The sequence below is a fragment of the Acomys russatus genome, chromosome 7 (genome assembly GCF_903995435.1).
Source record: "Acomys russatus chromosome 7, mAcoRus1.1, whole genome shotgun sequence".
In the NCBI taxonomy this organism is placed as follows: Eukaryota; Metazoa; Chordata; class Mammalia; order Rodentia; family Muridae; genus Acomys; species Acomys russatus.
Genome location: NC_067143.1, coordinates 63,083,749 through 63,626,591, shown reverse-complemented (window position 1 = coordinate 63,626,591; position 542,843 = coordinate 63,083,749). Strand labels below are relative to the sequence as shown.

General features: G+C 46.3%; 3 protein-coding genes across 3 annotated transcripts; 2 read left to right on the top strand and 1 right to left on the bottom strand.

The window, feature by feature from the left end:
- Positions 1-91,636: 91,636 nt before the first annotated feature.
- Positions 91,637-163,705, top strand: Rras2 (RAS related 2). Its single transcript, XM_051149254.1, has 6 exons — positions 91,637-91,983; positions 149,284-149,371; positions 150,792-150,894; positions 151,171-151,279; positions 160,248-160,366; positions 162,596-163,705. The coding sequence occupies exons 1-6, from the start codon at positions 91,876-91,878 to the stop codon at positions 162,681-162,683; spliced, it is 615 nt and encodes a 204-aa protein (XP_051005211.1). The 5' UTR covers positions 91,637-91,875; the 3' UTR covers positions 162,684-163,705.
- Positions 163,706-171,325: 7,620 nt separating this feature from the next.
- Spon1 (spondin 1) lies at positions 171,326-461,460 on the bottom strand. Its single transcript, XM_051149253.1, has 16 exons — positions 460,872-461,460; positions 435,394-435,500; positions 383,575-383,708; positions 337,791-337,864; positions 330,003-330,125; positions 288,660-288,808; positions 196,208-196,272; positions 182,955-183,156; positions 181,147-181,287; positions 180,634-180,709; positions 179,582-179,764; positions 177,475-177,645; positions 177,209-177,376; positions 176,310-176,474; positions 174,221-174,484; positions 171,326-171,833 (listed from the first exon to the last, which is right to left on the bottom strand). The coding sequence occupies exons 1-16, from the start codon at positions 461,107-461,109 to the stop codon at positions 171,670-171,672; spliced, it is 2,424 nt and encodes an 807-aa protein (XP_051005210.1). The 5' UTR covers positions 461,110-461,460; the 3' UTR covers positions 171,326-171,669.
- On the top strand, positions 441,056-441,618 carry LOC127191894 (39S ribosomal protein L42, mitochondrial-like). Its single transcript, XM_051149252.1, has one exon. It carries the CDS (start codon positions 441,069-441,071, stop codon positions 441,492-441,494), a length of 426 nt encoding a protein of 141 aa, XP_051005209.1. The 5' UTR covers positions 441,056-441,068; the 3' UTR covers positions 441,495-441,618.
- Positions 461,461-542,843: the final 81,383 nt, after the last annotated feature.

Sequence of the window (542,843 nt, the reverse complement as noted above, 5' to 3'; positions counted from 1 at the left end):
ACAGCACAGAGCAACCCTGGTGACCTAAGTTCTAGCCACTTAGAATCCACATAAGACGGAAGGAGAGAACCAATTACATTAAGTTGTTCCCTGACCGTCACATGCATGCTGTGGCTTGTGCACATCCCCGCCCCAACACACACATACAAAAACTTATCTCTGAATTACACCAGGGAGGAAATAATAGCAAGTAAGGAAAGTAAAAATGTATTTACTTCACAACAAGATAGATGTGCCAGTTATACTGCCAATTTCTCCAAGAGAGTAGAAATTAAAATATATTGATTGTATACCTAGTACAGTTTGAAGATGAGTGTTAGCTACCTCACCAGCCCCCCACCCCAATTCTAGCTCGAGATATTTTTTTTTAGATCTGTGAACTTGATCTCTTGGGCCCACCCAGAGAGCTGGCATCCCTCCTGAGAAAGCCCTGCATTCTCCTAGGAGGGTGGGGACTGACTGACTGCCAGCCAGGCAGGCTGAGAGGGACTTGACGTCTTACTCCACGAGCCTGGGAAAGTTACTCAAGCACTGAGCTGTGCAAACTTATTTCTTTCTTTGTTTTTAATTTTTAATTACTTTTTGTTGGGGGGCACAGTTTTGAGACAGGGTTTCTCTGTGTAGCCTTGGTTGTCCTGGAACTCACTCTGTAGACCAGGCTGGCCCTGAACTCACAGAGATTCCCCCTGCCTATGCCTCCCAAATGCTGGGATTAAAGGTGTGCGCCACCATGACTTGCTGCAAACTTATTTCTTAAAACCCAAATATAGCCGGGCATGGTGACTCAGGCCTTTAATCCCAGCACTCAGGAGGCAGAAGCAGGTGGAGTGCTGTGAGTTCAAGGCCAGCTTGGTCTACAAAGTGAGTCCAAGACAGCCAAGCTACACAGAGAAACTGTCTTGAAAAACCAAAAAACAAAACAAACCAAAACAAACAAACAAACAAAACCCAAATATACGAGGTTCCAGTGTGTTTCCCCCCAGTGGCTCCTCACCATGAATATAACTATGCCTGTTTTCTACGTCGAATACTAGAGTTCCACAGACCAGACCTGAATGTTCCCACAGCTGGAAGCAGACAGAGATGGGCCTTCTCCCAAGGCAACACAAACTGATGGGATTTTGTTGATTTTATGTTTCTTCTCACAAATAATTCTTAGCGCTTTAATACCTACTACTGGGGTTTTTTTGTTTTGGTTTGATTTGTCTTTTGGTTTGGGGGTGTTGTGTTGTTGTTGTTGGTTTTTTTGTTTGTTTGTTTGTTTTTTCGAGACAGGGTTTCTTGTGTGGCCTTAGCTGTCCAGTCCAGGACAGCTTTGTAGACCAGGCTGGCCTCGAACTCACAGTGAATCACCTGCCTCTGCCTTCCAAGTGCTGAGATTATAGGCGTGCGCCACCATGCCAGGCTTACTACTAATTTTTAATGAACTAAAGAGGTGTCATGGAAACAGTCAGCTGGCAAACTGTTCCTGGTCCTGTGCTTGGTCTTGTTGCTTTTGTATGATCTATGATGTTTCTGCTAATAAGTCGTTCCCTGTTCATCAAATTAAATTAAATGCATCAACATTTTCATAGTGGCAACAAATGACAGCTTGGCTTCTGGGAGCCCCAGCCCTGGCCTAGGTGTCTAGGAAACACAACTTTGTTTGTTTTTGCATGAGTGCTCTGTCTGCATACCAGAAGAGAGCTTCAGATCATGGCTGTGAGCCACCATGTGGTTGCTGAGAATTGAACTCAGGACCTCTGGAAAAACAGCCAGTGCTCTTAACTGCGGAGTCATCTCACCAGCCTCAAAATACAACTTGTAAGATCCAAGCCCTCAAAAGCACTTTGTACAGAGCACACGCCCGAAAGCACTATTACAAAATAAACTTTATTTAGGCGGTGGTGCACACCTCTAATTCCAGCACTCAGGAGGCAGAGGCTCCTGAGGATCACTGTAAATTCGAGGCCAGCCTGGTCTACAAAGCGAGTCCAGGACAGTCAAGGCTACACAGAGAAACCCTGTCTTGAAAAAGAAAAAAGCAAAAAACAAACAACAAATAAACAAACAAAAAGCTTTGGTAATGACATATAAATACAAGACTCGGTTTATACCTTTAATGTTAACAACTCTGGAAAAGCCCTGCAAGAGCTCTGTTTTGTGGTGCTCAGCCTATATGATTTTTCTCCTCACTTGTCAGTAGAAAAGGGCTGTCTGGAGAGACATTGAGCCCCCAGGTTCTGCCTGACAGATGTACACATCTACAGCTGTACTGTGTCCTGAAGTCAGGTAGCGTACACAGAGTCTGGTGAGTACTTACTTCGGTTTAACTACTTGGGTCTTAGAAAAGTGTGCACACTGCTGTGAAAGCACCGATGGCTGTCACAGGGAGTCAGGCACAGCTTCATAAGGAGATGCTTTTAGAACTAAATCAACAAAGCGTCGTTATGCTTGCTGAGTGTCTTAGAGTGACTATTGCTGTGAGGAAACACCGTGACCAAAAGCAACTTGGGGAGGAAAGGGTTTATTTGGCTCACACTTCCGCATCCTAGTCCATCATCGCTGAAGTGAGTCAGGACAGGAACTCAAACAGGGCAGGAAGCTGGAGGCAGGAGCTGAAGCCATGAAGGGGTGCTGCTTACTGGCTTGCTCTTCATGGCTTACTCAGCCTGCCCTGCTTTTTAAGTAGAACCGAGGACCACCGGTCCAGGGGTAGCCCCAGCCACAATGGACTGGGCCCTCCCCCATCAACCGCTAACTAAGAAAATGCCTGACAGGCTTGCCTGCAGCCTCATCTTGTAGAGACATTTCTCAAGGCTCCTCTCAGGTGACTCTAGCTTGTGTCAAGCTGACATAAAACTGGCTAGTCCACTGAGCATCAGATAAGGAATAGGAAAGGGGGAAGCAGAGCCGTTGTAGCCAAGAACACATTGTATAAATTCATAGAAATATGCAGCACTGAGAGGTGAGTTCTGTTCAATTTAAGGTTTTGTGAGAGGCACTGGCAGAGTTGAGACAAGAGATGTGAGGCAGCGGGGTGTGGTTGCGTATTAATCCCAGCACTTGGGAAGCAGAGGCAGGAGGATTGCTGTGAGTTCGAGGCCAGCCTGATCTAGAAAACGAGTCCAGGACAGCCAAGGCTACACAAAAAAGCCCTGACTTGAAACTGCCTCCCCCCCGCCCCCAAGAGAGAGGCGGTGGGGGGGGCGGGGTGAGAGGCAAGGCTGGGTAAAAAATGACACACACCTGAAATCATAGTACACCGGAAGCTGAGGCAAGGGATTTTGAGTTGGAGGTAAGCCTGGGCTACACTGCAAGATCCTGTAGGAAAGAGATAAGAAAGAAAAAGGGACCCAAAGGGGTAGAGACGAAGAGACGGAGTGACAGAGGGACAGACAAGACAGGCCGAAACGTCTTCCTCTCACGGGGAACGCAGAGCTAAGGATTCTAGGGAGATAGGGAACAACTTTACATTGAGCGGCTTTGGCAGAACCTGGTGTGGAGTAGGCTGTAAAGGGACAGGGAGTGCGCACACAGTGCAGGGGCTTCGCGTGGCGATGCTGCTTTGATGAGGGAAGTAGGGGTCTCAGGCCCAGCCTCCCTTCTGTAAGACCCTTCCTGCCTTGAAGGGCTCCCGGTCATGGGTTAAAGAATCAGAAGCAAATTCGTATAGATTGCTTGTTTTTATTACTTCCTGCTTCCTTTCCTTTAGATCGTATCATTACCTTTAATTTTTTTTTTTTTTTTTTTTTTAAGATGACCAGTGCATTTCATCAGTGAGGATTTCCAGGAATGCTGGGGAGGCAAATGTGGCAGAGAGAAAGTATGCAGGCTTTGGAGCCAAGTGAACCTGGAGTTAAGTGTCCCCGTGTAACTTATTAACTATGATCTTGTTTCAGCCTTTCTCTGTCCCCACCCCCACCCAACGCACACCCTAAAAAGTGGATTTAAAGCCAGCCTGAGCTATACAGCAAGACCCTGTCTCATAAACTGGGCATGGTGGTGCATGCCTTTAATCCCAGGGGAGGCAGAGGCAGGCGGATCTCTGTGAGTTCAAGGCCAGCCTGGTCTACAAAGTGATTCCAGGACAGCCAGGGCTGCTACACAGAGAAACCCTGTCTTGAAAAATAAAACAAAGCAAAACAAAAACGGCCAAAAAGACCCTGTGTCAAAAAACAACAACAACAACAAAACATCACTAGTGAGAATATGCACAGCTTGTCAGTATGTTGTGTATGAAAGCTATCTAACCACTCCCGGTTTCAGTGTCAAGCATGGCAGCTCGTGCCTGTGACCCGAGCCCTTGGGAGGCTGAGGCAGGGAGACTGCTGCTGCTGAAAGTCAGTTGAAGTACACAGTGAGTCCTAGGGCTTCCTGGGTCACACAGTGAAACGCTGGCTGAAAAGCAAAAAAACACGAAGATAAAGCAACTTTGTCTCAGCTGTTCCAAGTCTCCCCTCACCTTCATCTTTCTACTCGGCAAAGAGCTCAGGACTGTGTGCTTGTGGCCAAGAAAAGCCCGGTTATGACAGGTGCTCAGTGTGCACGGGACGCGTCCAGCTGTCTTGACTTGAAGCCACAGTCTTTTAGACTGAGTGGCCATTAGCAGTATCAAAATATTCCATGGAGCGGATTTGGTGCCCAGTCTGTGTCAGGTTTTCCCAGAATGCCACCGCCTTATGCCTTTTCACGTTGTTTAGGAAGCCACTCAGCCTCGAGTTCCAACCAGTGGCGAGCATTCTGCTCCCTGGGATGGTCAGCAGGGTGGTGTTTTTGTTTTTGTTTTTGTTTTATGTGATAATTTCTCACCATCTTCTGCTTCTCCATCAGTGCTGACGATTAGTGCCCGGTAACTGCTTTTTGGAAAGGGGCGGAAAAAGGTGAATGGTATTTATCACCTACTTCTGGCTCAGTCCAAAGATGATGAAATCACAGTTACTGACCCTTTCTGCTCACAGGGTCCAGCTGTGAGTTCCTGCCTCAGTTTCCTTGCTTCCTTTCAAGTGATACAGATCAGACCTAGGACTTTGTGCGTGCTAGGCCTGTGCTCTACCCTGCCCGCCCTGGCCCCTTCCTTGCTTAACATTTTTGCCAGGTAGTAAGGCATTCTCACACATCGACATGGATTTTTGTTTTTATTGCACTGCCTGTGTTGTGCAGGCGCCTTCCCCGTCCGCAGCATGTAGATGATGAACAAGACGCAGAATTCTATTTCTCATTGGCTTGCGTTCTGAGCCAGCCAGCAAGTAAGGGATTTTCAGAGTGACTGAGTGAGTGAGTGCTGGGAAGAAATAAACAGGCTCCTGGGGTTGAGAGTGGCTGGCAGGTGGGGGAGGGAGGCAGAGAGAACGAAGATGAGTTGGGCACCTGAGCTTCCGGCAGAAACTTTCCTTGGAGGTCCTGATAATTAGGCTTGATTACCCATCCTCGACAAGTGAATTGAAAGAGCCTCTGATGAAGACCAAAGAAGGCGATTTACTCAATGTGGCCACACTGGGAAGGGGACAGAGAGACCCAGTGGCACCCTGAAGTCATCGTCCAGGGTCCTGACTGGAGGATAAAGTTTAAGAAGTCCCTGTTATGCTTAATAATTAGATATAAAGTAAGGTATAAGGTGTAAGAAGGCACCAGGCAGCAGGTATTGTGTTGTAGAGGAATTTATTAAATGAGCATGGGGGGAGAAAGAAAGGGGAAAGGGAAAGGGTACCCCCAGAGAGAGAGAGAGAGACAGAGATAGGAAGAGTGAGAAGAAGAGAGAGGAAGAGGAAGAGTGGTACGAGAGAGGGAGTGGGGTACAGAGAGACTGCAAGGAGGGTTTATTCTTTTATATAGCCATGGGCAGGGACACACACACACACACACACACACACACACACACACACACACACACACTGTGGCAGGTAAGCAATGACATCACAAGCAGGCAACCGAAGAACTCCAACAGTCCCAGTCAAAGGTCAAAGGTCAAGGCGTGTCCCATCCCTCTTTAACCACCACCATCCTGCAAGGCGGTTAGTTATAAGGTAGTCTGAGAAATTGCTAGGACTGTGTGGAGTCTTTTAAGGGGAGACCAGTTCCTCCCCCCCGCTAGCACCAGGTGTCAGTGTTTTCCTCTCTCAGCCTGAGATCCCTGGGGGAAATTTCAATTCCTTGAATTCCCTCACTTCAATCATCTGGTAGCGAAAGGGAGGGATCCAAATCTCTCTTTGGAATATTTTCAGTTACCTTTTAGGCATGCTGAAGAGAAAAATAATTCTAAAAATATCTCTTTAGAATATTTGTATTCCTTTCAGTTTACAGAATGGCTAAGATTTGTTTGTCTTTTTCACATGTATGTGAGTGTAGTGAGCATACATGTATGCATGTTCGCATATGTGTGGGCATGTGTGTGCAGGGTTCACATGAATATGTGTGTCACATGCATATGGACACATGAACTCGCCATCAGGAGTCTTGCTTGCTTGCTCTCTGCTTTATTCACTGATACAGGGTCTCTTAGTTAACCCCAGAGCTGGCTGACACGGCTCTTCTAGCTAGCCAGCTACTCCAGAAGGAGCTGCAGTCTCCACTTGTGGAGCAAAGGAATTGCAGCTCATGGAACAATCACTGTGTGCATGCGGCAAATGACCCTTAAAAAATAAAAAATATACCACTGCTTTCCCAGGAGAGAGCTGCTCACACGTTGATCCACTAGTCTTTCCTTTCCTGCGAGAAGTGTGACAGTCAGCCAACAGCAGGCCTCATCAGTTGGCAAGTGTGACACCTCCTAGCTGCACTTTCACACTGTGACAACGTGTTGTTGACAGTAAACTGCAGAGAGAACAAGCAAGAATATGGTTGCTATGTTCCCATGGCAGCCAGGCCTTTAGCAAACTCATGGAGTATTGCTCCCTCCTGGAATCAAGAGGTATCTTCTTCTTTTTTTTTTTTTTTTTGTCAAAGAATGATGCAGAAGCAAACTTTAACTGTGGGTCCATAACCTGGATTCTGGTTGGGAGTCCACCCTTAACTGCGGAGAGCAGACTAGCTCTACTCCTCTCTGGCGCGATGAAGGGTCGGCTCACCTGGTGGTTCTCCTGTAAAAGCAGCTCCCTCAGACTTCCTTCCCCAGGCTCCCGTCATGCAGGGCTGCCCGCCGCACTGCTGTACCATATAGCACACAACTGTGTCTGTCTCTCAGCCTGGGAACTCCAGAATTATGGATCCTGGCTGTTTCATGTCACTGTCACCCTGCCTATCTCGGTTACTGACAAAGAGCAGCACTCAGTAAATGTTTTAGCATTTGCCCGGCCTTCTTCCCACGCCTAGTCTAAATTTAGAGCAAGGAATCCAGAACCTGGTGGCAGATGCTGCCATAAGGCCGTGATGCAGTGATAGCAATAGCAACCTGTACGTGCGGATCGGTACAGCCCACAGCTCCCACTCGCCTATTTGGTCCAGGTGATGCTGCTGAGCGCATTCTTTATTTCACTGCAGGAACACTGAGCTCAGAGACAGGGAGGCGCTGGCTAGATTGCTTAGCAAATAAGTGACAGGCCCTGACCTTTGACCAGGGCCTCTCCTCTCTTGGTTATATGTGGCTTACTGCTGACTCAATCCTTGAAACTACCGAAAAACAAACAAATTAAGGCAGGTGGTAGTGCAGGCCCTGAGTTCCAGCCCGCCGGAGGCAGAGGTAGGTGGACGTCTGAGTTCGAGGTTACCCTGCGCCATAGAGCGAATTCCAGGACAGCCAGGACATAGAGAAATCCTGTCTTGAAAAAACAAACAACAAATAAAAAATTAAAAATAAAATAAAAAGGTAAGAAAAAGAAACAAATTGTCAAAAATGTCTATAAGTACAAACTTTAGTTCTGTGGAGGATGACTGTCTCCGGCTTGGCTGCCTGTCAGGGTGGCAGCTCCTCGTACACTGTTCCAGTCTCTGATTGGAAGCTGCCTCCGTTGGAAGTGTTGTCCTTCATCCCCCATTAGCGCTAACCTCCTGCCTCACTTCTACCGCTTGCTTATCTTTGCTGATTCTTAGAGGTTCCCACCGTCAAGTCAAGTTCGGCTATTCAGACCCCGCGTCCTGGGACTTTGATTTATATGCCTGGTCCGAGAATAGAAGGAACAATAGAATGTCTTGTGTCTGAGGCTCATACTTTTACATTTGTGTGTGTATGTATGTATGTATATGTGCATATATGTATATATGTCTGTATACCGCAGGCAGGCAATGCCCAAAGAACCCAATCCCATCTCTCCTTTTTTTTTTTTCTTTTCTTTTCTTTCTTTCTTTCTTTCTTTTTTTTTTTTTTTTTTAGTTTTTCAAGACAGCGTTTCTCTGTGTGTAATCTTGGCTGTCTGGGACTCGCTTTGTAGACCAGGCTGACCTCAAACTCACAGTGATCCTCCTGCCTCTGCCTCCTGAGTGCTGGGATTAAAGGTGTGCGCCACCATGCCAGGCTTCCATCTCTTATTCTTAGTTGTTGCCGCAGTAACCACCCTTGGGAGCCCCAGAGCCACAAAAGCCATTTATTCCAAGGGTTTTACCCTGGAGCTTCAGATCTAGTACAGCAAATCCCTCACCTCGCCCCCCCCCCCCCACCCCCCCCCCCACCTCCCCACGGCTACTACCACTCTCAGCAATCAACCGCTTCCTACTTCATCTTAGGAAATTTAAAGTTTCAGGTGTGAACTTCCTCGATTTCCTGCCTCCATGCCCACAGATTCAGCTGACTGCACTTCCTTCACTTCCTTCCTGCCGAATCAAAGAGGGTCGAGTCTCTTTTCTAAGGCCTGTCATTGTCCCTTCCGCCTTCTCCAAGACCAAACACCCTGCTGCTCTATTGAGCCACGCCTGGAAATACAGCTCTCTTCTGGTTACTGCAACTAAACCCAAGTTTCCTTTCATCCCTCATCCTAGCTACTCACTTATCTCGCCCTTTTCCTTTCTAAGAGATTTTTATAGTCTAGGCTCCCACTAATAGAAATAGTGGTGTTCCCCAGCTATCCCGTCTGCTCCCTGCATTTCCCAGCAGCTTTTTGACTATGTGACAGGTGGCTTGAATGGCACTCTAGACCAAAGCACAGAATAGCTGGCCTGAGACCCCCTCCACCCACCCACTCCCCACCCCCACCCCACCCCCACGACCTCTGTGCTCTATGCCTTTATGAACCACTTGTAGACAACGTTGGAATTCCAACTTCAAGATGTCGGAAGAGGCTTGGGGCGTGGCTCTGTGGTAGCGCGCTCTCCTGCTAGGCATGAGACCCTTTGGGCTCCATCCCCAGCACAATAAAAGAAAAATGGGCGGGGGAGGAATTTCCATCACTGTGAGCTCATCAGTGACACTACAGAGCAGTCTTATCCCATCGTACCCACTGACTTGTAGGTATAAAAAAGCTTTATAAAGTGGTCATGGTGACGCATGCCTGTCATCCCAGCCCTCAGGGGGTTGAAACAGGAGGACTAGACATCCAAGGTCTTCCCTAGTTATAGAGGCGGTTAGAGACTAGCCTGGGATACATGAAACCCTGTCCCAAAATTAAGAAAAGAGGCAAATAAAAGAAGTTTTGTGCTACCACCACTGAAATTTCAGGCCTCTTTTCGTTCCTACGTAGCCTAGCACTTAAAATGTAAAAGAATAATATCGCTCCAGACATGATTTTTGCTTTTTTGTTTTTGTCCTGAACTCACCTTGTAGACTAGGCTGGCCTCGAACTCATAGTGATCCGCCTGCCTCTGCCTCCTGAGTGCAGGGATTAAAGGCGTGTGCTACCATGCCCGGCCTGTTCCTTTATTTATAAGTCAATGAGTTGACCCAGATAACCATCTTCCTCTTCACGTGGCTTTGCCTTGTCTTGTTGGTTTTGTTGTTGTTGGGTCCTTCATGGGATTTGTAGGTAAACAAGATTGGTTTCTCCATCAGAGCAGCATCACAGCTCATACCAGTTTGAACCTTGTTATTTAAAAATGTCTTCTTACTTTTTAAGTGTGTGTGTGTGTGTGTGTGTGTGTGTGTGTGTGTGTATGTGTGTGTGTGTGGTCTCTATATGAGGATATGTACTCTCGGAGGCCAGAGGTGTCAGATACCCTGGGAGTTACAAGCAGCTGTGAGCTTCCTGACAGGGATGCAGGGAATTGAACTCAGGTCCTTTGCAAGAACACTGCATGTCCTTGATTGTTGAGCCATCTTTCCAACCCTTCCAGCCTATTTTTTAAAACTTCTTTGGCTTTCTGTATCTAACCATATAAACTGACATCCTTGGCTCTCATCAGTTATGCAGAGCCCAGCTCTCCACACTTGCTCTTTTACGACTTTTCTTTATGTGGCTTACATTGTGCCTAGCACAGGCTTGATGAGAAATTTCTCTTTTTGTTCGTTCCCCACACCACTCTTCAACAAGTGGTGGTAGGAAACCTAAACACTCACATTCAGGACAATGAAGTTAGATCCGTATATCTCACCGTGCACAAAAACTAGCTCAAAATGAATTAAAAATCTGAATTTAAAATCTTAAACGTGGAAACAGCTAGGTGAAAACATAGACACTTCAAGATATAGGTGTAAGAAAGAAACTTCTGAAAAGGACACCAATAGCACAGAAATGGCCTTGAGAACTGGCATGTGGCATTGCATGAAATTAAAAAAAAAAAAACAAAAAAAAAAAAGAAAACCCTTCTTTACCACAAAGGAAACTATCAACAGAGCCAGGGTCAGAATGGGAGAAAATCCTTGGCAGGTGCACTTCAGACTGCAAGCGAATATCTAGAATATCTAAGAAACCACAAACATAAAACACCACAACAAATATTCTGATCAATAAATGGGCTAGAGGAGTGAACAGCCAATTCTATTTTTCTTTCTTTCTCCTCATCTATCTATTTATATTTTATATAATATATTTGGTTGTATTCTTTCCCCTCCCCCAATTCCTCCCAGATCCTTCCTAACTCTCTACCCACCCAACTTCACGTTCTTTCTCTGAAGAAAGCACACACGCACACGCACACACTCACATGCATACACAGACACACACACACAGACACACACACACACACACAGACACACATGCACACACCCATGCACACACACGCCCATACACACACACACACACACACACACACACACACACTGGAGCCTGTTTTGTGTCAATCAATTCCTCCTGAGCTTGGGGCTCAACCTAGAGTGTGGTTGGTAAACCTAGTGTCACACCACTGCAGAGAACTGGGTTTTCCTCTCCCAGCTGGTATCAGTTGCAAACAGCTTTTTTGGTTAGGGGTGGGGCTTTGTGCCCACTTCCCTTCTTTTGTTGCATAGACAATTCTTTTTTTTTTTTTTTTTTTTTTTTTTGGTTTTTGAGACAGGGTTTCTCTGTGTAGCCTTGGCTGTCCTGGACTCACTTTGTAGATCAGGCTGGCCTTGAACTCACAGCGATCTGCCTGCCTCTGCCTCCCTGAGTGCTGGGATTCCAGGGCCTGCACCACCATGCCCGGGCTCTGGCCAATGTTTTCTTAAGTGATCAAAATCCATGCTCATTAGAATGCAAATTAAAACTACTTTGAGATTTAATCTCATCTCAGTCAGAATGGTTATCATGAAAGCAAATGACAACAAATGCGGGCTAAATTGTGGGGGAAAAGGGTAGGAGTATAAACCAGTGCAGCCGGTACAGAAATCAGTATGGAGGTTTCTCAAAATACAAAAAAAAAAAAAAAAAAAAAAAATGGACACAGCTGTACCACACGTAGGCACATTCTCTCTCTCTCTCTCTCTCTCTCCATCTCTCTCAGATTTTCTTTTATGTGCACCACTTGTGTGCTTCCTTCCCATGAAGGTTGAAAGAGGGCATTGGCATTGGGTCCCCAAGAAACTGGAGTTATAGGTAGTTGAAAACTGTCATGTGGATGCAGGGAACCAAACCAGGGTCCTCTGTAAGATCAACAAATGCTCTTAACCACTGAACCATCTCTCCAGCACCAACCGTAAGTCCCATCCTAGAGACACTTGTACAGCCATGTTAGTTGCTTTACTTGTCAGAAGAGCTAGGAAGGGAAGTAGATGTCCACCCAACGTGTGAATGCATAAAACATAATACACATGGAAACACTAAAGTTTTTCAGTGATAAGGAAAAATGAAATCATGGCACTTGCTTGGAAATGGATAGAATGGGAAATTATTATAATATACGTTAAGTGACCTAAAAAGATGCAGAAAGACAAATGCCACATTTTTTCTCATATGTAGGCCTACATTTGAGTCTTTATATGTGCAAGGGGGACATGTGGGTCATGAAACTAGAAAGGGAACTTTGAAAGGGGAACAAGAGGGCATAAGGGAAGGAGGAAAAAGTCACAGCTTGTGTGTGTATGTGTGTGTGTGCATGTGTGTGTGCATGTATATCTGTGTGCCTGTGTGTGTGCCTGTGTGTATGCATGTGTGTGTGTGTGCCTATGTGTGTGCATGTGTGTGTGTATGTGTGTGTGTGTGCCTGTGTGTGTGCATGTATATGTGTGTGCCTGTGTGTGTGCCTGTGTGTATGCATGTGTGTGTGCCTGTGTGTGTGCATGTGTGCGTGTATGTGTGTGTGTGTGCCTGTGTGTGTGCATGTATATGTGTGTGCCTGTGTGTGTGTGTGTGCATGTGCGCGCATGTGACTTGGCTGAGGAGGGGTAGGAAAATCAACAAAAGCAAAGCACGTATGACAATGTGATAATGAACTCATTACTTGTACGCTAATTTAAAAAGTTTGTTCAAGAAGGGAAGGCCTTCCTCACCCTGCCCTTGCATCTGCCATTAGGTTTCTTCTGTTGTTGCTATTTGAGACAGGGTCTCTCTATTATCTAGATGGGCTGCACCAGGCTGGCCTGGAACTCACTGGGTAGACCAGGCTGGCCTTGAACTCAGGGAGATCAACCTGCCTCTGCCTGTGCTAGGATTACAGGTGTGCCCCACCACTTGGTTTAGACATAGGCAAGATGCTATTGTCAGAATGGCTTGTGGTCAGATGTGCCTTCTTCCCAGCAGTCAAGCAGGACTTCCAGGTCTTAGGGCTCAGCAGTGAGCTGCAGCCGCTCTAGGGTGGGAAAGGGCAAAAGGAGGCTGGTGAAACCACAGTGTCTGGGTTATACAGTGAGTCCCTGGGAGAGGGAGGCCCCGCCCTCCTGCATGCTCTGACACTTACAATAGCAGCATGTCGTGAATGACTTAGCTACCTCCAGGTGGCCACTTAAGTGAACAGTGGTAAATTCATGCACTATAATCTATGAGGTCTGATAGTCATGTGCAGTGTTTAGGATTATTCTGTCTATTAAGGCAGGGAAACATTAAAGTATACACATCAACTTCTTTTGAAATTGTTTAAAATTTTTACTTTTTTATGTGCATGAATGTTTTGGGTGTTTTGCCTCTAGTTATGTAAATGTACCACATGTGTACCTGGTGACCACAGAGGATCAAAGAAAGTGTTTGATTCTCTGGAACTGGATTTATAGACAGTTGTCAGCTTCCATGTGCGTGCTGAGAGCCAAACCTGAGTTCCTTGGAAGAGCAGTCAGTGTTCTTAACTTCTGAGCCGTCTCTCTAGCCCCCCACATCATCTTTTTTAAAAAATGAAACACCCACATGGAGGAGTATACATCTAAATATTAGTGTCAACGAACATATTAAGTGGACTTCCTCAAAACATACAAGACAGGCTGGAGAGACGATTCAGTGGTTAAGAGCATATCCTGCTCTCACAGAGGACCAGGGTTGCCAGCATTACATCAGGCAGTTCACAGCCACCTGTAACCCCAGCTCCAGGGGATCTACTGCCCTCTTCTGGCCCCCACAAGCACCTGCATGCATGGGCACATACCCCTAAACAAATACTCCCCTACATACACATAAATACTTTTTAAAAATTAAGAGAAATGATATACAAATATAGCTGAAGCAAAAAGAAAATGTGTATGTGTAAGAAATTCACAGAAAGGACATTGGAAAAGTTGATAGAATCTACTAAATTACAAAGTAACATGGGGCACGGTGGCACACGCCTTTAGTCCCAGCACTTGGAAGGCAGAGACAAGAGGGTCTCTGTGAATTCGAAGCCAGCCTGGTCTACAGAGTGAGTCCAGGACAGCCAAGCCTGCACAGAGAAACCCTGTCTTGATAAACCTAACAAAACAAAAGGGTGAAGTAAGCTAGAGCTCAGTAGGGAGGGCAGGCATCGGCAGCTCTGGGACTTGGATGGTGGGACCTAATGGGATCAGAGCCATGCCCATGACTGCATATACAGGAAGTCAGAAACTTCCCCAATAAATATGTCAAACTGAATGCATATATCTGGTTTTACTCCCTCTGAACCGCTCCCCCAAAAAGATGTGAGTGTTAGAACTGCACTGCTATGGGGGGGAGGGGCGGAGAGGGGGCACCATATCATTTGGGATGGACTTGTCCCTGCACCGGTTCAAGAAGCAGAGGGCCACAGGATAAGTGTGTATATAGGGGAGGGGGATTTTTTTTTAAGTGACAAAAAAAATCTCAGAATCTGAAAAGCAGCTGGGCACGTAACTGTAACCAGGAGAAGCGAAGAAACTAAATCCTACTCATGAGGGTGAGAAGGCGTGGTGGTGTGACTAGGAGTGGCCCCTCATAGGCGCATACGGTGGATCAGTCACCAGGGAGTAGCACTATTGGAAAGGATTACAAGGAACAAGAGGCTGCTGGCTGAGGGAAGTATGTCAGTGGGGATCAGCTTTGAGGTTTCAAAAGCCCATGCTAATTGTATGAGGATCTAGAACTCTCAGCTACGTCTCCAGCACCATGTCTGCCTGCGTGCTACCATGAGCCCCACCCACCACCACAATAGACTAACCTCTGAAACTGTAAGCAAGGCTTAAATGACAGAGACAGAGAACTAATCTGATTTTACTGCAGAATTCTTGTGAAGCTCAGGACTAAGGAGAGGGGACACAGGAACGAAATCTAAGAAAACCATATGGATATTGCTTTAAAATGATTCCTGGGTCTGGAGAGATGGCTCAGCAATTAAGAACACTCGCTGTTCTTAACAAGGACCAAGTTTCTTTGTTTTAAGATTTATTTACAGCGGGTGTGGTGGCCCATGCCTTTAATCCCAGCACTCGGGAGGCAGAGGCAGGCGAATGGCTGTGAGTTCGAGGCCAGCCTGGTCTACAAAGTGAGTCCAGGGCAGCCAAGACTATACAGAGAGTCCCTGTCTCAAAAAACCAAAACCAAAACCAAAACCAAACAAAAAAACAAAATCTGTGTGCTGGCCTTGAGAGAAGATTCAACCATCAAAGGCCAAGGCTCACAAGGGGAACCTTGTGGAAGAGGAGGGGGAAGCATAGAAGGATCCAGAGAGGACAAGAATTCCACAAGGAGGCCAATAGTCAAATAACCCTGGCCCAGGAGGTTACGTAGACTGAAGCTCCAACCAAGGGCCATGCATGGACTAGACCTAGGCTCCCGCCCCCACATGTAGCTGATGGGAAGTTTAGTCCTCATGTGGGTCCCCCAGTAAGGGGAGCAGAGGTTGTCTCTGACATGGACTCTCTTGCTTGCTTTCTGATCACCAACCCCTGGTGGGGCTGCCTCACCCTCCTTCCTCAGTAGAAGAGAATGCACTTAGTCCTGATGTGACTTGACATGTTGGGTCTCCCCTTTTCAGCGGAATAGGGGAGGGGTGATAGAGGGGGGATGGAAAGAGGGTGGGGCCGGGAGGAGAGGAGGGAGGTGGATAAGATCAAATCAAAAGTGAAAAAATAAAATTAAAACAAAAATGACATAAAGAACTCCAACCAAACAAATAAACAAAATCTCAAAGGCTAAGGCTCACAACGAAAAGAACCAGCAGCCTGTGCACTGAGCTGGAGTTACAGCACAGGGTACAGCAATTGCCCTGCACCTACAATATCCTGGCTCCACTCCTCAGCACAGAAAATAAAGGAACAAACAAAAAAGTAAAATTCTGGCCCTGGCAGTGGTGGCTCATGCCTTTAATCCCAGTGAATCTCTCTCTGAGTTCCAGGCCAGCCTAGACTATAGAGTGGCCAGGGCTACACAGAGAAACCCTGTTTAAAAAAAAAAAAAAAGAGAGAGAGACTAAATAAATAAAAAGTAAAATTCTGCAGGCAAATTTGTTTCTAAGAATTTCCAAACTACTGTTCAGGTCCCAGGTCCTAGGGGACAACTTACTTCTCTCCTGTACGTTAGCGCATCCCTCACCCTCATCAGAGAAGCTTCCTGTGCAGAGAGTGGTGATTAATACAGAGGCCCTCAGTGGCCACTGTGCAGAGTGTGAAAGTCTGTGGAGCGATCGGCTCCACACAGAGGACAGAAGGCTTGTAGAGTCCCACGCCTGCTGAGGAGCTGTTGGTAGCAATCAGTGGACGTGGTAGTTTTCTAAGAAAAAACACATAAAGTTGAGAAGGAAAGTGATGGGGGGGCAGAGATAAAGGAGAAATTGGAGGGGCCTGGAGAGATGGCTCAGAGGTTAAGAGCACTGGCACTGCTTCCAAAGGTCCTGAGTTCAATTCCCAGCAACCACATGGTGGCTCACAACCATGTATAATGAGATCTGGTACCCTCTTCTGGCATTCAGGCACTCGTGCTAGCAGAATACTGTATACATAATAAATCTTTAAAAAAAAAAAAAAGTGGCGCATTCCTTTAATCCCAGCACTCGGGAGGCAGAGGCATGCGGATCGCTGTGAGTTCAAGGCCAGCCTGGTCTACAAAGCGAGTCCAAGACAGTCAAGGCTACAGAGAAACGCTGTCTCAAAAAACAAAACAAAACAAAATTGGAGGGGAGGATATAGGAATGGACTGATGTGTGTGTGTATGAAATTGTCAAGCAATTAAAACGAAAAAAGAATTGCCAGTGCATAAATGAAGTGTAAGGGGCAGAATGAAGACATTCCAGATGCACAGCGTCCTGTGTGCCCCTGTCTCATGAGAACATACCAGACAGCAGAACACTTAGCAAAGAGAAGGGTGAAGAATATCTGACGGGCGAGGCTGACAAAATATTCTTAGATCTCAGCTTTGCATGGAGTTGAGAGGGAGCATCAACCACAACCCATATCCTACGAGGGAGGTGATTAAGACAGGCCCGCTGATGACTGCTCAGGCTAAAACTGATGTGATCTCCCAATAAGCCAACACACAGACACACACACACACAGACACACACACACACACACACAGACACACACACACACAGACACACACACACATACACACACACACACACACAGAGAGAGAGAGAGAGAGAGAGAGAGAGAGAGAGAGAGAGAATATCCAAATTCTAGGCCACAGGGATTCCAACCCAGAAGACACAGGATTCCCTGAATAACAGGGAAGGAAGGAGCCCAGCTGAGCAGGCAGGACAAAAGGCAAACGATAAGAAGATGGCGAGAGATAAGAGCACTGGCAGATTACCTGCCACAACTGTTCATAAGAAAAGCAGTTGAGAAAGATTGCTGGAAAGGGCCAGAATAATTAGCTATTGGCAATAGTTACAAAAATATTAAACAAGTGATAAAAATTAACGTATTTGTTGCTACCATGTGTATTTGTGTGAGAGACAGAGTGTGTGCGTGTGCTGTGGTATTGTATCTCAAGGTCAGAGGACAGCTTCTGCTTGTCAGCTCTTTCTTCCTCAGGTCATCAGGCTTGCGTGATAAGCAGTTTTACCCAGTGAACCCATCTTACCATCTCCAAAGGCGTTTGTTTACTTTACAACACATAAAAGTATGAAAAGGAATGCAACCTTGGTGTACTTATAATAGGCATGATAGATAAATACTGTAAATAGTGCACGCGCAGGCATAATAATGCCTGCAAACACTAAACACTGACTTATCAAAAAGTTATCATCCCTTTGGGAGCATAGGGGGACCAACAGTGATGGGGTGTGAGGGGGCAGTATGCCCTGGGGTATCACAGAACGAGATCAGGGTACCATCCATATGTAAAATCTGTGCAGCGGATTTGATCCCCTTGTGAGCCCCTAGATTGTGAACTGTAAAAACCTGTTTCTAATTGTGGTATGGCTCAGTTTTTGATCCTAGAGCTTTTTTTTTTTTTTAAGACTTATTTATTTATTTTATGTATATGACTGATCTTATCTGCATGTACACCTGCGTGTCAGAAGGAGACATCAGATTCCAGTACAGATGGTTGTGAGCCACCGTGTAGTTGCTGGGAATTGAATTATTGAATTCAGGACCTCTAGAAGAGCAGACAGTGCTCTAAACCACTGAGCCGCCTCTCCAGCCCCAAGCTTTCTGTTTACTGTAAACAAATACTTGTGGTGTGTGCTTGGGCTGAGCCAAGAGCTTTCTGTAACTAGTATTAAAAAAAGTTAACACTAGGTCAAGAGTTGGAGCAAGAAGCCAGCTGACAGGGGTAAGTAGAAAGGAGGGACATTGAGTTGAAGGGTGTTTAAGACAGTGTGGAGAAGGAGAAAAAGCCTTTTCCTTCTAGGACGTGAACTGAGAAGAAATGGCTTTTTCCTTCTGGGCCATCAGCTGAGTAGGAAGGTCAGCTGGGTGTTTTCTCTGCCTCTCTGAGCTAACAGATTCCCCCCCCCCCCCCATTATCTGGTTCCTGAGTCTTTATTGGCAGAATCGAATAGTTGGTATTTTCTTTTATTATAACAACAAAGATCAATTAATTAAAATGAATCAAATGTAACCATATTATTTGGACAAACAGAGAAGCTACACAGATGCCAAAGGGACACAACGGGGACTGGAGGAAGTAGGGAAGAGCAAAAGAACAGAATTTGAGAGGGTTTTTGTAAGCTTCATAGTTTATATGGTTGTAAGAGTTCAGATCATAAATATTTCTCAAAGGCCCATATGCTAAAGACATAGCCTCCAGCCTGTGACAGGCAGGAGATAGAAGAACTTTCCAGAGCTTCTCAACCTGTGGGTCAAGACCTCTTTGGCAAATCTCTATCTTTTAAAATATTTACACTACAGTCTGTAATAGTAGCAAAATTACAATTATGAAGTAGAAATGAAAATAATTTATGGTTGGGGGTCACTACAACAAGAAGAACTGTATTAAAGGGTCTCAGCATTAGGAAGGCTGAGAACCACTGCTTTAAGAGGCAGACCCTAGCTGAAGGAAGGTAGTTATGAAAGGTGTGGCCTAAAAAGGGGGCGTGGCAATGTTGAGATTCGCTTATTCTGTCATCCATCCATCTATCCATCCATCTGTCATCTATCTATCACCTGTCTATTATCTATCATCTATCTGTCTATCTATTATCTATCTATCCATCCATCCATCCATCTATCATCTATTTATCACTCCCCCAAAGAACTTATAGGCAAATAAAGAATGTTGAGAGTGGGAGAAATAGTCTTTCTCAGGGAAGAGCTCCACACTTGGTTGACCAATACCAAGTAGTCAGCCCTGATATCATATAAATAGAACTAATATTATAGAGAACAGGTTGTGTGTATATTTAGGAATATTTATATATATATATAACAAAGATGGGAGACAAATTGACCAGAAGCCATAAATTTTAAAGAATACAAGAAGGATCCAACAAGAGGGTTGTAAGGAGGAAAGGAAAGGGGGAAATTATGTAACTATATTTTAACTTAAAAAAGAATTTAAAGATCTTGGGTACGTATTAACTCTTAAAATGTCAGATAAAAGTGACAGTGTAAACTGGGGGTGCCAGTTACTGAGAGAGCTACTTTTGTACAAGGACCTGGATTCAGTATCCAGGCCCCAAAATAACTAAAGTAGAAGTGCTTAGATGCAAACACAAGTTGTTTGTGCTAGGTATTTCTTAGGAATTAATTGGCGTTATTAGGAATATAACTAGGAATTATTTGCCTCTTTGTAGCCTTTAAAGTTTCTTTCTCTTTCTTTTTCTCTTCCTTTTTTTTTTTTTTGAATTTTGTTGTTATTGTTGTTGTTGTGTGGTTTTGGTTTTAGTTTTTTCTTTGAGACAGGGTTAGGGGATTTCTCTGTGTAGCCCTGGCTATCCTGGAACTCACTCTGTAGATCAGGCTGGTCTTGAACTCAAAGATTTGCTTGCCTCTGCCTCTGCCTCTGAGTGCTGGGATTAAAGGTGTGTACCACCATTGCCTGGCAAGTATTTTTGTTTCAATAATCAGGTGCTGCTACATTTGTAATAATAAAAACAAGAACATAAAACAAAGGCTCTGACCTTTCCTAGTGTCTTCTTGGGAAGTCCTAGTCAAGGTGGTTGAATGACAGCAAAGTGACGGCTCTGTAGATTCCACACCGTGGTTTTTCATCTCCATGTGTAGCCATCTGCTAGGGGCAGGAAGCACTGGTTCGGCTGCTGGTCAGCCACTCTGCTACACGCCCGAGTGTCCATCAGTGGGCGGTGCTTCTCTCTTGTGACGTTCTCTTCTCCAGCTGCCCCCACCCTCCCAGGTCTCGGGATTTTTTCTGGAACATCAACATATCATAGCTATAACTGGTCAAGGTTGTACTTAGACCACTCAAGAGAAAATACCTGGAAATTAATTTTGACGTTCCTAATGTGTGACTAAAAGCTGGAAGCTGTAGGCAGATCTGCCCAACCTGCCCCCTCCTCTGTTATAGACGGAGATGTATCTCACATCATCCAATACTATGTGCCACACAAACATTGTTGAAAGGGTGATCAGGGGGTAAGGAGGTGTGCCGGACAGTCTTGTGTCGATTTGATGCCAGCTAGGGTCATTGGAGAAGAGGGAACCTTATTCTGCGGGGCATTTTCTTGATTAATGATTGGTGTGGGAGGGCCCGGCTCACTGTGGGTGATGCCACCTCCAGGTCCATGGTCCTGGGTTGCATAAGAAAGCAAGCTGGTAGTTAGCATCACTCCACAGTCTGCTTCAGTTCCTGCCCTCAGGTTCCTGCCCTGACAGCAATAGGAAGGCAGAAGCTGGTTTTGGTTTAATGTGCCTTTAAAAAAACAATGTAGCCAGCCGGGCTTCGGGCTTCGTGGCACACTCCTTTAATCCCAGCACTCGGGAGGCAGAGACAGGTGGATCGCTGTGAGTTCGAGGCCAGCCTGGTCTACAAAGCGAGTCCAGGGCAACCAAGACTACATAGAGAAACCCTGTCTCAAAAAAACAAAAACAAAAACAAACAAACAACAACAGCAACAACAAAACAATGTAGCCAACCTAACTGTGTCTTGAATTTCCTATGCAATCAGCTTTTAACATCTGAGCAAAATGCAGAGCTTTAATCTTAAATGATGTAGTCTTCCATGCCACGGCGGCAGAATAATGCATGTATACGGTAGTAATCACTTCCTGAAAGCAGCCAACAAGTCGAAAGCAACCTTCAAACAAATATCCACCATAAGACTGGAAGCAATATGTGGGGGTAGAGTGATAACGTCTGTGTAAGGTTTTAAGTGCTAATCTGAGTCACTTGGGGTCAGTAAATAATCTCTTCCCTTGTGAAACTGTTAAAAATTTCAGTAAAGAATTCTATACCATCTTTTCTGTGCTGTTCAATAAATACATAAGCAAAGCTCTTCAGTAGGTACAGAGTCAGACACACATAGGCACAGTATGTGGGCAACAGGGATGGAGCGGACACACCCAGCAGACAGATGACAGACAGCCCGGTACCCACAAACTGCAGCCAGGTGAAAGATGTGGGATAAAAAGCAAAGAATTTAAACTTGGGCTTACTCTGGTCAAATTGATCTGAGAGAGACTTTCTATTTTCATCTCTCTCTCTCTCTCTCTCTCCCTCGTCCTCCCCTCTCTCTCTCCTCCTCCCCCCCTCCTCTCTCTCTCTCTCTCTCTCCTCTCCTCTCGTCTCTCTCGTCTGTTTTTGAGACAGTGTTTCTCTGTGTAGCATTGGCTGTCCTAGACTCTCTTTGTAGACCAGGCTGGGCTCGAACTCAAACTCACAGAGAACCGCCTGCCTTTGCCTACGAGTGCTTGAATTAAAGGCGTGCGCCACCACACCCCACTATCTTCATCTCTTAACGCAGCATCGGTGCATTTTAGTAACCCCTCTGGGGTGTCATTAATGTGATAACTGGCATGGTGCCAACATGCCCAGAGTGTTTAACCTCTTAAGAAACGGGAAACTGTGTCCAGAGCAGTCATACTTAGCCTTTTATGTTGACATTTATAGCCTCATGAACAGCTAACACTCTGTATGGTTTTATTTCTGAATTTCTGGTGGATGTATACTGATATTTGTCATAGTTTTTATCTTACCAGGTATGACGGTGAATACCTTTAGAACTTGGGAGACATAAGCAAACAGATCTCTGTGAGGAAGAATAAAAATGGGGTTAATGCTTTGTTCTGTGCTTCTTTGTCCATATTCTGGTATTTCCAGTTAGACATTCACTGGGAACTCACAGGTTGCTGATACTTTTTTTTTTTCTTTTTGTTGGTCGATTTGTTTTTCTTTGCCTGAGTCTCACTCTGTAGACTAGGTTGTGCTCAAACACACTGTGCAGTCTAAGAAGGCCTCACACTGACAATGATCCTTCTGCCTGAACCTCCTAAGTGCTAGGATTACCTGCATGAGCCAGGGCCAGCCAATTCTTTTAAGATTTAAAATAATTTCATTTTGGAAAGCTTCTGCTGCCATGGCTTCCAGTTCACTAATATTTTCTTCTGCAGTGTCTAATCTCTAGCTATCATCTATTATGTTTTCATCTGACTATTGCATTTTCTACTTCTTTTTTTTTTTTTTTTTTCCTCTTCATTTTCTAGTTCTTTAAGTTTGATTTGGGCCCTTATTTTTTGTTTTTCAAGGCAGGGTTTCTCTGTGTAGCCTTGGCTGTTCTGGACTCACAGTGATCCACTTGCCTCTGCCTCCCAAGTGCTGGGATTAAAGGTGTGCGCCACCATGCCTGGCTTCTTCTTCTTCTTCTTCTTCTTCTTCTTCTTCTTCTTCTTCTTCTTCTTCTTCTTTTCTTCTCTTCTTCTTCTTCTTCTTCTTAATGTCATCTATCCCACTCCTTAACACGTTCATGTTTTGTTCTGTTGTCTTAACTAATACGAGGTATATTTATAATACCTGATGTGTGTTCCTCCAGCTCCCTCATTCTGTCAGTGTAGGCCTGTCTCTATTAACTGATATTTCTCTTTATTGTGAGTCATACTTTCCCACCTCTTCTCATGCCTGTGAACTTTATGCTGTCTGTGTCTGTGCCAGACTCTTTCGTTTCCTTATTTGGAGCTTTGTTCCAGGATGCAGCCAATTTACTTGGACACAGTTTGGTACCTTTGAGGTTATTCTGTAGTTTTGGGAGTGACGCCTATTCCAGGACTAAAGTTGGCTTCAGTGTCAGGCAACCTCCTTCTGGGCATTCTCCCCGGAACCAACATAAGGTTTCTCCACTCTGGTTGTTGGGGGTGTGAACTATTTCAAGCTTGTGTGAGCTCCAAAGAGTGTTCCGCCTGTTGGCTCCAGCATTCTTTCCTTAGCCTTTAGCCTTTAACTGCCTCCTCACCTGTATTTAGTCGTTATATCCAGATAGAGCAGGGATCCTCAAACTTCCTAATGCTGGGACCCCTCAATACAGTCCCTGATGGTGTGGTGACCTCGAACCACAAAATTATTTTTTAAATTTATTTATTATTATGTATAGTGCTCTGCCTGTATGTACATCTGCAGGCCAGAAGAGGACATCAGATTACACTATAGATGGTTGTGCGTCCCCATGTGGTGCTGGGAATTGAACTCAGGACCTCTGGAAGAGCAGTCAGTGTTCTTAACCTCTGAGCCATCTCTCCAGCCCCATAAAATTATTTTTATTGCTACTTCATAACTGTACATTTGCTACTGTTATGAATTATAAATATATGATTCCCAAAGCAGGTCAAGTTGAGAGCCGCTAAGGTAGAGACTTACCTGACCCTCCCCTCTGGAACTCTGGGGAATCTCTCTGTGCCCTGTGAGCACTATACATCTGAGCTTCCCCAAATGACCAGTTCTGACTCCACCACTCAGACACTGTGCCAGCTCCACCTCGGCTGCCCCTCTGTGCTCTGCAGCCTGCAAACTCTCCACAGAGCAAACAGATGCAGGGAGGGCACTCACCTTACTTTTGTCTCCTGCTTCATCGGTGAGCACCCTGAGCTACTGGTCTCTGCTCCGAAACAGTTGTTTTGTGGATTTTTGCCTTGTTTGTCATTGTTTTAGGCAGAAAGTTAAATTCAGTGCTTCTGGCCCCATCGTGTCTGAAAGTTGAAGTCCTTTAGCGTAGCAGCCTCCTACAGTCACGTGTGCTGGGCTCATTGGTCAGATTTGGTGCCTACTTCCTGGAGTGGTTCTGGGACGGTGTGACGACAATGCCAATAAACAGCATAAGAATTTCTGTAACAACCCCCCCCACCCCCCCCACACACACATTCTGCTCTGCATCATTCCTTGGTCTGCTTGACCTTAATTTAACCGTTGACACTAATGGTCACTTCCTCATTCTTAAAATTCTGGACACTTTTAGCATCAGGGAGTCAGTTCTCTTCCGAATCGATTCCAGTTCTTCCAAATCCTAAGACTCCTCTCTCACTGTCCCCTTCACCCTAAAAGCCTGACTTCTTTCCAGACCCTTCTGCGATATCTCCACCTCTCCCTTCCTGATCTCAGCCACCACCCATGACTTCACTTATCGTCCATCTCTCATGACTCACAGATTTACACGTCCAAATCTCTCTCCCCAGGGCTCCACATCTACACAGCAGACTGCTCAGTGTGTGTCTCCTCTTGGATGGCTCACACTGTGTCCCCGGTCCCTGTCCTTCCCAGCACCGTGGGTCCAGCTCAGCAACCGGGAAGCCTTTCTGGCAAGCTAGAAGATGAAAGCCGGTGCTCTTTCTTTCTGTTTCTCGACCTGATTTTTTGACTGCCTCACCCGCTAACTATCTTTAGTTCGAACCCTTCCTCTAGTTTTCCCACACTCCTGTTGCTCGCATCTTCACTCTCTCTCAAAGGGACTACTGCAGCAGATCCCTGTTTGCTCTCTGGACAAATGCTTGATGCTTTTGATTAGGTCAGACTATTCTCTTGCTCACAGGACTCCAGAATGTTCAGTCTAGTACACACCAGGCCCTCCACAGGCTGCCCCAAGGCTCTTTCAGACCACGCGCGGCATCCTTTCTGCTTTTTATGTCCTTCCCCATCTTTTCGATTTCACAACTGCCTCCCATATTCCTATGCCCTACGTCTGCCTCGTTGGTGGATCAGGGGATCGGTCCTAGAGCCCCTCTGCCAGGTCCCCCCACCCATCTGTCCCTGAACTCACAGAAGTGCCCTTTTTATTATAGTATGTCTGCATCAGGCTCTCCCATAGACCCTCTAACCAGGTCTCGCTAGGTGGCACTCCCTACGTGTTGTACAAAGGTTTGTTTACTTTCCTAAATGAAGGCCCATCGATAGGTTTTGGAGTGCACATTGTGAGCCCCACGAAAATGTCTGCAAAACAACACATTCTGAGGTTATTATTCTGGTCACCAGAGTTTTAGAGGAACCCTAAATTCATAAACAGTTCATATCTCTTCCTTATGGGAAAACTCAATCAAGAAGCTGTGTTTAGAAATCTGAAATTCAGCCACAGCCTACATTTCACAATGGGAGTGGGATGACTTGCTGGTGCTGCTGCTGGTCCTGCTGCTGCTGGTGCTGCTGCTGCTGCTGCTGCTGCTGCTGCTGCTGTCTGTCAGTCCCGTGTTGAGAGCAGAGCTGAGGGAAGAGGCATGCAGCAGCTTCCCACTGCACGTGGGGATAGTCTAAAGCAACCCCTCCTTCTCTTTCCCCCCATCTCTCTGTCTTCCTCTTTCATGGTGTCAACACACACAACTAGAATGAATGCAGATTTGAAATTTTAACATATCCACAACTCCGAATGTACACACAACCAGGCCTGTGCATATACATATACAAACATATACAAACATCCAAGTGAGCATGTGAATCACATATCCCCTCACTCCTGTGTACCTACACACGCCCACATCTTCATGCCTGTGATACTCACAGGACTGGGCTCCTACCATTCCCTCCTGCAGAGAATGAACGCTGCACCTGGCACCAGGCCCATGAAGACAGCCGAGTGGAGCCATCTGTCAGGCCCGAGGTTCCTGAACACCACCCATCCTGCCTGAGCTCAGATGGTCGGCATGCCGGGCATGCGGCCTTGCTGTTCTCTCTGGCTGAGTCATGCTGAGTGAGCTGGCCTGGCTACAGTTTATCAAATCGGAACAGAATTTTGGCAAAACAGATGACTCGTGAGCTTGGCATTTGTGGGCTCAGGAGGCAGAGACCTGAGAAGGGGCTATATGATAGGGAAGAAATTGCTTCTAGATGCTGGTGCACTGATTTCAAGAAGCTTTGTGGCAGAGGATGGGCCAAGGTGCCAGAGCTCAGGTTTAAAAAGAGCTTGGTTCAAATTCCAGCTCTGCCACTTGAGGAGCACAGGGCTTTGAGCATGACAGTTTATCTCTTTGAACCTTAATTTCTTCTACAGAACTGATCTAATACTATGACCTGACTCATAAATTTGATTTTTTAAAAAAAGATTTATTTATTTATTATTATGTATACAGAGCTTTTGCCTGCCTGTACAGCTGCTCGCCAGAAGAGGGCATCAGATCTCATTATAGATGGTTGTGAGCCACCATGTGGTTGCTGGGAATTGAACTCAGGACCTTTGGAATAGCAGCCAGTGAGTGCACTTAACCTCTGAGCCATCTCTCCAGCCCCCATAAGTTTGATTTTTAAAAATTATTGTAATATAATAATTATCAATTAGCACAGGGGCATAAAACAATGACTACATGGGTAGCTATTATAATTAGGGGATACCCACCAGTGAGGACATACACTTGATCACCCAATCTGATCATCCCTTTTAAACCACCAGCCCATCCCCAAGGGGCAGCAGCCTTGGCACCCTGTCATGGCTGGCCTGCATGTAAGAACCTGTTTCCTGTATCTTTTTGTATCCCACCAGCTACTTGTCAGCTTCCAAACTGCTGTTCCTTCCTTCTGCTCTTCCTTGTCATTGTTTTTTGATTCTTTTTCTAATTTTAGGATTTATTTTTATTTATCTTTAAATTATACACAAGTGTCTGTGTCTGTGGGTGGGTATGTGCACACAGAGTGTGAGTGCCAGTGGAGGCCAGAGACTTGTGGTCTCCTGGAGCTGGAGGTACAGACTTGGTTGTATGGGTGTGAGCCACATCACATGGGTGTTGGGGCCTAAACCCAGGTCCTCTGGAAGAACAAGTGCTCTTAATGGCTGAGTGTCCCTCCACCCCCACCCCCACCCCCAGCCCCCTGCCCCAATTCCCATTGTTTTGTTTTTTCGATTGAAGTCTTTCTATGTAGTCCAGCCTAGCTTTGAACTTGAGATCTTTCCACCTCAACTCCTGGGTGCTAGCATGTGCAGCATCATACACAGTTCACACGCCCCTTTGGATTATGGGAACCACCACTGCCCTACTGACCCCATCATCGCCCGTGCACAGCTCCTCAGCAACTGCGGCCAGTGGATGGTTGCTCATACCTCAGCGCCCCCACCATTCCCTTCCTGGTCTGACGCATCAACAAAAACAAAAATGGAATTTGCTAGGCCTTTATGATAATGTCAGAAACTTGCAAGACAAATCTTTTTTTTTTTTTTTCCACAACAACTTTATAAGTCAGATGCTGCTAATGTCCCCATTTTACAACTGAAGACGTTAAGTTACCGGAGTATGAAGCCTTGAGCCTGATGCATTGTTTGTAAAGACCTCCTGTCACCTCGTGGGTTGCCAGGGGACACCAGAAGCTAAACTACATTACAGTGCTGAGTGAGTGCTAATTTCAGGGAGGCAGGCAGTGAGGAAAGTGTTATTTCAGAACTAATGGGATAGTAAGTGTCCTGAAGCCAGGATTTGGGCTCTGGAGGACTCTGCCTGTGAAGTCATGCTTAATGACCAATTCTGCGAAGCAGACACATGTGTTCCATCTTATTCTGACCTCATTACTTATCTGGTAGGTAGAAATAGATATTTTTTTTTATTATTGTGAAGAAACTAAGGCTCAGGGTAGTTACAAAATGTCCAAGGTAATGCTGTCAGTCATCAACGTGAGACTCAAAGCCAGGCCCATCTAACACTCTGTGCCCATAGTAGCGGGGGGAAGAGGTTCAGATAGGGTCTTGTTATGTCCTTTATTTATGTTATGTAGCTGGCCTCAAGCTCACAGCAGTCCTGCCTCAGCCTCATGAATCCTGGGCTTGCAGACATGCGCAGTCACGCTTGCTCCGAGTCTCCAGGATCAACCATTATGGCAGCCTCTGCTTCTTTCCCGGTCAGATGGCTCTCTGCACAGAGTGGTCCTGTGCTGAGTCACAGGTGCCATCATGGGGATCTCTAAGCCCAGACTTCCTGTTTGTTGTGGGTGAATGGAGGCAGGCCCAGTCCTGGGCATCAAGGCAGAACACTGGGCTCACGTGGTTCTCTCCTGTTGGGAGTGACGTTCGGGGACGGCATCCATGCTTAGTTCGAAACTGCTTTACCCAATCACCAACATGGAAAACAATCCTATTTGTGGTACGCATCAAATCAGTCGCTTCCCCTAACCCAGGACGTTATTGGTCTTTATGTCAACCGAGTCCTGGTTTTGATTTCCAAAAGTTCCCAGAAAACAGTTCTAAAGGCTCCCTGCCTCCTGCCTTGACATTCCTGGATGGCTGGCTGTGAAGTGGTCCATTTTCCTACCTGGCTTTGACTGTTGGCTTCTAAGCCATTCGTCACTCCAGCCCTGTGTAGGACTCGTATATAAAACATCTCTTCTACAGATGACGTCCTTTTGCTAAGAACATCTTAATCTCCCTCTGGTGATGTTCCTTCCTTTTTAGCCTGTAAGGTTTGGATGAGGTTAACTCTAACTCAGAATTCTAAGGGTAGGCATGTCAGGCCTTTTCAATGAAATCATTGTGATGAGCTCAGTGGATCAAGTCATCGAGAGGAGAGTCTCTTAAAAAGGCACCACCCACTCTTGGGTGTGTACTACTATAATTTAGTTTTTTAAAAAAATTGTGTGTGTGTGTGTGTGATTTTCACATCATGTACCCCAATCCCATTCATTTCCCATCCTGCTGTATCTGCCCTCCACTCTTGCAACTCTCCCAAAAGAAAACAAAAAGTAAAAGTAAAAAAAAAAAAAAAAAATCTCTTCTGTGGAAGCTTTGGTGTTGATGTGTTTCACAGTGACCCTTTTGTCACTGGTCTGGTTGGAGGCCTCTGGCTTCTGCGCCACCATCAGGACTGGATCCTCACAGGAACTTCTCTTGGAAAGCCTGTTCTTGCCCTCTATCAGAAATCAGCATTTAAACTATACATAACCTTATGCCTTTTTTTTTTTTTTTTTTTTGGTTTTTCGAGACAGGGTTTCTCTGTGTAGCCTTGGCTGTCCTAGACTCGCTTTGTAGACCAGGTTGGCCTCGAACTCACAGCGATCCGCCTGCCTCTGCCTCCCGAGTGCTGGGATTAAAGGCGTGTGCCACCACCGCCCGGCTATAACCTTATGCCTTACACAGACCTCTACGAGTTTGAGGCCAGCCTGGTCTACAGAGCAAGTTTCAGGACAGCCAAAGCCACACACACAAAACAAAACAAAACAAAACAAACAACAACAAAGCAATGAGGGGCTCTAGCAACGGCTCAGTGGTTGAGAGCACTAGCTGTTCTTCCACAGGAGTCGCGGCTGGTTCTCTGCATACACACGGCCCACAACTGGCTGTAACTCCATTCGCAGGGATCCATTGCTTTGTTGTGTCCTCAAAAGGTGCTGCATACAGATGGTGCACATACCTACATGCACAGCAAAATACTCCTACTCAGAAAACATAATATATAAATAAATAAATTTTATTAAATACATTTTAAAATTGAGGGGCTGGTGAAATGGCTCAGTGGGTAAAGGCACCTGATGCCATGCATGAAAACTTGCATTCAGTCTCTGGACCACACAGTAGAAGGACAAAAACAACTCCTGTAAGTTGCCTTCTGACCTTCATGTGCAAAACACACACACACACACACACACACACACACACACACACACACACACAAATAGATATAGATATGGGTTTTTGAGACAGGTTTTCTCTGTGTATCCTTGGCTGTCCTGGACTCACTTTGTACACCAGGCTGGCCTCGAACTCACAGAGGTCTGTTTAAAGCATAAGGTTATGCGTACTTTAAATGCTGATTTCTGTTTCAGTGTAAACACTGCTCCCCAACTGTCCCCTTGTATGCCAATAAAGCAGCTTACAGCCAATCGCTGAGCAGGGGAGAAAATAGGGCTGGACTTCCTGTCAGCTAGGGGAGGCGGAGTTAGAGGAGGAAGTAGGGGATTGAATCAGGACTCAGCCGCAGGCAGAGGTGCCGGAGAGATGAGGAAGATTCAGCTGGAGCAAAGAAAGAACTAAAAAGCAAGTAACTTGGGGTTTTTGGCAAAGATGGAGTCAGGGTAACATAGAGGGCTAAGAGCAGACTTGAACTGTTCAAGATTGTGTTGTGAAGCTTATTTTTAAACAAATATAAAAGGATCAATTATTTGTATGATAGCCCGGTTAAGATTGAAAGTAAGAGAAAAAAACAACAACAACACTGTTTTATAAAAATAGCTTCAACGGAGATCTGCCTGCCTCTGCCTTCCAGAGTTGTGGGGCAAAGACATGCACCGCTATGCCTGGCTTTTTGGATTTGTTTGTTTTTTATACAGTATTCTGCCTGCATGTGTGACTGCCCGCCAGAAGAGGGCACCATATCTCATTATAGATGGTTGCAAGCCATTATGTGGTGCTGGGAACTGAACTCAGGACCTCTGGAAGAGCAACCAGTGCTCTTAACCCCCGAGCAACTGTCCAGCTCATAAAAATATTTTTAATGCGAATATTTCTGAGATTTAAAATTAATAGGGTCTTACTACGTAGTTTAGGCTGGTCTCTAACTTCCTATGTGGCCCAGGCCAGCCTTGAATTTACAACATCCCTGCCTGAGTCTCTCAAGTGCTGGGATCACAGATGTGCACACCCACCCCCGGCTGGCAATACTGGAATTAGAAGCACTATTTGGTTGTGATGGGATGTAAACACAGCACTGTTGACAGGAGTTGTTACATGGACAAAGGGTTCCTAGGTAGCACCAAGCTACCAAGCGTAAGCTTATAGCGATGGACCTAATCTTGTGAGCAGTGTTGCTGGAAGCCCGTAGACTTCAAGTGCAGCTGCTTCTGGGACACATTTAGGACATGTTAGGAGATGTGAGGGCACCCTTGATTTGTTCATGAATGTCAAGAGGCAAGGGCCTCGTCTCTTCCACTTTATATCTCTGTAGGGCCGCAGCCTAGAACCTAGTAAGACAGAGGACCCTCAAGGAGATGTGATGACCGACAGAGGCGTGTGCGCTTCCTTCAGTCTCACTTGTCCCAGTGGAGCGTGGGGGATAGCCAGGTGTGGCCTTTGTCCCCCAGGGACTTTGGGGCTTTGTAAGAAAGAGGGAAGAAAGCAAGCTCGTTGTGATAATATTTGATTTAATGTAGAAATCTGAACAAAATTGTGTCGTGCCCAGAGTTGAAGGTTTGGGGAGATGAGATGTGGGAAGGATTCACAGAGGAGGTGACATGTGATTCTTGAGTGTGGGGACTAGGTGTCCCAGAGAGGGGCATTTCAGTCAGAGGGACAGGAAGATGGGCACGAAGACAGGTGTGGTGCACACCCCTGCATTACTTCACTACTGTCCTTATCTCAACAAAGCTCCACTGTGTTTCACCTAGTCGGAATACCCGCGGGCAGCTTTTGGAGGGGGTTGTGGGTTCATAGGAGTCAGGAGATAGTCTCATGTAGCCCAGGCTGGCTTCAAACTTTCTTTTTGGTTGGTCATCATTTTTATTCTTTTTTGGTTGGTTGGTTGGTTGGTTGGTTTTGTTTTTGGGCTTTTTCTGTGTAGCCTTGGCTGTCCTGGACTCGCTTTGTAGACCAGGCTGACCTCAACTCACAGCGATCCACCTGCCTCTGCCTCCCCAGTGCTGGGATTAAAGGTGTGCGCCACCACAGCCGGCTTTGTCATTTTTATCCTTTAAGGAGAGACAAATTAAAACAAAAGCAGAGCTTGACATTAAAAAAAATTTTTTTTAAAGATTTATTTATTTATTTATACAGTATTCGGCCTGCATGTGAACAGAGGGCACCAGAGCTCATTATAAATGGTTGTGAGGCACCATGTGGTTGTTGGGAATTGAACTCAGGACCTTTGGAAGAACAGCTAGTGTTCTTAACCTCTGAGCCATCTCTCCAGCCCCCCATTTTTTAAAAAATTTTTAAATTTAATTAAAAAAATTTAAATGTAACTTGTTTTGTAGTCCCAGCATTTAGGAGGCCAAGCGGGGGGACCCTGAGTTGAAGTCCAGCCTAGACTGTATGTAATGATTTTCTGGCCTCAAACTTCTTTTATGTGACCAAGCCTAACCTTGAAATCTAGATCCTCCTACCTCTGACTCCTGAGTGTTGCCATTATGTGGGTGTGCCATCAGGCCTGGCTAACTGGAACTTCCTGGGAAACGTGGTCTAACTGCATAGTGAAGGCTGATCTTGAGCTTGCTGTATTGGGAGGTGGAGCAGGAGGAGCAGAGGCTAGCCTTGTCTATGTAGCAAGTTCAAGACCAGTGTCACGAGACCCTGCTTTAAAATCAGCCAGACCTGGTGGTGTAGGTCTGTAATTGCAGTTACTCAGGAGGCTGAGGCAGGAAGGTAACAAGTTCAAGGCCTGCCTGGGCAACTTAGTGAGACCCTATCTCAAAATTTAAAAATGCAAAGAGCAGGAATCTGTGGGTGGCGTTCAATAGGAGGGCACTTGCCTAGCATATCCAAGGCCCTGGATGCCTGAAAATAGTAAGCCAACACAAGCAAACAAAATCAAAAACAATTAGTAAGAATTAGTAAGAATACCATTAGCCAGGTGTAGTGGTGCATGCCTGTAATCCCAGCAACTCTGGGAGGCAGAGGCAGGCAGATCTCTGTGAGTTCGAGGCCAGCCTGGTCTACAACTTGAGTCCGGGACAGCCAAGGCTACACAGGAAAACCCTGTCTTGAAAAAACGAAAGAAAGAAAGAGGAAGGAAGGAAGGAAGACAGAAAGAAAGAAAGAAAGAAAGAAAGAAAAAAAGAAAAAAAGAATGCTACCACCAGAGCTGGTGAGATGGCTTAGCAGTTAAGGGCACTGTCTATTCTTCCAGAGGACCCAGGTTCAAATCCCAGTACCCACATATCAGCTCACAACTGTCTGTAACTCTAAGATCTGACATTCTCACATAGACATACATGCAGGCAAAAGACCAGTGCACATAAAATTAAGGTAAATAATAATAATAATAATAATAATAATAATAATAATAATAATAATAATAATAACAACAACAACAATGATAATGATAATAATAATTGATAATGATGATGCTGATGCTACCAGGTCCCCCTTTTCCCCTCATGCTTTCCCTCTGCTCCACACGGAAGTGAATGCAGCATTCTGGCAAGGAGCACAGGCTCTGAGCGCCGGCAGATTTGAGTTTGCCATTTAGTACCCATAAGACCTTGAGTAAAACCCACTTACAGTCTACAAGCAAGGACAATAGTCGCGTTTGTCTCCCAAGATCGTCAAAAGCAGTAAATGAAACTGCAGATATAAACAGTGTGTCTGGCATGAGCTCATTCTTGAGAACTGCTAGCTGCTAAGACTTTATTGTCTTGTGGGGGCCTTGAAGCACCCTGAAACAGAAGACCTAACAAGTGGCACAGACAGGAAAGAGCTTGTTCGTGCCACATAATGGGGCGTCTTGAAGTGTAGCAGCTCTGGGCCTGGAATAATCAGGGCGCTGGCTCCATGTCTCTGCCGTTCTCCATCCTGTCCTGTTCTTTGTGTTGGCTCTGTCTGCAGCCTGGCCTCCTACATTGTTCAGAGATGGCTGTGCCACCGTGTCCTGAGCCACTGCTGTGACAGCATGCTTCCTTGTTCACTTCAGAGAGAAACTCCTCCTTCTCCCAAACAGAAGTATAAATCCCTCCTTTAAATAATTTATTTACTTTTACTTTATGTGCATTAGTGTGAAGGTGTCAGATCCTTTGGAGCTGGAGTTACAGAAAGGTGGGTGCTGGGAATTGAACCTGGCTCCTTTGGAAGAGCAGACAGTGATCTTAACCACCAAGCCATCTCTTCAGCCCCCAAACCCCTCCTTCAAATCTCCTTAGGCTCCTGGACCAGAGACAGTGGCCAGAGGGTTCCTGTGTTGACTGGCATTGGCCCGGCCTCCTGAACTTGTCTCTGGCAAGTGAGGTTGGGTTTCCAGATTGGGATTCAACTGGGAAGCACTGTAGGGTGAGGGATGAGAGATGGGGTCAGTTTACACCTAATCATTGATTGTGTCCTAGCCAGGGGGAGGATTCTCTTACTCAGAAGAAAGGATTAACTGGACCTTGGTGAGACAACCAGGAGATATGATACTGGGGTGTGTGTGTGTGTGTGTGTGTGTGTGTGTGTGTGTGTGTGTGTGAGAAAGAGAGAGAGAGAGAGAGAGAGAGAGAGAGAGAGAGAGGAGAGTGTCTCTCTTTTGTACTTTTCTGCCCTCTTACTCTGTATTCAGTTCAACTAAAGTACCTGACATGACATCTACTTTTATCTTTATTTTAATATATATATATTTTTTTCTGAGACAGGGCTTTTCTGTGTAGCCTTGGCTGTTCTGACACTCTCTCTGTAGACCAGGCTGGCCTCGAACTCAGAGATCCATTTGCCTTGTTGATCATGACAGATAACATAAAGTCCATGGTGGCAGAGGTTTGGGATTGTTCCATGCTGCATGACCAGAGCCTGAGTCCCGGGGTCTCCTCATGGGCTCTGCTCTGCTCGACCACCCGTCTTCATCGTCCTCCCTCTTTAACCTTGCCCTGAGCACTCGCCGTCTCTTTGCTCCCCCCATCTGTCCCCCTATGTCTCTTATATCACTACACAGTCTCAAAACAAACAAACAACAAATGACAACAGTGTGCTTCTCCTGTTCTTTACAATGAACCATCTCCCATTGTCTTTCTCCAAGTTACAAAGCAAATTGGAACCCACAAAAGTATTAATTGTTTTAAGTGAAAAGTGCACGTTCCCCGCCCACACTCAGCACACCACAGACAGACCTGCGCATTGCACACCTCACGTGACGGCCAGTGTCCACTCCTCCTGTGATACAGGCTGCTTCCAGGAGGCACAGATCACTCAGGCGTGGTTTGTGTCATCCACTTCCTTTACATCCAGGTATGGCCCTGTGTATGGTTTTGCCTGTGGGGTGGACGCAGAAACTTGTATCGTTTGTGGGCCAAAGCTTTCGGGGACTGAGCATGCCTTCTCTTCTGCACGCTCTCCTTCTGCCTGTTGAAGCCCTGGGGGACAGTAGAAGCATAGGATGAAAGACTCAGCATCTGTGGTCACCGAGGAAAAACAAATCAGCTGCCAAAGAACTGGAACTGAGTGTGACCGAAAATCCAGTTGAGTCTTTATGTATCTGGAAATTTGTTACTGTAACTGGCAATGCTGTAATCAGTACAGCATATAAAATACATACTATGCCGGACATGGTGGTACCCATCTTTAATCTCATACTTCTGAGGCAGAGGCAAGGGGATCTCTGTGAGCTCAAGGCCAGTCTGCTCTACAAACTGAGTTCCGGGACAGGTAGGGCTACCGAGAGAGACCCCGTCTCAAAAACAACCAAGCAAAACAGAACAAAGCAAGATGGCAACAGCAACAACAAAATACTATTACGAAGCTGGCAAAATGACTCAGCAGGCAAAGAGACCCTTGCTGCCTGACACAGAGCCCTGATGACCTGAGTCTGACCCCCCCCAGAACCCACATAATCAACTCTACAAAGTTGTTTTCTGTCCTTCAAACATGAGCTGTTGGCGTGTGTGCCCATTTACACACACACACACACACACACACACACACACATGATGCACAGATACATAACGCACATACACATAATAAAATATTTTAAATATATTGGATTGTATATTATGTTTATCATGGACACACTCAAAAAAAAGGGGGGGGCATTATGTGACGAATAGTGTTGCTAAGTTTTACAGTCTGAGAGGCTATCTCAGAAATACGGCAGAGGCAGAAACACCCCTATTCTGGGTATTAAGCTACCCTCCAGTTTTCTTTGATGGGTCAACAGTTAAGAATGTGTTCTTTGTGAGGCATCCCTGATGACTCAGACCTGCTGCGTTCCCCTCTGAGGTGGGGTAACCCCCAGGTAGGGTCTGCCCACCCAGGAGCTTGTGGCTTCCTGCCTGCTTCAGTTCTGGGGTTTCTCAGAGAAGGAGGAGCCTGGAAAGTGTTCTTCCTTCCCAGAAGACATACCTCGGTTTGACAGGCAAGGGCTGGCTACACAGGCTGCCTGCAGGGACCGGGCCAAACGAGAGGAAGACTGGAAGAGTCCGGAGTTCAAAGCCTCCTTCTCGGGCACACCACCAACTTCCTGTGAGGCCTGAGAGTTTGTAGCTACTGTTCATACGCTCCCTAGAGGGGCCTCTGTCCTCCAGGCCCCAAATGCCACCAAAGTGAGCTTTAGAAGCCAGATGTCTCAGCCCTCATGGGCTTCCAGGAACGCTCAGCAGTTCTCAGAAGCCCCCATTTCCTGCTTCACACCCACAGCCTGGTCCTCTGTGGAAGAAAGCAGGAGGCCTTTATCCTCTGCTCGGCCCCGATCGCCCCCTCAGCGTGCTCTCTTCCCCACCCCAGCTTTGCCCTGGGTTTACCCTGGGGACTCCTACAGGTGCACAGCTGCTCATAGGAGCAGTGAGGGCAGCTCGTGTGCACGTGTGCGTGCGTGCGTGCGTGTGTGCGTGTGTGTGTGTGTGTGTGTGTGTGTGTGTGTGTTGGGGGAGGCTCAGCAAACCCCAGATTCTGGGACCCTCCACCTCTTCCATATTCATTCCTAGTTTGTCATCTTCCCTTCAGCTCCCAAACTGAAGCCAGGCCCAACGTGAGCCAAAACAACTGACCCTTCCAAAGGCATGTCAATGCGATTGTGAGATGGAAGCGACCAGTGTTCCCTAGAGTGGAAGCCACGTGGTATGGGTGGATGTAAAGTGGGTTTAAGGTTTCCACAGAAACACCAGCACTAAAGAATGCTTTATCTCTCTCTTCTGATTCCTCTTCAATTCTTTTTATTATATCAAAAATAAAATCGCCGTTCAGCGTTGTCAGATCTTTACCACTCCCTTGATGCCCGTAAGACTCATGGGGCCGGGGGTGAGTGATATGAGAGATAAAAATGGGTTCACAAGCATTTTCTGCTGTAATGTAACTTTAGGGAGAGACCTTTCACAAAAGCAACACAACTTTATACAATCTAGAAAGAAATCCAATAAAAGACACATGCTTGATCTTTATTGGGAAAATTGTAAGGCTTTAATGAAAAGCATAAAGTTGAAACCTAAACAAACGAAGAGATGCAGCATGACCCGAAAGGAGACTTAACGTTACAGAAGATCCAGCCACATAGGGTGGCTTACATCCCAGCCTGGGGACTGTCAGTCAAGGCAACGAGCCACAGGAGGCTATCCCTGGCTAAATAGCAAGATAGACCAGGGGAGGGAAGGATGCTATCCCAGGCTGCATAGTAATATAGACAGACCGCGGAGAGGAAGGAAAGGAGGGAGGTGAAAAAAAAAATCTGATTTTATTTTGTTGAGTAGCCCAAGCTGAAAAGTTCTGTGTAGTCCACCCAGCTTGGCTTTGAATTCTCATCAATCCTCCTAACTTGTCTTCTCAAATGTTGGGGTTACAGGCATGTGTCACCATGCTTGAATAAAAAATATAAGATATGCTATAATTTTATATTACGTTATATATTATTTGCTTCTCCCGCATTTTTCTAGAAACATAATGCGATCTCAAACAACACGCTGGCAGCGGGTGTGAGCATGTCCTGGATGCTGTGGCACTTGTTTGGAAGAGCACAGAGGTGACTCCTCTGCACGGGGTGCTGAGGAAGGACCTTTTTGAGGACTGGCCTGGGAGGAGGGATGCATTCTAGCGGGTCAAGCCAAGGCTCTGAGGCAGCAGCGTGCCAGGAATGTTCCAAGAATATGCAGAGGTCAGTGTGGCTGGAGCAGACTAAATGGATGGCACAAATGACATCAGAGAACTAGCCAGGGGGCAGGGCACTGAGATCTACCCAGAGATGAGCAATCATCGGAGTTTAAGCAAGGAGGGACTCAAACTGCTCCAAATACTTAAAAGTCTTGGGGAGCATTCGCTGATTGCACCTCAGTGCCTGAGACTGAATCCACAGTCTGTGTATGCTAGGCAGACTTGAGCTCCAAGCCTCACCCTAGTCCCCCATGTAAAGAATTGGAAACGGCTAAAACGAACCATAAACATTTGCAGGTGGTTCAGAAATGCAGTAAACGTATAAAGGGGCACACACGTGACGGCAATTTGGGGCATTTAGAATGAAAGAATTCCGTGGGTCATAGACTTGGTCTTTTTAATTCAGCTAAACCTGAACCCCACAGGAAATGGATCATCGCTCTCAGAGGCCAAGCTGACAATCTTGCGGGGGGGGGTCTTAGGTAGATCTTCCCCTCACTGGGGCACAAGGGCCTCCAGTCACAGCCTCCTGGCGGGCAGGTTCAGAGAGCAGCTACACTGAATCAACTCCTGCACAGCACCTCTGGCACCTGTAATCCCAGCGTCTGGGAAGCTGAGGCAGGATTTTAATGGGTCACCCTGAGCCATATAGCAGGAGGAGGAGGAGGAGGAAGAGGAGAAGAAAGACAGGAGGATGAACCCGTGTGTGGCATTTCCCGGACCAGTAAATGGCTTTGCCATGTGTTCGTTCTGTCGGGTGCGTTAAGTATACCTACCTGTCAGTGTGGGATTCTCTGCGACCAGCCATCAACCCAGGCTCTGCTCTCCCCCAGCTTAGCCTCTGCAGTGGGAAGGAAGGTAAGACACAGTAAGGATGTGAGGGGAAATAAATAGGGATGCGCTAGAGCAAAGGCCATTGTACAAAGCAGGAGGGAGAGTGAATTCTGGCCCACTGACTTTTGTTGTTGTTGTAAAGTTTTATTGAAACATGGGGTGTGCTTGTTTGTCGATGTGTCATCTGTGCCTACCTTCACACTGTAAGAGAAGAAAACCTGAGGCGTGTGAAAGAGAACCAAAGTGTTCTGGTTTTTGGCTTTTGGGTTTTCGAGACAGGGTTTCTCTGTGTAGCCTTGCCTGTCCTGGACTTGCTTTGTAGACCAGGCTGGACTCAACTTACAGCGATCTGCCTGTCTCTGCCTCCTGAGTGCTCGGATTAAAGGCATGCGCTACCACGCTTAGCTTCTTATTTTTAATATATAGTTTATTTTAATTTTATGTTCACTGGAGTTTTGCCTGCATGTATGATTGTGTGAGGGTGTCCGAAACCCTGAAACTGGAGGTATAGACAGGTGTGAGTTGCTGTTTGGGTTCTGGGAATTGAACCCAGGTCCTCTGGAAGAGCAGCCAATGCTCTAAACTGCTGAGCCATCTCTCCAACCCTGAGGCCCAAAGTATTTACAAAGTAAGTTTGGAACCTTTTCCCCAGCAACAACGAGTGGAGCATTTGAAATGATGACACTATTTTGTATCTATGCTGTCATGGTGGTCACTGGTCACATGCTGCTACAGGGAACTGAAAGCTTACTTTATTTAATTGAAATTATGTTAAATGCAAACTTAAATGACCACATGTGGCCAGTGACTGTGATGCTGGGTAACGTAGTCCTGTGACATTACCCAGGACAGACACATGGCGGTTTTCTCTGAAAACTTTTCTTCTTTTGAATTTTTCTGTGCATATGCATGATGTTTGATGCTGGGGTCTAAATCTAGCCCCCCTCACCACCACCACAGCACAAAAAGGCTCTATATTACTCAGCTACAAACTCCTCTAAATATTTCTGGATGCCTTAATAAGCCAATAGAAACCCACACTAAAATGAATGCTCCTGATAATTGCAAAATTTATCCTATAAAATGCATGTAAGGATATATAAAAATATGAGCTCCTTAATATTCATGGGGAATTGGCTATAGGACACCCCTAAATGTAGGGATATTTAAGGCTTCTTTACAGAATGACCAAGTGTTTGCATTGGACTTATCTATACCCTCCTGTCTCCTGGGTCACTTCTAGAGAACTTACTGCACCCAGAACATGGGAAATGCTGTGTGTGTGTGTGTGTGTGTGTGTGCCAGTTGTCTGTATTCATTGGGGGAAAATGACAAAAAAGAAAAAGAAAAAGATGGTATGTGTTCACTGCACAGGCTTTACAGTGTACTACCTGGGGACCCAGAGGGATTATTGGGGCTTGAAAACCATTATTATTAGCCAGGTGGTGGTGGTGCATACCTTTAATCCCAGCACTCAGGAGGCAGAGGCAGGCAGATCTCTGTGAGTTTGAAGCCAACTTGGTCTACCAAGTGAGTTTCAGGGCTACACAGAGAAACCCTGTCTTGAAAAACAAAACAAAACAAAAGAAAGCCATCATCATCATCGTTGTCATTGTCGTCATCTTTGTCGTCGTCGTCGTCATCACCATCATCATTCTGAAAACGGAAGTACAATGGGTGATTTTTCCCTTCTCTTTCAACTCTTTCATTACTACTTAGTCATATTTCTTAAGCACCTGAGATAAGGCTGTGCTTGAATCTATTGGTGGCTAAGAAGAGAAAATCACGGCTGGAGAGATGGCTCAGCAGTTAAGAGCAGTTTCTGCTCCTGCAGAGGACCAGAGTTTGGCTTCTAGCACCCACACCAGCCAGTTCACAACCACCTGTAACCCCAACTCCAGAGAGATCTGAGGCCTCTGGTCTCCACTCACACTCACACTCACAGGCATATGCTGACACACAGACACAAAATTTTAAATAAAACAGAGACAGAGAGGCTTTTCTCCTACTCTCGTAGAGGCCGGGCTATATGTTCTGGACGGCTCTGCTGTAGTGTGGATGTAAATGTGTTTTTGTTTTGATCCCGAGTGTGGGATGTGAAACAGACTTGTGTGAGGGTGTGTGGTGTTTGTCTGCTAGAAAAGGAACTGCTTTTTGATGGAGGCATGGTCTTTACCAGTTGATAAACATCCTGGTATGGATTCTGAGAGGAGATAAATAGAAGGAAAAAAAAAAAAAAAGAGGCTTTGCATTGCTTCACACTGTGTGGCTCTTCATTGCTCTGTTTCAAGACACTCTGAGGGGTAGAGAGACAGACAGACAGACAGACAGACACAGAGAGACAGAGAGAGACATGGAGAGACAGATACAGAGAGAGAGAGAGACAGGGACAGAGACAGACAGAGAGACAGAGAGAGAGACAGAAAGACAGAGAAAGAGAGACGGAGAGAGACACAAAGCGACAGAGACATAGAGACACAGAGAGACAGATAGACAGAGAGAGACAGAGACACACAGAGAGAGACAGAGAGAGAGAGAGATGCTCAGGAGAAGACTTCAAAGAGGCTGCTGTGTCTGCTGTTGTTTCTGCTTCTGCCTCTTCTCCTTGCTGCATTTGCTATTGAAATCCTGATGTCAAAAAGTGGAATTGCCACAAGGAACTGAGTCTTAAAAGGCCTATTTCCACTGTCCCTATTAACCTCCTCTTTCTCCTATCTAGGGTAGGTGGGATGGAAAGGGACGTAGAGGCAATAAAGAGCCCCCAATAAAGTAGGTTTTTAAAAAGATCATAGCCTACAGTGTGCCAGCCCCACAGCAGGGCTTCTGTGGGCCTTGCTGCATAGCTGCCGGTGAGACACCGCGCTTCTGCTCTGTGCTCTCAACACTCTGTTCAGTTTGTTTCCTCTAATCTGTAGTTCCTCATGGCTTCTCTGCTTCCTTCCATATACCTTGCTATGAAATACTTCATCTCTATTCTAGCTCTTTTTGAACCTTTCCAATGTCTGTGACAGTTGGGTTTAGGTTTCCATTTCTACCTTACTAGTCTGTTGTGCCCCAAAAGAGCTAGGGCCACATGTTAAAACAATACTGCTGTTGCCTACTCTAGCAGGGCCAATGAGCAGATTTTCCTTAGAAGGGACTGTGAATCTAGTGGTGGAGTTACTTGTGTTAAGTTTATCTACGATGTTTGCATTACCTAGGACTGTTGCGTGGGGCCCAGATCTATGATGCTAGAGTTATCCAGCCCACGGGACTTTGGACACACACACCCGCTTCCCGGGTGTGGGATGGGGCTAGGTCTGTGATTGTGGTGGTGATGATTTTGTTGGCTTGATGTTTTTTTGAGACAGGCTTTTGTCATGTATTCCTGATTGCCAGGAACTCACTTCTATAGATGAGACTGGCCTCAAACTTGCAGTGAACCCCCTGCCTCTGCCTCCAGAGTACTGGTATTATAGGTGTGTGCAACCACGATCTGGGATCTTGAGTTGACTCTCTTTATGGCCAGAAGTTCCCAGGTAGCTATGGTTGCTTGGTTGGGACAAACATGTTATTGCCCATACCAAACCTCTCAGGTTCACTCCTGTCCCTTCCTCAATTTAGAGACACTTGAGCAATGGAGGAAGGGTACTGCCTCCCACACATCGGTCACAGAGCTACAGAAACAGGGCAGTCCCTTGAGAGGAAGCCTGCAGAAGCTGCTGGAGAATTTCCGACTTTCTGCTTCAGGGCTCGGTTATTAATCTGAGGATGATGTGTTTGGAGCCTGCGGGGACAGTTTTGCAATTCTACCCTTGACTGCGAGAGTGTGGGTTCTGACACGTGGGCCACCTCTGACTCAGAGCCCAGCTCAAAAAATGAAACCTTCTGCTTTCCCAGCTTGGCAGGAGTGGTAGTGGGTGTTGGCTGGGAAGGCCCAGGGAACCTGCAGACAGAGTGAGCTCCTCACCACTGTATGGCAGGGTAGGGAAACCCGAAAGTTTTCCATTCTCAGCATGAATGTCTGACATAAGCCTGCAGACTCTTTCCTTACCTGGAGGCCTTGGCCTCAGCTAAATGAATGCAGCTCCCCAAACTGTCTCAGACTATGCTGGAAGGTAGCAAGAGTCCCACAGACTTTAGGGAAGACTGAATGTTACAGAGGGAGAGATCCCAAGGGGTGGGGTAGGGAGACAAAGAGAGGTTTTCCTTTGTCTCCAACATTGTGTTATTCCCTGTACAATGTTATTGATGAAAAATCTAGCATCTTCCTCAGGTGATCTCAAGGGGCCTGACGAACGATGAAACTGAGCTGGACTCCCTGGGGGTGGAAAAGCCTGCACAGACCTCTAGAAAACGGGATTTCTTCCATAATCTCCGGCTCTAACGGTGGTGCGGAGACTCCACTGGAACGCTTGGCAGCAGCTCATCCAGAGAGGGGAGTCTTGAGGCAGGCCAGGCGGCTCAGAAGCAAGCATGTAAACCTGCAGTTTCCGGTGTGGCCCTGCTCCCTCACCTCCTCCCTTCCCACCTCAGCAGAAGGTCCCAAACCATGTATGCTCCATCTAAATTCTGACCCGACCGCCTCTGTGACCGTTAATTTTCTTGATGGCTTTCAGTTTCCAGACCATTTTTTTCCTTCCTAGACATCACCTGACTAAATACCCCAAAGTGTGAGCTTCAAGTGGATGGTGTATGCACAAGGATGGGCCTCAGGGCAGGAGGTGAGTCAGCTTGTAAGAAATGCCTCGAGTAAAGCTGGGTGTGGTGGCACACACACTCCTCTTTTTTTTTTTTCTTTCTTTTTTTGGTATTTCAAGACAGGGTTTCTCTGTGTAGCCCTAGCTGTCCTCGAACTCACAGAGATCCACCTGGCACATGCTCTTAATCCCAGCACTTGGGAGGCAGAGGCAGGCAGATCTCTGTGAGTTCGAGGCCAGCCTGATCTCCTAAGTTAGTCCAGGATACCAACTCTACTCAGAGAGACCCTGTCTCAAAAAAAAAAAAAAAAAAAAAAAAAAAAAAAAAAAAAAAAAAAAAAAAAAAAAAAAAGAAAAGAAAAGAAAGAAAAGAAAAAAGCAAGAAATGCACTTAAACAAATGCAGCAAAGTTGAGAGTTCCTTTGACTTCTCACAATGTATTATAAATTTAATCACAAGGACACTAGCCATTTGCCTATAGCCCATCCCAACATCTGTCAGTCATAATGATCTCAGGATAATAAATAACCATTACTTAGGAGATTTAAGATCAAACCCAATTAATGAGCCCAAACCACTAAATCCCATTAGCTTATCATAAGAAACAAAAGAAAAGCATCTTCCTTTGCATTATTTGTTTTGTTTTGGGGACACGTCTTTGCTCTCTAGCTCAGGGTGACCTAGATCTTGCTTTGTGGCCCAGGCCGCATCGCTGCCCAGCTGGGATTAAAGATGGGACCGCCGTGCCAGACTCAGAAAGAAATTTTATTCCTAGATTCTCCTGGTTATTTCCAAGAATAACTCAGGCCGCTGTTCCACGTGTGTTCAAAATGAGGTAGGTCTTGTCAGATGTGGAGACTGGTCCAGGGACGGTCATTAGTTTGAGGTCAGCTCGGGCTACTTTGCAAGGCCTCGTCTCAGAATAAAACAAAAACAACAGACAAGTCCCTCCTTAGTGTCTGTCAAAATTACAAGTGACCTTTGACCTAGTAAGTCTGCTCTCTCTAGACACACTGAAAACAATGAGGAAGCTTGGGGCTGGAGAGATGGGTCTGTGATTAAGAGGACTGCCTGCCCAGCCATGAGGGGCTGGACCTGGATCCCTGCACCCGTGTCACAAACCTCACGCAACCTCATGTGCACTTGTAATTTCAGCTTTATGTGTCAGGGCAGAGACAGGAAGAAGAGAGAGAAGGAAAGAAAGGAAGGGAGGGAGGGAAGGAAGGAGGGAGGGAGGAGGAGGCCTCCTCACCAGGCAGCCCCACTGCTGCTTCTGCTTCAGTAGGCTCTGAGATTGTGCCTGCCCTGTCCTGCCTGGTCTCTTCTGGAGACTCACTGCTGACACAGTTCGGCCCTCATGTTAGGGAGTACTGCCGTCCTCTCAGTTTCTGTGACCCAAGAGTGAGGTAGAACCTCATCATTAGTCCCTTGTCTCAGCAGAGACCATTCAAAGGTGTATAGGGAAGTGTTCAACCAATGATTAAAAATATAAAAAATAAAAAGATGAGGAATAACTATAATTGACAACTTCTAATGATTGCTCAAACCCAGCTCCTTCCTCAGACTAGCAGCACAGTTCTGAGGAGCCCGTAGTCACCATGGGCAGAAATTTCCAGAAGGGCCCTTGTTACACGAGACCCTGATACATAAAAAAAATCAAATTAAGATGTGTGATCAGAGATACCGATCGCTGATCTGGGGGAACGTGCTAGACCAAGCTATGTTTTTTTGTTTTGTTTTGTTTTGTTTTTTTCCTTATTAAGGTCTCCACACTTGTGGGGACTAGTCATTCCAAGTCTCAGCTTATAAGGGAAACAAGTACAGCGGCACATTGAGTGAACTTCTGGAGAAAGGAGAAACACAGTGGTACCAAGAGCCTGGGATGAGGTCACTACAGCCATTGAGCATTATATGTGGCTCTGAGTCCCATGGTGTCGAGAAGGAGAGACGATGGATGATGCAATTGTCCTTGTTTGTGTAATGAGAGGATTCTTGTCCCTAGATACAGACGTGCGATTCAAGAGAAAACTTGCCAGAGAATGTTCTGTGAGGGGCACTGACCGTGAACACAAACAGTGCCTTCAGTGAGGGGTGAAAGCCATGGCTGAACAGTCGGGGAGGTGGGCAAGAGGAAAGGAAGAGGACAGATGATTTGGGGAGGATGGCACCTTGATATCTTACATTGCTGCCTGTGTCTGGCCCACAGCTCCCAACAGAAGTATGCCCCGAGGAGCTACAGTGTGTGTAAATCCACAGTCAGTACTCTGTTGCCTCCAGCTCCCATTTGAACTGGTTTTTGAAAACTTCTTTCCCCACCTCTTTCTTCCTCACATAGGCAAGAGTATTGGGAGAATAAGGCCACTCTTCTTACCCTCCTCCCACCCCAAACAGGGCCTAAAGGTCAGCTCTAAACACAGTGCTGGACTGCTCTCAGTCCAGGAAGATGCAGATGACTAAATTCTGCCCAGTGCATGTAGACCTCCTGAAAAACGTCCTGGGACATTTCTTGTCTCAAAGAAAGCTCCAGGAGAAGCTGAGCAAGATGGCACATGCTTGTAATCCCAACACCTGGAAGGTGAAGCCAGGAGGATCAGGAGTTCAAAACCAACCTCAGCCACATAGCAAGCTTGAGGCCATCCTAAGAATGAGACGGGGGCATGCCAGAAAAGAAGCCTTCTGTTTTCCCTCTGAATTTTATATGATGCCTGAAACTGGTCCAGACATCTTGTCACTAGAAGGAGACACCAATATCAAACGTGGCATACTCATCAGGAAAGAGCCTGGATCTTAATGACATTGTTCAGCCTCTGAGTCAAGAAATCTGGGCAGCAACCCTACCTGTAACCTTCCTCTTATGCACAATAGCACATCCTCCTTAAAGCACACATCACCTGGAGGGGCAACCCTAGCAACTGAAAGCACACAGTGCAACACAGATTAGAATCTAACTTGCCAACTAGGTGCAGAGGGAAGTGGTTTGAAAATGGGTAACACATCACTATTTCCACAAAGCTTAGCTGTGGCAATAACAGAGGGCTGCCCATTAAACAAGGAATCTCACAATTAAATATTGATCCACAGTGGGATAAAATGCTGCAGAGGAGAAAGTCCGTGAGAGGATGAGAGTTTGTCTGAGAGTGGCATATCCTTTTGCTGAGCTCTTAATTATCACCTATAAGAAGGTGTTAATTTTTTACATTTATTTATTTGTTTCTTCGTTGTGTGTTTACTCATTTGGAGAGAGCTTTTCATGCCACTGCACGCATGCAAAGGTCAGAGAACAACCTGCAGGAGCCAGCTTTTCCTTCCACCATGCAGACGTGAGACTAGAACTCAGGGTGTCATCAAGCTTGGTAGCAAGCGACTTATTCTTGGGCCATCTTACCTGCCCCCCAAAAATGTGGAGTTTTTTGTTTGTTTTGTTTTGTTTTTTAAACTCAGTTCCAAGTCCTGTTCTTTGGTCAGGGCTGGGGTCATCCACTTACTGACTAGAGACAGCCTTTTAGTGTGAGGCTACGGCCAGTGGAGCTGTCAGGCTCCTCTGAGAATTGTGACCCTGAATTACAACCCTTCCTGCGCAGAGGTCCAACTTGTGGTTGGCCTCAGATGAGCAGATCCCATTTTGCTAACCAGCAATGCCAAAGAAATTCTGAGAAATGGGGCAGGTAGAAGGGCTGGGGACAGAGTTTGGGCACAGTTCCCAAAGGCATGCTCACTACTTAACACTCCACAAGCAAGTGTTCGTGAACGAAGGGTGGTACAGCAAAATCTCATGACTTCACAGCAAACTCAAACTCCTTTTCCTCTTCTTACGCAGAATCAGTCCTTTCCATGTAGAAGGCTGATAAAAACACAAACTTTATCCTCAGCGACACAGAGAGGCATCTGAAATAGAGGAGGCAGATGAAGAAATTGTCTCTGGGCAAAGACAAAGCAAGCGGCAACTGTGTCTGGCACCTCTGACTTTGGCCACAGCTCACACTCACCTGAACCGACCACAGTGCCCCATGAGGATGGACTGCAGTGCCCCATGAGGTGGGGCTCCCTTGTTTTCTTTTTGCTCTGGAGCTTCATGAATGCTATGGAAGCTAATTGGCTAACATGCAAGAGGAAAGGCACTGTAGGTGGGCTGCGAGTCAGTGTCACCGGGCACGGTTCTCTGCCAACCGGGATCATGAGAGAGGTAGATTCAAATCCCTCCGTGTGCAGAACTTCAGAGGCACTATTTAGTTTACATATTCGGTGCTGGGATTGAAGCTGGCACTTTGCACAGGCAGAGCATATACTGTCCCACTGAGGCACAACTCTAATCCTCCCGCTAAGTGTCCCGCTATGTAGCCCAGGCTGGCCTCGAACTTTTGGGCTTAAGCTATCTCACTCAGCCTCCTGAGTAGACTGGACTCAAGGGCGTGTAACAGTATAGCAGACTCTGGAAAACAATTCTGTGGTATCTTCTGCAGCCCGTCTGCCCCTGCCACCACCACAGAGATGTTTGTCTTTTCCCCTTTGACCTGGTTGACTCTACTTCTTCATTCCTGATTCCTGAGACCATCTCTCAAAAATCACCTACACCCAGGTTTCTGTATCATTTTTTACTCTTTTTTGTTTGTTTGTTTGTTTTGTTTTGAGACAGGGTTTCTCTGTGTGGCCTTGGCTGTCCTGGACTCGCTTTGTAGACCAGGCTGGCCTCGAACTCACATCGATCCGCCTGCCTCTGCCTCCCGAGTGCTGGGATTAAAGGCGTGTGCCACCACCGCCCAGCTTCATTTTTTACTTTTAAGTGAAACCAAAATAAAGCAGGAGACACAGGCAGAGGGATCCAGTGATAGATAGCTCATCCATGTCACACCCACTGCACTGCTCCACAGCAAGGCTCAGGGACCATGGTCAGAGAGGGGGACGCAGAGCTAGAGGTCAGGGGGATGGCAGTGAAAGAGCCTTTTGAGCATGGCAGGACTGCCACACTCAAGAACTCACAGGAACTGTGGCCACCTGCGCAGATCAAGGCAGCCACCATTCCAGTGTAGAGTGCCTACCCAGAGCTGAGAGCTGCCGGCCCCTGAGAGGCTGGCCAGGGCTCTCTGAGAAGCACAATTGGCCTTCGTGGGTTATTTGGAGGGGGGGAAAAAAAGACACAAAGTTGGGAGGGGATAAGAGCAAACTTGGGAAGTTAGGGGAAGATTGGAAGAGAATATCACCAAAATACATTGTATGATGTATGAAATTCTCAAAGAATTAATAAAATATTATATTATTAAAAACAGAAGCAAGCCACTCACTTCTACTGGCTGAACACCAGGAAGGCTTGAGAATTGAAGGCACCTGAATCCTTGGAACGTCTCAGTGAAAAAATCAGCCCAGAGCTGAGAGTGTAGCTCAGTGGTAGAGCACTGGTCTGGCATCTCCTGTGTACCTGGGGTGAGTGGCAGGGACAATGCTCCCTCAGCAAGCCACGGTGAAGCCCTATAGTTACCACGTTTGGCCTCTTTACGCATCACAACTGCTGTGCTATATTTTTCTGCTTCTCGGAGAAGGTTAAGTGTTAGAAACAATTTTAAACCTTAAGAGAAAAAAAAGAGTCATAAAAATGGAAGGAAGCTGAGCACGGGGACACATGCCTGTAATCCCAGTACTTGGAAGGCGGAGGCAGAGGTAAAGGCGGAGGCGGGGGCGGGGGCGGAGGCGGAGGCAAGAGGTTCAGGAGTTCAAGGTCATGGTTGGTTCAGAACTTGCCTGAGCTAAATGAGAGCCTGTCTACCAGAGCAACGATGACAAACATAGTAGGAAGACACACCCATTCCCACATTCAAGACGAATATATCTACACAATCTCCCACCGCCACTGAGTACTTCGGGGTGCACCTCCTAATCACGAGGCGTTCTCTGGTGTATCCGCACTGCCGCCATCAAAATCAGCCATTTGACTACAACGCAAGCCAGCCATCTAAGCTTCAGACCCCACACAGTGTTCACCAATTATCCTGGTAAAGTCTTCTTCATCAAAGGAGCCAGCGCCAGCACCACACATTGAGTTGAGCCATCAGCTCTCTTTCGTCTCTTCTAATCTGATGCAGTTCAGTCCCCCCTTGATGTTCATGACCTTGTTTGAAAATTGAAGTTTCAGTTATTTGGTAGCACATCCTTCATTTTAGTTTTGTCTGATATTTTCTCATAATTAGATTCAGGTTCTGCATCACAGGAACGATGTTACATTCACTTATCCTAGCAGGTGGCGCATGGGTTCAATTTGCCCTGTTGCTAATTACGTTCACTTTAATCGTCTGATTAGAGTGGTGTCTGCCAGGGTTCCCCACTGAAAACCGTACTCTCTTTCACTTTGTAATTAATAAGTATTTTGTAGCAGGTGTTTGAAAACCGTGCAACCAGGCTACTTCCCTCACCCTATTCCCACACAACTATTCTTCATCAAACTCTCAATGTAAGCACACACACACACACATACACACAAGCCGAGCACACAGGCACACAGGCACACACATGCACGCATGCACACACACATACACCACTGTTTATGTATGTATGTATGATATTTATGATTCCCTTTTGCTGGGTTTAGGTTTTTTTTTGTTTGTTTTGTTTTTTGTTTTTTTTTTTTAGATAGGGCCTCCTATGTAGTCTGTTAGGCTAGCCTGGAACACTGTGTAGTTCAGGTTGGCTTCGAACTCACTATTCTCCTGCCTCAACCTCCTGTGTGCTGAAATTACCCCCATGCCTATACATCCGGCTTATATGTAAACTAATGACTAAATGTATCTACATATTGAATACACATTTCCTCCACTGTTTTATTTTTAAATCAACGCCAGAAGGTTCCTTTTAGTTTCCTGCCTTACTGTATTTTCAGCCTTATTTTCTGACAGCAAGAAAACTTGTTGATGTCAGGATATTTTCTTGGTTACAGTGAAGGCAGTCACAAGCTTATGTGCACATTATGCCCTCCCCTTTTTAAAGTTGATATATGCATTTTAAGAAGAGCCGTGGGAACTGGGCATAGTGGCGCACACCTTTAATCCCAGCACTCGAGAGGCAGAGGCAGTGGAATCACTGTGAGTTCAAGGCCAGCCTGGTCTACAAAGCGAGTCTAGGACAGCCAAGGCTACATACAGAGAAACCCTGTCTCGAAAAACCGAAAAATAAAAGCTTAAAAAAAAAAAAAAAAAAAAAAGGAAGAGCCGTGGGAATATATCTAGCTGTTTGCATTGCTTCCTCTCACCAAGGCAGTGAGGTGCAGAGGTATTTGCAGCGCCTCCATTAGACTCGTGCTTACTAACGGAATATTTATGGCTTTTCCCGTTACCCTTCAATTGACATCGAAGCCCATGACTGAAAAAGCGAGCAATAACTAGCTCACCTCCTGAAGAGAAAGGCTTGCACTGAGGGCTGGAACCTCTTGCGTTGCTCCTGCCGGAGTGACCTCACAGATACAGTAGCAGATACGCTTTATGAATTTCCTAGGCGTTGCTCAATTCAGTCTGACAGCCAAGATTAAGCAGCAGAAGAAGATGGCTTACCGTTCTTTTTTGTCTCTACCACTGAGCTAAATCCTCAACCCCTGGCTTACCGTTCTTTTCTACTCTAGTATGCTGGAAGAACGGGCCTTGCAGCAGGACTGAGGCTGCTCACGGCTGTGATGTGGCCCAGAGAACTCACCTAACCTGCCTGCGTTCTGGACAGATGAAGGTAGTAAGAACAGCAGCAGCAGCAACAAAAATCATCTCTTTGGTAATAAAGGCTAAATGGAGGGTTGTGGGTTACAGTAATAGCTAAGTGAGTCATCTAATAAACTCTAGGTAGCACACCCTGTAATCCCAGCAGTTAGGAGGCAGAGGGGAGAGGACCCAGACTTTGAGGTCAGCCTGGGTTGCATAGCAAGTCTCAGGCCAGACCGGAACACATAATGGGGCGCTGACTCAAACAACACCAAATTAACCAACCTCCAGAAGCAGGCGGAGGGACCATGCACCTCAAGAGGTGGGGATCACCCTGGACCTCAGGCCTCTAGACTGAGGAACTGACCAGATGAGATATCAAAGGGAGAGAGACACACTGTCCCACTGTGAGGTGAGTCATTCTGAAAGGACTCATCAGCGGTCAGGGAGAAGTGTCCCGCGATGAAGGAGAGCAGACGTGTGACATCGATTTCCTTTCTCTGCCCCAGCTGTCAGACACCAGGCCCCAACTTAAATCTGAGAGGGTGGGTTAGTGATCAAATTTCTACTTCTTTTAAGACTAAACTTTTGCCTGGCAGTGGTTATGCATGCCTTAAATCCCAGGGCTGGGGAGGCAGAGGCAGGAGGATTTCTGTGAGTTTTGAGGCTAACCTAGTCTCTGAGTGAGGTCCAGTGCAGCCAGGGCTACGTTGGGAGGCTTGGTTAGTAAAGTTCTACTACACATTTATTGTAAGGACCAGTGTTTAGCACCCACATACAAGCCAGTCACAGCAGCACACGATAAGCTTATACACAGACAGGGGATTGATGGAGCAGAGACAGGCAAATGCCTGGCGTATACTGCCCAACCGGCCCAGCCAAACGTGTCTCTTCCCTCTCCTTTAATTTGTTTTCGTTGGCCACTTGACAAGTTCAATTGACTGGCCATTTGTTGAGTGTTCTTCTGCACCTCCTGTCCTTTTCTCTTTTTCTTTCTCTTTTAGTTCTCTGTGCATTCTAGATATAGTCTCGGTACAGTCTGGATGGTCTAGGTGTTCAGATGTGCATCAGCAATGATTTTCTTCTGTTCCGCGGGCGATCTCTGCTCTGTTGTCTTAGTGCACAGTGGTGCTGAATGTGCACAGTCAGGTCCGTCAGTGTTGGCTAGTATTTCCTGGGCTATTCCAGTTCTGTTTTCAAAAAGCAATTGGGTCTGTTTTGACCTCAAAGTATTTCCTTGCATTTTCCTCTCAGGATTTCGCATTTTCAGGTCTTACGTTAAGGATGTTGGTACATTTGGATTTGATGTCTTTACAAGGTGAGAGATAGGAATCTCATTTAAGTGCTCAACATGTCATGACATCCAGTTTTCTCAGCACTAATTGCTGTTTAACAATTGGCCGTCTGTTTTTCAATGCCTGTTTTTGACAGATGACTGCAGTTATTTCTTGGTCTTTTTATTTCTGGGTTGTCGGTTCTGTTCCGTTGGTCTACCTACTAGCTTTTGTGTCAGCAGCATCTGTTGTTTGTTACCATGGCTCTGTAGTACAGTTTGAGGTCAGGCATGTTGGTATCTTTAGCGCTGTTCTTTTTGCTTGGGATTGTTTTGGCTATTTATAGTTCTTTTTTTTGTGTTTCTATATAAACTTTATGGTTTTTTTTCCTTATTTCTGTTGAAGAATGTCATTGGAATTTTGGTGAAAATTGCATTGAATCTACAAACTGCTTTTGGTAATATGGCCATTTAAGCATCATCATTATCGTTGTTTTCATTGTAGAGTCTTGAGGATCCTTAGTTAAATTTTTACCTAGCTTATTGCTGTTTTTGCTTTGTGGCTATCTTTTTTTTTGTTTGTTTGTTTTGTTTTGTTTTTGTTTTTTCGAGACAGAGTTTCTCTGTGTAGCCTTGGCCATCCTGGACTCACTTTGTAGACCAGGCTGGCCTCTAACTCACAGCGCTCCGCCTGCCTCTGCCTCCCGAGTGCTGGGATTAAAGGCGTGCACCACCACGCCCGGCATCTTTGTGGCTATCTTGAGTGGAACTGCTTGGCTAACTTTCTTTCTTTCTCTTTGTTCCTTCCTTCCTTCCTTTCTTCCTTCCTTTCCTTTTTCCTGCTCCTCCTCCTCCTCTTCTTCTTTCTTCTCCTTCTTTAGTTTTTTGAGACAGGGTTTCTCTGTGTAGCCTTAGCTGGCCTTGAATTCACAGAGATCCACCTGACTCTGCCTCCTGGAGCACTGGGATTACAGGAATGTGCCACCAAGCCCTGTTAGGTAACTTTTTTGTTTGTTTTGTTTTCTTTTTCTTTTTCTTTTTTTTTTTTAAGATTTATTTATTATGTATACAGTATGCATCAGATCACATTATAGATGGTTGTGAGCCACCATGTGGTTGCTGGGAATTGAACTCAGGACCTCTGGAAGAGCAGTCAGTGCTCTTAACCGCTGAGCCATCTCTCCAGACCCCTTGTTTTGTTTTTCAAGACAGGGTTTCTCTGTGTAGCCTTGGCTGTCCTGGATTCATTTTGTAGACCATGCTGGCCTCAAATTCACAGTGGTCTGTCAGCCCCTTCCTCCTGCGTGGTGGGATTAAAGGCGTGCGCCACCACGACCAGCTTAGCTAGCTTTTTCAGTGATGTTGTTTGGTTATGTTTTGGTTTGATGTTTGGAGTTACTTTGTTATAGATAGACCTAGGCTGGCCTGTAACTCACTGCGTAGCCAAAAGATGTTTTTTAATGTCTTTTTCTTACCTTACTACTCTGGCTAAGGTTTCAAGCACTTTATTGGATAAAAGTACAAAGAATCAGCATCTCTGACTTGTTCCCCGTTTAAAAACACTCTCTCGTTTCTCTCAACTTTGTTGGATGAGGCCTACTGGTTCGTCATAGGCAACTTCTGTTATGTCTGAGAATGGCCCTTCTTGGCACTGGAGAGGTGGCTCAGCAGTTAAAAGCTCCCGATGCTCTGGCAGGGTGCCTGAGCTCAGTTTTGCTGTTATTTGCTTATTTATTCAGTTATTTGGTTTGGGTCTGGCTGGTCTATCTGTTTGGTGAAGGTGTGGTATTGAGGTTCCGCACTACTGTGGTCTGTCTGTGTCTCTCCTGATATCAGCCTGGAGCTCTGACAGATAAGAGCATGACTATTCGTGATTGTTTTCAGATTCCCTTTGCTTGGAATATCTTTCTCCATCCATTTTCTTGATGGTGGAGAGATCATATCTGTACAAAAAATGTCTATTTAAGATTTAAGAATCTTGGTCGTCCGTCTCCCCCCCCCCCCCCCCCCCCCCCCCCCCCCCCCCCCCCCCCCCCCCCCCCCCCCCCCCCCCCCCCCCCCCCCCCGTTGTTTTGTTTTTTGAGACAGGGCTTCTCTGTGTGTCCCTGGCTGTCCTAGAACTTTCTCTGTAAACCAGGCTGGCCTATAACTCATAGGAATCCACCTGCCTCTGCCTCCCTGAGTGCTGGAATTAAAAGCGTGCACCGCCACCACCCAGCTAGGAGTCTGTGTCTCAGTGTTGCTGTGAGAGTGAGGACTGCCTGCCTGTGGTGTTGAGGAGCCCATTGCAGTGTTAACAGATCTCCCTGGGTCTCCTTCATGTGGTGTTCACAAGGTGAGACCTTACTCTGCTCCTAGTTGTGCCAGAAGCAATGTGAAGAAGGGTCGTCAAGGAAAAAGCATACACAAGGCAGTCAGGATGACAAGCAGCCCCCTGGGAGCCTGCGCTGGGACAATTTGGATCTTAGTGGAGGCTGGGAAGATAAGGAAGATAGATGTCTGAAGTGTAAATGGCTCCCTGCTAGCCAGATCAAATGCGCCTAGGAGTCATTTCCATGAAATTACCACACAGCGACACTAATGAGGTGATCTTGACGACAGCCAGTGTTTTGCATAATTCCCAGTAAGCCAGTAATGAGACCAACATGAATTCCCGTTTATCTTCTGAAAACAATAAGAACATGTGGGTGAATGTGTCACCCAACCTTGGGGGAGCAGGGGTGAGAGGGGGGATGGCACACATCTGTTATCCCAACTCTTGGGGTGGGGGGTGGAGGTAGGAAGAGGGTCAGGAGTGCACAGTGAGTTTGAGGCCAGCCTGGACTCCATGAGACTGTCTCAGAGGGAGGAGCTGCCGGGTAGTCTTAGCTAAGCCCTGGGGACCCTCTGGAGTAGCCCTAGAAAGAGGAAGTTTAAATTTCAGAGTATTGCTCCACCACCGGCCCAGGTCCTGGTCACTGTGTAGCTACAGAACCTTCCTAGCCCCTGGCTCCTGCCTTCAGTCCATAAGCATGCTCAAGCATTAGCCCTGTTTATTCTGGTCTCCCTTGCTCACTTCAATTATTTCATTGTCTCTCTTTCTCTTTACACTGGGACTTGGGCGATGCCTTCATTTTCTGAGTTCACTGTTCTCACCTTGGTTAAGAGCATGTACTAACTACCCTTCGCAGAGGACAGAGGTTTGGTTTCCAGGACCTACACCTGGCACCTCACAGCAGCCTGTAACTCCAGTTCTAGGGGATCTGGCACTTGCTTCTGACCTCCCTGGGCACCTGCACTCATACGCACACACGTACATACATAGACACACAATCAGTCCTTGTCTTTCTTTCTTTCTTTTTTTTCCCCCTTCTTGTCTTTCTTACCCTCTTTGGTACCCAATACCCTCTCCTGCTCGCCTTGGATAGCCATTTCCTTTGGCGTCTGTAACAACACCCTTTCCGGAGTCTCTCTTTGGCTTTCTTCAAAGGAAACTCCACTGTTTGTTCCTCAAATGCATTCACACGAGTTCTCTCCTTGGCACCCATCCCTTCTTGCCCTGGGTGAGCTCACCCATTCCTTTGGCATCAACCAATTTCTCAGATGCTGCCAACTCCCAGCTCTGTATCCCTGAGCTTTCTAGGCCTTAAACTGTCCATTTGCCAAATACGTCATGGTTCCCAAACTCCGCGTCTACCCGGATGAACTAACTATCCCCTTCAGTTTGTTTTCTGTGTTGTTCTTCTTCAGTTCAATTGGTAAACAAACTCTTGCTCTATTCATACACAAACCCAGGGAATCTAGGTAGAAGCCTAGTCCACTGGCCTCTGTGTCTAACACATACAACTTAACATGCCCAGTTCGCTTTCTCTCCACCTCCCACCCTCAACTCAACGTCCATAGTCACCATGTTAGTTCAGATCTCATTTCTCATGAGGATTTTATAGTAGTTGCCAGCAGATTTCTCTGCGTCTCATCTCTCCTCTATCTATTCCATCTTTCTTATTACTCTCCAGATGTTCTATGAAAAGCCAGAAATCTGGGCTGGGCCTGTAGTTCAGGTGGAAGAGTTCTTCCCTAGCATGCACGAAGCCCACATTAAAAACTTGGCATGGTGATGTGTGCCTATACTCCTGTCACTTGGAAGTTTGAGGCCAGAGGGTCAGATATCCAAGGCTGTCCTTGGCTACATAGTAATTCTGAGGCCAAACTGAGAACTTGAGACTCTGTGCAAAGATAAAGTAACCCCTCAAATGATCCAAATTATGGTTACATTTTTAACTCATTCAACTCACTGAAAATTTTCTTCATGGTTCCTTGTTTCCTTCCAGATAAAATCCAGATATTTGAGGTTTGGCATGGCGGCACACCATGGGGGGAGCTGGAACTCCTTAGCAAACCACGTTGGCTTCACATTCTGCTTGTATATGCCTTCCCTAGGACTGAAGGTGTGTCACTGTACTCAACTCTTCATCTTAATCTTTGAGGCAGGGTCCCTTACTAGACATGAAGGGTACTGGGCTAAGATGCTCAGCGAGCTCTGGAGAATTGCTTGTTTCTGCATCCTCAGCGCTGGGGTCACAGATGCAGGATACTGACCTCAGCTTTTAGGTAGGTTCTGGAACCTGAACTCAGGTCCTTATTCTTACAGAACACTATACTAACTCAGCCACCGCCCAAGCCTGTGATTTTTGTCTCTTCTTCTTCCTCCTTCTCTTCCTCCCCCTCCTCTTCTTGGTTTTGGATTTTTTTGAGACAGAGTTTCTCTGTGTAACAATACTGGCTGTCCTGGAACTCGCTCTGTAGACCAGGCTGTCCTTGAACTCAGAGATCCGCCAGCCTCTGCTTCCAGGGTGTTGGGATTAAAGGTGTGAGCCACCACTACCTTTGGCTAGATTTGGTCTTCTTTTAAGCATGAGGAAAGCCTTACATGTACAGCGAGTGCTTGGGACTTACTGATATCCTTGAGCCACCGAGTGACCTAGTCCTGGAGGGGCCTCTGTAGACCATGAGATAACTATCTAACTAAACTCACTCTTTGACTGAGGTTGGCTCCAACAATTCGATCACAAATGGAAACATCACAAGGTGAAAATGGGATAGTGGCTCAGCAGGTAAAGGCATTTGCCTCAAAACCAAATGCCCTAAGTTTGATCCTTATAGCCCAAATGGTGGAAGGAGAGAATTGATTCCTGCAAGCTGACCTTTGCCCTCCACATGCTTGTGCATGCATATGATGCACACACCCCCACACACACTCACACACACACATACACATAAAAATTAAGAGAGAAAATAAAAGTTTTGTATAGAGTTATATTGATCTTCTTAGGAACAATTAGATAAAAATCTCCATATTGTTTATATGACAACAGGCAGCTTCTTATGTTGTGGTATTTTCAATTAAATTATTATTTTGCTTTTAAATTACAAAATAGTTTCTGCTGTCATGAGAAGCCAAGTGTGCTCTCAAACTTGGTCCCCTACTTATGCAAACATACATTTCTCTACTTCTTCAAGGCATAGCCAATATGCTCTAGTCGTTAGGGTAGAGTGAGAGAGACAATAACTAGTTTGCCACATTCTGGGGAGAGCCCAGTGTCGCAGCCCCTCTCTGCTGAAACATCTAGTTATGCTGAGCTGGTTGTCATGGAAACACAGCTGATGCTGTGAGCATATGGCCTCTCTGCCTTTGCATTCCTAGTGCAGGAAAGGAGCTGGTACCAGGGAGCAACAGGGCAATGTTCTGTGCTGTAGGATGAAGGAGGAGACAGGATCACTGTGGAGAATGAGGTACTGTGAGAGGGAAAGCCGTGGGGAGGTCTCCTCTGTTTTGCTGGGACAAGTTTCTGGGTAAGGCTCACATACTTTAAATGTGTGCAGGTGGACATGGAGAGGCTGGAGGAGTGGTAGGGAGGAGGTAGGGCACAGACACCTAACCACCACTCACTGTGTGCCAGGCTTGTATCACCGTTTGTGAAAATCTAGTGAAAACTAAGAACAAGGTACTAGCATGACTTAGATCTAGTGAAAGCCAATGTCCTTCATCCAAGGCCATCTTCTCCCTGGAGCATGATGGTGAGACAACCTTTGTCTGCCTGCCTAGCCCCCTTCTCTCTCCAGGGTCTCATGTAGCCCAGGATTGTCCCAAGCTCCCTATGTAGCTGAGACTGGCCTTGACTTCTTGAGCCTACCATCACCATCTCCCAAGTGCTGGGATTACAGACATGCACCGTCACATCTGGCTGGGTCTTTTCTAAAGGCACCGGTCCCATCGTTAAGGACTCTGCCCTCATAGCCTAATCATGTCCCAAAAGCACTGTCTCCCAGTTCCACAGGGAGTTAGAACATTAGTTACTTTTCGGTTGCTGTGCTAGAACACCATGACAGAGGCAACTTACAGACGAGTTCATTTGGGCTTGTGCTATCAGAGGGCTAGAGTCCATGGTGGCAGAAGCAGAGGCAACAGGTATGGAGGCTAGAATAGCAAGTTAACAGCAGCTCACTTCTTGAGCCATGAGCAGGAAGCCAAGAGAGCAAACTAACAACGTGTAGAGTATTAAACTCTGAAAGCCTGCCTCCACTGGAATACTTCTTGAAGAAGACCACACTCAAGCCTTCCCATAGCAGCACCTGCTGGGGGCCCAAATATTCAAATGTCCGAGCCCATGGGGCACATTCTCATTTAAACCTCTGGAGTTAGTAATCTTAGGAGTGAAGGGTTTCAATACAGGATCTGAGGGAACACAAGGCCTTAGTTCACTGGGACTTCACTCTGGCCTTATATGATATTCTGCAAAGTGACTCTTTGAGATCGTCTCACATATGTAGTAGATGGACGTCGTTCGAAGAGATGTTAAGTGTACTACAATTCTCACGGTATTTTGGGGACCTGGGAGTCAGGGTTTCCATTTCACAAATGTGGAATTTTAAGTAACTTGCTGGATGTCACACAGGTGGTAGTGACAGAGAGGCACCCTGAGCCGACACAGGCCATCCCGAAGCCTGCACTCTAGTCACCCCTGTCATGATTTAGGACTGCTGCTGCCTCTCCCTTGTCTACAGTGGCTTCAGTTGCTCCCAAAGCCCAATCTTCTCAATGACCCCCCCCCCAACGACTCCCCAGCTGCCTTTTCAGTTTTGGAGACAAACTCAGCCTGCCCAGACATGAGCAAAACGTGGCCACTATAGTTAGAAAACCTATGACCAAAATTGAGCTAAAGGTCTTCTCATGTGTCTAGCTAGCATCGGCTCTCAGAAGCCGGCACACCTTTCCTCTCTTGCTTGCATTCTCCAGGGTGGCCCTCTTCCCTTCTTTTGAACTCTTTTTCTGTCTCTTTTCATATTGTCCGAGTACATAGCCCAGGCTGGCCCAGAGCTCACTCACAATTCTCCTGCCTCAGCCTCCCAAGCACTGGAATTATAAGTAAGAACCGTCAAATCTCTCCAGCTGTTGCGTTTCCATCCCTCACCCACATTATCTCAACGAGCCACTTGAGGCTTCCACCTGGCGTCCTGCCAATCTGGTCCTCACTGTGGCAGACTCTTCAATCACTCATCTGCTTCGACGACGACGACGACGACGACGACGACGACGACTTCTGATTACCCTTCAGAAAAGAGTCAAAAATCTCTGCTGTGGTTCGCAGGCTGTGTTCGGGTCTCCTTTGCATCCATACAGCAGCCTGGGTGGCTTTACTTCTCTGCACCTGTCACATCCTTGACTGAGCCTTTCCTGAAGTATTTTTAGTCTCTGTTTGAGGCTGAGTCTGGACCTTGCATTCTAGTGTACATTCTGTCTGTGCTGACTGGAACATGAGGCAACAGGACTGTTTCTGTGAGAGGGTTGATTGTAAATCTTTGTTTATGTGTCTGTGTCATCTCTTGAACTCTGTGTTCCTTTGAGAGGATCTGGGCTAGGAACCAAGTGAGTCTGACCTCAGAAGCTGAGTTTCTTAATTTCTTCAGCAGGACATGAAACAGGAAAATAATTGAGTTGATGAGGGAGCTGAAGCCTGGAGAGGTGAGGTGGCCTGAACACGTCACAGAGCGGGAGTAAAACCTCCAGCTTTCTTCTTTGACAGCCTGACTGCTAGACTTTGTCAAGTCTCTGAACTGTTGTAACACGATTCTGAGTGAGGCCACCTCAGAAGCTTCCAGAGACAGTCCTAAGATGTGCAGCCCCTTCCTGTCTTCCAGGAACATGAGGCAACAGGATGCACCTTTCCCTTTTCTTTTGTTTCCTTCCTTTTTCCTTCCTTCCTTTTTCCTTCCTTCCTTTCTTTTCTTTTCTTTTTTTTTTCTTTTCTTTTTCTTTTTTTCTTTTTCTGAGACAAGGGTTCTTTCTGTAACTATAGCTGCTCTGTAGATGAGGGTGGCCTCCACTTTACAGAGATCCCCCTGCCTCTGCCTCCAGAATGCTAGGATTAAAGGCATGCACCACCACTGACCTGGCCCTGTGAGAATTTTCAATGCCTATTCACATCCTGTTTGTTAAGATGAGACCGCCAGGGCCAGGGAGCAGATGCAGAGGTGAAGACTGGTTCTGCTCTTTCAGATGACCAGAGGTCAGTTCCCAGAACCCACATCAGGTGGCTCACGACTACCTGTGACTTCAGCATTGGGGATCTGATGCCCTCTTCACATTCATGTGTGAGCATGCATGAGTGTGCATGAGTGTACACACGTGTGCATGTGCACACACACGCACGCACGCACGCACGTATGCACGCATGCACACACGCACATGCGCGCACACATGCACACACTCTAAACATTTTTTAATGAGATCTACAAAAGCCCATTCCCGCACTAATGTTTTGTCCTCACCTCCTACATCACGGCATTACCCTTCCTGGAATTTTTCATTAGGAAGAAAAAAAAAAAATCCCACAGTGGCGCCTAACTGCCCTCATAGCCCCGTAATTTATAAAGCAGCATTCGCATACATTTTAGAACATATTTGTCTTTGTTAATAAGATGCATAGCTATTATTTCAATACTCGGCCGTCATCCTCCTGTCACAGATGAGGAAACAGAAGCGGGTGACTCGCTTATGTCACGGGGGTTGAGAGTCAAGTCCAAGTCCTCTAGTTTTGATTCCCATTTTCCTTTAGTGTCATTGTAGTTTCTTTCTGTGTTTTTATCTTTTAGAATGAAACCCAGCAAGCCAGTTACAGTAACTCCACAGTTTCTAGTCCCCAGTACCCCAATGGCTCAGGAAGGCTGTGAGTCTGGAGGCCCAAGCCTGCCTGGCTTACTTAGGAAGAGCTCCACCTCAAAATAAATTAAAATGAAATACTTAAAAAAAAAAAAAAAGATACATTAGGAGTTAGAGAGATCGCTCTGTGATTAAGAGCACCGTCTTCTCTCCCGTAGGATCCGGTTTCAGATATGACCACCTCATGGTTGCACTCACCCTTCTATCACTCCAACCTCAGAGCCCTCTCTGGCTCCCACATGGGGGACATAGATGCAGACAATGCACCCATGGACATAAAATTAAAAAAAAAAATTGTAAGATGCCAACAATACCGTGGATGGATATGGGACAATGACCCAGAGCCTGTGGGGGATGCCAAGGGCTCCTGAGCCTGCAGCATACATATGGCACCTGGCTGCCCCATCTGACACTTCGCCCTGGCCAGGGCCGGGTAGCCTGGCTGCTGAGCCTCACCTGCTATCCCTGTTTATTTTCTGCGAGCTGCAGGTTGAACAGAGGTTTGTAGGCAGAAGTGCCATCCATGGGGTTTCCCTAAAAAGTAAAACAAAAGCAGAGGGTAGGGGAGACCACTTTCTCTCCTCAATTATTTAATCACACAAAATATTCACAATAGAAAAACTAAAAAGGCAGAGTATTCTTTTTTTTTCCTTCGTCTCCTCATTCTTGTCTCTCAAGCAAAGAACAATCACTTCTCATGTTAATGTCTATTCCCACAGTGTTTGTTATATCTCTACATGAGTAATACACACACACTTACATGTATAAAAATTAAGAAGCACTGCATTGTAAGTATTATTTTGTACTGTTATTTCCTTTTTTATTATTTGCTAGGTTTATTTGTGTGTGTGGGGGGGTTTCCCCCCAAGGCAAACAATTAGATGTCTCATTATACAAACCTACCATAATTTATTTAACCAATACTTTGACATTTTAAGTGCCCCTCTCTTAATTGTTTTTAAATTTTTCATTCACTTTTTAAATGTGTACAGCTGTTTTACCTGTGTGTATGTCTGTCACCGTGTGCAAGGTTGGATCTCTAAGGACTGGCGTTACAGATAGCTGTGAGCCTCCATGTAGGTGCTGGGAATTGAACCTCAGTCCTCTGGAAGAGCAGTCAGCGCCCTTGACTACAGGACTCTCTCTCCAGTTCCTACTGCAGTATTTTGGTGTTAGCTCAGAAACTTGAACCTTTATTTATAACCTGATTATAATCTTTACATAATTTTGGGGGGAGGGCTGTGGCTTGTGTTAAGTTGACAAAAACACTTACCAGCACGCATAGCCTCCCTGCCACTTTCTAGGCAAACACTGCTGCTAAGATGAACCCCCAACCCACCTTTTATTTTGACACAGGGCCACACCAAGTTTCCCAGGCTAGCCTTGGCACCTGTGATCTTCTTGCCTCAGCCCTCCAAGGAATAAAGGCCTGGCTTAACTCCCATTCTGTTTCTATGTGCTGTTCCAAACAGAAGTTCCATTCAGATAAGGCTCCTGTGACTTCTCCAGAGGCTAAACACGCGCTCCAGCCCGCTGCTCTTTACTCCCAGCCCAGGAAGACGAGTTGATAGTGCTGTCGGCTCCCCTCTTCCTTGCTTATATCCAGAGGAAGCAATTGCAAAGGCGTTTGCTTTTCAGGCCTCCAGAAAGGGTCAGCTATAGAACAAATTTCTAGTTGTAAGAGGCTGGGGAGATGGCTCAGTCATCCAGTAAACCCCAGCACTGTTGAGGGTGGGGACAGAGTTTGTCTAAAATGTCAGGTGGGAAGTGATAAATACGAAGGCACTCAACGCTGATCTTTGGCCTCTACACACACAGCTGCACATATAGGCCTGTGTGCCAGATAAACACGCACTCACACACAGAAACATGCCTATTCGTTCTAGTTAAGTGAGATGTAAGTCTATGGTTACGGATGTTCAAGGGTAGTAAGATCAGAGGGCAGGCCTCCCAGACATTCCCTCGGTCACCTTTCCACCTTGCATACTGCTGTCCGGACAGCAGCCAATTTGAGAATGTGAGTAAAAGGCCACAAGACTCAAATCCAGCAGCTACCCACTTCTGCATGTCTCGCTCCATGAGCAATGTGTTCTTTTTTCTTTCTTTCTTTCTTCTGTTGTTTGTTTTCCGAGACAGGGTTTCTCTGTGTAGCCTTGGCTGTCCTGGACTCACTTTGTAGACCAGGCTGGCCTCGAACGTACAGAGATCCACCTGCCTCTGCCAACCGAGTGAAAAATGTATTCGTATTGAAAAGCTAATAACATGACATGACAGTGTATACCTGTAATGCCAGCACTTGGGAGACTGAGGCAGGAGCTTCCTGACTCTGAGGCCCCCTTGGTGTGATGTGAAATGTCCCTGGTAGGCTCGTGGGTGTGAACATTTGGTGTTCAGCTCTTTGGGGAGGTTGCAGAACCCTTAGGAGGTGGACTTTCTCTGGAGGAAGTGGGCCACTGGGGGGTGGGCCCAGAGGCTTTATTGTCCGGCTGCACTTCCTGTCCGGCTGCACTTCCTGTTCAGCCCATGCTTCCTGACTTTCCCTGCATTGTGACCAGCCAGCTTCCTGCTTTGCTGCGTCTTCCCCACCTCCTGTCATACCTTCCCCACCACGAACAGTTCTACCTTACAGGAACTACAGCTCGGATAAACACTGTTCCCTTTACGTTGCAGGTATTTTATTACAGCAACAGAAAAGTAACTAACATATTGAGATACAAAGCAAGACCCTGTTTTGGGGGAAAAAATATGTATATGTGCACAGTGGTGCACATCTTTAATACTAGCGCTCAGGAGGCCAAGGCAGGCAGTTCAATGTTCCTTTCAGGTCAGCCTGGTCTATAGTGAGTTCTAGGCCAGCCAGGGATATATAGTGAAACCCTGTTTCAGAAACATTAAAATTAAAAAAATTCAAAGTCATTTAGATGAACTCCTTGTTGCTAAAATCTCTAAAAGAAAAATCAAAAGAAGAAAGTATGTATTAATACACATGAGATAATTTGCTCATTAGAGAATGTTCTAAACTGTTTCTCTTCAGCCTAGGATTATTAAAATTAATTTCTTGTTTGTTTGTGTTGTTGTTTTTCAAGGGTTTCTCTGTGTAGCCCTGGCTGTCCTAGAACACTCTGTAGTCTGTCCAGTCTAGCCTCTAAGTCAGAGATCTGCCTGCCTCTGTCTCCTGAGTGCTGGGATTAAAGGCCTGCGCCACCCTGACCCGAACTAAAATAAATTATAATGTAGGCACAAGATCAACGAGGCTTGATTAAGATGGGTAATTGTGAGGCCTTTCCCCCACAGAGATGGAGCCTGAAACTCATGACCATCGCCTTGAGTCTTGGGAGTAGCCAACACTATGGCACATACCAACCATGCCAACCTGAAACCTTTATGCCCTCATGGCCCACCAACAATTCAAATACTAGAATACACACTGCGTCGACGTAACTGTACTATCAACAAGCCCAGCTCCCTGTAATGGCAGTCACCTTTTAAGAAACTGAACCAAGCAGCTCCCGCCCCCCCAAAAAAACCACCCCGCAGTCTGAGCCACTTTTGGGCGGGGGGTGTCACATGCCTCTAGTCTTCGCACTGCAAAGCTGGGGTAGAGGAATCATTGCGAGTTCTAGCCTGGACTGTGTAGCAGGTTCGTGTCTCAAAGCAAAGCGAGTCAATAAAACAATAAAACAGATGTTCTGCGCCATCTGGCTTGAGTGACCTTGGCCTCCACTAAGCAGTGGATGGTGTGTGCGGCAGGCAATGGATCCACACTGCTCCTTTAAGGTGAGTGGCTGCAAAACCTTGTGGTCAAGGGGGCGGGGCGGGGCTAGAGGACCAGGCAAATCACAACAGGGGCTGGAGAAATGGCTGGGCACTGGTTGCTACTGTAAAGGACCCAGATTCAACTCCTAGCAGCCACATGGCAGCTCACAACTGTCTGTAACTTCAGTTCCAGGGGATCCACAGCACCAGGCACACACACAGGCAAGTACAAAATACACATAGGCAAGCACAGGCAAAATACACATAAAATAAATGAATTGTTAAAAAGATATGTAACTAGAAATGGGCATGATGACATGCACGTGCAATCCAGCACTTAGAAGGCTGAGGCAGGAGGATTACAGATTGTGGGGCCAATCTAGGCTATGTAGGGAGAGTCTGTCTTGAAAATATTTTTGTGGGCCAGTGGTGGGGCACACCTTTCTCTTTTTTAAAATTTTTTTTTACTATTTTATTATTTATTTATATTTTGTGTGGATTGGTAGTTTGCCTGCCTGTATGTCTGTGTGAGGGTGTCTGATTCTGGAGTTATAGACAGTTGCGACTACCATGTGAATGCTTGGATTTGAACTCTGGTGCTCTGGAAGAAGAGTCAGTGCTCTTAACTGCTGAGCCATCTCTCCAGCCTGGTGGGGCACACCCCAGCACTTGGGAGGCAGGAGAATCTCTGTGAGTTTGAGGCCAGCCTGGTCTACAGAGGTGTGGGACAGCCAGGGCTACATACAGAGAAACCCTATCTCAAAAAACCCCAAAACAACAACAAACAGTTTGGGCAGGCAGTGGTGGAGCATGCCTTGCATCCCAGCATGGAGGAGAGGCAGAGGAAAACAGGACTCAGTGAGTCTCAAGCCAGCCTGCCCGACAGAGAGTTGCAAGGCCGGCCCAGGTCCCACACGACTTCTAATTATTTCCTTTTTTTAATGTTTCTGCACCTGAGAGTGCACCTGAGGGCTTGTGCATGCTGAGCCCACAGTTCACTATTTCCTACATTACAGCTGTCCGTCACTCATATCTCCTCTCCATTAATGCTTGGGGCTCCCGGCTTGGAAGTCCCCCAACAAACGTGTGTACATACGGCAAGTAGTTCCCATTTCCCGCTATAAAGCAAAGCTTCTTCGGCCCCACCTCCTGCTTCTTGTCAAAGCCCGACTCTGTTAATCAGGCTTTTTGTTCTCTGGTTTTAGATTAGAAGCCTGTGACAGTTGTGGATGTGACTGAAAAGGTCACTTTTTCTCACAGCAGGGCCCCATGCCTGTTTCTGTCCTGTGTGACCTGCGGTGTAGTTCCAGCTAGGTGGCCTCCTGGAATTTTCTGTTTCGTAAATATTTCCAGCCCCATGTTCTCCAGCGTCCTTGAGCCCCATGCTTTTTGCTTCAGATAGTCCAGGCTGTTTATTCCCCTGGGAGTCACCTCCGTCCTAGTTATTACGCCGCATGCCTAGCAGATCCACAGCACTTCTGTCAGATTTCTGGAATTGCAAAGAGCATGTTTTTAAAATTTGCTACCCTAGGATAAAAACCTCTTGGAATGGAATTAAAGGGCAACGGTACGAATAGTTTAAATTAAAAAAAAAAAAATGTATTGCCAAATAGCACCCCGGAAATACAAATAGCATCCCGGAAATACAAATAGCACCCCAGAAATACAAATAGCATCCCGGAAATACAAATAGCATCCCAGAAATACAAATAATAGCATCCTGGAAATACAAATAGCACCCCGGAAATACTGGGTAAAGTTACCTAAGCGCAAGCGTCGGGTCATACTGTTCACTTTGATGACACAGAGTGGTCACGGTTGGCATTTTAGTTTAGCACAAGTTTGAAGCAAACAAAAAGAACAACACTTTGCCTTACGTTGGCTGCTTCAGCTTTAATTTCTATTCTTGTGATAGAAATTCTGCATAGTGTAGGTGTTCGCTCTCTGAACGACCGCTGCAAACATTTTATTTTTCCTAGTCTGTTTTTCTTCTTCTCACCTTTCTGTGCAGTTCCTCTTTCCCTCTGTGGCTGCTGTTTTGCTTCCACGGTCTCAAACCTACCATTCCTCCCAAGATCTGATAGCGAAGTTAATTTCCTGCCCGTTTTTCTGTGACTTGGCCCTTTATACAGTTAACTCCTTGCCCTGGCTGATCTCTGCCTGTGAGAGAGCAGCATAAATATCAGAGTCTAAATTATTATGCTGGTGAAGAAAGTCACGTGTGGGTGTGAGTAAGCCAGGCTTCTGGGCATTTTTTGTTGTTCTGTTTTGCTTTGTTTTGGGTTTTAGTAAGAGGGGAAATTTCCAGGGAGCCCAGGCCTTGTTGTTGAGATATATATGAGTAAAACCAAGAGAGACCTTTACACAACTGAGATAGAGACAGGGGTGCTGGGGGTGGGGGAGGGGAGGAGACCTTTACACAACTGAGATAGAGACAGGGGTGCTGGGGGTGGGGGAGGGGAGGAGACCTTTACACAACTGAGATAGAGACAGGGGTGCTGGGGGTGGGGGAGGGGAGGAGACTTTATACAACTGAGATAGAGACAGGGGTGCTGGGGGTGGGGGAGGGGAGGAGACCTTTATACAACTGAGATAGAGACAGGGGTGCTGGGGGTGGGGGAGGGGAGGAGACCTTTACACAACTGAGATAGAAACAGGGGTGCTGGGGGTGGGGGAGGGAAGGAGACTGAAACAGAGACAAAGAGAAGAGAGAGATCAAGGAAGGAGCAGGGGTGGCCGGGAAGGACGCACCTTTGCCCTTCTGGTCCCATCTGTTGGCTTTCAGCCCATCTCTGGATACTGTACCAAATTCCCCTTCACACCCGTTGTCTGTCTCCAGGTCTTCTTTGCTGAGCAAAGAAGAAAATCTCTTTCTTGTCCCTGGTAGCTCCCCACCCCCGGGCCTAGTTGTGGCCACATAGCTTTTGAGTGCGATTCCCTCTGAGGCAGGAGAGAGGCTGTACAGCCTGCATCGCTGCCGGACGCGGAAGCCCCATTCTTCCACTCTCACCCACATCAACTCCAACCTCCGTCTCCTGCTTAAGCTTCCTAACAGGTCTCTCCAGTGTTCTAGCCAGCACCCTTCTACTCCAGTGCCTTGGCTGTCGTTGGGAGTTGGGGCTTTAGTATTTGAGAAGCGGAGAATCATTCACTGAGCACCTATAACAGGCAAACCTCTGGATAAGGCCCTCAGTCTAGTTAACCTTTGCTTACTCCCGACAATGGCCTTTTGAGACATCGTCCTTATCAAAGGGTTAAGTAACTGCCCCACAGTAGAGGCCAGATCTGGAGCTAGGCTCTTTGTCCTATCTAATTCCAACTCTTACTGTTCTTTCCTTTCTATCAAAATCCTAGACTTAGGGCTGAGGGTTAGCGCAGTGGGAGAGTGTCTACCCAGAATTCTTTTTTTAATTAATTATTTATTTTTTTATTTTTATTAATTTATTCTTGTTACATCTCAATGTTTATCCCATCCCTTGTATCCTCCCATTCTTCCCTCCCTCCCGTTTTCCCATTGTTCCCCTCCCCTATGACTGTTCCTGAGGGGGACCTCCTCCCCCTGTATATGCTCATAGGGTATCAAGTCTCTTCTTGGTAACCTGCTGTCCTTCCTCTGAGTGCCACCAGGTCTCCCCCTCCAGGGGACATGGTCAAATGTGAGGCACCATAGTACGTGAGAAAGTCATACCCAACTCTCCACTCAACTGTGGAGAATAATCTGACCGTTGGCTAGATCTGGGTAGGGGTTTAAAGTTTACCGCCTGTATTGTCCTTGGTTGGTGCCTTAGTTTGAGCGGGACCCCTGGAACCCCTACCCAGAATTCTTAGGGCTTTGCATCACTAAGGAGGAGCAGGAGGAAGAGAAGGCTTTCATACACTTTTTCTTCTATACTAAACTGCTTTTGTCTTGGTCTTGGTGTTCGGTGGTGGTGGTGGGCGGGGCGGTAAGGATGTCACAGTAAGGATGTCACTAAGTTACCCAGACACACCTTGAACTTGCAGTCCTCTTGTCTCAGCCATCTAAGCAGCTGCACAATCAGACTCAGCCCACACTACCTTTTGAAAAACCTCTTATTAGGGTTGGTAAGATAACTCAGAGCATAAAGGAGACGGCTTTGCCTTGAGCTCAGTGCCTAGGAGCACAGTAGACGGAAGAAAGGAACTAAGCCCTGGAAGCTGTCCTCTGACCACTGTATACACGGTATAGCACGTGTACACCCCCCCACACACACCACCACCACCACCATTGTCGTCGTCGTCGTCATCATCATCATCATCATCATCAAAATCATCAAATACCAAGAATAAGAGTACAAACCACCTCTGTGCAGCGGTATATGCCTGTAGTCCTAGCTACTCAGCTGAAGCAGAGGATTATCTAACCTTGGGAGTTTGAGGCCAGCGTAAGCTACAGAGCAAGACTTTATCTTAAAGCGGACGAGGAAAGGGCAGTGGTTAAGAGCTCACACTGCTGCTCGTCCCTGCAGAGGGCCTGGATTTGCTTGCTAGCACACTTGACAGGTGGCTCACAACTGCCTAGAACTGCAGCTTCACAGGGGTCTGATGTCTCTGGCCTCCCTACATGGGTGCAATTACTCACGTATGTAGACACAGTTAAAAAGAAAATAACCATGCAGGTGGTGGTGGCGATGCATGCCTTTAATCCCAGTATTTGGGAGGCAGAGGTAGGTGGATCTTCGTGAGTCTGAGGCTAGCCCAGTCTACAGAGTTGCAGGACAGCCAGGACTACACAGAGAAAGCTTTTCCCAAAAGCAAAACAAAACAAAACAAAAAACTAAACTAAACTGAACTAAATCTTCAAAAATAAGGGACAGAACTGTCCAGATGCCTCCTGTAGGACTGCCCACACCTGCATCTCCAGGTGCTGCTAGAGAACTTTCCAGAAAGCCCTACCAAAAAGCAAGCCTTAGTGATTCTTGGTTCTGGCATGACGGGGCTCAGTGTGGCCAGTGAGCATCAAGAAGATTCACATCTGGTCTTGAGGGTTTGTGTGTGTCCTTATTTTGCTGTCTTTATTATTTGTGAGTAATATGGGAGGGAACTGTTGAGGGTGTGTGTGTCTCCTTTTGTGCTAGAAACTGCCTAGAATAAATGTCAAAAGGAAAGAGGAAAAGTAGCCTCAGTGATGTGAGTTTGGATAGAAATGTCAGTTTTTAAGTATTACTCTTAAATCTGGAACTCCAGGGGTAAAGCAGGTGATCTGATTCATACTGAAGGTGAGAAACACTGGCCGAGGGGAAAGGCTGGGGGGACTCATGTTGTCTCAGACCACAGGCCTATGGAACCCAGTGACCCGAGAGCTAGAAAAAAAAGACATTCTCAAGACTTCCTAGTTTACTGCAGGACCTGTGGTGTGTGTATGTGTGTGTGTGTATTCAAGCGTGTGCATGTATGTGTGCATGTATCTGTGTGTTCAGGTGTGCCCATGTGTGTTCAAGTGCGTGCATATATGTGTGTGTTTGAGTGTGTGTGTGTGTATATGTGTTCCAGTGTGTGTGTCTGCACACGTGCGTGCCTGACTTTTTGGGTCCCAATTCTCACCTGCTTCAGAACTTGGTGAGAAAAGAGCTCTTACTTGGGGAGTCTTACCACTCAAACCTGAAGAGTCCTGGAAGATGGAATAGAAGATCTTTCTGGGCCCTTCCCTTCCAACATTTGTAGGGAAGGGAAAATGGCTTCTCTCCACTCAGCTAGCTTCTTTGGCTGGGACACAAACTGACTGACATGAGACAGATTAATGGAGGGGTGCATGTTTAGCGGGTCGTGGTAATACAGGCTTGTAACTCAGCATTTAGGAGATGGAGGCGGGAAGATCAATTCTAGGCCAAGCTTGGCTACGTAGGGAGTTGGAGGACAGCCAGGGAGGGCAACCTGATATCTTGTCTCAAAACAGCACTGCCACTACCAAAAACAGCAACAACAAAAAAGAAAGAAAGTGGGACTGGAGTGATGGCTCCACAGTGAAGAGCTGCTTTTCTAGAGGACTTGGGTTCAATTTCAAGCACCCACATCAGCTCACAACTGTCTATAACTCCAGTTCCAGTTCCAAAATTATCACCTGTAGTGATAATTTTGTAACTTTTGCTTAAAAAAAAAACAGAAATATTATGAGAATATATTTTCATTTTAATTCCAGGTGTGAGGATATGAGGCTGCTTCACAGAAGGTGACTGTGATTTGCCTCGTGCTCTAGTAGGGGTGTAGTTTTGTCTGCTGCAGATAGTTTCCCCTTCCCCCTCCTCCTCCCCCTCCTCCTCCTTCTCCTCTTCCTGCTGCTGCTCCTGCTGCTGCTGCTTCCTCCTCCTCCTTTTCCTCTTCCCCCTCCTCTTCCCCCTACCCCTCCTCCTCTTGCTGTTGCTGCTGCTGCTGCTGCTGTGGTGGTGGTGGTTGTTGATGGCTCTTGTTGTGGTTTGTTAAGTGGTCCTGTGCAAAGAAACTAGAAGAAGAAATCGAATATCTGGACAGCAAAGATCAAACTTACCCCAAGGACCTGGATGACCCTAATCAGCAGGAAGTAGTGTGATGATGATGATGATGCCCCTTCCCCCTCTACCCTTCCTTATTCCTACTTAGTGTGGGGGGAAGAAAGAAAAAGGAACCCACAAAGTAGCAAGTGGTTACAAGTGGCACCCAGACGTGCGGAGCAGGAACCTTGGCTTCACATGGCGCAGAGGAAACGGCAGGGAAGAGTGGGTGCGTATTTGTTTCAAGACTTCAGCAAAGGGTTTACTGTGGTTGCCACTGGTGGGCTGTCCCCTGCTTTCCTCCAAGAGGGGATTTTCCGCTTTTTCTTTTTTCCTCTTCCTATATTCTGTCTCAAAAAGGTTGGGAGAATAGCCGGGCATGGTGGTGCATGCCTGTAATCCCAGCATTCAGGGAGGCAGAGGCAGGTGGCTCTCTGCGAGTTTGAGGCCAGCCTGGTCTACAAAGCAAGTCCAGGACAGCCAGGTCTACACAGAGAAACTCTGTCTCAGAATACCAAATCAAAACAGCAATAACAAGAAGCAAGGTTGGGAGAATGGCTGAGCAATTGGAAAATTTTCAGGTGGAAATGGAGAGACCTGAGAATTAAAAAGTATGAAATGGGAAAACCAAAAGAGTCCCTCTATGCTTGAAAGTGCTGCAGAGTTGGCTGTGCAACCGGAGAGGTTACAGGTGGACTTGGAAGCCAGCAGTGTTGGAAGAGGGAGAAATAAAAGGCTCAGACGCAGTGACTGAGGGGGGGGGCGTTTCCCCAAGGAGGGAAGAGGGAAACAGACTGTGCTAGAAGACAGAGTGTGCCCAGTCTGGTGCTGTGCACTTTTGTTTTCCAGTACCCGCAGCCTCTGGGACAAGCTGGGTGTGTAGCAGAGAAGAGGAGGAAGCTGCGCAGAGCAACAGGGTCAAAGAAAAGCCGAAGCAGTCCGTTTTGAAAGAGAGGGTTAATCTCAAGCCAACTGTGATGCCAGACATAGAGGAGGGAAGGCCTGGAATTGCAAAATCACCCATCAGTTGTTCTAGTAACCATACAGTACATGCCTTCTTTTTCTTTTTTTTAAAGATGCATTTATTTATTATGTATAAAGTGCTCTGTCTGCATGTACACCCGCTGGGCAGAAGAGGGCACCAGATCTCATTATAGATGGCTGCGAGCCACCATGTGGTCACTGGGAATTGAACTCACTACCTTCGGAAGAGCAGCCAGTACTCTTAACCTCTGAGCCATCTCTCTAGCCCCAGTACATGCCTGCTAATGGTGCAGGTCATGATTATGATGACACAGGGTGGCGTCCTATAGAAATGATAGATCTGAAGCATTTTAAAAAGCCCATGATTTCTTATGACATGCATTCACCTTATGTAAAGCAAATTTTAAGTAACCGGGCTACTCAATATAGAATTATTTCCTAAGACTGGAAGGGTCTGGTAAGAGCTGTGTTGGAGGTTGGCCAGCAGTGACAATGGCTAACATGGTGGAGGGAAGAAGCCACGAATATTGAACAGCAAAATAGGGTGAGAATAATGACTATTGTTAAAGGCCAGGTGCTGGGTGAAGAGCCGAACTCGGACCTACAGGAACACATTGATTTGATGACACCACTATAGAACAATGTCACTTGGTGGCTTTCAGAGCTTGGGACAAAGTTGAGGAGCCTGGTAAAAAGGTCCACCTCATTTATTGGAGAAGCCATCACTGAATTTTTTTCCTTTTTCTTTTTTTTTTTAATTAAGCTTCTTAATTTTTTACATATACATTTATATTATTACATACATATACAATAAACTACCTATAGCAAGAAGAACCATGACACAATCAGGAATTATATAAGTGTTACATTCTTAGTGTTTTGGCTATTTGTATGTTTCGCAGACTTGAAGAAAACATCTTTCCTATCTTGGTGCGTCTAAAATTCTGACTGTAAATCAATCTCCATCACCTCTTGTCATTATCAACTTAAAACATCTATCTAGACCTAAAAACATCTTAACCCCTAAACAACTTGAAATGTGGCAAACAAGCCACTGGGCAAAATGTCCTCATTTCTCTCACAGACAGAATTCTGCCTAAGAAAGGGCAAGCTTGGAAGCAGGCAGAGTCGACGGCCAAACTCTGCCAAGACAGGCTAAGCAAGTCCTCAATAGTTCCTGCCTCCCAAATATGTCTGTCAGATATGTTGGGCCAGAAGACTGAAGAAGATGCTCCAACATTATAGAGAGTTTTGGGTGACTATTCAGGTAGCAAACTGTCTCTGTCATCTTCTCATTTGGAAAGCTACTAACCTGCATTCCTGGAATACTCAGGTAATCAAATTTATTCCTTCTCAAGTCTCTGATGGAGTTGAAGACCAGGTAGCTTAGTTTTGCTTTTTTTTATTTTTTATTATTTTGAGACAGGGTTTTGCTGTTTAGCCTTGGCTGTCCTAGACTTACTTTGTAGACCAGGCTGGCCTCTAACTCACATTAATCCACCTGCCTCTGCTTCCCTAGTGCTGGGATTAAAGGTGTGCACTACCACGCCCGGTTACAATTTTTTTTTTTTTAAACAAAGATTGGTCTCAATTATGAACAAAGCCATATCAGACCTTGGCGCAACATAGGTGTTGATAGAAGCCTTGACATAAGAAAATGTGATACTAAATGTAAAAAAAAAAAAAAAAAAAAAAAAAAAAATTAGACGTGCCTTGGACAGATGGATAAGGGAAACAACTAATACTGGTCCTCACGTGTACCATGCTAATAGCATAGGTCAAGCCACAGCTAAAGGTCTCAGACATCAAAATGCCTGGGCTTATGTTGTGGGAGTCCGGTCGTTTGCAAAGAAACTGTGACGAAGCTGCTAAGGGTCTCAGATTCTCAAAATGCCTGATGTGTTAAGACATATGGTACTTTGCACTGGAAACTTGAACAAGCCATTTGTAGTGGCAATGGGTATTCTGAATATAAGCCAGAAAGAAGGCCGAAGCTTCCAGGGGTGGGTAGGCAATGTGGTAAGGGCTGTCACTGGGCCAGTGGGGGTATGTGTGGCTGGTGGGTGAAGTGACAATCACTTGAGATGGAAGCTGATGAAGAATAGTAGGGTTCAGCGTCATTTGGCACTCCTGAAGACTTGGGTATTTCTGGCAAAACTTTTTAAATGAATCTTCCTTCTCATTTCACCCCAGGTGGACAGTTCATGATACAATTAGGGGTGAAATGTTATGTGCTCCTGGAGAAGGTATCGATATATGTCATCAAAAACAGTCTCAGGCTGTGTCAGTTGTCTAAACACAGGACATAACAGAAATTGAGTCCCCAAATTTATAAGCTGAAATACCAATGGCCTAATCTTGAAATTGGTTGACTGGCAAGCCTGTATGAGACCGAATATGGGTGCTATATAACGGATAGTGTATATTTCTGATTGCCTGTTTAAGTTGCATAAATAACAAGGTCAATTCTGAATTATCAGGGATAAATTCAGCGTTCCTATATACAGAACGACTCCTTTTGCATAGCGAGAGTCAGTAATTATATTAACAGATTCAGGAAAATCTAGTATTACCATAAGGATTGCAGAAAGCTCTGACTTTGAAGTACATGGGCTTTGAATTACTTTGCTTATTTTGCCTGACTTAAAGTCTGCCATTCCCAGCTTATTTGCATCAGTACAGAACGTAGGTGCTTCAGGAATTGGTGTTCCCTTTACAATAAGTGGGAGAATCCAATTAGTTCTTTTTTATAAACTGAAAACTCTTGCTTTTAGGATATTTGTTAATTTCTCACAAATAGTTACTATAGGCTCTTTGCCAATCTTTATTGATTACCCATAATGACACAATCTCAGCATTAGTAAAAGGCACAGCAATTTCAGCCTGGTCTGTTCCTGACAATTGGTGTAGTCCTATCCTACTTTTTATGATTAAATCAGACATTTTTCTATGTAAGTCTTTAATTTTTTTCACTTTGCTTCTATGTTAAGAAAATCCGTTCATAATATTATCTTTTCTCTGCATAGGGAGCCCAGTAGGAGAATGAATTGAAGGCAAAATAACAAAAATAAAATCAAGTTTAGGATCTATTAGGTCCACACATGCGTCTTGTGTGCTCAGCCAGAGTTAACTCTCTCTCTCCTTCAGCTGTTAGACAGGTTGGACTATTTAAGTCCAAATTTCCCTGTAACGTTTGAAACAAATGGGTGGTCAATCCAATGGTAGACTGTACAAGCAGGCAGAACACCAATGCGCATAAAAATAAATAAGTAAATAAAAGAAATTGGGGCTTGTGCTACATTCACATGTGAATGTCAAAGGACAAACCCAAGTGTTGGTCCTCACCTTAATTCCTTTTATTGGTTTTGGTTTTTTGAGACAGGGATTCTCTGTGTAGCCCTGGCTGTCCTTGAATTCATGGAGATCTGCCTTCCTCTACCTCCAGAGTGCTGGGGCTGAAGTGTGTACCACTACCTGACTTCTGCCTTACTTGAGCCAGGGTCTCTTTGGTTTTTGTTTGTTTGTTTGTTTGTTTGTTTGTTTGTTTTTCCCCATGGCACATGGGAGGCTAGCTGGCCCACAAGCTTCTAGAATTTCTCCTCTTTCTGCCTGTCACCCCGCCCCCGCCCCCCCACGGAGGACTGCTGGGTTCCAGTTGTCTGTGCTATATGTCTTTTGCTTGGGTTGTGGGGATTTGAACTCAGGTACTCACACTTGTTTGAATGTTTTCATTCACCAAGTCATCTCCTTAGCCCAAGTTTTAAATAACAATGAGCTATGAGATATGTGCCACACAACAGATATTATATGGAGAGGGGAGAGCAGAGGAGAGAGACAGAGACAGAGAGAGAGAGAGAGACAGAGAGAGAGAGAGACAGAGAGAGAGACAGAGAGACAGAGAGACAGAGAGAGAGACAGAGAAAGAGAGAGAGACAGAGAGAGAGAGAGAGAGAGAGAGAGAGAGAGAGAGAGAGAGAGAGAGAGAGAGAGAGAGAGAGAGAGAGAGAGAGAGAGAGGTTTATCTTTTTATAATCCTGGGTGGGGCCACACCTAGTGGCAGGTAGGCAGTGACATCACAGGTTGCTAGGCAGAATCCTAACACCAAGAAATCATATTTAGTTACGTATCTATGCATGGAATTAGGTCCCACAAAACACGAGTCTCCTCATATGAAGCACAGAAAGGAGAGGGACCTGGGAGGAGGAAGTGTATCATGTTCTGGAAGGGTCATGTGTGGGGCATAAAAGCTGTCTTGGTATGCAGGTGTACCCCGACTTATGTGTATGGGTGTTTTGCCTGTATGTATGTATTGTGTCATACATATGTATGCCTGGTGCTTGTGGAACCAGAAGGCAGCTTCAGATCTGGAACTGGAGTTGCAGATGATTGTGAGCCACCATGTGGGTGTGGGGAACTGAACCCTGGTACTCTGCAAGAGAAACAAGTGCTCTTAATGGCTGAGCCATCTCTCCAGCCCCAGGCACTATCTTCTTAATTCAGATCCTTCCCCCACGTAGACTTTCTTTCTGGATTGCAAATTTACAAAAACAGATTTGAAAGCTTCTCCCATGCCTGCAGCATCTCAGAATAACCGGCTTAAAATATGCCAATGGTGTACTATATTTGGGGATAGCTTATTCTGGTCGCCTGCAGTCATCTTTTAGGGTGGTGTGTCCTGAGTGAGTCCCAGCACATTCCAGCCCTCCAGGGAACCCAGGAGCTATTGGGAGCAAACCTTGTTTGTTCTCCACTGCTGTGGCACCTGCAGGAGGCTGGCAGCCTGTGCCAGAGCCCCTGGGGCACAGGCAGGTTGATAGCCATCACAGAGCATTTCCTTTCAGTTCTGTCCTAAAACAATGCCATTCTGTGGGGACAGGAATAGGGCCCAGTAACCAGTGCGTTAGGAGAGGCTCCCAGGATCTGCCTACCTTACTGTGTTACCAGTTCCTGCCAGCTAACCTCAATCCAAACAGCGGCTCCTGTGGGGCTGCCCTAGTCCTGGGAGCTAGAGGTGTGAGCCTGTCAACTGAAGAAAGAAAGGCCTTTCCTTTGCTTCCTAGCATTGTTTGCTCTTTTTTGAGTTCGCACATGTTTAAAGCAGCGACCCTTCACAGACACGTGAAAAGGTGCGAATACAACAAGAATCTGTTCAAAGCTATAAAACCTAAGCCTGGGTGTTATAGCCAGCTCAATTTTCAAGCTCAGTCCCCTAGAGCTGCAGACACGCCTCTCCATAGCAATCTGTGACAAAAAGACAAAGGCATCAACACATTTCAGCCTCAGGGATGGAGGATCTAAGTTACATTCTGGGCCAGCAGGATAGCTCAGCCAGCTAAACACTTGCAGTGCAAATCTGATGACCTGAGTTCTATCCCTCGGCCCATGCCATCTGACCTCCGCCTGAGTGCTATGGCAGGGGTGCACCCACAACCATACACACATATATACAACAATAATAAATAAAATAAAGTCATTTTAATATCCCCCCCAATTCCCCAAAAAGCTGGATGTGGTGGTGCACGCCTTTAATCCCAGCATTCAGGAGGCAAAGGCAGGAGGATCTCTGAGTTTGAGGCCAGCCTAGTCTACACAGTGATTTCCAGGATAGCCAGGGCTACACAGAGAAACCTCGGTTCCTCTAAAAAAAATCCATAGTTTTCCCAGAATAGCTAGAAACTTTCAGAAGTAGGCCTAGGTTAGCAGACAGAGGCAGTAAGCCTCCCAGACAACAGTTGAACCAGGAGAATAAAACTTCCTTTTACAGTGGTTCCCCAGCATGGATAAGTTGTGTATCAGACTGTGCCTCCTGGTTCATGCTAGGCAGGTGGTAGTGCGTGCAGAGGCATCCTGTCTCTGCATCTGTACCCAAGATGGAGCTGAAGGCACAGCCTGAAACTGCTAATCCATACACTGGGGAGTAATTTAGCACAGGGCACACTGTGAACTCTATAATACATAACACACACACACACACACACACACACACACACACACACACACACACGTCTATCTGAATCTTCCTGCTTCAGCATCCCAAATGCTGAGCTTACGGGCTGTGCCACCACACCTGGCAAACTTTGCATAATCTTATGGCCGGTCATAGTGACATAATATCTATAATCCGAACATTCTCAGGAGACTGAGTCATATGGGGCATAGAGCAAGACCCTGTCTCAAGAAAGGGAGAAAGATCATTAACATTAAAGGTGTGTGGATCAAAGAGCACTACTGAAAAGATACAAAGACAAACCCCAGGGTGTAACGTGTTTATACATGACATACATGGTAAGGGCAGCAAACTTTACATGTAGGGGCTGGACAGATGGCTCAGAGGTTAGGAGCAGAAGACCAGGCTTTGGTTCCCAGAACCTACATGGTGGCTTACAACCATCTCTTAAATCTAGTTCGAGGCAGTCTGATGCCCTCTTCTGACCTCTGTGTGAACGTCTGTGTAGTACACATGTATAGATTTAGGCACATACACATGTACATAAAATAAAATACATTTAAAAAAAAGATAAACAGAGGTGTTAGAGATGGCTTAGTTCTTAGCGTCCACACTAGGTGCCTCAAAACCACTCGAAATTCCAGTTCCAAGACACCTTCTTCTGACCTCTGTGGGCACCTGTGTATATATGCATGTATACACACACACACACAAAACACACACACAAACACACTACTCCGATTAGATAAAACTATGCCTTGAAAAATGAAACAAGGGCTGGAGAGATGGCTCAGAGGTTAAAGGCACTGACTGTTTCTCCAGAGGTCCCGGGTTCAATTCCCAGCAACCACATGGTGGCTCACAACCATCTATAATGAGATCTGTCTGCAAGTGTACATGCAGAGAGAGCATTGTATACATAATAATAAATAATCTCAAAAAAGAAAAACAAAGCAAAACATATTTTTAAAAATAGAAGCCAGATGTGGTGGTACATGCTTAGAATCTCAGCACTTGGAAGGCTAAGACAGGAGTCATGAGTTCAAGACTAGCTTGAACCACGTAGTAGGGTCTCCTTTAAAAAAAAAAAAAAAAAAACAACAGAATATCAATATACCAAATATACTACAACTGGGGCTAATCTTGAGAAGATATTATATTAAACAAAATAAAGCTGTCATCAAAAGATGAGTATTATAGGATTCTACTTATGAATATAAGAAACGTCTAGACTAAGAATATTTGAAGACCTATAAAATGAATTAAAACTGAGTTTAACGGCACACACTCATAACTCCAGTAACTGAGAGCTGGAGGCAGGAGGATGGTGTGCTTAGGCCTATCCTGAGCTACATAGCAAGGTCCAGTTTAAAAACAAACAAACAAAACCAGGGATTATCAGAGACTGAAGGTAAAGGAGAATGGGAGATTAATTGATAAAGGCATTTTTGTTTGTTTTTATACAGGGGATGAGGTTTGCAACAGAGTCTTAAGTAGCCCACACTGACTTAGAATTCTTTATGTAGCTGAGGATGACCTTGAACTCCTGATCCTCCTCCCTCACCGACTCCTAGGTGCTGTGATGCTAAAAGAGACGCCGTTTTAAGTGGCTAGCACAGGGTTAGCCCCTAGCTCTCTAGCCCAGGCTAAGTCAGACCTCTCCGTGTAGTGAGGACTGGAGGTCATGGATCACCCTGCCTCAGTCTACCAAACACTGAGACCACAGGTGTTAGCTGTCATGCCCCGCTCCGCATCCTACCTCACAGCTGCAAATTATTGCATTTTCTGTTGGTATCTTTCTCTGTCTGTCCACTCAGGCTACTATAGCAAGAGATCTTACATTTGGTAATGGAAATTGATTTCTAGAGATTGGGGAGTCCAAGCTTCGGACCCTCAGGGAGAGCTGTGCTTCAGGAGCTGTGGCTCTTGTGTGCGTCCAGATGGAAAGGGCAGACAGGCTCTCAAGTCTCTTCTTAGGGACACTAACCCCATTCCTGAACCCAGAACCTCCCTGCCCTGTAATTCTGCTACTTACCTTGTTCCTGATTAGGCCCCTAGTTACCTCATAAGACCTTTGACAAGGGCTCTAAGGGGTTAACATTTCCCCCAGGAAATCTCACTTGCCAGAGGATGAACAGTCTCCTAGGAAAAGATGAATCTCACAGCTAAATCTCCTCCTGGCCTTTCTTTCATCATTTCTATAAATTTTAACACTGCTGCAGGCAAGGTGAGAGAAGCGAGAAATTTTTTCTCTCCCCAGGTCTGGACAAAAATAGAAATTATCTCATTCCCTTTTGCAAATTCTTGTCCCCTGTTTTGTTTTTTGTTTTTTGGTAAGGTGTCAAGTAGCACGCCTCAGTTTCCAGTAACAGGTCGGGCTCACTGGGGATCAGATTTCAACCTAAAAATCTGGGGCAGATAGGTGTGCTCAGATCAAGATGCCAATTCTCCATTTTTGTTTTGTTTTTCAATATAAGTAGATCTGTGCCTTTGTGTCTCTGTCTCTGTCTGTCTGTCTGTCTGTCTGTCTCTCTTTCATAGGGTCTTGCTATGTTGCTCAGACTAGACTTGGACTTCAGGGATCAAGCTGTTCCTTACCAGCTTCCCAGGTAATGGTGACTACAGGCATAGGCACCAGCGAGTAAAATCTCCTTCCTTCCTTCCTCCCTTCTTTCCTTCCTTCCTTCCTTCTTTCCTTCCTTTTTTCCCTTCCTTCCATTTGGGTGTTTTGCCTGCATGTATGTCTGTGTCCCATGAGGTCAGAAGAGGGTGTTGGATCCTCTGGAACTGGAGTTACAGATGGTTGGTAGGTCTCAAACCCAGGACGAATGGCTGAGGTGTCTATTTAACATATCAAAGTGGACCCTGGCTGCCAGGTTCTTCCTACCCTGCTGGCACATTCTGACCACTCCAGCCCCAGCGAGGGTGGTGGGGTGGAGGGTGGGGGGGTTAGGGGGGTGGGGGGTGGCTGCTTGCCCTGCCCCAGCTGCTCTTCCCTATATGACTCAGCTGGTTTGGTTACTCTGCTCCTTTTACCCTTTTTACCCTTTGGCCTCCTGGCTGTCCCTCTCCCCTCCCTTACGTGGTCCAGCTCAGTCTAGCCATGCTCACCCTGGCTCCTTCTGATGACTGCCTGTGCTCTCCCTCATATCTCCTGTGTCTCCCCTTTATCTACAACAAACCTTCACCTCAACCTTTAGGAGCAGTCATGTCTTTCTCTCTCTCTCTCTCTTTCTTTCTTTCTCTCTCTTTTTCGTTCAGTTGTGAGCCACTATGTGTGTGCTGAGAACTGAACGCTGGTCCACTAGAAGAACAGCCAATGCTCTTCGCAGCTGAGCCATCTTTCCAGTCCATAAAGTCTGTTTTTAGTGGACATGGAACATTCTGTATGATGGTTCTCTTCCTCTCTTCCTCTTCTTCCTCCCTCCTTTCTTTTCAAATAAGAGGCTTTCTCTGCCCAAGACTGGCCTGAAATTCATAGCCTCCCCCCTCACTCCCCTCATCTTTCAGGTTTTTTGAGCACTGGGATCACAGGTATGTGCCACTGAACTTAGCTTTGACTAAACTTGTTATTGGACATCTAGTTTTCAACTTTTAAAAATAAGTTTGCAACCAGCACGGTGGCACATGCCTATAATTCCAGCACTTAGGGAGGCAGGGGCAGATGGATCTCTTTGAGTTTGAGGCCAGCCTGGTCTACAAAGTGAGTCCAAGATAGCCAAGGCTACACAGAGAACCCTGTCTGGAAATCCCTCCCCCCCAATTTTTTTTCTTTTCAGAGCTGGAGAGATGACTCAGAGGTTATAAACACTTGGCTGCTCTTCCAGAGGTCCTGGGACTTCCAGCATCCACATGGCAGCTCACTACTGTCTGTAACTCCAGTTCTGGGGGATTTGATACCCTAATATACACTTACATGCTGGCAAAACACCAATGCACATAAAATAAAAATGATTCAATTAAAAAAGTTGCAAATGTGCTAATGATGGTTGGGGGATGTAGCACAGTGTTGATTTGGTCTGTTCTAGGCACGAGGGCAATCGTGGATGCTCTTTGATACTTCTTCTGGCAGTAAGTCCTGGAAGTGTGATGCCATATTGGCCCTGGTCAGCGTTCTGAGCTGGCTTCTGAGGTGGTGTGCTGGGGAGATGTGCTTGAAGCTGAGAGACAGAAACCTCGAGTCCGGTGTGGGGTGCTCCCCAGGCTGTGCTGAGCCCTGCCTTTCGGCATCTTTGTTTCTCCTGCAACAGACAAGCTCTAGAGAGAATGGTCGCTGGCTGCCTTTCCAGCTTGGAGGTTCTGTGACTTCAACTAAGCCCTGGGTTTCTCTGTTTGATTGTGCCCTCCCTCAGAGCTGTATGTGTGCACGAGCCTAAGCGTGTGTTTCAGTTTCTATTCTTAGCAGGGTGATCTTTAAACAAGGAATAGATTTGTGCTTCTGCCTCATCTCCGGCGCATGCAGCTCCTGCTGGGCCGTCTCACGCCCAGCCATTCATTCACATAAAAAGCCGTCCTCTCCTTCCACCCGCCAGGTAAGGCCCGCCAGCTCCCTGACTTGGGGAAGCAGTACCTGGCTTTCTTTGGTCACCAGCCTGGGCTCTGTTTGTAGAGATCAGGGAAATCCTGGTTTCAGGTTTTCTTTGCCAGTTCCACACTTAGACCGCTCCTCCGGGATGGGCCGGGGCTGCCCTTTGGTCAGTTGTGGCTTTTGACGGTAGTGAGTAATCAACATTCCAGAAGATGGGGGTCATTGTTTGTCCTAAAATAAAACTGGTTGCTGATGAGCTGCCACTGCTCCAAGGGTTCTCACCTGTGACGGTTTCTCAGAATAACTGCATATTTAAGAAAACGAATTCACTCCTGGGCTCTCAACCTCAGACGTAGTCACTTAGCAGGTCTAGAGGTGATGCCTAGTTTCTTCTCTTAGAAACCCTAAAGGGGTAGAGTGGCACCTTCAATCCCAGCACTCTGGAGTCAGAGTTTGAAGCCAGCCTGGTTTCTATAGCCAAGGCAACATCGTGAGACCCAGTCACAAAACAGCTACAGCAGCCACACACCCATGGAAACAGAGGCTGGAGAGATGGCTCAGCTGATAAGAGTGCACACTGCTCTTGGAGAGGACTGGACTTCAGTTCCCAGCACCCAAGTCAGGTAGCTCACAACTGCCTGTAACTCCAGCATGGGGGAAACTGGTGTGCTCTCTTCTGATCGCCTTGGATAGCTGCACTCACACACACACCCACACTGCCTATGTGTTCCAACAGGCCCCTCCTCCAAAACTTTCTGTCACCACCTAGTAATGCGATCACATCATGATCCTATCAATAAGCTCTTCCATTTCTTCCATTTATTTGGTTGTACGTGTCATGATTCTACCAGCTGGAGATCCAGCCTTCAACAACACATGAGCCCTGCCCCACTCTCTTTGCAGCTGAGGGGCAGGACACTTTTTAACCAAACACAATAATTCTGTCTGTCTGTCTGTCTGTCTGTCTGTCTGTGTGCATGCACATGTTTACGCCACATGCGTACAAGTCCCCACAGAGGCTAGAAGAGGACATTGACTCCCCTGGAGCTGGAGTTACAGGCAGTTGTGAACACTCAATATAGTTGCTGGGAGCCAAACTTGGGTCCTCTAGAAGAACAGCCAGACCTTCTAACCTCTGGGCCATCTCTTCAGCTCCCATAATACTTTTTAAAAAACAAAACAAAACAAACAAACAAAAACACTGCAGGGCCCAGAGCCTAGCTCAGCAGTGGAGTCTACGCTTTGACTGTGCTATCCTTGGGTTTAATCCACAGTATCAAGAAATAAAAATTAAAACATTCTAAGTGAGTAAACTTTTTTGAGTGAAACCATATCTCAATAAAGCCATTGTGACAAAAGCCTCAATTGGCAAGGCTTGATGTCACCCTGTAAAGGAAGTGTGTTGCCAGGTGTTGCGTAAGTTCAAGGCTAGCCTCCACTGTACCTGGGCTATGTGAGATAATAGAGGAATGCGTGAGTCTTCATGAGAATGATCTAGAACTTTGAAAAGAAGATCAATATGGTGCAGGCTCTCCTTAACCCTATCCCGTGCAAAGAGAAGTCATGCGCTTAGGCAGGGACTTTCTGCCCCAGCGTCACCTAGCCAGTTGTTGGCAGAGCTTAGGGCATCTGACTCACCTCTGAGCCCTTTGTCCCAAGCCTGGTGTTGCCCAGAGCCCCAGAGAACCCCACAGATCACAGACAGTGTGACATCCTCAGTCTTGAGCAGGCTGTCCACCGTGGCACTTAGACTTGACGTGGATCGGTGGGTGACGAGCTGTCCGAGAGACGTCACCAGGTAGATGCAGACCCTCATCTACCAGTAGCATTCCTTGGCCCACAATTCACTGGAATATTTTTGATACTGTTTTTGTTTGGTTTCTTCCTCTGTCTTTCTCCACTTCCTTGCTACCAGCAGCTCACCTCAGGCCCAGAGCAGTGTATCCTGTGGACTATGGACCGAGACCTTTGAGACCATGAACCCAAATCAACATTGCCTCCTTTATTTTTGCTAGGTATTTTTGTCACAGTGGCGTCAAATTGACTAACGTGCACGGTAAGTGGTTTTCAGTATATATTGCAAAGCTGTGCAATCAATATTGTCCTCTATTGTCAAAACATTTTCATCACCAAAACAGCAAAACAAAGCAAACAAACAAACAAAAAAACCAAACTACCTCACTCCCAGCTTTATCACTTGCTGCCGCCTGGCAGCCATAGCCAACTTTTTGTCTCTAAATTTGCCTATCCTGGATTTTACATAAAAACAAGATCTGACAGTGTGTGATCTTTTGGCATGATTTTTAAGGTTCAATCATTATAAAATATACTGGGACTTCATTCCCTTTTATCTTCAAATAACATTCTTCCGTACGAAAACACCACATTTGTCCATCTACTTACTAACTGAAGCATAGTTGGGCTGTTTCCATTGGTTTGGTTCTTATAAATGATGTTGTTGGAGGAAGTGTGTCACTGAGGGTGTGCTTTGAGGTCTCAGAAGTCCAAGCCAGGCCCAGAGGCTTGCTTTTCCTGCTGGCTGCCAGTTCAGATATACAGCTCAGCTCCTTCTCCAGCACCATGTCTGCCTGCGCGCCGCCATCCTTCCCGCCATGATGATAATGGACTAAACCTTTGAATGGGTAAACCAGCCCCAGTTAAATGTTTTCCTGTGTAAGAGCTGCTGTGAGGGCCTGGAGAGGTGGCTCAGTGGTTAAGAGCTCTGACTGCTCTTCCCGAGGACCTGGGTTCAGTTCTCAGCACCCACATCGCAGCTTACAACTGCCTGTAACTCCAAGATCTTCACACAGACACACATGCAGGAAAAACACTAATGCACATAAAATAAAAAATAAATACATTGTTAAAAAAAAAAAAAGAGTTGCGTGGTCACAGTGTCTCTCCACAGCAATAGAAATCTTAACTAAGAGAGTGTGGATGAGTGCTTGCCTGTATGTATGTATACACACTGCAGGCATGCTGTACCTATGGAAACTAAAACAGCGTCAGATCCCTTGAAAATGGAATTACAGATGGTTGTGAGCCACCTGGTGGGTGCTAGGAACTGAACCTGGGTCCTCTGCAAGAGCAGCAAGTGTTCTTAACTGCTGAGCCATCTCTCTAGGCTCCTTGTTTTTAATTTTTGTTTTGAGATAGGGTCTCACCATGGAGCCAAAGTTGGTCTGGAACTTGCTGTGTAGACCAAGCTGGCCTTGGATTTACAGAGATCTGTCTGTCTCTGCTGGAGAACCATGCCAACACATCTAGCTTGGTTTTTTGTTTTGTTTTGTTTTGTTTTGTTTTTTAAGTTGGTGTCTCACATAACCCAGGCTGGGCTCAAATTCACTATGCAGTGAAAAATGGCCTTAAACACTTGATCTTCCTGCCTTTGCCTCCAGAGTGCTGGGATTACAGGTGTGTGTCACCATACCTTGTCATCCAGTAGTTTTGATTTTGCAGATGACTTTGTTCTTAATTGGTTTGACTTTTGTCACCTAACCTTCCTTGAACTAATTACTGTGGCCAAGTTGAGTAAGGCAGTACTTTCAGCATTTAAGAAGCTGAGACAGAAGCTGGGTGTGGTGGTGCACACCTTTAATCTCAGCACTCAGATCTCTGTGAGTTCGAGGCCAGCCTGGTCTACAAAGAGAGTTCCAGGACAGCCAGGGCTATTACCCTGAGAAACCTTGTCTCGAAATATTAAAAAAAAAAAAAAAAAAAGAAAGAAAGAAAGAAAGAAAGAAAAAGAAAAAAAGAAAAGAAAAAAGAAAGAAACCAAAAAGTTGAGTGGGACAGGAAGATTGCTGTGAGTTTGAAGCCATCTTGGACAACAGAGTGGGACCATGTCTTAAATAACCATGGCCAATGGAGGTTGACTTTTTTGTTTTTTGTTTTTTTGAGACAGGGTTTCTCTGCTTAGTCCTGGCTGTTCTGTACTCCCTTTGTAGACCAGGCTGGCCTCGAAGATCTGCCTGCCTCTGCCTCCCGAGTGCAGCGGTTAAAGGCGTGGAGTTTTAGCCCATGGAGCTGGAAGTAGAGTTAGGCGGTTCTTAGACTCTAGGGGAAAACGTGGAGATAGTGTATTTTCCATGGTTTTCTTTACCTCTTGCCAACTGCAGTGGGAAAATACTAAATGGAAAATTCCATTAGAAGTGGGGGTGGCACATGCCTTTATTCCCAGCACTTGGGCGGCAGAGGTAGGTGGGTCTCTGAGTTTGAGGCCAGCCTGGTTTACAGAGTGAGTTCCAGGACTGCCAGGACACAGAGAAACATTGTTTCAAAACACCGAGGGAAGAAAGACAAAAAAAGAAACAGTTCATAAGTTTTACATTTTTTATTACTTTAATTGAGCATGTGTGATACATGTGAGTGGGGGCCCATGAGCACCACAACTTCAGGAGTTACTTCTCTGTTTTCATGGTGATTTCTGGGGTGTAAACTCAGGTTTTCATGGCAAGCACTTTTAACCACTCAACCATCTCACTGGCCTGGTTCATACTTTTGTAGTTTTTTTAAAAAATTAAATACTACTCTGAGAAGCAAGATGACATCTCCTATTACACTATTCCGCCCTTTCCAGGAAGTAAATCACCCTGTGTCCATTGTATACGTTGCTATAGGAACTATCCACTCCCTATCCTATTAATGGATACCTATTTTAGTTATATCAACTGGCCTGAGATTGAACCGCTCACGTTCAGGCAGCATCTTTACTCAGTGGCTGCAAGCACAACGCTAGTCATTCTGCCTGTCTTACCACAGTGTAGTGCTTGGTCACTGCTTATTACTGATTTCTTTCTATACCGAACTTACAAATTAAACTTAGCCAAAGTGTATATGCACAGGGTCGGGTTCTAGCTGCTGTTCCCAGCATCCAGTAAAGTGCTTGGATCCTGTTGCCCAGAATAATGGAGCGCTGTATTATTAGAAAGGGGAAGAAGTAATGGATGCCTGGGAAACAGTGTATAGGATGGGTTTGCTGGCATGGCTTCCATATTGCATTTTACCACACACAGGGACCGTTGTGGTGCACATGGGAAGCTGTAGGGCCGGGCACATGTGAGAGGCGTCCATGGCCATTGCAACACACTTTTTCTTAGCACTCCTTTGATACAGGTTCCTCTTCTCTCTCTCTCTCTCTCTCTCTCTCTCTCTCTCTCTCTTTGTCTCTCTCTCTCTCTGTCTGCATCCTGTTTTTGTATTTGTAGTTAATATCTTCTATAGAGGCATTTCTAGCCATTACAAACATGAAACAAATCTTTAAAAAATTTTGCTTGAGCTTGAATGGTGCTCTGCCCTTGTGCTTTCAGCTTGGGCTACATAATAAGATCCCATAAGGGGGGAAAAGCAGCTAGGAGTTAAGACCTCTTCTTGTTTTTACAGAGGACTCAGGTTTGATTCCCAGCACCCACATACATGGCAGGTCACAAATGTTCATAGCTCCAGTTGCAGGAGTAGCCAACACCTTTTCCTGGCTTCTGTGGGCACCAGGCACACACGTGGTGCACAGAGATACATGCAAGCAAACCATCCGTACACATAAAATGCAATAATCTGAAAATTAACAATAAAAGGCTATGTGGGCTGGGATGTATGTCAGAATATTTGCAATGTATGGAAGAGGCCTGCAAGTTTATAAGTTTATCCCCAGCGCTCTCTCTCTCTCTCTCTCTCTCTCTCTCTCTCTCTCTCTCTCTCTCAGAACACACAGGTCAGGTCATAATTTTGTGTTTCTTGTGACTTTGTGGGTCAGGAGTGAAGCTGGGACAATTGTTCCAAATGTCTCACTCAGATACTGCAGACAATGCTGGTCATCTAGTGGGAACTCATGTGTTTGGGTGCCCCCTGTATACTTGATTTCATTTCATTTTTTCTGTTTAAAATATTTTTATCTGTGTGTATGTCATGAGTGCAGGTGCCTGTGAAGGCTGGAGGAGGGCGTGGGGCACAGGATCCCTTGGAGCTGGAGTTAGAGACAGTTTGTGAACTCCCTGATGTGGGTGCTGGCAATCAAGCTGGGTCCTCTGCAAGAGCAGCAAGAACTCCCTCCCTTACCTTATTTTATTTTATTTTTTTAGACAGGGTCTCACTATGTAGCCCTGGCTTTCCTGGAATGTAGAGCAGGCAGGCTGGCCTTAGGTTCACATAGACTCACTCACCTCTGCTGGGGTTCTAAATGCACAGAGACTCTAAATGCTGGGATTAAAAGCATGTACCACCATTCTCCACCCCCCCCCCCTTTTTTTTAGACAGGATTTCTGTGGGTAGCCCTAGCGGTCCTGTATTCGCTTTGTAGACCACGCTGGCTGACCTCAAACTCACAGAGATCCGCTTGCCTCTGCCTCCTTAGTGCTGAGAATAAAGGCATGAGCCACCGCTGCCCAGCCTGTGTTTTTAAATTAAGTTTACAAGGTGGCTACAAAGTAATAGGTACATTTCAGTATGGTGTCTCCATACACATGTGCTATGACACTTCAAATTTCCCCTGTCCTACACTGCCCTCCCAGAATTCGCGCCCTCCCCTCTGGCTGGTTCCTTCCTGGATTCTGGAGCCCTTTCGGCTGGTATGTACACATGGCCGGCCGTCTCATGGTAATCAATTTTCACTTGGTTTCTCTCAGAGTAAGAATCCCAAGAGAGAGATAAAAACTGTATGGTCTTTCATGCTGTAACCTTGGGAGCCGTGTCCCCCCACCCCCACCCCCCCTCCCAGCTCCATCTTCGTATTCTACTGACTTCATGCAGGGCACCAAGTGTGTTCAAGAATTGGAAGGCATATTGTAAAACCACCATGCTTAGCCCACACTAGCAATGTTTTGGGAGTTGGTTCTCTCCTTTTTTTGTGAGCCCCAGAGAGCAGGACTTTAGGGGTGTGTGTGCTGTTATTCTCCGAGCCATCCACACGGGCCCAGTGCCCTTATGTGAGAGAAGAGGAAGCTGAGGCAGAAGAGGAGGGATTTGATCCAATCTACTCGCTGCAACCGCAGCCTTGACCTTACACTGCCTCTATAGGGAGATATCCCTACATAGTCAACTGAGCTGACACACATACAGTGGGTTTCTATTTATAGCTGTAAGCTTGTAAACTCCCTTCAGCACATTCAAAACCACACAGCAGAACCTGTGTGTCTGGCTTCTGCATCACCACATAATCTGGTTTTCTTTTCTCTTTTATTCTTTTTCCTTTCTTTTCAGACCAGGTTTCACTGTGTAGTCCTGGCAGGAACTCACTATGTAGAACAGGTGGCCTTGAACTCTTGGACCTCACAGAGCTCCTGCTCCAGAGTATGGGGACTAAAGGCATGGGCCACGGCGTGCAGTCCAGCATGGTTTTCTTTTCCTGGAACTTTCCTCCCAGTCACTCATGTGTTTACAAGAGTATTCATCAGGTCTCTCGGGAAACCTCTGACTGGCCTGCTCTGGGTAAGTGCACCTTGGACCTCAGTGCTTAGCCGTTGTTGGTCTTATCGTTAATTCTCACAAGATGCCTATTGTCCCGGCTGCCTCCTCCACTGGACTCTGCGAGCAAGGACGTGGTCATGTGCTTAGAAGCTGTGCTCAAAACGAACATTCTCCTGGTAGGAAGAAAGTCTCTACCTGCAAATCTCATGCAACTACCATACATTTTTCACACATAAGCATAGGAACCGAGATGTAGCCCTCTAAATCTGTCGACATGGCCTCATGAAAGCTCAAACACTACCCACCTACTCTCACTGCCTTCAGTTGCTGCTATAGCTCTCATCTTCCTCAATCACGGCCTTGTACTTTTCTTCTCTCTCTCTCTTTCCCTTCTTTTTTTAAACAAATACAGTCACCATCTGCATTCCGAAAACAGGGTACAGAGTTGAGTGAATATGACAACAGTTCTATTTTTCATCCACGCCGTCACAGGTTGTTTCTTTCAAGAACACGATCCTTGACTTAGGCAATTACTGTCTTCCCGGTTTCTTCCCTCTCCGCCGCCTCCCGCTGCTCCGGGGGGCAGGTCCGCGGGGTCTGCAGCCTACTGTGCTCCAGATTCTCAGCCCGGGCGGGCGCGGCCTGGCCCCGCCCCCTCATGCATATGTAGTACCCCAGCCCGGCGGCCCGGCCCCCAGACGGCCATTTGTAGCGGCGCTGGAGGCTGCGTTGGGCTGCGTTGCAGAGACGCGGAGAGGAGCGCGTTCTCTGGCCGCTGCGTCCCCTGCCCCGGCGCCTTCCCGGCTCCCTCTCGTCTCGGGCAACTCCCAGCCGGTCCGGGGTGGATAGCGCTCCGCGGCCCTCCAGGCCACTCACGGGCCCCGCGCGCCCTAACTGCCTGTAGCCCAGCCGGCCGCACTCGTCCCCGGAGCCGGGCCTAGGGCGCGCGGCGGCCGGGCTGGGCTCGGGGCGTCCCGATGGCCGCGGCCGGCTGGCGCGACGGCTCCGGCCAGGAGAAGTACCGGCTCGTGGTGGTTGGCGGCGGCGGCGTGGGCAAGTCGGCGCTCACCATCCAGTTCATCCAGGTGCCTGGAGCAGGCCTGCGGGGTGGCGGTGGCGGCCGGGTGGCGCTACCTGTGGCCGCGGCGACCCCGCCCGGGGCGCGCGGCTGCGGGGCTTCGGCGCGTGCGGCGCGTGCGGGTGCGGTTTGCGCGGGGCCAGGGCGCGCGGCTGCGAGGGCACGGGCAGTGTGGAGTCGGCGCTGCGCTCCTGCCCTACGGCCACGGCGCCGCGCTGCTGCCCGCCAGGCGCCCGGCGAGGCGTCCGGGGACTTGGGCTTCTCAGGAATGTGGCCCGGAGGGCGGAGCTGGCCGAGTGGGAAGCTCAGTTCCACCTTATCGCTCCGGTCCCGGGCAGGAGCCCGCGGGGAGCAGCCGCGCCGCCGTGCCGGGCTTCCTGCCCCAAGGGCCGGAGCGGGCACCCGGAGCATGCCTCAGTGGCCGCGGTCGCCCGGGCTACTTGGCGGCGCCTCCGTGCCGCGGGCTCCCAACAGTGTTTTCTCTTTGTGTGTGTGTGTGTGTGAGCTTCTCTCACAAGTGGTCTGTTAGGTGGTACGTCCGGGTGGGAGTGTTTGATCGTGCCCCAGAGAAATAATGGCTTCGAGGAAGTTAAAAATGTGCTTTGATAGGGGCGAGACCATTTCCTTGGAATTCCCGGTGCCCGCCTGCTTCTTCGCTTAGGTGAAGTTTGAGATGAGCCCGGCTAGGAGAGGACGAGTGTGAGTTTGTGTTGCAGACCCCCACCCCCCCCCCCCGCGCGCCCCTCTGGTTACTGGAGGAAGAAAGTCTGGTTATGTCCCCCCCCCCAAAAAAGGGTGTGTGTGGGGAGGTGAAATTCGTCCTTAGATTTTTTTCTTGGTTAAGAGGTCCGAGTGATTTTTCAGTGATTTTTCTTTTTCCTTTTTTCTTTTTTTTTTGGTTTTTAAAAAGCAAATGCTGCAGATCTCTTTGCTTTTGTCACCCTGAAAGGCGTGGCATATGTTGAGAGAGCTCAGGTACCCTGCTAAAGGACAAAGGTATTTTTTACTGTATCGAAGAGTACAGGTGGAGAAATATTTTTTTTTTCCTGTTTTCCCTTTCACCCATTTGTTGAACTGGTAGAGTTGACTAGCTTATTTTGTTTCGTTATAAACTGTGATGTTTATAGTGTCTTAAGACGCACAGTTCCATAACCTAAGTATGTTCACATCGAGTGAATGAACAATACTTGGCCCCTGTAATAGTCCATAGAATTAAAAAATAGCACTCAACCTTTGTATTCAGGGAGGATGTTTATGTCCCGAGTGTTGACGAGTTGCCGTATGCTCAGCAGTGGTGGAGGTGGGGGTCAGGCCGACTGAGAAGTGAGATTGGCTTAAGTTTACCAGACTTCAGTCAGACTTTTTGGCGAATTGCTATTTGCCTGGGGCCAAGAGAGGCTTTTAAGTGACTGACAAAGCAAAACAAGTCACAGCTGACTCTCCCTGTGCTGGGATTGGAGCGAATCCTGGATCCCAGAACTGATCGATAACATTACTTAGAGGTTTAAATGAGAACCGTTAAGTTTTCGAGGGAGGGACTGTGAATGTGATTGCTTCCGTGAGCTAAGGTATTTGAGGAATAGTGTTCGAATCCCTGACACTCCAGGTGATCACTGTCTTGCTCCCGACCTTCCTGAGTCCCTTTGCAAAGGGCTGTGAGTGGTCTGGTGTCTAGAGGCTCTGAAATGAGACCAAGTAAAGACATTCATGCCAACAATGTACACACTTAAGGACTGTCAGCGAGCTTTGCATCCTATAGACATGAATGTGTGTCTTTTGTTTATTGGCTATGAAAACACCCAAATAGCCTTTCTGAGCCCCGATTAGTCAAATAGGTCTCAGACATGACGTCCTTTTCTTTCTTTCTTTCTTTTCTTTCTTTCTTTTTTTTTTTGAGACAAGGTTTCTCTGTGTAGCTATGGCTGCCCGGGACTCGCTCTGTAGACCATGCTGGCCTCAAACTCAGAGAGATCCTCCCGCCTCTGCCTCCCCGAGTGCTGGTGTGCAGGTGTGCACAACCACACCCAGCTGCACCTGTGTGCTCTTGATAGCAGCTGTTTCTATAAGTGCGTGAGTTGTTCAGATTTGAAAAAGTCAATGTGGGAAGGCTTCAGAAATGCACCGCGGGGCCTCGGATGTAGCTCAGTGTGTGGGAAGCTCTGTGTTAGACCCTACTACCTAAAAAAAGAGCACTGAGTCTTACTGGGAGTTGTATGAGTGGACTTGTGCTGAGTGTGGGGAGTCATGGGCCAGCTTGGGAAGAGGAGTCAGATGTGTAGGACTCGGGGACTGGGAGAGGCAGATGTGATCTGGGGCTTTTGGTGGCTGGTGAAAGAGGAACATAGGCTCTGAGGTTGACTTGGTGAGGAGGAAGGAGGCATAGCACCTGTGTGGAGACTCTGTGCTGTGTGTCTCCCCCCCCTCCCCTCTCCCCCCTCCAGCGTGATAAATTACTTAACCTGTCTGTGCTTTGACTTTTAGTCATCTGTAAGCTGCGCCAATATAGTCAGGTGGATTAACACCAAGGGCTTCAGACAATGTGTAGATCAGAGAAAGGCTGCATCGATCACTCTGTTCATCGTAGGTTATGGAACTAAAGTCACAGTTTGTCATCTAGGTCTACACACACATATAAACACACCCATACTGACAGTAGACACACGTACCACACTCACAATCACCCTTCCCCTTAAAAGGGATGAGCACATGTAGAGGACGTCCCAGTGTCAGTGGCTCTCCTCCAACCATGCCCTGCCACCTCACCAGGTGCTAGGGATCAGGCCCAGGATCTTGGCAGGGTTGTAACCTTGGTACATCCCTTTAAAACTTACTATTTTTATTAATTGATCTTGCTAAGGCTCTTAGGGTGTAGTCTTAGCTCTGTAGCCTAGGCCAGCCTTGAACTACTACAGATGTTACTGCTTGACACTATAAGGTAGCTACAGGTATGTACCATGCTTGGCTGTTAATAGTTTTTTGAAAACATTGCACATTCTACTGGTGAACAGAATACATAAATACATGAATAACCTCTGATTAGGACATAACTTTGACGTAGAGTGGGAGGCTGAGAGTTGTGTGTCTTTGCTTCTTCCAGCTGGCATAACTGGGGCGCGGGGTCTCTCCATCTCCCACCTTTTCTTTAGGGCTTTGAGTTCTCTGTAAAGGACCGAGCTTGCCTCTTTTTCTTCTGTGTTCTGACTGGCTGGTATCCTTGGTCTAGTTTCTTAGGTTTTCTGGGTCTCAATTTCTCATCTGAAAAGGCAGATTAACAGAGCGCGTAGGGTTTCTGGAGTAAATAAAATGCCAGCAGATCAAACTGCTCGGCCCAGCAGTGACTAAGCCAGCGATCACCTTATTTGTGGCTGTTCAGTGTCTTGATGTTCTTCCCAAGTAAAATTTGTAGTTTTCCTCAGTCCATAATGTGTTCCATTATTTTAAGCCCTTCTCCCTCCACCCTGTTTCTCCCTTCTCACCTCTGCCATGAAGTACTTAGACCGTGAGTATTGATTTCATTGGAGTTGGGAAAACCTTATTAATTTGCAATTGCTTTTTAAGAAATGATGGGACTGAGGTATTGCTTAGTGGTAGCGCTGTAACTGAAGCCTTTCGGGTCGAAGCCTGGCCTCTGACATCCCAAACACACTACGCTGGCCAGTTGTCCCTCATACCCCAATTAAAGAGACATGGAATGGTAAAAAGCCGAGAAAGCAAATTTATTGAATCTGGCATTGGGAAGAGGACCAAGTCCATCTTTGGGGTACTGCCATGAGGCTTGGGTTTAAATGAAAGGAAATGGGCTTACGGAACGAAGCAGGCTGGGTCAAAATGTGATTCCCGTCTGCCCTAGCTGCTGTTCCCATCTCTGCTAAGCTGTCAGGGCTATGGGAGCTCTCATCCTGGGGTGTGCACTCTTCTTTGGCTGGCATCAGGGCCTCGGACTTTCTCTTCCTCCAGCAGTCGATCCCTGGAGGAAGTTTTAATTCTCTGCAGTCCATTGTTTCAACAGTTGGATGGCACAGAAGTTGCTCTCTCTGCTCTCCTGTCCGGATAGTAACAGCACATGTGTTTAGCATTTGTCAGGCCCCGGGTTTAGTCCCCAGTTACAGGAAACAAAGACGTGAATCAAACAATAATGTAATAGTTAAGTTTTGGGGTTAATGGTTTCTCCGGCAACTCTGAGAAGAGGCTGTGCATGTTTTCACAGACTTAAAGACATAAATTACCCTGTTGGCTGTTCTTGTGGCATCCTAACTTTTTACTTTTCTGTTTGTCAGACTGTTGAGCTGTATAGGGGTTAGCTGGCCTCAGGCTGTAGCTCGGGCTGTCTTGGAACTTGAGGTTCTCCTGCCTCAGCCTCACGAGTGTTTGGCTTGCAGGCTTGTGCTCAGCTTCTGTTTCTTATTCTTGAGCATTCATCTTAAGACCTTGTTAGCGTGGACAACGGACTCAGACACTGTTTCCTCCTGGACGTTGCTCACTGGGGAATGATGTCCTTTCCTAGAGCGCATATCCTGGATATATTTGGAGTCCTGTATTTGTGTCAGTAGTTGCTGGACCCACGTGCCAAGGCTGTGCCTTTAGCCTCAGTGCCGTTTCCTTTGCTGCATCTTGGAGACAGGTGCTGTAGTTAGAAGTTAGACACCTACGGGCAGGTGAAAACGCTCAGTGGACAGAGGCCTGCCTGCTTGAGTGTGGTCTCTGGAACCCACATATGGAAGGAGAGAACCAGCCCTTGAAGGTTGACCTCTTGCCTGTGTGAGCTAACTTGAATTTTTTAGAGTGTTTTTTTTGGTTTGTTTGTTTTTTGTTTTGTTTTTATTAAAAGACAGGGTCTCTATGTAACCCTGGCTGGTTTTGAACTCAGAGATTGGCCGGCTTCTGCCTTCCAAGTGCTGGGATTAAAGGCGTGCACCACTACACACTGCCAACTATTGTTTTGTTTGTTTTTGTTTTGTTGAGACAGGGTTTCTCTGTGTAGTCCTGGCTGTCCTGGACTCACTTTGTAGACCAGGCTGGCCTCGAATTTACAGCGATCCACCTGCCTCTGCTTCCTGAGTGCTGGGATTAAAGGAGTGTGCCACCACTGCCTGGCCCCCCTGCCAACTTTTAAGCTTTTAAATTTTATTTACTTTTCTGTTTTGAGATAGGGATCTTAGACCCCGGGCTGGCCTCAACCTTGCTGTGTATCTGAGGATGACTTTGAGCTCTTGTTTTTCCTGCCTGCCTGCACCACCATTACAGGGTGTTCTTACTGCGTTGTAATAGGTGGTTAGGGGACAATTGGTCGGTATTTATTTGACTATTTATATGCTTACCTTTAGACTCAACAGTCCTAAATCTGGAAGTTTAAAGATCACTTTGCGCACTACAGGAATGCGCATGGACAATGGCGTGTGTTGTTAGTTACACAAATTAGAAGCCACCTACGAAGTAGGATATCGGGGTAACAACCATGTGCTCCCCAGGAGACACAACTGCAAGAATAACTGAGAAAGATTCCAGTGAACTGTGCAGTGGTTCCTCAAGAAACATTGGGTAATGGAAAAAAATGAAGAGACGGCGTGGTAGAGCACGCCCTAAGCCTCGCATTTGACAGGCAGAGGCAGTTAGATCGCTGTGAGTTTGAGGCTAGTCTGGTCTGTATATTGAATTTTAGGGCAGCTACGGCTACATAAGGAGACTATGTCTCCCTGCAACCCCCCTCCCCGAAATGATGTGGGCCTGGAGATGGCTCAGGAGTTAAGAGCACTGGCTGCTCTTTCATGGCCTTGTATTCGAATCCTGGCACCCACATGCTGGCTTATAGCCAGCTGGCGGTAACTCCAGTTCAGGGGCCTCCGACTGCCTTTTCCTGGCCTTCGAAGCACCAGGCACACAAATGGTGCAGACATACATCCAGGAAAACACCCATACACATAAAAATGTTTTTAAAAAGTTTAAAAGTAATCCCTGGGGGCTGAGGAGGTGGCTCAGAAGGGCTTGCCATGCAGGTGTGTGGGCTGGAGTTTAGATTCCCCGGAACCCACACAAATGTTGGGTGGGTGTGGTGGCCTGTCCCTCCAGCACTCAGGAGCAAGCTGCCTAGCTAGACTACCTGAATTCCTGGGATCAAGGGAGAGACCCTGCCTTAGAGTGTAAGGTGGGGAGTGATTAAGGCACATCCAGTGCACCCCATGTGTATACGTATATTACATAAGAAAAATCTCCTGTTATAGTGTATGAAGGAGGAGAGAACTCAGAGAACAAATCTGTGTTTGCTTTTGGGGACAAAACAAAAACAGAACACAAGGGTGCTTGAGAGACGTGAGATTAGTCATCCAGAGAGGGAGTAGGGGTGACCTGGAAGTGATGGTGGGATGGGGACAGGGACCCTCACAGTTCCCCTTTTCTGACTTTTGCAATCATGTTAATGTTTTACCCGGTCAGCATATAAGTAGCAAACAGTAAAACAATGGAGCAGTGAAAGAAAAGGGACTTTTCTTAAGGTGGGGTACGGCCAAGTGTGGGTGGGGTCCACTCGTGACCCCAGCCCTTGGGAGGTAGAGCTGGCCAGCGCTTTAAGGCCAGTGTGGGCTACGGGAGATCTTGTCCCAGTCAACAGATACCGGAAGGTGGGATACAGGTAAAGGAGCGAACTAACCTGTCAGTTGAAGAGCAAAAATGTTGAAAGGACCAGAGGGAAATATTTCAGGTAATGTTTGAACCCAGTGTTTGGACTGTGTCCTCAGGATAAAGGTTGAAAGAACCTGAAGCAAACATTGAGCTCCGGTTGATAGGCTCTGCTCCTCCCCGTCCCTCCCTCCTTCCTTCCCTCCCTCTCTCCCTCATTCTCTCCTCAGTCCTTCCTCCTCCTCATCACCTCTTCCTCCCTCCCTTCTTTCTCGCGTAGGTATTGGTTTACAGTTTGTGGCACTTTTGTATCCTAATATTATCAAATAAGCAAATGTATTTGGAAACTATGGCCCATGGTCTCCCTGCTGGAGAGGAGGAGGAGACTGCAGAATTGGTAAGGGCAAAGGTCAGAAGGGACTGACATTGAGGACACTGGCCTGAACTCACAACTTAAAACCTTCACCGGCACAGAAATGCAAATGCGTTTGAGTCCCTTGCTCTGCACCTTTCCAGCTCAGCGAGAGCTGCAGAGACCCCACTAAGAGCCACAGCGCCAGAAAGAACTTGAGAGAAACATCTGATTTCAGGGCTGGGCTTGGAAAACACAAGATGAGCTTGGAATGTCTTTCATTCTAAGGAAATACTCAGAAAAAATGAAAATGGTGGGAACTTGTTAGAGAAAGACAAGCCAGCCTGGGAGAATTAATTCCTCTGGGCAGAGTTGGGGCTTTATCACTAGAAGAGACAGTGGCTTATTGCCTAGGAAGAATCTGTGCGCCGAGTCCCAGCACTGGGGATTGGGAGGCTGCAGGAGGATCATGACTCTGAAATATCAAGACCTTGTCTCAAAACAAAGCACAAACTTGATCCATGGGTACATGATAAATAAATGATTGGGCAGAATTCTGACTAAGGAATGAACACACAGGAAATAGCAGAATCAGAGACAATAACTGTTTGGCAATCATAATGATTAAGCAGGAATCATAAATGAATATTAAAGCTAGTACATGAGATGGTGGGTGTGATGATCCCAGCTCTGGAGGCATGGTGCGGGGGCTTGCAGCAGGAGGATGCTGAGGTCCTGCCTAGCATGGGCCATATAGGGAAAGTAGCAGGGGTTTAACATAGTGTCAACATGTATTTCAGAGGAAGTACCCTCTTGACCTCACTTTGATGTCGGAGTTTGCTCGAACCCCAGGGCATCCTGGGGAGGTGCCCTGCCACACAGTTACACTCCCATGGTCAGCCCCAAGGCATCCTAGGGAGGTGCCCTGCCTCAGAGTTACACTCCTACAGTCAGCCCCAAGGCATCCTGGGTAGGTGCCCTGCCTCAGAGTTACACTCCTACAGTCAGCCCCAAGGCATCCTGGGTAGGTGCCCTGCCTCAGAGTTACTCCTACAGTCGGCCCCAAGGCATCCTGGGGAGGTGCCCTGCCTCAGAGTTACACTCCCACTGTCAGCCCCTAGGGCATCCTGGGGAGGTGCCCTGCTACACAGTTACACTCCCACTGTCAGCGTCTTCAATGTTGCGTGAGGTAACAGTATTCAGCAGTTTGTTTTAGAGGCCTGAAGTTTTAACCATGCATATGGTACTTCTGAGAAGTGTGTCACTGGGTAGTTGTCTTGTGACCATCATGGAGTAAGCTGGCACTAAGATGGCTAACACTGGGCACTGCGCCCTCAACTGGGATTTACAATGCTCAATACTGTTTGATTATGCCAGTGAAGCCTGTGAGTGTGAGTGTGTGTGTTTGTGTGTGTGTGTGTGTGTGTGTGTATGTATGTGTATGTGCGTGCGTGTGCGTGTGCACGCGGGCTCCATGAGGACAGTCTGTGGGAGTTAGTTCTTACCTCCCACCATGTGAGCTCTGGGCATTGAATTCTTGTCCTCAGGCTTGGTGACAGGCGCCCTTGCTCACTGAGCCACCTCATGGCTCTTAGCAGGGTCATCTTTTCTTTCTTCCTAACTTCCCTCCAGGTCTTTAAATGTACTCACCCCACTTAAAACAGCCGAATGCGTGAAGTTGCAGTTATTTTAAAAATGCTTCTTTGTCTTTTGTGCACTGTTGTGAGAATTATTAATACTCAAAGAACTACTTTGTCACTCAGGATTATTGCTTTTTTTCCTCTTCTTTTTCTTTAATTTGGTTTTTTGAGACAGGGTTTCTCTGTGTAGCCTTGGCTATCCTGGACTCACTCTGTAGACCAGGCTGGCCTTGAACTCACAGCGATCCACCTGCCTCTGCCTCCCGAGCACTGGGATTAAAGACGTGCACCACCACACCCGGCCTGCTTCCCCCCCACCCCATTTCTGACGTGATTTCAGTGCTTATAAGCAGCCATCAAGAACAACAAACCTTCCTTCCCTTCTTTAATTTGGTTTTTAAAAGCCAGGCTGTGGTGGTGCACATCTTTAATCCTAGCACTTGGGTGGCAGAGGGAGGCAGATTTCTGTGAGCTTGAGGCCAGCCTGGTCTACAGAGTGAGCTCCAGGACAGCCAAGGCTACACAGAGACACCCTGTCTTGAAAATAACAAAACAAGTTAGCAGACAAACAACATTTTGCTCTTTTCAGATAAGATCTCACTTTGTACCTTAGGCTGTCCATGACCTCAAGGCTCTCAGCCTTCTGAGTGTTAGGATTGTAGGTGTGAGCCAGTGCCAGGCCCGTTTTATGTCAGCTTGACACACGCTAGACTGCTGAAGAGGAAGGAGCATCAATTGAGAAAATACCTCCCTAAGATCAGGCTGTAGGCGAGCCTGTGGGACATTTTCTTAATTAGTGATTGATGGGGGAGGGCTCCGCCTATTGTGGGTGGGAACACCCGTGGTAGGTGGTCCTGGGTATATAAGAAAGCAGACTGACCGAGCTGCTGCGGGGAGTGAGCCAGTGAGCAGCACCCCTCCATGGCCTCTGCATCAGCTCCTGCCTCCAGGTTCCTGCCCTGCTTGAGTTCCTGTCTGTCCTTTGGCAGCTTAGTCGACTTCCTGTCCTTCCTTTGGCAACTTTAGGCCTAATAAACTCTTTCCTGCTTGAGTTATTTTGGTCATGGTGTTTTCTCACAGCAATAAAAACCCTAACTGGGCCAGAAACCGATAACCTGGATAGTGGAGTGCCGCTGTGACAGACATGACCTTGCTGCTTTTGGGAAGATCCTGGAAGGACGTTGGACGAGAAAAGCCATTGAGTGTCCAAAGCTTGGTGAGCTGTTCTGTGGGAGAAGTGAGTTCGGAGAGTAAAATTCAGACAACGGAAGCCTGGCTTGTGAAAGGTCAGAGGGGAGTCTGAGAGTCACTGGAAGACTGTCAGGACTGTTGCGTGTTTGCTGTTTGGAACTAAGAGTCTGGCCAGCTGTGGCTGAAGAGTCAGCTGGGGTTAACAGGGGACCAGCACCATTGAAGTGAAACCTTTGAGTTACTGGGACAATTGATGCTGGTCAGCTGGAGCTGAGAAATTAGTGGTGATTAAGAGGAGAGCAGCATGGTTGAAGTGAAATCTTCTGGGAAATGTTTGCCCAGAGTCATCGCACGAAAGCTGTGTTCCAGAGGTGGCCACGGTTGTACCTTGCTTTGGCAGCTGAACTTGGTAGTGTAAGAATCAACCAGGCGTTACAGGTTTTGAAGCCCCAACAGATCATGGGTACTGTTAAAGCTGGGTACTGTTTTAAGGGTCCGAAAACCACTGAGGGAAGACCCCAGATTCAAGTAGTATGTAAAAACAAAGAGTGTTTATTTTGCAGAAACAGCCTGCATGCAGGAGTCAGCCATCCATACAAAATGGCAGTGACCCCTAGGAGCATCTCGCTGGCTTTTTTTTTAAAGGCTTCTAGGGGAATTTTGTCCTTGGCTATGTGGCTATGTGACTCCAGCTGGGATCGGCCAGTGCCTATGGAGGCTGTTGGCTGTCTGTGGAGGCTACATGACTCTAGCCATGGGCCTTTTAACAATGTCCAGTCATCTCACTGGAGAGGCCTGGAGAGGCCATTGGTTAAGGTTCAATCTCAGTAGCAGTTGAAGGCCCAGGAGTAAAGTGATTATGCTAAGAAGTTGAGGCTTGGCACCATGGAGAGAGCCTAAGAAAGGCTGTTGGTGAAAGTGCTGCCCATTGTCTCAGAAGACCCCAGCATTTTGGAGATGCCAGTGCAGTGGGATGACCACCAGCAGTGGTGGAGCGGAGCCAGCCAGAGCCTCGAAAACAAGCGGTGTGCGGCAGAGGGCGGAGCCAGAGAAGTGACCCAAGTCCTTTGGGAGGAGTCCAGAAGACTGTGAGTGGATCCCAGACATTGGACATTAAGTTATTTACAGAGTCAAAGCTTGTTTTTGCTTTGATTGTGGCTGCACTGTGGTTCTTTGCTCTTCAAGTAAGAAGCATTTAACCTATTTTTTATTTTATAGGAGCCCATAGTTGAGAGACATTAGATTTTAAAATACTTTTGGTTTTTTTTTTTTTTTTTTTTTTTCCGAGACAGAGTTTCTCTGTGTAGCCTTGGCCATCCTGGACTCACTTTGTAGACCAGGCTGGCCTCGAACTCACAGCGATCCGCCTGCCTCTGCCTCCCGAGTGCTGGGATTAAAGGCGTGCGCCACCACGCCCGGCTTACTTTTGGCTTTTAAAAGAGACTGGATTTTAAAAAAAGAGACTGATTATTTATGTATCTTTTTGAGACAGGGGTTTTCTTTCTTTCTTTCTTTCTTTCTTTCTTTCTTTCTTTCTTTCTTTCTTTCTTTCTGAGACAGGGTTTTTTTGTGTAGGCTTGGCTGTCCTGTAACTTGCTCTGTAGACCGGGGTGGCCTTGAATTCACTGAGATCCACCTGCCTCTGCCCTTTCCTCCCCCCACCCCCACCCCCCATTCTGGGATTAAAAGCATGCACCACCACACTGGTCAACATTTTCTAATTAGTGACTGATGGGGGAAGGGCCCAGCCCATTGTGGATGGGGCCACCCCTGGGCTGGTGGTTCAAGGTTCTATAAGACCCTACCCCCCAGTGCTAGGATTAAAATCATGCACCACCACACTGGTCAACATTTTCTTAATTAGTGACTGATGGGGGAAGGGCCCAGCCTATTGTGGATGGGGCCACCCCTGGGCTGGTGGTTCAGGGTTCTATAAGAAAGCAGGCTGAGCAAGCCAGAGGGAGTAAGCACCCCTCCGTGGCCTCTGCATCAGCTCCTGCATCTAAGTTCCTGCTCCATTTGAGTTCCTGTCCTGACTTCCTGTGATGATGAACATTGATGTGGAAGTGTGAGCCGAATAGACCCTCTCCTCCCCACGTTGCTTTGGTTACTAGTAACCCTAACTAGGACAGCCACCCAAAATTTTCATTTTAAAACTGACACAAAGCCAGGTGGTGGCGCAAGTCTTTAATCCCAGCACTCAGGGAGGCAGAGGCTGGCAGACCTTTGAGTTCAAGACCAGCCTGGTCTACCGAGTGAGTTTCAGGACAGCCAAGGATTATACACAGAGAAACCCTGTCTCAAAAAACAAAAAGCATCATCATCAACAACAAAAACCCAACAAAACTGACACAAAATTGTACATGTGTACAACAGCATTCAGAATGTCTCAGTAACCTCCTGTGTTAGTCAGGGCTCTGTTGCTGTGAAGAGACACTATGACCAAGGCAACTCTTATAAAGAAAGCACTTAACACAGTTCAGAGGTCAGTCCTTTATCATGGTGGGGAATCATGGCAGCACACAGGCAGACATGGTGCTGGAGACGTAGCGGGAGGGAAAGAGACAGACAGACTGCGCCCGCCCTCTGTGATACACTTCCTCCATAATCCTGACCAGACATTCCTCTAGGGACTAGATAGGCAAACATGTGAGCCTGTGTGAGCCCTTCTTAGGTCAGCCACCACACGTGCACTCGGCAGTTCTCAAGAACATAGTATATTGTGGCCTGGAGAGATGACTCAGTGGTCAAGAGCACTTGGCTGCTCTTGCAGAGGATCCTGGTTGGTTCCTAGAATTCAGGTGGGAAGGCTCACAACTACCTGTAACTCCAGTTCCAGGGGGTCTAGCACCCTCCCGTGGCGTCTGTGGGCATTGCACTCATGTGGTTCATACACCTACACATGTATGTTACTAGTGACGGTTTTCTTATTGCTAGGGTTTTTTGTTGTTGTTGTTTGTTTTTTTGTTTTTTGCTTTTTCTTCCTATCCCTGCTGCTGAGAGTGGAAACTCAGGACTTTTAGTGTGATGAATAAGTGACCTGTATCTGTAGCCTGTATCTTGCACACCCAGCCAATCTTCTTGTTTTTATTTTTGGGACCTGTGCCTTAAATAACTTTCAGGCGCTTTTTAATGAGACTATGTAAGGCTGTATTTACTTTAGCAAGACGATGGTGATTGGCTGAGGGCAGAGGTACGAAACTGGTGGGAATCCTGTTTTCTTTGCTTTATCTGGCTCCCACAGAAGTCTCTCCCTCAGAAGTGGCTTTTCCCTGTGTGCCTGACCCACTTATCATTGCAGTGGAAACTGCCACTACAAGTTTTCCTTTGTTCCTAGCTTGCCTGGGAAGTGACGAGACACTCTTAGGGCTGGGAAGGTTTTCTTCTCCATTTTTTGGATTTATCTTTTTCTGTTATCTTCTGAAATGCCAAGCAGTTCCTGCACTGACTGTGAAATGCTTCTTCCATATTGTTTTGCGTTACTGTGTTCTAGGAAGTTCTGTCATGGACGGCAGTTTCTAGATGTCGAGCCTGACTGTCTGAGTAGCTTTGGTAGTTCAGTCTAATTTAAGCAGTGGCAGTGTTTTCTTAAGACCACAAAATTGGTATTTTTCTAAATCTTGATACTATTTAATGAAACCATTTCTTCGAGGGCAATTATTATTCTTGCCTGTATGTAGAAGAATACATGTTTCTTTATGAAGAAGCATTCTTGATGTTGGAAGTCACAAACTGCCCCGTGCTGAGAGACACCGCAGAAGTGTCTGAACCTTCCATTGTTTTGATACAAAAGGGCAAGCTGACCTTCAGGGTTTAAATTATTTTTATTATATGATAAAGTCAGTATAGTTACTTAGCTTGGCTTTTTGGCGGACAGGTATAATTTTTAGAGGAAAGTTACAGGGTTTTCTTTTCCTTGCTTCCTTCTCCCTGCCCCCCCCCCCTTTTTTTTTTACTTTTGGAATTGAACCCAGGGACTTGCCAATGCTGTACCACTGTGCTACAATGCCAGCCTAGCTTTCACGGTTTAAATCCTTGACTACTCATTTTTCAGTACTGGAACAAGTAGAGGTTGGAGATGTGTTTGTGTGTTCGTGCGCATGTGTGCAAGCATGAGATGGCATTGAATATGGAATGTTGTTATTTTTTTCCTGATTTCATATATAGACTTGTTGGGTTTCATTATTCTAGCATCAGGTGACTATCTGCGTCTCAATGACATTTGTAGTTTTACTTTGGGTAGCCTCTTAATTCTTTTGGATTTATTTTTACTGTTGATTTTTTAAATTATGTGTGAATGTGTGTGTCTGTGTAAGGGTCTGTGCACAAGTGAGTGCAGGTGCACGTGGAGGCTGAGGGTGTTGGAGCCTCCAGAGCTGGAGTTACAGACGGTTGTGTGCTGCTGGACATGGGTACTGGGAACTGAGCTAGGGACCGCTGAAGAAACAGCATGTGCTCTTAATTGCGGAGCCATCTCTCTAGCCCCCTTCATCCATCCATCTTTCTTTCTTTCTTTTTTTCAAGACAAGGTTTCTCTGTGTGGCCTTGGCTGTCCTAGACTCACTTTGTAGAGCAGGCTGGCCTTGTAGTCACAGAGATCCCCCTGCCTCTGCCTCTGGAGTGCTGGGATCAAAGGTGTGCGCCACCACACCCAGCATCTTAAGTTTTATGTAATTGATATTTGGAGAAAAGTTGAGCAGATCCTTCAATTGTGGGTCAAAGGTCAAAGAAAAGAGCTTGTAAATTTTCTGTGTCTTACAACATTAAGGGCTTTTTTTTTTTTACGTTTTGTTGGTGTGTTGAGGACTAAAGGAAGAGCTCTGTCTCTGTTGTTATAACTTGCTCTGCCACTGAGCTACGTCCTCTGTCCTCTCAGCCAACATTAATGGTGGAATTTTGTTATGTGAGCCCAGGTCTCCCTGTTGTCACCCAGCCTGACCTCAAGCATGTGACACCCCTGACTTAACCCTTCAGTAGCAACATTTAAGGGCTTTACTATTCAGCCGGGCCTGGTGGTGCACACCTGGACTCCCAGCACTCGGGAGGCAGAGGCGGGTGGATCACTGTGAGTTCGAGGCCAGCCTGCTCTTCAAAGGGAGTCCAGGACAGCCAAGGCTATACAGAGAAACCCCATCTCAAAGAACAAAAAACAGAAAACAAACAAACAAACAAGAATGCTTTCTATTTTCCTCTGTGTTTTGAGAGAGAGTCGTAGTCTGTGGCCCAGCCTGAAACAACTGCTTTATTTCTCTGGCCCTGAGGATAGCAGCAGTGTATGGACGGTTTCAGCGGACAGGCTGCTTCGGACTGTCCCCTCATGGCTTTTGCTGTTCTCCTAGGTCGTCTCGTAGGGTCGAGCGGTCCAGCCTCAGTGTTGTTTTCATCTGGAATGAGCTGCCTGTGAGACAGACTTAGATGCTGGCTCGGCAGGGTAGGATTGGATGGCTACGGACAAGCCACCCATCTCCATGGGGACTTCAGACATCAGTTTCAGCCCCATTCACCTTGACTCTATTTTACACCCTGTGTGCTGGCTGAATACTTTGTGTCTTTAACTGTTTGGCACCACACTTGTATTTGCTCGCGCATTTTATTCTCCACAATTCCGTCTTGAGAGCCACAGGCCAGGAACATCATTGTTTTGTGCAGCTAAGCACGTTGCCAAATGTAGGTCGATGTTTATTAATTGCTGGCGTTTGGTCTTGAATCAGATATAATTGGAAATCAAAGAGATCTTAGGAGCAGGCGTGAGAGCCCACACTTGTGCTCTGGTGCTGGGGAGATGGAGGCTGGGGCTCGAAGAGTTCAAGGTCGCCTTTGGCTGTGCGCTGAGTCCAGCCTGCACTGTATGAAGCCTACTTCAAAACAAGGCCTTAGGAAGAAACGCGTTCTATCTATGTCCCTATCGCAGCTGGTGCTGACCAGGGCAGAGAGCCAGCTTTCATTTCGAATTTCAGAGTTTCTCTGTAATGAAAAGATCATATATGGTGCACGCAGACTCGAGGCTTTGTTTTTGCAGGGCTGGGAAGATGGCGTAGTAGGTAAACTGTTTGCATGAAGTTCGGATCCCCAGAACCCACATAAACGTTGGACACAAAAGTGTGTGCCTTTAACTTCCTCACTGGAGAGCAGAGACGGGTAGATCCCAGGGGCTTGCTTGCCAGCTGTGTAGCCAAAAGGACACGCTTTAGGCTCAGAGATGGGGGGGGGGGAGGTGGGCAGGGAGAGATTGTCTTTTAAAATGTGTCAGCAGCATGGTCTGGGGTAAATGCGCCTGCTGCCCAGCACGATGAGACCTAGTTCAATTGGAGACCGTGTAGTAGACGGAGAGGACCACATGTTGTCCTCTGACCTCCAGACAAACCCCCTGTGTACACACGCACACGTGTGCGCACATGCCGGTTATTGTAGTGGACCCACACGTATTCTTCTTTAGCCAAAATGGTGTTTGGACAAGTCTTACTTATTTTAATTTCTCTGGAAACTCTGACTTGAGCAATGTGAAAGGACTTGAAAAGTTGCTGCTGTTGTCTCATTTCCTCGTGGCTTTTCCTCCTTACGCCTTGTGTGCAGTTCCACCGTGACATACGGCTGAGATTAGAGCAGTCGGCGGGTTGTTAGCGGGAAGCAAGGGAGAGGGAAGCAGGGAAGATCTGCGGTGGGTAAGAACGCTGACGGTGCAGAACACGGTGTGGGAACAATACGGCTAGCAGAGTTGCGATGTCAGGCCTCTGGCTTCTGACGTTAAGATGTGACACCTACTTAAGGTGGGGGCTCGCCGCAAGCTTTGTGTGTACGTTTCTGTACATCTCTGTACATGAACGCACAGGCGTCTTTGGCTCAGTTCAGGTGGGTTTGAACTTACAGAATGCCTGTTGTTGTGGCACTCGCCTATGACCCCAGCTCAGGCAGAAGGATCACCAGGAGTTTGAGGCTGGCCTGGGCTACAGATGAAACTCAGGGTTAAGAGAGACGTCTGTGGGGTTTTGGAATAAAGAAAACAGAAATAGAATGTAAAGCAAAGGTTGTTTTTGTTTGTTTATTTTGAGACAGGGTTTCTCTGTGTAACTCTGGCTGTCCTGAAATTTGCTCTGTAGAACAGGCTGGCCTTGAACTCAGAGATCTGACTGTCTCTGCCTGGAATTAAAGATTTGCACCACCGCTGCCTGGCTAAAGCTAAGGTTTAACTCTGTAATTGCTTAGTGAGTTTCCATGTTTAGATGGATTTATAATAATGTATTGCAACCCTGCACTAAGTATTTCAGGAAAGATGCTGGCATGAATGAACTATTTTTAAATTATCAAGTCGTTTAATGTAAAAATATTTTACTTGTAACTTGGACAAGCCCTTTTCCTTCACTCATGTTAAGAACAGGGTGGGAATGGTGTGTGTGGGGTGTTTCAGCACTTCAGAGCTCATCACTTCTGGGGTCTTGGGGCTCCCTACCATTCTGATGTCTGGGGGGTTCGATGATCACCAATCCATTAATCAAAACCTTTTTATTTATTTATGAGACTGGCTCTCCTTATGTTTGTTTCCCTGAGCTGCCTTCAGACCCCAGACTCAGGCTGTCCTGCCTCAGCCTGCTGAGCATCTGGGCCTCCAGGCTAATAGTGCAGAAACCCCTGCCATCTGTGACTGCGCTGGGAGCCTCTGCTTTCAGTTTTTAACCCATGGAGGCTTGGCTGTTGTTTTTCCCTTTGCTCTTACTGTATATGATGTAGCTACTTGAGGCTTCTCCGGCAGACAGGGCTTTCAGGAAATAGCGTCAGTGAGATGAGGTTGCCTGACACGGGTTACTCGGGTTTAGTGGTTTTGGATGAGCAGTGCATGGTGCACAGCTGCTGCCCGAGCAGCTCGGTTCCAGCTGTCCTCCTTGCCTGTCACAAAATACCCCACATTCCTTCCCTTAACCTCTTGGCATATTCTAGACTATTACTTAAGTGGATCCCGGGGATCATTGCTTTGGATGACTTTTCCACCACTAATCACTATTTGCTTAGAACGATGCCAGTAAGGGTTGTGTAACAGATTTAAGCCCTGAGGTCTTTGTAATTTTGGGTTGTAAATTAATGTTACAGTTGTGAAATATTGATATAAAACAATTAAGTGATCGACATAAAAAAAAGGCACCAAACTTGATGATATCCCAAGCAAGTAGCTGGTATCTGGGTAATGAACTCAGTTCTAATTTTAATCTTATTTATATTAGTAGTTCTCAATAGAATTGTAAAACAGAAAGCCACAGTGATACTAGGTTACCTTATGAATGTGTCTCTCACCGTGTAGCGCTGATTGGCTTGCAGCTTGCTATGTAGACCAGGCTGGCCTGGAACTCTTGTGGATATGCCCGCCTGCCTCTGCCTTCTGAGTGCTGGGATTGAAGGTGTGTGTCAGCAAGCCTGGCTGCACATATGACTTCATACTAAAACTTACAGGAGTTACTTAATCTCTGGTTACTTTAGTGTTTCTGTTGCACAGGTGTGGAAACCCAGACTCAGTTGTTCAGTATGTCGCTAAAGACCAGTGGTGACAGACTTGATTTGAGTCCACATTTCTGATTATAAAGCCAGTACAGACTGATGCTGACATTTCCATGGCATTGTGCATGCACTTCCGTCTTTTTACCCAGTGGGTAGGCTCACTTAACCACAGAGCTGGGCGTGAGTAGAAGCACAGCGCTGTTCTCAGCGTCCCTCCTCCCGTCCGTGCTGTGATCAGCGATCCGTTTTTCTGTTTCTACAGGTGGTTCTCAGGCCACTACCCTTTCCCAGCTGCGCATCCTCAGTGTGCAGTCATCAAGGCTGGCCTGTTTTAAGCCCCTGCCTCACACCTAAGTGAATGACTGCTCCCACGGTATATTTGCCACCTTCCTGTGTGTCCCCTCTGCTTTCCCCCATCCTCTGTAGTGTGTTTAAATTCTCATTTTGTTATTTTATTATTTTGATGATGATGATGATGATGATGATGATGATTGAGACCAGATTTCTATTATGAAGTTTTAGCTGTCTGGAACTCTGTAGACCAGGCTGTCCTTGAACTCACACAGATCCACCTGTCCCTGCTTCCCAAGTGCTGGGATTAAAGATGTGCGCCGCCACCACCTGGCTCAAAGATGGATTCTTTACCAAACACCTTCATTTGTCCTGTTATTATTATTATTATTATTTTTAGTTAATTCTTAGTCATTTTTTGGCTCAGGTTTTATTCTCAGCAAGCTTTTCTTGAGGGAGTATTCAGATCAGGCCTGGCCCCTTCCAGCTATTTCTGTAGTATCTTGAGGACATTTTGTTTTGTTTTTAGACTTTTTCTGTTTTTGTTTTTCTTTTTTTTTTTCTGTGCTGAGAAACGACCCAGAACTTTGCCTGCATAACAAGCACCTGTGTGGTCACTGGACTGTACTCCAACCTTTCTGAGTATTTGGGGAGTTAAGTTGCAGAAGCCCCCACTTCAGTGTGTGCCATCTAAAGGAGTTGCTCACACACCATACTGTTGTCATAAAGACCAGGAAATCATAGTCATAATTTAGTTTACCTTGCTCTGATGTCCTTTGTAGGACAGGAGGTTGCTTTTATGTTGTCATGTATTTTCAGTCTTCCAATTGTTTGCAAGAGATCTTACATTTTGGGTTTGTGTGATACATACTGACCAGAATTAATGGTGTGATTTGCGCAGCAATGTCATGCGATGCTGTCGCGTGAAGAGCCGAGTGTTGTCTTTCCCGTTATCGATGGCAGGAGCCCCTCCCACGCCTCCCCCCCCCCCCCCCGCCCTGGGAATGCCAGTGCTGTGTAAATGTGCGAGAACCACACCAGGTCCTGGTGCTGATTACCTCCCGGCTGGGTGGGCGAGGTGAGTACAGAGGGGACCCCAGAGTCTTCAGTCGCTCACTGCGAGGTGAGTACAGAGGGGACCCCAGAGTCTTCAGTCGCTCACTGCGAGGTGAGTACAGAGGGGACCCCAGAGTCTTCAGTCGCTCACTGCGAGGTGAGTACAGAGGGGACCCCAGAGTCTTCATCGCTTGCTAGTAGTTTGTGCACACTCTTTTTCTTTCCAGCAGTTTCTGAGTTATTCTTACACCTAAGTAAGAACAGGGAGTGCTCTCTGACTTACCTGTGCTGGCAGATGGAAGCTTGACTTGTTGACAGGACGGAGATGTGTTCTTCAGGGCGGGGAAACAATCCTCCCTCCATCCATACTCAAACAATGAATAAAGCTTGGTGAGGATTCTTTTTATGGTAAAAAGTTGCCATCCGTTTGTGGGTAAAACTGGTGTGTGTGTGTGTGTGTGTGTGTGTGTGTGTGTGTGTGTGTGTGTATGTATGCTCGAGAGCCGAAGGATGTGTGTTGTGATTTGCTTTTAAAATGGCTTTACATGGTTTCTAAAGATTACTCTAAAGCTCTGTGTCTCATTTAATCTTGGTAGTTGCTGGAACGGATGATTAATTTGCTCCAAGTTTTCTGTATGAAGAAATGATGCCTTTAACTTTTTACAGCACTATTTTACATATGCAGAATGCATGCTCACAGAATGTGCTTTAGGCAGGTGTGATTGAAGATGAAAAGAAAATAGGTACTATTGTGTACTAAGCCTGTGTTCTGAGCTGTGCTATTCACTCACTGCCTTGGCTGTGCTATTCACTCATTTATAAAATGGATAACGGGCCAGGTATGGTAGCACACACCTGTAGTCCCAGCATGCTAGAGGCCAAGATGTGCGAGTTGGAGGCCAGTTACAGCTGAACAGTGAGACTGTGTCTCAAAAAGGCTGGGGGTGTGGTGGTGTGGTGGGAAGGGCTTCAGCACACACAGATCCCTGACTTGATGTCCAGGGACATACAGACTGGCACTGTGGCACTCAAATCTCCACTGTAAAACAAATTGGCAGCTAGCGGGGGTGTGGGGTGTGGTGGGAGAGTGCGGGGGAGGGGTAGAAGACCCTGTCTCAAAAAAGTGAGTGGTGGTAGGAGTGGAGAAAGGGAAGCGGGGTGGGGGTGGGGGAGGGGAGGGGTGAGGGTCGGGGAGGGAAGTGTAACTCGAATGGAGAACATTTTCATCAGGAGTTGAATAATTTCTGAGCGTGCAGGATTCTTCCTTTATTCAGTAAATATACTGCTGCCCTGTGGCTTTGTGAATTACTGGAATCCTTTTCCAAGTCATGAACTCACAGAGATGCCCCTGTCTCTGCCTCCTGAGTGCTATGATCAAAGGCGTGTGCTGTTACACCAGGCGCAGTAATCATGAAGTTAGGGAAAAAATGCACTTGGCAGTTGTTTATTCACAGAATTTTTCCTTATTTGGAAAGTTCTGCTTTTTGGAGAGATGGAGTAAGAGGGAGAAAAGGAATTCTGTATTTTCCAGCAGGATTATGAGGGTGTATGTGGGACCTTACCCAGAATGCTTAGAGCAGAAGTGTCCAGATTTCACTGCCTCAGATATGGAGGCATTGGCATAGATGAGCATTCCTAATCCAAACTTTCAAAATGCTTCTAAATCCAGACATTTCTGAATGTTACATGACAAAAATCTTGGATTTCAGAGAATTTTGGACTTTAGCTCTCTGTACATTAAGAGCATTCTAGTTATTATTTATGTACACGTGTGTTGCTGGGGACCAAATTCCAGGTCTGGACTATCACTGGGCCCAGAATAGTGGATTTTTTTGTTTTTGTTTTTTTATTTTTATTTTTTAGAATAGTGGAATGTGACTTACTGATTTCTGTATTAAAGGGGCTGGGGATGTAAACTGGTATTACAGGTATTTGCTTGGCATATGTGAAACCTCTGGGTTGTTTGATTGACAACATGCAAAACAATTTCATTAAAAAAAATCCTGGTAAGAGGTGGGTTTGGTAGCTTACTTCGGCAATCCCAGTACTTGGAAGATCAGTTCAGGCCAACCTGAGTTACAAAGTAAATTTAAGGCCAGCCTGGGCAAAACAGCAAGACCCTGTCTTAAAATACACATGCACTCATGCGTCTACCCAGGCATGCATGTTTGAGCACTCACAGACAACCCCCTCCCCCACCATACCAATGAGAGCTGGGGGTGTAATTCTGAATGGCAGACTGCTGGCTTAGTCCTCAGCACCTAAACAACAAGTAAACATTACAGCAGCATGCATTTAAAGGAAGCCGTTAGGACAGGGTAGGAGGTAGGGGAGACAGGTAGGGTAAAGGCCAGGGAAGGAGGGCTAAATGTTCTGAGTTTAGGGTTTACATTGTAATGGTCTCCTGGCATATGACTGAGCAGTTAAATGTCCGGAAATCAGTGTGATCGAAGGTCTGGGCTGTCACACCACTGTGTCCTTCAGGTCTGGGCTGTCACACTGCTGTGTCGTTCAGGTCTGGGCTGTCACACTGCTGTGTCGTTCAGGTCTGGGCTCTCACACTGCTGTGTCCTTCATGTCTGGGCTCTCACACTGCTGTGTCCTTCATGTCTGGGCTCTCACACTGCTGTGTCCTTCATGTCTGGGCTCTCACACTGCTGTGTCCTTCATGTCTGGGGTCTCACACTGCTGTGTCCTTCATGTCTGGGCTCTCACACTGCTGTGTCCTTCATGTCTGGGCTCTCACACTGCTGTGTCCTTCATGTCTGGGCTCTCACACTGCTGTGTCCTTCATGTCTGGGGTCTCACACTGCTGTGTCGTTCAGGTTGAGCTCATGATCCTCCTGCCTCCTCCTCCCAAATGCCGGGATTCCAGGCATGTGTCACCAGACGTGCTGCCTTGAAGTCATTTTTGAGATCTTGAAACAGTTCTTCACTTCCGGTATGGTTGGACTGCATGGATACGCATTCTTTCACTGGTGTGATCCCAAGAGCAGAGCCATTCGTTTTGTCCTGTTTGTAAGCAGAGCCACCGAGCTGTTGGCTCGGCAGGAAAGTGCTTGTTTGCTGAAGAACTGAGTTCGATCACTGGCTCTCACATAAAGGAGGAGACAGAGAACAAATTCCACAAGTTGTCTTCTCATAGCCACGTGTTCGAGGATGTGTGTGTGCACACGCACACATGTGCAGTAGTGATGGCGATGACACATTGGCCCCTCCCACATACATGCTGCTGCTGCTGGAGGATGTATGTGTGCACATGCACACACATGACGACGCCGACGATGATGCTCAGGGATGGCACTTTTTTGACACGCGCACGATGATTATGTTTGCGGGTGTGTATGTGCATATGCACACATGATGATGGTGACATGTTTGACACGCGCACGATGGTTATGTTTGCGGGTGTGTATGTGCATATGCACACATGATGATAATGACATGTTTGACACGCACACGATGATTATGTTTGCGGGTGTGTATGTGCATAGGCACACATGATGATGGTGACATGTTTGACACACACAGTGATGATGATGATGGTAAATAGACATTTAAAAACAATCTTGAAATGGAACAAGTTTGAAAAATGGGCTGTTGGCAGTGGCTGACAGAACCACCCTTCTAGTGTGTGTGTGTGTGTGTGTGTGTGTGTGTGTGTGTGTGTTGTGTGTAAAGGATTCTTTTGTTAGTCTGTTAAAACCTAGTGATGTTCCTCAACATTAAAAAATTATGTTGAAGCCGGGAGTGGTGGAGCGCACACCTTTAATCCCAGCACTAGGGAGGCAGAGACAGGCGGATCGCTGTGAGTTCGAGGCCAGCCTGGTCTACAAAGCAAGTCCAGGACAGCCAAGGCTACACAGAGAGACCTTGTCTGAAAAGACAAACAAACAAACAAACAAACAAACAAATTATGTTGGAGATGGACTGTGGGTCTTGTTTCATTCTACCACTGAACTATATACTCCTACCCCAGAATACTACTTTTAATTGTTGATTATATGTATCTAATGATAATGGGGAACAAATACATCTAAATACAGATATCAACATACTAAAAATATGTTTTCTTTTTTGAGACAGAGTCTTGCTGTATAGACCAGGCTGGCATCAAACATGGAATTCCCCTGTCTCAGAGAGCTGGGATTACAGGTGTCTCCTGTCTCACCCCAGATCTGGTTTCTGTTGGTGATGGTCATAGGTATTTCTGCCACACTTATTGAGAGAGATGCTGAACACAATCACATCAGATTTAAAGGGCGAATTATCTTTGATTTAAAAAGAAAAGAAAAGTCTCTCCTCTGGCAGCACTTCTTCAGACAGGGCTGGCTCTGAGGTCTACTGCAGGTTCCTGTACAGACGCTGAAGCAGGAACAGACGATGCTGATTGGTCATTTCAGCTAACTTAGGTTGTGAGGGTTAAACTGGAGGGACCGTCTCCTTCATTCTAGTCACAGTTGGCCTGATCTGGGTATAGGGGGCTCTCTCTCTCTCTCTCTCTCTCTCTCTCTCTCTCTCTCTCTCTCTCTGTCTCTCTCACCTTTGGGAGGTGAGACAAACAATTTCAGCTTGGTGGTGTAAATTTCAGGGTGAGTAGCAACATTTTGGTTTGTCTGTAGAAACTTAGTCTAAACCATGCCGCCTGTGAGTTCTAATGAACAGAGACTACACTGGGAATTCTTTCTACAAGTTTCAGATCCCACATACTCAAAATCCTGCTTTTAGTGAGCTTGGGAGTTGGGTAGGGCGAGGCAAGTCAACACTGATAGCTATTTGACCTCACCTTTGAGTCTTATTTCATGTTTACAGAATCTCTACAGCTTTACAGCTCGGAGCCTTAGTTTCCACAGCTGTCTGCTGTATGATGGTCATGGTGTCCGAGGGTGTGGGCTCGTGGTGGGCACCCACTTAGCTCCTTACTTTACTGCATTTTATACACAAAGCACTGCAGTGTGCTAGTATTCCCATTTTATCAGTTGGAGAGAAATTTAGGAACCTCCCTTCTCATTTCTCTTAAATTGTTTGTTTTATTATGTATACGGACATTTTGTCTACATGTGTAAGTTTGTGCAGCACATGCATGTAATGGCCTCAGAGGCCAGAAGGGGGCATCGGATCCCCAGGGACTGGAGTTGCAGGTGGTTGTGAGCTGACCAACCAAACCCAGGTCCTCTGTAAGAGCAGCAAACACGCTTAACCACTGAGCCATCCCTCCCACTCCTGTGATTGACTTATTGATGGAGAAAACTGAGTGAAGACTTTTGAGAATGACTAAAGTAACAAAGTGCTTACGGTAGTATAGTGTGGCAGAAGCGATTCGGAAGATTGACATGAGAGGCAGGAGCCCACCCCCCCCGCCCCCCCACCCCCCGCTCCCTCTGCGGCTCACATGCCTATCTTGTGCCAGTAGCCACACATGTGACGGCACAGCCATTATACGTGTGTTACATGGTTTATGTGCATTGTGTGACCCTCATCACAAGATATGACGTTCCTAGCACTCCAAGGTCCTTCCCTACCCCAGGGAGCCGCCTCCACAGGGAACCAACATTCTGACTTTGATCACCCTTTAGTTTGGCATACTTTTATTTTTTATTTAATTATTTGATTTATTAAGTGTGTGTGTGTGTGTGTGTGTGTGTGTAGGCCAAAGGTCACCCTTACCTTGTTTGTGATTAGTTGTTATCTGTGTAAGTGTGCATGGTGTGCTTTCGTGGAGGTCAGAGGACAACTCTGGGGTTAGTGTTCTCCCTCCCCTCTTGTATGAGTTCTGAGGGGCAGTCTCAGGAATGGCAAGTGCCTTTACGCACCGAGCTGTCTGGCTCGGACTGAGCCGTCTGGCTGGCCTTCTTCGTTTTGACGAACCATACCTTTCACTGGTTCTGGAGCTCTGCAGTTTAGCTGGAGTAGCTGGCCAGCAAGGCCCAGGGGTCCCTAGTACTGGGATCGTAGATGTGCCACTGTGCGCTGGGAATCCACACTTAGGACGTTGGCTTGGGCAGTGGGCACTTTACTCGGCGACCATCTCCCAGCCATTGGCTTGTTTTCAGCCTTGACATGATACGACTGCAGTGTGTTCCACGTTCCCTTTGTGCGTGGCATGTTCGCTCCATGATTCATCCACGATGCTGGCTCTTTTGGTAGTTTGTTCCTTATTTGGTAGTAATCTGCTCCTTGTCTGCTTGTTGACAGAACATTTAGGTTGTTTCTAGTGTTTAGGAACAGTGAATAAAGTCGCTTGGGAAGTTGACAACACAGTTTGGTCAGATACTAAGTGCATCATCAATTTGGAAAGCAGCCTGGCAGCTTCCTGTAAAAGGCCGGTGCCATTTTACAGCTCGACAGCAGCGTGTGTGACTCCAGTGGCTCCGAATCCACATGCTGTTTAGCCAGTCTAGGACCCTACTGTGGTTTTGGCTTGCTTTTCCTTAATGACCAGTGGTGAGCGTATCTTCAGCTGCACAGTGGCTAATTGTAGCTTCTTCGGTGTCTCTTCAGATCTTTGTGGTTTGCAAATTGGATTCTTTGTGTAAATGAATTTGGTAGATTTTTCTCTGTAAAGACAGGGTCTCGTGTGTAGTGTAAGCTGGCAGTGGGTGCAGCCCGTAGCTAAGGGTAGCCTTGAACTCTTCCTTCTCTTGCCTTCACCTTCCGAGTACCAGTGTCACAGGCGGTGTAGGCTCATAGTGCAGCCCGAGGGTGTGGTATCGTTTTGGCTGAAAGTCCTCCACACCCTTCAATTGTTGGGGATCCAGCCTGGGCCAGGGGCTCCCTTTGAGCTATTCCTAGTTGAGTCAAAGTGGATGGTCCCAGTTTGTTACTATTTTTCCCCTGCCATTATACATAATACTTCAAAAATGCTTTTTGGTTGAGTTCTGTGAATATCTTGTTAATGTTTTTAACTTAATGTCCATGGCAGTATAGTTTTGCCCCATGTTCTTTCGGGGCATTTTTATTTAATATTCATTCGTTAACTTATTAACTATTTAACATTCATTCACTCACTCATTCATTTGGCAGAGTCTTTTGTAACCCATGCTTGGCCTCCAGCCTGACCGTGTGCTGAAGGTACGTGCCTCCTGATCCTCCTGCCTTTGACTCCTCATCACCGGGTGCCACCCACTGTGCGCCACCTACTGTGCGCCATCCACTGGGCGTGCCCATTTCCCTGAGTCACAGGCCTTCCTCTGGTTCATCTTTTATCGTTAGATGCCGTCTTAGGTTTCTGTCCAGGAAAGCTGCCGAGCGTCATCGCGGTCACCTTTGGCCGCAGGTGGCCATTGGTTTTTTATTTTCTTTTTCTCTTCATGTGTCCCCATGTCTGACTGTGGTTTTGGGGCCATAGTTTTCCAGTGACTGGGCAGAAGGTTCATCTCTCGCAGTACCCAGGGCATAGGAGTGGGAAATAAACCATGTTCATGCATGGCGGGTGTGTCTAGAAGTAGCCATAAGCAGTGAGAGGCCCCCTGAAGACGTAGTGGGAACTGACCAGCACTCTGCGTTACTGCACATTTCCCCTTTCTTGTGGAGGAGCATTCAGAGCTCGGCTCATAGGGGGAACTTAGGTTGTCATGTTGTATTGCTGGGGGCCTTGATAGGACTCCAGGTGCAGCCTTGTACATGGCTTGACTTTCAGACAGTCAAGTGAGTTAATATGTAGCTGCTTATTCTTGAGTAAACCTTTTTTTTTTCAGTTAAAGTTTCAAAGATGCATTCTCCTGTGTTTGTGTGTGTGCGTGTGTTATGTGGTTGTCGAGTGTCTTGGTGTGTGTGTGTGTGTGATGTGGTTGTCGAGTGTCCTGGTGTGTGTGTGTGTGTGTGTGTGTGTGTGTGTGTGTTGTAGTTGTCAAGTGACCCGGTTGTGTGTGTGTGTGTTGTGGTTGTCGAGTGGCCTGGTGTGTGTGTTTGTGTGTGTGTGTGATGTGATTGTCGAGTGTCCTGGTGTGTGTGTGAGATGTGGTTGTCGAGTGTCCTGGTGTGTGTGTGTGTGTGTGTGTGTGTGTGTGTGTGTGTGTGTGTGTGTGAGATGGTTGTTGAGTGTCCTGGCAAGAGCATCTGGATGACAAGGACAGTTAGTGGAGATGGCTCTTCCTTCCGCTGTGTGGGGTTACAGGATTGAGCTCAGACAGTCAGGTTGGCAGAAGCCATCTCACCAGTGCTACCTCCTATGGGGTTCGTTCAGGCAACCTGAGAGGGAAGGGTTGCAGGGACGGGAGGGAGGGAGGGAGGGAGGGAGGGAAGGAGAGAGGGAGGGAGGGAGGGAGGGAGGGAGGGAGAGAGGGAGAAAAGGAGAAAGGGAGGGGAACACACCTAGTTTATTAGTAAATTGAATGTATTAAGCACTCAGGAAGAAACATAGATTTTTTTTCTTTTCTTTCTCCCCCAGTGCAGTAGAGTGAGCGGTAAGACTGTTTTTTCCCTTTGACTCGTGGACACCTATTTTATTTTGCATTTTTGGGTGGTACTTATAGCCCTTGTTTTGAGATCCAACCACAACCGCTGGGCTATTTTTGTTTTTACACGCTGCTTTGAGTACATCAGTGACTGTTTTTTCTGTAATGAAATTTTTGTTCGTGCCTGCACATCTTAAAGCCTCAATGTTCTGGCTTAATTTGATTTATACAGTTTATGCTTCATCTCTTTCTCTGTGTCATATGTCTGTGAGCGCGTGGTATGTGTGTGAACCTGTGTCTGCCTATGATCTGTGTCTGCGTGTGAGCATGTGGTTGTGATCTGTGTCTGCGTGTGAGCGTGTGGTATGTGTGTGAACCTGTGTCTGCCTGTGATCTGTGTCTGCGTGTGAGCGTGTGGTATATGTGTGAACCAGTGCATCGGGTGCATGCTCCTGTGAGGTGCTCTTGAGGCTGGGCCTTTCAGAGAGGGCCTCTCCCGGCTTCTGGCGCTTCTCTCCCATTAGGATGACCAGTGAGCAGCGCCTTGCCCCTTGTCTCTGTCCCCCCAGCCCTGGCTTTTACAGGGTGTTGGGCATCCATACACAGGTGTACAGCAAGCATCTTACCACTGAGGGACTTCCCAGTCTCTGAATCTATTTATTTATTTATTTTTAAATAAGCGAGTACCTAGTTTTATATACCTGAATTGAATAGCAAAGATCACAATGGGTTTTCAGCAGTGAGCTTGGGCAGTGCCGTGAATGACAGGCAGGCAGAGATGTGTTCCAGCCGTCGATGGCCCTGACTCTGCTGTATCTTCTTGTTCTCAGTGAAACCGTGTCCTCAGTGGGATGGGGTGCTCCGGTGCTGGAGCAGAGGTATAGAATTTTTAACCACTTAAAATTATTCTTTGACTGACGCTAAGGGCTTTACCGAGCCTGTTTTTAGAACTGGTGAAAGTTGAACATTATTACAGGATAGTCTGTGCTCAAGCATTAGCATCAAAAGGAAAACGTTCCTTGGTGTTTTACTGTGGTAACTTACGTAGTGGAGCTTAGTCTGAGGTGCGGTAACTTTTTTAAAAACAGATGTCAGGACAGTGACATACTTCCTGGAAGAGAAATTGAAAGTTAGAGGTGAAGTAGCTTTACCTAAGGTGTGGAAGTTGTGGGTCCTGTCCCTGACCGGCAGCCCCCTCCCCCAACTCCCCACTTTCCCCAAACCCAGCCCCAACTTACAGTATACAGAGGGCTAAAATCATAGTAACAGTATCATTGAAAACATGTCAAAGTTACACTTACTTGTTTGTGTGGGTGCATGTGTGCCAGAGTGCTTCCTGGGATGGAGCTCACTCCTTTTTTTTTTTTTTTTTTTTGCCATGTCAGTCCTGGGATGGGCTTCAGGTTGCAGGCTCAGCTTCAAGTGTGGCCACCTGCCCAGCCATGGAAACCCGCTTTCTGTAACAGCTACAGCTGAGAAGCTGGATACTAGCCCAGTTCCTTCACATGTTATGCTGCCACTTTCCAGTTTTATACAAACACAGCATTTTGATGTATTTTGTGTCGTTTTCTGATTTGTTGGATTCGATTCATTGCTGTTATGAGGAAGCCGTTCCTACCGCTGTTATTCCCTTACCATGGTATAATAAGCTCACTTTTATTACTCAAGAAAAGCCCACTTAAAGGGTTTGGATATTTTGAGTGGTTTCAGGAATTTAAAAATTTCAATTTGAGGAATTAATGAGAAAGCCTAGCTCAGAATAGAATTGAATGCCCTCCTATCACAAGTCCTCCCTCGGTCGCAGCTGGGCACTATGTTAGGGGAAATAGGCTAACATTTTATACAAAACTGTGTTTTTACAAACTAGAAATTAAAACGAAGAGGATGTATCTGTACAACAGCAAACAGAATCGATCCTGGGGCTGGGGATGGAGCTCAGTTGGCCATGTCTGTCATTCCAGGGAGGTCTAGTTAGGTCAGCCTTGGTTACCGTGGGAATCTGAGGCCAGCCGGTGACAAGTGAGACACTGTCCCAAACCAAACCAGGTTACAGAATCTCACACTCACACACACTCACACACTCATGCATATGCACACACATGCACACACACTCATGCCCCCTCACACTCTCACACTCTCTCATACTCACACATATGCACACACACATGCACACATACACCCTCTCACACCCACACTCACACCCACACACATGCACACTCGCACACACTCACACTCACATGCACACACACTCACACTCATACATTCTCACACTCACATACTCACACAAACACTTCCCACAAGTGTAAACACTGTGCTGTATCTCCTAGTGCTGCTATAACTGCCTTCCATCAAGGCTGAACACTTTTAAGGAAAATTAAGAGGTGTTTTCTACTGGATCTGATGGCACAAGTTCAAAACTATGTCAGTTTAAAAAGTTAGTCAACATACCTAATGCCATATTGAAATAAAAATGTGTTAATACTAAAAGGATCAAGAAAAGAGCACCCGTCTCTCCCTGAGGCTCAGAGGTTAAGAGAACTGGCTGCTCTGCCCTGGCAGAGGACCTGGTGGCCACAGCCATGTGTAATGCAGCTTCCATGGAATTAGTTGTTGCTCTCTTATGGCTTCCTTGGGCGCTAGGTCCTGTGGTGGTGCACACACATGTGGCAAACGCTCTTGTTAAATCCCACATGTGCGCATTTGTTTCTGCGACTTCTGCTTTACTTCATTGGTCTCTTTCCCTATGTCCATCCCGCTCTGAAGTTCAGTCTGCCATAATCTTTAATAAAGATCAAATTCAGCTCATGTATGCCTGACAGCTGTCGTGTGCCAAAAACATCTTAGGTGCTGGGAAAATAGCACTAAGCCAAATGGAGACACAATTTCAGAGCTTTACAGAACGTTTTGAGTCCGTGTTAGCAAGTTCTGTGGGAAAGCGTAATAGTGCTTTAAACATGCCAGGTGGGAAGACGAAGCAAAATCAGCATTTCCACAATCCATGAACATACAATACTTCATAGTATTATATGTTATATTTTTCCTTTTCTTTGGCCACTTGAGAAAAAGATATATAGTAGATATGCATATTACAGCTAGTAATGCAAGTAATAAAGTGCAGGCCAGCTGTATTTAACATTGTGAGCGTGTGTTTTCATTCACAGATCTGAAACTAGGACCCGATCATAGCTGCCCTGGGACCAGGTATACTTTTTCACACATTGTTGGGTTCAGGCGGAGGACTCCTAAGACGTTTCCAATGTGGTCTTTATCCCTCTTCCCCCTAAACAAGGATGAGCTCACAGGGAGGTAAGGCTGACTGTAAGAAAACACGGGGAAGTCAGCCACTCAGGAAAGTTTCAGTGCTCCAGTGAGAGACTAAAACCAAGAGCCGAGTAGCAGACAGGGAGACAAGGCCAAGCCTTGCAACCTGAAGAGCTAGGCAAAGGTGGCCAAGAATAGCTTGCCATGGTCCTCACAGGTCCTCCTATTAACTGCTCCTGGGTGGTTAAACAGGCACTCCAAACAGATGTGTGGCAGAGATAACAAGCGGATTAGGCGGTGCCCTAATGTAGTGGAGGGACTGTGGTCCTTCTGACCCTTTGATTTCGTGGAAACAGAGTCTGATGTAGTCCAGGCTGGCACCCACAGATTGCTGTGTAGCTGTGAGTGACCTTGAACTTCTGATCCTCCCCTGCCTTGTTCCTCCCACCACTGTGTCTCCTGAGATGCTGACAGCGAGTCTCCAGTTCAATGTGTGTGTGTGTGTGTGTGGGCTGATGCTCACTAGGCAAACGCCCTAACAACCTGCCTGTGTCCCCAGCCCTTTGATCTTTCTTTAAGGTGTCTTTTAAGGAAGGAAGGGCTTGGCGGGCCCTTGTGGACTTTCCAGCCCTGGGTCCTGTTGGTGGCAGGGTCACTGGGGCGACGGGCACTCGTTAGGGTTCAGAAGTAGTAAGGCAGCTTGTTTGCAGCCCCCCCCCCCCCCCCCCCCGTTCTCGCTGTGTTTGTTGCTTGTGGTCCTGTGGAAGGCAGCTCATGCTTTTACGGGTTTCCCACCTTTTCGATTATACGTCTTTCATTTTTTTTTTCCTTTACATTTACTTAGTTTTGTTTATTTGTATCTTATGTGTATGAATGTTTTGTCTGCGTGTATGTACATGTACAAGTGTCCTCAAAGGCCAGAAGAAGGCACCAAATTCTTTAGAAATGGATTTACCAGGGGTTGTGAGCTAGGTTGAGCCTATGTGGGGGCTGGAACCAAGCCTGGGCCCTCTTCAAGAGCAGCCAGTGCTCTTAACCACTGAGCCATCTCTCCAGCCCACATTGTACTACTATTCACCACTCTGTGGTTGTAAAGGTTGTGGAGAAAGAATTCTGAAATGAATTTATTTTGTATTTTCTTTTTCCTGATCATGCTTTTATAGTAAACTGATGGCATTTCAGAAAAGTTTCTTTACTGGGCTTTTATTATTTTACTGTTAGCTAACTTTGTATGACCTTTCCTAAAAGAAACAAAAAGGTGATATTGATAAAGGAATCTTTTCACTGGTCTAGTTTGGCACTGAAGACTGCCAGTGTTTCTGCAGGAAATGAAATTCTGCAGGAAAACATGTCTGCTGCTTTTATTTTGTTTATGGATTGAAATTCACTAAAGAAAAGTGTAGATAAATGACACACACACACACACACACACCTTTAAAATCTTTGTTTTGATTAGTTTATAGCCTCCAGTGTCAATCGACCTTCGGCTTTTGGTACCAAGCATGTGACTCTAGAGAAGCGTATCGCCCTTGAAGAAAAACAGCTTTGAAGAGATCTGTTAGAACATGGGAAAACAAAAAAATCTGCTCTCTTGTGGTTTCACGGGTGCCAGAGGCTTGCGTGCCTGTGCTTCCCTCAATTACTTTCTGCTCAATGAACAGACTTCAGCGTGCTCCTCCTCCTCCTCCTCCTGCTGCCTCTTTGCAGAGGAAGTACCAGGAAGTAAAGCCTTCTAGTGAACCAGGCTCTGTATGTGAGGTGTGCTGGGTGGGCAGCCCTCATCTAAGTAAACAGTTCTGCAGGCGGAGAGCCTTTAATCTTGGCACTCTTCACACTGACCTTTCTTCTGGTGTCGTCTCTATTTAAACGGTTTCACAGGGATGCAGCAGGTCACGGTAGACCTGCGACTGTGCTCACGGCTTAGTAGCTTTCCAGTCTGATTTGTGATGGTTTCATGCGAGCTCCTTTGTGCTTTGGGTTGGCAGCTCCTTGTTGGTGGAGATCTGAATTTTTAGATCCTCACATTGTGGTCAACAAAACTAATCTTTTTCATAATTATCACGTGGGATTCTTTTCACTAGTTTATTTTAGAATTTTTTGGCTGTTTTGGTCACGTGGCTATTTTTTTTCCCCAGCCCTGAAAAATAAAACCTATTTTGTGTGCCTCCACTACAAAGCTTGCCAGGAGGCTCCCTGCCTTTGATCACTAGAGTGTTAGGAATGGGATAGATTGTTGAAAATCTCCTCCAAGGGCAAAGAGGGAAATCCTTTGTTACGTGTGGTTAAGGCACAGTTATCTGCAGTCGTAGGAGATGGGTTGCGCTCACATACCTAGGAAGACCTCTGCCTGCTTGCCAGCTTGGTGTCATTGCCAAATGCCGGGATTGACTGAGTGTGTGGGAGAAAGGCTTGAAAAAAAAAATCTGAACATTTTACTCCATAAGGCTGGAGAAAATAAAAGTGTATATTTTGTTCCTTCCCTCCCCTCGTGCCCTCCCCTCTCTTCTGTTGAGGCTAGGGCTCATTATGAGCTCTGGCTAGCCCCGGACTTCCTGTATAGACCAAGATGGCCTTGAACTAGGGGCACAGTCTTCCTGCCCTGTGCTGGCACCCTGCCTGCTGCATTGTGTTTCTAAAGGGAGCTGCCAGAGGATTTGGAACCAGCCAGTTGTTAGTTCTTGTCGTCGCCCTCAGCCTCCTAGCTTTGGATGGCGCCCTAACTTCTTATTTTCATCTCTTTCTGTGTGTGCTACATGTGTGGGTCTGCCCTGATTAGAAGAGATTGTCAGATCCCCGGGAGCTAGAGTGACGGGTGGTGGTGAGCTGCCCTAAGTGCATGCTGGGAACCAACTTTCCACCCTCTGCAAGAACAATGTTCTTAACCTCAGCCATCTCTCCTGCCCCTTGAACGCCATCCTCCTGCCTCTGAGCATCTCGACGGCAGCTGTGGCCCACCAAGCCTGGCTTAGGTGTAAACATTTTGGGGGTTTTGTTGTTGGAGTTCATTTAGATGACGAAGACTGTGGGACGCCTCTCCCCGTGTCACACACACGGGTGGCTCTGCAGAACTTAGTGCCGAACCCATGGTGACAACACTCAAACTCTCTTCCACTGGAAGGCACCTCTATGGATGGCATGGTAGCCTTTTCTTTCTTGTCCCCTCCCGCTAGACTCCTTGAGAAGAAGGGAGCTGCCGGCGTTTATCTTCCTGTCTCTGGTGACGGATAAGCATCTAGATCTCTGCTTTTGATGAACCACAGTGTGGCAGTTTCTAGGCTGGAGTGACAGTTCGTCAGTCAGAGAAGGAGAGGCTGGCTGCTTTTCTGTTTTCCTCTGAAGCGTTCTCGTCGTCCCCTATGTTTTCCTAACTGTAGCATGCTGTGAATTTTTGATCATCTTTTGTTTATCACATGGAGCTGGTATCACTTTTCTAGTATGTAAATGGGGAAACCATGTTTGGGGTATAAAGTTTAGTCCTTGATGGTGGAAAAATGGCCAAACTTTCTCACCGAACTTCTAATAGGTTGTCTGATTAGCTGTCTGCTTGAGAAGCATCTTCAGATCATGATGTTTATGAAATTTAAACTTAACCTCTTGTTTATAAATAACTATGCGATTGACAGGCTTTTGGTTTTCACACCCGGATCATAGTAAACCAAGTGTTTACTTGAATAGGTGGAGTTGGTCTAGTCTCCTTTTAACTTGACCCCATGTACCCCAAAACTTAGATTTAATCTTAGCACTGAAAGAAGCTTCTTGGTGTTTTTCTTGAATTAACTTTGATAATGTGGGTGATTAGAAAAACGTTATCTAGAGCCTGAATCAGGATTTGTGTTGCAATGACTACCATGCAATTAAAAACAAACAAATACTGCGTGCTGCAGGCCGGTGCTTTGTCTTGGGGCTGTGTCCCTAGACCTTGGGGTTTGAAACAGGGTCATGCTGTGGAGTTCTGGCTGAAACTAAACTCACCGTCATCCTGCCTCAGTCTCCCCGGTGCTGGGGAGCAGAGTTGCTGCTGCTGCTGTTGTTATTGATAGAAGGAGGAGGAGGAGGAGGAGGAGGACAACAACAACAACTTTCTGTGGTTTTATCCAGTGTCTTCCGTTCTGGGGTCCCGCCGGGGTAACACATTGCGCGACTCTATGCTCTTGGACTCCTGGTGTCTCTCCGTGGTTTGCTGGCCTGACTGGTCTGGGTATTTTGTAGAGTACTCTTCTAGCAGAGTGTGTCTGACTTTTCTCACAGCCAGTCTAGGGTTATAGGTTTTGGAAGTGAGACCAGAGCTAAAGCACCATTTTCATTATGCCATATCCAGGTGCAAACTGGCGTGTGCTTTATGGCTGCTGAGGTTGACTCTGACCCCTGTCTGCAGCCATGTTTGTCTGTGAACCGTCTCTGAGGACCCTAGATGCCCCGCTGTTTTTACTTCAGGAGGAAGTCAGCGTTCATAGCGTGTGTGTGTGTGTGTGTGTGTGTGTGTGTGTGTGTGTATGTGTACAGTGTTTATATTTTTATGTTTTTATCAAAAAAACATGGCTATTTAAATAGTTTTAAAACATATTCGGAGAAGCTGGAGAGACGACTCAGTGCTTGAGAGCATTTGTTCTAGTGAGTTCAAGTTCAGTTCCCAGCACCCACCTGATGCCTCACCAGGCTCCGGCGAGGGGATCCGGCGCCTTCTGATGTGAGTGCTCAGCTCTGTCATTACAGATGAAGTAAACTGGGTATCTTTAAAGATTTGAAATACGGTCCGAGATTTGATTTGGCATAAAATCAAATGTGCTGTGCTTTTGGCTTTTGACATTGATGACGCACTCTTCATCTACGTTGCTTTGTTCTGTCAAGAGGGAGTATCTCTGTGTAGACCTAGCTGGCCTGGAAATCTGTGTGCAGAACGTGGTCTCGTACAGTGTCAGCCTGCGTCTACCGCTAAAGCAGCTTTATGCCACAATGCATGGCGTTTTTTTTAGATTTATATATTTTACTTTATGAATATGAATGTTTTGTCTGTATGTATATATACCATGTGAGAGCCAGGTGTTCAAAGAAGAAGTAATATATATATATATATATATATATATATATTTTTTTTTTTTTTTTTTTTTTTTTTTTTTTTTTTTTTTTTGAGGCAGGGTTTCTCTGTGTAGCCCTGGCTGTCCCGGAACTCACTCTGTAGACTAGGCTGGTCTCCAACTCACAAAGGTCCTTCTGCCTTTGCCTCCCAAGTTGCTGAGATTAAAGGCATGCCCCACCCTTCCTCCCATCCTTCCTCCTGGAGAGGACTTCTGATCCCCTGGAACTGTAGTTACAGATGGTTGTGAGCTGCCATCTGGGAGTCAAAACCAGGTCTTCTGCAAGAGCAACAAGTGCTCTTAACCACTGAGCCCTCTCTCCAGCCCCTTGCATCTACTTATTATGCCATCTAAGTGCTATACACATGTATGCATATATAAGTATATTTTAAAAGTACACTTCAAGGGAAATGTAAAATATCATTACCCAGAGATTCTTTAATAAAATCTGCTAATATTTTGGTCTTTATTGCTCTCCTGCACTTCACTTGTTATTGCTAAATTGAGGACTTAGTTGATATGTAAATTATGCTTATAGACCAGAACAGCCCAGGACCCAAGATGCTCGAGGGAAAGCACCTTGTTGGAAACCCCCGTCACAGTGGACCTCTCCTCGGAGTTCCCACTTGTTTCTTTCAATTACAAGGCTTATGTTATAATTAGATCAGAATTTCCATCTTAAATTCCCAGCTTCCTAGTTCTATGTAACCTCCATGTGAACCTGATTGTAAACAAAACCATCAAGGATGAACTTCATTTGAACAATTTCAGAAAGCTAATGGACTTGCAAGGTAGAAAATAATTAATTTTACATGTTAAGTTGAACATAAGTAATTGTGTATGTGTATATATATATATATATATATATTTTAATTTTTATTTATTTATTTGTTTATTTTTTGAGGCAGAGTCTTACAGTGTAGCCTTGGCTGGACTAAAACTCACTATGTACACCAGGCTGACCCCACAGAGATCTACCTGCTTCTGTCTTCCCAATACCGGGACTAAAGGTGTAGTCTGCCATGCTCCCCTGCCCCTGTTGGGGTCTTGATTTGTTCCTCAGGTTGTTCTACGTCCTCAGCTGATGGGACCTTTGTCTTAGATGCACCAGCAGCAGTAACTGGGACTACAGGTGTGGACCAGCGAACCCACCTTTACTCTATAGTGGCTGTACTTTGTGTGAGTCTGTGTGATTGGGGGGGGGGAGAAATGGATACTGGAAGGGGGGGACACAGGGCTTTGTTCAGGTGACGTGGGTGCCCTCCCACCAAGCTGCGCACTAGTCCTTGTGGTGGTTTGTTTTGTTTTATTTTATTTTATTTTTTTGAGATGTATTGAAATACAGTATGAAACAAATAGTTTTTCTGATGACTTTCCTAAAATGACCGGAGTTAAGATTCACCACAGTTTCATTTATTGTGCTTTTGGAAACCGATTCTCCAGTTTAGTGAAAGGAAACAAGTCTTATACTGCTGTCCCCGCGTGAGTCAGACTGGACCCTCTGCCTTCTGTCCCAGGGGCCTGAAGAGGAGAAAGTACTTTTGTTATGTAGTCCTCTTGGTTTTTAAATGCACAAAAAAGTTGGGATGGTCAAATTTGGCAGGCGAGTGTTAGCTTCCTGGGGCTGCTGTGACAAATGATCACAAACTTGGTGTCTGAAGCAAGGCAGATCGATAGTCTCATTTTTGGAGGTGTGAAGCCCAAGTTGTTGGTCAGTTCTGACCTCTCAAGGCGGGGAGACTCTTGCCTGCCTGAGTGTTCCCGGCCTGTCACAGCTCACGCCAGCCTTCTTTCCCTTTCTCTGTGGGGCTTGTCTGTGTGCCTCAGGTCGCTCTCTCCTGCTTCTCAGAAGCACAGCAGTTGCTGGCTTTACTTCCAGAATGAGCTCACCTTGAGCTTCTTAATTATCTCTACCAAAGTCCTTATTTCCAAATATGGCCATCGTCGCAGGCAGCCAGGGTTAGGGATTGGGTTCGCATCTGTTCTCGGTGCTCTGTTCAGCCCACTACAGTGACTTAGCCTCACCGCAAATTTGCTAATAAGCAGGTGAAAATCCTTTCTACCCAATGTAATAATAGTTATGAATTGGCTACGTCACACTCTAAATACAATTCGGAATTCAGCTGCGCGGTTTCTCTTCATGTGGCTTGCAGTTGATGTGGCAGTCTTGTGCTGTGAAATTAGGCAGAACGCACGCACAAGCTATAATTTAAGACTTTAAACGGTGTGAGCAAAGGTCTTAAATCCTGTGACTGTGCCATTTTGTTTGACTTTTAAAAACCTACATTCCTGGTTATTTCTGTCAGACGAATGTTTTTGTGGTTCTTTTTAATGTGAGTCGCATTCGTCTCCACTTAAAAGATCACAGTTTGTCCAGCCATCTAGTCTGAACTAAGTCTGTGCGCCGTCAGAGGGGGTTTTCACAAACAACTGCAGCTTGCCAGTGGCTGTATGAGACTAAGAATCAGAGTGAGAGGCTGGCCCAGCCTCTTTCTGAGAAATACCTCCAGGCATGTGGTTTTGGGGAGACCTGGCGAGGACGTTCTCTCTCCCTTCTCATTCTGTGAGGACAGCCCTGAGAATCCAGTCCTTATTGTGGAAACGAAATAGCAGTGCAGGCTTCATAGAGCTGTTTGCAGGGTGCGATGCTATTAGCTTACAGCCATGCTGCTTGACACTACAGTTTGTAAAAACAACAGCCTGTTCCCCTTTTCCGTCCTCTACCCACATCAGTCTTTGTGGTATTTTGTTGCACACATTCCAAGAAATGGTCATCTCTGCTCTTGTCGCGTGTGTTATCTATGCAGAAATGTCAAGCCCAGAAAGTATACCGGCAGCTCCTGGGCAGGAAACGTCCCACGGGTGTCTGCGGAGTGAATGAACTTGGTATGCTGTGGATGCTCTTTGAGTCCACTTGTGGAGGCTTCCTCTCTGTATGTACGTGCAGTGTGTGTGTGTGTGTGTATGTGTGTGTGTGTGTGTGTGTGCGTGTGTGCGTGTGTGGCGTGTGTGTGTGTGTGTGTGTGTGCACGTGTGTGCGCACCTGTGGCAGCCGGAGGCCAATGTCAGGTGTCTTGGTCTATTGCACTCTTTATACCTTGTGTTTTGGGACAGAACCTTTCACTGAGCCTGAAGCTCGCCCTTCTGGCTGGACTAAGTGGCCAGCAAAGCTCTGAGATCCGCTTGTCCCGGCACTCCTACCTGTGCAGCACACATTACCCACTGAGCTGTCTTTTGGCTGATTACTGTCCTGTGCTGGACATGCTGTGGCTCATTTATCCGGTCATTTAGGGGCATGCAGGCTATTGCCGGTTTCACAGTAGCAGCTGCTACTTTCAGATAAGATTGATTGTGTTTTCCTAAATACTTGTTTTTGGAGACAGGCCTCACTGTGGCTGCTGTGGAGCTCACTGTGTAGACACAGGCTGGCCTCTACTCAGAGCTCCTCTTGTATGTGCTACCATGATACCATGCTTGGCCCGTGTAAAATGTTTTTAAACCAATGAAACTCCCCTAGTCTGGAAGGTTCTTGACACATGCCCATTGACAGGAAGTATTACAACCCTTCTGGCCGTTGCCTAACAGGACCAAAAGGCAAGCTGCAGCCAGGGTAAGAGAAGAGATGGACACAGGCTAAGGGATAAAGAACTTCCTTGTCTAAAGCAGGTGCTTAACCCAAGGGCAGCAAGAGTTCTGGGCGCCTGGGATGCCTTTCAGCCCCGCTACAGAAGCAGCAGCTTACACAATCATCTTGGCAATCTCTCTCTTCCTGTCGCCTTGTCTGTATGTTGTAGAAGAAGCAGAGCCTAGCCCACACTGCAGACCATGGGAGTGTTTTCTGCGCTGTTCACAGTGACTCGGCCACCACTGACACCTAGTTATCTTTGCCAACTTTCTCAAATATTTTCCTTTTTGATTGCCTGACTACTTTTTTTCCCTTAAAAACTTCTTTTACATGCATGCTGCGTGAGCAGGTGCACACACGTGTGGAGGTTAGTGACAACTTCCTGGTGTTGAAGCCGGTTCTCTACTCCCACCATGTGGGAATCGAGCGTGGCTCATCAGGCTCGGTGGTGGGCACCTTTCCTACCTGAGCCATCTCTGCCCCCGGCCACCATTTTCTTTGTTCTTTGCCAACAATTTTCAACTTCCACCCCTTCTTGGTTCTCTCGCCTGAGTGGGCATCTGTCTTCCTGACCTTCCCATGCTGGCCGTCGGCCCTGCTTCTCCCTGTCTGACCTCAGAAGCAGGCTTCCAGGGCTGTCCTTGCTTCCACCGTGTCAGGGAACCGGGTGTGTAGTGTGACAACAGAACTCATGGCCCCGTCGCACTTCTCAGTTTTCTTCTCTCTTCCTCCTGCTGGCAGTTGAAGCTCAGTAGAAGATGACACCACTGTTCTTCCAGTTAGAAGTCCCCCTGACAGTTTGTCAGCTACGGGGCCTTCACACAGACCTGGCAGCTGCTTTTCTTTGGTGCAGCCACCCTCCTAGTGGAAGCCATTGCTCCTCGTGATTTATCAGAACAGTTTTCTCATGTAGGCGCTGGTCGCCTCTTGCCACCCTCCACAGTCCAGTCTTCCCACAGTGGCCAGTGCTGCCTTTGCTACGAAAGACAACCACTTGACGTCTTCCCACACCTACCAGTGGGTTTCCTTCACTTTGAATACAGTCCAGATGCCCACTGTGACCTACACGCATGAGCCTGCCTCCTAGTTGACTTGGGCTCGGTTTGCTTTCTGTGTGGCCACACTCCCTGTTGCTCTTCAAGCAACAGGGTTTCATGGTTTGTTCCTCTGGACCCTCCTTCAGGAGCGGCATGGTTCAGGCCTTCGCACCGCCTCAGCTTCTCAGCTGTGTCATGATCAGCGAAGCCTTGCCTGCCACCGTCACATGGTCAGTCTTCCTTTTTTCCTTCCGAGTCCACCTCCCTCTGGATTTATCAGTGTTTATTTGTTGATGGAGAGCCTGCGAGCAGCGTGAGGAAGAAGCCACGCTCTGGGCCTCAGCTCACGCACGGTGGCTGGCGTGGTTAGCTTCCTGCTATGTGTGCATTGGTGAGGGCTGCTGAGTGAGTCTGAGGGAGATTTGTGTAGAATTTGGACAGTTTACTAGAATGTGGGCTTCTGGTTTTATGTCTAAAGACTTTTCTCTGTTGTAGACGAGCTAGGAAATGAAGCTGGGGTTCAGAGCATTGGATAGGTAGCAGTGGATGAGGAAAGGAAGTGAAAAAGGAAGCAACGCCTGGAGCCTCTGGTAGCAAGGGTTAAGCTTGAGTGAGTTGGCCACCCAACGGCAGACAGAGCGGCCTCCCTCCATTCTGTGTCTGCAAGGGAAGCGAGCCAGGTTTTCTGGGTACATTTTGAGTCAAGCTGTATAGCAAACACATCGCAGTGACGCTTGATCTTCACAGTGGGCCTTTCAATTGTGAATGGTTACATCCATTTTATTGGTGAGGAAATCTGGTTTCAAGAGAGTAAGAAACATTGTGGAGGTCCTGCTGTCCTGGTCTGACGACTCGGTAGAGGTCGCGTTCTTCTCAGCATCCACGGTGTAAAAATTGGAGAGGGCACCTGGTTGGCAAGTTACGTTTCACATGGTGCTGCAAGTTTAGAGAGATTTCCCCATGAACACTTCAGTTTTCATTACAGACGTTGGCAAGTAGCTCCCCTTCTACCCTTGCAAGCAGCTAACCTTGTCGTGTGCACCTATGGGCGTCCCGGATTGAGGTAAACCCTGCAGCAGAGACTCACTTCACTTAAAATCTAACATTCCTGTGTATCACAGACTCACATCGTCTTCAGAACCTACTAATTACTCTCGACACATTACATAAGCTACGTACATTACCAAGCTGGGAAAAAAACTTGGTCAGAAAGAGATCAGAAAGAAATTCTTCCCCTATGGCTAAAAGCACAAAGAGGGACTGGGTTGAGCTTTCATTGCCAAGGAGCGTGTAAACTCAAAACCCTCTCTTCCCTTTTCACTCACAGGCTTCAGATGTCAAAGCCTTGTAAGAAACGTTCACTCCCACCCAGTTCCTCGCAACCCAGTTCTTCCTCCCATGTGTAATGGAAGCTGATCAGCTTCTTGTATATTTTTCCAGAGGCATTTTATGTACTTGGAGCAAATATGTCCAGTGAGCGTATTTACTCACCCACACCTTGCAGATTACTCTGTTTTAGTGCACGGGGCTGCTCTGACTGTTCTGCCTCGTGGTATGGTCACCACATGCAGGACCTTCTGTGTGCCCGGCAAGGTCTCCACCCTTCAGCTGCCTGTCCAGCCCTGAGTCCCCTGCCTCCACGCCATGCTGTATTGATATTGAAATAATTGGAAGATGATTCAATAATGAATGGCCTTGAGCATGTTGGCTTTTCACAGGTAAACATGTATTTCTATGATAGTTTCTTGGACTGAACTTGTTGGGTCAGAGTTATCTATTTATATACGTGTATGCATATATATATTTTATATATATATATGCATATACATATATATAATTTATATATATATATATATAAATTTTTTTTTTTACTCTGTGCTAGAGATGGAACTCATTTTGCATGGTAGGTGAGTGTTCAATTGCTGACCTGCACCCTCAGTCCTTGTGGTATTTTATAGACACAGACACATTGGGCCTTTATTATGAATATAGAAACAGCATTTTTGACTTTGAAACTGCTCTGGTTGTCTTTTATTTGTCAGAGGTTTAGTTACTGTTCTTGTGGAGAAAAACATGTGCTAGAAGCAGCTTAAGAGAATGATCCTTTTCTGCTCATGGTGTAAGAGACGATGCAGAGCCCATCATGGTGGGAAGGCAAGGCAGCAGGAACACGGGGCAGCTGCTCACACACTGCATCGTTTGTTGTGAAGCAGAGAGGGATGGAGGCTGGTGCTTGGCTCAGTTTCGCTTTTGTTCCTTATATTCAGTCAAGACCTGAGCTTATGGGATGGTGCCACTACATTCTGGGTGGATCTTCCTTTCGCTAAACTTGTCTGGAAGTACCCTGTCTCCGAGGTGATTCCAAATCTAGTTAGAGTGACGTTGGAGAACCATCACACCTGCTGTGATTAAATTCATGGCTGACTATGTCACAGGGGCCAACAGGATCAGAAAAGGAAAATAGTACAGGTTGTAAACTTGGTTAGCATTGCGGATTAATGAATCCGCAGACAGATGTGGTCTGGCCAATTTATCCATCATCCAGCCACCACCCATCCATCCACCTATCCACCCACCCACCCACCCACCCATTTGGTCAGACCTGATTTGCATCCTATTTTACTAATCTACAGACTTTGCCACCTCTGAAAAGTCATTGAGCCTCAGTCATTTTTATCTGTGAAATAGGGAGACAACTGCTGCTTCTCATCCATTTAAAGATGTATCACCTGCAACATTTGAGTATTTCTAAAATAGAATCATCTTAGACTCAGAGACACTTGTGTGTTGGCAGTGTTGTCGTCCCCCCACGCCCCAAGACATGCTGCTATTGATGGGACCTCAGATTTGATGAAAGAGTGAGCTCACTCACAAGATGAAGTGAACCTGGTGAGAGCTTGGTGCAGGCATCGGAGTCCAGTGTGCTGAGGAAGCCCAGGCTGAAGGAGGATGGACCTTAGAGTGTGATTAGAGCGTTGGGAGTTTCATTTTGGACCAGCAGACAGCACACTGGCTGAATACACGCGGGACGACAGTACACAGGGCTTGGTTTGTGAGGTCTGGGGACAACTGTTGCCCAGGGGCTAGGAGTATGTTGGACTGACTGAGACTTACTGGGGGTAACAGGGCTTTGGGCCCCAGGTTGAGATTTCGAAATGGTATCCTGATTTGTGACAAGGAGATTTTTACAAGAATGAGGCTTTGGGGAAGAGTAAGCAAGCACCACCTGTTAGTTGGCCAGGGAGTTGTACCCAGAATTTAGAAAGAACCTTTTTGAGACAGGGTCTCTCTATGTACTCATGGCTGGTCTGGAGCTCACTATGTAGACTAAACTGGCCTTGAGCTCACAGAGGCCTTTCTTCTTCTGCTTCCTCAGTGCTGGGGTTAAAGGCATCTGTTACCAAAGCTGTCCGTTAAGTAGCTTCTTGTTCCATTTAAAAGTGGACAGTGATTTGAATGGACATTTTTACCAAGAAGAAACACGTATGACTAATAATTATACAAAAAGACACTCAGTATCTCATTAGGGAAATACAGACCAGAACTTTGGTGAGGTAACATGTCAGCTACAGTGGTGTGACAATCATAAAGAGACGTTAGGTATAGGTGAGGTCCATAGGACACAGGGCCTCAGATGCATACAATTCACAGGGGTGCTGCTGTGTTTTACAACTAGTAATTCCTCAGAAAGATAAAAAACAGTGTACCCATTACTCCAGGGCGTGTCTTGAGTTCAAGGCCAGCCTGGCCTCCATGGTTCAAAGTCAGCCAGAGCTACGCAATGAGAACTTATCTCAAAACAAAAACCAGGCCCAGTGTGGTGGCGCACACTTTTCATCCCAGCACTTGGGAGGCAGAGGCAGGTAGAGCTCTGAGTTTGAGGCCACCCTGGTCTACAGAGTGAGTTTGAGGACAGCCAGGGCTACACAGAGAAACACTGTCTCGAAAAACCAACCAACCAACCAACCCACCCACCCCAAAACCAACCAACCCTCCATAAAAAACCAAAACTAAAACAGAAAACTGACCCAAATAGTAAAGTTACCATATGTTCCAGTCACCCACCATTAAAAATATGCTTAAGAAAGGTGGACTTGCATGTGTACTTTTACATGTATATAAAAACTTGTGTTTATATAGCAGCTCAAGTTTGGAAACAACCCAGCTGTCCTGCCTCCGGTGATGGAGGTAGTGTGTTTGTACGTACACTGACATAAACCAAGGGGGATGAAGTGCTGATACAGGCTGTGACCATGAATGACCTTGAAAATGTTACAAGGAAGAAGCCAGGCACAGACCATGTACACAGCCGTGTAGGAGGTGCCCAGAGAGTCAGAGAGTACATTGCTGGGTTGTTGGCTTCAGGCTGGGAGTTGGATGACACGGGGTGGTGAGACTGACTAAAGGGGTCTTTCTGGGGTAGTAGAGATGATCTGGGGTTAGAGGGACAGTGGTGGTGTTGTTGCCCCACCTGCAAAGACTGAAAAAGCCTAGAATGGTGGGCTTTGCACCAGTCGGTTTTCTGGTGTGTGAATTACTCTCCAACAATGTTTTTAAAAAAACATCCAAAGGGCCTGAGAGATTGCCCAGTGACTACAGTGCTGGGTGCCCACCAAGCCTGACAGCCTGAGCTACATCCTCAGAACTTAGATGACAACTTACAAGTCGCCCTCTGGTCTTCCCATACACGTTGTGGTATGTACACGCATACGCACGTATGTATATACAGACACACAAAATAAATACTGTTTAAAAAAATGAGAAAAAGTATGAGTGGATTCTGTAAGGAAAGATTTCAGAGAAGAGGCCTGGTGGTTGTTAAGGTTGTCAAGCAGAAGCAATGGCCACCTTTGCTTACGTCAGCGTCAGATGAGAACCAAAGCTAATGATTTTGAAACTGTCTGTCTTGGCTCTGAGGCCCGTATCGACTGATCCTAGGGAACTGGGGGAAGATCCTGCTGTGGAGAGGTAGAGTCCAGATGAAGCCTGGACAGCGGTGTGCCCCAGAGGCCCAGCTAAGGCGCTTCAGGCGCTGTGATCCCTGTGAGATGGAGGCAAGAAAAACTAGGCAGCTGCAAAGGACGAGACAGGTGTGTGAATACCCTAAGAGCGAGCTTCTGCCAAGCAAAAGCTGGAGGGACATGCATGGCTGGGAAGAAACACTTCATAAGTTCGTGTGTGTGTGTGTGTGTGTGTGTGTGTGTGTGTGTGTGTGTGTGTGTGTGTGTGTAGGTATGTAGATATGTACCTATGTGCTTATCTACTTTACTGTCTTACTTTAGCCTGCATTGATGTTTTGCCTGAACGTATGTCTGTGTGAGGGAGTTACAGTTATGAGCTGCTGTGTGGGCACTGGGATTTGAACCTGGGTCCTCTGGAAAAGCAGTCAGTGCTTTTCTAACCACTGAGCCATCTCTCCAAGTCCCCCTTCTTTCTTTTTTAAGAATAATTTTATTTATTTAGAGACACTGTTAAGGGATTTTATTCAGATCCTTCATAGGACGGGGCGATGCTCAGCCAGGCTGTCCCTGCTGTGTGACTTCTGTCTGTGCTGTAATTCTTTTCATTTTTTATATTTTTGATACAGTGTCTCACTATGTGGCACACACTGGCCAGAATCTAATGATTCTCCTGCCTCAGCACTAATTGCTGGCATTATAGGCATGTACTGTTAAACATAACTAATTTTTTTATACCTAAACATTTATTCTGGGTTTTGTCTGTTGAAAGAAAAAAGAAAACATGCTATGAAAGAAAAAATAGAAAAATTTCTATGAATGTAAAACTGAAAAATTTTTTGGTTATATTTTCTGTGTGTGTGTTTGGGGGTGGGGAGTGGGGGTCAACCAGGGGTTGAACTCAGGTCTTAAGTTTCAGTGTCAAGAGCCTTTTCCTACAGAGCTGACTCTCTGGCTCTGTTACATGAGGTAGGCCTACATGAGGTAACTGTTGCCCATTGCCTGCTAACCATCACGTCAGCTCCAAAGGTGCCAGTATGGGACAGATGGCTTGCAGATGTGACTGGTGGGTTGGTGTGTAGCTGGTAGGCGGCAGCAGGGTTAGGCTTGCTTCAGCCCTGGGTGCTTTATCTGGGTGGACGATGCCTGTGGCCACTGCAGCCGCCTCCCTCCTGTGCAAATGTCAAACAGCATGCAGAATGTTTGTGTCATCTTGTCCACTCAGGTGTGAATAACCCGTCCAACAGGTTGTTAGCCTTACAGGGGCTGTGGTAACTGTGGAGAGAACGGGGAGGGTGGGTGTGGGGGGGGACAGGAAGAAACCTTTTTATTTTCTTCTCCTTTGAGCCCGGAGTTTGGAAGAATAAGAGGTGCATAATAAATAAGCCACTCGGGGCACTGGTGCTGTGAACTGGTTATTTACCTCTGAGTAATACCTCCTCCACAGAGAATGCAGTGCTTCCTTTCGCTTTGACCAGAATGTTACCAACAACTCATTTTAATTCAGAATACTTGGGGAAGAATTGGCTGCAAGGTTTTGCTTGTGTCCCTGGGCTCAGCGTGTGACCACCAAGCTGCATCTCCAGCCCAGAGTTTGCTTTCTCTAAGTGGAAACGTTGGTTCGCATGTTGAGGTGAACTCTTTACTGCAGTGTGCTCAGATTTACCCTGCAGCATTCCCCCCACCACCTGGGCGGAGGCTGAGGCCTCCAGAGGGAATCGTTGCTTAATTTGGAAATGGAGGCAACAGTGGGAAGAGGCAGGCTTTATGTGGTGGTGTGTTAAGAGTGTTTTTTTTTTTTTTTTTTTTTTTTTAAAGAAGGAAGCAGAAACCTGGGAAGAGAGCGTGAGAGAGGGAAGTGCAGGCAGCTGGGGTGTGCAGAGACAGTTTTCCTTCGTATTTGTCTTCATCTGCTGGCTCTGCACTCCGAGAGAGCCAAAGAAACCATTCTGTTTTCTCTTGGGCCAGGTGATGACGCCTTAGAGCTTCAAACTCCGGGGCTGTGTTCCTTGTGTCTGGCCTCTGGGTACAGCCACAGCTTAGGAAAACAATTCCCTAGGGAAACGAGAACTACCTAGTTGTCTTAGGAATGAACTCCGGAGTAGAACAGGCTCATGATGGACTGTGCTGCGCTTCTGTGGTGGTATAACTGGCCCATTCACTCACAGCCCCAGGTTGTGCTGAGGGGTGTGCACGAGAGCTGGAAGTGTGCAGGAGTCCCTAGGTGCGGGGGTGTGCACGAGAGCTGGAAGTGTGCAGGAGCCCCTAGGTGCCCTGGCTGGCTTTAGGCGGTCTGGGATAATTAGTGTTTACTGAAGGCCTCAGTTTTGTTAATAAACTAAAGGGGTTCTGGACTTAGTGTCCCAGGGCATACATTATGACCATGTCTGCACTTCCTTCCTTCCTTCCTTCCTTCCTTCCTTCCTTCCTTCCTTCCTTCCTTCCTTCCTTCCTTCCAGAAAAACCATAGTCGCTTGAGGAATATCAATCACATGGGAGCATTTGACGTAGAGGTTAGGAGGTGAGAACAGAGGTGCTCGCTCTGTGCCTTGGCAGCAGCTGTTACAGATCGACACAAGGAAGAGCGTGCTCTGGCCACAGCTGTCTGGAGCTGCAGTGTTGGTGTTACAAGAGGAATTCCCAGCGTGCTCCTGGTCCCCCAACACTGACTGGTGTTCCCCACAGCCCATGTTTTGAGATTGTGGCCATGTTCAAGATGGCAAGGCCTTGACTATGGGGAAGTGAGACATGCCTGCTGTGCTGTGGGGTGTAAAGTCTGGGGCTGTTTGACCTCAGGAGTGCATGGTGGGATTTTAACTGGGACTGAACTATATTTAGTTTTATTGAAGTCCCAAAGATGGAGACTAAAATATGTGGTGCCCAGTTTTTTTCATATTTCAAGGATCGGCACAGAGGATTTTGCACACTGAGGCCACACCCACCTCTGGGAAAGTATTGGACGGTCAGGGTTCCAACAAGGAACCCTGTTTATGGAGAGCTGTAATGTGTTCTGCACACCTTCTTCCCGTGCCTAGGAGAGTAAATGAGAGACTTGCTTCTTTGTTTTTAGATGTATTTTTGTGTGCATGTGTGCGCCTGAGTGTGTCCCAGGTTTCTCTTGAGACCAAGAAGAGGGTGCCGCGTCCCTAGGGCAGCGGCTGGTTCTCAAGCTCCCTAACGCCACAGCCCTTTAATAGAGTTACTTCCTCACGTGCTTACCCCAGCCATAAAATTATTTTTATTGCTACTTAACTAACTTTGCTACTGTTATGAATCATACTGTAAATATCCTTGTTTTCCGATGGTCTCACACGTTTCCTGTGAAAGGTCATTTGACCCCCAGGTTGAGAACTGCTGCCCTTGGGCCTGGAGTTACAAGTCTTTGTGAGCTGCCAGCTATGAGTGCTGCGGACTCAAATTCAGACCCACTGGAAACTAGCGATCTCAACCACTGAGTCATCTCTCTCCCCTGTGGGGGTTGCTTTTGAAGTCCTCTTAATGTTGGCCAAATGGTAGGGATGGGAACTTCTGACAAACTTCTTCTGAGAGCTTGGCAGTTGGGGTGCACAGTTGATCAGTTTGGGAATCTGTAGATCTGTGGCCTCGACTGGGCAGAGTGGAGGGAAAGGGAGAGACTGAGTGTGAGTTGCCTGCGTTTCCTGATTGCTGGGTGGGCACAGCACAAAGCAATTGATGGCTACTTGAAAGGTGAGAGACCCACGAACGCCTCTTCGATTCAGGGTTGGGAATTGTAAATCGGTTTCACTCAGGCCTGAGACCTTTACGTTACACACCCCATCTTGGGGACTCTGCCAGGGAGCCCACAGGCACTCGTGAGAAAGAACATCAGAGTTCACTGGTGTGGTCTCGACTCTTTGCCCATGTACCCACTCCTTCAGAATGGCATGTGAGCAGCAGAGATGCAGAGTGAAGGACAAGGCGGCAGGGGGAGGGGTGTTGCCGCGCCCACTCCTTATTCCACGGAGGAGGAGGGGGAGCGCTGCTCAGTGGGTCTGATGAATACGGTTGAGACACTGGACCAGGTGCGCTGACTGTTGAAATCCTGGAAACCACTTGAAGGAGAGTCTAGTTACAGAGGGAAAAGGTTTGTGAGACTTTCTTGGTTTATTCAGGAGCAAGGAACAACTTGTAGAGGGGCCTGGAGGAAACTCCAGGGAGGCAACGTGAAAGAAACTGAGGGCGATACAGCTCGCCTCATAACTTTGAGAATAAGTAGACGTTAATGACTTATTAGCATATGCTAATTATACATGGTAACAGTACATCTAGATGTAAGATGTATTTTTTTCAGACATGCCCCACCACTCTCCCTTCCTTCTGATTATATTTCTCGCCCCACCTAGTCCCTTTTTATTTGCCTGTGGGTTTTATTTTTATGACTCAGTGAGTTTCATTAGGTTGTTTACAGGATCCTAGGTGAGAAAACAGGATTTTTTTTTTTTTTTTTAAAGGGTAAGAGCCTGTTGTGTTGCTGTGGCTAGAACCTTGGGCCTCGTGCATTCCAGGCTAGCATTTTACCACAGAGTTGCCCCTTCAGGCCCCAGGGGAAGAGGCTGGGATGGGAAAACATGTGGAGACCATTTTCTGGTGAGAGGCTTATGGGTGTATGCACTGCTATGTGTCATCCTATGTAGGCCCACTGTGCGTCATGTGTTGTACTTTGTATCTCTCCAAGTCAGTGTCTTTTTAAAAATCTTGTAGGCAAGAAAGCTGTGGTTTAGACGTACATGAGCTGTGTGGTTTTCTCTCTAGGAGAGAAGCCCAGCTGCTCCCTAGCCATCAAATTTACCCTCAGCCTCTTTCTGCTTCTCTGCTGCCGCCATGGTGGCTTCACAGCAGGACAGAGGTGAGAAAACTCAGCCAGTGAGTCACACGCTGGGAGGGGAGAAGGCGCTGGGAGGGGAGAAGGCGGACACAGTGGTCACTGGAGACTGGCGGTCTGAGTTCCCAGGGACAGACATGTGGACTGCTGGCCCCGCAGTGGGGATGGGCCTTTGTACCTCTTCCCGGGAGGCTGTCTTCCTTCTTGCCACATTTAAAGTAGACTTTGGGTTATGCCCACCTTAAGGTCTAAGGAAAGATTATTTATTTATTTATTTATTTATTTAATATGCCCGAGCACTTTGCCTGTTTGTGTGTATTTGCACCACCTGTGTCCCTGGTACTTGGGAGGCCAGAAGAGGACTTCTGGTCCCTTGGAATTGGAGTTACAGGTGGTTGTGAGTCACCATTGGGTGGGTGCTGAGGACTGAACCTGGGTCCACTGCAAGACCATCCCGTGCTCGTAACTGCTCAGCCGCCTCTACTGCCCACGGCGAGGACTCACACCTCTGGCCAGCATGGCTTCTGGATTTGAATTTAAGTCCCTGACTACATAGTCCCACATTTTCTCATCGTGTAGCTTGCAGTCCGACTTTATAAATGCCTCTCTAATCAAGGACCAAGCAATTATCAAGTCTTGGCTCTGCTCTATCTATTATGTCACAGAGGCATGTAAAACTTGTTCTGTGGATGAAAGTGCGGGTAGGGCAGTGCTGGCTTACTGTGCAGTGGGGAAGACTCCTGGGGCTCGGCATCTAGGCTGCTTCAAGATCCCCCAGAGAGCTGGGCAGGACCGCAAGAGGACAAAAGGGGGTGGGTTTGTTAATCCTGGCTTTTCTCATTCCGTGCAAGTATTTTCCTTATTTCATAGGCCAATGGGAAACTTGATATTCAATAGATTTTAATAAATAACAGTTCTTAGGATATGGTGAACTTAGCATTGGGTCTGAATTTAAGTTGTAGCCCTCCTGCATTGAAGAAGTGTAGTCCCCTGCTACAAAGGGAGGGGTCTGTGAGAGGCCACTGTGAGGACTGAATGAGGAAACCTGTTAAGGAATGAGCAGATGCCCAGCCTCACTCCCTGCAGTCCTCTGGGGAAGATGCTGTGTTTAAGGGAATATGAAGTGTGTTGCCCACCTCCAGAGGCACAGTGGCCCCGACGGAAGGTGCTGAGGCAGGAGACCCGAGTGAGTGCTGGATTTGTGTGTGTGATTTGTCCGTGAAGCCCTTTGCCTTACCTCTCTGGCAGGGTTCCTGCTTTTACCCAATTACATTCTGGCAGGGTTGGGGGAAGGAATGGACAACGTAAGTTAAAAAACCAAAGTAACAATAAGATGCAGATATTGTTGAGAGAGGAAAGAGCGGGAACGGGGAGAGAGAGGAGGGAGAGCTGGCCTAGAAAGTTTTCTGGGGTCATTGTCAAGCTCGGGATCAGGGCCATGAACCTTTAGCTGCTTTATTAGACTCTGCAGTTCTCTTTAAAGTGATTTTATTAGCATTTGCTAATTATGCAATAATGATTATGTGATTTCCACTTATTTTGATCATATTCACTCCCATTAGCCAATCTTGTCCTCCCTCCTGCCTCTTCTTAGCTCTGACTCTGTAGCTCTTACAGTCTATATATATATATATTTTTAAATTAGGGTGAAATCTGTGAGATGCATGCAGAAGGTCTGTTGACAGTGTAATACACCTGCGTATTGCCTTTTCAATATCTGATACTTTGAAAGATTGTTCGACTCTGTGTTTTTATACCCTTTAGAAAGCCCTAAGATTCCTGACAGTGGCATGGGCTCACAGGTGCCCAGGCATGTGTTTGCCCTGTCAGCAGTACCTCTGATTTAAACCTCCTTTCCTTTTTTATGCAAGAGGGCAAGACGTAACCTAGTGCTGAATCCTGTTTCCCCGGTATGGGCCAGACTCCTCCCTGTGGCAGTTTTTGGGAACTGCACTTTCGCACTAGGCTTGCCTCAAGAGAAAGTGGTTGTTGCTACTGCCCCTTGGAATGCGGAAGGGCAGCTCCGCTGAGCCTACCACCACCGGTGAGTTTGTAGCCTTTTTAGTAGGCCACGCCAGAGCCCGCAGACTGGAGGATGCGGAAGCTTGCCTGCTCATCGCAGTTTGACATTTGGAGCTGTTGGGGACAGTCTCACCCAGACCAGATCTTACCAGGCACAGTAGATCTCTTTGCCCAACATAACTTCTCTAGAGTGGGAGGGCTCCTGTCCGGCATTCTGGTCTACCCTGGTTACCTGAAGCTCCACTGTCCAGGACAGCCCCGCCCCCATGTTATCTGTGGCTGGGTTCCCCTGCCCCTGGTGCCCCCCTCCAGTTACTAGTGCTTTCTGAACATAGTTCCCATGCATAGTTGAAGTCATAGCCCTTTAAATTGTGTTGCCTTCTGGGCAAGCATGGTATTGGCACTTCATGATGTTTCTGTTTTTTGGCCTGGCCTCTCTATATCCTTATTTTTCCTTGCTTTAGGACTTGACCCGAGCATGCCCAGCAGGCACCCTACCACGAAGCCACACCCCACCTGTATCTCTGATAATCCCCTTGTTCCCAACAATAGTCCAGAGATTGGGTATCCTGTCGAAGGGACCGGTGGGGATCTCTTAAGGGGTACAGAGCTGTCCCATAGTACAGGTATAGCTTTGAACCAAGAGTATAGGAAAACTGCATTAGGGTTTTAAGGCATGAGAAATGAGGCACAAATCAAACTTGAAAAGCTTTGTGTCCTGGTCACCTAGAGGCACAAGCTTTTCTTGACTTCTTAGGAGACTGAAGTGGGAGCATCGTAAGTTCAAGACCTGCCTGGACAACTTAGTAAGACTGTGGCTCAAAATCAAGAAAGAGGAGGACTGGGGATTGTTGGGGTTCTTGCCTGATATGCCCCGGCACCCGGGGGAATAAAACAACACTCCAAACAAACAAGCATTCAACAAACAAATATAAAGCGTCAATTCTAAGAAGTAATAGGGGAGTTATTGGCATTTGTACATTTTATGACTGTAATCTTTCCACACACAAAGTACACAAATGCTAACGAACAAGATAGATTTATGCCTGTGTTTTTATCTGTGTAATCGCTGCTCAGATCCTGAGAATATTTTCAGAAGCCCAGATGGGAGCTTAACATTCAGACTGATATGAACTCGAACACTGGGTTCATAACACCCAGACGTCACATCCCAGATGGCTCATGCTAGGTCTGGATTGTCACAGCTGCCCTCCCTCCCCCAGCAGCGAGAGATTCGCACCTTGACTTGAGGGAAGCCACTGGTTCAGCATGTAGCTGCCTGTGACAGCAGCCCAGGTATAGTTATGGCTGAAGAGCGTTGATGGGCTACCTGCTTGCACTTCCTGAGCACTGCTCCTGCTTTGGTGCTGAAGGTGTGAGCTGCAGGTCTGCCTCAGATCCCACAGCTTGGAAGTAGCAGCTACAATTAAACTCAACATTGCCAGGGACTGTTTCTTCTTTATTTTATGTGTATAGGTATTTTGCCTGCAGGTATGTCTGTGCATGCTGCCCCCGTGGAGGCCAGAAAAAGGCATGGGATCTCCTGGAACCGGAGTTATAGATAGTTGTAAGCTACTGTGTGGGTGTGGTAACTGAGCCAAGGTCCTCTGGAGAAGCAGCCCGTGCTCTTAACCCCTGGGCCATCTCTCTAGCATACAGAGACTGCTTTTTATTGGTAACCCCATCCACCTCATCTGTCCTCATTTCTAAGTTCAAGAGTTGCTGTTGTTTTTTTTTTTTAAAGACAAGGTCTTCTATATACCAGGCTGGCTGTGGAGCTGAGGTTGACCTTGAAGTTCTGACTCTCCTACCTTTTCCTCCCAAGTGTACCACCACAACAGGCTTATGCTAGAGGCTAGTGTGAGGGGTGGGGCCCGAGAAGGAGCTCAGCAGTTAAGAGTGTTTACCACTCAAGGTTGAGGCCTGGAAGACAGCATCCATGTGACAAGCTGTGTGCCCCAGCACTGAGGGTGTGGGGACATGAGATTGTCGGGCTTGCTGACTGCTGTTCTGGCCACAGACCCGGGAATTCCAGGTTCAGGGAGAGTCTGCCTCGGGAGAAGTGGGCAGAGAGTGATAGAGGAGGACATGTGATGCCCTCATATGTGCAAACACACTCCATGCTTGTGCATGTGTGTGTACTCACACTAAAACACTAAAAAAAAAAAAAAAAAAAAAAAAAAAAAAAAGAATTTAAGTGGGCAAATGTGTTAAGTGGGCAAATTTCCAGTGTTAGCAAAGTGGCAATCTTAAAATATTAAGCTTGTGTTAGAAAAATTATCCTTCAAAGCCAACTTCTGAGGGCACTAAAAGGAAAATCAAACAATTGCTGTGGACTTCAAGGCCCTGTAAACCAGCAGCACATGCCGCTGTCCCCAGTCTCACAGCACAGCGCACTGTCGTGTTTGAAGAGTTCCAGCCGTTACACAGAACTTGGACATTCATGAAAATGTGTTGAATGCTTGTTCCTTCACTCCTTTGCCGTGTGTTTAGCTGGAAGAGTGGGGCTGGTGCAGTGCTTCCTGGAGTAAAGTAGGGGTGGCCAGGCCGGGGTGGAGGAGCCCTTGCCATATGTGTACAAGGCCCTCAGCTCTATAGTGCTGCAAAGGGAAGGTGTGGTGGCATTTGCCGGAAGCATCAGATTGCTGTAAAGGACCATGTAAGAAAGTCATCCTGTGGCAGGCGCAGGCTTACACCTGCAATCTAGCGCTTGATGTGCAGGCGCTGGCAGCATTAGGCTGACGCTGCACTACGTTTTGAGTTCATTAGCCTGCGCTATTTGAGACCCTACCTTGGGGACGCCCTCCCTCCATTAAATAAAAGCATAAGCAGCGTGCTTTATCTGCCCGCTCTCCTGACAGACTCATTTATGGCATGTAGAACACAGCAGTAAGGGCTGCCTGCTGCCGCCTGGGTTACTTTCTGAGAGGAGTGTGTGCCAGCGAGACTGGCCAGGAGTGTTCTCATACCTGTTTGCTCTAAGTGTGGGCAGGGTGGTGATGGAGCCAGCTTCCTGCTAAAAGCTACCGCTCGGCTTTGTTTAATAACTCATGTGTTTAAATGAAAGTGTCGGGAAGGAAATGGAATTCTGGGTAATGACTACAGACTTAAGGCTACTCCTAAAATATAAATGAAATGTGAAACATTTCCTTCCAAAATAAAATAAGTATACAAAGTCACAGTAGCAGGCAGGCTAGTGTCTTCTTTTGTGGGCCCCCCCACCCCCTTTTTAACAGTTTTGCTTGTGTTGCTTTCGGAACATAAGTGGCCAAGCTGAGGGGCGTCACTTAAGAATTCTGTGTTCCTAGAGCCATACTGCCTGCTTCCAGGAACCCTTGCCTGAAGTACGGCCAGTTCCTTTGCCACTGGTTCCTGGCATGGGCAAGTAACTCCTTCAAGCCAGTGGGAAAGTGGCCTGAGGAAGCCAGCCTTGGCAGAACTGAAGGACTCCTGAGAACGGGGTGTTGTCACTGTCCCATCCATGCCCTTCCTCAGAAGAGAGGAATGCCAGATGATTGTTTTCTTGTCTGTCTATCTATCTATCTATCTATCTATCTATCTATCTATCTATCTAGTCCTGCATTATGTAGACCAGGCTGGCCTTGAACTCAGAGTGATTTGGCTTCCTCTGCCTCTGGAGTGCTGAGACTAAAGGTCTAAGCTACCATGCCTGACTTCTTTTTTAATCTTAAGGGAAGATTGTGATTGCTTTCTTGATCACTCTTAGAAGATGCCAGTTGGAAGGTTTTGATAAAAAGAGGAATATCATTTAAGGAGGAAAAAACCCAAAGATGTCAGTGACAGTGCGTGATCCCTGTGGATGACGTAGTCTTCAGGCCAGCTTCTTCAGGGTGGCATGTGACACAGCATCCTCTTCCTGCTGTCTCTGCCTTTATCTGTTTTGGTTCTTAGAACTGCTATTTACTGAATGTGAATAGTCCTGAATTATAGTCTCTAAGTTTCCTGGATACTTAGCCCTAGACATCAGGGAAGAAGTGTCATGGAGCTTGTGCAATCTTTCTGAACACTCTAGCAAGGGAAATTCAGAATATTTATTACCTTTTCTTTACTTGAGTAGTGCACTTGATGACTGTTGTAAAACTGACAGAACTAAGAACTAGTACAGGGGCAGGAGAAATGGCTCAGTGGTTAGGAGTGTGTGCAGAAACAGAGTTCTGTTCCTGGTACCCAACAGTGGGCAGCTGAGAACAGAAGCACCTGTAACTAACTCCAGAAGATCTGACGCCCTCTTTTGGTCTCTGTGCACACCTACACGCAATGTGCACAGGTATGCACACAGATACTTGTATTCATAATTAAAAAAACAAAATATTTAAGATAACCTAATGCAATTAAAATACATTGTTTCCTGAAAAGCAGAATTCAATAAAACTGATAGTGTTAGGTAGAAAGACAGTGATGTGCACGTTTAAATAAAGTTTTTTTTCCTGTTTGTTTCACCAGTCCTATTTTGTGACGGACTATGATCCAACCATTGAAGACTCATACACAAAGCAGTGTGTGATCGATGACCGAGCAGCCCGGCTGGACAGTAAGTAAACCTCGATTAACCTACATTTCTAAAGGGCGTTGGCTTTTACGTGTTATATCTGATGTTTCTCAGGTTAAATTGTATAATTGAAATTTTAGGTAATCTTGAATATTAGCCTTTTATTATCCCTACCCTCTTTATTGGGGATCCACCAGCAGGCCTTGTAAATGCTTGGCTAGTCCCGGCCATTTTTTCACTGTCATTGGTTTTAATAGATAAATCTGCATATTGCTCAAAATCTGCATATTGCTCAATTTAAATACTCCTCAGCAGATGGGAAATTAAAGGCATATCCCCCCCTCCCCCCAATAAACTGATCTTGTTTTGTAACTTGCTGAAGTGTGCTTATTGGGGCAGTTAGAAGAAAATCAGGTCTCAGCTCTTCATGTCTTTTGGCAAATGTTAACTAGGAGAAGTGGCCATAGAGGTGCGAGGTGGTTGTTAACTGGGGATTTATAGAGGCTTAGAGGCTCTAACAGCAACAAATCCTCCCCACTGAGGAAAAGCCGCTTGTTTTAGCTAGTAGGAAGATCAAGAAATACATTCAATTTGGGGAGGGAAAGAATGAGGGGGAGAGACAGAGAAACAGAGAAAAACAGAGACACAAAGATAGATGCATACTTACACACACACACACACACACACACACACAGAGAGAGAGAGAGAGAGAGAGAGAGAGAGAGAGAGAGAGAGAGAGAGAGAGAGAGAGAGAGAGAGAGAGAAACAGATACAGAGAGAAACAGACACACACACAAAGAGATTCAAGACACACAGAGAGAAACAGATACAGAGATACAGAGACTTAGAGCAAGAGTCAGACGCAGAAGGAGTGAATCAACCGTAGTTGTTTTTAAGATCTATTTTTATGTGCATCAATGTTTTGCCTGCATGTATGTGTATATACCACATGCCAAAAAGGACAAAAGAGGGTGTCAGAGGGTGTGTCTGGAGTTACAAGCAGTTGTGACCTACCGTGTAGGCTTTGGGAACAGCGCCTGGGTCTTCTGGAAGAGCAGCCAGTGCTCTTGATCACTAAGCCATTTCTCCAGCCCCAGCCTTGCTTTCTTGATTGAACTTGCAGACATCTTTTCCAAGATCTGTATATGAAGGAGATAGATAACCAAGTGATTTTAGAGTTGATTTGGTTCCATCTGCTCGGATGCGTTTGATATTTTTAACCTTGTAATTGGTATGCTAATATATTCTAGCCACAAAATCAATCTGTGCGACGAAGATAAACTCTGAAACTGCCTGCCATTAGAAGATTATGTCTGCCTCTGGTGCTAGGAATGGAATATTATGACGGGAATGCCATCGCCTAGGCTCTGTGGAGCACCTGGCGAGGGTGCTGCCCTATGTGGAGGCGATTTATAATGTGAAGACACAGTTTGTTTGTTTGTTTGTTTGTTTTTTTCTTTAGTTTTGGATACAGCTGGACAAGAGGAGTTTGGAGCCATGAGAGAACAGTACATGAGGACGGGCGAGGGCTTCCTGTTGGTCTTTTCAGTCACGGATAGAGGCAGGTCAGTTCCAGCTAAGCACAGGGCTGGCATGGTCAAAGAGCATTGTCTACACGTGTGGAAGCATCATGTGGGAACCCACTATTATATAGAGTTAATATAATATTGTTAATAAAAACTTAACCAGCAGTGCTAGGTTCTATCCAGCTTGCTATTTTATGAAATTAAAATTTTCATTCTTTTTTACAGTAGAAAAATAATGATACAGTAATAAATGGAACACAGAATTCACTGAATTTTGATTCTTAGCATAATGTATTTATTTATTTTGGTTTTCAGTTTTGAAGAAATCTATAAGTTTCAGAGACAGATCCTCAGAGTAAAGGACCGTGATGAGTTCCCCATGATTTTAATAGGCAATAAAGCTGACCTGGACCATCAGAGACAGGTGAGAGGGAGCTGTTTTGTGCCGGGGAAGCTGTATGAATGGAGCCACTTACACTTACTGAAACAATAGTGTGCCTGCCCTCAAAAAGCCTGTCAGCACCTGACAGCAAAACGCCAACTCGGCACTCAGCCTGGCGCACCGCGACTCATAGAATTGCATGTGCAAAGTGTGAAGAGAGTTTGGGGGGGAGTTAAATTTTCATTATTTTTATACAGAATCCCAGAAAAAGCTCTCTATATAAGCCTGCATGTGTCTGTGTTAGTGCCAGCCTCATGTGATTTCTTGGATAACGTCTAAAAACTATGTTAAGATAATTTTTGTCCCCTTCCCCTCCTCTCCCGGCTTCCTCTTCCTCTTCTCTGTCTCTTTCTTAAAGAATATTTAATCAGCTTTCTTTTTTAAGCCAAAAACCAAAACACCAAACCAAATTCGTTTTATAGCCGTGATTCAACTTGTCAAACTCCTATGAAGAGTTTTCACTTATTATGTCTTCCTGCCCAGTTCCCATTTTATTATTTTGAGGCAGTGCCTTACTGTGTGGCCCAGGCTGGCTTTGAACACCTCATTCTTTGTTTCAGCCTCCCTAGTGATGACGTCACAGGCCTGTGCTGCCTTGCTTAGCTCACATTATACAATAATGGCGCTACCTACACATGCCTAGCTTACTCACTGCTAGCTCACAGGTCCTTTGTTTACAGAACGGCTGTAATCTATACTATTACAGTGTGCAGCGTCACCCATCCCCCCGAAACTAGTCTTGCTGCGCGTCCTAGGCTGGCCTGGATCTCAAAAAGGAAATCCTCCTGTCTTAGCCTTCTGGGATTATAGGAGTGCACCATGACACCTGGTTTTGGATTTTTCTTTAGTTTAATTAATAAATACCTGAATTTTCCTAGTGCTTCACATTGGCCACCTCTAATGCAGGGACCTTCAGTATTAGTTTCTTTCTTTCTTTTTTTTAAAAACATTTTATTTAATTTTAAATTATGTGTGTGGGTGTCAAATTTTGGAGTTACAGCCAGTTGTGAGCTGCCATGTGGGTGCTGGGAATTGAACCCGGGTCCTTTGGAAGAGCAGGCAGTGCTCTTAACCACTGAGCCATCTCTCCAGCCCCCAGTATTAGTTTCTTTGAAACCATTTGTTTTCATCTCTTTTTGGAAGGAAGCCAGCTATAAGTTAGTGCTACCCTTGCTAGTGGGGAGCTCTCTTGAATACTTCTTTTAGTCTCTGTCCCACATCTAGAAACTAGCATTGAAATGGTCTCTTTTGCTAATATTTTCTCTTGTTTTCACACAATTTGGTGTTAACAGATTCTTTTTCCTTTGTTATTGTTGTTGTTTTTGTTAATATTATTATGTATGCACACGTATGGGCATGCATGGTGTGCTAAGCTACAGTGTGTGGATGTCAGAGGACAGCTTTGGAGTCAGTTCTCTCCTTCCGCCTTTACCTGGCATCAGTTCCGGTTGCCAGACTTGTGTAGCAAGTACCTTTACCTGCTGAGCCATCTCACCAGCCTCTGTTAATAGATTTCTAAAGATTTTGTTGGTCAAGTACGGACATCAGGAAAATGGATTGACATACACCACCAAGGCAGATTTCCTTTTGTATCTAACTGCTTAAAACATAACCTCTGATTTGTTGCTGTATTTTTCAAATTTAAGATTTTTATTATTTTTAATTATGTGCGAATGCGACTACATGTGGGTATATGCACATGAGTGTAGGTGCCTAAGGAAGCCAGAGGCATTGGATGTCCTGGAGCTGGAGAGAGGTGTGAGTGTTGGTCTTCTAGAATCTTTTAGAAAAGCAGCAAGTATTCTTAACCACTGCTCTATGTCCTCAACCCCTGTAAAGTACTTTGGAAGCATACTGAATTTCAGATATTAATGTAGGGGATGATTAACCTGCACAAGGCCGTCAGTGCTCCTCAGTCTGTTGGCGTTGCTTTTGTAGTTGTTATCTACAGATGTACTGGGCCCTGTTGGTGGCTGTTCTGGCGGGCGTATAGGATGAAAACTGCAGGTAGTACACCCCTGGCCTTACACTAAGACTCCGAAAAGTGTCTTGATGCTATCTATTAGTGGAGAATACTATTGTCTTTCAATGCGTGAGTGTACACACACGTGTACACACACACAAACACACACACACACACACACACACACACACACACACACCCTTGAGAGGGAAAAAGGAGAATATCGCCTCTTTGAAATCTGAATTATTACAGTTACAGTGACAAAATGTCATCTCTACAGCAGTCAGTGCAAAGTGTACAATTGGGTGTTTGTTTTTGCTCCACGCCCTCGCATATGAACTTAATTACATTTATTAACTACTGCCCAGGGGGCCTCTCTGTTGTTGTTTGTATGATCCAGGACTCAGCTCCACTGGGTAGGGGAGGAGAGACAAAGCAGACATGCAAAAACGGACTCTGCCCCCCACCTCGTACTCCTGCCCGCCCCTCACTGCTTCCTGCCTCCATTGTAGAAATAAGTTCTTTTTCAAACATTTTTGTGGCAATAACTCCAGTGAAAGAACCGAAGAAAAGCATGGAATGTGCAGATGTCTCTAGAGCAGAGAGCAGTTGAGGGACAGTAGAAAGTAACAGAAATTGTTTCTGTAAGTTCTGAGTTTCATGACTGGTCTCTTTGTACTGGTCTCCATGTAATTTAAAATTATTGTTGTTGTTTGTGTGTGTGTGTGTGTGTGATGTGTGTCATGCTGGGGCGTCCTTGTGGTGGTCAGAAGACAACTTTTGGAAGTTGGTTCTTTCCTTCTACCCTACATGGGTTCTGGGGATTGAACTCAGATCCCAAGGCTTGAACAGCAAGTGCCTTTGCCTGTTTTGCTGGCCCTGTGTGCATTGTTTTGAAGTTTTCTGTGTACTAAGGATTACCAGTGCGAAGCATGTAGCTTCCATCTGTCTGAAGATATTCAGCATATTGTGTTTTATATGTCATTCATGTCAGTAAAAATGTGCGGGAGTTTCAGTGAAATAAAAATGAGGAGTGTGGGAAACAACAGAGGACGTAAGTCACATTTCTTTCACCATAAAGATGTGAGTTGTTAGCTTGAAGTAAGCTTTCTGCGTTGATCCTTCTGCCTGAAGTGTACGAACAGACCTAAATTATGTACATGCTGAAAAGCTCAGGTGTGTATCTGAGGGAGCAAAGCCAGTGCCTGGGTCTGGTTTAGTGAAAGGCCGTGTGCCATAAATAAGGCGAAGAGCGATAGAGGGGGCACTCAGCTTAGACCTTTGATCTCTCTGTGCACATGGACAAATGTGTACACACACACACGGGAGAGAGAGAGAGACCCTTCCCTTGAGAGGGAAAAAGGAGATATTTCAGGAAGTGAGAGACCTTGTGACTGCATGAAGCCATTTTTCGTTTGGTAGGAAGGGGTTTGTCAGGACTGTTTTTCTTCCTGAGTTAGTCCTCTGAGGCTCCCCTCTCATCCTGTTTTCTAACTTAGTGTTACTTGCTTGCTGACTCTGGTATCTATTTCAACCTCATAGCCTGAGGGCAGGCGTGCTATTCTCGTATAAATGTTGGTGTGCCACTACTGTGTGGGACCTGTGTGCTCTTCTCTTGGGCTGCAGATGTGTGTGGACCACAGGAAGTCCTGGGCCTTACAGTGATGAGTGAGTGTCGTACTCAGGTTGCTGAGTTTAGGGGATGTAATCTTAAATCTTAAATAAATACATATATGTATTCAGAAATGCCAGCCACATAAAGAAAGACAAAGCACACCCTGCGTTACGAAGAGAACTTACAAAGCAATGGACTCAGGAGGCAGAGCGGCTAAGTAGACGGCCGCCCTCTTCAAACAATCTGAGGCGGTGGAAACGCTGACTGTTTGAGGTAGAAGAGTGGTGTGCGTGTCTATGGAGCGCAGGTCAAGCCGAGGGAAGGGGTCACCAGATGCTACTGACAGTAGACGTGTACTGGCCAAAGATTTCTGAATTGGATGGAAACTGCACTGCACACGTCTAAGATGCTCAGCAAACCTGAGCACAAACAATAGTAAGACAGTTGCAAGACAGGTTATAATAGAAACTCCCAGTGACCTGCAGTAAAGACAAAATCTGAGAAGTAGCTAAAGAAACACAAAACTGCATTTTGAACAGCAGAATTAAAGCTGATGAGTTAGCATCGACTGCAGTTAGACAAGCCTCTGTCTGGGGACAGTCGTCATCTGCTACTTTGTGGGCTCTCTTTTCATCATCCTTCTTCATCCTTTTCCCACCCTTTCAACCCCTTAACACTAGACGTGAGAGGAAAAAGGCTAGAGAGGAAAGGAAAGCGATCCCTTAATAAAGCCGGGGCTGGAAAGGGGGGCGACATTACCGTTGTCGAGCCCCTCGGGGCAAGGTTGATCTTCACCATCAGGACATCTAATTTCTTCTTGTTGTTTCTTCTCTGCGCACAACTGCTTTACAAACTGCCACCAACAACTCACCACATCTCTCAGGGCCCTAGCATTTATATACCCTCTTAGAAGTCTCCAGAATTCCAAACATCACACAATTGCAGAAAATGATCTGCAGCTGGCAAAACCATACCCCTGCTAGAGCACGAGGCAAATCATAGTCAGCTGCTATGAAGCAGCCCCATATGCCACACCTGGCTTTAAAGTGAAAACATAGTCTTAATCCCCTCTCCCCCTTTCTGTGTGTGTGTTTTTAAAGAAACCAGAATTCCAAAATTGTCGCTGCATCTGGGAATGTTCACGAGGTAGTACCTGGTTGGCCATGGGCCTGGCTGTGAGAGATTATCTACATTAATTAGTTAACTGAAAGGTGATTGTGAGTGACACCATTCCGTGAGCTGGGGTACTGGATTGCATGGAAATGAGAAAATGACCTGGACACAGGCATTTATCAATCTCTGCTTCCTGATTATGGAGGTCATGTGACCAGCACCTTTCCCTGTGACTTTCCAGCCATAATGGACCTAACCCTGAACCTGTGAGCCAATTACGTGTCTTTGGTCAGGTGCTTTGCCACAACCATGTGTGCAGTAACTAGTACAGATGACACATTTATGCTGTTTCTCACTGGAAGCAATGCAAGCCAGAAGATGACATATCTTACACACTGAGAGCAAACACCTGTTGTCTGGAAGCCAATGTCCAGTAAATACTTTCTTTAGAAATGAAGTTGAGTCCCTTAACCCTGAAATGAGCTCAGCATCACCAGACCCAAATTACCAGAAATATGAAGAGCAGTCCTCAGGCTGAGAGATAATGACCCCAGCGGGGGTCTGAGTCAACACAGCGAAGAGGATCACTGGGCCTGGCAATTATGTGGATAAATATAAATGACAAAGTTACTGTTATTTAAACCTCTCCCAAGCATAAGTGAATGTTTGAGCAAAAATAATGTGAGGTGAAAGCTGGTTAACACCAGAGAGGAGCGAGAAGGCAGAGCAGGCTCTGTGGGTCTCATACAGCGTGTGAAACCAGTTTGATCTCACTGAGTATGTCGATAAATTAAAACAGAGACCGTGAAGCCACTGAGGTACCTAACAGACACAAAGTGGATTAGCGAATGGTGGGATGAAAGGGCAACGTAGAAATACTTCTTAACTCAAGAGGCAGAAGTACGGTGTGCGTGGAGGAGAGCAGGCCTCACGCTCTCAATGCAGAGGCTAATGGTGTCATCTCGGGTGAAAGAGCAAGGTCCTGCAAGACATCTGCTCTCAGCTTCAAGACACACACACCCTACTGAAAGTAGAAGGATGGAGTAAGACACTGTGTTGGCAGCAGTGAGAGTAAAGTGTGGCCGTAAGATAGGTTTAGAAGCAGTGCACTATCAGGGTAAAGAGTTGCTTCACAGTGACAGAGACTGATTCACCGGGAGGACTTAATGGCCTTGGCCATTGATGGGCCGCACAAACAGCTTCAAAAGTCCTGACGTAAGAGATAAAAGAGTCACAGAGAAAAGCAGACGAATCCACTCACAGGGGAGAAGTCGAAGAGGGATGAGTGAGCTGTGGCTTGCGGAGGACCGTCAGCCTGCGCGTCGCAATGGACCCCAGGGGCTGCTCCACCAACAGCACAGAGTTTTCACTGTTCTGAAGAATGGGCCATAAAACAAGCCTCAGTAGCTTTGTCAGATAACACACACACATCCTTGTGACAGTGGCGTTGATTTGGACGTTAGGAAATCTTCAAATTCCCAAGCATATTTCTAACACTTAAAGGGAAAAAATTTAAAAGATTACAAAGAATTCTGAGTGGGACACAGATTTGTGGACTGCTGTAAGAGATGCTGGCTCACTAGCTATGTTAGGAAAGAAAAACAGCAAATTAAAACCATACTAAGGAAGGAAGTGAAGTAGAGAAACTGCAGGGCAGTGGTAAAAGTGTGCTGGGCAAGGCCCATTACCCACAAAGAAAAGGAAACAGGAATATAAAGACTACAAAAATAAGTAAAAAGCCAAAATGGCTTTTGTAAGGTAGACCAAACTGGCAAGCCTCCAGCCAGAACGATCAGATTGGGTCAATCTGACTGACTGACTGACTGTCTGTCTGTCTAGCAACCAGATAATGAACTTAACTAATGTGTATGAAGCTCTAGGTTTGAGTCCCATTGAAAGAGAAGAAAGAGACCACAAGTCAGTATATGGAATGAAAGAGATCCATCACTTTACATCTTACAAACGTGCGAAGCCTAAAGAGATGCTGTAAAGAACTTGACAATAAATTCAGTGAGATGGGTACAGTGTCAGTGAGATGGGTACAGTGTCAGTGAGATGGGTACAGTGTCAGTGAGATGGGTACAGTGGAAAGGCATAAACCAGCAAAGCTGCTCAAGATGCAGGTGTATTGATGCATTTGTCACACCTGCCCTTGATGAATGTGTCAAGCTGAGATGGCGTCACTGGTGGGTTATATTAAACTCCTAAGGAAGGAACACTCCTTGTATCAAACTACTCCTGAGCATTGAAGAAGTGAGAACTCTTTCCAACTTGTTCGATGAAGCCAGGAATAATCTGAAACAAAATCAGACAGACAGGAAGAATCACAATCCATCCTCTCTGCCAAGCATACATGTAAAAATTCTTAATGAAATGTTAGTAAATCGAATTTGGCAGTAGGCAGTGTGCCCAGATGAGTTTATTTCAGGAGTGGAAACGAGCCATCATAACTTATCATGTCAGCACACTGAAAACGAAAAATCACACCATCATCTGAATAGAGGAAAAAACCCATTTTGATATATCTGACATTTGTTCTTGATAATTCTCCTTATAAGCAGGATGGTTGGAGAGTTTGCTAAATTTTGGTAAGGGACATTTTAAATAAAATCCTATAGCTGCCAACATATGTATGGTAAGCGGCAGTGTGCCTTGACCCCCAAGATCAGTGTGAAGTCAGGAGGACCACTCTCACTGCTTATGTGGAGGATGGGCGGTGCTGAGCGGTGCAGGGAGGCCAGAGAAAGCAGCCGTAGCATCAGCACCAGAAAGGAATCTACAAAGCAGTGGAGGAAAAGGCTCCTGAGTGTACAGAGCTCAGATAGCGTCAGAGTGTTTCCAAAGTGTGATACGCATTTGTGGCTGCGTACTCGCAGTGAGCAGGAGTTAGCGATTGAGAGAGCAGAGGTTGTGCCTTTTGCGGAGGGAGTGCGTGGGTCCCAAGTGTTCTTGTTCACACCTGACTTTCTAAGCCTTTCTCCAGCCATTTACTCTGAGGATAGTAGTCAGTCGCATATTCCAGGAAACCACAACTTTCAGCTCTGTGATTTATGCAAATATAAATAAATATTGCATAATGACTTAAAGTATTGCTTTTGGGACCCATTGTATTTAAAATGCAGAGGGTTAGTGATAATTAATGGCTTCTGCCTTACCCTTCTCTCTCTCCCTCCTTCCTTCCCTCCCTCCCTCCCTCCCTCCCTCCCTCCCTCCCTCCCTCCCTTCCTTCCATCTTCCACCACTGTGTTCCTGTTCATCACCCCCCCCCCCACACACACACACATACTACTGTGTTTCCTATGTAGGCAGTACAGGCCAGGGCAACAGGAGATCCTGTGGCCTGGGAAGCCTGTGTCCGTCTTTGCTGGTTCCCTTATAACTTTTCAATCTTCCAGTTCTACTCTGGGCAAGCCAAGCCCGTGTGCTCTTAAGGGCTCCCACAAGCCACCCCCCCCCCCACCACTCTACTTTTTTGGCCATGGCTATTGTCTTACCCTGCTGCCACTTAGCTACAGACTCTATTTGGTTCTTAGATCCCTGCCTCAGGCGGGCTCTCCCTGACCCCCGTGATAGGCACTGTTACAGCACTTTATATTTTCTCTTTAACGTTGCATCTAATGTTTCTGGAGTCGTCTGCAGACTAAACCTTGAAGGTTAGTGCAGATGTCCTTTGATAGGAGTGGGGGTTGGTTCCAGGATTCCTCCCATAGACACCAGAATCTTTAGATACATAAAAGTCCCTTTTAAGCAGAAGCAAAGATTTTGCATACAACCTATGTATACTCTGCTGTATATTTGAAAGCATGAATGCTATGTAAACACTTGTTCTGTATCGTTTAGGAGTAACGGCCTGATTAAAGATGCATGTACTCACTACAGCTACCATTCAGCCTGGGGTGGGTTTTATTTTATTTTGGAGATGGAGTCTCAGGTGTCCTCAAACTTCTCTATAGCCAAGGATGACCCTGAATTCCTGATGCTCCTTCCTCTACCTCCAGAGTGCTGGGATTCTAAGAGTGGGCCAAGTGTTTGGCTTGCAGGTGGTTGAGCCATGACCACTGCGGGTGCGTCCTTCTGAACTGTAGAGAGGTGGGCTTCTAATTGTGTGGCACTGTGGCACCTGTCTGTCCCTTACGATGAGTCGTCCTGGACTCCCGGGGGCTGCAGTAGCCACACTATATGTGTGTAGCCAGGCTTAGACGGGCCAGAAGGGGTAGTTAATGCTGTGCCTTAAACACAACCGTTGCCATGCATTTCAGGTAACACAGGAGGAGGGCCAGCAGCTAGCGCGGCAGCTCAAGGTCACGTACATGGAGGCATCGGCAAAGATCAGGATGAACGTAGATCAAGCTTTCCATGAACTCGTTCGGGTTATAAGGTAAGCAGGACACGAGCCAGGTGTGTGCTTTAATAGATGGCCGTGCAGCGTTTGTAGTGAGGAAGGGAATTGTAACAGGAGCCATTGAACTAGGGGCTGGTGCACACTGTGGGTTAAATTTCCGTTAAATACACGGCATGTTCTAGACACTTCCAACCCTTGAAAGTCTCATTTAATTATCTTAAGTTGAAGTAGAAAGTGCATGTGAGGATTTTGAAAATGGTAAATGCTTTGACGGTGGTGATGACAGCTGCTAATCAAGTCTCTGTCAGACACCGAGCAACATCCTTTCAATGTTAGTACATTTGGCCCTGATTATAACCCAGAGAGCTGACTGCTTCCTGTGCCCTCACTTTCAGGAGAGAAAACAGTACAGAGAGTTGTTCAGCCTTTATGTCTATTTGTTTGTTTTGTTTTTTCGAGACAGGGTTTCTCTGTTTAGCCTTGGCTGTCCTGGACTTGCTTTGTAGACCAGGCTGGACTTGAACTCACAGCGATCCACCTGCCTCTGTCTCCCGAGTGTTGGGATCACAGACGTGTACCACTGGGCCCAGCTGCCTTTATGTCTATTAAATGTTGGGACCTGCATCCAAATCTCAGATTCCTATGCTGCCAAACCCCTGCCATGCTAAGAGTAGCCCAGGAAGCAGAGACTCCATTGTCTCTCAGGTGTTTGGCCCCCAGTAAGACACATAAGCAATGCCACTACAGTCTACAGAGACAGCGTAGGAGTCCTCTGGCTTAGGAAGTGTTGGTGGATTGTAAGATGGCGGAGGTCTGCTGTACATGTTGCACCGAATAAGCTGCTTGTGTTTTGGTTCTGGGTCCTGTGACTGCTTCTTCCTCTTCCTGGCTTGTTAGAGAGTTTTGACAGGCATGTGGAGTGGGCTCCTTTTCTTTGTATGTCTTGGTGAACTGACCCCTGAGATGCAGGCTTGAAGGGAAGAAAGAAAGGCTGTGAGTTTTAGTTCCTCATGAGTTTTAGCTTTACAGGATGGGAGCATTCTGGAAGCAGATGGTAGTGACTGTTATTCAGCAGTGAGAATGGACCGGTCACCACTGCGCTGTAACTTAAAGTTCTGCTGCCCACGCTGCGCTACCCATTTCAGTGCTTGACTGATGAAGCGCTTCCTTCCTAAAAATAATTACTACCTTAGCCAAATACCCATCTTTCCTCTTGACTCTCAAGAATCCTAGATTCTCACCTGTCGACCAGCCAGGTCAGTGAGCCAGGAAGGGAGGTGGAGGATTTTTTTTTTCTTTTTAAACATCACAAAATCTTGAATCCTCATAAGAGCTGTGAAGGGGTAGGTTTTTATTATCCCCATCTAAAAACCGGAGTCCCGGAAGCCAGCTCACTTGCCTGGCACTGACTTTCTTTACTAGGTGGCAGAGAGAGAGTGAGTATCCGTGCATCTCTGAGAGGTAGTTTTCCACTGTCCTCGATGATGCACAGTTACTGCTAAGCGTATCTTTTAGGTCTAGGGATTTCAACATAGAGAGGATACAGGCATCTGATGCAGGACTCAGCGACGAAGGCAGTTTGTATCTCTGTTTATTCTCACATGGGGGCCTCACACACGCTTGGCGAACCTCTGCGCCCCTGAGCCTTACCCTGCTCCTCTGAGCCCTTGAGTCTTTTCCTCCCGTGGCTTTACTCTAACCCCCTAGAGCAGCGGTATTCAACTTGTAGGCTGTGACCCCTTTGGGGGATTGAGCAACTTTTCACAGAGGTCGCCTACGGCCATGAGAAAGCACAGGTGTCTATATTACAATTCATAACAGTAGCAAACGTTATAGTTATGAAGTAGCAATGAAAATAATTTTATGGTTGAGAGGTCACCACAGCATGAGGAACTGTATTAAAGCAACGACTCTCCACCTTCCTAAGGCCGCGGCTCTTTAATATAATTCCTCATGTTATGGTGACCCTCAACCATAATGTTAACTTTTGTTGCTACTTCATAACTGTAATTTTGCTACTGTTATAAAGTGTAACGCAAATACCTGACATACAAGATATCTGCTATGTGAACCCCAAAGGGGTCATGGCCCACAGGTTGAGAACCGTTGGTGTTAAAGGGTTGCGCCATTCAGAAGGCCGGGACCCATTGCCCTAGTGGACCACCGGGAAGAGTGTACGTTTCAATGCAGTGTGTCCAGAAGTAACCTGCATCCGCATTGGGCCGTTACTAATGATGATGCTATTCAGAGTTCTCTGTCTTACAGGAAGTTTCAAGAGCAAGAGTGCCCTCCTTCACCAGAGCCAACCCGGAAGGAAAAGGACAAGAAAGGCTGCCACTGTGTCATTTTCTAAGAGTCCCCTGAGTTCTAGCTAACAACTGCCAGGGAAGCCCTCATCTCTGTTACGGTTTACATCACGCTGGTACCTTTGTAGCCTTAGACCGATGCTCACCGTGTCAGCCTTACACCAGGAAGCTGCCTAGTCCTTTCTGCGAAGCTAATGTCACGGTCTCTTCGAGACCCGTGTAAAGGAAACACTAAGGCCGCTTCAGACGTTATCTGACTAAAACACACGTCTCCACACGCAGATGCATTCTGTAAGGGCTCACATTTGAATAGGGATGAACCACGTTTGGAACCTGAGCTGTTTGCTAAGCTGAACTGACAGGTCGTGAGGTAACGTTAACTTCTGGAATCATGTTGCCCACTGTTACTCTAAATAGAAACATAGGGAAGGTTGGTTCTTTTGTTTTGGTTTTTTTTTTTTTAATGTGAATTTTTGCCTATCTTTAAAACTTTTGATGTCAACTTTCATTAACCTTAAATACACTGAATGGAATCTACAAAAGTGAGACATCTCAGACCTTTCCTGATGCTACGGCTTTTGTTTCTCCAGTGGCCAGAATACCAAAACGCCTGCTGTATTTATGGATTAAAAACTGCTGATCAAGCCTTTGTTATTATGCCTCCTTCAAGATGACAGTGTTCTCTGTGGCCAAATGTTGGGGCTGATGCTGTACTTAGGTGTTTCAGTGAACTTGACTTCTTTTCACAGCCGTGGTAAGGGTAAGAGTGAGTGGTTCCTGTCTGTCTTCCTTTTCAAGTATTCCTGGTTAAACGATTTAAAAAAAGAAAGAAAGAAAGAAAGAAAAAACCCAACCCACACAAACTAAAACTCTTTCTGTTTGATGTGATATAAAATATGGTATTGATCTTTCCAGAGTAAGATGATTAATGTTTTTTGCTATATACTTTTATACGTTATTTTCTTATCAAACTAGTTAACAAGTATTTTTATATGTTTGTAAGCGAATATGCTTTCACAGCGTACCTTGTGTATATGTAAAGATGGGTATTTAATTCTCACTGTTAACTGACAAAGAGAAAGTGGATGCCACGGCGACTGTGCCAGGGCTTTTGCTTGCTGGCTTGGTCCTGTTACATCCACCAGTGGCCAATAATCAGAAAACCTTCCCGACAGAACACAACAGGACGAGACTGTGACGTCGCGTTCAATGTCCCTGCTTCATATTGACTGTTATATCCAGTATTACGTGTGAAACCTCTACTTGACAATTAGTGTAACTGTGGATGGCTTCTGGTTTTGTTTTTAACTCTGTGGATTGTGTTTAAGCAATTCAAAGTGTGTTCCTGATCTTGAGACTCTCAGTGGTATTGCACAGTGGTCACTTTATTGAATGTGTACAACAGTCCCATGAAGTTTATAAAGTGGACCCTTGTATAGCTGCAGGTGCTAGAATTAAAGTTGATCTGTTATCACCAGATGGCGCTGACGGCTCCTTTTTCATGCCAGGGGCTTCTGTGAGGGATCCAGACCTGGCTTGAGTAGCTGTGCCTTTTCGGCACCATGTCTTAGGGAGTTCTGCAGGGGAACTTAACGTTCTATTGGTTTGTTGAGGTTGACGGTTTTTAAACTTTTTCTCTGAAGTGTTAACCCCAGCTGTAGAGGAGGGAGGAAGGTGACTATATCCACATAGGTGATGATGAATCCTAAAATGGTTTTGGCGAAGAGGACCAGGTGTTTATATAAATACAAACAAAATCACTTAATTCTATTGTGTTTCATAATGATTACATTAATATAGAATTATTCAAGTTTCTGGTAAAGTTGCTGCCCGGGAAGCCAGCAGATTTATCTTTGCCTCTGATGCCTCACTAGAACCCTTGTGTACCTGTGGTGGGGTGTTCCTGTTTGTCATCGATGACTTTGGATGCTAAGAGCTAGACCGTGATCCCGGATTCCCGGGAGTCCCTCGGATTTTTTTGCACCTTTTTCTGTACTTCATGTTGTATATTTCATGGCTGCACCTTCAACTTCTCCGAGCTTGACTGCTGTACTTTTTTGGTTCCCTGTTAATCCTGTCCAATGAGTTATTTCAGACTGTTTTGTTTTCTAGGTTTCTTTTCTTTTCTTTATTTTTTTCTTTTTCTTTCTTTCTTTCTTTCCTTCTTTCATTTGTTTGTTTGTTCTACATTTTGGGTTTCTAAGGTCTCACTAAGGACCCCAGGTTGATCTGAGACTCACCGTGTGGTTCAAGCTTTCCTGCTTTAGTCTGAGTGTTGGGGTTGTTAGAGTGTGTACCCCACTCCTGGCTGTTTTTATCCCCCTCCCCCCACTCCCCCATCCCCTCTCTTCCCCTCCTTTCCCCTCCCTCCCCTCCATCTCTTGAGTTATGGTCAGCTCTAGCTGGCTAGAATTCACTATGTAGACCAGCCTGGCCTTGAATTTGTAGCAGTCCTCTTGTTTCTGCCTCCCACGTGCCGGAAGAACCGGCGGATGCCACCCTGCCGTGCCCAGCAATCTGGGGATAGATACTCAGGTTTCACTCACTATGTTCATGTGTTCCTCTTAAGCGGCCCTTCTTTCTCACTCTTTCTCAGAGAGTTGAGCCCCGCTGCTTGCGTTACAGCTTCTCACTTGTGCATCTAGAACAGCCAGATGCGATGGGAAGTCACCCCCCAGAGAGCCCCAGGGCTGACTTCTGCTGCAGAGCCCGGCCTGAGGAAGCCGGCCTTGAGCAGTTGTGTACGGTCGTGGTAGCACTTTGATCCCACAGTGCTATGGTTTGTGTTTGTCTCTGTAGTGTGATTTTTATTTAGTTGTGACGCTGACTTTTTATACATTTAAATTTCGCTTGGGTGATGGGCAGTGCCTATTTTATGTTGCTGGGTGTCTGGTCACAGCCTTTTCACCTGAATGTTTTTGGCTTTGCTCTGTTAACCAGTTTGTGTGTGTGCTCTTCAATTTGAGCCTTCTGGATCTCCGTTAGAACTTCACGCAATCTGAAGTAGCTTCTTTCTAGGGATGGACTGGTCCACTACTGTAGGCTCTCTCCAGCTTGGTTGTGGAAACGCTGACGGTCCCCAGCCTTTCATGAAATAAGCTTTCCACAGCTCATGGTTCAATCTTTGACCAAAGTCCAGTTGGCCTACACATATACTTAATATTTGACGAAAACCTCTTTTACCCCGTACATAGTTTGGGATCCCCTCTTACTGGCCCCCTGCCCCCATCAGTCCTTTTGAAACACTCCAGAACATTCTGTAGCAACTTCAAGTCACTTTAAAGGTTCCTTGAGCTTCAGGGTCTGTCATTTCAGTTCAAGGAAACGTTTGTGTTCTGCCTGGGGCCAGTCAGGCCATCTTCCACAACCGGGAATGTTCCTTTAGGCTGAAAGCCAGGGCAGCTGTAAGACTCACTCTATGTGCAGTGTCCACAGACCGTTGTTTTATATTTAGTCTCTTGCACACCTCTCTCCTTTGAGGCGGGGCTGGCTATCTTGACCAGGACGGCCTTGTTCTCCTCAGTCAAGCTTCGGACTCCTGAGAGCTGGGGCATTAGGATACGCTATGCGCCCCCCCCCCCCCCCCCCGGTGTCCGTCCCGTCTCCCAATAGATCACTTTCTAATTGGTTCAGGCAGAAAGTAAGCCCTGGTTCATTACGAAGAGCTGCCTGTCTTATGATATGAACAGTCGGTGTCTCTTAGCCAATTTAGTCTCTCTACCTGGGACTTGGAAAACTTTTTTTATTCAGGGCCATATACTAAATACATCGCAGGCTCTGCAGGCCGTGTGGTCCCTGCCCCAGCTACCTGGACCACACAGATCTTCCACAGAGACAGCCATGAGTAGCATGTAAGTAGGGGGGAAACATGACTATTTGGTGTACGGAGCAATGGCGGCGCCCTTGGCACCCTAGTGATGGCGGTGTGCGGCACTCAGCCAAGGTCGTCAGGGAGTTGGGTGTAAAGACTGACTGGAGCTGAAAAAGGGGCTGAGACTAAGCAGCCGAGTTTGTAATTTTAGGTATTTTGAATTAATGATAGCAGAGATAGGCAAACTGGCTAATATTTACTGTTGAGTGAAGGGTAGAATTTGAGGGGAAGGTGAACATTTGGGAATAGAAAGCCAAGAGCCAGCAAACAGCAGCCAGAAAAGAGAACTAGGAGCCAAAGTCGTGGGTGGGAGTGGATGCTGGGCCACCAGCCCACGTGCACAGGTCAGAGGACAGCGCATCAGGAGTGGGCTCTCGCCTTCACACCTTGTTGAGGCAGGGTTTCCTTCCTGTCTTCCCCCCCTCCCCCCCCCCCCAGTCCCCAAGCTTCTGGGCCATTCTCCTGTCTCCACCTCCCATCCCGTTGCAGGAGTGCTGGGACTCCAGATGTGCAGGAATGCTGGGATTCCAGATGTGCACCTCTGCATCTGGCCCTTTATAGGGGTTCCAGAGGTTGAACTCTGGGGCATCAGACTCAGTTTTTCAGGCTTGCAAAGCTGTCCTACCTGTGAAGCCAGCGCCCTGCCCCCAAGAGCCCAGGCCTTACAGTGGTAAGAAGCTGTGGGCAGTGAGTGAGAGGCAGCAGTAGTCTGAGCTGTTGGGTTGTGGAAACCAGGTAGGCGCTGCAGTGTGACTGGCAGGTAAGGAAATGGAGGCCGTGAGTGTGGGCTGCCTGGGGAAGGTCTTTGGCACCACTGGGTCACGGGAGGTAAGAGTGGTGAGAGCCAGTCAGTTCGGATGCTTTGTATCTGAGGGTTAGAAGTCTATAGTTTGGTCACATGGGATGGAGCAATCCTTTAATTCAAACACTCAGGAGGCTGGGGCAGGAGAACCATGAGGTCACAAGTTCAAGACCACCATGGTTTACAAAGCCCTGGAGAGAGGGTGGGAAGGGGGTGGGCTCTGTGACTGAGACAGTTCAGGGCTTCGCAGGATGCTCAAGCCCATTTAAAACCATCTTAGCCCCCAGTGTCGCGGACTGATGAACTTTCGCCTCGGGCAATGAAAAGCAAATTAACCAGGGAAATAACTATCCTCTTGGACGTCACGGCAGCGTTACATTACTATAAAGGTGTCTCAGCACACGCTTCCTAGTTCCGCATCTCTTTAGTCAGTGTTACTAAGGTGCAGGTCCTGCTTTGAGCATCACCGGTGCACTGGAGATGAAGCAGGAGAATCAGTCGTTCCAAGTGATCCCTCTGACGTCCGCGCTAGGCTGGTTATTCTGGGATGGGATCAGTCAGTGGGGTGTGTAGGTCGGGGACAGCCCAGCCTGCTTGTGTGAGTGTGTTCTCTTCTGCCATATGTGTCCCGGGGATTCTAGTCAGGTCAGCAGGCTTGGTAGTGGGTGTCCTTCCTCACGGAGCCATCTCATCAGCCCCCACTCTTCTCTGAACACTGAAAAACTACTCGTGGCAACGGGAAATTGTCTAAGCATGTAATGGCTTAAAATATGAGCCTGTTCCTAATCAGCGTGCTAGAGAGAGGGGTATTTTGAGCACTGTGAGATGTTAATGAAGGCCATCTTATGTGAAGACGACACCCGCGATGGCGTTGCACTCTGACGGCAACTGTTAAAAATTATGCATGTAAATTTATCTGTCATGACATTTTGAGCTATAGATGACCAAAATGCAGCATTCACAATGGCGGCGGACACTTAGTGGTTTCCGAAGCAGCAAGAGCTGGCTCCTGAGAGACCTGTTCTCTGGGTGAGAAATGGCTAAACTGTGGTGGTGAGGATGGAGACCCAGTTAGTGAGAAGGTGGTTGGTCCTGAGACTAGGACAGAGAAATGGCGAGGTGTGGCTGTGGTGCCAACGCAGATTCCCTGGGCTCCACCCTTACAGTCTGTGTCCTTCCATTGAAAGCAGGCAGCATCATTTAAATGTGACATTTTAATACAGATATTTTGCTTTCAGTTTCACAGGATTTAAATTGGAGAATTAGCCCCGTGCTAATTAACATGTAGCTGCTATTTATAATTTCTTACTGCATTTCAATCATTTTTCAAAGGGGATTTATTTCCATTCGGTCTACTTTGGGCTCTGTGAAGAACAAGAAGAATCTGGATGTTGGAGTCAGCAGTACCGAAGAGCAATGTGGTAGAAATGGCTGTCTTCCCTGATTTTGAGTTTTAAGTAGGAATTAAACATTTATGGTTTAGTCTTATTTGGATAATAGTATGCATTTCTTTAAGGTATAAATACTGCTTTGTAGTTTAACTCCACGTAACATAATTTCTAAAGCCGGGCTTTTGAAAACTCCAGGTCAGACTGTCGTAAAATGGTCTACAGAAGCCTATGTGGTTCTCTGGGTTTTCTGACTTTAACAAGTTATCTATGAATTTATTTTTGGCTGGGAATACAGCTCCCAGCACGGGTGATGCAAGATTTTGTTTTCACTTTTTATTGTCTGAAGCTTGGAGGCTTAATGAAAACAGGGCACAAAGATAATTTGACAGAGAGAATGTTTATATATTGACACATCATCCATGCAGTTACCGTGGACAGGTTTTGATGGATTTCCGGACGCCGAAGGCCTGCAAGAGCGTGTGCTCTTGTCTGTTGCTTGCAGTCCTTGAGTATGCTGAAAGCGCGTGCAGAAGATAGCTCAAGTGAAAGCACAGCACAGAGGGTTTTCCGGTCTAAAGGAGCCTAGGTTTTATTCTCATTTGCTGAAGCAGACTGCCCTCAGCTAAAACATATTAGCATGGCGACGGGAAATTGACCCAATGTCTGATTGGGAAACAGCTCTGAACTTACAATGTGGGTCTGACCAGATTACAGCTGGTTTGGCATTGCTACCAAATACATACAACTTTAATTTCCTTTGGTTGAGTGCTGGGATTAAAGGTGCGTACCACCATGCTCTTTATGTGGTGAGTTTGCTGTCTCTTTTACTAGCCCAAGGGGAAGTCCAGACAGATTGCATTTAGTAAGAAATTTTTATTTCCAAAATCATTGATTCATTAGAAAAACATGACAACCACCTTAAAAGAAAAAAAGAAAAAGGGGCTTTGGTAAGAAAGATTTGACATTTACAAACTCCCCATTGCAAACACAGCGATAAAATTTAGGACAAAGGCATGTTTCTCATTCTCTTCTTGGCCACCAGCCAGTTTTCTGGTTTTTAAAAAGTCTCTCAAATCAGGATTAAAATTATACCCACGTGGGACCAGATAAGAACAGAAGAGGCTATCGGGAGACCGCCACCGTCTGGAGGGACTTTGGCTTTCATGGGTTGAGAATAAGTTTACGTCAGGATCACTTGCAAGGTGTTACAAAAGGAGGCTGGGCGCATTCTTTTTGTTTGTTTTTGTTTTTTCCATACAGGGGTTTTCTGTGTAGCCTTGGAGCTTTGTAGACCAGGCTGGCCTCAAACTCACTGAGATCCGCCTGCCTCTGCCTCCCGAGTGCTGGGATTACACGTGTGAGCAAGGCATTTCTTAGGGAAGGTTTGGGGATCCCAAGTGGAAATTTATTAAGCCTCTTATTTCTTTGTATTATATGCCTTTGAAGGAGAAAGTAATTCATTAAAAATATCTAAAAATAACGTTGGAAATAATCCAGGCTTTTGACGGCTGAGGGGTGTGACGCCAGCGGCCCGCCTCGAGAGAACAGAAGCTCCATCTTGTTCTATAACCCAGGTAACTGCTGGAAAAAGACCCGAGCCTCCCGCCATATAATTGGCCTAAAAGCAGAGACAGACCCAGTGAGGTTTGTTTTGTTGTTTTTATTGAAGAGGCTCTCGTGTGTTAAGGAAAATACATATTCGGGGGTTGTACATAAGTGTGGCTGGAAATTTCCTAATGTCTTTAATGCAGATTCTTAAAGTAGTGTGTACAAAGCACTGTGTGCACCTTGCCTCAGTGTGTGTTTGTGCGAAGCAGTAATAGGCCTAGATTTGCACAAGAATGTGCTGATAGTTTTAACAGATGCATGAGCAAAACCTGCCGATGAGGTCGCAACTGTAACGGTCCCCGTGCTCTGGTTGGTGGCTGGAGCGCACTGCCTACGGCTTGGGGGTCGGTGGGACCTCCTGGCCTTCCTCCTGGACTGTCCCTGAGAACCAGGGCCTGGCCCAGAAATCAGACTCAGGCATGACTGAATAACCCTTCTAGGTTTGTGTCTTAGTCATGGAAATAGGTTGTCTCTCCCTGCTCCCTACAGTATCATGACTTTAAAAATGTTTAACTAGGGAAGATAGTATTCCTGTTGAGGGTTGACTTGGGGGCTTTCTGGCAGCCTTAGCAGGTAGTTCTCAGAGCTGAAATGCATTATTCTAAGGAAGTCTGGGAAACTTAAAAGGTCTGGGATATGTGTAGGAAGATTTTAAGTCGGGTTTGGAACCAGTACCTAGTTTACTATCTGCATCAGTTCAAAGAAGGATCTGTTGACAAAAGGTTGTCAAACGTCCAGCATCCTAGGACAGGTGTGGCACCAGCAATCAAAACCCAAGGGAAATGTATTTTATGCTTAATTTCCTTTCTCACTGCTCACAATGAGATAAAGTAGCCATCATTACTCGCTGCCTTTCTGATATCATAAACCATAAACCTAAGTTCTTGTCCTCAAGGGCATGAGGAACTCATGACCCAGGAGACTTACCAAGATCCCTGGAGTTACGCTAAATGAAAAGAGATTTCCGCGACAATGAGCAAGCCAAAGGTGAGCCAGGGGAATCTGCCCTCTTGCCCTGTCTCCCGCATGCTGCATCCTGGCAGTGAGAAAATGCTTGCTTTTCTCTGTGGACGTGGCCAGGGTCTCTGCCCTGCTTAAGCAGTTTAGTACAAGGTGATCCAGTACTACTCATGTCAGTGTTGGAAGAGGGCCGCCTGAGGACAAGGGTGCCCCACTTGGCCTGCACCCACCCACAAGGATTCAGACAGGATGCCCCTTGGCATCCATAAGACTATTGGGCAAACCACACCTTAAAAATGAAAACTAGTGGACACAATTTAAATCATCTTAAACAAGCAAACAGACCACGCAGCCGTTGGTGACTGGACTCTGGAATGCAGCCCTGGGGAGTCACACTCCTGCTAACAAGGGTGCACGTTGCACGCTCTGATCTCCTTCTTGTCTTTGCAGCTGGTAAACTGGGAGCTTTTGAATCTCTTCTTCACAGTCATGTAGCGCTCCTGAATCCCACCTCCGCACAGCTTGCTGCATTCTGACCAGGCTGTCCATGGGCGCATCCGACAGCCTGAAAGTAGGAGACTGGTTAGGCCAGCAGAATACGAGTGGTGACTTCCAAGAGGGCTGTCCAGTGAGTTGCCTTGCCCTTTCCTGCTTCTCTGTGTAATGAGTGATTGATTTAATTAGTGCCTACTGTTTTTCTTAGGGCCTATTAGTTCATATGTGATGGGTTGAAAAGCTATGGCCATTAGTGAGTGCACTGAGTCTCTTCTTGTCAAAGGGCAGTCTGTTTCCTCACCTTGTGAGCCTAGGCTCGGCTTGTTTGGGCTGATGGATGTGAGCAGGCACCATGCCTGAGAAGAGCCGCTAGGTAAGTCTGGTGACCTCACTAACGAGATCCTCTAGAAAGAGGCCCCCAGAAAGCAGGTGAGGCTGGGGGTGCCGTTCCAGCCCTACTTGATTGATAAGAATGGGCCCAACACAGCTAAACTTCAGAAGGGTGAATCTAAGCCAGCTTGCCTCTGAGCTGCAGGATCGTGTTAATAAAGCTTTCTTTAAAGCCCTGAATTGTAAGTTGTGACGGTTAGGGAGCACTGAGGTCTTCATGAGCCTCCCTGCCTGAGCTTTTAGCCTACCGAGTACTAAGGAAAAGGAACAATTTTTTTCCTCTTCTTATGAAACATGAACCTCCTCTGACCTCCAGAGATGAGGTCTCGTTTGCACTTGCCGCATGACAACACTCCATATAGCTCTCCTTTGAACACAGCGTGCTCGTGACTATGTATGAGGTACTTGCTCACCATACTACGGCAGAGTTAACTTTTAGCACAAAGCTGTCTTCATCTGGTATGGACTAATGGCTGACCGCCTGCCTTAGACATTTTTGGCATATGGCCACTTCCTAAGGAAAGGACGTGCTTAGTAGTCCATCTCTGCTGAAGGATGAAATGCCTTTTCGTTTGTTTTGCTTCTTGAGACAGGGTGTGTGTCTAGCCTTGGCTGTCCTGGGTCTGACTCTGTAGATCAGGCTGGCCTCAGCCCACTCCTGCGTTCATATGATCGCCTTTTTTGCCCCTAGGGAATTCAAAGAACACGTGCCCGTGATTTAAGCATTGAATCATCTTAACTCGTCACTGTGTGGGCCTGTCAGTCATTTGGCTTGCTCGATTCGGACTTGCTCATTCAATAGTGTTATTCCATGTAGGGCTTATTAAAATTTTCTTATGTGTGTGTGATGTTTTGCCTGTTCTCCGTATGCATGCAGTGCTTGCGGAGGCCAGAAGAGGGCACCAGATCCCCAGGAACTAGAGTGATAGAAGGGTGCAAGCCACCTAGTGGGTGCTGGGAATCAAACCAGGGTCCTCTGAAAGAGCAGTCAGTGCTCCTAACCACTGAACCATCCCACCCTTGGGATGATGATTTTTAAAGAATGGGTTTATGTTTCTTACTTATGCATAGCTGCATGAGTGCCTAGCCTAGTGTGTGTGTGGATGAGAGAATCATTCTGTGGAGTTGGTTCTCTCCTGCCACCATGTGGCTTCTAGAACTCGAACTCAGGCTGTTGGGGCTTGGCAGGGAGTGCCTTTACCTGCTGAGGTATCTTTTTCCAGTTATGGTAGAGAAGAGGTGCACAACCTTCCCCCACCTAATGCGGGTCTGTTAAAGCCATCAGACCCCAACTCCCCTACGATCAGTCACTCACTTTACCCCAAGTCTCTAGTCTGGTTTCTTGCCTCTCCTCTCCTCGCACTCTTCCACGCCTGCATATCCCACCTGTTGCTTAGTGCGCCCTCTGGTGCTCTGCCTTGGAGTGCTGAGCTCTGCTGGCTCAGTGTGCTCTTTAACCGGCAAGCCCCTTAAGATTCACACAAGACTGCTCTGCTCTGGCATTGGCTTGAACTTTGCTGTGTGCACACTCTCTGGCTCCCTTTGCACTTGGTTCATTGTTCTGTTGGGAGTGCTCACCGCTTATGTGGCAGCCTGGGCCCAACTTAATTTGAAATCCAAATGCTAATCTTTGCGGTTAGCATTAAGCCAAGAAGCCATAGGCCAGGGCAGTCTCGTCTCAGCCCTACCCTTAAAGGGATGATTTGGTCTGAAGAGTCATAAAAATTTCTCTGGACAGCCAGGCTCCTCTCACACGTCTGTGCCATCGGTTTCCCCTTTTTGCAAGGGCAAATGGGGGTGGTTGTCATAGCTGATTGTGAGCAAGTGCTTTACAAATGTGAAGAAAGAACAGAGTACAATTTCTAGAAGCTCTTTGCTTGAAAACCTATTTTGACAGTCAATTATCATATCTAATATTTTTTTTTTGCTACAAATATCAACCCAATCTCTTCTGTATAAATTATGCTTTTTTTTTTTTAGTACTTGGGAATCAAAATTTGGTTTGAATAATCAGGAAGTGCCTCTTTCTTCTCTTTGAGCCCAGAGCAGGCCCCTGGGGAACGGTACCTGGGAACTGCTCGCCATCTGATTCTTCCCTTAGCTGCTCACTACGCCGGCTCTCTCGGGCCTCCCTCCAGCGCAGCTTCTGGACTGAAGGGCTGCGAAGGCATTTCCGAGCACGGCACTTCTTGCGTTGCACAGTCTCTGGGCAGGGTGTACCTCCAAACTGAGGTTCCATTTGGATTGTCCGGGTTCGAATCATGTGGCCTTTGCCACATGACTTGTTACATTCGGACCACTGGGACCACTCGCTGAGTTCACAGTCGATAGCTGGCAAGATACAGACAGGTGTGAGTGTATCTATGTCTGGAACAAAACAGTTGAGTATACCCCTTTGACCCTCTCAACTAGGCTGCCAAGAACAATAGGCCATTTTCCAGGAGAAACTGGTTTCAAGCCACAGTGGGGTTATCTAGAACACAGTCCGTCAGCAGTAAGGGCAAGGTTGGTGGCAGCTCATGACCCCACACTCTTCTCATTCCAATCCCTGTATGATTTAGCCAGGTGATGGGGGACTTTGACGGTATTTTTCTAGCTTCATGCCTCGTCAGTTATCTTCCTAGAATAGTCATATCCGGTGGCACTGACACCTCCCCCCACCCAAAGGCCTCAAGGAACCTACATTTCCTCAGGGACGCCATAATATGGTCTTCAGAGAATGGCCACCTATTTCATAGCCTTTGGAGAGAACAAGATGGCAGGGGGCTTGCCTCCATAGGCCCTTACCTAGGGGTCTCTCAAACCCGTGCAGCCTTTCTTACTCTACATCCTGCATAGATGGTCTGGGTAAAGCACACAGAAGCCCAGGTAGGGAATTCCACAAAGGATCCAGAGCAGGAGGTGTTCTATGGCTTTCTCATTGTAAAAGATACAGCGAATTCTTGTGAGGGGAAACAGCATTTTGGTCTGATTTCCAGTGTATGTCCAAGGCAGCAAATGATTCCACATGCTCTTTTTGTAAAGCCTGGACCAGTCCACACTGCCTAATAGGGATAATTGTAATTTCTGAATTAGGCTATGAGGATTAAAGTTGTTTGCTCCTAACAGTACCCTGCAGCTGTTCACTTCCTGGGACCCTGTGGATGTAAAGACGTATTTGAATTGGTGGCTTGTCAGCCATTTAGTGAAGGCTCTGGAGTCCAGTCATCGAGGTAGCTAACTAGGGTTAGTAAAAGCCTCAGGCTACTGAGCTCATTGGCTGAGGCCTGCACCTGCTTACACTTGGTGCCCGGAGTGGGGTTTAATCCTCAGAGCATCCTAAAACTGTTGTGCTGCTGTACAGACTGGGAAACGGAGGAGCAAGGAGCAAGGACAAATGGTACCAGCAGCTGGCTACACAGGTTTCAGAGGGAGATGTGGGCAGCATGGCTTTGAGAACCTGGCCTTTTCTTTCCTCCTTACCAGGATGATGGAGTCATTGACTTAATGGCCAACCTCCACTGAAGGGTAAATACAGTGATCACATGGTGCAGGGATAGAATTGAAAGGGTTCAGAAAGTTCACGGGTCAGACAAGCCCATAAATGGGGAGGGAAAAGACTGGAGCTGTTGACTTGTGCTACGCATTTAATACCTGTCTCCCATTTAGGCTGCACAGTCACGTTGTGTGTTTTGCAGACAATAATAAGATTGAAGTCTGATTCTGCCAACACAGAATCCTTTGTCTCAGACAAATTAGTCTCATTATAGGATCTAACAGTATACACATTCTTTTCGTGTATATGTGCATGCAAAGGCATGTCTAAGCCCAAAGATGATTTTTGGTGTTTTCCTCCATTGTTCTCCACTCTATGTACTGAGAAAGGGACTCTTGCTGAACCTAGGGATCACTGATTCCAGCTGGTCTGGCTAGCTTGCCCCGTGTTCACTGTGCTTGCTGGGCTTTTAATGTGGAGGTCCCTACGCTTGTACACAAAGAGATTTGTTCACCTAGCTACCTCCCTATCTGGCAGTATTAGCACGTAGCTGGCTGGGGCTGGCAGTATTAGCACATAGCTGGCTGGGGCTGGCAGTATTAGCACATAGCTGGCTGGGGCTCACTGGATCAAGGAACTTTGGAGGCGGGAAGGGATGGGCTTCCAGGACCCGGGACTCACGGCATTCTGGCAGCATGCACTTCTCCGCCTGCTCCAGTTCCTCGTTACAGTCGCCCAGCTCTGCCAGAGACTTGAGCATCCGCTGGCGGGTCCTCATCCCTTTCCCACAGGTCACGCTGCAGTCGCTCCACTCGGACCAGGGAGACAGCAAGCACGGGATGGTGTCTAGGTCAAGAGCCAAGTTTGGCACTGAGATCACAGGCACCGTCTGCTGGGTTGGAGCTCAGCCCTATATTACCCGCAGCGGCGCTGGCCACTGGAATCGAATGGGGTTGGATCCTGGGGTCAGAGTGACAGCCTGGAGCAGGAAGTGGCTCTTGGCCTATTGTGCTTGTTACTTTTCCGCATCTCCTGTGGCCCAGCTGGTGGTCATGACCTGATGCTAGGCGAGGTCAGTGAGGTAGAGCACAGAACACCCCTCAGCCAGTGGTGCCCCAGACTGGGATTGGCTCAGTGATGCAGTTTTGCTTGTCTGAATTGAAATACCTGGAGAGAGTGCGTGTGTGTGTGTGTGTGTGTGTGTGTGCGCGCGCGCGCACAAGCGCGCTCGTGTGCACGTTGATAAGCGTTTGTGCACGGAGTGGGCAGAGTTGTGCCTTATGACACCTGACAAGGCCATGTGCTAGGCACAGTGGTGCATGCTTTTCCTCTCAGTGCCTGGGTGGCAGAGGCAGGCGGACCTCTGTGAGTTCAAGTTTCAGGCCAGGCAGGGCTTTACAATGAGACCCTGTCTCAACCCCACAATAAAACCAAGGATGGCTTGGATTTGGCCAATGATGTCTTATCTGAGTTTACTGTCCCAGGGAAATTGCTCCTGTGGACTACAGCTGCAGGTGGACTCTATCCAGAAGCCAACAGTGTGAGGCTCCCTGCCCAGAGCCCTCCCCATACCCACTCACGGCACTCGGGCATCATGCACTTCTCCGCCTGTGATGTTTCTGCCTTGCACATGGAGCCGTCCGCCGGGCTCATCTTGACCATGCGGTGCCGCTTCTTCATGCCCATCCCACAGGTGGCGCTGCAGTCATCCCACTCGCCCCACTCGGTCACCAGGCAGCTGCTAGGAGCTGGGAAGTTCATACAGTTGGAGTTCTGCGGTGTGTGCGGGGATCCACCTGCTTGCCCCGCCCACCTACAGGGCACACCCCGCGTCCCCGCGACTCACAGCACTCCTCGTTGACTGTGCACTTCTCTGTCTCCTCGGTGGGCAGCGTGCACACCGAACCATCCTCTGGGAACTGCTTGACGTACCTCTCCCGGGACCGCATGCCCATGCCACACGAAATGCTGCAGGGCGACCAGGTGATCCACTCTGACATGGTACAGGTGGAGCCATCTGCAACACAGCGAGCATACTCAGGAGGGCCAGGAAAGAACCTGGCATCGGTACAGGAGAAAACTCTGAGAGCAGAGGCATTGACTGAGTACGTGTCCAAGGTTCAAGGAACAGGTCCAGCAGTTTAGAACTGTCATTTTGCCTGGAGGCACCTGCTTGATATAATAGTGGCCTCTTTCCTGAGGAGGGTGGGAAAAAGACTTCAGTTCCACTGCTGTCATTAGCTCCTTAGCTCTATTCCTCCCAAAAGGAGCCTCAGTGTTGACAGTGAATTTCTCCCCGTGTCATTGCAGCCTTCTGTGTAGCAGGGCTTGGTCCCTCCACGGTGCTCTATCTGAGGCTCAGATGGCTAGCGATGACCCCCATGTGAGGGAAGCCCTGAGAGGCAGGCCAGCCTGCTGCTAGGAAAAGCTGGCAAGTAGCGGACAGGAGGGAGTACTGGTTTAGCTAGCCTCTGCTTGGAATGGCTTTTCTTCAGACTGGGCCCCATTCCAGCCTGTGTAGCTCCGTCACAGCCTCCTTTTACCTCAGAATAAGGACTGAAAACATTCTAGACCTATACAGGGAAAGAGAGGAGCCGTGCTGGAGCAGGCAGCTGCCCTTTGCCCAGCAATCGGCTTCCTGCACTCTTGAAGGCTGTGTGTGGTGACGTAGGCTTTGCAAACCTGCAGAAACCAAGCCTGACCTTTGAGCAGTTCCAGATAGAGAGAGAAAGTAAGCAATAAGCATGAAGATCCTGGTGTGAAGCAAGCGCCCTGCGAGATCCTGGTGTGAAGCGCCCTGCGTTAGGCCCCGGTGGAATTCGGGAGAGGGAGCAGGAATGACAATTATTTAAAAAGCAGTGGGAAGCCCAGCAAGATGTCACACATCTGTAATCTCAGAGGCTGAGGCAGGAGGATCTTGAGTTCCTGACCAGCTTGAGCTATAGAGAGCTCTAGGCTGGCCTGGGCTATCTGCTGAGGTATTTTCCCCAGGCTCCCAAACGAAGGAAGAAAGAAAAGGGGTCAGAAACAAGCTGCTCATAAAACATTTGCTGCCTCTGTAGTCCTGTGTATGTCCATGGCTGGAGTATTTGTGTGTGTGTGTGTGTGTGTGTGTGTGTGTGTGTGTGTGTGTGTGTGTGTGTGTGTGTGTGTGTGTAAAGCATGTGCTGTGGTTGAATATATGTCCCCAGCAGCTCATGTATGAACTATTGGATCCCAGATGGTGGTGGTATTGTAAGAAATATAAAATATGAGTCTTTTCTATCAAATATTGTAAAACTTATGTTTGCAATAAGGGATTAAAAATCTTTATCTCTTCCACCTTTAAGACTTTTATACAAATATTTTAACCCTACAGATCCAGTTAACCCTTTACTTACCCAAAGGCCTACTGCTCTATTAGTCTATTCTATTTATTCTATTACTCTAGGAGTCTGATGGCAGAGAAGGGAGCCTTGTCTCAGTTCTTATACCAGTTCTTTTCAGACGAGCTGACTGAATTAGACTGTGAGGTCTGACCCCAACCAGCATGTAAAAGACACGGACAGCACCTGAGAAGTAAAAGCCAAATGCACTTCCTGTCTGTGTTCACTCTTCCTGGGCACACCCTCTGGGTCAAGAGTAAACTTCAGCCAGAATGGGGAGTGTGTGTGGAGACTTTTGGAAGTGGGGCCTAGCTTGAGAAAGTAGCACCGGCTAGATCCTCTGACGCCAAATAACCCCTTCCACGCCTAATGGTCTAGTAGCCCTTTTGGTCTAGGTGACATAAAAGTAACACAAAGGAAGAAGCCAGCCAGTCTCAGGGACTCTGTTACAGCATGATGGGGTTGTGTTCCGAGGACACTCAAGACACTATAGGAGTGACAGTGATGTCACTTCAGGAATACTGCCCACTGTGGTGTGAGGGACCTCCCTTCCCAGTCTCCTCCAGCTGGCCCAGACTGTCCCCTTACCCTCATCGCTGCAGCCGGGGCCCATGCAGGGCTGGAAGTCCTGCGTGTCGGGACAGGGGACGCTGAGGTCCAGCTGTGCCTTCAGCATGCGTTGCCGCATCCTTTTGCCCTTCTCACACGTGGAGGAGCTGCAGGCTGACCACGGGGACCAGTTGGAGTAGATGCAGGTTTCGGGGGTGTCATCTGTAAAGAGCGTTTGACCTGTTCTCCCTGGGAGCCTGTGGAAGCTGCCATTGGCTTCGCTGAAGGCTCAGCTGTGGGTTCGGGGATGGAAGCAGACACTCTCTCCATTTAAAAATGATGTTCTAATATCCTGCTGGTAACTATCTAATGAATAGGGGCTGCTCTCCTCCTGCAGAATCTTTTTGCATATGTGCATCTTCTTATCACCTCCCTGCCCTGGGCAGATTTGGTTCTGAGCACATAGGCGTCTCCTAGGCAGTGTTAGAAAGCCTGCAGCTCCTCTGCAACTCACTTCCCATTGGCTCCACCCACAGGTGCCGGTTCACTGAGCACTTGCCCTGTGCTGGCACCCATAAGAACCTTAGTAATTCAGCCCCATTCTCTCACAGGCAGCATCTGTTTTTATGCCCATTTCCTAGTTGAGGGAAGAGAGGTAGGAAGGTTAGCATCTTGTCAGTGTCACAGGCTCTTGAAGGTTTAGGTTTTGTGAGGAACCTTAAATTCAAACCAAGGCTCTGCCTCTCTCTCCTGACTGTAGGGCCTGGACCCCTGTCCCTGATGAAGGGTAAATGAATTTGTCTCTGATTAGCTTGGCACACAAGCCATGATAGAGAACTGATGTTAAGTACTTATTCTAATGTCACCCCTCACCAGGTGCCGGATGTCACCTTAGATTCTAGGGTTTTGTTGTTGTTGTTTGTTTTGGCTAGGTGCTGGGGATAGAAGCCAGGCTTGGTACATGCCAAGCCCATACTAAGACACTAAGCCCCTTTTGACCCCCTTAGCATCTGCTTATTTCAGAGGTTATTTCGGAGGCTGCTGGTCATGTCAGTTTATGTTGCCTCCTGCCATAAAGGAGAACAACAAACCTTCATCTTTCTCTTCTGGCGCCAGGTCAGCCACAATGTCATCCACGTTGTCGGGTACAATGTTGCATTGCTCTCCCTGCAAAAGAAACGGAGAGTGCACATTTGAGAAAAGAGACTGTACAAGGGAGAGATGGGACACCCAAATCTAATGTTTCCTTGGCACAAAACCCATGCGATGGCAGAGCTCTGGGCCAACGTTTATAGCATAGATGAAAAGAAATGCAAGAGAGCAAAAACAAAAACAAAAAAATAGCATCGACTAAACAGATGCCCTCACCATGGCAGACATTAACAATGGACTGTAGAACTCATGATAAACTGATCTGTGTCGATCAACTCATTCATTTGAGCCTGGCTTCACTCTGGGTGGCTTTTACTACTATACATCTAAAAGGACAATTTTCATACTTGAAACCTCAGGAGGCCCAGAAACCCCACAGCCAGAGTTGCTTCCCACCAGAGCCCCCAGTGATTCTAGAAAGATGTGTGGCACATTTGCCCTCCTCGTGGTACCTTCCGGGCGATTCTCTCGATGACCACTCTGGCCACTTGTGTGATGGACCCACCTTCTGGGTCATAGAAAGGACTCTGAGGATGGTCCAGACTAGTCAGGGGCCGGATTTTTTCCTGAGGAATTGTGGGCTTGTTTGGTGACTGTAGGGACAAAACAGAGTAGGAAGTACAACGTGAAAATCTTGACAATTGTGAAAGCACAATTTGTTATTGTGCATCAGACAAAAACTCTGACAGGACCTTTGTGTGTGTGTGTGTGTGTGTGTGTGTGTGTGTGTGTGTGTGTGTGTGTGTGTGTGTATGTTTATGATTCTGGGACTCAAACATAGGACCTTGCTCTGGTTGGAATTTAAGAAATGTCACTGTATTTCTGGAATCCCTCTTGTGCAGGGCCTGTGCTTGGAAATCCATAAACCTGTTAGAATCTTCCACACGCACCACCCAGCTGGAGGAGCCGAGTTCCAAAGAGGTCATCCAAGCTTAGAAATGGCTGAGACAGCTTGACCTGGAGCCAAGGCTTTTCCTGCTGGACCAGGCAGCAAGCTGTTCTCGTGTCGGGTCAGATGTGAGTCACGCTGTCTGATGCCTGCTCAGGCCAGCCATTGCTGTGGGAAGGGAGCCCCAGACTACAGACGGAATGGGATGTGTGTGGCAGGCTCGGAAAGCTGCGTACAAGCCAGCCGTAGTAGTGCACACCTGTGGGGGATGGGGAGTCTGATGCTAGCCTGGGCTATATAGGGAGAACATGTCTAAAACAAAAAAATAAAAACTAAACAAGGGCTGGACAAGGGCTGGGTATGTAGAGCCTTTGCCTAGCGTGGGTAAGGCTCTGGGGCGGAGGTTCTATGCAAAACCTCCCAACCGAACAACTTGGCAGCAAACATTTACAAATCAGGCCATCACATAGCGGTGTCCTGAAAACTCACAGCGTACTGAGTCATTGCTCTCTCACGCATTTCCTCCTTTTTGTCTGTGTAAATGCACATGTGAGTACAGGGTCCTGCGTACATGTGTGGGAGGCCAGAGGTCCACTTTGGGTGTCATTCCTCAAACACTCTCTACCTTGCTTTTTGAGACAGGGTCTCTCAGTGGTCTGCGACTTGCAGAGTCGGCTAGTCTGGCCAGACAGCAAGCCCCAGGGGTCCTCCTGTATCCCTCCCTAGCACCAGGACTCCAAGCATGTGCCACCACCTCTGACTGTTTACCTAAGTTCTGGGGAACTGACTCAGGCCCTCCTGCTTACCCAGCAAGAACTTCACCGACTTAGCTCTGTCTCCCTATCACTCTCCTTCTATTTTCCTGATGGCTCCACAATTTAAAACTATCTTTAAAAGAGGATTTATTTAGACAGCTAAGGCTACACAGAGGAACTCTGTCTCGAAAAATTTTAAAAAGGGGGGATTTATTTATGTAAAACTATCTTTTGAAAACATTTATTTAAAAATATATTTTAAAAAGATTTATTTATTTTATATGTTTAAAGTGTGTTTTTTGCCTGCCTGCATGTATGTGCATTGCCTCCGTGCCTGGTACCCACGGATGTCAGCATAGCATCCTTGCAGGGGCTGGGACTGAACTCATCTTCTGCAGCAACAAGTGCTCTTAACCACTTAGCCACCTGTTAGTCCTTGTGATGGCTCCAGACTTTAATGCAGTTGGTACGTAGAACAATGTGGCCACCCCACTAGACAAGGGACTTCTAGGATCTGGCTGAGTCACACCCACTTCTGTTTCCAGGACACCTAGCATAGGGCAGACCAGCCGGGCTTGCTAAGGGAGTCTGCCTTCCACTGTGGGCACACACCTACCTCGTAGGTCACCCCGCTGTCGGTGCCAGCATCCCAGGGAATCAAGTCCTGCACCACTTTCTGGACCCAGCCACACTCCTTGGTGCACAGATCCTCCGCAGATAGGCCCACATTCCAGTCGGGACTGGGGCCCATCATGGTCAAGAAGGACATTAGGTGACGTGTCCTGTCCACTGAGAATTCAGCTGAGGGTGCAGCTCTCCTAGAAACCAAATAAAGAGGCCATCACATTTGGGATGAGCTACACACATGTGGGGGTCATGCGGCTTGGCCGTGGCTAGAATCCAAGAGGGTCAGAGAGGAGGCAGATGCCTCAGGCGTTCTTGGTTTGTGCTTGTGTCTCTTCTGAGCCTAACTGGTGGATGGAGAGAACACTATCATTTTCATACTATTTTTAAAAACCTCTATAACATTTCCTAGTATGATTTTCTTTCTTTTTCCTTTTTTCTTTCTTTTGCACAGCCGTGGACTGACTCATCTCTCACTGTAAAGCTCTGGGAAATTCAGGGTTTTTGGTGTGTGTGTGTGCTGCATGCACAGCGTTATTTCCCATGTTTAGAACACCCCTGGCACAGGACACTCGGTGCATACATTTGAAGAAAAGAACAAATAACTCTGGTGTGTGTGGAGACAGTGACACACACACACATGAGCTCAGTGTCAGTGTTAATCAACTCCTCAATTCTCCTGCCCACTCAGTGGAGATCTCCAGAGTGCTATTAGAGGGGGGTCTTCCTACGTCTTTTGACTGTTTCTCCTAAGAGACCACCTAAGGCGAGGTCCTACCTGGCACAAAGGCACACCTTTCTGGTTTCTCTGGTTACGAGTTGAGTTGGAGAGCCTGGCACGTTTGAATGGCAGCTGAGTGTTCCAGATGCTGGAAGTAATGTGTCCAGACTATAGCTACCAGGGGCAGCGCTTTGGCTTCCATCTCCTCAGGCTGCAAGATCTCAGGAGAGACTGCATTCCAGAGATGATGGAGCCGGCTCACTGAGAGGGCTGGGGAGGAGAATCTCACTCTCTTAGCACATTCTAGGTGACAGACCCTTTTCCGTTTTTCCTTCATGGTGATCCAGTGGGAGTAGAGGCACGGCCCTGTTTTGTTGAGAGGAAAGGAGAGTGATGAGCTTGGGGACATGGTCTCGGGTGCCAAGGCTTAACGGCAGCTTGGCACGACTCGAGAGCCTCAGGCTGCCAGCTGTGAGGATCCTTGGCTGGTCACCAAGTGCTCTCTTCATCCCAGCCGGTAGCCTGTCAGCCTTAGCTGCCTTGAGAGGCCCTGTGCCTTCTGCTGAGAGCTGCTGCTTCCGCCTACCTCCACCTGGCCCAGAAAGTGATGACTCCAGACCCGGTGGGATCCACAGAATTAGATCATTGGCTCTTGGCAGACATAGGGAACCAACCAACGTGCTCAGGGGAGGAAAGTTTAGGTGTGGGTCCTGACAGAGCTGTGTGTCCTTGAGCAAACTCAGACTTCTCTGAGTACTGGAATCATTTTTCATCTGTTTCTCTGTCTGTCTGCCACCTGTCTATCTTTCTTTGTGTGTGCTGTGTATGTGCACATATGTGTGGATGCATGTACCTCTGCCATGTCTATTATCCTCCACCTTATTGTTTGAGACAGCACCTCCCATTCGACCCAAAGCTCACCATTTTGGCTCAACTTACTGGCCAGTAAGCTTCTGGGATCCACCTATTTCTGCCCTGCCCCCCCCACCCCCTCCCCCAGTGCAGTGCTAGCCAGAGAGGGTGGGGAGGGAGGGGGGAAGGTGAGAGTAGGGAAGGTAGGGAGGGGGGTTGGGGAAGGGGGTTAGGCAGAAGCAAGGGCTCTCAGCAGAAGGCACAGGGCCTCTCAAGGCAGCTAAGGCTGACCAGCTACCGGCTGGGATGAACAGTGCACTTGGTGACCAGCCAAGGATTCCCACAGCTGGCAGCCTGAGGCTCTCGAGTCACACAGGCACACATAGCTATGTCCAGCTTTTACACAGGCTCTGGAGAATGTGAACCCAGGACCTCTTGCTTGTACAGCCTCTCCCCAGCCCCAGCATTCAAGTCTTTAAGATGGGATCACATGTCTGTATCAGTGGGATCTATCCTGCATACCTTGCTTAGTTCAGCACCTGATGCCTTTGCTGTGATTACAACCATGTAGGTCCATGGCACTTGTGGGAAAATGCATAGAACCAGAAAGCATTATATTAAACAAAATAAGCAAAGCGCACAGATACTGCAGTTTTTCTTTCATCTGTGGAATCTTTAAAAAATTATATACAGATGTGTGTTGTGCATGTGTGTGTGCTTGTGTGTGTGCACGTGTGTGATTATGTAGGTCATGAAACTAGAAAGGAGATCATGAGAAAAGAGGAAGTGATTCTCTGTGTGCCATGGAAATGGAAGGTCAGAATTATCTGAGAAGCCAGGGAGAGGGGGGACTGGGGGAGTTCACGGCAGAGTGGGATGAATTTGAATAAACGGTGACACATATGCATGAAAATATAATGAAACTCCACTTTTGTATGCTAATTAAAAATCAATGAAACTGTGCAAAGTTATCTTCAGGCTGTGCTATAATGTGTGTATGGAACAGATGAGTTTTGACCTGGGTTCCATCCCCCAAGATAGAACATTGTGTATATATCAGTGCTATTCACTTTTCAAAATCTGGAATTGCTCTGGTCTGGAGGCATTTTGACTAAGATATATTAGCTTGCTCTGTTCCTGAAAGAAAAGCACCGTGGGTCCAATGTGTGAGATGAGAAGAGGGTGGGGGAGGCTTTTCTGAGCAGACTTCCCACTGTAGCTATTACCAGTCTAGGGTCTGGAACAAAGGTCTGAGCCCCCAAATTCAACACCCGCAGGCCAGCCAGGGACAGGTGTTGTCCCCCAAGCCTCACTCTCCTAGAAGTTTCCTGTGCCTGGCCAGGCCAGCCTGGAAGCAGGGATGTGGCCTTTATCTCTGTGCTTTGGAAAGTGTGGGTCCTTGGCAGCCCTAAGAACTTATCAGAAATGACAGAAATGGCTCCACGCAGATGCAGTGAATTAGGAACATTGGGGTTGTAACGAGCTCTATAGGTGGAAACTACGTATCTTTTAAGCCTTTCATGTGTCACCTTGTCGAGAAGCCTTTCTTTTTTTTTTTTTTTTTTGGGTTGATTTTTTTTTTTTTTATTAATTTATTCTTGTTACATCTCAATGTTTATCCCATCCCTTGTATCCTCCCATTCCTCCCCCCCCCCTTTCCCATTATTCCCCTCCCCTATGCCAAGGGGCATGTCCCACAAAAGCCTTCACTTACCAGGAAACTGGGACAGAGGGGAAGGCATCCTATTGGGACTCTAAATGAGAGACGCATGGGAGAACAGCAAAATAAAAGGATCCAGAGGGTCCTAGAAATCTACAAGTAGAACAATATGATAGGCAGATTTGGGCCCAGGGGTCCCGCTCAAACTAAGGCACCAGCCAAGGACAATACAGGAGGTAAACTTTAAACCCCTTCCCAGATCTAGCCAATGGTCAGAATATTCTCCACAGTTGAGTGGAGAGTGTGATACGACTTTCTTACGTACTCGAGGAGCCTTTCTAACCCACTGGCTGAGGCAGGGGCCCACAGTCTGTCTATTCCTACGTGCCCTGCAGGTCTCTGTAGCCAGACCTATAATTGTAATGGCTTCTTTATAATTCTTTCTTTCTCTCAAGGCTGGGACCTTCTTAGGGGTGATCTTTGCCAGGGCTCCCCAGGTTTGGAGGACCCCAGTGTATACACAGCTGAACACGTGTGTATCTGGTGGTGACTGAAGTGACCTTACTGTCTCTAGGTCTTGAAAATCCGGCTCCCTGTCTTTGGGTCTGAGCATTCTTATGTAAGAATACCCAACTGTGTATGTTTAATAAGAATAGCCCCCACAGGCTCATCTATTTGAACGTTTGGTCCCCAGACAATGGAACTCTTTGGGAGGGATTAGAGGGTGTGGCCTTGTTGGAGGATGTGTGTGTTATGGGGGAGGGGAGCAGGGGCGGCGGACTTGTTCTCTTTCTGCCTCCTTTTGGATCAGGGCTCTCAGCTACTGCTCCAGCGCCATGCTTGCCTGCCACCATGCTCCCCGCTCTGTGATCATCATGGACTAAGCCTCTGAAACTGTAAATGCTTCTTCTATAAGTTGACTTGGTCCTGGTGTTTTGTCATGGCAACAGAACAGTGACTAAGACACGCCCTGCAGACATGCTTGTCTTTCTGTGTGGCTAGGCACAGATGGAGACCTCTCTGCTTCCTTATGAACTCCTTTGCATTGTGGGTCAGTGGTTTCAACTTCTTTGTGTATGCGGTGAGTGCATGTATACATGTATGTGCGTGTGTGCTGGGGAGCAGGTATATGTGTGTGCTTGGACGCTGGAGGACAACCTCAGATGTGGTTCCTCATGCGCTGTCTGTTGGCTTTTGGGCAGGTGGATGGGAAGGGATAAAAATCTCTGCATCCTGAAACTTGCCAAGTAGGCTAGGAAGTCCCAAGCATCCACCTATTTCTCCGTCCATAGTGTTAGGATTATAAGCATGTGGCACCACATCTGACATTTTTAAAATGTCGGTTCTGGTCCTTGTACTTTCCTGGCAAACACTTGACTAACTGAGTCACCTCCCAGCCTCAGCAGCCTGCCTGCTTCCTTCCTTTCTTTCTTTCTTTCTTACTTTCTTTCTTTTCTTTCTTTCTTCTTTCTTTCTCCTTCCTCCCTCCCCCCTCCTATCCCTTTCTTTTTAAAATCAAGACAGGGTTTAGCCTTGGGTGCCTTGGAACTCACTCTAGACCAGGCTGGCCTCAAACTCAGAGATGTGCCTGCCTCTGCCTCCCCAGTGCTAGGATTGAAGTTCACACCACCTCAGCAGCTGTCTTTAAAAAGGTTCCAAGGGAACTTATGTTCCCAGCTTCTATAGGACCTGCAGTCTGGGAGCTAAGGTACTACCCATCCGGCCTCATATCAAATGGCTGGCCTGTCTAGCAGTCCCTTGGGATGTAGCCCTCTTCTTCCATAGACACAGAGACAGCCTACTCTGCCCACTGCCTACCCATCTCCCTAAATATGTAATTTCGTGAAATGGCTCATCTTCCTGTCATCTTAACTGGATTACTAATCATCTAGGAGACCAGGATCTGAGTGTTCTCAAAGGTGTTTCCCGAGATTAATCAAGGACCTCCCTGAATGTGGGAAGTTCCATCAATGGGCTGGCACTCCCGACTGAATGAAAAATGGAAGAAAGGGAAAAGCAAACTAGGCACCAGTGCGCATCTCTGGGTTTTCTGGCTGCAGAAGCAATGTGACAGCCACCTCATGTTCCTGGTGTTGTGCCTTCCCTGTTACAGCGAACTGTATCCCTGTCTCTGAAAACCTGGGCCAAAATCTTTCCTTTCTTAAATTGCTTTTTGCCAGGTATCCAGCTACAGCAAGAAAAGTAACTAAGATCCCACTTAGGGACAGTATGTCGCAGAAGCATTTTCAACCACCATTGTGGCCAGCTTGAGGGTGGTGCCTTCCAGAGCTCAGTTAGAGGCTTCAGGGATGGAAGACTGGACCCCAAAAGGATTGGCTGGCTGTCCAGTAACATGGCAATTTTGAGTGCACATGATGCAAGAACAATGTTTTTGTTTGTTTGTTTTTAACACCTTGCCCCTTTCTCTTACTCAGGACAAGAAAGTCCCCCAGGCTATATAGTCCCCCCCAGGCTATATAGTCCCCCCCCCCCCCAGCGCTTTTCCCCACTCTCTGGAAACTGCTTAGCAGCCCTGTCCTACCTCCGCTCACTGACCTGATATGTCACTCAGAATTTCTTGTTTAATGTCATTTTTCCCTAGTAGGTCCCAATAGAGTCGAGGCCATCTCTGTGGTTATTTCAGCCACCTTTCCTTGCTAGGTACAGATCTCAGCATGCAGTGGGATCCTTCCAAATGTTTGTCGAAATAAATGAATTAATCTAGGGAATGAATGTGGAGCTTTTCTATTTCCTTTGACCTTCAAATTTAATTAAAGGTTGCTTCAAAGTATTTATTATTTCTCTTATAAAAAACCTTACTTAAAATAATAAAATGGGCAAGTGTATGTGTGACTTTTTCTTAGGAAATGCTAGCCAGGGCTGGGGTTCTTTAATTTAGTCAAACTTTAATAAAAGTTCTTATTTATGTTCTCTTAGAGGTCTTCCAAGATATGACATTTTGCCAATTTGGTGTCCTTTTCTTTCATCTAGGACTCAAATTTGAACCCTTTCTTTTTTAAGCAGAGAGACTTGATACAGACTTATTACATGCCAGAGTATGTGACAAATGTAATTAAAATAATATTATATTCAAAATAGAACAGAAATAGAAATTAGTGACCTGGAATGGAGCGAGTGAACAGAAAGACTGGTCACCAAGTTCTCTCAGACCTAAGTAACTGCAATAAAAATATCATATTCACACTGAATACCATACAGCAAACAATAGCTCTAGAGCCCAATAGGAAACATTTAGACTGTAGAAAAACATTTAACATTTGAGAAAATTCTGTTAAAGAAATGTTACTGTTCAGGGTAGTGATAAAGAAAAAAGAAAGAAATGTTACCTTTCTTAGCTTTGAAACAGGAAAAGCAACCACAAAAGAAAGCAATTGAACTAAGGTTGGTTAAAATCTTGGTATAATAAGAACTACAATAAGTAATAGTATTACTACTCTCTCTCTCTCTATTTTTTTTTTTTTTTTTTTTTACATAGAGTTTCTCTGTATAGCCTTGGCTGTCCTGAACTCACTCTATAGACTAGGCTGGCCTCAAACATCTCATGGAGATCTGCCTGCCTCTGCCTCTGCCTCCTGAGTGCTGGGATTAAAGGCGTGTACCATCACACCTAGCTAAAATTACAGATCTTAAAAACTCCAAATCTGAAAATTTCTGAGCAGCAACATGAAACCCAAATAAAGAACTCCACCCTTGATCCCACTCGATGGGTTACAGTCAAACTCAGTTGTCTTAAAATATTTTGCAAAGTTACTCATGTAAAAGATATCCTTGAAACATGTCACATGTTGAGACTTGGGTCTTATCCTCCAAGATATATTTATACACAAATACAGTCCAAAATTTAAAAATCTCTAGGGATCCTCTTGTTCTTGGGGCTTTTGTGTTGTTTTGTTTTCTGTTTTTTATTTTTTGAGACAGGGTTTCTCTGTGTAGCCTTGGTTGTCCTGGACTCACTTTGTAGACCAGGCTGGCCTTGAACTCGCAAGGATCCACCTGCCTCTGCCTCCTGAGTGCTGGGATTAAAGGCATGCGCCACCACTCCTGGCTTGTTCTTGTTTTCTTTCACTGTGACAAAGCACCCAAGAAAACTATCTTAGAAGAGGAAAAGCTTATTTTGGCTCATGGTGTCAGTGCTTTTAGTCCGTGGCCTCTAGGACACATTCCTGTAGGACTATGGCAGCATAGTGGTGGAGCCACAAGAAAGAGGTAAGGGGAGGGTCCTCATAATCTTCCAAACACACACCTCCACAGGCCTAGCTTCTTTCCAACTCTCCCACCCTGCCACCCCCTTCCCAAGACAGGGTTTCTCTGCATAGCCCTGGCTGTCCTGGAACTTGCTCTGTAGACCAGGCTGGCCTCGAACTCATGGAGATCTGCCTACCTCTGCCTCCCAAGTGCTGGGATTAAAGGTATGCGCCATCACTGCCTGACCTGTTTTCTAACTCCTAAAGTTTCCATCACTGTCCAAGGGTGTCACAAGGTGAAAACCAAGCCTTTAGCTTTCTGGGGGACATTTACAATGTGAACCATGACACCTCTGGAGCTAAGAAAAATAGAGTAGCATCAAAAATGTCCCCATCCAGCATAATTGAAAAGTGTCAGCCTCTACACAGACATGAGCCAAATCTCTGAGAGAAAGACCCAATCCCAGTAAAGTTACAAGCAGACAGGCAGTTCACACATACACAAGTTAAAAATAAGTGAGTTCCTAGAGGACATCTTCTCTAACCTTTGAGAGAGGGTGGTGTGTAGGATGAAGGGCACAGGAGTGGTGCTTTAACGCCACTTTTCTTTGCAGTTTCTAAACCTACAAGATGGGACTATTGTACCTATTGTGAAGAAATTGCTTTTTAAAGTTTCTGACAATACTATGCCTCATTTGCAACAAAGCTTCCCAAAACATCACATAGGAAAAGAGGCAGGGAATGATTATTATGATCCATCTAGACCTTGATCCTTGTCTTATAAGTTACTAAATAGACCTGGTAACAGTTCCTAAAAGGTTTAGTTTGTCTCAAGAGTTCCTGTTTTCTCGAGTACACAAACTCCGTTCGGCCACCAGGGGGAGCCCGAGTCATTCATTAGGCTGAAGCCCAGCATTGGCAAACCACGGTTTGTCAGGTTCCTGCAGCGCTGTCTCTAACCAGAAGGCACCTGGGACTCCACGTCCATCTGGACATGCAGATCTGCCACCTGCTCTAGTGCGTGTTCCTTTACTCCCTCAAGAGCGTGGATGGACCCAGGTGACTCCCGCTAGGAGGCAGAAGGGACCCTCGAGTCCCGGGGCTGACCTCACAAACAAGGGCCATTGTCAAGCAGACTGGATGGGAATAATTTGGGGGGAATGCCAGTCCTTTCCAGGAGATGAATATCTGAACGTTCCGGTAACTCTTAGCACTCAGACCACCCTGGAGGATCAGAGGAGTGCAAATTCAGAGTGATTTGTAGGAACTGTTTTCCACTTATGTTTGCGAGGAAGCAGTGAAGGATGTGGCTTTGCTCAGAATTTTCCCGTCTCCACCTGAACGCTGGGCTGTCAGTGCTCTGGCTTGATTCACTGAATTAAACAAGTCACCAGCTAATTTGTTCTCTCACGACTGTCCTTTGAGGAGAAAGGGTGTTAGGAATGGGAATGAAGAATGCTGAAAAACAAGGCAGTTTCAAGAGGCAGGACTCTGCAAAAGTAGGTCACCCTGGCTCTCCACTGGGCAAAAAGGCTGGAATCCTATTAACCTCCATCGGGCAGGCTTGGGTGGGGTGGGGGTGGGTTGTTAGGGCAAAACAAAACTTGGCTGCCTGCAGGCTTCCTAATTTGACTTCCTAATGAGATTTAGAAAGGAAAGGGGGTCCAGGGTTTGGGAAAATCGAAGGACAATTCCTTTCCCTTAACAAGCCCCTAGTGTGGAGTGGAAAGGTTTTGGGTGTTCGGGAGCTGACTGTTGAGTGTTTGCCATCAATTAATTTCTTTTCCTCCTCCTCCTCTTCCTCCTCCCCTACCTCTTCCTCCTCCTCCTCCTCCTCCTCCCCTCCCTCCTCTTCCTCCTCCTCCCCCTCCTCCTCCCTACCTCCTCTTCCTCCCCCTCTTCCTTCTCCCCTACCTCCTCCTCCCCCTCCCCTTCTTCCTCCTCCCCTACCTCCTCTTCCTCTTCCTTCTCCTCCTCCCCCCTCCCCCTCCTCCCTTCCCCCTCCTTTGGTTTGTTTCCACTGAGTCTCAGGAAGCCTGAGGGACAGGTGACATGTGGGAAGGCATACCCCAAATAATACTTCTTTCAGTTTTTCAAAAAGTCTTTCACATCCTGGAAGAAGAAAAACACAAACAAGAAACACCTCCAACCCCCAAACAAAACAAAACAAAACAAAACAACAAAAACCCCCTCCGAGCCACCAAGACACACACACACAAAATCAACTCTGCTTCATATTTACCCCTTTGAGGTCTCAGTTCAGCCAGTCTTAGTCTTCTATGCCAAGCTTAACTAGATCATTCGTATTTATGACCCTGCTACTCTGGCCCGATTCCCTTTGCTGCGTGCACGTTTCCCCATCCCACAGCAGAAGGGCTGTGTGTGTGGACGCTAAGGCCTTGGCTGACTTACTGCCTCCGCTGAGTGGGGCCTACCTGGACATATTTCTCGCAGTCTTCTCTGGGTTTGCGGGGTGGGGGGAGGGGGAGGACTATATTTTCTTGGGGACCTTTTTGCTGTTCTCTTTTGATTTCTTTTGAAGGCAAGTCTCTACCATGAAGAGTGGGAACTCCTGGGGACTGTCTTATTCCTAAATTCTCCCCATCCCCTGTCATCTGTACCCTGCTTTGGGACAGTCTCTCATTCATCCTTGGCTCAGTTTTGCATCCGCAAAAAATTTTAGCCCTGAAATTCAGAGCTACCTAACTAACTGGGCACTTGGCCTTCATATAAAGGTTTTGAGGGCATTTTAAACAATGTATCATGGGCAGACTCGATCTCATTGGCTTTCTTATCAAACTTGGTCTAATGTCCCCAGCCATGGTCAAGACTTCCTAATTGAGTCAGCCCCATACCTAAAAAGCATGTTGACCATTCCACCTCCCTCATCTTTTTTTCCCTCTCTCAGTCTGTCACCACAGCTGTCATTTTTATCGACTACTGCTTACCTCTGCATCTCTCTCTGGTTCCTTCTACCATCCCATTGGAAGTTTCGGTTACCTGCCTCCTGGCTCTCTGCAGCCGCCCGCCTGCCTTTCTCACCTCATTCAACCTTCCATGCTGGAGCCTCAGCACTGCTATCACCTTTTGGGCTTTCAAATGCTGTCTGATCATGTTCTTCTGCTGGAAACTCTTCGATAAGTGTTTTAATTTAAAAATTAAAAAAGCGTTCACGTTTGTTGGTCTATTTATTATGCTAGATTCCACAGGGACATTGCCATACCAGTATACAATGTACTTTGACCATGTCTCTCCTATCCCAACCTCCTGATGACCCTACTGTTCTTAAATTTTTAATATTGCATAGCTTGGCCCCACATGAAGCTCGCCTTTGATTTTAGCATCTAGTTATGCAGAAATTAGAAACCTTTTAGTGCTATGACTGTGCTCTTTTCATCTTCACTTTGACCTCGCCATGACTCCATTTTACATATAGGTCACATTGTGCTAAATGTCTTTCCCCACTGAACTGCAGGTCCCCAGGAAGAGTTCACTCACCACAGGATCCCCAGCCCCCCTTCTATGGAACCTGCCTTTGGATCTTAATAAGTATATACTGAATCAATGAAGTGTTTAGGTTGTCATTGCTTGAAGGATTTGGGGTAAAGTGGAGGTCGGATTTTGTTTCCTGTCATTGTGAGACAAGAGTTAATTTATTACTGATACTCTGCTATTAATTTCAGCTTGACTAGCAGAGAGAAATATATTTAAAAAGTGAGAAAATGAACGTGTCATTACTGAATCTGAGGGATCTTGTTATAAAGAGGGAAGATGGCTTAGGGCCAGTCATCTGGATTTGACTGACACTCCATCCCGCCCTCAATTAGACCACAAGGTAACACTGGGCCTGTCACGGAAGGGGCACATCTGAGTTTCAGCATCTGTAAAAGGGTCACCATGAGGGTGGATAGAGAGAATTCCTCTAAGTGCCAACTGAGGTGACTGGGCTCTTGTGGATATTTACAGGGAAAGGTACTCCCTGCCCCATCTCTCCTGAACACACATTTTTTGGGGAACAGAAAGATGCTAAAAAGCGGGGGACACAACAGATTTGGATTAGTAAAAGATCACTTAGTGCAGCCGATGAAGTTGGATTATCGGGACTTATAGAGTGAGCTGAGGCAGGTCAGGAGTCAAGGGCTGATGGGAGAAGATAACCAGCTAAGGACAGCCTGAGAGACATCAAGAAGGACAGTAAGTGAAGGTTTGTGGGCCACTGCACTTAGATGTTTCCCCACAGGAAGAAGAATAGGGTTTAAAAAAAAATTTGTTTGTTTGTGTTTTTTAAGATAGAGTCTCACTGTGTAGCTCTGCCTAACCCAGAACTTACTATGTACACCAGGCAGGCTTCAAACTCAGAGATCTGTTGCACCGTGGGGACATTAGACGAAGTTTGATGGGAAAGCCAATGAGGTCGACTCTGCCCATGATATGTTGTTAAAAATGTCCTCAAAACATTTATATGAAGGCCAAGTGCCCAGTTAGTTAGGTAGCTCTGAATTTCAGGGCTAAAATTTCTGCGGATGCGAAACTGAGCCAAGGACAAATGAGAGACTGTCCCAAAGCAGCGTACAGATGACAGGGGATGGGGAGAAGTTAGGAATAAGCCAGATAATTGATCCCATTGTGAACTCCATGATTGTGAACTGTAAAAGCCTGTTTATGGTTTGCTGTGGCTCAGTCCTAACACACACCTTTAATCCAAGAGTTTTCTGTACACAGGATTTAATAAAGTTAACCCTAGGTCAAGAGGTGGAGCAAGAAACCAGCTGACAGGGATTAAGTAGACAGGAGGGTGTTTAAGACGGCGTGGAGAAGAAGGAGCTCTTTCGCTCTTTGGCTTTTGGCTTTTGGCTTTTGGCCTTTTCCTCCTGGGCTATCAGCTGAGCTAGCAAGCTTTTGGGTTTTGGCCTTTTCCTTCGGGACATGAGCTGAGTAGGAAGGTCAGCTGGGTGCTGTCTCTGCCTCTCTGAGCTAGTAGGTTTTCACCTCAGTATCAGGCTCCTGAGTCTTCAGTGGTAAAAACTAAAGTGGGATTTAGTTTTTTTTTTTTGATAACAACAGAGAGCCACCTGTTTCTTCCTCCCAAGTACTGGGATTAAAGGCACACGCCACCACACCGAGTTATGAAACATAGCTTTGTGTGAAGAGGAAAAGCCCCATTTTGGACACAATGAGTTCAAGTTCAATGTGAGCCATCTGTGGAGAGGTATTCCCCAAACTGTTCTCTCTCTGACTTTGTCTCTCTCTTTCCATCCTATCCATTAAAACAACCAACCAACCAAGCAATCTCCTATCCATCTATCATCTAGTATTTATCACTGGTAATCTACCCACCCACCTGGGATCGTGGTAATTTGAAACTGGCAGCATCCCCCTAGATCACTTCAGGCTTCAGAACAGATAAACTCTCCAAGGGACAGAGCTGACAGAGACAAGAGAGGGTCTGAGAACTGGGACCAGTGCAGGTGTGGTGTCCCATGAATCAGGATTGCTGTGTCGCCATGGCGTGGGACATATGTGTATCCAGTCTACTGGACTGAGGGCACAAGGGAACGTGCCATGGTTAATCGTGTGTCTGAGTTGGTTCCCTATGGTGGATGGAAGACAACTGGGGGAAACAGCGACCAACTCTATAGTCCCAAGGCAACAAGACTTCTGACATGGCCAACACCTTCCTGGCTTGCTCATTTGAGAGATATTACTAACCTTAATGGCACAACCAGTATTAAGTGACCATGAGCTAGGTGGCTTCTAGCACAAGGGTTGGATGGGACAGGGAGAGCAAGTGTCTCTTTGGTACTTACACATTGACAGGCTGCCAGGCTGGCCACTGGGCTTTGGCTTTGATGACAGTGAGCACCTCATCACTCTGCAAGAGAACCACACACGTTTAATGTAGAGAGCTGGGCTTCCAGCAAGCAGAGGACCTGAGTGTAGTGATGTTGGGTATCCCCACTTTATTCCTCCATGTGCCATGGATCCATCCCCCCCTCCCCCGCAACACCAGGAGGTGGCACCGAGTGTCCAGGGTGTTGGTAGAGTCTGGCTATGGATAACCCCACTCAGTCACACCTTAGTTCTTCAGTCTGGCCCATCCCCCACTGGATCCAGCTGTGACCCAGACTTCACCTCTATTGGCTAGACTTCCCTACTTGCTCAGCATGAAGGGCTGAGTCACAAGTTTAGGGTCCAGACACAGAGGGGCCTGGTCAGCAGGCTCTGGAAGGTAGCCAACACTTCAATCTGAGTGCTGTCACCCTGAGCCACCCTCCTGCCGTGGAGACCTATTCCCTCAGACAAGGAGGCCAGAACAAAGCCCTCAGACCAATTCCCCTTGTGACATGTACTCTATTTTGATGGGACAATGCAAAGAGCATCATTAAATTGTAGGAAACCTCAAATAACTTCTGAGGAAGAATTTGAGAATTAATATTTTGAAGGCAAATGCTATGTGGGCATCACAAGGCAAAGGTCAGAATCCCACGGATCTTGCTTGACTCGATGTTGAGATCCACTTGGGTTTTAACTTTCAGTTACACACACTGTCGTGAGCAGTCTGCATAGCTTAGGCTCATCCTTAATGGAGATCTCTGACCAGAGTTGGCTGGCCCCAGCTGCTGCCTTCCCTTTTCCTGGGCCCGACAACTCAGACACTATCAACCATAACACATAGGAAAACCCAGAGAATGCCAACATTTGGGGGCAGGAAGAGCTGTGCTCACAACTGGGCAGAGCTCTGAGTTCCAGGGGGTGAGGGTGGGAGTGGGGGCAGAGCCTTGTTTGGTTGTCCCAAGGCTACTTCCCAGGCCTCAGAGCCATACCGGCACTAGGTGCCTAGAACTTATCTGGGGTGAACTGGTGAGCTGGAACTCCTTGGAACTCCCCTGAGAAAGCTGGAAGTAAAGGACCACAGCGGCCCCCTCCCCCCCCCCCCCCCCCCCCCCCCCCGCCAAACATTATAAAAGCCCTTCTCTGCCTGAAGGCCTTGACTACAATCAGAAAAGGGGTCATGGATAGGCCTCTGACAGGGAGGGCGCTTTATCCAGATCAAACTAGGTTTGGACTGCTGGTGGCTTGGGTGAGGAGAAGGCCAGGAGTTGGGACAAGCTGACAGAATTTCCAGCCTCTTTCTGAGTGTGATCTCCCTAGGCAGCTACGGTGGGTGGAAGAAAGAACCACTGGCCATGTAGACAACCCCACGTTCCCAGGTCTGTGGGGGAAAAGCCTGTCCTGGCCTCCTGAGTGCTTCCATTTCTCATAAAAGATTTAGGCACTTGTTTATAACGTGCTTTTTGGTGAGGGGCTAATGGAAGCTGTCCACTACAAAGTCACACACAGAAAGGACAAAAGCTATTTCTGCAATGCCAGATCTGCATTCCCCACAGCATCTATGTCCACATGGGGTCTTCCCTCTGCCTTTGGACCCACTTCTCCTCCTGAGGCTCCTTCTATATCCAAGTCAAAAGCACTAGATGCCTGAGCGGATGAGGACGATCTCCATCTCCCTCCAGCTCCTGCCCAGTCAGGACCTCAGTCAGGACCCCTGTACCCTCTCCTCTGTATGCCCACAAATCTGGCCGAGCGATTCCCCATCCTGAGCCATCAACAGCTCTCCATGACTTGCGTGGTCATATCTTCTTTCCTGCACACGAACCATGAGGCCTTCCTCATCTAGCACTGGAACTACATTCCTCTTTTTGCTTTTGGATTTCAGAATAGTACACGCTTATTGTGGAAATTTTTTGGCATCACAGGAGCACACCATGTAAATGGTGGGTACATCCTGCTTCAGCATCCTCCCTGCCCCTGTCTCCTTTCCTCCTCCAGAATCTCACAGTTTCATATGGATCCTTCCAGGCCTCTTATTATGCATGAGCAGCCATGTGTGTGTTTGCGTGTGGACTATATATACTTCCTTCAAAAACCCTCACCATACTGGGAGTCTTGCCTGTACTCCGACTTTTTACCACATCACAGGAATGTTTCCTTTGCAACATTCTATAGACTCCATAGGATATATACCAAACGGCACAGCTCACAGTTAAAATTCTCAAGTGCTGGAAACCTTCACATCAGGGCAAGCCAGTTCACAACATTGAAATGAAGCCCAAGATGCAAGCTCTGAGTAATGAGAGGCTGTCGGCTAAGAAATACCTCACTAAAGCAATACAATCAATGTGGGCGGAGTCGAGGCAGCCATGGAGCCAGCTGGCCCTACAGATTCACCTTGCTTTACAATTAAATCATGGTTTTTGGGTCCTAGCTAATGACATATTGATTTTGCTTCTGCAGTTACCCAGCAACAATAGTCCAGACCCATTACTGCTTTGCTTATCTGCATTATTTTCCATGTACAGATGTTCCAAGGATGCTGGGTCTCTAAGCGTGGGCAAGACAGCTCCTTACTGTAAATGGTTCCATCTGGAGCTTACACTGCGTGGCCCATCTACAGCATACTATTGTTCCCTTTTTGTGATAATTCATGCTATTTACTGAAATAAGAGGTATTCTGGGACATTCATTTCAAATATAAAATATTTTTCTTAGACCTGAGTAAATACACACCTGAGAGTACAGCCCTTACAAGGTTGAGGTAAGATGGCCTTGAGTTAGAGGCCAGCCTGGGCTATGTAAGGAGATTATACCACCACCTGCCCAACAACCAACCAACTAAACAAATGACCAGCCCCCTAAGAAACCCCTAAATATTTTTGTTGAGCACCAAATTATTTATGATGTAAACTAAATCATATAGCACTGGAGACAGCCTGAATTATTCATGACCATATCCACATAGTTGGGTACCCATGGGCACTCAGTAACATGGCATATTTCTTTGTATCTTTTTTTTATATTATTATATCCCTTTTTCTTTCTTTCTTTTTCTGGTTTTTTAAGGGTTTCTTTGTGTAGCCTTGGCTGTCCTGGACTTGCTTTGTAGACCAGGCTGGCCTCAAAATCACAGAGATCCACCTGCCTCTGCCTTCTGAGTGCTGGAATTAAAGGTGTGTACCACCATGCTTAGCTGATTCTTTTAACTCTTAAAAACACACTTAAAAGTAAATATCCACATATTTATATTATATAGATGATGCATTCCTTATCTTTTAATTTTATTTTTTATGAGTCTATGTGTGTGAGTATGTGTGTATGTTTGTATGTGTGTATGTGTGTTTGTGCGTATAAAATAACAGTCCATTAGTAGTGGATATTTAACTGTTTCTGTAAGTGACAGAGTAATGAAGATTTGTATGCCAATTTCACACACCCGTGTTCTCGAGTCATTGCATGATCAAAAGACAAAGACATGTAAAACTGTGCTTGGGCCCTCCATATGCTTGTGTTAATAAATATTCCATAAACAATATATGTGCACCAGCTTCTGGGGTATTTGCACACGCAAGGTATGGCTGCTATTTAATATTTACCAGTCAAGCAGGCTAGAAAGTAGTGTGGTTGAAGAAACAAACTCTGGGCCCAAACCTGAATTCAAATCCTGACTATACCATTGGCTGATTCTGAGTCTTTTGGCAAGTCTCCTGACCCCCTGCTCAGTTTTGTCATTTGTGAAATGGGACTGTTTAGGGAACTACATGGCCACGTGACCTTTTGATACAGAGAGTGCTCCAGAAAAATCAGCCTTGCTCTGCAGGTGCGTTCGCCGTGAGTGGCGCTGGACTGGAGAGGCTCTCAGTGCAGAGTGGAGATCGCTCGTTGTAGCTACACACAGAGCCTCAGGAGAGCTTCCTTGTGTACCGCTGAGCTCTGAGGTTTCTGTGGTCATGGAAGCATGGATGCAGCCGCTGGAGCTCTGGGCATTTCATACTCTGAAGAACGCCAGGCTTAAATTCAGAGTAAGCAATCTATGCGTCAGACTTAAATGAAAAGCTTGTTTTAACAAGCCTCTAAGGTGCAGCAAGGCTCTTCCAAGGATCCTTCGAGCCCCTTTACACCTCCCATAGGACACTTTTCAAATGAGGTACTTCAAGGCAGCCATAGTGTAGGCCTTGTTTGGATGCTGTTAGCACTTTCCCAAAGATGTGCCAATTAAAATAAACTCCCCCAAAGAAACTGCAGGTCACCCTTGTCTGTCTTACATTTTGCTTTCAGTAAACACGTTGGGAGATGTGGCCGCCGCACTAGCACCAAGCTACTAGTGCCACGTGGGAAAAGCATAGCCCTAACAGGCTGTGGGACCAAGTCAGACTGGAGGGATGAAGACAGACCTGGAGCAGGCGTGGGCAGAAATGGCAGTGGTGGGAGGTGGGAATGTGGGGTCAGGGTGGGACCTTCACCCAATACTGGCTGTGCCCACAGCCAGAGACTGGCTAAGTCTGTCCTCTCCTTCCTCCTGGACTTCTAGTTTCCTTCTTGGCACTTATCTGACTCCTCACCTTTGACCTCACCTCCCAGTTAGACACCAAAGTGATTTCTTTACTCTGAGGCTTCCTGTCAGTCATCTCACCATCAGCTCAGGCTCCCTGCCTGAGATACCAATGTGCTTTCTCTTCCCAGAAAAAGAAGTGAGATAGAGTTGGTGATCAGAGGGAGAAAGGAACAGAAACAACCATGGTGACTTACTATTTTTGTGTGTCAGGCTATAGTGATGATGTCATGACCTACAGGGATCATGTGACTGAATGTGATGGCTGTGTGATTCAGCGAAAGGTTTCATAACATACAATGACCAAATGAATGCACAATGTATTTTAAAAACAAAGCCCTGATAAACCCAAAGTGTTTCTGGATGCACTCACCTGCATTGTATCATGTGACTTCACTGCAGCCTGGTTTAGAACACACAATATGTTCTTTGCACTGAGTGGGACGTCACACCACACCAAGCTAGTGTGTTTGGCTTAGATGCAAAACTCTTGTGTGTTATGGACCCCAGTGCTGTTACCTAGGAAGTTCTCAGCTCTTATAGAGACACTGTTTCACTCATGGAAACAAAGACAATATATTGGCCTTCCCATCCCTCAGCGTACAAGCATCAAGTTAGTGTATCTTTAGTGTATTGTGTTACAGTATCTGACTTTTAAAGTTGTTTGAGTTGTGATTTGACTTTAACAAAAAATATTAAATTAACTTTGGTTTGGCATAAGAACAGGATTTCTGGCAATTTCTGAAATGTCCCTAAATATACCTCAGTAATTTACAGTGTACATTCATGTGAAGTGGGCTTCTCAGGACTGATGATTAAAATGTCAAAATAGCAGCCAACTCCGGGAAGCATTGAAGATGCTCTGCATCTTCCAGAACCAAGCATTCAGCCAAAGTTTCATTCCTTGTTTTGTTTTTTGTTTTTTCTTGAGACAGGGTCTCTCTGTGTAGCCTTGGCTGTCCTGGACCTGCTTTGTAGACCAGGCTGGCCTCGAACTCACAGCGATCCACCTGCCTCTGCCTCCCGAGTGCTGGGATTATAGGCATGTGCCACCATGCCCAGCCAAAGTTTCATTCTTTATGTTAAAAAAAAAAAAAAAAAAGCACAGCCACCTTGTCCGTATGTGACTCTGTGCTAGTCTTTAATAATAGTAGGATTATATGTGCTCAACAAATTGTCTTAAAAAAGACTTGTTAGAGGTTATCATCAGAAAACAGTTTGCGTACCTATCTTACATACCTGTGTACCCACAGTTGTGTAAAAATTTCACCTGCAGAAGGGCTTGTGAGTGGAAAAATTTTAAAAAGCCATGTACTGGGCAGCTTGCCAACTATCTGTATATAGTATTCCATTTCATCCATATTGTAAAGCAGTATATAGATAAGGGCTGAACCAGAGCTTAATCTTCAGACTGGCCCCAAATACCCCAGTTGCATGGGAGCTGGGGGCGTGGGCTGGGAGAGCATGCGGCCCCTCAGGTGAGTCCTGGAGGCTCAGAATTTGCAGCAGCATAGGTGTAACAGGAGGCTCAGCAGACAGTGTTCACAACAACTCAAAGGTAGTGCTGTCTGGAGTACTAGTTCCCATGGGACCAGTGGTTGTTGGTGATCTTGTGGGTGGGGACGAGGGTGGGACAGGCTCCTTAAGTTGGAGAAAAAAGTTTTACCAACAAGCGGAAGCCCCTACAACACCAAAGGCGCCTGTAGTGACTCCACCTGTACCACGCAGAGCACATCAGAGTGTTCCTTTGGAACAGCTGTCTTCTGTCCATTACGTAAGTGACTTTACATCCACATGGGAACACGGGTCCCAGCACAGGATGTCCACCCCACAACTCACATCTTTCATCTGCCTGACGCTCTCTCTCCGACACACTTCATTGTGCCCGTTTCACCCGGAGCTCCTCTGAGCTCAGTTGGCAGGTTTCTCAAGCAGCACCTTTCATGAGGCACAGGCCCTTGGTTCTCTCCACGGAAGAGCCTAGAATCCCGTGGACAACCCCTTGAGCACTGTTTGCCTCTGTTATCCGCTTCTGCCCTTTCCCAGACTTCTCTCATAAAACCATGGCTTCCGGCTCTGCGGGTAACTTTGTGCTCCTTGGTGGCATCCGGTGACGAACAGCTGGAAATGAGCCATTTTATGAGGTGATAACAGGGCTGTCACAGCCTTAAAATCAATTGTGCCCAACGGTAGACTCCATCATTTTGACAGGCTTTGAGTTTACTAGGTTATAAATAAGGAGCTTTGTGGTGGTACTTTACAGTTTGCCCAGGATCTCCTGGGTTCCTCACTGTGGTCCTTTGAGGCAGGCAGCTATGTGCTCCTCAGATCTCAGACAAGGTAACTTGGACTCTTATGGAGGTCACCAGTGACCTCGCCATGCCAAATGCTAGGGCTGCACCCAGGAGTACTCAGCAGTGTCTGGCAAAGGGACCTCCTCCCTCTTCTTCAGCACACACACCTGGGGCCCGCAGCCTCAGTGACCATGTTGGCCACTCCTTCTTGGTCTTTTCTGTGGACTTCCTTCACCAGCCTCCAGACACAGACATGCCCAACACTGGTCTCTGATCTTCACATTCTGTACTCTTCCTTGGTGATTTCATGTAGTCCAAGCCTTATACAATCGACTGTACAGGAGGATATTTTTAAAGATTCATTGTGTGTGTGTGTGCACGCGCACGTGCGCTTGTGTATGAATGCCCTGCTCATGGAAGCCAGAAGAAGGTACCAGATTTCCTGGAGCTGGATTTATAGATACTTTAGTTTTGTTCGAGACAGGGTTACCATGTGTTAGCCTTGGCTGTCCTAGAACTCACTCTGTAGATTAGGCTGGCCTCGAACTCACAGAGATCTGCCTGCCTCTGCCTCCCGAGTGCTGGGATTAAAGGCGTGTGCCACCACTGCCCGGCTGAGTTACAGACTCTTAAGCTAACTGACATGGATGCTGGGACCCGAGCCCCACCCTCTGCAGGTGGTCATCCATGAGGCCTCTGTCACACTCATGCCCAGGCCATCAGCATGCGTGATTAGATCCACTTACAAAATGTCCTGACGACCCAGCCTCCCCTCCTGCCCCGGCCCCTGCCCCCCCACTCCTGGCCTAAGCAATCACTGTGTCTCCTAAATAGCGGTAAGCGCTTCTAGCAGGTCTCTCTTCACTCCCCTCCTGCTGTTGTGCTTGGCCCACAGCCTGACTGTCCCCTGAAGGCACATGAGTGGTGGCTTGTTCCCAGGGGGGCAGGGTTGGGAGGTGGTGTGGACCTCTGGGAGGTGAGGACTGGGGGGAGTCCCTGCAATCAGCGGGAAGTGTGCCTGTGGGACCCTGGTTCTGTTCTCATGGGGAAGATGGTCATGGGGCTGGTGCAGGGCGTCTTTCTTTGGAAAGCAATGCCTTTCTCTTGTCTCTGCTCCTTGTCTTACCTTCCTCTGTAATGCAACACTCACACAAATGCTCTCCTCAGAGCCAAGTTGTCGCAGGCACCACTATGGATATGATAAAAAAACAAAAACAGAGCCTTTCTATAGGCCCTTTTCATGTGGCAGCCATATCGTGCTGTTGTGGCCAAAATCCTCTGGCCTTGAAGCTCACAGCGGGTGGGGACCCTGCCAGGCCCCTTGTGCTGTGCCTCTCTCCCCTTTACCTCTCAGACCACATCTGTTTCTTCTCTTCATTCTATTCCAGCAGCACAGACTCCTTGCTTTTTTCCCAACATGCCAGGTGCACTTTGAACTTGGTGTCCACTGTCCCCTCAATGCCAGGTGCACTTTGAACTTGCTATCTGCTGTCCACTCAATGCCAGGTGCACTTTGAACTTGGTGTCCACTGTCCCCTCAATGCCAGGTGCACTTTGAACTTGCTGTCCCCTGTCCCCTCAATGCCAGGTGCACTTTGAACTTGCTATCCGCTGTCCCCTCAATGCCAGGTGCACTTTGAACTTGCTGTCCGCTGTCCCCCCAATGCCAGGTGCACTTTGAACTTCCTGTCCGCTGTCCCCTCAATGCCAGGTGCACTTTGAACTTGCTGTCCACTGTCCCCTCAATGCCAGGTGCACTTTGAACTTGCTGTCCTCTCAATACTGTTCTCCCAGATCTCAGAGCACTCTTTGCTTCTCCTCTTCTGGCTCTTCATTCACATAACGTCCCCTTCTCAATGAAGCCTCTGATGACCACAGCAGTCCTCCACTCCTCCTCCACCCAGCATCTCCATCCTTTTACCTGAGCAGGTTTTCTCTGTAACAATGGTCATGGCCAGCCTCCTGGGTATCCGCTTATTTCGTTTTCACCTGCTGCTGGAAGGTGCAGCAGGAGGGCAAGAGCTTTTGCTTTGCTTACCCCAGTACTGTGCTAGCGTACATACGCTGGGCTGGCCGAGTGAGTGCTGCATGAGTGAGAGGCCAATGGAGAGGCTGGTGTCCTTCGCATCCCAGATCGCCTGCACTGCCTTGGCCTACCATGGGGCCAGGGCCTTGACAGGATATCAAGCTGGGTATCAGCAGGAGCAGTTGAGAGCAGCAGCAGCAGCAGCAGCAGCAGCAGCAGCAGCAGCAGCAGCAGCAGCAGGGTGTGAAAGTCGCCAGGCTGTCAGAGGGAGGGGAAGAGGAGGCGCACGGGGCTGGTTGCTGGACCCAGTGTCATGGTTTCTATTGCTTGTCAACTTGATCTAGAAGCCTTTGTAGCACGGCCTCTGAAAGACTTCCTACATTTGGGTTAATTGAAGAGGGCTGAGCCACCCGGGTGTGAGCAGCACCACTCCAGAGCTGGACTGAATAAAGGGAAGAAACTGAGGAGAGAGCACCAGCATGCATGGTTCTCTGCTTTCTGCCTATGGATGTTCTGTGACCAGATGCCTCAAGATCTTGCCGCCATGCATTCCCAGTCGTGACGGAGGGCGTCCTCACACTGTGAGCCAGAAGAAGCCCCGCCTCACTTAAGTTGTACTCGTTGGGTGTTTCGCAACAGCAATAAGGAGTAATTAACACCTGTGACTGAGCTCACAGGTTCCATGGCAGCCTCTGGAGCAGTGGTTCTCAACCTGTGGGTCACGACCCATTTGGAAGTCACGTGTCCTGCATATCAGACATTACATTGCAACTCACCATAGTATCAAAATTACAGTTACGAAGCGGCACATGGAATGATTTTACGGTTGTGGGTCTCACCACAACACGAGGGTCGCAGCATTAGGAAGTCTGAGAACCGCTGCTCCTCAGCATCCCAATGATCACTGGCTGGCCACGAGTAAGAGCTCATTCGATGCCTTGTCCCCGTGGGAAGCAGCTGCCATCCCCAGCTCCCATCTGATCAGCTATTTCAGAGCTAGGGAGACTATCTGAAGCCCATTCTCAGATCTGCACAGAAGCATTTCGTATTCAATTTCTTTTTATTTCCTTTCATACACAGCCCGTAATTCCGATGGGAAAATTGCATAATGCTTGCAGATCACAATTTTCCCGAGGTGTTTTTGAGGACGTGGCTTGGCAATCGTGAAACTGGAGAGGAAGGGCCTTTGGAGCAGCCCTGGGCCAGCCCACTGCTCACTGCGCCCCAGCCAGAGCAGCCTGAACTGGGCTGGCAGCTCTGAGGTCTTCTACTGTCATCTCAGCCATCCGCTTGGCTTGCCCTTTGGTTGGGTTTAACTTCTGGGTTATTATCATGTCCTTACTGTGTTCGTGACAGTCCCCTTGTCCTCTGAGTCTGAAGACAAGGGTAGGGCATGCACATCACTCCTGTGTCACTAGGTCCTTGTTTTTCTGAAGCTACGTCTCCCACCTCCCTCCTCGCCATCTCCAGGGAAGAGGGAGACCTTTGCGTGGGTACCATAGCTTGAGAGGTAGATGGGGCCAGGCCAGGTGACACTAATTTCTTGGAGTTGACAGCAAATTCATGTGGGACAGACCGTGCTCAGCAGGAGGCTGTCTTCTTTCAAACAGGAGCAGCTGTAAGAAAGCCATGTGAGCCCAGAGAGGGCAAGCCACACCTCACTCCACACCAGGGCTGGCGGCAGGTGCCTCCAACTGGAAAAGCAGCCCGGCTTGCTGGGCATGGGAGCAGCTGTGTGATCTCAGTGGTACAGCCCTACGCTGGCCTTTTCCCAGTCCTACCCTGCATCCCAGGGACAGGTCCCCTCTCTGAAGCCAGAGGTAGAACCAATGAAGTGCTTAACCTACAACCTCAGCACCATTCCCCACACACAGAAGGCATGCAGAGAATACTTAAGGCCTGAATAATGGATTAGTTAATTAAATCATTAATGGCAAGCTAGAGGAAGTCTTGCCCTTTGCTGCCCTTTCCGGGAGGGAGTGAAGGATGGGGGTGTGTACAGGGAGGGGTGAGTGTGTGTGTGTGTGTGTGTGTGTGTGTGTGTGTGTGTGTGTGTATGGGTGACTCAAAGGCTCCTGTTCCAGGTGAGGGGTTTGTGAATGAAGGACAGCCGTGATCAGATGTGTATTCTTAGAGCGGTCTGCTGGCAGCTGTGGGAAATAAAACAGAAGAGGATGGTGTGGGGTGACACTAGTCAAGCTGCAGTGTCAGATGGGTGACAGGGGGAGGAGGAGTGGAAGCTGCAACACATACGTCACTCGTGGTAGACTTGACAAGAGCTGATGGGCACAGTGCAGGAAACCAAGAAGCTCAGTCACACCCATGAGGCATGAGTTCAGGAGAGGTCCTGGAAGCAGGGATGTATCATAGCCAGGAGTGTGGGAGTGGCGGAGTCAGAAGGCAGCTCGCCTGGGCGTGAGAGGAGGCCGAGAAGAGGATGAGCAGGGGCCAGCGGCCTCAATGAAAAGGTCGGGGCCGGGCATGGTGGCACACACCTTTAATCCCAGCACTTGGGAGGCAGAGGCAGGCAGATCACTGTGAATTCGAGGCCAGCCTGGTCTACAAAGTGAGTCCAGGACAGCCAAGGCCACACAGAGAGACCCTGTCTCAAAAAAACAAAAACAAAAACAAAAACAAAAAACCAAAACAAACAAACAAACAAAACAAAACAAAAAAAAAAAAAAGAAAGAAAAGGTCGAGAGAAGGGGAACACCATTTGATGTCCCCATGTCGTCCTGTTGACCGTGGCTACCACTGACCATTCATCATTTATTGCTGCCCAGGATGCAAGTCCAGGAAAGAGCAAAAGGGCAGCCATGCAGCCAGCTAACCCAGGCATCTACCTTTGCAGGGCTCTCGGGAGAGGGAGCCTGGGTGACTGGAGGACATACGATGATTACTTTTTAGTACAAGAATGAGGCTGTAGGATTCTAGGCAATTCTATTTGCTCTTTCCCTGTCACTCTCTTTTCCTCCCCCCTCCACCCCCCCCGCAACTGGACAGTGATGAAGATGTTTGAAAGTGGCATTGAGAGACTGACGCCGGAGAGGGTGGAGGAGGGAGGAAAAGAGAGTGAGAGGGAAAGAGCAAATAGAATTGCCTAGAATCCTACAGCACATCAGCAGTCAGGAAGGTGGCGAGGGGCAGGGGAGCCAACCTAGGGTAGCATTCCTAAGGCAGCCCAGCCACTGATGGATTCTTTTCTTGATGGTTTCAAAGCCTGCTAGTCTTTGTTAGAAAAAGAATGTCTTTCAAAGAAAAGTAGTTTCAAAAGGAGTGAGAAGCCACAGTCTGAGTGCCAACACCTTGCCTTCCCCAGCAAAAGCATCTGACCCAGGGATCGTCTTGGCAGCCTGTTTTGCCCGGGTTCTTAAGTATAATAACATTTTACTTCATCATCTCCCTTTATCCACTGATTTCCATAAAAAGCTTTCAAATTATTAAGTAATGAAGCTCCATATGACCTGGCTGGGAAGTAAGTACCTTCAGGCGCTTGGCAAGTTAGAGGTAAATCAGATTCCCTGGAATGTTGGTTCTTAAATGGCGCTATTTAAATGCAAAGTAACAGCTCTGCTGAGTGGTGGGAGCGTCACCCTTTCCATCCCACCCTAAACCCCCCCCCCCACACACACAGCTGAGGGGTTGAGCAGACTTGGGAGAGAATGGGAGAAACTTTGGGTGGTTGCTTGGCCCTATGGGAAGTTCCCCATGAGTAATTTTGGATGTTCTCACATACATGGGCTCTCTTCCATCTATGCACAATCCTACAGGTTCCACTAGCAAAAATTCCTCTTTTGCTTATTATCTTAACATCACAGAGCAGAAGTTACAGAGCAATGTAGGGGAACAGAGCAGAGGAGGTCCACTATTTCAGTCCTGTGCTTGTTAAGGAAACTGCTCTCCTCTGTGATCTTGGTTCTTTATCTGGAAAACACATTTACTGCTCCTTCCTTGGGTGAGCTGGGCTGGGCTGGGGCCAGTAGACACCATGCCCCTGCCTCCTGGAGCCCGTCTCTTCTAGTGGGTTAGCAGCATGCATCAGGATTGAGTGAGATGACGGGTGAGAAGGCAAGGTGAACAGAAGAGCAAAGGTGAACAAATTCCTTCCCAAGAGCAATTCTCTCCATTGCTGCTGTTAAATATGAAATAGGTGCCACCCAACACATGCTGTACAAGATTTATTGTAGAAGCATGGGGAGAGAAGGAAGGGAGGGTACCCTGGGGGACAGAGGGAGGGAGAGAGAGAGAGAGAGAGAGAGAGAGAGAGAGAGAGAGAGAGAGAGAGAGAGAGAGAGAGAGAGAGAGAGAGAGAGAGAAAGGAGAGCAAGAGAGAAGCAAGATAGGGAGAAAGAGATAAGAGAAAAGAGGAAGTTGAGTTTATCCTTTTTATATCCTGGGTAGCTGGCTTACCTAGTGGCAGGCAGGTAATGATGTCATAGGTTGCTAGGCAGACTAGGGGGCAGTATGCTAACAGCTGCCTTCCATGAAATACTGGATACTACCTGTTACCGGATGTACCCAGCCTCTAGGCTTATGCTTTTGTGTGGGATATTTTTGCAATTAGTTATCCATTGTCCCCTCATGAACAACCCTTTTGAGAACCCTTTCAGATGCCCTTGACACTCAGTCCATCTTCTTCTAGGCCCCCAGTCACAATTCATTCTTTGTTCACTCAGTGTCTTCACACTGGATGTCTAGCAAAGGACCCACCTCCGAGCATGGGTTTGGGCACTGAGTGGAGTTCAATAGTTTTTATCACCAAAGTTTTCATGGACATCTAGAGATGATCTGCACAGCATAAGTGCAGCTTTTATTTGACTAGATATAATTGTCATCTTGGAGGCTGACTGCTGAATAAGCTCACCCTTTCTAGTCCTTTCTAAACTCTGGCTCGCTGGTTCAACTCAGGCATTCTGGCTCACACTTCTCTCCAAGCTGACTGATCCAGTATGGCTTCTCTCAGCTTCTCACTGAATTGCTGTGTCTCTGCACTCCTAGAACAGCATTGAACTGCACCAACTGACCGACTCGCTCTCCCTGTGCTGGTCTTAAATAGTCTCCCTTCCCAGTCTGTCTTATGAGAGTTGGGGTACCCTATCTCTGACCCATTCTGTCACATCATTCCCTGACATAGGATGAAAGGTGTGTACTAAGGCCGTGTCTACATTCCAGCCAGATCACGTAGACCTAGGAGGTCTTTGGATGTGATCTCTTGCCACAGTAGCTAAGTTGCCGGATTAAAATTCTTCCACAAGGCGGTGACTATGACCTTAAAGAGTGTCACCATGCTGGAACTTCAGAGTGGAGGCAATAGGATCAAACATTCTTTCGTCGCCTGGTAAGATCTGGGAGATCCTGGAGAGGCTGTGACTCCTGTTCACATTTTCTTCACTTTTTATGGGACTGTAAATATTCTGTGTTTTGCATGTACACTTATAGCGGATCATCTCATAGTGTTCTAGCAGGGCACCGTCAGGTAGTTTTAGGGGCCAAAGCACATCTGCTCACTGTCACCAGCCCCAGCCACAATACTGCTGTGGGCCAGCACAGATGACTTCCTGGTGGCAGGAATGATGCTAAAACGGGGCTCTTAGTTATGAGGCATTTGTCTGCTGGATAAAGCTATCTTCCGAGTGAGGTCACATCCTCACTGATTCTGGAGGTAGTCTTCGCCAGTGAGCATCTAGGAGAACCAAGGTCACCTTCCGAGACAAGGCCCTCTTGAGGAGTTGTTCGCAGCAGAGGCCTTCCTAGGAACTGCTGCACAGTGTCTCCCTCTGCCCCTTACTCCCCACCGCTGTCCCACAGCTGTGGTTCCCAAGGATGTGCCCTTCTAACACCCACAAGAATTGGACTCCTAGCAGCCACTGCAGTAGTGCAGTCGACAAATCAATGACGTCATCCCCAAGGTAGCTCCAAGAGCCTGTGTGGCAGCACAGTGGTGGGAGACTAGCGGAGAAATCAATCTACCCATAGGGCCTGGTGTCCCAAAGGACACTGCTGTCTGGGTGCTGAACTCCAAAAGGTCTGGGTCAGGGTGACGAGCTTTGCACATGGACTGCAGCGGCAGCCATTGAATCCTCACAGAATAGCGTTGCCCTTCATATGAGAGCCATGGTCTGAATTAGCATTTTAAGAGGGCTTGGAGTTTATCTGCATGATTATTGCTATCATTATTTTGCTTTTATAGTCTTCCAAGAGCTATAAGCAAAAGGAATTAATATCTACTTACTTTTATGCATATTTAAATAATAATACTACGATGAAAGCAATTACAATTTAAGCTTGGGTATTTGGGTCCTTTAAAATAGGTCTTCATATCATTCAAGCTTAGGAATTACCCTTGTGTGTGTGTGTGTGTGTGTGTGTGTGTGTGTGTGTGTGTGTGTGTGAAAGCATGGGTTTCGAGGCTCTGTGGCTTCAGTGTGTAACATTGGGTATGCCACTGGGCTCCTTGAGCATTGAGCACCCTAGCTATGAGTGAGGATAGTGACCTCAACCTCACAGGCTTGCTACACGATGGAATGGAGCTCAGATTGTTCTAACATGGAGCGAGGGCTCAATGGGCAGCGACAGGCTGAGGGGCTCAGCAGCAAACCACATCCCTCTGCAAACTCAGTCTGAATCAGGCCTGAAAAAAGTCCAGGCGTCTGTTGCTCCCCATGGACAGCTGGAGGATAGGGTTGCGGGTAAATTACTTCCAGCAAAGAGCCAGGTAATTTGCTTAACAGCAAGCCAGCCAAAAACCCAAGCCCCGAGGCACACAAAAAGCAAAGGTTAAAAGTGGAAAAATATGAAGAGTTGATACCAAAATTTGTCCTCAGGGAATTTTACATTTAGATACACTCAACAACAACGAAATAAATATTCCTGTGGTGGCCTAATTAACACCCCTCAAAAACAGCTACATCCTGAGCCCTGGATGCTGTGGGTTTTGCTTTATGTGCCCAAAAGGACATTGAAGACAGGGTGGAATGTGTGACTGTGACTCGGGAGGATGTCCTAGATTATCAGGGGCCCTATATGTAAGAGCGTCAGTTACTTTCACATTGTCGTGAACAAATAGCCGAGGAGCAGCAGGCTAAAGGAGGAAATAGTTTTGGCTTACAGTTTGAGGGGATACAGTCCCCCATGGAGGGGATGGCATGGTGGCAGGAGTGTGCAGCTGGGGGGTTCTCTACCTCACATCCTGGTGGAACAGGAAGAAGGACTGGGCGATAGGATCTCAAGGGCTGCCCTCAGTGGCCTACTTTCTTCCTCCTGAAGGTTCCACAGCCTTCCAGAACACCTCCTAAAGGTCCTTCAACTCTTCAAACACAATGCCAAATGCCAAGGACCAAGTATTCAGACATGGGAAATTTTGCCCAAAATTTATAAATACACACACACACACACACACACACACACACACACACACACACACACACACACACACACATACACACACGCACGCACGCACACACACACATACACAGCAAAACTCATATATTTAAAAGGATGGCTAAATGACGTGTAAAAATGGTCATTACATCCTCATCTGCAGTCCTTTCAAAACTTCACACATTATTCAATTAGAACCCACCTTCAACTGCTTAAATTCATCCATCCATCCATCCATCCATCCATTTACTCTTTCATTTGGTTTTTGATTGCTCTCCCACAGCCCAGGCTGCCTATGATGATATTTTTATCAACTAGATATCTCTCTGATACAATGTTTTCTTTTCTTTGAAAGGAAGATATTGATAATTCCATCATCTCTAACTATTGGGCAATTTTCCTGTACTCAACGCTTCCTGAAATATAAATCATGGGAACAATCCATGCTCCAAGCGATAACAATAAAAGTAACCATTACTTTTCAAGATTATTCACCTACCTCTGTCATCCTTGGCAAAAGGGACAAAAGAAAGAGCATAGAGCCTTAAAGTTAGATCCCATGAATAATTTTTTTCCCATTTGTGATTCAGTTGAATATTTATTTCTTAAGCAGTCAGCTAAGGGTTTCTGTTTCGATGGAAGCCGTGTATGACCCCTTTTGTAATAGATTTTTTTCCTTATTGTAAAGTGGAATATTGTATTGTATTGTAGAATATTCACAAAATAGGACTGGGCAAAAGAAGTACTATCAAAACAATTTATAACCCCACCACCTACAGATAGCCACAGTTGTTTTATATTCTAAGCCAAAAGGAGAGAAAAAAAAAGGCACATTGGTGTATCTGAGCGCGACATTTACAACCACCCAGGAGCTCAATTCTGATGATCTCTATCATGCACTTGGTCCCTGCTGAGAGTGGGGAAGCTGTCACACCCTGCAGTTGGGAGATCACGGGAATGGCTTCCGCAGATCCTCTGGAGAGGTCCTCATACCACGTGGCCTTCATCCTGCCTTAGAGCAGTGCCAAGGCCTCCCACCTGTTTGTACTTCCTCACCCTCAAGCCCAGAGCATTTGATGAGGTTACTCTGCCTCCGGAGCTGTTCCTCATGCTTTCACCCGCACCCTCAGACCCTCTCTATATCCCAGGCCCTACTCCACCTCATCCCAGTCACCAGGCCAGCTACTAAGACTTGGGTGTGGTCCACGTGCTAGTTATGAGTGCGCTATACATAATCTACTTATTACACATTGCAGGTCCCATGAGGTGGCTTTATGGTTGGCCTGAGTGGCGGCATCTGCCTCACTAAAGTGTGGTTTCTTCTATCCTCCTTCACCATGAATGCTTCAAGAAGAGGAGCAGGTGCGAATTCACCCAGCCCTACCCGCCAGCTCAGCATAGGACAGAGCACAGAGGATGGAGTATGCACACATTTAAGAGGTGAACAAATCGGCAGTGGCTCACAGCATCTCCAGACAACCTTCCAGCCTGTTTTGCTTATGACGCTCTTGCTGGGAGAGAGTTAGAGAAACAAGGAAAGTGGTACTCAGAGAGAACACTCCCCAGCGCTTTTGCCAGACTACAGCCAGATGACAGAGCCGGCTGTTTGTAAAGGACTTCCGGCTCTCAGTGGTGCAGAAGGGAGTTGGACTCCCCAGTTTTTTGCTGTTGCTATGTTCAACTTTGTTACTTAGTCCTTGTGTTGCCTAGGTTAGGTTTAGAGGTGCCTGGATTTGGAAGTATTTTTTAAAAAAGAAATTGATTGATTGATCAGTTGATTATTGATTGTATCATGTCAGGGGAGGGTTGGCGCATATACTCCTGTGTGAAGAGGTCAAAGGGAAACATTTGGTGTCTATCCTTCTCCATCTCCACGTTAGTTTTGGACATAGGTTCTCTTGTTGAACCTGAAGTGTTGGGATTCAAACACAGGCCCTCACCCAGTTTTTTGAAATCATGCTTGAAACTGATGGAAAAATAATAAAGTTTTATTGCATTGCGTTGTTGTGTTAAAGTACTGCCCAACTTGGTCAGCTCTTACTTCAGAGGCCTCTGTTTTCTGATATGTTTTTTAAGAAAAACAGAGGCAGCCAGGTGGCGGCGGCGCATGCCTTCAACTCTAGCACTCAGAAGGGAGAGGCAGGTAGAACTCTGAGTCTGAGGCCAGCCTAGTCTACTGAGTGAGGCTTAGGACAGCCAGGGCTACACAGAGAAACTCTATCTCAAAAAGTCAGAGCCAAAAAGTAAAAAAAGAAAGAAAGAGAGAGAAAGAAAAGAAAAGAAAACAGAAACAACCTTAACACAGCCTCTGGCTGTGCTCCAAAGTCTCAATGACACTTTGCTTTTGGAAGCGGAATCTGCTGGGTATCAGGGGTCAGTAAAGGTGGGTGGCACTGAGATAGACCGAGATGGACTTATCTGCCTTATGACAGGCAATGATTATATGTCCCTTCCTCCTACTCTGTCTTCAGTGACATCACAATGGCAGCTTGAAAACAGACAAGGTAGATTTTGTATCACAGAAATGGGTAAACATTGTGCATTTATTTTTTTCCCTAAACCTCAAGGTCTACTTGCGTTCAGGCTCATCACCAGGACAGGATCTATACTCCCCCAGGAGCTAAGTCTAGGCACACAGTGGAGAGAGAGAGAGAGAGAGAGAGAGAGAGAGAGAGAGAGAGAGAGAGAGAGAGAGAGAGAGAGAGAGAGAGAGAGAGAGAGAGCGCACACGCTTCTGTATCCGGGTTATTTAGGTGGGAAGACCCACATTAAACTGGGTGGTACCATTCCCTACACTGGGGTTCTGGGCTGAGTAAAAAAAAGAGACAGTGAGCCAAGAACTCTTTTTTCATCTCGCTTTGCCTCTTAAATCCAAGTGCTGGGGAGGTGGTTCAGTGCGTGAGAGTGTTAACTATGAAAGCAAGGGGACCTGAGTTCACTTAGGTCCTGTCAGATACTCTGTCTAAAAAAGTAAAAGTGGAGCCAGGTGTGGTAGCGCATGCTTTTAATCTCAGCACTCAGAGGCCCAGGCAGGTGGATCTCTGTGGGTTCAAGGACAGCCTGGCCTACAGAGTGAGTCCAGGACATCCAAGAGAAATCCTGTCTCAAAAAACCAAGGGAAAAAAAAAAGTGGAAAATGATAGAGGCTGTCCGTAAAGTGGAGCCAGCACACCTGGTTTCACTTTACGTTTTAGACAGAGTCTCTGACAGGATGTAAGTAAACTCAGGTGCTCTTGCTTTCACAGGTCACCCACTATTTTCACTGTTACACAGAGAAACTCTTGTCTCAAAAAAAAAAAAAAAAAAAAAAAAAAAAAAAAAACCACCGGAAGTGGAGGATGATAGAAGACACCACACAGACTGGCCCCCACTTCCTGCTCTTGGTGCCACGGCCTCCACTGTGATCTTTAGTCCGAGCCAGAATGAACTTTTCTTCCTGCAAGTTGTTTCTGTCAGTCATTTTGTACCAGGCACACATAAAATAATAATAAAAGCCCTACCTCAGAAAGACTGCGCTGAAATTTCTAGGTGCAGAAATCTACAGTTCAAACCAGCATCCTCAAAGTCATCTGCTCAGTGGGACGGCGGATGGGACCTCAAGATGTTAAGACACTTTAGGAAGTGTGACCTATGAGGAGGCTGATTTCCTAAACGGGTCCCCTGTCATGTCATGTTGGGTCTCTAGTCATGATGAGGCCTGGCTTGTGACGGTGGCAGAGGAAGTATAGCGGGTATAAAACACCACAGATGACAAAGTAGGGTTAGAGAAAGGGAGAGTCCGAGCCTGCCCTCTGCACTCACGAAGCCTCTTCTGGTCCCTCCCCTTTGAGATGGGCTTTGGCCATTGGCACTGAGCTCTTGATCGGTTTTACAGGACAACAAAACACTAGGGTGTCAGCACAGCTTCGGGAGCCATAATACTGTCACTCACAGGGTCATGCAGGTGAACAGAGGGAGCTGACTGACTGAACCAGTAGATCATTAAATAAATGGAACAAGCGAATTAATGGATATTAATTTTCAAACAACATATTACTGAGATAACCCAGTGCGTCCTGCATAGACAAAAGGCTTTCTCCTAGAATTCTTTTAATTTAATAGTCTGTCCAGGCTAGGCCTTCTGCCCCATTTCAAGGTCAGGACCATTTCTTTGTCCTGAAAGGCTCGAAGCTTCTTTTTTCCCTGCTTTAATGCCGCGTCCATTTAATGAGCTATACCTTCCCTGGAAACAGTAGGATGAACACCACCAAGACGGGTAATGATGATGTCAGCATCACCCAGAGAGAGCCAGGTATTTATGCAATATCTGTAATAATATGTAATAACTGTTAATGTAGGAGAAACTGTTTTCCTCTTAAGAATCCAATTTGTCCATCGGCTCGCCAGCATATTTAAATGACAGAAATTACCTGTAAGTCATTGATCTGTAGTGCAGTGTTGAAATGGGTTTCGGGTTATACCTTATGGTATTATTATAGATGCTTTTAAGGCCAGAGCTTACATCTTATCGTGCTGAATTTCCTAGCGTAAGTCAATGCGAACACCTCTTCAAGCATATATTGCACAAAAAAAAAAAAAAAAAAAAAGAGAAAGCTGAGGAAGATAATCATCTCAAGGCATCACTTAGAATAGTTCAACTGTGTCACCTTAGTGAGGACTCAAATGGGGACCGCAGTTGTTATTTACCATTAACATTGAAAATAAAAATAAAATTCTCTTTTCCAAGGTCTAATTTAAGAGGTTTTCCAGCAAAGATGTTGGCTCCAGGCCTAAGGATGGCGCTCTCCCTTCCTAGGTCAAATGTGCGGACTTTGAGGTAAGAGTGGCTTTTATCAGAGGAAGTGGCTCAGAGTTCACAAACATTCTAACATGGAAAACAAGCCCCACAGTGAGACACAGGAAGCCATGTGGTGCAGGTTGGCCTTGAACTCGCTATGCAGCTCAGGCCAAACTCAATCTTCCTCCTACCTCAGGCTCCTAAGTGTTAGGATTATAGTCATATACGTCCACGACTGGTGAGAAGCCCTAGGGTAGCCAGTGTATTTCCCGCAAGAGCACAGAGGAAGAAAAAGGTTCTCCTCATGGCTACTGCTATGGGGCTAAGCCAAATATATTTACCTTCATTCTGGGGGCTAGTCTTGCCTTGCAGATAAAAACCTCACACCATGCTATTTTCTTTCCCCTCTGGGATGGCATAAGAAACGTTTTCTCTGGCTGTTCTTTTCCAAGAGGCCACGAAGACCACTTGTTTCTGTCTACATCTTCCTTCAGCCAAACTGTAAAAGGACACGCAGTGTGTCATGTGACTTGAAAGAACACATCCTAGTCATGGTGATTGGAGTCTGGCCACCATCCACACAAAGGCCAGATCCCAGGGCCACATGGTTGAGTCTGCACCTCCAGCACTGGTCCCCACGCCCAGCCCCCACGCCCATTCTTGGCCATTAACCTGCTGCCCCTCATTCCAGGGGCTTCCAATCTTACCCCAAGCCCTACTGTGCACTTTGAATTAGAGAACAGTTGTAACCAGGACAACTTTTCCCCCTAATAGTCTGAATTTAACTTGGAGTTTTCTCGTGAAGGATGAATTTCCCGCTGCTTTTCTATAAAGCAGAATGTGACTGTGGCAGGAGGGGACACGGCAGCAAGAACAGGAAACTTCCGTGAATTAATATGTTGAAGAGAAAGTCTGTATCCATCCTGGCTCATCTAAGTGGGTTAGATGAATGGATCCAATGTAGGTAGCCCTCGGTGGTGGGGAAAGGTTGTGAGCAGGACAACTGTGTACCTAGCGGGCATAGAAAGATCTGGAAGGCAGGGATAACTTCAGAGATGGCCTCAGAGCAGGGCCAAAATCACCCTCAGCTGAGCTCCATCTCCACCTATCCCTCTCCAAGGGCTTTGCTCACTATCCACCACCCAGAGTAGAGTCCCGTCCTCAGCTGCTCAGAATTCATGAGACAGGAAAGTTATTCTATCCAAATTGTCAACCGGCAGAGCTCATTTCAACCTCTCTGGCGCCTGGGAAAACAAATTATGACAGAGGCGGGAAAAATGGGCCCTCCACGCTTGCTTTCCTAGACTGCTTCTTAAGCAGCTCTGATCTATTGAGAGTCTGTCACACAGCTTTCCTTGTGGCACTGAACGGAGCCGGTAGGTGGAGGGGGCTCTAGGCACTCCTGTTGCTGACTTGCCATCAGGGACAGAAATATATTGGGTACTAGAGCATGCCTGATACCTGAGTGCTTCAGGAACAAATGCCGTTCAGATTTGGGGCTGACGCTGCATTCATTTGCCACCCTCCATTAAGTGTCTACTGTATGTATCTATGCATCAGGTGCAGGGGACATAGAGATGATTAAGACACAGATCCTACCCTCAAGGAGCTGCGTTTTATCAGCAGGACAGATGGGAACACACAGTGACAAGTGAGAGAGATGCTGGCTTGAAGGTGACGGGCTGAGTTTTCACCTGTTCTTTCCTAAGCTGGTTGACACAGGTGAGATGCAGACCCCCCTGGAGAGCAAAAATGGGCCCCCTCCCGAAAGGGGAGCAGATAAGATATTTGGCTTCCTGAGGAAGGGATGGCCGAGAGCCACTGATTGCACGTCAGTGGAGAGACCCTAGAGCTGTCATGGAAGGAAATGGAAGGGGGGGTGTGCGCATGCACTTCAGCATACATTACCACCTGGAATGCCGTGTGTATATGGATAATCACATTTTCTATTTCTGAGCTCAGGGTGTGTGGACTCTCCAGGAGGGCTCGTTAAAGCAGACTGCTGGGCCCAGGACTGGAGTTGCTGCTTCCTAGTGATGCCTGGTAGAGAATTTGCACTCAAGCCTGAAGGGATTTCCAAATAGCAGCCCCATAATAAATAGTCCTCAGTAATATTAGGCCCTGTTCTCACAGTGGTACTATAGTGCGAAAAGTATCATTATCTTTATTTTATTTTAAAAGATGTATCTACTGTTACATGTTTATCTTATGTGGCGTGTGTGTGTGTCTGTGCTCATGTGCACATGTATGTGCATGCATGCGTACCATGCGCATGTGGGTGTGCATGGAAGCAGAAAGAGGATGTTGGATTGGGAACTTGATTTTGGTCCTCTGAATTGCTGAGCTTTTTATTTTATGCACAAGAAAAGGGAGACCCAGAGATGAAAATGTGATTCCCAATATCACAGAACTTGTAAGTGACAGAGATAATATTTAAGCCCAAGTCAGTTTGAGTGGAAAAAAAAAATCCATGTATTTCCTGCCACTCTATCCCATAAAAGAGAAGTGTTTCTTTTTTGATTTAATACTGAGGCTGAAGAGATTCAACAATAAATACATGAAGTCCAGAGACAGAATGCTCTTATTCTCATTCAGATATTCCCCCAAATATATTATTAAAATCATCCCCCAAGAGCCAGTGGAGAGACTATTTATTTCTTGAAAATGTTGTAAAAATATACAAGAGAGCAAAAGCTGGCTGTGTGCTGAGCCCAAGGAGCCTCCTAAGCCAATAGCAATCAATCCTTTTTTTTTTTTAAGCAACAGAACATATTTTGTTAAATAAAAGTTTGCTCAGAACTCTAATACAGAAGGGCAGACAGGACTGGGGCTGCTTACAGACCTGCGGGACCACATGTTGGCGCTCTGAGCCTTGGGGGGTGGTGGTGGGGGTGGGGATTAGGACACCCAGGGTCTTTCCTAAGGAAGCCTCAGCACCCACAGAAGCAAGGAGACCATCTAGCCTGGCGTGAGCTGGCTGCTAATGGGACCAGTGAGTTTCTCGGAACCAGAAGGGGTCCTGGCAAACAGCCGTGACTCACACCACCTTCTCCCAGGGCAGGGCCTTCACTAGCACCCTTGGGAGGCAGAGCTGGTGGGTTAGGCGGGGCCAATGCTGTTGTGAGATTTGTCTCACTGTAATGGTTCCTTGCGATGCCTCTAACTGCGCTTAGGCCTTCTATGTTGTTCTAGCAGAGAGGCCAGTGCTATGGTTTCAAGGTGACACGTATGATGAACACTTGGTCCCCAGCTGGCGGTGCTGATTTGGGAGCTTCATGGACCTTTCGGATCTGGCTGGTGATGTAAGACCGTGGGGTTGGGCCTTGAATGTTACAGACTGACTCTGCTTTACAGCTGGAGCACTGGTCCTGGGTCTGCTGAGATATGAAGGATCCTGGCCACAGGTTCCCATCGCTAGGAATTCTGTAATGCTTCCTCTGCCAAGCTTTGCCCATGAGGATGGGAGCCCCCTCCCTCAAGTTGCCTCTGTGAGGCATTTTTACCAATAGAGAAAAAGTAACTGTAGCTGCCCAGCGAACTGCTCGGCTTACTGCTTGAAGCAAGCAGTTCTTTTGTTTTGTCTTAGTTTGCCTTGTGCTGCTGTGAAAAGACAGTGGTCAAAACCAACTTGCAGGGAAAAAGAGTTTATTTCGCTTTACAGCTCACAGTCAGGTATTGAGGGGAGCTAAGGCAGGGACTGTGGACAGAAACCTAGAGGCAGGAACTGAAGCTATGGAGGAGCCACCCTCCTACACCAACCAGTAACCAAGAAAATGACCCCCAGACTGGCTGTGTCTATGAAATTCAGGGTAGGGAGCCTCATCAGATACATCTTTTTGGTTTTGTTTTTCTCTGTGTAGCCTTGGCTGTCTTGGACTCACTTGTAGACCAGGCTGTCCTCGAACTCACAAAGATCCACCTGCCTCTGCCTCCCAAGTACTGGGATTAAAGGTGTACACCACCATCACCATGCCCAGCTATCTATTTTTTTTTTAACAACATTTTTTATTGACTCTTTGTGATTTTAATATCATGTGCCCTGACCCCACTCATCTCCCAGTCTTTCCACATCTGCTCTCCACCCTTGCAACCTTCCATGCAAAGAAAAATAAAAAGTTAAAAAGTAAATTAAATACATCTCGCCATGGAAGCCGTGGTGTGTCAGGTGTGTTTTGCAGCATACCCTTTTGTCCAAACAGTTTGACTTGGAAATGTTCATCACAATGAGTCATTTGGTCTGGTTTGAGGCCTCTGGCTTCTGTTAGCTCATCACTATCCTCACCAGGCGCCCTCTTGGATATCTTCATCAAATACTTCTAAAGAGAAGGGTTCTACCAAATGAGCTGAAAGATTTCTATCACTATCCAAATACAGGTTCAGTTTGAAATTAACAGCCACCTCCGTGTCGGGGTCTGTTCACTACTCAGTTCTGTTTGGGACAATGATGGCACTTACAGGAACATTCGGAATGTCCAAAGCGCACTCTCAGGCCAGATGTGAAGGGCCGCATGTGCTCAGGATTGATCATAAACTATCCCAGATGCCAACTTCCTTATTTAGAATTTAGTTAATCCACTACAACCTATTTATTTTTGTGTGATCAGCAGTGACCAAGGAAGTAACTGTCCCCAATACCCATGCTTATCATTTTACTTGGCAATAATTGTCATACAACTAATGCTAAGCCAGTGTCACCAAGAATGCACATCATCCTTTTTATTTTTTTAATTGATACATACATTTCTCTTCAGAGAGGAGCAGACCTTCTGTGGGTATTAACCTGTCATGGCATATCAAGTGGCAGTAAGGCTAGGTACCTCCTCTCCTATTAAGGCTAGACTAGGCAACCCAGTAGGAGGAAAGGGCCCGAAAGGCAGGCAATAGAGCAATATGGTTTATTTTTTTGAGACAGGGTTTCTCTATGTAGCCTTGGATGGCTTGCAACTCATATATAGACCAGGCTGGCCTTGAACTCACAGATATCTGTTACACTTGTCTACCAAGTACTAGGATTAAAGGCATATGCCACCATTGCTTGCCTTTTAGGTGACTTTTAGTCATGTGCTACAGTATAGAGACTGGAAGGGGATGTCAGATCCACTAGATGTGGAGTTACAGGTACCTGTGACTTTCCTGGTGTGGGTGCTGGGAATCAAACTCTAGGCCTCTGGGGAGGCAGCAAGTGTTAACTACTGAGCCATCTCTCTAGTTTATATGTCACCCACTTAGAAATTATTAGTCCTCCATTTTTACTTTTCCTTTTATCACTGCTGGGAAAATGTAAGAGAGAGCCTTTCCTGGGACACAGGTGTGGGAGCCAGGTCTGGGCACTGTGGCTCTGAACTCAGGTTCTCGTACTTGCAGAGTGAGCACTTTGACAACTGAGCTAGCCTGGGCCTCTAAGTCACTACATGTCTGATCTCGTTATTGTAACAGCTTAACTGTCACGTATTTATACAACCCATGTGTGGTTCAAAGATGGCTAAGTTCTTCTGTACTTCTCTCAGTAGGAAGTGGGAATCAACATTCTTTCTCCGTAATTGTGGGCTTGGGGATTGTTCTGGTTGGTTTCTGGGCTCATGCCGTGTGACACTGGCTGACTCCATTTTTTGTCTCTTGTCACAAGGAATCTCAAGCTATAGTTCTAAGTGTAACTTCCTGAAACCACCATGCGAAGGACGCCATGTGAGGACACTTCAGTTGACAGCTCCAAGGTTACAGAGCCAAGCGATGCCATTTTAGACCCCTTTGATCAGCCTGTTTGTCAGCTGAACATGATAAGTAGCCTGGCCAATAGCTCCTGAAGAGAGGGAGGAGTTCACCCTGTCCACATGGGGAGACAATGCGTTACATCACTATTCTGACCTGTGTCCTCAATAAAAACTATTGGTGACATATTTAAAATGGCAGAATGGAAAGATGATTGTGTCTCAGCATTGGACAGTCCCCCCTCCCGCAAGCACAACTATACAAACCTTAGACTCACTTCTCATTTGACTTTCTATTCAGTGTGATAGTAATAGTCCATATTGTATAAGCCACTTTCGGTTTTCTCTTATTTGTGACCTTTAAATAATCCAACAAACACTACAGTTTATCTCTCAAGAGGTCTTTGCCACAGGGACAAGAAGTTGTGGGTGGGGTTAAGGCAGCAGAGAGTGGCATAAAGCTTCATGCACCCTGGCTGGCTGTCATCAGGGAGCCCTCTGAGGACACAGCCTGCAGTCGCTCTAGCTTGGTGGCTAACGGCATGAGTACTCTAAGGCACATGTCATCTGACTTCCCTTTACTTCCTAAAATGTCCTCAGGATGGCTAAGATGATTGCCAGTTCTAGGTGTAGGGAAATCTCTGGAAACCCACAAGTTGTTGTTGTTGTTGTTTTCTTTCCCCTTTAATGGTTTTGAGAACAGACGCACCCACAGGGAGCCTCTGAGCACCACAACAGACTCCCTTCTAGCAAGGAGCTGGTTGTGAAGTAAAGCACTGGTCCAGGTTGCATTTCTGTTCTGAAGCATTTCCTTTTCCAGGATCAAAGGGCAGGGGAGAATCTGCATTACCTCTGTGACTCCAACACGGGTGACAAGCAGGATTCTTCCAACAGCTTTCCCACTGTGAGGTGTGGTCTGCCCAGGGATGGAGAACTAACACTGAGCACATTCTACCAAGACAAGATGGAAGAAAGGCCAAAACCAACCAACCGCCCAAACATCATCATCATCATCATCATCATCAACAACAACAAAAATCAAGGTTAGCATTAAAGCACCACCACCACCAGCAGCAGCAAGAGCCCTAGGAAAAAGATGAACACACATCAAACCAAAGAGACTCAGAGGCACCTTCGTAAAGGAGAATGTGGGGACAGACACAGTGAGGGAGAGAAACCACACACGCGCTGTCAGTAGCGTGCCGTGTGCTTGTGTGGGTACACATGGGTCTGATGGTTAGCCTACAGCAGCTGACATAGGGCAGACAACATGGGCATAGCTGGTTCACCTAAAAACTTGAGGAGAGGCGAGTTTAGTTCTATCTGAGACACAGCCTGATGCACCAAGTTCAGGAAACAATGTTCACCCAGTGCATACTGTGTGTGACCTGTTAACTAATTATAGTATTTATTTCAATATTTCTTGTATGACAGCTAGTCAATCATTTGGCTATTTCCCCATCTGGATCGAAAGCCCTTTGAGGATAGACTGCTTCTTATTCTTTCATAGCGTGTGTCAGAATGCCTTGTACACATAAAGTACTCAATAATCATATTTTGATTAATAGCCATTGTCAATCTTTTGGCTTGTTTTTTTTTCCTGTTAACATTAATAAATGGATTAACGATGTTTTCGGTGGTGCTTTTTTTTCTCTAAATGGGATAATCTAAACACAGCTACATCTCCAAGGAGCAAAAATTAAACTTAGGTAGAAGAGTTTAACATATTTACAGAGAAATGGGGAGAGCGACAAGAGAAGAGGTGAGAGGCTGAAAGTCCCTCTGACTTAGCTCCGCTTTCAGATTTTCTTCTGAAAACCTCTCAAGCTTTTTTCTACACATGGTATTTCCTGGATATATATATATATATATTTTTTTTCTACAGTGTTTTCCCTATTTGGCCACAGAGTTTCATTTATTAATGAAACATAATTAGGCCTCATTCAAAAGGAGGAACAAAGCCCGGTTTGTTCTGCTCTGAAGGTTGGTTCAGCCAGGGTCGCAGTGACTGCAGCATCCCTGTTTTTCAGGCTACACAGACTTGGATGCTGCAACAGGACAACTGTGGGTCAGCTGGTCAACTCCCCACTCCCTGGGGCCCCTGAATGCAGCTCCCCCGAGCTCTGGAGTCTGTGTTCACCCATCATAAATACAGGCCCATGGCCTCACATCCCACTTGGCAAGGAGAGTGCAGTGGGTCCCCTGACAGTTCCGTCATTTCCCAAGGCCCAGAGCTATCTTGTGATGACTCACAAATCAAGCTCACATGCTGGCCTTCCAGAATGGGAGCCCTTTCTTCAAAAGCTATTACCATCTCTTTACTGCTTATCCACTGCTTCTGAAAATATCCAGGAGACCATGAAAACATGGACCTCTCATGCAAATACAAATAGAGAATAACAGAGAAAGGCAACTGAACAGGCCTGGAAAACACTGTGGTGTCTTCTGTTCATTGAAGGTAGATACTGCTAATACTTTAAACTCCCTATTCAAATCCTTGTGACAGCCCTGCTATATAATCTGAGTGCTGTGCATGGTGTATGGTGCCAGGTGTCAAAGTCACATAGATAAATTAGTGATGATTAGTGGTTCTATATATGAGATATGGAAAGGTATTATGCTACCTTCATGGACAACTATTTAATTCTTCTCTGTATATTAGTTGATTAAACTCTTGGTAACATGGCTGTTACTCCACAGTGAAATGTTAAATAATGCTGACTGAGACAATGGAAGAAGGGCATCCTATTTAGCCAGCGACTGATGAAAGACATTATTTTAAAAAGAATATCCTAAATGGAAAGGCTCAGAACTAACGGAGTCTTCTTAACTCCCATAGAACAGACCTGGCAAGCCCACTTGAGTCATTCTGTGTGACAAATTTGACCTTAATGGAGATTCCAATAATGCAAAAATAACCAATAAAAGATTAGCACCCTAACACTAACATCAGGTTAAGTAATCCATTAATACATAGCAAAAGAGAAATTCTTCAAGTAAAATAACTTACTAGCTTAGCTTGGATATACCTATATTAAACCATTTACTAACAACAGAATTAAAATTTTTACTATCAAAGAGTAGGCAGAGCCAAGAATATCAATATCATTACAACTTTGTATTGCAAAACCCATAAAGAATAATAACTATAAGAAAAGACTAAAAATCAGCATCATTGCTATATGCAATATATTATCATACATTATAGTTGTAATGCATGCCATAGCTTCCACTGTCAAGTTGACATAAGCCTGGGAGGAGAGAACTTCAGCTGAAGAATCAGATTAGATTGACCCATGGCTGTGTGAATGAGGCATTTTCTTAATTGCTAATTGATGCACTGCAGCCTAGTGCATGTGGTACCATCCCTGGGCAGGTGGGTCTGGGGAGGGGGTATAAGAAAATTATCTGAGTAAGCAAGCCAGTAAGCAGCACTCCTCCATGGCCTCTGCTCCAGTTCCTGCCTCCAGGTTCCTGCTTTGGGATCCTGCCTTGGGTTCCCTTCAGGTTGGACTGTGGGCTTTAAGCCAAATAAATCCTTTCCTCTACATTGCTTTTGGCTAGTGTTTATACAGCAGCCAAAGAGCTCAGGAGGACAACCAAGTAAACACAAACGGTAATACAGGAATATGAAGTTCTAAGAATGCACACATTGACTTAAGAATTATAGAGACAATAGATTTTAAATAAAAACCACCACCTTTAAAAAGAACTCAACAACAGCATTCTAATGTTGGTTATGCAAGCGAAATGTCAAGAGTGTAAAAAATATTTGGGGAAAACGGAGGAATTTCTATGATTATAAATATTGGAAAATAGTAGAGCACAGACACATGAAGGAGAAATGGGAAAGCGGGGGAGGGGCTTGATCTGGAAATGGGAGAGGGAGGGCAATACGGAAAGAGAAGTAGAGATGAGGGATAAAGAACTCCAAGGGAGACTAAAAAAGCCACAGGGAAGCATTATCTTAGGCTTATATAACATACACAAGCTCAGGGGTATACACATATAAATAACTTAAATGGATGATAATGCAACCTTTTGCCCAAGAGGCACAGACCATCTGACAAAAACTCCACTGCCAGGCATGGAAAACCTCCCTGTGAACTGTTAATTAGGGGAGTCCAGAAGATTCCACTAACAATAAAAACTATTGCCATTGTCCTGAGATACTTTCCAGAACTTGAAGGTAAGACCCTATTGCCGAAGACACCTAACAGTTTGGACACAGGACTTGGAGGAATCAAGGTGGAATGGACCAGAAGCCTCCCTGAGGACTAGCTCTCATTGCGCCAGAAAGGGCTATGCAAGCTGCCAAGGAAGAAAAGTAATCAGTAGCTATACGCATAAACTACCATGGCAAGATACCCTCAAGGGTGCGTAGCAGCACTTGTATCTTGGGGGTAACCAACAGCATTTTAATTGGACTTAAGGCCCACTCAGCAGGAGGGAATTCACGCGGGGTTAGCCAACTACCCGTGGTTGGTCAGGACGTTAGAAGAGGAGCTATTACTGCTACTTTCCCAAACCATTGGGAAATCTCAACCGTATCCTAAATACTTATAACATATCCACCGAAAAGTGTAGCTCTCATCTGCCACCAAAGAAGCTTCTGTTTTGGCAACAGACAGAGGGAATTACAGCAACACACAACTGGTCAAAATTCAGACACAAATTAACTGTACACACCCGGTTGATAGACCTCTACAACACAAACCCCCTACACCGAAGGCTCAGGTAACTACGAACCAGAGGCCTAGGATGTCTTCTGTGAGATAGCATCTTCTATATATGACAGGAAGCCAGACACATGACATTTTAACACCGTGGCCGACTGAATAAGACCAGAACAGTGACAACACCAGTTGGTGTGCCACTGCAGATGGGAGAAACCTCACAAGGCCCCACCACGGGAAGAAGACTATAGGCAATTATGGCTGCTAAAAGGGGGAGAATCAGTCTCTAGGGGACAAGCGCCCTGATGGGTTATTTAATTGCAAGTGGTCAGCCTTAAAGACAAATACAGTGAACTCAGCAGGTTGTATACACACACACACACACACACACACACACACACACACACATATATATGCAGAGTGTATGCGCACACGTACTTAGTGATAATAATAAAAGAACAAGAGGCCATAAATTTGAGAGGGAGTAGGCAGGGTGGGCACTGAAGGAGCTGGAGGTGGGAGAGGAGGTGGTGGAACTGACACCCACATGGTACTCACAGATTAAATTCTAATAAAGAGGACACCGTTATTTGAAAGAATTCTCTGGGAAGGGAAAGCTAGGACTGTAAATGTCATGTATTACAAAGCACAGATAATTAAAATAGCAAGGCATTGGTGCAGAACCGGAAATTTAGAGCAATACAGGTCAATCAGAACACTTAGATAACCCTATTTTTATCTGACAATTTGATAGGTGATAAAGTGTGGAAAATGATGGGCAAAATGAGTATGTCATCAACTTAAAAAATAATTTATTGCCTAAAATTGTACCAACCCTGCCTAGATGCATTAGAGCTAGACACATTTAAAAATCCATAGAACAACTAAAGGAAAAGAGAATCTAGATTGTGTAAGATCTTGAATACTATGTATGCATAATGAACCAAGAAGAAATATCAATTACAAAAAATTAATGGACTTCATTATGGCGTTTAAAATTGTGTGTGTGTGTGTGTGTGTGTGTGTGTGTGTGTGTGTGTGTGTGTGTGTATTTACTGAGTGTGTGAGTGTGGGCATGTCCATGCTATAGCATGTGCACAGAAGCCAGAGGACAGCTTTCTCAACTTTGGCCAGGTTGAGGCAGAGTCTTTTTGGGTTTGCGGCAGCAATGTGTACCCCATACTAGCTGGCTCATATGTAGTGGTTAGGTTTTTGTCAACTTGGCACACGCTGGAGTCTTCTGGGTAGAGGGAACCTCAGTTGAATAATTACTTCTATCATCTTGGCCTATAGACAAGTCTGGGGCTTTTCTTCATTAATGACTGATGTGGGAGGGCCCAGCCTACTGTGGGTGGTGCCATCCCTGGGCAGGTGCTCCTAGGTTATATAAGAAAAGCAGGCCAAGCAAGCCGTGGAAAGCAAGCCAGTCAGCAGCACTCCTTCATGTCACCTTCCTGCCTTAGCGTCCCTCAGTGATACACTACAGACTATAGCTGAAATAACTTCCCCTCCCCGGTTGCTTTTCGCCGGTGTTTTAATCACAGCAATAGGAAGCAATCGGCAGGCTGGAGAGATGGCTCAATGGTTAAGGGCAGTTGCTGCACTTCCAGAGGACCAGGGTTACCTTCTCAGAACTCACAAAACTCCAGTTCTAGGGAATCTAACACTAAATTATGGATTTTGCATGTACATACTTGGTACATAGAGATACATGCAAACATACATGTATATAAAATAAGATAATTTAATATTTAAAAAATACATAAGAAAAGAAAGCAAACCAGGGCAAGAGTGTAGCATTACTTTCTTTTTTTTTCATTTTTTTAAATTAATTTATTCTTGTTACATCTCAATGTTTATCCCATCCCTTGTATCCTCCCATTCCTCCCCCCCCCCTTTTCCCATTATTCCCCTCCCCTATGACTGTTCCTGAGGGGGATCACCTCCCCCTATATATTCTCATAGGGTATCAAGTCTCTTCTTGTCTACCTGCTGTCCTTCCTCTGAGTGCCACCAGGTCTCCCCCTCCAGGGGACATGGTGAAATGTGAGGCACCATAGTACGTGAGAAAGTCATATCACACTCTCCACTCAACTGTGGAGAATATTCTGACCATTGGCTAGATCTGGGTAGGGGTTTAAAGTTTACCTCCTGTATTGTCCTTGGCTGGTGCCTTAGTTTGAGCGGGACCCCTGGGCCCAAATCTGCCTATCATATTGTTCTACTTGTAGGTAGCATTACTTTCTTAATAATTTCATTCTTTACTTTTTATTTTTGAGACAGTGTCTTTTTCCCCATTTATTTATTTATTTGCTGCCTGATCCCAGTCCCCTCCCCTCCTCTCCTCCCAGTTCCACCCTCACACTTCCCCCCATTCTTCCCTCTCCTTCTCAGAGAAGAGGAGGCCCCCAAGGGTACCAACCCACATTGGGGGCACCTCAGGTTGCAGCAGGACTAAGCACATTCCTTCTCACTGAGGCCAGACAAGGCAGCCCAGCCAGGGGAAAGGGATGCAAAGGCAGGTAACAGAGTCAGAGACAGAATTGTTAGGGGACCCACATGATGACCATGCTGCACATCTGCTACCCATGTGTAGGGAGGTCTAGGGCCAGCCCATCCATGCTCTTTGCTTGGCGGTTCAGTCTCTGTGAGCCCCCATGGGCCAGGATAGTTTACTCTAGGTTTTCTTGTGGTGTCCTTACCCCTACAGCTCCCTCAATCTTTCCTCTCACTCTTCCACACAACTCCTTGGGCTCAGCCTATTGTTTGGCTGCGGGTCTCTGCATCTGTTTCTATCAGCAGCTGGGTGAAGTCTCTCAGAAGGCAGTATAGCAGAGTATCACTAATAGTGCCAGGGATTGGCTGTCTTCCTTGGGGGTGGGTCTCAAGTTGGGGCAGCCATTGGTTTGCCATTCCCTCTATCTCTGCTCCATCTTTATCTCTACACCAATTTTAGGTGGAAGGTTTTATGGGTGGGTTAGTGTCTCCCTCCCTCTACTGGAAGTCCCACCTGGCTACAGGATGTAGCAACTTCAGTCTCCATATCCTCCACTACCAGGAGTCTTAGCTAGGGTCACCTCCATAGACTCCTGGGAGCCTCCCCTATGAGACAATGTCTTATGCAGCTTAGGCTTATCTTATATTAATTGTGTAGAACTCCTGATCCTCTGCCTTCACTTCCCAAGTGCTGTAATTACAGGTGTGCACCTGTGCTTTCCTTACATAGCATTAGTGTTTTAAAAGCATAGGGTCAAACTTACCTGTTTTTGAAGACCCAGACAGACTGGAGCCCACCAACTTAAAATTTTAACACTTAAAAAAAAAAGTCTTCATGAAAGACTGTGTCTCACATACTGGCAAAATGTCTGTGGCATAGTCTTTTTTTTTTTTTTTTTTTTTTAAATCTATTTATTTATTATTATATATACAGTGTTCTGTCTGCGTGTACACCTGCAGGCCTGGAGGGGGCACCAGATCACATTACAGATGGTTGTGAGCCACCATGTGGTTGCTGGGAATTGAACTCAGGACCTCTGGAACAGCAGTCAGTGCTCTTAACCACTGAGCCATCTCTCCAGCCCTATCTGTGGCATAGTCTTAAGTGAAGAAAGTAGAATATAAAATGTTATGGGCATCCTTGGAACAATGTAAAAACACACAGGCACGCCCTCATACCTGCAAAAGGACATGGGAAAAAGGCTTAGAGTAGTGTCTCTCAACTGAGGGGTCACAGCCCCTTTGGGGGTCAAATGACCCGTACACAGGGTCACCTAAGACCATCCTACATATCAGACATTTGCATAATGATTCATAACAGTAACAGAATTACAACTATGAAGTAGCAACAAGAATAATTTTATGGCTGGGGGGGGGTCACTATGACGTGAAGAACTATATTAAAGTGCCACAGCATTAGGAAGGTTGAAAACCACTGTCTTAGAGGGTTGGGGTTGGGGTGAACTATGAGTTACAATTCAAATCACATCAAGTCAGTCAGCTCGGGATGGGTCGGGGAAGATGAACAAGTGATGGGGGGTCTGGAAAACTTCTGGGCTCAGTCATAGGTAGTCAAATAGCAAAACGAAAGCTCTTATTGTAGTGATAGGCTTGGGAGTCTTTTTCAGTCATATTTACATGCTGGCTTCAGTCTTAGGGTTGCCCCGGGAATCCCTAAAATGCCCCATGGAGTGGTTGGTAAGCCAAGAGAAGCAGAGGGCCTCACAAGTTGCTGAATTGGGGAAGCTTTCCTGCATGCCATGCTACAATTAATTCCTATAGTATGAATTCATTCCCCAAGGTTTGTGTATTGAAGACTTAGTCCAAAATGCAAAGTGGGGCCATTAGGAGGCGAGGAAGACATGAAGACTCCATCATGAAAGGGCTGATGTCATGACCACAATATTGGGCTTGTCTGACACCTGCTGGCTCTGTCTTGACCTCTCTTCTTCCTTTGCTCTTACTTTTACTGAGATGATGTTACATAGCAGCCCTCTCTATGGTGTGACAAGGTCTGGTCAAACAGGCACTATTTAAAGACAAGTTGTTTTGTAGAAATTTACCCCACGTTCAAATATTCTATTCTAGAGAGAAGCTTAAGACACTGAAAATCCTAAAGGAATCTCATTAAGACTCAGAAGTAAACAACTTGGGAGTCTCAGGAAATCCGTGAAATTTACCAGATTCACAAGGCCTATATCTCTAAAAAAGTAAAGACTGTTGAAGAAAGGAAGTTCTCCAACCTATTGAGATGCCTGCCAATCATGCAGAGAGCTCTTGTGAATCATCACCCATGCTGGGGTGGGCCTTTGAGTCCTCCAAGCTCCTGTAAGTACCTCCTTATCCATATTCAAGTAAGCATCATCATCAATGAGCTCATTGGTTCACCATGTTGGGCTTTAGTAGGCCACTCCTTTTGTCTGTTGTTGGCTCTTTAACTGAGGTGAGCAGATGTTTGCGGACGCCTCCCCAGGAACAGCACTGCACAACACAAGTGACTCTCAGCCATCACACACCATCTCTCTCCTTCCATTACAGTTTCATTCCGTATACGCAGTGAACACAGTCACCGTCATTTATTGTCATTGGGCAGGGGGTGTTGGTGCAAGAGGGTTCTTGTGAAGTCAGAGTCCCTATAATGCCAGCCCTGCATGATGTTGGATTTCCTGGCCTCTAGAGCTATGAGAAATGAATTTCTTTGATTAGCTCTCCAGTCTACAGTGTTCTGCAATAGCAACATAAGACAAATTAAGACAAGTCCCTCCCAAACTGTTTCTCAGTCAAAAAAACTTGAAAAATCTTTCTTGGAATTCCAACTGGAGAACACAGGAAAGGAGAGCTGACTGGCAGGAGGGAGTCTGCCCCGGAGCTATGCCCATGCTTTGCCACTGCTCCCCACGGGAGCCTCAGCCAGGCCTCCATGGAGCAACTGACACACACAGATTTAGGAACAGCAGCCACACAAGAAGTTTAGACGGGAAATAGCTCAAGCAGAGATACAGGAGTCAAACTGTAGGAATTTAGAGGGCTGATATTATCCAAAGATAGACGCGCATCCATGGTAGTGGAGCGGCCTGGATTTCCAATACCATTTCTTTGTACCCGGGTTGCTAAACATTACGGCTTTTGTACTTCCCTGTTCCCACTGCTGGGATGGTTGTTACAACTCTTGGAAAGTAGAGAGGAAAAAGTCCCCTGCATTAATGTCTCCCCTGGTACCAGGGAACTGATATTAATGTATCAAGTGACATTGTGTGCTCAATTTGTTCCTTTAAGTTGGAGCACGTAAGTCCCTGGGCAGAGGCAGTGCATCTTATGTGGATTTACAGACCCTGCGCAGCGAGGGGTTTGTAGGTCGACTCCTTCCCGAGCCCTCGCCGAAGCCTGAATCTCCTTTTTAAGCAGGTAGGCATGACTCAAACTGCCTGCGTATGTGTTGGCTGGGAGCAGGCAGACACTTGGTTCACAAATTTATTTTCCAGAGCTCCATCTGCTGCCTTCCTTCTGGGTGACTTGTGTGTGACACGGCATCTGGTGTGATGGCTTTTGGGATGGACATCTTGATGTATGACAATCATCTCTTAAGGACATTTGCACTCGCATTTCTCTTTCAGGAGATGAAATATGAAGATGTCTTTCAATAAAGCAGGTGCCGCTTCCTCTTGCCAAATCCCGCCTTGGGCATTGAAAGCACCCCACCTAACAATGGGCCCCAGTAAGTGCCAGCAGCCAGGGCCGTGTGTGGGGCTGTTGGAGCCAAAGCAAACATCTTGCCGTCGAGGTGATTAGATGATATGAAATGTCAGGATCTCAATGAATTACCCTCCGAGCTTTCATAAAACAGGAACACGGTCTCATTTCTATTATTGCTGTGTCAACAACAGCAGAACCCCATTTCTTTTTTTGTCTGCTTCTTTGCAGAGAAATGTAACAAACAGCATTTGGCTTCGGAATGTATTTAAGGAGGAATTCAAAGAGAAGGCAGATCAGCTTGCTCAACCTGAGCATCATGGACCCTGGTGGGGCCGATGAAGAGTTTGGGGTCCTGAGTGCTTCCTTCAGTTTGTTCCTATAGGCTGGCATTTATCTTCTCCTGCCCCCCCCCATGGTGAAGGGTGGACTGAGGGGGCTTACTGATAGTGGCTTTCAGCATCCACACAGCAGAGACTAACAGCACACATCATCCAGATGGAGCTGCGGAATGGAGCATCAATACCTCTGCTTGTCTTTGCCCAGCAACAACAGTGACATAAGATCATGGTGAGATGGCCTGGGAAGTGGCGGTAAAGAAGACATTGCCCTGTGAGACACGCATGGGTACTGTAACAGATGCAGAAGCTATGGCAAACAGAGAGATGCTTCCCTGAGGATCAAGCGCCAAGAAGAGGGGGAAGAGCAGCTCTCAGAGTGAGAAGGGCTAAGTAGGCTTCTAAACCAGAATCATGGGCACAGACTTTAATGTAGTGTGAAAAGGTCTAGGCTACAGCCTGGCAGGAAGTGAGCTCCGGCCCAGCAAGAAGTGAGGTTCAGCCTGGCAGGAAGTGAGCCCCAGCAGGTACCAGCTCTCCCTCCTTCCATAGTTTAATGCACATATTTACTGAGTGCTGCTGCCGTTATGTGCTGGGCTAGGCATGCACTGGTGTGCAGTGAACCTACAGAAGGCTATTTGTGTTCTCAGAAGCTACTTGGTGCTAAAAAGTCCAGGAAGGTACAGGACAGTTTCATAAAGCGATGAGGACTATGAAGACCACACAGAGGGTGACATGGGGCTAGGGTGGCAGGGGAGGGGAGGGCTTGGTGAGGGGGAGGATGCAAAGCAGCAGCTCTCCAATAGGTATTCTGGTCTGGAATGGAAAGGTGTGGAGAGCTCCTCCTGCCCCAGTGAGGATACATGCTGATGAGAGACCCAGGGAAGGATGCTCTGGAGAGTAGACCGGAATGTGCAGCTCATTAGCCAGTAATTAGCTCTTATAAAGGATGAGAGCAACACGTATGTGCTACTTTCTGTGAGGGTAGAGAGATTGGCTTGACTACCCAGAATCCTGTTCCAATTCTCCTCTTTTTCCTCCTCTCCTCCCTTTCCCCATCTTCCTTTCTTCCTTTCTCCACCATAATTTGCTGCTTCTTTTTGACACAGGGTCCCATGTTTCCCAGGATAGCCTCCAAATTGCTACATAGCCAAGGATAACCTTGAGTTGGCTCTCCTGATCGCTTCCTGGATGCTGGGATAACAGCTGTGCGCACTGTGCTTGGGATTATGTGGTTCTGGGGCCAAACCCAGGGCTTCACGTGTGTTAGACAACGCAAGCATTCTACCAGCAGGCTCCAGCTCCAGCCCCTGCTCCTCTTACTGTTGTTGTTGACGCCATGGGATGCCCTTCCGACACACTGACGGGCGTATCTCAGCGAAATTTGTAAAGGGGCAACAACTTGGACGCATATTTTGTTCAATCATGAGTGCTCAAGTCAGGACACTCCATTTAGAATTAATTAAATCCACACTAGAATCTAATCTTGCTGAGCATAATATTAAGGGGAAATCCATTCTATCTTGAATGATGTGCTTTTCAGCAAGTCAACATAATCAGGAATTTATCCATTTTGTAGATAAAGGGATACCTATCATAGCTTAATTGTAAGAGAGGAACAAAACAGATTAGACAAAAATATGGCTTCACCACCATCTTTTATATCTCAAAGTGAAATTTGTTTTTTTTCGTACCGGACAGGCACCTGTTACTAAAGCAGTAGCTTAAGATCTTCTTGCCCTTATGATAATCCTGGTGCTTATTGGACATTGTGTGTATTTATCCAATTGTACACATTTTCTCGTTTAAATTTCAAACTAGTAGTATAGAATTGGTTAGCTTGCTTTTTTTTTTTTTTTTTTTTTTTTTTGTCTTTTTAAACAGGGTCTCATTCTGTAGCTCTGGCTGGCCTGGAACTTACTACACAGACAAGGCTTCAAACTCACCGACCTCCACCTGCCTCTGCCTTACAAGTGCTTTGATTAGAGGCACGTGCCACCTGCTCAGTAGAGAGTTGTCACCGTTTATTATCACCCTTTATAGATGAGAAAACAGAGGCTCAGGTAACTTTCCAAAGCCGTGTGTATGACCAGTGCCTGAGAAGGAAGCACATAAGACTATTTGGGACCCTGTCTCAAAAAGGAGACAGACAATGAGAAGAGAAGGATAAAGAAGAAAAGGAAAGGGGGAAGAGAAGGAGCAATAGGAAGAGGGGGAGGAAGAAACGCCATCTTTTTTCTGTGCTTTGGAGGAAATGGAATGATGAGAGCAGACTTTTCAACTTCCCTCGTTTGTTCCTTCCACAAAAACTAGTAAGTCCCCATGCTGAGCTGTGCAAGATGCCGAGGTCTGGACCATGAATAAGTCAACATTCCTGGGGCCAAGCCGCCGTCCCTTCAGAGCAGGGCTTAGGCTGCACTCACGGTCTCATCTCAAGTTCATGAAACGTTAGGCATATAGGTATCTACAACAGGGGGCCAGGAAGATGACGCCATCTGTAAAGTGGTTGCTTTACAAGCACAGGAACCTGACTTTTGATGCCCAAAACCCTTGTGGAAAGGCAGACATGGTTGTCCACTGTCCTCCGTATGTACCATACATGGCTACACCTGCACCCACTTTGGGACCTCAACCCAAACACACACACACACACACACAGTTAAAAGTATTAAGTGTGAAAATTCAATATTTCCTAATAATAACTCAAGAAACTTACTTAAAAACAATTCTTTGATATAAATAATTTTACTATTTATCAAAGATAAAAAGTAAATTTATATAATAATAAAATGTGCTTTTTATTTTTATGTAACAATTAAGTCTTGGTGGACTATAAAATACTGCAGGTCATTGAATATCTTCAATTTTTCTTCAGAGTTGATTGATATTTTGATTTTATACTGCTTTGCATAAACATATAGTACAAAACAGCGAAAGTATGTTTAGGGCCATTTCAGCAATTGTTGGAAGTCCTGTCCTTGTCCCATGCTCAAATTCATTTAATTTTTTAAAAAAAATAAAACTCAAGTCAGCATCCCCAACAGTAATTTAAAATACCAAATGTTCTAAGAACCCCAAACATTCTTACACAGTATAATTAGTAATTTAATGTTTACGTGCTGAGGAACAATGGTAGGAAAATATTTGAAGTCTTTGTTTCCTATAATGAAACTATTATGTTTATACAGTTGCAGAAAACTGTGCACATCCTGTAAAAGCACTGCAGACCATGTCGAGCAGTCTCTAATCCAAGCCTGGGTATTTCAGGATGTGTTCATTGGTGCTGGGTGGCTTGAGGGCATGCACAGTGCAAAGTGTGTTCAGAACCAAGGCTACCATGACACTGTGGCATGCAGTTCAGGTGCACACTGCCAGAGACAGGTAGGATTCATGGAACATCTGATTTTGCAGGTGGGCTGCATGTTCAGAAACCTTTCATTGTTGCTAATCAAAAATATTTTAAAAATTATTTTTATTTTTAAAAACTATGTCTGTGACTATATGCAGGTGTCTTCAGAGGCCATTGGTGCCTGAGCTTCCTGGAGCTGGAGGGTGACAACCACGTGTGAGTGGTTGTGAGCTACCATGTCGGCTCTTAGAATTGAACTCAGGCCCTCAGCAAGAGCAATATATACTCTGAGGCACTGAGGCATCTCTTCATCCCCCTTTGTCAATTAAAGAAGACTTATTTATTTTATGTGTTTGAGTATTTGTCTGAATGTATGCATGGGCACCACATGAGTGCCTGGTACCTGCAGAGGTCAAAAGAGGTCACTGGATCCTTGGAACTATAATTACAGACAGTTGTGAGCCGTTATGTGGGTTTTGGGAATTGAACCCAGGTCCTCTGGAAGAGCAGCCAGTGCTCTTAATACTGGCGCCATTTCTTTAGACCCATCTTGCCATTCTTAAACTTCTCTATTCAGTTATATAATTCCATATATGAGGTTGTGACCATAATTTAAGTACCTGTGCTTCAGTGTGTGAGAAATGAATATGAAATACAGTACTGGGAGTTGGCTGGGTATCGTATATACAAGTTAAGCACTCTACCACTGACCTATAGCTTAAAAGGAAGTGCAGATGTGGACAGGCTAGACCAGAAAGAAGCCAGTAGGCAGGGCCAAGAAGCTTGCATTTTGTCCTATAAGCCAGAGGTTCCCCGCTGAAGGCTCACTGGCACTCTTATAACTGGGCTCTGAATCACACACAACCCAGCCTAGTGAACCTTCAAATCCAGCATCTTTGTGAACACACACAGGAACAGCTGAGGGCTGCTACAGGATATGATGGAGGTGGGGGGGGGGTACAGAGCAATTTAATCAGGAAGGGGACAGGCTCAGACTGGTGTTTGGAAAGCTCCCTCAAGCAGGAGTAGAGAGCGTGGACTGTGGGTAGGGGAAGAAAGTCAAGAAGGGGCAGGAAGTGGGGAGAGGGCAGAGGGTAAAGTTTACGAGGTAGGGAGAGGTGATGATGTCTGAGTCAGGGAAGAGGGGGAGATGAATTCAAGGGGTGTTTTAGGACTACCATCCCTCTCTCAGAATGGATGAAGTAGAGTGGTCTGGGGTCTGGACTGAACAGTGAAGAAAGGAATTTTTGTGTAAAGCAATGTAGCTGTGAAGACACTGGGCAGATGACGTTATTTGCTCCCTTGAAAGGCACACTGAAAACTGACACAGTATCTCCCTATCAAAGTATGGAAGGAGCAAACATACCTTCAGACACCTCCAACATTCCACTCAAGATTGTATGCTGGCAACTCCTTTCTGTATCTTTGTGTCTAGCATGTGGCTGAGACCCAGGGTTGAAGCAAACCTGACCACAAGGACCATTTTTTTCTCAACCCAAAGTTATAATGAGAATTTTGGTTTCTTTAAAGACCCAGTTATGTTATGTGAATATGTTTTTGTTTTAATCCCAGGTGTCAGGTATGGGGCTGCTTCAGTTTGTCCACAGCCGTCAACCATGATTACCTCATACTCTAGGAGGGTACCTGTGATTTTTGTCATCTGCAGGTAGCTTAATTCTTGGGACTCTGGAGAGGGTATACATGGGGGAGTCCTGAGAGGGCCTGTGGAGGTGACTGCTTCCCCTGATGCTTCCCTCACCCCGGCTGCTGCTGGTCCCTGCTGCTGTGTTTGCTATTGCTGGCTTGCTGGATATTATGAATGGAGACTGGACTTGTCTCTAGGAACCCAACGCCTCTGATCATCAGGAAGTAGTGTGACGAGGTCTACCCCCCTTTTCTCCTCTAACCTTATTTCTTACCTACCTAGTATTGGGGGATTGGAAGGGGTTGGGGCAAAGAAGGATAGTAGATATAAGAACTCAATAAGGTAGGAAAAAAAAAAAGAATGCTTATACAAAGTAAGAGATTGTGTCTGGAGATCTTTGTGCTGGAGAACCTCTAAGTGATAACACTAGATTTCAATTCTAGCTGTGTGAAAAGCAGAAACAAAATTAGCTCCAGCCCTAAGATCAACCTTACCTGAATTTCTGATGGCATCAATGTCTTACTTAAGTCAATTTAAAAGCCATAAATAAAATAGAAGTGCCTTTCCTAAGCTTGAATTTTAAAAAGTAAGTTAAGAATAAATGCAGTAAGTTAATAAGTAAATACTTTCATTTCAGAATAATCTTTGTTTATACAAATTTACTACGAAGCAGCTGTAAGGAGAGTTTTAAAGATTTATTTTTGCTTTTAATTCTGCATATGTGTGTGTATGGAGAGGGGAATGTGTGTGAACGCGTGGGTGTTCAGGCCAGAGGCACCCAAGCACTGGAGCGAGAGTGGCAGGAGTTGTCAGCCTTTCTATGTGCCTGTCGGAAACTGAGCTCTGGTCCTCTGCAAGAGCATAATGTGCTCTTACCTGCCGAGCCGTCTCTCCAGCCCAAGAGATTGTTTCAAGTGGAAGCTTGCCAGGCAAAGAAAGTAAGAGTTCTTTACCACAGTGGCTTTGCCCTTGAAAGGATACGGAGCCCAGGGTCCATGACTTGGTGTGCATGTCCTTGTAGGGCAGCCATGACTAAGAATCAGCAGCTTGGATCCTACTGTGCCTCTTACCTTTCCATGACCTACTGTTTGCTCAAAAGCGTATTGTGTAGTCTCCAAGTCTTTGTGTAGGTTTTTCATGATGTTCAACTAATTGTATTTCACTATTGTCTGATACTGTATTTTTCAGACCATAAGACGCATTTTTCTCCCCAAAAGTGTGTGTGGGGGGAATTAGGGTGTACCTTATGGTCTGATTGCTGTTTTTAACTGTTTTTCTTGTTTTACTGCTCTAAAACTAGGTGTATCTTATAGTCCAAAAAATATGGTATATTTTAAGAAATTATTTTGATTTTTTTTATTAGTTGGGGTTTGTCTTTTGGCCTACAACATGGCCAGTTTAGCTGAGGGTTTTGTGGGCCACAGAAAGCAATGTATATTTTCCTACTTATTGGATGGAAAACTGTTTAAAATATCTGTTAAATCCCCCATAAAAACCCAAAACCCAGAACCACCCTGCCAACCAGACTAGAAGGTACTATCTCTATGTAGGAATATAATCAAGTAAAATCTTGATTAAAATGCAATAGAGATAGTCACTATGGTATGCGTTTGTCATCTCAGCTAGAGAAGGCTCAGGGAGGAAGGTTGCTTGAACTCTGCAACCTGGGACTAGCCTGGGCTCAGGAAGTGGGGGTGGGGGTGGGGCTGGGGCTAGGGGGTCGGGAAGAAAGGAGAGGAGAGAGGGGTTTCAGCTGATAACGTGCTTGGTATATATAAACACAATGACCTGAGTTCAGGTGTTCTTTTTGCAGACACTTAAAAAGTCATGGCAGCAAGTGCCTGTAACTGCAGAAGTGGAGACAGGAGGATTCCTGGAACTTGCTGGCCAGCGAGCTTAGCTGAATTGGAGAGCTCCAGGTTCAGTGAGAGGCACTGTTTTAAGAAGTCAGGCAGAGAGCGATTGAAGACGACATCCAAGGACATACCCTGGCTTTCACACGCATATGTGCACTTGCACCCCCATACAACATGCCTACATATAAACACATGCACATACCGTAACACACACACACACACACACACACACACACACACACACACACACACACGAGTACAAAAGAAAAAAGAGAGAAAGAAAACCATAAAACTGAACAGAATTTCTCAGTGAACCTATTGTGTGGGGTCCTGGCCAATCAGCTTACAGGCAGATAATCTTCTAAAACTCCATAACAACAGGCCAGCATTTAATAAGCTTAAGAAGGCTCAGTATTAAAACAACATGGCGGCACATCAGGGGAGCACAACCTCCTGTTGAAGTTGAAGATTCAAGAGCTGTCATGGCCACAGACATCTGCGCGTGGATGGTCCTTTTTATTCTTTGGCTCAGTGGTACATAACCTTCCGACAGTGTCACAGGCATAAAGCCACGTACTCCACACCTAACAGGCAACTGGAGATTTTTTAAAGGACAATTCGAACTGTGTACAATTCTTACATTAGGCCCCAATTTTGAAGCAAGGCTCCATGTAAGATGGGAGGCTGGGCTGTGTTTTTAGTTATTGGCAGGAGGAGGTCTGAGGAGTTAACAATTACTCACACACTGTATTGTTAAGAGAACTGAGAGGCGAGGAGGCTTACAGTGTTTCTAGTACTGCCTTTTTAAATATAAAAATGAAATAAAACTCAGTCAAAAGGAGCAGAGAAAAGTGTTCTGCCAGACCTCTCGGACCTCACAGAACATTTTCCGAGGACTCTCATCTTCACATTCGTATCCGGCGTCTACTAAGTTGAGGCCTGTGCATTCGGGATTCGTCCCTTCCCCCAGCACTCTTAATGTTCTAATGTTCCCGAGTCCTAAGTAAGTCCCGTATTTCCAGGCATCAAAGGCAAAGCGAGACTGAGGACAGCTCACTGCATGCAGTGAAATGTCAGGAGTTGAAGCCAAAAGCCCAAGCACCCAATAGTTGACAGCTGGGGATAATTAAGCATCAATATTAGAAAAAGAAGGCCATGTCACTGTCTTCTTAGTTAATATTTAATTTATCTCCATTTCACAAGCCAGTCAGTAAACGTGCATCTACAAAATGCCTACCCTGTGGCCAGTCTTAAACTAGATTCTCAGGAGATCATAGCAGGCAGAGGACAGATTCTTTTCAATTCTTTACTCAAAAGTCCTGGAAGAGGCAGATTGGTGTGTACTGAGCACAGGCTGCTGAGATAGCATGCTAAGTCCTACAGGATGCAATGCAAGGCTGGTTCCCAGCCATCCTCAGACCTGCTGTGCTTTGCTAGGTGTGAGAAGGTGGGAGACAGGCACGGGAAAACAAGGCACTGGGAAACATGGCCTCCTCCCCGCTCCCTTCTCCTTCACTGTTTCCTGAGCGCGCCTTCCTTACTCTGTAGCAGCTGCTTCCCGGAGACATAGCTCACACGATATGATTTACTTACTTAAGCTCTACACTGGAATAGGCTTTATTAGTCATAGTTTTATGAACCCATCAAAACAACCCACTTACAGTGTTTCTCTCATGCCCAAGCCCCACGCCTACTTGCAGTCACCCCTATCTTCCCTTCTTTTCCCAAGATCAGACCAGTTTTTTATAGACTTGCCAGTGATGGCCTTTCTAAGTTTCCATTTGTGTCATGCGTAAGGCAGGGCTTTAGCCATCGCTCTCCCCTACCACCCGGACCACCCTGTCCCAGGAAGTTCTATTACTAGCTTGGAGGACAGATCATCTATCCTTCCAAGGATTCCCTTTTGGTTTTCCTCCTTAAAAAAAAAAAAAAAAGAAACCAAAAACAAAAACAAGAGGGATGGAGTTCAGGTACCTTTCTATGTGAACGAATCGACTTTGACGTCTAGCCCTAGACAGAAGCAGGAAGCAAATGGCAAGCCGCTGGGGAAGCAAGACCTTTTGAGAGATCCTGTTAGCAACAGAGGATGCCATTTTGCTGGAGCCCATTTGGTGATGCGCATTCCCTCAGGCCCAGAAGCCCAGCCTTTAGGATCATCCCTGCACGGTCCTCAAGGACACTTCAGAGATCTATGCACGCAGATAATCACAGCAATGTCACCAACACCAAAACCCTAAGTGTGTGTCTGCAGAGGGTCCCCTGCACAGAGCTCTCAACAAGAATCCTGTTCCAGATGGCATCAGACACCATCCGTATGCACAGTGGCCTTTCTGCAGATGTTGAGCACAGCCAGAGTTCACTGTTCGCTAAAGCCTGCTCGGTAATTTTGTTTTAGGACAGGACCTCAGGAAGGCCAGGCAGGCCCCAGACTCCCTCTACCTTGTTGGGAACGATCTTCAATTTCTGGAACTCCTGCTTCTATCTCCCCAGTGCTGGGATTACAGGCATAAACTACCCTGTCCTGTTTATGCAGTGCTGGGGATCGAACCCAGGGCTGTGTGCATGCTAAGCGAGCACTCTACCAGGGAAGCTACAGCCTCAGTCCTTGCATGCTATTATTATTCTCACGTCTGCGCTCCACTCTTGTCATTGCCCCTGGTGCTTCCCTGTATTAGCCTGTATTATGACCACAGGGGCTTGACTGAACCCAGGCACGCTACAAATCAGTCTGCGACTTCAGTGCTTTTGACTATGAGAGCATATAGAGTCATATGTGTGTGTGTGTGTGTGTGTGTGTGTGTGTGTGTTTCTTTTAGTGTGTGTGCATGCACATGCACACACATGCATGTGCATTGAGTGCAGGTGCCCGTGGAGCCAGAAAAGGGTGTCTGATCCCCTGAATCTGGGGTTACAGGCAGTTGCAAGCTGCCTCACATGGATGCTGGGAACCAAACTCAGGTCCTCTGGAAGAGCAACATGATTTCTTAACTGCTAAACCATCTCTCTAGCTCCCACCCCAATTCATATTAAATAATTCTAGCTTTTGTCTCTTGACCTCAGGTCCTTTTCACTTACTTTTGTCTATCATTAAATATATATTGAATAAATAAATCTTTAAAAAATTCTTTTAAATATATCACTTTCAATTCATCTTGCCAGAGAGTTGAAAGCCTGACGCGTTCACTACATAGACTCTTCAGACCTTCTTAAGTTCAAATATCAGTGGCTTCGTTAAGGGCTCGGCAAACCAGGTTGATAGACAACATGTGTTGAACATTGTATGCCAGCTAAGAGAGATGTAAACGAGAGCTTGCACAGGCTTAGAGTTGTGTAATTTTAAAGGGCACAGAGTATGTGCTTCTGAAGAAAGCCATAACTGCTGGCTGCTCAGTAACTGCACAGGGTACAGTTAGGAAACCAGCTCGTCTGTGCAGAGCAGGTACCACTAACCTCACCCTACTTCTTCGCACTAAAGACATTTTTACACGCAGTGGAACAAAGGCGACCACAGATGCATTTCACAGGCATTGTTCACTCCGGTATTTCAATGCACTCAAACATGCGCCCCATCCTGCTTAGCTTTAACTGTCAGCTAGATGCAGCCTAGGGTCTCATGAGAAGAGAGTCTGAGGAGGTGTCCCAGATCAGATGGGCCTGTGGACATATCTTGGGGGTGGGGCGGGGATTGGCTTGATTAATAACTTATGTAGGAAGGCTCAGCATACTGCGGGCAGCACCATTCCCTAGGCAGCTGGTCCTGAGCTGTATGAGAAAGCTAGAACGCATGAACAGGAACATGAGCCAGCAACAGCACTCCTTCATGATTTCTGTTTTAAGTTCCTGCCTTGACTTCCCTATAAACTGAATTAAACCCATTTTCCCCCTAAGTTACTTTTGGTCAGAGTACTTTATCACAGAAAGGAAACCAGTATATGTCCCTTTCCTCCTCATTCATTAAAGTAGAATATATATTGACCTTTACATTTAGACTTTTCTCCTTAAAAGAGTTCATGTATTAGAAAAATAATTTTTAAAAATGCATTCAGTGATTTATTCTAAATAATTTTGAGAGGACTGCTTTAACTTTCAGTTTGATACCTAATTTATTTTGTAGCTAATTGAATTACTTTGTAATTAGCTTACTGGAGCAGGAGAGAAGGCAAAATAAATATCTTTGTGATTGGTTCCTTGTAATGACAGAGATGAGTGAGTAAACATATTTATTATGCCAGTCAATTCAGATCCTTTTGTCTGTGTGAAATAGCCTGGCATCTTTTATTGTTTCTCCCAATTTATTTTCTGCATTGTGTATGTGGGGGCTAGGGTTGGCATTTCATTGTTGAAATTAACCTTGAGCTTTGAACTGACCCAGCGGCTGGCATGTGACATACAAGTCTGAGTCACTAACGAGGTTTGCTTTGCAGTTATTGCTCAGAGAATTGAAGGGTGTGACACAATGTCCTATTATCCGAGTGCATGCCCAGAGTTCTACGTTTCGATCAAGACTCATGTGAGGAAGAATGTAGCATCTACCAAAAGTTTTAGAAACTGCATCTCACACGGCATTGGGAAGGTTTTATAGGCAGCTTCTTCACTGGTGAGGTATGAGTTTCAAGACAGAAACTTGGGAGAAGATGTTTCATCTTTAACCCAAAGGGCTTAGACCATCGACCTGAGCAGCACCACGGGAAAGGGAGCCTCAGAGGAAGTTATAAACGCTGCCTTGTTTTCCTTAGTCTCAACGGAAACCTCTGAAAATTGTAAAGAACTATGTTCCTTGGGCAGGCTACACAATCAGTTCTACTTCACAGGGGCTCAGAGGGGGTCCTTCCGGGGAAAGTTGCTTCTTAGCAGCTTTGTTGCTAACAACTACCGAAGACTCACTCAGGTAAGCAGCAAGCCTCAGTGGACATTTAAAAAAGGATTTATTTTATGTTTAATTGTGTGGTGTGCCCCCCCCCTCTTTCTCTCTCCCTTTTTTGTGTCCTATACGTGAATACAGGTATTCACTGAGGCTAAAGGTACCAGATCCTCTGGAACACGAGTTACAGGTGGTTGGGAGCTGGGAATCGAACTTGGGTCCTCTGGGTCCTCTGGATAAGCAGTACATGTTCTTAACCAAGAAGTCATTTCCCCAGCCCTGTCAATAGCTGCTTGATGTTAACGGACACTGCTCTGTGTTCAACAGCAGAGTATATACACTAATGGCATATTTGTGTATATATAAAAAGTTTACATATTTAGTGCCTCCTCATTAGGAAGAGAGAATAACAGTTTTCTGTCAGGACACAGATGTGTTGGGAGACTCGACTGGGGCCTAAGCTAGGACAGATAAAATGAGTAATAACTCAGTTTGCAGTTTCCCACTTGAAGGAAGGGGTGACTATGAACCTATGCCCCTTTTAATTAGCCCCTTTCCCAGATGCACAGAGCAGTCCCCTTCTCTTAGGGCTCTCCTGTCTCTAAGGCTCAAGGCAACATGTTATTAATCTTATGAAAAAAGTGCACTTTGAGACAGAATCATCACATTAGCTAAGTAGATTTCCTAGAAGGCCTCCCACTGGAGCTTGTGGGCCGTTCCCACGCTTTAGGAAGGTCACTTCCCCCTGGCAGGCCACAGAGGAAGAGGATGCAGGCAGTCCTGATGAGACTTGACAGGCTGGGGTCAGTTGGTAGGGGAGGAGGGCTCTGCCTCCCTGGGGACTAGGGGAGGGGCATGCGGGGAAGAGGGAAGGACTGGGAGGAAATGAGGGAAGGGGGATGTAAAGTGAATTAAAAGGAATAAAAAAAAAAGAATAGTGTCTCAGTCAGGCGGTGGTGGTGGCAGCAGTGCACGGTTTTAATCCTAGCACTCGGGAGGCAGAGGCAGGTGGATTTCTGAGTTCGAGGCCACCCTGGTCTACAAGGTTGAGTCCAGGACAGCCAAGGCTACACAGAGAAACCCTGTCTTGAAAAACCAGAACCAAAACAAAGCCCAAACAAGCAAACAAAACAAATAAACTAACAAACAAAAATCCCCAAACCAAAAAAACAGTGTCCCTGCTCTACTTATTTGAAGAAAACAGTCAGGGAAAGGCAGAGCCTTGGGAAGCTGGACAATGAAGTAGACCTCCCTCTGTTTCTGGGTGATTATGTATGTGTTAGCATGTGCATCTGTGTGTGTTTGTGTGTGTGTGTGTGCACGCATGAGTGTGTGTATGCGTGTGTGTGCCTGTGTATGTGCATGTGCGTGCATGTGTGTGTGTGTGTGCGCACGCACATGAGTGTGTATGCATGTGTGTATGCCTGTGTGTGCACTTCTGGTTTCATTCTTCAGATACTGTCTACCTTGCTTTTTGAGCCAGGGTCTCTCACCAGGCTGGAGCTTGACAGGCAAGCTAGCCTGGATGGCTGGCAAGACCCAGGGCTCTGCCTCTGTCTGGCCAGTGTTGGGATTACAAGTATGCATCACCACACCTGGCTTTTTATCTTTTATCTTTTTTTATGTGGGTTTTGGGGTCAAATTCAGGTTTTCACGCTCACAAGATTCTCTTTCCCAAAGCACCAGATACTGCAGCTCTTTGATGGTAAGATGATGTTGAATGGAAGATCATCTAAAACAAGCTTCATTAAGATGTGCAAAGATGGGCTGGGGGGATGTCTCAGCAGTGATGAGCACTGGGGGCTGGGGGGATGTCTCAGCAGTGATGAGCACTGGGGGCTGGGGGGATGTCTCAGCAGTGATGAGCACTGGGGGCTGGGGGGATATCTCAGCAGTGATGAGCACTGGGGCTGAGGAGATGTCTCAGCAGTGATGAGCACTGGGGCTGAGGAGATGTCTCAGCAGTGATGAGCGCTGGCTCCTGCAGAGGGTGGGAGTCCCTTCCTCAGCAGCCACATGGTGGCTCCCAGCACCTGTAACTCTAGTTCCAGGGCATCTGATGCCCTCTTCTGACCTCTGGAAGCACCAGGCATGCATGAGTGCACACATACACATACATGTATACATACAGGCAAATACCCACATACATTAAATAAAACAAGAATAGGTCTACAAAAAGGAAGTCAAATGAAAATCGTAGAAGAAAACCTTGACACTGGACTAGAAAAACCAGAATGGAGAATATCTAAGCCTGAGGACAGGCTTTCCGATATCCCATTCCAAACAAACAGCAACAAAAACAGCATTCAAGATCTTTGGGGAATCATCCAACAAACAAACATCCAAATTTTTATGAGGCCTGAAGGCAAAAAGAGAAAGTTAAGAAAAAAGTTAGGAGTATTGCGAATGCATTCAGTGAACTCATAGCAGTATGCATCCCTCATTCTGGGAAAGATAAAGACATCCTGTGCAAGAGGCTCATGGAAAACTAAATGGAAACGGACGGAGAAGACTTCAAACTAAGTAAGGTGGCATGAGCCTATAACACCACCAAACCGAGGCTGAGAGGGGAGCATTGTGGTTCAAAGCCAGCCTGGGCTATGTAGTCAGACTGTCTAATGAAACAAGAAAAAGTTCTTTATTTGCAGCATATTGTAGCCAAACTAGAAAAGCACAAGAGAAAGAAAGACACGTAAACTCTGTAAATGAAAAACAACAAATCTCATTCTAGTGCATTCTCACTTGATTGATTGGCAGAGACCGCACTCAAGGGAGGATAGACTGCTAAGACCCAAATCAAAATAACTTCCAACTAAGAATTCTACACCCAGCAAGGCTCTCCTTCAGAAATGATGAGAGAAATAAAGACCTTGGGGGGAATTCATGACCACTAGGTTAGTTTCACAGAAAGGCCCATGGGAGTCCTGTATCCAGAGCAAGGGAAAAGTAGCTGCCATCATAAAAACACGTGGGGATGCAAATCCACTAGAAGAGTCGACTCACAATGGGAAACAGAAGAGACCGAGACATTATCATCAGAGTAAGAAAGCGCAAAGGCGATCAGAGAGGACAGAAAGAACAAAGATTATTCAGAAGAGAGGAAGACTCGCCAAAGTGACAGGGGCAAGTCCTTAACCATCAATGGCAGCCTTGAGCAGATTAAACTCCCCAAATAAGAAAACCCAGAGCGTCTGACAGATAAAGCTATGACCTAACAATATACCGCCTATAACAAAACCCACGTTACAAGTAAATGCGCACATGCACACTGAAGAGAGAGAATGGAAAACAAGACTCTCAGCAAACCGAAGCCTAAATCAAACAGGAGTTGCCCAGGGGGGCAGAGAAAAAAAATTAAAAGTTGTTATTTTTATTTTCTTTTGTGGGGAAGGTTACAATGGTGGAGGGTGGATCTGGAGGTCTGGGAAATGAGTGGGTTGGGGTACATGATGTGAAATTCACAAAGAATCAGTAAAAAATTACGTTAAAACATAGAAAAGTACAGGCAACTTTCTAGACTCATCCATTAATACAAGCTGAAGCATGAGGAGTCCAGGTCTGTATAGTCCTGTAAGAGTGAAACTGCATCAGTGAGGCTGCATCAGTGAGCCTGCATCATCAGTGAGACTGCACATCAGTGAGCCTGCATCAGCGAAAACCTGGTTTCTCAAAGAGAGCCTTCCCAGAGGTTTCATTCTTGAAATTTACTAAACTTTTAAGGAGGCAATGCCACTTATCAAAGCATTGCATAGAACTGAAAGGGAAGGAACCTTTCCAAACCCAACTTATGAGAGCAATGTTGCTTTAATAGCAAAAGAAGATACCACCACCACCACCACCACCACCAAAAACAACAACAGCAACAACAACAATAACAACAACAATAAAAAACTATAAATAATTTCTTCAATGAACATAGATATTAAACTTCTCAAAAAGTTTCATTGCACATCAAAAATGAAATTTGGCTACATATCAAAAAGACCATTTGTCAAAATCAAGTTGGTTTTATCTCAGGAATGTAAGGATGGGTCCATATGCATACGCCAGCATGCATAACCCAGAACATCACTAGAGTAAATGGTAAAAGCAGAGGATTATCACAATAAACGCAGAGGTACAGTTGATATAATGCAGCCTTCCTGTGTAATAAAACCCAGCACCGTAGGCCTAGAAATATCATGCCTCAATGTAACAAAGACTTGATACATCCGCCCCATAGCCAGCAGCATGGTAAATGAAAAGAAACTGATACCCCCAAACTTCTGACCCTACAACCTTCACCTCCAAAGTACTGCTATCAGAAGAGTGTGCCACCATGCCCACTGCACACTGAGGGCAAGCTTTGTGCACTGTAGGCTAGCACTCTGTCAACCGAGCTATACAGCTCAAGCTCATTGTCAAAATAACTTCCAGGTCATCTATCATGGGCAAACACAAGAAGAGAGAGCTGCCCTGGTAAGATCCCAACTAGGGAGCACTCTACTTTGAGGACTCTTAAAAAATATATAACTTCCTATCTGTTTTTGACCACTTGCTACCGACATGTTCAGAATTTTTACATAACGTTAAAAAAAAAAATTGCTGTTGTCCCGGTGGCAGAACTGAACACATGGCTCCTATGCTCATATCCAGTGGCTCCCTGAGTCTGAGAGTACTCCACTTCCAGCATGCCTCGGATTGTCTTTGTCCCGTGAGTTTATGAAAACTATGCTTCTGATTGTTTTTATTCTTTTGTTCACCACCTTAAAAAAAAAAAAACCTAAACCAATGAAATCAAAACACAATAAAAATCCCCCAATAATTACATAAAGATGCTGCACAAACTGCATAACTGGCTGGCATTTGCTGCTTGTGAGGCAGTTCAGAGAGGCCAGGGTTTAATGCATGAAAACAAAGACTATTTGAAAGTTGAATACATAAAAAGGCAAGATGGCTTGGATCGTAGATGCCTCTTGTCCGACCCTTATGGCTTTTGTAATCGGCATGATTTTGGCAAAGACAAGGGTAGACTTCCAGCTGTTTCCAGTCACAGATGTGTTCTTTTCTGGGGCTGCTCTAAAAATATGTACAGACTGTTTCATTACGTCTTAAATCAGGATCCTCTTGATGGATTTTTGCTTTGATTTGGAATCCTTTGGTTCAGGACTGTGTGAGAGTGAACTGGATACTAACTTTGGCTTTAAGAAAATTTCTAGAGCCGTAAAGCCAGGCAGCCTTTGCTGTCTCTCCACTTCCACTTGTTAATTCACACTGTGTGCCCAGTCCCAAAAGTTAACGAAGAACAAAATGTGCCTGGCTTTCTGGAGGGGGGGGGCAAGGAGGAGGGAAATTCCTCTACATTTAAGGAGCTCTTCTTGAGGGAGAAAGGGCAGAGGGTGTGAGGAGACCTGTGGGGGATGCTGAGAGCTCAGACCCAAGGTCATAAACTAGGAAGAATATTAAAACTGTCAATACACAGTTCTTTATAACTGTCATATGTGAGTTCTCCCCTGGCAGATGCTAGCTCTTGTTCATCCACGTCCCGTCCTTGCAGGGGACACTTGGAGCAAGAGCTGGATACCCAGCCCAAGCCTACTGTGGGACACCTGAGAGACAACAGAGGACCCTGTGATAGAAGGACATCCGTCAGTCCTGACACTGATCACAGACTCCCTGGAGACCAAATTAAAAAAATTAGTGCTAATGGACAGATATGAGAAATATTTTACTTCATCACATACTGGGGGCATATGAACCAGGACAGCCGTTGCTTTGTCTACAAAATTAGGAAAAATAAAAGGAGAGGATTCCCAGAGAGAGCTGGTTAGGGGCAGTGAAACGGCACTCTCACATGCTGTCGTATGAGAATTGGCCTGTTTGGAAAGCATTTGGTAATATCTACGCCAGTTGAAAAGGACACATGCTCATGAACTCAATTATACAACTTCTGGAAAGCCATTACCAATAAATGAGAGACAGGTAAACACCTATGTATAGATATCTCGAATGTTTATATTATAACTGTTTATAGCAGCAACAACGCAAAAATGAAAAACAACCTAAATGTCCATCAGAAGGAGACAGCAGAACGAAACACAGACTTCCCTTTAATGGAGTATTAATACCAAATAAGAGTGAGGCGCAGCTGTGTTTGGAAGGGTATCCACAAGAGTAAATAAAATAAAATAGCATGTTGTTCCACAAGTGTTGCACCATTCTATCATCATAAATATGTCTTATCTACAGATAAATGGCAGCATTTGTGCAAATTTATTGGAAGATTAGAAATGACACACACCAGTCTGAGAAGGGTACCTCCCTTCAGGGTTAGAAGGTAGGATGAGAAGTGGCTAATACTCTTTATTATAATACAAAAATATTTCTGGGTGTGGTGGCATAAGTGAGCATGAGCACACACACACACACACACACACACACACGCACACGCACACAAAGAATCTAAAAACTGCTTGAGAGGCAGAGGCAGGTAGATTGCTCTGAATTTTAGCCAGGACCACACAGTGGGACTCCGTCTAAACACACACACACACACACACACACACACACACACACACACACACACACACACATATGGGCTGTACACACTTTTGTTTTGTTTTTCAGCATTATCTATGCAACACCTAAGAAAGGGAAGAAGATGAGAAGAAAGGGGAAAGGCAGTATGAGGGGAGGGGAAGGGAGGAAGGGCGCATGATAGATCAGGACGTAGCAACAGGAGCCTCCCATGTATCCCAGCACACAGTGAGAACAAGCCAAAATGATGATTGATTGTTTGTCAGTCAATGAAGGAACACTGAGACATGATTGCTTTATCTGCTTTTTATGTGGCTTTAGCTTACACAGCTGCTGGAGGAGGCCTGGGCACAGGCCCCTGGTCTCTGCACAGCTTGTTCTGTGCTCTTGGGAGGAGGTTCACATAGGGTTTCAGCACATGCTGACCTGGGCCACTGTGGTCCAGATGTAGGATCCGACAGGAAAAAAAAAACCAGTTGTGAAACTGCCCTCAGAGTTCAAAGTGTTGAAGCCGAGTGCTACCCTGTGCGTGCCAAGGCCCAGACACTGCAAAATGCGCGCAAGTATACAAACTCAAGAAAACCAAATGTTCTTCCTCCCAGTGTTATCAGAATTCTAGCTCACAGATTAAGATAGCACGCGCGACATTCCTGGAGTATTCTCCCCCCATCAAAGTGTCCATGTTTCCAGCTTCAAGGCTGCTAGTTTTTGAAAGGATGTAGCTTTATATATTTCAGTTCTCTCTTGCACGAGTTCACAGAACATCCAAGGCCTCAAGACTCCGAGACTAGGTGAGCTTCAAAAAAAAAAAAAAAAGAAAATCAGCTTAAACATCGAGACATTTGAGAAGATGCTGTCTCTGACTTAGAAGGATGTAATGGATTGTGGTGGCAACAGCAAGGGGAGAAGCTGGAGGCAGGATGACAGCAGGGAAGGGAGGTGGGGCCAGAGCTGAGGAAGATGTGTCTGCCAGCAAGCCTCTGAAGGCAGAGGGCTGAGCCAAGGCCGCCCAGGCTTGGAGAGACACTCAGCTTCTGCAGAGGGCTTAGACGACAGGGTAGAAAGCTGGGTCTGTGGTAGTGGGCTTAGGCACAAAGCCAACAGGAATTGCCCAGATGGCAAAACCCTGAGTGGGAGGAGAAGAGATTATGATCACTGGTGAGGATGTGGGGAACACCCCAGGAGAGAGGGGCTGGAGAACTGATGGAGAAGAACTTGTTTGCTCCTCGATTCGCCATCTAGTTTAGTTTTGTTTAAACTGGGGTTTCAAGCAGTGTTTAGATCCTTAGCAGATTTCAGAGGGACTCCGTAGTCACCGGCTCCCAGACGGGCAGGCTGCCTCTAATTTCCACACAGCAAACCTCTTTTGTGCATTGGACTCTTTCTGTATTGAGGACAATTTCCTAAGAATAGGTTCTGAGAAGTGGAACAAGTGGGTCAAAGGAGAGGAACATATTTTATGTGTCTTAATATACAGTAGAGAGCATTTGGAAAGCCAAACTGCTTTCCAAAAGGTTGGTTGAACCCAATCACTTTCATTTCAAACAAGATTTTATGGGTGATTATGCAGGCCTTTAATGAGATGTTTGGCTCAGAAATGATAGTACAAAATCTGACATTTATTCTGTGCTAATCATAGCTCCTCTACCCATGGTCTTATTTAATCCTCACAACGATGTGGTGTGACAGACATTGTCCTGCTGCTTTCACAGATGAGGAGACAAGCTCAGTGAGATTAAGGGCATTACCAAGGTCACATGCTCAGGGGGTTGGCAGGCTTGAACCCAGAGTTAGCCCCGAGGCCCTACCTTTCTCTCCATTTCATGCTACCTCCATTTGCTCCAAAACCACAAACCAAGGAGCAGTGACATGCCTGGGAAGCTCTCTGAGCACTACGAGGCTACAAGTTGCTTCCTTAGAGGTGACATCGTCACTGACAAAGTTTGTTTTCAGAAGAAAGACATGTTAGCAGACAACAGTGCTCACACCTGTAATCCCAACACTCAGGAGACTGAGGTGGGCGGATTGCCATAGTTTGGGTTATAGAGTGAGACCCTGTCTTAAAGATAAGACAGATAAAAATACGGAGGAAGAAATACATCTTATTTTAGAGTACTATCGATTGACTTTTGGGGTCATATTCTGGCTATTTCCACCACCACAAACTTTAGTTCAGACCCTTATCACATTCATTACTTTGAACCACAAAACAGGCTGCAAATTATCATTCTGTAACCTCCGCCCCTCCCCCACCCCAGACCCCCCAGCTGTAAATGGAGCAGAGCAGACTAGGTAGTCCTGAGCCACGTCTGTGAGTTAGCCTCTCTCTTCTTAAGCTCACAGGTCTCTGGATGCTTTCCCTGGCATGTGTTGTCTATAAAATCACATGTAAATATCCGTGCTGAACATTTTGCAGGGCTCAGACCTAAGTGCCCTTCTGAGAACCCCCATTCACAGCATGGACCTGCTACTTAGGCTGGTCTAGGTTCCAAAGCACATATGCCACCCAAGGGTCACTAAAGAGGAGCGAACCAATGGGCTGGATTCAGAGACTAAGAGGCAGTGTTTGAGAACTAGGCTGTGGGGTCAGAGAACCATGCTTCAATCCCAACTCTAACACTGAGTCGCAGTATGACCTTGGACAGCTCAAGGCTCTGCAAAGCAGGGGCAAGTAATGGTACTTCCCCCAACCCTGCCTTCCTCCCCTTCCCCCCCACCCCCATAGCCAAGGGTCAAGTAGTGGTACTCCCTCCCCCCCTTCCCAACCCCTCCCCCCTCCCCCCATAGCCAAGAGACACCCTCACTTGTTCATACTCTTCTGGCAGCTTTTCTTTTCACAATTCCCTTGGCAATAATGACGAACTGTCTCAGGGTGCATTTATTGTTGTTGAATTGAACAGACAGAAATATCTTCTATGCCTATTTGACTTGTCACATGTGGTGTCTGGCTTGCTTGTCTGATGCAAGAGTCCAAAGAATAAGTTAGAATCATTGATGGGGAAGAGATTTCAGAGAGAGAGAGAGAGAGACAGACAGACAGACAGACAGGCAGACAGACAGACAGACACAGAGAGACAGAGAGAGGAACAATCAGGCCTCTGTGGCTTCCAAATTATATACAGATTATTCATATACATGCCATAGCGTATCCTTACATCGTCTGATGTGCAATGCCATTAGGATTTACTCAAACAGTTTTAGTGACCGTTGAACTTCAGCCTGTCCTGCTCCTCTGACCTCAGATCTGCCTGATGTAAATAAGCGTCAAGCCTCCTTTATGAGGGACCATCAGCACTGCTCTAAGGAAGTGGCCATTACGCCGAAAGAAGAACTGCTTATCCTGGATGCAGGGGAAGATTGGCAGAATCCACAGAAGGGCGGCAAACACAGAGGGAACCAGACTGTGCAGGTCCAAGAAGCACCTACTCACTGAGCTCAGGCCAAGAGCTTGCCCGAAGTCCTGTGTGGTCCTCAGTCTACCTGGACTTCACTCTAGCGGTGCATTACGTGTGGGGTAGCTGTGTATACACAAGGCCTGCTTGGTGAACTGTATGCAACTCACTCTGCCAATGAACTTTCACTGTGTCAGGCCCTTCATGCCTTCGGAGAAGCAACTGCATGGTCCCACAGACGAGTCAGGAGATCAGCTGAGTCTGTGTAAGAACAGTTTCTCAAGAGACAGAAGTTGGGGTACAGACAAGTCAAGGTTGGTAGCAAAGATTCTTAGACAGCAAGGCCTGGGGTACATGCTGTGTGCAAAACTGCAAACTGACAAGAACAGTGACAGCAATTACCCTGGTCAAGGGAAAGTGGTTCATTTTGTTGTACATTGGTGCGGAGTGTTATAGATGGGTCCTACGTGAGGAACAATTTGTGATGCTGTTTGTTTGATGGGACTAAGAGTTGGACTTTGCATGGCCTACCTCCTACACCTGAGCAAAATATAGCTCACGGCTAAGAGACCTTCGTGAGACATTTTGTGGGGTCCTACTAGGGTTACGTCCTCATTCAGGAAAGTTGGTGAAGGTAAGTGGGGCTTTTGACTGGCCCAGGAAGTCCCTGGCCTGACCTTCAGTCGGCTTTGAGCACCCGAAGCTACTATCTTCCATGGACTGGGTGGGCTTTGAGTGCTCAGGGATGTGTGTGTTCACAGGACGGGCCGCAAGGTCACGGGCAAGCAGCAGGCTGTGCCGAGCCTGAACCGACTGTAGAGGCTGGGAGCAGCACCGCCCATTTCCACGTCTTGCCTTGTCGGCTCTCAGGAATCCAGGGATGGAGAATGGTGTTGAGATGCAGGAGGTGCCAGCCACTCAGCGAGGGTTGGGAGAATAGTATGAACCACTGTGGTTATGGGGAAGGTCAAGCTGGAGCCAGACAAGACAAGAGAATGGGTTGATAATGCTGTGGTCTGTGCTGTGACAGTCTTGCCATACCAACAAGGTGGCTTTCCTTTCACCCATCTGGCTGCTGGTGGCGGCAGTTGTCATCATTACCTGGCTGGCCTGAGGGGGAGGAACGCTCCCTTATGCCTCACTCTCATGTCCCCCTCCTCAACCATTTGTGCTTTGAAAGCAATAGCAATTAATGGTGATCACAATAGTTATGAGCCATTAATCTGTCAATTAGTAAACTAATCCCTTATCCCATTCCACCAAGGATCGGAGGAGGCAGGAGTTATTAGCATCCTTTGTCATGGTAACCTGAAAAAAAAAATGGTGACAACTTCGGAGGGAGCCAGATGGTAATGACAATCATGATTGGAATCGCTAGGGCAGGGATCGATGCAAAGTGCAAAGACTGTCTGAAAGACGACCTGGACCTTATGCTAATACGTCGTCAGTGAGGAAAGGGGATGGGGAAGACAGACATTAAGTGAGTAGCGATTACACAGGCAGAAACAGGCCAGGGACTAAGACTGGTTGAAGTCATTGAGAACACAGTTATCACTTTGCTGCATGCTTGCATTGTGGCCAGTGACTGGATGCTTTAGATAATATTGTGCCATCTAATCCATCATGGCCTGTATAGCCCATTTACAGATGGGGAAACTGAGGTGCCTCAGCCACTGCAAATCCACCAAATCACCTATAGAATTAAAAAAAAAAATCATTTCTCACTTTTATAGTTGGAATGAGAACAGCCCCTGCAGGCTCGTATGTTTCAGTACTTGGTCTCCAATTAGTGGAACTATTTGGGAAGGATTAGGAGGTGTGGCCCTCTTGGAAGAGGTGTGTCATTGGGGGCAGGCTTTGAGGTTTCAAAAGCCCATGCCATTCCTGTTAGCTTTCTCTGTCCTGTGCTTGTGAACCGAGATGTGAGTTTTTAGCTGCTACTCCAGCGCCATGCCTACTTGGTGGCTGCCATGCTGCCTGCCACGCTGGTCATGGACTCACTCCCTGAAGCCACAAGCTCCAAACCAATTCTTCTATGGGTTGCTTTGGTCGTGATGGCTTCTCACAGCAATAGAAGATTAACCAAGACATCACCATACCGTCCTTTCCCCCACCCACGCTCCTCTTTTGAATGTAGTTTATCTGAATCCAAAGCATAAAGGTTTAATGAGTGCTCTGGGCTCCAGGTTTTATTTACTTATATATTTTTCTCTTGGGCACATGTGTGTGGAGGTCTAAAGAGGGTGCCAGGCATCATCTTCACCTGCTCTTCCACCTATTCCCTGAGACAGGATCCAATGGCAGCTTGCTGGCATGGCTGCGCTCGCTCGCTAGTTCTGGGATATCTTCTCTCCACATTCTAAAGCTGGAATTATGGACTAGCCACCATGCTTGTCTGCCATTTCTGTGGTTCTGGTCCTCTTGCTCACTTGGCAAGTACTTTAATCACGGTGCCATCTCCCTAGCCCATCTTCCAAGCTCTTTTGAGCAGCACTGGATGTGTGGTTAACCTTCGCGGACCAAGGCTCGAGAGGTTGTGTTACACTCACATGCAATAGAGACACATTTATCGCTGGGTTTGAGCCACACAGAGCTTCTTATTCTCCCTTCCTCCTCCCCTCTCTCTGAGGGGGCTATTTTGGCTTACACTGCAGACCATAACCCATCACTGAGGGAAGGCAGGGCAGGAACTCAGCAGGAACTGACGCTGAGCATTAACTTACGGGGGCAGATCCTGTGGATCAGTGTTGATTTCCTGAGTTCCCTGAACCAGAACCGACAGCGGAAAGAGCAGATGCTTTTTGAGTCTGACTTAGATTTTAATCTAGACTCCACAACTTGCCAGCTGGGTGGCCTTGGGCACTTTACTTACCTTCTCTGAGCTAAAGTTCTCCATCTGTAAATGGAAACAACAGGCTACAATGCACAGAGCTGTTCTGCACTAAATGTCTCACCCAGAACCTGGCAGTGGTTGGATGCCACTCACTCCTTTTCTCTCTCTCTACCAGCTCTCATGCTAAAGGGCTATGAAACTCAGAATAATAGGGAAAGCAACTCACCGGCTCTAATTAGATCTTAAGAACATGTCAACAGAGGTGGCACATTAGCCAGGCACTGTGTCTGCCAGCAATACTTAATGGTTCATGTGAAATTTCATGCCATAGAGGGTCTATACTTTTAATTGCATGGAAAGTTGTGTTCACTAAGCAGGAGAAGGGGAAGAAATAGTTCTTCTCCAGCAAGGATGGCCGAGACGATCTAATTAGCATGCCTGGTGTCTCAAAAATTGAATTCAACCTAGGAGTGTGCTGTTAAAGCTCCCACATTAGACGGGGAAGTAATTAGAAATGACTGAGCTCTCTGCACAAACACCTAATGGTACTCTAATGGGCCCAGGGGGAAAAAAAAAAGGATGACATCAAATATAGTTAAAAAGGAATTTAAGTTTAATTGCTGCCTAATAAAATTATGAGTGTGTTTTCCTAACTATAAAGCTATTTCCCAGTCATGGTTAAAGAATTTGCAATTTAATAAATGATCAAGCCCAGTTTGCTTCTGAGGGTCCTTCCTCGGTTTGTCATGCTCATCTTTTGCAGAGACGTTAGGATGGATGCTAGCCACTGGTCCCTCAACACCTGTGCTCGCTCGAGGTCAGGGCCTTTGCTAATAAGAGCAAAAAGACAGCAGGTCTCACCACCCTCTTCTGTTTTGCAGTGAGCTGTGGCGTGCGTTGACCCGACAGGGTCACCTCTAGTCTATATTTATACCACTGTAAAAGTTTTAAAAAGCCTCTTATGGTCACTTAAATTAGGAAAAGGCATCTCTTTGGGGCAGCCAGCTTGAAAGGGAAAATTGGGACTTGATTTCAGCTCCCATTTGCCCCTTCAGCTCGGTGACTATGTGAGGATACAGACAGCACAGATGTACCTGTCCATCCCAAGAGCTGAGGTCCTACCACTGCATTCTTGCAGAGATGGGGTAACAGCCTTCAATATAAGAGATGAAAAGGGTTTCTTATTGAATGGTAAAGTAGTCTCAGAGATGGGCATTTGGATATTTCACATAATGGCTTACAGACCGGAGCATCCGTATTGTACAAAAATGAAGTGGCCAGTCTAGAACTTAGGCCCTGATTCTGGACTGTTCAGCCCTTCTGAGAGTCTCTCACAGCTCCTCATGACACAGTTTAGCTTGAAACTGTCATTCTGCATGAGTATTGCCCCCTGTCTCTCTTTGAGACAGAGTCTTCCTGTATTCACATCATAATTTGAGCTGGCCTTGAACTATTGACAGCCCTCCTCCCTCAGTCTCCCAAGTACTGAGACTACAGGTGTGCATCACCATACCCAGCTCAGATGTCATTTTACAAAAGGAAGTGGCCTTTTGAAGGTGACTTGGTAGCATCACTAATAAAAGCCGAATCACCCTTGTATCAAGGAGCCTAGAGACAGAAACGACGGGGTATATAAAGGTTTTAAGAATGCCAGTGGTCATTCTCCATATGGGAGAACAACAGTGGGTTAAAGTGGAACAGAGTGTTTCTAGAACCTTCTGGAGTCTCATAGATATTTATAAGCCACACGTTGTTTATGCATTCTGTTGCAATCAATTTATAGACAGATCCACTACATTTCCCAGACATCCCTTGAAAGTTCTGATTTCATCCTGTTTCACATAGTTTTGTATGGGGACTTTCAAGAGAGGAGAGATAGAATGCAGCAGAATAAAGGGTTAAAGGGATACATAGCATAGTATGGGTTAAATTAGGGTGGGAGATGGAAAGGCAGGGTAGAGAGAGAATATGAGAAAGCATAAATAATAATCAGGACATTTCAAAAAAGTCATATGGAAATGTGCTATTGTTGAAGCTATACATATTAATTTATGCATATATATGCATATATATATACACATATAAATGAAGAGTTTATATGAAGTTACTCTACAACGGGTGACAAAGCCTCTGTTAGACACCACAGGCTAACAAATAAGAAGCCCTGTGTCAGGAATGGGTTTACTTCTTTTGGAGTTGTTGGCCAGTGAGTTCACAGAGACTCCTACAGACTATGGCCATTGCTCATGGTTACCCTGCAGGACTTGATGGTCAGACCCTATTGTTGAAGAGACCACATACTTGAGTCATAGAACACAGAGAAAACAAGCTGGTACTCACACGGAAGTTTCACTCTTCATAGTACTGAAGAGTGTCATACATACTACCAGAGGGCAAAAGTAGCCATCAGTTTTATCCAGCTATGAGTACTGTGAGCTACAATAGCAACTGTCTTGTCAAGACGTGCCCACTGGTGCAGAAGTGGCATGAACATTATGGGATTAATCAATCATTTTCTGATTGGGTTTAAATCCTGCTCCACAAGATGAAAACCATACCTGGCAACATTACTGGGCCAAGAACCTGTGGCTAGACAGTTCATAGGTCTTAGGGATAAGTCTACAATGATTAGAAAGAGAGCCAGGCATGGTGGCACATTCCTTTAATCCCAGCACTCAGGGAGGCAAAGGCAGGTGCATCGCTATGAGTTTGAGGCCAGCCTGGTCTACAAAGGGAGTCTAGGACAGCCAAGGCTGTCAACAAAACCAAAACACCAGTTCCCATACCCCCCATCTCCAATAAAAAGAGCCAAACAGCAGTAGAGCATGTCTTTAATCCTAGGAGGCAGAGGCAGGCAAATCACTACATTTGAGGCCAGCACGGTCTATAGAGTGAGTTCTAGGATAGCCAAGGCTTCACAGAGAAACTCTGTTTCAAAAAAACAAAAGCAAAACAACAACAACAACAAAAACAACAAAAAACAAAACGAAACACACAAACAAAAAAAACCCAAACCCCCAAAACAAAAAAAACCAAAACCAGCAACAACAACAGCAAAAACAAAAATGGAGAGAGAAAACTGATTTAAAAAGTGAATGTTTAAATATGATTTTCTTAAAAGTAATCTATACAAGAATTATCACTATAAAGAACACCACAAATGAGAAGGAAGTCCTAGGCAAAACAATCCTTTCAGTAAATATAACAGAAGCCGAGAAGGAGAAGGAGCTTCATTCATCTGAGCGTAGTGTGGCACTTGAGTTTTGCTCTCCTTCTGTCAAGGTGAGCAGAATAAAGTCGTTGGCCAATGAACTGGGCACACCAGCCTGGCCATGGAAAGATGAGCTTTGGACCCCGAGTCTCTGTGACTACCATGCCTTGAACCTGTCTCTACTCTCGACTTATTCTCAGGAATAATCTCTGTTGTTCCAAACTTTTCTCATTTTCTCCATCCTGCCAGTTTCCCTGAGGTCCCAGTCACCTTGCCATAAAAGTTTTATAGGGAATAAAGTTGCAGATTATTGACCTGGAAAGGTGGTTGGAGACGATGGATGGGCCCGGGCCTGCTGCCCGACTTCCTACCACCAGCCAGTGAGAGCTGTGCTGTCAGAAAGGACTCCTGACTATTGAACAGCAAGTTCCAGGAAGACTAAACCACTGTAGAAGTGGAAACCACTCGTATTTCACCACTCTGCAGTGGGAAAGCCATCTGGTGCAGCTTGCTCCCCCGTGTGCTAGTGGCCTTTATAGTCTGTTGTATAATGAAGAGAATTGAAACTTTTCTTAGATCTAAAAATCAGTCTTTGGACAAAAATATGTTTTCTTCTGAAGTTTATATCCATAGGAGAGGTTAGAACTCAGTGGCCACCAGCCACCAGCCACCTGGGGCTATGTTTAGTTCTGTCAGCTGGTGCCTTACTCAGGGTACATACAGGGAGTATATTTGTCCATGGAGTATACAAATGAAGAGATGTTTATTTCACCATGATGCAAACACTACTGCCAGGCTCATGTACAAGCAATAGTACATTCATTCATTCATTCATTCATTCATTCGCTCAATTATGATGTGTCCTTTTGACTTTGAAGGGACCATTTGGCAGTGGAAGTGGGAAGGTAAATGTATATAATTCAATTGTTCATTCCATTCAATGACTAGTCCTTACTGTCTGCTCCAAGACTTAAAAGAATAAAGGTGTCATTTGTAGGGACTCTGTCTACTAGAACAGACAGGCCATAATTCCAATTAACTGGGAAAGAAGTCAGCTCAGCAATTAGAGCCGGTCACTAGGTAGGGCAGTGGAAGAGCGTCTGTATCAGATAGATGTTCAGAAAGGCATCTCTGTGGAGTATTTGAAGGAGCTAGGCCATGGGAAGTGAGTAGGGAGTGGGCTTGGCACATTAGAAAGAACTTCAAGGGCAGATGTAAATTAGGCAGAGAAAGAGAATGAAATATCCATGGAGGAAGTCTAAAGATACTGCCAAAGTCAAGTGTCCGCATATGTGCAATGAATAGGGTGGGCATGGGGAAGATGAAGGCAGAGAGGAAGGCAAGAGCAGACTCCTAAGGGCTTATATGTTACATGCTTTAATTTGCATTTATGTTACAATCCTTGAGGAACCAGTGAGAGGTCTCACATACAGGAGGCGACAGGACCAATTACCAAAGAAGCATCAGGGAAGATGAATTGGAGGAGATGGGTGGAGAGGCTTGCTTACTTAGGAAAAGACTATTGCTTTAATTCAAGATGGGTGAAGAAACCATGTGTAGATGAGGACATTTGAAATGAGGACCAAAAAAGAGGGAATGGATGTGAAACAAGCCAAGACAGCTACGTTTAATAACTCTCACCGGAGGAAAGCTGCAATGGACAGTCTAATTTAAGTTCTGTTTCCTGGCTTGCCTCTCAATTAGCATGATAAACAAGAGTGAAAAAAAATGGTACTCTGGAAGATGAGGAAAAGTACACTTACATCTTTCATTCCCCTTCTCTGACCAGGCATCCACCAGGTGCCCTACATAAGGTTTTACATTCTATTCTAGCACTGACTATGCTATAGGAGAATATCAATTCTCCATGTGCAGACAAGAAGATGGGGACTGGACCATTAGCTAACAGTGTGTGCAGCACCTCAAGGAGCTTGGGGACCACTGTAGCAAATGAAAGGTGTGAAGAAAGAGGAAGAACACAGAAGAAAAGAGTTGCTTTCTGGATTTTGGATAGCATAGTTATCTTGCTTCTTACAGAGCTGGTATTCCCAGGCACACATATACACACAGTCACGGATGACATGGTAGTATACATATGGGGGCCCCAAAACTCCTACAGCTGATAAACACCTTCAGCAATGTGGCTGAATACAAAATTAACTTTAAAAAAATCAGTAGCCCTCCTTTATACTAATGATAAATGGGGTGAGAAAGAAATTAGGGAAACAATACCCTTCATTGGAGCCAAACAACAGCAACAACAACAAACAAAACAAAACAGTCCCCCAAACAAACAAACAAACAAAATGATATAAAATATCTTGGTGCAACTCTAACCAAGCAAGTTAAAGACCTTTATGAAAAAACATTCAACTCTCTGAGGGAAGAAATTGAAGAAAATATCAGAAGGTTGAAAGATCTCCCATGCTCATGGATCAGTAGGATTAACAGTAAAAATGGCCATCTTACCAAAAGCAACCTGCAGATTCAATGCAATTCCCATCAAAATTCTAACACAATTCTTTACAGACCTTTAAAAAGCAATCCTCAACTTCATATGGAAAAAAAAACCCCAAGATAGCTAATACAATTCTGTACAATAAAAGAACCACTGGAGGTATCACCATCCTGACTTCAAGCTGTACTATAAAGCAATAGCAATGAAAATGGCATGGTACTGGCATAGAAACAGAATGGTGGATAAATGAAATAGAATAAAAGACCTAGAAACAAACCTACATACCTATGGACATTTGATTTTTGACAAAGAACTGAAAACCATACAATGGAAGAAAAAAAGCATCTTCAACAAATGGTGTTGGTCTAACTGGATGTTTGCACATAGAACTATGCAAATAGACCCATATTTATCACCCTGTACAAAACTTAAGTCCAAATGGACAAAAAAACCTCAACATAAAAGCAGATACATTAAATCTATTGGAAGAGAAAACAGGGAATAGTCTTGAACTCATTTGTATAGGAGACAACTTCCTGAAGAGAATACCAATAGCTCAGGCTCTAAGATCAACAATTAATAAATGGGACTTCACAAAACTGAAAAACTTCTGTAAGGCAAGGAACATAGTCAGTAGAACAAAACGACAGCCATAGAGTACAGAATAGCCATTCTACAACCTTCAACCCAAAATTTGTCTTGCCTACAAGAAATGTAGAGATAAAGATGGAACGGAGATTGAGGGAATGTCCAAGCAATGACTGGTCCAACTTTAGACTCACCCCATGGGAGAGAGTCAACCCCTGACACTATTAAAGATACTGTGCTATGTTTTCAGACAGGAGCCTAGAATAACTACCCTCTTAGAGGCTCTACCCAGTAGCAACAGAAACAGATGTAGAGACCCACAGCCAAACATTAGGCAGAGCTAAGGAGACTCTTGTGGAAGTGTTGGGGGAAAAGATAGAAGGACTGGGATGGTACAAGAAGACCAACAGAGTCAACCAAGGACCATGGGGGCTCACAGAGACTGAACCACCAACCAAAGAGCATACATTGACTGGACCTAGGGTCCCTACACATATATAGTTGATGGGCAGATTGGTCTTCATGAGGGTTTCCTAGGAAGTAGAGTGGGGTTGCCTCTGACATGGACTCTGTTGCCTGCTTTGGGATCAGTTTCCCCTAGCTGGGCTGCCTTGTCTGTCCTCAGTGGAAGATGTACTTAGTCTGGGTGCGACTTGGTGTGCCTGGGCAGGTTGGTAGAGGGTGATAGAGTGGAACAGGAGGAAGGGGACTGCAATAAGGATGTAAAGTGAATGAATAAATAAAATAAAAAGAAAGATGAAAGAGAAAGAAAGCAGCTTGCTTCATACAGAGCTCGCATCCCCAGGCATACGTAAATTTTGGACAGAATCTCATGTGTCCCTGGCTTACTTCAAACTTGATATAAAGCCAAGAATGACCTTGAACTTCTGATCTTCATCTCTCTTCCTCTTGCATATTAGAATTGCAGGCATGTACCTTCTCACTCAGTTTATGCAGTGGTACGGGTCAAACCTGGGACCTTATGTGTGCTAAGCAAGCACTCTGCCAACTGAGCCATAGATCCAGGCGCCAAGGCCTGTATATTGCTCTGTCACCCCATGTCTCCTCAGGGCGAGTAGAAGTTGCAGCAGAGTAGGGCATTGTGGAGAACTGCTGTTTATTCAAATGGAAAGGGAGAGAGAATGGAAAAGTGCATGCCAGCATCCAAGGACATGAATGAGTATAGAGTGTTCTGGAAAACCCCAAGAATGTCTTTGGCTCTGTCTTCTGGGACAGTAAGTAAACACATATGCATGCCAGGGTTAATTACTCTTGTCCCATTTATGCAGAACATGTGCAGCAAGGGTGATATACTGGTTCGTATCTCAGATCCGTTCGATGGATATTAATTGCTCAAGTAAGAGAAACAGAAATGAACCAAGTGATGCTTGCTACATGTTTCCCCCTGATTGCAAATCCCCAGGCTTGCCAGTATTTCCCAGCAGACCCACTGAGTCATGGTACAAGGAACCGAAGAAAGGAGCGATCACCACACCCAGCATTTCCTTCCTTCTAGGGCGCTCTGCTTCAGAAAGCTCTGTACTCTTGCAGACGTAATTAAAATGGAAGTGGTTTTCTTCGTCCTCTGTGATTCAAGTCAATGAAATTAATCACCATTGGCCAGTCTAGCAGGCTGCCATGATCTCTCTAGGAAATGTATTTCAAGGTGTCTGCTGCAGCAACAGCAATTAAAATCTATTGAGCGGTGGGATAAGACGAAGCAAACACTTGCCTCAGTAGCAGAGGTGCAGGCTAAACGAAGGGAGTGTAATTAACAGACCGCTGGAAATGGGGCTGGGGGCGCCATGAAGACTGATGTCTCCGTGATTTTGATAGGAACCACCTGACAGTGAAAAATTACTTTATTAACTCTAGCTGTGATCTATTCAGGCATTTGTTGTATTTGCTGGTGACTTCTGGTGTGAGATGTTCAATCTCAGAAGTATCTACTCTTGTTTCCTTGCAGGGCATGTAACACCTTAAAAGACCCAAGGAAACAAAAGGCAGGCTGGTCTGTTTTCCCATCTGTCGTGTGGGGTGAGGACTGGCTACAAACCCAAATCAAATTCACGTAGGAGTCTGTGTAGTATCTGATGTCCAAACTCACCTTTAAATGAAGAACTGTACGTAAAATACAATAATCTATGAGATCAAATTATTTCCTCAGTCAAAGGAGACCAAATAATGCATATGTGTCTTAAGGTCAGGTAGGAAGGAGACAGATTCATTGGCTCTGAGGTTTAACTATCCAGTTGCTGAATTCTCTCCACATGGATTCTGTACTCCCAGGGTCAATAGACTATGCGTGGAAAATATTGAGAAATGAGTGCGCCACGCGCACGCGCGCGCGCGCACACACACACACACACACACACACACACACACACACACACACAGAGAGAGAGAGAGAGAGAGAGAGAGAGAGAGAGAGAGAGAGAGAGAGAGAGAGAGAGAGAGAGAGAGAGAACAGCAAAGCACAGCTCTTCCATAGGACCCACTTTGTGCTTGGCATTTAAAGTCAGTAGGGAGAATGACTTGAGTCTACAGGAGGGTGTGCACATGTTATGTGTGAGTATGGTGCTATTTTGCATAAATTCCTTGAGCCCCTGCAGGCTTCAGGGGACCCCTGAGACAACTTTTATCAGATCAACCATACTTCAGGGTCAACCATCCTTCATGTGACAGGTATTTTGAAAGAGACTATATGCCAAGTCTCTCACTCTCTCAAATACCTTTGAAGCTCTAAACTATGTCACTTAGTTAGGTTTAGGGCTGACTGCATATGACTTAGAATCAAGCTTAAATCAAGAATATGTTTTTCTCTTGCATTAAAAAAGTCTTTAGGTGGTGGCTGGAGAGATGGCTCAGTGTTTAAGAGTGCTGGCTGCTCTCCCAGAGGACTCAGGATCAATTCTTAATACCACCATGAAGGCTCATATGTGCCTCCAGCTCCAGGACACCGGACTCAATTCTAGTCTCCATGGGTACCAGGCATGTAAGTGGAGCACAGACAAATGTGAAACATGCAGGCAAAACTCAACACAATGCAACACCACACAACACAATACAACTTAAAAAGTGTCTGCAGATGGAAGGATCAGGGACAGAGGCGGGTCTCTCTCTCTCTCTCTCTCTCTCTCTCTCTCTCTCTCTCTCTCTCTCTCTCTCTCTCTCTCTCTCTCTCTCGCCCTCTGTGTCTTTTTAGGAAAATTCACTCTTTCTCACTGGCCACAACTTACTTTCCTGGTATGGACAGCTCAGGGAAAGCTGGCTAAGGTCATGTTTGCTCTGAGTGGTAATGTTCCACTGACATGCAGCATCCTGATATGAGTCGGGGAACAGACACTGGGCACACACCAAGCACTGTACTTTATGGTGGAAACTGAAACCTATTCATGCCTGTGTTCTGAGTTCCTGCTCAGCACAGCCCCACAGGGCCTTTCTGGTAACTGTTATTTAGATGAACAAAGCTCTTGGCTGAGTTGATGGTTAACAACTGCAGACGCTGCACTCTCCAGCCCTGTCCACTCAATCTTAATTGTTCCAGGTAAAACCCTGGGTATATTGGGAGTTCATCCAGAAGTCCAGACACTTAGCCCTAAGTGGGACAAAGGTCAAGAAATGTCAGTGCTGCTATAGTGTGTGCTGGGGGAGGCTGGGAATTCCAGGGAAACAGCTGTCCCCAGTTAGAAGGGGTTCAGAGCACACTGTCAGCAAGGGGACGGGGACATCTGTGCTGAGAAAGTGAAGCTTTATGGATATGGGGGGGGGGCGGGTGGGAGAGGAGGGGACCAGGTAGGAGAGAGAGGTAGGAAACTCTTTCTCAGGATACCATCGAGGACTGGAGGCTAAGAGAGCATCTGGTTTCCAGCATAGCCTAGGCCTACAAGAACAATAGTGCAGGAACCAAGATTCAAGAACAATGCTTTTAGAGTCTCTCTCTCTCTCTCTCTCTCTCTCTCTCTCTCTCTCTCTCTCTCTCTCTCTCTCTGTCTGTCTCTTGGTCTCTCTCGCTCTCATGCCCTCCCTCTTCTTCTCTCCCCTCCTCTTCTCCCATCGCTCTCTCTCTCTGCATGTGTGTTTTTCCTTCTTGCTCTGTGTCCAGAGTGATGATAGTAACTTAGGTCACTTGGAGTCCACAATGATATGCCCAGATTCACTGGAGCAGCGAACGTAGGGTGCCCGAGCAAGACTTGGAAGGGGGATTTGGGGACTAGAAAGAATCCAGTCCTGAAAGAAAGGCAAATGGGCTGAGTTTAGGGAGGGCAAGTGGAGCAACCAGATAGTGGGTTATAACGACAAGACCTGCCACCTGTTCCCAAGTCCACGCCAAAGATTCAGCCAGCGTGCTGAGACAAACTATGGGTTGTGGATCCTTACGGCCTGGACTTGACCTCTTCGTCTACTGTTGCCATCTGTGAGTACGCAGGCAAGCACCTGCTTTCTTCAGAGCCCCAGTTTCCCTCAGCACAATGAATACAATGATAGCCCATTTCGCAGGGTTACCAGGCTCTGAGCACATAGAGTGTTTCCCCATCTGGTTTTTAATAGCACACTGCCAGGAGTTCACTGTTAGTATTATTAAAGTTAGGCCATATCTTAAGCCAGCACAGGAACTGTTTCCTGCCAGTGTGGCGTCACTCCTACAAACGCGTGTATGAGTGTTACAGCAAGCAAGGTTCTTTAAAACAGACATAGATACAGGCCAAGCCCGGGTGACAGAGCCAGGTACACAAGTGCATTCTGGGAACCTCCTCGATGAAGCCATATTTAGCCTCTATTCAAGACCAAGCAATGTTTGAGGTGGACGCTGGGAGAGCACATGACATGCTGATGCTTTGATCTGGGGCTTTGCCCGGCGGCACACACGTGTTCCCACTAGAAAGTTTGTGAAGAATGAGTCATTTTTTTAATCTCAAACCTCCTCGTGCCAGTCAGTATCGCACTCGGTTTGCATAACCTGTTGAAGCTTGGTGAGGCCGATGGAGATGAGACGGGAACGGCGCCACTTACGACTTCCTTGGAAGGGCTCATCGGAGGCGAGGTGTTGGACACGTGTTGTATAATTTGGAGAGAGCAAGGCACCTGTAAACGGTGCGGGGAAGTGACACAAACTGGGATTTTGTTTTCAGGTGGCGCTGCTCATGTCTTTAGGTACCAGCACTAGTTATATTTTCAGAAACTTTAAACTGGGGACTAAGGGAGATGAATTATTAGTGTGATATATTTGAGATTAAAAGTACATTTGTGTGGGGGGAAAAGTTCGTCAGTGGGGGTCAGTGAAATGGTTTAGTGGGTAAAGGTGCTTGCCATGCAAGCCCAGAGACCTGAATTTGTGGCCCGGAACCTCTGTAAAGATGTGAGGAGAGAGCCGATTCCATAAGGTTGTTCTCTGACCCCCAAATACGTGCTGTGGCACACGCATCACACCACAACACAAATCACACACACACACACACACACATATATATTAAAGTATACTTATGTAAGTTCCAATGAAATATTTGACATATTCACATATTAATTTCAATAATTCCTTTTTAAAACACACTCTTGTTAGGCTACAGTACTTGATTACTATCCTCAACTGAGTTAGAGTAGAGGACATTTGCCAAAGTAGATAACACACACACACACACACACACACACACACACACACACACACACACACCACACACACACCACACACCACACACACACCACACACCCACACCACACCACACACCACACACACACACACACACCACACACACACCACACCACACACCACACACACACACCACACCACACACACACACACATACCACACACACACACACCATACACCACACACCACACACACACACCATACCACACACACACACACACACACACCACACACCACACACACACACACACACACACACACCACATACACACCACACACACACACACACACACACACACCACACACACACACATACACACACACACACACACACACACACACACACACTGTTCAGTCTACAGCCACTATACTTCATTGTGGACTTTCAGTAAGATCTTCATTGCTTCATTAGCACTCCTTTTCAAAGGCTTCAAGAAAGTTTTTGATAGTGCCTGATTCACAACTACATCTTAAACAACTGAAAAAAAGTGGAGTCAATCTTGTGGCATCTCGGAATTAAGAATCGACTATGGACCCCACAGCTGGTAACTATAAGTCAGTATTTTGAATCTGTAGAGGTTTTTTTAAAGCCTTAACATTTTGAATTGTCTTCATGTTTATCATTCTGCACTGAGAAAGTCTGTCCTTCACACACAAGAGCATTAAAAAGTCAAATAACAAAACCGCCAAGCAGTCAGGCTGAGCTCGGACTCAGCACAGACGGCTCCGTGGAGAGGGGCTATGCCGAGTGTGAAATCAGACATAGGAAGGGAGTGCACCGAATGGTGAGGAGACTTTGCAGCAGCATTCAATTCAGGAAGACCTGTCAGCCAAAGGCTCAAGGCGTCACTGGCCTCATCCTCACCTTGGACTCTTCCAAGGCATTTACATGCAAGAAAGCAATACCTGGTGTAAGGTTGTGTTTTCCAGCATAGATGGAGAGTGTGAGCAAATGGCAGGAACTGTGCCTGAAGGGTGGATTTTTGAAGACATGCAGCCAGAAACACAGTCTTCCACATTCAGAACATAGAACAGGTGTCAGTGAGTGGAGGTGGGCCCTGGACACAGGTCACAGTGATGCCAGAGACACCGCTGGTCATGCACACCAAAATGCATTCCCCTCCAGGAGTTGGCATTTTATGTTTTTTTTCTTTTTCTTTTTCTTTTTTGTGTTTATATATGTTTCTATGTGTGTGGGTGCAAGAGCATGTGGGTAAGAATGCATGTTTCTGTGTGTGTGAGTGCAAGAGCACGTGGGTAAGAATGTATGTTTCTGTGTGTGTGGGTGCAAGAGCACGTGGGTAAGAATGTATGTTTCTGTGTGTGTGGGTGCAAGAGCACGTAGGTAAGAATGCGTGTTTCTGTGTGTGTGAGTGCAAGCACACATGGGTAAGAATGCATGTTTTTGTGTGTGTGTGTGCAAGAGCACGTGGGTAAGAATGCGTGTTTCTGTGTGTGTGGGTGCAAGAGCACGTGGGTAAGAATGCGTGTTTCTGTGTGTGTGGGTGCAAGCACACATGGGTAAGAATGCGTGTTTCTGTGTGTGTGTGTGCAAGCACACGTGGGTAAGAATGCATGTTTTTCTGTGTGTGGGTGCAAGAGCACGTGGGTAAGAATGCATGTTTCTGTGTGTGTGTGTGCAAGAGCACGTGGGTAAGAATGCATGTTTCTGTGTGTGTGGGTGCAAGAGCACGTGGGTAAGAATGCGTGTTTCTGTGTGTGTTGGTGCAAGCACACGTGGGTAAGAATGCGTGTTTCTGTGTGTGTGGGTGCAAGCACATGTGGGTAAGAATGCATGTTTCTGTGTGTGTTGGTGCAAGCACACATGGGTAAGAATGCGTGTTTCTGTGTGTGTGGGTGCAAGCACACATGGGTAAGAATGCGTGTTTCTGTGTGTGTGGGTGCAAGCACACATGGGTAAGAATGCGTGTTTCTGTGTGTGTGGGTGCAAGCACACGTGGGTAAGAATGCATGTTTTTGTGTGTGTGGGTGCAAGAGCACGTGGGTAAGAATGCATGTTTCTGTGTGTGTTGGTGCAAGCACACATGGGTAAGAATGCGTGTTTCTGTGTGTGTGGGTGCAAGCACACATGGGTAAGAATGCGTGTTTCTGTGTGTGTGGGTGCAAGAGCACGTGGGTAAGAATGCATGTTTCTGTGTGTGTGTGGGTGCAAGCACACGTGGGTAAGAATGTACATGGGAGCTGGAGGTTGATGCCATCCTCGATCGCTCTCTGTCTTATTCTTGAGGCCTCTCAATCGAGCCCAGAGCTTGCTGATTTGGTTAGTCTTGTTATCCAGATTGTTCTGGAGATCCTTTGCCTCTACCTTCTGAGGCAAGAATTAAAGGTGGGGTGCCATGCCCACCTGGCACTTATGTGGGTTCTGGGGATCCAAACTCCAGTCTTCACACTTACACATGCATTTTAATCATTGACCCCTGCCCCCTCCCAGATGGACACACACACACACACACACACACACACACACACACACACACACCAGCTCTAGCATGGTGTTTTTATCAGCTGATGACATGTAAGAGCTGAGAGGAAGGGGACAGATAATTGAGCCTGGCGTTTGATGCTGCTTTTTCTTCTGGGGTAGTTTCTGGTCTTTGAGCTCCATGAGGAACACAATTGGCAACTGTGAGGAAAAGCGAGAAGCTGAGCATTTAACCAGGGCGCCCAGCAGCCTCGGAACCAGAGCTGGAAGTGGTTAAGGCATAAGGGGGAGAGCCACGTTTAGTGGGGACCCCTCAGTCCAGACAGCCCCGTCGAAAGGCTGGCTCAGGGTGATCGGCCGCCTGAAGAAGGTGAGAGGAAATATTTTCTGAGGGTCTGTATCTGGAGCCTTTACAGTAGGTCTTATTCACTTATGGCACTCAGTAAAGAGAAGATCTGTAGCAGCAGGGAATAGAATCATATAACAAAATAGACAAGAGACACAGACCCATGGGTGGTCCAGATAACACAATCGTTATCCCTCAGGCTCACTTCTTTGTGTATTATGGTGTCCTTGCACAAGATGGGATCACCAATGTGCACAGTGAGCTTTGAAGAAGGAAACCTCACTGAATATTGGTACAGAGGCAAGTTTCATCTCAAAAGACCCAGCTGTGCTTGTAGTCATGATCACATATCATAAGCCAGGTGTATGCATTTATATTTATACTGATTTTCAAAAGAACTTTTAAGTGAACTCTTTGAGAATTTCACACAATGTATTCCGATCACATTCACCCCAATTCCTCTCTACAGCTCCTCTCAGAGCCACTTCTATCTCCCTTCCCCCCAAGCTCATGCCCTCTCTCCTCTTAAAATAAATCATCTTCTCCAATTTTGGTGCCCATACGCTCATGGGTGTGGGGCCACTGGAGTGTGGTTGTCCTGCCAAGAGCCACATCCTTAAAGGAAACTGACTCCTCCTTCCCCTAGAAGTCATATATTGTCTATAGCTCCTCAGTCAGGGATGGGGGTTCATGGACCCCTTCTCAGACTGGCATGATACTGTGCTAGCCATGGCTGCTGTGAGCCCATGAATGCAGCCATCCTGTCATGTCTAGAAGATACTGTTTCACTCTGGTCTTCCCCAACCTCTGGGTCTTAGGACTTTTCTGTCCCCTCTCCTGGTATGGTTCCTGGGCCTTGGGGAAGGGATGTGGCTACAGCCATTTATTCTCTGTACTTTGAACATGCACTAATTTAAATATAAGCATTCTGGAAGAACAAAGCATAAATCCAGTCTACTCAATGTAAGGTGTATATTTCTCTCAATGATTACCATCAGTGTGTGTGTGTGTGTGTGTGTGTGTGTGTGTGTGTGTGTGTGTGTTACCCCCCCACACACACACTTGTGGCATAAAATAATCTCTAAATGATGTTACCTGTAAGCAAATGGTCTTATATTTTCTATTCTTCACAAAACAAACTTCCAATAAGTGTCAGGTGCATTTCAAGGTATTCATAGGGTGATTTCAGTTCCCCTAGTGGCACCCCAGAGAGCTGCAGTTTCCAATCAACAGGCTTCCCATAACAGATGCGGGTCAATGCCTTTGGAATAAATAGCATTGCTTGCCAGTTAATAGAGTTTTGATTTTCTTTACCCATTGATTAATGAAGCAGTAATTCTGTTTTTGAATCAGAAGACAAATTAAAACATACTGTAACTGGAGCCTATTGGGAAACAGTTGTAGTTTGGAGAACTGATGGTAGCTATGGAGACAAGGTAGGTAAAATGGCTGACTTCACCAAAGCAGCCACGGAACTGTTGGGAAACAGAGGGAAAAGGCACACAACTCAACCGAACAGATGCTCCCCAGTGGACTGCAAGGCTACACCATGTAACTCCCCAGTGGACTGCAAGGCTACACCATGTAACTCCCCAGTGGACTGCAAGGCTACACCATGTAACTCCACGAGCTGTGCTCTTCCTTATTGTGAGTGGGAAACTTCTTCCTCTTTGAAATTTCTGTAGTGGCATTTTGAAACTATTCATTTTGAGACAGAGTTAGATAGAACTGTGCATACTCCTCTGAAGTGAATCTCAGTCTGTAACTACTTGTTTCCCCCCACCCCCATTTTTTTTTAATCCTAAAGGCCCATGTGTTAACAGCTTGGTTGTCAGCCTGTGTGCAACTGAGAGGTGCTAGAACCATTAGGAGGTGAGATCTAGTGGGAGGAAGTTAAGCTACCGGGATGTACTTTGAAAGGGGGAAATAAAACCCTATCTCACCCCTGTAGTTTTCCCCCACCCACCTGGAGGTGAATAACTTGTTCTGACTACTGCATACAGCCATGTTTTTCTTACCACAGGCCAAAAGTCAATAGCTGATTGATCATGGACTGGAGACTGAATCTGTGAGCCAAACTGAATCCATCTTAGAGGCTGATAGTCTATTTGGTAGCAAAAAGCCTATTAATAACACACACTCTGTGTGCGGTGATGCCCCTGTATTACAATTCATCTTTCTATTTCTATTTTAAAAGCTATTATGTTTTCATAGTTAAGAAACAATGGAGGGGGGCTGGAGAAACACACTCCCTTTTCTTAAACCACTAGATGGCAAATATTCATTTGAAAGTGTAGTTTTAGGCCCATAGAAATATAGAACCTCATGAAAATAAAATGTTTTTTTTCCAGTATAATGGGTGAGTGCATATACCTGGATGACATTTTCAGGAATGCCTTCTGCATTGCTCTTTGGGAGAGAGGAAAATACCAGAACAAAAGTCAAGGGCTTCATGTTGTTCCTATGTGCTGCTATTAGTATTGAACAGTCAAGTATATACTTTGTCAGACCCAGGTTTTCATCCAAATATTAGTTTGGTGGACTGTAGCTGTTGGCCACCGAGGTGAGGACAAACCAGGAAGCTCGCACCACATGCTTTCTTCTCCTTTTAGTTAAGCACGATTTATTTGTGTGGCTGTGGGAAGATTGTCTATATATGTCAGAAAGAAGGAAGGCAATTGAGAAGGTTGTGAGCCACCAGCTGGGTGCTGGGAATTGAACCAGGTCCTCTGGCAGAGCAGTCAGTTTTCTTAACTGCTGAGGAGCATGCTTTCTTAAGTGTTCATCCTAAAGGTTCCCCAGTTTCAGGGTTGACCTGGTGGCTGGTTGAATTATTCCTTAATGATTTTGGCTATAAAATAACCACCATTTGAATCAGTAACATAAAAACAAGATACACTTTTTAAGAGTCGGAAAGGGAGTTTGGCAAAGGTCTCCTCCCTCTCCTCTCCCATGGGAGCTTAGGTCCCCACCTGGGAGGGAGCATCTGACACCCTCCTCATCGACCCTTCAGGAGATGCCACCACACAGCTTTAAAAAGATGACACAGTGGAGCACACAGTGGATTCTCTGCAGTACACTTTTTTCTAACTGAGCCACGTGTCTTGGCAATGTTTCATAGCAGATGCAGATTAACTGGTTCCCTATGAAGGGCTACTTAAGATGGTCCTCCTGTGGCAGCTGGAATGGGAAATGTCCCCCACAGGTTCGGGTATTTGAGAACTTATTTTCCAGTTGGCGCTGCTGTTTCGGGAGGACCTAGGACCTTTTGGAGATGAAGCTTTCCTGGAGGGAGCACAACACTGCAGGGATTATAGCCTTATCTCCTGCCCATTGCTCTTTCTGTCCCCATGGGTGGATGGAGATGTGCTGTCTTGGCTGCCCTCTCTGGCTGTCACCTGCCATGCCTGTTTCACTGTTATGGACTCTCTGAAAATAGATGCTTAAGTAAACTTTTCCATAAGTCACTTCTGGTCATGGTGTCGTGTCATGGCAGCAAAAAGTGCCACACCCATTGTGTGTGTGTGTGTGTGTGTGTGTGTGTGTGTTTCAGTGTGATTATCAAAATCTAATAGGTCAAGTGGTTTATGGAATCAATGTGCATTTCCGTAACTGTAGATGAATTGAGCATCTTTTAAAAACATCTAAAACCCATTTAGTTTCTTCCTGAGACATGTCCATGTGTTTATGTTATCTTGCCATTTGTTTGTTGGTCTTAAAAATGGACCTGCTTGGTGAGATGGCACATGCCTGTAAATCCCAACATGTGGGAGGCAAAGACAGGAAGATCAGGAGTTCAAGGCCAGCCAGGGCTATAAGATTTATGAAACTATATCAATAAACTATACACAAACAAGAAAACATACATGGCGTTGATCTAGAAGAGGTTCTTTATATATCCAAGAAATCAGCCCTTTGTTTATCATATGAATTATCAACATTTTCTACTAGTTGCCTTTTATCTTAAGATTTCCTTGGGGCTGGGAAGATGACTCAGTGGGTGGGTAAGCACATGCACTGTTTTTGTAGAGAACCCAAGTTCATTTCCCAGCAGCCACATCAGTAGACTCACAACCACCTGTGACTTTAGCTCCAGGGGATCCAACGCCCTCTTCTGACCTCCTCAGGTACCTGCACTCAGGTGCACATATCCACACATAGACACAGACATAAAAAATAAAATTTAAGAGCTTTAACATTATTTTTATATTAAAAATATATTAAAAGTACTTCTTGTTTGCCTTATGTCTTCTTTTTTCTACACTAAAATTGATTTTTTCCATGATTTCTCCTGTGTTGATGTTTTATTTTAAAATCTTCAATATAATCAAAGTTTATATTTTGATTCAGAGATTGAGACTTGGAGAAATTTTCTTTTTTTTTTTTCTCAGGGTTTCCAGTTATTCCACTGCCATTTATCAAATGACCCATTGTTTTCCCAGTTGGTAGGAAAGTGTACCTTTTCATGTACTTTGTTTGCAAATGAACTTGAGTCTATTTTTGGAGTTTGCACTGGGTTCTGTTGATCTGCCTGCTCATGCTCTGCTTCTGTAGCTCCACTCCGTGCTGTTTCATATCTGTTTGCTGATTCTCACCACTCTCATGATTTTTTTCCTCCAGACATTTTTGGCTGCTTAGCTCTTCATTTCTATAGCATCAGGACAGTTGAAAAACAATTCCACAGCTCTTGCTGGAACATACGACTCTTATAAATTGAATATTTGTGTATGTGTGAGGGTATTAAGTTCTTAAAAATAAATGTTTCATTTGTTTGTGTAAGTGCTGCTCTTGGAGAAGGTACTGTGTGTCCATTGGTAAAATGGAAGCAGGACAAAGGGCAAATGGGAAAATGTGAGTGAAACTTTCTGATCTGAGCCTTACCCTCCCTGTTGGCTCTAAAGGTGTGAGTCTCTGCTGTGCGCTCATCAAGACATTCTGAGCACAACTCAGTGTGGGTACTCACACCTGTAATTCTAGTATTTGAGAGGATGAGACAGGTGGACTACCAGGTGTTCAAGGTCACCTTAGCTATATATTGAATTTCAGGCCAACCTGGGCTACAAAGTGAGATTCTGCCGTCCCCCCTTCCCCCTTGCCAAAAAAAATTCTGTGCATACAAAATTCAGTTTACTCTTACCCAGACACCTCTCTGCCCAGATGGTTGCAGGCTACACACACAGTTTTATTTTTCTCCATCTTGAAATTTGTACTGGGGCACGTTCCACACCAGTACAAACAGATCTGCCTTATCCCTGTTAAGAGCTTCAAGACATTTGACTATACGATGTAGTTAGACTGTAAAATGTCGTGTACTGAGGGGAAAAAAATCTTATTTACACCTCTGAAGTTTTAAGCAATGTTGTAATGAAAGTTTTCCTTCACTCACCTTTGTGTGAGAGCATTCCTGAAAGCAGTCTCTAGGTGCAGAGTTACCGTCTAGGGCAGAGCTTCTCACTCTTCCTAATGCTGTGCCCTTTAATACTGTTCCTCACACTGTGGTGACTCCCCGCCCCCCCAACCATAAAATTATTTACGTTGCTGTGTCATAACTGCAATTTTGCTACTGTTACTAACGATAATGTGTGTATCAAACAGGTCACGACCCACAGGTTGAGAGCCTTTGACCTAGCTGTATAACTATGTGTTCACAACAGACAGGCGTGGAGGTGTGAGCCTGTATTCTCAGTAATTAGGAGACCGAGGCAGGAGGCTCCCAAGTTGAAGGCCAGCCTGTGATAAACAACTCAAACAAATAGGCACACTCACAGTATGAATCTCCTTATTGCTTCTAACTGTGCTCTTACAAATGGCTATGCTTGAAACGGATGACTTGTTCTTATTGCTACAATAAAAAGAGACAATGTACAATTTTAACAAATATCCCTATATTGTCTTCCACATCTTAAGGCAACTTACCCATTATACTCCGCTGAATTTGCCTCTCATTTGGACTATTTTGTTACTGTAAAGATAGATTTTTTTTCCCCCTGTGAGTTAAATACTGTGTAAGTTTTGATCAAATAAGTGCCCACCTTTTCTTACAGAGTCTCAGAATGCCCAGGCATTGGTGATGCTTCTGGGTAAAAGTTTGGGCTGTGAGAGCTGCAGCTCAGCGGAGGCTCCGCACCTTCCAGTGTGGGGCAGCCTGGGCTCCTGGGATTTCTATTTGTCTTAAGCTCAGCAGAGGCAGAGGAGAGCTTGAACGGTCCTACCTCCAGCACTGAGTGGAATAAGTGTCAATTGTGTCTGACTTTCCTAGTCTGTGCTGCTGTGTTTTATAGCAACAGAGAGCAAACGAAACAAAAGGGTCACAGGTCATGACTAAATGTTTCCTGAGGAGGCAGCAAAGGAGAAATCCCATCATGCAGTTCTGCAAAGTACACTGGTAAAGATGCCCTTTGGGTGCCTCCTCCTTTTAGAAAACAAGTTCACTTAAAGTCTTTGTTGGTTCCCCTTTCTCTCCCCGACTTCCTGTCCAAATGGGAGCTCTTCACCTATGCTGCTTGTCACTCCTGGGAGCCCCAATGCCATCTTGTCTCCTGGGCCTGCTTTGCCTTCTTGTTTTCTCTTTTCTAGTTTTTATTCTCAACCTTTTTTTTTTTTTTTTTTTTTTTTTTTTTGGCACACCATTTACTTCTTTCAATTGTGTTTCTACCCAATAAACCAAATCATCTCCTCTGAAGGGGAAGAGAGATTGCAAATCCTCCTGATTAATTTTTATGGCTTAGTCATAAGAAAAACAGTGCTCAGGCTAAGCCAAGCATCATTCACATGTTATTTCATAACCAACAACTGTGCCCTACATTGTCAATATCACCATTTGAGAATGGAGACGTTGAGACCCACTGGAATTTGATGATCTACTCAAGGAAACAGACTTAAGTTACATTAAAGTCACTCACTGGCCCCACTTGTTTTGCGGGTCCTTAAACATGTGTGACAGCGAGTATCAAGGGCTCAGGAGTAGTCTAAATGCTGTTGCTGCCTGGTGCTCTATTTCGATCTCTGCTTGTCTGAATCCATGTGCTTCAGTCTACTAACGCCGCTTGGTCCCACCTCAAGCACTGACCTGACCTCTAAGCAGGGCATCACGTCGCCGGGCTGGCAAAGCTCAGCATCTTCTGTTTCTGCTGATGGTGCACTTCTCCTTGGGCATCTCTCCCAGCTACAGCCTTGACAGCCTGTCTGAGTTCCTGCCCTTTAGCTAGGGCTTTGTGATTCACTGTAACCCTTGCGTGTACATTGCTGCCCCCAAAGGCATTATCTTCCGATTCCATTTTCGCCCTGAACTGCCTGCCTGGAGGGCTTGCATAAAGCCATGGGCTAGGCTGCTGATCGGACTAATGGCAGATACTGCTACAGGGCACCCCTGCCAAAGATCTACCTGTCTCTGCTATACAGGACTGGTGCTGCTCAGCTGGCTGTGGGCGGATCACATGACCACCAATTGGGGCCACAGATACCTGAAGTGGAGGCAGAAGCTCTATCAGTGGGGAGAGAAAAATAACACAAATGAGCAACTCTGGGTGGCATGGAGGAGGGGAGAGTGACCCCATTCTTCTAACTGGGGCCATTCAGCATTTTGGGAACAGGGCTGCTCTTGGTTGTCTATAGGCTTGTATCCTTATGGGTTCCACTTTCTCCTAAAGCAAAGTTCCCTCTGTACTTGGGCCAGTTTGAGTAGGTGCTAGCCATAAGAGACCACTTCTTTCTTGTGGGGTGGTGGTGCTTGTTTAGAGTTTGAGCCCCAGGATGCTATTGGCTGCCTCCAAGTCCTGTTCTGCAAGTGGCATTGCCTATCTCCTCTGAACATCTGGATCAGGCCTCTCTAAAGAAAGAACTGCATGATCCCAGCGGTGAGGTGGGATGGAGCCTGGATTCCTGCCCCAGCCCCTTTACTTAGCACAGTTACATTGACTCTTTCAACTTTAAAGGCACACTAGGAGATGACATCATTGAACTGAGGTAGAGACTGGGGACCATGAACACCAGGTCCTCATCTTTTGGGGCCCTCAAGCTAAAGAATCATTTTGAACTGGAATAACCAGAATCATTACACTTTTACGCGTCTAGGGGAACTCATGGGTTTTAGGACTAAGGCCTCATTTCCCTGATGAGGAAGCAGAGGTGCAAGAATGCAAACAGAAATGATAAATGTGGCATTAACTACTGAGCACTTTCTCCGGGGAAGGCTCTGCTTCAGGCACTTGAGTCAGCTCAAAGTTCTCATGACTCTACAAGGTTGATTACCATCTTTGCCTCATGGAAGAAGAAACCGATGCACAGAGGGTTTAAGTAACTTGCCAAGAGTCACAAAGTAAGTAATGTACAGACCTGGCCTTTGAACCTGGAAAACCTTGAATTAGAGTCAATGCTTTTAGTCATTGTACATTACTGCTTCTGACAAGCGTGGAAGACCATTGGTTCTTTATTATAAATAACAAATAAAATTTGGTTCCCCTCCCCCACTGTGTGTCTGTCTGTGTGTGTGTGTGTGTGTGAGAGAGAGAGAGAGAGAGAGAGAGAGAGAGAGAGAGAGAGAGAGAGAGAGAGAGAGAGAGAGAGAGAGAATATGTATATTTTGAGACAAAATTTTGCTAGGTAGGTGAGACTGACTTAAAACATACTAGTGAGCCAGGCTGGCCTTGAACTCATGACCCTTTGATTTCCATCTCCTGGGTGCTGGAAAAGCACGTGTGCACTACCATCACATGATGGTTTTAATGAGAGAACAGTGACTAGAAGTCTCAAAGTTTAAAATAGTATGAATTCAATGGTTTGGCAGATATGTGCCACTGCTAGTGATTTAAAGGAGGTGAGAAGTCTTCTAGGTCCCATAACCGAATAAATGGCTTAACCTAGAAACAAAAGTGACACTGCTTGTGTATTGATTGGCCTGACGTGGGTGGCGTGGGTCCCACTAACATTTTGAAGGAATCCTCTGGACCAGTCAGTGGAGCCTGCATCAGAGCTCACCCTGACCTGACCTCTCCTGGCCAGGGAAGCCCTGAGAGCAATGTAGGGACTCTCTAGGCCAGCAGTTCTCAACCTGCCTAATGTTGTGACCCTTTAATACAGGTCCTCATGATGTGGTGACCCCCAAGCATAAAGTTATATCGTTCTTATTTCATAGCTGTAATTTCGCTACCACAAATGAATCACATTGTAAATATTTTTTAGAGACAGAGGTTTTCCAAAGGGGTCTTGACCTGCAGGTTGAGAGCCGCTGACTAGGGCATCTAGCAGGAGTAGGGACAGTCAAAGGTCACAGGTGTCTGTGAGAGCAGCTGAGGGCTAGCTTCTCAGTAAATCACTCCAGGTACTTGTCGGGTGTTGGAAATATCTGGAGTTATGGAGAAGTAAATGGATGCACAAGGCTCTTCCTGCTGCCATGGACACACAGAACTGCCGGACAAGGCGCAGCCCACCGACACGCAGAACTGCTGGACAAGGCGCAGCACATGGATACGCAGAACTGCTGGACAAGGCGCAGCACACGGACACGCAGAACTGCTGGACAAGACGCAGCACACGGACACGCAGAACTGCGGGACAAGGCGCAGCCCATGGACACGCAGAACTGCTGGACAAGGCGCAGCCCATGGACACGCAGAACTGCTGGACAAGGCGCAGCACACGGACACGCAGAACTGCTGGACAAGGCGCAGCCCATGGACACGCAGAACTGCTGGACAAGGCGCAGCACATGTGTAGAGGACAAAGGCCATCTCATGCTGGTGGGAAGCGGGCACGGGAGCACACTCCTGCGGAGACCTAGATGCTTTGAAGGACTCCCCCATTTGTGAACAGGGACCAGAAAACCCTCCATTGGGCATCTGGGGATGTGCAAGGAGTCTGCTCTGGGTGCCTCTATAACCGACCCTTGGGCTCTCCCATGCCCAGGGGCTGAAGAGTCCTGGTCAATGCCAGCTGTGCAGTAGTAAGTCCAGGATGGCGTAAGAGTCAGGTGGGGCTGGGAGAAGAAGAAGAAGAAGAAGAAGAAGAAGAAGAAGAAGAAGAAGAGAAGAAGAAGAAGAAGAAGAAGAAGAAGAAGAAGAAGAAGAAGAAGAAGAAGAAGAAGAAGAAGAAGAAGAGTGGCTCTAAAAGATATCAGCCTATTAAGTTTTGTTTTTGTTTTTAACTCTCCAGACAAAAAGAAAATCCTGCAGAAGACAGATGAAACGGACTAAAGCAGAAAGAAAACTAGCGAGGAAGACAACGCAGTTCAGTGGAGAGGGACAGATGACCCCATGGCCCTGTGGCCACAGAATGACAACCTAAGCAAGAGCACTGCCTGTGGTTAGTGCTACTGAAGAGCTGAGGCGGCTCGGACAGGAACAGATGGTATGAAGGGAAACAGAGAACCCCAGGGTTGAGGAGGCTCCACCCAGATGGGCAAGTCTGTGGGAGACAGAAAACACCAGGCAGTGGTTGCCAGCCCAGGTCGGGGCCAGTGCCAGAAGCTATACGGCTCCAGAGGAGGAGTGGCAGGCCCACGCTTCCTCGAGAAGATGCTGTTGACGTAGGACATGAGCTGAAAGGAGCAGGAGTGGGAAGGGGACAGAGTGACTCAGAACAGTACCGCAGAACCACTGCAGTCCCCTGTGGAGGAAGCAGAAGCTGAGGCATGGTGAGTATCAAGGGTGCCACCAGCTCTCCAGCACAGGTGACTGGGTGACTGGGCACCATGCTTACCCTAGTATCCGGCAGAAAACCAGACACCCCCTCAAAATTTGAGGCTGCTGAGTTACGAGTGGTTGCAGTGGGGGGTAAAGTGTTCCTGAGCAATGAGCTTGCATCAGCTTTGTGAAGTCCACTCCCACCTGGAGTGATCTTCCATATCCTCCTGTCTCCTCTACCTGAGGTCTTCCATCTGTGGTCCGCCAGGCTAGCCACAGCCTTATATTTATTTTTGTAAACATTGTTAATATTTTTATTGCAATGCATATATTGCATTTCATCCATAGCACTGAATGTTGTTATATCTGTATACATGCATACAGTGTGCTAATCAAAGCCAGCCCGCATTTGTCTCCCGCCCCTCTCCAACCACAGCTCATTACTAGCCTACATTTGGTTCTGCTTCCTCAAGTGCCTGCATATGGGAGAACATGTTGTAATCTGGCTTATTTTACCTAACATTAACACCCAAATTCTTCTCGCCTTACCCCAAAATCAACTCAAAACAGATCAAAGACCTAAAGACAAGACCCCAAACTAGGAAACTACTACATGAAAACAGGGAGAAACACTTTAAGATATCAGCGTAGTCAACAGGATAGCCAAAGGGGATTCCACTAAAGTCACACTGCAAAGGAAACAGGCAAAGGGACAGATAGGCATCAACAGAACCGGAGGAATATTTACCAGCTGTTCATCCGACAAAGATTAATAATACTAACTATGTAAGGAACACAAAAGCCTGAATAACAAATCCCTCAAGTCATCCAAGACAAGATCAGCCAACAGGGGCTGGAGCGATGGCTCTGGTGGTGAAGTGCTTGCTTCAGGGCCAAGAGGACGTGACTTTGATCCCCAGCACCCACATAAGAAAGTGGGTCCTGGTGGCACACTTGTGATCCTGGGACTTGGGAGACAGGAGACAGGAGGAAACTCGGAGCTCACTGGCCAATTAGCCGAGGCTAACTGGTGAGTCCTAGGTCTCAGTGAGAGACCCTGCCTCAAAAACCAAGGTGATGACTCCTGAGGGATGGCTGCCAGGACTGACTCTGGTCTCCACCTGTATGTACATACATGTATGTACTCCTGTGCACATTCATGAAAGCATGCACACACACACTGGAGAACTTCTAAAGAAATGCACATGACCACAAAGGCAAGTCAGTTATTTCCAATTTCCAGGCCCCACTGGCCACCAGGAAGCATTGGCCTCTTCCCATAAAGAAGAGGCACATATTCTGCCCCTCTCCTGCCCCAGTGTCTCTAGCCAGTAGCATCAATGCTGCCAATGCCTCTGCAGTCATTTGTCATCAATTTTCTTGGGAGTTTATAGTTGTAGTAACAATAAGGTTTATACCCAACAGAACCGTTGTAATTCTTCACCACTAATGTGATTAGTATTTCTGTTCATTTGTGTTTGGAACCCATTAGCATACAATTTATATCCAATAATAACCATTGTGGTTTTTAATGCTTGTGAAAATGGCTGTGAGGTATATAAGTCCATAATAAGGGAAGCACAAAAATGCCTTTTGTGGGAGAATAGATTTTGCTTGCGCCCTGGCTGGAATGGGGCTCTTTGATAGAGGGTGTAAAGTGAGAAGGGCTGGGAACAGAGACTGTGTTGAGGGTTTCAAACAAGCCCTCTGGTTACACAGAGGCCGCATTTCTATTCTAGGAGGACACTTCGGCTATGCTCCTTTTTATGTTGTTTCCTCCCCGACTTACAGAAAAAGTTTTAAGTTTTGAGCTTGAAGGGTGTTTTTAAAGCCATGGATCTTCTAGAACTGAAGGGACCTTGAAATTGCTCAAGGGAGCTGGATTTCCGAGGAGCTGGGGGGCGGGGAGGGGGAGGGAGCGGTGCTGCTGGCTGAGGCTCCCTTCAGAGTTGGCAAGCGATGGGAGGGAGGTGTGGGGCTGGGCGGGTGCAGAGGTGGGAAATGGCTTGCTCAGTGTCATGGGGTCCATGCTGTGAAATTCACAGCATTGCCATCTTGAACTTCTCAGATTTGGAACAGGAGAGAGCATGTCTACTTGGAGACTAGATTTTGTGTATAGGCTTTGAGCTAGACACGCTTGGGCTTAGCGTCCTGGGGCTTTCTGTGATTGGCTGTCCCTTCTCCTTGCCTGTGGAACATGGTTTAGTCATCATAGGCCTCTCGGACTTGGAGGCAAGGAAGGCTAATGAGAGATCTCCAGTACCCAGGAGGCCGAGAGGTGGTGTTATACACACATTCTTTTTGGTGTTCAGGGCCCATAATTAAGCTTATAAGCAGTAATATGTGCCAGCTGGGTCAGACAGACTGGCTGGTTAAGGTCACAGCACAATGCACACACACACACACACACACACACACACACACACACACACATTTTCTAAGGTGGGGTTCTCTAAAGCTGAACTCCTGCCCATGAATTTCAACCTTTTTACTGTCATGACACATGATAATTTATGTTCCCCAGTAAAAGATAACCCCAGTTTAAATTTAAAAAAATTATTACATGTGAGCACGTGAGCATGTGCTCATGTGTGTGCATGAGTGTACGTGTGTGTGTGTATGTGTGTATGTAAGTGTACATTTCACAGGACACATACAGAGATCAGAGGACAACTTTATGGAGTTGTGTCTTAGTTAGGGTTTCTATTGCTATGAAGAGACGCCATGATCACAGACGGCAACTCTCTTATAAAGGGACTCATTTAATTGGGGGTTGGCTTACAGTTTAGAGGTTTAACTCTTATAAAGGGACTTATTTATTTGGGCTGGCTTACAGTTTGGAGGTTTAGTCCATTATTGTCATATGGGAAAGTATGGTGGCACCCAGGCAGAAGACATGGCGCTGGAGGAGGAGCTGAGAGCCTATAGGACTATTTTCTTTCACACCACCACAGCTGCTTCTCTCCAGGGATGGAACTCAGGGCTCAAGGTGTGTGTGTGGCAGCTGCTCTGTCTGGCTCATAAGCTTAATTTTGTATGATTCCTGTTGATGTCTCTCCTGTCCATAAACTTCTAAAGGAAGTCAACGTGTGAGGCTGGCATTGCTAGGAAGACAGGATTCATCTTGAATTCCTTTGCCAAGTTTATCCGTTATCTGTAACAAATGGTTTCCAGCATCCCATTCCTCAGAGCTGGACAATCACAATTTCCTGCTTGGGAGCTAGGAAGTGGATCTTCGGGATTCCAGACAAAGGGCCCCTAGTGGCAAGCCAGAGACACTAGTGCCAATATGGACGGGGGACACTCATGACTTGGCTATAGTGTGAAGAGTTACGTCACTTGTGAGGCATGGCAGAGTGGGAGACACTGGACAGTTAGAAGGCTGGCACTGTGGGCTGAGGATGTAGTGCCATTAACAGCATCCTGCCCTGACTTACATGGAGCCCTAGGTCTGATCTTGAGTGATGCATAAAGCTCGGCATAGTGCTGCATGCCTGAAACCCTGGGACTCAGTCGGTGGAAACAGGAGGACCGAGACTTCTAGGTCATCCAGGTTACGATGTCGTGTGATTTGGTCATTAACGCCATGCAATGTTAACATATTTGTATCTCAAATCAAGCTGAGAGAGGCACAAGCTCATTCTGAAGCCCCCTGCCCCCCACACCCCCATAGTCCAAAAGGATCCCCCAGGGCATCAGGAAGGAGCAGGGTGACTTCAGTTGCATCCAGGCCAGGACTGTGGGCATCTTGGAGTCCGGATGGTAGGCTTCAGGGAAGCACTGAGTCTGGGCTGTGCTCAGCCCCTCAGTCTGTTCAGGCCTCTGAGCACCACACCCATCACGGCACAACAGGGGCACTATGTATCTGCAGCCTCCTCCATCATCTTGGGAGATGCAGGGCAGGAAGGAGGAGGATGGTGGCCTTTCAGTGACCTGCACTGTTAAACAACCACACTGCAAACACGGCTTGCCCTTTCCTTGCCCCAGAACAGCTGGGGTCAGTGAGACATGGCTGCTAGTAGCCCTCTCATGCCTCAGAGGCTTCTGTGGGAATGACAGCTAAGGTCAGGCTATCATCCTTCCTTATAAAACCACAAAAACTGCTGTTCTTCCAAGTCCCCTTATCAGCCTCTATTTGCTATTAACTATCTCAGGCTTTTGATGAGAGATAGCCCATTGCTAGGTAAACATATTGACGAGAATAATGGGGTCACCCCTCCTGCCTTCCTCAGTAGATGCTGGGGCCCAGATAATGGGGCAGCTCCTGGGCTCCTGGTATCACACGATGCGGCTCACAGAAGTTTATATCAGTACATGAGGAGTATTACTAATGGCCAGAGAATTTATCAGACACACTGACACGCCGCTGCAAAACACCCCATGCCAACTCATAAAACATCGATTTTCAGAAGCAACAATTTGCTTCGACAGGTTGACCATCATCCTCCAAGCCCAAGAACCACAGTATGAAACCATAAATCACCCCTTTCAGGGGACCAGAGGCCTGTCTTTCCAACACCAAGCCTACAGCAGCGTCAGGCATGCAGAAGGGAAAGGATCTGTGGATTTGGAGAGAGAAACCGAGACTCTCCAGTGCAGCTCAGAGAACCCTCCCAGCCCCGCAACCACACTCTGCTGCACACGCCAAGCTCCCGAAAGCAAAAGTCAGGAATGCTCTGACCTTGTTTCTAAGCTGCTGGCTCATCTAGGAGTCTGTTCTTACCTGTTGTCGAATTTCTTCCTCCATTTTCACTGGTGAGCCCAGTTCAGCAACTTGCTTGACACCTTCGCTGGCGTACCCGCCATATTCCCACAGCACGTAGTTCTTGGAGTGGGACCCGCCAATGATGGCAGACCAGTGATTGGCCCGACCTGGAAGTCAATCAGGATGTAAATGTCAGTGTGGCTGAGGTGGAAAACTATGGACCTCTTCAGTGATGGGGAGGGGTGGGGTGGGGCGTAGACCAGCTCAGAACTTCATCCAGGACTGTGTAGGAGGGCATTGCCCTGTCTTAATTCCAACAATGTTCAATGAGTAGAGATGTGAATCTGGGGATCATGCAGAAATGGACGGGGGTGCCTCAGAAAGATAGCCCAGGACACCTGTCCAAGGGGTTCTCCGAGAGGGGGCAGTTGGGAGAATTTGCAATGCTGGTTAGATTTGTAAGGCAAAATAGAAAGAAAGGGTCATTTTCAGCAGACTCAGAAACATGAATCTATACTGTGCTTGGAAATACATCAGTGATACAGCATTGCAGCAGCACTAGATATCGATGGAGAATTAGGAGGTGACAACATGGAGGTAGGAGGGGCCTGTTCACAGATGGCCTTGCTCTAAAGGCTTCAGGAGTCTGGACGTCATCGGAAAAGATCTGGAAGCCACTGAGGGGTTCTGATCAAGGTGTGCATGTGCGTGTGTGTGCGTGCGTATGTGTGTGTGTGTGTGTGTGTGTGTGTGTGTGTGTGTGTGTGTGTGTGTGTGTGTGTGTGCAGGGTGAAGAATACAACGAAGGGAGCAGAACGGAGCGGAGACCTTGGGAGGTGAGCAAAGGTCAGAAGCTGAATTGTGTCAGGGAAGCGGCTTTCATGCATAGCACTAGGCGTGGCTTTCCTCAGCTGAGTTTTATGTGCATTCCCATAGGAGGGGTGAGCAGGCTAGTCACACTCACGGGACAAGGTTTGGGGATGCCCAGAAAAGCTTGTGGGAAGTAGCAGGGCTCAGGAGGGCTCTCATGTTCAATGTGAGGAAAGAGCAGTATTTGAACAGGACCAAGACAGAACATGGCTCGAGGGTTTTTGTTTTAATCAAAGTTCCTAAGGAAATGGGGAGCAGGGAGCTGATCCACATTGGGCTTCATCTTAGGGTGTAGGGTATACTACAGTTATACCTGTATTTACTGTTGACTGAGTCACATTTACTTCATAGACTAAATCACATACGGTCCACAGGACTGGCTCAATTCTCAGCCATTCTTTGGCTGGATTTACAAAGTCTCAAATTAAAGGACATTTACAGGCCCAGTGAAGGGGAACACTTGAATTAGATAAATCCAAATGACAGTTTTAGTTTAACCGCTGTGTGTCCTAGAGTGGACAGAGCCCTTCACTCCATCCCACCGTGTTCAGAAAGGGTTCTGAGCAGGCCTGTCCTGTTTATACAGCCACCATGGCTCCGCAGAGGCTTTCTCCTCCAGGAGCACACCAAGAGCACACACACAAAGCCAGGTGGCACCCCACCCCCGCCCCCGTCCCCCAAGCCTGCTAAGGGCAGCCACAACCCCAGCCAGGCAGATGACATCACCATGCGGGCCAGCCCAAATGCTTGTGATTTCCTGCACATCAAGGAAATGCAGCCTTCATGTTTATCCCAAGAAAAGACAGGTGAGGATGTGGGCAGATAATTCTCTGAATCATTTCCTGAGCAGTAGGAAAGGCTTAACTGCCATCTAAGCTAACAGCATACTTATTAATGCATGGCCTGGTGGCCTTAGTAAGGTAAACTCAGGGAGACCAGCATCAGCCTCTCTTGCTCTCTCCTACGCTGCTCCATTGAAACATCTCCTATGACCAGGTCTGTCCTCACTGAAATTCTGTATCTAAGGAGTATTGTTCCCTCTGCACTGTCTTGTTTGGCTTGGATCCCTCTTATTCCTCCTTCTTCATAATTTTCCTAATTAAATCTCAGTTGTCAGCTTGGTAGTCTAGAGTCATCTGAGAGGGGAAGCCTCAACTGAGGGGCTGCTCAGGTCAGATTATAAGCATGTTTTTTGTTTTTTGTTGTGTGTGTGTATGTGTGTGTGCCTCAGTGTGTGTGTGTGTGTGTGTGTGTGTGTGTGTCTCTCTCTGTGTTGATTATTAATTGATGTAGGAGGATCCAGTCCACTGTGGGTGGTACCATTCCCTAGGCAGAAGGTCTTGGGCCGCCACAAAATCTGGCTAAGTGAATAAGAGAGGCAGCAAGCAGCATTCCTTCACAGCTTCTGCTACAGTTTCTGCTTGCTTTACTGCTCTCACTCTCCTCAATGATGGACTGTGACATGGAAGTGTTTGTCACTGTGACAGGAAGGAAACCATGGCAGTGATCACTCATAAGCTTTGGCATCCTGTGTCCCAGCAGTACAGACCGTATTTACTATTACTGGAGTCCTACTAGGCTGAAGGCTCTATGAGGGAATCTGTCTTCACCCCTGTTCCTGATCTGAGCTCTTGCCTCACGTTTCCAGAGCATTTTGCACAATCAATTAAAGGAGAAGGTGGAAGCACATATGCCTGAAACACTGGGGGACACATGGGCATGATTTAATTCTTCAAGTTCAGTTCAGCGCTGCTCCCAAATCCTACTGAGCTAAGCTCTCAGCAGTGCTCTGTGCTGCTGGAAAGTGAAGAGCAGGAAGAAGGAAGAAGGGCATTGGGCTTGTGAGCCAAGGGCCCAGCTGTGTAAACTCTCAAACTTAGTTTCTTCATTGATCTGCATTTCCGCTTTCTCTTTCATACATTGAGAGTGCTTAATATATACATACATACATATATACTGACCTATATTAAGTGAAATGATTAAAAAGTGAGATGCTATGTGTGACATCACCTCAGGACAGACGCTCGGGAAGTATGGCTTCCTTGTTTCATGGCTGTTAGAATGGCTTCAAAGAATGAGTTACACATGAAGCCCTTACTTCACCGTGACAAAGAAATGTATACGTTACAGGATGCAATGGAAAGAGAACGGGGATGAGCATGGGACCAGAAGATGGACCCAGATGGGTCTTTCTGCTTTATCCACTCGACTTCTATTAGCTAAGTGCCAATCACAGTGGCAGGCCATAAGAACTGATGGGAACAGGACATGGCACTGCCCTGAGGGACTCCCAGGCTGGGTGTGGGGAAAACAGACAGAAGAGCAGATTAGCTTTGATCCAGCTCACCAGGGTTATTGTATACTAACACAGGGGATGAAAGAACCAGCTCCAAACTCCATAAATGCAGCGAATCAACGTTATGAGGCTGGTGTGCAGAGAAGCAGGCATTCCCAGAGGGGGTCCGTCTTGGTGACTCCTACACTCCTGAATAAAGTTTCACCCTGTGCACGCACCCTGCTAAGTGCTGCAGGGGTTAGTTTCCTGGACGGACTCTGCAGCAGAGCACAGCCTTCAAGTTTCAACATGGGGTCATTAGCCCAATAAGATCTGTGCAAGGCACTCTGCTAGGGGGAGGGGCAGGACTACACCCTCCCTGGGAGAGGGGGCAAGGCAAGCACCAATGGGAAGATGGTTGGCAACATTAAAACGGGCATCCATGGCAGGAGAGCAGCAGCCACTCAGGTGCAGATTGGGACAAGGAAAGAGACATGGTGACCAGAAGCCAGAGGCTTGTGAATATGAACCTGTCATTCAACCTCTGAGAGCACCAGTTTCCCTTGCATTTATTTGTTTGCTTGCTTAACAAGGTTCTTGGAACAAAACCCAGCAGCTCCCACATTCCAGGCAAGTGCCCTTATTCACCGAGCTACATTTCCAGTTCTCTTCCCTTTTTAAGATAGGAGCAACAGTTACAAGTCTGACCTTCTCTCACAGTTGTGCTAACTAATTGGGCTAGTTTTGGAAGGAACCATGAAAGTGTAAACTGTTCTCAGCATCACTTTAGATAGAGAGGCCCCATGGGAGTGCTCTCAGCATCACCAGAGAGGGGCTGCAAGAAGAAGAAGAAGAAGAAGAAGAAGAAGAAGAAGAAGAGAAGAGAGAAAGAAGAGAAGAAGAGAAGAGGGAGGAGGAGGAGGAGGAAGAGGAGGAGGAAGAGGAGGAGAAGAAGAGGAGGAAGAGGAAAGAAGAGGAGGAGGAGGAGGAGAAGGAAGAGGAGAAAGAGGAGGAGGAGAAGAACAAGAGGAGGAGGAGGAAGAGGAGAAGGAAGAGGAGGAGGAGGAAGAGGAGGAGAAGAAGAAGAGGAGGAGAGGAGAAGAAGAGGAGGAGGAGGAGGAGAAGGAGAAGAAGAAGAACAAGAAGAAGAACAAGAACAAGAAGAAGAACCACCCCCCCCCCCGGGAATGCACAAGCACCTAGTGGCTAGAGAGATGGTTTAGTGGTTAAAAGTTGGCTACTGTTTCAGGGGATCTAGGTTCAGTTCCCAGCACCCAAATGACATCTTTCAACTTCCTCTAATTCCAGTTCTGGGGGTTCTTCTGGTCTCCATGGGCACTGCACACACATGGTGCACATGCATATATTCAGACAAAACACATAGATTTTTTAAAAAGAAGAAGCCAAAAGGAAGTGGGAGAAGAAGAATTTTTCCCCTTGCTGGAAAGAGGCCTATCAGAGGTGAAGATAAACGGAAGACAGAAGGCCAGGTAGGATGATGGTGGGGCTGTGGGGGCAGGGGTTCCATGAGCAGCACACAGAAGAGGATGTTAGGATACTGTATTCCTGGTGGGGTCCTCGCTATGACCTTATCTCCATGCTCTACATGAGGAAACTAAGCCCCACAGAGCCTAGGGAGCCCCCCGAGTTAACAGACCCAGGGATGGGCAAGCTGGGTTTCAACCCCAAATCTGCTTGACTCAAAAACACTTGCTTCCCCCTCTATCCCACTGAGGGGCAGGGAATGAGCGAGAACCTGGAGCAGATTGGAGAGTTAGAATGCCAAGAGATTAGACAGAGTAAAACGTCAGGACTGTGGCTGGCTGTGTGGCCAGTGGCACTAGGAAAAGGGGGCAATATGGTGGGAGAGCTGTTGGTTCGGTGTTTGGACACCTGGCCCTCAGCCGGTGGCGCTGTGTGGGAGGTTATGGATGCTTAGGAGGCAGTATCTGAAGAACAGAAGCAATCACTGAGGTTGAACATTTAAGGGAGTATCCTGGACTCACGTTCGGCCCCACATCTGGAAGGCCAGACAGCAGCTAGGGACGGATAGGCACCAGCTGTCATGTTAGAGTATTCCCTCTGAAACCATGAGCCACAATGCATCCTCTTCCCCTTAGGTTGCTTCTGCCTAATGTGTTGTTATGATGACAAGAAAAATAAACTAATTCAAGGTGCTGTCAGAACTCTTTTACCTGAGGAAACCTGGATTTGGAGAATTTTGGACAAGGTTACCCAAGTAGGTGAGGGAAGGCTCTGGGATTCTGAGCCAGGTCAGCCTGCTGCAGGGGCCCACTCCTCTTATAGCTGGTGGGACACACCCAGTGTCAGGAAGGGACAAGGTCTAACAGTGAGGAGACAAAACAGGAGGCATTCAATATCCCTTGCTTGAATTTATAGGGTTTTATTTGGGGCAGCAGTAGAAAAAGTGGAGACAAGTGTTTAGAAGATGAGGCAATGTGACAGAAGACTATAGGCTAGGGATGAATCTGAATGACAAAGCACTCACCTGGCTGGTATACAAAAGGCCCTAAATTCAATCCCTGATAACACACACACACACACACACACACACACACACACACACACACACACACACACAACTCTGGGAGGCAATTTTGCTAAAGTTGTTGAAACTCTTGTTCTTGGGATACAATCAATATAGATGCTAGTCTTGGTTCTGGAACATTCTAAAGGGAACAAGTCAATCATTTTTAGCCTAGTTTCTTCCTCTGCAGAGGGGGATGATATGACCAGTCTCTCAGTGCTGTTCTGAGACTGAAGGTTATTAAATAAAACAGCCAGCTTGGCATGGTGGCGCACGCCTTTAATCCCAGCACTCCGGAGGCAGAGGCAGGTGGATCACTGTGAGTTTGAGGCCAGCCTGGTCTACAAAGCAAGTCTAGGACAGCCAGGGCTACACAGAGAAACTCTGTGTTGAAAAACAAAACAAAACAGAAAATAAAAAATAATAAAATAAAAATAAATAAATAAATAAATAAAATAGCCAATCAAATCAAATCTAAATGGAGCAGGACAAAGCTAGATGTTTTTTGGAAGGCATGATGGCCAAGAGCAATGCACTTGGGTGATTGAACAGTGGTCAGGACTATAGGCTGAGAAGACAGGAATGCTGGGTATAAAACAAGTCTTCATCTGGAATCATCTAGGTGGGACCCAGTGGCATGGGACGAGCAGAATAGGGTGGTCAAACAGATTCCAGTTAGCTGGAAGGAAATAAACTCTAAGAAATAAGGGAGAAGTGAGAAAGAAGAACCAGGCGTTAGAAAGTATGGTGATGAGGGATCAGATAATGCTTGTAGCTCCCTTAAAGTAATAATCAAGATGGCAGTGCTGTTGTCCCTGGTGACACAGTGAGAACTCAGTCTTAGAAGGCAGAAGGAAGCCAAAGGCTATAACCAACCTTTTCTCCTCATAGGAAAAAGCATGCTTGGTCCAGCATGTCCCTGACTAGTTCCAACAAAATTCAAATGGCCTACACCCGTCTGGGTGTTGTATGGCTGTTTCCTTGGGATTAAAGGAAGCTCATAGGACTTAGGAAGTAAATGAAATTACAAGTCTCAGGAAGCTTCTGAAACTGTTAAGAATTACAGAGCCCAACCCCCCAATGTTATATAAGCAGTACTAATTGCTGGGGAAAGAAGAGAACCAGATCTGCATGTAAGTCACACAGAGGGTGCCAGGAACACAGCTTTCCTGGGTTGTCACCCAGGCCGAGGTGGGGGTTTTGGTGATGCTGCTGCCTTTGAGTTATCAACTGTGAGTTACACATTTGAATGAGAAATATCCCTCATAGGACTGGGCATTTCAACATGTGGTTCAGGGAGGTTCTAGGTGGTACAGCCTTGCTGGAGGAAGTAAGTCACTAGAAGTAGGCTTTGACACTTAAAGCCTTGCTCCACTCCACTTCAGTGTGTCCACTCCGTGCTTACAGTTGAAGATGCGACCTCTCCACTGTCTCACCTCTGTTACCATGTCTTCCACTTGCTGCCATGATGGACCCTCAACCCTCTGGAACTATAAGCCCAGACAAACTCTTCTATTGTCTCGGTCACGGTGTTTTCTTTTTTGTTTTTGTTTTTTTGTTTTTTATCACAGCAACAGAAAGGTAGACTCTTACCCACACTTCTGTAAGTAACAAGAAAAGTTCTGTAAATCAGGTCTAAGCATGCACTCCCAAGGGCTTAGATGGAACTTGTGTGGGTCAGGCATGTGGGAAACTGGGAGAAAGACATGAGTACACATGTGAATTGTGATGCTGATCGCTAACCAAGCCCACTTGTCTAAAAGGGCGCTTCAGGGCGGTGCCGCGAAGATATGTGTTTGATATTTTATGTACACTGACAGCCTCCTTGGCCTCTTTTGTGCTGTTATCTCTGGTACTAAATTACCAGTGTTTACAAAGATGCCTAAAAGGCATCCATCACCGGAGAAGCGCATCCGCACTTTGTCTGGTGTTGGGGGAGGCATGTTCCGAGACAGGTGGCTTCTCTGAGGTGCTCTGCACACAGCCTGTATGATGGTCAACTTAATGTGTCAACTCGAATGGAGTGTGGAGAGAGAGGCCAGGCATTTGGTCACACATCCTGGATGTGACTCTGAGCATGTGTAAAGGAGAGTATCATTTGAATTGGCAGATACACTAAACAGATTGCTTTCTCTCTCTCTCTCTCTCTCTCTCTCTCTCTCTCTCTCTCTCTCTCTCTCTCTCTCTCTCTCTCTCTCTCTCTCAAGAAGTAGGCCTACTCAGCTGAGGACCCAATTAGAACACAGAGGTTGAGCCTGCAGTAGTTCAGCTTTCCTGTTGCCTCCTGCCTCCTTGCTCTGCCTTTGGATTTGGGCTGTAGTGCTGAATCTTCCTGGGTCTTGGGTTTACTGGTGCCTTGCCGGCTACAACTATGTAGGCAGAAGGGTTTTTGGCCTTCAGAGTAGGATAGGAGCTGGATCACTGTCTGGCCTTAGTCTCCAGACTGTGAGCTGCATATTTGTGATGTCACAGTCTTCACATCTGAGCGAGCCAATTCCTTATAATAAATCCCTTCACATATATGCCCCCACGACCTCCCGCTTCTGTTTCTTTGGAGAACGCAGATTAACTCAGCAGGTGTTCGGTGACAGCGCAGATTTCCTGGCCAGCCGTTGAGGTCCCCTGCCAAACCTAGTCCTGTGCAAGCCACCCACCCATTCATTTTCTTGATATCCATAGTGATTCATAGAATGCACTAGTCCTTAGTGACAGGACTGATTTAAGCCCTGTTGCCTAACCTCAGCTTCGTCCCAAGTCCTAAGGACTCAGTGCATCTTTCTTCTGGGTCTTTCCTGGGCCCTTGTGAATTTTGCTGTAGCAGCTGCACCAAGCAGTGCCCTCTGCTCTCTCTTCTCTCAGTAGGACTGAACTTTGTCTCTTACTAGGCAACCTTGTCTTTCACATCTCTTCAACACCAAGGTCAAGCCATCTATAGACTTGCGCGTGCACTATGTGGCCCGCAGCTAAATGACACTGTTGAGGACCTGTCAGTTTTATACTTGTATGTTATGTTGGGCCTTACTCTCTGCTTGGCCTTGTTACTGTACCCCTAGGCCTGAGCTCGGGCTCTGTCTAATTTCCAATGCTTTAGACTTGCCTACAGAACTTGGCTTCTGTCAATCTATCTGCCTCTGGGTGCTGCCCAGGACACAGCTTGTATTTGCCCTCTGGCTTCTCCTGGTCTTAGCTACTCCAGGGACCCACTCTAATCAGGCCACTGTGCTCTCCGGGGCCCTGTGTGACAGAGGAGCTGCATGAGAAGGCTGTCTATCAACTGAGCTGGGACTTCCTCCAGTCCCTGACTTCCTAGTTTCTCAGCTATCATTTTTCTCCCTTCCCTAAGGGCTCAAGAAAAGTCCGTTTGACTCTAGGAAAACTCTGCTCTTAGGAAGTGGATTCTACCTGTTTCTTCTTTTACATGTCCTCTGAGGCCTTCCACAAGATTCCATGCACCCTATTCTGTCATCAGTGAACACTTAGTTGGCGCATACTATGCATTAAACCAAAGATCATCAAGCTAGAGCTGCCTGTTTTTGTTCCAATGCTGTCTTATATTTTATTCATTACCTATGTGTTGCATTCATGCTACAGTAGCAAGCTGCGTAGTCTGGCCTGTCAAGCCTAAAATTCTCACCATCTGGCTCTTTATATAAACTATTTGCCCAAGGCCTGTGCCAGGCCATGGCAACTCTGAGATGAGTTAGATTTGGTCCCTGTCTGTGAGAGGTTCAGCTGGAGGTGGGCTGAAGGGCGGGAAAGACAGGTCCTAAGCAGACAGTGACAGAGAACCTGAGTGATTCAACTTTGACAGAGACAGACAGACTATGAAAGTCTAAAGAAGATGACACTTGCCTCAGATGGTGTTAGCGGCTTCCTGGAAGAGGAAAATGAGATAAAGTCTGGTGGGCAGGAGTTAGCAAGGCAGATCTGGAGTTGGGCAAAGATTGTACTTTGTTTTTCCAGAAGAAAAGTCAGGTGTAAAAGCAAAGGCATAAGAAATAGCAACAGGTACATGGTAAACTGTGAATTCTTCAGGGTAGGACCTCTGCTCCACCCCCTCTGCCCACTCTGTCTCCGTGTGTGTATGTGTGTGTGTGTGTGTGTGTGTAAATATTCTGTGATGAGACTAAGAAGTCAAGGAGATCATGAAAGGATATGAGTTGTGTCTTAATAAGAATTTTTAATATTTCCTTGAAGGCAATGTAAAGAAATGAATAAATCCACTCACTCCCCCCCCCCTTCTCTCTCTAATAGCACTGAGGATCAAACTTTAGGCCTCACATATGTAAGAGCTCAACCACTGACCTGCATCCCCAGTCTTCTGACCTTGAACCTACAATCCCCCTGCCTCAGCCTCCTGAGTAATGAAGATGACAGGCCTTATCCATGAGCTGTCTAGAGTAAACTAATTGTCTCTACAGTCAATCCATAAGCCTATTCATGTTCACTTGACTTCTTCTTCTGAGGGAACTATAAATCTGACCAAATGATAGAGTTCCTGGTGTTGGATGCTCAAAACAGACAGCAAAGGCTCCAGTCCCCGAGAGAAGGGAAGGCATGAGAGCTGAGCCATGCTCTCCTGGGCTGCTGCAAGACGCACTTCCTGGTTTGTAGTGGACGAAGATGGAATGGAGTGAACAGGGAGGCACATAAGCTGAGCTGAAGAGATACAGACGGGGGTCCGGACTGTCGAGGCAGACAAGACTGATGGGCAAGAACACCAGAGAGAAGAAAGCAACAAAGGGAGGAGCTGTAGAGATACGCAGGGATCTCCCCTTAACTCTTTTTAAACATTTTTTAATTTGTTCACTTTACATCTTGATTGTAGTCACCCTCCCTTGTGACCTCCTGATCCCATCTTTCCTCCCTCCTTCCCTCCCTCCCTCCCTCCCTCCCTCCCTCCCTCCCTCCTATCCTTCCCTCCCTCCCTCCCTCCCTCCCTCCCTCCTTCCCTCCCTCCCTCCCTCCCTCCCTCCTTCCCTCCCTCCCTCCCTCCCTCCTCCTATCCTTCCCCTCCCCTCCCCTAGTCCCCAGAAAGGGGAGCCCTCCTCCCCTAACATCTGACCTCAGTCTATCAAGTCTCATCTGTACTGCATGTAACCTTTTCCTCTGTAGCCTGGCAAGACCACGCTGCCAGGAGGAAATGATCAATGTGTGGGGGCCAGAGTCCATGACAGAAGAAGTCCCTACTCCCCATATTGTGGGACCCACAAGGAGACTGTGCTGCCTATCTACACATCTGAGCATGGGGGTCTAGGTCCTCACCGTGCATGGTCCTTGATTGGTGCATCAGTCTCTGCAGCACCCCATTTCTCTGTTTGGATTAAGTGACATGTATGTAGCAAAGCAGAGCAGAGATAAAAACTCGATGGAAATTCCAAGGTTACAGAATCTGGAGATACAGGACTTCTAAGCCACCCAGACCACAAAGGCTTTGCTGACACTCCACGCACTCAACTGAGAGCCAAAGAAGAACCACAATTAGTGCTAAAACTACTTTGTCTTAATAGGGGAGACTACCTAGACTTATTTTTATCAAAGATCAGGAAACAGGCCTTGGAAGGGAATCAGATTCACCAGCAAATTAACCATTAGTCAAAATAAGTCCCATGCCCTCTAAATGAAGTCTAGACACTAAACAGTGGCGCAGTACCCATCATGCAGGAAAGAAGTGATTACACAAAAGCCAGATGCAACATGGTGGAACACACCCCTAAGTCCAGTGCCAGGGCAGGAATGATTACGGTGGTGGTGGTTAGAGGCAAGTGGAGACATAGCTTAGCCAGCCCAGCTGAGGCAAGGCACCCAGGTTCATTAAGAGACTCTGCTTCAGAAAATAAGGAGAAAGAGCGAAATAGACACCCAATGTTGACTTCTGGCATCTACATGTACATAATTTATATACACGTGGGCTCACACGCACGCACACACACACACACACACACACACACACACAGGATTTGACAAATGTAGAAACAATGAGATATGACCCAAAGCATGAGGGAAATTAGCCAATAGAAGGAGTTCTTAAAATTATAGTCCTAAAGGAGCATGTAGGGGCTGTGAAACAGCCATTACCAAGACTCAATGATTTAAAGAAAAGATGGATGCGATGAATGAGCAGATGGAGAATCTTGGCAGAGAAATATTTTGAAAGACCAAATGGACATGCTAGAGCTGAAAACAATAACACTGTATTTGGATACGGCAAAGAAAAATATCAATAAACTGAAAAGGAGCAGTAGAAATACAATTCAAAGTGACACAGAGAAGAATGAAAGGTGAAAAAAAAAATCATACTGGAGTCCCAGTGACACATGGAATGAAAACAAGCAGTTTAAATGGAGTCCCACAAGATAGGATAGGCAGGCGACCGAGTCAGACACATATTTGAATAAACAGTGCTTGAAATTTCCCAAAATCTGATGGAAAATACCAATCCCCAAATCCCAGAAGCTCTCCACCTCCCACAGCAAGGATAAAAAAGCAAAGCAAATCATACCTAAGTATAAAGCAAAGACTGAATATAATGAAATAAAGGGAAGAAAACGACACATAAGCTATCATCATCTGGGAGAGACAATGGGGTTTTAAAAAGCAATGAAAGACACAGGGCAATTAGAGCAGAAAAGAACAGCCCCCCCCCACCCCCACCCTGCCCCCCTATCCCCCACCCCCTGCCCCACCCCCCCACCCTGCTTCCCATCCCCCACCTCCCACCCCCCGCCCTGGTTCAAAACCAAGGCAGACCCAGAGACGACCAAATGACACCTTTACATTTTTAAAAGAAATAAAACCCATCAGCTTAGAATTCTATTACCTTGTAAAAATATTCTTCAGCAATGAGTGTAAAACAAAGCATATTTTTTTTTGATAAATGAAAGCTGAGCAAATTTATGACTAGCACATCTGTAGCATATGAAATATTAAAGGAAGTTCTTCAGGCCGAAGGGAAATGAAAACAGATGGCAGTGCATATCTGCATGAAGGGATGGAAAGTTCTGGAAATGGCGAACGCGTGGGAGAGAGGCATCTCTCAGCTCAGTGTCACTGAAGAGTCTCTCCCTCTGAGTAGAATTTCAAGTCTCCTCTCTGGGCAAGCACTCCCACCAGCGCTCTCCTTCTACAAAGGCAGCTCAGCTTTTATCTTTTCCTGCACAGACCCTATCTTTTGTCTTCTTGCAGCCTTCCTGCCTGGCAAGCCCTTTACCTCTCCCCCTCCTCCGAGTACTTTCCTGAGCCCCAGCTCCCCGCTCCAGTCCCCTATCCAGTCTGTAAGGCTTTGGCTTTTGCTACTCTCTATTCTGCAGATGGACAGGTGCTGGGGACAATGTGAGGATGATTACTGTGTGTCTTTGTTACTTCCCTTTAAAATAAAAGCATGCTTTGAACTCAGCGACAGCCCTCCCCCTTAATATACTGGCTAGCAAATTTTGACCACAGCATGCTTACAGGCAGCTACCACATAGTTAGTCCTACGATCCCTTAATTCTTATGTGATGATAATCCCATTTTCAACACACCATCCCTGATAGGCTCTGGTCTAATTTTGCCCCTACAGTTTTATCCCTTTCAGATTATAAGTGGATGCATACAGTGTTAAGGTGAATTTATAATCCGGAGTAGCCTTGAGTTCTGCTCTGTAGGCAGCGCTCAGTCTCTGGGTTCCTACATGGTCTTCATGGCTGCTCACAGACCCACAGAGCTCCACGCAGAGATGTCGCTTTGTTCCTTCTGTCCGGTTCAGCTGTCAGCGCCCCCACCTAACTCCAGAAGCAGGAGCCTCAATGGTGCACCCCAGTTACATCCCCAGGGACCCTGCTGTCTGCCTGCAGGCCCGCCTCATCCTGCTCCTGCCACCCCACCACTCCCTCTACCCGTCCAATAGGCTTTTGTACCCCTGGGGCTGGCCTGCCTGAACCCCAAGCTACACTAACCCCACCTCTTAGCAGTGTTCTACGACTTTGCCCTTCCCGAGTGGACAGGTCCTGTGTGTCTCAGTGTGTTCCCAGCCCTACTTTCCCTGGAGAAATAAAATATTAAGATTAAATATAGCTGGTTATGGACATTTTTGTCCTGGCAGGACCTGTGCCACGGGATCTTGTGGTGATTTGTTTCTGTTACCCGGTGACAACCCCAGGGGCTGGGCTCTGCTACTGTTCCCACTTCACAGGTGCTAAAACTGATTCTGACAACTTACTATGAGGTCATCTAGCAAGTGTATTGTTTCTGAAGTGTGGACAACAAGTACCTCGTTGAACATGGCAGTTAAGTCCCCTGAGGTCTTCTTTTGACTTAGGATGACAGGATGCTAGAAGACCATTTTGGAAAGGGGGATAGCTCTTGACCACAGACTGTCCACTTCTCCGCCATACAGTGACCTCCAGTGACCTCAATGGTCCATGCCTAGGCTGGTGCTCCTCCTCCTCCCCACATGTTACTTTATGCATTGTCCTCTGCCCTCTGTAAACGTCACCTGCCTCACACAACACCCTCAGTTCCTGTAAGTAGTTCCTGCCTCAGGTTTTGCTTTTGGGGGAAACCTAAAACTGTGACACGGCTGGTTCAGTTCAGCTCATGTGCCTGGGCCCGGGTTCCGAACAATGAGTGTGCTGATGAGTGAGACAAGAGCTGGCTCGAGATGCTCCTTCAGCTTTTGTAAAAAGAGTACAGATGACCTCTCACCATTTTCCTTCCAAAGCTAGGGATGCTGTCACCCCTCAGCATCAGCACCACAGCCACCACCACCTACTGAGCATGTCCCTCGTGTGAGCCAGTGTCCTCCTATTCTCACAGTGGTCCTGTGAGGCAGGCATTGACCATACTTTACACTACAGGCTTGGGACCTTAATTGCTAGCAAGTGGCAGGCCTGACAGAAACTTCAGCTATGCTGTTTCTACGTTACAAAGGACTCACAGTTTGGGCAGAGTCTAAGTTTTGTGCAGAGGCCATTTAGGTGCCACATACAGCTGTCACCAGCATTATCTCCGGGAGTTAAGAGTGACGAGAGAAATATGATGGTGCTGTTTGGGGCACTGGCTTTTGGTGTTCAAAAAGTCCAGTTTCTCTGGACTCAGCCCTTTCAGCCCAGTCCTGAACTTCTGTTTCTTGCTTCATTTGAATATAGCTAAAGCTGATGCCAAGCACCTGGTTCTCATTTCAGAGGCTAAGGACATGAACTCTCACCCCATTGTTGCTCTAGGGATTGCTTGCTGGCCTACTGTGCACTGGAAGATAACTCTGGAATGGCATTTCTAGGAAGAGAAGCTTTAGACAGCATCTCTCTCTCGGCCCTGACTTCTCCATATACGCACTGCTCCATATGGGAGAGGGTCTGCGTCCCTACCTTTTCCAAATGTTCAATACACCTTTAGAACAGCACATTTAAAGGCCCACGGCAGGAGCTTGCAGCATTGGGGATGCTGATTCTGGCTGTGTTTATCTAAATTTCAATATGAAGGTATTGGTGCTCAACAGTGTTGCAAAGCACTGCAGAACCTTGGAGACTTCTGCCGCCTTAACCGTACATTTTGCATCTTAGCTCTCAGCCAACCCCTGTGAGCACGGAAAGTGGTGTTTTCCTGTGTTTGGGAAATCTTTTCAGCAACAGAAGGAAGTGGTAAGAACTAGGGCACCCTGGGCATCTGCCTGTGGCAGGTGCTTTCTTACGAATTGTCTAATTTACTTCACAATCTCATGTCATCGATGAGGAAACAGGCAGAGAGGATCTGGGACCTGCCAGGGGACACATGGCCACTGAGTGGCTGAAACAGGACTTGGCTCAAGATTGTTCTATCTTTGGGAAAGCTTTCTGTTTTAATAAAAGAAAGTCTAGAAGCTTAGTGTGGTTTGCTAAGGAGTAATAGAACCTATGTATCTATGTATCTATGTATCTATCTATCTATCTATCTATCTATCTATCTATCTATCATCTCTCTATCTCTTTATCTAGCTATCATCTATCTATCTACCTATGAATAATAAGAGAGGAGTCAAGCTGTACTTTTAAAAGTCTGCCACAAGATTAAAGATGAATGTGAAGACACTGGCGGGACTGGAGAGATGGCCCAGTGGTTAGGTACACACGGTTCTTCCAGAAAGCCTGGGTTTGGTTCCTAGGCCCCCAATTCAGCATCTCACAGTCACCTGTAACTTCAGCTCCGGAGGATCCTACCCTTTCTTCTGGACTCTGCAGGCTCCCCACATGCCCATAACTCGCCCCACATATAAAAATAAAAGAAGCTTTTAAAAAGTAAAGCCGGAAGTCCCCCCACCCTACCCCATTTTTGGATAACAGCAGGAACGGAAAGTCTAAACAAGATGTTCACAAGCTATATCTCCAGGTATTTACAAGGCTAATCAACATCACAGCTGTGTGAGGTTTATTCTGATAAAATGAGGGTGGTTCAACTCCAAATTCAAATACTTGCCCCACGTTAACAAAAAACACACTCGAGCCAGCAGTGTTTCATGACATTTATGATCCGGATAAGAAAAACTCAGCAAACTTAGAAAAGAAATATTTGTTCTCTGCTCTAAAAAACAAACAAACAAACAAACCAAAAAACCCCCAAACCAACCCATACAGTGTAAAGCATACTAGGTGTGAATAGTTAAAGAGCTCTTCTGTAGTTTGTAGAACAAGCTAAGATGCTCAGCGTTATGCGTCCTACTGACACCACACTGGAGGTTCTACTAAGTGCAATGAGGCAAGAAAGGGACAGAGAAGGTGTAGGGACTAGACAGGAGCTAGCAGTGTACAAAACTGTACATGTACAAATCCCAAAATAATCGATCAGAAGACCTAGGGTATAAAGTTGTCAAACTTCTGCACATCCTCAATAAAACAGAGATGTATACACGAGTTGACCAAAGCTCAGGGACCTGGGTGCATTGTTCATAGTAGACCTGAACTGGAAACTAGCCAGACATTCACGTGTAACAAGGAACAAATGAAGCGTGGTCTGTGTTCATGCAAGGGACTCTTCCATAGCCATGAAAATGAACTAACCCAAAACACTGCAGCCACAAGAGCGAATCTCACAGCTACGAAGCTGGAAAAGAGGAGACAGGAAAGGACACTTGCTGTAAAATCCCACTTAGAAAGAGTCATGAAAGGAGCATAACGAAGTTAGGAGGGAAGTCAAGGCAGCTGTTTTTCAGGGTGAAGCGGAGACTAGCCCAAGGAGCATGTCCTATGAATGTCTTCACTTATCAGGAAAGTGGATCAGAGGGGAGGACATCCTATTGGGACTTTAGGTGAGAGAAGCATGGGAGAATGGGGAAATAGAAGGATCCAGAGGGTCCTAGAAACCTACAAACCAGGACCAAGGACAATACGTGTAGTAAACTTCGAACCCCTACACAGATCTAGCCAATGGACAGGACATTCTCCACAGCTGAGTAGAGAGTGGGGCCTGACTTTCACATGTACTCCGGTGCCTCATATTTGACCATGTCCCCTGGATGGGGAGGCCTGGTGGCACTCAGAGGAAGGACAGCAAGCTACCAAGAAGAGATTTGATACCCTATGAGCATATACAGGGGGAGGAGGTCCCCCTCAGTCACAGACATAGGGGAGGGGAATAAGGGGAAAATGGGAGGGAGGGAGGAATGGGTGTATACAGGGATGGGCTAACAACTGAGATATAATATGAATAAATTAATAAAATATTTTTTAAAAAAGAAAAAAGACAAGAAGGCTTCAGAACCCCTGGTGGGTTCTGACTTTCAAGCTGGTCACGTGACCGAGAAGCAGCTCTTGTGCTCACAATTGCACTTGCCCTTCTGTGTGCTTGTTATGCTCCAATGCAAAGTTCACTTGGGGTCCGGAAATGCGGCTCAGTTGGTAGCCTGCTTGCCTGGCAGCTAGGAAGTCACACACCTGCAGTCCCAGCACTTGGGAGGCAGAGGCAGGAACATTAGAAGTTAAAGGTCATTCTCAGCTGCACACTGAGTTCTAGCCTAGCCTTTGGGGTACCTGAGACCTTGCTCAAAAACAAAACAAAATCAAGAACACGTTTGTTTTAAGTTTTAAAGTTTATACTTCTTTATATATTGTGTGTGTCTGAGTGTATGTGTGTTTGTGTGTATGTGTGTATATTTGTGTGTGTGTATGTACTTGTGTGTACTTGTGTGTTCGAGTGTATGTCAGTGTGTGTTTATGTGTGTGGGTATATATGCAACTTACAGGAATTGGCACTCTCCTTCTGCCCTGTGGTTCTCAGGGATCGGACTCACACCAGGAGCCTTTGCCTGCTGAGCTGTCTTGGCAGTCCCAAGTTCATTTTTTTTATAAAGGTGAGGTAGCAGTTTTTCTTGTCTCTCAAGCCTTGCTCTGGCCCCCCAGTGCTTGAGAAACTGAATAGAATTGAATAGAAAGGAAAGCTTGATCTTCTTGTAGGGAATATGGGGGCAGGGAGAAATGAAGTCAGAGGTCAAAGGTTGTACCAGGCATTAAAAATTCTTTTAAATTAATTTTCTACAAGTGTGTTTTGATCATATTCTGCTGCATCTCTCAACTCTTTGCCACATCCACTTCCCAAAACTTGGCCTTTTAAAACAACAAAACAACAAAACAAAACAAAACACACCAGAGATCAGTCATACCAACTCAGGAATGTCTGCCTGCAGTGACCAGTAAGGAAGTGCTAAGTCCAGAATTTTTATTGGCGTTTGGCCCATCAGGAAGGTGGTTTCTGGGAGTTTTGTCAGTCTTAACCTAATGCATACTCACTGGTCATATATTCTAAGAACCACACATGGTCTGAGAACTCAGAGATAAACCAGATACAGACTCTCCTCTCGAAGGCTCCCAGGGTATTAGAGGATCAAACACAGGGGTGGATAAGACTAGCCACAGAGCAGGAAGGAGGGCAGCGGCTGATCCAGATGGGGGTTGGGAAGGTTTCCAGGCAATGGGGCTTATGCTGGGATCAAAAAGACTGGCCTCAATCAGCCAGGAGGAAGAGGATTGCTAGCGTGAGAAACAGCCTGTGTGTGCACAGGCCCGGGGAGCAGGGTGGAAGGAGCAGGGCACATCCGGGGACACAACAGATGTGGAAGTGGAGTACAAGTTCCAGAAGGCAGGGGATGAGGCTGCCTCAGGCTGAATACCACTGAACCCAGCCAGAGAACTTGTGTTTCACCTCAGGGTGATGCCGCTTAAACCCTACATCTGTCCCTTCTCAGCCTGTGGCTCTGGGCCGGTCACTTCTGCTTTGCCTACCTCAGAACTTTACCAGTTCTACCTTGAATATGGAGCTTTCATCCAATACGTTCATGTGTGTGAGTGGGCTGGGGGTGGGGGTGGGGTGAGGTGGGAGGGCAGGGGGTGTGTCTGTATAGGTGCTGGACTGAAAGCCAGAGGTCCACCTCAGGCTCCTTCCTGAGCTGTGTGCTTTGATTTTTAAGTCAGTCTCTCACCTGCCTGAGGCTATGCTGGGTGATGGCCAGGGAAGCCTGAGATTCTGCCTGCCTCCATGTGAACTTCTTTTATTTTATTTTGCATGAACGCTGAGGTTCAAACTCAGGTCCTCTTGTTTGTATAGCAAGCACTTTATAGACTGAGTTGTTCTCACTGGACCACCACCTCCCCATTCAAAGACAAGGTCCTGTTATACAGCTATGAGCTGATGACGCTTCTGCCTCAGCCTCCTGAAGGCTGGGACTGCAGGTATACCTCACTGTGCCTGGCTCTCTACCACCTTAAAAGCACAGGATGTGCCTCCAAAGGCTAAATGCACACACAGTAAGATCACAGAGAAAGGCTGACTAGCTGCTAATCTAATCTATTTAATCTGTCTACTTTTATCCATACAGATAGTCCTGGGTAGATAGCTCAGACTCATCTCTCTTACCAGGGCTCCAGAGACTCATAGGCCACCAGCTGCCTTTTTGGGCTGCAGGTCTCAGGAACTTGGAAAAGGGAATTTTCTACATGGGGTTAACTGCTATGCTATCATCTCACGAGTGAGCACCAAGGGGAGCGAGGATTCGGTGTGAGACCAGAGCTCCCAGGCTTCATCAATTGCTGACGTTATGTCCTTGTCAGACCAGGGACAGGACTAGGTTGCCTCTCTCTTGTGAGATTCTTCTATGTATCGTCACTTGCTGCTTCTAGAGCTGAGGGTTGGACTAACTTGGCAAGGTTTTCAGCCAGCTCATTAAAATACAAACAAGCAAACAAACAACCCCAGACTCAATTAAATCACTATTTTTCTTGTATAAAAATACTACCTGACAGTTGCCGTGGGAGCCTAGCCTTTGCAGACTCCAGTGCATGCTTTTACCATTTGGTCAGTGAATTCATGACAGGGAGACTTAATGACCTTAGTCTCTTTCCAGAGATCAGAGGCTAGGCGCTACAGGCTTTTGAGATGTCATGAAAGGTGGCCTTGAAGAAGTTGCCCAGAGTAGCACAGCAGCCTCTGCCGGAAATGAGTAACTCACCAGATGTGGCCTTTGAGGCTTCAAGCCCTGGTCCTACTTCACTATCTGCTTCCAGAGTTGGGTTCAACGTGACCAGGCACCGCACATGTCTGCCTCCATGCCTTCGCCACCGTGACTGACTGTGTACCTTTGAACTGCAAGCCAAAAGAAACTCATTCTTCTTTAAAGTTGTTTCCTATCAGGTGTTTGGTTACAACAATATGAAAAGTAAGCAGTGTCACCCGTCCACCTAGTCCTCGGCTCCTAGCTTGGAAACTCACGTCATTTTGTCAAATAAAGCAAGTGCTTGAAACAGTTAAGATGTTGCACTCATCAGTGTAGTGCAAGTATTAACGGAGAAAAAAAAAGCTGTGTGAGTTGTACTGAGAGGAAGTTTAATACTCTATTTGTAACAGGAAACCTGAGGATCCCTGTAAACTGGAAAGATTTTTGGCAGAACGAAAATGGCTGGCACAAAACACCAGCTAGCTAGGATTGTGAACAGTCAGCTTTACTTGGCAGACACAGTCCTTCAGGGTGTATTTTCTACTCATTGTTTGGAAAATTTAAGCCCTTAAATGCTGGAAGCTCCAGCGGAGCCTCGTGTGTATGATTCTGAGTCATCTTATTCATGTTTTGAGAACATATACATGATCTTTTCCTATGATTATTTTAAATACTTAAAATATTTAAGAAGACCTTTTTTTTCCAGTGCTGGGGCTATGGATATGGTAAGGGTCCGAACCACCTCTATGTGTCTTTCCCTGAAGTCAGTCAAAAAATTATCATAGACGGGTCTGAGTTTAGTCCCAGCATTGACTAAGCCGGATATGATGGCACACACCTATAATCCCAGCTGGAGGCAGAGGATCAGAAAATCAAAGTTGGTTTAGGTACCTAAGACTTCATCTTAAACAAAAAATCACCATGGAAGACCAGAATCAAACAAGGAGGACACAGGAACTAGACAGTGGAGGAAAGAGTGTGCGTTCCACAGAGGACGGTTTGCCCAATGCTGCTTCTACCATCTGCATCATCTCTAACGTGCAAAGATTAACTGCAGGCCCCGGGTTGAAGACAATGCAGGGATCTTCCTCAGAGCTTTATAGGTTAGAAGTAGCAGAGTGCATTTAACTAAGGGAGGTTTTCCAGAGGCTCTAGAATTTGTCCTTGACAAGATTTTTCTCAGTGTCATTATGAGAGATGGAGTGGACCCAGGAGCCTGGTCCACCTACTCATCTCATTTTCCCAAATCTATCTTCTATCGTAGGCATCTATTCTTCCTAATAGCAATGACCCTAGCCTTGAAAACGATAAGGCCTCTGTCCTGAGGGATTAATAAACTAATTCTAATCCAGGAAACACACCAAGCAACTGGCATCAGTTAGGCTCAGTCAGGATCTGGGCTGCGGTGCTGGAGTTGACAGGACATACTCTCCTCTGGGAGATTTTCAGATATTCAGGTCAGGCATCAGCCGCTACGCCTTTGGTCCTTCCTTTGTTGTTGTTTTTCTTTATTTTGAATTATAATAATCCTTTCAAAACCGAGTTAAAATGTTACTGTAATCGACATAGCTTAAGTTTAATAAAGAAAAAAAAAAAGCCATATAAATTGTGTTGAAGGAGAAGTTTAATAGTTGATTTCCAACAAGAAAAACCTAAGAATGTCTGGAAACTGGGGAGATGTATCCTAGGCTGGCCTGAGGTCCTCCCGCATCCCAGGCTGGCCTGAGGTCCTCCCGCATCCTAGGCTGGCCTGAGGTCCTCCCGCATCTTAGACTGGCCTGAGGTCCTCCCGCATCCCAGGCTGGCCTGAGGTCCTCCTGCATCCTAGGTTGGCCTGAGGTCCTCCTCCATCCCAGGCTGGCCTGAGGTCCTCCCGCATCCCAGGCTGGCCTGAGGTCCTCCTGCATCCTAGGTTGGCCTGAGGTCCTCCCTCATCCCAGGCTGGCCTGAGGTCCTCCTGCATCCCAGGCTGGCCTGAGGTCCTCCCTCATCCCAGGCTGGCCTGAGGTCCTCCCGCATCCCAGGCTGGCCTGAGGTCCTCCTGCATCCCAGGCTGGCCTGAGGTCCTCCTGCATCCTAGGCTGGCCTGAGGTCCTCCCGCATCCTAGGCTGGCCTTTAGCCTGAGGTCCTCCTGCATCCCAGGCTGGCCTGAGGTCCTCCCGCATCCTAGGCTGGCCTGAGGTCCTCCCGCATCCTAGGCTGGCCTTTAGCCTGAGGTCCTCCCGCTTCTGCCTCCTGAGTGTGGGGATACAGGGACATGCCAGAGCACCGAGACCTTCACAGGTTTCCTGAATATTTGTCATGTATTAACAAAACCCTTCCATGTACAAAACATAAAATAATGCGAAATTCTCTTTTTCCATGGAATCGTTCCCCAAAGCTGGCTGCTGAGTCAATTTCAAAGTCACTTTCACTATGCAGGTTTGAGAAAGCAGCCTTAATCTTTCTTCAGGATTAGCCTTGGATTTTGTAAGCTTTAAATTATATGGCTGTCCTCAGGAAACCAGCAGTGGCTGTGCTAAACAATAAGTAGTGGGAAGGGTACAAAAGGCTGTAAAGAGGCTTCCAGAACTGCGGTAGTCCAGTGAGGGACGTCAGGAAAGGCGCCTCAAAGAAGGGATGGTTTGGGCTGAAGTAAGAAAGGCCAAGCGAAACCTTGTTAGACACACAGTTGGGAAGTTGTCCTAGTGCTGAGATGAAAAGTTTTGTTCTTTTGTGTGTGTGTGTGTGTGTGTGTGTGTGTGTGTGTATGGTATGCGTGTGTATATGTGGTGTGTGATGCATGTGTACATGTGGTTTGTGTGTGTGTGTGTGATGCATGTGTACATGTGGTTTGTGTGTGTGTGTGTGTGTACATGTGGTTTGTGTGTGTGTGTGTGATGCATGTGTACATGTGGTTTGTGTGTGTGTGTGTGATGCGTGTGTACATGTGGTTTGTGTGTGTGTGTGTGATGCGTGTGTACATGTGGTTTGTGTGTGTGTGTGTGTGTACATGTGGTTTGTGTGTGTGTGTGTGTGTGATGCATGTGGTTTGTGTGTGTGTGTGTGATGCATGTGTACATGTGGTTTGTGTGTGTGTGTGTGTGTACATGTGGTTTGTGTGTGTGTGATGCATGTGTACATGTGGTTTGTGTGTGTGTGTGTGTGTACATGTGGTTTGTGTGTGTGTGATGCATGTGTACATGTGGTTTGTGTGTGTGTGTGTGATGCGTGTGTACATGTGGTTTGTGTGTGTGTGTGTGATGCGTGTGTACATGTGGTTTGTGTGTGTGTGTGTGTACATGTGGTTTGTGTGTGTGTGTGTGTGTGATGCATGTGGTTTGTGTGTGTGTGTGTGATGCATGTGTACATGTGGTTTGTGTGTGTGTGTGTGTGTACATGTGGTTTGTGTGTGTGTGTGTGTGATGCATGTGGTTTGTGTGTGTGTGTGTGATGCATGTGTACATGTGGTTTGTGTGTGTGTGTGTGTGTACATGTGGTTTGTGTGTGTGTGATGCATGTGTACATGTGGTTTGTGTGTGTGTGTGTGTGTGTACATGTGGTTTGTGTGTGTGTGATGCATGTGTACATGTGGTTTGTGTGTGTGTGTGTGATGCGTGTGTACATGTGGTTTGTGTGTGTGTGTGTGATGCGTGTGTACATGTGGTTTGTGTGTGTGTGTGTGTGTGTACATGTGGTTTGTGTGTGTGTGTGTGTACATGTGGTTTGTGTGTGTGTGTGTACATGTGGTTTGTGTGTGTGTGTGTGTGTACATGTGGTTTGTGTGTGTGTGTGTGTGTGTGTGTGTGTGTGTGTGTGTAGTCTCACAAGATGGAGCTCTCAGACACTGCCCCAGCACCATGCATGCTGCCATGTTCCCACTATGCTGACAATGGACTAAGCCTTTGAAGCTGTAAACAGAACCTCAGCTAAGCGCTCTCTTTCATGAGGACTGCTACCATGATCATGGTGTCTCTTTACAGTACAGAATAGTGACTAAGACCCACTAAACCATCTGCCCAGGCACTAGGTTGGTTTTCTTTTATCACCCCAGCTTTGCTTTTCCTGTAACTGGTCTCCACCAAGGAACTGGCCTCCACCCAGCAGGCAGGGGAGCTGGGCGAGACAGACCTTGACCAGCAGAAATCACAGAAGGTATAAATCCCAAACTCTGTTTATGTCCCATGGTTCCAAACAAACAAGTCAGTGACTACCAGCTTGCGGTTCAGTTAGCTGACGGGTTCCATGTGGTTGCTGGGTTATTGTGCAATGTCTATTTGTTATTAAATTCCTTTGTGATTGGGGACAAGGTCACTCTTTTCCTCTTCACTGGTTAGGTTTTATTATAAGATCTTTTATACAATATTTTTCTATTTCACTTTATTTAATTTTGAAACAGGATCTCATACACCCCAGGTTGGTCTTGAACTCACAATGTAGCCGAGGATGACCTTAAATATCTGCTCCTCTTGCCTCTACCCCCACATGCTGGCACTGTAGGTATGTGCTGCCTCTGGAGAAAACCTAGGGCTGTGTGTGTGTGCCAGGCAAGCGCTCTACTAGCTGAGCTGTATACTCAGGCCTTGCCTTTCCATTTTAAGCCTGTAAAGTTCGGGATGATAAAAAGTATATCTGAAACCCAGCCCTTTCTCCATACCAGACACGAGGAAGGAGGGACTTCAGAAAAAGCTTTCCCTCAGTGATGGAAGGACTTCTCCAAGTGAGCAACATGAGAGCAGAGACAACTCACTGGAAGCTGAGAATTTGGGCCGAATGACAACAAGGCTGGAGAAACACAACTGTCACCAGCCGTGAGTATCACCTGCCGCGGGTCTGGCATTAAGTTAAAAGAAACGTGTGTGCACTATACACGGTGTACCCTACAGAACAGCACATGCTAAGGCTGTTAAAGGGCGGGGGCAATAGCAGTCCAAACCACCTCTAACCCAGTGATGTGTACTTGACTCTGCATACAGGAAACTGGAGACAGAGGTCGACGGTGTCCTTCTCTGGGTGCCAGTTTACCTTAAACTCAGGCGATCTTGAGACATCTCCATATGGTGTTTGGGATGTGCTTTTCTTTGCAAATGAGGAAACAGAGGCACGAAGTGGATAAGGTCTCCTTCATAAAGCTGCCTAGTAAGTCTCCGGTTTAAAACTGCAAGATGATTCTGCCTTCCAGGTTAGTCTAGACTGTATGACGTATTTTGTCTTTCAGCAGAGAACTGACAGACCCCTGGCCTCTCCTGGGCTATTGCTGCTAAAAGAAACACGGATTACAGCCACTCATTTCTGAAATGTTCTCTTTCTTTCAGTTCTCACGGCAATCTGACACTTGGTGGTGGTGGTGTTGCATGCCTTTGATCTCAGCACACAGGGAGGCAGAGGCAGGTGGATCACTGTGAGTTCGAGGCTAGCCTGGTCTACAAAGTGAGTCCAGGACAGCCAAAGCTACACAGAGAAACCCTGTCTTGAAAAACCAGATGAGAGGCAGGGCGGGGGGCGGGGGCGAGGGGTATGGGGGGGCAGGGGGGGGGAAGGGCGGGGGAGGGAGAAAATAAAAGGAGAGAAAAGAAAGAAAAGAATTCTAGCAGAATACAGGAGGTAAACTTTAAACTCCTTTCCAGATCTAGCCAATGGTCAGAATATTCTCCACAGTTGAGTGGAGAGTGTGATATGACTTTCTCACACGTACTCTGGTGCCTCACATTTGACCATGTCCCCTGGAGGGGGAGACCTGGTGGCACTCAGAGGAAGGACAGCAGGTAGCCAAGAAGAGACTTGATATCCTATGAGAATATACAGGGGGAGGTAATCCCCCTCAGGAACAGTCATAGGGGAGGGGAATAATGGGAAAATGGGGGGGGGGAGGAATGGGAGGATACAAGGGATGGGATAAACACTGAGATGTAACAAGAATAAATTAATAAAAAAAAGAAAAAAAAAAAAAAGAATTCTAGCAGAAACTTTCTTGCCTTCACCTCCTCACTCTAATTTCTTTTTCTGGCTTTTAGCCTCTGCATTAAAAGCTTATCCTTTTCACTCCTTCGGACGAGCTTGCCTTCAGATTGTAGACCAACACTGACAAGGCAGGCACCCTTAGCTTAGGATCCCTGAATGCAAGACATGTTTACTAAAAATAAAAATAAAAATAAAAATTAGTCAATGGGCCAAAGATGGAACGAGAGACCAGAGAAGCGAAGTCGAAAAACCCCATGTGTGCTGGAGACGGGGCAGGCAGACAGATGGACAGCCCTCTTCAAAGGTTGCTTAGGGACCCAATAAACCCCAGAAGCCTGTGAGCTGAATCCCAATGTGGGTGGGCGGATAAAGGCACACTATTCCCTCCTTTCGGTTTTCCCAGGGTGTGTATAACAAAGCAGATGCAATTTGCATTCAATGACTGAAAGCCACTCACATCTGTAAACAGTAACTGTTCGAGCCAGCAAACCGCGGACCCTCCTCCCCCAGAAACCTCTTGTCCCCCTTTCAAGGAGCCAGATGTGAAGAGAAAGGCTCCGTCGTCCCAATGTTCTTTCCACTTGAGCTACAAGAACCCGGAGTAGCTCCATGTGGGGGCGAAACGGGGTGCATTTTGCTGAGTTTAGAGGCAAGCTTATAATGTTGGAGTTTAATTAAACTCTTGCTGGCTGCTCTGAAAGTGTTGTTTCCTCCCAAGCCTTTCCTCACGCATCCCCTGCAGGAAGTACTCGCCTCCCCGCTTCCAGCGAGGGTCGTTAGGACCGCATGAATATGTACAGGCGCGGGAAGGCTCCAGGATGCTCTCAGGGCATTTGGCTCACAACTTTCAATTTAATCAATCAACTCAGTAGTGTAGTAAAGGGAGTACAGCAGGCTCGTTCCCTGACCTCAGACGATGGCTCTAGTGCAGGGCGCTCTGTGTTGAGATTCCCGGCTACGTGTTTGATCCCCTATGTTCCTTCATTCTGCATTTAACTGAGGCTAGGGAGAACCTGCAAGTGTTTCTTTGTGTTTCTGCTTTGCTGTCAGTCCCAAAGCAAACCAAGACGGATGCTTGCCAGGGCTGGAGTGCCTGGCACCAGCCTTTGCAGAAACCCCATTTGAGCTTATAAATATCTGGCCTTTCTTGGGATAAACAATTCTTCAGGGTGTATTTCTCAACTCGTTGTTTGGAAAACTTGAGTCCATGAATGCCATTAGCTTCAGCAGAGTTTTGTGTGCAAATTCCTGGGTAACCATACAGAAGGCTATTGCTAATGGACTTTGTGTCCTCCACCCCCAATTTCATAAGGCGCTCTGTGTGTGTGTGTGTGTGTGTGTGTGTGTGTGTGCGTGTGTGTGTGTGCTTAGAATAGTTTCATGCAGAAGGAATATTAAATCTGTCTTTCTTTTTTTTCTCTTCTTTTCTTTTCCAACGTAAGGTCTTACTCTGTAGCCCCAGCTAGCCTGGAAGTCACTATATAGACCAGACTGGTGTAGAACCCTCATAGATCCACCTGCCTCTGCCTCCTGAGTTCTGAGACTAAGGGCACGTGCCACTATACCCACCTAAGTCTTTCTTATTAAAACCTGCATTTATTGAAATCACATCTTAAGGACTGGCAAACAGGCTTGAAGGAAATAGTTAAAGAAAACTGCTGGGTTGGGGGTCAAACTTCAGAGTCAATCCCATACTTTCCCCCCTTTGGGAAACTGGCAGTGTTAGACTTACAGGATAATGGGTCCATGACTGGCCAATGGACTCCATCTCTCCCCTACCCACATTCAAATCACTGCAGGGCAGGCAGCCATTCAAGCTCCATGAGGGAGATGTAGAGATCATGTGCGCTGCAAACTGCCAGGCAGCAGGCATAAATGACAAGAGAGTATCAGCAAGTTAACTTCCTCCTCTCCGTGCTAACGGAATTCATGCTTGGTAGACTAAATCATTTTACAGAAGACAGAATTTTAGGTGGTCAGACCCAAACAGGTATATCTTATTTAAGAAAGGGTATGCTTTAAAAAAAAAAAAAAATCCATGTTTGAGCTTCTAGGAGGAGGATGGAGGAAGAAAGAGGCTCCAGCCTTTCTGATTCCAAGATCCACTCAAATGCCAGTAAAATGGCTGGAAGCAAAGGTTTCAGAGGAAATCACCAGATGTGGTTTGAATGAGAATGGCCTCCACAGGCTGAGATGCTTAGACACTTGGTCCCCAGATGGTGGCACTGTTTGAGTATGTTTATATGTGGCCTGGATGGAGGAAGTGTGTCACTGAGGGTGGGCATTGACGGTTTCAAAGCCACATGTCATTTTCTAGTTTGTTTTCTGCTTCCTCCTTACAGTTCAAGATGTGAGCCCCTAGACACTGCTCTGGCTGCCATGTTTCACAGCCATGATGAACTCTCATTCTCCGGAACTGTAAGCTCAAATAAACCCTTCCTTTTTATAAGTTGTCTTGATTGTGGTGTTTTATTACAGCAGTAGAAAGGACGTTAATACACCATATCGTCAAGAGAAAGTCGAGCAAGACTGAAAGTGTAGCTGTGTGAGAAAAGAAAGATGCGTTGAGAACCAAGTAGGTTAGGTGTGGGAGATAGAAATCAACAAACCATGAAATGAAGTAAGAATTAAAACAGGCTAAGAAAACTTACATGATGTGTAGTGAATGTATAAGAAAGAAATTATTCCCATCTCAGAAAAGATTCAAATGGGAGGAAGGGGCAGTAAGCCGTAAGCAAGGGTGCAGGTCTGATATATGACTGGGTGCCACCAGAAACTGGGAGAGAAAAATAAATAGGCAAAATATGCAGAGTATAAAGAAAAATGAAAAGACAGAAATGGAGGAAGGGGAGCTCTGGAAGAAGCCCAGCATTCCTAAAGCAGGAGAAAGCACAAACTAAGTTCACTATTCACACAGAACAAATGTCTTGTGTCTTCTTGTGGGATTAATGAGCAGACAGCAAAGGACAAAAGGAGAAGGAAATAAAAATAAAAGACCAACTAGAAGACAAATATCACTGTTAATAAAATAGATGGAGGTATGACTAGAATCTTTAGATTCATTTAACATAGCTAAGATAAGAACAAATTACGAAACATTTTAGCTGCACAAGAAAAGCACACACCCTGCAAGGAGCGAAGGTGCAGATTCCTTGTAGGGAATCTGCTCGTAAGTGAATGAAGACTATGTTTTCTCACTTAAGTGGAAAACCATGTACAAAGCATACAGTAAAAAGCTATGATGAGCACATAAGGCTAATTATGTTTCTAGTTTCAACTCTGTCACAGATTTCTGTTGGTGGTGGAGGGCAAGTACATAACCGTATAATTCATAGTGAAAACGTGAAATCCAATGTGAAACTTCACAATGGCTCCAAGAACTATAAAGAGGTTCACGGAGGTCTGGTTAATTTTTCTGTGTGGTATTTTTATTTGCAGTTCTTTATAATAAAGTTTTAACTTAAAAGGACTTAGCTTTTAACCCAGTTATTTTCCAAGTGAAAATATTTTTACAAAAGTTCAGTTGTAAGAAATAAAATCATTCACTAATGAATAAGCACTGTGTACTAGTTTCCTCTGAAAATAACAGGTCTTAAAAGAGTAAAGACAATGCTGTGAAAGACTGCAAGAAATCCTGAATTAATAAGTATTTATTGACAAGATAAATAATTAAAACTAATAACAGAACTATTGTTTGGAAATGGAATTTCTAGTTAAGGACTGTCAGAATAAAAGCAGATTAAAAGAAACAAACCAAGCAACAAATTAAATCAATGTAAATTGGAAGTGGGAAGAGCTGAGAAAATCAACCTCAAAGTTTTCCATAGAGTGAAATCAAAGATACTATTCTAACAAGCAGAGGGTATATAGAAAAAATAGAAATAAAACTTTTGCTTATTTTTAATATTTATTTATTCTATTATATATTTATTTAATTTCCTGCATACATGCATGCTATGTGTACCATGTACATGTGGTGTTTGTGGAAGCCAGAAGAGGGCATCAGATTCCGTTGCACTAAGTTTTGCATGTTTGTGAACTTCCATGTTAGGGGCTGGGAACTAAGCGCATATCCTCTGCAAGACCAACAAGCGCTCTCAATGTCTGACCCATGTCTCCAGCCCTCTACTTTTAAAAGTTAATCAATTAGGTAGTTAATTAATATTTGCAGAGCTGAGGATTGAACCCAGTGTCATGCATACAAGGCAAGTACCCTACCACTGGGCTACATTCCCCAGCCCATTTCTTTTGTTCCTTTTCTTCATCAGTTTATTTATTTAATCACTTTGCAGCCTGGTTAAAGACCCCTCCCTTCTCTCCTCCCAGTCCTACCCTTACATCCCCCACCTCTCTCCCCTTCTCCTCAGAGAAGGCTATGAACCCACAAGGATACTACAAAAAGACCTACCGAGTAAAGTAACCTAGGTCATAGGAGCTCGCAGAGACCGAAGCACCAAGCAAAGGGTACACACGGGCCGGACCTAGGTACCCGACACACGTGTAGCAGAGAAGCAGCTTGGTCTTCGTGTGGGTCCCCTAACGACTGGGGAGGAAGCTGTCTCTGACACTGTTGCCTGCCTCTTGGATCCCTTTCCTATAGCTGGCCTGCCTTGTCTGGTCCCAGCTCATTTCTTACAAATTGACAGCTACTTAGATGAGGGGGGAAAAGATGGCTGACAATGAGAATTAAACACACGCAAAATCTAAGCCAAGTGAATGTGCTGTCCTTGTAATACCGAAGAAAGTGTGAAACAGTCATCCGGGGGATGGAAAACCAAGCTAACTAGACTCTAGGTGGGACACACTTTAAGCCACAAGTCATTAAAGAAAGATAATTTGTTAGTCATGCAAAGGCTGGAGTTGATGAGAACATGAGGCTTACAGGACACAGCAATAAAGAGAAAGTGACCATGGTAAAACACAGAGACCAACACGTGTGCAATATTAGAACAAGATGCTAATACCCCACTACCAGGCAGCAGAGCGCAGTGGAGAGGACAGCTCTCTGGAACCTAAGTAAACATACTGCGCTACAGCAGAAAGGGCAGATGCTGTCCAAAATCAGAGTGTTTACGCTGGCATTTTATCTCGGGCTACTTATAAACAGGAGGAATTAACATAGTCTCCCTGTCCTCTGGGTTCTGCCCTGGGAAATACAAATGGAGGAAAAAGCAAGATCCAAGGAAGCAATAGAGGCCCTGGGGCGCTGGGAGGTGGTCCTGCACTGGGTGCTGCCGGATAGAGGCAAAGGAGGGTGGTGACAGCAGTGACACGGCGCCTGGGCCTCCCTTTCCTGACCTCACCTCGTCTTCTTTCCTGAGGCACCCTGGAACAGATACCACTCAACATGATCCCCTTTCCCCATAACAGTTCCATCAGCAGAGAAAGACAAGGCTCCTGTAACTAGGTCCCAGGCAAGTGTAGCTAGTGACCAGCAAGGAGGCAGGTAGGAAGCAGCTTTGTAGCAGCAGATGCGGCAGGAGTTCGGCCTAAGCGCAGCGCTCGTCCTCGAAGACAGAGGGAGGATATTAGTGACACAAAGCAGAAGCAAGCAGGAGGAGGCTGGAGAGACATTTCAGCGGCCAGGAGCACCTACAACTCTGTTAGAGGACCAAGGTCTGGTCCTCAGCACTCACAACAGGCAGCCAACTCCAGTTTCCAGGGATCAGACGCCCTCTGGTCTCTGAGGACACCTGCATGCTTGTGGTACACATAAACTCATGAGGGACACAGGGGACACAGGCATACATATAATAAATAGATAAGTAAATAAATAAATCTTTTACGAAAGAACTAAACACACACACACACACACACACACACACACACACACACACACACACACACACAAGCACGCGCGCGCGCAGAACAAAAGAACCAAACACAAATTAGCTATTAACACCACATTCATAAAGGCTTCTTCCTCAATCTAGTCAAGTGGAAACATCAATGACCCTGAACGGAAAGACAGTCTACATAATAATTTCTGAGGGTTCTTCAAAAATGTCCAGAGCAGAAGAGTCAAGAACGCCCGAGGAAGTACTCCATATTAAGGCCAATGAAAGATGCATGGCAGGTAACTGCAGTGTAAAATACTGCAGTAGATTCTGGGTGAAAAGTTTTCTCTTTGCTACAGAGCTGTTCTGTGCAATATGGTAGCCAATATTTACACATGGCTACTGTGTGATTAAAGTATGGCAAATCTGAATGCAAAATAGGTACTTGACACACCAGAAAAGAATGCAAAATATGTCTGTAATGAAACTTCAGGCTAATTACATGCTAACATGACATGATTTGGAGTACTGGCTTCAATAAAAGAAAACATTAAATTTAATTTTATTACGGCTGGAGAGATGGCTCAGCAGTTCAGAGCACTTGCTGTTCTCGCTGAGGACTCAAGCTCAATTTCCAGCATCTGCAAAGTGGCTCACAATCATCTGAAACTCCATTTCCAGGGGATCTAAGACCTCTTCTGCCCTCGGAGTGCCCCAGGCATTCATGTGTTGCACATATATAAACACAGGAAAAATGTTCATACACATAAAATAAAATAAATCTAAAAAATAATTTTGTTGCTTCTCTTTGCTTTTTAAACACAACGTTTGGAACATTTAAAATCGCCCATGTTACTGATATTGACAGCTTGTGTCATATGGTATTATGTGGTATCCATGAAGAAGACAGCAGAGGCATGATTAACGCAATTTAAACAAAGCGTCTAGGTTACACAGCAGCACTTTATCAGGGTTAGGACTGAGTGTGCAGTCATTTTATACAAGAATGTTTTTCTTAGGGAGCACACCCCACAGCGCTTGGGAGGAGAGGAGCCGATGCACGTCCGCCTGCCTCTAATATGCAAAGCTTGAGAGATGACTCTAGGCTGTGCCAAGCTGACAGTAAAGCTAACTAGGGCAGAGGCTCAGAGAGGGAAATGAGAGGAGCCACAATGTGTGTCAAAAAACCCATTTCTTTAGGATTAAAGGAAGAGGTGACAGCAAGATTTCATGCGGAAAGGACTTGTTAAGTAGGGAACTGTGTTCTGAAAGTCAAAACCCAGTGTATTCAAGGGAAGATAAAGAACATCAAAGAGACAGACAGACAAACAGACAGACAGACAGACAGAATAATAACTTGGAAAGCAGAGGGAAGGTGCAAATCATTTAGCAAAAAACAAGCATCGGCACGGACTCTCTAGACAGTGAGTGAGATGGAGCATGCGATGCTTGGCAGTAGAAAGGTTCTTTCAAACCTCAGACTCATCTATTCAGCCTTATGTCACTTAAAATGTGAGAACGTACCAAAATACTCCCAGGCATGGAAAGCCTTGAGGCGTGCCTTGCAAAGGCAGTTAGGAAAATGTCCTTATAGAAAGTACCCAAGTAAGAGAAGTGCAAAGGGCAAGGGACAACGAAAACGTTGGAAACACAAAGAATATATATATATATTAGGAAATAATATTCTAGAAATCAATCAATATAAAGTGTACATTTGGGTAGAAAGAAAGTAGAGAAGTGTGCAAAGACAAGAGTCAGCCAACTTTTGATGGTTATTGTTTTGAGACAGGGTCCCCAGTAGCGCAGCCTGCAGTGAGTTTGCTTTGTACCTGAGGCTGACTTTGGAGCCCTCTTGTTCCTCACTCACTTCCCAAGTGCTAACTAAGGTCACATGCCGGTGACACTATGCCTGCCTTGGTTAGCTAGGGTCACATGCCTGTGACACTATCCCTGCCTTGGTTAGCTTTTCAACTGGAAGAAGGCATAACTGGGTAATAGAAAAAAAAAAGATGTATAAAATTAAAAAAGGAACAGAAAGATAGGATAATCAGAATATATAAAAATGAAAAAGAAAACAAAAATTAGCATGGCTAATCACAGTAATGGTGGCATAAGTAGAACAAGATCAAAAGCAAATAGTATCAGAGGGGCCTGACCTGGACCAGAGATGCTGTGCACTGCGTGGCCAAAGCGTGTCCCTTGGTGCTCAGTGCCCAGGAGGAGCAAGGAACAAAGCTTACCAAGGCAAACATGCACTGAGTTATTAAATAAGCCAACAATAAACACAGCAAGCAGGGGCTATGTAGCACACGCTCAATGATCAAAGCAAAATAAAGAGACAAAACCAAGAACAATAATACAAATATAAAGTCCCAAGCCTCTCAGAAATTTAGAAATATTCCACTAATTAAAATCTATGTCCAGCAGATAAAAATGCATAAAAGCATTTTACCAAGAGCACAGTGGACGTAAGAGGTCTGTAGTAGGACCTCAGGGAAGGGCTCAGAGACCAACTAAGGAAAATCCACAGCCTCAAGGGCATTAATAATTAATAAAAACAAAAACACAGAAAGGAGGGAAGTCAGCACATAAGTAAACAATATGGAAATTTACCAACAGAACAAAAGGACCATCCAAACGACACAGAAGTTAATAGGATGCATAAAAGCAGATGTATGCAAATTAGGAGAGAGATAACAATGCCATTATTTAAGTAGCTAACAACGCTTACTAGATAAAAGCAATCCAGATTAGTCAGGAAATGAAGGAGAAAGCTCTTCCCTTCATCATGGTTGTCTGATAAGGAGTGTGAAACCTGGGCCCGGGTGACTGTGAAGGAAAGAAGTAAAATTCTAAAACTAGACACAGAAGAATTCATTTATACTAACAACCAATGAAGAAATTGGAGAGAAATTTATGTGAAAATCACTAAGTGTATGTGGGTGACTCTTTCCAATTATCAATTTCTTTTTGTTGTTGTTTTGGTTTTCCGAGACTGGATTTCTCTGTGTAGCCTTGACTGTTCTGGACTTGCTTGCATACCAGGCTGGCCTCGAACTCACACCTGCCTCTGCCTCCCCAAGTGCTGGGATTACAGGCTTGGGCCACCAAGCCCAAGCTATCAATTTCTTTCTTTCTTTTTTTTTTTTTCTCTCATACACTACATGCTGACCACAGCCTCTCCTCCCTCCATCCTCCCAGTACCTCCCCTGACCTCCTTTCCCCCCCAGACTAACTGCTCCTCCATTTCCCTTCAGAAAAGAGCAAGCCTACCTGAGATATGAACTGAACAACAAGAGTAGGCCAAACCCTCATGTCAAGGTTGAACAAGGCAACCCAGCAGGAGGAAAAGGGTCCCAAGAGCAGGCCAAAGAGTCAGAAAGACCCCCCTCCCCCAACTTGTACTGTTAGGCGTCTCACAAGAACACCAAGCTAAGCAATCAAACCTCTCTGTAAAGGACCTAGCACAGACCCATGCAGACTCCATGATGGCCCCTTTAGTCTTTGTGAGCCCATATGAGCCCTCCTTAGTAGATTCTGTGGGCCATGTTCTCCTGGTGTCTTCAACCTCTCTGGCTCCTACGAGCCTTCCTTCCCCTCTTCCTTGGGATTCCCGGAGTCTGCCTACTGCTTGGCTATGAATTCTCACAGGTAGCATCTGCTATCTCTCAGTTTCTAATAGACATGGGTAGGTAGCATCTAGTTGATTTGAGGCTAACATCAGATAAGGAGATCCAAACCCTAGAAATTACTTGCTCTTGCATGGGGATGCAATGAAGTTGAAGGCAGTGCTTATAGACTATTGAAAACCACATGTAAATATTTGAATAATTCCAGTTCCTTCTCTGTTTGCAGGAGTCCTGACATATTAGTAGCCAATAAAAGAACAGTGAGATGACTTGTCTGAAATAAGACAAGGTTAGGACGTGTAACTATGAGAGGAAATTAATCATAAAATTATGATTCAATGAGTTGGACATGATGTCTACTTTGTACATAACTAGATGAACAAAAAGATAAAAATTAGTTTGGTAGTTTTTCCTGGAGTTGGACATAATTATCTTAAGCAAGTGACCAAATGAAGAAGGTGGCTGAATGTCACTGTAAAATTAACTTCAAATATTTAGATATTGTTTGTCAGTGGCCATATTAATATTTTAACCAGTGTGTCATCAAATTAAAAACTTGCTTATGGGAAAATATTCTTCAATATTTATTTGTCAAACAGTATTAACTGATATTATGTCCAAAGTGGAGGGAGTTATGCATCATGGCTGCTCTAGGGGAGACGACAAGCCATCGACAGGAGCATTTGTCAAGAACTCAGGATCTCCACAGAGCTAGCAATTAAAGAGCCTTAGCATCTGGTAGGAAGCTCTCAACTCTGAGCACTGGGCATGTGTCCAGCTCTCAAGACATCCTTATGGGCCTGGTCACCTTGTTCCTGGGAAACAGTGGCTCCTACAGTTCCCACAGTTGGGAGTGGCAGTCTGGCAATGCCTAGGACAGACTCCATGGAGCTTGAAGTGGATCTCAGGAATGGTGTTCAAGTTCAGCAAACCTGCCATGCTCTCTCTCGGCTTCTAAGCCTGGCTGTCTGCAGAACAGCAGGTGGGATGGCACAGCATTTAGGATCAACTGACTTTACACTGGAAGACGCTTTGTACGTTGATGTTTAATTTGACTTCAGAGGAAAGAAAAGCAATCATCTCTTGACAGTCCCCAAGGAAGGGCACTCTCTGACTACTGACTGCTTCATGATACACCCCCAAGGAAAGAAAAAAGAGAAGTATCTGCTCTGAGCTTTGATTTTGGTTCACATCTTTCCTGGCCATTGGAGCTTGTAATGGCCCCTTTTTTGTGTATGTGCCAAGACTTTCACTTACAGAATTAAGAGGTAAAAATTTACATGTTTTACCTTAAAATGTATCTAAAGAGCTTCTTCACTGGGAGTGCTTTGAACAAATTCCACTTTAGTAAAAGTTTCAGTTTCTTTAAAACCCCAGTTATGTTATCCCGTGTGGATATGGGGCAGTTTTTAGTTTGCCCACAGCCAATAAGTGTCTTTTGGCTCTGGGAAGGGTGTGGTCCTTGTCAGCTGAGATGGTTGAGCTTTGAAGACTCTAAGAGGGTACAAAGGCCAGAGCACAGAGAGGAAAAGGAGCCTCAGGAGGAAGAAGGCTGCTGCAGGTTTGTCCTGCTGCTGCGTTGGCTGTTGGCTGTTTGCTGGCTGGCTGGGTATCCTGACAGCTGAGCTTAGCTCCAAAGAACCCGGTGACCCTAATCAGAAGGAACTAAGTCTAAAGAGATCCCCTTCTTTCTCTCCTACCTAGGGTTGGGAGGGGGCGGGGTTGTAAGGGACTAGAAGAGATTGGGGTGGAGAAGACATAAGAGGGCTAAGAAACCAAAGTAAAATAGATTATAAAAGGCACCTACATTCCACAATTTCCAGATGTCCAGCAGAGATTTTGACACTACCAGAGAGGAGGAATGTCAGAAGCTATTTGGTGCATTCTCCAGCCTTTGTCTCTGTTACCCCATTATCTATCCCTCCCAGGGAGGAGAATGCAGACCTCTCCCATGGGGAGGACCCCAGAAGCAGCATTTGGAAGAAACCATTCTGTACAGTGGTTGAGAAGAGACATCTGCAGACACGGCTCACTACCGCTGAAGGTGCACGGTGCTGTACAGTCTTCCCTGTGGCATTCATTGTGATCCTCAAAGGTGACGTACTCAAAGACACCTGATGGTTGAACACCAAGTTGGTGTTCTTAGCCCATTGCAGAGGCTATCAAAGGGTGACCCACAGACTCCTGAGAACCCCAAGATTCTTTCAGGGAATCTGAGAGATTAAAACGATTTCATAGCAAAACGAAAATGTTATTTGCTTGCCGTGGTATGCTGACGCTGGCCCTGAAGACGGACCAGTTTTAGTAGCTGGTATCTTCCTCAGGGCCACACATTCACAGTAGACAACAGAAGACTCAGTCTCACATGAGGATCCTTCATGTAGCAGAAAAATGAGTCATTTGAAGTTTCTGCTGATAAACACACAGCTTATCATTCAGAGCGACTAATTGGGGAATGTAAAAAGCAATATACAATGCAAAGCAGCTCTGCTCTATAGGCTCTGATTTTCCTCAGGAAATGGACTTAGTGATTCTTTGAGGTGCAAGTCAGACTAGCCACTTTGTACGTTCATAAAACAGTTTTACTTGAAAGAACAAATGACAGGCAAATTATGGTTATTCAGACTTGGGAATTTGGCAGACATTTTTTTTTTTTTCTCAAAAAATGAAGCAAGTTTGTCACTTCAAGGAAAACAACTGACAGTATCTGTTGCCAATAATACAATTTGAGTTTTCAAGCAAAAATTGATGTCTTGGAAAATGTATAGCTGTTACCATAAGCTTGATAGCTTCCCAGTTTCCCACCGCTTTCCTGATGGGCACTGTCTTCCTAGGATTGGATATGATCTTCGTATTGTGAAGTCTCGGCATTTGGAAGATCTGTGATTCTCAATAAGCCGGTGCTCCCTAATGGTCTGCATTGGGGATGCACAATCATGCATTTGTAAAGTTCCATCCAAAGCGGAAGGGAAGCAGTGACTTTTAGTCACAGAATACAAACCCATTGGCACACTTTGGTATTCCATGTTGTAACTGGACTTAACAAAACTCTACTATTTGTAGACTTTGAGGCAGTTTGTGGTATAGCAGCAAAGAAGTATCGGGAAAGATTATGAAAACACTCTTCTAAAAATCATTTTCACGTGTATGTATGTGTGTAGACTTGCTCATCTGTAAGTGCCCCACACGTGTGCAGGCATCAGCAGAGACCAGGAGAAAGTGTCCGATTTCCTGGAACTGGAGTTGCAAATTGCTGTGAGCCATGTCTTGTGGGTACATGGAATCAAACCCAGGTCCTTGGTGAGGTTAGCAAGTGCTAACCACTGAGCAATCTCTCTAGTATACTCCTAAAATAGTTTTTTTTTTCTAGCTACACATGTGTGGGATAGAATTTTCTTCATGTACTTTTATCAAAAATGTAAATCAATAGATTGAATGAAGAAACAAAAGTGAGTGACAGCCCATGCATTTTCTACTAATCTAGACACTACAGACTGGTAAAAATCTGTGACAGTGACATCTTTTTCACAATTATTGCTTTTTGGTAACACAGTCATTTCATAAAATATATGTTTTTTATGTTAGCATGTGATAAATTTATTAAACATGCAATGTGTTTATTATTACTATATGTTACTTAAAAATTAATAAGTAGTTAAACAGTTTCTTAGCTTTTATTGTTCTAAGGTAAACACTGAGAGATTTAACAAAAGCGCATTGATGTTCTTTGTGATTCTTATACGTGGTAAAAGGATGCAGAGACTGAAGAGGCCGAGGGCCACTGTCCCAAGATCCCTGCTTGGGAAGTGGCATTTTGGATGACTAATTAAAAAGGGACAAGGGACTTGGCACTTGGCAGTTTGTTGTCAGGAAGCTTCTCTGGGCTGACAACAGGGCTGGTTATCAAGGCAGAATTATCCCTGCAGCTTAGATTAGTAGAAGCCGTCACTGACATTGCTTGTGTCCTTCCCAGTGGCCTCAGTCCTTCAAGTATCCAAGTTTACCCTTTGCCCTCCAAGGGCAAGGGAGTGTGTTCCCTGCCCAGTGACGGCCATCACAATTCAGTGTCAGCTACCTGCCTCCCAGATGGTGGTAAGTGTGGTCCACTGTCACCACCTCAGGAGGGTACCAGGCATGCATGGGGACAAGGACTCAAAAAGAGCAAGTCAAGGCTTTTATCCCAGAGGAGCTGTCATTCTTGTGGGGGAAGAAACTTCCCAAAGAAATAATTCCAACCCGTGGTAAATGCTGTTCTGTATTTGATGATGAACGTTTTCCAACAGAAAATTTAGGGCACATCCTGGCTCTGTGATGTGACGCCTGACAATGGGGCAGTCCCAGGAATCGGGGACACATGTCTGCTGTATTTATAAAGCTCTCAGCAGCACTATAGAAAGTCTCTGTAGGTTTGTATGTGGTTTGCCCCGGAGGTCCAGAAACAATGATTTGGTGGCCTCCCCCCACCAGGTAAATTCTTGGAGACAACAGTGATGAGAAAAACTTCTTAGGAACAGAAAAGATGAGTAACGGCCCCTACATTTTATCTCTTCTGTTAGCGAGGACACCGTAGGACATTTCCCTGCAGCATTCTGGCTCTCAGTGCCCCTCCCAGGCAGATAGGCTGGATGTATCCACACAGATCTCCCACCCAGCCAAATTCTAGAGTCCAAGGGATGGCTTAGCCAGAGGCTCTTCTTAAGCTAGGAAACTTTGACTTTATGTGGGTTAAATTAAGCAATAAGCCTTTTGATCTGGCCAGCAATGTTGGGGTGCCCTTTGGCTGTGCTGGTTGGGCACCAGGGAGGTTCAGATACACCCAGGGTTTACTTAAGTCTTTACCAGGTGCCTGTTTCTCCTTTTCCTTCAAGAACTTGGCCCCAGTCCCTCTTTTTAATCTCTTCTCTCTCCTATTTCTGTGGTTCTCCCCAGCTGTGGTAACTTCAGAGTGAAATAAATGCCTAAGAACAAAAAGACCATGGCCAGACACAATATGCCCAGCGCCACCCACAGTCATCCTGCCTCTCAAGGCTACATAGGACCAGCTCTCCCAGGTCTTAAAGGAAACACAAAGCAAAGCCAGGAATATTGCACATTTTTCACTCTGGACAAATGGTGACTTCTCTCTGACCTTCAGGAAGTTTATCCACAGAACAAGCTATTTTCCAAGTCCAGGACACACCATCAGAAACCATGCTTAATAATTATGGGGAAACCCTCTACTCCCAGCAACAAATTTTATGTGATAATTTGATTAGTGTCTCTTTCTCCACAGTCCCTAAATGTTATGGCGCCCTGCGCTGTATCTTTTCTCTTGCTCGCTGTCATTTTTAAAGGCTTAGCACAGTGCCTGGCTCATTATGAATTTTCTGAGACAACTGTCTGCCTAACAGGAGTTGCGGGAGTGTCCTATTTTAGGGTGTGCTCCCCACACGGCAAGTTTGGGGCCCCCTGATAACGCTGCTTTGAGTCTGGTGTCCTGCGGCATTAGAGGGGGAAATCTAGGACCAGTCGGGAGATTGTGTATCAATTCATGGCTAACACCTTACTGTGGTTAAGGGTGCTGAGTGATTGTTACACTGTCTGTGGAGCCAAGAGAATCCCTTGACCAGTTATCTCTAACAAATAGTCTGTTCTAGAACATGGGTACATTTGTCATAGGAAGACTGGGGCTACAAAAGGTTTGGCTGGAAGATAAAAAGACCCACAAATAAAACTGGTAGAACGATGTTACACAGAGGATCTAGAAGCAGACCAGGACTGTGTCTGCGTGTGTCCATGAATTTACTTTCTTGGAGTGCAAGTTTCAAAGCTTAGTGGAGAATAATGAGGAGACCTGCTAGAGCTCAGCCTAAGGACCCCATGATGAAGTCGCTGCTGTACTCACGAGGGTAATCCTTCGGATGAGTCTTCTCGGACCAGTTCCCGTAAAACGTGAGTCTGTACTTGGCAGTTCCACAGGCGCAGCAGTCTAAGATTGGTCTGTCCGTCACCCCATCCAGTGTGGGATCTGGAACAGGAAGTTGAGTTAGAAAGCAGATGGGAGCCTCGTAAAAGATGACAGCCTTGCAGCAGCTTGTCTTAGCCTTCATCCCCACATAGAAAGACGTTGCAGTGCAGTTGCATTGATTTGTAAGACTCAAGACCAGCACTTGGATTGCTATGGGTTTTATATTTCTCAACTATGAATATGTAGTTTGCAAATAAAAAATTCAAATTTCTTGCTCTCGTAATCTGGGGTGTTCTTTGGAAACAAGAGCACAGAGTCTTTAGGATGGGGAAACTTTGGGGGAAATCAATGCTAACTTTTCCTCAGTTATCCTTTTCATTTTAAAGATTTATTTTTGCTTGTGTGTGTGTGTGTGTGTGTGTGTGTGTGTGTGTGTGTGTGTGTGCGTGCGTGCACAAGTGTGTGTCTGTCAATGTAGTGTGTGAACAGGTGTCTGAGAAGACCAGAAGAGGATGTCAGACCCCCTGGAGCTAGAGTTACAGATGGTTGTAAGATACCTGATTGCAAGTGTTGGGAATCAAACCTGGGCCAACTGCAAGAGCAGCAATCACTTTCAGCCACTGAGCTGCCTCTCCGGCTCTTACCTGGTTATTATTTCCATATCCTGGCTTCCTCCCCATCCCTCCCACAGTAGCCTCTGTCTACTATAGTTTAAGAGGATCATGTATTTATTTTCCCCAAAATGCTGGACCAGAGTGTAGGTGGGTGTGGCGTTGAAGGAGAACAGTGAGAGCAAGTAGAGTGGTTCCCAACCATCCTAATGCTGTGACCCTTTTTAATACAGCTGCTCATGTCATGGTGACCACAAACCATGAACTTATTTCTGTTTCTACTTCCTGACTATAATTTTGCTACTGCAGTAAGTCATAATGGAAATATCTGTTATTCAGGATATCTGATAGGCCCCAGGCTATCTCGACCCAAAGGGGTTGAGACCCACAGGTTGAGAACCACTGAAGTCGAGGCTTAAACAATTGCTGGAAATTAAGAGAAGGGGATTCTTATCAGCCACGTCATCTCTTATCACACCTTCAAAGACAGTAGTGGGATGGGGGCTGGCATAGGGTTGCAAATGTGTTCACAAATTCAAGGTTCCTTCTGCATGGAGAAGCAGCTGGGGGGAAAAGGTAAGATTCCCTCTCCACCTCCATTTTTAGCTGCGAGGAGCTGATAAGTAGGGAAAGCGAGGCTACATGAATGCGTTCAGCATTTGATTGTTAGGCACACAGCTCTAACTGCCTTAGTGCTCTCAGCCTGCTCTTCTGCCTGGGAGAGGGGACAATGCCTACAGATGCCGTTCACCCGCAACTGCTTTTTCTGTAGCTCTCCCAGCTGTGTTAACATCAATCTTCCTTTTTTGCAAGTCGGACATTTTTTTTTCTTAAATATTGTACAGAAGAGCAGCAACTAAGGGGCTGAAAACCATTTTGCATGTCAGAAAAAGCATTTTTTTTTTCAGTCTCTTTAGGAATTTGCTGAGCTTGCCCGGGTTTGAACATGCAAAAATCGATGATGGGTAGAAGCGAGTTTGGGGATGGAGACAAAATAGGAGACATTGTTGTGATATGAACAATGTGCTGAGGCCCTTGCATGTGCTGATCTCACCCCATATACTGTCCTAGGAAGCACTTTGGTTATAACCTGAAGTTTAAATGTAAAAGGCCGTCTGTAGGCTCATGTTTGGTGACACTGTTTGGGAAGACTGTGGAACCTTTAAGAGAAAAAAAACCTTGCTGGAAGAAGCAGGTCACCTGGGGTGAGTCCTGAGGCATCATAGCCCAGCCTCAGTTCCTGTGAGCTCTTTGTGGATGCGCTGTGACAAGCCAGCCTCTTGCTCCTGACACTGTTTTCCCTGCCGTGGTGGACTGTGTCACCCTGAACTGCAGACCAAACCAAACCCTTTGTTCTTTCTGTTGTTTAAGCCCGTGTATTTTATTACAGCAACAGTAAAGTAACCAAGGCCTGCCTGTTCGGCAGATTACTAAAAGGAAGAAAGCAGCCCAGGGTGGCTTGATCAAGCTCACAGGGTTAGTGGAGCCACGCAGGCCGAAGTGGGACCTGGTGAACCTATGACCTCACTCAGATTTCAATCTCTCCAGGAAAGACTTATTCTGGATAGGTCTGCATAAATAATACCTAGTAAAAAAGAAGACTGTCTCTGTTTTGCCTTTTCCAGGTAAAGAAAAGTATATTTAAATAAAAAACCCTCTCTACATATTTCAGAGATGTCTAAAGGGGCCCAAAGGGAAAGGCTGCAGCCACCCAAAGCAGGAGTCATCAGCAGGGGCTAGAGTGCTCTCTATGCCTGAAGCAAGCTGCCCGCTTCAGCAGGTGCACAAAACCTGGACTTGATTCCTGTGCGAGCTGCTTGGGTAGTAAGGATGCACCTCACCTACTCCATATTAGGAGAGGTAGCCTGAACCAGAAGGTCTGCTTGTTCAGAAGTCTCATGACGGTGAGCTGCACTGTAACAAACATCGATGTTAGTTCTGAAAAGGGGATTTGGAACTGAGATACATGCTGGGATTTCGATCCTAATGACCAGGTGCTGTCAAACGAGGCAGCATCAAATTCCAGAAGACTCAAAGTAAGGCCACTGGGAGCTTTACCTTATCACAAGGACTTTTAGATTTAGGTGGCAAAGTTAAAGAGACAGTGAAGGCTTTACAGAAATGAATTTAATAACAGACCCTTGGAAAATAAGCTCCCATCGAAAAATTAAATTTCTGGGTTTGAAAGGAAACTGTTTCCTACCAAAGACAGGCTCTTGCTAACAAAGAAGGTTTTTAAAGGGTGGTGATGGCAAACACCACCATAGTCCCCATAACACTGCAGCTCAGATGCCAGGATAGGCAACCTCAGCCCTGGGGTGTGGACACACACACACAAACACACACACACACACCATTTTGAGACAGGGTCTCACTATGTATCCTTGGCTGGCTTGGAATTTACTGTATAGATGAAGCTGGTCTTAAATTCACAGAGATCTGCCTGCCTCTTTCTCCTGATGTTTGAGTTAAAAGTGTGGGCCACCAAACCCAGCTTTATTTCATTTATTTCGTGCACTACTAGGGACCAAATCCATATTCTTGTATGTGCTAGGCCACTGCTGTATCACTGAATACACTCAGCGCCTGTTTTCCTCTTTAAAGCTGAGTTTCACTGTGTAGCCCAGGCTGGTCTTGAACTCACAATCCTTCTACCTCACCTTCCCAGATTTTTGAGTCTACCACCCTGGCCACTCCTATCACACCTGACCTTTCTCCTCATTTCTATCTTGAATTTCTTGGCTTTTGAAATTGTCTCCTGAGATTCTTTGGTCTTCTCTCCCTCCTCATCCTCCTTTTCCTTTTCTTTTCATTTGTGTATGCATAGATGTGTGCTCACACATATGTGAGAAGTATGCATGTGCTTGAGTGCATGCTAGCATGCACATATGTCTGTGTATGTGTGTGTATGTGTGCTCGTGAACAGATGCTAATGTAGAAATGTGGTCTTGTGTGTGGAAGCCAGAAGACAACCTTAGCTGTTATCCATGGGTGGCCATCCATCTTTTATTTAAGTTTTTAAAAAAGCTTTAAAATTATGCATATGTGTGTGTACATATGGGTGTTTGCATTGAGTGTCCTTGTCCATGGCACTGAGAAGAGGGTGATAGGTCCCCTGGAGCTGGAGTTCCAGGGGATTCAGGATGCCCGACATGGGTGCTGGGAACTGAACTGGGGTCCTCTGCAAGAACAGTCTACGTTCTTAAAACCCAAGCCACATCGCCAGCCTCAGTGCACGTTGTGTTTGACACAGGGTCTCTAACTAGCCTGTAGCTCACCAAATAGGCTGGGCAGAGCAGCTAGGAAGCAAGCTGCATGGAGTCATCCGCCTTCACCTCTCTAGTGCAGGGCTCACAGCAGAGTCCATCACACCCAGCCTTTCGTGTGGCTTTTGGGGCTTGGGGGTTGTACTTAGGTCCTCATCCTTGCACAGCAAGTGCTTTCCTGACCAAACCAGCTCATCGGCTCCCTACTCCTCTTCTTTCTCCCTCTCTCACCGTCTCCTCAGTCTCTGTCCTCGGCTTCCCTGGTTTTCCCTTTTCCCATCCTCACCCGTCATTCCCCTTCTGTTTGTGACACGGTGTCTAAGCGTGTAACCATCTGTCTATAACAGATCACCTTTTGGATTAGGTGATATTTCTCTATCTTCTTAATTGCGAGCAATGTCACATTTATGTTGCTCTTAAACACCACAGGATGGAGAGATAGATCAGTGGGTAAAGGTGCTTACCATGTAAGCCTGAGGATCAGAGTTCGAATTGCTAGGACCCATGTAAAATAGTCATGTATGTAGCACAAACATCTGTCACTACGCTCCTAATCAGAGATTCAAAGTAAAGACAAGAGCGTTTCCTGGGAGTGCACGGGCCACCTAGCCTGACACACACAGTGAAATAACAACAACAAACCAAAGAAGGCATTTTAAACAAGGTTGAAGGTAAAGACTGACACTCAAGGCTGTCTTTTGATCTTATGTATGCATGGAATAGTGCCCATATTTGCACATACGAATGTGTGTGCACGCACGCGCACACACACACACACACACACACGTGTTCACTGCTTTTTATCCTTGAGGCTATATTTCACCACCTGTGGATGAATGGTTGTAATTGGGGCAATAAATGATGGTGCCAAGTTTCACTGCTGCCTTTCTTAACAGATTTGATTTGATTCAACAGGAAAGCAAGAACACGAGAGACTTTGATGAAAAGCTAGGGTTTGCTAAATGGTTAAATACATTTAAAAATCTCTCTGCTCTGCTCATGTTTAAATGGGTTTCTTAGTGCGACCACTTTGATGTTAATTTTCCTCCTGGGTTTGTTATTTCCAGGGATCATCTATAAGCACACAAAAGCCAACAGCATGAGCACTTGCTGGACCTTTTCAGTCCATCAAGTTGAAAGGAGTCTTTGTATAGATGAATGATTAGCCATCTTCCTATGGCTCAGCCTGAGGGAAACAATAGCAAACATCGTGCTAAGTCATCCTCACGGCACTGCCCACTGGACTCCTCAGCACATGCACAGCTTAGACAAGGCTTCCTAAGATCAGCGCTGTCCAGGGAGGATTTTTGTCAGTGCACAGGGGTGCCTTGAAGCGTCTTCTAAGAACTTACAGATTCTGGAAATAAGGCTGTTCTCTGACAGTCCAACTAACTGATCCACACCCCAATGAGTGAGCCTAGCTACCTATGAACTGGGCAGTGGTGGCGCACGCCTGTAATCCCAGTACTTGGAGAGACAGAGGCAGACGGATCTCTGTGAGTCTGAGGCCAGCCTGGTCTACAAATAGAGTCCAGGACAGCCAAGGCCACATAAAAAAATCCTGTCTCCAAAAAAACCAACAAAACAAGACAAAACGAAAGACCAGAAAACAACAAACAAACAAACAAACAAACAAACAAAGATGTAGCCTATGTGTGAGTCATAACACCCTCGTGTCCAACTTATGGAACTAGGTATAATTTCATGAGGTGGGGGGGGGGCGGGTAGGGAGTGAGGATGTCATTTCAGGACCAAGAGCCTAAAGAATGGAGATGCTCCTTGTCTGGAAAAATGGTTGACTGACCTTTATCAGGTAAATGGCTTAGAGGGAAGACCTTACCCCATGAGAAGTGGTGTTCACCAAGAAGCTAGCAAGGGTCTTAGGCAGAGAGTCCAGAACTCCCACCCTGCTGCCAAACACCCGACTGTCTCCACAAACTTCTACTTAACATTTGGACTCTAGGTTTTGTTTTTTTTTTTTTTTTTTTTTTTTTTTTTTACAAGAAGATGGTGCATTGCACTGTTATAGACAGGCCTGCAAAATATTGACCACAGGAGGATGCAACATTGGCAGGAGCCAGTGGTTCAAGGCTTTGGCTCCTGCCCTCTGCTGCTGGCTGTAAAGAGCTCCTAGGCGCCTCATCTACAACAGAGCTGATCCCACAGCCTTTACCACACAGGGCTATTGTACAGATTACACACGCGGTGAGGAGAAGGTGTGTAGAACAGTGCTGCCGGTCATGTAACAAACACTCAGGATTATCAGCAATTATTATTTCCTTGGCAGAGCTCTCTCCAATCTTTTTTTTTTTTTTTAGTAGTTTATGATTTGCTATAGTTGGCGAGGATTATTCCTTCTGAAAAGACTAATTGCTGGAAAGGCAAATAAAAGCTCTACAAAAAATGAATAGAGATGAGGATCGCTAAACTGTATAATTATAGAGCGTTTCCTGTTTTCGAGTTACCTAATAACTTCTATGCCAGTTCAGATATTTAAAGTCTTAGTTTTAACAGTAGATTAATGAGCAAGATTTTGAATAAAGACAGCAATAGCTACCACGCAGGTACACACACAAGCACACACACACACACGCACACGCACACACGCACACGCACGCGCACACACACACGCACGCACACACACACGCACGCACGCACACACGCACACGCACGCACACGCACGCACACACACACACGTACAGAGTCATACATGCACATTCACTCTTGTACGTATGATGTGCGTGCTTGCACGGGTTGGTGTCTGTGAAGGCAGGTGTGCCTCAGCGCTTACACGGGGGTCAGGGGACCACCTCAGGTGTCAGTCCTTGTGTTCTAACTTGTCGGAAAGAGGCTCTCTTGTTTTCACCTGTAGACTTCAGGGTGTCCTGGGAGCACCCAGGAACTGCTCCTTCTGCTTGCATCACTTATGATACTGGTGAGGGATAGGACGGCAGACTTGCTGCACCACGCCCAGTCTCATGTGGACTCTGGGGCTCTGGCCTCGAGCCCTCACCATCACACGGGAAGAGCTTTCCGCACGGAGCTGTCTCCCATTGCTATTAGGTCATGTGGTGGTGGTAGGGCAACATCAGCAGCGGATCTAAGGCCTGATCTGAACCCAGGCCCCTTCTCTAGGCCCCAGCCTCCCTCCTTCGTTAGACTCCTCCTGTCCTGGCAGGGGTGCAACCTCAGTGTTAAAGTGCTTACCCAGCATGCACAGGGCACTGGATTTAATCCCTGGCCCCAGAAAAGAGACATTTATTAAATGGCTCCGCGCAAGGGAAGGGAGTTTATAAACGTGCCGTCTGAGGGCCAGAGACTTGAAGGTGGTAAAATCACCAGGTTAGTGTCCCCTCCCCTCTAACCCTTGGCACTCTTATCTTCTACTGGTCCTTTCTGGAGAAAATACCCCATAATTACTCAGGTACCACACAAGTTCTGGGGAGCGATTATCCCCCGAGAGCCACTGTGGGCTTTTTAAAGGTATACAACTGTGCATTCCTTAATTAAGTCCTGTGAATTATTCCAAGGAACCTCTTCAGAATAATCACTGTTTCACAAAAATAAGAAGACGCCACCAATATAAGGTACATTATCTCTTACCCAGGGAATCAACTGAGTAATTAGAGCTTAAGGTGGATCCAATTATCCATAGCACACAGCCAGATTAAAAATCAGAGCTACGTGAGGAGGCAGAGCCCAGGGGGCTCAGAAAGCCCCATGCCTGAATTCCTGCAGCCATGCTTAAACCCAAAGAGTCCCCCCTCCCCCACCTGCCCCTCCGCCTTTTCCCCCCTACCCCTCCCCATCTGCCCCCCCTCTCACCACCCCCATCTGCATGTTCTTACCTTGTTCACACAGCCTCTTGGTCAGAGAGCCCTCGTCTTGAAAATAAATAATGCGCTTCTGTACGATGCTGGCCCTGTGGGGGAAAGACAGATGTGTACATAATGGTGAGAGGGACAGGTCTGGAGGGACAGTCAAACACAGTCCTTGCTTGGGCACCCATGCTTTGGCAGCTCTACTCCCCCAGCTCTCTGTGTTTCTGTTTCTTCATCCATAAACAGACAAGCAACACCTGCCCTATGGTGTCACCACGAGAATTTTCAGAAAAATGTATGTTAAGAATCTAACGTATGCCTAGAAGCCACCCTCTCAACATTAGATACTGGATTATTATTGATGGCACTGCTACTGAAGTAAGAAAGTGAACCAATGGCATTTTCAGCATCTTTTCTCATCGGCCTATTTTACCTTCCTCTCCCTATTAAATGATGAAGGCCATTTATAGATCCGCTGCATTCAGATTTTAGAAGCATGTCAAATCCTTTTCCTGAAGGGAAAAGAGGAATTCAAAAATACTTTTTGATTTGTTCTAAAAATGTCATTCTATATTATTCCTGAAAGTCTAGACAAAACCATCTCCTACACTCTGAACAAAGGCAACATCAGCTGTGGTCTCTCTCCCTTAAACACGTCAAATGTGGCCTCTTAGAATTTAGAATGCATATTTTGAGGTTGCAAATGACTTAGCTTTGGTCAGCACATATTTTCTCTTCCCTCTGGGATAGAGCAGACACGCTGTTTCTCCTTTAACTCACTGTATTGTTTATTTTCCATCGGCCTAGAAAAAGTTTGCTCCCGAAACTCAGTGTTCTAGCACTTTAAGAGTCTGTGACACTTAAAATTGAGCCGGTGCTGATAAATCTCGAGCTACTTCTATTGATTTTCTTCAGCAATGCTACTCAATCAAAAGGTAATTTTCACTTCGATTCACCCTATTTAACAGATAAAGGCATCCCTTGACTCCATTGCAGCTGGCCACACAGAATTACTATTTGACTCCCATGATTCCAGACCTAGGAACTGGTCCACATTCTCCTCGGGCATCTGTACTGAGTAGAGACAACTTCCCCAATGGTCTGGGCAAAGGCCAAGATGACTCTCCAAAGAGACGTCAATGCTGCATCCAGTCTTGCACAAAAAGTACAAGTTAGACCAGCTCTACAGATGCCTTTTACAGTCTTTCCCCACCCGAGAGAGAGAGAGAGAGAGAGAGAGAGAGAGAGAGAGAGAGAGAGAGAGATGTTGAAACGAGTAAATAAAATACGCTTCCTGTCTACACAAAACGACCTTGATCATTTTATCCACTCTCTTGACCATTAAGTGGGAAAGTTCCTTCAGGCCAAGAGACTTAAGAGTCACCCCTACCTCAATGCCAAATAATAAAACCTCTTGCCCATCGTAGTACTCTGTCACCTACAGCAGTACTTTTCAGGGTGCCTCTCTCCTGTGCCAGGGCACCCTTGCAGGAATGTAAAGAGTAGGCCTCCTGGGGAGTTTCTGAGCGCCACAGTTTTGGTTCAGTGGAAGGCTCTCTCCCTGTGTCAACCGCAGAAGCTTCCTTCTTTTGTCTTCTTGTAGTATTTATGGGAAGCTTTTCAACAAATTATTGCCAGAGGTCATACTTAGTGGCGGACACTGAGGAAAGCACCAGGGCCGTTGTGAAGAGCAGAGGTGGGGCTACTCGGTTCATTCATATCACAGGACAGGGATGCATAAAGCAACCAAGCTCACAGCTATAGACCGAGGCTGATGGTGATGGAGGGCTACCACGGAAATATCTACAGAGTACAGAAGGGTGGCCTGACCGAGCTGGGGACTGCTTCCCTGAGAAAGACTACCTCAGATGAGATTGGAAGAGAAGGCGCTGACCAGGCATTTAGAAGGGGTAAGAAAAGGAGAGGGCAGTGTTTATAAAATCCCTGAGGTAGGAGGGACAAGGCCCATGAATGGGAAGTCAGTGAGATGATGGGAAGTGAGTGGGAAAGTGAGTCCATCACTGCCCACCTCAGGGCCTGCTTAGAAACGGCCTGTTACTCAAAATGTAATCGATGTCTATGAGGGGCATGCCCCAGGACTGAGCTAACCAGATCTGCTTTTTCAAACAAAACAAAACAAAACAAAAACAAAAACAAAAAACAAAAAAACAAAAAACAAACAAAAAAATACTCAAAACAAACAAAAAAACTGATGAGTGATAATAGGTTAGCGTAAGTCACATGGTATAGAAATCCTATGCAGGGCTGGAGAGATGGCTCAGAGGTTAAGAGCACCGTCTGCTCTTCCAGAGGTACAGAGTTCAATTCCCAGCAACCACATGGTGGCTCACAACCATCTGTAATGAGATCTAGTGCCTTCTTGTGACGGGAAGGTGCACATACGGACAGAATATTGTATAAATAATAAATAAATCTTTAAAAAAAAAAAAAAGAAATCCTATGCAAATCAAGTTTTATTTCAATAAAGTTTCTTCCAACAAGTGTTTGAAGATGACTAGACTGTAGGGGTATTAGTTTCCCTCTGGCTTAGTTTTATGTCAACTGGACACAACCAGAGTCCTTGGGGGGGGGCAGCTCAATTGATAAATGCATCCACCAGACTGGCCTGTAGGACAAGCTTTGTAGGGCATTTTCTTGATTGATGACTGATGTGGTGGTGGGAGGGGCTGTGATAAAAGGCTGAGCAAGTCACGCGGAAGAAGCCAGTAAGCAGCTCTTCTCTAGGCCTGTCCTCAGTTCCTGCCACCGAGTTCCTGCTCTGACTCCCCTTCGAGGGGGATCATGAGCTCTAAGATGAAATAAACCCTTTCCTCCCCAAGTTGCGTTAGGCCATGGTGTTTCATCACAGCAGTAGAAAGCCTAGCTGAGACAGTTTCTTCTGTCATTGCTTAGGCAAAATACCTGACAATGAACAACTTAACGGAAGAACAGTCTGTGCAGCTCATAGCTGGAGGGAGCTCTGTTCACCATGGCAGGCAAAGCATGGAGATGCAGGGTTGTGTCAGGAAGGAGCGTAGCAGCCACATGCTTGCATCTCAAGGGGCTGGTTGCAGATGGGTCAGGAAGCAAAGCAGGGCCACGGACCTCAAGCCTGCCCTCAAAGACCCATACCATGGAGCAAGGCTCCATCCCAAAATGTTCCATGACCTCCAGACACAGCACCACTAGTTGGGAGTCAAATATATGAAGGGGAAGGGGACATTTTACACCCAAACTATACCAGGATGATATACTAACATGGCCCTGAAAGGTTTTCTAGCTCCTCCAAACACCCAGCTTCATTTGTCACCATTGCATGCCAAACTCTTCAGGGTCCAGAATTCTGATGCTATTTCATCTCAGCTAAATCCCTATAGTCAACCTTTGCAAGCACCTGCAAAGCGCCCTGAATGCTTTTCAACTTCCTGGGAAGAAGATTCACTGAGGTCTATGATTTCAAAGCACGACCATGAACAGTGCTTACCCCTAACTGTAGACCAATATGACTGTTAAAATGTATAGAGACCACAAGTAGACGCTGTGTATTTTCCATAAGCCGTCCAGGTTCTTCATGCTTTGAGGATATATAAAATGTAAGCTATTTCACTCCCCTTAAAAAACAAAACATAGGACTGGAGAGTTGTCTCGGCAGCGAAGAACACTTGCTGCACTTTCAGAGAACCTAGGTTCAGGTCTCAGACCCATGTTAGGCAGCTCACAAGCACCTGTAACTCCTGCTCCAGGGAGCCTGATACACTTTCTGGCTTCCACAGACATCTGCACAGTGCTCCCTCCCCCCATATCACATAACACACACACACACACACACACACACACACACACACACACCATATATGCCCACATACCCCCTACATCCCCCCAATACACACACACACACACACACACCACCACATTCACGCCCACACACACCCTACACCCCTCACACACCACACACACACAGCATTTGTTTGGCATGCATGAGGACCTGTGTTTCCTCCCTAGCATCACCTAGTTAAGTAAGTAAATAAATAAAACATAAACACTGACTTAAAAACCAAATTATAGAATCTGGGTGGATGGCTCGGCATGTAGGAATGGATAAGAACAGCACTTGCTGTTCTTGCAGAAGATGTCGGTTCAGTTTTCAGCACCCACATGGTGGCTCACAAATGTCTGTAACTCCAGTTCCGCGGCATCTGACGCCCTCTTCTGGCTGCTGAGGGCATCAGGCATTGAAGTGGTACCCGGACATACATGCAGGCTAAATACTCACATGTATAAATGAAAAAAAAAAAAAAAAACTATTTTAAAATAATTTTGCCATACATGGTGGTGCACGCCGGCAATCCCAGCATTCGGGGAGGCAAAAGCTGGAGAATCCATATGAGTTCAAGGCTAGCCTGGTCTACAAGGCCAGCTTGGTCTACAAGGCCAGCCCGGTCTACAAGGAGTGTCTAGGGTAGCCAACCAAGGCTACACAGAGAAACCCTGTCTCAAAAAAGGAAACAAGAACAAAACCCATATATATGCATTTCTGAACTTTGGTCATGTGCCCCTTTCTATTTAGGAGGATATTTATATAGTTTTACATGCCATATGCTATGTTCTACATACTTGTATGCATATATATTCATGTATTTTATATGATTTGCATTTAACATTTAACTTTTCCAATTTGACATGCTTGGGATTGGTGCATCTTTTAATACAGGAGTTTTCAGATATTAGGAATACGGTGTGTGTGCCACTAATACCCTTGTAGTTAAACATGTCGGTGTTCTGGAGGAAAATGTCAGATCGTTGCTACAAAGGAGTAAGTTAAAACTACAAAAATCTAGGCATCAATTTAGTCTGAAAGGTGGTTGACTTCTGTGGGATTTCAGATAAAAGTCTGTGTTTGTTCTACCCGTATCTTAGAGGCGAGACTCAGGAAGATACAGGAGGTTTGCGTCAAAGCTGCCCCTGTCTGTTTCTGAGCTCCCTGATCTAACTCATGCTGCCTTTCACTTAAGGTGAGGGTATGAGCTGCCATAAAATGCTATCCACAGTAATGGAGTTTCCTTGTATCCATCTCAGCATCTTACAGTGTACACTGTGGAGGGCTGAGACCATGGTGGGTCTCCGGAACTGAGCCGTGATTGCCTTAAGTGGTCCATGAAAGGGCTGGGTATGGCGAGGCCTCTGCACCATGCCCTTTGGGTTTCAAAGTGGGGATCCAGTAGGGGCCCAAGTTGTTGTTGTTGTTTTATCTCATCTCCACACAGCTTTAAGCTACTGGGTTCATACCCAACCAAGATGGTCCTTCTTCCAGCTTGATTCCTTGACTGGCTGTCTTTCCCGTAAGAGCCGGAAGTCTTGGCCTACTCCAAGCACAGCCCTTCTTAACCCATGGAGTAACGTCTTGCTCTCCTCCTGATTGCCTCCCACACGGGATCATACACTTCCTGAGGGATGGGACTACCCATCATTATAGATTTTTGCCAATGTTTCTATCTTAGGACTCAGTAAGAAGAAACAGGGTTTTTGGAGATGAGTGTCTGAGACTAGCGGGCTGTAGGGCGTGATGGCGATCAGTTGGCTGAGACTAGCGGGCTGTAGGGTGTGATGGCGATCAGTTGGCTGAGACTAGCGGGCTGTAGGGCGTGATCGCGATCAGTTGGCTGAGGTCTGGGGGGATCCGAGCGCGCATGGGGGCCCTGGGCCTAGGACAGTGTTGCAGTATTTGGGTGGTTGGTGCCACCCTGGAAAGTGTTCAGAATAAGAAAAAGTCCAGATGAGCCATAAATGCCAAGGAAGATATTCACCCACAGGGGTGCTCACAGAGACCAAGACTTTGTCCACTTAGTTGTAGAATTTGTTCCACTTTATCCCTCATTTGGTCAGCTCCTAAGAGAATTTTATATTCTGAGAAAATGCATTTTTTTACACTTTGAGACAATTCCCATCAAAAGTATAAAATTCAGCTGAGGCTTACAAATCATATTATGGTTCAGAAAAATAATAGTTTTACAAGATGTGAGTGCTGTTAGTAAGAATTCCCTTAGCATTTCAAAATGACAAATTTTCTCCATTCTGTGTTGCAATTTGGCAGTCAAGTTGCATCCCATTTATATACTGAATGCTCGCTTATCGGGAGAGAGCATGTTAAGGAAATCTAAATTAAATTTCTCGGTGTGCTAGCATTTCAGACTTTTGGGTATCGAAGTCCTAAGTAATTCACTGATCTTTTCCAAACTTCTCTTTTAAAAACTGTAGTGAACATTTCCAGAAAGATCATTCCCCAAACTCTAAGCGTTTGCTCCTCTCCTGTCTAAAGGCTTTATTCATTTGATACTCTTTTCCCCTGGAGTAGCTGCCTACTGGGTAAAGTTAGAATTTGCTATGATGTGGGTTTGCTGTGGGGTTCTAGTGTTAAAAAACAAAAAAAAAAAAAAGCCAACAGGGAAAGATCTCAGAGACTAATGGACTTGGAAGATAACAGATTATTGGAAGGACTTTAAAAATATATAGCTGGCTCCTCTGTGGTTTCTTCATTGCCATGAACAGGCAAATCCTGGAAGGTCCTACGTCAATAGCGGTGGCTGACGTCCCTGCTATAGCAACCTAGGCAGCCCTGACAGAGTTCCTGGCCCACACTTAACCAGGAACCCCTATTATTATGATTCCTGCCTGGCCTGCTTCTGCTGTGGAGGGAGGGGCCTGAGGGAGCTACCTCAGTGAGCTGCTTCAGAGAGATAACAGATGGCCCAGGCAAGCATGGATTGGCTGTCTCCAGATGGCGTTTGCCAACCTTTTCCCCAATTCCAGTAAATTTTCTTTTGCTGGACATTTCTTGGAATACTTTATAAAATGTCTCTGTGATCTCAGGGCGATTTTCCATGGAGGTGGTCCAGTGTATACTCAGCGAAATTTATTTCCTCTTACCAGTGAAGGGGTGACTGGGAAAGACCAAGGAGTGAATGTGGAGCCACCGTGGAGGTAGAGTGACCGGGCAGAGGCTACTGCCTTGTCTCACGTCACAAAGATGCCCAGTGTTGACTTGATCGTGGCCTCACTCTCCAGAGGCTGCGAGCCTGCCATTGTGTACACTCTTCGCAGCCTTTTACTTGACTTCAGAGCTACGTCATGGAGGTAGCAGATATTGTGGAAGCCCATGATAATGTACTTAGGGGAGAAGTAAAGTTAAAAAAATAAAACAAAAACAAAAAACCCAAAGCACTCTCAAGGCCCTGTCTATTAGAAGACAAGAATTGCATGGCTGCCAAGCAGTAAGGTCACAATCTCTGCTTAAGGGTCACAAAGATATAAATTCAGAGACCAGGGTAACATGCTGATTTGGCTTTTGTTGACTCAACATACATTAGTGTCACTCAGGAAAAAGGAAGCACAATTGGGGGGGAAGCCTTCATCAGATTGATCTGTAAGCAAGTGAGGTGGTGGTGTTGGAGGCATTTTCTTGATGAATGATTAATGTAGTAAGACCAAACCCACTGTGGGTGCTGTCACCCCTGGCAGGTGCTCCTGGGTCCTAGATAAGGGATCTAAGCGAGTAAGTGAGAGGGAGCAAGTCAGTAAGCATTCCTCCAGGTCCCGCCTTGAGCTCCTGCCCTGATTTCCCTCCTTACAGGGTGAACTGTGACCTGGAAGTGTAGGATGAATTTAGCCCCTTCTTCCCCAAGATGCTCTTAGTCACGGTGTTTGGTCACAGCAATAGAAGAGCAAGCCAGAATCAGGAATAAGCGTTTAAAGGCCGTGGTCTATCATGCTGGGAAAGACACAGCAGCAAGAGGCCTGTCACAGTGTGTCACAGCCAGAAACCAAAGAAGAGATAAAGAGTAGGGTCAGGGTACCAGAACTTAAGGCCCCCTCAGATTCCTTTCATCCAGCGAGGCTCCACTTTAAAAAGGCTTCACCACATTCCAGAACAGTTCACTGCTGGGGACCAAGTAGTTAGGAGGCTCTGGTTGTTCATGATAACTATGTGATGACTACAGATTAGTTACTATTCACTCACAAAACATTTACTGGGAGAGGACACTGGACAGAGAGACTCTGAGCCTTGCTTGAGGAGAATTTATCAGGACCCAGTAACTTACTGAGTCTGGGGCAAAAAGAGAAGAGTGAGAAAAATATATCTCATTTATTTTTTATTTAACAAGCTTTTTCTATGTGTTTTATAAATACTAATGTGATAGCTGTTCTTGGTTGTCAACTGACTATATCTAGAATTAACTAAAACTCAAGAGGCTGGGTATATCTTCGAGGGATTTTTTTTTCTTAATTAAATCATTTAAAGTGTGAAGTCCCACTTTTAATCTAGATCTTTTGAGGTGGAAAGATCCACCTTTAATCTGGGCCACACCTTCTTCTGGGAGCCTACATAGAGGACGTGGACCAAGGAATGAGCTCCACGATATAACTGACCAAGTCCTAGCCTCTCAGAATGTGGTGAGGGGCAGCAGTGAACTCAGTGATAAAACTGGCTGGCTCCAACTTCACATACACAGTCCACAGGTTTCTAAGTGTGCCCCGGGAGAAGATCTCTCCAGCAGCCACAGAGCTCAAGTCGCAGAAAACCAACCCAAAACTCTCATTATACGATTGGCTGAATCACAGTGAAAATTCAAGTCCCCGCCTTGGAGGATGTCAGCAGTTAAAGGGCATTCATTGGAAAAGGATGGGATCCTGTAGTGTGGGATGGAGCTGTGTGGGAGGGTGCTACTGAAGCTAAGAACCTTGAACCCTCAGATTCTCACAGGTTAAGCTCATCTGAGGAAGTATCTGCTCTACCCTCAGTGGAAGATGTACTCACCCCTTAACCCCATGAAATATTGCCGTTTCCACCTCTGACAGAAGAAATTAATTCTTCATTGTTTGCTAAACAAGCAATTATTTTCTCTGAAGGAGATGCCAAGCAAAACAGTACTGATGTCTCTCTGGATCCACCAATAACCAGACTTAAGGCTAAGCAGGTTCCTAGAAGGTGGCAGAAAGTGTATTTCATGAGGAAGGGCGCTACACTACCAAAAAGCTTACTGAATTTGATAATTATTCAAGCAGAAGTCTGGGGAATATGTGTGGGGTTGGATTTTAAGGGTACGAGACAATGGCGGAAGGAACATGAAATGGAATCAGGTTGAGTCTATTGATATGGGCCCTATGAGTGGAGATTCTAGACTTAATTTGGAAGCTTAGAAAGTTAAGTTGTCAAATATTTAAATGGCTGTCAGAAGGATTTGTCAAAGATGGCTGGCAAACTGAGCGGGAGTTGGAGATGGCTGATATCCCTTAGCTTAGTGCTGATGAAGGATTTGTAAGGCTCATGAGAATTGTAATTCTAGAGTGGGCACTCTGCCTAAGACCCAGCCCTCCACAATGGGAAGGCCCAAAGCCATGCCCTTCACCCATCCTAAAAGATGTGCAGTGGTGTGAGGGGCACAAGCACATATCTGTTGCCCTTTTCCTTGTCCCAGACCTTAGGGTTGGAGACACTGCTGCTCAGATAGATGAATTAAAATTCAATGAGTTTAATTGGGCCTCAAAGTAGCATGGGCCAGGTGGCAGTACTGAACAGCCAAAGGCAAAATGATTGTAGTTATCATATGGGGCAGCATAGACAAAGTTAAGTCTATAATGGCCTAAGCTATAATGGGCAGTACAGGCAAAGTGATTTTTGCAGTGGTGTGACTCCTATGGACCTTTGGTACTGGCTGATCAGTCATGGTGTTTCCAGAGATGAAACAGATAAGAGGCCTACTGCAGTTTTGTTTGATCTGTATAAGTGGAAAACTTCTCAAAAAAAAAAAAAAAAAAAAAAAAAAAAAAAAAAAAAAGCTACAATGGATAGTGGCAAAGGGGAATATCAGCCTGTAAACTAATTTCCAGACTGGAGCCAGTTTGCAGACCCAGGACCCTTGAATGAAGGGACAATCACGATCCCCTGATGAAAGACCTTGATAAAATACTTGAGTTTTACTGTTAGCCTTTTTCTATTCCTTGAGAAACTGATGGCCTCTTAGGACGATAACTATACATTGAGGTGAAGAAAACAATCAGACTTCCCGGGGTCTATTAGATGCTGGTTCTAAATTGATGATGATTCCGGAAGACCCCCTAGAAACATTGTGACCATCCACTTAAAGTAGGGGCTTCCGGAGGCCAGGTGATTAATGGAGTTTTGGCTGAAGTCCAACTCACGGTAGGTGCAGTGGTTCCCAGAACTCATCCTGCGGCCATTTCCTCATTCCCAGAATGTATAATTGGAATAAGATATTCATACAAGTTGGTCCCCAGATCTGTAGAGTGAGAGCTGCTTTGGTTGAAGAGGCTAAAAGGAAGCCTTTAAGGTTGCCTCTACCAGGGAAAACAGTGAATGAAAGACAGCATCACATCCCTGGAGGAACTGCAGAAATCAGTGCCACCATCAAGCACCTGACCTCTTCTATCTGGCCGGTGCAGGTGATAGGTGGATGGTGGAGAATGACAGTTGGCTATTGATAACTCAATCAAGTGGTGACAGATGCAGTGTCCTTACTGAGCAGATGAACACATCTCCTGGTGCATGGCATGCAGCTATTGGTCTAGAAAATGCCTTTTCTCTTAGTACCTGTCCACAAGGACCACCAGAAACCATTTGCTCTCAGTTGGCAAGGCCAGCAGTACATCTTTACAGTGTCACCTCAAGGACACATTAACTCTCCAGCCCTGTGTCGTAATTTAGAAGTGATCTCCAACACCTGACTCTTCCATGAAATGTCACAGTGGTGCCCTACATTGACAGCATCATGCTGAGTGGACCAAGTGAGAAGGAGGTAGCAACCACTTTGGACTTACCGGGTGCACATAGGCTCATCAGAGGATGGGAAATAAATCTAACCGTAACTCAAGGGCCTTCTAGCTCAATGAAATTCTTAGGAGTCCGGCAGTGTGGGACATACAGAGATATTTCTTCTAAGGTGAAGGACAAGTTATTGCACCTGTCCCCTCCCACCACCAAAAAAGCAACAAAATATTTAGTGGGCCTATTTGGATTCTGTAGACCGTACATTACTCACTCGGGTGTGTTACTCCAGCCTATGTACCAAGTGACTTTGAAAGCTTCTAGCTTTGTGTGGGGCCTGGAACAGAAGGCGGCTCTTCAGCAGGTCCAGGCTGCTGTGTAGTATGCTCTACACTTGGACCCAGCAGACCCAATGTTACTTGGTGTGAGCAGCGAAGGGATGCTGTTTGGAGCCTTTGGCAAGCAGCTATAGTGAGTCACAGAGGAGACCTTTTAGATTCTGGAATTTTCCAACAACTATTCTCCCTTTGAGAGACAGCTCTTAGTCTGCTTGGGCCTTAGTGGAAACTGAACATATGACAATGGGCCATCAAGTTACCATGTGACCCGAGCTGCCCATCATGAGCTGGGTATTATCTGACCCATAAAGTCATAAAACAGAACATGGACAGCAGCAATCCCTTACCAAATGGTAAAAACATGATTGAGTCCAAGCAGATCCAAAGAAGTTGCCTGAATGCCTATGGTTTCTACTTCGTTTAATAATGCCATCTGATGCCAGGTGGTAGTGGCACATCTTTAATCCCAGCACTCAGGAGGCAGAGGCAGATGGATGTCTGTGAGTTTGAGGCCAGCCTTGTCTACAAACTGAGTTCCTGGACAGCAAGGGCTACAGAGAAACCCTATCTCAAGAAAACAACAACAACACAAAACAAGGAAATAAAAGGCTGCTAAGCATGCACAGATAGCCCCAGGTGTGTCTTATGATCGGTTTGACTGAGGAAGAGAAAACAGTGGCCTGTTTCCAGACAGTTCTGTACATTGCTCAGGCACCAACTCAGCAGTAGCATTACAACACTACTGTGGGACAAGCAGTGAAGGAAAATCTTCACAGTGGGCAGAACTTTGGACGGTACACATGGTCATACATTTTGCTTAAAAGGAGAAATGGCCAGATATGCGACTGTAGCCAGTGGGTTGGCTGGATGATCAGGGATGGTCGGGGATGTGGAAAGAGAATGATTGGAAAATTGGTGAGAAGGGCATTTGGGGAAGAAGTGTGTGGATAGGTCTCTCCAGATGGGCAAAGGATGTGAAGGTATTTGTGTCTCATGTAAATGCTCATCCAAAGGTGACTTCAGCTGAGGAGGAGTTGAATCATCAAGTAGACAGGCTGACCCATCCTGTGGACAGTCAGCCTCTCTCCCCAGCCACCCTGCCATTGCCCAGTGGCGCCCATGAACAAAGTGGCCACGTGGTAGACATGGTGGTTATGGATGACCTTGACAACACGGTCTTCCACTCACCAGGGCTGGCCTGACAACAGCTGCTGCTGAGTGGCCCTTACCCCATCCACGAGAAAACTAATGAAGAATTGATTGTTGCATCTTAAGAGAGGTGTAAAAAGAAAAGGAGAAAACTGGGATGTCTCTTAAAAGAATTCATTTAGATGTGAGAGGCATTCAGAGCAGACTTTCATCATTCATGAATGTGTTTAATAAGGTATAGGAGAATGTGTTGAGACTTGGAGGCACAATGATGAATAAGATCGTGTGTGTGTGTGTGTGTGTGTGTGTGTGTGTGTATAGGAGGGAGAGAGAGAGAGAGAGAGAGAGAGAGAGAGAGAGAGAGAGAGAGAGAGAGAGAGAGAGAGAGAGAGAGAGAGAGAGAGAGAGAAGCCTGAAATTGAAGAGTCAATAGCAGCAAGTACCAAATTCTATAGATATCTATTTCTGCTTCATCCATGAGCCGAGACTGTCACTTAGCTTGGGCTGGTACCTGGCAAGTGTGTCATAATAGCCAGCTCCTGCTTTCCCAGCCCTCCCCGCAGACGGAAGGCACGGCCTTGTGACCTATAATGGGCTTCAGTGTTTCGGAGTGGAGGGGAGACTTCCTGAGCAGGGTTTGTTTTCCAGTTAGAAGAAATTTATGACAAACTTAATCTGTTCCTCTTTGTCTGGCCTTGATGCCAAGTAAGCAAATCAAACAAGACAACCATTTGCCACTGTGAAGAAAAGTTGAGGCGAAATCATGCAGACTCTAGTCCTGACATCAAGCCATGATGGGGCAAGACAGTGAGTGCAGAGGCTCCTCCATCTTGGATTCCTGATGAGGCCATTACCAGGTTTAACTAGAATCTGGTCTCTAATCCTATGGAAAACTACCCAACTCTATTCTAGGACTCAAAGGTCAGGATGTCTAGCTAACTCAGCACTTGTTAAAATTGCTCCTTTGTGTGGAACCTCCTGCAGCTAACCTCCCCCCACGCTTTTTAGCTGCCTGTTTATGAGGAACCCCTCTCTGGTTGGTTAACTGCTTATCTTAGCTTCAGTTAAAACCACTTGCTTCAAACCGCTCACTCTGCAAAGCAAACCCTTCAGTTGTTGAACAAGGTGCCTGGATGAGGTCTCTGCCCTTAAAACTCAAGCCAGGCGCACTGGCTCAAGCCTGTAAATCCCAGCACTCAGGAAGGCAGAGGCAGGGGGATCGCTGTGAGCTCCAGGCCAGCCTGGTCTACAAAGTGAGTCCAGGACAGCCAAGGATACACAGAGAGACCCTGTCTTGAAAAACCAAAAACCAAACAAATAAAAGTCTCTATGTTCTAGACACTCAGGGTCACACCTTGGTCCCAGCTGGTTGGAATATAGACTTTCAGCTGGCTGTCCACTGGGTCTGAGTGGTCACCACTGGTAAGCTCCCCGCAACAACACAGCTTCTCAGACAGTACCAGTGTTCACATTCCCTGGCTTTCCCATTAAGCGAAGAAAATAAAATCAATTTGTTGAAACCATCATTAGTTACAATTTCTAGTGAACCCTGATCTTAAAAGCATGTTTAACTGACAGAATATGGGTAAAGCAATATAAGGGTACAGATGGTGATAGTTCAAAAAGGTAGGAGGGTCTGGGAGATGGCACGCTAGGGCGTCCGCTGTGAGCGGCTACACCAAGGAGCATGGACAGGAATTCTGCATTGATTGCCAGCCTCGCTGATGAGATAATCTGGCAGAAAGCAAACGAAGGATTTCTTTTGCTCCACAGTCTCAGATGAGACTGACCACTGCGGTGGGGAAGGCATGGCAGTAGGGGTATGGCTCTGCCTGCACATCTGGGTTGATCAAGACGCAGAGAGAATGAATGGTGATGCTCGGTTGGCTTGCTTTCTTGTCACTCTTCCTTCAGTTGGGTCCCCATCCTGAAGAGTGGTTTTACCCATGCTTGGGCTGAGTCTTCCCTCTTCAGCTAAGCTCTCTAGACCTACCCAGAGAAGTGTCTCTTAGGGGTCTCTAAGTGAAGTCAAGATGATAGTGAAGATGACCCCTCACGGGTGCTTTGGTCAGAAAAGGATAGCTGTGGATATGACCTAGAAGAGGGCCTTGGGTTCTAGGAGCAAATGCGGAGTTTCCTGCCATTTTCTGCTGGGGTTGGTTTTCAAGTATACACTCCAGTCCAAAGAGAGATCTGTCCAGAAAGAGGGGCCCAGGTACAAGCATGAAGGGAAGATACGTGTGGGGATCCCTCCCTGACCCAGTAGCTCTCTTGTGTTCGCAAGCCACGACTAAGGAAAAGGCAGAAATCCTTAGAGATTCCTGCTAGGTCAGGGCCTTTGAGTTTGGCAGCTCCTAGAAAGACCCTAAAGAACGTGGATGAGCCGACTTCAGGTGACGTCCCAGCTGTATCATAACGAACAGCACGTAGGCCATTCTGGGACCATGTCTTCTTTTCAAGAGTTGTCCTAACCAGAATATCATATTTTAAAAGTATCATTTGACCATTAATTGTTTCTCCCTTGTGGCTGTAACCAATCATGACATTTCTTAGCTTTGCAAAGAGTTATTTGTTTAATTGTGGGACATGCGATAGGAGAGGCACTGTCTCACACACATCATTAGGCACTAGATATTTTTCTTTTTCTTTATTCTTCTCTCATACAGTATGTCTTGACCACAGCTTCCTGTCCCTCCACTCCTCCCGGTAACCCCGCCTTCCCTCTCTCTCAGATCCACTTAGTCCTCTGCTTCCCTTCAGAAAAGAACAGCCTTCTCAGAGATAGTTACTGGACATGGCGCATCAAGATACAATAACAGTAGGCACAAACCGTCATATCAAGGCTGGACAAGGCAGTAGAGTCAGAGGAAAAGTGTCCCATGAGCAGGCAAAAAAATAAAAGACACCCCCACTCCCACTTTTAGGAGTCCCACAAAAGCCCTAAGCTAACCAACCACAGTATGTATGTGGAAGACCTCGTGTAGAGCATGCAGGCTCTGTGATTGCCTCTTCAGACTGTGAGCCCTATACGCCTTGCTTGGTTGACTTTGTGGGCTGCGTTCTCCTAGCGTCCTCAACCCATCTGGCTCCTACAATCCTTCCTCTTTCTCTTCTGTGGAGTTCCAAGGCTCTACCTAATGTTTAGGTGTGGGTCTCTGCACCAGCTGCTGGAGGAAGCTTCTCTGATGTCAGTTGGGCTAGGCACCAATCTATGAGCATAGAAGGGCCCTAGATATTTTTCTCTTAAGAAAACATGGGCCATTGAGGGTGAAGAGACGCCTCAGTGGCTAAAAGCACATACCGCTCATGTAAGACTACATGTACCCTCAGTTCCAGGGGACCTGATGCTCTCATCTGGCTTCCGCTGGCCCTTGCGTTCATGTGTAAATATACACAGATACACACATATGCATAAACAAATAAAAAAATCTTTTAAAAAGGTAAATGACTTAGAACAATATCTGTACTTGGTCATTTTTTTTCAAAGAATACATAAATGAGTCCAGCAGATGTTTTGGGGGAAAAAAGTTTTCCTTTTCCAGCAGCTTTAGTGTGAGTCAGACTTCTGCAATATGACTATTTGTATCCTGGGCACTGATGGCTTTAAGGGACAGACAGACGGTCTGACTGCTTCTTTGAGAATGAGCAGCCTGTGGTTAGTACTGAACCCTACAGTTAGCCTACCTCTTAGTGGTCTCTCTGAAACCCACCTTCCTTCTTTTTGAAACTATAAACTCTCACCAGGCACTGAGCCCTTCAGGCCCGGGATCCACCTTGTTCATCATTGTCACCTTGAAATCTAGCAGAGACCATAGCCAAGGCCCACTGAACTCAGGCCTCTAACATGGAGTCTGCAGACAGATTTTTCACCTACTTCTCAGAGGGGGTCCCCTAACTCTTAAGAACCACCACTATGTCTGAAACACATGGTAGCAGATATAAAAGATGGCGTGACTTTCATTCTAGCTAATGGTCTCCTTCCAAGGCATATGCCATTTTATCCCCCCTAAAGATTAAGGTTAAATTTTTATTCTAAGCACCGGAGGCTTCAACTGATTTTTCTCTCCAGACCAAGCTTTGATCTTAAATATAACTTATCTGAGCTGAGAAACAAGAAGTAAAGAGCGAGGCTTCACTCACGGGGTTCTCGGGGGTTCTGGGCAGAGTCACTGCTCCTGCCGCATAGAGTGTGGGCATCATCACATAACTGCCCCTGCCTGGAAGGAAGAGAAAATGTCACCCGCTCCCTCTGGTTGACTTGACTTTACCCATTACTCTGTTGTTCACGTGGCTTTCTCCTGGCTTTGTCTACATCCTCCTCTATGGGTTCCTGTAAGTCAGGGCACTGTCCCCTTGTGAGGGCACTTTCCCCTTATGAGAGCACTGTCCCTTGTGAGAGCACTGTCCCCTTGTGAGAGCAATCCAGATGGCAGTACAAGGCTACCTATCATCCTTTCTGTTTCCAGACAGCCTTCCTATGGGCCTCCAATTTCTTCCTGCAGAACTGGAAATGTCCTGTGGGGCAGCAGGACTGAGTGCTGCAAGAGACTTTCTCTTATGGCCAGTGGGTGTGGTGACTATTCTCAATTGGGAGCCTGTGGTTCATACTGGGGGGGAAGGGGGATTCAGAGACCCACCCCTAAAGAATGTGTGAGAACAGAATGAGAAACCATAAACATTCACATTGCATTGGGAAGACACTCTGTAAGAACCAGCGCTCTGGACGAGAAACCATTGTTTGCCAACTTTAGTACCCTCTGAGCTCTTTCTGGTCGGGTCTAAAGTAAAGGTCACACAGATTAGATGGAGACATTCCTGTGCAATGATTGCAATCCCCTCCTAACTGTCTCCACTCCATCCCAACGAGTCCAGTTTGCCCACTCTCTGCCCTGGGGGGTTATTTGTTGCCTCTGGTCACGATTGCTTCCTCACATAGGCAGCAATACACAGAGTCCCAGCACAGGGTCCAGTTAAGAGAAGGGCGCCTCTCCACAAATCTCTTCTCTCACCTGTAGACCGCAGTCCTGCGGCTCAGCCACATGCCCACAGTCCCGAACACTGAGGCACAAGCCATTTTTGAGAGCGACAATCTCCCACTATGGTTTTCAACTGGCTTGTCCCTAAGGGCCTCTGTGTTAGAAGACTGGTCCCCAGTGTGGTGGCATTAAGAAGTGGTGGGCTCTTTAAGAAGCAGTGCCTCATGGGAGATGGTGGGGGCAGTGTCCTACAGAGGGACTAAGAATGTTTCTGACTTCTTGATATGCACCATGACCTTTCCTTCTCCCGTGCACTCCTGCCATGTCGTCTTCTGCTATTCCACATACCCAAGAAGACTCTCACCAGTGTTATGCTCCTAAACCTCCAAAAACTACAACCAAAGCAAATCTGTTACCAAGTTTCAGACTAACATACTCCCTTCCCACAAACCCCATCTTCCTCTCCCTGTGTGCAGAGAATAGGCCATATTGCCCCTCCACTACAGTTTGCTTTTTTATTACTGTGATAAAACTTACCAAAAGCAACTTAGGGGTGGGAGAATCTCATCTTATAGATGGACACTCTTCGTCAATCAAGAAAAATGCTCAGACTTGCTTACAGGCTAGTTGGATGAAAGTGACCCATCAGTTAAGGTTACCTTCCCACAGATGATCCTAGATTGCATAAGTTGACAAAGCAAACAATCTAACCAGAACACCCACCCAGTCGTGTGATAAAATCCAAGACTTCACATCTTTCTTTCTCCATCCTACTCATCTCCCTCCTGCCTCCTCATCACGGACCTGGACTACCAGAATTAATGTAGTCCATGCCTGGACTTCTAGAACACAGGTTCTGCTGTTAGTGTCCAGGTAGCATTTGGCACTCTGATGTTTGTGTCTAATCTTATTTACTAAGTTGTTTTACTCTTTGACTTGTTACGCGCTTATCATTTGTACTCCTGGGTGAAAGCTGAGATTTTTGAGGGTGGATGTCTGGCATACCTGTATAGCTCTTCTAGCACTTGGCACCGTACCTACTCAGGAGCCTCTGGAGCTGTGCCCATCTGATGCACTTCCAATACTGCACCTTAACTAGCATTCAGAGTTCATAACCCGCACACAATTCCGAGTGTCTGCCAACATAGCCAAGGTCTGGCAAGGCTCATAAGGCCCTCAGCAGTTCTCATAGCTGTACCCAAAGTGCCAGGCCATCAGCTTCCTGTGCTGATGACCTGGTCAGAGCCACAAAACATTTTCCACTGTGGAAAGGCTGCCTACATCTGCTTTGCTTTGTCCAAGGCAACCAGCTTGGCTGATGCAACCATTGCATTGTTCTCCAAAGGAGCCCTTGGGCTTGAATTCAAAAGTCTTTCACCATGTTGTCGACCCGCGGGGTGGTGGCCTGTCCACCAGCAGGAGGACATGCCAAGGATGGCGCTGTCCTTACGGGAAAGACACTTGCTGATTGCCTATGGCGTTCTTCCTCACTCACTCCTTGACTTCTTCCAAGCCTCCCTTTTCAATGTCTGCACTCCAACCCCAGCCTTATGTCCCATGAGCTCATCAGAGGAGAGCTACTATCATGTGGGAACCAATGACGTGAGATTACATGAAAGCCTTAAAACCTGGGTGCGGTTGATACTTTTTTTTTGTAGTCTTCGCAGAAAATCCTTTCAGAGACAAGAAAGGCAGGAGGAGAAGGAGGAAGAAAGGGATGGAGAGAATGGGAGAGGGGAGAGGGAGAGGGAGGAAGACAGATAGAAAGGAGGAAGGCGAGAAGATGCACAGAGCTCTAGTTTTCTTAATGGAAAATGTGAAGAAATTAATGAGAATTTGTTTTAATACATAGTAGAATGCAAGAGACTAGAATTAAAAAAAACTAAAGCACCAATGCTTGTGATGGGGACAGGGAAGGACACCTGTCTTGTTAGACAAGCTATGGCAGTGCAAACTCCTCCAAGGGATAAGGACTAAATTTAAACCCAGCAGATCTTAAAACGATCAATCCTAATGTTGCAGAGTAATGGGACATATAACCACCTGCTGCGTGTCTCAGAGTGGGAGAGGGGCTCAGAGCTTTTGTCCCTGGGAACAGCTTAAAACTTCCATGAAGAGGGAATCTGAGAAATTATGGTAGAAAACAGAGTGGGAGAAGAGAAGGCAGGCTCAGTGTTCTCATTTCTGTAGGAGAACAAGAATGCCATTATGGAAGGTCAGCACCCCTGGACTTGCTTTCTGACAGACTTCCTGGACATGCTTCCGGATGGACTTCCTGGACTTGCTTCCCAATGGACTTCCTGGACATGCTTCCCGATGGACTTCCTGGACTTGCTTCCTGATGGACTGACTTCCTGGACCTGCTTCCTGAAGGCCTTCCTGGACATGCTTCCCATGCTGTAGCCAAAGCTCAAACTCTGCAGGGTCTGTGCCCTGGTTAATGTCTTGTTTTGTGTTTGCAAATAAATGCATTTTGTTTTACATCAGATAGAGGTATGACTTCTGGAGGAATTCTGTGCCAAGGATATCTCTATTATAAGGTATCATACACCACAAGGAAACAAGATGGCGGGATTATTATCCTAGGAGGCTATTTGCTAATAAACTTGTTCTAATGAGACCACATAGAGTTACGGTGCCGACACCCAAAGCATCAACATGCATCATGCTTCTTTGGGCTGATGGAGCTACTTTTTGTTTTAAGTCTGTAATTCAGGCGCCAGCTATCTTAGACTCTTTTCTGTTCAAGCTGAGCTGGAGAAGCCCAGGAGGCCCTTGCAGCCAGAGGTCTCATGTCACCATCTGGCCTAGTTTGCAACGCTATTGTGCTGGACAGTCAGCAGAAAAAGTTAATAAATTCTCATTATCCATACCCTGCCCCCTCCCCCTTAAGAAGTACAAGCCAGTTTGTAGAGGGGTAAATTGCTCTGACTTGCAACACGTTTTGGTAAAAGCAGTTAGTTACTAATACTTGAGCCAAAGACATCAATGCCAGATGTGAGGGATGCTAGCCACTCTGCATTGGGACAACCAGGCCCCGGAGGGACTGTACACACTGGACGGTGTAAACTGGCCAGCTTGAGTTCTTTACTTTTCAGAAAATAGGGGCTAGGAAATTAAGAGAATATGGACCAGGTGTAGGCCTGGCACAAGGGACAACTGTCTAGAACACTCTTCTCTTGGAGCCTATGGAATATCCCACTGTGACCGACTGCCACGGTGGCTGCCTGGCGCGATGTCACAGCTTGCCGTGCTAAGCAATAGATTTCCAGCCCTGGAGGTCCGTGTGCATGAGAGACTCCACGTGGATGCCTACAGCGAGCTCCATTTCTACTTGGATCCGTTTGGGCTCTTTTTGTTGTTATTGCTGTTGTTGCTAGGGCCTCATCAGCATGAAAATGAACTTGTTTTGATTTGCTACTGTCTGCCTTCTATTAGGAAACTGTTATTAGGAAAATCACATTAATTAGCTGCAGCTGAGGAGAGCGAGGCATGGCTATTTTGGGGTGGCAGCTGCAAACTCTCTTTGCAGGCTGACTACTGACTACATCTTAACAACCAGCAGAATAAATAGTCTCAGTGTACATTTAATCACATTAATTTTGTTTTCCTCTATCTCTATTGCTGTTTAGGATTGTTGGTTAATCCTACATTAAGTAATCTGATGCTATTAGCATACTTTCAAGCCATCTGATTTCTCTTGGCTTTGTGATATATATTATAAGGCTTAATGCTAATTTTATTAACTTTATTCAAGAAAACAGAACATTACATTTTACCCCCCAAAGCTGGGTTATCAACTGAAATATTCGCTCAAGTTGAAAATCTTATTTTACAACTATCAAGGGTGACAGGATTGGACAGGTGGGTACCCATGAAGAATGACAAGCTGAAGCTGTGTGGACGTGGGCTGAGATGTGAGAGTGGCAGACATGGCAGAGAGACCTCTGTGGTCAGGCTGAGTGAGCTTGCCCCCAGCTCTGCAGTAGGTGATGCAGTCTTTAGGAATCTGTTTCCTGGGCACTCAAAGGCTGCGCTGGTGGAGAAGTGGCCTAGCATGAGGCAGGTGCGTGGAAGACATTATCTGGTGCCGCTTCCTCCAACTTCTCATGGACTCGTATGTAGTCCATACATCTAGAGAGTTTGCTAGACTCTAAAGAGGTACAGGATTTCTATTGCTCACCTCCACCCCTTCCCATGCCGCACTGGCCGGTAGCTGGGCTCTACCGTCAGTCAGTGGCAGCTCACATCACTCAGCATCGTTATCAGACACTTTAACAGGTACCTATCAGTCAGTGCTGGTGTTACCAGCAATTATCTGCCGCTGCTGCTGAGAAAGAAAAGAAAAGGAGGAGAAAGCCAAGGCAGAGACGTGCGTCAAGGCCATCTATCTGTGAAGAGGTGCAATGGTTCTGGAGCCCAGGAAGGTCTGACCTACCTGTCCCTCCTCCTCCTGCCTCCGAGCGTCAGGAGAATCCCAAACTGAATCTACGAAGCATGAAGACAGCAAACTGCTGTCCCTAGAGGACGCTGACCACGTGAAAGAAAATGCATCACGGCGTGGCAAAGTGGAGCCGAGCCCGGCTTGTCCTGCATTTTATCCTCTGTGTCATTTTGCTCCTGTTCAAATGCCATCACCTCTAACCCTCCACCATGGTCATGATGCTAATGGTTGGGGGAACAGCCGACAGGCAGCAGAAAAAGGTCCCGTGAAAACCGACTCAAGCTGCCCAGTATGAAAACAGGCTCATTCTGAACAGAGTCCAGTTTGGCAGTTTTGACCTGTCTTACGCCAGAGCCCACTTGCAAGGGGCAAACCTTGTCTCGAGGCCCCTCTAAGCATCTTGATGAGCATCAGGCTCTTTGCTGCCTGCTGGAGAGCTGTGGAAAGGGAGCTTTCCCTGGCTGTGGAGGAATGAGGGTTCCAGCCTCTGACTCTGCACAAAAAGCTGCCTAGGAGTTGAACTGGGCAGGGTCCCTGGGGAAGAGACTCTGCTCCCTCCCTCAGCTGTCCCCTGCTGGTAACTCCTAATGTAAATTCCTGGCTGTTCCCAGGGGCTGGTATCAAAACGTGAATGCTGTGGAAATGGGCGTGGCATTTCAAGTTGTCAGGGGAACACCCACATTCTGCCCTGATCTTTCTTTTCCCTCTTTGATATTTGGCACAAGCCTGGCACACAGTAGGTACCCACTAAATGTCTGCCGAATACTCACCCAAGTCTCTGGAGCAATGAGACAGAACAGATTGGTGAAAATAATGTTAAGTATGTAATAGTAAGTGCTTCCTGTGGGGACACCACGTTTAAATGAGCCTTTATTAGATTTTGTACTTTTGACTTTGTCTAGGTTCCATTCTGAACTTTGATCCTTGACCTAACTTTATGTCCTTTCTTGCTTGGCAGCCACCTTTCATGGAGGACCCCTGGGACATGCTCCTTTATCATTGTATGCTTTGCTGCCTCGTCTTCCACCACTATGAGTTGTCACATCCGCAGCCTATCACGGGCAAATCCCCTACCTGATCCAGCCTAGGCTTCAAGTTTCTCTAGCCCCGTATCAAGTGCCACACATCAGAGGACAGAGCAGCGGGCGCCAACAACAGTGGAAACGGGGTGCTGGGGCCAGCCTGGATGTCACCAGCAGTTCACCAACACCTGTCATATTGCCTTTGTGGGTGGAGAATCATTGAGGTCAGTTTTCTTGTGAAGTCAGCTACACTAAAGATGCACCCAGGCATGGCAGCAGACTGAAACCTTTCACTATGGAGGTTGAAATCCCAGCTGTGACTGTAATGGAAGTTTTGGTGTCTTTAAAAACTGTTATGTCATGTAAACATGGTTTTGTCTCAATCCCAGGTACAGGATATGGGGCTGCTCCAGACTGTGCACAGCAGCAGACTATCTGTCTCCTGAAGGCTCTGAGAAGGGCGTGATCTTTGCCAGCTGCAGATAGTTTGATTCTCAGGACTCTGGAGAGGAATAAATGCCAGAGCCCAGAGAGGCAAGGGGGCTCCGAGAAAGGAGGATGTTGCTGCTCCCAGTTGCTGTTGATGCAATTTGGTAAGAAGTTGGAGATACCATGAAAAACTGGACTTGCCCCAAGGAACCCAAAGACCCGAACCAGCAGGAGGCAGCTAAATAGAACTACAACCCTCTCCCCACTAGCCCTCCTCTCCTACCCGGTGTCAAGGGTTAGAAGGGATTGGGGTGGAGAAGGGAGGGAGAGGCATAAGAAACCCAAATAAAGTAGATTAAAAAGTACACCTAAAAGTGACATGATACTAGGTAAGTGTGCCCTGGTCTTCTCTTTGTTAATGTGAGGAGATAATAGTATTTTAAATATATTACATTTTCAGTCACACACACGTGAGCGCATGTGCATGAGCAGATACATACATGTTTGGAATACTTGTGGAGGTCAGAGGTCAACCTAGCCAGTAGGAACAGGCCAGTTCTCTCCTTCTACCATGTGGTTCAGGGACGGAGCTGCTGTGCTCAGCCGTGATGGGGAGCACCCTCATCTGCCGAGCCCTTTTGTTGCCTCAGTCTGTTTCCACTACTGGGTTGCTGGCACACATTTTAGCCATTGCTACTACTGTTATTAAATGTTTAAACTAGCATCCTGCTGAGTTCCCAGAGAAGACATGTTCTGCCAAAGGAAGGGATGGAGGATAAGAAGAGGAAAAGTAAACAAGCCAAATCAAAACAGAACAGAAACATTTGCTAAGGACCCACTCCTGCCAAACGCCCTCTTCACTGTGCCTGCTGTGCCACCCCCACTCTTTCCTGCTCCACCCTTGGGACTGCCAGCCGGATCCTCAAAAGGTCCTTGCTTTCTCTGGTCTGAGGCCAACCTCATGCTCCATTCCCCTAGCTGCCATAGCTCTTTACCCCTCAGAAGCTGCCTCCTCTGGACTTTCTTCCCCATTCCCAACTAGATGGGTGCCTGCCTACCAGGGCTCTGTGCTTCTCCGGCTTTGAGGCTGCTGTGCAGTCCCACTGTTTCCCCAGAACTCTGTGAGTTCCAGGTCAGGACCAGAGATCCACTCTGATCAGCATCCCAGTATCTGGGAGGGGCAGGCATAAGATGAGGTGCTTTGAGTCTGTACCTTGGGAAGAAACCAATAAACTCAGCACAGCCCTTCAAGCCCCAGCACGTCCTTCCTGCCTTCCTCCCCACAACCCAACGTTGTCGCATGCACCTGTTAGCACATCCATCTTTAAGGCTAAAACCTTAATACAAACCTTCAAGAACAAGGGCAGAAAAACGGACACCCTCCCTCATCCTGAATCACCTGGGAGTGAGCGGCTGACTTGCTGCATAATCACCTCATGTCCAATCGCCCCTCCCCTCCTCTCCTCCCTTCCTTCTGGACTTTCTGTAGCCCCAACTGACCTCATGTACATGAGGTCACTCAGGACCTCACTCATCCATGACCTCACTCATCCATGATCACACTCATCCATGACCTCACTCATCCATGATCTCACTCATCCATGACCTCACTCATCCATGATCACACTCATCCATGACCTCACTCATCCATGACCTCACTCATGTAATGAGTCTTCATTCTCATTGCTTCCACCGCCTTAGGGCTGGGATTACAGGTGTGCCCCCACTACACCCAGTTTGTGTAGTGTCATGGCTCAAACCCAGGGCTTCCTGCATGGCAGACAAGCACTCTATCCCCAGTCATATGTACTTTCTACAAGCAAGGGTGATCTCCTACATCTCTCCTGTATAACTATTAGATTGAGGCAGTCAACACAGACTCATCTACTCCTCAGACCTACTCAAGTTTCCACAGCATTCCCGTTGAAGCCAAACCATCCCTTTCAGGAAACTGAGACTACACTGGGATGTTGTCCCTTTATGCTCCTGCAGCTGACAGCAGCCCCCAGGCCTGTCCTGGGCTTCTGTGAAGGAAACTTTGCTTGACACACTGTTTATTCTGCAAAAATGTGCTTGTCTGGTATTTCTTCATAATTAGGTTCAGCTTATGCGTCATCAGCAGGAATATTCTAGAAGGGATGTGCGTTCTACCAGGTGGCACGTGATTAAAATTTAGATTTGTCCCATTCCACCCTAAACAAAAAAAAAATCTCCATTTTCCAATTTGTAGTTTCAGAGCATTTGAAAGTCACCTAGGAAGCCGCCAGCTTGGGCTAGCAAAGTCACTGAGGAAGAAGGAAGGTTTGAGACTGCGTGGACACTCTGTTCCCTAAGAAATGCTCCAACTAACCGTTCTTCTTCCTTTTCCTTCTCCTCTCTCCTCCTTCCTCCTCCTCCACCCTCCTCCTCCTCCACCCTCCTCCTCTTTGATCGCCATATGACTGCTGACCTATCATTTCCCATTCTATACAGCAGGCTGTAATGCATTGCTCTTGGAAGGGTTGGATGAGAACGGAGTTGTGTATACTTGTATAATTGCTTGTTTTTTTCCCCTCATCTTGATGTTAATAGTTTAACATTTACTTTCTCTGCTTTTGACTTTTTTTTTTTAACGTATCATTAGTATTTTATGTTTTTCATAACACCTATGCAGGTTAGTTTTTGTCAACTTAACCCAAAATAGAGTCATCTTGGAAGAAAGACTCCTAATTGACGAACTGCCTCCATCAGATTAGCCTGGGGACATGTCTGTGGGGCTTTTTTTTTTTTTTTTTAATAATTCTTGATGTGGGCGGGCCCAGCCCACCATGGGAGAGACCACCCCTGGGATGGTGGCCCCGGGGTCCGTAGAGAGGTTCCAGAGAAAGCCACAGAAAGCAAGCCAGTAAGCAGTTGTTTGTTCCCCCCACAGCCTCTCCTTTAGCTCCCGCCTCCTGCCATCTGCCCTGGCTTCCTCCATGACAGCCTCTGACTGGAAGCTGAAATAAACCCTTTGCTCCCCCAAGTTGTTTTAGTCAGGGTTTTATCACAGCAACCGAGCGTAAGCTAGGATAGCACAGTTCCGATCCTCCGTGGGAGCTGGCAAGGGGCAAACAAAAGGAACGGAGGCCAGGTGAGAGCAGAGTGTAACATTTTGGTTTTGTTTTTAGGAAACAGCATCTTGCTCTGTAGCTCAGGCTGCCTTTGAATTTGTGATCCTTATGCCTCTGCCTCCAAAGTGCTGGGATTACGGTGCAGTAGGGCAGAGCTTCCTCCATCTTGTACTCCTGCTGAAGGCCACATCAGGTTGAACTAGAACTTGATCTCCTTCGTGGAGAATTCCATGGAAAACTACCCAACTCTATCTAGGCTAGGAACCCGTGGTCTGGATGCCTGGGCAACTTGTTATCGCTTCTGTTAAATTGCTTGCCTGCACAGAATGCCCTACTTTTGCTAACCACTTGTCTTAGCTTCTGCCAAATTGCTTGTTTACGAGAAAATCCCCTCCCCCACCCCCATGCAGCCTTGGAGACGGAGATGCCAGAAGATGGATTCTGCCTTCCAGAGCCCCATGCTCTGGACAGTCAGGGCTACACGTAGGTTACGAATACCAGCTGAAATAAAGACTTTCAATTGGCTATAAACTGTGTCTGAGTGGCCATTTCTGGTGGGCTCCCATAACGATGGGCACGTACCATTGTACCATGCCGTGCTGAGGACTGACCCCTGGGTTTGCTGCATGCTGGGCAAGCGGAGTCTGTTAAGTAAACTACAGTCCCAGCCCTTACCTAGACATTGTTTGAAATTCCACAACCACCAAGTGCATCTTGTTTTTCAAGGATGATGGTGCTTGCCTTACTTCAGATGTAAAGCAGTCAGCACAACAGCGATCACATCAGTGGTGTGGCCTTGTGTCTGGCATATGTCAGATAAAATTTACACACAAGAACTCATCTGATCCTGGTAGAGCAATACCCGAGGCAGCTACTGGCAGTATCCCTGTTTGACAGGGGGATAATTTGAAGTGCCCGGGGCTATTCAAGATGGTTGAATAGAGGCACCCAGAACTCACAGCCTCCTCCACAAAGAAAGATTAAAATCACAGGAGAATAGCCTCAGTCTGAGAGGGGTGATGGGAGAAGAGGGGAGCGCTAGGAACAGAGAGATGAGAGATGGGATCCTTGCAAGATTCAAAGACCAGGGAGGAAGAACACTCATCCGTGTGGCTCCTTGACGAACAGAGGGGGACACACACCCCTGTGCAGGGGTGAGAGTGAACAAATGCCCACCAACCGCGGCCATGTGGACACTGGCAACCCCAGCAGCTGGGAGGCCACATATAGGAGCTTCACTGGCTTGTCACTCATGTGGACCTGGCTTTGGAAAAGAATCTCAGGACATCTCCCACTGGGCCTCTGTGGTGCTGCAGCCTGAAAGCTTGAAGACATGGGAGCTACCGACTGGATCTGAGCTGCTCCCAGGTCAGGAGCCCCTGTATAGTTTCATCTCTGGGAGCCCACAGGATTTCATCGCATTGACCCCTAAGGGAAAGCTGCCTTGCATACCCACACTGGTGGGGAAGAATGGTTACAGCCTAACCTCTCTGCCCGGGGGCTGGGTTTTGCAATAGAGAGGAATGAAAAAATGCTGTCCTTAAGAAACAGAAGATTGAACCTCTTGACCTCTGGGACTAAGGGTAAGGCCAGCAGAGCCAGGATTGAAAGCATGTGCCCAGGAGGTTCCTGTTAGTTCCAGCACCCATGCCCTCTGGTAGGGCATTCCCAGGACCTTAAATCACGCTGTGCACTGGGCTACTGCCTTGCTCCCTGGGCCAGAGTTCCAGATGAAGGAGCTGGGAAGAGAAAAGCCCTGACTCAGCTATCTTACTTTTCATGGGCGTGCACTGCCAAAGAGGGCCAAGAGGGACTTGCCAGGTCTCGGCCAGCCACAGTTTCCAGCTGTGCACTGCTCCTGGCTGACAGACAGCTCAGTTCCTGCCACCACCCACCTATGCGGTTCCTGGCACTGTTAGCCATGCACCTTGTGTGACCACACACTGCCACGAGGATGGGGTGGGAACCCCAGCTGGGGTGCTGCAGTTTCTGTGCTTGCCTCTCACTATGCAGAGTCTGGACTCACGAGTTGAGCTGCCAGAGGTTAAGTGCCCCTGGCTTCTGAGCGCTGAGAGGGCAGTCAGTACCAGAGGACCCAGCTAGTAGCAAAGCTATTACCAGCAATACCCTCCCCGTCCTTTGATGGCGGCCTCTATCCCCACTGTAGGAGTAGCCACACGGTGAACACCCTGTACCCACTATTGTCTGTACCTCATCTGCTTGAACTTCTATGGCCTCCCTTTTTACCTGGCCCACAGAGGCAAACTTGGTGACTTCTGCATGGTACGCTATGTGCCACAAATCATTGATCCCAGCTAGAGAAGTGGTTAAGAGCCCTCTGCTTCTGCGGTGCCCACAGCCACCTGTCGTTTCCAGCTCCAGGAGATCAGATGCCCTCTTCTGGCTTCCCAAGGCACCTACGTTCATGTGCACATGGCACATCCCTCAGGCACACATATGTACAGATAATTAAAAATAAAATAAACCATTAAAAATGGTATTATTTGTAGATGTGGACAAAACAATCCTACAATTTGTATGGAAACATAAAAGATGGCAAAAAGCCAAAAACCTTGAACAAGAAGAATAAGGTTGGAGGCATTACAAGGCCTGATGTTAAGAAAGATAACTCAAGCCACATGGTATTAACCCCCAAACATCACGACCAGTAGAGCAGAATGGGGACCCCCCCAAATAGAGCTAAGCATGCTGACTGATCCCTTCTGAGGCATCAAACAACACCCCTGGAGGAAAGACAGTCTTGTTAGTCAGCGTCCCTGGGAGACTTAACTACGGGCTACAGGTGACTCAGTTTTGACCTCTGTCTCTCAACCTGTAGAAAATTCAACTCAAAATGGAGCAGAGACTTAGATAGTGGATGAAAACTCGGGCAGGGGCGGGGCACTTTGATATATGGGATCAGAAAATGGTTCCATGGGCAGGGCCCACAAAACAAAGGAAACAGAAATACAAATTGGCAAGGTCTACTTCTGTGTAGCAAATAAAATGATTGGCAGAGCGAAGAGACAGCTCCAGGATAGAAGAAGGTATTTGCTGACTATTGGCATTGGTAGGCCTAATAGTCTGAAAATAAAAGGAACTTTCAGTTAAGTAATCTGGTTAAAAATGGTCAAATTATCTGCACAGATTATTTCTCAAAAGAAGAAAGAAAAATGACCAGTAAATATATGAACATCTGCTTAATATCATTAGCCATTGGGGAAATGCAAATTACAGCTAGAAGAGACTAAGCCAGGTGTGTGCTATAATCCCAATACCAGGGAGGCTGAGGCAGACGGACTGCAAATCTGAGGTCTGCCTAGCTGCTTTCCAGTGTCATCTTTAAACAAAAACAGTAACAGGGCCAGTGATATGGCTCAGCAGGTAAAGACGGCTGCTGCCAATACTGAAAGCCTGAGTTCAGTCCCTGAGACCTACATGGGTAAAAGCAGAGGATGGACTCCCACTCATCTTTTGACCTCTATACCTCTTCTCCAGTGTGTGCACGTGTACACACACACACACACACACACACACACACACACACACACACTAAACAGACAAAATTTAAGACAAAAGTAAACAACATCACAAACTATGATAAGATACTATTTATATCTAGGATGGATATTATTTAAAAAGTAAACATAAGCAGAGGCTGTGGACAACACAAAGCTTTATGTAGCACATAGATTAGTACCACAGCTATGATGAACAGCATGGAGGCTGTCTAAACACTAAAATATATCTGCCATATGACACAGCTTCCCACTTCTGGGCATATGGCCACAGGAAATAAAGTCAGCACGGCAAAGGAATACCTGTGCATTCACTGTTCCTGTGGCACTGTTCACAATAGCCAAGATGCGGAATCAGCCTAAGTGGCCAGCAGCTGATGAGTGGATACAGGATGTGTGACTTGTACACACAATGGAGCATTACTCAGCCACACAGAAGAATGGGATACCTTCACCATCATTTGCAGCAAAGTGGGTAGAAATGGAGGACATTGTGCTGAGAGAAATAAGCCAGACACAGACACGAACAGTATGTGGAAGCCAAGGAACTGCTACAGTGTGATTGCTATGGCATGAGAAGGGTGGGAGGGTGGGGGAGGAGGAGAAAGAGAGGCCACATTTGATAAATACATGCTGCATGCATTTACGGAAACACCACATGGGACCCCGGTAGTTTGTACAATTAATGTAAGCTAGTAATACTCTTTTACAAAGTGGAATGGCTCTCCAGGTAGGAGCAGTAAGTGGTGGGGACAAGGTTCGACCTTAGTTCTGGACACTCACATTTTAAAGAGCTAAAAAGACAAACAAACAAACACCCAACTAAATAGACTAAAGAAACTGTGTCTAGAATTGGGAGAACTGAGGCTTCAACAGAGACATTATTTGTGGGGAGCAAGGCTACCCAATGAATTTGATGTCCAGAAAGTTTGAATCAGCTGAGGAGAGGGACCCCCTTGGGATGGAGTTGGGTCCCCCAGCAGCCAAAGCCATGACAGGGGTACAGATGGGTTCCCCTGGATGGCTTCCAGCAACACCCGTCCCCTTAGCCACCGGCATTTGCTCTTAGTTGTTCAGGTATTAAGGGATAGCTTCAAACTGAGCTTAAGCCTGAAGAAGAGGCAGAGAAAGAAGCACCCGGGGCACGGTGGAACTAGACGGCAGCCGTCCACGGTTAGGACTTCCCCAACATCCCTCCAGAATCCACTGAGCAGAAGCCTGGTCTTTCCGCCGTCACAGAGAAATTAGTCCCTAATGAAAACCCTTCACTTTTCATTTCAAAATCAGAGGGGCCAGACTTTCAGGAGTCAGATTTGCTGTGTCCCTGGCCCTGTCCAGAGCACCCACCACTGTCTCTATTAGTCTAATGATGCCATACACACAGCGTACTTTGGTTTCAGAGGTGGGATCCAAGATATCTGGTGAAAGTTGCTTTGGGCGGTATGTTAGTACCAAGACACACAGCAAAAGCAGTGGAAGGAAGGAAGGAAGGAAGGAAGGAAGGAAGGAAGGAAGGGAGGGAGGGAGGGAGGGAGGGAGGGGGGGAGGGAGGAAGGGAGGAAGGAAGGGAGGGAGGGAGGAAGGAAGGAAGGAAGGAGGGAGGAAGGGAGGGAGGGAGGAAGGAAGGAAGGGTTTATTTGGGCTAATAGTTTGAGGATGCAGTCCACCTTGGTGTGTGTGGGGGGGTGGGGGGTGCAGGGGGGTGACAGGAGCTTGAGGCAGCTGTCCACGCTGTGTCTACAGTCAGGAAGCAGAAATAGATGAATGCTAGTGTACAGCTCACGCTCCATTTTTTATTCCGTCCGAGACCGCAGCCCACGGGATGCTGCCCCCTATGCTGAAGTCAGGTCTTCCTTTCTCAGTTTCCCCAGACCAGTACTCCCACACAGACAAGCTGATCCCTGATCTCGTCATGTCAACCGCCAACAGGAGCCATCTGAGACGGAAATCCTTTCAGTGCAGCACACATCAAGTTTCTGACTGATGAAGCAAAGCGAGTCCTCTCTTTTGATGCTCAAAGAAGCAAGTAAGGTATGGGGTGGTGGGCTGCTTCCTGGTAGAAACCATGGGGCTTTTAAATCCCCCATGACAGGAGTGCTGTCCACAAGGTACAGCAGGGTATTGGTGGGACATCACTAATACTAAAGACTGAAAGTCAAATCTAAGTGAGACAAAGCCAAACATACGAAAGCAAACAAACAGACCTAGGAAGTGGGTTCACCTTGGAACATAGCTGCTATGGCTGGGGAGTCCTCCAAACAATGTGGACTGAGACAGACAGGCTGATCAAGGGGGTCTTCACTCACCATGTTTCTACACGGAGCCACAGATAGGTGTCCTGAACCTTATATACTGAGCCCAATTTGGACACTGCAAAGTGCACGGAGCCAGCTGCCTGGCCGCATGAGCATAATCGAAGGACATGGGTAGGGAGCCAGGCTGCTGTTCTGAGAGCCCTGCCCACTCTCCACAGTGTCCTGAGAGCCCTGCCCACTCTCGACAGTGTCCTGCCGCCAGAGCCACAAGACAAGACCAGCTCTGCACATTCATCTGAAGTTCTTGCTCCTTCCCCACTCCCCAATTTTTTTCCTGCATTTTGGGAGCCTTTGCTGGGAAGCTGGAAACATCACTCAGAGCCCGGGTGTAATTACCAGCAAACAGCCTCCCACTTTGGAAAAAAAATTAAAGAAAATGAAAGCTGGACTCTGGACCACGCAGGAGATGATAGTTGACTGGTCCTGAACCCAAAACTGTAATTAGAGTAATTCTTCCGTCATTGTTAATCATTCCGATTTATGTCCTGAAATGAGACCAAATGATGAATATAAAGACGGCTTCTGTTTCTGCTCCCCTTCTCTTGTGCCTGAAAAACTGGCAGGCGCACTAAAGTCAGATTAAACATCTGTTTGGAAAAGAAGCTGGCGTCCTGGTGACAGCTGCCATGGACTTACCAATGCGCCACAGCTGTCAGGCTCTAAATTAACAATGATTTTCATTTACGAATAGCACAGCACTAAGGCATAAAGGAGTACCTGCTCCCACCCCCACCCCATTTCCTGGCTGTTGGGGAAATGCCTGGGGAGGAGAAGGAGAGGCAGCATCACCTCGCAGTAGTTAACCATGGATGGGAGGAATTCTTATGGCTTCCCATTTCTTCAGCATCACCAAGTTGGGTATTCCCCGGGGCAAGCAGGCATGGAGGAAGGAAAAAAAAAAATCCAGGGACAATTTTTGATTGATAGCTGACAGCTCCTGGTGAGCGTTGCTGGAGGAAGGTGGTTCTCTGAGGACCTCACCTTGTCTTGTCAAGTGTCAGCGTGTGTCCGGTGAGCCTCGGCCTTCGGTCTATCTGGATGTGTGACTGATGCACTGTGGTCACATATGATGGCAAAAGATCTACTCAGGGCATTTTTAGTCACAAGAGAAAATATTCTGGTTTTTTCCCCACACTTACTTCATCACACACTTCGTAATGACAGTTCACTAACAGCAGCACGCACACGATGATGATGGTGGAAGATGACCTCACATAGGGATGCTCTGGCCATCACAGGGTGTGCATGTGTACCATATGATGCTTGGAACAGATTCCCAATGCTGAGTAACGCATGATCACAGGTATAACAGCCAAGTTGTCTGTCCTCAGTCTCGTATAAGAGATGTGACCGCCTTTTGTAGGGATAGGCTGGGGCTCGGGTGTGGGAAAACATGCTGATTGTGTGTATGTGTGTTTCTGTCTGTGTACAGGTGTGACTCCACCTGGTACTTTCCTGCTGTTCTGATTTGTATGCCTTGATAGTCTCAGGTCGAAACGTTCACAGGAATCAATGAATGTGCTATATGAATACCGTGGAATGTGCTTCAGCTATATAAGGAAAGAGTTGAACCTGCAAAGGTCCCACCACCACAGCCTCAAACAACCATGCATCAAAAACATGCAATGCCAGTTATGTCTATACTGAGCATGTGCAGACATTTCCTGTTGTTGCTATTCCTAAACAATTCAAGTACTAAGTTACTTATGTAGAATTTACACTGCAGTAGACATTATATGTAATCTAGACAGGGTTGAAGTGTGTAGTTTGAGTGTAAGCACGGCAGCATTTTATACCATGGGTGTGAGTGTCCTTAAACCAGGTGCCTACCAAGGGTCCTGGAATCACTGTCCCAAGGGTGCCGAAGTGCTGATACATAACAACACAGATGAGCCCCAGAAGATCACAATAAACCAGTGATTCTCAACCTGTGGGTGGCTCGACTCCTTTGGAGGTCAAAAGACTCAGTAGCAAAATCACACAGTTAGGAAGTAGCAATGGAAATAATTTTGTGGTTGGTGGGGTCTGCATTAGAGGGTCGCAGCATCAGGAAGGTTGAGAACCACTGCCCTAAGAGGAAAAAAAGCAAGACAGAACAGTACTGGAAAGTTCCACTTCTGGAAAAGATTGAGGAGTCACCCACAGACACAGGCTGTAGACAGGAGGAAGGGGAAAGAGCAGCGTGGGGGAGAATCTGCTCCATGTGACAAGCATTTCACTTTGGAATGACGGAAAAGTTTCAGAACAGGTAAAGTTGGTAAGGACTTCAACATTGAACACATACTAAATCCTACTGAATTAGTAATTTTAAAATGGTTAATTTAATTGAGTGTTTTTCTGTGCATGCGTGTGCATGCGCACAAGCCTGTGGGGTGTATATAGCTGTGCGCATGTGCCTGGAGGCCAGAGGAGGAGTTGGGTGTCCTGATCTACCAATTTTCACCATGTTCCTTTGAGACAGGATCTCTTACTGAAGTTTTGGAGCTAGGCTAGCAGCCAGCAAACCCCAGCTATCCCTTTGTCTTAGTCCCCAGCAACACTGGAGTTACGGATGTACACGGCCAACCCTGGCTTTTCACGTGTGTGCTGGGATCTGAACTCAGGTCCTCGTACTGGTGCAGCAAGCACTCTGACCCACCAAGCCATTCCTCCTGCCCTAAAATAGTTACTTTTATACTATGTCAACTTAACTTTATCAACAATGAGGATGCTCACAGGGTCAGAATATCTTTGGTGGATCCCACCTGGCCAGGACCATAGCACACAGTGGCAGCTAATCTCCGTCAGGGGAAGGCGGCTAGATCCATCCCTCTGTTTAGTCCTGGTTCTGGTGCAGTGTGACGAGCTTCGTGGTGCTTCTGGGGCTGTCCTGCTGCCCTGCCCTGCCGGATCTGCATGATGTCAGCTCTGGAGATTCTGGCTTTCGGCTTTCGTTTCCCACCTGGGTTTCAGTTTACTGCAGTGTTCTATGCTCTGTCTTCTGCAGCTGGCACTTCCTGCTTTGTTCTTGCCAGTTTCCTCCCACGAGGGTTGGACCCTGCACCTGGGTTTCCAGTTGCCTGGGTTTAAGCTGCCAATGAACTGTCCTGGCATCTGGATTCCACCTGTTGCATGGTTGGTCCTAGGGATCCAGGCCTTTCACTATAAGCCGCCACAGTAGCCAGAGTCGGCTCTTCCTATCTCTCGTGTTAGCTCCTTGCTCACTCTTCCAGTGTCGTAGTGAGGTCACAGGCAGCAAGCGAGGCTACCTTGTCTTATGACAAGCAAGCCTGTGGTCTTCTCACTAACTGGTGCCATAGAGATTATGGAGTAAGCATTACCTCAGACACATCAGATCTTCCCAACCTCAGTCTTCTATCCAGATTACACACTGTCATCACATATGCAGTTTCTATGCTATTTTCTCACAGATAAAAAAGAGTTGGTGAGGTGACGCCCATGAAGGGGCGGAGTACTGAACACTATCTCCCATCAACAAGCCTGCCTGTCTCTTGCCAGGGTTTCCCAGTTTCTGAATAGAATTTATGGAACAGCATCTTCCCTCACAGGCGACCCCTCACCTCTTGGTCCAGAAAGGATTCTGCTTCGCTCTTACAGCTCAAGAGGCAGGGGTGAGGAAGCCAAACTCAGTCAGTGTCACTTAGTAGCTTACAGAGAGTCAGGTGGTGGTGGGTTTGACCCCAGCTGCATGCCTGGACTGCTTTATCACCCAGAATGCAGGCTCTGCACCTCAGTTCACTGAAGTCGGTACACAGCTCTGTGAGGTGAGGTGCTCAGGAGCTGGAGAGATGACTCCTGTGGGGGGACCAAAGTTCTAGTCCTTCCACACACATGACAGCTCACCTGTCTCCACACCAGGGGATCCAACCTTTTCTGGTCTCTATAAGTGTACACACACACACACACACACACAGAGAGAGAGCACACATTAGAGCTGCTATCATAACCTATTAGCAATTAAGTGGCTAAAGGAAATAACAGAAATTTATCTGTAGACGCCGGGAAGGCTGAAATGAAGGTGCTGTCAGATTTGTGGTCCAGCAAGCACCCTCTTCCTGATGCACATGGCTCGCTCTCCTAACTGCATGGCATTGAGTACAGAGAGGAGGAAAGCACTCACACTCAGCCCACTCACCATGGCTCTCACCTTATGATCCCATCACCCCATAGTCTGTCTCCTATAATCACACTGGGGATCAGGTTTCAACATTTGAAAAGTCATTGAGGAGAAGAGCACAGCAGGCTTCAGGAGTCACTTCTACCTACCTCTCCACATCCTCTCAGCCCCACCCTACCTCTCCACATCCTCTCAGCCCTACCCTACCTCTCCACATCCTCTCAGCCCCACGTGGACCACAACCATCACTTCAGCGGCCAGGGATATCTCATTGGGGTTGGATGGCGCACAGTTTGCCTGCCTGCAATACTTGTCACTTTCTGTCCCTTTGTAGAAGAAAGTGACAGGTACCTGACATGTCACTATGTGTGTCCAGTGCTCACAGAGGCCAGAAGGGGTGCACTGGATCTCCTGGAACTGGAGTTACAGGTGGTTGTGAACCATCGTGTAGGTGCTGGGAACTGAACCCGAGTCCTCCGCCAGAGCAGTCAGTGTTCTGAGCCACTGGACATCGCCAGCCTGATCGGTGCAGGGGTCTGATACTGGCTTATGAAAGCCACTACCCTGAGCAATATACAAATAAAAGACTATGGCTGTGCTCCAATAGATGTGTGTGAGTATGTGTGTGTGTGTGTCTGTGTGTGTGTGTGTGAGTGAGAGGAGAGAGGAGAGGAGAGAGTGGAGTAGAGAGAGAGGAGGAGAGAGAGGAGAGAGAGAGAGAGAGAGAGAGAGAGAGAGAGGAGAGAGAGAGAGAGAGAGAGAGAGAGACAGAGACAGAGACAGAGACAGAGAGGGAGGGAGAGAGGGAGGGAGAGAGACTGAGTTGGATTTGGCCTATGGGTTGTGGCTGATCATCTTTTACTTTAAAGTCTCTCTCTCTCTCTCTCTCTCACACACACACACACACACACACACACACACACACACACACACACAGTGGGATAGAGAAAGAGGGAGAGAGAATACAACAGCAAAATTGATACCTGCCTCTGTAAATCTCATAGTCCTGTGTGAACAGCGGCACTGTCTAGAGATGAGGCTCTAAGATGGCTGGAGTACGGCTCAAGTGTAGCTCAGTGGTAGAGCACACACTTAGGGTATGCAAGGCTCTGAGTTCCACCCCTAGCCTTGACAGGTGGCCGAAGGAAATTGTGAAGGGCCTCAATTCTGACTTCATTCTTTGGCCACACAGAACACCAAATGAGCCCTCCGCAGCTTACGGCAGCTGCAGCTTGGACCAGGTTGTTTCACTCACGAATTACCCCTTTTTAGGGACCCTGTGCATGGCTTTCTCCTCTCACTTCTGTAGCACCCTCGTAAAGCGTCCTGGGACCCAAGCTGAATTGCATGACAAGGCCACATGTACCCCTGAGGCCAAATATATTTTGAAGTTGAGAATACTTTTTTTGGGTTTCAGAAAGATAACATGGTGTATTTCCATACCTACAGGGTCTGGGGAGTTTGATTTAACTCATATTCACACTAAAGATGATACTCAGCTTAGTCTACAGAATGTTTGGGCCTTTAATGAGTAATAAAAAAGTCATGAGATTTAGTCTTTGGATTTCAGTACTGCAGATGAAGGGCCGTGCACCTGGTGTATACTATTTATAGGTTGCTCTGGGGCAAACGCACCAACCACCCCATGTCCTCAGTTGACTGCATGCAGAAGGTGCCCAATAAATGTTACTAAAGGAAAGAGCAGAGGAGAAAGGCTATAGAGCAGGGTCCCGAGTGGGCAAGACACTGGTGGGACTTCCTACTCTATGACCTTGAGAAGTTACCTAGCCTCTCTGAGCCTCAGCTTTCTCCTTAGCGTCTACACCAGGATCTGTGACCCAGGACAATGCCTGGCTCTCGGCTATTGTTGCCTTTGTTTTATAAAGTTGAATTCCTCAGATGGTCCACCTTGCCCTCTTGAGAATTTCCACCCTCAGATCCTTCCTGGTAGGGATGAGCAAGAGCTGCAATTCTACCCGAGCACAAAAGTGCTTGGAAAGAGAGGACCACCTCAAGACACAAAACTTGGTCAGGCTGACAGGGACAGGGCATCCTTCCAGGGAGCCTGGAAGCATCTATCCTACAGAAAGCATTTTTCCCCCTAATCTGCTACTTGGCTGTAACACCTTGCAGCATTAAAGTCCACCATGATACCTGAAGTGCTGGGACACTCGTTGGAAGGGGAAAGCAGGCTTTAGAGAGCGCTGCTGCCACAGCGGAGCTAAGTCAGGAATCTGTCTGCAAATGCAAACTGGAAACAGCATCAGGTCTGCCAAAAAGAAAAGGCGCCATTACTGTGTGCTGGCCTTTACAACCAGCCAGGAAGGCAGCAGGGCAGACTGCAGGCTTTCCTACCAGGCTTGGTGCTCCTCCTTACTCAAGGCTCTGAGGCACAGCTGGCAGCTTCCTTTTCTCCTTCCTTCCCTTTCAAATTCTCTCTCTCTCTCTCTCTCCCTCCCTCTCCCTCCACCTCTTCCCCTCTCCACAGGGTCTCAGGCAATCCAGGCTGGCCTAGAACTCCTTCTGTAGTTGAGTATGACCTTGGAACGTGTAGACATGAGCCACCGAAGCTGTTTTTAATCTGGGCCTGGGAATGGAATCCAGGGCTTCGAGTGTGCTAGGCAAATACCCTTCCAACTGAGCCACATCCCCAACAGAAGAATCCTTCACTGTTGTTATTGCATTTCTTTTCTTTTCTTTTTTTTTTCTTTCTTTTTTTTTTTTTTTTTTTTTTTTGGTCCACCCAGAACTCTCTGTGGCTAGATCTTAAACATCCGTGTTAGCTTTAATAAAACTTCCTGCTGCACAGCCTCGCTGTTTAATAACCACTAATTGTCCCCTCGATGCTCTTGGATCAAGTTCAGCCTCTTGACACTGACATTGGATGACATGTCTGATTCGGTAATGGATGGGGGCCTCCAGAGATGTCACGATCAATGTGTCTGTCTGTTAACTGTGTCCCAGAGCTGCATTCACCCCCACGTTCTCATTGAGATTTCGACTCAACTTTGTGTTTTCACCTGGAGTAACCTCTTTCCTTCTACCCACTTATCCCAAAGCCACAATCGCCACCAAGACCCAAATGCTGACTTATCCAAGAAGCCTTCACTATTCCTCACCCGTCTCCTCTCTAGATTCTAACCACGCTGAATCTGTCCCTGTGTTCATCTTGGGGTTGCTAATTTTGCATACGTGTTTTTATTTATACCACAAGTAGACTAGAAGTGTTCTGAAAGTTAGGATCATTATTTGCATTCTGAGCTGAGTTTTTCTCAGTTTCTGGTATACAGTTTGGGTATCTGGCAGGTGCACCGGCTGATTGCAAATGCTACTTTCAACGTGGAAAGTAAGGAAAGCGGCCCAGCTAGACAGAAAGTTTTCCCTAAACTTTTTTCATGACATTAACTTTAAACTTTTTTTTTAAACCAAATAAGATACTTTCAAGTGAAAGGCAGTGCATTTCTATTTTTAAAAAAAATCTAAACGTAAAAGAAACAAAAGGTATAGGCATTCAATATTACAGTTTTCAGATGTGAACAAGTATAGTTCTAGTCTCCAAAGAATGAAGGAGCGACAGAGAGAATGCAGTGCTCTCCGCGTTGAAAACTCAGGTCAATAAAGACAATGAGTGATCAGAAAGCATAACCAGGTAAGAGACCCCATTCACAAAAGCAGCAAATCCATGGGGCAAAACCCTGCTTAGAATGAATATTTTAAATGAAGAAAACCCACAAATCTCTATGAAAGATAAAAGACCTGGACAAGCAGGGAGATGTTCTGGTTTAGACTGGAAAACACATAGCAGGGATGCTGGCTGCCTCCACATTCAACTATTAATTCAATGTGGTGTCGCTGAAAATCCCCACATCAGGTTATATTGAACAGACCACAGGTATTTCACAATTCACCTGGAACTATGAGCCTGCTTGAGTAAGCACAGACATTTTGAATGCTTAGAAGATTAACGAGTGATGAATTGTCACCAAAACAAAGTTATGTTAACAGTCCAGGATTCAAGGCGGGAGGACAAGATTAAAAAGAGGCGTTGAAATCAAAACGAGTCTGAGATTCCATCTTACATCCATCAGAATGGCTAAGACCAAAAATTCAAGTGACACCACATGCTGGCGAGGATGTGGGGAGAGAGGAACACTCCTTCATTGCTGGTGGGAATGCAAACTAGTACAACCACTTTGGAAATCTATCTGGCGCTTTCTCAGAAAACTGGGCTTCCTCAAGACCCAGCTATTCCACTCCTTGGAATATATCCAGAAGATGCTCCACCACACAACAAAGACATATGCTCAACCAGTTAATAGCAGCCTTATTCATAATAGCCAGAACATGGAAACAGCCTAAGTGTCCCTCAGTAGAAGAGTGGATAAAGAAACTGTGGTACATTTACATTATGGAATACTACTCAGCTATTAAAAACAAGGAAATCCTGAAATTTGTGGACAAATGGGTGGAACTAGAAATTATTATACTGAATGAGTTAACCCAGAAGCAGAAAGATTCACATGATATTTACTCACTTATAATTGGGCACAAAAGGCATGTCCCACAGAAGTCTTCACTTACCAGGAGATTGGGATAGATGTGAGGACACCCTACTGAGACTCTAGGTAAGAGAAATATAGGAGATGGGGAAATAGAAGGATCCAGAGGGTTCTAGAAACCTAGAAGAACATCATGACGGGTGGTCTGCTCAAACTATTGCACTAACCAAGGACAATACAAGTAGTTAACATCAAACCCCTACTCTGATCTACCCAATGGACAGGACATTCTCTACAGTTATGTGGAGAGCAGGGACTCACTCTGACATGAACTCTGATGCCCCATATTTGACCACCTCCCCTTGGAGGGAAGGCCTGATGACACTCAAAGAAAGAATAATCAGGCTACCGAGATGAGACTTGATAGCCTATGACCATACAGTGGGGGAGGAGGTCCCCCTTGGTCATAGACCTAGGGGAGGGGAATAGGGTAAAAGCAGGAGGGAGGGAGGAATGGGGGGATACAAGTGATGGGAAAATAATTGAGTTGTAATCCGAATAAATTAATTAAAGAAAAAAAGAAAAAAATGAGGCACTGAAGTGAGCAGAGCTATGTGCAGATTTTGCTTTTCCTGAAGTAACAAACCACACCATTGGGGAAACGCACCAGTCAACAAATGATGAGGTTCGGCTAACTCTGTGAAAAAGACTGCTTTCTGACTCCCATCTGTGCTGCCCTCTCTGGGTCGCTCCTCCAGAGAGCTGCCAGCCTCCCTCTCCTGGGCTTCCCTTGGGCAGAAGCTCTGTATGGAAGACTTACACATTGCCCTTGGGGCGGGGCCAAAGGGGAGAGCCCAGGGGGAAGTAGAGAAAGCAGCAAGGCTAGGGTCTCTGTGAGGTAACCTCAGGCTGCTTCTCTCAACAAAGGCCTTAGCTCTGTCAGAGGCGAATATCATATCACCCTCCCCTGACTCCCTTCGTGCCTTCAGACCGGGGTGGTCTGCGTCTCCCTAGCTGTGACTCTTCCCAAATAGATGGTCCAGGCAACTCTCCTCTGGCACCTCGTTTTGAGTTGAGTGGGCCATGCATTTTCTGTTGTGGCCTACTGATACAATGTCATTAACAAAGTTAAACTCTAGGAAGATAAAAAGGCATAAGCCTGTTTTAAAATCTGTAAGAATACAAACATAAAATATTTTTTAGCCTTGAGTATAGGAAAGTTATGTTTTGATAAAGATGTAAAATTTAAATTTCTCAGGGAAAGCACAGGTGCATTTTTCTTCTTTCCTTAACAAAATGTCAAGCTCCCCCCACCCCCCCATTTATATATATGTGGGATAAGGCACAGAAAGAATATTCGCGTATTTGGGGCCACAAGTGTATGTTCAAGTACTTGTGTAAGTGCACGTGCGAAGGCCAGAGGTTGGCATCTTACATGGTCTTTTATGTACTGAGGCAGGATGAACTTGCCCGGTCAGTTGGTCTCACAACCCAGCTTGCTTCTGGGAGCCTCTATCTTTACCTCTGGAGCTCTGGGACTAACGGAGACCTATATGTGCATGAAGGGTTCCGTGGGTGCCAGAGACTGGAACTCCAGTCCTTGCAACTGCACAGTAAGCACTTTACCACTTATGTCATCTTCCTCCCGATCCCTGAGTTTCAAACATTTGAATGATAAAACACTAATGAACAAAGTTAAAAGTAAAGCAGAGATAAATGCCTGAAACTTTTTTTTCATAAAATATTATGGCCTAGACTGCATAAAGATCAACTTAAGTGTAAATCATAGATACAATTTAAATATAAAATAAAAGTAATATAGTTTGAAAGTCTGTATCCTTATATATAAACTATATAAAATGTATTTTGTCTATCCATCCATCCATGTGTTCTTCGGACAGGGTCTCATGTAGCTCAAGGTGGCTTTTACTGTGCAACCATGAAGAATCTTGAACTTTCTGATCCTTCTGCCTCCATAAGAACCCTAAACTTTCTGATCCTTCAGCCTCCACCCTCCAAATGCTAGGGTTACAGGGATGTGCCACAACCCCTGGCTTTAGGGAAAGTATTTTAAAAGCACAGGTGTGGTTTTTAAAATAAAAAAAATTAAAGCTATATTCTAGTATTTATTTTCTGTCTCTCCCTCCTTGTGTGTACTGCTTGAAGGTTTCCAGTGTGACTGTTTATAACTCACCTATAGGATTATAACTCACCTATAGGTTTTTAAACAAAGAGCGGCAGCTCAGATATCATTCCTTCAGGAGAAAGGAAGAGCAAGGGCTCTTGAGTTGCCTTGCTCCATCCAGGGAGCCTGTCTCCTCAGTTAGCCAAAGCCTGCCAGGGAGCTGGATGTGCAGCGGGGTTCCTGGCACGTCGGCCGCTTGTCTTCTCTTTCTCATTCGACCCGTGAGATGGCACAGGCCTGAAAGCATCCCATGCCTGGATATCCCCAAAGGGTAAGCAAACAAGGCCTCCATTCCCTTTGTCAAAGGCGTGAACGAACAAGCCACATATGTTCATTGTTAAAACAGAAAAGCATACATTCACATATGTTGGCTGTCCATGGATAAACCCAGGATGCCTTTCTGGATTCTACCAGAAGATCAAATATCTCTGGTTTGTGAAAACAAGAAGGCAGAGAACACCAAGGAAGTGGGCCAGATAGGAAGTGGGCCAGATAAGCGAGGGCGTTGAGGACAGAGAGACTCTGCAGAGCAGCCAGGCTACCATGTACTAGGGGGTCTGAGAACTAGAGCGTCAATCCTGGAACCCAGTCTCCAGGCTGAGAGACTGCATGCACGCAACAGCAATGGCCAGGGAGCCTCTATCTTATGACAAGAGTCATGGCATTGGGACACGTCACGTCCACTCTAACACTTCAGGCTTTACTCCGATCGCCACTTCCCCATCACCCCCCAACTCCAACCCCCACCCCTGCTCTCAATTTAGGGCCAACAAGAGAAGCCAAATGTACCCTCCACACCAACCACCCAAGATCCTTCACTTGTAGTCATCCCCATGGCAACAACCTCCAGGCAGAGCAGACCTGAAGCCTTCCATGACTTCTCCCCAACCCCCACATTGTTATTAGCAGCTCTCAAAGGTGGTCCAGAGCAACCGCAGTGTGGATCTGCATGTCCACTTTTAGCAAATGAAGCAAACACACACACACACACACACACACACACACACACACACACACACACACCACACCGCCTTGGGGGAAGTCAGGACAGGTACATAGCTGGGAAAGTCCAAACTCCCATCTCCATGAAAAAAAAAAAAACCACGCACATACTCTTTGAAACAGGGTGATCTAGATCTCTCTGTAGTTGAAGCTGACCTTGACCTTCTGATTTTCCTGACTCTACTTTCTAAATGCTGGGATGACAAGCATTTACTGCCATACTGAGCCAAAAAAGTAAGTGATGCCTCCGGACGCTTGGACTGGAGCCCTGCCATCTACTCAGGACCATTTGTCTGCTTGAAATCCTAAAATTCTCATCAATCGAAATTGGCCTTTAAAATTTACCTCAAATGCTGGTGCCCTAAGAGAAAGGGGGAAAAATTAAAAGGGAGCTTCTTTGGTAAGTTTGGGACATGCCACTGAAACGATTAACAGGTTTGTTGGTTTGGGGTAGGACTTTGCAAAGCCTTCAACCATGCTAGTATGTGTTACCATCTGAAAGACGGAGATCCATAATATGGCATCTAATAAACTTATTTGACTATGAAAATAACTGCCTTCCTCCCTATCTGTTTATATCTCAAAAGCTATCACTTTGTGGTTCAGAAGTCTGGAGATGCACCTTTGAGACAGTGCTGTCTTTTAGAGGAAATGATTCTGGCTGACTAAAGCCCTGCCCTCCGCCCCACCTCCACCCTGGTAGCAATTCACCCAGAGGTTGCTCAGGAGGCTGTCTGGGAAGGGGCAGTGGAGAGCAAGTGTATCTTATTTTGAGACATGGTCCTGTGTAGCCCAGGCTGGCCTCAAACCTGCTCTGTAGCTAAAGCTCACCTGGAGCACCTGACCCTCCTGCCTCCCCTCCAAGTGCTGAATCGTGGGTACGCACTGCTTATGGCGTCTGCAGTGACCTAGCTCCTGCATAGGGCCTGGCGCGTACTACACAAGCATCTACTGACTGAGCTAGAAGATAGCTTTGTAAAGGAGAACCTGGGCAAATGGAGGCATCGGGTTAGCCACAGCATGGTTTAAGGATGCTAGTTAATGGGGATCCTTAAAACCCTAAGGAAAAAAAGTCAAAGTCCTGTTGGAGGCTGGTCTCATATATTTTGGTGCTAATTTCTGCTTGCTGTCTTTTAATGTACCCCAAATATTGCCGTGTAGCCTTGCCTAAAAACTTATGCCTGTTTAACCAATAAAAAGCTAATACACCTGGGCAGACAAACGGGATCAGAGTGGCTAAGGTTCACCAGCTTTGGAGACAGAGAGGTTCTTGGGAAAGGAAGCAGCCAGAGACAGGAAGAGGATCATGGGAAGGAGACGAAAGAGGATGAGGAGACAGAAGGAGGCCACCACCATGGGTTAGGTGGAGTAAGAAGCACAAGGCCAGCATGGATGGAGGATTTGGCCCTGATGCAGAGCATTAGCAAGTATTTTGGGATTATGGATGGGATGTAGCCCAAATAGAAATTATTAGAAGCAGATGGGATGGGATGGAGACTGGGAGTCGGAGGACGGCTTGGGAGGTAATATGTGCCTTGCCCCAGATAAAGGCTTATTCTAAAATACGTCAGGGGTATGTGTTTTCATTGATCGCTAACAGGTTAGAAAATATCGCCATAATAATAATTAGCCTAATAATAAACACTTATTAGCCCATATTTCTAAATTAGCCTCAACAAATTCTAAATGGGGAAGTCAAGCTTATATTTGCCCGATTGGGTTATGTTTTTCTAGCCTGTTCTAGTGTCATTATCTCTATGAGCGCAGAGTGGTCGCAAGACTCACCACACTGGACGACATCAGAGACAGGTGACTATGCATTCAGAATGGAGAAAAGGGAAGACCCAGAGAAGCATTTGCCCCCAGAAGCCACGCCTCTTCCTGCAGGCACACTGGAAGTCTTTGATAACTGCAGGGCACTGGGGAAAAGTCCATGCTCACTTACTTCAGAATCACACAGCCTGTCCCTGTGGGTGGCGCTATCCAAAACACCTGGATCCTTGTCCTCCTCCGAGGAGTGCTTTCAGTGACTGCCACGGGGCAGTTACTCATAAACTGGGTCTCTTCTTCATCGATGATCTGTGAAAACCAGGGGAAAACGAACACGTTAAAAGGCAGCACCCTTGGGAGGGGCGGTTGCACAGGACTCTGGGGACTCTGAATTGACTCTTGATTTTATTTCTAGACCTGTCGTTTCGCATTAGCAGCCTTTGATCCTGGGCTTCAGAACAGTGTCTGACAGAGTTCCCAGCACAATATGATTACAAAGAGCTGGCACATCTGTACTCTCTGGGCCCAGACCCTGAGCCAGCACTTGGAGGAACTGACTGCTAGGTGATGGCTTGGCTCACAGCTCTACAACCGCCTGGGCATGGCCTGCCTCAGAGGCAGAGGAGGCAGAGGAGGAGGGTGACTTGCAGACACGTTATGACTGGACCTTGTTGCCGAGCTGCAGTTTTAGAACTTGGTTAAAAAGTTTAAAAGGCTGTGTGTAAAGCCAGGTGCGGTGGCACATGCCTTTAATCCCAGCACTCGAGAAGCAGAGGCAGGTGGATCGATGTGAGTTCGAGGACAGGCTGGTCTACAAAGTGAGTCAGGGACAGCCAAGGCTACACGGAGAAACAAAGCAAAACAAAACAAAAGGCTGTGTGGAGGAAGTGCCGCAAAACACAGAAGTCCCTCCGCTTCCCGCGATGCCCACCTGAGCAACTTCTGCCTTCCATTTAACTGATATTCATCATAGTCTCCCAGATTAGTCCGGGTGAGTTTGCAGGACACCACAAACACAACCGTAGCCTTCTCATTCCTCCACCATGTCACCCAGCCCTCCCGCCTGCTTGTCTAACCCCCTAGTGGAAGTATGGAAGACCCTTTAGTAAAAGCCACGGTAGCCAACGCACTTACTGTCTTCATTTCTTATTGACAATTTCATGTGTTTTTCTCATAACTTTTTAGTTAATTTCAATCCCTATTACGCTCTCTTGTCTCCTCTCCCTCTTCCATGGGAAACCCTTCGTTCCAACAAGTACCTCTCCTGCTTTTGTGGTGTGTGTGTGTCTGCTGGGTTTAATTAAAGTCACTTGCATGAGCATATGTGGGAAGCTATCTACCTAATCATGAGAAATTTATCAGTGGTTTCCCTACTGTCTTAGTCAGGGTTATTAAACACCATGACCAAAAGCAAGTTAGGGAGAAAAAGATTTATTTGGCCAGGCGATGATGGCACACGCCTTTAATCCCAGTATATGGGAGGCAGAGACAGGTGATCTCTGTGAGTTCGAGGCCAGCCTGGTCTACAAAGCTAGTCTAAGGCAGCCAGGGCTGTTACACAGAGAAACCTTGTCTTGAAACACCTAAAACAAACAAACAAGCAAACAAACCCATTTATTTGGCTCATATTTCCACCTCGTAGTCCATCACTGAAGGAGCCGGGAAAGGAACCTGGAGTCTCAGTGCAGAGGCCATGGTGGAGTTTTGCTGACTGGCTGGCTCAGCCTGCTTATAGAACCCAGGACCACCTTTCCAAAAGTGGTACCACCCACAATTCGCTGGGCCCTCCCCCATCAATCACTAATTAAGAAAATACCCTACAGGCTTGTCTACAGCCAGATCTTATGGAGGCATTTTCTCAATTAAAGCACCCTCCTCTCAGATGACTATAAACTTGTGTTGAGTTGACATAAAATTAGCCAGCACAACTAACCCTTTATCAACTTGACACACAAACATATCGGTGTTAAGCCACAACCTTTCCTTTCTTGTTCATCTGCAAACTCACACACTAATATTAACATCACAATATAAAATATTCCAACTTTTAAAAAATTTTAAAGCAGTCTTAAAAAATTCAAAGACGTAAAAGTTCAAAGTCTCTTTAAAATACCCAAACTCTCTTTTAAAATCCAAAGTCCTTGTAAAACTCCAGCATCTCATTAAAAGTTTAAAAATCACTCAACTGTGGGCTCCTGTACAATCAAAAATAAATTAAACCTCAAAAAAGATGAACCGGGCGCAGTCACAAACTGAACAAAGAAAAGCCAAACTCCAACTGTGAAAATAACTTGATGTCCAATGGTTGGGATCTTCTGGGCTACTCTTAAAAGGCTTGGGTCACCTCTCTTGCTCCGCCCCTCTGCAGCACCCTCACTTCTCTGGCTCCCCCCCCTGCAACACACTCACTTCTCTGGCTCCGCCCCTCTGCAGTACAGACAGCTTGTCTTTTTGGCTGCTGCTCTTGGTGGTTGTCACATGTACCAGCATCTCTCCTGGGGCAACTGGGCTGCACTTGCCTCTCCTGGGCTCTCTTCAGGGACTCCAGCCCTACCACATGGTGCCGGGCCTTCGTGCTCTCCATGACTCCTTCATGCCTTCAAAACCAGTACCACCTGGGTAACCTCTATACTACCGAGTTCAGCGGCCAGCAGGAGGTACAGCCTTGGCCACTCATGGAATCTCAGCTTCTGTGAGCTAAGTCTGAGGAAACACTTCCCAGAGGACTTCACCTTGGCCATGCTGCTCTCTTCGTAACCACAGCCCTAGCTGACCAGCACCACAGACCCTTAACTCAAAATAGGAAACCGTCTTGATAGAGTCATTAAGGGATGTTCAAATTCCCCCTGAGATTTCCCAAGCCAGGCCTCCATCTTCCGCAGTGCTTTCAGTAATCTTATCTTCTAAGCTCACACAGAACAGCTCGGCAAAGTTTGAACGCTCAATGGCTTTTCCGACCCGAAGTTTCAAAGTCCGTCCACAATCCTGCCAAAATGCATGGTCAGGTCTGTCCCAGCAATACTCCACAATCCTAGTACCAACTTGTCTTTAGTTAGGGTTACACTGCTGTGATGAAACACTGTGACCAAAAGCAAGTTGGGAAGGACAGGGTTAATTTGGCTTACACTTCAGCATTGTACTCCATCACTGAAGGAAGTCAGGACAGGAACTCAAGCAGGGCAGGAAGCTGCAGGCAGGAGCTGATGCAGAGGCCATGGAGAAGGCTGCTTACTGGCTTGCTCAGCCTGCTTTCTCACAGAACCCAGGACAACCACCTGAAGAGTGGCCCCGCCCACAATGGGCTGGGCCCTCTCACTTCAATCACTAATTAAGAAAATGCCCTACTGGCTTGGGGGTTTCCACCTGACCTTACAGAGGCATTTTTCTCAATTAAGATTCCATCTTCTCAGATGACTATAACTTGTGTCAAGATGACATAAAATTAGCCAGCACAGTCACTGAAAATATCACAACCAACAATTCTTTTTATAAATTGTCAGATTAAATTTTATATTCTGTTGAGTTTTTAATTTTTTGAGAAATTTTGAGACTCATGGGGCTTGTGTCATTTGCACCACACTTCCATCCCCTTCAACTCTTCCATGTCCCCCAACTCCCTCTCAAATTAGTTCTTATTAATTATTCACCAATTACTCTGTGTGTTTTTTTCTGATTGGGGAGATTATTAATTATTGATTTGATCTCTTTAGTAGACATAGGTCTGTTTCTTCTGCTAAGAGCTTTGGAAGATTATGTCTTTTAAGGAATCAGACTGTTTCAATCGAGGTTATCAAATTTGTGGTTATGAGCTGCTGACTTTATTTAAGATATTTGTAAATCTTGGATCTGGAGTGATGTCCATTCTTCAGTTTCAACAATTGGCGTCTTTCTTTCTCAGACTGGTTGATGGCTGTTAACTCATTAATCTTAAAAACAAACCAAAACCAAAACCAACCAAACAAAAAAAACCCCACCAGATTTGGGCCTTGTTATGTTTCTCTACTGAGTCCATATTTTAAATTTCATTGACTTCTACCACTTTAAAATGTTACTTTTTTTTTTTTTAGAATGCCCCAGATTTCATTTGCTATAATGTTTCTAGTTTCTTAAGGTAAAGCTCAGACCACTGAGCTTTAGATCTTTCTTAAAAAGGATCATTCAACGCTGTGAATTTCCCTTCAAGCCCTGCTTTTTATAACATCACACGTATTTTGGTAAGCTGTGTTTTCCTGTTTGTTTATTTGAAGTATTTAAAAAGTTCTTCTTAGAAATGGCCTATTTCCTCCCGAAATTTGTGGACAAATGGATGGAACTAGAAATGATCCTACTGAGTGAGTTAACCCAGAAGCAAAAAGACTCACACGATATATACTCACTTATAATTGGGCACTAGCCCAAAAGGCATGTCCCATGAAAGTCTTCACTTACCAGGAGACTGGGATAGATGTGAGGACATCCTACTGGGACTCTAGGTAAGAGAAATATAGGAGATAGGGAAATAGAAGGATCCAGAGGGTCCTAGAAACCTACAAGAAGACCATCGTGATGGGTGGATCAGGGACCAGGGGGGTCTGCTCAAACTATTGTACTAACCAAGGACAATACAATAGTAAACATCGAACCCCTACTCTGATCTACCCAATGGACAGGACATTCTCCACAGTTATGTGGAGAGTGGGGACTGACTCTGACATGAACTCTGGTGCTCCATATTTGACCACCTCCCTTTGGTGGGGAGGCCTGGTGGCACTCAAAGAAATAATAATCAGGCTACCAAGATGAGGCTCGATAGTCTATGACCATATAGTGGGGGAGGAGGTCTCCCTCGGTCTTAGACCTAGGAGAGGGGACTAGGGTGAAAGCGGGAGGGAGGGAGGAATGGGAGGATGCAAGTGATGGGATAACAATTTAGTTGTAATCTGAATAAATTAATATAATTAAAATAAAATAAAAAAAGAAATGGGCTATTTCTTCTCCAATGTTTTAGGGTTTTCAAACTTTTTGTTATTGGCTTCCTGCTTGATTTTGGTATAAAATGGGCATTGCCATGTCTGTTCTTTTCATTAGTAAAGGCTTGTTTCAGGGCTCAGGATGTGCTCTGCCTTGGCAAACATCCCACATACACCTAAGAATGCGGAATGTACTGTTTTCAGGTGAAGCAAGCAGTGATGTCAGTTAGCAGGCACGTGATGGTACCGTTGAATTCAAGTAAGTTCTCGACAGCCGCTCTTTCCCCAGGTTCCTGGATCTGTCCACTCCTGCTAAAGGTGTGTTGAAGTCTCCAGCTACAGTAGGGGTTTGGCTTTTCTTTGAGATTTTAGCCTTGAATGCTTTTGATGTTCTGTGTTCAAATACATGGAAAGCCTGTCATATCTATCATCTTTAAGAACTAGCTTCTTTAAGTTTGTGTAATGCTCAGTTTTCTCATAATGAGCATTCTTGCTCTGACATTGTCTCTGACTAAAGGTTCCATACTGAGCTACTACTCTCTGCTCTCTTTTGATTAACACTAGCATGGCATGTCTCTCTCTCATGATCTCTGCCTTTTAACTGCTGCATTTAGATCACTGACATTTCAAGTGATTAGTGGATTGATTGTAATATATATATATTATATTATATAGTTCTATGAATTATCCTTGATTCCTGCCCATTCTTCTCCTTTTCTTCCTTCTGAGACTTTCAACATTTTAACAATAAACTTTTTTTTTTTTTTTGAGACAGCATCTCACTATGTGAACCAGGCTGGCATTGAACTCACAGATCTGCCTGCTTTGCATCTGTACTGCCGGAACTAAAAGTGTGCACGACCATATCGAGCCAATGCTGAATGTTTAAAAAAAAATTCCATTTTCTCTCTGTTTGTAGTTGAACAGTTTTAATTCTTCCAAACAACTGTTCTGGAGGCTGGAGAGATAGATTAGTGGGTAAGAACATGGTTTTTAAAGGATCAGGACCTGAGTTCGACCCCCCAGCACCCACATAAAGTTTCGGTGTAGTGACACACACCTGTAACCTTAGCATAGAGAGGACAAAGATGGGTGGACCCCAGAGCTTGCCAGCCAGCTAGTCTCTCTGCAGCGCAGAGCTCCAGATCAAAATGAAAAACACTGACAAAAATGTACAGTGGACAGATACAGAGAACGGTGGACACCTGCTGACCACTGGCCTTCCCACACGTGCGTGAATGTACACTTGCGCATGCAGGCGCACACACACTCATGAGCACATACCACATACACCAAATATGAAAAAAACTTTGTTTTTAATGGGTATCCTATAAGTTGCAATATACATTTAGAGTTAATCAAAATCCACCTTCAAATTACAGCAGACTGCTTCACAGTACGGTAAGTGCTCTATAATACCCAAATGCTCTCAATTCCTTTCTCCCACGCTTTATGTCACTGTTGTCATTCATTTCAGTTAAACACAAGCTTCCGTGTGAGCACACACACACACCACAGACACACATACCACACACCACACACATCACAGACACACACACCACACACCACACACACACCACATACACACCACACACACACACCACACACCACACACACACACACACACACACACACACACACTGCTGCTTTTATTCTGAACCAATTGTCACCTGTTAAATCAGTTAAGATGAAGAAGAGTGTTTGCCTTTTGCATTCCTTTTCTGGGGCTCTTCTGAGCTGTGTCACTTGCCTTCTCTCTGAATACCTTTTAAAAACCATTTTTAGAAATGCAGTTCTAACTGGAAACAAATCCTTTCAATTTTTATTTGTCTGAGAAAGTCTTTATTTCTTTGCTTTTTAAGGACAGTTTTGCAGGGTACAAATCCTAGGTTTGGAGTTCTGCTTTTGTTTGGTCCCCGCCCCCAACATTTAAAACATGTGTCTCTCTTCATCCTTCGTCCTTTCCTTATTTTCTACTTTCCTTTCATTTGTTGTTATTTTGGTTTTGTTTGTGTCGTTTGTTTTTAACACAGGGTTACACAGCCTGGGCTGGCTAAAGACTTCCTGCCTCTGCTTCTTAGGTCTGGTATGTGGTACCCAACTTAAACATGCATCCACTCTCTATCTTTCTCCTCTTTTCTCCTCAGATTCTCACTGGACATATTTTGTACCTTTTGTGCTCATTATAAAATTATTAGATACTGGGCTTTTCCTCTTTCCTCATTTCTCTCTCTCTCTGTTTTTCCTTTCCCAAGTTCCCAAAGATGTATCTCTAAGCTCAGAGACTTCTTCCTCAGCCATATTGTCTGCTACCAAGTCCATCAGAGGCGTTCTTCATTTCTGTTGCACCGGTTTTGATGGCTAGCCTTTGCAAACGTTCTTGGGGCCAGATTTCCATTGCCTTCCCACCCCCTGCTTATGTTACTCATCTGTTCTCACACGGTATGCTTTTAGCATTTTAATTGCACTGTTTTAAAATTTCTACTCTAATTCCAAACTTCCTGCCATATCTGACTCTATCCTGACACTGTTCAGTCCCTTGGAAATATGTTTTCTATCCTTTAACAGGCCTTGCCCTTTCCTGTTGGAAGGCAGATGTCATAGATGGGGTCAATCAAGCTGCCAAACATAGGACTTTTGTGGGATGTGGGAAGAAAGGGAGTGGTCTGCAATCCCGTGGCTGGGTCTCCATCCTTTGGTGAGCCAGTGACCCTGGGTTAGGAACTTCATCTAAACATCAAAAATTTTCCTCTCTTGGATGGAACAGGGGCTTAGAGCTGGGTATTCTTCTTGCGTAGGGTTGCCATAGTTCTTCCTACCAACAAGCAGAATAAAAAGAAGCATGCCTGGCTATTACAAAATGCTGGATGCAGGAGAGAGATTCCTTCATTTTCCATTGTGAGAGCTTGGGAGATCTTCTGGCATAAACTCACGAAAGATAATGGATCCTTTTCATGTCCAGGTCTCTCCAGTGTTTCTAGCTCTTAGAAGGATGCCAGGGAGCCTCCCCCGCCTCGAAATTGATCTGCCACAGGGCAGGTTTTCCTGCCCTGGCCAAGGTTCTCATGAGGGTCTTTGCTTTGTTAGGTGGCGATTCTGTACCCTTGCCTCTTTGCTGTTAGGAGCAGCAGTTGGTTCTTTCTCTTGGTCCTTTCAGGGTGTAATAGTAAAATCCCACAGGCCAAGGCTAACAAGCACGAGTGGTCCATTTCTCATAGATCTGGGGCAAGGTGCTGTAGGTTCAGTGTCTGCTGTTCACAAAGAGCATCACAGCCTCCCTCCGTGGAGGAACAAATAAGCCCCCTCAGACCTCGTCTAAAGAGCCCGAATCAATTCCAGATGGCTCTGACCTTGTGACCTAACCATGCCCAAGTTGGGGAGCAGAAACTAGCATATGAAATTTCAGGGGTTACAATCACTCAGATGCTAGTACTTTCTCTCTCTCTCTCTCTCTCTCTCTCTCTCTCTAACCTCTTTTCTCTGCAGGTCCTCAAGAACTTGGGTTGTTTGTTTGTTTTTGTTTCTGTGCATTCAGAATGGACCATGTAGCATATTTCAGCTCTGTACATACCAAAACCAGCAACCAGAAGTCACCTGCTTTTAATGGCTCTTCTTCCGCTTTTCTTCCCTCCCCCCCTTTTTTTTTCATGCAGAACAACTGTATAATTTACTATCCAAATCAGATGAAAGGAGTACTTTCTGCAGTGCTGAGGATCAAATCCAGGCTCTTCCACATGGCCACCAAGCATTCTGCCACCGAGCCACACCCCCTTACCCCCAAAGAGCTATTATTAATGGGTCTGGGCCAACAGACAAGAGGGCGATCCTAACTCACGGATTACAAGTGAGTTTGAGGTTTCCCCAAATTCACTTGCTTCTGGGCTTTCTACTCCGCTCTCCCATGCCACCATCCCCACATTTATTATAATGTGTTCCGACATCATGGCAAGTCTTCCTTCCCTGCTCATCTTCATCAGCATATGCTAGCTCCTTGTGTTTTTAGCCTCAAAGGGTGTGCGCACACCCCTTATGTCCTGGTCATTCTATCTTTCTAGTTTGATAAAAGTTAAAAGAAAATCTTTGTGCTGTCTCACAGAGCTTTTGAACCTGGTCAGCGGAGTCCAGGCTTCCTGTCTCCCACGCCGGGTCTGCCCTGCCATGGCTGCATACATGTGGCTCCCACCCCAGGTCTGCCCTGCCATGGCTGCATACATGTGGCTCCCACCCCAGGTCTGCCCTGCCATGGCTGCATACATGTGGCTCCCACCCCAGGTCTGCCCTGCCATGGCTGCATACATGTGGCTCCCACCCCAGGTCTGCCCTGCCATGGCTGCATACATGTGGCAAATCCCATCTCATTCCCAGTCACAGCAGAGGTTTAAAATGTTCCTCCAGGCTTCCTCTCTTCTCTCCCACTCTTATCCTCTCGCTCTTAACCATCCCGAGTTATCTGAAAGTGCCATTTCTGTGTTGATAGAGACACATTCTTTCTTCTGCATGTCTGCTTTGTTTCCTGACACCAACACCTGTCCCTTCTCCTCTAGCCCAGATTCATCACTTGACGCAACCAGATCCTTCCCCAGTCAACCTCTTAATCGCATTCCATTCTCCCCTACCCCATACACCCCAGTTGTGATGTCACCTTTCTTGTCTCCATCATAGCCAAGCCACTTGAATGACTTGACTAAACTTAATACTGTCACCTCCTACTCACTCAGTCTTAAAGCCAGTCCTGCGTTTCCTCTGTCATACTGTCAACATGCCTCCACTAAACTCTTGGCCAGGCTGAATCCAGCAGACCCTCTGCCCTGCTTCTTACTCCGTCCCTCACCCACTCTGCTCTGTGGCTCATCTCCCTCTGGCTCTCTCTCTTCCCGACTTCCCCATCTACTCACCCTCCTCCACAGGGCCTTCAGTTGCTTAAGGCTCAACCCCTCTCCCTTCTGCCCTTATTCTGTCTCCGCAGGTGCTCTCATTCAACTTGAGGCTGTAATTGCTACCTCGGTGGAAGGGCTCATGAGTTGACATTTTGAGTCTTGGCAGTCTCTCTGAGCTCTATGTTCGTTCAACTTTCTAGCCTTTAGTTCCATTTACCCTGGGATTTATTTACACACACACACACACACACACACACACACACACACACACACTCACCTCAAAGCCACCTTGTTAATAACCGATCTTATCATGTTGCCTCTGATCTGGTCCTACTGCAATTATGCAATTCAGAAACAGTAAGTGTCCTCCTTGGCTCTGCCATTGCTTCCACTCCCACCACCCAAATGCTATTTAATCTCCCAGACAGCGCTTGTGACTCTCCAACCATCTTCACTATTCTAGCCCAGGCTAAATGGGACTGATACAAATCCATCTTTCCATAGGGAAAGCCAGAGGAACCTTCTAAAACCACTTCCTCCTACAGTCCACTCCACAGCTGTCCATTGCTTCCTGCGTCGAGACTGGCATCCTGGAGAGCGTGACCCTCCCCTCCTACCCCAGAGCCTCACTGGGCTTCTTCTCTCTACTTGTGTTCTGTTCTTTCTTGGCTTCTCTGCTGGTGTGCTTCCTCCTGCCATGCTTCCTCAGCACTTAGCATGGTGCCTGGCACATGTGAAATGTGCCTTTAAGAACAGTGTGTGCAGCCAGACTCAAGCTCAGTGGGAAACTGGTTCCAGCGATGTAAAACTGCGCCGTATTTACATATAATCATGTATGTCCTTCCACATAACTTAATTATCCCTAGATTGCCTGCGATATCTATATAATGGAAATAATTATTTCAGCCTATTGTTTAGGAAATAGTAACAAATTCGCATATGTTTTACAATTTTATTTTTAAACAAAGTAATTTCTGGCCCTCAGTTGGTGCAGACACGGAGGGCCAGCTGAGCTTACCTCCTCCCTTTGGTTGTGAGGTTCCTTGGCCATAGTCTCTGCCTGAGCTCCTTTCATTGCAATTCCTGGGAATTCTGACTTGGCACGTTTCTTTCTTAGACACTGTTAATGACCTTGACACTAACCACAGCAGCAATATTAGTGCTTCCTTTTGGTAAGAGACTTTACTGTATTGCTTCCATTCCCCTCAGACACCAAAAAAAGAACATTTTGGGGGGAAGCTGCTACAGCGTAGACAAGTCAAATCACTTGTTCCAAATCCCAGAATGGCAGAGCCTGCCTGGGCTAGAGCACAGGGCTCCTTGGCTGCAATGCCCACTCCTTCCTCTACACTGACCTCCATCCAGAGCATTGTCCCTCATATGTTAGACAGGAAGTTTCTTTCTAGTCAGGCTTTGTCCCGTGGAAACACATACATAAGAGGAGCTCACAACTAAACACCCTGCTCCAAAATACCCAAGTGCTTAATTAACATAAATAGCTTTTTGTTTTATATTTTCCTAAAAGGGACTCAGGGCCCCTGTGCAGTTTTATGGATTTCTAAACAATATAAGTCTTGTTGTTGTTGTTTTGGTTTGGTTTGGTTTTTGCTTTTTTTAGATTTGCACAAATGAGACTTCATTTGCTCATTGTCACAAAAAACAAAAACAAAAACAAAAACAAAAACAAAAAAAAAACCCAAAAACCAAAACTTCTAAAGGTGCTCTGAGCCCCAAGTCTTTTAAACCCTTTGGCAGACTCTGCTTGACCACACCGGGAAAGTCAAAGGCATCAACTATTTCATTAGAATCTACTGTAGACCAGGTATTGAACATGGCCGGATCGCATTGCCCTTGGCATGGAGCTCAGCGTGACCGGGTCTGGAATCTTACCTAATGCTACCTAACCACAGCCTCGTTTGGTCCAACTGTACTCTGACCAAGACTCCAGGTGGGAGAAAAGACCAAGGCTCCAGCCCAGGAATCAAACAATGAAGACTGTTTTCTGAGCTACGGAAGCCACCTCAGGTAAATACGGCTGTTTATCCTCAATCTCGGTGGCCAGATGGTAATTAAGCACTGAACAGAAGGAGCTGTTTCCTTGGATTCAGAGAACATTCCCAACAGTGCTTTGCTCCTCAAAAAATACCAGCATCTTCCAAACCAGCCTTGGATTTGCGCGAGCCCACTCCTCTTTCCACAACCGTAACTGACTTCACGCTTCAGCACTGTCCCTACTGGACCTGGGAATTCTACCACGTCAGTGCATTCCAGTCTGTGTTTCTTTCCTCAACACTGAAGATGAGAAAATTAAAACCTATTATGGCGGGCAATTGAATATAATGATTGGGTTTTTTATTGTTTATTTTTATTTTCTGTGCATTGGTGTTTTGCCTGTAAGTATGTCTGTGTGAGGGTGTCAGAAGCCCTGGAAATGAAGTTACTGACAGGTGTGAGCTGCCATGTTGGTGCTGGGAACTGAACCTGGGTCCTCTGGACCAGTGCTCTTAGCTGCTGAGCCATCTCTCTAGCCCAGTGATGGTTATTTTTATTTCCTTTTATATGTTTTATATTTTCTAAATCTTCTATAATGATAATATATTATGTTAAGTGATATTTTTAAAAGGACATCACTAAAATATTCTTAGGCTTACATTTCTATTTTATATACAGGTCAGATTATCTGTAAGTTTAAAGTCATTCTGAGAAAGGTTTTGATGGTAAGACAGCTGCTTGGCTCCCTACCAGAGACCTAGATCTCACGCTGTGGCCAGTCTCCAGGCAGTCAGCTGAGGCACACACCCACCAAAGTCTGTGTGTGTATACAAGGTTTGATTTTTCAGGACACTCTTAAATCTATTGTTAAAGCAACTGGCTGAGGATCTGGCCTTGAATAGGCTCTTTCAAGTATTAAGGACATTCGGTCTTTTTTCTTTTCAGTGATGGATATTGAATTTGGGCATTTAGTCTCTGTGTCACATCTCCATCCCAGGATATTCTAAGCCCCCTTATCAGCATGACTTTTGAGGCTTCCAAGGCTTTCTGCTGATCACAGCCTAGTCTTGATCACATGCCATGTCCTTCTGGAAGGTAAAGCATGGCCTGCTTTTATGCTCAGGTATCTATCCCTCTCTCATTCCATTTATCTTTCTTTCCAGATGCAAACAAATAATACTTGTTTCATCAGCCTAATCCTGACCCCTTCCTCAATTCTGGCTTCTTTGTCCTGACTTACCAGGCCTTCCTAGTGCAGCAAACACAGCTTTGAGAGATGCTTGGCACAGGAGCCCAGATGAAGTCACATGTGTTCTAACAGGCCATGTGACGACACACTTAAGGGGCCTACTATTTATTCTGTTGTTGTTTGTTTTTGCTTTTTTTCAAGACAGGGTTTCTCTGTGTCGCCTTGGCTGTCCTGGACTCGCTTTGTAGACCAGGCTGGCCTCGAACTCACAGAGATCTGCCTGCTTCTGCCTCCCTGAGTGCTGGGATCACAGAAGTGCACCTGGAGGTGACTACTATTCAAATGTCCATCTTGGTGACATAATAGACACCTCCATCTGGGAAGCAGAGCCCCCCAATATACAGATGAGGGAGAGCAGTCATTACCACAGGATAACTAGGGGGACCATGGAGCAAGAACTATCTCCACAGCAGGAAACTGTCCCTAGGAATGTGGGCTTGGAGCATGGCTCAAGGATAGAAAAGTTGACTTTGTGATCAAGAGCAGCTTCTGCTGCAGGGAGTGTGCAGTGTGACTAAGAGGACAACTCAGGAGCCCAGTGATGAGGGATGGGACATCTTGATTATGGGTGCCTGTCAGGGACAGTGGTATGACAATCCCCAGATGGTAAGAGTTGCCCCTTACACAGACAGCTCTTGATTCTGTATTGGCATGGGTTATAAGTAGGCAGGGTCATTAGTCGTGAGGACAAGGTGTTAGATTTTCTTAACGTGACCTTCTGAGTCTGGGCGTGTCGGGGGCACTGACAGTCACTGACAGGAACTGGAAGTGAGGCAGGATGTGCCCTGACACCTAACTCCAGCATTTCGTCTTTGGAGAAAGGAGGGGCAGGTAGAATAGAAACCACATGAGTCAGTATTTTATAGTCATGTGAGATTAGATTTAAACAGAATTCTGCCACTCTCCGGGTGGATGACTTGGGCCAAGCCTCGGGAACACTCATCAGTGTTCCAGCAAAGTGCAAACGGTAATGGCCGCCTTGCTGGGCTGGAAATAGTTTTCATAGCACCCAAGACATATGTCCTCAATCCACTGTAGCTCTTTTTTCCTGGTGAGCACCCTTCTCCTAACCAGGCTTGTTCTATGTCTCTGAGAGCAGGAATTCCCTCAACACCAGAAATTGAACAACCCAGAAGACACCTTACGTAAAAACAGAAATGACCTCTATTCCACATTAGTAGGATCCATTCATTAAAGGCAGATCAGAAGGGAGAGATGAGAGAAGAGGAAAGAGACATTGCTTGTGATTGTATCACCCCACACCAGTGACTGACATTTTTGTGTCTATCTTTTCAATTACATGTATATGCTATGTGTATGTTTCATATATATGTATATATACATACATACACACATATGTATTTCTAGATGCAGGATTATACTGCACTTCCTATCTCATAATCTGCCCCTCACATATCTTTTAACCCATTTTTTTATTCTGCAATATATCATCACCATCTTTCTTTTCCATATAACACATAATCTCAACAAGACAGTTCATGGCTGAAACATAGTCCATTTTAGTCATTTAACTAACAAATGCCAAAATGTTGAGCATATGTTGTTTATAATTGGAGACTACTGTGGTCATCCTTGATAGCTATATTTTCTTTCTTTAGCTTTTCTGCAGGTGAAATTAATGTAAAATTGAACAAAATTAGTAGTTGTTGAATTTGCCTAGGATCAAATTTCTAGCTACAATAAAATCTGAAAGAATCCAAAGAAAATAATCCCACACATTAAATTACCTATTTCTAGTCTATCAGTTGAGCCTTTCTAAGGTTTATTTTTGGTTTTATCTGTGAGAGTGTTTTGCCTGCATGCACATCTGGGCACTATATGTGTGCAGTTCCACCAGAGGCCAGAGGGGAGTGCTAGATCTCCTGGCATTACAGATGGTTGTCAATCACTCCTTGGGTGCTAAGAGCAGAAGCTGGGGGTTCCCTTCAAGAGTAGCCAGTGTTCTTACCTTCTGAGTCATTGTTACAGCCCTCACCACAGGAGATTTGTTAGTGCTTGTTCGTTTTCTTATTTTCATTTGAAAGTCACTGAAGGGAAGACAGATACTTCTGTCTTTTATGAAAGAGCTTTCAAAGTAGATCTCTTAAAATTAAAGATTTGGCTTGCATTGCTCCAAAGAGTAGAATCTTTGGAAAAGTTTACAAAGACAGAAGAGTAAAGGAGCCGTAACCCTAACTAGTTCAAATGTTTACTGTTTCCTTGCAGCCTTTCCTCCATCTGCACTCACAAATTTATAACAAGCTGTGTTTGCTTTGTGTGTGTGCTAGGAACCCCAACACTTCCCCAGGCTCTTCCAAAGCCATTGCTAACAGTCTGAAGGTCTGTGTGGATGGATTTGAATGGACAGGTGCCTCTTCCTCCTCCTCCTTCTCCTCTTCCTCTTATTCTTCCTCCTCCTCCTCCTTTTCTTTTTCTTCTTCCCCCTCCCCCTCTCCCTCTCTCTCATTCTATTTCTAATTTCTTTCCTGAGACAGGGTCTCTGCATACAGCCCAGGCTGCCCTCAAAACTACTATGTAGCTCAAACTGACCTCAAATTCAAGATTCCCTGCCTCACCTCCTAAATGCTTGCATGACAAGTGTTCCTTCCCATACTTGCTGTAAAAGGGTCCCTCTGCTGGGCTCTGATTCAGCCCCTATCCCCTCTACAAAGTTATCAGAATTCCCTTTTTTTTCCCCCACTAAACCTTTTCAGATTCTTGTCTTCGGTTTGCTTGTCGCTCCTAATTTTTCTTGCTTTATTTTATTATCCCCAGGGGGTGTTCTCTTACTTCTAGACCCTAGAAGCACTCAGGAATCTGGCAAGAGGTGACTGAGTCACAAGCACTGTCTGTGGCCCCACTGGAACCCTGTCTGGGCACAGGGCCTCTGAATCCACGAAGAATTCATTCTCAGAGCCACCAGATCTTGTTCCCATTAATGACAGATTAAGTCAGTCTTTATGCTGTGTGGGTTGCTTTACACAAGGGAGCCAACACAGCAGGCCAGGTTTGAGAGGAGGGCTGGACCAAGACATGTGGGTGCACTGGGCAGACAAGCAGCTTGGCCTCCTTTCAGAGTGATGTTCTCTAAATATTGGCCCAACATTCACTTGGAGGAAGAGGCTAAGTGCTGAGTGGGAGAAAGAATCTGGAAAGACTGTAGGCTCAGCAATACTTCTCCGTATGCCCCCAAGCACAAGCCCGGCCCTGACCCGTGCACCACACACCTCAGAGGCCTGAAGGCAGAACCTGCACCAGTTCTGCACCTTGCTCAAGTCCTCCGTGAGGGCTGGAGGGTGCTTCTGGCAACAGACAATGGTGTAGGTGTAAGGTCTGGCAGGGCCCAGGAGCCTTGTTCACTATCCGCCTAGCTTCTCTGTAGAATGGGTGGTAATGACAGTATCCCCTTGAACAAAAGTACTAAAGGTCCCTGGCACAAAGCTGTCACTGCACTGTGCATTGTTATCATAAACACAACCATTATCATTCTCCCGTCATGTTAGCTGTCAAGAATTCCCAGAAAGGCCATTTTCTCCAACTCACTACATTCCCAGCCACATTTTGCTCCTTGCAGCCTGGTATTCAGAGCACGATCCCAGCAGGCCCACCTCTCAACTTAGTGCAGCTCAGGAGCCTGGAGCTCAATGGGTAGCTCCTTTGGACCTGGGGCAGGTGTGTGCATGTATGTGGGGGGCATAGCGGTCACCTCTTAATCATTCTTTTCGTTTTAGTTTCAGTTATTTGTGTTTTAATTTCAGTATATGAGTGTTTTGCCTCTCTCCCCCCCCCCCCCGTGTGTGTGTGTGTGTGTGTGTGTGTGTGTGTGTTGCCCACAGAGGCCAGAAAAAAGGTGTTGGATGAGCTACCAAAGCTTGTGAGAAGCCATGTGGGTGCTGGCAATCGAGGTAGAACCCAGGTCCTGTGGAAGACCAACCAGTGATTTTAAACTACTGCCCCATCTCCCCAGTCCTTCCAGATCACCCAGAGTGGCCCCAGAGAAAAGCAGACGTAAACAAGGACGTGGAGGTGCTAAGTGAAGTGTAGATGAAGTTATTTACCAGGAGTGGGAAATCTTCAAATGAAATAAGATCACTCCTCTAGAAAAATCTGGACGAGAATTCTCCTTCTGATGTGCCACTTGGCATCCTCAGAGGAAGCCTGGGGTGCTGGAGAGATGGAGATGCAGAGAGCTGGCTCAGGCTTCTATTTTGGTAACTGAATGACCTTGATAAAGCCACTGGGCTCTATATCCCTTGAAGGCCCTGATTCGCCTGTGCCATGCTTATTTAAGAAGATGCCTGCCTGGAGTTCCCAGCTACCTCCCATGACTAAGCTCTGTCAGCACCCTCGGGGCCTGAAGCCTGCCAAGGGATTGATGCTCACGGACCGAGAAGATTCTCCTTTGTTGAGTGTAAGCGGCAAGGAACCCGTGCAATAGCAGCCAGTGTTTAGTGGGGCAATACCTCATGTTTCCCTCAACACTTCATATTTATTTCACATAATTATCTCAACAATCATGTGAAGTGGGAATAACTCCCTCTTTTGCAGATTCAGAAGCAGGGACTAGCAAGCAGGGAGCCTGGGCTCATACCACACAGGACTGGGCAGCTGGACCCACCCATCTTTCCCGTGTGTGTGTGTGTGTGTGTGTGTGTGTGTGTGTGTGTGTGCGCGCGCGCGCGCGCGTGCGCGCACCAGTTTCTCCCCAGTGCCAGAAATTCACTCTGATAAATAGGTTTAACAAATAGAAGCATAGAAACAGGAAATTTTTATACTAGGTAGGCTAATGCGTAGGAAATAAATCAGCCTTTTAAGTTTTATATCGCAGTGCAGTTGAAATGTTTAATAATTATTGCCAGAGAACTGTATAATGCAATACTAAAAGTGAGTAATTGGGAAGGCCATCAAGGCAGATGAGGCATCGTCCTGCGGAATTGCTCTTGAATACTTTACATAATTATTTCATTCCGATTTATGATCAGCTCAGCACAATGGATGTGTCTCCATCTCGCTCTGCCTAAGTAGCTCAGACACCTCTGTATGCCCTGTGTGCATCTCCAGGGGTGGCCAAACGAATGTCCCTTGTGCATAAGGATGGTTTGCAAAGGGCAGACTTCCTTCAGCAAAGAGAACGCTAGGGGACAAAGTGGAGTCTACTGAGGAACAGAGGGCTGCTCCCAGTCACTGGGGGTTTATGTACATCAAGTCCAGCTGCTTCTTTTAAGCCTGGAGCCACCCTGGGAGGGAATCATGTCTCCACTTCACAAGGGGGAAAAAAAAAAAAAGATCAGATTCTCGTAGCTCATCTCGAGCCCCAGAAAAAAGTTTGACTCCAAATCAATGCCCTCGCTACCACAGCCCCAGCTCCACAAAGCTCCTGTGCACGTAGGCAGGATCTGGACTTCTGCACTAGTGAGGTCAGCCCTCATACGCAGAGGAAAACTGGTACCAATGAGATGTTATTTGCAGCTGTGCCTCCTTCAAAACCTTTGGGTTGTCCAGGTTTGCCTTTCCCCACCACATTCCATCATTTTTATGACATCCACACTTCCAGACACGCACACACACACACATACAGAGAGAGAGAGAGAGAGAGAGAGAGAGAGAGAGAAAGAGAGAGAGAGAGAGAGAGGGAGAGAGAACACTCTACGTCTGCCTCCTGAGGGGACATTTTCCCACGGGCCCAGCCTCCCAGACCCACAATATCAGCGGAGGCTGCAGGCTTTATCAGAGCACAGCTTGTCTTGCCCTCTCTCAGGAGCCGCAGAGAGGGAGTTGGCAAATTCGGCTGGCTGGCAAGTGTGGAAGATGCCTGCCTGATTGAGAAGGCACCTTCTGTTTCCGGTCTCACCCACATGTCGAAGAGGGAGGGGGAGGATAGACGATGGGGTTACCGCACAGACAGGAAAAGGAAGCGTTTTATTTATTTATTTATTTTTTTACAACGCATTTAGGAAACCAAAAATAGAAGCGGGTGACCCCAGTAGAAGGCGTGTCATTTTCAGCACAGCCAGAAACAGATCTCCATCCCCCCTCTGAACCCTGGTGCTTACTCCTGCCTGCCTAAGTCAGCAGAGCTGTCCCCACCCACCCCTTACCTCCCTGCCTTTGCCTTGAGAGGAGGCGAAGCTGCCCAGGGCTGTCTCGTTGGATGTCTTCATTCTATAGGACATAAAAGCACGTTGGGTTTCTCTCTGCTTTTGGAATGGAAAGGGCAGACATCACACATGGATGAGCATCTTACTCAATACGGTCCACGTCTCAGAACTTGTCCCCGGAGCAACGGCAACCTTTGATCTGATTCTGTCTTGACACTAAGAGCTGCTCTTGAATCGATGGGCTTGTAGGAATAATTAGTGGGTATTGGTCAAACACACCCGGTGTGGTTATCAGCTAGTGGGCACTGGTAATTTACAAAGCCGATCAAACACTCAAGAGGAGGCATTTTTTTGGCTTTGTGCCCCTGGGAGTGGTGGGCTTGGAGGGAACCCGATGGGTCAGATCCTGCAGCAGACAATAACGAGTTTCTCATGATCTGTGTGAAGCAGAAGAGCAGCAGCTGTGGGTGAGAAGCCGGGGGCCACTCTTGCCTTGTTAGAAGCCGTGGGTGTGGGTGGATGACGGGAGAGAGCTCTTTCGGATAGTTATTAGAAGCTGGGCAAGCAACTGCACTGTCGGCACAGGGCACAGGGAGCTTCTGGAAGGGAAGCAGTAGGCCTGGAAGAACAAGAGAAAGGGAAAGAGGTGGAGGACAACGGATTGAGTGCTGAGGGTCCGAAGGCTGCAGCCAGCCTTCATATCTGTGACTCCTTCAGCCTTTGGGGACCTTCCCAGGGCTTCTGGCTCCCAGACACCATCGCTCTTCTAAGCGCTGGCTTAGTCGTTTTCACTGCTCCGTTGTATCTGTCACTCCCGGGAGCCCCAGCTTCGGGCCTGACACCCAATACTCTCTCCTTTCAGCTCCAAGGGCTGGTGCTGTCCCCGATGGTCCAAGGTGGTTTTGAAGAATATTTGGTTTGATAACACCTTGGATTCATAGAGTCCATTCTGTCTGAAGACAGAGGCCAGGCCTACCTCGCTTGCCGTTGGCTCACCAGCACTAGCACTGTGCCTCACACATTGTCTCTGTTTGAACTAATGTTTGTGGAACAAATAAAAGAATCCACTAAAATCAAAGTCGTGTGAGCACCCTTTGCGTATGGAAGAGTTAAGACCGCTCATGGAGGCCACTGTGTGCCTGTGTTGGCCAAATGGCTTTGGGAGGAGGAATCAGGTCCTAAGTGCCAGAGGCAGGGGTCCTGTACATTTTCCCCCACTGTCCCCAGTGCGAGCAGGAGCTTGGGTCACGCTTGCTGATTGACTGTACCCAGTCTTTCTGTCTTTGGAAATCAATTGCTTCAGACTGTGACTCCCAGCATTATCCCACGACCCTCCGCACAGCTTAGCCAAGTGACTTCTCTGCTCTAAACTCCATCTCTAAGATGAGGAGTTGGGCAAGACCCTCCAGAAAAGTCCTTGCTATCTTAGCCAGAGCAGACTGCCCTGACACACCTGTACTGCTACTTTGTGAGTGGGAGTGGGTCTGTGTGTGTGCATTGTATAGTTGTATATGTGTGCCTACTGTGTGCATGTTCGTGTGTGAAGAGGCCAGAAAATACCTTGAGAGGCCGCTGGCTGTCATTCCTCATGTACCCATACACTTTCTTTCTTATTGTTTCTGAGTTGCTAAGCAGGCTAAGCTGACTGGCTAGCAAGGACCAGGGGCTGTTCATCACCACCTTTCCAGGGCAGGAATTACATGACTCTGCCACACTCTGCCTGCCTCCAGGGAGCCAGAGGAAGTCCTGTGCACTCTACTGACAGGATTCTTCCCAGCCTCCTGTCCTAAGCACACAAGCCAGTTTCTAAGCCAGCACCTTCTACACACAGCAATGCACTCTTGGTTTTGTCAAGACACACCTGGCTGGCTCCTTCCGGTCTTTTTTCTTTTCCTCCCTACACTCCTGCTGCTTTGGTCACATGATCTTGGTTAAGCCAACTCTGGTCACTTGCCAAGTTTGTCTTCACAGATTTTTGTCTCTCACAGGACACCTGAACTCCACAAAGCAATGCGGCAACCTTTGAAGCTGTCTCCTGCATCCATACATAAACCTGTAATCTCCTCTTCCCTTGGAACCCTGGGCGCATATTTAAAATAATAAACTGAAGCATGCTATTGCCCCAGCTCGACTTCCAGAGGCTTTCCGTTGCACACAATCAGTCTTCCCAATGTGATCTTGTGGTTCTTGGCCTGGTTTGTTGTCTGTCAGAATCCTAGGCATTGCCTCACCTTGCTCTTTACCTTACCCACCAAGCCCTAGTCCCCTAGACACACAGAGCTCACTCTACCCCATAGCCTCGAGGGCCCCTTGACTGTCTCCATATTATAGAATCCCACCTTCAAACTAGAAGTATGAGGAAGGAAAAGAATGAGGAGGAAATGAGAGACACTTGAGGCTGAGGCAACATGAGCCTGGGCCCAGCCGTGTACCTCGCCTGTCCTCCTTAGGATGCACATGGATGTAACAGGTCCAGGCATCTTTGGATAAAGTAGCACTTGTGTGTGAAATGTGGGTAGAGGACCACATACACTGCTTTGCCTTCCTAATCAACTATAAGTCAGACTTTCAGATGGCCACTGAACACAGAGAGCAGGGACCACGAGGCTGTGTTAAGGTGTGTTTGGGGCCAATTTAGTATAATTTTGTTTAATCAGCAAAACAATCCTCTTTGTGGAAAAATAAGGGGCGGGGTCTCTTGTAGCTCAGGCTGGCCCTTAGCTATGTAACCAAGGATAACATTAAACTCTGGATTCTCCTGCCTCTGCCTTCCTAGTGCAGGCTGGCATGACGGTCACCTGCCACCACAGCTGAGTCTGAATAGGCCCGTTAACGTACAACATAGGTTCACTTGAGCAAGTACTGTCGTGAGGAGCACTGACGTCAGAATAAACAAGAGCATGCAGGTAAGTCATGATTGGGACATCAAAGTGAGAGAGCAGTCCGCTTCCCCCAAGCGGCTTTTAAACACTCATTAAGTGGAATCCCCTGAAGGCCTGTGCTTGGGAGCTCAGCCGGCTGGCAGTCAGCATTCCTAATGTACTTGGAAATAATCAAATGTTACTTCTCCCTCCAAAAGCATTCTGTAGTATAGACCAGTAACCAGCCACAAGAGTCCCCTGCTCAGTTGGCGCAGGCCTGCCTTTGTCTAGTTATTCCAGTGGTAAGGTAAGGTCAAACGGGCACATTATCACCTGCCAAGTCGCCCTCACCTCTCTCTCTCTTTCTGGGTGCTTGTTGCCGAGAGAACAATCCTGCTTTCCTTTCAACAATAGAAAGCACAATCAATCCTGCTCTAAGCTTTGGAGACAATGGAAGACGTGGGTGAATTAATTATGGTCCTCATCCCTTTGTTCTTTACAAAGAAAAGGTGGTGATAGGTCAGGGAACTTTAGACATGGGAGCCATTGAATTGTACTCCAGGGAACCCAGTTTCTTAGGAAACCAATGACTGTCCTCTCAAAACAACTTCATTTATACCAGAAATATCCATCATCTTTGAGAGCAGAGCTAGCACTGGAGCAGGGATTAGCTGGCACAGGTGTGGGCGATACATCCCAAGCTGAGTAGAAACAGGGAATTGGCTTGGCCGTTCAGGGTCTTAGTTTTGTGAACTGAAGTTCCCAGAAAAAGTAAGCCACACAGATTCTACAAGGTTGATTGATTAAAACTTTGTGTTTCTGGAATGTTAGAATGTTGCAAATTCAGAGCCAAAATAACCTTGGGCTACCCACCCCTTAATAGCTACTGATTACCCACTTGTGTGCCAAGTAAAACCTTTTGGAATATATTAATTTAAAAGACAATTAGCTTCCACTAACCCTAAAGCTAAGCATCTACAACCTACAGCAAAGGTTTCCCAGTGATGCCCCTTTAGAACCGAGTTATGAGAGATAGTAAGCAACTCTGTTATGATGGTTTGAACAAGAACAGCCCCCATAGGCTCTTATGTTTGAATGCTTAGGCCCCAGTTAATAGAACTGTTTAGAAAGGATTAGGAGGTGTGGTCTTGCTAGAGGTGGGGCTTAGAGGTTTTAAAAGACTATTGTGGTTACCAGGGCTCTCTCTGTCTGTCTTGCTGTTGTGGATCAAGATGTGACCTCCCAGCTGTTCCTTTGCTCTGCCATCATGTACTCTAACCCCCTGAAGCCATAAGCTAAATTAAACACTGTCTTTCATAGGTTGCCTTGGTCATGGTGTTTTATCACAGCAATAGAAAGTTAACTACGACACCTGCCTATCTGTTGACCCTGCCAAGGTATTTAGACAATACCATTATTTTGATTTATAACTTTCTTTTGTTCTGTAACTATATAAGCTTCATGACATCATTTTCACACTGGAACTTGTCATTCTGGGCAGTTCTGAATCCATATTCCTGGCCCGTGGTTTCTCACACGTAGCTCAACAATAGTGTTGCTTATTCCCTCTGGGATGAGAGCTACATTGTTTTCTGATGTCCAAAAGACCCAACAGCGGCCCAAGCCCCTCAGCACTAACACATTCTGGGTTTGCCCTCAGAACCCGCTTGTCTGGAGCATCTTGAGCCGTCAGAGGCTGGATCCCAAGGCTTTGTATCCTTTTCCTCTTCCACCCATGCTGTCGACATCTCCGGAAGCTGCAGCATTCTCTCTGATGACAGAGGTCACCCCTGTCCTCTGTGACATTTTTGACACCTTGCCCTTGAGGTTTGCTCCAGGCTTTACCAGTACACAACCACTGCAGCTCCGAACTCATCAGCTCTGAAATTTCCTTCTAAATACAACTTCCTGTTTGCCATCCACTCACTCAACCACCATAGTCGGCCTTGCAGTGTGCCAGAGGTAATGGTGTACAGAGTTGAACAAAAGTGGTGCCTCTCCTCCTGTGTCTGAGTGTGGGCCAGGTAAGTCAAATATTACATTTCATTGTTTTAAGGTAACACAACAACAACAAGATACAGACACATCTGGAAAATGAATTGTACCCAGGATTTCACAGTCCTGAGAAAGCCGGGTGTGAAACTGGATCCCGTCACACTGCCCAGCTGCAACTTTATTTGTTCCTTTTAATATCTTGCAAATAGTCCCCTATTTCCAAAGACACCCAGCTACTGAGTCTTTCTGAATTACCTCCTGATAATATAGGCCAGGTATATGCATTCTGTTTATTTCCATCTGTTTCTTTAGTCTTCACTGAAACTCCATGGTGACCACAATGGCTCCTTTTACAGTCGAGGAAACGGGTCTCCAAAAGTTTCCTAGAGCTGAGATGACACTTGGTAAATGGCCAGTCGGAGCTCAAGCCCTAACTGTAGGAACTGAGCGGTTTTCTGTGGTGCCTGGCACTCCATGGCCACGCTGTGCTATGGCTTGTTTTAGTTAATCTTGGATGATGGGCTTTTAGATGCATGCCCTCCTCAGGGTTTTATTGCTGTAATAAACAAGGCTGTAATCAGCATCCTTGTATGTATATCAGCCTCCACTTGTCCAAGCTGCAGGTTGGATTAATTCCGGAGTGCGGAATTTCAGAATGAAAGGGTATGAACATTTAAAATCTTGACGCACAGTGAGAAGCAGAAAGAATTTCTGGACTAATTCATAGTCCTCCCAAGTTCGTGGAACAGAGGTCAGCGCTACCTCCTCAGCCCTGGGCCTCACTGAATTGGCTGTAGCAACGGTCACTCCTCACTGCCAAATCTGACAGCTCTTTACAGCCTCACCCTCCCACAGCTCTGGCATATGGATTCCTTGGGGACTCTTCTGTGCCCCGTTTTCCTATTTCCTTGGCATCTTTCCTGTTTCCCTGAGATCCTTTTCTTGGCCCTTTCTCTTGTGTAGACTACAGATGCCACAGGGTCCCGGGTCTTACTTCATCCTCTTCTCACCGGAAATGCCACCCCTCTTACCTTCCCCAGTGTGCCAGCTTCCTTAATTTCTGTCTAACAGGCCTCCCCCCTCCGCCTCACCAAAAGGGTCCGTGACAGCAGCATGGCAGTCCAACACTGATACCCTTAGCACAAGTCTCTACCTGGGGATTTTCACTCGGGTAAGTCCTGAGTCTTTCCAAGTCTTCCTCGATGACACCACAGAAAGGAATTATGGGACAAGTCAGAGTGGAGCCAAGTTGGTTTATTAAGTGGAGCTAACAATGATAATACCTGTTCTAAATGTAAGTGGGGGCATTGGAAGAGAAAAAGAGAGATCCCCTTACGATACCTAAGACAGAAGCATGGGCTTCCTAACAGAGAGAACTGCCCCTAAAATGTCTTAAAATAGCTCTCCAGATGACTGGGTGGATTTTGAAGTCATATATAAAGGATATAATTGGGAACCAAGTTCAAAGATTAAGCAAAGTTACAAATTAAGGAAAAATACATGAGCTGCTTTACTCAGTTCTCTTAAAGAATTTCCTTTTTGTACGTGAAACTGCAAGTGGCTTTAGAAGGTTCATTGTCAGACTTAAAGATGAGTGACAACAGCAGGTGTAGCTAATCTTGAAGGGTATACATACTGGCCCTAAGTAAGCACAGTTCTGGTGTTTCTGTTTTAGATTTATGGTTTCTGAGATTTTCATGCATGAATTTGCATCATTTATACCCCTCCCTCTCCCCATGCCAACTTTTCCCGTAGCTCTACCACCACCTCCTGCTGACTTCATGACTCTTCCTCTATAATTATTGCTGTTACACATACAATGACTGAGTCCAGTTAGTATTGTCTGTATGTACATGTGTTTATGGCTGAACACTTGGGATTAGGGTTAGTCCCTGAAGAAAACTAGTTCTCCTTTCCTCAGCACCCATGACTCTTTATCAAAGTTGGGGGAGTTGGGGGAGATGGGAAGAGGCTTTGTGGAATTTCCATCCATCCTCATTGGCATGTAGACTAGTGTGGTCTTTGCAGATCTTATGCAGGTGGCCATATTGTTGGGGGTAGGGGAACTTTGTGGGATTTCCATCCATCCTTGTTGGCATGTAGACTAGTGTGGTCTTTGCAGATCTCATGCAGGTGGCCATATTGTTGGGGGTAGGGGGACTTTGTGGGATTTCTATCCATCCTGTTGGCATGTAGACTAGTGTGGTCTTTGCAGATCTCATGCAGGTGACCATATTGTTGAGAGTTCATAGGGTACAACAGCCTTGCCCTATCCAGAAGACACTGTCTCACAGCAGTCACCTTGGTCCTATTTGTTGTTATCACCTATGTTTGAGATGTCTTTAGGAAAAGGAGATTGTCTCTATAGGCAAATGCAGTTTGTTTAGTTGAGGCTAGAGATTTCAGTTGCTCTAGATCTTTGAATAAAGAGTCTCTTTCCTTTCTGTGGCCTCTTAGTTTTTCCATGTCTTTCTCTCATGTTTCAGAAGGACTTCAATTTTGTCCAGGGTTTAAATGTCTCGTGAGTCTAAACTATGACTGCTCTGCTCTCCTCCCTGGAGCTCCAGGTGACCATGTGGCCTCAGTTTTGGCCACTGAGATGGAAGAATAAATTAGCTAAGGAGGTTCAGGGGTTTTCTTGTTTGACCAAGGAGGCTTGTGGGAGAGCACTTCCCCCTATCCGCAGAATCCTGATTCCTCCTGTTTGGAACACTGGCTAAAGCTTAGAGCTAGGGAAGCCATTCCATAAGCAGGAATAGCTAGGACAAGCACAATATAGAATGAGAGAGGAAGGCACAGCCACCAGTTCAGAACCTGCCACCACAGGAGCTACAGAAAGAATACCAACGTCACTCATTGATAAACTCCTGACCAATAAAAGCTTGGATAAGGCTCTTGATTAAATATTGTTTTCTTTAGTTCAATATGGGGTCACAGAGGTCTTACCCTAATGCTCTACCTTAACTGTCTCAGTGCAGACAATCATTAATAATAACTATGAATAAGTTATCATTACATTCATGCTAGGAGTTGTTCTAAATACATACACATACACACACACACACACACACACACACACACACACACACACACACACAAATACGAATGTAAATTGGGCTAGAGATATAGTTCAGTTGATACAGAGGTTGCCTTTCAAGCACCAGGACCTGAGTTCAATCCTTCAGAACCTATTTTTTAAAAAAACTGTGTGCAGTGGTATGTGCCTATAATTCCACTGGGGGGAGTGAGGGGAGACAGAGGCATCCAGAATCCTGGGACTTGCTGGCCAGCCAGCCTAAGCTCCTTGGTGATTTCCGGATCAATGAGAGTCCCTGTCTCAAAGAGGGTCGATGTGGAAGAGAACTGAGACTGCAGAATGACACCCAAGATTGTCTTCTGGCCTTTACATCCCCACCCACCTCTATGCAGACACACAGAAGAGATCGATGTAAATTAAACATCTCCACTACTCTGTAAAGAAGTGCTATTATTATGATCACTCTTTCTGAATGAGGACACCAAGGCATAGAGGGGTTGATTACTTTCTCATGGCCCTGAACTGCCTAAGTGGATGAACCAGAATTAACACCAGAACCTTTAGAGTCTGTACACAAAATACAATGTTGAGGTTCCGCTCCGCCACCTGAGTGACAAAGGGGACCTTTTCACATCTCTGGAATAGTTCCGAGCCTTTCACTCTTTATAAAGAAGTCTTTCGGATTCCTTGGCCACAGTAGAAACCCGGGATCTCCTTGAACTGATGTGTCTGTCTTCTCCATCCCATGGTAATGATCTCACCTTCTGGCCATAGCTGAGCCAATCTGCTGTGCTTGGTTTGCAGTTTTGCTTAGGTAGACGGCTGGCTCTTGGTTCCTTGGGGCTGATTTGTTTCTTCTGTCCTATCTTCCATCCTTCTAAAACCCTCCAGTCCTTTGAACAGAGCTGTTCTACCAGCTCTGCCTTCATTTTGGAGGCCCTTTGTAGATATTGTCCCCTCTACATCAGAGGCTGCCCTAGATTTCAATTGCTATATTAAATACCCTGGCCAAAAGCAACTCGAAGAGGAAAAGGTTTGTATGGCTTGCAGTGACTGAGGTCACTGCCTATCGCTGAGGTATCGCTGAGGTAATCCAAGACAGGAACTCAAGCAGAGCCCATGGAAGTATGCTACTTCCTGGCTTGCTCAGCCTGCTTTCCCATACAAGCCAGGACCACCTGGCCAGGGATAGTACTGTCCATAATGGGATAGGCCCTCCCACTTCAAACGTTAATCAAGAAAATGCCCCAGAGACTTGCCTGTAGGCCGATGTGATGGAGGTATTTTCTAAATTGGCATCGCCTCTTCCCAGATGACTTTAGCTTGTGTCAAGTTGACAAGACACTAATCAACACAGAGATCTTTTGTGATGTGTTCCATAATTAACTCTTTTATAACTCAGCCCAAGTGTTGTACCCATCAAAAGACCTCCTCAGAGTCATTGTCCCCCAGAAATTGTCCTCTTATCACACCCGAGGCCCTCACCAGACTGCAGAGGAGTATTTTGTTAATTTACCTGTTTCTCTCTCTTCAGCCAACCCTGATTCCCACACCAGGTTGCCAGCTCCTCAGAAGTGGGATGTGTGTCTCAAATTCAGTCCATCCCCTTCTCCCAGACCTGTCCATTCTTTGTGCTCTGCCTCTATTACCAGTATCACTAGACTAAAAATTCCCATGCCATCTCTAAACCATACAGCCCATTTCTACAACAGAAATAATTGGCTTTATCCCCTCCTCTCCCTCTTAAGTGCTCCTCAGACACTGGAGGACATCAGGATTGATGGATATGGCAAAGACCAGGGACGGCTTCCCACAGAGCGGAGAGGTGGAAATAGTTGGGAGGCGGCTCACCTGTCCACAGATGTACTTTGGCCACTTGTACACTGTACATCTCTATGCACTGTGCCATGTTTTACCATTTTGACCCACACATTAGCAATAAGCCCTAATTAGTGGAACTGGAACCCAGCTTCAGGGCAGCACCCCCCCCAAAATAAATATTAAAGATGTGTTCAGTAGTCATGACAAAAATCTTCTTAGAACCAAGCAGAAGATAAGTTAATCAATTAGACAAGTGTTCAATGAAATATAACAAACAGAGCATTCAATAAAAGTGAGCTGCTCACTACAAATAGTTTCTGACTCACAGGTCTGATCAATATCTAACAAGAATGAAAACACGGGGAGTCTAAAAATACTTCCTTGACATATTGCATCCATCCTCAGAATGTACATGTCCTTCAAGACCCTCAGCTACCCTGGATGCATCCAACAATTAATGTTTGTAATAGGTGAAACGTAATCAGAGTTTGGGTGAAGGTCTTCCATTCATGTGGCCAGTTTTGCAAATAATTGTGAGGGCATAATATCCTCTTAAGATATGTCTGAACTAGGGGTTAAGCAGCCCTGATTGGGTGATCAGGCAAGCCATTCAACTGCTGTGAGTGTTGTGCCAGACTATCCTCTGAGCTGAACTGCACCAACTTTATCTGATTAGCTATGCCTCCCTGCAGAAGATCAACACAAGCATCTGTTGATGTCCCTTTATAGACAGAGGGGTGGGAGGGTCCTATGAGTAACCCACCACTTCGCCAAACCATAAAGGCAAGGAAGAGCCAAGGCACAGGGCTGCATCTATGAGGCCAAAAGGAGTCACCACCCATGCTGGGTGCAGACCTTACAGTGTATGATGGGGCTGACATAAGCCCAGCCATGTTCCTGCCCATAACTCCTCACCCAGTGCTCTATAAGTAAGCCTAATAAGAGCAATGCTGATCTCGCATTGGGGTCATTTGATTTTTCGAGACAGGGTTTCTCTGTGTAGTCTTGGTTGTCCTGGACTCGCTTTGTAGACCAGGCTGGCCTTGAACTCACGGCAATCCGCCTGCCTCTGCCTCCCGAGTGCTGGGATTAAAGGTGTGCACCACCATGTCTGGCTTCTCATTGGGGTCTTTGTTTTACTGCAGACCCTAATCCCTGGGCTTTGAGAATTCCTCTACAGAATCCGCATCAGAACCTAGCCCTGCCTTAGTCACAACTCCGGCGTGGGGGCAGGTGGGGAGGCTCATGTGAGAGGGCAAATGTATACATGATTTAAGTATACCATGCTCTCCAAAAGCACCAGATGGATATTTTCTAAGAGCTCGGTCTACCCTTAAGGGATCCCAAAGAGAAAAGAAGCTTTACAAACACAGGTTACTAAACAAAAATATTGATAGTTAAGCTAATTGAAACTCTTTTAGTTAATGTTCAGTTGAGAATCAATGGTCTTAATTAAAAAGATAAAATACAGTTTTCCCTCATACATTTCTGGTGGGAATACAAATTGATACAGCCACTATGGAAATCAGTGTCAATCTACATCAAAACCCATCTACACCACTCTTGGGCACATACCCAAAGTGTATGCCCATCCTACCATTCTCCACCATCTACACCACTCTTGGGCACATACCCAAAGTGTATGCCCATCCTACCATTCTCCACCATCTACACCACTCTTGGGCATGTACCCAAAGTATATGCCCATCCTACCATTCTCCATTGTATCACAAAAACACCTGCTCAAACATGTTCATTGCTGCCCTACTCATAATAGCCAGAAATTGGAAGCAACCTAGATGTCTCTCAACAGAAGAATGGATGAAGAAATGTAGCACACTTACACAACAGAATATTACTCAGCTATTTTTTTAAATGATATCATGAACCTTGAAGGCAAATGGATGGAACTAGAAAAATATCATCCCAAGTGAGGTATCCCAGACCCAGAAAGACACATATGGTATGTATTTGCTTATGTGCAGATATTAACTGTTAAGTCAATGATAGCCAGCCTGTAATCCATAGAACCACAGAGGGTAGGTATAGAGGGTGGATAAGAGACTATAGGAAAACAGTTAGATGCTGTAAGTAATGGGGAAAAGAACAGATAATTGTGGGTGGACAGGTAGGCTAGAACAGGAGGGCCAAGTGGGGAGGAGGAAGAGGGGATTGTGGGAGGGACTATGAGGAGAGACAGCTAAAATTCAGGGATAATATGGAGACCTAATACAGTAGAAACTTCTTAAAATATACACACACGTGAAGGCAATATAAAGAAAATTGCCAAATAATGGGAAAGATAGAGTCCTACCCGGCCATCTCTTGTCATCAAACAAAGCTTCCAGTACTGGGATTGGGTGACAGCTAATTGAGTTGTTGGTCAAAATCCCCAAACAACCCAGGCTACAGATTGCTCTCCAAAATGGACAGCAAGGCCCTATTGCTGAAGACTATACCCACATAACTCATTGGCTATGGGGATGTTGAGCTGGTGTCTACATAGAGTCTCCACCCCTATGTTCTAGTGTCTACTTGGTAAGGAAGGTACTCCGCATGCTACCAAAAGAGAAATGTAGACACCAAGCCAGCCACAAATCCTTTATCAACAATAGTGCCCTGTCTGTAAGATATGCTAGGGCAATAGTGGCACAAAGCTTCTTGTGGGAGTAACCAGCCAATAACTGACTTGACTTAGGTTCATCTCACAAGATGGAACTCATACCTGACATTCCTTGAGTGACCAAATCAGAAACTAGATTGCCCAAGGACCTAAGGTAAAAGGAAATAATACTGGTCTCAAAGAGAGAGAGAGAGAGAGAGAGAGAGAGAGAGAGAGAGAGAGAGAGAGAGAGAGAGAGAGAGAGAGAGAAGAAAGAAAAACAAATAAAACCACCTCAAACATCGGGATAAAGTGACTCCTAGTGACATTCTCCTATACCCATAGATCAGTGCCTTGCTCGGCCATCATCAGAGAAGCTTCCTCCTGCAGCAGATGGGAACAAATACAGAGACCCCAGTCAGACATTGTGCATTCAGCCCTAAATGGGATGTCTCCATCAAATCCTTTACTTCATATATATGAGCTCACAGGGCCGTTAGCAGCATCCACACAACCTGCACAGATCTGCACCAGGTCCTCTGCATATACATTATGGTTTGCAGTTTAGTGTTTTATGGGATTCCGAGTGTGTGAACAAGTCGGTCTCTGATTCTTGTGCCTTCTCTTAGGCTTTTTGTCCTATTCAATTTCAATGTGACAGGCTTTGATTTATCATATTATATTTTATTTTGTTATATTTAAAAATGAATAAATGAATGAAAACCTAGTCGCCAGTGCAAAGGTTAACAACTGAATGGTCATTTACACCTGAATGAGGAGACACTGGGCGCATCAACCACTCCAGGGCAGGCCTCACACTCAGGAGTAGTTGGCCAACATATAATGGAATCCACAGGTCTTGTGTGTGTGCTTTTATTTGGTTACAGTTTGGTGGGGGTTGGGGTGGTATTTTGTTTTCTAGGTTTGGGGCTTTTGTTGTATTTTTATGGTGTTTGTTTGTTTTTGAGAAGGATGCATGTGTTGGGGAGAGGATCTGGAAGTACTTGGGGAGAGAAAGAAAAATGATCAAGCTATATTTAAATTTTAAAATTTCTTTAAATAATAAAAATAGAATAAAATAAATTGGTTAGCTAAAAAAGATATTCTTCTTTCTATTAACCAAAGGGCTGAGTATTTCTTTGAAACAGTTTTTCACTATTTGAGGGGACCTCAATGGCTTTATTTCTTTTAATGACTTTTTAATGACATTATTTTGGGGACTCTCAACTAGTTATAATATAAAATATCCAGTCATTTGTTCAGTTTGGGCTTGAAAAATGACTTGGAATACTTTATTAACCACAACTTCTCAAGCTTCCTGATTTCTCCTACTTAAGACCCCGAAGCCTCCTTAGAGAGATCATTGTCAAGTTCTATTTTACAAGTATTAATTTTAGATTAAACCAGGTATGAGTTATCTTAAATTCCTTTTGAACAAGGTTGGGTAGGTATTTCTTTATTGATGGGAGCATGAAAATGTATCAGGAAAATGAAAAACCTCCTGTGAACTTACCTTAATATACTCATTAGCAATAAATGAACAGTGCATACAGCTGACTGGGAATCACATTATTCAGAGAAAGCTGAGCTGATGCCACAGTTACATGGGGCCTCTTGCACACTGACCAGTGTGCTGAGACCAGTGTCCACCCCAGGGCGTCTGTTTCTGCCTTCTTACTAACGTTTTCGCCAGTTCAGTCCCCTCACAGCTTGTACAGGTGACGGTCCACAGACTGAACAACTGTCCTGCTTAGATTCTTGGTGCTTGAGTTGCAGGGTTTGTATGAGTGAGACAGAGGGTGAAAGGGTTTAGTGTTGCCGTGTTCCCATGGAGATGAGATCCCGCTCTGACACCCGCCAAGGAGAGAAGAGCGTGAAGCATGACCAGCGATGTCCAGGCACAGGACTCGGCCACTGCAGCCTCCATCTTTTCTCTTCCTTCTAATGGAATACAAAAGGAACAAGGTCCCACACTGATGGGCTTGATCCTGGGGAGTCAGGAGGCAGCGCTTGATGGAACTTCAGGAGCCCTTGTGGAATCCTGGCAGCATGGACACCCTCTCAGCGTGCTGTAAGTGCATTCGCGAAGACGGTCAAAACCAAGGGGACCTAGAACCATAAGACGCCAGCCCCTGTCACATAGGTAGTATGTCTTCACCCTATAATGAGGCTGCCAGCACAGAGAGACACTGTGATGTTTTCAACCGTCTTTCGTTCTGTGACAGTAAAAACGCAAGCCTTTATCACTGAGCATACTCTTATCTAGTTACAAATGTCCATCAACCAAGTCTTTGAAGTATCAATTTACAAATTATCAAAAATCTTAAGCACATTTATAACCCTTCGTGCAGCAATTTCACTTCTGGGCAACCAGCTTAATAATGACTCTAAGATGTAAGAAACTATTTCTGGTCACTACAGTGGAGTGTACCTCACACTCCATGCGTTAAGTAAACACCAGTGTGATAGCATTGCATGGTGGGCCTTTTAGGAGGTGAAGTCACAGAGGCGAACCCCTGGTGGCTGGCACTATATCAGTTACCCCTGGCTGCCCTTCCTCTTTGAAGACACAGCAGTTAAGGCTTCATCTTGGGAGCAGAACACAGCCCTCCCAGACACTGAACCCTCTGGCACCTAAATCTCAGGCTTTCCCGCCTCCAAACATGGGGGAGCAAAATTACCCAGCCTGTTGAACAGCCACATACTGTGTCTCCACTGTTTAGTCGACGGCAGACCTCATATGCCACGGTGGTCCTACAAGATTATGTCACCCAGTGATGTCACAGGCATCAAGTGCACAATAATGTCCACCTGGCGATGAAGCTGCCCATTCAGGACACGTAATGATATTTTGTTGTACCAGTGGGAATGGACCGAGACTGGTTAAATTCATTTTCAGTTTTTATTCTAGCGAAAACCAGAAAATAGTCTTGTGCCACACCTCACTGCAGGAATGTTTAGTGAACTAATTTATGCTCACAGAAAAACAATGTCTGTCCAGAATTCTGCTTCTTAAAATACAGAAGACTAGCAGGAGTGGGGGTTGGGGGCGGGGGAGGGAGAAATATGTGATGGAGAATCCAAGCAAAGCACATGAGCTATGCTCCAATGAAGTGCCTTTGTGAACCCATCTCTACGACAATGAATAAATACCACCAAAAAAAAAAAAAAAAATTAAAGGGGCTGGAATGGAGCTCAGTTGGCAGAGTGCCTGCTTAGCATGGTGTTTGCCATAGCAAGAAATGTAAAAACCAAACCAAACCAAAAGTCTATATGACCACTAATAACAGCACCCATAGAATGGCAGATTTAAATTTCATAAATGTCTATCTTCTTTTATAACATGCATTTACTGTTTTAATAGCTAGATTAAAGGGGAGAGAGACAGATGCGGCCTTCTGGGAACTCACAACAGCTATGATGACCTGCGTGAGCTACATCTCATCAACACGCTGTCATGGAAGAAGGGGGAGGCTCCTAGGGCCCCTCCCTCTCCCTGAGGATTTACAAAAGTGACCGGTTGGTGGGAGATGGAAAGACAAATCTTTATTAATCGTGTAGCCGCCAGTATAATGCCCATACTCCTGTACATAGGCCCTCCCTCAAGCTCACACAGAAACCCTAATGAAACTTCCTGGGTAACAATAAAACAAAGAGAAAGGAGACACAAAAGTAGAAGCTGATTGGGAGGAAGGAGAGGGTGGAGAAAGCAGGTCAAGAGCACTCTACGGGTTGTGTTCCTCAGGTCATGACTAGGCATGTGGTGGATGTTTCTTCATGTGCTCCCAAGGACACAACATGAAGGAGACACGCCTGCCACCCAGATTCCACACAGAATGAGACCCCACTGCCACAGCCTCTCCCCAAAGCTAAATAATCTCCACCAATCGAGCAGATTGAGGACTAAGATGCCATAGTTCTCAACTCTCAGATGCCACTGAGTATAAGGCATGTTGATGAGGCAATAACTCTCACATCCTAAATGCCATGTGCGTATCATGGCCAGTGCACTCTGACCCCCAGCTACTCCAGTGGGAACAGTGAGCATTTGGAGTCTTTAGTACCCTGTCCTGTCCCTTCCTGCTCTGTGCAACCCTCCTTCGGGTTCTCACTTATGGCTTCCCACACTTTGGCCAGCCCACTTCCTACTAAGGGGCCACAGCACAGCCTCCAGTCCCTGGCTGGGACTGCTCTATATGTTTGGCAGGAAGGTGGAGCCAGGTACAGGAAGTCACCTGACAGGCAGAGTAGGTCCGGTGCGGCTTGAGCCGGGAGAGGCACCCAGGATTGCATCCCTTGGCCAGAACTTCTCCCTAGAGTGGCCATCTATTTAGTTATTGTTGGAAGGCCCTGCTGCTGAAGGTTGCAGCCTCTGTGACTGGTCAGCTCAGGGTAAGATGGAGGACTCCCTACCCACAGCAAGACATCCTACTCCCTGCCTGTCCTTATTCAGGTGTCCCGGAGCCAGATGCCTGGCTTATTTCTCCTCCTCTCAACCCCCCCCCCCCCCCGCATAGGACTGAGTTGATAAATGCAAATGAACACTGGGAACACCTACCAGGCACCTCCTGGCTGTTTCCCCTACCTACTCCCCTCACCCCTGTTATAAAGCTGATCTGCCTCCCTGCAGCTGCTCCCAGATGCCATTCCAAGCCCCATGCCCGCCACTGGGCCACTGCTCCTCCTGCCCTCGTGGGCTGGTGGCCAACAGCCCCCAAGGGAAAGGGAGACCCACAGTTCTCACGCAGAGGCATCAACGGAAACAGCTCTGCTGGGTGGAGCCACACACCTTCAATCAAGCGAGGTCAGGGAGGATGGAGAGGTTGAGACAGCCCGGCTTTATAGCAAGCTCCAGGTCAGTCGGGGCTCTACAACGAGACTCTATATCAAAGCAACATCAGAACAAAACAAAAAGAACTGTTATGCTACTGTGCTTGATGCTCCACTTTCTCCTAAATACATAGCAACTGAAGGCAGGTTTTGTTTTTCTCTCTACAAAATACAAAATGGGGAATTACTGCTGTGTGAGCTTGGGCAAGTAAACAACCTCTCTGAGTTGATTACCTCATCGGTAAAAGTGTCCACAACACCTTTCTTATTGATTTGCTGGTGAAAATTGGGATTAGAGTAGACAGGGACTATAACATAGCATTTGGTATAAGTAGCTGCTCAGTAAATGCTGCCATGGTCAAAGTGGTCTGGAAACGAGAGCATCGTATGAGCCTGCAGAAGAATGGCATGTTCTAGGCTTACCTGGAGCCTGTACCCACCAAGGTGCTAAATGTTATCATGTCCAGGCACTTCTGAGCTGCCCCTTGCCCTATGTGTTTCCTGAGGTGGAGTGCAGTGACAGGCTGGAGAAAGCTGTCCAGGGCTGGGGATGGCCCTCTGCGGCAGAGCATTTGTCTAGCATTTCTGTAACCCAGAGCTGCTCTCCAGCCCTGCAAACCAAATGCTGTGCAGCACGCTGAGCTCTCCAGCTGAGTGAACTGGGCACCTGAAAAGCAGCGTGCGTCAGAGTAACACTGTGGCTTGAGCAGCGTGGCACGTGAGCTGAATCCGACCCAGGAAGACCCAGCCAATATCTAGGCAACAAGTTAATGGGACTTCTGGCAAGAGCGATTGCAAATCCATCAGTGAGTCAGAGAATTTGAGGGAACAATTGTCAAAAAGTCCCTCACTCTCTCTTCCCCCCGCCCCCTCCCCCGCCCCAAAAAAGAGCCAAATTAGATTAATTTGCCTTCTCACTCAGAGTGTGGGTCCAAAACGACCAATTATTACCCTGTTAGTCATTGTCATGGCTTGTGTTCCCAAACCTACAGCAGGATAGAACGTGGCGGGATAGAGGCAGAGCAGCGGCTCACGGGACTGAGCTTGAAGGAACACGGCATTCAAAGCAGAGGGTCTCGGTGAGGACAAATCTGTTCCTCGGGGGACAAATGACAATAACTGGGAACATTCTGACTGTCACAGCAACTGAAGTGTAGGTGTTCCTTGAAGCCAGGCATGCCCCCATACATTCTGCAATACACAGCACAGGCACTGCCGGCAAAATTATATGACTCCACACATCAATAGCACCAAGTTTAAATCACTGAGATCTTTCAGGTAAGGAGAGGGGAGAGACGTGGAAGGGCACAGATGGAGGAATTAAAAATAAACAAAACCTGGGGGACCTGAGAGGAGATTGAGGAAGGGCACAGGGGGTGTCAGTTTTCTGTGACTCTGTGAGCATGTGTCAGTAGACAAGGAGGCCACTGAAGATCCACTTGGGGAGAGTCACGGGACGGCAATCATTCCTTTCCTCACGTTTACGTCAACATGCCTGGCAAAAACAAGTTGAGGAAGGAAGGAATTGGATCAGAGCTGAAGGGTACAGACTGGACTGCCATCATGATGCAGCGATGTCATCAACAGTGGCAGCACTGTGATGTCATCAACAGTGACAGCAGAAACTTGAAGTCGCTGGTCACATTGCATTCACAGTCGGGAGTGAGAGAGATAAATGCTGATGTCAGCCACGGGCTGAGGCTGCCCACATAGAGAGAGGGCGGGTGGGTCTTTCCATCTCAGTTAACCCAGCCTAGAAGTTCCCTCATAAGCATGTCCAGAGATTTGTCTTCTAGGTGATTCAAGAGCCTGTCAATATTAGCTGCCACTGGGGTTGAATCTAGGCTGATGGGAATAAAATGTTTGGATGGACAATGAAGGCGTAGGGGAACATGTTGGGTCCTAGGACGTCTTTCAAATGATAGGTGTTTGAAGCGCTGACTTCTTCATCACTGTGGACCCTTGACTATCTTTCTAAATAGTGGCCTGCTTCTCTTTCACCGTGGCTGTCTCTTCTGCATGGATCAAGCTGTTCTTTGCTGCTATAAGAAAATATCTGAGGATGGTTACTACATAAAGAAAAGAGGGTTGCTTATCTCACAGTCTTGAAGGTGAGTGCAGGATCCATCATACCCTTTCAGTTTCTGTTTGCTGTCTGGTAAGGGTCCCCTGGGCTGCATCAAAACATGGAATATGGAAGGCGGTCTAGCCTTGCACACGTGGGCCAAGTGCAAGGGATAGCCTCACCCACATCATCTTGTTTTTATGGATGCCAACTCACTCTACAAAGTCAGCATTGGTCCCTTCTGAGGGAAAGCCTCGTGATCTAGTTAATTATCTGTACCTATTAATTATTTGCACAGGCCCAACCTCACCAATACCCCAGTGGGATCAAGTGTGTGGCGCATACTTTCTGAGAAACAACTCTGTGCAAAGCACGCATCTGTTCACCCAGCTTCTGACCCAAGTTCTTCAGACCCAGTGGGGAAAGTCAAAGGTCCAGTCTAAGGGCGGCCCAGAGTTTGTAATTTCTAAACTGGGCCCTCTCTGTCAGGCAGTCCTCTCAGGATGGCCATCTCTTGTGGCCCCTACCCCACTCTCCTTGCTCTTTTTCCCAGCTCTTCTCCTTTGTCCTCAGGCCTGACCCCTCCCCTGTGCTACTGCCTCCTTGAAAATCACTTGTTTCAGGTCAGGCTCTGGCCAACACGGTGACAGTTTATATTATTTACGGAGCAGCCTGAGAGGTGCCTCGACTGGAAACACACAGGGTAGCTGTAAAAAGGCAGGGTCCTCGGCCGTCACTCAGGGAGTAGACACAATCAAATTGTCTGAGTTGGAGAAGGACACTCAAGAGGTTCTGGGGCCCAGTGCAGTGTAAAGATCACCGTGGCTTATTATTTAACCTTGATAATCCTGTGAGAGCAGTATTACCATAAAGCTTGGAATCCTGTGTAGGGTATCCACTGAATTCTTCCCAGCCTTCTCCTCCTCCTCAAGTTATCGTGTATTTTGACCACTCTTCTTTGCTTTGGGCCCAAGAAAGAAGTAAGAGCCCAGCAGGATGACAACATTTCTAAAGTCCTAACATTAGGGAACCTGAAGAATAAGATCTAGAGTTTGGTACAGCCTGGGCTGCAAAGTAAGGACCTGGTAAGAGAGAGAAGAAAGAAAAACAAAGGAAGGAAGGAAGGAGAAGGTCAAAGAACACTCTCAAAACCAAGCTTCCTTTAAAAACTACACTGTTCTTTCTTCCCTAGTTTTCTGGTCTGTCAATTGATGACAGTGATGATGGTGACAGTGGCGGTGATGGTGATGACGATGGTGATGACGATGGTGATGATGATGGTGATGGTGACAGTGATGGTGATGGTGAAGGTGATGGTGACAGTGATGGTGACAGTGATGGTGATGGTGAAGGCAATGCTGATGGTGACGGTGATGGTGATGATGATGGTGGTGATGATGATGATGATGGTGCTGGTGATGGTGATGATGATGGTGCTGGTGCTGGTGATGGTGACAGTGACGGTGACGGTGATGGTGATGATGATGATGATGATGATGATGGTGATAGTGACAGTGATGGTGACAGTGATGGTGACAGTGATGGTGATGGTGGTGATAGCAGTTGTATTTGTTGATGACTCATTATGAGCCAACCACCTACAGGGTAGGATTTTTACTTTATTATTCATATAATCTTCAACTCTTTCTTCCCCTTTTTTCTCTGTTTGTTATTCCCATTATGTATATAATGAGTCTTGTATAATTTCTCCATTTCCTGCATATTATCCTTACTTTTTTCTATTCTTTGTTCTTTTTGTACTTCAGTTTGGATGTGTCCTCACGATCCATGGTTCTTTCCTGTCCAGGTGAATCTGCCAAAGGCTTTTTTCAAGTCTGATTTCTAGTATTGCCTTTTGACTCTTTCTTGGAGTTTTGGGCTCCCTGCTTACATTCCTTGAGTTATCCATGTTGTCCACTCATTCATCAGATATTTAGCATGGCAATCATAGGAATTCACATGTGTGCATGCATGCACATGTGTGTGTATGCATCTGTATGTCTGTGTGTGTGAGTGTGTGGTTGTGTGTGTGAGTGTGTATGTGTCTGTATGTCTCTGTGTATGTGTCTGTGTGTCTGTGTGTGCATGTGTCTGTGTGTGCATGTGTGTGTGTCATCTGTGTGTGCATGTGTAGGCCAGAGGTCAATATCAGCACATCAGATGCATTCCTTGGTTGCTTTCAATCTTATTATTTTTGAGATGGGGTCTCTGGTTGAACCTGGAGCTCTCTGATGCAGGCTGACTTGTCAGAAAGCTCCAGGGATCCACTTGTTTCTGTCGTCCTGTGCTGCAATTATAGACACACACACTACCTGGATCTTTACACGAGTGCAGGGGAATCTAAACTCAGGTCCTCATGCTGTGGGACAAGCACTTTACTGCCCAAGCCACTCCCACAGTCACTTCAAATTCCGGCCTGATAATTCTCAAACCTCTGTCTGCCATGTCAAGTCTGGATCTTAGTCTCTGTAGCCTCCCTTCCTCCCTCCATCCTTCCCTCCTTCCCTCTGTTCCTTCCTGCTGCCCCTTCTTCCCTCCCTCCCTTCCTTGCTCTACCCTTCTCCTCTTTCTTCCCCTCCCTCTGTTCATTCCTAACTTCCTTCTTTCTTTCCCTCTGCCCGCCCCTTCTCTTTCTTTCTTTTTGTCACTCTGCATGCTAGCACCCCCTTTAACTTTGTGACAAAAGTTAGACAGCGCACATAGGATGAGGGGAACCGCAATAAGCATCTTTGAGTGAGGCATTCATGTTTCTTTGGCTAGAATCAGCCATGTTTCAAGCTTACTATGGTATCTGAAGTCAGAAGCCTCAAGGGTCATTACTGTGGTCTTTGGTTTTTCTAGAAGCCCCTTCATAAATAGTGTTAGTGCCTTGCAGCTCTCTTAGTTATAACCCGTTGCCCTCTTGCTGCTGGAAAGAGGAAACGGCCTCTAATCTTGGGATTCCATCTCTCTGTGTTATTGCACTGGAGTCTGTGGTCCGTGTCCTTCAGCCTTTTTAACTTCCTCATAAGTGAGACCAAAAAGTTAGAGTGGATGCAACTGGCTAACTACCCATCCTCTGGGGCAGAAAAGGCTGGGGTAATGAAATAATGGTAATAAGAGCCTCATCAAATCCTTACAACCTCTTGAGTTAATATTATTCCAAGCAGCCAACCAAGGAAACTGAAGTTCAGCAAAGTAAATGAAATGGCTGAAGTTTGTACAATGAAGGTATGGTGTGTGATGCTGCTACTAATATGGTGAAATTATTTCAATTCCAGGGCATAAAAAGACATTGTATATGTGCAGATTACTTTGTAAAGGGTCCTGATGGAGGGTGTGTGTGTGTGGCCATGTGCGCATGTACATACATGTGTGTGCATACATGTGTGTCCCGGTAAGTTGTCAGCTTGACACAAACTGGATGTATCTGGGAAGAGGACCTTTAATTGGGAAAAGCCCTCCACCAGCCTGTCCTGTAGGGTATTCTCTTGATTAATGATTAATGTAGGAAGACCCAGACCACTGTGGACAGTGCCACCTGTTGGGAGGTAGTGCTGGGTTGTATCGTAAAGTAGGGAGCAGTCCAGTAAGCAGTGTTCCACTGTGGCTCCTGCTCCAGTTCCTGCCTCCAGGTTCCTGCTCTGTTTGAGTTCCTGCCTTGTCTTCCCTCAGTGATATACTCTGGTCAGGACACACAAGCCAAATACTCTCTTTCTTCCCCATGTTGTCTGTTTATCACAGCAATAGAAAAGCAAACTAAGATGCTGTGTGTGTGTGTGTGTGTGTGTGTGTGTGTGTGTGTGTGTTCATATCAGTATATATGACATAATTCTGGGAAGGAAATGGGAGAAAAGTAAGTACCAGAATCTTTTTTTACCATCGAATTGTACTAATCTCATTGTTTAAAGTGTTCCTCTTTATGTAACTTCAAAAAGGCACACCGAATAAACTGAGAGCTGTTTACTTAGTGCCTATTGGGTGCCAAGCACTGCTATAGGGATACACTGCTGTCCATACAGTGCCTATACCCCAGTGAAGGTCACCCTGCTGTGAGGAGACATTTGTCGATGAGCAACATGTATATGAAATGTTGAGGAATGCTAAGTCAAGTAAAGTGAAGCGATCAAGAGTGATGAGGTAGACCACAGATATAGCTTAGTTGGTAGAGCGCTTGCCTAGCATGCACAAGGCCCTGGGTTCGATCCCCTGCACCACATAAGCCAGGTATAGTAACAAAGGCCTGTAATTCCTGTGCTTTGGAAGATGAACAATTTGAGGTCATCCTCTGCTACATGGTGGATTTAAGGACAAGTTGGGCTACATTGGATCCTGTCTGGAATAAACAAGTGATTGGGGTGGTTTTTCACAAATGGATTTTTGACAGAGGTGACACCGGGGCAAAGGCCTGCAGAACTGAGGGAGTTAGGACTGTGGGTGCTGAGAACATCCCAGGTAGGGGGAAGGGAGCCCAACTATGAGGCAGGTGTCAGAGGCTGAGGATATAGGTGCAGTTGCTCTTAAAACCAGTGATCAGCCACCTTGGAACAGAAGGTGCCAAATCTAGAAAAATCTAGAAATGCTGGACTGTGTTGAGTAATTAGTTCATCAGGGCAAAGTGGGGGCCTTCAGCTTTATTGTAGGCAGTAGACTGTGTAAGAATTGGGGCTTTTCAGAGCAGCTGCAGTAAGTACGTGGGAGAAGACACATGGGGACTTCTCACAGTCAACATCCCACTGCCTTAAACATGGATGCCTGTGGGACCTGAGGGATAGCCAGGGGTCAGTGAGACACTCCAGCATCAAGGAGTATGAACCAAAGCAAAGAAATCTGATAAAGGCTCTGCAAACTCTGTGTGGGGAGCTGTGTGTCAGATTCCTACCTGTTCAGGTACAATGAAGAGCAAGGATACTGGTGAAACATAGTCAGACCCTGAAAACTGCAGTCCAGAAACTCAGACCCTATCCAATGAGTAAAATATTGAAACATGGTGTCTCCAAGGGCAGGGACATTAGTCTTCCTGCACTCAGGGCTACCTCCTCAGAGCCCAACACATGTCTGGGCTCATTTGTTTTTCACAAGTAAATGAAAAGGTTTTCTTTATATGAATATATGATGTTAAATAATTATAATATTTAAACGCAACCAAAATATCCTAGAGTAGATGACTGGGTTTGGTGAATAATGAAGCACTCGCTCTGAATTAAACTCTTAAAAAGCAAACAAGCAAACATGGCTTCGGGTGTCTGCAAGACTAAAATTAAGACCTACACCACCAAATGTTAGGTGTTGAATAAAGAGGTATCGGTTTTGCTATACAGTGCTCACTCAAGCTGCTGATGCTCTACCGCTGAGCTAGGCCCTCTGCTCAACTTGCTGCCCTTTCAGAAAGGACTTAATAGAAACACAATGAAAAATCCTTGTGGCCATAAACATGATATAGTACCACACAATTTTATCACAAACTTGAAAACTATTTCCAAACCTTTAGAAACAGATGTGGAAGCAAGGCTTTTTCCCATGCAGGAAGTATGAGGCCACCTCGTGCCAAAGAATATGTGTGTAGGCCCAGACATTCCAACAAAAATAATCTATCAGTTTGGAAAACACTTATCAACCAGCCGGTGTGCCAGACCTTGAGGAGACCCTGGGAACAGAGAGGTGGCCACGGCCCAGGTCTGCCTCCATACTGAGCCTTGCGAGTGAATAGAGAGTTTATACATCAGGACAACAGTGTGCAGAGGACTAGAACAGAGGACTAAACTGAGCTGTTGAAAGCCCAGATATGTGGCAAGAATAGAGACCCTCGATGGGAGCAAAAGAGACACAGGTGACAGGAAAGATCCAACTTTGAAGGAATGAGTCTTGTAACATGACAGATGTGTAAAATCATAAACCTGATGTGGTCCTCGAAACAGCTGGCAAGGACTGAGGGAACCAAGCAGGTGATCTCTGCTTGTGTCTCCCTCCCACATTAGAGCTACAATACAGAAATGGAGGACCGGACCCAGACCTGGAGCAGTTGAACCATTGCTCACTGCCATTTCCTGTTCCGGCCCAATCAGACTTCTCCTTCTGTCAGCATTACCTAGCCTGGACCTGGGGATAAGAGAGAATCCGAGTTGGCTTCTTTCTGTAAGTAGAGGTTTAAATAGGAATGGCTCCCATAGGCTTGCATGCTTAGCACCCTGCCCCCCCCCCCCCCCCCCCCGCGCCATAGGAGGAACTACTTAGGAGGGATTAGGAGGCTTGGCCTTATTGGAAGAAGTTTGTCACTGAGGGTTGGCTTTGGGGTTTCAAAAGTCCACACCAACCCCAGTTAACTATATCTATCTATCTATCTATCTATCTATCTATCTATCTATCGTTGACTCCACACTTAAGCTTTCAGCTACTGCTCCAGTGCTCTGCCTGCTAGTCTACTGCCATGCCTACACCCCATGATGATCATGGACTCACCCTATGAAACTGTAACCCCCCAATACTCTTTCTTCTCTAAGTTGTCTCGGTCACGGTGCCTTAGCACAGCAATGGAAAGATGATTAACACTGTGTTCAACACCATGGCCAAAAGCAGCTGAGGGAGGGAAGGGCTTTTCCAGCTTAGGGCTTACACTCACCACAAGGGAAGTCAGGCAGGAACCTGGAGGCAGGAACTGAAACAGAGGCTGTGGGTGGGTGCTGCCTACTGGTTTGCTCTCCAGGTTTACTTTCTTATATAGCCCAGGACCGCCTGGCCAGGGGTAACACTGCCCATATTAGGCTGGGCACCATTGTGAGGGAAGCACTTCCTTAATGGAGCTCTCCTTTCCCCAGATGGCCCTACTTTGTGTCAAGTTGACAAAAAGCTAAATCCCACAGAATGCCGACCATTTGGAAAGATACTCAAGAGAAAGTTAGTTCGTGTTATGCGACAAATATTTGCTGAGCTCTGAAGGTGTGTAAGACTTAAACTCAGCACCAGATGTGTTGTTCTGGAAAAACAAAACCAAATATGAACAGCTCCGATTCGCATGGAATTTCCAGCAGAGAGGGACAGAATTAAAGTACTTTAGGGAGCAAATAGGAAAGAGAGACCCATAACTCCAGTGTGGGCATGGAGACTTTTGTCAAATCACAACTTGTCACTTCCAGTGGCACAGTTCTGAGGCTGTCGATGAAGATCAGCGACTGCGTCAGATGTGGTGGTGCACATCTGTAATCTCAGCCCTCTGGAAGCGTCTCTGTGACAGGGCTCTTAGCATCAAAGCTCAGCACAAGCAGTTTCTGCCTCTTGAGTTCCCAATGGGAAGGGGTGGGCCTAGCAAGGCCACCAAAACCCTTTACTGTGACCTGTCCCAAATATCTAGGGAAGCATTAAAATGTCATGAGTCTTCAGACAGAGTGTGGGAAGGGCCTCACGTGCACCCTCCCGTTTCTCTTGCTGTCCAGCTACAGAAGTTTACTCACCTTAAGAGACAGCTCAAAAGTCATCATCTTCCTATGATTTTTTTCCTGTCTTTCAACTTTCTATAAATGACGGTTTCTTTTTAAATATTTTCTACATATAAGTATCACCCCATGTGTGCATGCTTCTACATGTATCAACCTATGCCTGCATGCATGTGTGCGTGTGTGTGTGTGTGTGTGTGTGTGTGTGTGCGCGCGCACGTGCACGCAAATATGTCTTCACCCAAAATAGAGCATCAGGTGCTAGAGTTACAAGCAGTTGTGAGCCTCCTGACATGGGTTCTGGGAACCGAACTCAGATCCTCTACAAGCACAGTAATAGCCCTAATCTGTGCCTCATGTTGTAAACCTGGTCAGAAATCCATGGAATGAGAGGTCACAAGCCCTGGGGAAAAGTTAATGTTATTGCTCAGCTACATTGACATAAAATCAAGCTGTCTCCTATACGTTTACGTTGATGCCTATAGACAAATGCTACTCACAGCCCTAATCAGTGACGCCTCTTTCCAGCGATCAGCCACGAATGCAGATTCTCACGTCTGCTCAAGATGCCGAGGATAAGTGTTGATCGCATGCTCAGCCCTAAACACGACAGTTATCCCACCCCCTCAAGGCTCGGGGAACTCTGCCGAGCACGACAGAGCAGGATCCGGGAGACAGGGAGGAGGGTGCCGAGATGCTATTCACAGACCAATACACAGCCATTGCAAGCACAGACTCACAGCAATTGAGGGTGCCTGCCCCGGTCTGCACAAAAATGGGCCGATAAAGGGCGAGGAGAGAGGAAAGACTGGGGGGGGGGTGCTACCCTTCTCTGCTTAACTGCTTGGGACTGATGGAGCTGAGGAGAACGCGAGCCACTGTCTTCAGTTGTGTGCTCGAGCTTGCTTCACATCAAGCTACCAAAAACACTTCTAAACTAATGGTTACGCAGAGTTTGCTGGTTGAGCTAAATGGATTGCACAAACATGTGCATGGGTGTGTGTGCACACGAGTGCATACGCACACACACACAAATGCATATGTGACATGGATCTTGGAAAGAGAATAGAAGGGATCAAGTGGGAGTGATAGTGATAGGTAGGAGGTAAATAAAAGAGAGTTTGGAGAGGATAACCACCGTATGTGTGCGTGTGTGCGTGTGTACGTGTGTGCATGCATGTGTGCGTGTGTGTGTGCATGTGTGTGCGTGCGTGTGTGTGTGTGTGCCTGTGTGTATGTGTCCCACTGAGTCGCTTGCTCCTGTAGCCATGAACTACCAATGTCTTCTTGGGGAAGGACAGGATTTCCCAAGCTCCTCCCCATCCATGATGGAATGTATTGGCAGGCGCAATCCTGAGCAGCTCGTGTGCAAGCAGCCACAGCTGCTGTGAGTTCACAGTGCAACCACACAGTCCTGACTGGGAGATGGCATTTGACACCACCCTTCCCATCAGACTTGGAAAGTTAATATAAAGAGAAGAAAGCATCCTTGCATACAAGGGCAGTTCCTGAGAACAAATATGCAGTAATATTTCAGCTTTAGAAAAGTGTGTCAAAACTTATTTTGGAGCTGGGCTCGGTGGCACACACCTGTAATCCCAGCTCTCAGGAAGGCAGAGGAAGGCAGATCTCTGTGAGTTCAAGGCCAGCCAGGTCTACAAAGCAAATCCAGGAGAGCCAAGGCTACACAGAGAAACCCTGTCTTGAAAAACCAAACCAAATCAAACAAAACAAAACAAAAACCCAACCAACCAACCAACCAAACAAACAAACCAAAAACTTCTTTTGGGGTTATAAGATGTCTCAGAACTTTTATTGTTAGTGATGGGGTCATGGAGGAGCTTTAAGACTACAGAAGAATTAAAGACTCTTTCTTGTAGGACTTGGGGCTCATCTCAGGCAAACGTTCATGAGACTGTCTGTTTGACTAGCTGAGTCAACCAGGAAGCAGTGGTGTGATTGACCACCATAGTGAACTTCAGTGCAAATAGTGTGCTTACAGTCCTGTCAATAAACATGTGAGTGTCCAAGCCTGTGCTGGGCAGAGCTGCTGAGGGCGGAGGCTACAGCAGCAAAGGAGATAAATAAAACCCCATCTTGTGGGAGGCCCAGCAGGAGGGGCAGATAATGCATACATCTGCAAGCGAAACAGACAAGAGAGTGTGTTGTTGGCCATAAACACAAAGGGTAGGTGCAGGAGAAGAGCAATGCATCCAGCTCAGGGTCAAGGTGGCAGTGTCGATTTAAGTGGGGTTTTCAGGACTTGGTTCCTTTGGAAAAGAAAATCTGGGACTGAGACCTTCTGGAGGCCAGAGAAGGAGCTGGACTGTGTTCTGGGCCTAGGACCAGGGAGCAGTTTGTTTTTAGTGAGCTGAATCGTGGAGACTGGCGAGAGTTACTTTTGTACAGACAGTACGGTCTCTGAACTCCTTGTCACTTGCAATTAACCATGAGTACACCCAGCTAACTCAAAAAAAAAAAAAAAAAAAAAAAAAAAAAAGGTCCAGTGTCTCTCCCGCTCTAGCAGTTGGAAACTCTCATGTGCCAATGCCACCACCCTGGAACCCACTGCTGGACCAGAAGGGGGACCCCCCACCCCTTCTCCAAGACATCTGCAGGAGCCAGTGGAGTGTAACCCTTACTGTCCCTTTTCCTCCCCACTAACCCCAACGCAGCTCCTTTGCTTTCATGGTTTTTACACATGATGGGTGAGTCTGTTTTCCACTAAGTCCACGGGCAGTTAGAAGCATAGCAACTCATCTGAGACCCCTTAGAACCAGGACGACAAGGTCAGCAAGATGGCTCAGAACAGTGCTTGCTGCCAAGCCTGGTGACTTGAGTTCAATACCCAGCCCCACCATGGAAGAAGAGACCTAACTCCTGCAAGCTGTTCTCTGACCTCCGCGTGTATGCAGGGGTGTGTATACACTACCCCAGCCCCTCCACACACGTATAAGTAAGTATTTTTCAAAAGTTTAAAAGACCCAAGTATGTGACCATTACCTGTATTTACACAAACGTTTTCTCTTATGTGCATGAGCGTTTTCTCTGCATGTGGACCACATGTGTGCCTGGTGCACACAGAAGTCATTGGATTCCCTGGGACTGGAGTTATAGACAGTTTTGAACGGCCATGTGTGTGCTATGAACAAACCTGGGCCCTCTGCAAGAATATCAAATGCTCTTAACTGCTGAGCCATCTCTCCAGCCTCAGTTTACCAAATATTTGCTGTTTATTAAGTCCTCGGAGTTTTTTAGGGTGGGAAAGTGTTAGATGAAAATGTGTATCTAGCTACTTTGAAAATGTCATTTTCAAAAATGGCTGTAGCATTGATAATCTGTCTGTTCCTGTTTTAGTGGGTGGCTTGGCTGCAGATGCTGCGGATGCTGACTTAACTGGACAACGGCAAGGAGGGCACAGCAAACTCCATTGGGTTCGGACAACTCTTTGTCTTACCACTGTGCCCAGTGCTGAACTCATCAGTCCACGGCACAGAAAGCACCAAAAAGGGATGCTGGATGAATGAATGAGTCACGGAAACATGCGAGCTTTCAAATGTTCCTGCTACAGTGGGAAGGTGCAGGAGAGGAAAGCTGGGCATTTGGTCTATGATCCCCACTACTAGCCTCAGAAACCAGGAGAACCAAGTGAGGCGTGCCTTTAATCATTCAAAGGTAAGGGTTAGGGTGAAGATGCTCATTCTGAGAAAAAAAAAAGAAAATACTGTTCCAGCGTATGGAGCTTTGATGTGTTGGCTGCTTTGATTTAATCCCTTGAAGGTTCAGTTTCATCCTGTGAGAAGTGGGAATACCGACCCTGACTGCAGAAGGTTGCCACAAGAATTAAGTAGACTCAGACGACATCAGGGCTCCTGCGCGCGCGTACACACACACACACACACACACACACACACACACACACACACACACACACACACACACACAGCGATCATAAAACAAAACCAAGCAAACAAACAAACAGACACTCACATGAAGTGTGTCCTCCTTTTCACACTGAACAAGCATACAGCAATGGCCACACCATTATGGGAGCACAGAGCCAGGACTGGATTTGAATCCCAGGTTTATCAGAGCTCGGTGGCTTTAGAGAACTTACTGACTTTCTCTGAGCCCCCACGTGCCTTTACTGTGTAAAGGGAGCAACAGTGCTTACCTCACCATGCAGCTCTGAGGATTAAGTATACTACTGAGTGGAACCCCCAAAGTATCTGACTCCCGAGAACTAAGTCCTATTAGCTGCAACGATCATCATGGGTGCTTTGTGAGACAATGAGGTTACAGATAGCAATAGATGGACGTGTCCCTGATGTGAGGGAGGGAGGGGGCACGGGTTCCTCAATGTCTCACGACACCGGGGTTCTCAAACCACAGGGCCTCAGGCTTTTACCAGCTTGTTAAGAGACAGGAGCAGACCCTGCTCTGACTGAGGTTTGACTCGTCTGGCCTCAGTAGGCTAAGATTTTGCATCATGTACAGCTGATGATGCGAATAACCAAAAAAAAAAAAAAAAAAAAGGACATCAGAAGCTCAGAAAAAGCAATGACAAATAATCAGGAAGTCTTACAAAGCTCAAAAGAGTCCCAAGCTAACATAAGACAAGCTAAGAAGACAGAACTCACTCCGCACAGAGCCCAGCAAGCACTCAGCAAGCATGCGCTGTTGGTGGTATTATTATTGGGTCACCGTTTTTGTATGTCTGCCAAGAGTTCCTTTCCATGACAGGTCATCTAAATGGGCACAGAGCCAACAATTTCACTAGACCGGAAGCCTTGACTCCCATATAGAGAAGAGAGAGTTCTAGCTGAGCACGGAGGTGACCACTGTGTCTCCAACACTCAGAGGGCTGACACAAGAGAATCTCCATGATTCTGATGCCAGCTTGGACTACACAGTGAGTACCAAGGCATCCAGTACTATCTGGCAAGACTGTGACTCCCCCTGCCTGCCTCCTCCAAAAAACAAATCCAAAAGAAGGAGACAGCAAGATTAGTTTCAGGGTAGGGACACTTGCTACCAAACCTGAAGACTTGTCATTTCCCAGAACCCACATGGTAGAAGGAGAGAACCAACTCCTGAGAGGTGTCCTCTGACCTCCACATGCATGTCATGGCTCACACACATGCATACGTGCACACACAAATGAATAGATGTTTTTAAAACTTAAAATTTTCAAGTCACAAGATTCAACCTGTGATTACAAACTGGCCCCAAGTGATTAGAAGACACTGACGAACGAGATATTTGGGGCAGGGTTTTCTAAGGAGCTCACATGTTACCCCAGAGTGCCCAGCAGCCGACTCTGAGTGTGAGCCTTCTCTTGGTTTTTCTTTTTCTCTTCTAAGTTTTCAAACTCCAGATGGAAATTAATCCCAGAACAAAGGGAAATGGACACCAGGAACGACCAGGGTAGGGCTAGCTGGGCCTCCACCTAGGATCACCCCGGTGCTCTGACACTGCGCGAGAGGGGTCCATGTTCCTGCCACTTCCCTTGGAAGAATATTCCACAGTGAAATATGACTTATTGTCAGGGCCTCGCCTCTGAGCTTCCCTTTCTTCTCCTGACCCACTTTCGTCTTGCTGTGGCCTTTGGCACAGTCATGCGCAGTGCCGCCCCCAGCCCCCTCACTGAGCAGTTCTTCCAGGACAGACAGTGAGAGACCACAGCCTCCTAAACTCGCCTGCTCATTCAGCCAAGCAAAGCATGCGTAATTCTTTTTTCATCTTTCCTCATAAAGTCAGTCTCCACATTCCCCTGACATCGTTCTCCTGAGCGCTGAACTCCCTCCCGCCTGGGCTTCGGAGCTCTTGTCCCAGACAATCACAAGATGCCTACCGCAGGGGAAACAGCAAACCTGCGCCAATTTCTGAGCGCTCTCCCCACGTAGCACTGCCTGCTGCCAAGGGTACCGAGAACCCAGAGCCCAGCAGTGGGAGCTGTCAGCGTTAAAAAAAAAAAATCCCTGCCGGGTGACCAAGCCTGCTCAAGCAGGTCCGGCAGCCTTTGCCACCAACCTGTGGGCCCTTCTAATGAAGGCAGCCCACTTGGCCTACCATCAATGAGGCACACGAAAAGCCACACAAGATGCTTTAATCTCGTCTCTAACATAGGCCAGACTCATTTGCTCTCTACCTGCCAGGCAGGGAGGGGCACGGGAACAGCCTGTAGCTGTGGGGGGAGGGGGTCTTACCTGGAAGGTGCCCGCGTGGTCTTCTTCCTTGTCACCTTCTCGGTTCTCTTTGAGGGCAATTAAGGTGAAGCCTCGGAAGTAGGAGGGCGGGGCCGCTGAAAGTGTCACTGTGAGAAGGCAAGAAAGCCATGGTCAACACCAGCAACCGACTGCACACCATTTGACATGCAGGACCAGGCCTGAGTGCTCCGTCAGCACTCCATCTCTGTGGAGTCAGGGGCAGAGAACGATGAGAAAGTTTCCTTCTCTCCCCTCAGCGCTCCCTTCCGTTTTCAGGGTTTGCTAAATAACAGATCTGAAGTCAAAAAAGCTTTTTATGTTTATTTCTTCATTTATTTCTTTCTTAATTTTTTTTTTTTTTTTTTTTTTTTTTTTTTTTTGTTAAGGCAGAGCCTCGTTGTACAGTCTGGGCTGGTCTCAAATTCACCATCCTCCAACAAGGACCTCCCAAGCATCCTTAACCACTCAGGCAGAGAAAAGGGTGAGGGTCTGTCTTAATCACCTCAGTTGGGTGACGGCCCTGGTCAGAGACTCCCATCTTAACAATTAACTTACCCTGATGCACTTCTATTAGGGTGACTCAAGAGGAATCCTGGTTCCTTTAGGATGTCTCAGGTGACACTTAGTGCTCTCTGTTCTCCAAATACCTTCTCACCTCCCAGGAACTCAGCTGTTCCACCCCTCCCACTCCTGGCCCTGGTGCTTGCCCAAGCTCTGCCCCGGCATATGACTGCTTCCCAGTCTGTCTCCCACAGGCTTCCCCACAGCCTTCTTCTCTCCCTCTTCTTTCCTCTGCCTGCCAAATCAGGGGGCCCAGCAAAAGCTTACTCAGGAGAGAGGCTGGGTTTTCACTCAGTGTCTTAGACAGGTACAAGTTTCTTCAGATGGATATATATATATATATATATATATATATATATATATATATATATATATATATATATATTTTTTTTTTTTTTTTTTTTTTTTTTTTTTTTTTACACACACACACATCTCCTGTGTTCTAGAGTCAGGGCTTTAGATATGGACTGAAACGCTATCAGAACTTCCAGGGAGCGTCCAGCCCAGGCTTCCAATGTCACAGATCAGGAACCAAGACAGAGATGTCAACAGACATCTTCAAGGTCACTGAATTAGGGGGTCTCTTCCCCAGCTTACCACTCTACCCATGGATCCATGTCCCGCATGTATTCATCAAACGATGGCTCTTTCTCAAGTACTGATTGATTTTTTTTAAATCAGTGGATTAAGCTGACATCACCAGCATGACTCTGCTAACCCACTCCTGTTTGAGGAGCAGCATGCAGGCCTCTGAACTCCCCCAGATGGGCTCGGTAAGACAATTCACTACTCTAAAATTGAGAACAAAAACCCACTATCTCAGATAACAGAGCAATGGTTCGTGAGGCACTGAGACACAAATTTCACACAGAACTGCTAAGGCATACAAAGTACAAATGCTGGGGCTGGAGGGATGACTCCACAGTCAAGAGCAGAGACTGCTCTTCCAGAGGGTCTGGCACCCACATGGCCTCTCACAACAACCTGTAACTACAGTTCCAGGGGACTGATACCCTCTTCTGGCCTCCACGAGCACCAGACATACATGGTATACAAACAGATATACAGGCCACACATGCACACATACGATTAAAATTAAATTTAAAAAATTCTAAATATTATGCTATGATTGGTTGGTTCCTCTCAAAAGTGAAGGCATGTCTTTCCTGGCTACATCTGTCTTATTTTTTTTTTTTTTTTTGTTTTGTTTTTTTTTTTTGAAATCCAATAGAAAGCAGAAAAGAAAGAATGAAGGAAAAGTACAGTGAGGTAAAAAAAAGTGTGGGGCTAAAAAGAGTCAAAGAACTGGGATCTCTGAGGGAAATAATGGAGACTCTCAGGCCTTCTAGGGCTGAGGAAGAGCAGAAGGGGACAGAGGAGCTGCCAGCAAGGATGCACCCCCAGGACTTCCTCAAAGTCCTTTGTACCATTTTAATGTGACCCTGGGACTGGTGCTCCAGTGCCCAAGCACCTGTGACTCCATTCTAGAGGATTGCCCACAAGTCATCAGAGCCCCGTAAAGAAGCCCCAGCTTTTTTCCGTTGGGGACAGATACTTCCAAGGGGGTCATCGCAGTCTAAGCTGACCATGGAATCAGACTGCCCCACCCCCAGGGACTTTGCCTGTGACCACAGGCGTACCTGTGTCCTTCCTGGCACATAAGTCTCCCCTGGCGGGCGTTTCCTTCCTAAGTCACCTGCATCCAGGCCTACGTTGAAAGCTATGGGTTGTGGGTTAAATGTCCTACCAAAAAAATTATGTTGAATTATGACCTCAGACACCCAGGAATGTGATCTTATTTGAATCAGGGTGTTTTTTGGAGAGGGAATGGGGTCATTACATCCAGTATGACTAGTGTTCTTGTTAGAAGCCATGTGAAACGTGCAGGGGACACATGGCGTGTGACTACAGAGGTACGGGGGAAATGAAACACCTTGGAGCAGGGAACGGCAAGGATGTCTGGCAGCCTCCTGGTTGGCTGGAGCAAGCTGACTTCCTTGGAGCCATCCTGAGGAGCAAGTCTGCTGACCTGTTGGTCTCAGGCCCTTAGGTGTCCGAATCGTGAGAGAATAAGCTAGGAACCAAAGCCCTGGGGGTGTGAACACAGGCAGCTTCGGAGAACCAAAGCCCTGGGGGTGTGAACACAGGCAGCTTCGGAGAACCAAAGCCCTGGGGGTGTGAACACAGGCAGCTTCGGAGAACCCAGCCTGTGACAGACAAGCAAATGCTGCTTCAAAGCCACTGTCCTCAGCATCAGCGAAACTCCACAGGCCAGAGGCTAGCAGCATTTCAGACTCTGCCTCAGCAGCCGTGTCAATCACGGCCCCACAGCTCACCTTACCACACTTGGCTCTGGGATTCACCCACTGGCAGTTTCTGAAGGGCTCTGCCAGCCTACCCTACAGAACTTTTTCTCATGTTCCTCATATACCCATGAAATTCAAATTACTTCATTCCTTGAAAAACTTCAGAAATCAGGTAAATTTTCACCCTTTGTATGACACTTTCTCTAACTTCACCATAAAGACTTGAGCCCTCTTAAGATTAAAAAACGCCAACAGGTCTCCCCATGTGGGTATGCTGCCCCTGGGTATCTGGCTGAACCAGGTTCTCACAGACCTCAGGGATTGGGCCTCCACTAGGCTCTGCTCCTGACACCTGAGAAAACTGATGAGAGCAGCAGGGGTAAAGAGCAGAGGAGGGTCTGGGAGACCACTTTCTTTCCTGCCCTGGGGCAGCTCATGCTAAACAGGGCATCACCAGAGCCACATGTGTCAACCCAGCTCCCGACAAAACATGACACAGATGTGACATCCGAAGCTGTGAGTGTAACTCTAGCAGCCCCGGATAGGGCAGAGGGCAGATGCTGAACTCTGCTGGCATGGGCCCCAGGAGACTGAGGTAGCCTTGGCTAAAGAGGAAGGCAGATGCTGAACTCTGCTGGCATGGGCCCCAGGAGACTGAGGTAGCCTTGGCTAAAGAGGAAGGCAGATGCTGAACTCTGCTGGCATGGGCCCCAGGAGACTGAGGTAGCCTTGGCTAAAGAGGAAGGCAGATGCTGAACTCTGCTGGCATGGGCCCCAGGAGGCTGAGGTAGCCTTGGCTAAAGAGGAAGGCAGATGCTGAACTCTGCTGGCATGGGCCCCAGGAGGCTGAGGTAGCCTTGGCTAAAGAGGAAGGCAGATGCTGAACTCTGCTGGCATGGGCCCCAGGAGGCTGAGGTAGCCTTGGCTAAAGAGGAATGCAGATGCTGAACTCTGTTGGCATGGACCCCAGGAGGCTGAGGTAGCCTTAGCTAAAGAGGAAGGCAGGTGCTGAATTCTGCTGGCATGGACCCCAGGAGGCTGAGGTAGCCTTGGCTAAAGAGGAAGACAGATGCTGAACTCTGCTGGCATGGACCCCAGGAGGCTGAGGTATCCTTGGCTAAAGTGGTGGCTCTCTAGAAAAGGTGATGAAAACTTGGGTTGTACAAGAAGAGATATACTGGGTTGTTGTTGTTGTTTTTTAAATAAAGCAAAGAAATAAAATTACTTTCTATATTAATTTCAGTCTGTTTCTGTGACAAACACATGACCAAAAGCAACTTAGGGAGGGAAGGGCTTATTTGATTTACAGCTCCAGGTCACAGCCCATCACTGAGGTAACTCAAGGCAGGATTCCAAAGGTAGGCCTGCTTGCTATTTCAGGCAGAGTCACCTCTGATCAGCGAACTCACTGGTGGCCAAGGAAATACAACAGGAACCATTGGAGGACTTCTGCTGGCTGGTTGCCTCACAGGCACATGCTCAGCTAGCTTTCTTATACAACCTGTGACCACCTGCCTAGGGGTGGTGCTGCCCACAGTGGGCTGGAACTCCCGGTATCAATTAATAATTAAAACGATACACCACACACATGCCCACAGACCAATCTGACCTAGGCAATTTCTCAGTGGAGGCTTCCCGCTCACATGGCTCTAGGCTGTGTTAATAATTAAAGCTAACTAGGAAGCATCCTTCAGGAAACATTTTACTGCCAATTATAAAGAGGCTAGTAAATAAAAAACTATTTTTGAATGCACGTAACATGTATATTCACATATTCAGAAACACGCACCTATATGAAGAGAATAGGATTCAAAAAGTTAAAAATATAAAAAGTCTTACAGGTTCTAAACTAACTGACCCAAATAACCTGGAAGTTATTGCACTAACTCCTGGCATTATGTGAAGATGCCTGATTTAACCCCTTCCATTCTGTGACTAACTTCTGATATCCAGAGCACAGAGATTTATTCAAGCTCACACCATGCAAGGTGTCATCTGGAGTCCAGGTGCTTTGCCCCTAGTCAAGGGCATGTCTCCTGACTGCAAGCCACAGTGATGCCGTTTGGACAATGTTTCTGGAAGTCTGGGACTGCCTTCTGGACCAGTTCACAGGGGACAAAGTTAGGTCTCTGCCACTGTTTTGTATAGATTTGCCTCATATTTCCAGATAACTGTCTAAAGGCAATAAGTTTTTCATACCTCTTTCTCGTGTGTGTGTGTGTGTGTGTGTGTGTGTGTGTGTGTGTGTGTGTGTGTGTGACACATGCATGGGGATAACAAGAACAGAAATTGCTGTCAGTGGGTGTTGGGGATCCAAACCCACTGAGCCATCTCTCCAGCCCTACTTTTTATCACTTAAAGACAATATCGAACATTTGTGGAATAGCAAATAAAAATAATCAAGATTGGAACTTAATGACTTTTAAGAAGTTACTGGATTTTCTTCTCCTCTATTAATTTGAAATTATGAGACCTTTGGGGCTTGAGAAATGGCTCAGTGGTTGAGAGCACTTGCTGCTCTTGCAGAGGACCCAGGCTCAGTTTCCAGGACCCCTGACAGGTGGCTCCAGTTCCAGGGGGAATCCAGCATCTACTTCCGGCATGCAGTGCACAAACGTTTGTGTAGGTGTACACACACACACACACACACACGAAATAAATTAAAAATTTAAAAAAGAAAAACGGATCTAAGCAAGATGGCGGGCCCGCGGAGTGAAAATCCGTGTGCCTAGAGACCGATTTCAGAGGCAATCTCTCTTCACAATACCGGGGTTTTTGTTTTTGTTTTTAAATTACTTGATAAGGATCATGGCAGCAGCAGTAAAATGGGTGATATCAAACAGAACTCTCTGGAAGCATCTATTTCCAATTCAAAATGGAGCTTTGTCAAGTGCTTGCTGTAAGTCTACATATTCTTCTCTTCCAGATGACTACAATTGCAAAGTAGAGCTTGCTTTGACAGCCGACGGCAAGACAGTCGTGTGCCACCACCCTTCTGTGGACACCCCCTACGAACACACCAAACCTATCCCTCAACCAGATCTTTTGCATAATCATGAAGAAACACACGAGCAAGTGCTGAAAACCAAATTAGAAGAAAAAAGCGACCACCTTGAGCAGGGACCCATGATAGAACAGCTCAGCAAAGTGTTCTTCACGACGAAGCATCACTGGTACCCACACGGGCTGTATCACAGACGTCGTAAGAAACTGAATCCTCCCAGAGACAGGTGACTGCTCTTAATTCTATAAGCACCAAGGACATTTTGCTTTGTATCTTATTTGCTAGTTGAGAAATTGTACCTGGTGTGTTCATTAAGATGTTATGTAGAAAAATAATAAAATTTCATATATTCAAGTGCGTATTTCATTAAAAAAAAAAAAAGAAAAACAGATCATGAGAATTTTGTTTTGTTTTTCGAGATAGGGTCTCTCTGTGTTAGCCTTGGCTGTCCTGGACTCCCTTTGTAGACAAGGTTGGCCTCGAACTCACAGAGATCCACTTGCTTCTGCCTCCCGAGTACTGGGATTAAAGGCGTGCGCCACTACATTGGCTTGAGAATCTTTTTTTTTAATCCCTAAGATGATGAAGACAATCTGGAAGGTATTTTCCCTTCGAAAAAAGCCCATCAGATGTCACATCATATTAAAGCTGAAAAGGCATATTTTACACAAAAATACCCACATCATTAGCATAATATGTATGCTCACTCCCAAGTGTCAGTATGCAATATAAGTGAGTACATGTGAGGTCTTTAAGACCATAACTTGCCATATGGTAGACTGACGGTGAGTAGTGATGCTGAGGGCTGGAGAGATGGCTCAGCAGGGCCTGATGACCTGAGTTTGACCCCCAGAACCCAGGGAAAGGTAGAAGGCAAGAACTGGCACTGCAAAGCTGTCCTCTGGTCCCTGAATGCATGCCACGCCAGGCTCACACCCATACGTAAACATCATAAACACAAAAACAGTAATAAATAATAAAATAAAAAATTTTAAAACAAAGAATTCCTTTAGTAGTAGTAGTCACTATTCTTCGTAATAAGATTATCACATTGCGGTGAGCCTTGTGTTTTGTGCTCGTCTTCAGGCTTGAAAGCCCTTCAAGGAGTACGGCCTTCAAGGGCTCAGTGATATGCAATAAAGCATACAGAATAGTGCTCAAAGTCTGCTTGACTCAGCATCGTCAGCGATGCCAGGTCTCTTGCAGAAAGAATCTATACAAACCCAATGTGTAGATTTGGTGGGACCTAAATGACTGTCCCAGCGTGTTTTGTGTGATGTTGACAACCTGCTTCTAAAAGTCACATGGACATGCAAAATGCTAGGAATGATCAAGATGACCTTGAGAAAGAAGGACAAAGTCGTGGGGGGGGGCGGAGCTTATTATTTGTCATGACATACAGAGTCATGGAAATCAAGCCCCTATACTACAACAGGGAAAGAAGAGCGAGCCAATTAAACAGTAGAGGGCTCCAGACAGTTCCAGAAAGCGGTGAGGACTACAAGGGATAAAGAATTCGCAGCAGCATAGGGAACCGACGGTGGAAGGACAGCCGCAGGTGATCCTCGCCACACTGTGCACAAAACAAAGCCGCACAGGCTGTCATGTTACATATGAAAGCAAATGATAACATTTTTAGAGGTGGTATAACCCAGTATGTCGATGACCTTGGAGCAGAAAGAATTTGAAGAGGACATAATAAGGCACTGGTCACAGTCCTAAGATGTATAAATGGGATGCTGCCTAACTTTTCTCGTCAAAAGACACTACAAAAGGGAGAGACACAAGTCATGGCGTAAAAGATGTTTGTAATCCTACAAGCAGTATCTAACTGTCATCCAACATACACAGAGCCTCGCTGACCAAGAAGAAAGACAACCCAACCGAGAAGACGACCAGCACATGCATGAACTCACACTTGGTGAACGCGCCCTGTGCCCTGCTGGCCAAAAACCTGTGGAAAATGATCAACCTCACCAGCCAACAGGGAAATTCAAATTAAAATCACAATAAAACATTACTGCACAGCTACCAGATTGACTAAATATTTAGAATTAGTGCCAAATGCTGTTAACTGGAACTTTCACACACTGGTGATGAAAGTGAAAATTAGCACATTTCCTGGAAAATTCTTTAGTGCTTTGTTGGAGCTGAACATACACAGTCTCCCAACTACACGACTACACAACTACACAACTCAGAAACACGTGCTTATGTGCACTGAGAAGAGTGCTTGGAGTGATGTCACACGGAATAGCATGTGCCTAGAAATATCACTAAGTTGGAATAGGTAAGTGCTGACATAGTCATGTAAGCAAATGTCTAATGAAAATGAACAAGTTGTACTGTGGATAAATCACAAAGATAAACTCAAATTAGGAGGAACAAAGAACACAAAGGAATACAGAGGGCAGGTCTGGAAGATGGTTCAGTCAGCAGGATGTTTGCCTGGCAAGAATGAGGAGCCACATAAAAGCTGAGCACAGCAGTACACATCTGTAACCAGCACTGGGCTGCCGAGACAGGTGCATCCCTGATCTCACTAACCAGACAATGAGTCCATGATTCAGTTAGGAGCCTTGTCTCAAAAAATAAGGTGGAAAGCAAAAGAGGACATGGGATATCATTCTTTGGCCTCAGTGCGCATGTGCACACATCCACATGAATGATACATTTACCACACGCCAACACATGCAGAGAGGGGAGAGGGGGAGAGAGAGAGAGAGAGAGAGAGAGAGAGAGAGAGAGAGAGAGAGAGAGAGAGAGAGAGAGAGAGAGGGAGGGAGGGGAGGGAGGGAGGGAGGGAGGGAGGGAGAGAGAGAGAGAGAGAGAGAGAGAGAGAGAGAGAGAGAGAGAGGCAGGCAGGCAGGCAGGCAGGCAGGCAGGCAGGCAGACCAAGACACAGAGAGAGACAGAGACAGAGATACAGAGACAGAGGCACAGAGAGAGACAGACAGGGAAAACAGAGACAGAGAGAACAGAAATTGTATGGTGACTATTATTTAAAAGACTTCACCAGGCAATGGTGTTACTACATGGATGTTACTACAGCCCTGGTCATGCTCCAGTTCTTGGTGTGAATCCTGGCTACATGGGTTTCTTCATCATGTGATAATCATTAAGCTGTGCGATGTATGATTGTAAATAGCCAACTTCCTATACATTTATTTGATACACTTGACAAGCTAGCCATAAGCTCAGTTTCCCAGAGTGCTGTATTCCTGCAGGTTCTAGAAAGTTAAGGTTGTAACCTTGCTCGCCTGTTAAGTATATTACACAAGATGGAGGCTCTGGAGGATAAGCTGAACTCTGCATGGGGTTTCTGTCCGTAACTGCCACTGGAAAGGATGTTATTACACAGTTTAATTTCAAGGAAGTCAGGAGCCCCATCCATCTGGTGGGCTCCATTAGACACTCGCTTCCTGAAAGAAAGGCGTGAGCGCACAGTATGTTCTGCATCCCAGTAACAACCAAAGATGACTGCTTAGCCATAAATAACAGGATCTTCTCCCTGATGACTCCTCCCAAGTGCCTCCCCAGAGAGGCCATTAAGAGATCCAAAACTTCAAGAAAAAATGCTTACAAAGGACTAAAAATACAAAATAAGAGAAAGGGGGGGGGGGAGGGAGAGAGAGAGTGAAAGAGAGAGAGACAGAGAGAGGGGGGGTGCAGAGGGAGAGAGGAAGGTTATTTGGAGTCATCCTGTGAGCATACAGGGGGCCGGGGGGGGGGCAGGACTGGTAAAGGGCAAGGATTCAGGATTAGAACCCCAGTATTCCCATTGGTTAATTATGAGACTGCTGGGAAGTGATCTAACTGTCCTGTTTTCTCATTTTAAAAAGGGGAGTGGGCGAGTGACATTGCCTTGCAGGCGTATAAAGATTAATTAAATTCACGCTGATTACAATGAGCAGCATCTGTAAATGAGGCGAGGATGGGATTATGGCATGTTGAGAGTGACGGTGTGGGGGTGGGTGATGATGACACTGTGGATGGGGAAGATGGGGATGACAGTGACAGTAAGGTATTCAGCAGACTGACTAGCTAACAGTGAGACCCCAGTCGGTACCAACCGAGATCCACTGGGAGGGGCCACAATAGGACAACAGTCTTTGGGAGTGGAGTTCCCAGTACCAAGTTGTAGAGAGACTTGGCACAGCCCTCATAACGTACTGAATCGTCCTGTGGTCCATCATCCTCACGTGTGCGGGTGAGCGTTCTTGCCCCTTCCACGTCTACACAACGTAACACCTTCTTGTGCTCCGTGAATACCTCCAACTCGATCTTAATTAAATATATATTTGGGGAGTTACTTGTTAGACATATGCCTTCCCTAACAATCCAGAAGCTTCGAAAGAACACACACCGAGCCTGCCTTAATTCTTAACACATAGTGAATGCTTCTTGAATGACGGGGAGAGTGAAGGCTCTTTTGTCTTCAGTGTGCACTTTGTTCATTTCTGCTCTGGTCCAAAGTTCTCACGGCTCATGCTGTATAGCACGCCAGCCTCTGCCATCTACCTTGCTTTGTTGTTGTTTTGCAGTGCTGGGCATCCAACCCACGCTGGGTAAGGGACAGTTAGTAGACACACCCCCAGCCTCACCCTGTATTTTCTATATACCTGCTCTGTACCGTCCCACTTCTGCATTCTTGAAGAAAAGAAGCCACAGCCTCTGTCACTGAGGAACACATAACCTAACAGCTGGGAGGGAAACATATCAGGAGATAGTCTCGGTCACCTGCCACAGGTGTTATGGGGGTCTGAACCGTGGGCTCTGGGATCTCAGAGAAGGGAGCGCCAGAGTCTACCTCAAGTGAATGGAGGAGGCTTTAAGGGGGAGGGTGCATCTGAGCTGCATGGTCAGCGAGGAACAGGGCTTTGTCCAGTGGAGAGGAGGAACATCATCCATGTAGTAAGGAAGGCATGTGGGCTAGCCTTGGCTCTAGAAAGCTGGGCTGGCCTAGGTCTTTGGCCCAAGATGGAGTCACCTAACATACCAAGATAGAGAGCCTCTGTGAGAGCCAGTCCAGGAAATGGAAACTGAACATTCTGCACTTCCCGGAAGTCACCTGACCCTTTGTCACAACAGAATATCGTGACCACAGCCTCCTGCTACCCCAATAAACAGAACCTCCCAGCACCCTGCAAAGCGTTGCTACCTGCAGTCCCTTCTGTCTGTGACAGTTCCGTGTTCCTTAATACTCTCCCACCACACCTCCACCCAACTTAAAGCGCCCTATAAGACCCCAAACTCCCTTTCAGCAGGCCTATATTTCCTCTCTTGGGGACAACCTGGCAGTTCATACCCTCAATAAAGCTTTGCTTGTGGGTCTCAGTGTGGCTGGCTCTGGTGATTTGCTTCTCCCATTAAGCTACACAGAAACCCAAACTAATTCTGTATCTCCTAAGTTGTATGCTGGAAGATAGCGTGTCCTCAGAGGCTACGAGGGGTGGCAAGCAGGGTACAAATGGTTGGGGACCTTCTAGGCATTGCTAGGACATCCGAACACCTCCTTGAAGCTGCTGAGAAGCCCTGGGGGGGTCTGAGATGAGGATGTCCATCCAGAGCTACACTTCAGGAAGGCCGGGCTGTGTGGTTCTTGGATTACACTCTTACTCTAAAACAGTGGTTCTAACCCTGTGAGAACATGTTTTTCAATGGTCTTAGGAACCCTTAACCATAAGTTCATTTTCACTTCTCGTCTGCTTCGTAACTATAATTTTGCTACTGAGCAATGTCTCATTTCCTGAGACCATTAGAAACGCGTGTTCTCCAAACAGTCGAGACCCGCGTGTTGAGAGCCCTTAAAGCTGCCTTGTTTGTATGAAGACTATTTTACACTGTAGCCTGGCCTCAAACGCCCACCCAGAGTAGAGTTCTCCATCCTTTGCAACGCCCACCTCGCCCACCTCTTGAACATTCTCACAGCACCTACCTCCCAAATAGTTTTCTGGGTCCTTCAAAACAGTCTGACAAAAGCTGTATGCCTGTTACCCTTTCCAGCCCTGTAGGGTTCTATCACCCTCCTACCCTGTCTCTGGGGTTTCAGAACCAGACCCCTAGATTCCCACTCTCCTGACTCTATCCAGAACCAGGTCCCACCATGACCATATGACCAGCCTGGACCATCCACACATCATGTATGTTATTGAGGTGCCTAAGGCTTCATGTCACAGCCTTGGCCACAATGGACCTCCTCCCTCCACTTATACCACGGGCTCAGAGATCACTGAGGCACTAAGTAAGCCACAGGAGCGAGGTGTGCTCCATCTGCCTGACTTGAAGGGTTCCAGAAAGTTCAAGTCACACGCTTCATTAAGAAACTTGGTAGCAGTCTCTACCCAGCCCACTAGCGCCGACCTGCCAGGGAAGGGCTGGTAGACAGGAAGGCAGGGTTAGGAACCCAGAGAGAGTAAATATGGCTGGTGGGGTTGGGCTGGACCATTTCTTTATGTTCCCTTCGTCAGTCAACATTCTCAGTATCTCAAGGCCGAGATGAATCCACCCCCATTCCGAATGAGACAGTGCACCCTTAAAATTTTAAAGGTCAGTTTTACACAACAGAAACAGGTAAAAGGCCTGGTTCCAAATTCCACTCTTTCAACTTTGTACGACGTTGGGCAAGGCACTTAATGTTTCTTTGCCTCAGTTTCCTTATGTGTAAACCAGGCTAGCTAATGAATTCATAATCACAAGCCCATAAAAATGTTTGCTAAATCAATAAATCAATAAAATGCATTAAAAGATAAGTCAGTGTCCTCCATGAAATTGGGATCATAATATCAGCCTGTGGATTTGTTACGAGAATTTGAGGAGGTAATGATAGGATTCATTTGCAGTGCCGCAACGAAGGCTCTCTCTCCTCGTCATGTGTCACCTCCTCACAGTAAGCTCAGAGCCATATGGGAGTCCTGAGATGAACAACATGCTCACAAAATGAGAACGGATGGTGCTAGACTTTAGACCTTGAACATCCCCCAAAGGCCCCTGAGTTGGTCCTATGGAGGGCGTGATGGAATTTTAGGAGGCAAGGCTCAGTGGGAGGAAATTCACTTATTAGGATTAGGATCTTATAGGCCATATGGAAATGGAAACTCTGGGTGTTTGTGTCCTCTCTCTCTCTCTCTCTCTCTCTCTCTCTCTCTCTCTCTCTCTCTCTCTCTCTCCCCTCTCTCCCCTCTCTTCCCCTCCCCTCCCTTCCCCTCTCCTCTTCTCCTCCATTGCTATGAAGCAAACAAGACTCCACAGTCTCCCACCATGGTGTACTGTGTTGCCACAAGCCCAGACAGGCAGAGGCACCTGGCCATGGACTGGCACTAGCCAACACCTCTTCTAAAAAGCTGATTGTCTCATGCAGGCTGACTCACAAATGGGAAGATACTCCTGAGAGATCAGCAATATGCCAGACTACACAGGTGAAGGTAGGGAGCTGAACAGGACCCCTATGAGTCCGCCTAGCCTGACCATGTGGCCAACGCCCTGTCTCCCTCCTTAAACACAATCAGGAGTGACTGAGCCCAGAGCCTGTCTACCCCCAGGCCCTAGTCCCCTGGGCATGTGACTCAAGCTGGACTGATCAGGATCCATCTCCCTGGGATGGTTCAGCTTGGAGTTAGAGAGAAGGGGCCTTTCTTTTACTCATAGACCTAGCTAAGAGGCTCTTCGCGGAAGGTTGTTGGCAGATACCCTTTCTGTCCTTTGGAGGAAAACTGATTATAATGAGGAAAGTGATGAGGGCCACACACAGAAGCACAGCCATAAAGATAAAGAATGGAGGGAGCAAAGCAAAACAGGTGGAAGGGAAGAGTGAAAAAGAGAAGGGAAGCATGGACCGGGGAAGGGGTAGGTAATGAACCCATTTGTGTGCCCAGCTCCACTTATGCCTGAAGCCAGACCCAACTCTGAGATTCCCAAATATGGGAATCATTGTGTTCTGGTCTTTGCCCCAGCCAGTGTGATTCTGTCCTGTTTGTTTCAATGAAAAACAAACAAACAAACAAACAAACAAACAAAAAAAACTACTGGCTAATTCTGAAGCAACAAAAATCGACAACTCTGCATTGACTGCAAGAACCGTCAGCAATCTACGTATGGTGGTTAGTTGCTGTGACAAAATACCTGAGTGAGACCAATTAATGAAGTAAAAGGTTTTGTTTAGGTTTACGGCTCCTGGGGTTCTGTCCATTTGCGTTTGTCAGCTCCATTGCTCTTAGGTCTGTAGCAAGGGAAAGGCATCACGGGAGAAAGCAAGCCATGGTAGAAGAATCTGTTTACTTCACAGCAGCGGGGAAGCAGGGCAAGGGGCAGGGAGAGGAGGCACAGGCAGGGAGGCTCTTTGAAGGGCCCCCAGCCAGCCAGAGCGTGGTGAACATGGCTCTGCAGGTCCTGCCCTTCTCTCCCATTCCCCCTGCCTTGCTAAACTGTTAGACTGCATTCCTGAAGCTAGCCTCCAAGACCCATTCCATTATTTGGCCAATCCTTCCTCCCAAGGCCAACTACCAAGGTCCAGCTATAAAAATATTAAAGTCCAGCAATCAAAAGTCCCCCCTGGATCACCTAATTAAGGTGTCCAATTAAAACTAAACACCTCACCCTAACACTGGGCTTCCTCTTTTACCTCTGTAGATCCCCATTCTCCTGGGTGTCATGTCTGTCCCCTCTTTATCCAGAGGCTGCCCTTTGTCCCATTCTCCTGCAGGACAGATGCCCCTTTGCCCTCTCCATTGCTCCTTTCCGCTTCCCCCTGCCTTTGCCCCTTCTCCCTTCCCTCTGTCCCTCTGAGACAAATAAATCTCCTTTGGTGCCAAGAACTTGGTCTTGGAGATCCTGAACCAATACTCCGCCCCCCCCCCCTTTATTCTTCAAAAGCATGCATCCGGCGACCTACTTTATCCAGCTAAGCTGTGAGAGTTCATTTTGACAGAACCCAGAGCCACCTGGGTGGAGAGTCTCAGTAAGGGACTATTTAGATTGATCAAATTGGCCAGTGAGCATGCCTGTGAGGATTGAGGTTAACCAATGTGTGTAGAAAGCCAGACACAAGTACACAACACTGTTCACTGGTTCGGAGCCCTGGACTGTATGAGACTAGCAAGAGCTAGCTGAGCACTAATATGCACATGTGTGTTTTCTCTCTCCTCTTGAATTCAGATGTGATGTGACCAGCTGCCTCATGCCTTGACTTCCCACAATAATGGACTATCACATAGACTTTTAAGCCAAATAAACTTTTTCTCCCCTAAAGCTGTGTGTGTGTGTGTGTGTGTGTGTGTGTGTGTGTGTGATTGTGTGTGTGTGTGTGTGTGTGTGTGTGTGTGTGTGTGTGTTGCGAAGGAGGTTAGGGTATTTTATCATAGCAACAACAGAAATGCAACTAGAACACAGGCTTATTTTTGATGTCATTAAATCATCAATCCATTGGTGGATCAGTCAGTAATGAGGTAAGGTCAGAGTCTTCATGGTCCACTTACTTCCTTGGAGCCCATCAGCTGTCAATCAAACCTTAAATGCATGAAACACCAAAGGGAATTTTAGAGTTACACCATAAGACTTGGGAAACTGTATTCATAAGAAAATGGGCACAAATGACCAGGAGATGGCAATCACTTGACAAATGTCATTGGGATGACAACAGGATGTTTACTTCAAAATGCTGCACAAGATGTCAGCTTTAGGGAAAGACTTCGAGCTCAGTCCTAAGTTCTGGCCTGCTCAAGTGTAGCTAAAGTTGTATTGGGCCTGTTTATAAAAACTGTGGCTAATCTAAAATAAGATTATGTACATAAACCCTCCTGTGACGGAGTCAAGATCCCATGGATCATTGACCAGAAATGGGTGACATCATGTTGGGAGTTCAATGGGAATGCATATCAGGTAGGTTCAGGGTGGGGGCAGGGTTGGGGACACATGCTTGTGGGGGCAGGGTTGGGGACACATGCCTATAATCCCAGGACTGAAGCTGAGCACTGGGACCCTCAGAGAATCCCGAGTTGGAGGCTGGCCTAGGCTTACAGAGAAGGCCTTGTCTCAATTCCCCTCCAAAGGGACCAGTTACACCGACAAAGGTTAGTCTATCCATCAGTTTTCTCTTACTATAGCACAATAGCAGAGGCAAGCAGCAGAGAAACAAGTTATTTCAGCTCACAGTCCTGGGGGTATAGTGCAGGATTTCATGGCATTGTGCTTTGGGGTCTGTTGTGGGAGTGCTACATTATAGCAAGGTGGGAAAACCTGCTTAGAACTTTAGCTAAGATGCAGGGAGAGAGTGAGAGACTGTGGCGGTATGACACCATCATCCTAGGACCCCACCTCCTAAAAGCATCTTCCCACAACAGCATCCTGGGGACCAAGCCTGGAGCAGATCTTTCAGGGATATTATCCGTACATGCACAAACCATAGCAGTTAGGGAACGCAGCGACCTTCCCAAAAAAAAAAAAATAGCAAGCATCTGAGTTGGCTGCAGGTTGAGTGTGAATTCCAGAGCACAACAGGGCTGCCAAGAAAGCAAACACAGGGCCTGGCAGCTCACACATGCACAGTGTCCAGGACAGGAAGAAAGCCATTCTGTCCCTATCAGAGCACATCTGGAGTACAAAGTACAGGAAAAAGAAATGTCTCCCATAGGGATGGCTGAAGAATAGGACATGGAATTTCAGTCAGAAGAGAAGTCAGGGTAGAGAGCTTATTACCCATGGGCACCTCAGGGGCTGACACATAGCCAAGGAAAAGACCAGAAACTGGGCGATGTGTGGAAGTTCCTTGGGAGGCAGCAGAGAAGAAACATGCAGTCAGCGCACAGCTCTGAGGTCACCAGTCTGTGAGTGTTGCTGCCTAAAGCGACTTGTGGTTCCCCTCTGCAGCCCTTCCATGTTGCCAAGGAAGAGGAATGACAGAATTGTGCCAGCCCTGGGGGTATTCCAGAGGTGCAGCAGTAAGTTCCACATTGCTATGACATCATTCCAGAAGCAATTAACATGCAAAGAAAAAAAGGGTGTTCTTCAGGAACGGAAGAGGGCAGTGGTGTGGGGTCCTGGGACTGAAATAGTGACAGCTGGTGTTGGGGAAGCTCAGAAAAGGGGACATTTCCCTTAAAAGAAAGGATACAGTCTTGGAATCCAATCCTCTGTTGGGTTTGCCAAATGCTGCAGGAGAGTCCCAAGAAAATTCACCTTAACAATCTGTGTCTGGGCTTGAGTGCCTGCCCTGACAGCCCGTGTGTGGGCTGGCAGCCACCTCCCTCTGCCCTTCGCTGCTGTTGCCCTGCAGCTCAGCTCGCTTCTGCATCCATCTGCTGTCTCTCCTCTGGATCACCCTCACCTTGTATGCAGCCTATCTGCCTGTCACCCACCTCCAGCCTCTGCCCCAGGGCAGTAACAGTCCTTTTCTCTTTGATGCCACCACCTGGAAGGCCCTGACTTCCTCTAGTACCATCCTCTGAAGCTTGCCTTTCTGACCGGAGGAGGGAGCATGATTTCCCTAGTCTAGCCTATCGATCAAGAAGGCAAGGGTGCAGATCACACACCAGGTTGGTTGGGTTTAAATGGCACTTCTCACCCCCCCCGGGAGCCCCCAAACAAATGATTTAGTGCCTGCCGCCCCCTACACGATTCTGGGCACTGGAGATAAACTAAGACGGACAAAGGCTTTGCTCTCATAAAGCGCGTACTCTAGATGGAGGAGGCAGATGATAATAAACAAGATCGTTTCAGAGAGAGCTTAAGGGCTGCGAAGGAAATAAATCAGGAGAAAAATCCAACGGGAAACATAAAGCAGTGGTCAGAGAAAGCCTCTTTATCGACGCAACTTAATATGCAAGGATTTAGGAGGATTCCCTCCTGTGGAGGTCTGGGAACAAAACTATGCCCCAGGGACTTGCCATTGGTTTCTCCTAGGAAAAGTGCTGAGACAGGAAGAGAAGTGGGGTGGGGGTCAGGTTAGGGGGCAACTCCCTGTAGCATCTGGTCATATTTTTCCCACTGGGTCCTGCTTCTGGACTGCACCCACTTTCCTAAACTTCACGTGATGATTGGCTCTATAAGGCCTTCTCTGATGTCTCTCACACAATCCTTGTAAGCCTCTAACGGGCAGTGGGTCCTCCCCACCTTCCGCCACCCCTGGCCCGCCGCCCCAACCCAGGCCTCAAGCAAAGCGTTAAGGCACAGAAAATTTCTCTAAACTTCCAAGGCAGTGTAGGAATCTCGGGTGCATGGGGCTTGCTGGGAAAAGGCTTGGGGGGTTGGGCGCCCCACTCCTCGCATTATCCTTGTCTGAGCCTCAGTTGAAACCTGGTGTGAAGATGAAGCAGTTTATGCCAAGAAAAATTTACCATCTCCTGGAGTTTTTGTGAGACCCTAGCTGCAGGCGTTCCGAAGTAAGTGAGTTAGAGAAAGAGATGAGGCAGATGCACAGGCATGCACGCATGCACGCACGCATGCAAGCACGCACGCACGCACGTACGCACGCACACGCACATTCATCAAGTGACTCTAAGCAGGTAGGCACCTACCACTCCACTCCCTGCGTCCTCGGGAATAGGCCACGTGGCTTCAGTTTCCGTACACAATCACGTGGAGGGGAATCCCTACTTGCCTGCCAGTATGTGGCATGGGGAGGGAGGGATGGGGGGGGGGGGGGGGAGGAACCAACAGTTTTCTTTGTTCCCTATTGAAGAAGCCCAGAGCGCTCCCAGTGCTGGAAGATGACTAGCACTGGATTTTCCCACAACTGCCAACTTCCCTCCTCCTCCCTGCTAATGGAAATACCTGGAGGGGTATGTAAGTCAGACCAGATTGGAGCTGTTCTCTGAGCTGTATGTGATACACAGTTTCAAGGATCTTGAAGGAATCATTTTGACACGTGATTTAGACTGCCCATCTTCCTCTTGAATCTCAGCCTCGGATAGGGTAGGTATTCACTGTGCCCAAGATATTTTGCTCATTTTTATTCTGAATGTCTAACCCAGTGGCTTTTTCCTTTCTCTTCCTACACATTGTTTTCTTGTTATTTTAACTTCCTCCTCCCTTCCTCTATTTTTCCTTTGCTGATTCTTCCTTTGTTAAGGGAAAAGATAGAATAGGCTACCCACACACACTTACATAAAGACAACATGTTAATATACATGGACTCACAAACTACACACAAGCTTACATACACACATCCTGTGCTCCTTTCTCTGCCTGTGGATTCAGCAGGAACAGCAGCTCAGAGCTGCACAGAGCCCATCGAAAAGACCTTCCTGAGTGAGAGAACGTGGAAGGAGCATGGCTGTCATTACAACATGGACAGGGCTCAGCTTAGGGTAGAGATGGCTCAGCTGTTCAGAGCATTGGCTGCTCTTTCCAAGGACCTGAGTTTGGTTTTCAGCACCCACATGTTAGCTCACAATTGTCTATAATTACACTTTCCGAGGATCAAATGCCCTCTTCTGGCCACTGCAGGCACTATATACATACATATATGCAGGAAAAACACTCAAACACAAAAGGTTTTTTTAAAAGTAATTAAAACAAACAAACAAAAACAGTGGCTTCTGTTCTTCACCTTCCTAATGCTGTGACCCTTAACATAGTTCCTCATGTTGCGATGACCCCCAAATCATAAAATTATTTTTGTTGCTACTTCATAACTGCAATTTTGCTACTGTTATTAATTGAAATTAACTATCTATGCTCCCCCCCCACCTCATCCCACCCCCATCTTAGGTGACTCCTCTGAAAAGGTGACAGTGGCCCACAGGGTGAGAACCACTGCTCTAACTGTTCTCCAAGTCTATATCCCCTTCGTTGTTTTGAAAAAAATAAACCCAGAACATATCTCCCCAAAAACTCAATGCTGTATTTCTCAGACTCCCTTACAGTTGAGTGTGGTCACATAAACCTTCAGGGGCATGTTTAGAAGGGCTAGATATGGGGGCTGGAGAAATGGCTCAGAGGTTAAGAGCACTGACTGCTCTTCCAGAGGTCCTGAGTTCAATTCCCAGCAACCACATGGTGGCTCACAACCATCTATAATGTGATATGATGCCCTCTCCTGGCCTGCAGGTGTACATGCAGGCAGAGCACTGTATACATAACAATAGAAAAAAATTTTTTTAAAGGGCTAGATACAATTCCAAGGGCTCATCATTAAAATAAAGTTGTCTTCCATTTCTCTCCCTCTCTTCAAAACTGTATGCCAGATGGGCCTTGGACATGAGAGCCAGCCAGTTGGCTACAGCAATCCCTGGAGAGAGCCGTTCAATGAACCAACCTGAAGCCAGGCAAACCCAGTCACGACAGCCAGTGCCCAAGAGAAAGACACATGTGCAAAGTGGGAGAAATTGACTTTAGCAACATATGTCATTTAACCCAATGTGTATAACTAATGGAATTTCTACATGGAATCCATTTGAAAATTACTAATAAGAGCTGTTCTCTTGTTTTCACATGAATTCCTCGACAACATGCCGGTGCATCTTATTTTGGAATACCACACTTGAAGTGTGTAATGCTCTTGCCTCACTAGTGGCTCCCTGTTGGATGGCAGAGGCCCAGAAGAGGGCAGAGCAACAAGGCAGAAGGAAGCTGCCTTCCTGGGTGACATTTTGAAGCCACAAGATCTGATGTGTCTGGCCTCTCACTTAGCTTGCCTGAGACAATCCATTTGGGAGTCTCTTTGTAATGAACTTAGCCTATGTCTTGACTAAAATAAGAATTTCCCCTACAGAAATTGACCTTGGCCTATAGCTGGTACCCTGTGGAGACTATAGATGGGCTGTGTGGGAGTAACAGCCTCTTGACGTTAGCTTCTGTTTATGGACATGTCAATCTAGCCTACAGTTCCGGTTAGAAGAGTCAGCTGTGATGGCCTTACCGGGACATGAGACAGCACGCAGGTTGTATGTAAACTTTGAAAAACTTTAGATAGGCCTTGCTTTATGTTTTGAAGTTTCCCCCATCGCTTGAAACTCAAAGCCATACGCAATCTTCATAACAACTAAGCATCAGACTTTATGCAACTTTTGAATTTTGCTTTCCCTTTTGAGTTTTTCAGACAGGATTGCACTGTTTGTCAAAGTTGTCCTCAAACTCGTGAGCCTCCTGCATCAGCTTTCTGATTCCTGGGATAGTAGCGTACACACAACTGGCTTTGATACCTTCTGATGTTATTATTAATTTGAACAAAACATTCATTAAAACAGGGCAATGATTTAAAATGTAAAATCACATAATAAAAGGTGAAGAACAGTATGAGAACAGAAGAGAAATGGGAGTATTTAAAATGCAAACCACCACCACAACAAAAAGCTTATATAAAAAGGTCTTTCTTACCTTCATTTTCTCGGCTCCTACATATGTTATGCTCAAATATAAGCATTTACAAACTGAGTTATAAAACAACTACATGTGCCCGAGACAGTTCATCAAGTCAGGCCTTGCATTCCCCGTGCAGTCTGTTCCTGTCTTCCCGTGAAGGGAGTCTGCTGCAGACTGACCAGGCCCATCGCGTTCTGACCTGGACCTCTGCTTACAGGAAGATGCAATGCTGAGGTCTGTGAGAAGGGAAGAAGCAGGGAACGCAGGAAGGCTCCATTGCCTTATCACTGCGTGTCCTGTGATGTGACTGTCCTAAACTTCGTCCCATTTCCCCTTCAAGGAAGTCTCACTACCCACAGGGCTGAGGCTAGGCCAGTAAAGGACTTCTAGTCTCAAGTCAGTCTGAAGTTGAGGGAAGAGGGCAGATTGAGGGGGTCACACAGACCCAGGAATGGATCCTGACTTAGGGCCTTGTGACTGCAAGTGAGTCTCATCTATAAAACAGGAGGAGAATAAACTGCCTCACAGGACCGTGAGGAGTATGGGAGCTGAGTGCGAAAAGTTTAACACAATGTCTTTTCCATTGCTGTGATAAGCATTTAATTTTCAATTTCCAAAAACGCATCCTCTCATAACATGTACATATGCGTATTTATATGTGTGCACATGCAGATGTACATATTGCACCCACTGCGTGCTGACTTCTTTTGATTCTTATTTCCAATTCTCGTGATACTTTTGGGGGTGTCCTCCCTCCAGATACCTTCACTTTACAGTCAGGGAAACTGTGGTTCAGAGACATGCAGTGGGTTGCCTGAGGTCACACAGTGACTGTGAAGCCAAGCAGAAATCCCAGACTGACAGGCATCGTGAAATCCCATGCATTTTCCAGCAGACTGAAGTCCCTACTCCCACCGGCAGTGTGTGTCCCAAACTGGGACAAAGAAGAGAGAGCAAAGCTGCTTTGGAGGTCTCCAGCCCTCCGGGTTTAGAATAAATCCCCCAATTACGCCTGCAGATGGGCTAGCTCTTGAAACCTCTTGAACATTCTTTTCCCATCAAGTTCCTTGAAATTTCCCTTTAAAGCACATCTAGAAGAAAAGGCACTCTCATCAGCCTGACTTTATTTTCCCAATAAACAGACCCTGGTCAGACAAAAGAGCCTCTTTGATTTTCAATCAGTTCGTGAACATTTCAGCTGATTTCCTCCTATTTGGCTTGAAATTGTGATCTGGGAAAGGCTGGCCCTGCAAATTGTCGCCCTGCAAAGAGAAGCCCCTGGAGTATCCTCAACTTGTTATTTTTAATCACTGTAATCGCCTTTCAAAGGAGGCTCTGGCCAGAAACAGAGCGGGCCTTTCAGAGCGGTCTAAAGCACAATTACGGCAGTGGGGTGGGGGGCGGCTAGAGTTGGGGTGGGGGGTGGAGAGCAAGGGTGGGAGAGAAAAGGAAGTCGGTACAGCTCTAGCAAGTTGGAAAAGGCTGAATAACTATCCCAACCACACCCAGGCTGGCAGTGGGGAAGAAGCCCCATGATTCAGTTTGTTAACATAGGGACCTTTTTATCCAAGTCTAGAATAGCCAAAGCTATCCTCAGATGGGGTGGGGGACAAGAAGGCACAGATGCTATTGGATGATGAATTGAAATAAAGGGCAAAGCCTGGAGGCAGGAAAAGCAGCCATTGGTTCCAAGGATAATGATGGATGCTAAATTGTGGTGGGGCGTTGAGGGGGGGTGTTAAAAAGCAAACAGAGTGCCAGGGGAATGTTAAACCAAAGTGAAGTCACCTAGGAGAACACATTAAATGTGCTTTTTAATGTGATATTGTAAGGAAGTGCAGGCTAATAGGAAACGTCACAAAGTAAGCTAGTGCTGTTTCTTTGTAAGTCTGAATCCAATGTGTTAATTACAGAATACTTACCAGGCTCTCCAAAGGTCTTTCTTTCAAGATATCCTGGCTGTTGAAGGGGGGGAAAGATGGTACGCTCACCTACAGCCTCAGCAGGTATCGCCACGGTCCAAAGCCTAAGGGTGTAGGCTAAAGTGTGCAGGGCCCTATCTTGACTCCCTGCTAGGCCTTGGCTTTTACCTAAACGTCCTGGAACGTCTCTAGCCATGTGATTATGGAATGTGCTTGCCTCCCAGGGCTGTGGTGAATCCTCAGCCAAAGAGAAGGACTGGTATGAGAAAGAGACCCCAGGGTGCCTCTGCTTAGCCACAATCACACACATACAATCACACACACACACAAACACAATCACACACACAACCACAATCATACACACAAACACAATCACATACACAAACACAATCACATACACACACACACACACACACACACACACACACACACACACACACCCCTTTTCACCTTTTCTTGGGCTTAAAGTAAAAGTAGGCATAGACAAGGTCCCTAGTATGGAGAAATCAGCATTCATTCATTCATCCCTTTAATTAATGAGCAGCCAGAAAAGGGCAGCTGTTTGTTTGTTCCCTGATAGTTGGACTGGAGGAATGTTGACAAACTTTTAAACCAGAGCAGTGCACACACAGGAAACAATGAGACTAGACAAAATCCCCGCCCCCATTCTTAAGTCAATAAGGGGAAATCTTACACCCTAACCCAAACCAATGAGTACTTGGGGAACCTGCTGTCCCTCATACACACTTGCCTTTGAGTGAATTACTTTTTTTTTTCCCAGCTAGAAAACAGGCTCAGGGAAATGACATAGCTTGCACAAAGTCACACACACAGCCACTAAGCCCAAATCCACTTCATCACCAGTCATCCCTTTCCCTGCTGTCTCCCCAGATAACTCAGGACTGTGTTCAGGGGGCCCAACAGGTTTCTTGCCTTCTGGCCTGATCTTTCCACGTCAGCAGAGCACGGGGTTGTCCTGCACATGCCAGTTCTAAGACCCCCCTTCCACCAAGCTATGTGCTCCCTCTCTGGCTAGGAGGTGCTGTGTTTTTTACTCAGCATCTTTCTTCCTAGAGGAAGACAGGTTTTGTGGTCTCCCCCAGGAACAAGGCAGATCCTGGCCAAGAGCTTGGAGCAGAGGAAAACAAGTCCACCAGCCGGACTGCAAGAACAGAAACAGCTTTCTGGGAGGTGCAGTCCCTGGTGCCGGTACAGTTGATACCCCAAACTTTCTCCCAGAGTTCCCAACCATTTCCTCTCTGGGGGAACCAGGAAGGCGGCATCTGGACTCCCAGTTGTCCCCGCCAAGTGCTCCAATGACCTGCTCTTCCCCATCAGGCACCAGAGCTGACTTATGATGGAGTGTCCTGGCGGGGACCCCAGATGTGATCTAACAAGTTCCCTGCTGTGTCCTGTCTGGGGACAGGCAGCTAAGGCTTGTAGAAAAAAAATATCTGGGGAGCCTACAGACCTACTGAGCAGGGAGGTGCTGGAGCGGTGCTGGAGCGTGAGGATGGACTAGGACGTCTTGGAGTCTTTAAGTGGGTGTGGGCCTAACTGCTGGTCATGCCAGAATTCACCCACCTGCTTGTACAGCCTTTCCCTGTGCTCTGAGCCCCGCTCTCCACTGGGCTGCGTAAAGCTGGGCATCCCCAGGGCGTGCAGCCTCTAAGCTGCCTGGGAGTCAAGATCCCTCCACATTCAAGAAGTCTTGGGGACCCTGGGTCTCTTCAGTCTACCTTCCATTGAGAGAATACCCGAGTTCTTTGGGGGACCTTTTGCCGTTGGAAAACTGTCCTGGAAATCCAAGGGTCTCTCAGTCTCCTGGGACATAAGAAAGTAATTCGGGTAATCTTTCTGTGGATCTTTCAAATTCCTCCTCCTCCCAGCACCCAGAGATTGGTTAGGGACCCATCCAGGAAGTGAGAGTCTGCCTAGATCTAGAAGCTGGTCTTTCTTTTTCAAGGATGGAAGCTTCTGGGAGAGCTGGTGGGGCCCAACTGAGAGTACCCTCTTCCCCCAGAGAGCGACCAGCAGAAAGGCAGATACACCTCACTCTAGCCAACAGCTGGAGTGGAAGGGAGTCAGGCTCCCTCCCAGCCAGGTTGGTGTGATATGGGGATCGGCTTTGGCTGTATTTTCCCCCGCCCCGGGAACTGAGCGTTGGAGACCTGGGCTTGTCTCTCCTGCCCCCTTCTCCTCCCCAATGCTGGTTTGACGGGCACAGAACTGGCAGCTAAGGGGCTGAGGGCAGCCAGGACACGGCCAGAGCTGGGATGTGCAGGCACCGTATGCCTGAAGACTGCGCTCTCCTCTCCGTTCCAGCCCTGCTCGGGTCAGTGCCCTTGGGGGTTATGAGTCTCCTGTCCCCAATGCCACTCCACTTACCGCGGTAGCTGTTTCCTGGCTTATAGAAGTCAGGGTCGCCTTCCACGCGGAGGCTGAACTCCGTGTATCCCTCACGCCGTGTGCCCTGGGCGCGCAAGATGCGGCTGCAGTAGCCCTCTGACTTGGCCACTTTGTCCAGGGTCTCATCTGAAAAAGCCAGAGCCGCGGCCAGGGGTAACGCCAGGGCCAGCAGCGCCGGACCCCGGCTAAGCCTCAGGGGCGCGGAAGACAGCCTCATTCTCGAGGGTCCCCCAACTTTGTGCGGATGTTGCAGACCCTCCAGTCAAGACACTCCTGCTCGAAGTGATGGAAGCTGCAGAGGAGAAACCTGGAGGAGCCCGGGTAGCGCTGGCGATGGGGAGAGCAAGCCTGCCTCGCTTTGGCGGCTGCGGGAGCTGCGCTGCTCTAAGCGGAGCCGCGGAGCTGAGGGGCGGGCGGTGGCAAAGGAGCGCGAAGAGGGAGGGCTGATTGAGCCCGGATCCCCTAGAGCAGCACTGTTTTGTTTCTGAGCTGGCGATTAGCGGTCGCTCTGGTGTTTGTTTTGCGAAGCTGGATTCCCAGGGTCTGGTGGGAGAGAACAGGGCTACAGAGACACGTGCTGCCTCAATCTACCTCACCACCAACAACGCTGCTTCTTCAGCGCCCAGCTACACCCTGGGTCCTGTGGACCACATTGCTCAGAGGAGGGAAAGCCTGCCAACTAACTTTTGTTGCAAACCTACTCTGTGCCAGGCTGCGCTGCTGCAAGGTTTCCCCGCGGGCAGCATCAGTCCACCACGTGCACTAGCGCCACATACCGTAATCATTTATTTATAGACAAGCAGATCGCTGCAGGCTACCTTCGCTGTCCTGGCTCGCTGCCTCCATTGCTCTTCCTAGGCTACTTTATAACACGTCATGCTCTAGGAAGGACTAGCAAGGAAGCCAGAGACTTATGCCCTTAGGGTCAGCTGGCACAGTGCCTTGGCCAGGACACTTTTGGAGATCTATAAAAATGTTTTCTTTAAAAGCAGAAGGGGAGAAAAAGTTTATGTTGAAGAAAATGTTTTACTACATATTAGTTTATTCATCAGTGTATATAAGCAATCATAAACGGTGATGTTTTAAGAAGGAAGGTGCCCACAAAAGCAAGTGTCTACTGCTTATGAGGTCCTCGTAGAGCCTGGCCATTTTGAAAGGTTCAAGGAAGGGGCTGTGTTTTCTTGGCTTAGATTTTTAATTTAGGCTCTTAGCCTCTAGGGACAGATTTTTTGGGAGAGAGCATAAGCACGAATCTCTCCCAGTGTTTCCCTGGGGGAACCTGAATCAAGCCTCAAACTTGCCACTTATCCATTGTGAGATCAGGTGAACCAGCCTTTCAAGAACTTGCTCCCTGCCCAGGAAGCATGGGGCATGAGGGTGTGGGAGCTATTAACCCAGAGCTGTATGTGCTCATATTCTTTCTTTTCTTTCTTTCTTTCTTTCTTTTTTAATTTATTTTTATTTTATTTTTATTTTTTAGAGACAGAGTTTCTCTGTGTTAGCCTTGGCTGTCCTGGACTCACTTTGTAGACCAGGCTGGCCTCGAACTCACAAAGATCCGCCTGCCTCTGCCTCCCGAGTGCTGGGATTAAAGGCGTGCGCCACCATGCCCGGCATTCAAAGAAATGTCTCATGTGGAATGTTTTGCCTCAGGTGACACCCTATTTGGAGATACCCGAGTCCCCTTGCTGTACACAAAGCATCCCTCCCTCTGTGCTCTGAAACATTCTTCTCTTCTTCCTCAGGGCCTTGGACATTTCTCAAGTGCTTGCGTCTAATGAGCAATGGCCATCACATTCCAGACTAGGTTTTCCTTGTTCACTTGGTCACAAACAGCCCAATGGAGCCATCAGCGCTGGAAATTGCATTCCTCACTCCACCCACCAAGGACTGATGCCTCGGTTCTTGTGCTGGGACTCCTACAACTACTGTCAACTGGACGTTATCTTTCAGAAGTCACTGGAGAATAAGCCTTAGGGAAGCCAGCTGTTCGCTCCTCTGCCTCGGGAAGAAGCATGGGAACTAGTCCTCAGCAACCCTCGGATCCAACTGACTAGCTCTCTTTTGTGCGGACATTCAGATCCACACTGCATCCTAAGTGAGCCAGCTGACTCAGAAGCCCCAGCCTGACTCCATGTTCGGGTTCCCATTCAACCAGCAAGCTTTTGTTGCATGTACCTAAAAACAGACTCTATGCCTAGCAGTGGAAGATAGGACCAAACTTCATCCTTCCATCCACCCACCCATCCATCATTCATTGAATACATCCATCCCTCCACCTACCCATCACTAATTGAATACAGCCATCCATCTGTCTCTGTGTTGAATGGATAAAGACCTCCACTTTCTCTTCACAAGTCCAATTGGCAACCATATCATGCCCTCCCTTCTAAACACCTTCGTTAGGGTCTACTTGCTTCTCCTCATCCTCTCTATGCCAACCCTCCCACCCTGCCCCCCTCAAGTAAGGCTCTCCACAGGCTCACCACTAGGACACAAGGAAGGCATGGTGCTTCCATTTGTGGATCTTGTCGTCTTATGGTAAAAGCAAATATTACTTGCATAGTCCTGTGAAAATTGAGCTACAGCAGTGATACATGCTATACTAAAATAAGTGGGTCAGGAGGATATACCTGACAGTAGGAAATTACAGAGGTGAATAAAATGCAATTGTCTTTCTGGAGCTGACTGACCAAGTACGTCCTCTTAAAAGTCTTTACATCTTCATAAACATGTTTAAATTTAAATTGCATGTGGGAGGGCATGGAACAGGCACGGGTATGCTATTTAATTTCTTATTGGCTATTGGCTTATTGGCTTTTGGGCTAGTTAAGAAAACTTTGGGAGGTGGTGAAGTTATCCAACCTCCTGTCCCCATCCATCATGGCCATTTTTTAGGCTACAAAAGATAACAGGACCCGTTTAGGCAATGTGCTACGCTAGTGAGGTAGAAAGTTAGGGTTCAAAATGAACACTGTCAACACCAAAATGGGGTGTTCACCATTACCTGGGCTCTAACAGCAGGCTCCAGTCAGTCAGTCAGTCTGACAAGCTCCAGTCCCACGCCACCATCTGGATTTTCCTGGCCCAGCTTGGCTGTCTTCCCCACCTGCTCTCTCCCCTCCACACATCCATCTCATCACTGTCATCAGTTCCACTTTTCAAGTTCCCCAGGTACAATCTGCCTGATTTCTGCTCCTGCTCTGCCTTTTCGCCTACTCCAGAAGTCACATTCTCTCCGGCCTCCTAACTGGTCTCCCTGCCGGTCCTCACTTCTGTCCTCATGGAATCCCAAGAAATCTTTTATTTAAAATGCAGATTTGAATGTAGACCCTGAGGTTAAAAATCTTTTGCCTTCCCCATGGCACTCAGGCTCTGAGATTAAAGATGGTCTTTCACGTGGCCCCTAGACGTTTCCTGTTGCGTCTCGCTTCTGGGCTCCAGTCCCACAGATCCTCACTGTGGGAACTTCTGTCTGCTCTGGCCTCACTGTCTGGGATCCCAGAGTGTTCTGCAATCTCTCGCATCTGTCTGAGAAGCCCTTCTTGGTTTTTGTATAGTTAACTTCCCTCAACTCTCCCTTGTACCTCAGTACTTTTTCTTTTAATAAGCCTTCTGAGTTATACTTACCTATTCACTTGTATGTTGGATTTGTGAATTTTATACTTGTTGAGTGTCTTTATTATTGTTCAACTCAAAGCCGTGGCTGGGTCTTTCCATTGTGAACTTCGCCTGCATCCACGTGCCTGGCTCACAGTAGAGCTGCATACCTCTTTGTCCTACAGATGAAAAATCTCTAGCAAATATGCCACAGTGTCTTCCAACTCAGCTCAAGTGTTTCCAGTTAGCCTTCAAGGTCATCTACCATCCGGCCCCACCGAGTGTGAGAGGATGCCTCTGCCTGGACTTTGTGACAAGACATTGTCATTTAGTCTAATAATCACACAGTGGTCATAGGATCTTGATTGCTTGATAACGTGCTTGCTTGTTAAAGGTGAAACTTTTACCAAACTGGTTTTGATTGCCAGCGTGTTGGGGAAACAACAAAACCCAAGCCGATTATCTTGGTCTATGTCAATAACCCCAGCACTTGGAGGTAGAACAAGAGGGTCAGAGTTCAAGGTCATCCTTCTGATGCCTAACCTGCTCCACGCACTGAAGTCCCTTAGTCTCTTCTCTGTGCTTCAGTATCTTTTTTTCTGTTATGTCCACTCAATTGTCACGTATTGTCCCTGTCTCATCTACGAGCAATGAACCTAGTTGATTTCTGTTTAATTTCCTGTTCAGATGTTTTGTTTTGGTGTAAAATACACTGGACTTCAAGAAATATCTTTTCAGTCTTGTAGCCTAAGGCAGAGCTGATGCTGGTTGCTAGGGTGTTGCTAGGGGAAGTCACTTAGCCAGGGCACATAATTAACTTTATCAGTGTGTGTGGGTAGGTTGCTGAAGAGAAGAGCTGGGGGCTCCACTTCTCCAAGAGGGGAAAAATCCCTTCAATTGGTAAGAGCTAGATCAGCCACTTGGTGTTTTTCTTCTTCTCTTCTTTCTTTCTTTCCCTTTTTCTCAAAGAGAGAAGGAAAAAGCAATTTCCTAGATCAGTCTTCTGATGCTCGTAACATGAGCATCAGATTTTTGCCTCAGATGCGGATTCCAGAACCTCGTCAAAGATTCATCAAATGTCTACTTCGAACAAACTCAAGCAAAGCTTAAGGAATCATCTTCCTGGAAGCAAGCAGCCATCTGCCTCACGCACACACATGGGGAGCCAGGAGGTCCTGGAAAGCCAATCAGACAACCTCTCTCAGCTTCTATGAGGAAACCTGGCAGCTGTAGGCAGTGCAGTGGTGGCCACCTCCCCGGGCTCTGAGAAACGAATCCAAGACGAAGATAATAATTCCTAAATTTCAAACTAGTCCACCAAAAGAAGCCAGGTGCCATTGTTACAGTTTATCTATTTAAAGGACCCCACTAAGGCTATGTCTTTATGCCTTTAACTCATACAATTAAATTTGAAGTTTTATATGGGGGGATTTCCAGAAAAAGAAAGCAGATAGACATTGCCGGCAGGTGAGTTGCCTGGAGTAACCCGTCACTGCTAATGTCGCAAAGCAAACTCAGACACTGTCTTTGGCTGAGCTAGCTGGTTTTGAGACTAAGCAATAAATGATTACAAAAGTTTTTTGGTTTTTTTTTTTTTTAAAGATATTACAAGCAAATATTTCAATTAATTTAAAGGCCATTTCTTCAGGACTCTCCCACACACTGACTAAAGTCAGTATAATAAGGTTTCATTGTGAACCTTGACCCTGACTATGTCTAGCCCATAGCTTCTTCTAAGGCACAAACTTCTCCAGGCATTTTCAGATTCCATTTAATCTTGCGTTCCCTGTTACGTTCCTCTGCTTCCCATTGCCAGGTCCAGATCAGCATTCTAGAACGTTATTCAGAACCCTCTCTTGCTTGAAAACTCACAGCACCAGGACAGATACTCCCTCAGCCTCGGACACAGATGACACACCCTGCAGCCAGGGAAGGCTCTGGCCACCGTCAGCCCCCTGCCATTCCACTCCCAGCTCTCCCACTTCCCTAAGCGAGTGCTTTGATCTTCCAGGGCACCAGAACCTATGATGCTATGATCCTTTCTGAGTTGCTCAGCCCATCTTGCCAGCTCCTTCCCTACTCAACCCAGATACCTTGCTTAAATATATTAACCATGTCTTCACCAACATTCTTGCTTCTCTCTCCCTTTCTCTCCCTCTCATCCCCCCCCCATTTCTGTGCCTCCTATCAAACTAAGACCCAACCCAAGATCACAGGGGACCATTCCAGACCTCTGAGCTCTGCTGTATACAATGTAATAACCTCACCTGCTTCTCCACTCTACAGTCCTGGACGCTATCTTCACAGCAGTTATTAAAGTCACCCCTAATCCGTTTATCTCTTCTTTCTAGTCCCTTCCATTTAGTCAAGCACCACACTTGCTACTCTCATTCTTTTTGAGGTGACTTACCATCTTATTTCCCTCCCCGACTACAGGACATTGGGCATTAATGCAGGCTTTGTGTCTCCCGTCTTCTCTGCCTTGAGATTTTGCTCTCTTCCTTCTACAGAACATGGATCTAGATGCTGTTTCTCTCTTTGTCTTGTGTTGCTGTTTCTCTTTCTGTCTGTAGCCTTGGGCTGCAAGAACAAAGTCCTGGAGGGATGGATGTTTCTGTGACACTTGATGAGAGACTGCACCCCTCTCTCTCTCTCTCTCTCTCTCTCTCTCTCTCTCTCTCTCTCTCTCTCTCTCACGCACACACACACACACACACACACACACACACACACACACACACGCACACATTTCTACTTATTTCTCCATAGAGTATAGTTTGGAATGAGCACATATCACTGTATTGAAACTGCTCATCAAAGGTCATCGGAGGCCTTTTAAATTGCCATCAGATTTGTTTCAATTAAAATAGACAAAAGCCCTATCATTTTAAGGCAAAATGGAAACTGACCCCCTTCTAGTACTTCAAGGGGAGTCCCAAGGGTAGATATGGCCCCCCAATGCCCGTCTGCTGCCCTCAAAGGATCCTCTCTTGTGGTTTATAGGAACACCTCGCATCAGGGTATCTGCGGTCAGCTCCCAGCTCAAAGGAGCCTTTGCCATGCAGTCACATGCAGAACCAAGGCACGGGACTCCTGCATCTTCCTGTGAGTCTGTCCCTGGTAATCTAGCAACCTGACTCAGGCTCAACCTTCTTGAAGTTCTGGAAATTTCATGCCTCGGACCACATGACCACAGCACATTACTGCCACCTGGTGACCATGATGTGAGTGTGCAGCAGTATTAAGTAAGGACCTGATCGGTAACAGCGATAAATGCCTCCTTGGGGGTATTTTAGACTAGGCTGTGCTTTGAGGATAGTCACAGAGTTTCCTGCTGTCTTAAGAAAGAACAATGTGCTTACATGAAGTAGATAGTTGGTAAACTCTGTGAGCTTTAAACTTTTCATTCATCAAATATATTAATTAACTGGAAGGCAAGACTGAAAAAAATAAGAGATCATTCTTGTCGTCAAGAAGCTGCAGGGAAGAAGCAGATAATTGGCGAAATGAAGAATCATATGTAATGAATATGTATTAACAGAAGTTCAAAGGAAAATGGTCACTTCTGCCCAAATAAAGGAGCACAGAAGACACGCTCAGCACTTTGCTGAAAGGGGATCGGTAGAGCGGGCTATGAACGTTCTAGGCAGCGTGCACAGGGGTGAGGAAGGACAAATTTGTGGGTTGCAGCTGTAAATAAATTAGCAGGATGCTTGTGCGCACAAAGCCACGGACGCCACCCCCAGCATCATGCACATCTGTCACGTCAGTACCTGGGAGCTGGAGGCAACAGGGTCACAAGTTCAAAATCATCCTCAGATACATAGCAACTTTGAGGCCAGTCTGGGTTACGTGAGACTGTGTTCCCATGCCCAGGAGGATATGGACAGTACAAATTGAATTCTGTGGATTTTTGAAAAGGAGGACATGAAACTGTGGGGGTAGGGAGATGGAAGAAGTGGGGAGTGGACAGTTGGGGACTTCGTGGTAGATGTGAGGACAGTCGCAGGCCAAGGCTGGAAAGGACGGGATGATCAGAGAGGTGGGGGCAGATGTAGTCCCTAAAGTTGTGTGAGAGGCAAGAACTGGCTAAGGATGGCTCTGAGGGTTCTCCCCTGTGCTCCTGAGGGACGTGAGCAGTGGCTTAACTTGCAGGAATAATAAAGTGAACAAGGAAGCCGCCAGCATGTGGAAAGGTGCCGTCCAATAAGATGATATGTCACATTACATTCAGTTCCTGAGCCAGCATCACACACTGTAGTTTAACCTGGTCTGGACGAACAGCTTTGTAGTACAGAATTGGCCTTGAACTTGCTGAAAACCTTCTGCCTTTGCCCCCTGTGTGCTGAGATTATAGGCGTGAGCCACCAAGCCTCGAGATAAGAACAAAGAAGGAGCCTTTCAAAGCAGGCTCTATGGTATACTGTGAACCAGTGGTTTCCAGCTCAGGAGATAGAGTAAAAGGTGGGGCAAGGACCTGAGAGCTCATGAGGCATCACTCCCCACACAGATTCTCATACATTCTCAGTACTCAGCTAATATATATATATATAGTTTATTCATATTATATCCCATTGTTATCCCCTCACTTGTATCTTACTGTTCCCACACTTCCTCCCTCTTCTGCCTTATTCCCCTCCCCTAGACCTCTGACAGGGGGTCCCTCCTCACCCACCATCTGACTACAGCCTATCAGGTCTCATCTGGATAACCTGCATCCCCCCTCCTCCTTGCCAAGGGAAAGTGGTCAAATCTTGGGCACGAGAATTCATGTCAGAGTCAGTCCCTGCTCCCCTCACAACTGTGGAGAATGAGCTGTCCATTGGCTAGATATGAACAGGGGGTCTAGGTTCACCGCAAGCGCTGTCCTTGGTTGGTGCAACAGTTTGTGCAGGGCCCTCCCTCTGGGTCTAGACCCACTGTCCTTGATGGTCTTCCTGTGGGGCTCCTGGACCCTCTGGGTCCTTCCACACCCTCCCTCTGACTCACAGCCAGACTCTGGGCTGAGAACTCAGCTATCTTTTACTGCATGGCTTCTCAGCTGTGTGCTCTGATTCCCAACTAACTTGACAAATGCAGGCTAAAGAGAAAGTAACAGCCATGTGTCCCCTGCCAGGCTCACCAGGTGACACCTGGATCCCCTAGTGATCACAGGGTTCCAGGGCAGGCAAAGATGGCAGACACTATGTGCCCTGGACGGTAGGTAGCTGGGGAATCTCCCAAGGCTTGTACTGAGAGCTCTTATGCTTGCTCACAGCACTTGGTGTGGAGGAGGTCTGAGAAAGAAGAGTGGAGGAGAAATGGACTCATATCCTCTCGGCTTGGCGATAAGGAAGAGACTGGAAAGAGGAAGGAGACAGAGTAAACTGGACTGGCAATGAGGAGGAAGGAAAAATGGGCAGAAAATGGATTTGGTACCCAAGGAGCATGTAGGAGTTACTAAGAAGGCAAGAGCGGGGGGGGCGGGGGAGGGATGCTCCCGCCCTCCTGTTCCCACAACGGAGGGTTCACACGCTGCCATAAAAGGACCCCTTTACCTTCTAATTAACTATAGCTTAACTTCTACTTTCCTCAAAGTCTAGAAATATAATTGCTGAAGTGTCAGGGTTGCCAGTTGGATTGGCTTTAAATATGCTGTCATCTAACTACTACTTCTAATCTGCAGATCAAAGGGCTAGGATGGGGGGGGGTGCGGGTTATGGGTTCAGACACACTTCAACCTCCAAACTTACATCTCTTAGAAATCTCAGCCAAGGCTGGAGGTTTGAGCTTTAAAAGAGGGTAAGAATAAAGCACATTTATTTGCTCAGCAGACAGTGCTGGCATTAGCAATGCTAGGCCTTTACTGGGTCCCTGAGAGATGAGACGATGTGCCTATCCTAGGCTGACAGCTTGTGTCAGGCCTAGGAGAGGCCAGGCACTGTTCCACATGCGTCTCACACCGCTGTTCATCGCATTCCCATGGTAACCCATGTAACCGGGATTTTACTAGTAATCTACAGATAAGGTAAACCGAGGTACAAAGAAGTCACCGACTTGTTTGCCCAAAGTCATAGTCTATTTGAGGACCAGTGTAGAGAGAATTAGAAGAGACTTGTCAGTGCCAATTAATGGCCAAGGCCTCCCGTCTATGCTCATCCTTTGGAGAGCTCTTCCCTCAGGGAGATGGTAGGACTCGGTGAGTGGGTGTGATTAGGAAAGAGAAGAGAGCTTAGTGGGTGAGTGCTTAGGAGAGAGCTGAAATCCTGACTTCAGATGTAAACATATTCAAAACACGGATGTAGTCCCACACATGTGTAACTGCGGAAGGGGGACAGACACAAGAGGGTCACTGGGGCTTGCTGCCTGCAAGCTTACCTCAAGGCTTAGTGAGAGACGTCTCAAGGAAATAAGGCATAGTAAAAAGCTAAGCTATAGGAGAGTTATAGAGCATAGAGTATTGTGCACATGTGTGTGTATCACACACACACACACACACACACACACACACACACACACGGGCATATGCGAAAAAACAGACAGACAGAAATCCATTAAAAGCAGTGAAGACTGAAGTGGAGACCAGAGGTCCCCTCCCTCACAGGTTCCAAAATAAGGTGTGTGGATAGAAATCTTGGGGAGCTGTAGTGATGGGGTCAGAGGAAGATATCCCTGTGGTGCAGGGGAGTCTGTGGAGGAGTTTTCAATGTGAGATGTGCTTCGGTTCTCAGCCCTGTGCATTTTAATGCAGCGGTCCAGGAGCCAGGATTCTGGCGCATCCATTCTCCAGGCACCATTAACTCATTAGACCCACACTTTACTCCTCTCTGTTGCAGCTTTCTGCTTAACAGGGTCTGGCATCTCGGATGGATGCTGACCTTTTAGAGAGATTCTTATGCAGATTGTCCCCTTGAAAACACTGCTCAAATGCCAGGTCTCTGAAGACTCAGCTGACTGCCCCACGCAGGACTGTCACTCTTGTGTGCAGGAGGCTCCTTGTTCATAGCTTATGTAGCATTTGACACATGGGAGAAACACACACACACACACACACACACACACACACACACACACAATCTAGTCGTCTCACACAAGCCCCAGCCCTTTAAAAATGTGTATTGTGTACCACTAGTGCCTTGCACAGTACCTGGTACAAGAGATGCCAGGTAACAATCTGCCAAATAAACAAAAGGATCAATAATGAATGGCTATCACCATAATCTATAAAACGAACAATGCTTTTCCAAAGCTCTGCCCTGTGTATGAGTCCTCACTATAAAACTGAAGGAGGGGCTGAGGAGATGATGCGGGGGCCGAGCACACTTGGTGCTTGACCTAGTCTGCTTTCCGTTGCTGTGACAAACATCAAGACCAAAAGCCACCTGGGGAGGATTGGGATTATTTGGCTCGCGTGTCCCAGTCGCAGCCCATCATGGAAGGAAGTCAGTGCAGGAACTCAAGCAGGACCAAGGGCAGGAACGATGAAAGGGATGCCTGCTGACTTAGTTTTCTTTCTTCTACACCCAGGACACCTGCCCAGGGGTGGCACTGTGCACGGTTGATGGGCCTGCCCGCACTGATCATTAATCAAGTGTTTGATTACAGACAGTCTGGTGGAAGAAATTTCTCAGCTCTGGTTCTTCTCCCTAGATATAGCTAGTTTATGTCAAGGTGACAAAACCCAACCAGAACATAGCCCCCTTCTGCAAACCGCAATTTCAATCATCTGTTCGTCAATGGCCTTTATAACACTCATTATTCACCCATAATGATTTTATTTGCTGTCTGTGTGTATTCTCTCTACACAGTGTAAACTGCAGGAGTGTAGTCATCGTCTTGCTCACTGTCCGTGTCCAGTGAAGGGCACATCCTAAGTGCCTGATATAACGCAGCAAATACATACACGTTGAGTGGATGGATGAACGAGGGTCATTCGCACAGCTGCTTGTCTGGATTCTTAGTGGGTCTTTTAGCTGAAAGGAAAGTAACTAGCTCCTCCCTTTCCTTTTAGAGAACTGTTATTAAACCTTTCTCTTTAATGTAGTGAAAACTTTTTCTTGGGGGTCCTCTCAGAACAAGCCCAGCTCTACCAAGAAGTGGCCTGTCCTGGTTATAAAATATGCCCTTGAGTTCTGAAAACTTCACACATAAAGGAGTAGAGTCCGACAGTCCGTAAGTGTGAGCTGGAGACTCTGACTTCCTTGTAGTGACAGGATGGTGAAGTCATAGGGTGTCTCAGGAATTCTCACAAAACCATTCACTTCTTTCTTGTTCTCTGTGGGTTAGCCGCCATGTTGTGAAGACACTCAAGCAACCCTTGGAGAGATCCCGGCAACAGAAATGGAAGTGTCCTGCCACGTGGGTGGGCGTCGTTTTATTCTTGATTGCCAACTTTATGGAATCAACTATGAGATACCTTTGGGCATGCCTGGGCATGGAGGGTTTTTATAGGAAAGGTTAACGGAGTAGGGTAAATCCTCCTACAATGGGGCTGCCCCAAACGCCCAGACAGAGAGGGACCAGAGAAAAGGCAGTGCCATTTGCTTGCCTGCCTTTGCTTCTTGCAGGTGAGTGGACTGAATTGATGGACTGAGCATCTCCTGGGTTCTCGGCCACTCCAACATGCAGACAGCCATTGTTGAACTATGCAGTTCTTATGTAAGCCTAAGCCAATTTAATAAACCCTTTTTGTAATTTATGTTTTCTATCCATCCTGTTCCTCTGGAGCAGTGGTTGTCAACCTTCCTAAAGCTGTGACTCTGTAGTACAGTTCTTCCTCATGTTGTGGTGACCCCAACCATAAGGCTGTTTTCATTGATACTTCATAACTAGTTTTTTTACCGTTATGACTTATAATGTAAATATCCATGTTTCCCAATGGCCTTAGGCAACCCCAGGGCTGAGAATCACTGCTCCAGAGAACCCTGACTAGTCCAGTGGCCATCCACCCTGGAGTGCATCTCCAGTACCAGTCCAGCCTTCAAAGGCGCAGCTTCTGCATTCTACCGGCAGCCAGGGAGTCAGTACCCACTGGCCAATCTACAAGATTGTAAATATTGTGGGTTTTTTTAAAACCACTGTTTTCACATGACCTTTTTGTATAGCATTAAGAGATTGAGCCAGGTACAATGGCTCACAATTAACAATCCTAGCTCTTGGGAGGCTGAATCAGGAAGGTGGCCATGAGTTGGAGACCATTCTGAGCTACACAGACTGCTACTCAAAATAATAATAAAATAATGATAGAAGAAGAAGAAGAAGAAGAAGAAGAAGAAGAAGAAGAAGAAGAAGAAGAAGAAGAAGGAGAAGAAGAAGAGGAAGAAGGAGAAAAGTAAAGAAAACCGGGGGAACACGGCCTTTCACAAGATTCTTTTGAGATCTGTGCAGCCCCTTGCTAGTTTCTTTTCCAGATTAGGTGTTCCTGGGTCCTTCATCCTTCTGTTCTCTGCCTCAGGAACACACTGTAGCTTCTCACCAACCATGAAAAAGCCTGGCAGGCACACTAAGCTGCAGACAGAATTAAAGTGTAGCTGTGCTACCCCAAATGGGAGAGGCTGGCCCTTCACATGTACACACGGCTGTCCCGCCATTGGTTCCCTTTGCTTACTCCATTCTCTTACAAAAAGTCCAAACGTACAGACAAGTTAAAATAATTTACATTTAGCACCCTCAGTTAGCAATAGTGTTACCATCCTTAAGTCTGCTGTTATTTAACAGTAGGATTGGTATTTGTTTAAGGAAGACTGGCATGCGGGCTGGAGTACACGCAAGAAACGTCAAGAGCAACAGGATAGACTTTTCTTCCTGCGTGGAATTATAATGATTATTAATTATTATTACTACGATATGATAGTAATAGTGACTGCTTGTGGAACGTGTATTAACTATTCCTTGGTCATGTCTTGGCAGGTGTCACAGTGAGTTATGAATCTACCTCACTGAGCTGTCACCTGGGCCACAGTTCTCTTCTTATCCTTAAGAGCATCACAAATGACTTTGTCAAGCTGATTGATAAACGTGTTTACTGTTTCTACCACACTCCCTTCTCCTATCAGAACAGTCATGGTTTAAGTAAAGAGGAGCAGGCTCATCTGTTTAGAGGCTTCATGGAGATTCCTAACAATCAGCTTTCTTTTCCTTCTTTTGAGACAGGGTCTCACTATCAAGCTCTGTTTGGCCTAGAAAATTCTGTGTAGAACAAGATGGCCTGAATTTCATAGAAACTCACCTGCCTCTTCTTCCTGAATAGTGGGATTAAAGTCCTGAGCCACCAGACAACAAAATTCCCCCCACGTCTCTCTCTCTCTCTCTCTCTCTCTCTCTCTCTCTCTCTCTCTCTCTCTCTCTCTCTCTCTCATTCTCTTTCTTGCTCTCACTAATTCTTGCTCTCTCTCCTAACTTTCTCATTTTCTCTCTTGCTCTCTCTTTCCCCGCTTGCTCTCTCACTGTCTTGCTTTTTCATTCTTTCATTCTCTTTTTTTCAAGACAGGGTCTCTCTGTGTAGCCTTGACTTTCCTGGACTCACTTTGTAGACCAGGCTGACCTCGAACTCACAGTGATCCACCTCCCTCTGCCTAAAGGTGTGCACCACCACCGACCACTGCCTCATTCTTGCTCTCTCACTCTCTTGCTCTCTTATTCTCTCTTGCTGCCTTTCATTCCCCTCCCCCCGCCTCTTACACACACACACACACACACACACACACACACACACACACACACACACACACACATAACCTCTTCCTTAGGTTGTACTTGTAAACCCAGTATGCGTTCTCCCTTTCTTGACAACTCCTGACTTGCTCCGGACATTGGTAGATCCAAGTGATCATAGTTAGGACCAACCTGGTATAAGAAAAAATTTTAATAGATAAAATTTCATATGATATATTCTGACCACATTTTCTCCATTCCCATTCTTCTCCCACTTCTTCTCCTTCCTGCCCATTCAACTCCATGTTCTTCCTCTCTCTTACAAACACCCACCCAAACAAACAAACAAACAAACAAAGCCCATACAGAAGGCGGAGTCTATTTTGTGTTTGTTAAGTACTCCTGGTAATGGGGCCTGTCCGGAGTGTGGTTGACATCCCCAAAATCACTACATTGGAAAAAACTGATTTTCCCTCTTCCAAAAGACATCAATTGAAGATAACTTCTTGGTTAGAAGCAGGTCCTTTTGCCCACTTCCCTTTGCCAGATTAGGATTATGTCTGGCTTTGAACTTTTGAAGGTCTTATGTGTTCTACCACAGTCTCTGTGAGTTTGTACGCATGTCAGTCCTGTTGTATCCTAAAAATGCTGTTTCCCTGGAGTCATTTACCACCTCTGGCTCTCACAATCTTTCCACTTAGTCCTCAAGGGAGGGCTTTGATTAAAACATCCCATTTAGAGCTGAGAGTTCTAAAGTCTCACTCTCTGTGCACTGCCCATCGGCGAATCTCTGTGTTAATTACCATCTCTGCAAAGAGAAGCTTCTCTGGTGAGGATTAATAGATGTGTCCATCTTGGGTATAGCAACATTTCATTAGGAGCCTTTTTATTGCTGTATTCACTTAGCAGAGGAATGACATTAGGCTTTGCTTTAGGTCCATGACCTATCTAGTCTTGGGTCTTGACCTTATCAACAGATTGCTATTGTAGACCACAGGACTCATAGCTAGGGGAGGCTGATGATTTCCTCCTCTGATTGCATGAAAAGCACCTTCCAGTGTCATGAATGGTAGTCGGTAAGGGTGAAGCGCACAGCTGGACAGCAGCAGCAGCCCTCTGTGTTTAATGGCCTACGTGGTGTCTTCAGCAATAGGCCTCACCATCAGGTTGTAGAGGCAGATGTCTAGTGTAGAGCCTCAACAACAGCACCTCAAGTGGGGTAGGGAGAGCCTGGGTGAATGGCTTAGTTTATAATGTACTTTTTATGCAAGCCTGAGGGCCTGAGTGCAATCCTTAAAACCTGTGTAAAAAGATGGGCATGTAGCATGCTCTTTAATCCCAGGGCTAGGGAATTACAAGACCGGTGAAAAAAACCAAACAACTGGAGGTGGACAGTACCGGAGGTACTGAGATTGTCACCTGGCCTTGCATCGTGTGCACCTGTGTGCACATGAGCACATATACATATGCAGATGCACCATAGAGGAACAGAGACTGGAGTTAGCTGACCCCGGCAAGTGTGCTCACGAATTTTTTTTCCTCCCTTTTGCCTGGAACACAAACATTGACGTTGGCCATCTTGAGGTTAAGAGACAAGGAGGGGGAAGGCCAAGAGTGTCTCACTCCTGACATCCTTGAGTAACAAAGGCAATGCTTGCCTAAAGACTGCTTTTACCACGAGAGAGCACCTAAGTTGGTTCAAATGTTTGGGGTTTCAGCTATTAATAGGTAAGTGTGATATAGTCGTCCCAGAGTTCTGACAAGTATCAACCCAACAGCTTTGTAGTGTGAAGATTCGGTCTTCTTCCATGACTAGAAATGGATATATCTGATAACTTTCTGATTCCCAGTACTACCAACTCCACTGTTGTTGGGACAGTGGTCTTACCAAAAAGCTGTATTCATGCCCCGATGGGAAACCTATTCAGTGCAGGAGATACAGACTTGGAATCAGACAGTTCTCCCCTTTTCTTGCGTGTAGTTCTCAAGAATCGCCACAGAATGTTCCAGAACATAGCTCAGTAGAAGACTAGTTCTGTTTCTTCCTACCTGCTATCCTTCCTCCCACGTCAGTGACAGCCTGGAATCTGCATACCTCAGGCTTCCAGACGGAAGGAAAATGTTCTGCTGATATTGACAATTCTTTCACATCTCTGCTGGTCTCCGACCTTCCTCACACGACTCATATCATATATTTGAAGATCAAATAAATGTATCTAAGATAGGAACAAACTAATGAATCCAGGCAACCATGGGAACTCAGCTGGGACTGCCTGGTTGCTCGGAGAGTGCAGGCACTGAGAAGTGCTTTGTTTCTGCTATGTGTATAGTACAGGCTGCCTGTCTTTCTTACTGTATTTGTGTAACAACACTGGGGAGCCTGGGCAGGGCCTGGAAAACCATCTACTAGAGAACTGGGTGCCTCACATGGTTATCTCTGAGGGCAGCCAGGTAGCCATCTCCTTTGCCCGTCTAAATCCAAATTCCTTCTCAGTGTTTCTCCAGGAGCTGGGGATCACCCATCCAGCCCAGTCTCGCCTCAACCATAAGCTCACGGAATGATCTATCAGGCATTTGCTGCATCTTATTTCAGAAGGCAAGGCTCACTGCAGTGTGAAACAGAGGACGGAGCAGCAAACATTTTCAGGTCAGAGTGTTGGTAGCTCTGTGGGTTACGTGGTCACAGCAGTCTTATCCTTGCCCTTGTCATTTAAAAGCAGCCATAAGCATTAGATAAGCAAGTGAACATGGCTGTCTTCTATGGACATGTCTTTATCAATGACATACCATTGAATTTTGGAATTTGACTGAAATTGAGATTTGAATTTAATATAATTTTCTTCCATTTTTGTTTTGTTTTGTTTTTCTTTTCACAACCACTCCAAAGTTTAAAGAAAAACTATTCTTGGGTTCTGAGGTAGACGGGCAGGATACAGTTTTCTGACTCCTGGCACCCAGACTTGGGCTCATACCCATGGGCTCCTTTCTGTAAATCGGTGGCACAAACTGGTGAGCATTGGAAGGGGCAATAAAAAGCTGTCGGGACCTCATATTATTTCCTCCCAGGAGCTTCCCCTTTATGGTCTCATCATTTACTCAGTGTTTAACTTTTCTGAATCCAGCCAACTACTTTTCCATACCTAGGATTGGCATAGACAAACCAAGTCAACCGAACAGAAAGAAAGAAAAAGGAGAATGTGTGCACAGTGTGTTACTGAGACGGCAAGACAATGACTTGAAACAGTAAGGCTGAGATGGAAGTGCCAGTTAGTGGTCAGAAGCTCCAGAAAAGGATGGAGAATTTGGAAACATCTGCATGAAGAATAGCATAGGAATTGGGCAGAGTGGGGAGAAAAAACTAGTAGGTAACATTGAAAGCCTGAGCACTACTGATACGTTTTAGCATCTGCTGGGTATATTAGTTTGGTTGCCATTGGCAACAAGTTATAGAAAGTGCTCTCAATGTGGTTTAGGCACCACATTCACTAGACTGTGAGAGACACATGGGCAGGGCATCTGCCCATCTTGCCTGTTGACCCAGCCTCTTCCCAGGGCAGCACAACAAACATTAGCGAGCATCTCCTTAGTCCTATTGGTCAGAAACACATCACACACTGTGTCTAAATTAATATTGGTAAGAGGACTTGGATTGTTACAATTAGGTTAGATCTGGGTTCTGACTGGATGTAAGTGTGTACCCCATCCTTTCTCTAACTCAGGGGACATTACAATGCCTTAAGACATGCTTTATTATCACATTTGGTGAACAGGGATGCTAATGTCATCTAGTAGGTAGAGGATGGGGACCACCTACAATGCACAGGGTGATGTACCCCACAGGAATGAAATATCTAATCTAGAGCATAAATAGCACCAAGGCTAAAAAGCCCTGGTTTAGCCCAATCAGAAAGATTGGCCCTTGGAGTGGAAGTGGGTACCACACAGACAAGGAAGAGCAAACACATCTGTGAAAACACAGAGTGTTATGCAGCTGAAGCACATGCCAAGGAGATTGGCAGGAGAGGATAAATTCTGGTCAGGTGGTACCCTGCATCCTTTCTAGAAAAATCTGGCTGGATTTTTCTGGTTTAGCAGTGGACCCAAAAGGCTTTAGATTTTTTTTTTTTTTTTTCCTTTTTAGGAATGCTGAACAAAGAGCTCCTGCCTTTGTAAACAAAATAAAGACTTCTTGTCTCTTGGGATGAAATGAAAATTATAACCTGCTGGCTGTTCACCAGCCAATAACCACTCATGTGAAAAGGTTGAGGAAAATCAGATGCCTCTTGATTGCCTGCTGTGAGGGCTGGTACCAGGAGAACCTCGGGTGCAGGGACCATGTCAGACACTTCCATGTGTTGCTCCATGCAGGCCTTGCACCTACCCAGCAATGCTGCATCTGCTTTGTAGATGAGGGAGCTAGGCCCCAGGACATCTACCTGTGAGGGAGCAAAACAGCGTTCTCTACAATATGTTTCTGGTATGTAGATATGTATATACATGTTAGTATGTGTGTATACATGTGAACACATACTTATGGAAGGAAGAGGTCAACACTGGGTGTCTTCCTAACCTGTTTTTGTCTTTATTTTTTGAGAGATAGTTTCACACCGAACCTGAGGCTGCCCAGTGCAGTGGACTGGTTTTCTCTATCTGCCTTTCTCTATCTTCCCAGCACGAGGGTTACAAGCTTGTGCTATTGTGACCGGCTTTTTAAAGTCTGGGTTCTGGGGATCAAAATCGTGTCCTTATGTTTCTGTTAGCAGACACTGAACCATCTCCTCAAACTCTACCTTTCTGAGTCTTGGTAGGGCACATTTGCAGAAGGCTGTATCTCGAGAGGACACTGGTAGGATCTGGTGTTGACCAGAGGAACCCTGAGTCTGACTCCAGTATCTTCCAGAAGCCGTAGGCTGGGTCAGAACCTTCACGAGAAAAGAACTCTTGGTAGAGCGCTGCCCTTTCTATGGCTTGCAAGGTCCGTGGTCATCTCCCAATCTGAACTCAATGTATTAAATTCTTTTTCTGGAGACCTCTTCTTGCCTTTCCTCCATACCATAGGCTGGGCTTTCTGTCACTCTGATCTCAGAGACTGATGGGAACACGAAGAATAATCGGGTGCTGTCGAAAACCAGGGCAGACATGTTTGGAGGTATTCCTGGAAGATGCTACTGAGCCGCCAGAGAGAGTCTACCTGCTGTGGTCAGAAATCAGCCCTGGGAAGCCCTTTTCACTATTAGCAATTGTAAAGCAGCCAGAGCCTCCCCGCATGTGTGCCTAGGGAGAAGGCAGCTGGCCTCAGCTGTCCAAACAAAAGGGAGTTAACAGGCGTAGCCTCATATATCCTTGAGTAAAGTGGTGACCGTCAGCTCTTACCCAGGGGTGTCATAGAGGCCCCTGTGCCTCCCTCTTTCTTCCCTCTCACTCTTCTGTTTGTTTTGGAACAACAGCCTGTGGTAAGGAGGCTGTCTCTGTGGGACAAGGTATTAAAGAGACCCAGCAAGGACAGGGATTTCCCTTTCAAACACTCTGGCGCCCATCAAAGTTTCCTCAACAGCTCCGTGCCAAGTGCTACCATGTGCTGAATGAATTCACGACGCATTACAAGACAGATTTGGACTCCGTGGAAAACCAGGTGTTTTCTTTAGCGCAGCTGTTTCAGCCCGGGCTATGTGAACTCTCAAAGTCTCATTTCACAGGGTCAGTGTGGGAAATCGAGTGGAACAGGAGTTCCTGGTTCAGAAGGGATGTGCAGCAATGTGGGGCTCACTGGCTAATTCCTTTGTAGTAAGCTAGCCGTAGTTTACCAAAACAACTTTTACTAAATATTTTCCTTATATGGCCCTATATTGATTATTTTTGCTAAGCAACTAAGTACAATATTTTAACTATTCATTACTTTAACTAGTGACTGTCTTAACTAACTATGGGTTCTAAGGGACTGCAAATGAGGTTGGGTTCAGCTGGGTGGTTCATACAATAATCCTGGCTGGACTCTTTCAGGTAGCCAAGTTTATATAGCAACTTTCTGTGACCAGATGACCTGGCCAAGGTTTGATAAGGGTTTCACTTATCCGTTGGCTCTGTCTTTGGTTGGGTTAGGCATGCATTCCAGAAGGCCAGCCTGGGCACATGGCAGATGGGTTCCAAAAACAGCGAGAGAGAAGGCAAGTACCACGCACAGCCGGAGCTCAGTCTGCCACCTCGTCACTGATGCCCCTCTGACCCGTAGAAGTGGCATAGAGACAGTGATGGAGGAGGTGAAGAGAGGGCGGCTACGAGAGAAACACATGTCACTGGGGCTGTTCCTGTCACGATCGATCACCAGCCCTTTCTTCCTGGAAACCTATCCCTTCTCCTCAGTGGATCTTCCAGGACTAGAGTCACGAGTCATCGCTCATACACCTGTGATGATCTGTCTTCATCGTCAGCTTGAATGGATCTAGACTCTCCAGACAAACACACCTGGGTGGGTCACTAAGGAGATTTCCAGAAACATTCATCTGAGGGGGAGGACCTGCCCAGTAGGATAGGACTATGGATTGAATACAAAGGAGAAAGCGAGCTGAGCACCAGCGCTCACTCATCCCTCCACTTCCTGCCTGTGGATATACTATGGCCAGCTGCCTCATGGGCCTGCCGCATCGCCTTCCTCACCCTACCGTGACAGATTATATCCCCCTTTACACTGTTAGCTATAGTCTAGCTCTTCTGTGGCATTGTTTCCTGTCAGATATTTTTGGCCATAGTAAAGAAAAAGTAACCCAATACTACATCTCAGCCAAACCTCAGCCTGGCAGAACTCAGCCTGACTTCCACAGAGAACCCCACCCCTCCTTCCGGTAGAAATGGAAACATAACTTTTAATCATGTTTGGCTGGAGTCTCATTTTAAGCCCCATGCTTGGGGAGGTGCTATTTGTTCCAGCTTGTCATTGCTTTTTGATGACACCTGCAAGGATGCACAGGCTCTTCAGTGAGGTACCACACTTCAAGGTCCCCTGAAGTCCGGCCTTTTCTCAGCTCTTTATGCCTCTGAAACGCACTCAGTTGTTCTGTGATTCCTGCTCACCACTGGACTGTGGCAGGAAGCCGGCTGAGACTCTCCCCACACACTGTACTGTCATTCTGGTTCCAGAAGTCCAAAGCTAACCCCCTCCTGTGACCTTAGCTTCTCCGGGTCCTTCTGCAGAATCATCCCCTTCTTGGGAGAAGTCACGGCAGCAGCCTTCCCTCTGCCTCCCGCCACAGAACAGAAAGGAGCAGAGCTTGCATCCTGGCATCTGGTTTTCTCCCAATTTTATCTAAACCCACCGCCCTTTCTATTGCCCTGGAGGGCTGGGTTTTCTTTCTACAAACCAGAACCAGGAAAACACCTGTTTTATAGTTCCTGAATACCGGAAGCTCAGAACAGTCTAATTGAGGATGGAGGAAACACTGTGCTTATGTTTCAACATATTCCCTCATTTGTTTCCTGTCACCATGCGTGAGATCCAGAACCCACCATTTCTTCCTGTTACCATGCGTGAGGTCCACAACCCACCATTTCTTCCAGTCACCATGCGTGAGGTCCAGAACCCACCATTTCTTCCTGTCACCATGCGTGAGGTCCACAACCCACCATTTCTTCCTGTCACCAGGCACGAGGTCCACAACCCACCATTTCTTCCTGTCACCATGCGTGAGGTCCACAACCCACCATTTCTTCCAGTCACCATGCGTGAGGTCCAGAACCCACCATTTCTTCCAGTCACCATGCGTGAGGTCCACAACCCACCATTTCTTCCAGTCACCAGGCACGAGGTCCAGAACCCACCATTTCTTCCTGTCACCATGCGTGAGGTCCACAACCCACCATTTCTTCCAGTCACCAGGCACGAGGTCCACAACCCACCATTTCTTCCTGTCACCATGCGTGAGGTCCACAACCCACCATTTCTTCCAGTCACCAGGCACGAGGTCCACAACCCACCATTTCTTCCTGTCACCATGCGTGAGGTCCACAACCCACCATTTCTTCCTGTCACCATGCGTGAGGTCCACAACCCACCATTTCTTCCTGTCACCATGCGTGAGGTCCACAACCCACCATTTCTTCCTGTCACCATGCGTGAGATCCAGAACCCACCATTTCTTCCAGTCACCAGGCACGAGGTCCACAACCCACCAGCTCTTTCTTCATCAAGCAGGCCCTTGGAAACTTTGCTCCCAAGATCCTAAGATATACTCATTGGGTTGCATGTAAGAATTCACTCAGAAGAATATGCTGGAACTGGGGCTAGGGTGAGATTCATTGCAGTCAATCATTTTCCAAAAATCCAGGGGCTTTAGTTATCGGGTCTTTCTGGGCCATGGTCACGGCATCCTGTGTGGGACGACTCTCTTCTATTATTTTACTAGTAGGAACACTGTTCTAATATTTTGATGGTTTTCTGTTGCACCATAGCTGATTTCTCAAACATTGCTGCTTAAAACAGTGATCCCAGGATTTGCTTAGGTTAGGTTTCTGTGACCTGAACCCCTCGAAGCTAGGTCCTCTGTTTGGGGTTCAGCTAAGGTGTCGGCCTGTGCTTGGGGCTCGGGTCCTCATCCAAGTGCACATGATTGCTGCCTGCAGTCACGTCCTCCCATCTGGGGCCTGTGAAGGTTTGCTTCCACAAAGCCTTCCAAGAAGGGAGGGCCTAGTCTTTCCTTTAAGTTTTTTTGCCCCCACATCAGTTTTAGCCAAGATCGTGACCTATATGATAAACTCAGACTCTTTCATGTGGGGATTAATCACAATGCAACATCCCTTCCTTTCTATCTCACTAGGGGAAAGCACTGTCACCTGAACCGGCCCATAGTTGGGGATAGGGTAGAGATCCCAAGGGACCTTCCTGATGGGGAGCAGGAATCTTAGGGGACACCCTTGGCTTTGTACACCACACACAGTACACTTGCTGTGGGCCAGGGACTTTGTGAACACAGAGTCACTGTGAAGATGACCAACTGAACTCCATCACTGAGTGGGGTCATTGTCACAAATGGCTGTCTCCTGCTTTAATTTCTGTGGTATTCTGTTTTATGCTGTGATACAAGAAGGCCTTTTTAGCCATTAGAGGGGCTTTGTTATACCAGGAAGGCACCAAGTCCTGAAACAAGTCTATAAGCTCTTGTTAAAGCATGGACACTCACTGCAAAGACAGAGCTAAGGGCCTTGGCCAAGGCTTGAGAGGCAAAGGAAGAGCTGGTTGGACATGTGAGACACTAGTTACATTTTTTATGGGATTCTGTTTTTAGAGTTGCAGTGCTCATGAAAATCCATATCATCCTAGTTTTGAAGATAAGGAGGCTGGGGTTCAGAAAGTTTACATACCTTGCCTGATGCCACAGAGCCAGGAAGTGGTATAAAGCAGGTCTTGAACCAAGACTGCCATAGCAAACAAAATACCTGTGGCATCAGTGCTCCCATGCACCTTTCTCCCCTGGACTGAGGCTGCAATCCAAGCAGCCATAGAAACTTTAGGTTGATTCAAGGGACATTTCGGTACCCAGAAACAGAGGAAGCACAGTGTGAGCAGAAGAAACAGAATTAGGGAGAAAAATCAGCCCCGGTATTGCACTTAGATGCAGGACTAGCAACCACACCCTTGGCAATGTGGCCTTCTCAACCCGACCTCCCCTCACTGCCTCAGCAACGCCAGACCTTCCCACAGAGCAGCCCTGGCCTTTGTTCATGAGCCGCCTATGCCTACAACAGTGCCATTCAGCACTTCTTTTTTTCTGAGGGACTGTCCTGACAGCTTTACTACTGTGGCTTCTTTATGGGGTCAGCAAGAGTGGGTGACAGGAGAAAAATCAATAGCAGGCAGTGGTAAGAGCCTGAGAATGCTTAACCCTGCACTTGGCGACCTTCCTCCCCAGTCCCTCCCTGTCCTTAGATTTAAAAGTGAGCTCTCCAAGACCCAGAGGGCATCAAGAATGGAGCTGAGCAGGCCCAGGGCGACTTGGGGGGGGGGGTGTGAGGGAGGGGAAGGAGAAGGTCATGACCATGCATTCATTTGTTCAGGGCCTCCGGCTGCAGGGAAGGAAGTGGGATCTGGGGTTTGCTGACTGAGACTGGGTCTTCAGAACTGAATCAATGAGGGAGTACTGTGCTACTCAGAAAGGTCCCCTCAGGCTGGAGTGTGGACCATCCAGGTCACTAAGAGGAGATGGGGGTGAGAGTGGGGGGGGCAGGGATATGAAGCAGTAACAAAGGCCAGTAAGTAGAAGGCTCCTACTAAGGAAGCCAGAGCTCCCTGCGCATAGTGAGACAGGAGGGAGGACCTTTCTCTTGGGCCTTCGGATCCTGGCTCTACCTGGGTCCCCTCTGTAGACATCATACCCTAAATGCTATGGTAATAAATGAAGCCTTCCTTAGAGCTGGGGTCCCAGCTAGCCCCAGGGTAAAGATTGGACTGACTGTCATCGAGGGGAGAGTAAATAGTACATCGTACAACTTCTTTCTAAGTCGGATGCTTGTGGGATGAACATCATCTCATGCGTGGTGTTCTGATAAATTCTCAAGTGAGCACCATGACTGTGTGGTGAGTGAGTAAATCACCTCAATGCAGTTGCCCCTTTGGAGCCATTAGTACCTAGTGACAATTCCCTGACCAAGGGCCCTCCATGCTAACACTGGCACTGGACACAGGGCCACCTCCCTTCATAAAAAATAAATTGTTAGCACCAGTTCTACTTTAGTTTGCACTTCTTTGCTTATAGTTAGTGAGGGTAGGTGCCAGCTTTCCAAATGTGTGTGCTCTTTCCTCTCATATCCCCGGTGGGCTGGACCTATAACTGCATCATTAAACTGAATAGTGCCCTTAGATACCAATAATAAGAAAGGGGGAAAAAACAGAAGGAAAAACTAGAGTAAGAGATGGGACAAAATATAGTCTGGGGTCCAGGCCCTCTTCCCCTATAGAACAAGAGCCTGGGGTGGGAGGGACAGTCAGAAGCTACGAGCACTTGCTGCTCTTTGCCGAGAACCCCACCTGGGTTCCCAGCACCCACATGGTGGCTTACACTGTCCATAACTCCAGTTCCAGGGGATCCAGCACCCTCTTCTGGCTATCCCAGGCACAGAATGCACATGGCACACACACATGCAGGCACAAAACATACATATAACACAAAATAGAGTCTTCCACTGGTACATGACTTAATCTTATCTGCAAAACAGAGACAGTAGCAGTTCCTGATTCAGAGTATGGAACCCTACTAAAAGGCCTAGATAAGCTCCCATATGAAAAGCATCAATTTAGTGCCTACGTATAATTACCATATACACATGCCAACTAAGGATGTTTTCAAATGCAACTGTAACATCCTTATAGTTGCTTTCATTTGTAGAGTCCAAGCACTAGCCTAGGGAGTGTCTATAGGTTCTCGTCACAGTGATAACATGTGTGCACATAAGTTCTAAATAGCATCAAACACCCAGAGAGCATGCTTCCAGGCAGAAGCTGAGGTGGTAGTGGCTGTGGCGGCAATTAATCGTCAGTGACTGTTACTATGCCAGGCCAGGTGCTAGGCACATACATACATACATACATACATACATACATACAATATACATACACACACACACACACACACACACACACACACACACACACATACCTCCTTAAAATCTTTACAAACTCTATGCGTAGATGACATATCCAACAGGAAAGACAATGGAATTTAGATAAGACAACATGGCTCATCTAGGCAACATCTTCATAAAAGAGAGAATTAAAGTTTAAACTCAGTACACTACTGGGGGACAGCTATTGGAAGCGCACCAGCTTTTATAGGCTGCTTATTTATCTGCCCCATTTTATAAATTATTATAATATTCTGTTTCATCTCTAGCTTTCCAATTTGCTGTCACATAGAGTTACCATTGGCCATGTCTACATCTGTATTTTCTCTGAGCTGAAGTTCCGGAGCTAACTCCTGTCCATTTTCCCATAATAATTCTTGTATTCCTAACGGTTACTATAATGAAAGATGTCAATTTCTTTAGTGACTATTGAAGGGACTCTAGCCTACCCCAGCATGGCAAACATGGTTCTGTCAGGCCTAGACCTTCTCCTGCATTCTCTGTGCCTTGCTAAGCACCCTTAGGTTACACTCTAAGGCTAGCCGCCGAGCTCTAGTCCCGTGGTTGCCCACTTTCTCCTCCCAAGACTGACTACCAAGGTCCAGCTATCAAAGCATTGACGTCCAGAAATCAAAAGCCCCCTTCGGCTCACCTAATTACCATGCCCAATTACAATTAAATGCCTCATCCTAACATGTGGTTTCCCCTTCTGCCTTTATAAACCTCCATGTGCCTATCTGTCTCCTCTCTATCCAGAGGCAGTCCCTTGTCCCACCCCAGGAAAACCATCCCTTCCTCGTCTCCCTTTCTCCTTTTCTCCTGTCTTTGTCCCTTATCCCTGCCTTCTATCTCTCTGAGGCAAAGAAATCTCCTTTGTGCTAAGAACTTGGTCTTAGGGCTCCTGAGCCAACACTTTTCCTTTCAAGTATTATGGATATTCTAAGCCCCGTCCTCTCTGATGGATGGATGTGTTCCTCCTAGCATAACACCTGACTCCTTTGTTGAACATACATGCTTCTCCTAGCATATTTCCTCATCTCTGTGCTAACTCTCTGTAGAGCCCAGGGCCAAGGATGTCTAGCCAACATGCTCTGCTCCCATCTTGAACCCATAACCACTGTCATCAGCAGCAGGGCCTGTTGGCTGAGCATCACCATCCTGATGGGTGCTTCTTCATGGAGTCTGAGGTGCCCTCCAGAACCTCCACCTTCAGCATTGCCCTCTGCCCACCTGCTCTGTGCTTCCTCTGACCCTCTAGCCCTTCTTAAGCTGAGGAAAAGAGATGGCCCTGACGCTGTAATATACTCTTTCTCCACCCATCTCTTATGATCACACAACACAGCCTGGACCACATGGCCAGCGTCTGTGGCCAGCAGTGCAAAGCTGACCCTGAGGATAGACAAGTCAAGATACCCATCCCATGGCTCTCACCTTCTATCTCAATAGCACCCCGCTCCCCAGCCCCGGAAGGCCACATTCCTTTTGACCCTGTTTCTACTGATCGCTGCATTGTGTTCAGACAGTGATTACATGGCCTTCCTACCTTACGGTGGTCTCCATCTCACCAGCTATTATTGGGCACCAGCTCTGTGCATGGCCCTGGAACAGTAGTGATTCAAGCAACCCAGTCTATGATCCCAGAGCACAGTCATCCATCTGGTCCATATTTAAATCAGCTCAAGTTCACTGTGGTGATAATCTTCCTCTTATACATAATTATACTTTACATATAGCTTTTTTTTTTAAATCCACCGGAGAACTCTACCATCTGTGTGGATTACCTCTTTCAGTGCTTAGCATGGTGCCGTGGGCCCGAAGGCTCTTGGATGAGACTGAAGTTCCCAGGCACTTCCTTTCAGTCATCCTAGTTAGTGTTTTAATGTGATAAAAAAGGTTGATTGGTTTTTATGTGAGCCTTAATCACCCATTAGACGTTCAACCTGAAATTCAATTTTGGCTTCCCCCACCAAATGACCTTGGCCAGGTTGTACTTCCTCTCTGAACCCCAGTCTCCTCACCTGTTAAAGCAGGCTAATAAAAGGCTTAATGTGATAATTAAATTAAATAGAAGCCCAGGTTAAAAGGTTGTGTATATTCATAAAATTCGACTTCATCATTTTTTTTCTTTCAGCATGTATTATGGTCTGGATCCTGTGCCAGACTTTGGAAATTTCAGGAGACTAACATGTGGTTCCCCATCCCCCATCCGCCTTAAATCTACAAATGAGTGGGTAGAAATGCAACCATGTGCTAGTAATGCATTTTGGATCTCTAGGAGTGCTTTGGAGAGCGAAGAAATAAATATTTATTAAGTTTGACAATTCATGTTGGAGGGATCCTTGCGGAGAGCCACTGTGGCGTATCTGTGCATGCATCTGCATACTTTGGACTTGCCCTTCATGGCCTGGTTCCCTGGATGTCTGGCTTTCCTGAAGTAAGAACCAGGAAGTCAGCGAGACTCCTCTTCCCTCTGGAGCAACCGTGCCCCTCAAGAACAGCTGAGAATGCTGATGACTGGCTTAACTGATTCTGAAACCACCCACCAAATCCGGGCCTGGATAAACATGCAAAGAGTGGTTCCGGTTCCCGGTTGATCCTTCCCTGAGTGCTGTTCCCAAGCCTGCTGTCTCCCGCTGCCCAGTAACTCGTTGCCATGGGAGACAAGTGTATTTAGTGTGATAGGTCACACTGCACCCTGGGCCTCTCCAGTCCCATGTCAGGCTGGTCTAGATGCTATGCCAAAGCCCCATCCTTCTGAGGAAAGGATGCTTTTATGTTTGAATGCATCACACATCTCTTGAGACCTTTCTTTCAACAACCCTATCTCCATTCACTTCCTCACAGGAGCCCACAGAGGTATGGATCCTGTCCAGCAGAAACCAATAGATTGATTCGTTTTCTGTCGCCTCCATCTCTTGACTGTCAGGTTTCAAACCCACCCAATGGCAAGCCCAATGGGCCCTTTCATAATGAGGTAAGAGACGTTTATAGAGTGCAAATCAGCACCTTGCTTGAGGCTCCGTAACAGCACTGGAGGCAGTAGGAGAAGACAGAAGCTGAAGCCAGCTTTTGAGACTTGGGTTGTTAATGTCAATGACTGGAAGTCAGGTTAATGGAGGCAAACAGGCTGTGCGTTTCTGTGGCTTAGTCTGAATTCATTTTCCCTTCCCAGCAGAGACAAACAGCAACATTTGGCAGCCTTAAAACACATCACGTGCCCTTCTGGTGGTTTGTTAACGGAGTTTATTTACAGTAATGGTGGTTAATGTTTACTGAACACCACATGTGACACCTATTTCCTTCATTTAACCCATCTAGAAGTCGTAGGAAGAGGTGCTCGGATTAGCTCCTCTTTGCAGATTAGGCAGCTGAGGTGTAGGAAGCATGATTCATTTGCCCAGGGTCACATGCTTAAGCGGAGGAGGCAGCATTAAAACCCAGGATGCCTGACTACAGATGACACTCTCAGCAGTGTGGTGCCCTGTTGATAGAGAACCAGGCTGCCTGAGATAGAGCATGGTGGGGGTGGGAGTGTGGGGTGGCGGGGGTTGTCCCTGCCAGTTGCCAGCTACCTGCATGACCTTGGACAGGTTACCTATGCTCCCTGCGAGGTGAGTACAGTCAGTGCTTTTCTCACAGGGCAGCAGTTCAGTTAAACAGCATAGAGAAAATACTTTAGCTCGATGCTCTGCAGAGAGGGGCCCAGCACATCTTAAGTCCCTCTGGGTTAGGAGTCATACCTTAGGCCCCTTGGAATCATTGTTCTCAATATACAGTTATATTTTGTTATACAGTACAAAGTACACAAGTTGTCTATCTTACCCACGAAGCGACAGATGGTACTGTATCCAACACATATTGTATATGTTCTATACATATAAGCTATGAGAAAGCTTATTTTGTAAAACAGGCATCATGAGAGATTAGCAATGATAAAAGAGAAAAATTATACTATGATGGAAGTGGTGCTTGTCTCTTTCTCCCCTCTCCCCCCGCCTTCCCTTCTCCCCCCCCCCGCCTTCCCCTCTCCCCCCGCCTTCCCCTCTCCCCCCCCCGCCTTCCCCTCTCCCCTCCCCCGCCTTCCCCTCTCTCTCTGCTGGTATATTTTAAGTGTAGAAAAATGATGAGCAGAGTTGAGGAGTAAAGTGTGTGTCACACAAGTATAAGGAACAGACTCCTCCCCCAACCCCATGTAAAGAAAGCTGGACTTGGTGGCACACACTTGCAGTTCCAGTAGTTGGGAGAGGGAGACTGGAGCATCCCTGGGGCTTGAGAGCTAGCCAGCTTAGTCTGTTCATGGAGAGACCCTGTCTCCAAAACCAAGATGGATGGCTCTAGAGGAAGAACAACAGCTCAGAGCTGAGACTGACCTCTTGCACACACACACACACACACACACACACACACACACACACACACACACACACACCACATATCTGCAAGTCAGAATCTCAACACCCATAAGTCTATGAGTCTCTTTAGATTTCCTGTCCTGGCCATGTACTGATTCTGGTAGCTCTGGCCACGTTAAAGGACATGTACTCACCAAGGTAGACAGATGAGGTACGGACAGCCCACTCCTTCATGACTGTTGTTTTCCACTTGGTTGCCTCTTGTGTATTTCTATTTTATTTTGCTTCTTATCTATTTTCATTGGGTGGAAGGTATATTGGTCAACCCAGTGCAGAAATGCCAGGTGGAAGGGGAAGCCTAATCTTTCTCAAAATTAAATGCAGCTCCTGAAGCTAGAAATAAAAGCTACAAGAGTCTAAATATCAAGTTATTAATCATCCACAAGTCATTTCCTTCCCATGGCTTTGTCTCAGAAATAAACAGTGCCCAGTGTTCCAGCACATTCATTGCATCCTTGGTTTCAACAATGTTTTCCTAAGGCTTGAGCAATCACTACTGAAAGAGAGGAGTAGGGATTCTGATTAAGTTGCCCAGTTGGGAAAGATCTAGAATCTTGCCAAAAGGTTTCCAAGACTGATAGGCACTTAAAAGTGAAAACAGCACAGACTCTGCTTGGGATTCCTGAGCGGAGCTATGGAGGTATGTAATTATGACTGAAGCGGAAATATAATTTTATCATCTGGGAATCGTGTTCTCTGCTCCACTTTCTACCAGCACAGCTATATATAGACACACTCACAAGGGAGATTCCTTGGGTAGAAGGCAAGTGAGAAAAATCATGCTTTTCCTTCCTCCGATAGCTGATAGTACTATTCAAACCCAAAGAGATAGTCACTTGTCTAATGGTGTTGAAAAATGCAGAGATTACATGGTTTAGTTACAGGATGAAAGCTGGTTTTTTCCTTCATTTTTTAAAAGAGTAAAAATTTAGTGTGTTTTTTCCATGTGTGTGTGTGTGTGTGTGTGTGTGTGTGTGAGAGAGAGAGAGAGAGAGAGAGAGAGAGAGAGAGAGAGAGAGAGAGAGAGAGAGAGAGAGAGAGAGAATTGACTGCAGGTGCGCATGGAGCCAGAAAAGGGTGTATCCCCATGTATGTATTTGAGTGTATGCCATGAATATACAGGGGCCTTCAAAAGCCAGAACAGGCCGTCAGATCCCCAGGCACTGAAGTTACAGGTGTCTGGGACATGTGTGCTAGGAGCCAAGTTGGGGTCCTCTGCAAAGCTGTATATGCTTTTAACCACTACGCCAGCACGCGCACTCTCTCTCTCTTCTTTAAGTTATTTCTACTTCTTTCTTTTCACTTTTGTTTTTGTTACAGTTTTACTATGCAACCTGGGTGGGGCTGGAACTTTCTATGTTGCCCATCTTGGCTTCAAACTTCTGAGCCTGCTACCTTGGCCTTCCCAGTATTGGGATTGTATGTGTACCACCATGCTTGAATGAGGATGAGTTGGTTTGTTTGTTTTTTAAAGTGTTGTTGGCAGCTTCTATGAGGAGCCGCAGCCATTCCTTGATGTGGGAACTCTTTATTTTCACTATTATAATCATTATGATGGTTATATTTTGCAGATGAAAGAAATAAGCCATAGAAAAAGTAAGCAAGTTCTCCAGGATTGCACACCTGCTATAGGTGACACTAAAATTTAAACTTTGCCTGACTCCAGAACTCTTTTTTTCTCCATGATCCTATTCTGTCTCATCAGTGGATTGACAGGTGTCAATCTCATTCCAGATGCTTCCATGTCAAGAGCTGAGCGTGTTAGAACACTGAAAAGAAGCATCACGACACACAATATCAAATCACCTATCTAATAGGAACCGTTTTCTTCACCTTATACTCGTGTTCTAGAACCCTCTATAGGCAAGGCAGAGTCCCTAGCCAGCCATATGCCTCAGGGACTTTGCACATGTCGTCTCCTGCCTGGCATCCCCTGTTCGCCCATCTCCCATGCCGGTTAGCTACCACCTACTCACCCAACCTTAAAATATCACACTTCCCAGTGAAGTTTCTCTTGAAGACTTTCCCCTCACCCCTCTTTTATGCATTCTCCTACCCTCCTACACATTTTCTTCCATAGCAACTTGCAAGTTTGCAATTAAATATGTAATTAGTTGGTTATTAAACGGCAGGCTCCCCTGCTAGGCTATGAGTTCCGTGAGGATTGGGCTCATGCCTAGCAGAGAGCCTACCAGGGTTAACCTACTTATGTTGGAACAGCAGCTGGGGCACTGCAGGAGACATCATCCGGGCCTTCGTGCAGCCTTGCTGTGGGACTGTTACACACAAGCATGTATGGGTGGGCTGGGGGAGGGGGTTAGCAGTAGAGGAAGCTGACCAGAGATGGCTCTTACTACTGCCTTGGCCCCCTCCCCCACCCAGACCTGGCCCCAGGGTGTGAGCTAACATCTCAGATGGAGACCCTCAGGGCAGAGCACTGAGCCAGGCCAGCAAGGGCTGCTGAGTCAGTTGCCATTTTACGTGTTTGGAAGATAAAATCAGCAAACAGTAAAACAGCCTAAGTTGCTATTTTGCTTTCATCGAAAAGCCTTTAACATGAGGACTGTCCTTTGAGGCCCAAAGACAAATGGAATTACTTAGCCCAGAGATGGTTGTTTTCACGGACCTATGGAAGCCATAAAAGCTGAGATACAAAATGTGACTCGCGCCTTTGACCCAGAGACCATCCTTTACTGGGAAGAGCAGGGAAGCAGCCATGGGTTTCTGAGAATGGATGCTGCAGTATCTTCTTTGTCTCTGCCTCACAGTGTCCTCCTCTCAACGACAAGGGTGAGATGGCAAAATTTCTCAGCTTAGTCATGAAGAGTCTCTTAAAAACCAGTCCTTCATTTTTTTAAAACTCAAAATCAATAGAAGAAATCACACAAAGATCAATACTTTCAACTCCATAAAAATTAAAAACTACTCCATGTCAAAATTCCACCCAATCCAAGTTAAAGGCAAACAGTAAATGGAGAAAAATATTCACTTTGGCTGTGAGGGTGAAATCCAATTTGGTTCAGTTCAACACATGTCCACTGTAGACCCTCAGGTAATGAGAATTGTTCAGTGGGTGGGTGGGGGGAGGTGGTGAGGGAGGGGCGGGTATGTGGTGGGGGGAGCTATCCTGTTCTGCTGAGTGCAGGGGACAGACGTGGAGACTGACCTTGCCAATACTGCTGTCAATGGAGGGGGTGTTCAGGGTGCAGAAGAGCCCCAGAATAAAGACAAGAAGGGGAACTTGAGGCTGAGTGACGGTTTGAATCTGAATGGTCCCTCACAAGCTCATGTTTTGAATGATTATTCCCCAGCCAGTGGCACTATTTAGAAATCACATGGACTCCTTAGGCACCAGTCAGTGGGTCACAGGGGCAGGATATTGACAGTTATAACTCAGCCCTTGTTTCTAACGGTTCTTTCTGCTTCCTGGTTCATCATGATGTGAACAGCCTTCCATGCTTTAACCTACAGAAGTCCTTCAAAAGCACAAGTCAAAGTCTTTTCTCCATGTGCTGTTTACTTTTTGTGAACTTAACACCAAGTGGGGTCATCAGGGAAGAGGAAACCTCCACTGAGCAAATGCTACCATCAGACTGATTTGTGGGCAAATCCGGCGGGCATTTTCTTGATGGATGGTTAACATGGAAAGGCCCCGCCCACTCTGAGAGGTGCCACCACGGGCAGGTGGCTCTGGGAGCTATAGAAAGTAGCTAAACACGAGTCTGAAGAAAAAGCCAATAACCAGCGTCTCCCCAAGGCGCCTGCTTCAGTTCCCGCCTTCAGGTTCTTGCCGTGACTTCCTGCTCACTTCCTTCATGGTGGACTATAAGCTATAAGATGAAATAAACCCCTTCCTCCTCCCCCAAGTTGCTTTTGGTCATGGTGTTTATCACAGCAGTTGGAAGTCAGCTAAGATGCCCCTTTACCTGTTTCCTCTGAGCATTTTGGTCACAACAATACACAAGGATCTCATACCGTTGACCTGGAGTTCAGACAAAGCTCCCTGAAGATGTATTTTGTCCTAATGAAAGTTGAGTAGGAATTATCCAAGGCAACAAGGAGAGGAGAGGAGGGCGCTTAAAAGTACGACTAAAACAGATGTAGGCAATGAGACGTGGACACTGTGGCATGGATGGGTGGAGACGTGGACACTGTGGCATGGATGGGTGGATGAGGATGACTTCTAGAACATGCAACATTGGAAGCGTGGGAGAAGAGACAGGAGTCATTCATAAAAAGCTTCCACTCTGCCCTGTAACTGACAGATAGCCAAAAGGCTCCAACAAGGATGTCTGCTGGAACGTTTAGAGGCACATCTTGCCAACACTTTTGGAGGGCTGGGTAGATTGCTTAATGTCCTTCAACTGGTGAGCATAAGGTGATTAGGGCTTTGAAGAGATTTTTAGTCATGATTTATTCCTTTAGTTGATTCACAGCCTCACCTTTAGTTGACTCACAGTTGAGTCAGTATGTTCTAGAACAAGCAAGTGTGCTGTATTTGCATAGTATCAGGATTGTTTCCCACAGACACAGGGGAAGTGTGCCTGGTTCCAACACTGGTAGTGCAAAGGATGGGATTATACTGGTGTCAGTTCAGAAATGTATGCAAGGTTGTCTTGCTTCCATGCCTGTCATCAAGTACGACACCCAACCGCTCTAGTGCATTTTTGGTTGAATGAATTAGAATTTCAAAATTCATTTGGGAAAATGGATCACTGTTATTTTTAGGATAACATCTTCTAGAATAGCTATGGGCAGATGTCAAGGTTGCCCACACTATGGGACAAAGGTAATGTCTTTAGACATGGGTATAGGAAAAGGACAACCTAAAGGGACAGGGAAGGATTCTGACCCTCAAATGCAAATGTTGGTCCATTAGCTGTTTTTCCTGTAACTATAACAAAATACCTCAGGCTTGACACTGACCTGAGGTTTGAAGGTCCAGTCCAGCATGGTGAGGGCATAGTGGCAGGAATGTGAGGCATCCAATCAGGAAGCAGAGATAGCTGAACACTTGTACTCAGCTTGGCTTCTCCTTTTTAATTCAGTCTGAGACGTTGGGCCATGGGATGGTGCTGCCCATACTCAGAGTGGGTCTTCCCACCTGAGTAAAGCCTTTGCGGTAGCTCCTTCACAGGCATATGCAGAGCTGTGTCTTCCATGTGGTTCAAAGTCCAGTCATGATTACCCATCATTCTTGGTAAGGCATGATTGGGCTCTCTGAGCAGACAAAGCATTTAAGAAGTAGAAGTTGAAACATAATTATTTGGGGGTTGCTGTGCCCCCTTTGCTTCTAATTATCTACTAGGGGTTTATACCCCAACTTTAGTGCATTTAGTTCCCAAATAAAAGACACAGAGACGTTAGTTTGGGCAGATATCAACCCTCTAAGGTATTTTGCTATTTCTCAGCAATGTTCCCCAGTGTTACTTGCCATATTGTTTCTGTCTGGGCTGCTTCTGCTCCATCAGGCCAGCTCTCATCACCATTTGCTCATGGTCCATACTGCCCAATGGTGACTTCCTCCTTTTTTCTCTCCTTGTGGTCTCTACCTGAGACCCCAAGCCTGGGAACCAAAGCTCCACCTATCTCTCTTCTGTCCAGCTATAGGTTGTCTAGCTTTTTAATTAACCAATCAGAGACCATTGAGGGAACAAAGTTTACATAACATTGCTTGGTGTACGTGAGACTGCACTCATCTGGACTGCAGTCAGATCTTGGGGTCCAGAATTTAGCATTTGAATACATATAGCACCAGGCCAACACCTCCCACTTCCCCTTTTATCTAAATAGAAAAGCAGCTTTTCCTCTTACAATAATAAACTACATACAATAAGAACAGATATAAAACAATTATGAAAGCTATCAGGTAAGAATTACACTCACAATGTTCAATACATTTATATTTGGCAACTTAGGAGAAAGAACTGTAATGCCTAGCCTATCTTGGTGAGCTCAGAGTTTTGTGCCTAAACCATTTTTTATCATAGGTTACACTTAACATCCTTAACATTCTATTTAGACCTAAAAATATTTTAAAGCATTTTTATCCCTAAAACATAAGCTTAATTGTAAAACTATAACTATCTAGTCTTCAACCCCGTCAAATACTTGAGAAGGAATAAGTATTACCTGAGTTTATAGGAAATGCAAAGCAAGCAGCTTCCTAAATGATGGAAATCACAGAGGCAGCTGGCTACATAGACAGTCACCCAAGTTTCTTAGCAACTGTTGGAGCATCATCTTCAGCCTTCTAGCCTAGAATATACAACAGGCTTTTTTTTTTTTAAAGCAGGAATTATGAAGGACTAGCCTACCTTGTTTGGTAAAAATTGGCAGTCAACTTCCCTGTGTCTAGTTGCCCCTTTTGGACAGCATTCTGTCAGCAGTTGAGGCAAGGGCAGTTTCTTGTCCAGTGGCTAGCTTGCAACATTTGAAGCAGAATCTAATAGAAAAGTCCTGTGAGGTAGGCTGGGGGTACTGCCAGGAGCTGACATGTCTCACTATCAAAAGGTTTTTTTTTTTATTAATAAAACATCTTTACATCCAATATTCTGTAGATCTCTGATGTTTTTAAGACCATCTATTTATTTATCTACAGTATATCTGAGTAGGCAAACATGCTTATTTCTAGCTACTTATAATCTGCTGAACCTAGAAAACATATTTCTGAAATAAAGCAGACTAGTATCTGACATGGCCATGATAAATATTAACTTGAATTACTTAATTATCCCAAACAGTTTGTAACAGTAGTTTTTTAAAGGACTAGAACTTCACACTGCAATTTTAAATGCGTTGCACGATACTTTATACAAAAGTTGAAACATATATACATTATGTGTGTCAAAAATTACTTTAAATTTGTATCAATATACAATAATCTAAACCAATATAAACACTACGTTTGTGTCAATATGCAATAATCTATATCAATGCAAAACATTTGAGAATAGTAATAGCTCTATAGTTTAAGAGTAGACTCAATAATCTATTTTTATCCTATATGCCTGTATTATTTCTCTATCCCTTTTTTCTTTTCTTCCTTATTCCACCATTCCCCTACATTAGGTAGAGAGAAAGAATGATAGAGGAAAGAAGATGAAAGAGAGAAATCTCTAAGTCTAAGTTTTTATACCTTGTTCTCTCCTTGACCAAAACCATAACAATTTGCAACCAGCTCTCTTCTAACGAAGGCAAACATTTATCACCTACAGAATGACCAAAATCCATGCATACCTTTTGGGGAAATTGGATGTCATTCTGTGAAAATGCACTTGTCTGGACTGCAAACAGACCTTGGGGCTCAACATTTAGTGTATGAATCCATATAGGACCAGACCGACCCCCATCAAGAAGTGGTCATGGTCTCCAGCTCCACACACAGAGCCCCAAACTTAGAAATTGTCAGTAACAATAGTCAACAGACTCCTTCCAGAATACACCTGTGACTCTGCCAATGGAGGTACCTCAGGATGGGGCTTCTAGATAGTTCCTGGGCAGGTGGTAGCTACTGGAAAGCCCAAACTATCAGACGTGTTTGGAGCATGGCGACTACACCCTTCTCCAACCTCTGAAAGCAGGGGAGATGTGGCAGATTGCTTGGTGGTAGCTCCCAATGGAGGTGCAAAGCCTCCAGGTTGCCTAGTGCAGAGGTATGAAGCTTGGTGTCCCTCCCTGAACCTTGCTTGAGCATCTCTTCCACTTGGCTGTTCTAAGGTATATCCTTTGTGGTGGGTGTGTGTGTGTGTGTGTGTGTGCGCGCGCGCGCGCGCGCTCTCTCTCTCAACCTTTGTAATGCTGTGACCCTTTAATATGGTTCATCATGGTGTGGTGACCTCAAACTATAAAATTATTCTTGTTGCTGCTTCATAACAGAAATGTTGCTTCTGTTATAAACTGTAATGTAATTACCTCCCATGTAACCCCCTCAAGGGGACTGCAACCCATAGGTTGAGAATAACCACTGCTTTATAGGAATCCAACAAGGACAGGACTCTCCTGGGTGATGTAAGTTTTTCTAGTGAGTCAGAATGAACTCTGATTCAGACTTGGTGTGTAAGGAGTATGTGCAGGGGCTGGAAGAATGGCTCAGAGGTCAGGAGCACTTGTTGCTCTTGCAGGGGACATGGGTTCAATTCCCAGCACCTGCATGTGGCTCACAGCCATCAGTAACTCCAGTTCCAGCAGGAACACCTGATCTCCACAGGCACACACATGGTGCACAGACAAATGTGTGAGCAAAACCCTCATAAACATAAAATAAAGCAAAATAAATCTTTTTTAAAAATGTAGGTAGATGTGGAAACCCAGGACCCATGTCGGCGTCTAGGCAGTCTTGCATGATGGAGTCCTTGCCTGAGGAATGGCACTAACTCTGTATCCTTGTTGTGACAACAGACTTGAGATGTTGACTGCCCTGTTCAGTTGGTGCTACCAAGAATTGTTGATTTGGAAGAGACAGTACACAGTGGGAACCAGGGGCAACAGAGCTGCTTTTTGCTCTGCTCATTTCTCTTAACACAACTAAGAGCTCTCTCTGGTTTACTAGCAAACCCTTTCCTTACCTTTAGGACCTAAGCTTTAGACCCACCAACAAGGAGATTTGTAAGCAAGGGCTTAGAACTGAAGGTTTAAATGCCAGAGGGAAAGGTGGTCTTTGCTGGGTGACCTCCTCACCGAGGGTACTGTGGAGTTGTGACATCACAGGTGCACAGCAGAGAGGCAAGGGAAGTGGCACTGTCTGTGCTGCTGGCATAATGAAACCAAAAAACGAACTCTGTCCCTCCCCTCAAATGGGCTCAAGGAAGCTGACCTTGAGAAAAGCAAATTGACATTTGGCCTGCTTTTATGTGGCAGTGGGGAAAGTACACCATTTGGAAACCAAAGAGAGGCCTTTCTGCTTAAAAAAAAGGAAAAAAAATCCTAGTTCCCTGCATATTTTATGCAGGAAAAAGAACTAAATTAAAATGAGTAAGAATAGCCTACAAGATCCTTAATTGATAAGGAAAGAAGATCTCATTTAGTTAGTGGCTGTCTTGAATAATATCTACTGGAAAGTGTGTAATCTAAAGATGCCTGGGGATCAATACAGAAAGGACCTGAGAAATAAGGCAGCAGTCAAGAAGAATTCCATAAATTAAATCATAGTCTGAAAGGATGAAGTCATGTTAACGCTCATTACCATATTTTAATTTCATGGTGATTAAAATGATAATGTGGCATGTATTGCCACTTAATTGATCTGCCAACACCAAGTATTTGCACGTTTCTTTTTGTTCTCTGAAGTCATAAACTATCTATTCTCTGCTGCATAATTTCAGGGGTAATTTTAAGCCATAAATATTTCTCTTTATTAAAATTCTCAGGAATTAGAACCTAGATTGCTATTTATTTATATCTGTTTTGGCGAGAGGCCAGGAAATTCATTTTCTCAACTTTTGAATTCTACAAAATTAAAGTGCTAAAGAACATTATCTATTAATCTTCATGCTTCCTTTTATGACAGTTTTATGGTTTAATTGAAATGTTCGCGGTCTCAGGGGGCACAAGTTGAACTCTGTCCCCTGAAGACTGGGCACTTTTCTTTGATTAGATACCACTGAAATGGCCATCTCCTGTAGCCAGGCAAGATTTCTGATGGAGGGACTGGGACACCACCCTGGCCACGAAACCAGCAACGCACAATTTGTTCTGCCCACAAGATGTACAAGGGAAAAGATAGAGCAGGGAGGGAGGGAGCGGCCGGCCAATGACTGCCTCAACTTGAGACCGTGAGAGAGAGCTCACGCCTGACACTATTAGTGACACTCTACTGTACTTGCAGACAGGAGCCTAGCGTGAGAGGCTTCACCAGCAACTGATGGAAACAGGTGCAGAGACCCACAGCTAAACATTAGGCAGAGCTCAGGGAGTCCTGAGGAAGAGAGGTGGAGGGTGAGATTGAAGGAGCCCGAGAGGTCAGGGACACCACAAGAAAACCTACAGAGTCAGCTAACCTGGGGCCCATCGGGGCTCACAGAGGCTGAACCACCAACCAGAGAGCCATGTATGGGATGGGCCTAATCCCTTTGTGCATATGTAACAGATGTGCAGCTTGGTCTTCATGTGGGACCCCTAACAGCGGGAGCAGGGGCTGTCTCTGACTCTGCCACGGGCTTTGGATCACTTTCCCCGAACTGCCTTTTCTAACCTCAATAGGCAAAGATGTACCTAGTTTTACGGCAATTTGATATACCAAGGCAGGTTAATATTCATGGGAAGGAAGGACTGGGAGAAGACGAGGGAGGGGAAGCTGCAATCAGGATGTAAAATAAATAAATTAATCATTTTTTAAAAGAAGCCTTCTTTATTGAAGATGTAGACCCACGCTGCTGCCAATGGGCAGTCTGGCAAGGATGGGCTGCCCGCTGCTGACACCAGTCGTCCCTAGGGCTTTCAACCAAACTGTGCCCCCTGACTTCACACTCACTTCCTTAGAAAGATACTGTCCCGAAGCTGTCCTTAAGATGGTCCCTTTTGGGGCTGACCCTGCAGAATGAAGGCCCTCCAGTCTGGTTCCAGCTCTCACCAGATGCCTTGAAGCCAAGCCACCCTGGCTCTGGTGGAATAAATGGGACACATATGTCTCGTGGAACCTCACAAGTCTCTTCAGATAAGAATTAATTCAGCAAATCACAAAACCTTTCAGGGACAGTACCTTCCTAATGACTCCTGCCTCCTTCGACATCCCATCGCCCTGATTAATGGCCATTCAAATTGGCCATCTGGCATAGCTCACTGTCAAAATCAGATAGGATATTGTTTTGGAAGGCACTTCCTTTTGTGTAGTGGAACCCCAGCTCCATCTTCGTGTCTCTGGCTCCCCCTCCCTCTTCTCCACATGGCAGCCACAAGCACAGATGAATAGATGAACCCTAACATGTTAGTGGCCCCTGCTCTGCACGTAACACTTCAGGCTTTAAATTAAATACATGTTGCAACTAGCTCCTCGGACTTTTCAAAACCCTTGGATGAAGGACAACAGTCTACCTTAAGTGAACTATATGCAGAGAGGTGACTTTACAACCCTTTTCATGCCCGACCTGGAGGTGAGGGGAAAGGTAGGAGGCAAAGAAACAGGCTATTTTAAAACATTCTTACTAACAATGGGCAAAGAAACCTAACTCCTATGCTAAGCTTCCATGTGGATTTGATCATTCCCCTTAAATCTGTTTGAGCCTGGCTCTTATGTAACCTACCATTGAACACCCATGAAGCTCACACACAAAGACACCACCACAGCCACTCTGCAGGATATGAGAATAGTTGACTGCAGGGAACAGAAACACTGTCAGAATGACACAGCCTTGAGGAGAGCTTCCTGGCTGCAGACAAGGGACGGCATTCACATCCCTAGGTGAGAAGTGAAGCCAGTGAGCCAGTGTCAAGGGGCAAGGGTCTCCATAGCCCCTCGGTTCTTCCTCCGTGGGCCACTGTGGGCCACTGGGTCCCTCGATCAGAGCCCAAACTCCTGAGCACCTGGATGGTCCCGGTGTCTCAGATTAACTAGCTCAGCCTCTGACACAAAGCAAACGGAATCCATCACTGTTCAGCAAACCCCTCAAGATGGTGACAGTGGCATAATGTGTGGTTATTCACCCGTCTGTACTCTGAGTGCCTGGGTTCGCATTCCAGACCCACCACGGAAGCTCTGGAAGCCTGGGCCAGCCTGTTCTCCTCATGCCCAACTTCCTCATCAAAAGAACTAAAGCAAGAGAGTCACTCCGGTTCAACACTAAGTTTGGACAAGATCAAGAGATGGAGGGTAGGAGGATGAAAAGGAATCAAGCTGACTTCCTGAGCGGTGGATTTGAAGCCCAGACATCTCCACATGTTTTCAGATCTTCAGATGACCTGAGGAATCTTCTTGGGGGTCTCTCTACCTCCATCTTCACAACTCTGTCTCTTCTTAGCTCATGAGGGCCCATCCATCTTCGGGACCAAATCCTTACACTTGATTTAGATACACGTTGTTTTCTGCACATCACTCTAGGCTCACACCCCTGACTCTTCTCAATGATATTGGTCCTGTATTGTCCCCTGTATCTGTGGTTTTTCATATATAGTTTTTTTTTCCCTTCAACCCCTGCCCTCCATCTGACAAAGCTCTATCAACAGCTCAAGGTCAAAGTGAAATATCTATCTCAAGGTCAAGGGTGGGTTTGAGGCTGTTGGTTGCTCCCTTATACTATTCAGATGTGCCTCGGTTGCAGTGCTATATCTACATGCCCTCATTGTGGTATATTCAGCCTTAGCCAAACGCAAGGCAGGACCTCAGGTCCACCAACCCGCACCTCCGTGGCAGGTGCGCACATAATGCCTGGCAGATGACTAGGATCAGCAAAGCACTAATAGCACGTGGGTCGTTTGCAGGGATTCTATTCCACCCCACCCCCAGTTGAAACTTGCTCATGTTTATACACACAGAGAGAAAGTATGAAATATGGTTGCCGTGGAAACAAACTTGGAAAGTGGCTTTCTTTTCTCCTTTGAGTAAATGTATGGGTCCTATCTCATGGCTAAGCCATACACAATGGCATTGAAAGTGTGGCGTGGCTCCTGAGGCGCTCCATGGCAGTCAGCTTGGCAGATGATGAAACGTGACACCCCCCCACACACACACACACAATTCTACTGTATAATTTTTCTCCCTCGGAGGCACAGTCACAGGGTTAAATATTATTTCCAGTTTATTCTACAATGAAATTATTGCATTTCACTGGACTTCTGTCTAGAGTTTAAAATGTTTTTAAATTACACGGCATAACAATCTCCATGAGAAGCAACCACTTATCTATTATTTTTTCTTCCACGTTTCTTTCGAGCGCCTCTTTTCTGTCCTGCATCTGGAATCAGACCACATGGAAAGCCCCTCCTGAGAATCCATAGAAATCTCTTTGCCTTTCTTTCTATGACGCTCACAAGAAAGAAAAGTAATAGCAAAACACTTCATATTTTGTGACATTTTGTGACACTTCTTGTGGACTGAGCTTTCAGCACCTTTTCACCTGGCCAGTCCCCATGTGGGAATTATAATACTTCCTCACCTGACTGGCACAAAATGGCAGCATTTTCATGTATGAAAAATCCCCTGGCCTGTCTGACCTCTGGGCTCCTACAGCCAAACCATAGAAACAGGATACAGAGTTCCCATTTGGGCCTATGCGTCATATCACAAGGCTGAGAAGGCTTCACAGGACAGCACATGCTCACATGAATGTCATGTAACAAATGTGGCCCACATGTATCCGGTGTGCTGGGATCCCAAATGGGTCACACAGATGGGGCGCCTATGGCTCAGAGCAAGGATATGCCTATAGTGCACTAACTGATGGACTCCGGAGGAAACAGAAAAGTTAAAGTTCAACTCAGGAGTTTGTTAAAGGATGCAGGTTTGGAGTTCTGGCTCCATTAATTTGCATGTTCCACACTAGCCCTGGTGGTGTGTGTGTGTGTGTAAGAGAGAGAGAGAGAGAGAGAGAGAGAGAGAGAGAGAGAGAGAGAGAGAGAGAGAAACAGACAGGCAGACAGACAGACAAACAGAGAAACGGAGACAGAGAGACGGTTGTTTCAAGCCTATGTATTGAACACTTGTCTTCCTGAACTTTGCACAATTGGAACTCAATTTATGCAAAAATGCACTCACCTTGGACCTTTCCTAATCAGCTTCCTGCCCAGTGCCTAAGTCACAATCTTGACCACCCCAGGCTTCCTTCTGACCTTTGCTCATCTCAGCCCACATCAGTCACTAAGCCCTGTTGCTTGTACCTCCATAGACAGCTGGAAGCCACATGTTTTTCTCCAGCTTCTGCTCACTTCATAAAGGCCACTTGTCTCCTTGTCTGTGCTGCAGCAGCAGCAGCAGCAGCAGCAGCAGCAGCAGCAGCTCCCATCAGCCTGCCTGCCTCCAGCCTTGCCCTTCAAGCCAGCCTTTATTAAAGCCGGAGTTTTCCAGCATATGCCTTCTGTGATGAGTATTGAACGTCACAGCAGAATATAAATCAGCTGGGGAATGGCCCTTGAGCATGTCTCTGAGGGAGTTTAGATTAGGTTCACTGAAGTGGAAGAGCCACCCTAAGCGTTGGGTGTACCATCCCTAGTGCTGGGGTCTCCGGGTAAATGAAAGGAGAGAGTGAGCCGAGCAGCAGCGTCACTATCACTGCGCGTCCTGACAGCGGATGCAGGGTGACCACCCACCTCCTTCCAACCCCATGCTTGCCCTATTATAATGGACGGCACCCTTGAACCAGGAGCTGGATTTATCAGGTGTTCTAGTCACACCACCAAAAAAACGTTTTTACATTTTCTGTCCTTGAAACCATTTTTGTGGTCCTCCCATTCTCACCTCAACAATTTCCAAATGACCTCAGCGCATTTGCTCCTCTCTCAGATATCTCCAGTCTCTTTCCACACACCCGCCTCATGACTCACACTCCAGCCACGCTGAGCCCCTCACGCCTTCCCAAGTGCCCCATTTATCGTGCCTGCAGGTCTTTGGGCCAAATATGGCGGACACAAGCCTACAGGCTACTGAACCACAGATGGAGACAATTCCAGCGCGTCTTGGATGACTCCTCTGCAAGGTGAACTGCTGTCAGTCACTGTCCCTCGGCAAAGGGCCAACTTTACAAGTCTGCTGCAGGTGACTTCCCTTGGATGTTTGACAGGTGGGATGGTTTATTTCAATTGCTCACTTGGCAGAGGTCTAGAATCACCTTGGAGCGAAACCTCCAGATATGTCTGTTAGGGACTATCTAGATTAGGTTAATAAAGGTGGAGAGGACACTGTAATTGTGGGCAGCAGCATTCCCTGGGCCAGGGGTCCTATAGCACCTAAGGAGAAAGCAAGCTGAGTGCCAGTGTTCATCACTGTTTTCTGACTTTAGACGCACTGTAGTCAGCTGCCTCCTAGTCCTGCAGCCATGACTTCCCCATGGTGGACTGTGAACCCAAAAGACCCTTCCCTCCTTGGATTTCTTTTGTCGGGTAGGGTGTCACATAGGCACAAAGGGTGTCTCAAAATCAATCCTTTCCCAAACTTGGGCCATCTGCTCACGGAGCTCTCCTTAATACTCAGCACAATACACACTAGATATTTTCGGTTTTATTTGGTTTTTCTATCTGTCTTCCCCATTGGAAAGTAGAGTTATTTATACATTTTTGTTTGTTCAGTGGTGAATTCCTAGGGCCTTATACAACCCAAACACAGAAAGGGCATTCAATAAATGTTGCTGAATGAATAAACATTCTCATATTGACAGAGTAAATAGAGACTACAACTTACCCAGAATTCCCAAGGCTGCAGAGCCAAGGCACAGCAGAAAGAACACAGAATGCATTTAAAAAAAAAAAAAGCTGACTAGGTGTGTGCCCAGAGAAATACATTTAATCTACAAGATGTTCTTTTCTCTTGGCAGAATGGAAATAAGACAGATTCTAAGTTGGTGTGGGTTAATCGATAGAATTTGCCTTAACAATACTGTGGCTGGTATCTAACACATATGGTTTTCTTCCGAGTCTCTGATTTAATAAAACAAAACAAAACAAAACAACTACTGAAAACATTAAAGTGTTAGTGATGTTATCAAGCTTTATCCTAAGAAGGTCTCAGATGAAGGTGCTCAAGAATTAACATGAAGTGTGGAGAGGGTAGAGGACAGGAGTAAAGAAAAGCCACCTCCTCCAAAGGCTCAGGGGTCGTCGCTGTGAGGAGGGGCAGAAGCATGGTGAGAGCCAGAGGAAGTGTATGTCTGCAGTGAAACTGTATATTCCAGGCATGAAGGGGCCATTGCACACTTGTGAACTTATGGTAGCTGTGACTGCACACACAAGATCAAGCCTGCCAAAACCCCAGCGCACGTTAGGGAGGGATTCGGGAGGTCTCACCCGCATCTAAGAAGCTGCTGGGAATTGATGGCTAATGAAGGAGAGTGAGTGTTCTTCAGAGATGCAGCCCTGAGAGGCTACCTATGCTCTAGCAGATGACTGGCTTGGTCAGGCTTCTGCTGCTGTGAAGAGACCCCACAGCCACGGCAACTCTTATAAAGGAAACTGTTCAACTGGAGCTGGCTTACAGCTCAGAGGGTAAGTCCATTGTCCTCCTGGCAGAAAACATGGCAGAGCTCAGGCAGGCATGGCGCTGGAGAAGCAGCTGAGAGTTCGACGTCTCAATCCAAAGGCAGCAGAAGCGACTGTGAGACGCACTGGGCATAGCTTGAGCTCACAGCCACCACTGGCACGCTTCTTCCAACAAGGTCACACCTCCTAATATGGGCCAAGCTTTCAAACATGGGAGTTTGTGGGGGCCATAGCTATTCAAACCACCACAGTGACCCTTCACACATGCACAAGGGAGTGGTGCTAAGTGGTCTTAGAGGGTTTTAAGGAGAGGGAAAAGGCAGAGAGAGAAAAACAGGAGAGGGGGGCCCGGAAACATACATACAAGGGGAAAGGAAAAGTGGTGAGGGGAATGGGGAAGAATTGAATGGGAGGGGTGGGGAGAGGTGGGGGTGGGGTGGGGGATGGTGGGGGAGGAGTGGGGAAGGGGTAGGTAAATTTGAGTAAAATATATTATATGTATTTATGAAATTATCAATAAAAAGAATCTGACTTTGTTTTGTAAGGAGCTCATTTTATGCAAAGTGCTTGCTAGGGCTCTTCCTGGAAAGGCTGGGTTTTAGTGTGGGCTCCATCGAAAAGGCTATTCTTGTAAATAGCAGCCCAAGGCATGATCTTTGGAGGAATTGGGCATATGAACTCTCCCTGTCACCTATTTCTCCAAAGTCACTGCAAAGTGTCGATCTGAGACATTGCTTTTTGGGCCTGGAGTACAAGGACCCGCTCTCTTGCGTAACTGTCTAACAGCTGCGCCCTTAATTATAATGTCACTCTGTGCAGTACGGCCAATTGTCTTTCAGTGGGATTGGCGTGGGAAGCAAGTTGATACTGAGGAACTGGACCATGATAGATGCTCCAAGTTTCTGTTTAAATGAGCTGAAAAAGCAGACCTTTACAATTGTCAGGGACAAAAATAAAACAGAGAGCCCTTTGTGACATGAACTTTCTCAGGTGCCCTATGACGCTGATTTTGTGGCTATATGACAAGGTCACAGGGGTTGTCAGCATTTCTGTGTCTCAAGGGAACTGAGGTACTAGGCATGGGAGAAAGTAACCATTCCAACCACAGAACTATAGCCTAATTCACTTAAATCAATTCTTCACAATTGTTCCTTGGGAAAATGGAAAAAAAAAAGCACAGAGAAACAAAATCAGGGGTCTCAAAGTGAGCCATGTCTCAAATGCATGACCTCTGTCCATGAGCCCCTCGGTTCTGGCCAGTCAGCACAGTTCACACACTGGACATCTTACCCAGGGGTACCTGGGGTTTGGCCAAGAGTCAAGTGCTGATTGAGAACAGACAAGTCACTCATATCCTGATCTGTCTACTGCAGCGCGTTCTCAGGCAGAGAAGGCGGGTGCTCCGAGGCCAGGTGACTTCAGTTCTCAGTGAAATCCTAAAGAGTTTCTCTACGATCAAATTAAAATGATCGTAAGGAGGTTATCACTTCATAAGTGAGATAATGCACATGAATACACTGCAGATTGAAAAACACTCCTCAAATCCTGGGTCAACTGGTGATTAGATGAGAGTGTGACCAGCCAGATGCATCAGGATCAAATGTCACATTCGGACAACTCTGGAGCAGAGCTCAGCGGTTCCACCCACTTTGTCAGCTGCTCCATGGACTCCTGTTCATGACTTCAAAAAAAAGTAACACATCGTCCACAAACTTGCCCAAGAAGACATAGTAGGAAAAGTAGTTTCTCTAAGGATTTATTACTACTATGGTTAAAATATATTACTGTCAAACACAGGGAAAATAGAGCAAAGAAAAAAAATGGAAAATTACCTGTAAAACTACCCTTGTAGGGACCAGTGGATTTGTTCCTAATGTGCTGAAGGCACCGGGTTCGACGGCCAAGGTAACTAGACAAAGCTAACCCTGAAAGCAAACACTGCTAAAATGGTGGTGTATCAAAAGCCAACATTCAGCAAGCACACTTGATCTTTCAAAGCTCTTAGTCAGAGTTGGAGGCATACACCTGTAGCTGCAGCTACGTGGGAGGCTGAGGCAGTGTGGTGTAGCTGTGTCAGTGCCATGTTGTCTGAAGGTACGCTGGTCCACGGGGTGCTTGCTCTCTTCCCAACAGACATGAGTTCAAGGCCCAGCTGGGCAACTCAGTGAGACACCGTCTCTGATTTTTGTCAAGATAAAAAGGAAGAAGTCTCAGGATGTATCTTTGTGGTAGAATGCTTGCCTGGCATGTGTAAGAATGTCCTGGGTTAAATCCTTAGCATGTGTGTATGCACACACACATGCATGCATACATGCACATAGGTATACATTCATGCACATGTGCACATATACAAAATACACACATGCTTACACATGCACATGCATTTACACACATACAAATGTACACATGGTCAAAAATACAAACACTCAAGCACACACACAAAGGCAGTATCTTTAAATAACACTATTTAGTATCTCTTTTTTCCATCAGTGCCTTATTCATCGTTTCATCATTTAGAATAGAATAAAGTCCTAGAACTGGATTCTTAAATAAAGACTACAACTTTCAACATTCCTCTCCAAGGACTTAGGAGCATGAGACTGGGTTCTGTTCTCACAAGAACTGCCTCAGAAAACAGACCTGTACTGTCATCTAAAATAGCCAATGATTAGGGAGACTTCACCACACCCCCAAGAAAAGGATATTTACATGATTTTAAAATAAGTTACCATGAGATAGTTAATTAACTACAAAGAGCAAACTAGTCATTTACAGTAGAGAGACGATGTAGACACCAGGCTGACAAAAGAAGTCAACACAGTGATAGGGTGGTTGGCATCATGTTTGTCTTCAATGTGTGTGAGGAAGGGTACAACGTTGTTTCTGAGATGGTCCCACTAAAAATGAACACCTGGAATCTAATCAGAGACACAGTAGGTAGACCCAAGTTGAGAGACATTTAACAAAACAAATAATCTGTGTCTCTAAAAATGTCAATGTCACAAGGCATTAATGTTTCCTAACTTCAATCATGATTGGATTTCTTTCCCCACTACGTTGTCTGAGTGTGCTGCTGGCACAAAGAGACTCACTGGATTTTCTACCTCTTCCTGGTATGCCACTATTTTAAATATTAATGTCAAGAGCTTCCAGCTCCAGTTTTAAAAGATATATAATCACATTGTCTGCAAATAACAGTAATTTTGTCTTTTCCTTTCCAGCAATCCCCCCTATTCCTGCCACATGTCTTCCCACAGCAGATACAATTCACAGAACGGCGCTGCGGAGTCATGGAGGCAGCCAGCAGCTCCGCCCTCCCGATTCTGATGGGCACAGTTCTGCTGTTTCAACATGAAGGAAGATACGGGCTCTCCACCTGAGACACTTCGTGTTGAGTAGCCTCCTGTGTCTGTCACGTGTCTTACTGCTGTGACAAAATGCCGGACAACAAGCAAATGTAAGGGCAGGCTTATCTGGCAGAAGGAACGGCCGTAGGCACTTGGGCAGCTGGTCACACCACATTGGCAGTCAGGAAGCAGGAAGCGATGTTTGGCGGTGCTCTGCTCACTTCCCACATTTTTTTTTTTTTTTTTTTTTTTTTTTTGGTCCCAGGACCCCAACAGTCCTCAGAGTGGTGCAGCCCACAGTTAAGGAGTGGCTTCCTACCTCAACTCACCTAATTTTGAAATGTCCTCACAAGCACGCCCAGAGGCTTGTCTCCCAAGGAATTCTCGGCCCTGTCAGGTTGAGAATTCAGTGTTAGCCATCACATTCCCGTCCCTAGTTTCCCCTGAAGGTTTCTTTTTCTCGAGTGTACATGAATATTTCATTTTGTCTGAATGCTTTTTGTCATCTATTGCTAATTATCATGTGGGTTTTCATATTGGAGACATTGAAAAGCTGTCAGTATATTAATAGACTTCTTTCCCTAACACTTAACTGTCCTTGTTTCCCTAGAACAAAACTGATTTACTTGTGGTAATCTGTTTTCTTAGTGCATTATTTTGCTTTTATTATATATTTTGCCCTTTGAAAGTTGCCTGGCGGGTTTGTATTGTACCAATGTAATTTAGTTGGAACTATGTTCCAGAATTCACATTGTATAGTTGTAGAGTAATGGAGTCACAAGAGACACCTGAGTAAGATTCATGAGCATGTAAATTGGGGGTGGTGGAACCTGCCTCTAATTCTAGCCTCGAAGAGGCAGAGACAGGAGGAGCACCACAAGTTTGAGACCAGACTTTCTCCATAGGCAGACAATAGCTACAGAGTGAGAATATGTCTCAGCGGCATCGGATGGGTGGGGGGGCGGTAGGGGGGGCAGGGATGGACTTAAGTCAGAGGCCATGGTTTTCACGCTCATATCAGAAGCCAACGCTCCTCACTGGGAGTCACGCTGCTTGGTTAGCAGCAATTGTAGCTCTTCTAAATCACATTGGGCAACAGTGATGAACGTCATCAGCTTCTGAGCCAGCCGTGGTTCAGGAAGTATAGCCATTTCCCAACAGAGCCCACTCCAGGGACACTTGGCGATGGTGACTGATGAAGGTTCCAATCTGTCTTCTGGGGTTACAGTTCTATCGTCCCTAACTCCTGTCCATCTTCCTTTCAGTACTATATACCTTGCTAACTTTAGGTTCCAACCTCCTAAAACGGAAGCAGGAACCCATGTATGAATTGTTTAGACAGCTGCTACAATTCCCTCAGGCCCAATCCATATTATAGGTCCCAATCCATATTATAGCTGGGGCTATTTTATGTAGCCCCAACGGGTCCTCCTCCCCTGATCAAAGCCAGATCCGTTCACTGCTCAGGAGTGGGGTTAATGTAAATAAACTGCCATTCTTTGCTGGTTTCATCACGCCTGTTCTGTGACATGCTCAGCTCTACTCTTGCCCCAGGGGCTTCCTTGCCCAGTGACTTGTGTTGGGCTTGGTCAGTTAATGCACTGATAAACACATAGACTTTCTTCTGTCTCACTGTGTCCGCCTGGGCCGTGTCATTCCAGCTGTGACTGCATCCTCTGTGTCAACAGCCCTGGCTTGGGAGCTCCACCCCGACAGAAACCTTCACCTCTCTGTGAATGATTTCCTCCACTGATTAAGCATCTGTTGTGATGTAGCAAGTTAACCCTTCCTCCAATTTGGCACTAAGCACCTATCACCTCACATCGTGTGGAGTCTGGAAGCTGCTTGGCTCAGTGGTTCCGGCTTGGAATCTGTGAAGAAATGGTCATCAAAGTGTCTGCTGGGACAGTTGTGCTCTGGAAGCTCTACTGAGGCTGATCTGAGAACAGACACTTGGTCCCTGACAGGAGGCCTCAGGATCCTGCCCTGTGGTACATACTTGGGGTTACTGAAGTGAATGGTAAAAGGATTACCCTCTACGCCCAAAAAATACAACTTAAGAGAGAGGAGAAGAAGGAAGCCACGCGCCTTGAATCTCCAGTCAACACTTCTACATAGGCTCACCATTGCCACAGAGTCAACATGGCCAGGCCACCCAGGCAGAGAAGAATTAGACTTCAAGGGAGGAGTACGTAAGAAAATGTGAACACATTTCAGAATCACCAGACCTTAGAGTGTGAGAGAGGGCTCATTCGGCCATGTTTTCCCACAAGCATGAGGAATCCAGCTCATATCTCCAGCACATGTGTAGAGCATGGCAGTGCGAGCCTCTAGCCCTGGTACTGGGAAGACAAGAGGGTCCCTGGGGCCTCTAGACTCAGTGTAGCTGAGTCAGAATGTTCTGGGCTTAGTGAGAATCCTGTCTCCAAACATAAGGCAGAAAACAGTAAAGGATGACAGCAAATGTCAACCTCAGGCCTCCATGTGCACCCCCAACACACACACACACACACACACACACACACACTCTCTCTCTCTCTCTCTCTCTCTCTCTCTCTCTCTCTCTCTCTCTCTCCCTCTCTCTCTCTTAAAAACCTTCCACACCCCCTCCAGGCCTGGCACTAGCTTTACACCGTTGCTGGTCCTGTGTACCTCAAAATACATCAATTTTTTTTTTACCTTCAGTTGAACTCTAAAACCAAATTCTTTCATGCAGTTATTGTAGTTAAATGCATTTGAATATATATCACTCTCAAATTATAATAAAATATATTTGGGAAGTGAGCAAGGTGTGCATAGATATAAACTTAGATGTCTGTATCTATGGGCTCCAAAGCACAAACTAAGTCAGCCAAGGATCAAAAATATTTGAAGGAAAAAAAAAGTGCTCTGTATTGAGCATGCCCAGATTTTTTTCTTGCCTCATTTCCTCAAATAATGCAAGGAACCACGATTTATGTAATATTTATATCATATTGGGTATTATGTAGAATCTAGAAATGACTTAAAATATATACGAGGTTGATTCGGGTTATATGCTAATCTTACAGCATTCTACATACGGGACTTGAACATCTGTGGTCTTAGCCTTGAACTTAATGCCCCAATTAGACATTTTGCTAGTTGGCACTGATATTTCAACATTTTTTTTTTTCATCCCTGGACAGTGAAGAGATGTGGCTGCCTAGACCGCTGAGAAAGAACCTCTTATATCTCTGAGCTTGGATCACAGGGAAGGCAGACCTACATAGCAAACATGAACTGTAATCTCAGCTCCAGGAATTTCTGGCTGTGTGCCATTCTGTGCTCTACTTTCCCTACTTGAAAAGTGGAAGATGTGGTAGTGCCCATGGCAGAGTCGTTAGTAAAGGCTCTGGGGCTTGGTCCATGAAAAGTGCTTTAGACAGTAAGCACTCAATGAACACTCATTTCTGTTCTTACTATGTTGTTTTCAGCCAGCTGCCCTACCCTGCTCCTAATATCAGAATAAGAGGACCAAAATCTACACTCCTGGGGCAATTTCCATGACACTTAGCGGGCTGTCATCTTGTCCTAGATTCTAGCTGTCACTTGTCAATCCTTGTTCAAAGACTTAAATTTGTATCTGTAACATTTCCTCTGTCTTCATAGGTTTTCCTGGGAGATGGCAGGAGGTTGTATCGGGGGAACCAGCCAGCCATTTTTCAAACCAGAGCACTTGTGTCTGATTTTTAAAATACCTGCTTCAATGTGATTCAAGTTATGTGGAGACTGACGTTATAACTCAATTGCTGTGTAGAAACAGCCATTAATGTACTTCTTGGTTCTGCCTGGGCACTTTCTTAATAGCCTCAAAAGACTTTGGTGAAATGTTTCAGAGAAACCTTTAATACTTCTCAGAGGTCCATTTGGGAACTTAGGGTTTCTTTTTTCTTCCCCACCTCCCATGCACCATCTTTCTGAAATTCCTAATACCTACATCATCCTGGCTCCAGTGAGAGTTCCTTTTCAAAACAGAAAGGTGACAGCCATTGTGTCTTTTAAGTTGAGCACAGGTTACAAAGCCACCCTCGTCCATTAGTCTGACAGACCTCTGAAGAACCCACACAAGAACAGAATCAGACTGTTCTTACTAAATCGAGGCCTTTAGTCCTGGCTGGGGCGTGGTGGTTCTCTCAGGCCAAGAATGGCAGCAGTAACTATGTGTGATGTGGAGGTTATCCTCACCAACAAGTCAGCCATGAACAATGGGAGGAGCCCTTGAGTAGCAGCCAGAAGACGGGCACTCATCCTGGTACCCAAGTGCACTAGCACATCACGTAACTTCCCAGCAGCCAGAAGACCGGGCACTCATCCTGGTACCCAAGTGCACTGGCATATCACGTAACTTCCCAGGGTTTCAGTTCTCTGTGACCTTAGGGTAGCATCCTAGGCCACATGGCCTTCAACACTACCTTCTCACAGACATGGTGGAAAAAAGGGCGGGGTGAGTGAAACAGTCAAAGAGGTGATTAAAACATGGATTCTGATCACTGTGTAACTTTGAGCAAACAGCTTGTGTTCTTGGTGCCTCGGTGTCCTAATCTGTGAAGGGATAGCAATAGCAGCTAAGATGGAGTGCTATTTTTAAGGACTAAGTGAAATGGTACTTATTGGGGTTACACTTAGCCAGTTCTTAGTCCAAGATAAGTAGCTAGTAAATCCCTCCTGTGTGGCCTGTTTTTGCACAACTTCACTTCGCCTCTACAGTCACCTAAAGTCTGGACTCAACCAATACTGTATCTTCCTAATATATTCCCAAGCCCAGAGTCGAGCTCCAAAGGGTTTAGGAAGTACAGTGGGTTCCTTACCCATGTTTTTGCCTTCTACGGTTTCAGTTAACCAAAAGCAAAAAATACTCATGGAAAATTCCAGAAACAAATGTTCATGAACTTTCCATTATTATTCTGAGTAGCGTGATAAGATCTCTCTGTGTCCCTTCGTTCTACATGGGACATAAGTCATCTTTCTGTTCACTGTACCCATGTAGTGTGTGCTACCAACCTTGTAGCAGTTTGGAAAGAGACAGAGGCAAACATTCATGTGACTGCTATCATAGTATATTATTGTAATTGTTTTATTTTATTGTTAGCTATTGTTAATCACACTCTGGTTATAGTTTATAAACTAAATATTGTACGTATATGTTAGACCCTGCTGCAGGGCGTGGCTGGCATGGTCTGCCCTCTACCTAGGGGTGGGGCTTCCCCTCTCCCAGAGACTCACTATGTAAACCAGACAGTTTGGTTTCACTGTCCGCTTTGCTTCGATTTGCCACCCTTGATGCCCCTGCCTTTTTCCCACTTCTCTGCCCTCTCTCCTTCCCTTCCCCCAACCCCCACTCACTCTCCCTTCCTCTTGGATCTGCTGGGCCAGGACTGATGCTTTGATGCTGCCCTAGGACCTGTCCCCAGAATGAAGCCACTGACACCACAGGAGCCTACTGGGAAGGCCGTCATATTAATCAATACATAGGATTCTTGGACTATGCTCCCTGTGGCAATTTATCCTTCACAGATCTCTGATGGGTTCGAAGATAAGTTTAACAACAAAAGCCAAGGCTTCAGTTGCCTACTCAGAAAAGTGTAAAGTTTTTGTAAGGTCTGAGGATCTAAGAAAGTGTTTGAGGGTCTAAGAAGGTGTTTTAAGGCTGGTAAAGGTATATAAAAACTCTTCCCCCCACTATGCTACTATTGTGTTTAGCCTGTCCAGAGCTTTACATTAATCAGATTTCAAATTGTCTAACTTAAAAAGATTCGTGTAAGCTTCAGGAGATCCACTCGAATCCACAGGTCACACTTCAGATAAGTATTTCCCATTTCAGAGAGTGGGATTCCTCCCACATTTCCCAGCTTGGGGACTCCCCTCCCCCAGGTACCAAGACCATGGGCCTAAACATTTCAAATATAAACTCCTTAACTTTATCTTCTGCCCTTAATATATACATATACAATATACATATATATGTATTATCCAGCATCCTGCCAGGTGCTGCATCCAGGTGGCGGGTGTTCCAGCCTAAACCTCACAGACTGCATCAGCTAGACCTGCAGTTTCTTAGCCACAGATGGTCTCACAGATCCTGAACAGCAAATACAACCGCCTGCTCTTCCTGGACTTGGCCAACATTCCAGTCTTCCGCACCCTACCCCTAAATCAACATCCCTATGTCAGCCAGAAGCAGTCAAAGACCAGATTTCTTCATCTGTTATCCATTTATTATCAACAAAAGGCTGGATATTAGGTCCTGCTACAAGGCGGGGATTCCTGCTCCCAGAGACTGACCATATAAACCAGACATTTTGGTTTCACTGCCCTTTTTGCCGCTGTTGCCCTTTTCCCACCTTCCTGCCATCTCTCCTTCCCTTCTCCTCACATCCAGCATGTGCACGTGCTTCCCCCGCCCTGCCCCCGTATATTCCCAGGGTTCATCTGGATATGTACAGAGCTTCTTCCATAGGTGTTGGGGAATGTACCTCCTAGAGAAGGGACCTGCTATGCTTGGTGTTAATGGTTTCATAAAGACCCAGATGAAGAGGTGAAACGGCAGCAACAAAAAGAACAGACACGGTTGATTGACTCTCAGGATGTCCTCAGCTCAGAGCTGGGCATCTCCATGGGTCTCTACCTTCATGTGATACAGCTCAGTACCACGTGAGGCACATTCTCTCAGATACCCTCCTGCACGGCTCTTCCCTTAAGGGCAGCCGTTCTCAACCTTCCTAATGCTGTGACCCTTTAATACAGTTCCTCATGTTGGGGTGACACCCCCCGCAACCATGAAATTATTTTTGTTGCTACATCATAAATTTACTTTTGCTACTGTTGAATTGTAATGTACCACTTGATAGGCAGGATATCTGATAGGCGACCCTTGTGAAAGGGTCATTCGACCTCCAAAGGGGTTGCGACCCAGAGGTTCAGAACAGCTGCTTTAGAGAAAGACCAGCTTTTGGGGGAGATATGTTTCCTTTGTTGGCTTTTCATCACCAAACTTCTGAAAAAAAGCTCCTCTGTTGTCCCAAGCGATTCTGCACTCCTTCAAAATGCATCCTCAGTTTAGCAAAAACAAGCAGGAGAGGTAGGCTGCCTGCTCTTCTCCCCAATTTCAGTATACCCTGCATAGCTCCATTGACTTTCTCTCCTCCCCCACTCTGTTAGTTGATGTCCCGGGAGGGATGTTTTCCACTGTCCGTGCAGTCAGGAAGAGGTAAAATTTCAATCTCACACTCAGTTTCATCTCTGGTGCCAGATACAGTGCTCAGGACTGGGGACCCACGCATATGCACGGACTGAATGAATGGATGATGAAACCAACATGACAGAGGACAGCAGGAATGAGACAAAGACAGCAGCAATGTGCAATGGGAGGCTGGCTGCAAGGAACCAAAGCATTTTTATGGATGAGCCGGACATGACCTTGAAGGATTTTAACAACAAGAGGACAGAGATAAGGAGATTTTTAAATGGAGGGAGCTGTGTCATAACAGAGACACATTAAACTGTAATGATTAGAGCATCTGGGCTGCCGCTGGGTGTAGAGAGATCATCAGAACAGCCTGCAGTGTGGAGGCTTGGAGCCTGAGCCCTGGGGATTTCTAAACCTCTAGGGAGGCAAGATAGGACACAGGAAAGATGCTGGGAGCCCGAGGGACCTAGCTCAAAGGGAGACTTGACTACCTTGTGGAAATTTTGACTTTATTTGTGGGCAGCAGGGAAATCTACCACTGACAGTCTCTGAGGAGTGACTAGATTGCTCAGATATATTCATTAAAGATGGTCCTGCTGGGGACGGTTCAGGAGGTAGAGCCTGGAGACAAGGTCAGTGAGGGAGGAGAGCAAGTGGCAGAACACACAGGCGAGCACCCTTTTCCTCACGCCCACCTCCTCTGATGATGGTTGTCTTGAACCATGTTTCCATTCCCACTTGATTCAGGAATATTTGTCAGTGAAGGAGGGCTGTATCATGCCTGCTTGGCATGAGCACTGTTAATAGACGGCCATGGAGAGGAAGCCAGTGAACAGAGATAGATACCTCATGGACGTTCAGTCTGATCAGGGTTGATAAGTCTACTCTAACAGGGTAGGTGGGTACTCACAGGCCTCCCTCCTGAGGTAAGAAAGAGAAAGGGGAGAACGTTCTTCCGACCCTGGGAGCCTCTCCATTGCTGTCTACAAAGCTGTTTGAGCGGGGACTTCTGTCACTAGGTCTTTGTCAATACTGAATGTTTTCTAGAACATGGAGGACCACAGCAATAAAGCAGTTGTGTTACTGTGTGCGGCCACCTCCTCCTTCTGAAGCTCACATCGCCTTCAGTGGCTGCTTATGGCCACCATCTTGTCTCACCTTGCAATTATGAGGCAACCCCTTGCTTTCCCTCTGTCCCTCGGTCACCGCTTCCCAATGCCAGTGTAGGATTTGTGTTTGATTCTAACCTTGTGTCACCCCATGCAGATTTGCCCTGTTCCAACTGCAGGCAAAGCTGTCCCATCCCCCTTTCTGTTCCACAAAGCCATCTGAAGCGGGAGGTTGAAAAGAAATGACAAGCCCGTGGCCATACTCCCCCGGACACCCCCAATCTTGTCCGATCTTGGAAGCCAAGCAGGGTAGTACTTGGATGGGTAAAGGAATGAAGGCAAGGCAGGCACAGCTGCAGGAGTGAGGGACTGTTGGATGTGGGGGTGCAAGACTGAGAAATGGCCAGCAGCATTTTATATATATATATATATTATATATATATATATATATATATATATATATATATATATAATCTATTTTCATGTGCAGGTTTCGTATGGTATGTGGAGGCCCAAGGTTTGTATCAGGAATCATCCTTGATTGCTCGCCCACCGTATTTGATGCAGGGAGGGTCTGCCTCTTAATCGAACCCTGGGCTCACTGATCTGGCTGGTCAGCTTGCTCTGGGATCCCATCTCTACCTGCCAAGGCTGAAATCACGGGGGAGCTGAATGCTGGTGCTTACAATAGAATGGTAAGCACCTAAGTACTGCTAAGTTCTGAGTGTCCTTCCCAGCCCAGATTGTATTTCTACCATGGGTGATTGGAAGGATAATGATATTATTTGGAAGACATATTACAGGGATTTGAGGTATTTATCTTTAAAAAAAAAAAGTGTTCTACCACGAGTCCTTTCTCCAACCATTGGCAGCCACCTTGACGTTTCCAGGAAGAAACACCTGCACACGCTCACATACATGTGCACTCACACACGCGCATACACACATGCATACACACTCACGCCTACATGCATGTGCATTGCACTCATGCATACATACACATGGACCCATGCATGCATGCATGTATGCACACACACACTCCAGATAAAAGAATACGCCAAAGCAGGCAAGGAGACGCTGTCGAGCTATATTGCTCACTGTACCTTCCAAGCCCAAAGTGAAGTCATCTCACATCGCACTGGTCACAGGAAGAAGAGAATCTCAAAGGGACATGGAAGACAGACAGACCGATATGCAGACTGCTGGTCCTGCATACAAAGGAGGAAGAAGCAGAGGGGAGCCAGGTGGTCAAACTGGTTCCGTTGGAGAAGACCCTGAATCAAAGAACTTCCCCAAAGAGGAGGAAAAACAATAGAGAACATGCCACCAATCAACACCACGGCCTCTTAGAGAACAGCGAAGGGTGGTAAAGTGCAGAGCCCAAGTCAGGCACACCCCATCGCATGTTTTCTTATGAGCCACAGCAGACAAAAATATTTTTACACTCTTAAATTCTGTCATTCTTTTCTTAATGATGGACTTGTTTCAAATGCATTTTTATGTGGTTTGGGTACACAAATGTATGCATCTCCTTAAACAGACCTAGATGGTACACACTAGTGCGCACACCTTACACAGACCTAGATGGTACACACTGCTGCACACACCTTACACAGACCTAGATGGTACACACTGCTGCACACACCTTACACAGACCTAGATGGTACACACTAGTGCGCACACCTTACACAGACCTAGATGGTACATACTAGTGCGCACACCTTACACAGACCTAGATGGTACACACTGCTGCACACATCTTACACAGACCTAGATGGTACACACTAGTGCACACACCTTACACAGACCTAGATGGTACACACTAGTGCGCACACCTTACACAGACCTAGATGGTACACACTGCTGCACACACCTTACACAGACCTAGATGGTACACACTAGTGCACACACCTTACACAGACCTAGATGGTACACACTAGTGCACACACCTTACACAGACCTAGATGGTACACACTGCTGCACACACCTTACACAGACCTAGATGGTACACACTAGTGCACACACCTTACACAGACCTAGATGGTACACACTGCTGCACACACCTTACACAGACCTAGATGGTACACACTAGTGCACACACCTTACACAGACCTAGATGGTACACACTAGTGCGCACACCTTACACAGACCTAGATGGTACACACTGCTGCACACACCTTACACAGATCTAGATGGTACACACTAGTGCACACACCTTACACAGACCTAGATGGTACACACTAGTGCGCACACCTTACACAGACCTAGATAGTACACACTGCTGCACACACCTTACACAGACCTAGATGGTACACACTAGTGCACACACCTTACACAGACCTAGATGGTACACACTGCTGCACACACCTTACACAGATCTAGATGGTACACACTAGTGCACACACCTTACACAGACCTAGATGGTACACACTAGTGCGCACACCTTACACAGACCTAGATAGTACACACTGCTGCACACACCTTACACAGACCTAGATGGTACACACTACTGCACACACAGCCTCCATGCACCACTGTAATGTGTAGTTCTCCTCAGCTGTAATGCTACACGGTATATAACTATATTGGCAAAGGATGAAAAGAATAATATTTCATGACAAGTGAAGATTAGCATTTTACTATCTAAATATAAAATTTCACTGGAGCAGAGTCGGGCCCATTCCTTGAGAAATCAACCATGACTCCTTTCTGTTTTGACAGAGAAGGTGTCGCTCACGAGGCCTGTCTGGCCCTTCCCTAACAAACATCACCAACCGCTTTTCTGAAGCATGTTGATGTCACCCAAGTAAGCATGGCCTGATTAGATTTTTAAAGGTGTGATCCATCAACTTCTCCTGGCTGTGGGAGAAGCAAGGAAGAAAGCAGAGAAAGGAGAAAGGTGCCCCACCCCTTCTTTGGAGGCAGTGTCTCCTGGAATGTAGGAAGATGAACAGGTTTTGAGGAGGAAGGTGGTAAATTTAGTTGTGCTGCTTTGGGGACATCCTGGAGGTGACTAGACCTTTCGCTGAATGTCATAAAGCAGAGGTGGGAATTAGGTCTAATGGGAAACAAGCAAAGCCTACGGTTTTCTGAGACCCTGAAGAGCACCACAAAGATCCCTGGCCAGAGGTGCCCCGGAAGGTGTTTATTGCTGAGGCTGTGAAGAAAACCTCTGAGCCAAGTGTGAGCAGATAAGAAGGAGCCAGATGGGGCAGGTGAAGGAGGGGCAAAGTCTGAAAGCAGTGTCACCCAGGAGTCACAGGGACCTCGTGGAGGGCCAGGTTAGCTCAAATGGGATGGAGGAGGCAAGCAAAAGTGAGGGGACAGAAAAAGGGGGAGAAGTGTTGAACAGAAGCTCTTCTCTTGTCATTTTTCCACAGGGTAGGGGAGAGGCTGGGGTCATGAAATGGGTCAGCACAAAGCTATCTCTCGAAGAAAGACATGGGGAGTGGACAACACGATGCATGACCTTTCTGCTGTCCCCAAGGATGCTGAGTGAAGTGCTCTCCTCAGCACCTTCACAGGACCGCGGCTGATGTAAAAATCACTGTTACAAACTAAGGTCTGGCATCGAAAGATGGCCCAGTGGTGACAAGCTCTTACTGTTTTTGTAACTAATTCAGTTCCTAGAAACCACTTAGAGCCCCTCACAACCCTGCTAACTCCAGCTCCAGAGGACCCTATGCCCTCTTCTGGTCTGGCCTCCATGAATACTGCACACATGCCATATATGTACAGAGAGGCAGGCACAACGCATGCAGACACATACATTAAATTTAAAAATATAGGCTCTCAAAGCTCTGCTGTTCTATAAACTGCATTATCAGAGCTCACAGTGTCCTGTAAAGAGACCTGTCTATGTTTAGACAAACACAGTTATAGGTGGCTGGCTTGTTGGGCATATGCCACCCTAGTAGTCACCAAGTGACGCTTGAAAGAAGTTGTACTTAGTTGGGTCACAATAACAATGACAATGGTGGCTGGAGAGGTGACTCAGTGGTTAGGAGCACTTGCTGCTCTTCCAGACGACCCGAGTTCAGTTCTTGAAATCCAGGTCAGATGACTCACAATTTCCTGTAAGTTCTGATACAAGGAATTCAGAACCCTCTTCTTGCCTCCATAGGCATCTACACATCTGTGGCACACACACACACATACACACACACACATGCACACACACTTGCACGCACACACACACACACACACACACACACATAAACAAGAGTGTTCAGTGGCACAAACAGCCAGCAGAGGCAGGCCCAAACTTTCTCTGAGAGCCAAGGGACACGGCCAAACCCATCCTAGCATCCTGCTCTTTTTGTCTGGAACCTATAATTTCATTCATAATTTTGGGGGAGATAATTATACTATACTAGTGAGAGGCGACTTGATGAATAGCTGTTTATTTTCAAAGGAGACACTTCTCATACGTTGCCTGCGTAATGGGGTCAGGAGCACAGCAGGCTGTCACTGTCTTTCGTGTATTGTTTAGCCTCCTGACAGGTTCTACAAGGGAAACAGATAATTTCCTTATTTTACATAACAAACATAGTGTCTCAGTGGCTTTGCAGAGGAGTCACATTCGAAGGAAAGGGCTGTAAATATCTCACTATCATTTGTCAAGCAGTACCTGCCATATTGTCTTATTTATGCCTCCCCTTCAGAATCTTCCCACCCAGGTCCCGACTGGGAGGCAGGTCAGTGCCATCAGAATCAGCCCCCTCTGATGGTCTCTGTGGTGGTTTAAATGAAAACGGCCCCCATAGGCTCATCGGGAGTGGACCACAAGGAGCTGTGGCCTTGTTGGAATAGGTCTGGCCTTGTTGGAGGAAGTGTGTCATTGGCAGTGGGGTTTGACGGTTTCAAATGCTCAAGCCAGGCCCTATGTCACTCTCTCTTCTTGCTGCCTGCCAGCCCAGATGTAGAATTCTTGGCTCCTCCAGCACCATGGCTGCCTGTGAGCCGCCACGCTTCTCATCATGATGACAATGGACTAAACCTCTGAACTGTAAGCCAGACCTAGTTACATGCTTTCCTTTATAAGAGCTGCCTCGGTCATGGTGCCTCTTCACAGCAACAGAAATTCCAACTAAGACAGGTTCCAAAGATGCAGACACCAAGATGATCTCTAGAGTGTCTCACCTGCTCTCTGTACTGCACTAATCAAGTGCAAGAACTGGACCCTCCTCCTCCTCCTCCTTCTCCTCCTCCTCCCTCTTCTTCCTTCTCCTCCCCCCTCCCTTCCCCCCCCCTCCCCCCCCCCCTCTCCCCTCCCCCTCCTCTTCTTCCTCCCCCTCCCCCTCCTTCCCCCTCCCCCTCTTCCTCCCCCTCCTCCTCTTCCTCCCCCCTCCTCCCTCTCCCCCTCCTCTTCCTCCCCTCTTCTCTTCTTCCTCCTCCTTCTCTCCCCTCCTCACTGCTCAGAGGGTTAGAATAAACACAGAACATGACCTATAAATAGTAAGGACACAATAACAGATTTATGTTTAGACCAGAAAATATGTAAGTTAACATGATGTTTGTAGCTAAAAATTTTTATCCATAGTACCTGCTATTTGTCCAAATGTTTCACATGGATCGACTCAATAAATTCTTGGCAGGAATTCTGAGGTAGATAATAACATTTTCACTATTTTGTAGGTGAGGAAATTAATGAATGTGCCAGAAAGTCAGTTAGCCAACAGGTAGTAAAGGCAGAATTCACACTCAGAGCATGTGTGTCAGGAGCCGGAACCCTTTCCTGGCTGTTCTATCCATTGCTGTGGTGGACGTAGTGCCACACTGCCTGGGTACTGCCTGCCTCTCCATCAAAACATGCTGCTCTGAGGTAAGCCTCCCCTCTAGTAAGCAATCATTGAAGTAAAGACACTTGCTCCCACTTGGGCAGCCTTGGAGGGTTGTCTGAATGGGAGCATCCAAGATCCAGAACTCTCCAAGAATCGGCCCCGCCCTGTAGCTGTGACTGTTGACCGTTCAGAGCCTCAATTTGCTGAGTCCTGTTCTTTCTCCTTCCCCAAAAAACAGTGGCACGCAGGGCTACCTACAGGCTTACCTAACCCTGAGTGCCTATGAAAAGCCTGAAAAACAAGGCCAAGCTCAGGGCCATTTGACCACTGCCCTAGTTCCACCTTAGTTACAAGAACCAGCAAAACAAAACACCACCTGAAGCTTTAGGAAGACACTCCATGCCCGTGGGGGAAGCCCCCACGCGGCCTGCTCTCTGCCCTCGCCAGAGCCAATCATCCTGCTCACATACCTCAGATACAGCAGCCCAACCAATCAGTTTAAAGGTCAGGTCCTCCCCCTGGCTTGCAGTTTTAGCCTTTATAAGCAGTCTGTAACAGCTACCGGGGTCCTTTGCCACCCGAGTGCTGAGAGACCCTGACACACCAACAATTGGGACTTCTGGTGTGTCAGTAATAAATTTTACCTATACCTCTCAGCTGGTGTGACTTGAGTGGTTTCTCGCGGCAACCCCCTTACGGAATTGGACTCCCAGGGTCCGACATTTTGGGCCAGGGTCCAACACCTCTAGGTAGGCAGACAGACAAACTCACACACACACACACACATGTGCGTGCGCCATTCTGCTTCCCTAAGCATCTCTCTATCAAGCCCTCTGTAACTACAGAATAACTGAAAGAGGTGAGTGTGTGTGTGTGTGTATATGTGTTGAGGTGTTGGGCTGGGGGAAGTTAGCAGCTCATTCCTGTCTGAAACACCTGCTGGATCTGTGGGGGGCTCCCACAGGAAGCAGATGGCTCACTCAAAATAGAACAATGTGAGGACAGCCTATTTCTTGCAAAGGTGCTGGCGACTGGTGTGGTATCCTGGGCCTCACATACCTAGGCCTAAGGGGGAGCTGGAAGACACATGTGTTCACAGACATGTGTGGGGGCTCCAGAGTGGGTGAAGAGCTGGAGACCTTCCACACCATTTGTCTAAACACTTAAAATGTGTCGCTCCAATCAGCAAACCGCCGAAGGAAATGTGTTCTAATTGTTGCCCTCAGCAAACGCCCCTCAGCGCCAACCTGGAAGGCTTCCTAGTTAGCAGCTCTAGTTCTCAGACTGTTCAGAACCCTGGGCCAGAACAGCACAAGTAGGAAAGGGACTCCAGCCCCTGACCCCAGGACACCCAGGCCTCACACCCATGCTGACCCCAGCACTCTCCATAAATGTATTACATGCCCTTTGGCAGCCTGAGCACAGTCTGCGGTGTTCTCGGAGCAGAGGGGTCTCTGCTCATCAGAGGGGTAGGCACAAACCCACTCTGAATTCTGGGACCATTTCTGCAGCTCATTCTCACAGCACCGCCTTTATTTATTTATTTATTTATTTATTTATTTATTTGCCATTTCCTCTTCTACTTCTGAGTCCTCCAACACAGGTGTGCCTTTTGCCCGTTTCAGGTTCTTTGAAATCATTCTTACCTTGGTGCAGTTTAACAGTTTCCTCAGAGATTGAACCATTCTACCCGGAAAGCTCCTTAAGCAGGAAGGTAAACAACTCAAAATAACTTCAGGAAGTCCCTGAAACCAACCAGAAAGTAGCCCCCTCCCTTGCCAGCATAAGTAATAACAGCTGAGAGCCTTTCTTACACAAACTAAGCTGCAAAGAAGACTCTGAGAGTACACCAGCTGCCTCAGCGGCCTGCGTGAAGCAGAAGCCAACTGAGCTGCGTGGAAGAGGCTTAGATCAACCCCAGTCCCTGGAAAGGACACTCTCCAACCTGTTGAGCGCAGCATGCTCTGGGTCTCCCAGCTTCTGTGAGGTGTCAGCCATGCTGTGATGGGCCTTGGTGATGCAGCCGTCTTCCAGTCAGTTCTGCTCCTGTAAGTAAACCCAGTAAAACTCATTGGTTCAACAAGTTGGACTTTGGTGGTTTCTGTGGTTTGTTCTGATTTCCCTGTCTGGGGTGATAGATGTGTGTGGAGCATCTCTCCAGGAAAAGTCGTGCCACACAACACTTGGTCATATTTGCTCCTACTGGCCTTTAGTCACAGTCTAATGTCACTTCACGCTTATGTCTCACAGAGGCCATGGCTTTTACTGTTGACACATGTCTATCCAGGGTGGCTTCACAATGCCTAAGCAGGTTTTCTTTGATTAGGGCCCAAAACTCGCTAAAGGGAAGAGCCCAGACTCAAATAGGACGCAAACAGCCAAGGGCATTTATTTCTGCATTAAGTCCAGCATGCAGGGATCACCACTCAGGCAGAATGGTGACCATGGTGACCGCGAGGTGAGCTCGCAGGCTCCTTTTAAAGCTAGAGGAGTTCCGGATACAGTTAGGTCATCTTTATTTCCATTGGTGTAAACTAGAAGCGCAGGTATGGGTGCACTGGGGATTGGGTGGCACCAGGTCATGAGTTAGTCATGAGTTAGGGGCCCACTTACACCCACAGTTGAGCAATCTTATCTCCTCTGGCCAGATGTCTTGGCCAGTTCTGGTTGGTTGCCCATTTTTGTGTAGTTTTTCCCGAAACTGAAGTTTCTATTTCTGAGAAAACTTAGATCTAGGCTGTCTTAGTGAGAAAATGAAGCCTGTTGTGGAACTGGTTGGGCTTATTTAACCAGGCTCTTATAGCTCTGAAGGGCTGTGTCTTAACTATCTCTGCTTATGGGACTAATGAAAACACACACAGAAGGAGAAAATACAGAGCTTGTCTTATCCCTACAGGTGCACATGCTAGTTAGTTTTGTCGAATTAACCAGATCTGGATCAATTAAGAGACAAGCCTGTGGGAACACCTGTGGAAGTTTCTAAATTAGGTTAGATGAAGTGGAAAGACTCACCCTAAAGGTGGGCAGCAGCTTTGTACGGTAGCCTAGATGTAGAGGTCCAACGGAAAAAGGTTTTGCTTTTTGCCTCATTGCCTTTCGGTTCTTACAGATGAGTGCATCTACTCTATTCCTGCTGTTGTTGCTGCTGCTGCTGCTGCTGCTGCTGCTGCTGCAGCCATTGGAACCCAAATTCTTCAGACTTTCAGAGTGGTCTCCAGGAAGCTTCAGGGTTTGAGAAGTGGATTGGGACTGCTGAGACTTGTGACCTCATATGCTGAGGAGCTCTAGCCTCTCGACCTCTCCAGTGTGGATGCAGCCATTGTAGGAGAATCCAGACAATACCATGTAAGCCAAGCTAACAGATGTGCTTTTAATAAATAGATTCTGTTGTCAGGAGCGCCCTCAGCTAATACAGCTTGTGGGTTTTGCTTACCCACTACATTAGTGAGAACTTTGAATTCTTGATAAAAACAAATGTCAGGAACATATCTTCTGTGTAACATGAAAATCATAAATAAAAGACCCATTTCTTTATTTGTTGATAATGTAACATGAAGCAAGGCTATCGGCAAGGAGATCTTTTGTGAGGAAATACTTAAATGTGATTATAGCTTACTTGAAATTGAATCAGGAAAACATAGTCTTTGCTATGTCCATGATTCCTGTATTTAAAAATGACAGTTGGTTATGGGGGACGTAGTAAAGACAGCATTGTTTGGCATTTGAGATGTTGCTCCACTTTGAAGTCTAAGCAGACAGGTCCTCTGGGGAGAGTAGGAAGTAGGATTCTTACCTGAGAAGCAGGATGTGTGTGTGTGTGTGTGTGTGTGTGTGTGTGTGTGTGTGTGAGAGAGAGAGAGAGAGAGAGAGAGAGAGAGAGAGAGAGAGAGAGAGAGAGGCAGAGAGAGAGAGAGAGAGACTGCTATATGTGTTTGTATGTGTGTGAGAGGTGTGTGTGTGTGTGTGTGTGTGTGTGGTGTGGTGTGGTGTGTGTGTGTCTGGTGTGGTCTGTGTGTGTCTCTGCATGTGTCTGCATGTCTGTGACCAAGATCTGGTGCCCGCAGGAAGAAACAAGGCTATGTAATTCTTTCAGCCACAATCTAGACTAATGGGAGTGCCAGACGGGAAGTTGGGAAGTTGGCTGTTTTTCCTGAAAAGCCAAGGATGTCTGGAAGATGAGTTTGGGCCTGGAAGAGATAATCCAGCCAGTGTGAAGGAAGGAAGATGTGAAAGACTCCTGATGGGAAACGTACTGGGGACAGAACCACTCACAGCTGAATAGACGAGGCTTTACAGCTTTGTTCCGACCATCTTTCTTTGGGCTTGTACTTGCTAGAATTCCCCCCACCCTCCCCCCCTCGACCCCTCACCACCCCCCACATTAGGACTCACTATTTAGTAAAATTTCACTGTGGTGACAGACACTCTCAAAAGACATTTCTGCTCCTGTGAGACCAGACTTCAGCGTGTGGCATCCCAGAGGGTTCAACGGTGGTGACAGCTGGAGCCCATGAGGGTCCTTTAAGAGAGAATTCAGGAGTGATGGAGAAGTTCTCCCACAAGAGTGACCCCTCTCCTGCACCCTGGGAAGAGATGAGCTTTTCTGTAACAAAAAGCCACGCTGAGGTGATTCTAATGCAGCCTGTGTCTTGGACCACGGTTCTCACAGGCTCTCGCCTGTTCTTCCTGTTCTCTGTGGCACTACAGAGAAGCCCACATGTCTGCCAAGAAGACCCCACCAGGAGGGGAGGTCACAGAGACAGTGGCCTCCCCCTGGGTCCTCTGCTGGGTGAAAGCTTCACTCACAAGTTCTAGGACGGCAGTGATCTAGAGCATTTAACCCACTTGTGCCTTCCACTTGCACAAACTTGAGCCTTAGCCTTGTGCACATTGGATGAGATAAGACTCTGTATCTTTGGACTAAAGAACTGAACCACAGGGCTGGAGGCTCGGGGTTTCTTCACCCGGACATGACTTGTAGCCCCTGTTTTTCTCCACCAACGCTAACCTCAGACCAGGCTCAGGAGGTCATACTCCCAGGTCAATCTCAGATGCTACCCCTGCTTAGATGCTTTCTGTCGGTCAAGGAGCTAAAGGAGGGAAAGTTACGATGGAGAGAAAGACAAGTGATGCTTTTGGAATGAGCTCAATCTTTTCCCAGCTCCCACCTGCTGTTCACACCCCCTGTGTCAAATCTCTTGGCCAGTCCACATTCTGGAGTCTTCATTTGTGAACAGAGGGTGATGGCGTTCCTTAATCTCCAGGCTGCTTTGCAAACGGTAAGAGAAATAATGTGCAGAAAGGATGCCCAGAGCTCACCCTGGTCTGTCTCCTTCCTTTCTCCCTAACGGAAGCATAGTGTGGACAGGTCAGAATGCGGACAGTGTGACCCACAGCACTGTGGGATGCATTGCTCGGTCCTCTGACTTGCAATAAATGGTTTCGTTCATTTCCTGGCAAAGAGAAAAAAAGAAGAAGAGCTGGCAGCTTGCCAGGGCTAATGGGCTCCTTTTGTAGGACTTTGTGGCCTGCTACGATCCCGGCTCTTACCCGGTATCAGTCTGCAGGGCAGTGCAATCCAAACTGGACACAGCTCCACAAGTCTGACCTTCAAGGCTAGAGAAAAGCATTGATTCTAAAGCAGTAGTCTCGGAGCCGCTATGGGCTGGACTCAGCTGGGGTAGCTCTGGTATGAGCAGGGGCCCAGACTGCTCCCCTAAACATTCAGACTGAGTTACTTTGCAGTTTTCAGGCATTAGTGTTGTTTTAATGTCAATACAATGGACTCTTTGAGGGCAGCTGTTGGGTTCTGCAAGCGCAGCCCCCATAGGTGGATCGAGCATCCGTGGGCTCTGTTGCTGCTATTCCCCCCAATTCTATGACCTTGTCCTCCATCCTAACACCTCAGTCATGGCTCCTGTCTACCACAAAAATGCCTCTGGGCCTCCTGTAGTCTCCCAGTCCATGGTGCCCAGATGGTAGAGTGTAAGGCAAGGGGATGGAGAAGGGAAGTAAATGTCCCTCTCTGCACTGGTCAAAAGACCTGCCTCATGAGTGTTCCCCAGATAACTGACTATTGCGATATTTGTCCCTTTCAGAGAAAACTCTTACCCTGCCTGCCAGACTAAGGCCAGTTTCCAGTGTCTCCACAAGACGGGCAGGAGGCAAGTCCCCGTGTTACACATCTTCCAGCATTGAGTTCCGCCTCTTCCATGCTTATTTGCATCCCACACTCAGAAATGAGAACGTCAAAAACTCGCTCTGACCATGCCCAGACCTAAAGAATGTTCACCAAGGAGTTGGTCATTAGGGAACTTGGTGTGAAGTGAGGGAGTTATTCTGCTCAAAAGAGATCCATCGTCTTTCATGGCTTCTGTGCCCTTGTGCTAAATTCCTCCACAGAGCTGTAATGTTTCACTCTCCCTTTAACCTCCCCCGACACACACACACACAGACACAGTGTCTGTTTCACAGAAAACTGAGTCTCCAGCCCCGCTTTTCTCAGGGCTGCGCATCCCCCTGGGGCATCGCTATCTTATCATTTCATGCACTGTGCCATCTATTTTTAAAATGATTCCCCAACGTTTTTATCACAAGATGACATAAGTCCTGTGAGATGTTCAAGCGAGACAAAAGGGAAGACAGTACGCTTCCTTCCCCTCTCTCACAAGCACCACTCTCCAGTATTAACTGCCGTCAGTTTCATGTGTATTGTTGTGGGTCTTTTACCAAGGGCCATATTTTAACATTCATCATTAGAGCGCAGTTGCTTTTACACAAAGCACTTGGTAGCAATTTGCCAGTCTCCTTGACCATTGGGTTCAGACATTTGCATGACGCTCCAATGAGTATGTCTGTATTGTAAACAGCCATTTGCCAAGTGTCAATTAACTGGTCATTTCTAATTTTTCATGATTATAACTAATGCTACAATAAACATCATTATGTATTTTTTTCATTTTGGATAATTTACATTGGTTTGATTCCAATAAATGGAATTACTTTAGCAAAAGACTACAATCTAAAGAAGCAATTTACAATTTAATAGGGTGATAGGAAAATAAGGAAATATACAGCCAAATAATTTATTGGTTAAATATATTATAGTTCACTTGTATTATTAAATACTACAAAGCCATTAAAATGATGCTGCAGGTGAAAAAAGTAATATAATGGAAAGATTTACCCTGTGTAGTAACTTATAAAACAGTGTACCCAAATTTTTATGTAACTTGCATTAAAGCATTTAAAATTTTATTTTATTTGTGCATGTAAGTTGTATAAAGGGATTTAAATTCTATTTATTTTTATATGTGTATTTCTGTGTGTGTGTGTGTGTGTGTGTGTGTGTGTATTTCCACTTGCTTGTATGTGCACTGGGTACATGCTGTTCCTGAAAGGCTAGAAGAGGGCATTGGATCCCCTGGAACTAGAGTTACTGAGTGGGCCCTAGGAACAAAACTCCAAGTGCTCTGCAGGCGCCCTTCAGAGCTGAATCTCCTCCCCAGCCTCATATATAAAAGCATTTCTATAACCAATGTATATCGATGGAATTTATACATGAGTGCAGTATGAAAGAACAGCTAATCCAGTCCTGAAGGAGCTGGGAAGGCTGACTTTACCAAGAATGAAGATTTATTAGAAAGCTACAACAGTCAAAAAAAAAAAAAAAAAAGTAGCATCTGTGCAAGAATGATTCTTAAAAAGAGAATGCTATAGTGGGAATTCTGGAAATTTGGTTTCTTTAAAAAAAAAAAACACAGAAATATAAGAATATGTTTTCATTTTAATCCCAGGTGTGTGGCATAGGGGGCTGCTTCACAGCAGCTGACTATGATTTGCCTTGTGCCCTAGCAGAGGCATGGTTTTGCCAGCTACAGATAGTTTCTGTGACTGTGTGATGTTTGGAATTCTAGGGAGTTTTCAGAGGGTATACAAATGCTAGAGGCACGCTAGGTATGGTCGGTGGGGTTGGTTGTAGTTTGTTAGTGGTCATGGTCAAAGAAGAAACAAGAAGAAAGAAGTTAGACTCATCTCTCTGTCTCTGTCTCTGTCTCTCTCTCTGTCTCTCTCTCTCTCTCCTATCCTTCTTTCTCTTCTATGTAGTGATACAGGGTAAAAGGGAGAGGGAGAGAGAAAGTGTGAGAAAAAGAAGAACCCACAAAGTAGCAAAGCCTGGCTACAAAATGCAGGAGTGATCAACTGCTTGCTGAAGAGAGCCAAATTGTGAATTCCAGGCTTTGCAGGAAGCAAGGTCTCTGTCCCCACCACTCAGCAGAGTGAAAAGAGCCACATGTGACATGTAGACAAGCACACACAGGTTCTAACACAACCCACTACAAAATAGTCCTTAGCTCCCCTACACTTAGAATAGCAAATCCAGAAACAAGCATAAAAATGGGCTCAATAGCAACTCAGATATGCAAGCGGACAGACAGGACAAATGAGTGCAGTGATAGCATGATGCAAATTGGTACCAATTTCAAAGAAGGAGTTCTTGCCCCCCCGCCCCCCGCTAAGGATCAAGGCCGGTCTAAAGGGCTGATAACAGGCAGAGCTGGCCCAGGGTGATAGAGGGTGGGAGACGGAGCAGTTAGTGCTGGGTGAAATCAGACAGCATTTAGTTTCCTAGTACTATTCCACTGATTGCTTGGACTTGGTCTATTCATTTGTAGTAAGTTGTTCCTGTCTGCATTTTTTTTTAAAGATTTATTTATTTATTACACATTACATATACAGTGCTTTGCCTGCATGTATACCTGCAGGCCAGAAGGGGACATCAGATGCCATTGTAGATGGTTGTGAGCCACCATGTGGTTGCTGGGAATTGAACTCAGGACCTCTGGAAGAGCAGCCAGTGCTCTTAACCTCTGAGCATCTCTCCAGGACCCTGTCTGAATTTTTTTTTTAACAGAGAAGCTTTTCTGTGTATGTATTTTAACTTCTAAAAGTGATGAAGACATATCTGAATAGAAACAGACACAAGATCAATTGATGAAATGTAAAGTTGACAAATCAGGAAACAAAAGTAATTTGTTTTCGTATTTTCACCCAGAACGGCACTGTACAATAGAACTTCCTAGAACAGTGAAGTGTTCCACACCTGCCCCCTCCAACATGATGGCTTATAGCTGCGCGAGTATAGAGCGCCCGAGTTGTAAGGAGTGACTGAGAAACTGGAGTTTATTTCTTATTTAAACTTTCGGAGGTTTCATTAGAGAGCCGCACACTGTGCAGACCTAAGCCTCTTAACCCTGTGGGTCTTGACCCCAACATCACTGAATAGGGGACGGAGGGCACAAAAAGTCTGGTCACAGCAAAGGGCTTCTGGGCAAATAATGGCCAAAAATTAATTCAAAACCAGACAGGTAGTGAATCCAAGGTTTTGCTGACAGCATTTGACTGTGTTACATCATGTGACCTCACTGCAGCCCTGGCTGGGGGCACACGCATGTGTACTCTGCAATGTGCACGCCGTCACAGCACGAGATACTGGTCAGTGTTTTCACTGCCCTTACAAAACCAGAGCAGTTTAATAGCAGAAAACAAAGGCTGGCTTTTCCTGCCAGCACTCCTCAGCATGCAAGTTTCAAAGTTTATCTTTGATATTAAAAACTAGCTTGATTTGCTGACTTCAGATTCATAAAAAAAATGTTATTAAATAAACTTTCACGTGGGATTAGCACAGAATTTCCAACAATTTCTGAGGTAGCCTTACACAGACTCCTAGTATTTGATACTATGTGATGATGCAAAGAGGCATTTTGGTGGTAATAATTATAAAAATCTACATATTGGTCAACTCTCAAAGACACTGAAGATTCTGCACGCTTTAGAGTATCAAATATGCATCCAAAGCTTACAGATTACAGGCATGCTTCTCTTATCAGTGTACAAATGCTCCCGTCTTTAGTAAATGACAGAGTATATGTATATGCACCAATGAATTCCTTTAAAATAACGTTCTTTATGATTTACTATAAATAAATTTTGGAATTGTATGGCTATTTTACATACCTATATACCCTAGGCCATGTAAAAAAAAAATTCTCAGACCAGAAGGGGCCATGAATATAAAAAAATTCTATTTCTAAATAAAAATAGAAAAATAAGAAGCCTGGCCTCAACGCCCAGCATGCTAGGCAGCAGAATCAGCAACGACAAGGCAACCGCACAAGGACACAATCCAGCAAAACTTCTTTTGTCTAGTTGGTGTGGTAGCATGAGGGAGCCAAGATGGAATTAGGGTGCTTTTCCGAAAAGCATCTTCTGTGCTAACTGGCACCCCAGTTTCTATCTCTAATACTTAGAAATTAAAAATGAAATATTAGGGTCAGTAAGATGGGTTAACAGCCGGGACATACATGGTAGGAGAAGATCCACTCTGCAAGCTACCCTCTGGCCTCCACACAAAGAAACGCGTTGTTTTTTATTATAAAGAACATGTTAAGCTGTATGTGGTAGCACGTGATGTTCATCCCAGCACTAGGGAGGCAGAAGCAGGAGAGGCTCTGTGAGTTCAAGGTCAGCCTGGGCTACATGGTGAGTTCTAGGATAGCCAGGGTTATGTAGAGAGACCCTGTCTCTAAAAACAACAACAGAAAAGTAGTTTTCAAAAAGAAATAAAACTAGGAGAATGAATTTAAACATATCAATAGGTCGACCTTGAAGTGACAGAATTTAATGTGGTTTTTCTTTTCTTAATTTTTTTTTTCTTTTAAAAATACTACCCATCATCTATCTCTAGACGGCTTCCTTAAGCAACCACGAGGGGCAAACAAGTTCACAGAGTTTAACTAAATACTGACTGCAAATCATCTGAGCATGCTTCTACTCTAAGGGAAACTTGTGTAATGACAGCAGGCCGTATTTCCCTTCCCACAGTTCCTATGTAGACTCGCTAAGCCTTCTCCCTCTCCCTTCTGCCCCAGACACAGAGGCTGAGGCTGAGCTGCACCAACACCCAGGATTTGGGGGTGACTGCCTCAGCCTTCGGGATGGTTTGAGCAGGTCCCTCCAAAGCAGTGGCCTGGCTTCCCTGCTGAACTGTCTTGGAGTTCAGTATCAAAGCACAGAGGCGCCGGGTGTGGTGGTGCACACCTCTAATCCCAGCACTCAGGAGGCAGAGGCAGGCGGATCACTGTGAGTCTGGTCTACAAAGTGAGGCCAGGACAGCCAAGGGTACACAGAGAAACCCCGTCTCAAAAAAACAAAAAACCACAACAAAACAAAAACAAAAGCAAAACAAAGCACAGAGGCTTTTTAGTGCACCCCATAAGGAGTCTGTGACGAAGATGACTGTGCCCATCTTCCTTCTAGACGCTCTCCATCTGAGTGCTGTATCCCTAAGCTCAACACGCCCACACCAGCCTCCTCCATCATCTCTCCCTCTAGAGCTGCGGTTCTCAACCTCTCTAATGCTGCGACCCTTTGGTACAGTTCCTCATGTTGTGGTGACTCCCAACCATAAAACCATTTTCTCGCTACCTTGTAAATGTATTTTTGCTACTGTTAGGAATCGAAATGGACATATCTGATACTGAGGACCACTGCTCTAGATGGACAGCCTCACCAGATTTTAACCCCCATCCATCCCAACACCCGAGGTTGAAATCTGGAAGGTCCATCCAGGACTCTGCACTCATCACTGCATGATCAGCCTAGTGAGAGCACCTGACAAGAATGCCTTTCTTTTTTTTTTTTTTAATATATTTTATTAATTTATTCATATTACATCTCAATTGTTATCCCATTCCTTGTACCCTCCCATTCATCTCTCCCTCCCATTTTCCCCTTACTCCCCTCCCCTATGTCTGTGACTGAGGGGGAACTCCTCCCCCTGTATATGCTCATAGGGTATCAAGTCTCTTCTTGGTAGCCTGCTATCCTTCCTCTGAGTGCCACCAGGCCTCCCCATCCAGGGGACATGGTCAAATATGGAGTACCAGAGTTCGTGTGAAAGTCAGTCCCCATTCTCCACTCAACTGTGGAGAATGTCCTGTCCATTGGCTAGATCTGGGTAGGAGTTCGAAGTTTACTGCATGTATTGTCCTTGGCTAGTGCCATACTTTGCGCAGGACCCCTGGTCCCAGATCTGCCCATCATAATGTTCTTCTTATAGGTTTCTAGGACCCTCTGGATCCTTCTATTTCCCATTCTCCCATGCTTCTATCACCTAGAGTCCCAATAGCATGTCCTCCCCTCTGACCCACTTTCCTGGTGAGTGAAGACTTTCATGGGACATGCCCCTTGGGCTAGAGTCCAGATTTAAGTGAGAATATACCATTTGACTCTTTCTGCTTCTGGGTTAGCTCACTCATTATGAGGTCTAATAGCCAAAATATATAAAGAACTCAATAAACTAAACACCACCAAACCAAATAACCCAGTTGAGAAATGGAGCTCAGAACTAAACAGAGATTTCTCAACAGAGGAATATCAAAAGGCAGAGAAACACTTAAAGAAATGTTCAACCTCCTTAGTCATCAGGGAAATGCAAATCAAAACAACTCTGAGATTCCATCTTACACCCATCAGAATGGCTAAGATCAAAAATTCAAGTGACACCACATGCTGGCGAGGATGTGGAAAGAGAGGAACACTCCTTCATTGCTGGTAGGAATGCAAACTAATACAGCCACTTTGGAAATCTATCTGGCGCTATCTCAGAAAACTGGGAATAAGACTTCCTCAAGACCCAGCATTTCCACTCCTTGGAATATACCCAGAAGATGCTCCAGCACACAACAAGAAAATTTGCTCAACCATGTTCATAGCAGCCTTATTCATAATAGCCAGAACATGGAAACAGCCTAAGTGTCCCTCAGTAGAAGAATGGATAAAGAAACTGTGGTACATTTACACTATGGAATACTACTCAGCTATTAAAAACAAGGAATTCCCGAAATTTGTGGACAAGAATGCCTTTCTTTCCATTTGTTCTTCCTGGCTAAGGCTAATGCCTCCTTCAAGACCAGCAGCAATTGCCAGCTCTTTAGAATCTTCTGATTAGAGAGGCTAATCACAGTGGCATAAGGTCACCAGCCTTCAACAAGGACAGCCAGAGCTAAAGTTGTCACGCCAACCTAAGGATCCCTGGCCCAGTCTTGAGGAGCTAGTATATTTACAAAGATCAGCGTAATAAGTGGGTGAATATTGTAGTACATACACTGTAATACTTAATAAAGTGGTTTTAGAAATTTGAACCGGGAGGCTGGATTGGCAGAATGCTTGCCTAGCACTCGCCCTTCAGCACTGCTGGGTATGGCGGCACGTGCCTACAGTGCTGGTGCTCCAGAGGTAGAGGCAGGAGGATCAGGAGTTCAAGGTTATCCTCAGGTACGTAGCAAGTTTAGGGCCATCCTGAGCTACAGGAGACCCCCGCCTCCAAACAAAACAAAATAAAGTAAAATAAAATAGATAACAAAACAAACGCAAAATAAAACCAGTAATTTTGGAATCTTAGTCACTTGGTAGTACCTATCTGAAGTTGAGAACTTGCGATAGATTCTGCTATTACAAAACTAGGTTGGCTGCACATAAGTTAAAGTTCTGACAACATACAATCTATGATTAAGCAGAGAGAGGCGGGTGGGAGCGGGGGGAGATGGGATTTGTCAAGAGGAGGGTCAGCACACTGTGAGAGAAATACGGAGAGTAGTTGGTCCACAGAAGTGCTGCATCTTCCCAGCTGTGGTCCACCCACAACAGTAGTCCACAGTCTTCCTTTTGTTAAGCCCTGCTCCTTCCGTCCATGATGAAGTCATCGGATTTGGACCTAAAAGATCTGATGATGATATCCCTTTTGGTGGATGAAACAATCATGTGTTGTCAGTTGAGTTATTGATCTTAGCCATTCTGATGGGTGTAAGATGGAATCTCAGTGTCGTTTTAATTTGCATTTCTCTGATGACTAAGGAGGTCGAGCACTTCTTTAAGTGTTTCTCAGCCATTTGATATTCCACTGTTGAGAATTCTCTGTTTAAATCTGAGCTCCATTTCTCTATTGGGTTATTTGGTTTGGTGGTGTTTAATTTCTTGAGTTCTTTATATATTTTGGATATTAAACCTTTGTCAGATGAAGGGTTGGTGAAGATCTTTTCCCAGTCTGTAGGCTGTCGCTTTGTTCTCGTGACAGTGTTACCTGCCTTACAGAAGCTTCTCAGCCTCATGAGGTCCCATTTATTAATTGTTGACTTTAAGGCCTGGACTGTTGGTGTTCTGTTCAGGAAGTTGTCTCCTGTGCCAATGTGTTCCAGACTCTTCGTCATTTTTTCCTCTAACTGGATTAATGTCTCTGGTTTTAGGTCGAGGTCTTTAATCCACTTGGACTTGAGTTTTGTGCATGGTTACAAATAGGGATCTAACTGCATTTTTCTACATGTAGACATCCAGTTAAACCAGCACCATTTGTTGAAGATGCTGTCATTTTTCCATTGAATGGATTTGGCTTCTTTGTCAAAAATCAAGTGACCAAATGTGTGGATCCATCTCTGGGCCTTCAGTTCGATTCCACTGATCCACTAGCCTATTGCTGTGCCAGTACCATGCTGTTTTAATTACTGTTGCTCTATAGTACAGCTTGAGATCAGGTATGGAGATTCCTCCTGAGGATCTCTTATTGTATAGGATTGTTTTTGCTATTCTGGGCTTTTTGTTTCTCCATATGAAGTTGAGAATTGTTCATTCAATATATTCAAAATATTTTGTAGGTATGTTGATAGGGATTGCATTGAATAAGTAAATTGCTTTTGGTAAGATGGCCAATTTTACTATGTTAATTCTCCCGATCCACGAACAAGGTAGATCCCACCATCTTCTGATGTCATTTTCAATCTCTTTCTTCAGAGATTTAAAGTTTTTTTTTCAAATAGGTCCTTCACGTGCTTGGTTAGGGTTATTCCTAGATATTTTATATTGCTTGTGGCTATCGTGAAGGGAGCCACATGCTGGCGAGGATGTGGAGAAAGAGGAACACTCCTTCATTGCTGGTGGGAATACAAACTAGTACAACCACTTTGGAAATCTATCTGGTGCTTTCTCAGAAAAAATGGGAATAGGGCTTCCTCAAGACCCAGCTATTCCACTCCTTGGAATATACCCAGAAGATGCACTACCACACAACAGGGACATATGCTCAACCATGTTCATAGCTGCCTTATTCATAATAGCCAGAACATGGAAACAGCCTAAGTGTCCCTCAGTAGAAAAATAGATAAAGAAACTGTGGTACATTTACACTATGGAATACTACTCAGCTATTAAAAACAAGGAATTTCCAAAATTTGTGGACAAATGGATTGAACTAGAAATTATTGTAATGAGTGAGTTCACCCAGAAGCAAAAAGAGTTAAATGGTATATACTCACTTATGTCGAGACACTAGTCCAAGGGGTACGTCCCCATGAAAAACTTTACCTACCAGGAAAGTGGGTCAGAGGGGAGGACATCCTATTGAGACTTTAGGTGTGAGAAGCCTGGGAGAATGAGGAAATAGAAGGATCCAGAGGGTCCTGAAAAACTACAGGCGGGTCTGGGCCCTGGGGTCCTCCTCAAACTATGGCACCAGCCAAGAAAAATATAGGCAGTAAACTTCGAACCCCTACCCAGACTAGCCAATAGACAGGACATTCTCCACCGTTAAATGGAGAAGGAGATCTGACTTTCACACAAACTCTGGTGCCCCATATTTGACCATGTCCCTTGGATGGGGATGCCTGGTGGCACTCAGAGGAAGGATAATAAATAGGTCACCAAGAAGAGACTCGATACCCTATGAGCATAAACAGGGGGAGGAGGTCCCCCTCAGTCACAGAGACAGGGGAGGGGAATGGGGGGGAAGTGGGAGGGAGGAAGGAATGGGTGGATACAAGGGATGGGCTAACAACTGAGATGTAATTTGAATAAAGTAATAATAAAAAAAAGGAAAAAAAAGAAACAATCATATGTATGTAAGCCTACAGGAAATTCCTTCCTGTGGCTCTAGAGTTCTAGAGTCACGATTACAGTTAGGATAGGAGGTACCTCCTAAAAGGTCAGATGTTGAAAGCGTACCTCCTCGGAAGCTGGTGGACTCCATTACCTACAAATTTTTGGATCAGTAGACTCCTGACTTGAGCAGTGTGTTAATCCACTGATGACCTCATGGGTGGGTGCCTTATTAGGAGATGGTCCTGCTTGGTGAAAGTAGGTCTCAGTGGGAGGTGGGGTGTCTTTGAAGGGAATCTCTTGCCCTGGCCCCTTTCTCTTTCTGCTTCCTGGACACTGCGACAGAACAGTTTGTCCTCTTCCATATTCCTACAAGTGTGATGTGCTCCTCTCCAGGGCCCACAGCAATGGAACACGCTAACTCTGCGCTGAAGCCCCTGATACCACGAGCCCTGGGAAATTCTTCCTCCCTCATGCTGTTCATCTCATGTATTTATCACAGTAACAAAAATTAATGCTCAGGCAGACCTGAATGTTAACCTGAGCTGATTTCTTGGGCACTCTAAAACCTCGGAGCCAGGCTTTGTCATTGGTCTTTAACTCTCTCATCTGAAGCTAGAACAACCCTCGTGAGGATTTATTGGGATAAAAGAAAAAGTCAGACACTGTGCCTCGGGTTTAATAGGGTCAATGCATACCACCCCCATTTCTTTCTACTTTCTCCTTCACTGGCCTAGGCACTGTCACAGAAGCCGTGTCCTGCTCATCTGGGATTCCACTTTGGCACGCAGCACTTTTCCTGGGACATAGAAGGTATTCACCAAACAGTTTTCTATCTAATTCAATGATTAAATCTACAGAATCATATGTTCTATCTGGGTGGAACTGTCATCTTTAACCATTAAAAATAGAGGCACATGGGTGAGTTTGAATTTTAGACAAACAGCAAATAATTTGTACAGTATACCCACTGCACATTTAAATTAAAATTATAGTGGACCAGAGAGATGGTTCAGGGAGTAAACACATTTGCCACCAAGCCTGAGAGCAGAATTTATTCCCAGAACCCACTTTGCGGAAGTAGAGTGTCTTAGTTAGAGTTTTATTGCTGTGAAGAGACACTATGACCATGGCAACTCTCACAAAGGAAAGCATTTAGCTGGGGCTGACTTACAGTTCAGAGGTTTAGTCCGTTGTCATCATGGCAGGAAGCATGGAGGCACACAGGCAGACATGGCGCTAGAGAAGTAGCTGAGAGCTCTACATCTGGATTGGCAGACATCAGGAAGAAACATTGAGCCACTAGGCCTGGCTTGAGGTTCTGAAACCTCAAAGCCCACCCTCTGGTATGATTGTATGTAGTTGGCCCCCATAGGCTCATAGGGAATGAATGGCTCTATTAGTGGGGGTAGCCTTGTTGGAGTAGGTGTGGCCTTGTTGGAGTAGGTGTGGCCTTGTTGGAGTAGGTGTGGCCTTGTTGGAGTAGGTGTGGCCTTGCTGGAGTAGGTGTGTCCTTGTTGGAGTAGGTGTGGCCTTGCTGGAGTAGGTGTGTCCTTATTGGAGTAGGTGTGGCCTTGCTGGAGTAGGTGTGGCCTTGCTGGAGTAGGTGTGGCCTTGCTGGAGTAGGTGTGGCCTTGCTGGAGTAGGTGTAGCCTTGTTGGAGTAGGTGTGGCCTTGCTGGAGTAGGTGTAGCCTTGTTGGAGTAGGTGTGTCCTTGCTGGAGTAGGTGTGTCCTTATTGGGGTAGGTGTGGCCTTGCTGGAGTAGGTGTGGCCTTGCTGGAGTAGGTGTGGCCTTGCTGGAGTAGGTGTGGCCTTGCTGGAGTAGGTGTGGCCTTGCTGGAGGAAGTGTGCCACTGTGGAGGTGGGCTTGAGGTCTCATATGCTTAAGCTAGGTCTAGTGTAGTACACAGTCTTCTTCTGCTGCCCTCGGATTGAGATGCAAAACTCTCAGCTCCTTTCTCAGTGCCATGTCTGCCTGTACACAGCCATATTTTGCCATGATCATAATTGACTAGACTTTTGAAACTGTAAGCCAGCCACAATTAAGTGTTTGCCTTTCAAGATTGCCATGGTAATGGTGTCTCTTTACAGCAATAAAACCCTAACTAAGACATCCAGCAAGGTCACACCTACTCCAACAAGGCCACATCTAACAATGCCCCTCCTTATGGGCCTATGGGAGTCATTTTTATTCAAACAGCCACAGA

Coding starts and splice junctions, on each gene's coding strand:
- LOC127191894 (XM_051149252.1), top strand. CDS start 441,069: ATGGCAGCAGCAGTAAAATGGGTGATATCAAACAGAACTCTCTGGAAG.
- Spon1 (XM_051149253.1), bottom strand. CDS start 461,109: ATGAGGCTGTCTTCCGCGCCCCTGAGGCTTAGCCGGGGTCCGGCGCTG. Junction 383,709..435,393: donor ACCACGCGGGCACCTTCCAG/GTAAGACCCCCT, acceptor TGGTTTTCACAG/ATCATCGATGAAGAAGAGAC. Junction 330,126..337,790: donor CAAGAGGCTGTGTGAACAAG/GTAAGAACATGC, acceptor TTCCTGTTCCAG/ATCCCACACTGGATGGGGTG.
- Rras2 (XM_051149254.1), top strand. CDS start 91,876: ATGGCCGCGGCCGGCTGGCGCGACGGCTCCGGCCAGGAGAAGTACCGG. Junction 150,895..151,170: donor TCAGTCACGGATAGAGGCAG/GTCAGTTCCAGC, acceptor TTTGGTTTTCAG/TTTTGAAGAAATCTATAAGT. Junction 151,280..160,247: donor ACCTGGACCATCAGAGACAG/GTGAGAGGGAGC, acceptor CATGCATTTCAG/GTAACACAGGAGGAGGGCCA.